This window comes from Temnothorax americanus, unplaced genomic scaffold (assembly GCF_048541705.1).
Source record: "Temnothorax americanus isolate GAGA-0224 unplaced genomic scaffold, ASM4854170v1 Scaffold4, whole genome shotgun sequence".
NCBI lineage: Eukaryota > Metazoa > Arthropoda > Insecta > Hymenoptera > Formicidae > Temnothorax > Temnothorax americanus.
The window spans coordinates 6,251,538-6,827,352 of record NW_027509547.1 but is presented as its reverse complement, the minus strand read 5'-3'; the positions used below and the strand labels follow the sequence as shown (position 1 = coordinate 6,827,352).

The 575,815-nt window shown below is 36.8% G+C and overlaps 31 protein-coding genes, 3 long non-coding RNA genes and 1 pseudogene across 99 annotated transcripts; 19 read left to right on the top strand and 16 right to left on the bottom strand.

Annotated features, from left to right (window-relative positions):
* Positions 1-4,986: 4,986 nt before the first annotated feature.
* Positions 4,987-15,460, bottom strand: Reg-5 (Rhythmically expressed gene 5). Its single transcript, XM_077415395.1, has 4 exons — positions 14,954-15,460; positions 10,961-11,132; positions 10,697-10,789; positions 4,987-7,522 (listed from the first exon to the last, which is right to left on the bottom strand). The coding sequence occupies exons 1-4, from the start codon at positions 15,074-15,076 to the stop codon at positions 7,110-7,112; spliced, it is 801 nt and encodes a 266-aa protein (XP_077271521.1). The 5' UTR covers positions 15,077-15,460; the 3' UTR covers positions 4,987-7,109.
* Positions 15,461-28,046: 12,586 nt separating this feature from the next.
* LOC143902467 (eukaryotic translation initiation factor 4E type 3) lies at positions 28,047-31,211 on the bottom strand. The gene is made up of 6 exons (XM_077415397.1): positions 30,880-31,211; positions 29,598-29,718; positions 28,949-29,056; positions 28,697-28,819; positions 28,509-28,608; positions 28,047-28,442 (listed from the first exon to the last, which is right to left on the bottom strand). Exons 1-6 carry the CDS (start codon positions 31,026-31,028, stop codon positions 28,408-28,410), a joined length of 636 nt encoding a protein of 211 aa, XP_077271523.1. The 5' UTR covers positions 31,029-31,211; the 3' UTR covers positions 28,047-28,407.
* A 1,058-nt stretch (positions 31,212-32,269) lies between these two features.
* On the top strand, positions 32,270-38,483 carry LOC143902463 (uncharacterized). Its single transcript, XM_077415394.1, has 6 exons — positions 32,270-35,208; positions 35,285-35,314; positions 36,539-36,732; positions 36,908-37,102; positions 37,253-37,498; positions 37,681-38,483. The coding sequence occupies exons 1-6, from the start codon at positions 35,028-35,030 to the stop codon at positions 37,825-37,827; spliced, it is 993 nt and encodes a 330-aa protein (XP_077271520.1). The 5' UTR covers positions 32,270-35,027; the 3' UTR covers positions 37,828-38,483.
* A 1,216-nt stretch (positions 38,484-39,699) lies between these two features.
* On the bottom strand, positions 39,700-88,494 carry Ethr (ecdysis triggering hormone receptor). 6 transcript variants are annotated; one of them, XM_077415385.1, is made up of 8 exons: positions 87,939-88,453; positions 86,105-86,970; positions 85,866-85,981; positions 85,516-85,678; positions 55,289-55,397; positions 55,050-55,121; positions 41,401-42,019; positions 39,700-40,464 (listed from the first exon to the last, which is right to left on the bottom strand). In XM_077415385.1, exons 2-8 carry the CDS (start codon positions 86,193-86,195, stop codon positions 40,333-40,335), a joined length of 1,302 nt encoding a protein of 433 aa, XP_077271511.1. In that variant the 5' UTR covers positions 86,196-86,970; positions 87,939-88,453; the 3' UTR covers positions 39,700-40,332. The 6 variants fall into 6 exon arrangements, with proteins under 6 accessions (XP_077271511.1, XP_077271510.1, XP_077271512.1 ...); XM_077415384.1 differs by having other exon boundaries at positions 86,105-87,137; positions 88,039-88,453; XM_077415386.1 differs by having other exon boundaries at positions 88,039-88,453.
* Positions 88,495-98,116: 9,622 nt separating this feature from the next.
* LOC143902424 (uncharacterized) lies at positions 98,117-105,622 on the top strand. 2 transcript variants are annotated; one of them, XM_077415302.1, is made up of 9 exons: positions 98,117-98,374; positions 98,502-98,774; positions 98,941-99,048; positions 99,243-99,388; positions 100,918-101,080; positions 101,461-101,617; positions 103,488-103,640; positions 104,229-104,661; positions 105,041-105,622. In XM_077415302.1, the coding sequence occupies exons 2-9, from the start codon at positions 98,555-98,557 to the stop codon at positions 105,287-105,289; spliced, it is 1,629 nt and encodes a 542-aa protein (XP_077271428.1). In that variant the 5' UTR covers positions 98,117-98,374; positions 98,502-98,554; the 3' UTR covers positions 105,290-105,622. The 2 variants fall into 2 exon arrangements, with proteins under 2 accessions (XP_077271428.1, XP_077271429.1); XM_077415303.1 differs by lacking the exon at positions 98,117-98,374 and having other exon boundaries at positions 98,641-98,774; positions 98,969-99,048.
* A 12,755-nt stretch (positions 105,623-118,377) lies between these two features.
* On the top strand, positions 118,378-132,294 carry LOC143902458 (beta-alanyl-bioamine nonribosomal peptide synthetase ebony-like). Its single transcript, XM_077415382.1, has 13 exons — positions 118,378-118,771; positions 122,913-123,099; positions 123,275-123,550; positions 125,458-125,613; positions 125,950-126,176; positions 126,515-126,577; positions 127,330-127,540; positions 127,761-127,928; positions 128,117-128,313; positions 128,780-128,984; positions 129,882-130,245; positions 130,311-130,761; positions 130,880-132,294. The coding sequence occupies exons 2-13, from the start codon at positions 122,967-122,969 to the stop codon at positions 131,018-131,020; spliced, it is 2,592 nt and encodes an 863-aa protein (XP_077271508.1). The 5' UTR covers positions 118,378-118,771; positions 122,913-122,966; the 3' UTR covers positions 131,021-132,294.
* Positions 132,295-133,318: 1,024 nt separating this feature from the next.
* Positions 133,319-152,872, top strand: LOC143902457 (beta-alanyl-bioamine nonribosomal peptide synthetase ebony-like). Of its 4 annotated transcripts, none has more exons than XM_077415379.1 (14): positions 133,319-133,429; positions 138,261-138,512; positions 142,304-142,490; positions 142,666-142,941; positions 146,001-146,156; positions 146,479-146,705; positions 147,535-147,597; positions 148,357-148,567; positions 148,778-148,945; positions 149,135-149,334; positions 149,803-150,007; positions 150,817-151,180; positions 151,246-151,696; positions 151,808-152,872. In XM_077415379.1, the coding sequence occupies exons 3-14, from the start codon at positions 142,358-142,360 to the stop codon at positions 151,946-151,948; spliced, it is 2,595 nt and encodes an 864-aa protein (XP_077271505.1). In that variant the 5' UTR covers positions 133,319-133,429; positions 138,261-138,512; positions 142,304-142,357; the 3' UTR covers positions 151,949-152,872. The 4 variants fall into 4 exon arrangements, with proteins under 4 accessions (XP_077271505.1, XP_077271504.1, XP_077271506.1 ...); XM_077415378.1 differs by having other exon boundaries at positions 138,261-138,586; XM_077415380.1 differs by lacking the exons at positions 133,319-133,429; positions 138,261-138,512 and adding an exon at positions 140,303-140,726.
* Positions 152,873-152,966: 94 nt separating this feature from the next.
* On the top strand, positions 152,967-174,732 carry LOC143902462 (putative DENN domain-containing protein 10 B). Of its 3 annotated transcripts, none has more exons than XM_077415392.1 (6): positions 152,967-153,057; positions 172,895-172,993; positions 173,077-173,273; positions 173,359-173,790; positions 173,965-174,082; positions 174,198-174,732. In XM_077415392.1, the coding sequence occupies exons 2-6, from the start codon at positions 172,954-172,956 to the stop codon at positions 174,467-174,469; spliced, it is 1,059 nt and encodes a 352-aa protein (XP_077271518.1). In that variant the 5' UTR covers positions 152,967-153,057; positions 172,895-172,953; the 3' UTR covers positions 174,470-174,732. The 3 variants fall into 3 exon arrangements, with proteins under 3 accessions (XP_077271518.1, XP_077271519.1, XP_077271517.1); XM_077415393.1 differs by lacking the exon at positions 152,967-153,057 and adding an exon at positions 172,670-172,847 and having other exon boundaries at positions 172,913-172,993; XM_077415391.1 differs by lacking the exon at positions 152,967-153,057 and adding an exon at positions 172,670-172,847.
* LOC143902464 (putative DENN domain-containing protein 10 B) lies at positions 153,659-156,224 on the top strand (annotated as a pseudogene). The gene is made up of 4 exons (XR_013258383.1): positions 153,659-153,896; positions 154,850-155,282; positions 155,453-155,570; positions 155,686-156,224. The product of XR_013258383.1 is annotated as a putative DENN domain-containing protein 10 B (transcript).
* LOC143902455 (beta-alanyl-bioamine nonribosomal peptide synthetase ebony-like) lies at positions 156,843-172,165 on the top strand. 9 transcript variants are annotated; one of them, XM_077415372.1, is made up of 14 exons: positions 156,854-156,988; positions 163,800-163,915; positions 164,635-164,819; positions 164,947-165,222; positions 165,343-165,498; positions 165,836-166,062; positions 166,898-166,960; positions 167,738-167,948; positions 168,166-168,333; positions 168,520-168,719; positions 169,115-169,319; positions 170,097-170,460; positions 170,526-170,976; positions 171,088-172,165. In XM_077415372.1, the coding sequence occupies exons 3-14, from the start codon at positions 164,687-164,689 to the stop codon at positions 171,226-171,228; spliced, it is 2,595 nt and encodes an 864-aa protein (XP_077271498.1). In that variant the 5' UTR covers positions 156,854-156,988; positions 163,800-163,915; positions 164,635-164,686; the 3' UTR covers positions 171,229-172,165. The 9 variants fall into 9 exon arrangements, with proteins under 9 accessions (XP_077271497.1, XP_077271498.1, XP_077271494.1 ...); XM_077415368.1 differs by having other exon boundaries at positions 163,800-163,958; XM_077415369.1 differs by lacking the exon at positions 156,854-156,988 and adding an exon at positions 161,161-161,679 and having other exon boundaries at positions 163,800-163,958.
* Positions 174,733-176,205: 1,473 nt separating the features above from the next.
* Positions 176,206-182,563, top strand: Eif3a (eukaryotic translation initiation factor 3 subunit A). 2 transcript variants are annotated; one of them, XM_077415367.1, is made up of 5 exons: positions 176,206-176,622; positions 177,489-180,242; positions 180,340-180,674; positions 180,874-181,045; positions 181,203-182,563. In XM_077415367.1, the coding sequence occupies exons 1-5, from the start codon at positions 176,574-176,576 to the stop codon at positions 181,259-181,261; spliced, it is 3,369 nt and encodes a 1,122-aa protein (XP_077271493.1). In that variant the 5' UTR covers positions 176,206-176,573; the 3' UTR covers positions 181,262-182,563. The 2 variants fall into 2 exon arrangements, with proteins under 2 accessions (XP_077271493.1, XP_077271492.1); XM_077415366.1 differs by having other exon boundaries at positions 176,209-176,622; positions 180,874-181,049.
* LOC143902466 (uncharacterized) lies at positions 181,956-196,709 on the bottom strand. Its single transcript, XM_077415396.1, has 6 exons — positions 196,158-196,709; positions 190,415-191,748; positions 188,237-188,503; positions 184,155-184,343; positions 183,753-183,888; positions 181,956-183,257 (listed from the first exon to the last, which is right to left on the bottom strand). Exons 3-6 carry the CDS (start codon positions 188,457-188,459, stop codon positions 183,119-183,121), a joined length of 687 nt encoding a protein of 228 aa, XP_077271522.1. The 5' UTR covers positions 188,460-188,503; positions 190,415-191,748; positions 196,158-196,709; the 3' UTR covers positions 181,956-183,118.
* A 1,006-nt stretch (positions 196,710-197,715) lies between these two features.
* Positions 197,716-199,593, bottom strand: Dpit47 (DNA polymerase interacting tpr containing protein of 47kD). The gene is made up of 6 exons (XM_077415390.1): positions 199,119-199,593; positions 198,836-199,007; positions 198,569-198,761; positions 198,197-198,477; positions 197,952-198,116; positions 197,716-197,872 (listed from the first exon to the last, which is right to left on the bottom strand). The coding sequence occupies exons 1-6, from the start codon at positions 199,396-199,398 to the stop codon at positions 197,788-197,790; spliced, it is 1,176 nt and encodes a 391-aa protein (XP_077271516.1). The 5' UTR covers positions 199,399-199,593; the 3' UTR covers positions 197,716-197,787.
* A 5,811-nt stretch (positions 199,594-205,404) lies between these two features.
* LOC143902604 (uncharacterized) lies at positions 205,405-341,397 on the top strand. 2 transcript variants are annotated; one of them, XM_077415652.1, is made up of 7 exons: positions 205,405-206,106; positions 248,534-248,625; positions 257,357-257,419; positions 293,236-293,356; positions 335,706-338,881; positions 339,059-339,529; positions 339,603-341,397. In XM_077415652.1, exons 5-6 carry the CDS (start codon positions 336,730-336,732, stop codon positions 339,481-339,483), a joined length of 2,577 nt encoding a protein of 858 aa, XP_077271778.1. In that variant the 5' UTR covers positions 205,405-206,106; positions 248,534-248,625; positions 257,357-257,419; positions 293,236-293,356; positions 335,706-336,729; the 3' UTR covers positions 339,484-339,529; positions 339,603-341,397. The 2 variants fall into 2 exon arrangements, with proteins under 2 accessions (XP_077271778.1, XP_077271777.1); XM_077415651.1 differs by lacking the exon at positions 248,534-248,625.
* LOC143902561 (uncharacterized) lies at positions 305,598-307,916 on the bottom strand. Its single transcript, XR_013258404.1, has 3 exons — positions 307,688-307,916; positions 306,736-307,095; positions 305,598-306,470 (listed from the first exon to the last, which is right to left on the bottom strand). It is a non-coding gene; the product is annotated as an uncharacterized LOC143902561 (long non-coding RNA).
* A 160-nt stretch (positions 341,398-341,557) lies between the features above and the next one.
* LOC143902607 (uncharacterized) lies at positions 341,558-344,212 on the top strand. Its single transcript, XM_077415659.1, has 4 exons — positions 341,558-342,353; positions 342,472-342,795; positions 342,861-343,280; positions 343,341-344,212. Exons 1-4 carry the CDS (start codon positions 342,033-342,035, stop codon positions 343,557-343,559), a joined length of 1,284 nt encoding a protein of 427 aa, XP_077271785.1. The 5' UTR covers positions 341,558-342,032; the 3' UTR covers positions 343,560-344,212.
* Positions 344,213-344,488: 276 nt separating this feature from the next.
* LOC143902606 (uncharacterized) lies at positions 344,489-347,013 on the top strand. Of its 4 annotated transcripts, none has more exons than XM_077415658.1 (6): positions 344,489-344,808; positions 344,923-345,044; positions 345,172-345,580; positions 345,719-346,042; positions 346,102-346,521; positions 346,588-347,013. In XM_077415658.1, exons 3-6 carry the CDS (start codon positions 345,260-345,262, stop codon positions 346,804-346,806), a joined length of 1,284 nt encoding a protein of 427 aa, XP_077271784.1. In that variant the 5' UTR covers positions 344,489-344,808; positions 344,923-345,044; positions 345,172-345,259; the 3' UTR covers positions 346,807-347,013. The 4 variants fall into 4 exon arrangements, with proteins under 4 accessions (XP_077271784.1, XP_077271783.1, XP_077271780.1 ...); XM_077415657.1 differs by having other exon boundaries at positions 344,489-344,812; XM_077415654.1 differs by having other exon boundaries at positions 344,489-344,812; positions 344,923-345,089.
* Positions 347,014-347,296: 283 nt separating this feature from the next.
* LOC143902608 (uncharacterized) lies at positions 347,297-349,856 on the bottom strand. Its single transcript, XM_077415660.1, has 3 exons — positions 349,155-349,856; positions 347,842-347,951; positions 347,297-347,744 (listed from the first exon to the last, which is right to left on the bottom strand). The coding sequence occupies exons 1-3, from the start codon at positions 349,500-349,502 to the stop codon at positions 347,579-347,581; spliced, it is 624 nt and encodes a 207-aa protein (XP_077271786.1). The 5' UTR covers positions 349,503-349,856; the 3' UTR covers positions 347,297-347,578.
* A 2,416-nt stretch (positions 349,857-352,272) lies between these two features.
* On the top strand, positions 352,273-365,472 carry LOC143902605 (F-box only protein 33). The gene is made up of 7 exons (XM_077415653.1): positions 352,273-352,931; positions 353,653-353,747; positions 353,824-354,015; positions 354,091-354,495; positions 354,727-354,975; positions 355,054-355,255; positions 355,394-365,472. The coding sequence occupies exons 1-7, from the start codon at positions 352,464-352,466 to the stop codon at positions 355,523-355,525; spliced, it is 1,743 nt and encodes a 580-aa protein (XP_077271779.1). The 5' UTR covers positions 352,273-352,463; the 3' UTR covers positions 355,526-365,472.
* Positions 365,473-368,144: 2,672 nt separating this feature from the next.
* Positions 368,145-381,764, top strand: Simj (transcriptional repressor p66-beta simjang). Of its 12 annotated transcripts, none has more exons than XM_077415597.1 (9): positions 368,145-368,972; positions 374,609-374,677; positions 375,080-375,363; positions 375,465-375,693; positions 375,786-376,074; positions 376,363-376,428; positions 376,959-377,389; positions 377,635-377,939; positions 378,022-381,764. In XM_077415597.1, the coding sequence occupies exons 2-9, from the start codon at positions 374,628-374,630 to the stop codon at positions 378,273-378,275; spliced, it is 1,908 nt and encodes a 635-aa protein (XP_077271723.1). In that variant the 5' UTR covers positions 368,145-368,972; positions 374,609-374,627; the 3' UTR covers positions 378,276-381,764. The 12 variants fall into 12 exon arrangements, with proteins under 12 accessions (XP_077271723.1, XP_077271727.1, XP_077271718.1 ...); XM_077415601.1 differs by having other exon boundaries at positions 375,077-375,363; positions 375,786-376,065; XM_077415592.1 differs by having other exon boundaries at positions 375,077-375,363.
* A 49-nt stretch (positions 381,765-381,813) lies between these two features.
* Positions 381,814-386,304, bottom strand: LOC143902578 (uncharacterized). 2 transcript variants are annotated; one of them, XM_077415608.1, is made up of 3 exons: positions 385,954-386,252; positions 384,712-384,829; positions 381,814-382,741 (listed from the first exon to the last, which is right to left on the bottom strand). In XM_077415608.1, exons 1-3 carry the CDS (start codon positions 386,125-386,127, stop codon positions 382,551-382,553), a joined length of 483 nt encoding a protein of 160 aa, XP_077271734.1. In that variant the 5' UTR covers positions 386,128-386,252; the 3' UTR covers positions 381,814-382,550. The 2 variants fall into 2 exon arrangements, with proteins under 2 accessions (XP_077271734.1, XP_077271735.1); XM_077415609.1 differs by lacking the exon at positions 381,814-382,741 and adding an exon at positions 382,748-384,573 and having other exon boundaries at positions 385,954-386,304.
* Positions 386,305-388,628: 2,324 nt separating this feature from the next.
* On the top strand, positions 388,629-393,760 carry Mau2 (Mau2 sister chromatid cohesion factor). The gene is made up of 8 exons (XM_077415606.1): positions 388,629-388,914; positions 389,183-389,362; positions 389,433-389,711; positions 389,802-390,048; positions 390,317-390,564; positions 390,782-390,987; positions 391,170-391,372; positions 391,444-393,760. Exons 1-8 carry the CDS (start codon positions 388,690-388,692, stop codon positions 391,638-391,640), a joined length of 1,785 nt encoding a protein of 594 aa, XP_077271732.1. The 5' UTR covers positions 388,629-388,689; the 3' UTR covers positions 391,641-393,760.
* Positions 393,733-395,174, bottom strand: LOC143902577 (NADH-quinone oxidoreductase subunit B 2). The gene is made up of 3 exons (XM_077415607.1): positions 395,015-395,174; positions 394,069-394,620; positions 393,733-393,982 (listed from the first exon to the last, which is right to left on the bottom strand). Exons 1-3 carry the CDS (start codon positions 395,031-395,033, stop codon positions 393,885-393,887), a joined length of 669 nt encoding a protein of 222 aa, XP_077271733.1. The 5' UTR covers positions 395,034-395,174; the 3' UTR covers positions 393,733-393,884.
* Positions 395,148-477,542, top strand: LOC143902579 (uncharacterized). Of its 3 annotated transcripts, none has more exons than XR_013258411.1 (6): positions 395,148-395,273; positions 396,043-396,162; positions 396,535-396,642; positions 397,099-397,260; positions 397,526-397,573; positions 477,404-477,542. It is a non-coding gene; the product is annotated as an uncharacterized LOC143902579 (long non-coding RNA). The 3 variants fall into 3 exon arrangements; XR_013258410.1 differs by lacking the exon at positions 395,148-395,273 and adding an exon at positions 395,318-395,651; XR_013258412.1 differs by lacking the exons at positions 395,148-395,273; positions 396,043-396,162 and adding an exon at positions 395,323-395,651.
* Positions 398,594-419,760, bottom strand: Wwk (anoctamin 8 white walker). 5 transcript variants are annotated; one of them, XM_077415162.1, is made up of 17 exons: positions 419,457-419,760; positions 411,502-411,587; positions 409,008-409,168; positions 408,631-408,907; positions 408,319-408,507; positions 407,930-408,115; positions 407,528-407,680; positions 407,019-407,154; positions 406,506-406,561; positions 405,382-405,456; positions 405,000-405,317; positions 403,326-403,523; positions 402,604-402,895; positions 402,002-402,316; positions 401,303-401,573; positions 400,672-401,111; positions 398,594-399,257 (listed from the first exon to the last, which is right to left on the bottom strand). In XM_077415162.1, exons 1-17 carry the CDS (start codon positions 419,668-419,670, stop codon positions 399,112-399,114), a joined length of 3,513 nt encoding a protein of 1,170 aa, XP_077271288.1. In that variant the 5' UTR covers positions 419,671-419,760; the 3' UTR covers positions 398,594-399,111. The 5 variants fall into 5 exon arrangements, with proteins under 5 accessions (XP_077271288.1, XP_077271289.1, XP_077271290.1 ...); XM_077415163.1 differs by having other exon boundaries at positions 402,002-402,295; XM_077415164.1 differs by having other exon boundaries at positions 405,045-405,317; positions 419,457-419,759.
* LOC143902473 (uncharacterized) lies at positions 421,100-442,161 on the bottom strand. 2 transcript variants are annotated; one of them, XM_077415409.1, is made up of 11 exons: positions 441,827-442,161; positions 430,363-430,704; positions 429,496-429,888; positions 426,988-428,879; positions 426,351-426,603; positions 425,918-426,217; positions 425,558-425,857; positions 424,772-425,245; positions 423,833-424,303; positions 422,989-423,606; positions 421,100-422,737 (listed from the first exon to the last, which is right to left on the bottom strand). In XM_077415409.1, exons 1-11 carry the CDS (start codon positions 441,827-441,829, stop codon positions 421,286-421,288), a joined length of 6,498 nt encoding a protein of 2,165 aa, XP_077271535.1. In that variant the 5' UTR covers positions 441,830-442,161; the 3' UTR covers positions 421,100-421,285. The 2 variants fall into 2 exon arrangements, with proteins under 2 accessions (XP_077271535.1, XP_077271534.1); XM_077415408.1 differs by having other exon boundaries at positions 425,558-426,217.
* Positions 455,054-486,855, bottom strand: Mctp (multiple C2 domain and transmembrane region protein). 10 transcript variants are annotated; one of them, XM_077415587.1, is made up of 14 exons: positions 486,696-486,855; positions 480,851-481,104; positions 477,464-477,868; positions 474,399-474,671; positions 473,942-474,084; positions 473,096-473,287; positions 468,125-468,273; positions 467,104-467,509; positions 466,071-466,213; positions 465,522-465,881; positions 465,004-465,133; positions 463,823-463,993; positions 462,589-462,914; positions 455,054-461,764 (listed from the first exon to the last, which is right to left on the bottom strand). In XM_077415587.1, exons 2-14 carry the CDS (start codon positions 480,906-480,908, stop codon positions 461,668-461,670), a joined length of 2,853 nt encoding a protein of 950 aa, XP_077271713.1. In that variant the 5' UTR covers positions 480,909-481,104; positions 486,696-486,855; the 3' UTR covers positions 455,054-461,667. The 10 variants fall into 10 exon arrangements, with proteins under 10 accessions (XP_077271713.1, XP_077271715.1, XP_077271714.1 ...); XM_077415589.1 differs by having other exon boundaries at positions 468,125-468,264; XM_077415588.1 differs by lacking the exon at positions 486,696-486,855 and adding an exon at positions 486,296-486,657.
* Positions 477,847-478,720, top strand: LOC143902580 (uncharacterized). Its single transcript, XR_013258413.1, has 2 exons — positions 477,847-477,978; positions 478,082-478,720. It is a non-coding gene; the product is annotated as an uncharacterized LOC143902580 (long non-coding RNA).
* A 5,261-nt stretch (positions 486,856-492,116) lies between the features above and the next one.
* LOC143902611 (uncharacterized) lies at positions 492,117-496,118 on the top strand. 2 transcript variants are annotated; one of them, XM_077415669.1, is made up of 4 exons: positions 492,117-492,512; positions 492,845-493,006; positions 493,103-493,446; positions 493,945-496,118. In XM_077415669.1, exons 2-4 carry the CDS (start codon positions 493,003-493,005, stop codon positions 494,557-494,559), a joined length of 963 nt encoding a protein of 320 aa, XP_077271795.1. In that variant the 5' UTR covers positions 492,117-492,512; positions 492,845-493,002; the 3' UTR covers positions 494,560-496,118. The 2 variants fall into 2 exon arrangements, with proteins under 2 accessions (XP_077271795.1, XP_077271794.1); XM_077415668.1 differs by having other exon boundaries at positions 492,118-492,512; positions 492,917-493,006.
* Positions 496,119-496,512: 394 nt separating this feature from the next.
* Positions 496,513-501,960, top strand: LOC143902612 (uncharacterized). 6 transcript variants are annotated; one of them, XM_077415671.1, is made up of 9 exons: positions 496,514-496,989; positions 497,157-497,284; positions 497,417-497,565; positions 498,510-498,639; positions 498,792-498,918; positions 499,555-499,662; positions 500,250-500,290; positions 501,275-501,431; positions 501,610-501,960. In XM_077415671.1, exons 2-9 carry the CDS (start codon positions 497,277-497,279, stop codon positions 501,793-501,795), a joined length of 906 nt encoding a protein of 301 aa, XP_077271797.1. In that variant the 5' UTR covers positions 496,514-496,989; positions 497,157-497,276; the 3' UTR covers positions 501,796-501,960. The 6 variants fall into 6 exon arrangements, with proteins under 6 accessions (XP_077271802.1, XP_077271801.1, XP_077271797.1 ...); XM_077415672.1 differs by having other exon boundaries at positions 497,157-497,293; positions 498,822-498,918; XM_077415670.1 differs by having other exon boundaries at positions 497,157-497,293.
* Positions 501,961-503,645: 1,685 nt separating this feature from the next.
* LOC143902610 (dual specificity protein phosphatase 10) lies at positions 503,646-533,364 on the bottom strand. Of its 5 annotated transcripts, none has more exons than XM_077415663.1 (4): positions 532,774-533,364; positions 527,875-528,816; positions 511,407-511,835; positions 503,646-508,665 (listed from the first exon to the last, which is right to left on the bottom strand). In XM_077415663.1, the coding sequence occupies exons 1-4, from the start codon at positions 532,778-532,780 to the stop codon at positions 508,283-508,285; spliced, it is 1,761 nt and encodes a 586-aa protein (XP_077271789.1). In that variant the 5' UTR covers positions 532,781-533,364; the 3' UTR covers positions 503,646-508,282. The 5 variants fall into 5 exon arrangements, with proteins under 5 accessions (XP_077271789.1, XP_077271792.1, XP_077271791.1 ...); XM_077415666.1 differs by having other exon boundaries at positions 527,875-528,804; XM_077415665.1 differs by having other exon boundaries at positions 527,875-528,804; positions 533,162-533,364.
* Positions 533,365-541,699: 8,335 nt separating this feature from the next.
* Positions 541,700-551,435, bottom strand: LOC143902609 (uncharacterized). The gene is made up of 12 exons (XM_077415661.1): positions 551,069-551,435; positions 550,953-551,012; positions 550,139-550,313; positions 549,750-549,938; positions 549,479-549,550; positions 549,324-549,389; positions 549,051-549,122; positions 548,899-548,955; positions 548,302-548,412; positions 548,106-548,222; positions 543,489-547,943; positions 541,700-541,870 (listed from the first exon to the last, which is right to left on the bottom strand). The coding sequence occupies exons 3-11, from the start codon at positions 550,255-550,257 to the stop codon at positions 545,837-545,839; spliced, it is 2,910 nt and encodes a 969-aa protein (XP_077271787.1). The 5' UTR covers positions 550,258-550,313; positions 550,953-551,012; positions 551,069-551,435; the 3' UTR covers positions 541,700-541,870; positions 543,489-545,836.
* Positions 551,436-551,633: 198 nt separating this feature from the next.
* On the bottom strand, positions 551,634-562,555 carry LOC143902311 (general transcription factor 3C polypeptide 1). Of its 2 annotated transcripts, none has more exons than XM_077415094.1 (15): positions 562,316-562,555; positions 561,927-562,120; positions 560,818-561,709; positions 559,986-560,625; positions 558,831-559,680; positions 558,334-558,579; positions 557,535-557,813; positions 556,284-557,216; positions 554,890-555,925; positions 554,055-554,596; positions 553,652-553,943; positions 553,079-553,307; positions 552,814-553,006; positions 552,501-552,597; positions 551,634-551,964 (listed from the first exon to the last, which is right to left on the bottom strand). In XM_077415094.1, the coding sequence occupies exons 1-15, from the start codon at positions 562,395-562,397 to the stop codon at positions 551,843-551,845; spliced, it is 6,627 nt and encodes a 2,208-aa protein (XP_077271220.1). In that variant the 5' UTR covers positions 562,398-562,555; the 3' UTR covers positions 551,634-551,842. The 2 variants fall into 2 exon arrangements, with proteins under 2 accessions (XP_077271220.1, XP_077271221.1); XM_077415095.1 differs by having other exon boundaries at positions 553,079-553,298; positions 562,316-562,553.
* A 240-nt stretch (positions 562,556-562,795) lies between these two features.
* On the top strand, positions 562,796-565,602 carry LOC143902312 (protein CNPPD1). The gene is made up of 5 exons (XM_077415096.1): positions 562,796-563,235; positions 563,475-563,568; positions 564,118-564,323; positions 564,406-564,534; positions 564,659-565,602. Exons 1-5 carry the CDS (start codon positions 563,191-563,193, stop codon positions 565,445-565,447), a joined length of 1,263 nt encoding a protein of 420 aa, XP_077271222.1. The 5' UTR covers positions 562,796-563,190; the 3' UTR covers positions 565,448-565,602.
* Positions 565,603-565,685: 83 nt separating this feature from the next.
* LOC143902313 (uncharacterized) lies at positions 565,686-569,216 on the bottom strand. Of its 2 annotated transcripts, none has more exons than XM_077415098.1 (6): positions 568,506-569,216; positions 567,900-568,025; positions 566,923-566,949; positions 566,567-566,634; positions 566,302-566,505; positions 565,686-566,152 (listed from the first exon to the last, which is right to left on the bottom strand). In XM_077415098.1, exons 1-6 carry the CDS (start codon positions 568,870-568,872, stop codon positions 566,069-566,071), a joined length of 876 nt encoding a protein of 291 aa, XP_077271224.1. In that variant the 5' UTR covers positions 568,873-569,216; the 3' UTR covers positions 565,686-566,068. The 2 variants fall into 2 exon arrangements, with proteins under 2 accessions (XP_077271224.1, XP_077271223.1); XM_077415097.1 differs by having other exon boundaries at positions 566,923-566,964; positions 568,506-569,215.
* Between the last annotated feature and the right edge of the window lie 6,599 nt (positions 569,217-575,815).

Genomic DNA, 575,815 nt, shown 5'->3' with positions numbered 1-575,815 from the left:
TTATATATATATATATATATATATATATATATATATATATATATCTAGCATAAAGCCAATTTTTCAATCAAAAATAGATGGATAGGTTACAAAAAATTAGGGTTAAATCGATGCTTGGTTAGAATAAATTTTAGTAAATAACAATTATCACGTTTTCTATAAAATAAATTGCATGCATAATAAGACCAAAATATTTCTTATTTTTTTTGTTCATGATATATTTATGTATACTACATATGCTTGTCTTTATGCATACTAAAATTCTAAATATATCTGTATATTGCTTCTTTGCATCGATTTATATAATATTTAATCTTGGCTACATATATGGAAAAGAATAGATGGGTATAAATATAATGAATGAAACACATCCTAACTAATTCATTTGTCCCTGTCTACAAAATATTGTTTTTAACATTTAACACAATATCTTATTTATTTTTATCTCTTTTGTTTTTTTATGTTTAAGAAAAATAATATTACAAAAAAAATTCTTTAAAAAAATCAAAATAAAAATTTTATATTCCAAAAATCATTACTTTAATTCTCCGAGTATTATCTTACTTTTTGTTTGTATTTCTAGAAAATATTTGTTACTCTAATTGTATAAAGTAGAATTGATCTATGTAACAAAATTTGGAAAATTTAATTTCTTATGTACTTAAAAATTTTATTCAAAATAGTTCGATGAACGATAATGAGCTCTTTGCGAGCTCCGTGCGTGCAAAGTGTGTGAGTATTTCCTCAAACACATAATTGCACAATAAACCAATAAACAAGTGACACCAAGATTAAATATTTTCCGTAATCCGTTTTAGCCCATCCATTTTAAGGCAACAAATCTACGAGATGTAATATTTTTATAGCATAATTTATTGTCGTAATTCGACATGTTCCAAGATACGATGGCTCTATATTTGACTATAATCGTAGATTCGTTACTTCAATAAAAAAAATTCTGACTCACCAATCCGATGCGCAACAGGCGGAGTTATTCGCGTAGCTACGATGATTCTGTAACATACAAACATAAAATTCAAATTAAAGAAGCGTTCAAAATGATCAATATTTCGAAAGATAATTCTTATGCGCTTCTAAGTTTATCTCTTTCAATAAAATATTTAGCAATATAATTATCTATTTACCGAAAAAGATCTTTGCAAGAGTAAAATTTTAGATAATTTCTCTTTCTCTAATTATTTTTAACTTATCGAGATGAAACAATTTCAATAAATGGAAAATAATTATTACGATAAAAAATAATACTCACCCCAAGGTTGCTCCGTCGGGGCCCGATGCCTCTCCCAGGCCTCCTCCTCCTCTCAGGACGACAGGCCTCCTCCTTCTTCGATCTCCTCCTTCTCTCACACCGCACAGGACACTCGCGAGAAACACTCGCGGATAATAAACTACAATCGCGCGCGCGGACTAATTATCCAGTAAAAGTCTTTCTCGCGCGATACTGTACGGCAATCCCGTTTTAGAAAAGTCATTTAGTCCGCGTACTTGAACGGCACTCCCGAAGCAAACGCGACGAACCGGCTACGATTCGTTTATTCAATTAAATCGGCGGACGCGAGGGTACGTTAGCTTCCCCGTCTTTAGATTTTTATCCAAGCGGAACAAGTGTTTTGCTTGGGTAAAATCCTCGTACCTGGTACTGATGAGCCTTCCCATCTCGCCAAGGTCGTACCCATGGGAAGGAAGTACTGTACTTTGTAATATATAAAATAAGCAGCTAGGTAACAATTTTTCGTGAAAATTTGAAGGGTTCGCGACGCCGCGGCCGATCAATTGCCCCGATTCGTTCCGCGTTCATCACCGCGCGTTACGTTAAATGCGACACGAAATGTTCCAAGATGTCGGCAACTTGGCGCGATACTACGTAAGTCGAGCGGACGGTTAATAAATAGACACGCACTTGGTTAATCGAAGATACGCTATTGAAATTAAATATCGCACGCACAGCGCATACGATATCAAAGTCGTAAAAATCTCGCGATAGTAAAACTGCATTTATTAATATGCACGACGAAGAATCGCGTGACTCCCGGCCGCTAACTTACGCGAAGCGAGATATACGGAGAGATTATGATGAAGCACTCATGAACGTTCCGTTACTCGAATCACTCGATACGACACACTATCACTCAGCCCTCTTTTTCCCTACGAAGAGAATCGGAGATAAATCACACGACAGTCGACTGAGTCGACACGACAATTCCGGCACAGCGTTCAAAGCACGACGTCGTTCACAATTGCCGTACATAGGCGACGTCTCGAGCGAGCGATTCACACGACACGTTCATTTCGACAAACATTTGACATGCACACTTGTAAATTGTTGAACACACGCTACAGCGCGTACTCGCGTAGCGATTATTTCCGCGGCCCGCGGCCCGCGGCCCGCGAAACGAGGAAGCAGGAAGGCCAATCATCGAAAACCGAAACGAGCGCGTTCCGAAAACAGCACGAAGCACGGTGACGAGTGACGATATGAGAGCACGCGCGGAGCACAAACGCTTCCTACCTGTGCGAAATTTCTCGGGAGAATGGAGTCACTCACGCGGGTAACACTACTCCGAGCGTTGATGGAAACAAGTGGCAAGCCCGCTCGTCGTCAAAATAAACAACGTCGAAAACGCGCCGATCTTCGATGTACGGAACTTTCGAGTTCAACAGTCGCGCCGCTATAACGGGTTGGTACGGACTGCGCGGCTGCGCGGTGCCTACTACCGTCACCGCATCGAGCCGCCGCGCCGGCGGCGCGGAGCGGCGGAACGTGATTGGCCAGATCCGGGGGCTCGACTCGCGAGCCAATCGCGTTCGACTTCTCGCTTCTCGCCTCTCGCTCTCGCCCGACTGTGCGGCGGGCGGCGGTTCGGCGCGCGCGCAAGCGGCGTACGCGCAACGGCCCGCTACGTAATACGTGATACGTGACACGTTCAAAATGTCAGATCGCGAGACGTTGTCGGTCGTGTAATTCCTTTCTCGTGAACGAAAAGAAATTCGGTTACGGGGTGTTGCAAGCTGAACGTACGCCCAATATTTTGTTCCTTCTTGGTGTCGACTGAAACGAGGGAGATGCCGCCGTCGCTAGACGAAATGAACGTCGAATGCTGTGTCCTTGACGCCGTACGTATCACTCGGCCGGCTGTGATTTGGCGGGTTTCCTGCGGTGCGCCGTGATCGAATGGTGAGTGAATTATGTATGTGCATTTGTGCATATATGAGAAATAAATGATTTGAAGCGCGATATATCCGAATCTTAATGGGATCGTTGTTCCGCGTGTCGCAGTGAAACGATAACCTCCTGGAATTCACGTCTCCTGTCTCCGTGTCGATTTTTTCAAATGCGCGAATCCCGCGGGAAGACGCTTCAATGAATAACTTGAACCTCTCGTTAAGTGCGGGAATTAATAATTAATTAAGCGATTGAAGAGAACGATCGCGCGCGTTTGACGTACCGTTTCTCACTTTGCTAGTCGCGATCGCAAACGATCGCGAACGAGGAAGCGAGCTTGCTTCGAAACGCATGAATATCGAGAGTGCGAATAGCTGAAATGTTGCATCCACGAATACAATTTTCCGTTTTTCGTTCAAAAACAGACACACGTAATTCGTTCACGTAATTCGTTAGGTTTCAAATTTATTTGTATGTGCTTTATTTTTATTCCTCCTAACCTCTATTTTATAGAAAATTAACATTAAATTGTATCGTGTGTGATTTGGAAAAATCTCGTCGCGATCATTCTTGCGGCGCGGTGATCGCGCATACCATAAAAGACGATAAACCGTCGTCGTCAAGATACTTAAAAATTATAAAACATTCTCTGTTGCTTGTTCCCCAAATATTATTCGTTTTGCTTACAAAATTTTCCATAAAGGCCTATTGTCTCGTATTCGGATTTTTAAATTGATAGGAGAGATACATAATATCTTTTATTTGAAGTAACCCAGACAGCACGCATTTCCAAAAACGGGACATAAGACGTCTAAAAGCCATCTTTTAGATGTCTTACGAAAAGATGGCTAAAGGACGTCAATTGTGTCCCGATTTTGGACATTGTGCTGTCTGGGAAGTGTGAAAATGAAAGAAGAGAAAAAGTGTGAGAGGGAGAGAGAGCTATATTAGATATATATATATATATATATATATATATATATATATATATATATTTAACGTATAATATAAATAAGTTACGTGTATAGTAACTTATAGTACGGCCTACTTATAATAGGCACTTGTTTCACTAGACCACATGCTATACCAGTGTGGTTAAATGACGATAAAGTGATGTTTAATATAAATCAAAATAGACCATATCTTTTAATGTCACTCTGCTATGTACTCGAGTTGTTTATATCTTCAAATTAAACTTATATCCAAATTTAAAAACTATAATTTAAATGTGTTAATTATTATACATATGTAAACATAAAGATATACATAATTTTTACAACGTATTTTATTGAATATATCTTTCATATCGTATTATACTGTTATTTTTTTATGTCATATATACACACAAAAATTTAAGAACATATTGAACGAATTGATAAATTAACATGTGTAAATTGCAATACGTATAATATATATCTATTAATATTAAAATATATCGGTTTGTTATATCAGTATAAGTATACAGGTTTTCAAAGTAAAAAGGTAATGCAATAAAATACAACTCTTATCTTAATAATCTTTCTAGTCATCTCCACTTATTCTATTCGATATCACTATCCTTTTTTTATATAATATTTATTATTTAGAAAATATTATCACCGCAAGGCCTAAAATAATATTACGAGCATTTATCTATATCTGCGCAGTGTGTATTCGTATATACATATAAATATATATCTTCACTTATTCGTATGTATGCAATCGTATACAAACATACACACAATTGTCATGAAAATATATCGTACGTGTTTTATAGTCTAAATTAATAAAAGGTAGGAATTGTGAAAAGCTTAAGATAATAGACATTCAATCATCTGACTTATTTATCTGACAATGAAATATTCATCTGACAAATTTATCTCAAAATATGAGAATGAAAGCAAAGTTAACAATCACTACAATTTTTGAACGGATTTAAATAGACCAACTTGCTAACATTAAAATAGAGATCCCCAACCCATTATAGAGGGACGTACGGCCCCCGAATCCGACCTGCCAAAAAATTTCGACATTATATATATATTTTTTTTTTATTGCGCCTTCAGTTCTGCAATTCGGTAATTACTACATCAGACTTTTATGATACAAAAGAATTTTAAAATAAAAATATTTTGTTTTTATATGATTTTCAAAAATAAAATTTACCCGATTCTCCGGCTTTATAATAAAGATTTTAATGTGGCCCGCTTGATAAAAAAGTTGGGAATTTCTACATTAAAAAGACATACCAGAAAAGTGGTAATTTTGAAATGTAAAACTGTAGAATGTTTAAACTAGCAGCAGCAGCGCAGCATTAGAAAATAATTATTGTAAAATAAAACTGTCATCTTTACGAACAAAGAAGGGTTTTTTCCACCATCTTAAATTTCTTGCAATAAGAGCGGGATTGTGCGTACGTGTATATGTACATGCATATTGTTTATATGGATATTTATACATGTATTATACATGCATCGCGTTAATTTTAATTTATCACATTGTCTTAATCTCGTTAATCCCGCCTTTCGAATTGTATATTACACGTTTTATATGTTATCACACTTTTAATTCTAATTTATTGATATTTACTTAAAATTATATATATATATATATATAATAGTGGCAAATATTTCAAGTATTTACAAAACGAAAATGAGAGCGTATAAATAGTATATAATAATCAATTGTAATCGTCACGTAAATGCGTAATGTAGATTTTTTTAAATTGCTGTTATTCCTTTACGCGAACAACGATTTGCGTCAATATTAAACAGATGTGATATTCGTTAAGTATATTACAATTATCGTAATGTGCGCAAACTATTTGTGCACTTAGCCTGTAGAAATTTTCAAAAGCAATAATTTTTCGCAAACAGGTTATTATGTGTTAATTTATACGTTAATATTACATAAAACAAATGATTTATGTAATATTCAACGATTATTGAGGTGATATATTTCATATACAAAATATGATATTTTTTAGCGAGGTACACCAGTTCCTTTATGCGACGTGACGGCGCACGTATATCAAAAGAAAAGTAATGCATAATACGCGTTAAATTTATGGAGACGAAATATAGAACAACTATAATATATGATAAATCGTTGGTGTTGAAGAATAGCAGGAATAGATTTAAATAATACACCTGTGATCTTTTGTGTTAAGAGTTTCTAAGATTTTAATTGCTCGTATTCTCGTAGTTCGGGACAATTAGCGTACTTTCATCGATGTTTTCTGCACGAGTCATGACACACACACAATCACATTGAGTATTAAATAAATATTATAATAAATGAATGTGAAATTAAATAAATGGAACTCAAATGATATTCATGGTCGGAGTATACGTGTTGTTGAGACAACGTATACAAATATGTACATGCATCTTTCTCGGCGCTCGTACATCCTTAGGATTCTAATTACCGACCAATCGTCAAGCTTCCAATTTATGCGATTCGAAAGAATTCACGGCTCGGTGAATTCTTCCCAATTACGCGATTCATATAAATTCTTGCCTCAAACGAAGTTCTTCAATCGCGTTCCTCGTTTTACGTCTTTCACTCTAATACTCGACAGCGCGGAGGTTCCGAAAAATAGCGTACGACGATTCCCCTTTTGCATTTACCGCGCAACGACGATGTCAGATAAATTAAAATGCGCGATGAATTAGTAATTACAGCTGATTATTATTACGTCGTCGTCCACGACCGCGCGACCGCGACTGGTAGCGCTTGTATCTTCAACTTTCCCCGCGTGTTTTCCACGTATCGTCCGAGATCGCAGCAGGCACGACTGCTGGTCATCTGTCTCTCCGCAGGATCTCGACGGCGATTTATTTCTCCAAAAAAATCTCATTATCACGAGGCGGTGCAACCGGGCGAGCCACACTCCGCGGGAAGATATCTCGTATCAGATAGAAGGGAAAACAAGAAGAGATCTCCCTCAATAGTAACGCATTCTGCGTTCGTTCAACGCGCCTCGAAACACCCTTTCGTAGGGCAACGGATGGTCGCGAAGACGCAGCACTTCCGGTCGCCGATAGTTCTTGCCGTCGGCCGCGAAGGACGTCCTCCTCTTGGCCATCGACGGCTCGTTCGCGCCTTTCCCGTAGAACACGCTGCCGCTTTTAGCCTCGATCTCTTCGATGGACGGCAAACGGGAATATCTGAGCTCGTCCGCGTCCTCGTCCTTCGGCAACGGGCGCTTTTGGTCCTCCGGAACCGGTCGGCCGTCCGGATAGACCCGTATCACCATCGGCCCCCCCAGATACGGCCCGCTCGGCTCCGACGGCGAAACGTAATCACCGCTCGCCGCGGTCTCCTCACCGAGGCCGTTCGTCTCGCTGCCGCTGCTCGCTGTAAGAAGAGAAAGAGAGAGATGGAGTTAAACAAATGCGGCCAGCGTGACTTGACTTCTGAAAATGACGTTGGTTTGTAGTTGCCGAGGATTAAGTAACCGGCCTATTACACAGGCGCAACGGATACCAGGAAGTATATGCGCCCCCAATGCGAAATCCTTGTCCGTACTTCATTAGGATTCACTCATTAAAGCGAGCGCACCGTGTACCACAAATTTCTTCCAGTCACGATGACTTTACGAAGAATTTAAATTGCCGTTTAGAATGTAAGAATCGGAATGCCTGTGCGAATCAGTTGCGATAATTTCGACAAATTTTTACATTTTTACACCGTTGAATATTAAAGGATGAACTTTAAATCAATACCTTGAGTCAAATAACATTTTGTCATTTTTAACTATCATGTGTGTTAAAATTTATTATTTTAACAGTATTATTTTAACTCTATTGTTTTAGTTAAATTAACGACATATTGAGCAAGAGCAATGGTGACCTATATAAGAATGGTTTACAAATGACTGAAATTGAGTATAATTTGACACTACGAATTTTTAACAGTGTAGGGTCACATATTAGACTTTTGAGATGTTTCGTAAGATGAAATTTCTCACATCCTATTTTTCCGCTGCGTATATTTAATTAATTAGATTATTATTATGGTATATACAATCTTTAACAACATTGCACATAATATTATAATTGCCTCTTGTTACAAGTGTAAGAAACAATTGTCGATCTCCGAGAGCAGACTTCCTTAGATTTTATCTTCACATTCTTCGCCATGCATCGTCTTAGAATCGTGGGTGCTCTTATTTTGATATGACAGAAAAAGATCGGTAACGCGTGTCCCGAAGGAGACCCATGAAAGGAGATGTACGCTCGCGCGATTCTCGCGGTCGAAGATCACTTTTGGATCAACGGCCCCTATTTTATCGTCCCGCGCGCGCGTTTATTTCTGGAGGGGGATTCCGCGCGACCTCGGCATTATGATAATTTAAAATCCAATATCTGCACGTCAGTTCGTGCTCTCCTCGCTTCCGACAGTTAGTCGAATGCCGTCAATTTGTAGGCTACAAGAACTCCGCGAGATAGACGTGCAGGAATTTGCCCTCGCGATGGATGAATGCCGTGGGTATTGGGTATTTGCGCGTGCATATATACGTATTCCCCGGCCAGCGAAAGAAGCTATACAGTTATAAATTTCTCTACCATGAAATGTACAGCGTAATTGCCATTGATTTTATGAAAAACTTACGATGCATAACGAAAGAACATCGCGTTTTCTTGGCTGTTCTCTCCCATCGAACGGGATCGACAGCGTACGGTGTACACAGAGTCCCTTTTCTTTTTCGCTAGATTTCTAGATGCATGATAATTGATCGATAAAGGCCTGAAATTACGGGCGTACAACGCTCGCGGCTTTCATCGCGTGTCGATGCATCATTAGCGTACGCATGTACAATATATATGGGCCAACAGAGAAAATGTGAAAGCCACTGTGGTGCGCCCCCGCGCCGGGACCCTCATCTTGGACATTGAGAAAAGTGACCTCCTTTCGCAATCTGTCCACTGTCTATCAAATGTCCATTACTGTCAGATATGCTAATAAATCGTCAAATATGAAGACTTAAGTATTTCGCAAAAATCTCTATCTTTCTATTATGTGAATCAGATATATATATATGATTATAAGATATTTAATAAGGAAATATTGCTGTTACAAAAGGATACAAAATGTGCGATCGTAATCTTTTAATTGTTATTAAAATCTCAAAGAGCCCCAAGAGTTAAAACACATTAATTACTTCTTAATTATTTCTAATGAAGAAAAAGCTTATGACAAACGATAAATGTTATCCGAGTCCACTATTTATCAAATATTCATTACTGCGAGGTCTGTCAAATGTGCTAACAGCAATTCATCAAATGAAGAATCAATAGCTAATTCTAAAAAAAAATATTTCTTAAAAGCTTCTACTCAAATATCAGGAATCTATCATATGAATAAGATATGTTTATAAGATGTTTAATGACGAAATATTGCCGTTACAAAACGGTAAAAAATGTAAGCTCGTACTCTTTTAACTGTTATATTAAAATCAAAAAGCTCCAAGAGTTAAAACATTAATTATTTCTTAATTATTGCTGCTGGAAAAAGTTTAAGCTTAACGAACGACGAGCGCTATCTGTGCTCGCGATTTGACACATCTAACTGGTCTGTGGTCAAGCGACAAGCGTAATACGATTCGCAAACGGAGTCTAAATCAATTCGGATCGACGAAGCGTATATGATTATCTCCTTTTTTCAAAAAGAAGGGAGAAAGCGTGCGCGCGCGTGGTTGAAGACAACCAGCAAGGATTTACCGTTTATCGGGCGCAATATTGTCAAGGGAGAAAAAAAGACTTTCTAGGAGCACGAGCGCGAACACGAGCGGAATCGAAACCGCGGTTGAAACTTTCTCGTGGTATGATGTTGTTTCCGTTCGCGATCGCGGAGAGATCCCCGAAACAAGGAAGAAGCGAATCCGCAAAATGCCATTTATTTTCGAATAGACCAACGCGGGACGCGTTTCCCTTCACCGCATGATTTTCTTATTACAATGCTATAGCACTACTTTGCGTATAAGACAAGCGCGGTTATTAGAAATGTTACACGAGAAATCAGCTTTTATTGACATTTAATTAATAAATCCTATGGCAATTCTTGAAACAATGATATTTCTCACGTTATGGAAAATAAAGAGATTGTAGATTTAAATTTTACATATCTCCTTTAATTCATGAAGAAAGTTGATTTCCATTTGCTATAATGTAGGATAAATTGGAGGAAACCGGTTTTGATTAATTCAAATATAAATGCCGGATAAAGCAATAAATATAGAAATGGAAAGTAATTATTTTCTGATTATTTTCTACAAAATTCTAAATAAATTCAAACAAGATTTTTATTTTTAAAATGTCCCAGCTTATATACCCCTCAGGTTTTATTTAATCTTCTTCTTTCTCTATATGAATACCTTTTTTATTTCTTATTTCTCTCTTTTCCATACTATACGTAATCTATTTCGATTTCTACAGATATCTCTATTTATGACTGGTAGCCGATAATATTTTATATCGTCGAATAACTAAACTATTTTCGACTGATTCGATCATCTCTTAGTACACTTACCTAATAAGTCGGTTCCGGTCGTGAAGTAGGAATCGTCGTTTTCATGGCTGATTCTCGACGCATATCTGTTGCTTCCCACCATGGCGTGCCAAACTGAAAAGGGGACATGACAAGTGGCTTGAATAGGAGGCCGCGTCAAAGTGTCAAGGCCGGAATTCGCGGTTCATACGTATGTTTATTCGGTAAACACGAAATCTCTTTGATGATACACAGCCCCGAGTAAACACGAAATATCTTTTCAATAATACAGGAACGCTTCCTTACTCATGTCCTTCGCGCCGCGTTGATAGGGATCCAGCCTGTCGAGGACGTTGTCGTCCATGCTGGCGAGGCTCCGTATGCCGGTTACGAGCAGGTTCTTGTTGCAGTCCGGCCTCGAGGAATCGGCGCAAAACCGTGCCACTTGTTTGCTGAATAGTCCGTACAGGTGACTCATCTGAAACGAGAAAGGCACGGGTCTATTTAGAACCTGGCGATGGCCATTGATCCCGTGCGTTTGCGACGAGCATGCGAATGCATCGATTCACTCGCGAGAGGAATAAAGTGGAGGAACTAAAGCACGCGGAACGCGGCGCGTCTTCCTCGAGCGATAAATTATCTTTGGGAGCATGGCACTTAACGTTCTCCTTTAATGTCAGGCTTGTCAGAGTCCCCTTCGGGTCAGAAATGCGAAAGGAGAACCATATCGCGCGCCCGGCAACGCATTCCAATCGCGTCCGGTGAAACTCGGCAATGTGTAACGACGGAATCGACAGTTAAAACCGACAAATATGTATGCGCGATGCGGCGTCTCCCGCGTATATCACGTATCGGATTGCGCGATACCGTCGTCGCCTCTTCGCCGGTACGAATCGCGCCGGTCGGTCGCGAGAAACGTGCAGGGGCTCGCCGTTTTTGCGGCGATGACGATAACGAGAACGATGTCCACACAGGGGCTCGAATCCTTCTGCGGCTCGCTTCGATGACGCGCGCATCCGATCTTAGAATTTCTAATGACACTTCTGTAACGACGTTCTCGTATCCCGCGGCGGTCCTTCTACGAGTCCGTCTATTATTCTTGTGTCGCGCGCGCGTTTCGACACTTTTTGGCGGGCCCACACACGCTTTTCTCGCGTAGGTACTTTACAGATTAAACGATCCAATCCATCCCCGAAATATCACTTTTGACATATATTTATGATAAAAAGAAACCTAAAAGCGACTATAATGATTTTAAAAAAGATTTGAAGTTTTTAGAAAATATAATAAGTTTAAAAACGCCAAACGTTTTGAGAACTGTCTCAATTTTTTCAGCCTCTCGTAGTTTTTTAATATTTTTATCGCCAGGTGTGTGTGACCGTGTGTACTTCCTCTATATGTAATTATTAAATATTTAAGAAAGTAAACTGAAAGTCGCGCCGCGGAGGAAAAAATAAGGCGGCGTCTTTGGTCTCATATCTTTCCAGTGCAATTACCGTTGTTAACTAATGTACCTTGGATACCTATGTGGTCAGTTGACGGATTACTGTCCCGTTTCCGCTGCGATTCCGGAAACTGGGAGAAAGCGGAGATGGAGCGGAATTCTCGACTATAGGCGAATTAGCGCGGAAAGACAATGACTACATATGTAGTCACGCTAGAGATACGCTCTTATACTCGCTTCTATTTCGCGTCTGTCCGTCAAATATCTTAGCTAATTGTACAACACGTAACTTTGAATATTTGTATATTTGAGTTACATACCTACAATTTAAAAAAAAATTTAGAATTAAAATATTTGTCTAAAAGAAATAAAAGAAGTTTTAAATTATTTTAACTTTGAATAAGTGTTCCTGATTTACGCACAACCATTTGAAATTTGAGAAGATATAACTTAAAACATACGAGAAAAAATATTTTAAAATTGCAGATATTTTTCAAAAATTACTCAGAATTTGCATATCTGTTGTAGATGTTTATTGTCACAATTGTTTAAAATATAATACGCTAAATTGTTTTAATTACGACATTTTTGCTCGTCCAGCCAGCTGAAAATGATTTTTAATCCGTACATTGACCCGAACTCCGTCGAGAAACTGATCCTAGATACGCTGCACTGCTCTTGAACTTCAACTCGGCACTTACTCGTGCGATCGCTTTTACTCGCTTCGGGAGTATTACATGCACACATTTAATCCGGTATATACAGCCGCGAAATACCGCGCGCATAGCCTTGGCCAAGAGTACGAAGCACTTTCAATGACTGACGGTAATTCAACCTTAGTAGTCAGCGTTCGCCAATTAAGGTTCTATACACACACACACACACACACACACACACTCTATTCTACACGTATTCTATTTTTAACTTTAGAGTATGCAATTTGTGATAAAAATCATTGAATAGAAATGAATCTGAGGAAGTTAAGAATTTACACGTTCTGCACATCAATTTAATTAGAGGATTATTTATATCTTCCAATTCGATAGTTCAATAAATGTTAAAAGTAAATGTTAATTTCTGATATGCATCGAAAGTATGCATTGATTTTACCTATGATTCGACCTCCTATATGCATTCATCGCCTTGTAAGAATCCGCGCAATTACCGTGTCACGGCGACGATTAACAGTCCAGCGTAATTATCTTCCCGGTCGTAATCGCGGTAATCTTCAGATTTTTACAACCGCCGCATAAACGCTCCGCGAATACTAAAGACATTTCATGGGAAACACGAGGGCTTTGAGGTAAAAAGGTACGATTCGAGCGTAAAATCGCGAGACATCCGGCTATTGATTGATAACATCGAGCAGTTCGAGATTAAAACGAAGTCCCTGATTTCCACAACTTCACAATACCGAACGTGTCATTCGGTATGAGACTCCTTGCACTGTCGGAAGATTTACGACGGTAATAAACAAGTGTTGGATTGCTGCAATGATCTGCTCGGTATTTGTCAAGTGAGGCTGTCAACGACGAATTACATGATTTTGAAATGACTTTTTTCAATTGAAATAAACTCAGAGAGAGAGAGAGAGAGAGAGAGAGAAAGTTAAATACATTTTTTTCCATTACTGCGATATATTAAGTAATTCAGTCAAATTTTGGGATATCAAGAATTTGGGGCGATCATAAATACATTGTACTTATATTAAAATAAAATGCGAAGTCAATCTTGATTATTCTTAGTATGAGAGCTAAGTACTTAAAGCAATAAGTATAAAACAACAAAGTCAATTATTTTCGAAGCATTTTCAACGAGCATTCGAAATTCGAAGATGTTCATCGACCTCTCGTGTTAAACTGATAAACATCCTGGCTTATCGTCGCTGAGAAATTCGCGCAAGTATAATACAAATGCAATAGCAGCAACACCGAGCACGCCCAGCACGTGGTTCGAATGCAACGCACTTGCATCGGATACACTCGATTGTTCGGTGAAAGTCCACTGAATAACTGATATCACGAAGAGATGTTTGCAACATCTCTCATTCGGTTTCGCGCGAAACTAATAAAAGAGGTTTAACAGTTATAATAACAGTTATAATATCAAAGATAAAATGAAACATTTATAATATCAAAGATAAAAAAAACTGGATGGCATAGAAATGAAGCTACAGTGAGTGAAATAATAAGTACTTGTATAACTTTTCTCTTGGAATAATTTGCGAAGAAGAGAAACGTTGCTATTAAGCGTTTTATTCGATATACCAGTACAAATGAGAACGCAATGCGTTCTGACGGAAGTGGTGGTAGTATCTTTCTCTTTCGTGCAGAATTATTCCGAAAAAGATAAAATACTTTTTTTTTTACACAGTGTACAACGTAGGTGCTTCTTCTCTTATATTTTTTATACTCTTACGTACTGTATGTACTTGCATTTCTGCATTCACAGAATCTGTCACTTGAAATAATCATGAATAAATTTAGAGCAGCTTGTTATCGTACTAAATATATGAGTATACTTTCTTAAATGTAAATTAGAAACTTAGAAAAACAGACAATTGTATAGTTTCGGATATCTAGCAGTCAAAAATAGCCAGCATTGTCAATACATTCTAAAATGACTCACGTAGCTGCACTTGAAAAAAAAGCGATGCTTTAAAAGATAAAATAGCTTCACTTAAAGCAGTGCTTTGAAAAGCTCAATATAGCTTTATTTAAAGCAGTACTTTAAAAAGCTCAGTAGCTTCATTCAGAGTTTATTGATTTAAATAGAAAACTGATGAATCTCTTGCACCAAACTAACCAATTAATAGCATAATTGGCAGAATCGACGGAGGGGTGATTAATACTCACTTTCTCATCTCTCGAGAGAAATTCCCACATCGGTATCGCCGAGCCGGTGACTCGCATCGTCACGCAGCATCCAAGTAGAATGCAGGTAGTGACCTTCACGAAGGAAGTCCCGCTGATCATCATTATGCTCTCTTGCTCTCCTTTTCCGCTTGCCGTCCGTTCTTCACGTCGCGAGACACTCGCTTCACGCCGGCAGGTAACGATCACACGTGGTAGTCACAATTGATGCAATTGCAGCCGTCACGATTGTTGTCAAACAATCAATAACAAGCTCAATCGTTTCTCGTCGCCGGATCGTCGTCTCGTATACACTGAGCCTCGATCTCGTTTGCCGCTTCGTTTTATGTTGCCTCGCGCGCGTCCAGTGGCGACCATGCGCCTCCGAGTGCCCCCACTTTGTCCATCTATCCGGGTTTCGTACACACGTCACAGCACGAGGAGCAGAGTCCACGGGATCCGATCCGGAACGTATTTACGCGCTCTAGGAAATCACGCTGACGCGACGCAAGTATGCGCCGCGGACAGCGCGAGGGGGGGGGGGTGTGGAAAAAAAGAAGAAGGCATTTCTTAATTTCATTCGACGCGCCGGGCCGAAATTCTTGCGAGCGCGACACGCGCATCAAATTGAAGAAAAGCTTGCGGTTCTCTTTCGCGACGTAGTAGGCTGAGGTGCCATGAATGATGGGACGAGAGATTTATTAACGCCGTAAATTTACGTATTAGATACACAGACGTATCTTTTTTTCTAGCGCCGCTATAAAAGTTCGACGGAACACAGGATATTATTATCTTTTATCGCTTCTATACGTTTCATATGCACAGAGTTTAGGATAGCATCGCGATCGAGATGTCCGTAAAGCGAACTGATATTATAGAGCGCGCGCTGCACTACTTGAAAGTTTATAATCGCTCGTCGGGCCGAAAGTTTCAAATGACAGCCTGACTGATATTTCAATCGAAGAGTTCAAAGTCCTCTTAGCAATGGAAAACTACATACGGCGAGGAGAGAAAGATTTTACATCATATTTTAAAAAGAGTAAACGTTAATTTAGACAGATAATGTTGCATTGATATATTTAAATAAGTTTTGCACGAGCTTAATCGCGAAATCACGTGGTGTATTATTTTACATAGCAATATTTACGCGCTCTAGGAAATCCCTGGTGCGATCAAGGATGTAAAAAAACGCAAAAAAAAAGCGCTCCTTAATTTTATTCGGCGCCGCGCCGAAATTCCTGCGGGCTAAGTCGAAGAAAGTTTACAGCTCCCGCGACGTGGAGTGAAATGGATGAGAGACTCAAGGTGAAGATTCATTAATGTCATAATTATGCTTATTAAGTATACATCATTTTTATATATTACTTTATGTCGATATTTACCGGTGCTCTACGAATTCGCGCCGACGCGACACAGGTATGCAGAAAGTGCAAAAAAAGCACCTCGTAATTTTATTCGGCGCCGCGTCGACATTCTTGCCTGAGCCACATGCATCGCGCCGAAGCAATCATTTTTCATAGCCGGAAAAAAATTACCCCTCTCACAATTTCAATTAATTAATTGAGAAATATTGCGGTACGATCTCTGCGGAACGAATTGCGCGTGATTAGAAAGAGTGAGAGACTCAGGTATCGGTTGAAAATTTATCGAATTCACGATTATCCGGATAAAATATCATAGATAATTCCCTTGAAACGCTGAAGACAACTTTAGGATGAAGTTTACCGATCGGCAGCGATAAGTAATCGGATAAGGTAGTGAAGAGCGACTGCTTCGAGAGGACGCGCCTCTTTCTCTCTCTGTCTCTCTTTCTCTGAAAAGGGGCTCGATCTCGTTTGTCCGGTTATTCTGCCTCAGCATCCTTAGATCCTATTCCTTGGGGCCCTAAGGGCAATTCTTTTTCCTTCGAGTCTGTGCAATTGTGTCTGGCGAAATTCTAAAAAGCTTTTACGATGATTTTACAGCCGTCGAACGCCTTTACGTCATTCGCACGCGCAATGTGAGAATTTTCGGTAAAAACGTATCGCACGTACCTACTTGTTAACGACCCGCAGTACATTACCTCAGAAAGGCAAACCGGCCAAGGTTTTATCGGTTCTATTTAACCCTTGGCTAACACGTTGCTTGTTTTGTCCGTGAATTAAAATGAAACACTGAAGCCGAATGAAAAGAAGACATTGTCAATGACGAAATTAACATAAATCACTAAGCAGTGTTAAATTATTGACCTTCTATCAGCAGACGGTCTCTAATACGTTTCGTGAGTTCATAAAATCTTAAACGTAAACAAGAAAAATTTACGACAGTAATAAACAAGTAGATCCCGTTCAATTCTCTACGACGTACCGGGTAGTCCATATGTATATAGGATATATCCACATTCCACAAATTTTTTTACGAGAAGTCAACTTTTCCTCAATGGACATTTTGGGAGAAATCATCGTTTTTTGCAAGATTTGTATTATATTGTTTAAAAATAAGATTACTTTTTTCCAATTATTTCCCTATAACAACGATAAACTTTATTCTGTCTTCAAAAGACAGTCTGATGTCTTCAAAAGTTCTTGCTGCAACAATGAGCTGCATTTGCTAAAAATAAATATTATTTTTCTTTAAATTAGTGAGCACAGATTTGAATTTTTACGAATAAATTTCATCAAAAAAAAATTTCCATTTTACGAAAGGAAGGCTTTGTTATATCATCGAATAAATAATTATGCTGGCGACGTAGTGCCGCTTTCGTACATACTATACATACAAACAAAATCTAGTATTAGAAAGTAGTGACAGAGAGTTTTGCTACGAAAATAAATTTCTTTTTTTGATTATAGATAAACTCGCGAGATTTCGAGCAGCGGATAAGGGCAAGCGAACGACACGAGTGTGCATTATTGCGACGACTGATCGCGAACGAGCATCACATATCGAGCATCGTTGAAATGAATGCGTGAGCGGAGTGTCAATTAACGAGCGACACCGATTTTGTTGCTGCCCGTATGCGATCGCGTCGGCGTCGGCGTCAGGTTTGTCAGGAAGACTTGCCGGCAGGTAAAGCGTAATTCGTATAGCAGCAGCGCGCGGTACACACATAACGCCTGTCGCGTTATTTATTCATCGCGCGCCCACGGCATACGAGATGTAAAATTTGTACATCATTTCCCAATTTCACTTTCACATTCGTCTCTTTTCGTGCGAACGATCGGCAAACACACACGTAGGCTTCGTCGAGATAACTTATGCCGAGTGCTTCGAACGGTAGATCGACCAAGCGCTGTCAGGATGTCGCGTGTCTGACTGTGCATTGTGCGCGAAAAGCAATTTTTTTTTATCGCGCGGATAAAAGCGCGAATAAAATAATAAATATCGATTTATTTTAACGCTGCAATTTTTTTGAAATAGGAAGTCGTTTGGGAAACAAGACTTTTCCCTTAGTTTTGGAATATGCGTTGTTATCTCGTTAAGAAAATTCATTTAAAAAAATTAAATATGTAATCTTCAAGATAAGAAAAATTGTCTTAGAATCTTTTATCGCGTTATTGAAAAAATTGCGATCCGTTATAATGGGACAGGATATCTTTCTCTCCTCGGCTAATATCTTATGCTGCACTTTGTGACTTCTATTCTACGTTCGTCGGAATGCATGTGCGAGCGCGGCTATAGGGAAAATTTACGCGTAGGAAATCGAACAATGGCATTACGATGCTTTTCCGTGGCGATGACCAACGTGAGAATGCAAACGCCGCCGCTCGAGCGTGCTCAGTGCGCTCACGTGCGTATTCTGCATTCTGCGTACCTCGTATAGAGCGTGCATGTGCCGGGATAACACACCTCTCATTATACATGCAGTTATTCGGTGCGAATGTGCATCTAGTTTTACCGTACCGGGTGCCGTTCCCAGTAATCTTTCAGATTAGTATAATCTCATCGATCCGTCCGTTTAACAGCTAAGCTTTGCGCTTGCAGCCGTGAATATAGCGCAGGGAATCGAACTCGACGATCACCTTGCATAATTTAGTTAGAGGAACGATGCAAATTTTGGTTTATTTGTGATTATTTGTAATTATTAAAACTCACGATATTGATATAATTAAGATGTCAATTAGGGTAAACTCGGGTATGGCCATCATGTTCATTCGATGTTTCATGGCGAGCTAGACTGAAAGAACATTATAGGTTGGCCATCTTATCCGAGTTTACTCTTCACATCTTAATTATATTGATATCGTGATTTTTAATAATGACAAATAATCACTGACGAATTATTAATCATTATTAATGAAATTCGTCGTTATTAAAAATCGAAGAACAAGTATATACTCGCTCTTTCTTCGTGTCTCATAAAATCGTGAGTGTAGGCAAAATCACTATAAGCAATAAATATAAAAATAATCAGAATAATATTTAAAAGATATTATTCTGTTGAGACAGAGTTTTTACTTACAAAAAATGAGATTTTTTGGCCAGATTAACATCCGTCAAAAGATAGGTGAACAAGATTCGATATGGAGCCATTAAAAGAGAACGATGAATAATAATTATTATTTAATTAAAATTTATAATCATAGTTTTTAATGACTTTTCAGAAGAATCCAACAGAAGCAATACTATTTTCATTCTAAATTGTCATTAAATCCGTTTTAACGTTTAATGTATGCATTTCACGCATTTTAACGTCCGTTTTTAATGACTATTAAAAGATATATAAGTTTGATGGCTATAAAGACAGGAAGATTATAATAAAATAGTAAAATGTAAAATATTATAGTAATATAGATGAGAAAAAATTAAGAATTACACGCTGCTACGTAGAAAAAAATATAGCTTATGGAAAATATGCTTCAGAATAGATCCGCGATATCAAATTATTAAAACAACAAACATTTGCATCTAACAGAAATATTCAAGGTGGTCAGGTCTCATCCCGTAGAACAATAGCTATGTCGCACTTATAACTTCTGCTTTACATATCCTGGGTTTTATGTATGCCTGGCTAATAAATTTATTGTGTAACAAGAAGCGGAATTAATTCGCTCTAGCACGTAACGCCGTTCTTTAATTGGTAAAAGGGGAGTACCATCGCGATGGAATCATCACGAGATTCAAATCGTCTGGAAACTGACGAAGGTATCTCGTTACTATCGCATGCACCGTGAAATTTGAATTGAATTGAATTGGCTGTACCTCTATTATGTTTCTATAGGATAAATCCTATTCTCCTCCGCGTAATTAAACGAACGTACAAAGTATGTATACGCGGCGCACGTCGGGACTTCTTCATTTTAAGAGTCTTGAGAGCCTTACGATCTTACAAGTTAGAAAAAAAAATAGAAACAAATGAACGAACAAGTCGTTAGTCGACGGCAATGACGGATTCGAAATCGCGCAGGATGCTGTCATCACTCGGCCGTAAAACTTGGTTAATCGGGAATCGGCCAATTAACGCGCGCCGTCACCGGTGTCCCTTGACCTCCTACGACGGTCTTCGCGCTTTTAATCGAGTAAGGCATATAAGAATCGACGCGCTCTTTAGTTACCATGACGGATATCCTTCCATGCCGATGATGTTGAACGACTGAAAGGATGACTACGCTCGTATACGCAGCTCCATACATCGAGGTCGGCTCGCGCACGGTTAATTGAATTGGAAAGCAGAATGACACAATCTAAACGCGCGGCTTGGTGCGAAACGCAGTCCACATCCATATTTGTCGCGATGGCAAACAATTCGCGATCGGAAATCATTTTTTTCCTTACGCGCAGCGATTGTACGAGAATGATTAATTTATAACTTTATAATGTCCCGAATCCACGGAATGTTCTTTCTGCTGCTGATTCTTTAGCCGACTTTTGTATCGGCTTTTCCACAACGAAAATGTCTAAACGCTCGTATTTCTCGAATAATTATATAACGATAAAAAATGAGGAGCATCTCGTATAAACTAAGCCTTAAAAGCAAAAATAGATAACAACCAATTATATAGTTCTTTTGTTGTTAGTTATAATTTCTCAGAAATAGGCTCATGTACGCTTCGATATATAGAATTTTCAATTTCCATTGCTGCGTTTCTAGAAACATTAAAATAACATTTTTATTAAAACAATAAGTTAATTAATTGATAATTTTTAAATTACCGACGACTGCTTCTGTCGGATTACTTAATTGTGAGCTTTTAATGTGATTTTCGGAGATTAATATATCACATCGGCAGCACACTGACAGGAAACCTCGTCGGAACACTTTTTATTGCGATTGTTAAAATCGTACGCTTGCAAAAAAAATTGCACAATTGGACAAAAGGCAGATGGCAGATGGATCTTTCTATTTCACTGCATAAAAACTGCAAGAATCTTTTGCAATTCATATTATGTTAATTCTGGTTGATAAAGAATACAATTTCTCATTTAAATTTGATCAAAAAAACATTAATCTTCTTGCGACGAATCAAGATAATACCTGTCCCCATGATTTTATTTGAGATTACATCTCCGGAGTCTATTAATAAGAGAAAAAATTGCAGAGGTATATACAATGCGTAGACTTCGCATGTACCTGTAATATTTGCTAAATTAAGGAGAGATCTTCAGTGTGACGGTATAATTATAATGATAATTATTACGTAAATAATCAATTAAGAAATTTAACGGTTCATCAATCAATAGAAATTAAAACTGTTTCCCAACTTGGCCAAACAAACATTGAAGATGAATTCATGAATTTCTTATACATTCGTTTTACATTCTTTTAACGGTATTGTCCCATAATGAGGATCCTCGGGAAAGAATCTCCGCGCGCGGTATTAATTATGTAATGGCAGAATTGATAGAAAGATTCCTTTTGGTTTCTCACGTAAAAATATTTCACACGTAGACTTGATAGCAGTAGCTTCTATTTTCTATTTCTTCGCGGACACAATTCGTTACAAGAAAATATAACAGTGAGTTAAATAACCAATTATTTGCGTTGAGAAATAAAGTGACTCGTGCACTTCTGCAATATCTTGTAAACAACGCGATTAAATAATTTCATGTCGCATGAACATGCTCGCCTCGACAACACGTGCGCTACTTCTTACAACGACACAATGATTTTAATTTGCGCATTTATACTGCATCAATTCAAGTCACTATAGTGGTAGATCAGCGACATTCTACATCTTACACTTATGATTTTTTCGGCAAAAATCTTCATGGGTTTAATGTGAAAGTGATGGTTCTCTTTTATTAATTGCTCGATAAGAATCCGAACCCCAAGGATCGAAACGTCGTAACGTTTGTGTCAACTTTATATAATAGCCAATTAAGTCGAAATAAAACCTTTTATTATTGTTAATCTATATTGGCGGAACACTATCATTTTTGGTTTATAAATAATTTCAGTTTAATAATCACTATATATGGAAATAATCCGAAATTTATTGAAATTTCTATATTGCACGTGATGCTTGACCCTGGCTAAATTAAATCGATGCCAATTTATACGTGAACCAGGACTTTGTTGCCGGAAGTGAATTGTCGCCTAATTATTATCTTTCTAGACAAGGTATTTTGATATAGTCACAGAATCAATTCGTACGTAAGTTATGACTTCTTGGACAGCATTGACTATTAACTAAATGTTGTAGTGGAACCAAATCTGTGTGAAATAGACATTACATAAATAAATTATCAACACGTTGTCCGCTTCCTAGTATAAAATCTTAAATTGAAATGAACGTAACTATTCGTATAAATTTATTTATCGATGCAAATTATAAAAGTTCTATCTTATTGTAATTCTCCTGCGTCTCGCGAATAAATGCGGGAAAGTTTATAATTCTCAAAATCTATTTTCTTGAGAACGAAACCTCGAGAGGTAATATCCTGAGATTTTATATTCTCTATGTTTTTGATTTTTATTTTTTTCGCGTAGAATTACTTCCTTCCCGGTTGCGAAGAATCAAAAACCACATTGCAGTTTCGACATCAGACTGACCACGGCAATTACATCATTCAAAAACCGTGGTAACCGAGCGTCCGTTCGACACATTTAGGATAATATCGCACGATTCGCAGCGTCGATCGTTTCGCGCAACAATGATTCCCGTGCCCATCGATCGCAACGGAATATGCAGAAAGGACGAGAAAGCGGAAGCGGATCGAAAAGGGGACTGAAAATCATTTCCTGTTTTTCAATTTCCTTCTCTATTGCGTCGTACAGAGTACAGAGTACAATTTAGAAGAACGAAAACATTTTATAAAAATGTGTGTGTAACAATTAACAATTTAATTTACATTGCTTAATTAAGCAGCTTAATTAAATAGCTGTCAAATAAGTAGATTTGATTTATCTAGGAGAAAACGTTTAAATGTTATAAAATAATATAAAAATAGTATTTAAGTTTATAAAGTACTATACATATTTTCGCTATATCTCATTTATTTTACATTAAAAAATCCAAAGCAGCCTTTTGCTTGTGTGTTTATTAAATTAAAATATAAATTTCGGATAAATCTATTTTAGTGGAATATAATCTATGAGAAAAAAATTTTAAATATTTCCATGTACAACCAAGCAGGATGTTTTGCTCTTTCTGCAGATTGAACAAATTTTACACTGTACATCGGCGATACGTAAGTGGGGGCACGTGCGGAGAACAGCGTTCCGGTCGACGTAATCGTTACCGGATAACGCAGGGGTTTTTCTCACAATCAGTCCAACGATCGATCGATGACGGCGTGGTCAAAACATGTGGATCCGAGCGAAGTCGTCACATTAACACAAATCGTAGGGAAAAAAAGAAACAGAGATTCCAGTTTCAGCGATCACGATTTTTCACCTTTCTCGGAATGCGGGAGTCCTCGTGCAGGAATAGATCAAAAATTCACGTAATTCTTTTTCTCTGGGTCGTCGTACCATAACGACGATGACGACGGCAACAAGACAATAATGATGATGATAATGATGGTGATGATGATAATAATGACAATGATAACGATCGAAATACGTCTGCCTACGGCTGCTTTGCGGAAAACATTACCTTATGATTTCGCGAAAACAAGCCGGAAATTATCGGACATTATCGGTTGACCTTCGACGTGTGTAATACCGAAAACAAAAAAAAGGGAGGAAGGGACAAAGGAACAGTTTCGGATGGTCGGTAGCGACGATGGCCAATGGTCGCATGATTACGACCGTAATTTGCAAATGACACGAGAATGTTCTACAAAATAACGAACTTTTATGAGGCGGTACCGTCGTCATCGTTGTCGTCATGCAGAGGAATGTAGAAACCGGCGATGAGAGAACAATGTTGCGGGCTGATTAATGGCTGGCAAAGTCTGATAGGGAATTCCGTGAGATGAGTACATCGAAATGAATTGATAATTTATTGGGAGGAGCCGAGCGAGCGTGTCGCGCGGGGCGAATATGAAATAAGAGTCCGCGTGTCCCGTGACGAATGTTATTTTGTTCATTAAAATATACAATCGCTCGGCGGCCTCTGAAGGCCGTACCTGAGTATCGTCAAATAAATCACGAAGCGCAGAATGCGTGAAGTTACAAGTTACTAATATTAATCGTACTTCTACAAAACGGGAATAGACAATTTATCGGCAATTAATAAAAAGTCCAATGCCTCGATCCATATTTATGGTATCTCAACGGGATAATGCGCGATTTCGCTGTCGGATTCATTTCGTCGTCACGCGCAGCGGTGCGTGACAATGTCACGCCTGTGAAAATTAGTGCGAATTAAAATATCGCGTAAAAAAGACGGTGGGACAATTAGGACAATGAGGCGATATGATCAGATTGTTTTCGTTAAAAATTCCGCGAGCGCGGGATCAAGACAATGAAGTCATAAAGAAATCGCGGTATCTTCATGTCTCTCCAATGACATATATGTATATAAATATCGACGATACATTCATCAAGCGATCTTATGTCACGCTACGAAAATTTTTAGTGCCGGTTTTATATGCATCAATAAATATATTTGTATAATAGAGTGTAAATAAAAAGAAAAATGTGATAAATAAAACATCGAGCTAGGGGGAAAACCCTTTTTTTATCGCCCACAATGAAGATTCCTTAAAGTTTCCTGCGAGGCCTTTGACTTCTCAAACGATGTCTCGCGTAGGTGCGAAAAATTCCGATTAAATTTCTGAACACAAAAGCATGTAACAGTATATAGGTCTGCTTGTGTTAGCACATATGTATGTTATACATATACGTTCACGCGGCGTGTGTCCCATCAACAGCGCGGCGCCATTCCGGCCATTCCGCAATCAGGAAATCCCGTATCTTCGGACATTCTGCTCGAGAAGATCCTGGATCGGTCCCGGTCAGACAGTTAGTTGGATTATAATGAGCGGCGGCGCGTGCTAGATTAGTCTGGTGCCGAGGCGGCCGCGACCATTGCGGAATTAATCTGCCTAGCGATTTAAAATTTATAACCTACTTCTCGCTTCTAATCCTTTCTTTTCAGCACAGACACCGAAACAGTAGGCTCGGTCCACAAATAAACAGAGGCATTTCACATTTTTGTGGGACTGTAATTTTTGGACTTTCCGCGAAGCTGCGAAACGTTGCGCGTGGCAGATTTCATTCTACCAAAAATGATGCATTAGAATCGATATTGTATTATTATATACTATATTTATATTATTATATTCTTTATATTTTAAGTTCCTCCAAGAGAAAAATTAAAAATTTAATTTCTATTCCTCGCTTTTAACCTCCTTTTTTTTTAGCACAGACACTACTGACCACGAATAAACAGAAACGTCCTTCTTTTATTTTGAGAGATCATAATTTGTGGATTTTCCGCGATAAGCTGAAACGTTCGCACGTAGCAGATTTTGTTCTACCAAAAATAACACGTTGAAATCGATTCTTTATATTATTATATTATATATATATATACTATTATATTATTTATATTATATTCTTTATATTTTATATATATATAAATTCCTCCAAGAGGAAAAGCTAGCCATCATGCTGAAAAGAGAACACTAATTTAGTCACATTACATACTTGATACGCATGTACCGTAATATACTTTTAAAACTACACTGTATGATTACCAGAAGCAAGAAGCTTTAGATTAGAATTAAATTGTGCAATTCAATTATGGTTATATAATGTCTAAATCCATGAGAAAAATCCTCGAAGCATAACAATAGTTCATAGCCAAGGAAGTGGTTTAATGATAGATTGATTATGAGCGCCGCAACTTTTATGAGAATAACTAGTTGCTACTTGAAGATAATTATCGACGATGACTCAGATGCGAGAAAACTTTACACCGAAGTAATAAGGCTCTAAATCGATGTCATTTCTCCCCTCTTGAGAGAGAGACATTTGTAAAATTTAACGTTCATATTTACACCCGCGCAATTGTATACACGTGCCTCTCGCACAGCAAGGCCGTGTGTAAGGCCCCGATGCGCCGTTATTTATTTGTGTATCTCAAAACCGAAAAAGAGAACTCGCTTCGCAAGCTAACTGTAATCGATGAATATCGATGTTTGCTTTTTTTTCATTAGATAATAGTTCCGGTTCTGTATGCAAGACGGTCCAAATTTGCAATCTAAACTTAACGCAAGCTCGAACTGGACGCCAAGTTAATATTCTCTTATAGCTAGAAGGAGAAAGAACCTTTAGTTCTGGTCGAACTTTCTATCTCGTAAAACTAATATCGCTTAAACAATTAAGGAAAGTACAATACATCGTGTGTTAATATTCAGATAATTTTTTTTTAATACTTTTATTCGCAGATATACTGCAATCGCCACAGTGAATAACGCCAGTCTCATTTTAAAATGTCAAAAGTGTGATTTTAAATGATTGATTAATTAAATTTTCATTTTAATCAATAGATTTCTTTCTAAAATAAGTTATCTTGAAGAAAATAACGCGTAACGCGCGCTGTATTTAATTAATGTAAGAATATGACTCGTAGAAACAGTGCGAACGATCGAATCTCAATATTTTTTCGCGATACTCTGTCGATACGCGACATAAACGTCGAAAAATGCAAATTGCGGACATAATTTAAGTCAGATTTAAAATTAGTTTAATAGGCATTGGCTGCTTGAATAAACTTATGTTTTCGAGGCATTCGCTTGTTGACGTCAACATGAATAATGTCGGGGAGCCGTAAAATGTTAACTCGGCGCCAAGTAGTCGGGTAATGTTACTGGCTTCTAGAGAGACAAATTAAACATTAAAATATGTTTTTCAAGATGCTCCAAGGAATTTCTGAAAGACGCTAATTGATCGTCAGTCGAACCCCAAAGAAACTTCGAGTAACTGTCATTCAAATTTGGTTCACATTGGTTCGACCAAGAAATTTTGTATTTTATCTACAGAAAAAAAATGAAGATTTTATCTTGCTATAATATGAAACAGAACTACACACACATACACATTCTTCCATCTAATCTCAACTTCAAGCTCTCATATATATTCCGGATTCACGAACTCTTTACAAATACATAAAAATATTCTGAATGTTCTGAGTGTTAAAAAAGAGGACTTGTAATTTATATTTGATGTCGTTTTTTCTCGATTTAAAGAATTCAATAAAGATATACGAGCCGAGTGTCAACGAGATAAGTTAACTCGCATAATATCAATACTGATACGATACTCTTCGCACGCGTAAACACTTTCTTCAGGTCTCCATTAATTCAGGGTCAATATTTAATCTCTATGCGCATTAACAGGCACACGTAATCATTTGTAGCATTATTAATTTCACATTATTTTTCTCTTAAATGCTACTTTTGATGTTGATGAATTTTCCAAGGTGGACATAATGAGTCTCAATCAATAACACAACACGGTGGGCGCCAGATATGTGCTCCTCCTTTCTATGCAAATCTCTCTCTCTCTCTCGCGCGCGTAAATGCGTAGTTTGCCACTCAGATTAAGAAAAACGCTTCTTGCAAATTTCGTAAGCATTCCAACCAGCCTAACTGATAATCAATCACCTTGTGTTTCTTATTATAAGGATTTAAAGTTTCGTACGTGTCAAGCAGTAATGTTTTGAAATGTTACGCACTCTTATAAAAGCATGTTGTCTTGAGAAACATAAACTGCACAGACGCGCATATAGTAAATATAAAAATATATTTCACGTTTGTAAAACGGTTACAACAGCAATTCGATTCCAGATATCGAATCCAGCGTGTAAACAACGCATCGAATAATGCGCATTTAAACAAAATTCACAAGTAACAAACTTTTAAAACACACACATATATATATTATATATATGTATAATGACAACTCTTTTTCTCCCTTTAACATATTCTTTGTTCTTCGAGTTTTCTAGAAAGGACTTTGTTCACATTACCCGATAATACGAACATTGTTGATAGATCACATAAACGTATGTTCGTTATTGTCGTAATCTTATGTAATATATTTAACGATTTAATATAATCTTCATCACAATGTTGTCGCATATTTAACGTCTCCCGTAGGCGTGATGGGATTGATGATCTAGAAAAAAAAATACATTTTGCTCTGGACTGTAAATTTTTCTAACAGAAGAATATCAATACTTACACTTATAAAACTCTCCCAGGAAATTTACGTTAGGCACTAGAGAGTGAACTTTGGATAAAATCGTGGCTTTTGATACTAGATCAGCATTTACATTCCAAATCTGAAAAGATAATACATTTTCAATTCCATCTGATTACCATGATCACGTACCATTAAACGATGAACGCTACTGTCCACGACATACGTACTTGAATGAGATCCTCCCTGTCACGAATGGACACAGTCACGCCGCAAATTTCATCGTCCTGAGCCACATCCGAGGCAAACTGTTCTCCGATAGCTGCGAGCACCACTTCTTTCCACACATGTGCCTGCAAAATTAAATTTTATCACACAAAAATGTCAGACGTCATTTCAAAGTCCTGGGCAGAAAAATATAAAAATAGATCGTCTGGACAAAAACTAAAAATGTTCGTATAAATGTATATTAGAATATTTACAGTATCATGTTTATGGCACTTTAATCTCCAGGTACCACCCTTTTGATTCAGTTTGTCTTCCCACAAAGGGTATCTGTCGTCTCTCATTAAATGGTAACTGTATCTAACCTGGGGACAAAAATCAATAAAAATAACTTAATGTGAAATATAAATGATAAATTGTAAATGGCAAATAAATAATAAGACGGCTTTTTCATTAATAAATGCCAAATAGTGTAATTAAACGTTATATAGAACAGCAATTTAAGCAATAATATAATTAATGCCAATTATAAATATAATAGGTCTACGGTAATCTTTCCTACTTTATACGAACGACAAAAAGTATATTCTATATATGGGAAAATGGTTTTGCTGCTAAAATAAAATTCCATATATATGAGGGCAATAAAACTTTTTGTCACAATCAATTTATTATACGAAGGCCTGTTATGTTAATAAAATAGAAAAATTCCACTGACTGAATTTCTTCGTAGAAACATATAAACTTGCTGTTAAAATTATTTGACAGATTTAACAACATTATTTTTAGCAAATATAATTAGTATCCCCTTAAGTTCTTTTATTTCCTATAATAATTAATTAAGTATAACGTACTATACTGACGAATTAATTAATTCTGCAGATTTTTACAGATTCTTTATCATACCTGCATATCCCCGGCATTTGGTATGTTGTTGAAGACCGCCCAGAAAGTTTGCACTGTGTTTACGGTATAGATCTTCTGCAGATTGTTTTTGTATTCTTCGGTGGTTGTGCCGGGAATGGCTCTGTTAATATATAGCAATTGTTACGAATTAGCGATGTGTTATGAGGTCTGTTCTTTTTTTTATAGCTGAACTATAGTATACACTCTTTATTGTACTTAAAGTGAAATAGGTATCTATATGTTTGAAATTTAGCGACAGCGAGATGAGAAGTTCTAATGCGGTAAATAATATAAGCAATAAAAAACAAATCTTATATTTGTGATAGAAATCAATTTGGTTCTTGCATCTAAACAAATTTCTCCAAATTCAATAAACGATAATAGGTAATATAAATCAAGATAAAAGTGGTAAATTTGATAAACTATAGGGTATAGAATAATACTATATTTTTTTTAGTTGTACATAGAAATGTGTCTAGAATAAAACCTGTTCTAAAATCTGTCAATACAGTGATAAAAAACGTTTGAGACAGAAAATACGATCAAATTATCAGTTATCGAATAATTATAACACAAATTTTTTCTTTCAAATATTAGAAATGCAATAGTTTCTTTGAAGTTTTATACAAGCAAAACTCAAGAAGAAATCACGAAGAGTATTCCATTTCACACACAAATGCACTGTGTGTGTCCACTTACAACAATTAAACATATCAGTTCACCGATAATAAAGCATTTTCTTGAAAAAAAATTACAAGAAAAACTTATACACATCTATTCTGCCTAACATTATCTACTAATTTTACTTTTAAAACACTATATAACTGTGTAATTGAACGCATCAATTATCTTCCTTCGGTTCGCGCAACGATAATGGTAAATACTTTATGTACGTATCGTTATATTCATTGATAAAACACATAAATACGAATGTACGAAAAAACTGTTCTTCGGTGACGCAATGGCGGTTGCGAGAAAGAAGAGTGACGTACAATTTATAAAGACACATATATTAAATTAATTTCTATCACGTTTTTGCATCGCGTTGAGCTAAGCTATTTAAACAGAGGGATATCATAGGGGTGGCGATCTCGGATCCGTTGCCGATCGACCTTCGGAGATCGACGCTGCTCGCGAGCTGTCGCGGAACAATCGCGGTTTGACAAGAGCGGCGAGATAAAAGATCGGGAATGCACCGCGTCGCGTCGGGACTGTCGGGAGTGTCGGGCTGCGTCGCACGGCGGAACGGAAAAAAGGTGGAAATCACCGCGTTCCATCTCACTTGTCGAGCCAGAAGGTCCACGGCGTCTGCAACGGAATGCCGGTGCTCTCATCCCTTTGGATCGCGCTGACCGCCTCGTCCGACAACACCGGCGTTTTCAACAGGTCCGCCGAGGTGCCTTCCTTCGCTTCGCATTCCGCCGCGGCCATGTTCGTAACGACGATGCAGCTTAGGCAGCAGCGCTACAACAACGTCACGAAAATCATGTGATGATCGCCGCTGCCGGCTGCCGTCTACGTCGATGACTGCGACGTGAACCGTGAACCGATATAACGTTCGACCGAGAAAAAGAAGGAAGATATAGCGCGACACGGACGCCGATGGAATACGGGACGTCCCTGAAACCGGCGCGCTTCGGCGCGCCGATATATGTCCGTTGAGTTCGAAACTTCATTGAAACTTTGCCTGAACATTCAAATTAATTTGCTTTTTGCGTCTCATTGAATATGCGTTCTCCGCTCGTGAAATTAAATCGAAGCTTTTCTTGAAGCTATCATTAATAAATGCCAACTGCTTAAAAATTTTCTGGATTAATAAAGAATTTATGTAACATTATCTTCAAATGATGTACATGAGAAACATGTATGAGTTGTTAGGAAAATCAATATGTTGCATCTTAGATTAAAGAACAAAAGCGTTTGGCATTTTTTTAAGTTTACGAAGGTTTCCTGGAATGTTTCTAATACATTTTATTTCTAATATGCTCGCGCGAATATATGCAACATTGTAGAAATACTATCAAAGAAAATTAATTTTTTATTATAACTCTAACGTGATTATCCAGGATAATTGAAGAAGAGTATTGACGTTATCGACTGTTTTCAGTACATAAAAAAATTAAATTTTACAAAAATATATAATATATTCTAACGTAGAGTGTATATGTATACATACTCGTGAAAAACAGAGTAACTGTAAATTTAAAAAATTAATTGTTGCATGACAAATATTCATATTGAATGACTGAAAACGGTCGATAATGTCAGTGCTCTTCTGTGGATATCTTGTGCTAAGAAATAATATATGACAATTTAATATAATAACAGATAATGTCGATATTGCGTATTTTAATATAGTGATTTAAATATTAATAAATCTATGATTGTATTTTACTTCAATTATTTGTAAAATAATACATTTAATAACGTCACATTTAATAAATAATTGCAAAGAATAATTTTTATTTTCATTCTTTTCTTTGCTTATATAACGATTTAAATTCCGAGCTTTTGCATTCATTAGCAACGAAAGAAAAATTTGCGTGAATCGTTTAAATGTTATCGGTTAGCGACTTGTATTTCTTCGATCACTGTCTTCAGTAGACTTCAACTTCCTATCTTCCGAGATATCGTGTCTGCATACATCATCGATAAACGCTACGCCAGACAATACCTTATTATGCAAATTGAAAGAAAAAATGCGATGCACTCCTCAAGTCATCGTTTGTTACCATGCGAAGACACGCGACGCGCTTTTCTTACGTAAAGAAGGCCTCCACATCGTATATTTTCGCTCTTAACAGAGACCACACGCCGATGTCTAATATTAGTAATAACATTCGTTAATGAAAGATAAGTCAATCCACCTTGGAAAGAAGTTGATCTCCGTAATCCACATACACGTTGCGCTTAGCGTGCGTGAGTATAGATTGTATATTATTTAACATAACTGCTAGTTACGTGGTAGATATTAACAAAAATCGAACAACAGATAAGCGAGTATTTTTTATTTCTCTCACGAGGTTTTTGTTCTTGCGTATAATATCGCAATTTGTATATTACATAAAATTTCAATTCTGTAAAATTAATAATGCTTTTTTAAGGAGATCAGGAGAACGTTGATATATTAATGTTTTTTCAAATGTTTTTTAAAAAGAAATATTTATCTCTCTTCATATTTTCTCTTAAAAAAATTGATTGCTAAATTTTTTAAATTTGTTATTAATGATTAACTGGTGGGTGCCGAATCCGTTTCTGCTTAAAGAAATGTTAATTATCAAGGCATTCATTATATGTTTTCCTTTCTCTAAAAGTCTGACTAAAATTTTTTAATTATACAGCATCCATGAAAAACTTACTGTAAATGTGCATATATAGATATTTAAAAAAAAGAATAAATATCGTTTATACATTTGTGTTTGATAAATATATATTTTCTCTTCCCTTTTTAACTATATAACATATTCTTAGAAGGAAAGAGGAATTCGTAGGCATCAAATTCTAATCTAGAAGTACAGGTGGAAAGTCCCACTACAAACTCGAATGGATTCTACGTCTGTCGTAATCAGCTGATGTCAGGCGAATCGTCCATCGAGGATTTAAATTAAACTCGTTTATTTTTGGGACACCCTGTATAAACATACATTCACACACTACATGCCCACACACCCACAGATCGACTTGTTTCAAAGAGCATCTTCAAGCTCGGTGTCGACGGCACTCGATGATATTCGTGGCCGGGATACGGCAGCGAGAGCGGCGAGCCTTTCGCTCTTTCCGCGTATTTCATTTCGGTGATGTGCGAAGGCGTCATCAGCATTTGCGAACGGCCCGCGCCGTTTCGTTCGCCGTTGCCTCGCGAACTGTGAACCGTGACACGACGCGCTCGCGTAAACGCCTCTGTGCTAAATTTACTTCGCGTGTCGAAGCCGCGCGATGCATTCTTCTGGTTCACTGCAATTTCGAGCTCGCCGTACGCGCGCGTATACGTTGTGCCGCGAGAAGTTTTTCCTTGTGTATTACGCGAGCGTTCTGTCAGCTTTGGAATTTAACCCTTTGACTTGTGCCTGTTAAACTGATCAGCGCGTGTATAAGAGAAATAACTTCGACAGAAGTACTCCCGACCACCCGAACGAACAGTGATTGACAATCCAATGGCAATCCTGGCAGGAGCAAAACGGAAGTTTCGAAAGACGTATTAGCGGAAACATATGTTGCGTTAATCACTCTTTGACAGAATCCGCGAACGACGTCGCTTAAAACCACTTTTAAGTCTGTCCGAGAAAAAATTAAAAGTTATACATTATACTTTTGATTACACAATGCGGAAGGCAAATAATGGAGATAATCAGAAATGCATGATGCACTTTATTAAAATATGAATAGATACTGTTGCGTAACTAATTTATTCATTTTACAGCTATATAAAATATATATTAACGCGATTTTTACATGTTTAACGAAAAGCTTGTGTAATTTTGTCTTCTGGATTGAATACTGAGTTATTTTAATCGATCGATTCGTTTTGTTTGTAAAACCTTGTGATCAGCCTTTTATCTCTGTTTATAAATTTTTATCCAGACTTGCTGATTTTCGATAAGCGTTAGCATTAGTTGTGAATTTTCTATCTTGAAAACATGTTAAATGTCTAATGTAGAATTCATATTTATATCCGAGAGGAAAAGGACCATATAATTTTCGAAAAAAAGTTTGCTGTATTTGTATGCACCATATATTTTCATCACTTGTATGTGTATATAACGTACCGCATTATTATGGATATTTCACGGGTGCTGCGTTAACGATCTTCCGGTTGTCGTGTCAGTCCAGAGTTCTATACTTTCGTGCCTCATTTTTCAAATTCTATTCAATCTCCGCGAAGGTCGATTTTAACGTAAAAAAGCAGACTTAAATTCTATAGGCAGAACTTATAATACTCTTATCTGATAATTACCGCACGTATTACTGTACGCTCAGCAATGCGCAACAGGTTTTAGGTCGTAATTAATTCCATATCATTCATAATCCGCTCTTCAATTTCACGTAATTCCGAGAAGGTCAACTACAGCGTTACGTAAGCAAATGAAATGATTTAAAATTTTGTCAAAGAAACGGGAACCACACGGGAATCTTTTGCGATCGCTATATATTTAATGTACACCGAGTGGCGCAAGATGCAAATCCTTGGATTATTGAATATAACTGTAAACGATTATATGTCGTTGTTAGTTCCTTCTCTCGACGGAAGTTTGCAACGCGGTAAACGATGTTTAAAAGTTGACGATAAGCCGCGCGTATAAAGCATAAACTTATGACCTCTTGTCGAATCCTCGTTCGTGGCTATACGTGGAAGAAACGACGCCTCGCGGCCTCGTCACCGCTCCTTGACATTTCTCGAGATGCCCAGTTAACGCGTATAATTATACCAATATGTATAACTATCACAGGCAAATCTCAAATTATTGTTCGCGCCGAAAGTGGATTTTTCTGATTGCGTTAATTTCGTGCGTCGTTTGCATCGTGCTTCTCACGAGGCACCCGTCTATCGAGAATAACACAACATTACGCGATACGTACCTGGATGACGTACCCGCGGACCTCTATCAAACAGGTGAGAATTCCCTCCAAATTTACTTCTTTTCTTGTAAAGGCAGTAGCAATATAGTCCTTTTATTTCGCTGTTGCAGTGCTGCATACGTGGTACAACTTCTCCAACGGTAAGTAGTTCTAATCGTTTCTAATTCATTCCAGACATACTTAATAATAAACGTAATAAGACGTGTGCGTTTTGTGATCTTTATCGCTTCGGCGAGTTTTATACATGTAACGAACGACACACGATGACGCCTCAAAAGGATTTTCAAAAGTAATTTTCTATTGATAATGCAACCGGGAAAAGAACTAACATACGAAAAAAAAATTAGTCAAAAAGGTAGATTAATATTTGTTTTTATAGAAATTTCCGTTTCGAGAAAATCGTATTTAAACATTGGAAAATTGTAATTGTAAATTGTAATTGCGTAACTCACATGTTACCTATTGTTATTCTCTTACTGGACCACGGCACTCGTATTAAATATAATTAGCGAAATGCGATCCGAGCATATAGCATTCGTATCACGTGATGATCGAAGGTACATTACGTTATTCTACACGGGTTTAAATTACGCAAATAACCTCGTAGAATGGGAATATTGAGAATTACTAACAATGTATTTAAAATACAAGGTGATAAATAAAAGCTGTGTCTATCATCACAAATAAAATTTCAAATTTTGACATTGACTGACGTTTTTCAATAGCAGAATTTTGGAAGTAGAAAGAAAAATAATTTTGGTTCGTGTATTATGATATAGACATATATTTTTTTTACATATATTGTCATTGTTGTATTATAAATATATAGATATGTGTAACTGGATATATTGTATAAGATTGTGCAGTCTTACTTTGTTGTTTTATCTGAGAAACTTTTCAAGGAATATATTTGACTAAAGTTCCGATAACCCATGGTAACCGAGCAGGTAATTGAGCTGTGTGGACGTTTTAATTATTTGTTTTAACAATAAGTCGGAGAAAATTATTTTTCTTTTGTAGATGCAGAGTTCTCTCATTTTAAAATATCATGTGGATATTATTTCAAGTAGAAATCTATTTTAGAAGAAAGTTAATTCACATTATTATTCTTAAACTAAGAAAAATGAATATTTTTAATAAAAGAATATAAGACTGCCTGTGTGTATAATATTTAAATTTAGTTCCTATTTTGCTTTGTATAAAAATAATGGCATGAATTGTTTTATCTCGAATAGTAATATTGTGTATAACCGAATAAAATATATTATAAAAATAATATTTCATTGCGCGTATAGTTTTTAATTCATATTTCTTCAAGTTATACCAAAAATAAGGCTTTAAAAATAACAATAATTACTATTTAGGTGAAAAATGGTACAACAAAAAGAATATATCCGCCTTGAGCCCAGAAGCCTTTCACGATTTACTGACCGATATTCAACAAAATTGGATGGTATGGAATCATGATCCAGATGAGCCATATGAGTTACAGGAACCAGGTGTGGAAGATCCGTCAATGGGACAATCAACCGTGATACGCGAAATTTTCAACGACAAGGTAGTAAAACGGTTATCACAATTTAGTAAAACGGTTATCACAATTTCATGGAAAATGCGAGAAATAAATTTGTGTTTCGCAACAATAAGCGATTCGACGAATGCACAATAACGAAATGCTCGATCGATTCTTAGCGTATTAATAAATACCGAATTTCATTTATTGCTCTCTACAGAAAAATGGATTTTTCATAGAGTGTGGCGCGTACGATGGGGAAATGCGCAGCAACACATTGTTTCTGGAGCGATTTAATGGATGGTCGGGTCTCCTGATAGAAGCGGATCCCATCAATTTCACGAAGATGCTGCAGAAAAACAGAAAGGCCTATCTCTCGCCGACGTGCCTCAGCGTCACTAAGAGCCCCACGGTGGTAAGGAATAACGATCGATGATTTGTCATCGTTAGCGACGACTTTGAGACAACTGTCGCGAAACCCGAGCACCAACTTTCGGTTCGGCGCTCGATTAAACTGACATTATCGAGGACTTGGAAAAGTCTGACGAGTCTCTCGAAATTGCAGGCATCCTTTCTCATGGCCAGGAACATAGGTCGTTTGCACGAGCCCGAGAATACGACGGAAAACGCGCCTGCGGAAAACACGCTCGATGTAGCTTACACGGGCGAGCATATCCGCGTGCAGTGCCTTCCATTGACACTTTATATCGCCGCGTTGGGAGTCGAAACGGTCGATTATTTCAGCCTCGACATTGAAGGCAACGAGATCGATGTCTTAGAAACGATACCGTTTAACGAGGTGGATATAAAGGTACGGCCCCTGCCTCGGCTCGGCCCATCTGACATTTTCACGTGTCTGTTTGCGCGACTGATGCGAGATTACACACGCTGTGTACTCGCATCTCGCGTCTCGTGTTCTCCTGGAAACCGAACGTAATTATTTCTGTGGCACGATGATCACGAGATATACATTATACATGTGCGTCGTTTTAGGCCCTCTCTGTGGAGTACATACACAATGCAAAAGGGCGAAAGTACCTGATCGATATGATGGACCATCGAGGATACTACGTTTACAGTTTCGTGGAGCATCCGGACAATTTGGCGAACGATATCATTTTTGTAAAACGCAACACGTGACGAATGGATGCGCATAGATCGAATTATGTACGGAGTTTCCAAGATAATAATAATTCTCTTATATAATTATCCTAATAATATCTAACCTCTGGATATTATTAAGATAATCTTATCTTTGTAGATATCTTATTAGATTAGATTATTTTATCTTTTTTTGAGAGATAAAATACTAGTCATATAGTTGTAGCAATGGATTGTTTTTGTTGAAAGATTGATAAGTATATCGTTTAAATAAACATCTGAAATAGTTAATGAAAACAATCTTTGTATTATACAAGATATTTACAAAATCATATTTTTATAATCATATACTCTTTTAAGAAATCAAAGTGCCTTATTTGCGATCTACGTTCCTATAGAAGAATATAATAACAAATTGCACACAACGACATCTCATTAACTTATAATAATTTAACAATGCCTTAGTAATTATGAATAAATAAGAATAAACGCAGTTGTGTGTACAATCAGGAATTTATAATCATGCACGGCACGTTGTATTTTCATTTGGTAAAAATTATAATCGCGAGAGTTTGGTTACAATTCTCTCAAAATTTTCTTCTCTCTCTTTCTCTCTCAATTAACTGATTATTATATTATCGAGAACATATTGCTCTCAATTATTCTAATAGTACATGAGCAGCTTATCTTAAGAGCATTACATTTGGTAAAAATAAAAGATGATACCAACATGAATTAGCGGATAATGCGTGCATATTAATATTTTTGAAAATTGGTTCAGATTACCATTGAAATTAACAGTTTATATTATGTAATAACATGTAAACATTGTAAACTGCTTAGTTTAATTAACTATTACTATTTCAATAAGATATATCTGAACGTTTTACATGTCTGCTTTGTAAGATAATATTCTGTGGTCTTCTTAAACAAAATTAAGTTTGTCAAACTTTTCAAATTGCGAGAGAATTGTTTTAACATGCGAATATGCGTATTTAAGATAATATTAATTTGCATTAAAGAAACTTCTTCTAGTACATTTGTGGTGAGAGTATATGCATTTTCTCTCAATTTCACTATAAATTTAGTTCGCAATCGAATTTGCTTAATTTCCGATATCAATTAACTATGGGATTAACTTTCTTAGTAAACGTTTGCGTGAGAGAAAACATCTTCTATTTCATCAAGAAATTCATTCTAAAATATATAGAATGAATTTCTTGATGAAATAGAAGATGTTTTCTCTCACGCAAACGTTTACTAAGAAAGTTAATCCCATAGTTAATTGATATCGGAAATTAAGCAAATTCGATTGCGAACTAAATTTATAGTGAAATTGAATTAAAGTTGGTTCTGATAAATATTTTACTCGAATTTTAATGATCAATCTAATGTATTTGACATTTAACAAAAATAATTTATATATTAATTGATGCTTCGCAATTAATCTTCGTAATGACGTTGAATATGAAAATTCATTAATGAGAGAAAATTGGAAATTTTTGAGTTACTCATTGTATACAAAAATTTTACAAGTATATTGTTTTTAATACGATAATACATATGTTTGAGCAGAGATGGTTCAGCAGAGAATAATGAGCACCAATTAAACATATATTTAATTTAGATATCTCTTATATTTGTATCTTATTTATATTTATACTATTAGACCTAGCCAATCATGTTCGGATATCGCTGCTCAACTAAACATCATCTCTGTTCTATATACATAATATGCGCATTATAGCAGAATCAATTTAATAGATTAAGTGTCATACACAGATATTAATATTTTCTGTAATTTTTGATATACCAACGTAATTTTGATAATCTATTTATCATGAATATACATGTTTACCGATACTAAATTTCAATATTTTTATAACTACTAGATATTCATTAATTTTATCAATAAATTATTGTTTTTTATGAACACAAAATATAATTGGCAAAGTTTATATTATGAGCATAAAATATAATGTTGGCAAAGTTGGCAAATATTCATCTAATAATGCAATGTATACCTAATTAAAGGTTCCATTTATAAATAGTATAATTCTTGTAATATATTGTAATAAATAACAATAAATATTTAAATTATCGCAAAAAATTGTGCATTAATTTTTTTTTAAAAACATACTTATCTCAAAAAAATGGCACTAATGACGATGTAATCCTTTGAAGCGATTACGTTATGTGCATTAAATTATATTATATCGTTAACTCAACAATGAAAATATTAATCGTGTCATATTTATGTCAGTCTTACTTTATTTAGAAAGACGGTGATTGTTAAAAGACGAAAATTCTTATAACATTTTATATGACTATTTCTATAACAATTGCACAGAAGCTTCTTACAAGTTTCTCAAATTCTTCGCGTAAAATCTGCTACTTTGCATTAGTATGTGATAGCTTTGAAAAGAAATTGTACATCGCGCATCTAATACTCGTTAAAAAGTATTTCTTCTGAGATGCCAGCATCCAACATCGTAGAAAATACCTACCATACCACAATCAATAACAAGGTGTGACTCTTCAAATTCAATTAATTTCTGATTTATGTACAAAATTTGCCATTTTGTTTTCGCTTTTGTGCCGACTTTTAACAATATCTTGCTTCTGTCGTCGGATTTTATCGCTGATTCCATCGGCGGAATAGCAAATTTCTGATCCCTAAAATATAATAAAATAATCTCAATGTTAATTAATGATAATAAAAATCATTAAAGATAATTCCGTTATTTGCAGTTTCGTTTCATACTCGGTTGTCTCTCGTATACTTGTTTGCTTAATTGAATCTACATTAAATTTATGACAATTAAAGCGTTTAGGAACGAAAGATTTGCGTATAAAAACGTCTCGCCTCTCGCTATTTCTACGTAAGTTTCTTGGAAGAACTGTTTCTACTTACCGTGTACGTAGCTTACATAAATATACGACGAATATATAACGTATCAAGTATAAAATCAAGGAACTATAAAGTATCGCAATCTTGACATTGCAGGTGTCTAATATAATTATTGTACTCTAATCTCGTTTGGACTTGTAAATCGTGTCTAAGTTAACATTGACATAGTAACATTTAGTAAACATTCAGTTAACAGTTATTTTTTAACTATTGCTACAAAGCATTTAAATATTTTATACTTATAATTATTAAATATTAATAAATTATAATTATGTCTACTTAATAATCCAATTGTGTTGAGATCCTATCGTAACATTATGATAAAATACAACAAAAAGGGAGCTAGCACGTATAGAGAGGCAAGAGAAAAAAACTAGCATATTATTGTATAATTCATCGATCTGATGTGTTCGAACTTTTAACGAATTATGCTTGCTAAATTGAACATTGCATCAGAATACTCAATAAAAATATTCAGTTGCCCGGATAAACAGTGATTTAAAAAATTCAGTGATAGTTCTACAAGATGATACAAAAACGAAAGGCTCGAGAAATATAATAATTAATATAGATTGATCTAATAAATTTAGGGATTAAACGTAACTCTCTTGCTTCTTCTTAACGATATCTACGGCCACGACGGCCGTGAATAAAGGCAATCTGATTTGTTTGTCCGCGGACGCGTGGTCGTTGCATGGTACCTTCACGTTGCAGCTCCTGTTACTGCTGTGTCTTCGCCAGAAGTCCGAGTGGCTGCTGCTGCAATTGGTCGAGCCAGTTGTGTATGTGCCCGTACGCTCCGACGTTTTCTTCTTCTTCCTCTTGGCGGGTCCCAGGCCGCACAACTTGAGGAAACCCTCCCTGAATTTGGTCGACATTAAATTGTAGAGAATCGGATTGATCGCCGAGTTCAGGTACAGCATTACTCTGCAGAAGTACAGGAGGCTATAGTAGCCTTCTATGCCGAGCGAGACGACCATCTTGGGCGGCACGATGATGATCCAGAGGGTGAGGGCTTTAAAGGGCAGCAAGCACAGAAAGAAGCACAGCACCACCGTGGCTAACATCATAACCACCTGTTTGCGATACTTGAGCAGATTGTTCGCCGGTCCGCGACTTATCGCCGGATTCGCCATCAGGTGTCTGGCGATCACCGTATATAGGACTATTAGGATCAGCAGAGGGATCACGAAGAACACGAGGATCGTCGTCAGGATAAAGCCCGTCATCCAGGTCGTCGAAGCCGGTGTTGTACAAGTAGGTACGTACGTACCGTCGACATTCTCTTCTATCTCGTAGGTCACCATAAGCAGTATGGGACTAGAACGTGTTAAAAGACAGAGATCGATTATTGCGGGTATACGTATATACGCGCGTACATTTATCATTATAGCGAAGCTCCAGTAAAATTACCATAACGTGAATGTCGCCTGACAAGTAGCGTTTCAAGAATTTCTAAAACATAGCTTGCAACATTTTGCGAAAAATATCTTGGCATAAAATAAATTTCTGTTATGCGAACTACATATTCAACAAAATAATATGTTAACAATTTCTAAAACTTGTGATCAAAGCTGCGGGAAGAGGATGGTAAAATCATTTAACACACAGGATGTTCACGATAATTTCCATGTATCTTTGCGTAAAAAAAAAAAAGAAATATAAGAAATACTCGTGCAACATTTGCTATAGTTTGGGCAGATTCGTATCTATTTTTTATCGCCTGCAATACTGATAATGAGATCACATTTAAACTTTTCGTCGAGCGCATCCACGTGGATCGTTCTGATTCTCGGACGTGACTTTTGCGAGAGTTTTGCAAAATTTAATATTTCACACAATGTCACAGAAGATTTCTCGTGTACAAGTCTCAACCATTAGCACAGCATCTTGCTTCTCTTTATTCAACGTTTCTTCCGATAATCTAGTACAAAGGTAGGAACATAAATCATTATTTCTCAATGCTTCCATATTCATCTATAAAAAAATTTTAGTTTTTTCGATATCTCCATGTTTCTTTAATTACGTAAGCATAATTGCAAGTCCATTGCTCCTATGTCTCTTGTTACGGTAAGTATAATTTTCCGATACTTCCAACATTTTTTTATAGCAAGTGTAATTTTTTAATATATCTTCATACTTTTTTGCACTGCGTGCACTTTTTCTCGATATTTCCACATTCTTTTTTAACATGCATATCGGATTAAATATGATTCTCCGATTTTGGAAAAAAAAATAGATAAAAAATAATTTTTTATCTAATGTTCTAACTAATGTGTCATTGGTCGTTTATTTCTTCGTACGTAGGTATTGTGAATCACAATTGCCGCATTATGCGTTAATAACGTCGATATCGTCCGATCATAAAAAGTTCTCTTCCTGATTTAGGTCCTCCTGCTGATTCGCCGCGACTCTCCTCACGCCGCTGACCATGCTCCTGTGCGCGATCCTCTCGCTCTCAAAACCGCACAGTTTCAGGAAACCCCGTCTAAACTTGCTACTCATTAAATTGTACAGTATCGGATTGCTGGCGCTATTCAAATAGAACATGATTCTGCAGAAATTGAGCAGGCAGAAGAACGTGTCGTAATCGATCGCGGCTATCTGCTCGGCGGGCGCTATCACGATGTAGAAGATGAGGAGCCGATAGGGCGAGAGGCACACGAAGAAGCTCACGACTACCGTCAGCAGCATGTACACCACCTGCCTCCTGGCCCGGCTGTGATACGAGTCGCTGGTGCCGCCGGACGTCGTCGACGAGTCGCGGATCAGGTGACTCACGATAAACGAATACAGTACCACGAGTATCACGAATGGCGCGAGGAAGAAGAGCAACACCAGCAGCAGGAAGAACGTCACGCTGGCGACCGTGTCGGCCTGCGTCAGGCACACTGGCACGCGATTCACCTGATTCGCCACCTGCTGATCTCTCCCGACGTTAGCAATGACATCGTGCGCGACGCCGTGACTCGTCATCCTCATTTCGCGATACTGCGACACCCAGATCATCGGACTGCAATCAATCGGAAAAAAAAAAAAAAACGAAAACGTACTTTATTTCACCTCGTAATTTGATTCTGTGACAAAACTGTGACTTCGGCGAAGTCGACTCGCGGTAGTAAGCGAACAGAAGAGGAAGAAGGCAGCGAAGCGAACGGAGTTTGTTCCATGTTTGCAGTTCAATAATTCAAGAACAGCTCAGAGTGGAAATACTCTTCGCGGTGATAAATCAAGAGCACGACGTAGGCTGATGAGATAAAGACAGATTGCAGTTTGCGCGATACATTGATGATACATCGTATATGTACTAAGCTAAGATGTGCTTAAGTGGCTTCCGTAAAGTCACTTAATCGTGTCGTAACTTAGTGAAGACAGATGCGTATGACAAAAAGCTTCGTATCGTTAAAACTATATTGTTCATCTTGAAATTAAGTAATTACACATTGTAACTATATTCTTGTAATAATTATTTGTATAATGTTCATATAAATTACGTTTTAAAGCTGATCAGCCTAATAGGAAGTTATTAGAATTGTAAAAAAATTAAATCACAGATTTAAAAATATATTTTTATATCGATATGTCAATATGCAGCTTCGTTTTTAAACCAGCTGTCAACATACAAAAATAGTTGTGAATTTTTATCTCATAGATTGCACTACACCTGGAATGTGAAGAGCTGTGTTTTATCAGTATATCACTGTAGTTTTATTGAAAAACACTGTCAATATAACAAAGTTTGTTTCTAACAGCTTTAAAAATATCATAGTTTATCTTTATTAGTTTTTTACCTATATTTTCTCTCTGTTCTTATCACAAATGGTCTTACGCGTGATATGTAAATGTGTGTCATGTAAATTGTATAGTGTGAACGTTTGAAAATAGAAGTGGACTTGCAAAGGCTAAGTTCATTATTTACGCAATTAAAAAATAGCTTTCTGAATAGGCACTTCTGTATCACTCTGATAAAGTTATACTACAGCACGAACTACGTCGCAGTACGTGTCATCCATCTAAAAAAAAGAATATACTTTTACGAGAACAACACTTCATTTCGCGTCAATTTAAAGTATATCACTGCATAGGAAAAGGTTTCTTCCCAAAGTGTTTATTGCTAAATGATTGTTATAACTTGTAAGTTTTTTTCCACATATAAACAAAAATATATAACAAATAGAATACTTTATATCTTTGACATCTTATAATTCTTAATTTCGTAAACAAAATTAGATCCTTAAATCCTTAAGAAAGATTATGATACAGGCTAGATTTTTTTATATTGTTCTTTTATAATAAAAATTTCAATAAAGAAAGAGTCGTCCTGGTTAAATGTTCTAATGGGTTTTCTAGATTAATACAGTTAAAAAGTTGTACTTAATTCCTTAAAAATTTTATTGCGAGCTCTATCTAGGATTAAAATAATTGCTAATATTATAGACAAATTTTGGTAATCCAATCCAATGTGAGTATGATTGTTTCATTTAAACACAGATTCAATATATAAATGGGAATTTTTTAAATATAGGTACGCAAAATAATACAAAATACTTTTATATCATCTTTTTTCTAAGTTAATTATTTGCTTATTAGTTAATTTATTTAAAATTATTGAAATAATTATTTATTAGCTAACGAACAATAAAATGCTCTTTTCTAGCTTTCTATTTAAAAAATATCTAAAACCTATATATATATTCAGATTAAAATAAAAGATTGTTGCTAAAAAATTTATATTATAATGTAAACTTAATTTCTACAAAATTTGTTCTAGATTATATTGAAAATAAATATCTTTGTACCTTTAATTTGCACAGATGCAAATTTTACTTAATAGTTATAAATTACTGCAATACAAATACTGCATATACAAACAATTTTCTTTGCAAAATTGTGAAGTGTTGGAAAAGTTATTGTCCTCTATCGCGTTTTATGAAAACAAGTGAAGAAGAATAACGAGTGTCTCCGTACACTCGCTTTCCCACGCCGTGAAACAAAATATCATGCTTTTTTCTTGCTCTAGCTGTCTAGCACTTTATACGAGCCCTTTACACGGAATCGAACTCGATTTTCGCGTGCGAACGATAGAATAGGATCGAGTTTCCTCAAATACCCGGTGAAATGTGATTTCGATAATTGCGTGCCACCATTTATCTCGACGCGCCTCTGCACCTGCGTAAAGAGCGATGATCTTTTTAACCCTTTAATAGAAAATATGGTATAGAAATGTAATAATTAAGTGAATACTCGCAAATTCTTTTTGACCCGATCAACAATTTGAAACAGATTATAACATTACAATCTTTGCATTGTAAAATATCAATAATTATTTTTTATTATTTTTATTTAAATCGTAACACAAAATTCTGTCAACATTTCTTTATCATTCTGAATTGCCTAAACAGTATTATTATTATTATTTCCTAATTGACAAATAAAGTAATAGATATATCAGTAACTAAATAAATAGAGAAGAAATAATTGTACTGTTATACACATGATATTTTGCTCTTCTATAATACCAGATTATTTACATTTTATATGATTAAAAACTGTCTAAAAGTAACTAAAAAATATGTATTAGTTTTGACGTGAGTTTAATTTAATTATTAACCCGTTCAGATTTGGAATTGACGATCAATCATCAAGACATTGACTTATGAACAGAGAACGAGAAATCTGGGAGACTTCGAAACAGTTACACGTTATCCTGTCAAAATACTGTTGCTATATTTGTTCGTCTCGCGTAAGATCGAGAAACTCGTTTAAAAGTGATGACTGCATTATGTCGTTCTTCGCGTTCAGCGACGCGAAATATTCTGCTATGACTTTTCAGATCTTTCATAGTAAAAATATTTGCCTTCAAACTGTTACAAATATGGTTATTTACGGAGTTCGTATTATTACACAAAAATGTTTTTAAGCACAATAAAAATTTCATATTCGCAAAGATTACATGTTGCAAATTTATCATGAATATAGAGGAGAAAAACGTATATATACAAAGGAAGATGGAAAAAATATAATGAGGAAAAAAGTACTTTTCTATTTTTCATATTTTTTTCCACGTATCCTCCCAAATTCCCTTTACATACCATCATTATTTTAAGTTGCATGATTATTACATGATATAAACATAAATTCAACTAAAAGAATATGTAATATGAATATTTAAGAAAAGCTGATTTGAAGTTTGCACACGCACAAAATTGCGAACCATGGGTATAATTTAGAAGAAGAAAAATATATTTGCATCTCTTTACATGTAATATTTTTCACTGTAATTTTATATTTTTAGACTGTTTCCGTAAAGTAAAGGTCTAAATTTGCGATTCTTATTTTAATAACAAATTCAATGGCGAATTTGATGTTAGTATAAAAGCCTAATCGACGAAACTTGATATATTTATCCTAATAAACAGGTATTGTATTATTTAGCAAAATACACGGTGTATTAAATGCTAAATGATAATGTCAATATTGTATATTTCATCATCGAAATGGTTGTATTATGTTTTTGCAGTTATATAACTTTATACATATATGCTCATGTACACTAATGTGAAATATTGCGAGCAACCGAATCAGCGAAAATGTGAAAACGCCACAATAACTTACTTTTGATTTACAAATTATTTAAAAAAGGAGACTTCTTGCAAGCTAAAATATAAAACTAAACAAAATTATAATTAGTTAATTTCAACTTTGAAATAATTTCAATTTAAGATTCATGAAAGATACATGACGTTGAAAATTGGAAAATTTAAGTGACGGCTTTCTTTGTCATTTTTTAAATTAAAGATGTTTTAAGACATCTTAGATATTTACATGTAATTATACAAAGAAATTTATCGTAATATATATATATATATAATATTGTGGTTACATTAAAAAAATGAAATCTCTGCAAAAAGAGCAATTTTAGCTATAGCGCCGGCAAACGATTTTAAAATTACTTTTGCATAAAGTAATTCTCGGAGGATGTATAAAAGCTTTTTGGACTGTTTCGATATACATATAAGTGCAACGGAAGCGAAAATCGGCGAAAATAATCGCGGATGTATTTAACGCTGGTTTTTATGGGTTTACAATAAGCCCTCGGCTTTAATTCGCATTTGCGATCTTATAACTTATTGCAGCGGTACGCGATGCATAAAAAAAGTTTCGTAAACTCGTCTATTTTTTTGCGGAAAAATTGCACGTGTAAAGCTACGTTTTGTAACATCGTTGAGTAACGTTATGCACATACCAAGCATCCTTCGCTGCTTGAAGTTGGAAATTAGCAAGAAAAACACAATTCGTTTGTTTTAGTATATCTTCCATTTTACGTAATAGTCACAATAGTGACAGTATTAGAAATGCTAATACGATCGTCTCCACTTGCGGCGTATTTCAGCCCGAGCACTTTTAATCCCTACGATTTATTGCTTTTCTGCAGGCTCTTTTTCTCTTTCGCCATTAATAACATCGTGTTGCAACGAGTCCAAAATTACAAATCGGAAACGTGCTCCTGGTTGAAAAACACCGGAGTTTTAAATTGATTAAGAAAGTTCACGCGACTGCGTGTCGATTCCTCTCTCGATTAATACGGTTACTCAGTTTTTCTTAAGAACTCCGGACCATGTCGACTAAATCCTTTTGTAAGCTATGGAGTCCCGGATATATTTTTTAGCCCGGATACTTTTTCAATTTCCTAATTTCTAATGTTTATACGGCAGAATTCATAATTAGAATCTAAATCTTGGAAATAGATGTATACCAACAGTTTATTTCGCTAACATATACATCTCTTTATGTAAGAAAAAAGTGCATGCGGTTTATAATATTTATACGCTTTTTTTATTTCTCTCTTGGGAAGCAGTATATAATTTTCGAAAATCGAAATAACTGCAAAATATTTGAAAACTATAAATCTGCAACTTGTGTTAATGTGTTATATGACTAAGTCTTGTTACGAACAAAAATAAGCTAAAAACACATATTTTGCAATGCGTGTTCGTGGTAAGCACAAATCGTCTTTGAACTTGGAACATCGGATTGGTTTCGGTCTCAGTTGTGTAATACAATTTGTAACATGGTTCGATTGCTTTGCTATCAAAGCTCCGGATGTTGAATGCGTTTAAGCTGTATTCAAAATGGGAAATACCACGCGTGAGTTGCTGTTTCACTGATGTAATCAGTACTAATTGCACGGTGTACATTCGTAATATATATTACGATATAAATTTATCGTAATATATATTACGTAATATAAATTTAAGATTAGTGCCGATTATACATTCGGAGAACATTACATTAATTCGGAGAACAAAATTCCCGGATATAATTTTTTATCAATTTTAATTTGTCGATATATTTACTTCTTACATTACGTACATAATATTATTTATGTGTGTATAACAATATTACATTTATCAAATAATACTATTACAGAATAAATTAAAAATATAAGATAATGAAATATTAAATTAAAATATTAATAAACAAATAAATAATGTGTTTACATAGTAAATTTGGAAAGTTAATTTGATGTATAGGGTATCATTAAATAAACTTTTCTACCACAAATTTTGTCGCCAATCAGGAATTAATTTTTCAATAAAAACAGTAAAACTCCTATTATAGTTTTCAAATAATTAATGAAAAAGAGCTCCTGGTTAATTGAGCTTGGCAAATGACAAAATTATATAATATATGTCAACATATATGTCAATATATGTTAACTTTGAGCGGAAAAAATGTCCGAATTGATCAAAGTAGCCGTGGTTAATGGCCTGATAGTCCAAAAATAACTCTATATCTATAGGGAGAAAAACCCCAGAGCAATAAAATCTTAAATAAGCAAAGCTCTCAATTCTCTTTCTCCCTTTCTCTCTCGCATTCGCGGGTTAATCCTCTGGATTGTTTAAGATACAATTTTAGTAATATTACGACGTTTGCTTAGGGCACGCAGCCCACTGTTAAAAGCGGCTATAAACTTAAGTTCTTAGCGATCGACTGAAAAAAGTTGATCTACGTGCAACGCGTACATGACATATACAGACTCAGCTGCGAGAACTGGTTTACGAGCGATATCACTTTTATGATGCGTGTGCGCTGCGCGTCCTACCGCAACGTGTAATACCGGGGTCAAATGCGAACGTGATAGTGACACATATACCGGCTGAACTTTATGAAGCAAAAATCGAATCCGTCCATTCTCTTTCGGGTGCCCACATCTATCGCATATGGAGTGAAAATCGAATCCGCCTGTCCTCTTTCGGGTGTCTTTCTATCGCGCTTTTTAAAGAAAAAAAAGATAAATTCACAGTTATTTGTGAAAATTTATTTGGCACTGCAAGTAAATCCATCTGCAAGTTAATTTAAAATATATATTCCTGAACTATTTTTTTAATGCAAAATTTCTATTTACTATCAACTTCTATATTTTATATATTGTTTATAAATCGCTCTTTAAAAAAAATTTTTTTTTACATTTTTTGGAAAAAAAGCATGTTAAAAAATCATAATTGTATTTTAATTATGAAAAATTTACATTACAAATAAAAATGTATTGATTTCAAATTTATTTTTTATAGCAAATTTTTTATTTTTGCAATTTAACGCGGCAATACCGTATACTTTTAATAAGTCAATTGCTAGAGGAACTTTAATTCTATGTTTAAGATCTGAAATATTATATAAAATGCGTTAAAAAATTTGCTAAACAATTGTACCGACATCTGCAAAAATTTCGATAGCCATCTTGCTTTAAAAAAACCAACATTAGCTATTAATTAATTGTTTAGTTATTGTTTAATAATATTCTAACTTGCAGAAAATATTTAGAATAAAGTTCTGAAAGAAATTTGCACCGACGCTGCTTCTATTAAACACAAAAGGTTACACGTTGCCAAGAAGGAGTCGTTGTGACAAGAAGCTGTCGTTGTGGCATTGAAGTTTTCGCTTTACATATTACCGCGAACATATGCTCAAGACATGCATTATGCATGACACGTGTTCGAATAACGACATACGTCATCCACACATTTTCATAAGAAATATTTACACGTGATACTTTCCTTATGCTCGATAGTCTGCAATCTTACGAAAGTGTGGACATGTATCTGCTTTCATCACGAAGCATTTCAGCATAAGGGAAAAATGTGTTTGCCTGGAGTTTACCGAGCAAAAGCTATACGCTTGCCCGTCTCTTTTTCTGTTTCCTCATTCTTTTGGCTGAAGTGCATTCCGAGCGAAAGCACGTGACGAGTATGCAACCGATATCACGAAACTGATGGTTTCAAAGCCCTACAAGAATGTATGATTCATGTATTCATCTAACAATCCACGCAATAGTTAAAAATTTTTCTTATTTTGTAGGTATCTAAATTAAATTTTATTTAAAATTATATAACGCGTGCTTTGTGTGTGTATGTGTGTGTGTGTGTGTGTCAAAATTAATTTAAAATTAAGTAAAAAAATAAATATAAAAATAATTATAGTAAAACAAGATCTTGTTATTAATAAACGGCACTTCTGACGTTTAATTTATCAAAAGCCTTTAATTATCAAGACTAACTAAAGCTATATATTTACGTCCTTTAAGATGTAACACGGTTTTCAGAGAATACATGGCGGCCTTAATTAAGATCGTGTTCTTACCAGACGTAAGATCGACATTTCTGGTCGTTCAATCAACACCTTTTCCCAACGTTGAATACGTTGCTCCGCATATTCTCCGTGTGATTATTTACGCATATTAGCCATATTCACGCGCGGGAAGGACATAATAATCGCGTACATTTTACGCGACGGATATATCAAGTGGCACCCTCCTTGAATAAACTTGGCGGGGATCCCTTTTATGAGGGAAATTGCGACAAGGACACAATCGAGCACTCGCGGATATTGGTGAATTCGTTCATTCATAGCGCTGGTTTAAATGCGTTGATCCGAGATAAAAGCCTGCCGGCGAGCAAGGCCGCGCGTATATGTTTCTGCTCCATTGATTTTTCTTTTTTATGATAACGGTACCGTTCATCCCTACAGTGCATTTTTTCCTACGTGCTGGAGTATTGGTATTTCGATAAGCCCGGACCTTAATTTTCGCGTCTGACACGTTAGACTTTGATGTTCTTATAAGAAATTTTAATACTCCAGTACCTCGACAGTTTAAAGTCCGCGTAAATATCGCGTAAACCCGCTGCTCTGAATTTATTGTCGTATTTTACAGCGTATTTTATGAGTTGAGTGCATGATAATACGGCCACATATGTAAAGAACACGTAGTGTTACTTTGATGGGGTTCACGTTGTTGCCCGATTGCTGTATAGGATACAATAAGCTTCTCCGTAATGTTCGCAATTGTGGTTGATTCGACTCGAAAGAACGAAAGGAGTTTATAAGAGTTCCGGGAGAATCGTGACTCCTAGTGGAATATTCTCGTATATTATACGCAGCAATTCTTACGCGTGATACGCACGCCTCGCGTAACTTTGTCCTATGTGTCAATAATGCGCATGCATCTTGCATCACGGGGTAAAAGGATTCAATTACGTTGTGCTCGATGTCTTTATATTCTCTGCAATTCAGCAGACTCTACAAGGAATTTCTAACGTCTATTTAGAACCACGAAGTTTCTGCGCATGACATGTATTTTCTAGTATAATACGGGCGAAATATGTTGTTTTGTACAATGCCGCTCGTTAACTTTACCATTGAGAACAAGCACGCAACGGCAAATTGGGATCCTTTGATGTTGTCGTCTCGTTGTCGAAACGTCTCGTTTGAGCTACATTCATAATTCTTCAACCGAGTCTTCAACGGACTAAGATATAGCTTGATATATCATTCTATATATATATATATATATATATATATATATATATAGAATATTTATCTTTCTCTTTTCGTTTTTCGGATTAAAGGCTAAACAAAATATGAAATGTAACAAAATAAATTGCTTGCAAAAAATTACATCGTTTCGTTGTTCTACAAAAAACCGTTGAAAACGTTGAAAAAATATGTTATCTTACGCACATTGAACGCGCATTAACGATACATTTTAAAGACGATATTTCCTATCTCTTTAGAATTTATTTAAATGTTCGAACATAAAGTAAAATCGTTGCTTTGCAAATATTAATTATAATATTAATTGTACTTAAATACTATATAATAATACGTTAAAAATATATTTAATTTTAAATATATTTAATTAAAATATATATTAAATATATTAAATATATTTTTAATTTTATATTTTGCTTCTCGAACAATTGATTGCACCATCGGACGTTGAAAAATAAATATAACGGCTCAAATTTGAAGAATTAATAGACTCCCTAAAACTAGTCCTCTCTTCTTTCAGGACAGAGTCAGCTGTTTGTTAAATCAACATCTCTTATCGCTAAGACATACACCTGCGTAGAACGAATATGACAAATCTCTGTAATTCATCGCTAAGCTAAGCTAAGCTGACGTATATTAAATCCTGCTTTTCCGTTTCCTGTACACGTTTGATATATATTAATAGGTTTATATATATAAATGGAGATGTCTAATATTTTAATATTTTATGTATAATATATATTCTAATATTTATATATGTTCAAAATTTAAACTTTAAATCTTAAATCAGATTATCGAGGACCTAAAAGAATATTTAAATAATTCAAAGCTGAATTTATAAAATAGCAATATAAAGTTAGATAATATTATAAAAAGAGAAACAAGAGTTGTTGAGATATCTGTTTGCAATGAACTAAGTACTTTTCGAAATATTTTTAAGTTCTAGATCGTTTTAACAGTTAAATATCTTCGGACGATCGATCAAGCAGTTTGATCGCTCGTTCCGTTCAAAATGTATATCTGTATACGAAATACTTGAGCCTGAAACGCGAGCGTTTCTACTTCGAACTATTCGAACAATTTGACCACAAGCTTCCCTCAAATCTATATCTGAATCCTAATTTTTATTAGACATATTTGTTTCTCTATGTTATAAAAAAAATCTAAACACGGAAAATTGCCAAAAGAGTCATAAAATTTAAGACTATTAGGTGCAACATAACTTTACACAAAGCTATTTTGAAAATAAAAATACATCAAGTGGATTTAAATGGAATAATGGAGTTAAGGGAGCAGCTTGTCACACTGACAGCTCGACGCAGGCGACATGTATGTTCTTGCATTCGGATGAATGCAGTTTGTGTCAACCGTTGCTTCACGCATGCAATATGACATGCATCACAATGCATCGTAATTAGCAATTTTATAGAAACGAAAGGAGATACGTGTACAAAGCGCTATGTCACGTACTCGTACTATGAAGACATATTGTCGTCAAAAACTGATTTTCAACCATTCCCTTGCTTGGATCGTACTACACGTGTATTAGATATATTCCAGATTTTTCAACTTTAATTTTAACAAAAAGTTCTATAACTAATTTATAGTCGTACTTCAGCACTCTCTTCATCCATTAAAACTTTAGAGTATTAATTAATAATAAAAATGAGAGCTAAAATAACTAAATGTTAAAGTTCTTTTACATAAATAATAAATGGAAAATCCTGTACAATTTTCTCACAAAAATAAATTGATAAAGTAAGTTGATTCTTAACTTGCAAACTTTAGATTACCTATATTCGATTCTAAAGTCAATTTTTCGGAGTTTTACAGTTTTTTAGTTCTCAAATTTATACCAAATTAGTAATTAATTTAAAAATATACGGATACAGTTCGATAAGCTTTTAATGACTAGTTACGAAAATCGCATAATATATAAGTGACATACGAAAATATCCGAGAAAGCAAAAGGAAAACAATATTATAAAGTTCAATTTAGAAAAAAACCAAATTCCATGGTCGAAATGTGACGATTAATTCGACCATTGGCACGACATTGCCAAATGTTGTTGATTGAAAATAGAGTTTTTAATATTATGAAGTATTGTCATTTTTTGAGAAATATAAAGAATGTTATTCAAAGAATGTTAAATACAAAATCGTAATTTTTAGATAAACCTTATTTCCACCTTTCCTTTTAATATTCAATTTATCGGAATTATTTTTCTGTTGGAACTTATTTTGGATTATATTCGCCTAAATTGAGTTTTAATTAAGATCAAATAACCGACTCCTGCGCACGTTTTAAAACATAGTCTTCGCGAAGTTAATAAAGTGTGTAGATGGTGCCTTCGTATTACGGTCACGTGAAGATGACGTAAAGCGAAACGTGAAGAGTCAAGTGAAAAAGCCCGTCATGCGTCAACCAGAGAAAAAGTAAGGAAAAGGACAAGTAAAGAAAGGTTAGAGCATTAATAAAGCACATTGCAGATTTTTTTCAGTTTCTTTCTCTATGTATCACCTTGTACACAGCGCCGCTGCCACCCACGCCAAGAAACAGAGAAAGGTTGCCCTTGCTTTTGTGCACACATATCTATATAACATATAAGTTGAATAGGATTAAATCAGATAAGCCTAACTCTTTATTATTCGCTTTTTACCTACTCTCTAATTATTATATTAATATTTTATATTATATATATTTATTCGCGGCTTTTTTTTTCCGCCGCGATAATTCCAGGCGCAGTGTCGTATACTTACCCCGCCCTTAAAGGTTCGCAGATAGCATAGTAGCGTTCGAAACTGATGGCTAAAATTGTGAGAACCGAAGCATGAGCCACAGTCAATTCTACGAATGGAACAGCCTTACCTGTAACAAGAAATTATTCTTCTTCAAAACTCTTCTTTTTATTCTAAGAAATATGTGTAAAACCTTAAAATTTGTATACCCTTATTAAACTTCTAATAATAAAATAAAAATAAACAAAATTTTTTTAAGCAATAAAGTGTAACGTAATAGTTAAATAAAAAAATTTCATCAAAGTTTCATTTAACTCTGTTTTTTTTTCCATTAGCTTGTTTCACTTGCCATTTGTTAACGAAAGTAGAACATGATTATAAACGTAACATGCGGAACATGAAATGGGAAACTACCAAGTTCGTGCAGTAGACTCTGATATTTTATTTTAAAACTCAGAGCACGGAATCAAATTTGCCTTAACAGAAGTATTCGTAAAAATTATGATATTGGCCTCAAAGTTTATTTTTGATATTTAACACGTTATATATGAATAATATATATATCTAAAAAATAATATACAAATAATAAAAGTATCTCAGAGAGAGGAAAAATAAATTGATTGCCCGATTGTATCTCTTGTATGACTAAAATAAGTAGTTAAAAAAAAAATAAAGCTTTAATATTCAATATAATATCTAACTTTTTGATTAAATTTTGGAAAAAAAAGAACCAAATAAATAAAAAATTTAGTAATTTTAAAAACTATGTAACGTGTATTAGTTGAATATTAAATCAAATAGTGTAATATTATGTTGGGAAACTGAAGGCTTGACTTCTTCTTCGATATCGGTCGACGCTTCGCATCGTTGAGAAAGAACATTCGAGGGACAGTTCTTCCGATGTGTTCACATGCCGATAAAAAAAAAAACAACGTTTTCGTGGATGCGTGATTTATAATTCCCGAAAGGGATCTCGCCTGAGAAAACACGGTGCCGCAATAATAAACTGCTACGACATTCTAGACACTATCATTCTCCGGCGCACATCTATTCCTTCATTTATCCGGTGACCACCTGCTTGAACACAATAAAATCGTTCGTCATGTTGACATTCTTTCTCAAGATAAAATAGCAAATTGACTTTTTCTTGACCGATTTCGGCTTCTTAACAATATAGAATAGAAGCAGATATAGAACCTTTGATAATATTAGAACTCCATTATCCTGATAAAACCCTATATAAACACTCTGCTATTAGAAAGATCTGTGTTGCTTAACTAGAATATCTCCTCGTACAATTTCTCGCCCCTTATTGAAGTAAGAATATTTCGTGCTATCTTCCTGAAGATGTGTGTGTGTGTTCCTTATTTTAAAACATTCCTAAATTAAATTTAAAATGTAAAGACACACAAAAGTAACGCGCGCGCGCAATTCACAAACTCGCAATTCACAACAAAAATTTCTCAACTAAAAGTCAATCATTAAAATCTCTATCTATTATTCTGCCTAAATAAAATACAGCTAGGATGAGTTGGTCGAAAAGCAATTATTCGGGAAAGAGATTATTCTGTTGCCCAGAAATTCACTACGAATGCTTTCTAAATCTTTAACTCGCGTTCATCATTACTTCGATACAAATATTGAATGATCTAATTGTCAATAGAATTCAACATGTGCAATTTTAGTATTGATGATTTAACATACGTTATTTGCCAGTTTTTTAGTCAGTTTTTCATAAAGACACTTTAATATCAGATAAAAACGAATAAATTTGCTTAAATAGAAATGATCTATTATTATTTCTTTATTTAATGTTAAGCTATTTTTTTTATTCCCAAATAAAATATTTATTGTTCATTATTTGTTACATATAAATTTGCCCAATTTTAGTATTGAGTCATTGAAATTAAAGCAAAATTCAGTGCATAGTTGAGAGAACACGCTCACTCTTTTATTGCTTCTTTTTCAACACTTCGTGGCTTATAAGGAGACGTTTCAGACAAATTGCTCTAACTCCTCTGCCTTCGCAGGAGGGCAATTGAATGGGAGGGTGGTTAGATTTTTCTTCGAAAAGCTTCGGGGAACAGCCGATCCGTCTTGCGGTAGTTCAGACTAGCTTTATATAATAAAGGTGATACGTTTTGGCATTCCTTTTTCAAAGGAAAAGATGGATGCTTTGAACTTCGTGCTTTAATTAAGCTGGTCATATGGTCTGACAATTAAGGCTTTTTTCTCTCTTTTATGGAATACCAAAATACGCGGTTAATCTTTTATTTGTTCGATATGTTTCGTAATAATTTGATTCTGTTACATATATAAGTAAGTATTCAATCGGTGAATTTATTTAATAAGGTATGCATTTTTTTTTCACCATATTTTGCAATGTCAAATGCTATTATAAAAAGACAGAATGATATCAAGTTTCTTTTTAAACATGGAAAATAATAAAAACATCATTATACAAATATTGTAAGATGTTCACTGAAATCACATATCCATTATTTATTACCTATCTGATAGTTTTTCTGAAAACAGCGTGCAACCTTCAACATTTTGCTTCAACGTTTTACCTTCATAGTTTACTTAAGCAAAATATAGTTCTTTCACTTTTCCAACTGTAAACTATTGTATGAGTTAGAAATGTTAAAAAAGTTTTTAATTCTCTGACTGATATCTCAATTAAAGCAGACTTCATCCTAAGTCTTATTTTGATAATAAAAGCATTAACAATAAATACATATATGTATAGACGCCAAAAATCCAATTTTCAAGAAAATAATATCAATTTTAAAAAATAAAACTTTATATTCAAATAAAATTTCTTTTTTTTCTTTTATATAAATTTATAAATGTCAGATCACCTGACAATTATTTTTTTAGAAACACGCTTTTTGAAGATTTTCTATTACAAGGTAAACGGTGTTTACAATGAAGTGAATTGTTTTTTGATTTGATAACAAAAGAGGTCTATATAATTTCGACGTAATAAAATCCGTGTATTTGTTAAGGAAATACGATATTCCCTTTGAATTATCTGTGCAAAGCAAATTAGAACCGATAGTATCAATCATTATCTTCATATTAAAGTGCAGCAAGCAACAATAAATCAATTCGCTTGTTATAAATTAAAAAAAATATTTTTAAAATAAATTTTGATAGTGATATATAAGAAATATGTTATTATATAACAGTTTGTATATCTATAATAAAGTTGTTTTGAATATTTTATATAAAAAATAATTAATAATTATAAAAAATCAATTTTTCTACGTAATGCTTAATACATTAAAACATTTGCAGAACCACATTATAAAATTATAAAAATTTAATTGACTAAATTATATTATTATATATTTTTTGATTAATTTTTATTATATACAATGTCAGACTTTCAGTAAAAATGATACTTTGCAACTATTATTTATCATTCCTAGTTCCTATTAACAGTAAAATTCTTAGATTAAAATTGGAATCAATTTAACTAAATTTTTTATATATTAAATTTTCAAGTTAATTAAAACGACTTAAGAAAATTAATTAACGTAAGAAAGAGATATTCAGAGATTTTGTTTATTGAAATTTTCCAATTGTCGATAGATATGTCATTAGGTGAATATTAATATTAATAAAATCTGAAAGTAAGGAAGATTAATAAAATCTCTTAATAAAATCCGGAAAGAATAATATTCCTCCACGAGTCAATCAGATTCATCAATTGATTTCACAAAGGACGGACGGAGAGTTTTTTTTATATTGATCCTCTTATTTATCTTACTGCACTATTTATTACAGAAAATCTAAAGCTGTTTATAGAAAGCAAGATATTAAGTGACCGGGAAAGGTTTGCCTTTTTAGGTATCCATCTATGCGGAAAGCTATTTCCGCAATCGATTATCTGTGGCGCCAGCTTTCATAATTCAGTATATATGTTCTCCGCGGTTGGTTCTTATCATCGTTGCACGGTGAGCTATCCAGGGAGGCCTCTCGAGCGGAAAGCTATTTTAACGAACGCAAAATACTAATCCTGTATTTGAATCCTAGGTAAAGATGCGCTTACTATACGCAGAAGAGTTGATCTATTGCAAACAAGTATATGTATATGTAATAAAATAAAAATAGAGGTATAATGGAAAAGATTTCACTAACTATCCTATAAGAAATTATTCCGAATTGAAGTTATATGTTCTTTTACACACACACACACACACACACATATATATATATGTATGCATGTCCTAAAGGATTAGTTTTACTCACAAGATCTCATCCTTTCGTGAGATGAGATAGCGGTGACGTAGATAGACATGACAGATGATGCCTCCCCGTAGTCCTTAACCACTTCATATCTGCTATGAAGGTGCAGTGTAACATAAGGAGATCTTCAATGTTCGTTAACATGAACTACGAAACTTATTTCAACCTGCAATTTCCTGATACTTCATGCAGTCTCAAAATCTCAATATCGTGTTTACAGATTTATAACTACAATGAGTGAAGGCAAGTAGAATTATTGTTTTATTTAAAGAAAATATATACACTGTAAAAAATTTAATGTCAATGGAAGTCCACTCTAAATTTTGTGTTAAAATAACTCATTCATCGTGTTATTTTTTACATTTAGAAATGTTATATCGACTAAAAAATATACTGTATAATTATTATATATCTGGTTAGAATACGTCAGATCGAGCAAATTATCTTTTTTACTAAAAAAAATTGATTTCTGATCCATTAAAGAAATATATCCGTAAATATAAAACGGTTACCATCAATCACTCAAAAAACCAGATAAAAAGATGACACAAAAAGTCTCGGACATCCTACATACAATAGATTGAATGATACAATAGATAAGATGATTATTCGACAATCCTTATAATAAAAACGTGCGTAAAGAGGTAATATAAATTTATTATTATATTATTTCTTTATAAAATAATTAATATTAGTCGCATATCTACTAGTCATCAGATCTAGTTATATCAGTATTAACATCTGTTTTCTGTTGCTGCACTGCTAAACTAGTGCACACTGGTGCAATAAGTTAGAATGGGACAGGTATATTTTGTTTTACTTTAACTCACTGCACCAGTGTGCACTAGTTCAGCAGTGCAGCAACAGTTCCTTTTGCCGAAAGTTTTTTCGTTCCCTCGTCTCGTTCGCAAGATATCATTTGCAAGCTTAGAATCGTATAGTTTCGCACCATCTTTTACGTGGCAAGAAAGTTGTTATCTATCATTCTGCGCAGGAAGGCTCCTTTTCTTTCTGCAAATGGATCTCATCGCAGGTCGATCAGAGGGACGAATTCAATGAACCAGCACATTTATTATCGTTGGTCTTATCACGTACAGAATGCCCATTTGAGCTTTTATACAATTTTTATATCGTCTTTTATCATAAAGAAAAAACAAACGCGTCCCTGAAATTATTTCATCTTTACAATTAGAACATAAAAAAATTTTTTTGTCGGACATCTAAGTTACTAATAATATTTCATTAGATCGTTACACATATATAAAATGTCACTTTCAGAAGTTTCAGATAACTTTCAAAGAAAAGATATATGTCAGTTAATTTTAAAGAAATCAATTCCAAATTTGTCAAATAATTCGTAGATTGTACGTTAGACCTGAAATATCGCGCAAATAATAAAAATCTATGCAAATTATCGTGTTTTTAATGTAAAGAAAATACCAAGCTCTTGTATTAAACGTCTAACTAAAGTATAAATCCAGATTTCATTGCGGATAAATAATAATCGTGATACACACACATTATTCGTGATCACCCCAGTAATAGAAAAGCTGCGGAAAGAAACAAAATCAATAAAAAGTAAAGAATTATTTCGATCGAAAAGGAGACGCGGGTCGAAGGAATGCGAATAAACGCAAAAAGCAACGAGAGACCAAGGGTTCGCTCTCGTCTGGCGAATCTGTCTACGTCGCTCACAGACCGAAAGAATACCTATATAGGATCTATCTGGCCATCGGCGCCTTTCTATCGTATTTCCTGCCACGAAGGTTAAAGAGAGAATTGGATCGAGCGGGAGAGGACAAGAATAAGAGGTGTTATACGGGGCGTAGCATTAAATGCTCCGACGCGGTACAGGCTAAGAGCAACGGTAATTCGTAGCGGGGGGTAGAAGTTTACCTACTCGTTTCAGCCCCGTAGGTTACCGTCGAGCCTGTCCAGGATTGTGGCATTGTCGCGCACAATGTGCGTACTACTCTCTTCCACCTTGCCCTAGCCTTGCCCCAGCGATACAGCGTTTTCTTCAAGGGCTTCCGCGAGCTAAGGGGACCAGGCCCGACCGTTCATTAAATTACATGCAACTGATAAGTGCGAAGGTCACCATTCTTTCTCGAGTCGAATCATGCTGGAGGGAAAGGAGAAATTTTTTAAACTAATCTTTAGACGCATATATATTCTGAATTAAATCACGATGAAAACGATCTACATTTCTATTTCAAAATTCCCAATTCTCTTAAGAATTTTCAAACAATGTCGTTACAGTTTGAAAAATGTATGTTTCAAAGTAATTGGTATCCTAAGAATGGAATCAGATTCACAGAATGCAATGCAGAATGCAAACTCTAGAAATTGAGATCGCAACCCACGCCTGACTTGCAGCACCTTATGTGAATAATAGCTCGATGAAAACAAATGAAACGCATATTTTTGCAAAAGAATGAAGAAATTAAAATACTGAGTTATCTTTTATAGCTAAAATGGAATTTCGTAGTTTTACAGAACGTGTATGTCTTGACAGGGAACTAGCACAGTTACACACTAACGCGAACATCGCCGTTACACCGGGTGCCGTACAATTAATGCCCACGCTTCACGTAGTAACTTTTCTCGTTAACACATATCATATTGATTTTTACTAAAGAAGTTAAAATTCAAGAAACTTCATAACATGAAGTTATATGGACACGCTATGTGTATCTTGCATATTGAGAGTTTATATTCACGTAAAATAATTTTCCATAAATTTACATAAAGTTTATTAGAACTAGCGATAAATAAAGATGACGTCGTTTATTCATTTTGCAGAATAAAAGTGTTTTACTTGTAAATATAAAAATGACGTATATATAATTTTATAATCTATTATATTTTTATGAGTTACATAAGTTAATACATTTTCAGTTTTTGCTATATGCATTAAATAATTTAAACAAATAATTGAGACAAATCATTCGTGAGGTTTTGCGGCGCGAAAGAATAATCGACTTACGATTTATGGTTTTTTTTTTGAAGTTTCAATATATATTTGCAACAATAAATCATTCAGAGGCGAAATTAGTCTTTGGGGAAATCCTTTTTCGAGTTTTTTTCTCAAGACACGTGTCTGTTGTCGCACGTCCTGTCGCGAGATATTACTGCGTTCTATATGGAAGAGCAGAATTCTCCCTGATTTTCTTACATGCATCCTTTCTGCGAGACATTCTTTTTGAAACGCTCACCAAAAATTCGCTGAAGCTTCACAGAGACAGTTTTCTGAATTGCCTACTAAAATAGGATATTATTTCGTCTATATCTAATTATCAGTAAAATAATTTGATAAAAGCACGTATCAGGGCATATACTTCATCTTCGCTGAGTCTATCCAATAGGTAACATATATCAATAAGCAATCAATAACCAATATACCAGTAACATATATCCCAATCAATATTTATTAGAATTAAGTTTGGATTACTTCTATAACCAAAAAATATGCACATATTGCTATATAACTTCTGCGAGATGTGTCTTAAATGATAAAATTGCGATTCTGGTTTGACACATTTCACGTATATTTCACATTTCGAGTCATTGAATATTTTTCGCTAATTATTTAAGACAAATTAGTCATTCGAATGCTACATAAAATTTCTATGTATCTTTGCACTAACAAATAATGCGTTTTAAAAAATTTAATACTTTTAAATTCTATTATATACAAGAAGTATATAATAGGTATCAAACTTAATGAGTTTAATCGTCAAGATTTAGCCTCTAGATGGAGACGGTAATAAAGTTTTTGCACATAGTCATGAAATTCAGGTTGGTGTGCATTGTGACGGAATTATCAGCATTTTACGCATGAGAAAATTCGCTTTTATGACCGAATTACAATTATATTCATTAGATAATGTTGTCTACGCAAAAAGAAACACGATTTCCAGCTCCTTCGTTGGATTAAAATGATAGCTCGCATATGCGCTTTTTGCTGAGATAAAACCTTCTCGTTTCTTAATACAGGATAAAATCTCGAGATGAAGTCGAGCACTATAAAAAAATCTGAATTTTTCTTCATTTGATTGTCGGTGACAATAAGTAAAAATAAAACTGTGCGCGTTGCAACGATTTTCTCGCGGCTTTTGTACTGAGATTTTGTATGCATGGGAATAAAATTTTATTACCGCGAGAAAATCGAGCATATAATACATATATACTACAATTTAATTTACAATTTGACATGGAATCTGGGTGTTAATTTGTAATATACGATAACAAATTAAAATATTTCCACAAATATTAATATTTGTATCAGCTATTCTCCAATGTAATATGTTTGAATCGTGAACTCCATTTACGGAATTAAAAAAATATGCGAATGTGCTACTTTCGTTATGTGCATTCTATACATTTGTTCTTCAATATTAATAAAAAATTATATGTTTAACAATCTTTTATATCTTTCAATCTAGAAATAATTCAGATGTTCCGTCTCTAATGGATCAGGTTATATATTTTCGTGTACTAATGTTGGTGCTAATAAACAGAAACGTACAGGATTATGCTGACGGCTTCATTTATCAAAGTAAACGTGTTATGAAGTTATTTAATATTAAAATGCCCTCACATGTGTGCATAATAAATGTATTCGAGCATTCAACTATGTGACCAATCCAATCCGAGTTTATTGTCGAGAGTGCGCGATAACTATTAAAATAGTTCCACGCAAGTTCTGTATGTCATTATTGCAATTATTTTATGGCAGCAGAATTATTCATGTAAAGTGCATTAGAATTTACCGACAGAGATATAATATTTTGTTATATAATAAATATAGTCAGATTATAGAGAATCTGTTGTACTCGTACGACGTAATCGGGCTATATGTATGAAAAGAATAATTCAAGAACATCGTTAAATCTGCATTATATATTCTCCACAAATTTGAATTTTCAGATGATCAATAGTGCATGTTACGTATATTGTATAACTTGTCACGTGGAATCATCTAGCTCTCTCTGTGCAATTAATACAATTATATTACGTGGACTTTTGTCACGTGATTTGCTCCACAAACATCCCTTGCAATCCGCAAAGTGACCTGCATACATATATGTGCCGCGACAACGCTTACAATGAGCATTTCAATATTACCTATTGAAATATTGTCACAGCCATCAAACATTCGCATATATCAAATCGTACAATAACGTAAACAATGTTCTAAAAAAAAAAATTCAATAGCATATGCACATATAATAATGATACGCGCTCTCTGACCAAAAAAATTTTAGTTTTTGTTCTACTTACCTTTAGTTTTATTTTTTATTCTATCATTGTCTAAAGAAATAGTATATTAAGCTACCAAAATCCAAGCTCGGATCGCAAATGGCAGTTTCTTCTAAATTCAATTTAATTCTATCTTTTTGATAGAAAAGGTCCATAGGACTTGTCCAAATAGACTGGAAATTGTATATAATTTTCACATTTTAAAATAGAAAAATCACATTTTACCGTATTTTACTTCATATTTATTTTAAATACGTTTCACGTATTTCTTGTAAGCGCTAATATTATGATGAAGTGATTTTACTATATATTTGCAAAACGTATGCATGATTCTAATACTTAAACTTCTAGCATTATAGCTTCAAGAATGAGCTACGATTCTAGCATAATAATCGAGTCGATCAATATTTTTCCAGTCTCAAACGGAAGGCCCTTTTGCAATGGATATGGAATAATAAAATATATCGGAGAAGAAAATATTATGTCCCGGAACGTAAGCGGATTTAGCTTACATAATAGACGTCATCCCATTTGTCATTTAGGGTTTTTCATGAGATAACTTCGGACAAGCCATATGTTCGCCACGCACAATTTTCTCGGGAATGCCAGCGGCATACAATTTGCTTTCTCCTGTGCCTCATAAAAAATCCCTTTTCAGAAAAATTTGCATTGTTTTGCTATAAGGCGATGATAACAAGTGTTCCGGTAGATCCAACGATCACTTAAATATCCCGCGCGGAAATTCGCTTATAAAAATTGACTTGAGTTACGTAACTTTATTCAAATAAATTACCATTCCCGTTGACTCTTGTAGAAGTTAATTGAATTGTTCGCATGAAAGTCTTACTGTTAGAAAATTTTATATACGTGAGACTTTGACATCCCTAAAATGTTTAAATTAAGTTTTTTAATAGATTAAATGTTTAAAAAATGTGCAAAAAAATAATAGAGAAGCTTTTATTTTAAATATTCTTAAGTGGTTTTGCAGATTTCATCAGACTATATTTTTAAATATATTTAATATAAAGTCAGAATGAGAGAGAGAGAGAGAGAGAGAGAGAGAGAGAGAGAGAGAGATTTGTATGTAAGCTCTCAATTGAGGAAATATCAAAACTTTATATATATATATATATATATATATAAATTTCTTAATGTTTTTTTAACAGAAATTTTACATACCTATTCTTTTCTAATATGGACCTATAAATCTATGTTTTTTCAGATTATTTTTATATATAATATCTTGATAAAAGAACTCTTGTAATTTTATAATATTGTAATATTATTTAAATATTTATATAATGTAAAATATTAAGAAATTACAAAATTTTATTTGTATGTGTGTGCGTATAAAATAACTTTTGGAAATATGTAGCGTTTAAATTTAATAAAAATGTCAATTCGTAAATAAAAAATAATATACTCGCTCGACTAAGCAAACAGCTAAATAATTGAAAAACGGCCAAATTTCGAGCTTCAAGTTAATTGCTCGAAATTTGGCTGTTTTTAAATTATTTAGCTGTCAATTCGTAATTCTCTTTTACACTTTAAAATATATACTTTGCTTCAGAATACCACGCAGTAGTTTATGATTTCTTGGAAGTATAAAATATCGAAACTGTATACGTAACTTGTTAATCATAGCAAATTCAAGATTGCTAAAAGTAACACGTTATCGGAAATCGAGACTAATCCATAGTTACATAGCCATTATAGTTTCGTAATGAATGGTCGGCTTTAACGCAGAGTAATTTACGAACAACTTGAACATCATATTTCTGAAGTATGGGATTTATAATTCCTCATCTATTGGATTTTCCATTTTAAAAAGAGAGCGGCAAAAATGAAAAAGATTATATTAAGCGATGTTGAATAGAAGAGATAAATTTAATGAAAAAACAAAAAGAATTCAGTAGCCACTTAAAGCCGACAGGTTCTTTATTTTTACGAAATGAACGGAAAAGGGGAATAGTTTGCGGAAAATTGTCAGTAAACGATGATAAATGGTTAGATGATAAATGACTAGATTCAAACTATAGTTATATGATTTATAGATCTATTATCATTGATTTTGATGTATTTTATATAAGTATTCATTCAGAAATGTTTTTAATAGATACAAAAATGTAGATCATTCCGCGTTAAAATTTGGTACTCTCGTTTGTCAAACTAATTAATAGCAATAGTAAAATAATAGCCCAATAGAGTATCTATCGATATTGTTAATATATCGATGGATATACTCCATTGTGTTAATATTGCGAAACATTTCAAAATAAATGGTAAATATTAAATACAGACTAAAGTTAACGTTTCTAAATAACAATTTTGGCGTTACATATAGTAATTAATTAGTGATATTGATGGGCGCATCTACAAATAATTCGCGAATCATATATGGAATTACACGCATGTGTAATATAAACAATATCTTTTTGCATTTTTTCTTTTAATTACGTCACTTTCATTAAATTCAATTCGCTATCTGCGTCGATGTTTGTATTAACATAGGAGGGTAAACGATACGATAGGGCCCGCTTAATTTGTTCATTATCTATTTGGGTTAGTACGCTACACGTCGTAACTCACCGATTTCTGTAATCATTTCTTCAAACACACCGATATTATGCAAGGCAGTCGACTGAATGTCCCATTTTAGACACGCACATAAAAAATCTTAATACACACGCATATGCAATTGCTCTTTTCGATTATCTTTTCTTGATTGCGTATTGGGTTTTTATACACTCTTGTAGATGGATAATATGATTGACAATATGCGTATAAATTTTGTTTATTTTTCAATTTTAGCCTAATTGAATATTGTATGTCCAATATCCATAAACAAATACCGAAGACAAAATATTATAGGCGATACTAAAAGAGTATGGAGTACATCGGTAAAAAATTGTGTGCGTTAAATTTATGCATGAGCAACTATATATATTAGTGTAACGCTCGTGCATCATAATTTGTGTCCTATTTATAGAACACTTTAAATTTGTATTTTAACGTAACATCAAAACATTGTCCTGAAAATTTAGCGTCCTGCACAGTGCAAAAAAAAGTCTTAGAATTAACGATGATTTACTGAACAGGAGAAAATAGTAAACAGATTTCACGCGTGTGTGTTAAAAAATAATATATATCCTTACTTCAGAGAACATTTTAGATTAATGAATTTTAGAAAGTGAGTGTGAGAGAGAAAAAGAAAGTGAAAGATTCAAAATAAAATATTACGCATATTCATTAATTACAAAATCCAAATATTACCATATTAATGTGCTAAAATTTTCTTCGATCATTATGTCCTGTTAGATCAATACTATAAAGTATCGTTAACAAAATATTACTGAAATGCAATAATGGCGTAGTATCATTCGTATATTTCAATTAGAATTGTGATCAAAAGCACGAATAGAAATTTTTGCGCTCAGCAAGAAGACAGCACAGAATAGACGTGGGAAAAAGGAAAAAAATAGGAGTCCCTGCAGCACGCAAATTACGTTATATGCAGCGGAAACGAGTGTGGTGATAATGGGCTTTGGCGGCTGTCCAAATCTATCCACGAAGCAACAGACGAGAGACAAGTCGCCTGCTTTTCACTCAGAACAGTTTGGAGAGATATTCGACAATGATTTGTCATGTTGCTCCCACGCTTGTTAACGAATATACATATCTACATACATGCACGGAGAGAAATTGTTAGCAAATTTTGCCAAAATTGAGTTAAGTAAAATGTAACTGATAAATTAAGCAAAATTTACCAAATATATTAAGTAAAAATCGCCAAAAACTGTTGAGTAAAATTTACTATATATATATATATATATATATATATATATATACTAAATATTATATTCAAACTTTTATTCAAAATTTCTCAGACTCTTAAAATTCCAAATCTTTACATCATAATCTTATAAGTTTTAACGATAAAATGCAATTTACAATTTTGATAATTTCCTTGATAAAGCACTGTTACGAAACGATAAATAAATGATTTCGTTAATTAAACATCTAAAATTTACATTTAATATTTTTTAATAGCAGCGGTAAATTTATAAAATAAAACAACATTGTTCCATTTTCTGACGCTTTCATTTGTGATAGCGCTCCATTACGCGCCTACCAGCTGTTACCCGCTATTCGGATTTATGGGTATAACTGAATAGAAAAGAAGAAATCAATTACCTCCAGAGAAACATATAAACTTCTTAAGAGGAGAAAAACACATTCTATTAATTAACCCTAAAAAAATCTTCTAGACCTTCAATCGACCCCATTTCTAGATTATTTCTAGATTATTTCTAGATTATAATTTACCTTACTTCTTTTAATTGCTCTGCTAACTTATATTTATATTAAATGTTATAAAATGATTATGTATATATATAGCTGTTAGTATAAACGCATCACTTTATAAGTTTACTTGGTCGGTTTTCACTTTTGTTTCAATTTCCGAATGAAATAATATCAGAAAAAGACAGAATTTTCTATTGAGAAAAATCATTTGTAGATTTTTAGATAACGCAATGATTATTTATAATACAGAAGTGAACTTTTTCAATATCTAATTCAGAATTATAAATATAATAGTAATATTTTCGCACGTAATTTTATTAGAGAATTTCATATATGCATTCCTTCGGGAATTTACTCTCAGTCAACCCGTCAAAACCTTCGATACAGTCTTTCTACTATATAGATATAGAGTAAGCTAAAATATATTTCTCGATTATCGTCCTTTGTCCTCTGGCAAATAAAGTCAAATATAATTAACTGGCATAAGACTGTATAACAGAGTGTCTTCTACAGCTACAGGAATACATTTGTCTTTTGAGCTATATACCCCTACTATGCAAAATTCTGTAATTTAACTTTTTGTGTCATATTGCAGGCATAACAAAAATTCTTTGCGAAGATTACTTGAGATCAAGAGAGTGAAATACAATATAAAGAAGTAGAAAATAATATTGAAAATGAAATTAACTCTTTTGTTATATAACATAAATAATATGGTAAAAAGAGGAAATTCAAGATCTGTATGATCTAGTTAGTTAAACACGTAATAAAATTTCTTTACTTTACGCATAGTGTCCTTTCTGTGAGTCTTAAATAAATAAAATCAAATAAAATGCGATAAGAAATTGTTTCAATAAATATGTATCATGTGTGAAGTAAATTGTAGATTATAACAACCATTTTTAATAAAATATAGACTGCGTTCCGATATTCACTGCCAGTACTAAAAATCTGTAGTACACGTGACATAAACTAAGTATAGATTTTCTGGCAGTGAATATCGGAACGCAGCCATAGTCTGATTGACATCGCGTATACTTCAATGTATAAATGTATATAATAGACTGAATATTGCCATTAGAGAGCTGACAAGATCTAAAGGATGATATATGCTTGCTGGGATTGTTTCCTTTTATTTCTCCACCATTCTGTTTTCTCATCAATTACACAATTAGACAGGAAAAGCGTCTTAGGAAGCATATCTCTGTCCTTTACATCTTCCCTACAGCTCTGCAACAGGAATCCTCAGTCTATTATATAAGTCTATGCTTCAATGTATTCGTACTACATTAGACTTGAGCAAATAGCAATTTTTCTTAACTTTCGAATTTATTCCTCGTAATTGGTAAGAAAAGAGAATACTATAATGAAAAAAAATTGAAGTATATAATATTATGAAATAAAAGTTACGTTATAAAATTATGAGATATGCAATATTATAAATCACATTAAATTACGATGATGTCTAATAAAATATTATTTGATCTTTTTCCGCAATTCATACGGAAATAATTGTTCAATATTAAATTTTCAACTAAAGTTCTTCAATGCGTACATTATCGCTAACATAGCCGTTCCCCAATCTATTGATCAGAATTCTTTTATTGGAAACATAGCAATTAACTGCATGATTTCATTACCGCTCCATTGTAAATTCTGCGCATTGCTCTTTTTAAGTTCAAAAGAGACTAATTTCTAATGAATCAAAGGATTTCATTAAGACAGAGAAGTGCAAAGATATGTCCATCAAAGAAATATGCATATATCATTAATCTCGGCATATGTAAAGATATTCACGAGATGCAAAAGTGAGATTGTAAAAAGGATTACTCTCTAATTGCCTATTTTGTTAACTTTTATATAGCTGTGAATGAAAAAGAGACAATGATAAAGGTATATGCTATCGCGTAACATCGCGTGATACAGCATTATTTGTCATCTTCAACCTACTTTGCGTATCAGATGCGGCCCAGATGCTCAAATCAAATTTCTATCCAGACGGTTCCGGTTTTATAATACAACTTTTATATCATGTTTCTTCGGACAAGTCATTTTTCATTCCCTCCTCTCTCCCCTCGCTGTACTAAATTTTCTTTAAGTTCGTTAGTCGCAATACATGTCCAGGTAAAATACCAAAGTTAAACAATATATAATATAAAAATAAAAGTTGTTTATACATACAATAAACATTTTCACCCAAAATTATCAAATACTTGAATTGATTAATTTATAAAGGTATTTAATCTTGAAAAATTTTACAGGAACTAGCTTCTCGTTTCGATATTTTCACGAAAAAAAACTCAATTCTAAATTGAGTAGAAAAATCTACAGGTGATAAATTTATTAAATCTGGAAAAATAGTATCAAGAGACACGGTAGTGTCTCGCGCCAAGTACACGCGGAGCGAGACCGACCGTGACTCTTTTACGCGACGCGACGGGTTGCGAGTACCCGAGATGTTGAGATCTCGATAACGAGTGAACGGATCAAGTTCTAAGTAGGCTTGATCGATAGCTTGGGGTCCAATTAGGGGGGGGTTTCCTCTCATAATATTCCGCTACGTGCCTTACGAGCGGAGATATTGCGACGCAAAGTCCAAATGTGAAAATTTATTTTTAAGATACTCCTCCTAACGCTGCGATCTATCAGAGAAACGTCACTTTCACTTTTTCGACGCTGGCGGCGCAGGTATCGCCAGTTTCGATATCGCGCGCGTATTTCAAAATTAGGTCGATAAACTTATCGGTCAGGAGGAAGATTTCTATTTAAGTAAAAATTAGGTATATATATAAAATAAATATTGAGTCAACGGAAAAGTAGGTTCTCTATGCTTGGCAGAAAGTGCCGCTAGGGAATTTTTAAGTCGATTCTTATGAATCAAGCTTGAATTTGATGTCTATGTATCCCAGGTTGCCGATGACAAGGTCCAGATAGTGCGCTTTATAGTTTTCGGTGTCCAGGTGTAATAATACGTTAAATTCGATGTCTACGTGTCCCAGGTTGCCGATGACGAGGTCCACATAGTGCGCTCCGTAGTTTTTGGTGTCTACGTGTATTAATATCTTGAATTCGATGTCCACGTGTCCCAGGTTGCCGATGACGGGATCCAGATAATGCGCTTCATAGATTTCGGTGTCCAGGTGTAATAATACGTTGAATTCGATGTCTACGTGTCCCAGGTTGCCGATGACGAGGTCCACATAGTGCGCTCCGTAGTTTTTGGTGTCCACGTGTATTAATATCTTGAATTCGATGTCCACGTGTTCCAGGTTGCCGATGACGGGATCCAGATAATGCGCTTCATAGTTTTCGGTGTCCAGGTGTAATAATACGTTGAATTCGATGTCTACGTGTCCCAGGTTGCCGATGACGAGGTCCACATAATGCGCTTCATAGTTTTTGGTGTCTACGTGTATTAATATCTTGAATTCGATGTCCACGTGTCTCAGGTTGCCGATGACGGGATCCAGATAATGCGCTTCATAGATTTCGGTGTCCAGGTGTAATAATACGTTGAATTCGATGTCTACGTGTCCCAGGTTGCCGATGACGAGGTCCACATAGTGCGCTCCGTAGTTTTTGGTGTCCACGTGTATTAATATCTTGAACTCAATGTCGACGTGTAGCAGGTTGCCGATGACGGGATCCAGATAATGCGCTTCATAGTTTTCGGTGTCCAGGTGTAATAATACGTTGAATTCGATGTCTACGTGTCCCAGGTTGCCGATGACGAGGTCCACACAGTGCGCTCCGTAGTTTTTGGTGTCTACGTGTATTAATATCTTGAATTCGATGTCCACGTGTCTCAGGTTGCCGATGACGGGATCCAGATAATGCGCTTCATAGATTTCGGTGTCCAGGTGTAATAATACGTTGAATTCGATGTCTACGTGTCCCAGGTTGCCGATGACGAGGTCCACATAGTGCGCTCCGTAGTTTTTGGTGTCTACGTGTATTAATATCTTGAATTCGATGTCCACGAGTTCCAGGTTGCCGATGACGGGATCCAGATAATGCGCTTCATAGTTTTCGGTGTCCAGATGTAATTGTACGTTGAATTCGATGTCTAGGTGTCACAGGTTGCCGATGACGAGGTCCACATAGTGCGCTCCGTAGTTTTCGGTGTCTACGTGTCCCAGGTTGCCGATGACGAGGTCCAGGTATCGCGCTCCGTAGTTTTCGGTGTCTAGGTGTAATAATACCTCGAATTTGATGTTCACGTGTCCCAGGTTGCCGATGACAAGATCCACATAGTGCGCTCCGTAGTTTTCGGTGTCTACGTGTATTAATATTTTGAATTCGATGTCCACGTATTCCAGGTTGCCGATGACGGGATCCAGATAGTGCGCTTCATAGTTTCCGGTGTCCAGGTGTAATCGTACGTTGAATTTGATGTCTACGTGTCCCAGGTTGCCGATGACAAGGTCCACATATTGCGCTCCGTAGTTTTCGGTGTCTACGTGTATTAATACCTTGAAATTGATGTCTAGGTGTTTTAGGTTGCTGATGACGAGGTCCACATAATGCGCTTCATAGTTTTTGGTGTCTAGGTGTATTAATAACTTTAAATCTGAATGGGTGCGTTCAGCCGATACTCCGCTAGCCTAGCAATCGTGAGCAGTTGCTCGTTTTTGCTCGTTTCTTCTCTTTTTAATCCAGTAAGTCAAAAAAGAGGAAACGAGCGAAAACGAGCGACTGCTCACGATTGCTAGGCTAGCAAAGTATCGGCTTAACGCACCCAATGTAGGACACGTAGATATCGAATTCGAGGTATTAATACATGTAGACACCGAAAACTACGAAGCGCACTATGTGGACCTCGTCATTGGCAACTTGGAACACGTGGCCATCAAATTCAAGGTATTAATACACCTGGACACCGAAAACTATAGAGCGCGCTATGTGGACCTCGTCATCGGCAACCTGGGACACCTAAACATTGAATTCAAGCTTGATTCATAAAAATCGACTTAAAATTTCCCTAGCGGCAGAATTAAAATTATGTCATGACATAATAAAAATCGCTGAATTAAAATTACGTCTAAACATAATAAAAATTGGACAAAAATTATGTTTAGACATAATAAAAATTGGATGAATTAAAATTATGTCTGACGTAAAAATAATTATCAAAAATATCGATACCTGAAGATATCGGTACATATACAGTGGCGAACAACATTCAGTAAGACACGCAAATAAAAATAAATAAAGAATTTTACAGTTAACGACTTATTAACAATAATCATGCTTTATTGCGATTATGTTTTATGTTGAAATTGAAAAATATATACAAGGTGTACAACTAAAAGGGTTACAGATTATTATTTTTAAAAAACTGAGCAAAATATTAAATTGTTGTTTTCTTTAGAAATAATAGTTCGTAACACTTTTAGCTTCATACCTTGTATTATATACGGTTTATGAAATTATAAGATATATTGTTTATAAGATTAAGTTGCGTAACACTACAAAAAGGCGTGATATCCGTACAAAATTACCTTTTTAAAAAAAAGGTAAAATGAGCGCCAAGTACACGCATAATAGTGTATATGTATTATGTTGTTACCCTGTTATGTTGTTACCTCGAAAAAAACAAAGTGGTAGTATTATACCTCCAAATAGCTTTATCCTGTACATACTGTTTATACAATGCGTAATATACTACAAAAAGGCGTGATATCCGCACAAAATTACCTTTTTTAAAAAAAGGTAAAAAAAGGCGCCAAGTACACGTATAGTAGTGTATATGTTGTTACCTAAAAAAAAAAAGAAAGTGGTAGTATTATACCTCGAAAAAACCTAAGTAACAAGTGTTAGATCTTTATATCTCGAAAAATCTCGAAAAAATCTAAGCAGTAGTATCTTTATTTCCGAAAAATTATAACCCAAGTGATACACGTCACAAAATTATGTTACCTTATCAAAAAGAAGAGTCGCGCTTCAAGTGATCTATTACAATTACAAAAAAGAAATGATATCTCTTTAAGTTAGAGCGCCAATTACAGAGAGAACATGTATATTGCCTCAAAAAATAATTGTTGCACTACATTGAAAAATCTTTACATTGTGTCAATTAGAAAAGAATGTATAATAACAATTTTATAAGATTAAAAAATTTTATTTAAATTTAACAAGGGAATACAAGATATTTAAATACAAAGTTATTTACATGTGTATTTTTTAATGGCCACAAAGAATTACAGAAGTAACAGTACAAAATAAAAATATTTTATTAAAATACATAAATTTTTCTTGTAAAAAAACTTGGCGCTGCTAGACCTTGAAATTTTAAATAAATAAATAAACTTATTCTATACTTAATTATAAGCCGCATTATCCGCCGTCCGCGTAGTCACGCACACCCATATCACTCACTCCCACATCCACGCTGATAATCATTTAATATTACTCCCATTGTATTCTTTTCTGAATTATTTTTATTTATTGTTGTTTTTATTTATTTAAAAGGTCTAGCAGCGCCAAGTTTTTTTACAAGAAAAATTTATGTATTTTAATAAAATATTTTTATTTTGTACTGTTACTTCTGTAATTCTTTGTGGCCATTAAAAAATACACATGTAAATAACTTTGTATTTAAATATCTTGTATTCCCTTGTTAAATTTAAATAAAATTTTTTAATCTTATAAAATTGTTATTATACATTCTTTTCTAATTGACACAATGTAAAGATTTTTCAATGTAGTGCAACAATTATTTTTTGAGGCAATATACATGTTCTCTCTGTAATTGGCGCTCTAACTTAAAGAGATATCATTTCTTTTTTGTAATTGTAATAGATCACTTGAAGCGCGACTCTTCTTTTTGATAAGGTAACATAATTTTGTGACGTGTATCACTTGGGTTATAATTTTTCGGAATTATTATATACAAGATATATGTACATGAGAGAGATATGATATATGTATAGTGTATATTATGATCCAAAAAAATGACAAACTGCGCACTTATGCAGTTCCACAACAGTATACTTTACAAATCCAAAGTTAATGAAACGTTTCTAAAATTGGTAAATATCGCCTCAACAAGTGTTTTATGATATTTAGTCCGGGATGAATATGATAATAAGATATTCATTTAATAAATAAATAATCGGTAATAATACGAGCACTCGCTAATTATGTGAGTTAATTTTACTATTTAAATATGAATACAATTTACATATTGTATTGAAAATAAAATAGTTTCTACATATAATGTATAATAAATTTTGATATCTGTCTATGATAATAATCTATATACATGTCAGTGTTTCATTTTGCAACAATTAATATTGCACTATAATGAATATTTATTGCACTATAATTACATTTATTACATAAAAACTGTATTTTTACCAATTGCAATAATAGCTTTGCATCACTGCAATTTTTATTCGTTCACCGGACAATTAGCAATACTTGATATTTTCTTACGGTATTGATACAGTTAATTACAAATTAAACGAAATTATATAATTTAACAGCTTGGAAGCTTTATTGACGATTGACATATACCCGCAGTGCGTTTGTCCGTCCTACGTTTAATTAACCATGTACAATTTCTCTTCATTAAAAGCTACGACTTGAAAGATCTTGAGCTCGTGCATTTATAATTGTAAGTTATTTGTAATTTATTTTGAATTATTACTGTTAAAAATAATTGTAAATTATACTCATTTCTTTAATTATTATTGTTATTAATAATTGTAAATTATTTATTTGTACAAAGATATCATTTATCGAAGTTTTCTTCAGTCTTTTATCATAAGAATAAATGAAAAAATATCAATACTTTCTTACAAATAACACTATTTTCCGCTCTAATTACCTCGTAAATATACCTTATGGATAGAAATCTGCCCGATTCAAGAAGATCTAAGTTTAAAGTACTCAGAAGTCAAAAACTTCGGGAAAATTCTCTTGTAGAGGATAATGAACGAAGATTAAACCAAACAATTTATTCAGCATTTATAAGCATTCGGCCTTTCAATTAGTGAGCATTCTAGCGAAAACTGGCATCTTAGAATAATTAGGAATGAGGCACTGCCAGTATGCGTTACGTTTATGACCGTGAAAAGAATTAATTGCCGTCAAAGTCAGTACACTTTTTTTTCACTTGTTGATAACATTCGTTGTTTGTTTAACCCAGCTGCGAAAAACTCGCTAACGGCTAACAAGAACTGACATCGTACTTATTACGTAGAACCTTGCTGTACCTCTTGATGTAATACGCATTTTATCTTCACCTATCTGTCGCACGAGAAAAACATTTTATAATTTCATACCAACGTCAAGGTGCAAATAATAACGGCTCGCGCGGTAAACAAAGGTACGGCGGCACTGATTGCCATATGAGAATCTCTCAGTAATTGAACGCTTTGCTAGATTGACGATGCATCGACCAAGAAGAACTTGAGAAACTATCACGCCATTGTGTCAGACCGAACATTGAATCCAATATAATTGCCGCAAATTTAATTGTCGATGCGACAAATACAAATACTCAGAATTTCCTGATTTTCGAACAATCAGAATAATTCAACAAAAAATGTCGAGCTAAAACTTCAAATTGTCCAGATTTTTCAGGTTTAAATATATATATGCATATGAATAGTCAAAATTTGAATTTAAAAAACGGTAAAACGGCAAAAATTTTGTTTTCAAACTCGTCTTCTGCTCTTCTTTGGATGTGAAGCTATTATGTAATCGCGCATTTATTTTTTCCGCTGGATTGCATGTTATGCTTGTTAGTTTATCATTTTTTCGCATGTCACTTCGTTCTAATGACAACCGTCGACATAACGCGTTGCATTCGTGAAGCGACGACACTCTACTATCTTCCACACAAAATATTTCCGGACAGATCGAAGTTCTCATTGTAGACATCTAGTAGGTAACATCTGCGGTTTGTTTTTATTCGAGTCTAACGATGAGAGTCAAAACACTTTAACGCGGAGCAGTATTTATAGATCGAAATATAATATCACAAATCATTTTCACACACACGATCTCTGACCAAAATAATTAAGATTTTGTATCTTTAAATTGTTATTTCTATCTCATCAGATCACTTTTTGTTCCTATTACATGCTACTTACATAAATTAATATTCATGATAAATTTTGTTTATTTTATCGACTATATATAATAATTGAATTGTTTAAATTCAATTTCTAAGCGATAGCTTAATAAAAATTAATAAATATTTAATCACATAAGGAAACACACGGAAGTCCCCCTCCAATTTTGATGAACTTATAATATGTATATATTCTAGATCAAAATAAAGGACACGTATCTATATATAAATATGTTTCTGTGGCAATTATAATATATTCATTCATTATAAACAAATCTGGATATATAAGTAACAAATAAATCTTGTTTGCTGTTTTGGAAAAACTATACGCTAAAAGTAAGCTGTATCTTTTGTCTGTAACATTGTAGTTTATGTTGAGCAATCTAATCTGGATGTCGACGGCACTTTTGTATATACGACATTAAATTTTCTCTTTCTCGGGCAAAAAATTCATATTCGTAGATACAAGTCTCGTAAGATAAAGCTCACAGCGTAATGCAGAACGTCATATATAATAGAAAAAGACAGCTTGCAATAGAACAACGAAACAAATATTGCGCGTGTTGATCTTCTGCTAGAACCGATGTCTGCTGAAATCGCGTCAAGATTCAAGCCAGAATGTTGAATGCAATACTTCTGTTCAGTGTTTTGAAAAGAATCATTACAGCGAAACAATTACGCAAAGAGGCCAAAGATAGACTGTAATAATGAAGTATTTGTCCGGCCTTTAATGATGAAATAGAGTAAAATTTTTATATTCGCGGAGGTTATTTCTGCAAAATTATGAAAATTGCAAATATACGGAAAAAAGAAAAAGAAAAGTTAAATGAATGAAAAAAACGTATAACAAGAAATAAAAAGCCGCATTTTTTGTATTTTGCGTGTACTTTTTCACTCTTATTTATTTTAGAATAAAAATTGCAGACCAAATATTTATTCGACGAAATATTTTTTATTCCCATGCGTTCTATTGTTTTTGGTAGTCTCATCGAAGAAGCAAATGTTAGGGTCAGTGAATATAAACAAAATTTTTACAACAAATGCTTGAAAAATAAAATATTAATAAATGCATGAATTTAAAGCTGAAATCGAATGAGTAACTAATCGTATAATAGCATAATGGTGAAATTTACGTGTAAGTTTCTTTTTTTATTCGATTCAATACTAGCTAACATAAATATAGTAACACGCTAAGAGTGCAAAGATCTGTCAAATTAATTTAAAAACATTAAGTTTTTGTTTCTTCTCTGTTATTACTTACAGTCCCTTCATACATTGACTTTTTCTATTAATATACTTTGCTGTTTTACGTCATTCGCATTACATTATTTTGATTATTTCTATCATTTTCTATCCTGAGAAGAATACTATGATTATATGGCATACATTAGTATGTCATTTCACGATTAAAAAATGTTAAATGCGCGATAAACAAAACACTTTTTAGTTGTACACATTAATATGCATATGTATAATCTACATAAAAAATAGCACACTCTACCCTGTATATTTTCAACAACAGACGGAAGGCGATCGTGCGAAGACAAACTGTACATTAAAGTGGTGTGACAAAAAAGTTCATAAGTTATGTAGTCACAGATTTTTTTAATAACTCAATAATTTTTAATAAACGATTGTCTGTAAAAGCATAATTATGTTTAGAATTTTTATTTGTAACTTGTTCTTATTTCCATTATTATTCCAACGACTCATATGTGAAAAGACATATGAGTTTGTTTATAATCCTACAATTTTGTATAAAATTGTGTCCAATTCTATAAAAGCATTTAATCAAATTCGAAACTTTTTGTAAGAAATATAGCAGGTGTTCGTATGATGTTTATGATTTTAAATCTTTTTCTCAATCGTAGCGATAATATATCAATATGTTTCATGTTTCGCAAAAGTTTTGCACTGACAGGCAAAATCCAGTAGATTATATTATTCATCACCAGCAATGCAGTGACATTTTATTTCACTATAGGAAAATTGTTTATATCATCCTCTCACGGCTTCTTTTACATTTAAATTTTGATATACTTGGAAAAAACACAAACAAGAGTTTTTTATATTCATTATATTGCGCCCTTTCTCTCTCTCTCTCTCTCTCTCATAATGATTAGAATTATTAAATCGCTATTAAAACTATTATATTGTTGTTAAAACTACAAGAATTTTCTTGTTATTACGTTCGTTAGAAGTCGGTTAAGTTTGTTAATTTACGTTTGCGTATTGATCATTAGTTTCTAAAGAACAAAGGAAAATATATCACACGACGTCTTCGTTATATCTAAATGCTTTACGACAGCTATTGTGACAATTAGCAGCGCCTTTTCTACTACTTCAAATAAATTGGTATCAATTACATAAATAAATTATAATTAACATTACATAGATCAATCAGAAATTAATTTTAACAATAAAATATTAAAAATACTAAAATTGTATGCAAAAATATTTTTATAACGTATCTATTTTAAACACGGCATTTAAAATTTTTTTATTTTTTTATTATAGAAATATCTTTACTCGATTTATACAGTTCATCTACCGTTATGTTATATCTGTAAGTAGAACGCTTAATACGGATGTAGTTAAATAAACATTTTGTTTGAATATCGGAAACGTAAATAAAAATAATAGATAACTGAACAATTGATATTCTTCCGCAAATGATATTTTTAAATAAAATATCGACATTTTTAGACGTTACAATGCTATACAAATGCAACATGCTAACAAAAATTTAATTACAAATATTTAATTCGCAATCACATGTAAAATTTATAACAGCGTATAATACGTATGGTGCACATAACTATGTATACCTATGAATGCTGACATTTGTGCGCTAATAAAAGAAACACGACCTTTTTACCACCAAACCGCTGCTTTAACAAAAGTCGTAATTAAAATAGCAATGCTATACGGATTTTATAATAGATTCACAATGCATACTGAGAATTAACGATTTCGAAAAGAATTACTAGACCTAGGAAATAGTCGAAGAATTTAATTTAATTAGAATTCCATGGACGTAATCGCGACGTGCGCGAGCCAGACTGATTTATCACCGTGCAAAGAAACTTTTCACTTTCTAAGTGAAATACCCGTTCTGATCATACCGTCATGAGGCGTTTTACGTCGCAATAAACGCTACGCGGCCTCGACCGTGAGAGCGGGCAGTGTTTCGAAGGAATGCCGGACGAGAGGTATGCCGGTGTCAAAAGGAAAAGAAGAGGAGGAGGGCATCGACTTGAGACGCGCGTCGCCGTATGCGCCTCATAAAACCCAGACGCGCCTAAATGCTACCCCCCTTTTTACACCACACCCCATCTGGACCACCTTCGCGCGACCCTCCACGGGTAAACGCATCTCACATCTCATATAGCCCATAGAGACCCCTCACGATGTTCTCGCTACTCGCCGTTGATTCAACCTCGATCCTCCCGTCGCGTCGCCCTCCGCGTTTCGCCCTTTCTTGCATTCTTCCGTGCAAGCAAAAGAGACCGGGGAATCGAGATATATAGCCAGTCGCTCGTAAGGAATTGTAAGCCGGAAGAATCTCTCACCCCTGCAACGCCATATGGTACCAACGGTTTACGAGCACGGACATATCGATGTTCGTCCGTCGCGAATGGAAGTTATTTGACAGTAAATAAAACGTGTCACTCGCGTGCCCGTATCAAGTGGTGTGGCAGTGGTTGAATATCATTGTCAATTTTTAAAACAATTGATAATCGATGAACAATTTATATTCGTGTTTTAGACTTTTTTATGTCAAACGTTTAATCGTCGAATAATAATTGTAAATTTAACTGTGTAATCATTTCCTTATATCAAACGTGATACTTTTATAAAGTAAGGTATAATACTTCAGCTTTTTCTCTCTTTTCCACTTCACTTTCGATGATTAACTAATTGAAGGTAATAAAACAAAAGAACTAATTGCTTCTTGAAACATCTTTAATAATTATCTATTACGTCATAAAAAGGAGCGGTATTAAACCCAAAGAAAACATAAAACTGAGTCATTATTTTCATGTCATTATCGTGAACGAACAAAGAGAAATGACAATAGTAGCAATAATTGATTCGTTGGTTAGTTGGTTTACCAAGTTATTCTATAATTTGTCGAAAAAACTTTTTGGAAGGAATAATATCTCTAAAAGTAATAATCCTTGGCCATGTAGGAAGCTTAACTCTTTTTCGACTTTAATTTCTATTGATTTAAATATTAGTCGTAGCACACACATTGTGAGTTTCTTTCCTTCTAGGAAGACATGAAATTCTCTTGACAATGTAACTGATGCAAATGCGATTTACGAATAAGTATACCATCTACAGACTACTTTACGTCGCTCGTGGAATTGCAATAATATTGTTTGCTCTTAAAGCAAGAACTGGTACGGCTTTTAATCTCTTTGTTATTTCAGATACTTAATTGTTCTCCAAACACGAATAAATATATGTAGTACATAACTATCTTGGTTAGTTTAATTAAAATAAAACAAATAACATCGTGTTTTATTTAATAAAGTAATTTTTAAAAATCTATTGTTTAATTATTAAAAAAAAATAGAATAAATTATAAATAAAGAAAAAAAGAAGTATATTTGATTAGTTTAAATTTGATTAGTAGTAATTAAATTTAATCAAAATAATATTATGAAAAAATGATTTTCTATTCTACTGAAAAAATACTGAATTTTTAAACCTCTGCATAGTTTATTTCATTCAAAAATTATCTAAAGAGATTGTTTATAAACAAATATTCTTTATATAAAATCCAATAAAAAAGAATGATATGATCTTTATAATATTTTTTCTATCATATCTTAATAAAATCTGCCTAGTTGTAAACCGTTGCAGTTAACAGATAACAACAAAACATTGAATAAGAATACAGAAGAATGAAATTTTCGCAAGATAAAAAAACTTGAATAATGTTGAATTTAACTGTTTCGCTAAGTTTGATTCTTGTTAAATTTCGTGAATCCTTTGACAGAGTAGATAGATAGAAATTGACAATAGACGATAATGTGGCCTAGTAATTAATGAGACTAATTATCTCGTAAATTACTCTTAGTACGAGTTAGCCCTTTGCACTGATATAAACTATATAGCTTTGTAAACTATTGATCCTGTCTATATAGGTTGTCTAGGTTGTTGCAATCCTTATTAGACACGGTCAAAGCCACGGTCGGTTCACTTAATCACTGAATAAAATTGTCACCGGTTTAATTAACGTAGCAGGAAGTGGGTATCAGTTTAAAACGTTTCATAAAAAACGAATTTAATTAGCAGTAGTCACACAGTGGGTTTTAATAATGGTACAGTAATTATGATTTTCAACGGTACACATGCATGATCTGCTATTTGATCGCGATTAACTCCGAACGATGAGATACAAGAAGAATCAAAACTATTTTTGCCAACGGCATTTTTCTTCCGACGATATTTTCACGTCTTCGTACTAAACTCGTGAAAGTTTGGATAGCCGTAGTATCATCAACCATAGCATGTGAGAAAGATTTCTGAATTTCTCTCTTTTTGTCTTCCTTTCCCTCCCTACGTTTCTGCAATATAGATTACCAAGAAACTTAACGCTATAAAAGTAGGCCAATCTCGTCTCATATATAGACAACATTGATTTTTCGAAAATAATTTGATCGCCAATACTAAACTCGCCAATTAACTATTTTTTATGAAGTTCCAATACGATTAACGGTTTAAAAAAAAGTTCATAAGAAGTGCTTTTAGACTAAAAAATGGATAGGGAAAAACATGAATTGTAAATAAATATATTAAAATACAAAAAATGTAGTTAAATTTAGCTCATTCCACAACTCTAATGTAACTTATTATATGTATATAAAAATTGATAACAAAAAACTTTTATCACAATTCGGACAAATATGTGGAAATAACAGTTTATTAATATAGGTAAAATAAATAAAAAAGTTATATGTGTGTCAATACACACTAATTAATTTGAGTAAATATTAATTTAAAAAGTTTAAAAATAACATTGAATTGTTGAAACGATCACCGCAACGACAATACTTATTCAGAACGTTTTTTATGCAAAAATAATTCTTGTCGCTCTTGTCAAAAAATCGTGTAATATTTTCTCAAGCGAATGATATGATCAACTGAGAGAAAAGGAATAAAAAAAGTTAGATTTAATATCGATCCGTCAAGTTTGCAATTTAATCGCGTACCTGCGAGCGTATACTGATACATCTGCAACTTATATGACGTACAGGAAAAAAAGAGACGCATTTTTGTTCTTTTTCGGCAGTCCAATAATGGTGAAATGAGATTATTTTCTATGGATTCCGACAATTCAGCAATGCACAGTGATATTGCCGTGCACTCTGGATAATTAATTTGCGTCCATCATTCCAATATATTGCAATATGAGACAAACTAATGCAAATCAGCTGTAAATCATCTTTTGGATAGCGCCCAGTGGATATTAATGTTTAAATTATTGCAACTAAAGAAAAATGAACATTTTTCCTATTTCATAACAGACGTACATGCGCTGTTAACGTCGTAACTCGTCACCGAACTTGAGTTTTATTCCTATATATCGTGAAATGCTGAGTAAAAGTATCAAAATTTTTGTATTTCTTTAGCTGTAGAACTTATAATTGCGGTTTTTAATTGTCGCAATATGAAAAATATTAATATTAATCGTCCTAGTAATTAACACATGAATCATCAATCCATTATGTTTAGCACATGCGTATTATTTAGATTTTATCATGGCTAAAAAATATCTGATAAAATATATACTATATAAAAATTTGTATGAACCCGTTCATATTTCATTGCATATGTATAATAACTCGAAGAATACAGAAATAGATAAAATATGCTTTCTAGTAAGATAGTTGTCAATTGTAACTTTTTTACCCTGAAGCTTTTTAATAAAGCTTTTTGCCTTTTTGCGCATACTAATACTTTAGAGAGTTTAAAGAAAGAAGAACGGCCCGCCGATGCGGTATTGACGTTCGCGCGATCCTGAACTGAAATTCCGGCGGGCTCGAGAGGCGAGAATTGGTCCACGTATTCGAGCCTCTGTGACGCAACAGAAATATGCATATTGGTTAACGAACCACGCGCAGATTCACGAGAGGTAAAGGGATGACGCGGGTCTATCAACATATGTCCGTTGAAGAAATATGTAACGTTCGATATTTTTGGGTTTTAGCCGGCCGACGGATCACCGCGCTCTGTCCATGTCGAGTGGCCGTGCGTGCACGCGGCTGAGATGATATAGGAATAGGCACACCAAAGTGCGTCATGCTTTTTCGCGAAATCGGTTCGGACTTACACATGTGTTCGCCGAGCGGCCAGACTTGCGGGCCCGAATTGACTTCAATTAACACAGTAGGCGTACAGATCACGAGCACGCAGAGGTCGGCGACGCTCAGATTCACCAGGAAGATGTTTGTGCTGTTCCTCATGTCCTTACCCTGCAGCACAACTAACGGCACCTGAGAATCACGCGATTACACGCGAAATATAGCAGCCGACTCCAACGATTGATTATATATACATTGATAGATCGATAGCGATAATACGAATTGCAAATAAAAGCGACGATTAAATTATACTGTTGATATTTCGTCGATTGTAAGTGTAATTGCACAATTGACATTAATAAAATACAGTTAAAATTACCATCAGATTGCCAACTATACCAAGAACCATCACGATAATACAGGCCACCATCGAAGTGGTTCGGATGTAGGCGGGCAGCATGTACAGCGCGGAAGTAGCGTTCTCCGACTCGATTACTGGAATCAGCGGTACGAGATACTTAAGATCCTCTACAAATATATCACGGAGAGTGTCCCGAGCGTTTGTAATTAATGTAACGGATCGTTTTACAATAGGAAACCGTATAGTTTTGAGAGTACCTGAGAATCCGTCGAGCGCGCTGTTGCCGATCGCCGTTGTGTAATAGGATGAATTCAATTCGAACGCGACGGTAGACATCGTTGTCAACATCTTTTTCAAGTGCGGGATTAATATGCACCTTCCTCTTGTTCCTTCGTCGCTCGTTCTCCCGGATTTTTTCCCACTTTTTAGTAGACTATTTCGTAAATCCCCTCGCGATCACGTATCCTCGCACACTCGATACGTTCACGCTATCACGTATCTTCACTTAGACGGAAGGGAAACTCGCCGCTTGAGTTACGTATATTTACAAAAGCTTACATATACAAGCACCGTCATGTCGGTTTTCGTTATACGTTTTTTTTTTTTTTTTTTCAGGAAGAATTTTAATTTTACGTCGGTAACACTTTCCGCCGTGCCGCGACAATTCTTGTCGTTGGAGTTTCGCGCGTTTCGACGACAAATTGCCGCGTGTCGAAATACAACCCGAGAAAATCCATTAGAAATCGCAGGTGCGCGATGGCACCACGACGTTCCGCGACGCGAACCCAGCTTACCGTTTTTGCTTGCTTTAAGATAACCACCACTTTCGCCGGGTTGGAAACGTTAAGTGACATCATCAAGTCTCTCGTCACGGCACATTCACCATTAATTATCTCGATACGGCGCGTCGCGAGCAGAGCTCTCAATGAGATCGCGAGAAATTGCTCGCCCCGCGCGAAACGTATATACTGATTGGCTTCTTCACTTAAAACGGGAATCCATTTAACACCTCGATCGAATGGCTCAGACGGTGGGAATGTTAATTTGCGGAAAGCCCCAGACAAATGTTTATCTTCTATAACTTCGACGAGAATTTGCACCCCGAGGAATTGTATGTTACGTCCTACGCGCGACCGATTAACATTACTAACTTTCTCACACTTTAGACGTAGCTTTATGAGTGACTTATTTAACTGAACTGTGCCGTTCGTTCGCCAGATTGAATGAACAGTCACATTCGTCCAATAAAGTGGCGTGACCTGCGCTGAATATATTTTTGCCTCAGAACTTCTATATATCGGGGATTGAATTTAATAAAAATATATTAATCCATTTAATAAACTAATATTAAATTGGCTTATTCTTTTTGCATTATCTTGATGGAATCTTATGACATGATAAAATTTTCTTTTCAGTTCTGTACAATTTCTCACAATAAATTACCTAGCAATCGGCAAACCGGAAATAAGAATGCTTCTATATAGCAATACTTGTAGCATTTATCGAGTTCGCGGGAAGAATCATTGAGAATTTTTGAAGTATATGCTCGAAATATTTGCCATTCAATCTCAAATAGAATGCTTCGCGTGTTCCGATATCAGTAGATGTGTACCATAATCGCGCAAGCATCCCGCGTATCTAGGTATATATATATATTCGAAACCTACATCAACACGCGCGATTAAATATTAAATTCGCCGCAACTCGATTCTGCATTCCACATGTAATTCCTTTCATTGACAAAACTCGTTCTACGTCATTTGGTAAAAATTCCCTCAGGTATGACAATTCCGATATCGAAATGGAGTGTAAGTCAACTTTGTTCGTAATTAGTGAGGCCTGTTCAACAATCTCTCAGGAGAGTCGGACTTAATGAACTACCGGCCTACTAGTAAGACCTCTACGATTTAATTGGCCATTTCCTTGATTGCTTTTTCTTACAGGAACGAAACTTCCTAATCACGGTTAATTTAATTTTAACAATTAAGCCGCTGATTCAATCTGCCACGAACCACCGATAATCTACTATCGATTTATTTATTTTAACAAGAGGAAGATGAGAGAAGTGATTCAATCAGATCGCACGCATACTACTCGCTGGCATTTCCCAGAGTTAAATACGATTCATTTCGTTTTAATCCGCCGCGTGAACAATTTATACATCGCCGCGCATCACTGGTTTGTCACTCACAATTTTGCCGCGATAATAAATTCACGATTGACGATTTATTCAGACCAGCGTACAATCCGCGTTGTCGAATTTCGCGCAACGCAACGTCTCGATCGTCATTCTCGTCGGGTTGCCCTCACAGGTGGTTCGAAACACGTTCCCTGGTTGTGCACAGCTCCGTGACTTCCGTTGCAACGCGCACCGATAACTGACCAGAATTTCGACGGCATTGTAGCCACGTGATGCATTCGCTTCCTATCATTATTGGTCCGCCAGGCTATACGTGCCCAGAAGGAACCCGAACCGTGCAAATAGTGCCGGTAAACTGAATGGAACACGGAACTCAACCAGCCGCGAACTCTCGAACGCGCCTCCCTTTCGTTGGGAGCATGCGCGCTCTTTCCCCCTTTATAGTATTTTTTTTACCGCGTGCGGGGGTTCGTAGTAATTAATAAATTAACATCACCTCTCTTTTTAAATGACGTGCAATATATACCTGGACACACACTTGCTTTAATTATATTTAATATATAATACTCATAAAATAATTTTAATAATATTGTAATAACAATTTTTTTACATACGTTTTCAACTTAAAGTAATTACGTGCTATTTTATTATGAAGCTTATTTTTGTTGCACTTTATTATACTACGATTTTAATATAAACTCTATATCAGATTAAAAAGTCAATTTTCATGGTTTTAAATTTAAAAAGGCATAATAATATTTAATTAAGTAATGTTTGTTTATTCTTATTATAATTACTTAATAGATTATTGCTTTATATTAAACATGGACCATTTTAACCAATTTTATAAATCAATTCAGCTTATTTCCATTTTTAGATATCAGTGAATCAAATTAACTGCTTTATAAACCGTTAATGTGACATTTTATTATTATTTTATAGTTGTTGTTTATTCATTATATGTATTTGGTATTTTTACAAAAAAAGAGAGGACATCGCACTCGAATGTATCACCGAAAAGAGAAAGGAACGTGTCTCGTTTTACTTGCAATAAATGCAGTGTGCATTATGTACCTTTTTAAAATGTAACCCCCCCTTCCCCGGAAGTTGTTGGCGCAATGCATGACTTCGCATAATTTAATTCACACAATCATCAGTATTCAACAATACAGTAATAAAATCGTTATTACTATACAACGTCTAAAAACGTATTTTCTTTATTTTTAAAATGTAAATTTTATGTCTCAGCATATTTTAATTGTTCCTTTAGATGTTAAAAATGCAATTATTTATAATTTTCTGATATTATAGTCACTTAATTTCTGTTTTTTCCTTTTCTGCCGATTTCTCACATTATACCTTTTACGATATAGGTTAATAACGGTTGTGGTAAAGTATGAAAGAAACGGCAATAAACACGATTCCCTATTAGGAAACCAAGCGCATTCCATTTAAATCTCTCGCTGTCAATCCTCTCTGTCTGCATTGTAGTCGATTTGGGACAGTCTCTTTGAAGTGAAGCGCGATGAAGCGACGGCATCACGCATGGCATTAAAGGTGATTTATCTTACGCTGTATAAATTGTCGCCGCACACGTCGCAATTATTGTATTTTCAAATATGTTATAATAAATAAATTTTTATAACATATTGCAAGAAAATATTTAATTTGCAAAAATAATTTTATTTGAGCAATTAAGGAAAAATAGATTTTCATTACTAATGTAGATTTACAATTTACGTTACTAAAATTCTTCTTTAAAAATTAAAAAGATGCGGCGTGAAATAAAAAATCGTGAAAAAAATTCAATTTGAAATAAATAACAGATCGAAAGAAAATAACAGTTTTGGAATATTTTCTATAAGTATATGTGTAATTATATTTAAAAGTATAAAATATGTATAAAACAAAGTATAAAATATGTAATTATATTTAATAAAAGTACTAAATATGTATAACAAAGTATAAAATAATGCAGAAAATTCTTTCTGCATTAAGTTTTAAAAATTTTAATTTAAAAAATTCCAATATATTAAAAGCACAAACTATATACTTTCTCATCCACATTATTTCATAAATGCTTTTAATTAGAGGCATTATGAAATTGCTTTGATAATTATGTGTCTTTGTATGTGTAAAGTAAATATATAATAGATCTTTGATCTTATAGCAAACATCAATTAATGATGCTTGAGAATTCATAATTATATTCTTTTTAACAAACTTTTAGCTAAAAATAACTTTGTGATATGATACGGATTATTGAATGGATTTTGAGAGTTTATTTAATACTTGCGATATCATTAAGAAATTTGTAAAACTATAGAAAAACTACAGAAAAACATTACCCAAACGTGTGGTAGAAATCTGTTATAGAAACCTATTATATAATTATCTAAGATTATTTACTTTTACAGGTATGTTTACGTAAATTACACATCTTATGCTATACATATCTTATTTTGTAATTATATCTATTATACATATCTATTATAAATAATAATAGTCGCACATTTTACGCAAATAATATAAGAGTTGTCCAAATAAAACATAGATGGGTTGCTGCGTGATGAACAGTGACGTCACTGGAGATGAGACATCTGCCTAAATGTTAGGGGTGTCTATATATAGCACTATCAGCAACAGTGTGGTATATATATTTACCTGTGTACATATTCTTATACCGTCTTAAATTACAATAATAATTTTTTACTCGATCCAACTGGTCATCTTTTATTAATCATAATCAACGCGACGTTTCGACCATTATAGTTTTGGTCTTTCTCAATCGATTTAACTTTTGATGCTATTATAAACACCCTTATTTAAATCAAATGAGAAAAGAATTTAGCATCAAAAGTTAAATCGATTGAGAAAGATCAAAATGGTCGAAATGTCGTGACGATTATGATTAATAAAAGATGGCCAGTTAGATCGAGTAAAAAATCATGATTGTTAATTACTAGCGAAGCAAAGTTTTGGTCTTTTAAATTACACCACTCAAACAGTCTATATTTCATTTGAACGACTCCTATAGATGCACGATTGGCTCGTTTACCTACGCATAGTAAGTTTATTTGATGCCTGTATTGACTAAATCAGGTGTCTTGTCAGACATTTGCATTTACGATATGTACAATGTACATCAATTTTCCGAATAAACACGCGTATATGGATCAATATCGTTGAAACTTGTACGGTTAACTGAGATTTTAGCGAAGCATAGCGGATTCAAATCGATCGTTAGAAGTAAAGCATTGTACACTGTTAATGCAGCAGCAACACGCTATTGCAATATTGATGCACAACGGATATTTCTTGTCACTTGAGAATTTTTCATATATATATCGACTGATTTATTTCCTCGTTTCTTTAAAATTTTTACTCAGCATGTTGTACGTAGATTCTGTCAATAGATTCTGTCAACTATCTCAGTTCGATGTCATTTTTTTGTCGTCATAAATAATGGAACTAGAAAGTTGATATAAAATGTAAATTTCACTAGAATCTTTAATTTTTTAAGAAGGATCGACATTTTAAAGTAAAAAAAAAAAAACAAATATAAAATTACAATATCCAGAGCATAAAGCATAATTCTTTGACTTTTAACTCTTTCTAATACTTCCTTTCAACTTCTAACATTTGATTGATATGAGTTTGCAAAACTAGTTTTATCTTTCTGAAAAATGCGAGAAACGTTTTTACAGTTACATGCATTTGGTTTCTTTGGGAATTATCTAAATATTATTGTTATATAAATCGATATTTTATATCCGATATTATGCCTTGATTATTTGAATGTTATAGGCTTTTGCTACGAGACGTCTTTGTGGCTAACCACGGTGAGAAATCTAATCAGCGTCGTAGCATCGTGTATCATAAGCTAGCTGTCATGTCAACGTTAGCAGATTTTATTTATCGATACGTCAATACGGAAAGGCGTCAATGACGTAGCTAAACTAGGTCGCGTAATCAACGGCGCCAAATTCATACGAGAAACTCTCCGGTATTTCGCCAACAATTTACGAATTCCCATGAGTCTGCCGCGTGATACACGCGAGTTTCATCGTTCAATATAAGCTACCATGTTTCCTAAATAGCTTTGTACGATTGTTTCAAGTGTCACAGACGCCTGAAAAACGGCCCTCTCGATAGAAGTTGGCTCGATTCGGCAATATTATTGATAATCAATTAAACTCGTTACTCATGCGTGCATTTCCGAATATTTATCCATATCAATTCTTCAACGATTTTCATAAAACTAAATAATCACATAAAATAAATAAAAATAATATTAATTTTTCTTTATTTCTCACTTTTGCTGAAAAGAAATTCTCTTTTATTTTTTGTATAAATATTTTTTAAATCATAAAATTTAAAAAAAAAGCATTTAAAGAAGAGCATCTGTGCCCTATTCTGCAAACAGAATGCTTAGTCTATGTGTTATTGATACACTTTGTGTTTCTGAATTTTCTTATTTTATCTTACAATATCTATACTTTTACTAGATAAAAAAATACTAAAATACACCACTCCTCTCAATATTGAGCTGTCAGTTTCCGGTTTTATCTATTACTTACAATTAGTAATAGTATACTTAAAGTGCTTGACCTATATATGTATATTGTATATATGTATATTGTTGACGTACTTATAATCAGTGAATATTTGTGCTTGATTGAAAACGTGGTCATGTATGACTACATTTCAATCAAGCCCGTCTATCACTAAGTTTTACATCGCGATTGCTTAACATTTTAACTGCAATAGAGCTCTTTCCAAATTATTGATGAACAAAACTGTATTTTGCAAAATTGTATCGCAATTATATGCGTGCATTGTCGCGATTCATTATTTATTTTGTATTAAACGACATAAAATAACGACACAAATTAATCATGAAAAGCTTTCATTAATAATCCCTTCAAAGTTTCATTCATTACGCAGTTAATGTTATCTCGGAGTGAACAATAAAACATGTGTTGCTCTCGCAACATTTTGCATCCGCGGGTAATGACGTGGGATCGAAGAGACGAACGATCGCGCGTTTATTCGCGAAGAATGCAGTATTCTACTTATGCCGATCGCCTAGTCAATCAATCTTAGCATTGCCACTTGAACGGTCGATGAATAACACGTAGGTGTGTAACGGGGAGAGACTCAATTTCTCCATATTGGGTCACGCGCATGCAACACTCCGATCTCTCCAACCGTGGCGCTTCCACGGCCAAAGATCCATAAGATCCATTGCACGTCGTTCTTGCTAAACGGCGTGAAAATTTTTCTATCCGCATGCGAGCCAAGTGCGCCGACGGCTAGAGAAGCAATAACAAAGCTCGCAAAGCGACCCGATTATGCCGAGCAAAGGAAAACGTCGACGCGACAGTTATAATGAATGACAGCAAACGTAATTCAACGGTTTATCCATTAACCTCGTTTAATATTAGAACGTGTAATCATAAAACGTTTTACACAGAGAGTTCAGGGTAAAAATAAACCTGTAAAATTCGCTTTAAATTTGAGATATATAAATAAAGGTAATATTTAAAGTTGTGTGCAAATTGTAAACTGGCTTCATTTTTACTCAATAAAAATGCGCAAATATGAAGCTTACGATGTGAATAAATATTTATTTTAACTTATTTCATTACATATCAAAACCCCAGATGGATTCGTGATAAGGTTATATACCGACAAATCGAAGCATTCACTTACAAAATTACGTTCCCTTTCTGTGGAAAATTTACACTACGAAATCTAGGCCAGTCTTCGCGTTTCCGGTCGATTACAGATAAACTTTCACGGGTATTTGTCAGCGTTAACGTGTTACGTCGCGGAGGCACCGTGATGTCGCGGCCGAAATCAGAAGTCTCACAGAAGAGTTATGGTATGACGTTACTGACACTGATTTTTATGCATGTGATCAGTCACCGATGCGTGTGAGAAGAGCGTTAGTTAAACGGGAATACGTAAACCGCAATGGATGACTTCGCGTGTCCGTCTGCCTGTCATAACTCTTGTCCTAGAATCACATCAGGGTGTTCTAAAACTAGCGAAAAGTCACCGTGTTTTTTATTACTTCCATTAAATAATTTTAAATCAACCTGATTTGTTTTATTTTTTTTTAAATTATATATCAAAACTTAACATCGTATTTCTCTTGATTTCTCTTTTTTCAGGTAAAAATTTCGTTCTTTATAACACCGCGGTGAATCTATTTTTCGCTAATTTCCGCAATTGTGTGCACTTGTTCCGAATCTATCCTACGAGCAAATGCTATATTTCAAACGTGCCATGAGACACGTGATGGTATAAAGAAGTCATAAAGTAAACATTGAACAGATCGGAGCCAAAACTAGTAAAACTATAATTTATCGACGTTCGTAATTTCTCACGATCAAATCAAGTCACTCGCGATGATGGACGAAAGAAAAAGGGAGAGGAAATGAAAAAGATAAACTATAAAAAATAATTATATTAGTCTAATACTATAATAATAATAATAGTAAAATAAGTAAAATGTGTATTTCCACGATATACTATGCATCTATCTCTTACGTTAATTCCATTCCAAATGTCAAAAAGTATTAATTTAGGGAATAAATTTAGGGAATGTATTTCCATTAGCAATATCGCAAAATTGCAATAAATTTGGAATATGTCAGTAAATTTGAAACATACGTAAGATAAAATGGGATAAATATTGTCACAGATAAATAGGACAAAACGATAATTTCTCAATGACAAGAAATTTCTATGATTTGAAATCATAAAATGAGTATTCGTGTAATAGTCATCGAAAAGTCATTAGAAATGACAATCATAAATCATATTAAAAATCATCGCATTGACCTAATTTATATTGTTGAAGAGCCTGAATTGTGCCACTCGACCCTGCTGCAGTGATTCTGACGTAATATTGACACCGTTAAAATAAACCCTCCTAAACCCAAATGTAATATGAGAATAAAGTGGAGTTTGCTGGAAACACGAGCGGGGTAAGTAAGTTTTCTATCGTGTTCCCTCTCTCGTCTTTTTCTCCCTGTGGCATATATATCTTATGAAGTTCAGTGTGAAACTGTTCGTCGAGGATTCGTCAGAGGATTTATCGAACATCCGACGGACGTGTGGATAGAGATGGATAAAGATTGCAGGCTGTGTCTGCATCGACCTACAACTGGACGGTATGGGGATGTTTGAGATACGAGGAAGTCCCGCATCTCTAGCTTTTAAAAGTCCGCCACTGTTATTGTTGGTCCTGTGCCAACGTAAGTAATGGCCAGCATGGACGCAAATATATATCCTTCCGCGCTTTTTCTTATTTGCCTTTGAAGTGCAGAGATCGGCTCACGAACCGTCTGCACGCCTAGTTGAAAGAATTATGACTCGATAGCGGACTGTGTCTATTTCGCGTAGTGGGTCACCTATGTAGATATAATTTGTCTGAGCGATTATCTACATCAAAGGGAGTTGCCCAAATCATTTCCTCGTAAACAAAACAAAACGTTCGTCAAACTAAGGCATGATGTTTTATAATTACTGTCCTGACACTACCACAATAAGATAAATTATATCGCACTCGTTAATACGAGCTGTTTTATGTATCAATTAGATACGCTTAGAGAAGATGATATAATATACACCGCGCGTATAATATATTACTTTATATTATATTATACTTTAAATTTATCTAGTAAAGTATGGATAAGATATAAGATATTGAAAAGTTCAAAGATAAAATTGAATCAATTAAAAGTGTAAAGTATTAATAGGAATTTCCCATTTAAAATTATAAAAAATGAATGTGTCTATGATAATATCTTCAATCTACAATATCTACGATAGTGTTTTCAATTATAACTATATATTCAATAATTAACCCTTAAATGCCACACCTCTCAAGAATCTCGTAAATGACATGAGGGGTCTCTAAAAGACCCCAGCATGAAAAATGTCTCCTTACTCATTGATTTTTTTATCTTTAGTTATGAAAATTTTTTTCAATATTGTTCAAGGCTTAAAAAAGAGAATAAAATGCTTATATTGTTAAAATTTCAATTTCAACATAGTATAAAAAATTAAGTAAACTGAGTACTGCTAAGTGTACAACCGGATAGGTCACGCACTCAACTATCATCAATGGGAGCATGAGCTCCATTTTTTGGCAAGAACATTTGAAAACATTTCATTCTAAAGGGTTTGAGGTCCGCTGGACCCCACGGGGCATTTAATCATAAATGATTAAACAATAAGATACATATATGTAAGATTTTTTATGAAGCGCGCGCGCGCGTACCATCAAAATTACTGCTACAAAATTATTCCTTGGCGGTTACTTGTTGAATTACCCGACAAGTCGCTAAAGAGAATGTATTTATAAACAAATTATTAAAATCATTAATATACTCTATTATTAATATATTATTATAGTGTTGTGTTAAATAATTTGTTGTTATTTTTTTAGGTATATATAAATAAAAAATAATTATATCTTGCTTCTTTATTTTTTCTCAAATATTTATAAAACAATCATAAAAAGTGTATATATGGATGTGTAAGTGTATACGTAAGTATCCACGATATATTAGGTAAACTCGAGTCCGTTTCGCTATAAGCCCAAATGACTATATATGAATCAATCATCCGGAATCATCCCTGCGGAAAAATGATTTATCATGATTCTCATCAGGTAGTGGTGCCATCTCGTGCTGCTTGGGCTTAATACAATTGATATAGTCATAATACCATATATGTAGTTTCCTTGATTTTTACCGCCATCTGTATTATCAATATTATATCATATAGAAAAACTCATGATAACATTTATCAGACAATAAAGGTATTGGTTAACAAGTATCTAGCAGATTTAGTTCATGCAATTATATAAATATATGTATAATCCCACGACAATTATAATTTATTCATAAATACCTTCATCAAATTAGTTTCTTTAGTTTTTAAAAACAAAAATATACTACGCCCCTCTGTTCTTTTAAACTGCATAATCAATTTAAATAATCTTTGACAACTGTAACATATGATAGTTAACAATTAATAATTTTAACTTATGTTATAGTTGCAACAACTTATGTTTTACTTGCAACATAAGATAAAATAGAAAAAAATAGGCAAATACTTGATATGTTATATGTAATAGATAGAAAATATAACAAATAATGTTAGTAAAAAAAGTATATATCATGTTAAAGCGACGTGTGATTTTAATATATTTCAGTTACATAATGGTTACGCAAAAAAAAACAAATACAAAAGTAAATAAATGATGTGTAAGAGAGAAATTAAATTAGGATTTAAGTAGGATTCTTAGCAACCGACTTGCTATGTTAACAAGCTTATATGTGAATTAAGAAAGGTTCTCAAATCAAACAAAATAAAAAAATAAATAATATAAAACAAAATTTTAAATTAATTTTTATATTTTTTTACTTATTTTTTAATATTGACCAACTTGTATATTTACTTATAAATATAATTATTTAAAAAATAAATTAGGTTTTTTTATGATGGTATCTTTGCTTTTCTTTATTAATATTCAAAAATTTTATTAAGTTTTTTTAATAAAAAAATAAATAAAAATTTAAAACTGAAAAAATTTTAAGTTGCAACAAAGGTAAACGTTTTTCTTTGCTTTTTTTCCTAAAAAAGAAGAGCGAATAAGAATTAATTAAAATAAAATTTCCGCGATACAAAATTTATCGACATTTAATAAATGTATTATTTTAATTTTAAAAAATTAATCAGTAATTGTTCAATTAATGCTATAAATATGAAAAAGTACGAAAAAAGCATAAAAAATTTATATTTATATTGAAACATAGAAAGAAAGATAAGTATAATTTGTATATCATTGGTACAATTTTGTAATACAATATACATATATGTGTAATTTATCAAATCTCTTTTTAAACTAATTTCATTATTTCTTATAAAGTTGCTACTAAGAATTTATAACGTTTGTAACATTTTCTCGTTTTCCTGGGGCTACTTCAAATGGTAGATTGAGAGCTTCTGCTGTACGAGGACACGTTCAAAACCTTACAAATTCACATAATGTATATCGGTCACCTTGTAAAGCTTCCGGAATTCAATATCAGGGTCTGCACTTGAAGCGAATAGTTCAGTAATCTGTCACAAGAAACGTTTTCAAAATAGTTTGTCCCTATAAACTTCAACCTTCTTCCTTTTCCCCCATGTGTTATATAACTGTGTTTGTAAATACGAATTTACAAGAAAATAATAATATCTTAAATATTCATTTAAAAGTAAAAGAATGATTATGATTTGAAACGGTAATCATTTATTAATTTTAATTGTATTGGCTGTGATTAATTGATGAACAAAATTTTGTAATTACTTTACAACATCGGTGAGTTATGCAACATGTGATAGAAAACTGCATTTATTCATTTAATATTGTCATTGTTGGTGTTTTTTTTTATACATATATTTTACTATAATAAGAAATTACAGAAAAGCGTTTTTCAATTTTGAAGATCTCACAGAGCAATCGATCTGATTTGTATTGATCTGTTTACTCAAAACACACATGGGAGTATCACGAATCTGGTGGGTAATCCTCGTGGTGATCGCCGCGTGCACCTGCGGTGCACGCACGGAATGTGGCGAAACTGTGCAAATTTCATTTCTAACAAGCGTGCACGATGATCCAGCGTGTACAAAGTTATCGACGAGGGGCGTTACGCTCTACGAGGCCGCCAAACTTTTCGCAGAGATTCAGAACAATAAAACCGACGGATTCAAAATCGGTAAATCAAAATAAAGTAATACGAAGTAGCATATAATTGATGATTTCGATCAAACACTAAATATCTGAGTGAGAATGCAGAATAATTATTTGACAATAATTTCAATGAAAAACTGAATGGAGTAATTAAACAAAAAATTCAATCGCAAAATTAACTATTTATATAGAAATTACTGTTTTGGATACGTGCGGAAGTATAACAGGTGCTCTGAAAGCGGTAATGAAGGCTTTAGTATGGGCGGATATCAGCTGTTTACATCCACCTCATTATCTAGGTAGGATCAATATCTCAATGTTTTGTGTAAATAATTTACAGTAATTACCAAAAGCTAATAAATTAATTGACAAAATTAGTCTTTCGTAAACTAGAATAAGCGCAAATGAAAATGCTCTATATTTACAAACATAAAGTTCGTATTTCTCAGGCACTTTGGAAATGTCAATTGATTTATGTTTCGTAATTATATAGGAATTGTTGGACCGGATACCATGACCAATGCCGAAGCGGTACAAAAAGTGACTTCGATATTGAAAGTGCCGCACATTGTCAAGAAAGCATCGATTTCTCCGTATTTGCACTCTTTAACGGAGGAATCAAATTCCTACTTAATACAGGTGTTTGTCATTAATTAATTAAATAATATACTTATAAATAATATACTTAATATTCTCGAGTTTGTTATTTATCGAAAGCCTTAAAACTTGACTCTATAACTCAAAGATAGAAATCATTACACAGTAGTTAACTGCATGTGCGGTGCTGAGCTCATCATAATGTTTGCATAATGCAATAATAATGCAATAATAATGCAGTTTATTATGCTTACGCAAGCATGTTTGAAAGTGTTAGAAAACAGTATTGAACTGCGCCAGTTTACGTAGATGTATTAATTATAAACCTACTATTGCATTTAATTACGGTGCGCGTATTAGGTCTTCAATCGATTTTACTTTTGCTATAATTAAAATTAAACTATAATAAAATTTATAATATAATGTAATTTTCTAGAGGTATTGAAAATAAAATATATGCATAAATTAGATACATATCTATATCTATTTAAATATAAGAGTTCAAAATTAAAATTTTGATAACAATTTTTCTTTACTCTTTGGCCCGTATTCTCAGTTCACTTTTATTTAGAATAAAGCGCACTTTTATTTCTAAAGTGCTTGTATATGTAACGTAAACTACAGCATCTCAGAAATAAAAGTATCGATAAAAGTGAACTAAGAATACGGACTTTTATGTCATAAGTCGTATTGTTAGATATAAAAATGTATATAATGTATATTGAATCATGATATATAGTTGAGTCGTATTCAATCAAACATTAATGGGACATAATTGCAGAAAATAATCTCGGTATTTATCCAAAGATAGCTACTTGCTTTTATTTATACCAACGCAGAATGCGCACAAATATTCCTGTCTTAGAAATGACTTACTAAGGCATTTATTTTGCCTACTATGATATTAGAATGCTTATATTCTAATATCATAGTCTCTTTTAATAATATAAGTATTTCTTGCTTAGATAATATTTCGGCATACAAAATTAACACGTTAAAAACTTGTAAATAATAATACTCGGCAATTATAGTAATCATTAATTCTCAAACGTAATCAAAATATAAAGTAAGTTATGTAAAATTTTAGCGACAAATAAAAAAAGTTTCGAAAGTAAAGATTTAGAATCTATTTATTGGTTATATAATAACTTTGTCATAAATAATATTAATATCGACATAATCTCTCATAATATATAGTTATTGATTAAATAAAACTTAATTTTTTCTCCTAATAACATTTTTAGTAAAAAAAAATAATAATACAATTCTTTTTAGAGATTTGCATAAGTTTTGCAAACAACATATTTTCATGATGCGTACATATTTCTATGATAATATATTAATAGAAATATGGTCACATAAAAATTGCATTACGTTATGTATTTAAAAGTTTTCCTTATTTGTGTGTGTGTGATTGACAAAACAGTTTAACCATGCACACTTGAATTTTCTGTGAAAATTTTCGACATGTAATATAAAAGTTATGTTAATACAAAAAAAACTGTACTGTTAATTTATGTATAAGCCTGATAATAAATAATTGATTGAAACACGTATTATCTCTGTTGTAGGGAATCTTGAAAATGATAAAGATCTTAAAGTGGAAATCCTTCACATTAGTAGCTAATGTTAATGATGAAAACGATGATGACGTACAAAATATTGCAAAAAAACTAACGATAAATGCCATAGCAAACAACTTATGTGTTATAATTCACGATAACAACGAAGAAGGTAATTAAAATTATACGTTCTTATTTTCGTTGTGTAAGAAGTTTCATTTTTAGCGTAATATTTTTTAATAACACAAAATGTAAGTCAAAAACGACAGTTTTAATAATTAAGTGTCAAGTCAAGAATAATTTTTACATTTTTTAAAATGTCGTGAAGTTAAAATGTCACATATTTACATGCCTAGGTATAACATAATGTTGTCTTATTGATGCAATTATAAAAGTTTTATAAATCCCATTTTACCGATATGTTTTGATATTTCGCACATAATAATTATATTATTTAAACTTCAGCAGATATTCATACATATAGATACCATAAATTTATTAGATGCTCAATTAATCTCAATTAATGTAATTTTGATGCTTATACATATATAGATTATACGTCACATATCATACATATTGGAAAACCAGAAGAAAAGTTCTTTAATGAGCCTAAAAATGCGACCATATTAATTATCAGCGAGGGAAATTTAAAAGACTATTTGAATCGTATGAATTCAAGTAACACCATACTGCTTTTAGAAGATTCTAGGTAAATACAAACAGATTTCACAAAATTTATTTGCAAATTTTACACATTGCAGCTTTATCTACTCAATTTTTTTTTAAGAAAAAATATAACTTATTTATTGATGAAAATTTCTTGTTATAGTAAATTTTTAATAAGGTATTTCAATTAATAATTCATACAGTTATTACAATTAAAGAGAAAGAAAATCTTTTCGATCTGTTTAAACTATAAATTAAATCGTATAATGTCGATAAGATTATATAATATGTAATTTCATATTTATTATGTAATTTTATATTTATTTATATCTTTGTAATGACTCTAATCTTATAATAAACATTTCTCAAAGTGGCTATAAATAAAGACAACGATCCATCTCGCTACCATTTTATTATTAATCACAAACCGTTTGGCGAAGTTACGTACACAATGTTAATGAATTATTGATCGTGATTATTTAGAAGCAGAGTAATCAAATGGTTATCCTCCATAAATTAAAATGGATTTTATCGCAACTGTGAAGTACCTTGTTATTACGCGTAATTGATGAAATACAATTTTTTTTCTTCAATAACATTCATCTATGCATCGCATCGTAATATTTCATTGTTAACAGAAGTGTTGCGGAATTCTCTCATTAAAAAATGCGTATAAGTCTCGTTATTATTACCGACCTCGCACTATTACTTCAACCGTCAGTAACGTTTAACTACATTTGCGTGATGAAATAATTTTACACCAATCGTATGACGTGCCGCGATTAAAATACCATGCGACTAAAATACCATGTGTAAATAAACGTCTGAAATCACGATTTCTACTTCCGTCGAATGTGTCGGATTCAATCGAGGTTAAGGATCCTAGATGAATCGCGGTGAATTGCTGATACCCTGCTTGCTTTTTTTCCAACACTTCAACGTTTCACTCTCCGGAATAACAGCCGCGTAGAGGCCATTCTTAAATCAACGCAGAGAAATCTTGTTATTTTCTGTAAATTTGCCGCGTACGCTCTACTTTTACAGTGAAAGAATATTGGGAATATTAAAATTTATGTCATCTAGCGAATTCGTAATTAAAACTCATTTTCATTCAAATAAAACTCATTCGCGTTATCTAAATTAATTTTATTTTCTTCAAATATTTTTCTACGTTTACTTATGACAATGTTTTACTGTTAAGTGTTTCTTAGAAGCTGCACACGAGTTTTCATTTCGTCTTTGTAAATTTTTCTATATCTTCATATTTTCATAATTCCTTTACCATTTCTTTATTCGGAACGTGAAGAGTCGAGGAATTAAAACTGTGCACGAAACTCGTGTTTCTAATGCCCCTAAATTAAAAAAAAAAAAAAAATATATATATATATATTTACGAATATCTATACTCTTTCGCATTGCATACTATGCACGAGATGAGAGAGACATACACAAAAACATTTGCGTCAATATATGATGTAATATAGTTTAGTATTATTTTTACTCTCGTTTTATAAAATATATCAATGCACTTCTTTAGATATGTACACATTTGTTGCATTCGTAATTTACTTTCTTGCGTAAAACGACATTTAATGTTAATGATTACTTGAAGATTAAGAAATAGAAAAACAAAAACAAGTTATTTCGTAGGTTTATAATATATAGCAATACCAATTACTGTAACAAGCGACACAAGCGTTTAATATAATAAGCGATATATATTTAAAGCTCGCTTTAGATGTATAATTTAGATGTGTAATTCACGTCAGATTTATGATTACAAATCTACGGATTTAATTTTACAAATATAGATCTTCTATTGACAACATTATTTAATGTTAACAATACTTTTACCTCAATAATTTTAATTTTCAAATATAATAGTTATTCCATATCAAGTTCTTTTCTTATAGAAATGTAATTAACAATCTCGAGTGGAGAGTCAAGAATTCGCAATGGTGGGCGCCCAATAACGGTTTTGGAAATTATGACGCCAAAGAATTGAAGCAAGTCAGATGGCTAGAAAATGCTATAGAAATTTACGTGAAAGCTTTAAAAGCACTATGGTGAGCATTGAAAAATGTCTATTGATCGATGGTAATTATCTTATGTATCAAAGCGTACCTAAGGATAAAAATTAATTTAATAGCTTTTGCTAGCGTAATTAATCAAACTATCAGACAGACTTGTAGCTATAATTGTATAGATAACTAAATAATCGCAAACTAGGTAATCCATTAGCTTTGTATGATTAGATAATATTGTAATTTATGAAGCATTATATACATGAGAATAGAATATTATATTCCATTCACACGCGCGCGCGCGCGCCCGCGCGCGCGCACACACACACACACACACACACACACACACACAAACACACACGCACGCACGCGCGCGCGCGCGCGCGCGAGAAAGAGAAATAGAGATTCACGTAATATTATAATTTATATATAAATATTACCTTTTTTTAAATTTTAATATAATTTTTAATACGGGACTTGACTGTTACTGCATCGCTGAAGATGGCTCAAAGCTGAGCCAAAACATCTTACGCCTACCTATTATAATTATGTACATACCTATCTTATTAATAACTAAAGGCTGAAATAACGTTAACTTCGCGCAAGATTAAATCATCAATTATATTACAGTAAAAACAAAAAGTGCAAAAATCAAATAAACTCTTTGGACTGGGATCACATAGTGTCGAACGTATTAATGACGCACAACGTGAAATCGGAAGCGGCACCGAAATTCCTTGATCTGTCTATGAAAAAGAAGACTAGTAATCTAGAGCGATTGGGTGGCATAATAGTTCGCCAGAATAGAACGCAAGTTTATTGGGGTGACAGCAAAGCGAACGAAAAAGAAGAGGACGTTACGGAGGAAACTGAGAAAAATTACAGAACGCCAGAAGACAACGGCGATGTGTCACGCATGTTTAGAGAACTTCTGAAAGGAGAGAATGAACCGCGGTCAGGATGCGCTATAGCCGTCAAAGAGATTGAGATGCTGAACAAAAATAATAACGAGGCGACACAGATCTTAGTTTCGGGGATGGACGATAACGAGTGGTGGACAATGGTGACGTCTTTTGATATATATTATTTTAAATAATTTTCGAGTTTGATTTAAAAAAAAACTAACTGTTTAAAACTTTACATACTAACATTATAAATCAATGTCATTGCTTTTGTGACAGATCATATATTTAAAAAAAGTTTCAAAGTTATATCAAAAAATTTCTCTTTTGCTCTTGGTACACTATAATTTCTCAAAAATAATATTTCTTAGAATATCGTAGTTTCTCGTAGTTAATATTTGTCTTAACAAGGGCTATAAAAAAAATTATTGGTAAAAAGTAAGAAATTGTTTGGAAACTTTAAAATTTTCTTAAATTCTTATTTACATATTTCCGAAAAGCCGGGATTTCATAAATGTAACATAAGCTTCCACGTTACAGGTGTGGACGGTAAGCGGCGTAGGAATCGCGATGTTTCTGTTGGGAATTCTCGCCGTTTACGTTATCTACGCGAACGTACGGGGACCAAAATGTGCCAAGAATAAAAATCACTTGGATAGAGATATCAGCTTGAGGAGAATGAGTAACGACAGGGAATTACCTACGACCACAACCCGTAATCAGCGAGCGTTGTGTACTCCACAAAGAAGAGGCAGCGATAGAAGTACTATATCTGAGAAAAGCGTTTAAAGCGAATGCGTCGAGAATAATGAGTCGCATAAATAGTAAATAAAACGAGCGCTTCTAGCGAAAAATAGAAATTTGCTTTAAAATAATAGAGCGTATACAAAAGCACATTCTTATCTTGTTTCTTTGTGAACATGTTTTCTATAGTCATAACATATCGATAATCTAATTAATCATAATAAAATAAAATATTCTTTATATGTAATATATATAAAAAGATTTCAGTCAGTATATATTTAAATTTATTATATTACAATTTATTTATTGGACTCGATGCAATGTAAGTTTCTCGTAATTATTATTGCTTTATATAACAATAAATATGATTCGACAGCATTTTTTTGGAAGTGCATCTATATTCGATTTCTCTCGATAATGTATCAACAAACGGAACCATCCATCCATAAACGCGTAAGAATGCCAGCATTACTTTTTAAGACTTTATTTTCTAAAATTTTATAGATTTTAAAGAATCGCAAAAAATAACCGCAAATTTAGTAAGGAAATAGCTGGAATAACTGGCTCAACGATTTGACCAGATCAAAGCCCTTCCGCCAAGTGGTACACCGGTTAGTATCCAATACAGCTAGAGATGAACGAGCTTCAAAGCAAATAGCGAATGTGCTCTGCTTCTCGTCAGGTTTTGCGATATCAATCCGTGAAAGAAAATTAAACGATCGACGAATCGAACGTTACCCCAGTCCTGCTATAGAAAAAAAAAACAACAAATTCCGCCTCTTCCAGACAGCTCTCGATAGCAATGATTTTGAAAGTGAACCAACAACAGTTTTCATCATTTTTATCACATCTTTACATATAATTATTATGCAATTATCAAATATATATTTTCACGATAATTTACGGTCACTATTCATCGTTAAGGAATACCCGCGCAAAATCGTATGCGATAAAAAACACATTCATGACGAAGCGTCTTATTAATGCAATCTTATTTGTTCGTAAACTTATAACTTTGTATACTAATTACAGGTGTCTAGGTAAGTTTTTTCCTTTGTATACTAATTACAGGTGTCTAGGTAAAAGTTCTTTCCTTCCTTCTCTAAACCTTGCAACATATGACGCACGTAATTACACCGCGAATAATAATTAACAGGTGATTGCGCGAGTAAACAGTAAAACGAGAATGTCTGGCAACCCGTCGTGTATGTATCGTGTTCACGTGAGACGGAGAGTCGGGAGAGTCACGAGCGGTAAATCGCACAAGACGATAAGATCGCAGGAATAATCTCCCGTTGATCCAGTTGTGTACACCTAATCGCATTTTCGTATAAGTTATATATATTAACATTCGCGCGCAAAAAAATACGTTGTCATTGTTCAAAATAATCTTTTTTTTTATTGAAAAATGTATATAGATTAAATAATTTTTATGGAGAAGCGGGTATATATATTTTTTCCTTTGTATTATATATATATATATATATATATATATATGTATATAATATATACAAAGGAAAATATATTTAATAATAAAATACTTGTGCTTTATTATAACTTATATGCGAAATTAATAAAAATCAAAATTTGTTAAATTGGATCTTACGATATGCGCATGTCTTTTACTATAGAATAATATAAATTATTATACTAAATTAATCCTAATAGCCTAGAACGTCTTCGAGTGGCAGGATGTTCAGTAAAAATAATTTCTTGAAAGAAATCAAAAATTAAAAAATAAAATATACATCTTCGCTACAGTCTTTGTTGAAGATTAATTTAAAAAAATGTACTTCATTATCATTAATGTAATAGGTATTAATACTGAAATAGTAATACCAATGAAAGAACATTTAACAAAATGGAGAAACAATTTTTCTCTCAAAATATACTATTTAATTAATATGCGCGATGCGGTTCGACTTTAAAACGTGTATAGTAGTCGCTGTTGACTCATTGCCAAAACCATTGGTCCCGGAAACTATCGACAAAATCCGGGCTTAATTTCAGCTCTGTATAATAGAGTCAACAGAATCTCAACTTTCAAGTTTCTATTTCTTTGGCATTAAACTAGATTTCGCAAATAGATCTCGATGGATATCGACGAGGAATAATCCTCTACATTGAACATCGTTTCACCTTCTTACAGGAACGAGTTCGCTAACTCCCACCTGACGCGAGAGCGATGTCCCCTCGTCGAGACAGTGATCGCAATCAACAAGGAAAGAACAAGGTGTCTCAATTGCCTCTAATAAATATTTAACGCGGAATACAACTTAGGAATATCCGTTAATAAATATTTAACATGTTGAAAAATTCAAGATAATGTTTCACAAAAAATAAAATGAAATTATTTCAAGAATTCTCATTTCTATAATCAATGATAAATTTTGCAATAATTTTATCAATATATTACTAATCAAAATATATTATACTCCCGTATTACTAAAACGCAAACGTTAATTTCATCAATAAGAAATTAATACTTAACCGTTAGTTCACAAAACCGTCTTCATTATCTTATTTAATAAATTTTTATATTAGATGTGTGTATATGAAAGTTGGCGATAATTCTAAATATCGAACTTTAAATTAAAATTACCCAAATTTAATGTGACTTTATAATATTCAAACTATATAACAACTTAATTTTAAAAAAATTTTTAAGGACAAACAATTTAATCAAACATTTAACTCAATCAATTTCGTGTTATCGTACGTGTTTTATCGATTTCGAATTTCGCGTAATTTACATAAATGCGATAATTCGGTATACTAATGCGAGATAAATGCGTAGAAAAATTTACTTCTTTAATACAAAGTATTTTTTTTTAACACAAAACGATTAACATAAATTAAAAGTAACTTGGCAAAAAATTCATGTTTTAAAACATATTTACAATTTTAAGATTTCTATAATTCTATGACTTTTTTGTTCTACGATAAAATACTCATTGGATCTCACGTCATTTTATTTTATTGACATAAAACCAATTTATCAATCAAATATATAGACTATGAAAGATTTGAATAAAATCGGTGCATAGTATAAGTACGATAAGAATAAAAGTACCATCATTACCATGCTTTTTATTAAATAAGATGAATAAAATGTGCAATATAAACAAGAATATTTTTTAATACTTTTTGTTTGTGATAAACTGAGACATGCATATTGAATATATTTATATATATTACTTTCTTGCACCAATTTATATAATATTTAATCCTGAAGAAATTTTCTACTCTTTATTTATAGATAACCATTTATTTTTATTCCTCTTGTTGCAAATCATTTATTGCCTATCTATTCATCAATAGATATTAGGTATCTATTGCCAATCTGCAAATAATTATATATATATATTTTTTCTATTTATTTTTTTATTCCATATAAACACAATACATGAAACTCTTATTTTAATCTTTATTGAATAAACAGCTACAAGTTTAATGAAAGCTTAAAAAATGTACACTATTTTATATCTTGGAAAATTTTATTTTACTTCTTTATATTCATTTCTTTCATTATATTTCTTAATATCCATTTCAATAATAAATTTGAAAATTTGATTAATTTAACTAATATTAGGATCAAAAGCTCAAAAAAAAAAAAATTATAATTATTATCTTATATTATTTCTCATAAAGTAATATTTATATTTTTCATATTATACATATTCGCGTAAGAGATTTATATTTCTAACTCTATATAAACTTCAGACGACTGATATATCTCACTCTTATATTGTTAGTGCTTTTGAGATAAAGTAGAACACTAGAAGTCAACGAACGATGCATCAACATAACAAGCTCTATTTTGAATAGCTTTATATATCCTTACCAATGCATTATTCTCATAAGCATAATAAATTAATAAATCATGGTGCTCCAGGATGAATTATTTCGTCTAATCTATTCTAGCCTAACCATTTTAAGGCAACGGGATCTATGTGATGTCACATTCATTTGTCATACTCTTTATAATGTTTTCAATTTGATAAATATATGTATCTGTATAATATAATTTTCACAGATCCGTTACTTAAAAAAAAAATTAATTTGTCACTCACCGATCTGATGCGCAACAGCGGAATTTATTAGCCACGTAGCTACGTTGTTTCTGTAAAGTGTAAAACATAAAATTCAAATTAAAGAAGTGCTCAAAATGCTCAATGTTTAAGATACAAGTAAGATAATTCTTACTTACATCGATATTTTTACTTTTTCTCTCAATTAAATATTTATAAAAATAATTGAAAATGTACAATTTAAAAAAACTTGTGTAAAAATTTAATTCTTTTTTTCTATTTATTATCTTTAAATTATTGTGAAATAAAGTGATCCAAATACAATGATTAACTTTACGCAAATAAGAAATAATACTCACCACAAGGTTGCTCCGGTGTGCCTGATGCCTTTCCTAGGTCTCCTCTTCCTCTCAGATTGTCAGAATTGTTAGCTTCGATGAATTCCTTGGACGAGACACTCGCGAAAACGCAGGTAACTATAGCGCGCAGGTAACTATTTCGTACGTCACTCCCGAAATTAAAATGCAAATTAACGCCCGACTTTATCGAATTAATCCGCGAAAAAAATTGCGAGCGATATCAAACGCGTTTACAGCCTAATATAACTAACTCGATTTGACTGAACAAGGATCTAACCTCGAGTAGTATATAACATACGTAGTATATCCATCACATAGAAAAAAAAGATCATTGAAAAGTAGAAAACGCGAACTCAATCCACGACAAGGATTTATTTCCATTTTCTACACCATCAGTATGTCCGGTTGTCAACCCGACCACTCACCGTGAGATCAATTATCGCGATCGTCGCCCGTGGCAGTGATTGCGCTTGAGAAAACATGAAAAGAAAACGCGGTCGTATACCAATTATATTAGAATCGCGCGACACTTTGTGCACGGCACTCCCGATATTAACGACGTAACGGACTGACTGATGCGGTATCCAGTTAAATCGGCAGCGATCGATACGTTAACTTCTTCATCGTTAAAATACTGAGCCCTTCAGAATACTGAGCCTCTCCACCGCTTCAAACTCGTACCTATGGATAAATAGATAGCGTGAAATACGTATTTGCTTGAATAAGTATTCATTAATATATAGTCATTAATCCTAAGAGTTATAGTTAATCGGCCGAGGTGATATAATTGCTCATCATTCATCAAGAGTGACCGCGTTTTGAGAAATGGATACGCTACGACGCCGACGCACGAAACAATTGTGTTGCACGTAGCGGCGCCGCGCGTCGGCTCGTTCTGCTATGCGCGGTGACTCTTATTTGTATACGAGAGAGAGCGCCGCTCCTTACACCATTACAACAATACAAGGGTAAGTCGACCGAACCGTTGTCGTTTCGAAATACATATTTCACGATTTATAAAGTAAATGTACAAATATGCTATTTTTCGTGTTTTGAATTAATTATTAATAAACGATTGTATCAGGTTTTTTATTACTTGACTGGTACATTTCATAAACCTTCTTTGATCGATCAAGAAACCTTAAGATATTTATGAAATGTAGAATGATGAACAAGAAATCCTCATTCCTCAAGGAAGGATTATAAATACGCGGCTGTAAATCAACCATTTTTTTATTAAAAAAACAAAAGTTTAAATAATTTTCATGTAACGGTTAAAGTTTATTTTAATTAACTTTTTATCAGCAGCTATAAATATTACGCTATAATGTATACGTAATACCAATTGAAAGCAAAAAAAAATCAGCTGCCAATAAACAAAATATTGATATTATTTAAATTGTAAAAATCGATAATAAATAATAAATTTGTAATCACATGTAAGTTTAATTAGCAGATTCGAGCGCAAACTTAATGAATACATGCGCGAACAATAGCACTGACGAGCTCTTTGATCACTATAATCAGAAACTATTGTACCTTTTTATTTTCTAATTAATCTTTAGAATTTATGCTTACGCAAACAAAACTTTTAAAGTGTTGTTGCAATTGTGGAACACTCTGCGCATAATTTCCGGCACGTGGTAACGTACACCGTAGGTACAATAGAGGGTAAGGTTACCGCGGATGTGACAGATTAAGATGGTAAAATGCCTGGGGTTATGCCTGGCTGAATAGATGGATAGATACGGGCTATTGTTCTGGCCACTTGACGCAATCAAACAGTCAATCAAGATTGCGTAACACGCGAAATATCCACCTAATGCACGTTGTCGCAACCGCTTAAGATAATCGGTCCTAGTAGGCAATCCGCGCGAATGCATCACCATGCAGAAAGCGTGATACACTTTCTCAATCAGAAAGACTACAGAGATGGAGAGAGAAAACAGAGAGATAAAGAGAGAGTATATAATCATGAATATAATAATAAAAGCTCACATGATTACAAATCAATCTAAGAAAAATGAAGCGTCGAGCCGTAACAATTAAGGTGTTGGTGTGTGTTCATACATTCTATACTTTCAGTAAAGAAGTAACACAGCTATCTTGGAACATTAATACCCTTCCCTTCCCCGGAATTAAATCGACGCGATTTAATTGTTTAAAAAACTGTAAAAAATTTATTGCAAAAAATATTACTTCAGCCAGGATTCGAACCTGGAACTTCCCATGCGGCGCGCAGTCTATTAAGTTGGAATATATGTATATGTACAGTTTATTTACTTGAAGTGAGTTTACTAGAAAGTACAGAATGTATGAACACCAACACCTTGTTACGCTCCATTTTTCTTAGATTGATTTATAATCATCAACATTTATGTATATGCGCACCTGTATACATGCAATGTAATTGCATTTGACATTTGAATAAAGATCAAACAACTTTCTGTTTGTTTAATATTCAATATCAACAAAACATCCATTATTTTCATATACAAAGTAATACAGACTTAAAATAATAAATAATATAATATTGAATATTAATACACGAATATTAATAAAAAATTATAATATTAATTTTAATTTTATTTAATTTTAATGTTTATTGTATAATATTTAATATTACGAAAAAAGTATACAAATGTATTAAAATTGTTTGCTATAATTAATCTTGTAACGCAGTCTTCTCTCTCCCAGATTTTAGCGCAATCAAACGATAGGTTTGATCAATTAATTTTTATTTATTTTGTATGCTAACACACACACAGTATGCAATTATATTAAATAAAACGATATTTTCTTGCTGTTAGATATAATGAAAAAGATATACTAAAGAAATGAGCTGTCTCTCTTTGGCAATTTTTAACTTTATCTATTTCTTTAGTGAAAGTGTATGAATGCTTGGTCGATGCATACATATATATGCTCACGTTGTTGACATAGTAGTTAAGCAATGAATAGCATAGTTAAACGCGCAAGATGACATGACGTATAGTATTTAATAGCGCTGAATTAACTGCGAGCAATAAAACAACTAAAGGTATTTTAGAAAAGCCGTCTGCGAATACGATAGATGAAATGACAGAATAATGCCAAACCTTCTATTCACACCAAGCTGTCAAATCATTTCTGAAATGCACGCTGCTTCACGTTACGTTACTTCGCGTCCGTCGCGTCCCGTTACGTTAAATTCATCGTAATCCCGGCATAAGCTCATAAGGCTAACCTTGTTGCTAACAAAAAATTACTCTTATCTGTATGATTTTCCTGTTTATCTAGACGTATTAAAGTGATTTTAAAACATGTAAATGACTTCTCATGTATTTTAATTAATTTATTTCATTTTCCATGTGGCATATCAAACTCATGAGAACCAGGAAAACCTTAGGAGAATCAGAACAGACGGAGGGACAGAGAAGAAAAAAAAATAATCATGAATACTTATGTATTTACGCACCTGTATACACAAGCAATATAACACTTGAATATATAGATCAAACAGTCTGTTTGTTCAATACTCAATAGGGGTATTCAAATAAGTTAAAGTTTAACGGTTTAACAGGTTATGTCGGGTTAAAGTCGGGTAAAAAGTTAATTTTTAAACTTTTAACCCAAAGATTAATGTGATAGGTTATGTGAAGATTAATGAGTCACTTATGTATTTTGCATAACCTTAAAGAGTAGCGCGCCCAAAGTTAATTAATTAACTTTTTACGCGACTTTAACCCGACATAACCTGTCAAACCGTTAAACTTTAACTTATTTGAATACCCCTAAATATCAACAAAATATCCATAATATTCTTTCATATACAAAGTAATATAGACTAAGATCATGAGACTAACCTTGTTACTAAAATTATTCTTATCTTCATCATTTTCTTGTTTAAACATATTAGGACGATTTGAAAACATGTAAATGTTTTCTCATTCGACCTTTAATTAACTGTTATTTATTTCCATGTGGCATATTAAACTCGTAAGAACCGGTTATAGAGATTATAGGTATAAATAAAACATGAATTCTGGTACTTAGAACACAAAGTATCATGATAATTGAAAAAGAATGTCTATCTCAGCGTTCGTATATATCATAAAAGAGATAAATAAACAAATAGATAGATAAATAGATAGAGAAATAGAAAAAGAGAAAAAGAAAGAGAAATAATATACTTTCTATAGTAATTTTTTAATTTTCAGTATATGTATTGTACTTTTATTTGAAATTGACCGAATAATATTTTGTAATTTATTAACATTCTTGAATACAAATTCATATAAAAAGTTATTCATCTTTTATTTAAGTTAATAAAATAAAAACTGCGTGTCACAGAGATTACACAAAACTAACTTTAACTATACGCGCGTTCTTATTATACATCAGACTAATTTAGTAACCTCAACGAGAACCTCAAGGTGAATGGCCTGCGGATACGATCACGGTAATTTACAAGCGTTCAATAATATGCTTAACTATTCTCGTTTCATTGCATGCACCATACAAAGCTAATGTACAGAGCATGCATGTTTCTTTCGGAATATATTCTCGCCATTCATAGATGAGCACATAATGTATACTCTAAGAATCAGCTCAATCAACATGTGTTATTGGGAAATACTCAGACTGACTGGACTGAAAGTTGACTGAGAGTCATATTGCATTAGAATTGCTTTAAAAATGTAATGTGGTTTGCAAATACCGCGCTGAATCATTATAGGAAAGTGTCTTGATGAAAATATATAATTTGCTAAAATTTCTCTATTTATAACTTCTGATAAAATTAAATTAAAAATTTTATACATAATTTGTTAAATTGTGATTTAGAATTAATAATGTAAACAATTATAATAATAGTAATATTTTCAAATAGACATGTATATATACATACATTATTATATAATAAGAAATATAAATTTAAGTAGAAATATATATGTATAATTAAATTGTTACAATATAAAATTAAAATAACCATTATATATAGGCAAGATAAATTTTACGTATTGCTATTGCAAACCGCATTAAAAAATTGAGGACGAGGTTTTATGAAACATGAAAGTAAGCATAGACCTTGAGTTCTACCCGCTTTCCTCTTGAATACAGTGAACTTTTTAAGATAATGATTTTGTTGTAAAAATTATTAATTATTAACGCATTATTGTGAAACTCACAAATTTGCTTAATTTTTCGAGTGTTGAAAGTTTCTGCATTTTTCTTCCAAAATTCTTTGTATGAGCAGCAAAAAATAAGAGAAAAGATATAAGTTTTTAGAGGTATTATATGTTTTTGATTAATATCTATGATGTACGATCCGACATTCTTTGTCAAAATTCTAGTTTAGCTTTTACCTATTCTCTCTAACCGTGTACATATATGTATATCTCTGTCATTCTGCATCTCTATCTTATTGTAATTATATTACAATATATTTATTATTGATCAAACTTTGCGTCTTGTATTATAAAAATATATTCGATTAAGTAAATAAAAATTAATTAATTCTCAAAACATGTAAAGATTACATATATATGTACTAAGCAGAAGAACATATCTGATAAAAAATTTTTACGTATAATAATAAAAAATATCTAAATTTTAGAATCTATATTACCAGGATAAAGTATGTATGCATTCTTATTAATATAAGAGCCAGTATTAAATCTCTATAGAGTTCCTCTGACATTATAAAGATTATTATTGATTGCATCTATTGTAGCAATAGGAAGATTGTGGTGCAATAGGAAAATGAATGTTATCTCATTATATCGGATTCTCCCCTTTTCATCACATCAGCACGAGCTTGCAAACTAGATGATTAATCACAGCAATAATGTAATTTTTATTTAAATCCATTTTTGGCATTTTTACATAGGAAGAATATAATATATTAAGGCTCCTAGGTCCCTAAGCCGAGAACTCTGCGTCGACGGTGGCGACGTACCGTCGCGGCAGAAATAAGAACTCTCTTCAATGTAGAATTCTGTCCTTTGTGACATGTTGACAACCTATTTTGCGTTGCGTTATATTTCTTTATTATTCGCTCTGCACTTGTGCTATAACGTTTAACGTATTCGTGAAACTCGTAAAATTTAACGTATGGTAAGATTTGCAAGAGAGAAATACATATGCGGAAGGAACATTCTCCACTCCTTTCGAGTCGTCAAATGGCTTGTTTTTCCGTATGTTTAGGCTTTGTTTTATAGCTGTTTGTTTATTGTCGAGAGAAAAGGATAGTATCCGTTAAATTTTAGAAGTGTGCTGAAACGATATCTATAGTGATTTTTTATTGAAATGTCTTTTTATTTCGGAAAATACCGCAACACATAAAATAGGGTAATTTCTCGCCTCGATAGCAAGAAATTCAATATCGCCGCGGTGACTACCCAGGAGCCTTAAGGTAGGCGTCTCGCTACGTGCTAGTCATGTGACTGTTTGTAGGTTTTAACGTTCAGAAATATATTTCAGGCAATTTTTGCCAAGGGAAAAATAATTTTATGAATTATGGTGTAAAATTTCATACGTGCCAAAGTATGTTACTTTTTCCAAATTATGTGATTTTTCTCATTTGACTCCGTTTTGATCGGCTGATCGTGCGAGTCGTCGAGAAAGGTTACAAGTGAGGTTACATCTCCTTTTCGATTGAATTTTGACAATTACTGAGAAAGGGTTTCAAAACGCATGACAGGGGTGTCAATTACTATCCAATTCGGCTAAGAAAGACGAGCCTCATAACCTGCAACTACAGTGATTAGCCAGCGGCTTGCCAAGTCTTCCCAATCTTACCTCGACCAAAAAATGTCTGCTCGATTACCGCATTTTCACTAAAATAAACTAAAAAATTAGCAGCGAAATCTCCGGGAAACTATATATTTTATGGTTGCATCGGATTCTTCGAAATCTAATGTACAAAAAGCAATGTTTTTTCTCACTTCATCTAATCGAAAAATGCGAAAAATATGTGATTGATACCGTGATAGAGCCTTCTTTTTCTGGCCGTCTGTATGAAGTAATGCAAAATTTGTGATTTTCGAGATCGATTTTCTAGAGTAAATAGTCGGTAAGGAGCCACAGAAAAAATCGACTGCAAAGCTGATCATATAATTTGATATAAAATCCAAAATCGAAAACTTTATCTAATACATGCCCTGACGAGACGACTACCTTAATTGTTTTTTATCACGTTATCCAATTATTTGGTCATTTATATGTACCTATATATATATTCTATCTAATATAGATATTATCGTATATTATCGTCAAACTTCGACATAGAAGAACTTTAGGTATATTAAAAAAAAAAAAAATTGTTTCAGAGAAACTAACGCAGCAAAATGTAACACTGACGTAGAATTCTGATTATTGTTGGCAATAATTCCCATAAAACTTTTCCCATCTTATTTCCTAAGGAAGATTGCGTTCGTAATTATAAATATAGGTTTCTAGGGAAAACCAATCTCGGTAATCAATTCTTCTTACGCAATATACAGTTACTCCTTACTGTTACAATATAAGTATAATTACGATATCAGACTTTTGTAGACAAATCAAACACGCGTTGACATGAGATTACCATGTTCTAAAAATTTTGAGGATCCTAAATAAAATCAGTTGGTAACTTTATGCGACGTAAAAATGTTTCTCTTTATATCTTATAATTATATAATGCTTATTCATCTTTTATATACCCACATCACATTCTAGATAATGGAAATATAACCAAAATATAATCGAAATAAATATGTATAATACACAATTTTAATCTAATGCTGCGCTTATAGTGTGTTGCATCTTATTTTCCAAATCTATTTTCTCTTAGTAAGTATTCACGGTTATACGGTTGATTCTTACATAATTGTATAAAAATATATTCTTCTCAATCATTTCTCTCATATCGTATAAAGGAGAGATAAAATTAGAGAAAAGAACTTTGTAAGATGTACGCACTGAAGGAAAAGACTACTTTATAAAACAGTAATTATTTTCAAGGTTGCTTAGTTGTTCTACTCGCTGTGTAAAATTATAACATTGGATAACCGAATCTTGATTCACAATTCTATGTGCGATTAATTGAATTTCTTTCCAATATTTTACTTCGACCCATGATCGTTCAATTAATCTTTATGATTTATTAAATTGATCTCGCAACTTAAACAGCACGTAAAGACATCTTTTCAAGCATCTTTTAGACATGCGTGCTGTCTGGGAACGTATACAAATAATTTGGAATAACTTCATGGGAGCCAAAATTGATGTAACAAAATTGATGTACCTAATTCAAAATTGTAATAAAAAATTATTTCTCGTAATGTAAAAATAATTAATTTTTTTGTATTTGCGCCTTAATGTGTTCGCCGAAATATAGTGTTATTATTACTGAAACAAAGATATAAAACTTTTGTTATAACTTAAATTTATATTAAAACAATTTACCACTGTTATAATTTTATGGTAAATAATTACTATAAAAGTCTAATCGTACCATGAAATGAAAGAATTAATCATAAAACTGTGTGACGATTTGGAAAATACGAATGATATATACTGGCCGTTCCTGCGAAAGTTATGCGGAAGGTCTGGGGAAAAAGTTCTAAATCATGCTCGCGCGTCGGTGATCCCAGAAAACGTTAATGAAGGGCAAATAGCGCTCGACAAAGTGACGCAGAGTTGCAGAGCTAATAGTGGTGGTGGTATAGGGGACAACGCAAACAATTTCTCGTGGTCGGTTCTATATAAGAGTACATAGTATCAACCGAAGGAAGCATTCTCTTTTAGTAACCAGCCCGCTGATGACCAGACGTTAAAATCGCGCCACAAAAATCGCATCGCCAAGTTGTCTGAATTGCGTCGAAGAAAAAAAGTTAGGACATAACCGGAATAACCGGAAAGAAAACATCAAGAGAAGAAAAGAAAAGACACAAAGAGTAAAAGAGATAAAACAAATTAACGAATTCGTGCCTTCAGAAAGAAACTGCTGAGTGAAATCAATGTTCGGGTAAAGATATGTACGAGTGAAAGGGAACCGGAATTATTTCATTTCGACAGTCGTTGGTAGTGCGAGCGACGACGTACAAGTGTCAGCGCTTGCTGAAATTGTTGATTGCTGGAGACACATAGAAAGTCAGGCAGAATAGTGTGATAAGGTGAGTGAGTCTTGACACGATGAAGTGTGAATCGCGGAAGCTGTTTACAGTGTACTGATAAATTAAACGGTAAATTAATAAAAAATAGCTTTTATTGGCATATACATATAGTATGATATAGTAGATAATAAGTGCAAGTATTAAAAATTGAATGTTTCTCAACGATAAATTTAGAATATTTAATTATTATTAATATATTAATATACCCAGAGCATTAATCTTTTTTTCACGGTTTTATTTTTACGCGACTAAAATTTTTAAAGTATTATTCAAAAATAGTAATCTTTTTTTATGTGCTTAACTCTTCTATGTAATATTCATAAAAATGTATCGCGTAATTCGAGTAATAGATGCTTATAACGGCGGCATATTTTACTATATTAAGAACGATTTATATAAATAATGCATGTTGATATACTTCAGAGGGTGAATTCACATATTAAAAAATATATGATCATATAAATTATGTTTATTAATTCTGATTCAAAATAAATATTTGTCTTTTACTTTATACACCAAGAACATGTCTTAATACATTTGTAAATAAGCTTATTATACAAAAATATTATTTAAATTTTTTTGTAAAATATTAGACAGTTCACAATTTATATCAACCTACCGATCTTAAAAATTCTTACATATTCCGTAACGAATTTCCACATTACTACATACAATAAAATTACCTATATACTTATATATATATATATATATATATATATATATATACGATAATAAATTTATTAAATGAGTTCTTTTTAAACAAAGAATACATTAACCATTATGATTCATCATTGCTTCAACTCTTGCAAAATCTATATCTAATTGTGTAAGATATGCATTACCACTTATAATATATAGAAAATATTAAATAATCAATTCAGTGGTCTGAAAGTCTAAACATATTATACAATACAATTACTCATTTGACTATTAGGAGAATACTTGTATTTTAGATCATGATCATAATTATCAAAAGAGACTGATCTCTTAAATGATACATATCAAAGAGAAATCTAACGGAATATTAACTCTAACAATGACATTGTACTATTGACGAAGTCTATTTTGACATTCTGAAGGAGCTTTCTACCATTCGATAGTTATAAACAATAAATGTGTTCTTGTGTAATAAAAAAAAAATCCTCTCAGTCTATAACATATCTTCGCACAGATTGGACGGTTAGACTACTATAGAATACAAGTTTATTGCCACGGTCGCCGCCGTTTTTGACCTAGGCTCTTATGTAAGTTTCATTAGCTATTCTTGCACAATTAATTGGATCTCAATGTTATTGGTACTGGAGGCAAAGCAAATAAGGCCTACCTTATTTAAAAATAAATTATTTTAGTTGATTAATAAATTTATAATAAAAAAGACTTGTAGAGGTATTAAACTTTATTTTATTCTAAATAAAAAACATAAAAAAATCAATAATTCTTTTTCAAATAAACATTTTATAGACAACTTTAAAAAAAAGTCTACTTTGGTTTTTATTAAAATATGATAGTATAATAAGGCCCGGACCTTAAAAAAGCATTTTCAAAAACTTTAATACATAAAGGAATTTATAAAATAACGTAACAAATTACATTTAAAAATTTTTTAAAAACGAACAATATAATGACAAGTACTAGATAAATTAAAACAAATAAAACATATGCACACACATACACACATACATACATACATACAGACGGACATTTTTTCTAAAAATGATTTTTCGACGTTTTAGAACATTCTGAACACATTCAGAAAAACAAAAAAAAATTTTTTTACGAAAACAAAGCTTCCTCTATGAGGAAGCAAAATATAATAAAACTTAGATACGCGAATCTTTATTCGACATTGCCACGAATCGTAGCACTTACGTTATAATCGATTCTGGTCATTATAATCGATTTGATACATTACTGTACAGAATATTAAGAAATGCGCTTAAGACTTGGAGATATTATAATACTCATCAAATTAAATTTAAAAAATCAATTTAAATAAAAAAATTATGACAGAAATTAATAAGACAATTATTTTCAGTTTACCAAAATTACCAAAAATTACTCAATGTTAGCAATTATTATCATCAGAATGCTCACGGGATAACAATAAGTTTAGTCATTTAGTAATTTAGTCGTCAAGACTAAAATTAGATTATTAATTTTAAAATCTCGTTTTAAAACGTTTGAATAATGCATCTCGGCATATTATGATTGAACGACTCGCTACTTTATTTCCTTCGTTTCTAACAGTGTTCGCGTTTAATTGATAGCATTGAATATATTACAAATGCGACGTGCGAATAATGTACGCATCTTAACGTGCGTATGAATAACCTTCCTCTATATGTGTGAATTTCTGTTTCTTTTTATCGAGTCAAGGCGACGGAATTCCGAGACTCCTTTTTTCCTTCCGCCGACAACACTATATACCGTAACACATTTCAACGTGTAAAGAAAAAACAAACGTCTCATATCTTAGAGTTTACTGGTGTGTTTTAATGCTACAGAATAATTCAGGAATGCAAACAAAGATATTTTTTTTATCATAAATACGTTAATAACGCTTGTCTTGTAAATATCTTGCCATTATTGTGTACTGTTCCTGTGGGAATTTTAACTATTTATTTAATAAAGAACTAATCCAATTAATTTTTAATTTTTAACGAAATCGATAATTGATTACGCATAATGCAAACTGTTTTAATAATATAAAAATCAAATGGGTAGTGTAACCCATTATCTCACAACAATAATTGAAAGGAAAATTACTCTAAAGATTATTATAACTATTAATTTACCGACTGGAATAATTAAGGATAACTTTTCAGTTATACTGAATAAAGATAGAGTTATCAATTTTAACTAATTATTAGCAGTTGCTTCAAGATCATTATGATCGTTTATTAAGACAAACATCTCTTTTTGATTGTGCCTCATCATGGTTATTCTAATGTTGACGATTATTTGAGAGAAAATTGATTTTGCGACTATATGTGACTTGTCCACCAAAGAGCTGCTTTTTCTTTCTCTTTTACGCGCCGAACGCACGAATTGCGAGTACCCGAGATTTTTAGTATGCAACTATGTATTATGTATATTACATATGCAACTATGTATTATTTTCAGACACAAATATTTAGTACAATTGAGCATTTCAATAAGAAAATCATTTATCTCTAAAATAAATTAACGTGCGCAGAAAAAAAGATATAGTGCACACAACCAAAAAAATTTAGTTGTAAGCAACCTAGCTGCATCATCCTAGTTATTTTTGAGCGGTATAATTATGTATATGGTTGATATGACTTATTTAATTTATGTGTCAACTGCATCAATGTAGTTGCGCGTGATTTGGTTGCCACAACCAAAACTTGGTTGAGGACCTTTTATTATAGGTGAATTATCTATCAATATAAAGCAGCGATGTCAGAAAACAAAAGCGGCTCACTACGCACGCAACTACAAATGTGTACATATGATAGCGCACATTTTTTAGCGCATAGTAAACTAATTGTAAGTGAACTAGTGAATCACGAGTTGCGTTTCCTTGCATACGTTGCAAGTTGCAACGTGTTAATAGCGCGCATTATCCTAGCATCACTGATACAAAGACGGTTTACTGCAAATATAAACGCATATAAGTACAAGTGTATACACATACGCGTCTATAAGTAAGTACGCTGGCTGAGAAGTTCGTTGTGTCGACTTCATCATTTTCTATTTCGTCATTATGGATTAGCGATAAATATGTTCGTATTTACAATAACCACTGCAATGGTGTGATACCGATTTACTTTTATACTACATCAAGAATTATCTAAGCCAACCAAATAATGCAATTGCCATTAAAATATTTGTAATTAAAGTATCAAGAAACAGTTTAGTTGGAGCAACCCAGGTATCGCCGCACTGCTGCAATATAGCCATTCGATAATTGCTCTGTAGTTACTTACACACTTCTTACCACAAAATGTAAAATTTTGTTTTGCAGAATGTAAGAAATTTATATGAAATAATCAATTAATCTCTATATAAAACTATCAACTTCAAAAAGCAAGATTTCACCCTCAAAAGTATTAATATGTGTTTATAAATTTAATAATAAATACGTGCTTATTAATTTTTATTCTAAATTAAATTTTAGATCTTTGCTAACATTTGAAACAAAAAGTTACAACATTTCTACGAACATTTGAAAATGGGTACTTTGCAGCAGCAATCGATCTTAAGAGGTCAGCAGACAGGAAGAAACCAGGAAAAAGATTTAGTGCATGAATTATTCAGTCGTGCAGCAAAAGTCCATCCAAATCAAACCGCGTTATATTTCGAAGGTAAAGGGTTTTGCTTCTCGATATAAAATATAATAGAAGTCACATCGAGAAAGTAGTCTAAGAATATGATTTTTGACAATTTAAATAACCAGTTGTATTAAATAATGCCTACGATAATGTGGATATTGTATGGAAAGAAAATCTATATCTAAACATTGTTGGAAACTCGATACAGATGACGCCGGCCAGAAATACGTGCTGTCTTTTAAAGAATTGGATAACATCACCAATCAGTTGGCACGAGCTTTACAAAAGTACGAAAAGACTGAAACAACTTCTCAATCATTAATAGCTGTCTGCATGAAACCGTCGCATCGGCTCCCAACTGTATTACTTGGTGTACTGAAAGCAAGAATGGCTTATCTACCTTTGGACGCGGAATTTCCGATGTCTAGAGTAAAACACATTCTCGAAGAAGCGCAACCATTAATAGTGGTGGTCGAGGAAGGAGGTAAATGTCCTCTTTTACATTGTACAAGTGTTCCAAAATAAATATCATAACAAATTTAATTTAATTTAATTTTATTTTTAGTTATTTATACCTAATTAGTTATTTACCTATCTCTTATTCAAGTTTTATCGATTATGTAGTTTCTTGCTTTTATCTAGAAGATAGAAGAATCAATTAAGTAAAATGTGTCAATGTTTTACGATATTAATGTTTGTTAATTTCTAAAGATCAAACTTTAATAATATTTTTAATCCTAAATTATTAATCTTAGAATTCTATAATAGTTAATCCTTAATAAGTGATTTATCGTAAGTTATAATATCCATAATGTAAATATAAAAAAGATAATATGTTGCTCTAATCTAATTCATGCAAAGCTAAAATATCTTTAAATATATAGGATTTGAAAATACCACAATTTTTAGTTTTATTTCCTTAATAAAAATATGAAATATTAAAAAATAATCAAGTGTTATATTATTTTCACTTTATTTATAGTGTTAATGTAATAATTTCACATCAGTGATTTTAATTATTTAATATTGACTTCAATTTGTGTGTGTGTGTGTGTGTGTGTGTGTACGAGATTTACTAAAATTTTATACAAAATCTCATAATCTCATTATTTAAAGATACTTCAACTTTATATAATAGTAGAGATTAACGTGACTACCATCAATCAAAACCAAACGTCTATTAAATTGGCACAGTCATTTCGGCACAATCGAATGACTTATATAAAAATTAATTGCAATTTTCTGCTAATTAATTGCTCTTTTCCGATTTTTTTGCTCCAGCTGATTTGCTAAAAATAATGACTGTGCTTCCTCTAGTCTTAAGCTAGCACATTGTTTTTAGCAAATCAGCTGGAGCAAAAAAATCGGAAAAGAGCAATTAATTAGCAAATAAAATAGCGAGTGTAGTTCCCAATGACCCCTGCTCCCGATCGACCTAAAGTCTAAAGTTTTACACATAAGTTGTTTTTGATGTGAGAAATAAAATACGCGTGGTCCCAAAATCGGGAAATTAAAAAAAAATTTTATGAGCACTTATCGACTAATAAAATTGATTCTATATAATATATACGACATATAAAAAATATGATATACATAGTATATATAATATATACACTGAGAGAAAACAAAATAGTTGCGGCAACTATAATTTGACAACTCTGAAATTTAAGTACTTGCAACTAGTTTTACAAAGTAATAGAAACTAAAGTAGTACTGAATACTATAAAAATATAGTCACAGAAACAACATTTTTCAACTATTGGTTGATAGTGAAATAGCGCCTCAATTATAATTACACAGTTATATAGACTCCATACAAATAGATATGACAATAACATTTTTCCAGTTTAAACAAATATTTTTTTGAAGTTTAGTAAAGCATACTTCTCCAGAAGTCAAATTTTATAAATTTAATTATGCTAAAATGGCTGTGCCAGCTTAATGACGTCAAAACGATGCTATCAAACCTAATACGCGTTCGCCACTAATGTACAATATGTGATAAAGCAGATAAAGGATTGAATAATTGTGAGATATCTACGTCATAATTCTTTCTTACCACACTTATGTGATTTCTCGCGCAGTTTTCGCAATATATATAGATCTATTATGATGATTAGTTTTTACCGAGAAAATTAACAGCATTACTTTGAAAACAAATGGTGGATTGTTTCAAAACAATTTGCAGAACGCAGATTTTATTATTCCTTCAGTTGTATAAATATGCGCAAAAGAACCTTGAGATTTCTTATTTTTTCAGCTATAAATATGTGCAAAAGAACCTTCATTTTGATTGGACATAATTGAAAATAATAGATAATTGATATTTTCTCCGCTTATATTTATTCCTTCAATATGAACAATTAATTCAAAATACGATTCTGCTTTTAGCGGATTTATCAATCTATGAGGGAGCTTTAGTCATGACGTATGAACAACTTTTGGAGAAAACTAAACAAGAAAAAGAAGATGCATTACAAACTAAAGAGAGCTTGAATCAACTCGCTATTGTTCTTTATACTTCCGGAAGTACAGGAATTCCCAAAGGTAACAATACCACATTTTATTATAGACACTAATTATATAATACAACATAAAAAATACAATTTAACGCGTGCATACTCGTTTCGATCATTATAAATTGATGTTATTTGTTACTAAATGTCGTAATAGCATATTTTTTACAATATCATGTTCATACGTGGCAAACGAGGTGGCAAATAAGAATTGTGTTTCTGTAAAAAGATATTAATCCTAGTTTAAATTATAGGAAAATATAAAACAAGAGTAGCAAATTGTGAATTTATAGTTTGTAAAAGAGAGTTTGTGCAAGAATCTGGAAGAGCATAATTGTTTGTAATATACACATTTATCTTCTTAAAGGTGTGCTTATACCGCATGCTACTCTATTGAATCGTCTACAATGGCAATGGAGGGAACTTCCATTCGCTGATGATGAAAAACGATGTGTTTTTAAAACATCCCTTACTTTCGTCGATAGTGTTCCCGAAATTTGGGGACCTCTTTTACAAAGCCGTACTCTAGTAATTGTCCCGAAAAGCGTGACTAAAGATCCGGAAAAGTTTATACCGCTTTTAGAAAAACATCAGGTAAAAACTCACTAATTTATTGTTGACAAGTTAAGTTACTACATATCTTTATGAGACTAAATTTACTATTTTTGTTTTTCTTTTAAATAATTAATGGCATAAAAATATATATGGTGGCTATAATTTTAACATGATGCAATTAGTAAAAAACAACAACAGTTACAACAACAGTTCGAAAATGGACTGAATAAATACTGATCAAAAAGTTTTCGGTAAACTCTAGCTAATTTAAAATTTTATGAAAAATCTTCTGCCATCTGTGTTGTCTAATGTAATGTGTACATGTGATATAACTTATTGTAATTTATGACAAAGAAAATGAATTATCTATGTTTCAGATACAACGCTTAGTCCTTGTACCATCGTTGTTGCGTTCATTGCTCATGTATCTAGACTTGCGAGTGAGTACATACTTATAGTTATATTCCATGTAATTTATCGCAAGATAGGCGAACCTATTATTATTATGTAAATTTCTCAGGAATTTTAATCGTGATTTTACGCAACATTGTACGATCGGTTACGAACAACATGCTTTCCTGACCATTAAAATGAGTAACTTTCAATATCTCATAATGATGATAATAATTCACTATATACATCGATGATAAGGCATAAGACGTGTGGACGTTCTTCCTTTAACACTCGTGAAGATCTTAAGCAGCCTCTTACTTTTAGCATTTCAACATTAGTTTGGAAACGTTAGACACGCTTTATTCGTCACGCTTAAGCAAATTACAAAACGTACATGCGAAGCAATTGTATATTGAATAAATAAGATTCAACGCTTTCACAATTCAGTGATTTTCATATCGGCGTGTCTCAATTGCAAAGTTTTCCACAAATCAATAAAAGTTCGCGCTTGTAAATTATCCAATGCAGATTACGAGCATTCGATTAAATGTTTAATTAGCTAAAGTCATGCTATCGAAGTATCTGTGTCAATATGGTGTTAATTTTATGACAGGTGTCAGTAAATTAATTAAAAGATAATAAAAATCATGCTCATTATCCTAAGTGGAATAGAAAATTTTTACATTATCGTTATCGCAAATCGAGACACCTGAGACACGGTTATGATTTACACGATAAGAATGTACACCGCTTTGTAACACCTTGGATTTGATATACGGTCTGTCGTTGCTTTGCACAGGATAATGACAACGTTCTCGATCGCTTGAAACTCTGGGTCTGTTCCGGAGAAACTTTGTCGGTCGCATTGGCCAATCAATTTTTCACCACGTTTCACAACAAGGACAAGATATTAGCTAATTTCTACGGTAGCACGGAAGTCATGGGTGACGTTACATATTACCTATTAAATAAACAGGAACAATTACAAGGGATGGAGAAAGTGCCAATCGGTATATATAAAAAATTGATAAAATAAAGTTGAAAAAATAAAATAATGTTATACAAGTAACAAAATAATTAAATAATTAATATAACATTATAACAAAAGCTTATAACAACATTTATTAATTCATTATAAGCTAATAACTAAAAGTCTATTTTAGTGGATTACTGTTACTAATAAATAATAATCGCTAAACAACATTTACATGGCTCGCTGTGTTTTTGCAGGAAAGCCGATCGACAACTGCATAATTTATCTCGTAAACAAGGACTTGCGACTGATCCCCCAGGGAGAAGTCGGAGAGTTGATCGTGGCTGGAAGAAATCTTGCCGCGGGTTATATATGCGAACGAGACACACATAAATTTTTGGACAATCCTCATGCCATTGATCCAGGTGAGAAAATAAAATAACATGCACAACAAGAAGTTCGAATTCTACGTCTTTCGAACTTGAAGAATTCACTGACAAATTCTCCTATTCATATATAATCTCAGTTTCCCTTACAAGCAAAACGTCGCGTTTTCTTTAGTGGAAAGAATTACGACTTTGTTACGCATTTAAAAATGTACTGATGTCTACAGAATATCCAAAAATCTTCCGTACGGGTGATTACGCTAAAATTGTCAAAGACTCGGTAATTTACGAAGGACGAGTGGATTCGCAGATCAAGATTAGGGGTCATCGTGTCGATTTCACAGAGGTTGAAAAAGTGATCGCCAGGGTACCCAATATTGATAAAGTCGTGGTTCTCTGTCACAAACCCGGCGAACTGTCACAGGTAAATATTTCAATAAATGTGTGTGCAAAATAAAATGTAATGTATGTTAAATGTAGATATGTTAAAAAAATCATTCTTTTGAAATGTTCCCAAAATATCTTAGAGCTAAATAAGCATACATATCAATTTTTCTAATCGCTATAAATACAAAATCAACCTTCAATATTTTTGGTTGTGCTCATCATTTTCATGTTAAGAAGAAATTGAAGTAATTTATCAATTAAATATCGATGCTTCATAAACCTAATAGCTTCCACCGAACAAACTATTCTACTATACAGTTTCATGAAATTTAAAAACGTCTTATCGGTAACGTTTTATTGTTCATACATTCTAAAAGCATCGTCTCTAAATTATTATTACTAAAGCTACTAAAGGCACGTATATTAAAAAGAATTAAAAACATTGGAATCGATTTTCTATATAACGTTAAATTAATTTATACAGGTATATTTTGTATTTTCAGGCATTAATAGCGTTCGTTACCGTTACGCATTCGTGCCAATGCACGACCCTATCCAGCTCGGAGATCGAAAATCTTCTTCAAAAGACATTGCCGCCATATATGATACCACAAATTTTTATTGTTGATCACATACCTCTTCTAACAAATGGGAAAACGGATCGACAGGAATTGCTAAGGAGATACGAATCATCTTGCTCTAATGACGGTATATGACAAACTAATGGTGACTTTATATCGTTCTGTCAAGTAAAATGATATACGTACGTCGTAATATCTCATTGAAATATTAAATAACGTAGATATTGAAATATTAATTATTTTACTTAGTTATACTTTAATTACACATGTAACTGTCTTATATGTAAACGTTTACGTATAAAAATCGATGTTTATAAGAAGACAACGGATTTTTTATTTGCTCTTTTCCACCAATCTGCATATAAAAAATCCGATGTCTAGTTATAAGCTAGAGTAATTTATAACAAGCTAGAGAGTGATTTATAACAAGCTTACAGAGCTAGATTTATAACAAGACTATGTAAAACTATGTGAAACGAGTGACTAATCTATAATTAAGAAAACCGGTTTACGAATATGTATTTCTTTCCTATTATTTCAATTTTAACATACATAGTTTCATACATAATTTTAACATACATAGTTTCACACATAGTTTCATATACATGATACCACATGAGATCAGGATAGTCTTTCCAATCTTTTCTACGATACAAGTAAATTAAGTAGCAAATGTAAGATCGAAAGAAATTCATTTTCTTTCATATCTGTTTTTTATTGAGTAATCAATTTGGCAATTTTTTATTGAGTTCTTATTAAATTCTGTGTATTATTTTAACAATCGCTCTTGCACTAAAATTAAAAAAAAAATTTCTTTTATTAAAAAGAAATAAAGAAAATTTCAAATTAAGGTCAGTTTTTAAATTGTAATCTTTACTTTTTCAAAAATTAATAATCCAAATGTAAATAATAATAAATTATGATACAATTTCTTTTAATTATCAATAAATTAAAAAAAGACTAATTCATATTTTAACTCAAAAGATCTATTTTACTGACTAAAATAGAAAATTTTGTTTTATAGAAGACGACGTTGCTATGAATTGCGATTACAGCGGAGTGTCAAGTCAAGATCTTGCAAAAGCCCGTATCCTCTTTCCGACCATCGCATCCGTAATCGGACGTAGTAGTCGCACACCGGTAATGCTAAACGAGAATTTCTACGAACTTGGTGGAAATTCCTTGAATTCCATTTACACCGTGACCAAGTTAAGAGATCAAGGTTATCAGATCGGTATCACGGATTTTATCACAGCGAAAAATTTAGCCGAAGTATTAGACCGGATGAAGTTCATATTAACCGACGAGGAACCTTTGAAAGAAGCCATTGACCAGAAATCGTACGTCTTTGAATCATTAAACGACTGCCATAAAGAGGACGCAATCGAGTAAGTGTTGTGCAAAATTAAATATACGTGCGAAAGTAAGGATGAACATTTATTTAAATTTACAGAATAATCACGGAGAGCTTTTATTCAAAAGCCGATTTGGAGCAGTGGTTAATGCCAGAAATAACGAGAACCGATTATCGGGAATTAGTGGAGGCTATGTGGGCTCCTCTTGTAGAGAAGAACTTCAGTTTCGTAATGAAATCGGCGCAAAGTGGCAAAACAATCGGAGTTACTCTCAACTTTGATCTTTGGGATGAACCTGAAGTGATACTAAAATCTAAGTTAATGATTGTTTTTGATTTCCTCGAATATCTGGAGGGACCGATCAGAGATTACAAATTACCAAAGGGTAAAGGCAAGATTATTCATAATTTCATGATGGGGACGAGCATCGATTTGAATCCCACGGAAAATGTACTTGTAATAAGTCAAATGGAAGAATACTGTTTGCAACTTGTCAAACGAAAAGAATACATCGGAATTTTCACCACAAACACTAATCCACTCACACAGGTAAACGATAAACCTAAGTTTTTAATAACTTACAATTAGCTAATAGCACAATAACTTATTAAACAAATACATGATTTTGCAAAATTCTTGACTTATATTTTTTAAACTTTATGTGCAGCAACTTGGTACGGACGTATACGGTTATGAAACAATGCTGGTATACCAAGTGAACAGATACGAGACACGCGATGGAAATAAACCTTTCGGCAAAGCTCCTGATAACCAAGTGGCAATTTGCTCATTGAAGATGATCAACTAAAATAATTTTGTAAATATATCTAGTGTAATAACAATAAATAATGTAAAAAGAAAGTATTACTACCGAATAGTGTATAAGCATTAACTGCGATCTTTCATCGATGCATCTGTGATTATTAATAATCAATGCAAACAACAACCGATTTTTTAAATCGCATTATTATTTTCTATAAATATCAGTGACAATATAATGCACGATACAGTAATTAAACGATCATCTACGATTCTACATTACTTGTCAAATGTAATAATTATTGTTTCTTTGTCGGTTCTCATTTCTTTCATAGGCTAGAAAACCTTTATAATTCTTTACTTTAGCCTAAAAATATATTTTAACTATTAATTGATACTTATATATATATATATATATATATATATATATATATATATAATATAAAAATATGATATAATTTTCGACAATTTTAGCTACAAAAAATTTTCCAAAATTAATAATTGCATGTTATAACGCGGTTAAATTTCAGTAAAAGTACTTTGATTTAAATACAATATAAATATTCATAGCAGATTTAATAAAAAAAATTTCTGGCCTGGCTTTTGAACCATTACGCATAGTCACACATTGTTAATATTATTTCATTATGATAATTATATATCTTCTAAGTAAAAAATATTAAGCGAAAAATATTTTAAGTAAAAGGTATTCTAAAAGAAGCAATTACGAGATAAATTAAGTTATTCTTCAACATAATGTTATTAAATTATTTAGATTATAGATCTCATTCTTTAATATATCATTATAGTAATGTAAAACATGAATTATAGTCATTCATTTTATTTTGCATAAGGCATACTAAATATGTTACATGAAATGATATTTTGACGATTAATGGATAGAAATAAAATGATGTATTAATAAATTTGTACATATATGTGCGATAATCGTGAGTAACAATTATAATATGTATAGCTACAAATGTTGAAATAATTTGCAATTGCTATCGCGTTTTAAAGCTATACATAGTCAAATATTGCATATCAAACGCTTGAGCGGCAAAGATTGTTACACAAATATTTGATTATTTACTAATTAATCTCAATCATCGTAATATAATATAAGCGCATATATAAAAATCCCGCGCAACAATTATTTGTACAAATTTGTCGGATCGTTCCTACGCAGTTAATAAAGTCAAATATGAAAATTCGGCCATCGATTAATATTGCAAAATTGTTATGGATAAATGTAACATTTTTATTTTTTAAGCAAACAATATAAACAAAAAAAACAAAACAATAAAAAAAGTAATTACTCAACTGTCATGTTTAATTTGTCATTCAGGATTTTCTGTTTATTATTTATTTATAACAATCGCGAATGATTCAACATAAACCCTTCGACCAATGATCAGTTATGTATTAAATATTATAAGTTTTTATATATTAATAATATATTATTATTAATACATATTATTAATACATATTATTAAGAAACTCATAAACTATCTTTATTGCTTATCCCCGCAGGGTTTGCAAGGCGTTTTTATATAAGGAACGTTACCAAAACCTTTACACTACTACCCTTTCTCCTCTCACTTTAACCCTTTGGACCAACGGCTTAACGTCTCTTTCCGAAAGACGGAGACCAATTTGCTCCGCACAAGAGCCTATCTTGCACGGAGGGGCGCAGTTTCGGAAAAACATTCCATGTTTACAGGCTTTAGTGGACTCGAAACCTGGTTCCTTAGATTACGAGTCTGGCGCTCTACCACTAGACCACACTGCCGCCTTAATACATATTATTATTATTAATACATTAATAATTACATTATATTACTTGATAAAACTAATTTAATATTTATTTTTTACATATAAATCATGCAACTGGTATGCAGTTAATATTAATAATATTTAGTAAAATTAATTTTGAAAGAATAGGTATAATTTCTCTGACAAAACAATCTTTTTTGAGTGAATCTATTTCAAGCTAAAATATCTAGGCATCAATTATTTCTCAGTTGTTTTCTTTTTTCAATTTTAAACTGTAGATGTGTGTATATATATGTATATATATATATATATATATATATGTATATGTATATAACGAAAGTATTACATTTACTCAAAACAAGATTCTGGCTTTTCAAAGACTTGTGTGTCAAGATATTTGAAAACTATTAGTAAAAAAATATTTTCTTTGTTATAAGAAAACTTACTTAACAAAAATAAAATAAAATATGTAAGTGCTTTCCTTGGCTGTAGAATGATTATTTTGCTCTGTGAAGTCACGTGACTCTGATCGCGCTTTTGATAACAGTATGCGCGACTACTGTCTCGCCATTAGTGCCGCGCGGCTTGACCGTCAAAAATCGCGCCATTGACACTCTACCTTAGACTACTACGAAAGAATACAAGTTTATTGCCACGGTCGCCGCCGTTTTTCATCTCTTATGTAAGTTTCATTAGCTATTCTCGCGCAAGATTAATAGAATCTCAATGTTATTATAAGGTACTAAAAGTAAATAAGGCCTACCTTATTTAAAAATAAATTATTTTAATTGATTAATAAATTATAATAAAAAGGCCTTATTAAACTTTATTTTATTCTAAATTTAAAAAAACGTACATAAAAGAATTTACAAAATAAAATAACAAATTACATTTAGAAAACTTTAAAAAACGAACAATAATGGCAAGTACTAGATAAATTAAAACAAATAAAAAATATAATAAAACTTACGAATCATTATTGGGAGTTTTTGTAAAACGCAGCAGTTGTCGCTATCTCGCGTGACAATCGCGGCGTCATTAGCGATAAGGCGTATGTTCGTATTTACAATAGCCGATAAAATGTGATAGCAATTTATTTTTAGATTACATCACAACAAGTTATTTAATCCAACCAAATGGTGCAGTTGCCATTAAAATATTTGTAGTTGAAGTATCAAGAAATAGTTTGATTGAAGCAACCAGGTATCGTCACTGCTGCAATATAGTCACTCAACGATTGCTCTGTGGTTGCAGCAAACAGATAATTAGTTGTTCTATACTTTTATCATATTAAATCTGGTTGGCACAATGTGTGAGCCAACTACACCGTTTTTTCCGTGCATTATTATAGCTTTTGCTTTGATCGAGCATGAACAATTCTTTATTGCTAAATAATCTCAATTTAATCAAATTTTTTATTTTTAATAAAAATTTAAAGGATTAAAAATTTAAGCTAATTTTTTTCCAGATTTTTGTCGATGTTTACGCAAATACAATTATTTGAATCCTGAAGTTATTATAGAGCGAGAAAACGCGATTGAATAATTAGCGCTCGCGTTAACAAATTTCGACATTGCCACGAATCGTAGCACTTATACGTTATAATCGATTCTGATCATTATATATAATCGATTTGATCCATTAATATACAAAATATTGAGAAATGCGCTTAAGACTTGGAGATATTATAATACTCATCAAATTAAATTTAAAAAATCAATTTAAATAAAAAAATTATAACAAAAATTAAGAAAATTCTTTTCAGTTTACCAAATAAATCACCAAAAATTACTCAATGTTAGTAATTATTATCATTAGGATGCTCACGGGATAACAATAAATTTAGTCATTTAGTAATTTAGTCGTCAAGACTAATACTAAATTATTAATTTTAAAATCTCGTTTTAAAATATGTTAAGGAATAACTAATTTGTAATGACTATTAATTTTATCTTGCGGACCAAATTATTGTTATACTGGATTGTTTGTTTGTTGTTTAGATTGCTTGATAAGGACCCGATCCGAGGGGTCGAAACGTATCAACGTTTCAATTTATTTTGCCAATTGAAGTCGAAATCAATATACTTTTCTTGCTTAATTATTGTTGGCGGCATTTTATTTCTGTAATATTTATTTTCGTCGAGCATTTTCGTCTCTTATATGTATATTGTCGTGCTAGCCGCGTAATTCTCTTCAGCTTGACACGTCCGCGAAGCGTGACACGTGCGGTCGCGGAAAAGTCATCTTGATAACCGCCAATGATATAAAACGATAAAAAATCTTTTATCGTTTTTAATATGGTTAGTGAATCGTTTATCGATACTCTATCAGAAATTTACGTAACAAAATACTTGAGATTCTATTATAAATGTCTTATCAGCTACACGTCAGTTTCTATCGTTTTTAATATGATTAGCGAATCATTTATCAAGAGTCACGGCCAAGTACACGCGGAGCGAGACCGACCGTGACTCTTTTACGCGACGCGACGGGTTACGAGTACCCGAGATGTTGAGATCTCGATAACGAGCGAACGGATCAAGTTCTAAGTAGGCTTGATCGATAGCTTGAGGTTTACGATACTCCACCAGAAACTCAAAAAACTAACTTTAAAAATGCTAACTCCCGTAGCACCTTACGTTTCAAAAAAATTACTTTTAACTATTATATTTTATCGTTCTCGAAGAGTTCTATTGTTCCTGATAGGTTATAGCAATAGTTCCGGTCAATAAGTATTTTCAAACAAATTTTTAATCTGACCGTGAGCACCTCAATTTCCAAAAAAAAATTATTTTTACCATGAAATTCTATAGTTCTCAAAGAGTTCTACAGTTCCTGATAGGTATCAACGACAGTTCCGGGCTTTAATTATTTTTAAATAAATTTTTAATTTGACCGCTGGCACCTCATCTAGGAGAAATACGGGGTGCTGACAATTCCGATTGTTTTCTTCAGTTCTCGGAAGTTCTCACATAATTCCAAGCATTTAAATACGTTTTTACAAGAGTTCTAGCCATTTACTATTTTTAAACAATTTTTTAATTTGACCGCTGGCACCTCATCTACGAGAAATACGAATAAATCGTTTAAAAATAGTAAATAGCTGGAACTCTTGTCGAAACGTATTTAAATGCTCGAAACTATGTGAGAAAGAGGGAATTAGCGGAGATGTTTTTTATTAAAAAAATTGATGACACCAGTAACTTACAAAAAGACACGAAGAATCTTAACGCTCTCTACAAACATACCATAAAAGAAACATAATTCCTTCTCCTTTTTTTCTGTTTTCCTCTCTACGCCTATAACTTTTATATTGACGACATTGGTTTGTTTATTGCTTGTCCGGTTTCGTCAGTTTAAATTTTACAACCGCACGGCTCTGACATGTCCTTCGGCATAAACAACTAATGAAAATGCCGTGTAAAATGTTATATTTTATTTCTGTTAATTTAACGTATACAAATATGTAAGTTTTTAATTTATATAATTATTTATGGACTTATACTCATTGTTGCGTGCTTCAATTTGTTATGTTTAGTTTTTAGATTCGGCGTAGTTTGGGCATTATGTCTGATTGACTAATATATTTGTGAGTTTCTATACGCTTGAAAAGGACCGAAATCTGCAGTCAAAACGTAGCGTTTTTTTGAACAATAAAATAAAATTTGCCAGTTAGGTCGATCATAATACCTTGGCTAATTGTTAATTATTCACTGGCGATTCAAGTTCTCCGTATTTAAAATCTTATCATACGATAAATCTTTAAATATTGCATCAAATTTATAAAGTCAAATCTAACGCTAGGAGAAATATAAGTGATCCCCAAAATCAGATTCAAGCCCGATAGCAGCTTTATTAATAATATTTCACTTCCATCAATATCCAGGATACGAAGGGTATGATAACGTAAGGTTTTGCTGATGATAAATTGCCGAGCCTCCCGTTTTCACACAGGGCGCATCCAAACAAATGATGTCAAAACCAGAAAAATTCAATATAGTATTAGGATGCATCCACGTTTCAGTAATTAAGGCAATATCAATATTGTTAGAGCATATCCTTAATGGAAGAAAAAAGGAATCATTTTTAGTTAATAAGATCAGCTGCTTCAACAAACATCTGCAGTTTACTGAGTCCATCCGTGCAAGTGGCTAATTTCTTATTGAGCTCTTGTATAGAATTGAGCATTGATTTTATATTTACAAGCTGGCTCAGCTTCTTAATTTCAAAAATCAAACCGTTAAAATATGCTACGTCGCCAGTGTGCGCAAAGTCGTTTAGATTGTTATTTTGATCGTTAGAATTTTTCAAGACCTCAACATATGTTTTTGGAGGTGAATAATGAACATGTTTGTTTGTTGGAGCAGCCGATCTATCTGACAAAGGAAAGTCATACCCGGTAAAATTTAAATTTGAAGATTTATACTGCGTAGAAGGAATTTTGTTTAGCACGCAAGTTTTTATTTAGCTCATGCAGGTCATAAGCTAGACCAGACGGGCGAATTGCGGTCGTACGTTTTTCTAAAAAGAGTGAAAACAAGTGTCTATAGGCAAATGGCTCCATTTTTTTCGCATTCAATTTTGGTCACAAAGTAGGTACCAAACGAAAGGTTTCGTCAAACTGATTACAGATATGTCAGTCTCAGAGTGTACCTATTTACCGTTCCAGAGATATTCAGAGCATTTTCGATCGAATCGAGGAGGTAGAATGGAGTCGTTTCTCGGCGCACAGCCGGCACAGCATCGCAGCCTATGAAGTTGAGATGAAAGTTTTCTCCAATACTTTGTTTTAATTTATTTGAGAACTCAGCATAATTATTTATTTTAGAAGCAAAATAGATTGGAGGTGGTTTTCTATTCGTCCTATAGCCGTCCGTTTTTGCTACCGATTTCGAGAAGCGCTTTCCATCATGCGCAGCCTATATAGCGCCATTGTCGCGAACAAATCGCCGATTGGTTGATGCGGATTTGATTTATATCATTGATATACGATAAAAAACGAATCGATTTGCTACCGTAAAGAAGATAATAAGTTGTATGTCAGAAAATCCTAATAAGAAACGATAAATGTATCGGTTCGGTTAAATCGTACAAATATCGACGAGATGTCTATCGTCTTAAATTAATAAAAACATATACAAAGTAGAAGGCTTTCAAACAATTCAATTTATATCATTGATATACGCAGTATATATATCGATTATATGTATATGTATCAATTGATATACACAGTATAAATATCGATGAGATGTCTATCATTTTATTATATCCGTATTAACGCATAAAAGGTAAAATTATTAAACGGGCAATAATTGTACATATAAAAAACGATTCATAACTATAAAATTTGTATAGTTATTTCCTCATTCGGATCTACAACGATATAGGAACCGATCGATTTGATTCGATTAATGTTTTATCTGTCTTCTAAATATAATGGAACGATAAAACAGATAAGATACAATTAAAAATACAGATATAGCCGTTTTTAATCGTATTCTATTGCATTGCAGATGGTTACCAGGGCAGCCAATCAGGGGCATCGCGCCGCTCCTTCCCTGAGTGGAACTTCGGAGCAAACAACTAAAATACTCTGTCACTGAGCGAATACGTGCGAGCGAACTCGAGATATTATACTTGTTACAATCGACAAAAATCGAGCCGGACTTAAGAACGCGAATCAGATCGTGATCGCAGCGGATCGCACATACACGCGTTGACTGTCAACCATCGGCGAATCGTTGGCCTCTGCAGGACTCGGCCAGGTGAACACTGACGATCCGTTCTTCTCGCGCAAGTCCTATCATTCGACTGTGTAACGAGTTCGGTAAAATAAACGGTACCACGGTGAATTTGGCAAAGACAATTTAAACAGAACTTTGTGATCGTCTTTATTTACCCTTCGAGTGTTCGCTCCTGTCTGTTATCCACAGACATCCTCGTGTTCTTCGCTTTCCATCTACTGCTAAGCTCTGCCATTTCTTGCTCCCGCTTGTTATCCCTCTCGCTTTCTCTGAGCGATTCCGGCACTCCGTTCGGCGTGAAAATCAACATCCGCGCGCGAACAAAATATTTGAATAATGCATCTCGGCATATTATGATTGAACGACTCGCTACTTATTTCCTTCGTGTTCGAGATTCCGTTAACGTTGCGCCGTCCGATCAGATGGCAGCCAGTAGTCCAGTCAAATTAGACATTTGAGCTCGGAAGTGAAGCGGTATCAATGAAACCTTTTTAGGGTTGTTGGGGGGATGTAGAAGAGCTTATTTCTGAGTTGTCGGGCTAATCGGACCGATGGGTTTTTAACGAATCTGAACGACTGACCTCTCGTTTTGTAGGTCTCTTTAAGCCCTACAACTATGTCAGTGACGGCACATTTCTATCTATTAATGGAAATGAGATAAACGCAAAAAACCGCAACAAAATACATTTTTTCCCACTTTCACCGGCTAGAACTCGACAAATATTGATTTTAAGTTAGGGTCTTCAAGAAATGAATTGTAGGGCTTTAAAAGAGCTACAAAATGAAAGGTTAGTAAATCATGTACGGTCAAAATTCGCCGAGTTATTGCAAAAAAACGAAATTTTTTATTCCCCCTCCCCTCCTTAAAAACCCATCGGTCCGATTAACCCGACAACTCAGAAATAAGCTCTTCTACATCTCCCCAACAACCCTAAAAAGGTTTCATTGATATCGCTTCACTTCCGAGCAAAAGCCTTTTTTTTTGTCTAATTTGACTGGACTACAGGCAGCATCGATCGGGTAACGACGCTCGATCACCGCGGTAGCTCACGCCCGCACGGGCACGCTCATCGCCAACCGGCGGCCAACGTCTTCCTCGCTTTTGTAAAAATGGCCGCGCGGTGACTAGACGCGTGTGCTCTCGTGCTCTGTACGGTTCGATCATTGACTTCGGTTAATCGCGCACATCGCAGTGCTCACGCTGTTTTAGATCGTATCATAAACTGTGAAATAGACCGCTCATCAACTCTGGTACGTGCCTCAACACGACGACTCAAGCTCACACGTGCACGAGTGTCGACCGCCACGTGTCTCACCGGCTCACGGGCGACTCACCACACGAGGAGGGCAATTGATATAATTGTCGCTCGCCTGCAACAATCATTCAAAAACTTCTCTTTTATACACCGCTCATCGATTCTTTCTTTTATCGAGTCAAGGCGAGACGGAATTCCGATGACTTATTCTTTTTTCCTACCGCCGACAACACTATCGTAACACATTTCTACGTGTAAAAAAAAAACGCCTTATATCTTAAGCCCCTTACACAATAGGTGATAGCGATAGCGAAAGTGACAGTGACAAGATTGCCGACACTTTAATGCTACAGTATAATTCAAGAATACAAACTATCTTTCTAATCATAAATACGTTAATAACGCTTGTTCTGTAAATATATTGCCATTATTATCATTGTTTCTGTGGAAATTTAAACTAATTAATATAAAATTAATCTAATTGATTTATAATGTTTAACGAGATCGATAATTGATTACGCATAACGCAGACTGTTTAAATAATGTTACGTGCAAACAAAATTTAACTCAGTCTTAAAAGTAACCAGAAATGTTAAAAGAGAGATATCAATATTGATTAATTATCCGATTTCTGATGAGAGACGGTGCTCAGGCCGCGGTACGCAGGGCATAGAATTACACCTATAGTGATAAGACCTTCCTCCTCCTTTAGGACACTAAGCCAAAGATATGGTGAGAAGCTCGCGCGGGGAGGTTCTTGCAACTTGGGTATAAATAGGCACGAAAAATCATAGTTAGTTGAGTTATTTTCCTGTGCTCATAAGCTAATCTACCGACAGTCTAATATATACACTAATACACCGTAACTTCAACAAATCTTTAAAACAAGATCTTAACTACAATTGTAAACAAGAATTAAAATCATATCAATAAACCAGATTTTAAACAACAGTTGTGAACGTATTCTCACTGAGTAAAGGTAATTTTAATTTTAAATCTCAAAACTAAACTATTAAATTACCTACTGGAATAATTAAGGATAACTATTCAGTTACACTGAATAAAGATAGAGTTATCAATTTTAACTAATTATTAGCAGTTGCTTCAAGATCATTACAATCGTTTATTAAGACGAACATCTCTTTTTGAATGTGCCATATCAGGTTATCCGAATGTTGACGATTATTTGAGAGAGAACTGATTTTGCGACTATGTGATTTGTTCACCAAAGAGCTGCTCTTTCTTTTTTTTACATTTCTCTCTATAGTAATTAACATCCTAGGAAATGATAACCAGTCTTACATAATATGTAGTAACTTATCCAACTATTTTCAGACACAAATATTTAGTGCAATTGATATATTGAGCATTTCAATAAAAAAATATTTTATCTCTAAAATAAATTAAAGTGCACGAAAATAAAGATATAGTGCACACAACCAAAAAAATTTAGTAAGCAACTGTTCGAGATCGCGAATGCTCGATATCACGAATGCTCTTGAATATTCTTATTCTCATTTAGACGACCGTGGGCCGACATCACAGTCTCTCCGATTAAACTCACTTTTCGTCTCTTTCTAGGGGGACAGTTAGAAAGAGACGTTAATCGGAGACTGTGATATCGGTCCTATGTCATGAGTCACAGCGGTAGTGTAACACGATATTTATTCAGCGGATCGCCCCTTGTTTGCTTCGCGTTCACGTCATAAGAATTATTCTCCGTACGATGCCGAGTCACTCTCCGGCACGGTCTTTTCGACGATCGATGCTCTAATTTCAAAAACAATGACTATATGCACCTTCAGTTCGAAAAGATTCTATTCCATGACATTTTGGCATTAGCTAAGCATTCGTCATCCGTGACGCGTTCTTTGTCTCGTATGGGTATAAAAACCCATAGACTTACGGCGCGCTGCCATTCGTCAACAGTGTGTCAGTAGGTTAAGATCTGTAATCGATCGATATTGTGATAGTCAGTTTTCATTCACGCGCGGGTTATCCAACACTACAAGCGAGAAAGTGTTGATAGAGAATTAAAAACGCCCGCGTTTCCGAGTTCATTTAAATTCAAATACATTTATAAATTATGTCACTCTTTAATTTCGGCTTTATTTTTGGTTGTTAAATAAACTGTTACTGCAAGCTTCCGGTGTTAGTCGTCTCTCACGCACTATCCCTCCTCACTCACACGCGCGCGAACAACAACCTAGCTGCATCATCCTAATTATTTTTGAGCGGTAATTATGTGTACGGTTGATATGACTTATTTAATTTAATTTACTAGTTGGACACAACCAGATTTGTGTGTGCCAACACCATATTGTTTTTTCCGTGTGCGTATCAATATTTCTTTACACACTTCTTATCACAAATCTTATCACAAAATGTAAACTTTTCTTTTGCAGAATATAAAAAATTCATATAAAATAATCAATTAATCTCTATAAAACTATCAATTTCAAAAAACAAAATTTCACATTCGAAAGTATTAATATGTGTTTATAAATTTAATAATAAATACGTGCTTATTAATTTTTATTCTAAATTAAATTTTAGATCTTTGCTAACATTTGAAACAAGAAGTTACAACATTTCTACGAACATTTGAAAATGGGTACTTTGCAGCAGCAATCGATCTTAAGAGGTCAGCAGACAGGAAGAAATCAGGAAAAAGATTTAGTGCATGAATTATTCAGTCGTGCAGCAAAAGTCCATCCAAATCAAACCGCGTTATATTACGAAGGTAAGGGATTTTGCTTCTCGATATAAAATATAATAAAAGTCACATCGAGAAAGTGGTCTAGAATATGATTTTTGACAATTTAAATAACCAGTTGTATTAAATAATACCTATGATAATGTGGACATTGTATGGAAAGAAAAATATATATCTAAACATTGTTGGAAACTCGATACAGATGACGCCGGCCAGAAATACGTGCTGTCTTTTAAAGAATTGGATAACATCACCAATCAGTTGGCACGAGTTTTACAAAAGTACGAAAAGATTGAAACAACTTCTCAGTCATTAATAGCTGTCTGCATGAACCCGTCGCATCGGTTTCCAACTGTATTACTTGGTGTACTAAAAGCAGGAATGGCTTATCTACCTTTGGACGCGGAATTTCCAATGTCTAGAGTGAAACACATTCTCGAAGAAACGCAACCATTAATAATGGTGGTCGAGGAAGGAGGTAAATGTCTTCTTTTACATCGTACAAGTGTTCCAAAATAAATATCATAAAAAATTTAATTTATCATTATTCGATTTCTACATTAATTTTATGTAATTTTTTTATCTTATTTTTAGTTATTTACCTATCTCTTATTCCAGTTTTATCTATTATGTAGTTCTACTGCTCTTTTATCTAGAAAATAGAAGAATCAATTAAATTAAATGTGCCAATGTTTTACAATATTAATGTTTGTTAATTTCTAAAGATTAAACTTTAATAATATTTTTAATCCTAAATTATTAATCTTAGAATTCTATAATAGTTAATCGTAAATAAGTGATTTGTCGTTAGTTATTATAATATCCATAATGTGAATATATAGAAAAGATAATTTGTTGCTCTAATTCATGTGAAGCTATAATATCTTTAAATACATAGGATTTGAAAATACCACAATTTATAGTTTTATTTCCTTAATAAAAATATGAAATATTTAAAAATAATCAAGTTATATTATTTTCACTTTATTTAGTGTTAATATAATAATTTCACATCAGTGATTTTAATTATTTTATTTTGACTTTAATTTGTACGAGATTTACCAAAATTTTATATAAAATCTCATAATCTCATTATTTAAAGATATTTCAACTTTGTAGTAAATTAACGTGACTACCATCAATTAAACCGAACGTCTATTAAGCTGGTACAGCTATTTCAGCACAGTCGAATGACTTAAATAAAAATTAATTGCAATTTTTTGCTAATTAATTGCTCTATTTCCGATTTTTTTGCTCGAGTCAATGTGCTAAAAACTATGACTGTGCTAACTCTTAAAAGCTAGCACAACCATTGTTTTTAGCAAATCGACTGAAGCAAAAAAATCGAAAATATGGCAATTAATTAGCAAAAAAATAGCGGGTGTAGTTGCGAATGACTCCTGCTCCCGATCGACCTAAAGTTTTACACATAAGTTGTTTTCGATGTAAATAATAAAATCTGCGTGGTCCCAACTTCGGAAAAAAAATTTTTTTTATAGCACTTATTGACTAAAATTCTACGCGATATATTTGTTACTATAAAAGTGATAAATTCGATAATTATATGTAATTGCCGGTTTTTCTGCATAATTTTCAAAATATGGTGGTAAATGTGATAAATTGTAACAAATTAATCAATTTTACCGATAATTGTAACCAAAACTTTTTGGTTAAAGTAATAACTCTTTCATTAATTTTGTTCTGGGTAGGAAAGAATGAATTTATTGTATTCACACATATACTTTTCCATTCACACAACAATTGGGTTGGGTTTGGTTAGTTTGTTTAAAGGTGGAGCTCCCCGCAGAGGGGGCGGAACCTACTACCTCCACGCATACACTTTCCACGTGAGACGAGTTGCCACATGAGGTTTACAACTTTCTACGCGTGCCCCATACTACATGAGGTATTCCATGGGATCTCAACTTTTTTTTTCACTCGCATTCACCGATTTTTTTTGTTTTGCAGTATGTTATTGTACTAAAAAAGTGATAGGTTCCTCCTCAATTTTTTTCAGAATTTTATGGACGTTATTTTTATAGATATATATCAACAGTTGAATTTTGAGTTTTTTTCAAGAATTGATATTTTCGGAAATTTTTAACTCAAAAGTCCTTCTATGTAGAAAAAATTTGTATACATAAAAAATGTTGGATTTTTCTTGTACTTTGAGATGGCAATTTTCATTTTTTATTATATCAATTTTTAGTACTTTTTTTCATGAAAAAACGAATAAAAAGTTAATTATCTCAGAAGTGCCATGCTCATTGAGCTGGTTTTTTTTGTGCATTTAGTCATGTGTAATAACGTATTAAAATTTCAAAATGCCGGGAATAATAGAAAAAAAGATGTGATTTTTTTCTTACGGATTTTTTATATAATCCAGTAAAAATGTTCAGTAGTCAGTTTTTTTTTTTCATAAATTTAGTATATGTTGCTTTTACAAATAATAGTTGTGATTCAATTACATGAATTTATATTCTTAAAACTTTGTACTTTTTGAAAATTTTTTTGTTACGAGTAACTTTTTTTCGACACATGGAATCAAGCAATGCAGCTGCTGTGTATTTGGAATAGTCTTAGCATTTTTAAATCTCGTACTCAAGGTTTTTTTAGCTAGATTGTACTCACTATCAGTTGTATAGTAAACTGCAATAGACGGTAAATTTTTTAGCTCTGAAACCCACGCATACAATAGTTCAGGTGTTGTGATCTGTTTGTTTGGTGGCAGTTGTAAATTAGCACAGTTCCACCTATTCCATCGCATGGGCCTTTGTCATGAGCACTAGCATAAAAGTTCCAGACCGCATGAACGTTAAAATCATTTTTTTATACTTACACAAAAATGATTTTAACGTTCCTGCGGTCTGGAACTTTTTTGCTACTGCTCATGACAAAGGCCCATGCGATAGGATAGGTGGAACTGTGAAAAGAAACGCATCAAGAGCCAGTAACTTCTGTGTAAAATTTTAGGTCAATCGGGAGCAGAGGTCATTTGAAACTATATCCAAAATAGCAATTAATTTTTTATAAATCGCATTTAATTGTGCTAAAATAGCTGTGCCAGCTGGTGCCAGCTTAATGACGTCAAAACGATACTATCAAACCTACGCGTTCGCCACTAATAAGCGTACAATATGTGATAAAGCAGATAAAGAATTTAATAATTGGGAGATATCTACGTAATAATTCTTTCTTACCATACTTATGTGATTTCTCGCGCAGTTTTCGTGTATATATAAATCTATAGATATATTATGATGATTAGTTTTTACCGAGAGGAAAAACAGCATTACTTTGCAAGCGAATGGAGGATTGTTTCAAAACAATTTGCAGAACGCGGATAGATTTTATTATTTCTTCAGTTTTATAAATATGTGCAAAAGAACCTTGAGATTTTTTATTCTTTTAGCTATAAATATGTGCGAAAAAACCTTCATTTTAATTGGACATAATTGAAAATAATACATAATTGATATTTCCTCCGCTTCTATTTATGCCTTCAATATGAACCAATTAACTCAAAATACGATTTAGCGGATTTATCAATCTATGAGGAAGCTTTAGTCATGACGTATGGACAACTTTTGGAGAAAGCTAAACAAGAACAAGAAGATGCATTACAAACTAAAGAGAGCTTGAATCAACTCGCTATGGTTCTTCATACTTCCGGAAGTATAGGAATTTCCAAAGGTAATAATACTACATTTTATTATAGACACTAATAATTATATAATACAAAGTAAAAAATACAATTTAACGCGTGCATACTCGTTTTTATTCATTATGAATTGACGTTATTTGTTACTAAATGCCGTAACAGCATATATTTTTACAATATCATGTTCATACGTGGCAAATAAGAACTGTGTTTCTGTAAAAAAAATGTTAATCCTATTTTAAATTATAGACAATTATAAGACATGAGTAGCAAATTGTGAATTTATAGTTTGTAAAAGAGCAAGAATCTGAAAGAACATAATTGTTTGAAATATACACATTTATCTTCTTAAAGGTGTGCTTATACCGCATGCTACTCTATTGAATCGTCTACAATGGCAATGGAGGGAACTTCCATACGCTGATGATGAAAAACGCTGCGTTTTTAAAACTTCCCTTACTTTCTGCGATAGTGTTCCCGAAATTTGGGGACCTCTTTTACAAAACCGTACCCTAGTAATTGTCCCGAAAAGCGTGACTAGAGATCCGGAAAAATTAGTACTGCTTTTAGAAAAACATCAGGTAAAAACTCACTAATTAATCGTGCATAATTATAACAATACAAGAGTATTTTAGGAATAAAAAAAACTTCGATAATTTATGAAAGAGATTATTAAAAGTAAAAAATAATCATAAATATATTATTTTAAGTAATCAATTATGGTAATTAAAAGTTTTAATATTATTGTATAATAAACCTATTATGTGTGTGTAACTTGTATTGTAAACGAACTCAATAAGTACATTTTGCGAATGTACTATGGAAACTAGTATTATAAAAATTAAATCAATTTATGTCATTTAATTTTGAATTATGTTAAAAATTACTTAATATGTTGTACTTACGAGTTTATTATAAATATGATTAAAATTTTCTGATCTTCTTATGCTCAACACATTGCATAGAATATATAGAATTTATATTTCTTATATATCATATTTTACTGCGTATATTTATAAATATATTTTACTAGTGTATTATTAAACATTTCTACATTTCTTAGAGAAAGCATATTGTGCAATGTATACAAAACTATAGTTTTTGACAAGTTGAGTTACTACATATCTTTATGAAACTAGATTTACTATTTTTGTTTCTGTTAAATAATTTATGGTATAAAAAATATATTTAGTGGCTATAATTTGAACATGATGCAATTAGTAAAAAAATTTACAACAGTTCGAAAATGAACTGAATCAATACTGATCGAAAAGTTTTCGATAAAGCTAATTTAAAATTTCAATTTCACGAAATCTTCTGCCATCTGTTGTCTAATGTAATGTGTAAATCACACAAATCATGTACATGATATAACTTAATTTATGACAAAAAGAATTATCTATGTTTCAGATACAACGTTTAATCCTTGTGCCATCGTTGTTGCGTTCATTGCTCATGTATCTAAACTTGCAAGTGAGTATGTAAAGTTATATTCCACATGTAATTTATCGCAATAATAGGCGAACCTATTATTATTACGTAAATTTCTCGAAAATTTTAATCGTGATTTTACGCAACATTATACGAAAGGTTAAGAACAACGTGCTTTCCTGACCATTGAAATGAGTAACTTATTTCAATATCTCATAATAATGATAATAATTCACTATACATTGATGATAAGGCATAGGATGTGTGGACGTTTTTCCTTTAACACTCGCGAAAATCTTAAGCAACCTCCCTCTCACTTTTAGCATTTCAACGTTAGTTTGAAAACGTTAGACACGCTTTATTCGTCACGCTTAAGCAAATTACAAAACGTACATACGAATATATATTAAATAAATAAAAATCAACGCATTCACTGCAATTCAGTGATTTCCAGATCGGCGTGTCTCAATTGAGAAGTTTTTCCACAAATCAATATAAGTTGCGCTTGTAAATTACCCAACACCGATTACGAGCATTCGATTAAATGTTTAATTAGCAAAAATCATGCTCTCGAGGTATCTGTTAATATGGTATCTGTCAATAAGAATAATTAAAAAATAATTAAAATCATGCTTGTTATCCTAGAAAATGTTATCTTAGAAAATTTTTACATTATCGTTATCTTTACAATGTTATCGCAAATCGAGACACCTAAGATACGGTTATGATTTACACGATGAGAATGTACACCGCTTTGCAAAACCTCAAATTTAATATACGGTCTGTCGTTGCTTTGCACAGGATAATGACAACGTTCTCGATCGCTTGAAACTCTGGGTCTGTTCCGGAGAAACTTTGTCGGTCACATTGGCCAATCAATTTTTTACCACGTTTCACAACAAGGACAAGATATTAGCTAATTTCTACGGTAGCACGGAAGTCATGGGTGACGTTACATATTACCTGTTAAACAAACGGGAACAATTACAAGGGATGGAAAAAGTACCAATCGGTAAAACTAATAAAATACAGTTGAAAAAATAAAATAATGTTATAAAAGTAACAAAATAATTAAAAAATTAATATAATATAACAATATAACAAAGCATATAACAACATTTATCAATTAATTCTAAGCTAATAACTAAAAGTATATTTCAGTGGATTATTGTTACTAATAAATAATAATCCCTAAACAACATTTACATGGCTCGCTTTGCAGGAAAGCCGATCGACAACTGCATAATTTATCTCGCAAACAAGAACTTGCGACTGATCCCCCAGGGAAAAGTCGGAGAGCTGATCGTGGCTGGAAGAAATCTTGCCGCGGGTTATATATGTGAACAAGACACAGATAAATTTTTGAACAATCCTCATGCCATTGATCCAGGTGAGAAAATAAAATAATACAACAAGAAGATCAAATTCTACGTCTTTCGAACTTGAAGAATTCACTGCGACATACAAATTCTCCTATTCGTAATCTTGGTTTCCCTTTACAAGCGAAACGCCGCGTTTTCTATAGTGGAAAGAATTACGACTTTGTTACGCATTTAAAAATGTACTGATATGTCTGCAGAATATCCAAAAATCTTCCGTACGGGTGATTACGCCAAAATTGTCAAAGAGACGTTAATCTACGAAGGACGATCTGCAGATTCGCAGATCAAAATTAGAGGTCACCGTGTCGATTTCACGGAAGTCGAAAAGGTGGTCGCCAGGATACCCAATATTGATAAAGTTGTGGTTCTCTGTCACAAACCCGGCAAACTGTCACAGGTAAATATTTCACTACATATGTGTGCAAAATAAAACGTAAATATGTTGAAAAACATTCACGAAAAATAATTCTTTTAAAATCTTCCCTAAATATCTTAGAGCTAAATAAGCATACATATCAATTTTTTCATCGCTTTAAATACAAAACCAACTTTTAATATTTTTGGTTGTGCTCATCATTTTCATGTTAAGAAAAAATTGAAATAATTTATCAATTGAATATCGATGCTTCATAAATCTAATAGCTTCCACCGAACAAACTATTCTAATATACAGTTTCATGAAATCTAAAAACGTTTTATCTCAGCAACGTTTTATTGTTCATACATTCTAAAAGCATCGTTTTTAAATTACTATTATACTAAAGCTACTAAAGGCACACTAAAAAATATTTAAAAAAAAATTTTAAATGTGTGAATCGATTTTCTAACTTAAATTAATTTATACAGATATATTTGATATTTTCAGGCATTAATAGCGTTCGTTACCGTTACGCATTCGTGCCAATGCACGACCCTATCCAGCTCAGAGATCGAACATTATCTTCAAAAGACATTACCGCCATATATGTTACCACAAATTTTTATTGTTGATCACATACCTCTTCTAACAAATGGAAAAACGAATCGACAGGAATTGTTAAGAAGATACGAATCATCTTGCTCTAATGACGGTATGTCAAATCAATGATGACTTTATATCATTCTGTCAAGTAAAATGATAAGTACGTCGTAATATCTCTTTGAAATATTAAATAACGTAGATATTGAAATATTAATTATTTTACTTAGTTATACTTTAATTACATGTAACTGTCTTATATGTAAACGGTAAACGTGTTTACGTATAAAAATAGAAGTTTATAAAAAGACATCAAATTTTTTATTTGCTCTTTTCTATCAATCTGCATATAAAAAATTTGATGTCTATTTATAAGCTACAAGACTATGTGAAACTATATGAAACGAGTGACTAATCTATAATTAAGAAAACCGGTTTATGTGAATATGTATTTTTTTTCCTTTTATTTCAATTTTAACATACATATAGTTTCATACATAGTTTTATATACATGATATACCACATGAGATCAGGATAGTCTTTCCAATCTTGTCTACGATATAAGTAATTAAGTAGAAAATGTAAGATCAAAAGTAATTTATTTTCCTTCATATCTGTTCCTTATTGCGTAATAAATTTGACAATTTCTTATTAAATTCTGTATATTATTTTAACAACAATTGCTCTAGCATTAAAATAAAAAAAATGTCTTTTATTAAAAAAAAATAAAAAAAATTTCAAATTAAGTTCAGTTTTCAAATTGTAATCTTTGCTTTTGCAAAAATTAATAATCCATATGTAAATAAGAATAATTTATGATCCAATTTCTTTTAATTATCAATAAATAAAAAAAAACTAATTCATATTTTAACTCAAAAAATCTATGTTTTACTGACAAAAATAAAAAACTTTGTTTTATAGAAGACTACGTTGCTATGAATTGCGATTACAGCGGAGTGCCAAGTCAAGATCTTGCAAAAGCCCGTATCCTCTTTCCGACCATTGCATCCATAACCGGACGTAGTAGTCGCACACCGATAATGTTAAACGCGAATTTCTACGAAATTGGTGGAAATTCCTTGAATTCCATTTACACCGTGACCAAGTTAAGAGATCAAGGTTATCAAATCGGTATCACGGATTTTATCACAGCAAAAAATTTAGCCGAAGTATTAGACCGGATGAAGTTCATATTATCCGACGAGGAACCTTTGAAAGAAGCCATTGACCAGAAACCGTACGTCTTTGAATCATTAAACGACTGCCATAAGGAGGACGTAATCGAGTAAGTGTTGTGCATAATTAAATATGCGTGCCAAAGTAAGGATGAACATTTATTTAAATTTGCAGAATAATCATGAAGGGCTTTTGTTTAAAACCCGAATTGGAGCAGTACTTAATGCTGGACATAACGAGAGCCGATTGTCTGGAATTTGTGGAGGCTATGTGGGCTCCTCTTGTAGAAAAGAACTTCAGTTTCGTAATAAAATCGGCTCAAAGTGGTAAAACAATCGGAGTTGCTTTCAACTTTGATCTTTGGGATAAACCTAAACTGATACTGAAATCTGAGTTAATGATGGTTTTTGATTTCATCGAATATCTGGAGGGACCGATCAGAGATTACAAATTACCAAAGGGTAAAGGCAAGATTATTCATAGTTTCATGATGGGGACGAGCAGCGATTTGAATCCCACGGAAAATGTACTTGTAATAAGACAAATGGAAGAATACTGTTTGCAACTTACCAAACGAAAAGAATACATCGGAATTTTCGCCACAAACACTAATCCACTCACACAGGTAAACGATAAATCTAATTTTTTAATAACTTAGCTAATAATACAGAAACTTATTACACAAATACATAATTTTGCAAAAATTTGACTTATATTTTTTAAACTTTATGTGCAGCAACTTGCTATAGACGTGTACGGTTATGAAACATTACTGGTATACCAGATGAACAGATACGAGACACTCGATGGAAATAAACCTTTCGGCAAATTTCCTAATGACCAAGTGGCAATTTGCTCATTGAAGATGATCAACTAGAATGATTTTGTAGATATATTTAGTGAAATAACAGTAAATAGTGTGAAAAAAAAGTATTACTACCAAATATAGTGTAAGCATTAACTGCGATCTTTCATCGATGCATCTGTGATCATTAATAATCAATGACGACAAACCTATTTTTCGCATCGCATTATTATTTTCTATAAATATCAGTGACAACATAATGCACGATACAGTAATTAAACGATCATCTATATACGATTCTACATTACTTGTCAAATGTAATAATTATTGTTTCTTTGTCTCATTTTTTTCATAGGCTAGAAGACCTTTATAATTCTTTACTTTAGCCTAAAAATCTATTTTAACTATTAATTGGTACTTACGTATAAAAATATGATATAATTTTCGAAGATTTTAGCTACAGAACATTTTTTAAAGTTAATAATTGCATGTTATAACGCGGCTAAATTTCAATAAAAGTGTTTTGATTAAAATACAATATAAATATATTCACAGCAGATTTATTAAAAATTTTTTCTGTACTGGCTTTTGAAGTATTAATGGATAGAAATAAAATAATGTAATAATAAATTTGTACATATATGTGCGATAATCGTGAGTAACAATTGTAATATGTATAGCTACAAATGTTGAAATATGTTGCAATTGCTATCGCGTTTCAAAGCTACTGCATAGTCAAACGCTTGCACGGCAAGGATTGTTACACAAATATTTTAATATTTACTGATTAATCTCAATTATCGTAATATAATATAAGCGCATATAAAAATGCAACAATTATTTGTACAAATTTATCGGATCGTTCCTAAGCAGTTAATAAGATCAAATATGAAAAATCGGTCATCGATTAATATTGCAAAATTGTTATGGATAAATGTAACATTTTTATTTTTTAAGCAAAACAATATATAAGCAATAAAAGATTTAATTATTCAACTGTCATGTTTAATTTGTCATTCGGGATTTATTCTGTTTATTATTTATTTATAACAATCGCGAATGATTCAACATAAACCCTTCGACCAAAATGATCGCGATTTGACAGTATAGTCAATATACTAATAATATGATTCACACACACTGGATTAATAATATTTAATAATAAAAATGTAAAGTACCAGGTATAGGAAATAACACACACAACACACACACACACACACACACACACATTATTTTTGACAGGTGTTATATTGTTGTCAGTTATTCAACCACGTTAAACTACTTACTTTGAAAGGCTCCAAATGGCACCATTAACGGATTTACTTTCCTGCAGTGTAATAGGTATAGCATTTTTCTGATAAAAATTTAAAATATGATAAATGTGTATTGCACGTTCGCCTTGTAATTAAGAATAAAAATTGCAGAGAAAGACTGTAATGGAGATGTCTTGTGGACATGGTCGTATCCGGCAGTTACGGAATCTCAGAAGACCGTAGTCGCGAGAAAATGCAATTTGAAATTGGAGCATACGTCTCCTCACGTATTTGTATGTGCGAGACATGGCCACGACTGTTTCTACATAAAATGCAGCGAAGTCTTTGACTCTGACATGCTACCAAAGAGGCAAATATCTCTATAAGATCTTGCTTTTCTTATTAAGGAAATATTTTTTTACATGTATTGTGACGTGACAAGTCACGCCCCTTGCCCAGACGGTAGCTCGGCCGAGGGAAACGTCCGTGATGTCGCCTCTGCCCAAGCGGGGCGGGGTGGCCGCGTTATAATCGGTTAGAGCTTATTTCTTGCTGCGAGTCTTTCAGATGTCGTCGAGTGGATTCCTCGGGCGTATTGTAACGGCCTGAGCCGCAACGAGGAGAAAATGTTCGAGAGCGTTGCGATGGAGTGGCCGGCGGGCGGGCCACGCGTGGTCCCGCCGGACCAGAAGAGCGGCACTGTCGTGTCGTCGTCGCAAGAGGTGACATCCCGAGGAGCCCCGGCTGCCGTCCCGCGAAGGAATATTGTAAGGCCACCACTCGAACCTCGCATACATCAAGTAAAGTTTTTCTCGAGGCCGAGACTCGTCCGAGAATCGCGTATGATCGCTAACACATGAATATTGCGAGTAGTTCATTACCGAGAGGAAACTCTCGGAGGGTCCGGCCGAGAGAGGTACACGCGGTTGCCCTTCCCGGAGAATCGTACGCGACCGGCAGTCACCGCGTCATTAGAGCCGCAGCGGTAAATTCCGTCCCGCGAGGCGGGAGCGCGTAATCAAGACCGGTAGAGTCAGCGTCATGGAGATCCGTGTTGTACAGTAAGTGTTACGCTTCGTGGTACGCTTTCGTGGAGGGTTGTGTTCGAATGTCCGCGTGCGTTGTGTAATCGTCCGGTAGTGCGGGGCCTTCGTGCCCATCGGGCAGAATTGTCGCGGAACCGAGGAAAGAAATTCGCGTAATCAGGTCTTGGGGTGCGGAGCCCGAAAACTCGTGTAATTGTGTGTTGCGTAGGCGTCCTTTGGTGGTGTCCTTCGCGCCGACAGGGCAGTATTGTCGCAGAGCCGAGGGTGGGTTGGCGTAATCAGGCTCTAGGGTGCGAGGCACGGTTTTGCGGGAGCACTCGCGAGACGTCGTGTGTGGTCCACACGAGACTGTGTGTGAGACGTCGCGCGTAGCTGGGGAGTTAATGGACCGGGAATGCGAGTAACAGGCGTCGGCCGTATGACCGCGTCTTGCCACTGGCGTTAGTGTAATCGCGTTTTGTGCGTCGTGCGTTATGTTCGCGTCTTCGTGTCTGAAGTACCTGATCGAGCTACCGTGATTCTTATTAACATCTAATACCAGTAATTATTATTTTGACCGATTCATTTAGTGAGAATTGACGGCGCGCTCCTTCTCGGCCGGCGAGACCGAGGGGACTCATCGTCGTCATAGTATAATGTAAAACATTATATCTTAATTCTTATAATTATCTCAGATAAAACAGTTCGCCCTGATTCTCTTTGCAAATGATTTTAATGCACAAAAGTATGAAGTGCTTTCACGAGTTCTCAGCAAGATGTATTGCACAACTGGGAAACCTACGGAGATCTTGCAGTTATACCTATCCGTATTTACAAAGGGATCGTGTTCAACGCGGGAGAATGGAACGTTTGTCTCGGATGATTTCAATACTCAATCGTTTCGCAGCTAGTACCAATGTCAAAGAACTGATTAAAACATTCGAATTAGAAACAATATTGATATATACCGCCCTCTTATTGAAAAAGAAGATTATTGTATATCATCACAGCTTGGAGCAGCTTCTTAAGTGCATAAGAACGTTTCCTGCATTGATAAAGCACAGGAAAGTCATTGAAAACCTCTTTCCCTGGATTGACTTAGTCAGCGATGAGCTAATCGAATTGAAGGCACGTATTTTATGAAAAAATATATCTTTGATAGTAAGAAATGCTAATTAAGATGTAATTTATTTATTCAAAATGAACTGTAGAAAGAATGCATTATTATTACGAATATTATTATTATTACTATTACGTTGTTCTTAATTTTATTGCTATATTCATTATCATTGTTATAGAAATATTCGCACTATGTGACAGGCTGCAGTAATAGTTCGATATCATCAAGAATAGATCTATACGACCTACTTGTAAACATTCCTGCTAGAGAAATTACTGTAGCACCGCATGCCAAAGGTAATAAGGAGAAGAAAATAGTTTACTTTGTCCGTTTTCATATCCACGAGGCATCACCATTGCAATCTTATAACTAAATTGTGTTTTCTAATAATCTATATTCATTCTGTTTCAGAAAGTCTTACAATGACAAAAACTCACAAGGAGATAGCCTTGTTCATGGTTCAACTGTGCGAAAATCAAAGCTACACGGAGGCACAAGTTATATCGAAGATAAGTGATAAGACGCAAGATCTTTTGAACCAATTAACTTCGTTAGCGACAGTGCAAGCACCAGATGGCAAAAGAATGATCTCCGTCGAAATATTTAAGGAGAAAAACTTGGCGCCGGCTGAGGAAAGTTTCCTCATCAATTTAGCCATTGCCGAAAACTTGTTTGTACTATAATATTATAAACCAAAATCTTTAAACATATTAAAAAAACACGGTGAAGAATAAGGAATAAGGAATAAAATGTATCTATTTCTTATCCTCTTTTCTTATATATTAAGATATAAGCATTCATCGTTATATTCTACCAACAAATTACTTATTTTATTCTTACTCGGCCTAAACCTTCGATGTTACAGCATTGATATTGTTAATTATGTTTTTAAGAGAAATATTTATATAGACATTAAAATAAAATCTACGACATTCGTTTTTGCATAAAAAGCGCTTATTTCTTATATATAACCACTATTATATAAGAATTATAAAATAAAAAACGACCAAGATATATCAGTATCCACTTCTCAGATGCGCCACTTATTATTTATAATTAACGTTTCACTTAACGTCTTAAACATTTATGAAAAGATCAAAAATCAAACGAAACAAACGCGTTTAGAATATCAAATTTAACGTCGCAAACAAGCAAAGCAAAAGCACAAGAAAAGCACATTACTTATTTTATTTTACTTCTTTTAAAAATAAGTTTTCTCTTAACCAAGAATATTTTCTTAGTAATAGTTTTTAAATATCTTGACACAAGTCAAGAATATTGTTTTGAGTAAATGTAATGCTTATAATGACTTTATGGTAGATTTGCAGATCAAGTATTTAATAAGGTGTATCCGCTTATATATCATAACGTCGTTGTAAGTATTACATTTACTCAAAACAAGATTCTGGCTTTTCAAAGACTTGTGTCAAGATATTTGAAAAATATTAGTAAAAAAATTTTTCTTTGTTATAAGAAAACTTACTAAAAAGAAATAAAATAAAATAAGTAAGTGCTTTCCTTGGCCGTAGAATGATTATTTTGCTCTGTGAAGTCACGTGACTCGCGCTTTTGATAACAGTATGCGCAACTGCTGTCTCGCCATTAGTGCCGCGCGGCTTGACCGTCAAAAATCGCGCTATTGACACTCTACCTTAGACTACTACGAAAGAATACAAGTTTATTGCCACGGTCGTCGCCGTTTTTCACCTCTTATGTAAGTTTCATTAGCTATTCTCGCGCAAGATTAATAGAATCTCAATGTTATTATAGACCTTGTAGGTATTAAATTTTATTTTATTCTAAATAAAAAAACATACATAAAGAAATTTACAAAATAAAGTAACAAATTACATTTAGAAAATTTTAAAAAACGAACATTAATGGCAAGTACTAGATAAAAATTATTAGAAAACAAATAAAAAATATAATAAAACTTAAAAATCTTTATCGGGAGTTTTTATAAAACGCAGTAGTTGTCGCTATCTCGCGTGAAAATCGCGGCGCCATTGGCGATAAGGCGCAGGAGGCGCATAACTAGCGCAGCAAACTTATGTTTATTCTCTATGTGTGTATAAAATTTTAATACGTTTGCACCATTCTAAATATGAATTTGACAAGTTGGGCCTTATTACACTCCGGGCCTTATTTACCTCAGGTACCTTAATTATTTCACTTTCATTCAGTTGCCACTAAAGTTTGATCAAAGATATGTAACTATTGAACATTAGCTCTTCTTTGATTTTTTGGACTCATGGGTACTTTGTGGCAGCGATTATGGTGGATAACATCATTGAATTTTGACAGAATCTCAACACGGTTAATTTCATTATTATGAATTAGCGATGAATTTACTCTCTAAATCTGAATCAGTGCACTGAGAAAAAAATATTTAGATAAAAAAATTATTTATTTAGAGATTGTGGCTAAGAGCTTATTTACTTAATATAATACACATATTTTTTTTTATTTAAAATTAAATAATTTTATTTAATTTAAATAAAAATATTTAATTCGAAATAAATATGTGTATTACATTAAGTATAAATAAGCTCTTGGCCACAATCTAAATAAATATTTTTTTGCATGTAAATATTTCTTTTCTCAGAGAAAGTCACTGTAGTGGTATACTTTAAACTGATATCGGTAAATAGTCACTGACGCATCAGTCACTGGAGTGGGCATACTTTAGACAGACTGATGCGTCAGTGTTTACGGATACCGACTATTTACGGATATCAGTCAAGAGTATGCCACTCCAGTGACTTTCCACTGTTTAAGATTTAGATAGTATGTTCGTATTTACAATAACCTAAAGTGTGATAGCGATTTATTTTTAGACTATACATCACAACATGTTATTTAAGCCAACCAAATGGTGCAATTGCCATTAAAAAATTTGTAGTTAAAGTATCAAGAAATAGTTTGGTTGGAGCAACTCCAAGAGGGAAGTCCTCTAAGGCTTAATTGCGGCGCAAAAATCGTAATCATCTCAAAATAATAGCGCATAATTCGAATAAGTATTATGTATAGTTGAGTAATCGAATTTTAGTATTTTTAACGAGTTACAAGAGAATTTTAGCATTCGCACCAAGAGGAAACTCCCTTAAGGGTTGCGGCGCAAAAATTGAAATTACCCTGATGTGAAAGCGCATAATTAGCGCATAAATCTTGTGTACTTGTTTTTTAGATTTGCTTACGATTAACATGTGGGCAGGCTCACTAACAGCCTACTCAGCCCCCCCATTTAAAACACTATATTTTTTTACTAAACGAAAAGAGCGCAAAATTTTTTTTTGACGGATTTGAAGAGCGCATAAATAGCGCATTATTATATAATTTAATCATTAAATTTTGAACAAATGGGGGGGCTAGCTAGGCAGACGTAAATTAATATTTATTTTCGTCGAGCATTTTCGTCTCTTGTTTGTATATTGTCGTGCTTAAACGCGTAATTCTCTTCACCCTGACACGTTCGCGAAGCGTGACACGTGCGATCGCGGAAACGTCACCCTGATAACCGCCAACGATAGAAAACAATAAACAATTTTTATCATATCACTACTCTACAGTCCCTAAAAAATTAGACTGCTTAATTAAACGAGGTAAAGATAAAATCGATGATCTAAAACAAACAGAAATAGTATACAAGATCAATCGTAAAGATTGCAAGACTACGTATATTGGGCAGACAAAAAGACATTTGTGCACACGTCTCAACGAACATCAGAGCGATATCAGAAAACCGGCGATTAAGCATTCTGTAGTGAGTGAGCATCGAATATCCTTTGGGCACGATTTTGATTTGGGGAAAGCCAGAAATAATACATAAAGAGAGACAGATTAAAAAGAGGGAATTAGCGGAGATGTTTTTTATTTAAAAATTTGATGACACCATTAACTTACAAAAAGACACGGAGAATCTTAACACTCTCTACGAACATATCATAAAAGAAACATAATTCCTTCTACTTCTTCTCTGTTTCCCTCTCTACGCCTATGGCTTTTATTATTGACGACATTGGTTTGTTTATTGCTTGTTCGGTTTCGTCATCAGTTTAAATTTTACCACCGCACGGCTCTGACATATGTCCTTTGACATAAACGACTAACGAAAATGCCATTTAACATGTATTTTACTTCTGTTAATTTAACGTACAAATATGTAAGTTTTTTATTTATATAATTATTTATGGACTTATACTCATTGTTGCGTGCTTCAATTTTTAATGTTTAGTTTTTAGATTCGGCGTAGTTTGGGCATTATGTCTGACTGACTAATATTTGTGAGTTTCTATACGCCTGAAAAGAACCGAAATCTGTGGTCGAAACGTAGTTTTTTTGAACAATAAAATATGCCAATTAGGTCGATCATAATACCTTAGCTAATTGTTAATTATTCACTGGCGAATCAAGTTCTCCGTATTTAAAATCTTATCATACGATAAATCTTTAAATATTGCATCAAATTTATCAAAATCGAATCTAACGCTAGGAGAAATATAAGTGACCCCCAAAGTCAGATTCAAGCCCGATAGCAGCTTTATTAATAATATTTCACATCCATCAATATCTGGGATAGGAAGGGTATAATAACGTAAGGTTTTGCTAATGATAAATTGCCAAGCCTCCCGCTTTAACACGAAGCGCATCCAAACAAATGATGCGTCAAAACCAGAACAATTTAATTTATATAGTATTAGGATGCAGCCACATTTTAGTAATTAGGGCAATATCAATATTGTTAGAGCTTATAAAATGATTTAGATCTAGTTCTTTATTATTTATGCTGATGGCATTCCACAAGCATATCCTTAATGGAGAGGAGGAAAGAATCATTTTTAGTTAATAAGATCAGCTGCTTCAACAAACATTTGCAGTTTACTGAGTCCATTTGTGCAAGTGGCTAATTTCTTATTGAGCTCTCGTATAGCATTGAGCTCTGATTTTATATTTACAAACCAGCTCAGCTTCTTGGTTTCAAAAATCAAACCGTTAAAATATGCTATGTCGCCAGTGTGCGTAAAGTCGTTTAGATTGTTGTTTTGATTGTTAGAATTTTTCAAGGCCTCAGCATATGTTTTTGGTGATGAATAATAAACATATTTGTTTGTTGGGACAGCCGATCTGTCTGACAAAGAAAAGTCATACCCGGTAAAATTTAAATTTAAAGATTTATACTGTGTAAAAAGAATTTTATTAGATTTAGCATGCAAGTTTTTATTTAGCTCATGCAAGTCATAAGCCAGACCAAACGGGTAAGTTGCGGTCGTTCGTTTTTCTAAAAATTTTAAATATGATTGATATTTCTAGTAACTCGCGGGGTGCTTCCCCAACCAGTTGCAACATTTTGCCGGAGAATTTGAGTCTTTTACAATTCGATAGGAGATGATTCTAGCGGCAATGTTCTAGCGCGAACTTAATCGCCGATTGGTTGATGCGCGGATTCGATTTATATCATTGATATATGATAGAAAACGAACCGATTTGCTGCTGTAAAAAAGATAATAAGTTATATGTCAGAAAATCCTGATAAGAAACGATAAATGCGTATCGGTTCGGTTAAGTTGTATAAATATCGACGAGATGTCTATCGTTTTAACCTTATAAAAACATATACAAAGTAGAAAACTTACAAAAACAAATCAATTTATATCATTGTTATACAACAGAATTTGAACCGATTGGCTGCTGTACAGAAAATGATAAGTTGTATGTCAGAAAATCCTGATAAGAAACGATAAATGCGTATCGGTTCGGTTAAGTTGTATGAATATCGACGAGATGTCTATCGTTTTATTCTTATATATCCGTATTAATGCATACGGTAAAATTATTACCATAAATAACGATATATATACTACATCGTGTACATACATACGATTGATTCAGACGGGCAATAATTGTATAGAAAACGATTCATAACTATAAAATTTGTATAGTTATTTCCTTATTCGGATCTAAAACGATAGAAACCGATTCGATTCGATTAATATTTTATCTGTCTTCTAAATATAGAACGATAGAACCGATGAGACAGGATTAAATATAATACAGATATAGCCGTTTTTAATAGTTTTCTATTGGAGGTGGTTACCAGGGCAGCCAATCAGAAGCATCGCGCCGCTCTTTCCCTGAGTGGAATTTCAGACCAAACAACCAGAATACTCTGCTGTGCCTGAGCGAATATGTGCGAGCAAACTCGAAAAATTATACTCGTTACAATCGAGCCGGACTTAAAAACGCGAATCAGATTGTGAACGCAACGGATCACATACACGCGTTGACTGTCAACCATCGGCGAATCATTGGCCTCTGCAGGACTCGGCCAGGTGGACACTGGCGATCCGTTCTTCTCGCGCAAGTCCGATCAGTCGACTGTTTATATGGAGTTCGATAAAATAAACGGTACCACGGTGAATTTGGCAAAGACAATTTAAACAAACGGAACTTTGTGGTTGTCTTTATTTACCCTTCGAGTGTTCTCTCCTACTGTCTGTTATCCACAGACATCCTCGTGTTTTTCGGTTTCCATCTATTGCTATACGCTCTGCCCTTTCTTGCTCCCGCCTGTTGTCCCTCTCGCTTTTTCTGAGCGATTCCGGCACTCCGTTCGGCGTGAAAATCGACATCCGCGCGCGAACAAAATATTTAAATAATGCATCTCGGCATATTATGATTGATATAAGTGCAACGTGCGAATATTGTACGCATTTTAACGTGTGTATAAACAACCTTCCTCTATATGTGCATTTCTTTTTCTTTTTATCGAGTCAAGGCGATTTTCTTTCCGCCGACAACACTATCGTAACACATTTCCACGTGTAAAAAAAAAAAAAAAACGTATCATATCTTAAGCCCCTTGCACAATAGGTGATAGCGATAGCGACAGCGACAAGATTGCCGACACTTTAATGCTACAGTATAATTCAGGAATACAAACCATCTTTCTAATCATAAATACGTTAATAACGCTTGTTCTGTAAATATCTTGCCATTATTGTCACTGTTTCTGTGGAAATTTTAACTATTTAATTAATATAAAATTAATCCGATTTTTAATTTTTAACGAGATCAATAATTGATTACGCATAACGAAAACTATTTTAATAATGTTACACGCAAAAAAAATTTAACTCATAATCAGTCTTAAAATAGCCAGAAATGTTAAAAGAGAGAGATATCAATATTGATTAATTATCCGATTTCTGATGGGAGACGGTGCTCAGGTCGCGGTACGCAGGGCATAAAATTGCACCTAGTGATAAGACCTTCCTCCTCCTTTAAAACACTAAGAAAAAGAAGTGGTGAGAAGCTCGCGCGGGGAGGTTCTCGCAACTTGAGTACAAATAGGCACGAAAAATCATAGTTAGTTGAGTTATTTTCCTGTGCTCATAAGCTAATCTACCGACAGTCTAATATATACACTAATACACTTTAACTTCAACAAATCTTTAAAACAAGATCTTAACTACAATTGTGTAAACAAAAATTAAAATCATATCAATAAACCAGATTTAAACAACAGTTGTAAACGTATTCTCCTTGAACAAAGGTAATTTTAATTTTAATTCTCAAAACTAATTTTACTGTAATAATTTCCTTTAATTTCACATCTTTTAACTGTCGCAAAGAGCGTGGCAACAGTAATTTCCTGATATTCTTGTCGCTGCCAAAGAGTGTGGCAACAGAAGATTTCCTTCCTTTACCTGTCGCTGTCAAAGAGTGTGGCACTAAATTTCTTGCAATCCTCATTCATGCCCAGAAAAGGCGGCAAAAGATTCCAACTCAAAAGAATTAAATATCAGATTAAACAAATTATACAACTAAATCAAGATCCTTTTCCATTTTCATTCAAATTAAAAAAATTAGAAACTGAAATTCGAGATAATAAAACTCAAACCTTTATTCCGTATAAATTAATCCCTTTGGATTAATGGTAAATTTTCCAAATTTTAATTTAATAAACAAATCTGACTCTCGTTTTAAAACATACAAAATTCGATATCTCTTCGGACTGGATTAATCACGTAACCTGGTCCAAAAATCCCGGGTAAATAACTTAAATGTTTTGACCCAAAAACGGACAAATAAACTTAACTTTGACAAAACGTGACAATAATATAAAAATCAAATGGGTAGTGTATAACCCATTATCTCACAACGAAAGGAAAATTACTCTAAAGATTATTATAACTATTAAATTACCTACTGGAATAATTAAGGATAGCTTTTCAGTTATACTGAATAAAGATAGAGTTATCAATTTTAACTAATTATTAGCAGTTGTTTCAAGATCATTATGATCGTTTATTGAGACAAACATCTCTTTTTGAATGTGCCACATCAGGTTATCCTAATGTTGACGATTATTTGAGAGAGAATTGATTTTGCGACTATGTGACTTGTGCACCAAAGAGCTGCCCTTTCTTTTTTTAGATTTCTCTCTATAGTAACATACTAGGAAATGACAACCAGTCTCACATAATATATAGTAACTTATGCAACTAACTATGTATTATTTTCAGACACAAATATTTAATACAATTGATATATTGAGCATTTCAATAAAAAAATAATTTATCTATAAAATAAATTAACGTGCACGGAAAAAAAGATATAGTGCGTACAACCAAAAAATTTAGTAAGCAACCTAGCTGCATCATCTTAATTATTATCTTTGAGCGGTAATTATGTGTATGGTTGATATGACTTATTTAACTCTCGGAGAACATACATCAGAGTCAATTTGACCCTTACCTCGAGTTTTATCGTAAATATCTTGAAACATTTTGAAAATTGGCGGGCCTAAAAATAAAATTTTTTTCGTAAATTACTTTTTTGTTTTCAAAAAAATAATTTTTAAAAAAATTTTTTTAAATGTGAAAATAATTCCAACGGCACTTTTTATTTATATCAATCAATTTAACAATGTTCCAAGTACATCTGCAAATTTTTTCAAGCTGATCGCACTCGTCAATTTAAAATGGTGCACGATCAAAGTGTGTGTAAGGTCAGATTGACCCAGAGTGTTCTTCATGAATGAAAAAAAAGGTGTGTTCTCCGAGGGTTAATTTAATTTACTGATTGACACAATCAGATTTATGTGTGCTAACATCATACTTTCCGTGTGCATTTCAATATGCACATATATTTCTTTACACACTTCTTATCACAAATCTTATCACAAAATGTAAACTTTTGTTTTGCAGAATATAAAAAATTCATATAAAATAATCAATTAATCTCTATAAAACTATCAACTTCAAACAGAAAGATTTCACCTTCGAAAGTATTAATATGTGTTCATAAATTTAATAATAAATACGTGCTTATTAATTTTTATTCTAAATTAAATTTTAGATCTTTGCTAACATTTGAAGCAAGAAGTTACAATTTCTACGAACATTTGAAAATGGGTACTTTGCAACAGCAATCGATCTTAAGAGGTCAGCAGACAGGAAGAAATCAGGAAAAAGATTTGGTGCATGAATTATTCAGTCGTGCAGCAAAAGTCCATCCAAATCAAACCGCGTTATATTACGAAGGTAAGGGGTTTTGCTTCTCGATATAAAATATAATAGAAGTTACATCGAGAAAGTGGTCTAAAATATGATTTTTTACATCGTATGGGAAGAAAATCTATATCTAAACATTGTTGGAAACTCGATACAGATGACGCCGGCCAGAAATACGTGCTGTCTTTTAAAGAATTAGATAACATCACCAATCAGTTGGCACGAGCTTTACAAAAGTACGAAAAGACTGAAACAACTTCTCAGTCATTAATAGCTGTCTGCATGAACCCGTCGCATTGGTTTCTAACTGTATTACTTGGTGTACTGAAAGCAGGAATGGCTTATCTACCTTTGGACGCGGAATTTCCGATGTCTAGAGTGAAACACATTCTCGAAGAAGCGCAACCATTAATAATGGTGGTCGAGAAAGGAGGTAAATGTCTTTTACATCGTACAAATGTTCCAAAATAAATATCATAAATAATTTAATTTATCATTATTCGATTTCTAGTTCAATATGAACAATTAACTAAAAATACGATTCTGCTTTTAGCGGATTTATCAATTTTTGAGGGAGCTTTAGTCATGACGTACGAACAACTTTTGGAGAAAGCTAAACAAGAACAAGCAGATGCATTACAAACTAAACAGAGCTTGAATCAACTCGCTATGGTTCTTCATACTTCCGGAAGTACAGGAATTTCCAAAGGTAATAATACTACATTTTGTTATAGACACTAATTATATAATATATAATACAATGTAAAAAGTACAATTTAACGCGTGCATACTCGTTTTTATTCATTATAAATTGACGTTATTTGTTACTAAATGTCGTAACAGCATATTTTTACAACACCATGTTCATACGTGGCAAATAAGAACTGTGTTTCTGTAAAAAGGATATTAATCCTAGTTTAAATTATATATTATTTCTATAGAAAAATATAAGACAAAAGTAGTAAATTGTGAATATATAATTTGTAAAAAAGCAAGAATCTGAAAGAGCATAATTGTTTGTGATATACACATTTATCTTCTTAAAGGTGTGCTTATGTCGCATGCTAGTCTGTTGAATCGTCTACAATGGCAATGGAAGGAACTTCCATACGCTGATGATGAAACACGATGTGTTTTTAAAACTTCCCTTACTTTCTGCGATAGTGTTCCCGAAATTTGGGGACCTCTTTTACAAAGCCGTACCCTAGTAATTGTCCCAAAAACCGTGACAAAAGATCCGGAAAAGTTAGTACTGCTTTTAGAAAAACATCAGGTAAAAACTCACTAATTTATCGTGCATAATTATAACAGTACAAGAGTATTTTAGAAGTAAAAATAACTTCAATAATTTATGAAAGAAATTATATTATAATTAAAAAATAATCGTAGATTTCTTATTTTAAGTAAATAATTATGGCAATTAAAAAGTTTTAATATTATTGTATAATAAACCTATGTAACTTGTATTGTAAACGAACTCAATAAGTACATTTTGCGTATGTATTATGGAAACTAGTATTATAAAAATTAAATCAATTTATTTCATTTAATTTTGAATTATGTTAAAAATTACTTAATATGTTGTACTTATGAGTTTATTATAAATATATGATTAAAACTTTCTGATCTTCTTATGTTCAACACAATACATAGAATATATAGAATTTATATTTCTTATATATCATTTTTTACTGCGTATATATATTTATAAATATATTTTACTAGTGTATTATTAAACATTTCTACATTTCTTAAAGAAAGCATATTGTGCAATGTATACAAAACTATAGTTTTTGACAAGTTGATTTACTAAATATTTTTATGAAATTATAGATTTACTATTTTTGTTTCTTTTAAATAATTAATATGGTATAAAAAATATATTTGGTGGCTATAATTTGAACATGATGCAATTAGTAAAAAAATTTACAACAACAGTTCGAAAATGAACTGAATAAATACTGACCGAAAAGTTTTCGATAAAACTAATTTAAAATTTCACGAAATCTTCTGCCATCTGTTGTCTAATGTAACGTGTAAATCACACGAATCATGTACATGTAATATAACTTAACTTATGACAAAGAAAAATATTATCTATGTTTCAGATACAACGCTTAGTCCTTGTGCCATCGTTGTTGCGTTCATTGCTCATGTATCTAAACTTGCGAGTGAGTATGTAAAGTTATATGTTATATTCCACATGTAATTTATCGCAATATATGCGAACCTATTATTATTACGTAAATTTCTCGAAAATTTTAATCATGATTTTACGCAACATTATACGAAAGGTTAAGAACAACGTGCTTTCCTGACCATTGAAATGAGTAACTTATTTCAATATCTCATAATGATGATAATAATTCACTATACATCGATGATAAGGCATAAAATGTGTGGATGTTTTTCCTCTAACATCGCGAAGATCTTAAGCAGCCTCTTATTCTTAGCATTTCAACATTAGTTTAGAAACGTTAGACACGCTTTTTTCGTCACGCTTAAGCAAATTACAAAACGTATATATATATATATATATATATATATATATATATACATGCGAATATATATTGAATAAATAAAAATCCACGCATTCACAATTCAGTGATTTCCAGATCGGCGTGTCTCAATTGCAAAGTTTTTCACAAATCAATATAAGTAGCGCTTGTAAATTGCCCAACGCGAATTACGAGCATTCGATTAAATGTTTAATTAGCGAAAGTCTGTCGAAAAATCTGTGTCAATAAGGTGTTAATTTTATGACAGGTGTCGGTAAATTAATTAAAAAATAATAAAAATCTCATTATCCTAAGCGGATCAGAAAATTTTTATATTATTGTTATCGCAAATCGAGACACCTGAAACGCGGTTATGATTAACACGATATGAATGTACACCGCTTTGCAACACCTTGGATTTGATGTACGGTCTGTCGTTGCTTTGCACAGGATAATGACAACGTTCTCGATCGCTTGAAACTCTGGGTCTGTTCCGGAGAAACTTTGTCGGTCGCATTGGCCAATCAATTTTTCACCACGTTTGACAACAAGGACAAGATATTAGCTAATTTCTACGGTAGCACGGAAGTCATGGGTGACGTTACATATTACCTATTAAACAAACGGGAACAATTACAAGGGATGAAAAAAGTGCCAATCGGTAAAACTAATAAAATAAAATTAAAAAAATTAAATAATGTTATAAAAGTAACAAAATAATTAAATAATTAATATATAACAATATAACAAACCATATAACAACATTTATTAATTAATTCTAAGCTAATGACTAAAATCTATTATATTTCAGTGGATTACTGTTACTAATAAATAATAATCGCTAAACAACATTTACATGGCTCGCTGTGTCTTTGCAGGAAAGCCAATCGACAACTGCATAACTTATGTCGTGAACAAGGACTTGCGACTGATCCCCCAGGGAGAAGTCGGAGAGCTGATCGTGGCTGGAAAAAATCTTGCCGCGGGTTATATAGGTGAACAAGACACACATAAATTTTTGGACAATCCTTATGCCATTGATTCAGGTGAGATAATAAAATGCCACAACAAGAAGATCGAATTCTACGTCTTTCGAACTTGAAGAATTCGCTGCAACCTACAAATTCTCCTATTTGTAATCTTGGTTTCCCTTACAAGAGAAACGTCGCGTTTTCTTTAGTGGAAAGAATTACGACTTTGTTACGCATTTATAAATGTACTAATATTTGCAGAATATCCAAAAATCTTCCGTACGGGTGATTACGCTAAAATTGTCAAAGAATTGGTAATTTACGAAGGACGATCTACGGATTCGCAGATCAAGATTAGAGGTCACCGTGTCGATTTCACGGAAGTCGAAAAGGTGGTCGCCAGCGTACCCAATATTGATAAAGTTGTGGTTCTCTGTCACAAACCCGGCAAACTGTCACAGGTAAATATTTCAATACATATATGTGCAAAATAAAACGTAAATAAGTTGAAAAAAATTCACAAAAAATAATTCTTTTAAAATCTTCCCTAAATATCTTATAAAGCTAAATAAGCATACATATTAATTTTTAATATTTTTGGTTTTGCTCATCATTTTCATGTTAAAAAGAAATTGAAGTTATCAATTGAATATCGATGCTTCATTAATCTAATAGCTTCCACCGAACAAACTATTCTACTATACAGTTTTATCGGCAACGTTTTATTGTTAACGAGCGACTGCTCACGATTGCTAGGCTAGCGGAGTATCGGCTGAACGCACCCAATGTGTGAATCGATTTTCTAACAATTTTATAACGTTAAATTAATTTATAAAGGTATATTTTATATTTTCAGGCATTAATAGCGTTCGTTACCGTTACGCATTCGTGCCAATGCACGACCCTATCCATCTCGGAGATCGAAAATCTTCTTCAAAAGACATTACCGCCATATATGTTACCACAAATTTTTATTGTTGATCACATACCTCTTCTAACAAATGGGAAAACGGATCGACAGGAATTGCTAAGAAGATACGAATCATCTTGCTCTAATGACGGTATGTCAAACCAATAATGACTTTATATCGTTCTGTCAAGTAAAATTATACGTACGTCGTAATATCTCTTTGAAATATTAATTAACGTAGATATTGAAATATTAATTATTTTGCTTAGTTATACTTTAATTACATCTGACTGTCTTATATGTAAACGTTTACGTATATAAAAAGTTTAGAAAAAGACATCAGATTTTTTATTTGCTCTTTTCCACCAATCTGCATATAAAAAATTCGATGTCTATTTATAAGCTACAAGACTATGTGAAACTATGTGAAACAAGTGACTAATTTATAATTAAGAAAACCGGTTTATGAATGTGTATTTCTTCCCTTTTAACATACGTAGTTTCATACATAGTTTTAACAGTTTTAACATACATAGTTTCATACATATACAGTTTTATACATATGATACCAAATGAGGATCGAAAGGAATTCATTTTCTTTCATATCTGTTTCTTATTAAATAATCAATGTGACAATTTCTTATTGAGTTCTTATTAAATTCTGTGTATTATTTTAACAACAATTGCTCTTGCACTAAAATTAAAAAAAAATGTCTTTTATTAAAAAGAAATAAAGAAAATTTCAAATTAAGTTCAGTTTTCAAATTGTAATCTTTGCTTTTGCAAAAATTAATAATCCAAATGTAAATAAGGTAAATAAATTATGATCCAATTTCTTTTAATTATCAATAAATTAAAAAAAGACTAATATATTTTAACTCAAAGAATCTATGTTTTACTTACTAAAATAAAAAATTTTGTTTTATAGAAGACCACGTTGCTATGAATTGCGATTACAGCGGTGTGCCAAGTCAAGATCTTGCAAAAGCCCGTATCCTCTTTCCGACCATCGCATCCATAACCGGACGTAGTAGTCGCACACCGGTAATGCTAAACGCGAATTTCTACGAAATTGGTGGAAATTCCTTGAATTCCATTTACACCGTGACCAAGTTAAGAGATCAAGGTTATCAGATCGGTATCACGGATTTTATCACAGCGAAAAATTTAGCCGAAGTATTAGACCGGATGAAGTTCATATTATCCGACGAGGAACCTTTGAAAGAAACCATTGACCAGAAATCGTACGTCTTTGAATCATTAAACGACTGTCATAAGGAGGACGCAATCGAGTAAGTGTTGTGCACAATTAAATATACGTGCAAAAGTAAGGATGCACATTTATTTAAATTTGCAGAATAATCATGAAGGGCTTTTGTTTAAAACCCGAATTAGAAAAGTACTTAATGCTAGACATAACGAGAGCCGATTGTCTGGAATTTGTGGAGGCTATGTGGGCTCCTCTTGTAGAGAAGAACTTCAGTTTCGTAATAAAATCGGCGCAAAGTGGTAAAACAATCGGAGTTACTTTCAACTTTGATCTTTGGGATAAACCTGAACTGATACTGAAATCTGAGTTAATGATTGTTTTTGATTTCATTGAATATCTGGAGGGACCGATCAGAGATTACAAATTACCAAAGGGTAAAGGCAAGATTATTCATAGTTTCATGATGGGGACGAGCAGCGATTTGAATACCAAGGAAAATGTACTTGTAATAAGACAAATGGAAGAATACTGTTTGCAACTTACAAAACAAAAAGAATACATCGGAATTTTCGCCACAAACACTAATCCACTCACACAGGTAAACGATAAACCTATTTTTTTAATAATTAGCTAATAATACAGAAACTAATTATACAAATACATGATTTTGCAAAATTCTTGACTTATATTTTTTAAACTTTATGTGCAGCAACTTGCTATAGACGTGTACGGTTATGAAACAATGCTGGTATACCAGATGAACAGATACAAGACACTCGATGGAAATAAACCTTTCGCCAAATTTCCTGATAACCAAGTGGCAATTTGCTCATTGAAGATGATCAACTAGAATGATTTTGCAGATATATCTAGTGTAATAATATAGTAAATCGTGTGAAAAGAAAATATTACTATCGAATAGTGTAAGCATTAACTGCGATCTTTCATCAATGCATGGTCTGGTGATCATTAATAATAATAAATGACGACAAACCTATTTTTTACATCGCATTATTATTTTCTATAAATATCAGTGACAATATAATGCATGATACAGTAATTAAACGATCATCTACAATTCTACATTACTTGTCAAATGTAATAATTATTGTTTCTTTGTCGGTTCTCATTTTTTTCATAGACTAGAAAACCTTTATAATTCTTTACTTTAGCCTAAGAATCTATTTTAACTATTAATTTGATACTTACGTATAAAAATATGATATAATTTCCGAAGATTTTAGCTACAGAACATTTTTTAAAGTTAATAATTGCATGTTATAACGCGGCTAAATTTCAATAAAAGTATTTTGATTAAAATACAATATATAAATATATTCACAGCAGATTTATTAAAAAATTTTTCTGTACTGGCTTTTGAAGTATTAATGGATAGAAATAAAATAATGTAATAAAAAAATTTGTACATATATATGTGCGATAATCGTGAGTAACAAGTGTAATATGTATAGCTACGAATGTTGAAATATGTTGCAATTACTATCGCGTTTCAAAGCTACTGCATAGTCAAACGCTTGCACGGCAAGGATTGTTACACAAATATTTTATTATTTACTGATTAATCTTAATTATCGTAATATAATATAAGCGCATATAAAAATGAAACAATTATTTGTACAAATTTTATCGGATCGTTCCTAAGCAGTTAATAAGATCAAATATGAAAAATCGGTCATCGATTAATATTGCAAAATTGTTATGGATAAATGTAACATTTTTATTTTTTAAGCGAAACAATATAAGCAATAAAAGATTTAATTATTCAACTGTCATGTTTAATTTGTCATTCGGGATTTATTCTGTTTATTATTTATTTATAACAATCGCGAATGATTCAACATAAACCCTTCGACCAATGATCAGTTATGTGTTAAATATTATAAAGTTTATATATATTAATAATATATTATTAATACACATTATTATTATTATTAATACATTAATAATCACATTATATTATTCGATAGAACTATTTTAATGTTTATTTTTTACAGATAAATCATGCAACTGGTATGCAGTTAACATTAGTATTTAATAAAATTAATTTTGAGAGAACAGGTATAATTTCTCTGTTTTTTGTGAGTGGATCCATTACATCATGAGTGGATCTATATATTTCAAGCTAAAATATCTAGGCATCAATTATTTCTCAGTTGTTTTTCCAATTTTAAAGTGCAGATGTGTATCTACATATATATATGTAGATATGTGTGTGTGTGTGTATGTGTGTATGTATGCATATGTAGAATTATAGATTCTACTACTACTGAGTGAGTGAGTAAGCGAAATGAGTGAGTGGTGAGAGAATGAGTGAGAGAAAGAGAGAGAATTTAAACCTAACCTCAATTTCTATCGCGATTTGACAGTATAGTCGATATACTAATAATATGATTCACACACACACACACTGGATTAATAATATTTAATAATAAAAATATAAAGTACCAGGTATAGGAAATAACACACATAACACACACACACATTATTTTTAACAGGTGTTATATTGTTGTCAGTTACTCAACCACGTTAAACTGCTTACTTTGAAAGGCTCCAAATGGCACCATTAACGGATTTACTTTCCTGCAGTGTAATAGGTATAGCATTTTTCTGATAAGAAGTTAAAATATGATAAATGTGTATTGCACGTTCGTCTTGTAATTAAGAATAAAAATTGCAGAGAAAGACTGTAATGGAGATGTCTTGTGGACATGGTCGTATCCGGCAGTTACGGAATCTCAGAAGACCGTAGTCACGAGAAAATGCAATTTGAAATTGGAGCATACGTCCCCTCACGTATTTGTATGTGCGAGACACGGCCACGACTGGTTCTACATACATTGCAGCGAAGTCTTTGACTCTGACAAGCTACCAAAGGTAGATATATCTCTACCTATAAGATCTTGCTTTTCTTATTAAGGAAATATTTTCTTGTATCTTTTGATTCTCATAATTATCACAGGTAAAACAGTTCGCCCTGGTTCTCTTTGCAAAGGATTTTAATCCACAAAAGTATGAAGTGCTTTCACGGGTTCTCAGCAAGATGTATTGCAAAACTGGGAAACCTACGGAGATCTTGCAGTTATACCTATCTGTATTTACAAAGGGATCGTGTTCAACGCGGGAGAATGGAACGTTTGTCTCGGATGATTTCAATACTCATCGTTTCGCAGCCAGTACCAATGTCAAAGAACTGATTAAAACATTCGAATTAGAAACAATATTGATATATACCGCCCTCTTATTGAAAAAGAAGATTATTGTGTATCATCACAGCTTGGAGCAGCTTCTTAAGTGGATAAGAACATTTCCTGCGTTGATGAAGCACAGGAAAGTCACCGACAATCTCTTTCCCTGGATTGACTTGGTGAACGATGAGCTAATCGAATTGAAGGCACGTATTTTATGAAAGAATATATCTTTGATAGTAAAAGAAGTGCTAATTAAGATGTAATTTCTTTGTTCAAAATGAACCGTAGAAAGAATGCATTATTATTACGGATATACTATTATTATTACCGTTACGTTGTTCTTAATTTTATATCTATATTCATTATGATTGTTATAGAAATATTCGCACTATGTGGCAGGCTGCAGTAATAGCTCGATATCATCAAGAATAGATCTATACGACCTACTTGTAAACATTCCTGCTAGAGAAATTACTGTAGCACCGCATGCCAAAGGTAATAAGGAGAAGAAAATAGTTTACTTTGTCCGTTTTCATATCCACGAGGCATCTCCATCGCAATCTTATAACTAAATTGTGTTTTCTAATAATCTATATTCATTCTGTTTCAGAAAGTCTCACAATGACAAAAACTCACAAGGAGATAGCCTTGTTCATGGTTCAACTGTGCGAAAATCAAAGCTACACGGAGGCACAGGTTATATCGGAGATAAGTGATAAGACGCAAGATCTTTTGAACCAATTAACTTCGTTAGCGACAGTGCAAGCACCAGATGGCAAGAGAATGATCTCCGTCGAGATATTTAAGGAGAAAAACTTGGCGCCGGCTGTGGAAAGTTTCCTCATCAATTTAGCCATTGCCGAAAATCTTTTTGTACTATGATATTATAAACCAAAGTCTTTAAACATGTTCAACACGGTGAAGAATAAGGAATAAGGAATAAAATGTATCTATTTCTTATCTTCTTATCTTATATATTAAGATCTAAGCATTCATCGTTATATTCTACAACAAATTACTTATTTTATTCTTACTCGGCCTGAACCTTCGATGTTACACATTGATATTGTTAATTATGTTTTTAAAAAATATTTATATAGACAATAAAATAAAATCTACGGCATTCTTTTTTGCATAAAAAAGCGCTTATTTCTTATTTATAACATTATATAAAAATTATAAAATAAAAACCAAGATATACTTGAAAATATATCAATATCCACTTCTCAGATGCGCCACTTATTATTTATAATTAACGTCTCACTTAACGTTTTAAACATTTATGAAAAGATAAAAAAATCAAACGAAACAAACGCGTTTAGAATGTCAAATTTAACTTCGCAAACAAGCTAAAATATATATCGCACTCCTAAAAGAATATTAGAAGCCTGTTTTTTTAGCCGAACTTCTTGAAACTTCTTCTTCTGAACTTCTTTCCTTTCACGCTGGAGAAAAAATTAAAGAGAAAAGATAAACTGCAAGAAGTTCAGCTAATTGTAAATAGAACAGACCTTTTGTCATAACTTAAAAATTCACAATTTTTAGAAGAGAAGAAAGACAAATTTATAATTCAAATTTTTTTAAATTGTAAAATAACTAACGCAATTATGATTACGCTATTTTCTTATAATGAAATATATATTATTATTATTGCAAACTATACTGTTTTTTGAAAAGGTCTACTGTGATTCACTTGTCAATTCACTTGTCTTATGACACTATTCATCCAGCGACTGCAACATCTTAACCGGTTTAAAAAAAAATAACGACACTTGCTTCGTGCAGCGGATTTCGCGTAATGTAGACTTGTGACTCTACTATAGCGCAATAGATAACATTCTAGGCATACTTTTTATGGGCTTAACCTCAAAATTGAAATTTTGCGTGCTGCGAATGCTCTTCTAGAGGTGCGATACTTGTATATATTTCGCATTCGTTTCACCTCGTCGACGAAATTTCGACGGAAGCAATCGCGAGAGATGCGAATAAGCGATTCAAACGTGATCGCGGCGATCCGCCATATTGCGCGTTCCGCGACCGAATCGAGAAGACGACCGACGCCGCGACGTGGCGAAAATTAATCGCAATGCACAAATCGTACTTACCACCATTACGCGACGATCTCGAATCCGTTACTCCTCATCGAGGATGATTTCCATAAAATTCGGTCGCATATATCTTTGGATTCTCGCCGACCAGCGACAAGGTGGGGGGGACGGTCGTCTCTCGAGATCCTCGGATCTTCACCAACGCGGCGTCTCGAGTCCTGAATGTCCCGATATGACGATCGTACGCAACGTTACGACGAACGTTCGCGGTCCGCGCGACACTCGAACGATTACCGCTCACTCGCGAAATCACACTCGCGAAAAATACTGTAATATACTTGCACTTACTACCCGACGCGCGACGCGACTCCGCCGATTCGAAATCTATCGACTGAACGCTAAAGCGTGAAGTCTATCGACTATCGAAGTCTCGAAGCGGCGACGCGCGGCCAATCAGCCGCCGACTGTCAGTGTCGATGTCGACAGGCACGAGGTGCCGCGCGAGACGAGAGGTCGTTCGGTTTACTGAGCGTGTCAAGCGTCGGTCCGTGAACGGTGAACGTCGCGCGCGCGCGCATGTGCCGTCGGGCCGCCGGTGCGTCTCGAAGTGGAACGAGAATTTAGCGACAAACGGTCGCGATTCGCGCGCGGTCAGGCGGTTATTCGACAACGCGAGGATTTCCGAGACGCCCCGTCGCTCGCGCGCCGCTTTCGTCCCGTAATCGGGGATCGCGTCTTGACTCCCGTAGTACGGGAAGCCATTTTTCCTCGGTGGCCGCCTCTCCCAGCCTCAGCCTCTCCTATCCGGTACACGCGGTCGAGGGTACGCGCGGAGCACACGTTATCGCGCGCCGACGGTATTTCGACGCCTGCAAGCCGCCGCGGAGCTCACGCCGTGGTATATGGTGAATCTGTAGCCGATCACGCTGAGAGGAAACATGGCGCGTTACGGGCAGAGACCCGAGAACGCCCTGAAAAGGGCGAACGGTAAGTCGCGGTGTCCCGCCTGGATGTTCCACACGAGAGCGCGACATGGCCGATGGGCATCGAGCTCCCGCGCGACCGAAGAATGGTGGCTCGCGTCTCTCGCGCGTGTCCGCGCGGAAAGCGCGGAGCTTCGTTGCTCCCGCACGCGGAGATGATTTCGGAGCTCCGACGAGCCGCCCCACCGCGTGCGCCGCACAGTGTCCCGATAATCGGCGTGCCGTCAAGGCTGCCGATTTCGCGATGGAGCTCCCCGACCTCTCGCACGACCGTGTGCACTCGCATCGGACGGATTCCGCGGAGAGACACGATTATGCGATTTACCCTAAAGTGCTATGCCCTTCGGATTGCACGCAGAGCTATTTTCGCGTTTTATTTTTTATTTAACTAGAGCACGTGAGACGCGCGTGCATAAAAGCTGTTAGGATCTGGCCGAACTTAACCATATTTCACCGTGTAAATTTCATGCTCTTTATCGTTGCACGTACACGTGTGTGTAAATTGACTTTGTTTCTTGTATAAATGTATCGTATTGTTTTATATTGTCACACCTTGTCCATTACATAAGCGAAACTCGACATGTGTTATAACACTTATAACCATTAATTATGTCAAAGTGTTTTTTTTCTTTTCCCAATGTCTAGATATACGGTTTTACTTTGAGACACAACAGTATAGCTAAATAGTTTTGATAGGCTGATATTAATTGTAGTCACCCCTCGTGCAGACCCCTCTGCGTACATTTGACGTAATGATTCTTATAATATACGTATATAAAAGTTTATATTATTTAATAAACTATTTTTTAACTTCTAAATTGAATATAGCTTGCGCGATATGCTGATATTTCTCTTCCTTTTTCCAAACAGAATTTATAGAAGTCGGTAAACCGGCTCGAGCGTTGGACACGTTACAAGAGGTCTTTAGAAACAAGAAATGGACCTACAATTGGTCAGAATCGGTGCTGGAGCCGATCATGTTCAAGTATCTAGACCTGTGTGTGGAACTGAAGAAATCGCACATAGCGAAGGAAGGCTTGTTCCAGTACAGGAACATGTTCCAGTCCGTCAACGTTGGAAGTCTGGAGAACGTCATACGCGGATACTTGAAAATGGCTGAGGAGAAAACCAATGCGGCGCGCAAGCAGAGTCAGCAAGCCGTCATTGATATTGATGATCTAGATAACCTTGCTACGCCTGAGAGCATCTTGCTGTCGGCCGTTAGCGGAGAAGATGCGCAAGACCGGAGTGACCGGACAATCTTAACACCCTGGGTTAAATTCCTATGGGAGTCGTACTGCCAGTGTCTGGAATTGCTCAGGACGAACGCCCATGTAGAAACCCTTTACCATGATATAGCGCGAATGGCATTCCAGTTTTGCCTGGAATACAGTAGAAAGACCGAGTTTCGCAAGTTGTGCGAAAAATTACGAAAACATCTGGAAGAAATATGCAAATTGCCTCCGCTCGTGTCGAATGTGTCCATGAATAAGGCGGAAACGCAACAGCTGAATCTAGAAACTAGGTTAAATCAACTGGATTCTGCAATTCAGATGGAGTTGTGGCAGGAGGCTTTTAAGTCTTCGGAGGACGTTCATGGAATGATGAATTTGTCCAAGAAGCTTCCTGTGCCAAAAACAATGGCAAATTACTACCAGAAGCTGGCTATGGTTTTCTGGAAGGCCGGCAATTACCTGTTTCACGCGGCCGCATTGTTCAAACTTCTGCAACTCTCGCGTGAAATGAAAAAGAACATGTCCTCGGAGGAACAGCAGCGAATGGCCAACCGTGTATTATTGGCAACGTTGTCGATACCGTTGCCGTCCGCGCATCCCGAGTTCGATCGTTTTATAGAGACCGACAAAAGCCCGCTGGAAAAAGCGCAGAAACTCGCGACTCTTTTGGGTCTCTCGCAACCACCGACGCGCGTATCTTTGTTGAAGGACATCGTTCGCTTGAACGTTGTCAGCCTCGCGTCACCGCAATTACAAGAACTATATTCGTGGTTAGAGGTGGAGTTTCATCCATTAGAACTCTGTAGCAGAGTTGATTCTGTCATTCAGACCTTACAGGCGGACGAAAACAGTCCGTTGGTCCAGTACATCCCAGCCTTGCAGGATGTTACGCTCGTGCGTCTTGTTCATCAGATTTCTCAAGTTTATCAAACTGTACGATTCTCCAGACTCCTAGAACTCGCCAAATTCACTACCGATTTTCACCTCGAGCGTCTTTTGGTAGACTGCGTGCGCTATAACGACATGCAGATCAGAATAGACCACGGCAAGACGTGTGTTCACTTCGGAGTGGATCTCTCGGAGGCGCAACGAGAGGATCATCCAGATGGTCCGGTATTGCAGGCGATGCCCTCCGAACAAATACGCTGCCAATTGGTGAACATGGCGACCGTGTTGCACCGTGCCATTAATGTGATAAATCCTAACAAAAAGAAACTCGAGCGTGAGAAACTACGCAACGCGATGGTCGCTCACTATCATGAAACCAAGATGAAGGAGCATCAGAGAATATTGGGCAGGCATAAGATTATCGAGGAACGGAAGGAGTACATCGAGCACATCAATACGGTCCGCGAAGAGGAGGAGATGCGTCGACAGGAGGAGCTTCAGCGGCAGCAGATGCTGGCTGAACAAAAGCGATTGGAACAGGAGCGGGAGGAGCGTGAGCGGAAGCGTCAGCAGAGCGAGATTCAGCAAATCAAGGATCGCCATCTCAAGGAAAAGATGCAGCAAATCTCACAGACGAGCCACGGGCAAAAGGTGCTGAAGAAATTAGACGAGGATGAGATCAAAAAGTTGGACGCGGAGCAGATCGCGGCGCGGGAAGCTGAAGAACTGCAGAAAGAACGTAGGGAGATGCAGCAGAAGCTCAAATCTCAGGAAAAGAAAGTCGATTATCTTGAGCGTGCTAAACGACTCGAGGAGATCCCGCTGCTGGACAAGGCTTTGCAGGACAAGATGCAACAAGCGAAACAGCTCTGGCGACAGCAGGAGGATGAGCGAATCGCCGCGGCTATCGAAGAGAGGCAGGAGGCTGTCGCGACTCAAGAGCGCTTAGCGCGTATGAAAGAGGATCACGACAACTTCCTGGCCAAGATCTTGGCTGAGCGTAGGAGCATATACATGGAAAAACAAAAGGACTTTGATAAACTGATGGACGAGGAACGTGCCAAGCGGTTGTTGAAGCGCAAAATGGAGCGTAAAGCTGAGCGTAAGGCGAAATGGGAGAAGGAACGTGCGGAAGCCGCGGAACGAAGACGACTGGAAGAATTGCGAATTAAACAGGAAGAGGAAAAGAAACGTCTTGAGGAGGAAAGAGCCAAGAGGGAGGAGGAGGAGAGAATCAGACGGGCCGAAGAGGAAGCTAAAGAAGCCGAACGTTTGGCCAAGCTTAAGAAACAAGCCGAAATTAGTAGAGCCAAGGAAGCTGAAATCGAACGTAAATTGGAAGAAGAACGGCAGAGAGATAAAGAATTGACTTCAACATGGCGACGTGGGGATAAAGATCATGATCGTGATCGCGATCGTGAACGCGATCGTGACCGTGACCGTGACCGCGATCGTGATCGTGATCGTGATCGCGAACGCGAACGCGATGGTCCAAAACCCTGTGAGTATAATACACTTTCATGTTTTCTCGCTAGATGTTTTCGTATATGCATATATCGATGAAATTTAATTTTTGTACCATCTTTTGTCATTATTAGCGCTGGAGTCATCATGGCGGCGTAATGCTGACAAAGACGCCGATGGACTCAAAAACGAAACGGATCGCTGGAGGAAACGCGATGACAAAATCGAGGATTCTTCATGGAAGAGAAGGGAACCGGAACGTCGCGACGTGGATAAATGGAGAAGAAACGACGACTCGGACCGATGGAAGAAGGATCCTATGGATAAATGGAGGAAAGATGATAACTTTGATAAAGACGATTTAAAAGATCGAGATAGGCTAGACAATCGTGGTTTCGACAAAAGAGATGATCGCGATCGCGACCGCGATCGTGACCGTGACCGTGACCGTGGAATAGATGGACGCGGAGTAAGTATACGTTCTCTTAATACAATACATGTTATATACGTTATAAAGTGTCATACACATAGAACTTCTGTTTCTTTACTGTTGCTCTCTTTATTCGTTTATGTGTGCTTTATTAATTATATTGATTATATATTATTTATTTTTATTTTCTAAGTTTGTATATTTTTTAATATTTCTATTTAATTAATTGCAATTACAGGTACGCGAGATTCCACGTGACGGGATACGTGATGATCGGGATCGAGATCGCGGTAGAATGTCTGATCGCCGTGGCGGTTTTCGCGAGCGGCGTGACGAACCAGCACGAAATACCAATCAGGACTGGCGGAAACGCGACCCACCTCAAGATTTCCCGAGAGATCCACCCAAGCGTGAGTGAGTATAATATTTAGAGAATATGTAGCAATAATCATTTAATAAAATACAACAATTATACAATGTTATACAAATTTTTAGCGCGAGTTTTATAAATATTAATCGCTTTATTAAGCTTTAATTTAAATTTCGATTTTTTTATTTTTATTTTAGGCGAGACGGTAAAGATGACAGACTTCCGCCTAAAGCTGACGAAAGAAGGCGACCAGTAGAGGATGAAGGCTGGTCCAAAGTCAGTCGGCGCTAACATCAAAGCCTCAGTTAATCGTGTAGCTTTATATAATATTATATAATATAAATTTATTATTCTCTAAGAGCGACATATTATACATATATGAATAGACTTTTTATCTAATACGGAAGTCTGTCCATTTTTATTGTTTTGTGCGTGGCTTTATTCTTCCAGACAAGAAAATGGGCGGGAAATAGCTTTAGTGAATAGATGTATAGTGAGAATTGGAGATGCAAGATATTTTGATGAAGATTAGATATGGTTAGATACGATAGATTATATTGATTAATATGCAAAACAGATATGGCAAATCCGCGTTTGAAATATTCGATCCAATATAGATTCAAGTCGATAGTCATTCTAATATCATAATTAAAATATCTTGTTTCAAAGGACTAACAATAAGATATAGAAAAGATAGAGATATCAATAAAATTCTCTTGTACCCTACTCCTTCATTAAATTTTTTTACATTATCTCGCGTGTTATCACACATCTTTCCTTAAGAAGAAAATTGTACAATTTCTTACTGTACGTTTTCTTCCCATTGCATACCTACAGCAAACGATTATTGTATATTATACGCATGAAACCATTTATGTGAAATAAATTATATAAGGACGAGGATCTCGACGTAATGAAGGAAATAAAGTATGTACGAAGATTATAACACATTCTATGACCTGTTCGCTGTTTTATTATTACGCCCGCGACATCATTGTAATAAATATACTCCCGAGGAGCAAACTTTTTATTGTATTTACATTTCATGATACGTTCCATGTACGATTTGCCACGGCCACGGAATTAAATCGTACATTTTATTATAACAGTCTCAAGAAATAATTGTTAAAAGTATTTAGTCTCGAAGAAAAGGCACGCCACGCTTACTTATTAAATATCCTCTAACTAATTTTTTTTTTTTAATTATAGGTAGAAATATATATATCAACGTTCTCTTTTAAGAGCCCAGTCTAGTCAAAACAATCGCCTTTGTAAAAAAAAAAAGTAAAGCAGCTAAATAAGGATATAAAAATGGATTTTAACTATTTACGAGATATATCAGGAGATAACTCGATAATAAACATGATAGACCAGAAGGCATACCATCTGAATTCGTAGCGCATAATTTACATACACATCTGTATACGAATGTTTATACTGTCAACGATAGAAATTTGTTAACCGAAGTCTGAAACGATAATTGTCTAGATTGCGGCCTTATTGATTAAAAAAACTAATGTATAGATTAAGCTATAATAAAGCGTTTTTCCATGCTCAATCTCGTCTTTTCATGCCATGTAAAGCGAATAGCGCATAACTTTCAATCATAAATAATCGATTGTTACACATAAAATACTCGTTTTCCGTAAATTTCGTAAATTGATTAGTGTCGCTTTGAAATCACGAATATTATTATGAACTAACATAATATCGATGCATAAAACATGACAAAATGTACATTATATGCCACACATGGGTGATACATATCCCAACTCTTAATTCGTGTCACATACGAGAAATATTATCTTTTATTAACGCGTTTCACTTCAAACATACTTGCTACGTTTATATTTGCGTTTCAATTCGATATCAAATTGCACAATATCTGTTGCAAAACTGGACTGTATCTAGGCAAATAATTACAAACGTCTCTGGCAGATATCTAGGAACTGTGCGAGGCACAAATCTATGAACGAAAACACTATTGCTATTTAATCTCACAATCCAGCTATAATTTTCGTTCAATCTTGATATAGGCACTATCAATTTGATATTACGCACGTTAGCGTAATTCAATCGTAGTCTTGCATCGATTTTAACACTATCATAATATTTAGTATAACATTATCGCTGCGGCTGTTTTCTCTTCAAGTGCAGGTATTGGTTCCAGACGATCATCCTTTTCTCTGCCTGAGCCCCAGCCGACTAATGCTATACTAATGAGATGTACAACACCGGCGCTAACCACAAGCCTAAATAGAAAAATATACAGACGATAAGAATAAACTACTTATTCTAAATTTCAGAATATTGAATATAATTCAGTAATTAACTCAAGAATAATACAAATGAGAAACATGCTACGTAAAAGATAAATTTTAATTTTTAAAAGAAATTTCTTTTTAATTGCACAAAAATACAAATATTTGCGACAGTTATAATTAAACATTGATTCAGTTAGCTAATTCAAATAGCACATGTCTACTTATTTACTTGTCTATACAAGTTGTTTTCTTTAAGCACCAAAATAATTAACAGTCTAATAAATCCGACTTTTCCTTGTCACTGTTACAATCAACGACTTATAATTAAGTTACAAAAGTCAGAAAAAGCAATGAAAAAAAATTTAATCATATTAATCCATCACGATAGGAAAACAAGAACATCGAAAAGTCTTATGAGTCTCAATAAATGCTTAATTTGAAATGGCAATTTTATCATATATATATATAAAGAGTATACCGTACCAAAATGAATAACCAAGCTCAGCAGAACCCTCGCTGGTCCACATATTATCGATGTCCTCCTTTGGAAGCACATTGATATACAGTCTTGTATAATATTGCGCTAACCAAGTACAACTGCTTGCTAAGCACATTAACACTAAAAATAAATAATGAATAAGAGTCCATGCTGCACATGATGAACGTAGTTATTCATGAGTTTAAAATACTTTTTGGAACTTAATTCAAATCAGCATTATATAGATCTAAAAAAAAATTATTTAATACCATAAATATAGACAGATGTAGTAAGACATTAATCTATAAAATATATTGAAAGAGTTAACAGCTGAGATCTCTGTATTGATAATTTTTTTAAGAGAATATATTTTTTTAATTTTGATAAAATGTCGAAAAAATACTTACGCGTTAACATATTTATAAAATATACACCAGGGATGGAAAGAATCTTCGATCTTGGTGAAGTAGCTGTATTTAAAACTGCCAAAAGAGCAGCGAGCGCAGCCGCTACCAGAGCAGCCGAGGTTGTTGTTAAGGTAGCGATCCAAAGGGCCCAAGACATCACCGACGGATCCTGCCGGATCATTTGAGGGACTGAAACATTATTAATCAATATTTTAATATTCGAAATAGCTTAATGAACACGATTTCAATTGTAATTGATTCGCTTCTAAGCTAATACGTAAAATGTATATTATGAGTCTATGTATAAATAATTAATGTTATTGAATACCATGATAAAATTAAATTATGGTATCACAATCTCTTTCAATTCTTTAAATGTAATTATACTCTCTTTGCAATTATTATATATATTTTAATATTATTTTGTCACGTTTCTACGATTTTCGTACTATATGTCATCATATAATGTCCGAAAATTGAAACGAAGCCAACTCTCGAGCGATTAACTTTACATATGAAAATATATCTTCAGTAACGTCACTTGAAAATACCCACAATGTTCCGCTACTTCTGACGTCTTTTCGTTGATGCGGATGTATTGCACGCCGCGGAAACTAAAAGCCGCTGCTATCGTATTTTATATTCGGTCGTGATGTACGCCCAAGAGCGAAAGAACGGATATAAGTAGGAATATTTCGCGCATTACGCTTCCAGGATACGACGAAGTTTCCGTGAGACATTTCAACTTACGACGGCGTGAATAACGGATCATTGCATTCGCCGGAGGCGGCCGCCAAGTTCCGCGAGTATCGCCGACTCGCGAAAATGTATCTACCGCTAAAGTACTCAAGTACTCAAAAACGTATCTACCGGCATTCGCGATATCGTTCCAATCCTATATAGTGTACACTTCTCATTTTTATGCCTCAATATCGTCTCTCTGACCAAAATTGAAGATCCAAGACGACATTAGAATCTATCAATTTCAGTGTTTCGAGATTCTAAAACTCCATTCTAATCAAATTCATTCTCAGATTTAAACGTCCATCAAAATAGCTTTTTCATAAATGTACAAATTTAATTTATTTACATGTTGAATGATTGAGATGATGTCGACGCAATGCATTTATACTGAAAATACTTCTAGAAAATGTGCTTAATGAATGTTGAGAGACATATATAATGTAAGCTGTGAATGCCGCGATCAGGTGGAATTATCGACCGCTCCTTCTTCCTATCTCCCTCTCTTTCTCCTCTCCGTGTAGAATTGATCGCGTACCAGAATCCGATACTCTTACCGCGGTCAGCATCAGTAACGCGCGCGCGATGATACGAGCAACGCGCGGACACGTGAAAGTAGACCACGAGGCTTGTGGTCGTTGATTTTTGTACGCTAAAACTAGTTTCCGCGTCTATTGTTACCCGCATACATCTCGTAACTTGATGGTTTTTTTTTTGTTACATATATGATAACATGCAAGCATGCACATGCCTGCGGTTACACTAAGAGAAATTCGAACGTGCATATGCTCGCTCTCAAATATGTTGTGTTCAAATTATACGCTCGAGTTTCTCCTTGAAATTACCCCGTTGACCATTTCGTTCCTTAACAAACAAAATTAATAAAATCTGAAACCGTTTCATTAGAATTATTTTATTCATTTTAAAGATGTACCCAGTAATTACTAACAATCGCATTTTCTGATCAGGTGTCCTTAGATATCAGTCGGATTTTCTGAATAAAAAGATCAAGGGACTATTAAAGTTATTTAAATAAAATTGTAATATGGAGTTTAAATACAAAAATGTACGGTGATAATAATTTAAAAAAAATGCAATAGACAAATGACTTCCTTTGACATTTCCGTTGAGGAAAAGTTTAAATTGGCCAAAAAAGCTGCGATTATATATATATAAGAGAATATCCGGTGGGATACGTAATGGTGGAATGCACGTTTACGCGCGCGGGTATCCCTTCGGACTCATTACCCGCCTGAATGAAAGAGAAATGTTTCTCACAGCGCGTGCCAGCGATTCTGTTGTTCTTCTCCGGAAGTACGGCGTAATAGCTATGTAAAAGTCGCTTGCTCATCGGCACGATTATTATGCATTGTGTATAAGAAATTTATCTTTTTCGCGCGCGTGGCACAATGCACCGTCGCGGTCGATTCGCAAAAGTGCATTCGGCGGATGTGGATATAAAGACGAATTGGATTTCTTAACATTTACATTGAGACAGTGTAAAAATTTAATGATATACGCAAAGTTCCGGAAATCGGAATAATTTCGAAATTTGAGGGTTCTGAAACTTGATAAAAATTACAACATTAAAATTAAAGAGAAAGAGAGAATATATAGCAAATGTATAATCACCAATTTTTTAATTTTAAATGTTTGAAATTTTTAAGTAAAAATATTATCTTACTTATTTTAAAATTATGTCTCTTTGTTTTTCACTTTCTGAATTTTTAGACATTTTTCTTCAAAAATTTGTATATACATACGTAAAAGTAATTTCTGTAACTTTCACTATTAAAATGAATTTAAAACAAAAATTAAAATAATTTTATACGAAAAGGTTTGTATATTTTCTTTAAATTGTTTATACATTTATATATTTGTGAAAGATCCTTTGTGAACTCCACCTGCAAACACTATTCCAAGATGCCACGAGGAACGGATGTTTCCGGTTGAGTGCTTCGACCGCCATTGTATGTTAGTTATAGCACGATAACAGTTTCTTCTCGTAATTTAACAATTTCAATTTAAAAAAGATATATATAATGATCAGAAAAAAAAACAATAACTACACAGACTACACAAACATCTATCAATCGAAAAATTTGATAATATTCCGAAAAAATACTCTGTTTTCATGGTTCTATTTAAAAAAAACTATTTAAAAAAATTTTAATGCACTATAACTCTATGCGTCAACAAATTGCAATTATCAAGAGACTCGCGTTAAAACCTTCCATCAATGCACTCGTGAATTTTGCATTCTTTTTATTTTTCCCAAGTTATTGTGAGTACTCCGAGCATTGGAGTATACAAAGGATGTGGCGATGCGTCCATTGGCAACGCGATCGTTTCGATCGGCACGCGAAATCAATGGAATGAATTTAACGATTACCAAATCAATGATTTATCGCGCACGCATGCACATCGTACGTCCGCGATCATCTACAGGCATCGTCGGACACTGAATGGTACTCTAATGCACTCGGTTATCAGTCGCAGATTTATTGTCCCACCTCACACCAGTATGTTCTATCATTCACGAGCTTTTATCTCGCGGATATCTCCGTGCAATCATAATTCGTCGTGTGAGTCACTCGAATGTCGCAGTTTGAAAAGTATCCAACATGATCGCACAATACTCGATTGTCGTTACGATTTACGAAGTTATTACAATCGCTTAATCGCAGGATAATTCTGATAGGATAATTCTGGCGAAAAATAAAAGCGTTAAAAAAAATTGATAGGAAATCACACGCATTGTATAAGATTGAGTAAACTTCGAAATAAAAAAAAAGTGATTTTAAAAACAGAATTTTAAATATGTCCTTTTACTTCTCCTTATCTGTTTTTATATTCCTTGAGACAAGTAAATAATTTTTTTTAATTTTATACATTATAGAATTTAGTGACAGTTGTTTTTTGTATACTTTAATCTTCATATAAAAATTAAATCTTTATATATATATTTTTCTAATATTTTTCATAAATTTCCTTTTAACTGATTGATACTGTATTTTATACCGTAACTCTCATTCAAAAGACTTGTTTCAAGTTTCAACTAGTATTTGCTTGCATAATTATATGATACCTACTTAAGATAGCAAGTTGTAAGACTTGCAAGATACCCTGCATTATATTGCAACAAACTCTACATAGTTTAAAGTCTTAGCTAACGGTGCCTCGCATATCAATTTTCCGATTGGAACGCGCACGATTAATAGTCAGAGTGCATACCGCTCAAGGTTACGATATCCTGTCATACTAATTGTAAGAGAGAAATCAAGTGATTGACGCGCAAAACGTAATCGGCGTTGCACAAGGAGAAAGGCGGAAAGACATACCGGACACGTGATACGTCCTCCATCCGTAAGCGACGTTTAATTCCTTTTTACCCTGCAACAGGCCGAAATGAACTCTGCCGGCGCTATCCTGAGGATTCGGCGTTCTCCACGGTCGTGCCTCCACCCAGTGCTGCGTCACGAGGGCGGCGCAGACGAGCCCACCACCCAGCAGTGACAGGAAGAAGGTCGCGAAGATCGTGCCTCTTCGAAACATCGACGTCATCCTCGGATCACGAGACGGTCCAGTTTTCGGATAGCTCGCGAGCACTGCAGAGTAAAAGAATGACGAAGATTACATTAAAAGAGAAGACAGTAAAAAATTTGGTATAATTTTTAGCGTTGTACGAAAATATTTTTATTGTTGCGAAAAATTATTATTGACACATATTATACGTAATAAGTCAGTATTCATAAAGATTTTCAAGATATTTTCAGATTTAAACTTCGATAATATCTGAACTGAAATAAAAAGTAGAATTTCCTTGTTTATTGAAAGCCGCTATAAAGACTTCACCGAGAACCTTTCATTTTCAATTCCTTTATACGTCTTGATTATATCTTTCGCTGTTTTAACGCTTCCTTGTCTAACGGAGTCTAACCATGTTGAGAAGATTTCTCACTTTGTCAAGCATGTCAAAATTATAACTACCCAACAAATAAAAATGTCTGAAAAAAATCCAAGCAAAATGCACGTCTTTCCTCATCATCCCTTCGTTCGCGAAGTAAAAGGAACGCTTTTCATCCTCTATCCGCAGTCTATCCCGCACGTAGCGCGGAAAGCAAACGTCTTCGCGATCTCTGCATGGAGCAGAGTCTCGCCTCGCTGCATCTTATTAACATCATCCGCGCGTTACGCCGCGTACATGAGAACCTACCGATGGAAGCCGCTACCGTCGGAATAACAGTACAAATTTTTAACGTCGGAAACACTTCCATCCTCCTCGCACAAACAAAACGAAATAATGCTTTTCTACCCGAGAAAAGTTCCTTCGCGCTGCAGCAGTTTAGAAGAAAGAGAAAATCAGTTAAAGTATAATAATACTAAGAATAACTAAAAAACACGTGTACTGAAATGTGGAAATAATAATAAATTTCATTAATTCGTTAACATTCGTTAAATCGGCTTGTCTCTAGTCAAACTCATATAAACCAAGAATCAATTATACATAAAATGTTTCGCGTCAATCGCAGTTCTTTCGGTCTACAGATTCTTTGATCTCAATGTCTTAAATATTTAATTATTTTATTATCATTAGACGGATTATTAGAATTGCATCGATTTTATCCCGTTCTTTAAAAAACTGACTTTTGCCGCATTTTTCAGCTTTCGCGTCTATGCAACGGTGCAGTTTGTTTCCTTTCTCTCTATAGGACGATGTGTTTTCTCCATTCGTTTAACTGACCGGAGACGCGTGCGACATGTTCGTGTTTCCGCACAAGAGAGAGAGAACGAGATGCTCTTCGCATAGGCATCGGCAATCTACTTGACGACAGTCGCTATTTAAATTATGCCACACAGAAACTATGCCGCTTTCGCAACAATTATCCGGTCTGTTAGAAGAATCTGCGGGTGTGAAAGCGTCTTTGAAGCACTCAAAGCTTTGACATTTCGTATAGAATGCATATATAAAAATAGGTCTATCCGCAGAAAAATATAATAGTTCGAACGTAACGCGAGATTCAATTAATTCAATTAATTCAATTACGCAGAAGATATAACAAGATCATTTCTAATAGACTACTAATTCCGCGGTATAATTATACTCACATTACACACAATTCAATTTATATGCACATACTCAATTACAACTCGAATATGTAATTCAATTATGCGATGAAAGTTAAGTACAGTAGACCATTCAGAGAAAGACGTTACTCAAGCGATAAGTCATAAACACAGTGTTATACACAATTACAAACTTTTATCAGGAAAATCGGTTTTATTAAATTAATTCATCAAAAGAATTATGCGTCATATACTTAGCTGGATTAAACCAATAATTCAAATAAAAATCAAATTAAACGACTAATTGAGAAACTTATCTTCTGACTTCTGACCGTTCAGGTATTTTAAAAAAATGGAGATGACATGTCAAAGATTATAATATATAAACTATTTTTTAGAAAGACGCGAATACAATCATCAATTTCTCTCTCGACGAATTGAAAGAACGTTACCTTGACCCTGACCCTCCGCGAAGTGCACCTGGTTCAGACTCCGCGAGAACTCGCCCTGCTTGACCTTCTGCGAGAAGTCGGCGTTTCCGAGCCGCTTGGAGAACTTGACGCGGCAATTGTTGCCGCGCGGCTTTGCCGCCCTTAGCAGCGACGACGCGGCGGGTTTCGGCCTCTTGGCGAAGGTGTACGGGATCGTGTAGGGCTGCGCCACGTAAAAGTAGATCGGCCGATAGTCCTCGTGAGGCTGCGGCTGCTGCACGTTGAAGCCGCCACCGTTGATGTTCGTGCAACAACCGGTGCTGGTGTACACGCTCGGTGCGCCGTTGCTACACGCGTACGAGTTCGCGTAATGCACCCCGTAATGGTTCGCCGTTTTTCGTGAATTACCTTCCACGGTTCTCGATGAAAAAGAAAGGAAGGAATACCAATCCCACCTCCAATCGTTCGATTTCTTCGGAATCTTTTTCAAAAGCTTTAAAATCTCTTTCCGAGATCTGATGACGCGTTTTCTATACGTTCTGCGTTCTGCAACGATCTCTTTAGGATACGAACTGTCTCTTATCCGAGATCGAGATCACTCTCGGCAGTGTCCGTTTCGCGTTAATCCGCGAGATCTTTGTCCACTGATCTTTGAACGAGAACAAATGATCTCGCCTTCGAAAGGATTCGCTTTCAACTCTCATTTATTAGAAACGCTTTCTCATTGTTCTCAGCAGGTCTCTTAAAATTTCCAAAAATATTCTAAATCGCGAAAGAAACTTGACATTTTCCTCTCGACTTTGCGAAAATCAATCGTCTCTCGAATGAATACGGTTGAAATGTTCCTTCGCGACCTGCGGAGTACATCTACCTGAGTTAATAGAAAGAGAACGTTCTTTAAAAATGAGGGCTTAGCGTTAATCTCGAGCTGAAAGTCGAAGGCCTTGCGGCGGTGCTCCTCTTTCTCTCTTTATCAGAGGAGTTATCAGAAGCCACAGGTGGTGGATTGCGGAAAGCCGTTCGGTCGTCGGTACCGCTACGATCTCTTATTACGTATATTTCGATGGCTGACGGCTCGCGAAATTAGAGGGAGAGGATTCTCCACTTTAATTCGTCGCCTGAGAAGTTCTTTCCACGCGAAGGCAACGTTTACGCGTGTGTCGCTTAAACTACCGCTGCGCGTAACAATTTCCTGGCTTCTTTGATTCCAGTCAATGCTATTGTGCGTGATTCCTAGAAATTCTGAAACGTCGGCGCTTCAAAATCCACCTCGAGTACCGCTTGATGTCGGGACTTCTTAATGGTATCTTGGAGACGCGTGTTTTTTTACCACGTGAGATCTTGCGGTGTGTCAACTGTAAGAGAAATCAGTATGTTAGGCGATTATACTACGCGGAGTTTCGTTGTGTTTCCTGGTAAGAAAACGGATATACGAAAAGATGATGAATAGCGAATAAAGTATGCGGAGACAAAATAGCAGCATTTTCATTAAAAATCCCCCTCGAGCATCCCCATCGAAGTACAATGGGCTCTTAGAAAGTAATGCGACACATTTGATTTCTAATATGTTTTCTTATAGCTTAAATTGGCTTAAAATACCGAAAATGTCGCGTTTTACTCTCGACATCGTGAATAAATGCATGCGTTACACGAGCGCATTATTTTAATAATAACGCAAGCATATTTTGTACTTTCTTTCAGGACGTTCTATTCTACAAAAATAGAGAAAGTTGAAGAACAAAAGCATTTAAAAGGTAAGAATTATTAAATAAGCATATTTAGAATTTAAATAATCTCTTTCTTGAATTCTCTCCCTTTCAACTTCAAAGTTTTACATGAGACCAGGAAGAAACAAAGTTTTAGTATTATTGAAGTAACGCCTTTGTATGAAAATTCCAGAGACAAAATTGACAAACAGCACAAATAGAAGCCGGGAGACCACTGAGAAAATAGAGTTTTATTTCGTATTGACCTGAATTTGAATTGAAAAGTCAGAGAACGCCGGCGTATATTTTTATAGAGTAAAAATACACAAATCTGCCGAGCTGCCTTCCGTTTAAGAACGCGCGAAATGGAATGAGGAAATTTCATTGGGGATGCAGAAAGCGGAGAAGATACGGAGAGCTTCGCATTTTCCCCGGGCTCGAGAGCCAGTCTCACACTTAGGTTTTGCAGGGTACGGCTACTTAAATTCTCAACGTTAAAATAAAATGAAACGAATTGCTAATAATCTGTAATAAGCAGGCAACAGCGGGACAATCGCTAACGGTACGATAAAATTTAAGAGGCGCGATGTAATAACCGTTTCTTGCTAGCCGACATTTCCCAAGTGTGCTTCATTACTGCTGCAAGAAACTTTGTTATTTGCCGTTAGTACATCGAGATTTACATTTACATCTTTTTCACGGCTAAATATTACAACTAAAGTTGAAGCCGGTCTGCCAAAAAAGATCGGCGGAGGCCGGAATGGTCGATTTAAACTCGGAGAGAAATAATTAAGTTCTTCGTATTTAAGTTTTTACGTGGCAGCTGTTCAAAATAATTTCTCTTTCGTTCCTTGTCGTTTCACAAGATGAAGCTTTCAAGTTGAAAGGGAGGATTTAAGGAAAAAAAAGGAAATAATTGGCCGGTAATTTTCATTTTTAAATCGTGAAGCGCAAAATCGCGAATTCGCTTTTACATCGTTCTAATTTATTTATCGATATTGCGGAAAATGAGTTTAAGCCGAGATTTATGCATTAATACTGTCCTGCAACATTCTTGACACAACTGGAACAGCAATTGTCGTAATGCATATGCGCGCCGCTGCATATTATTAAAGTCTCTTAAATGTACACCAAGTATTTTCCTATTTACTATCCGAGCTATCTCCGTTAGCTGTGACGTAGGAAATATTCGACCGCAGAAAGAGGAGGAAATTCCAGCGTTATTCAAATGAGTGATACTAATATATGTAATACGAATATTACAAATGCAATTTTGTTAGTTTGTTCAATTACTGATAAAGTTGATCTCTCTGCGGTTTTAATTTGTACAGGACGCCCGAGAGATAGACCAGGCTACAATATGAGATAATTGAGTCAAGCGAATATCAAAATAAAGAGAGTTCTTTAGTAGATTTAATATAAAATATAAAGGCACGAGAGAGAAAAGAAAGAGAATTCATTATTATATATACGTTTAACATTTTACTCGTTAAATACTTTTACAAAAATAATTGCGGGTTGCTGATTTGCTTAACGTTCACAGACAAAAATTCTCAGAGATAAATCCAAATCCCAAATCCAAGACGCCGGTATGCCGGTAAACGTCGAAAACACATAACCGTCAGTATAAAATTGTGCGAAATTGCTCGTGTGACCCCCGTGAGATAAAACGAGTTTTGACATGACTGCGCCGTGTCGGATTCGCATGACCCGTCGCGATATGACAAACGATTGTGCGCGCACACGCGTGACGGAAGTGTTATCACGGGCGACGTAAGAGCGAAGAAGACGCAGGAATGCACGCATACACAGGAATACACGGGAGTGAACGGGTTGACGAGGTCGGGTGAATGCCGTTAGACCGTGTCACGTCGTCGACTACATACACGCGTTGTGTGAAACGTGAAACATCGTCGCCTAGAAGGAGAAGTAGAAACGCGCGGATGGGCCGCGAGAAGAAGGGAGACGGTACGAAACAAAGAGAGAGTTCCAGGATCGGAATCTGCGCGATCCCGATTGTCACGAGTGAGTTTCGCCGACCGGAGAGACGTCGAGACGTTCTATCAAATTTAAGCGATCCGATTGGGCGAGGATAAAACAAACATTCTGTGTGTCTAAACTTAACATTCGTGCATAGCTAAATGTCAGCCTCGTTCTTCAATTGCTAAATTTATTATATTAATTTATATTATTTTATTATTATTATTTATATAATTTCATATTACGGTATAAATCGGTAAATATATGCAGCAAGTCAACATTTATATTAATTTAACTCCAGACGCTATAGATAAAACAATGAATATAAAAGTACAAAGTCAATTACTTTTCTGATGAAAATTACTGAAAAGATTATCAACGTGAAACTTGGTTTTAAAAAAAAGGAGCGCAAATAAGATTGTCAAATAAATATTTTTTTTATCTTTACGCCCGCGCCGTTTCTTTTGCCGAAGATACGATCGAACACATGACATTCTCCGTATCGTTTCTTTCTCTCAGAGCGCGATTCGCTGGATGTTGACTCGTCGTTATAACCGGTTCGACGGCCGGTCCGCTCGCGCATTCTTCTTGCCGCACGACGTGCGTGCCTCGCGTGACGCAACTCCCTCGACACATATTGCCCCCGGGGTATCGGACAGAGAGATGCACCGTGGCCCGGTGCGCATTCTGCGCGAAACTAGGACACGCAGTCGACCACGATGTCCCTCTTCCCTGCGAGGTGTCCTTCGAGACCTGCGAATTCCGAGCGGGCGCGATACGCCGCGGGCCCCGGCGGCGAGGCCCGCACCACGAGATCGATCTCCGGGATCTTCGGCGATCTGTTTTGACCCAGAAAGAGCGGATCCAACGGATTAGGATCCGCTAGAACCGGTGGAACGCGCCGCTTTTAATTTTTGCGAAATCGCACCGTAACGCCAGATCGTATTCAAATGCAAAACTTTTGTCACACGCAGCGCGGAATGCGCCGCCGATCGCGACGCGGACACGATGCAACAGCTATCCCATGAATAATTTAATGCCCGACATAGCTCCATTGTCGTGTACTAATGGCATTGTGCGCGACACCACGATTCCGCGCAGATCGGCTCATTATCATTACGCATTCCTCGCTTTATTTCGAAATAAAGATGAGACAACGGCCACTGATACGAATTGCGAATTCAGGAACGGCGCGCGAAATCGGAATTTGATATCGGATTTTTGAAATTGCGGCGAATCAGTTCGATTTACCGCATGTGATACGTTTAAGACTTTAAGGAGTTAAATAGCGATCGAAATATATGGACACGGAATTTTGTATCTAGGCGTAAGGCAAATATAAATCACATTAACACATCTCAATATTAACGGAATGTTCTCGTGAGTTAAATTCGTTATCTAATAAGAAAATTGTTAATTAAAGTTATCTAACATAAATCTACGAATTGCTTAATTGCGCTTCACGTTTAAAGTTTTTAATTGAATTACATCTGCGATATGTTTCAAGACAAGATAAACTTTCCAAACGATCAGTCACTAAAAATGCCTACGCAAAGGCTCGAGAAAGTTTGAAAGCGTCCCAGAGCATCACTTTTTTAACGCATCTCCAGATTGGGAGACTAAGATGTAGGAGACGAGCTGCATTTAAATATGCAAATACAATATAAAAGACTTTCTTTCATATACTATAAATTGCAGAAAAAAAGTCAATAGTGACCCCTTAATAATCTAAAATATTTTCAGCAATTTAAAATAAATCAATCAAGAGCTATAAGTAAAAAAAAATTTAATATAAAACGTCGATGGAACTCAATTTGTGGAACGCAAACGAGCCAAAGAATTGGAGAGCTTACGAAACGCAAAGTATTAGTTTCGCCTCTCCGTTAAAAGGACAAAGCGACTTTTCCCTCGAGTTGTTTCACGGCAAACGTCGTCGATCCGTCGGTCAGGACTCGCTTCGGCGCAGGTGCGACGCGACGGGCCAGCGCCGCGCACCGACGAAACAAAGCCGGTCGCATTGAAAAAGGGTTACGCGCGAGGTACGGGTATTCCCGTCGGAGTAACGTGAGGAATTTTACCAGCATCGCTTCGGCATCGTTTGCTCGTCCCGTTCCGCTGCTCCGCGACGGCCGTGGACGTCCCTCCGTTTGCCGCGTTTCGCTCTTTCTCTCTCTTTCCTTCCTGGCTGGAAGGTCCTGAATGGAACCCTTGCGACGCGCCGACCTTCCTCCGTGCCTTCTTCGTGGGATCCCACGAGCTGCGCACCGTCAGCGTCTCCGCGCACCGAACCGGCCGCGAGTTCAACGTAATTTCCGCGGCGACCGGAATCGAGACAACGTACACACGTGTCCCACGGCGTCCGCACGGCACAACTGAATTTCAGGCTATACTGCGGCTGCGGCTCCTTCTCTTTATTCTCACCTGGCGCGGACAGGTGCTGCAGGTGGCACCACCTTCCGATCGACGACCCCCTGCCATGCCGCTTACCGATCCTGCTGCGTTCCGGGGAACGATCGCGAGAGCAAATCGCAGAGATAAAAAGAAGAAAGCGCACTCTTTCTCCTTTTGCTGAAGCGATCTATTTTATCGAGGAAACAAATTTCAATAAATAATAAAAAAATTAACAAGCACCATATTGAATCCCTTTTTTTACTCACCGATTTTTATAAAACTTGCGCATTCACGTCCCTCTTAGGCCGCATTAACCGTAAAAAAAAAAGGACGAAAACAAAATCCATTTTTTTCTCAAACGATGGACCGAGTTCGAGATAATATATATGAAGCAAAAAAGTGGTTAAAGATTCGTGGCGGTCACAACATTGAAGTAGACAGTCTTTCACCAGCCCTTTCTGTTCGATGAAGGTTTTCTCTGAAGGAAGACATTTTTTTCCCTCCGACCATGACTTTCAGAAACTGTTCATTGTCGATCCACGATATTCAGGAAACTATACCTTCTTCTGGTCCCCGACTTCTGGGGAAAGCTATTTTCTTATTTTCTGCAAAAAAAAAACCGCAAGGATAACCGCAACGAATTTTTAACCGCGTTTTTGCTCGCACACGCGGGTGTTCCGGACTGAACGACGCTCTTCCGGGCCTCGGCTCGTAACAAGATACTTTTTCTTCGCGTGAAGCGTCTCAAGGAGAGAATGCAATGGTACTACTATTCTTTTGTACAAAAGGGAACGACCGCCACGAATTTTTAACCGCGTACACGAACGCGCGTGCGGGCGTTTCGAGCCAAAGGAGAGCTCGTCGGTCTTTTACCAGACAGATGGTTTTTTTTTTATCGCGAAGCGATCTAAGAAGCATATTGGTATTTCTACTTTTTTACGTGACCCAGGGATGATGACGAATTTTTAACCGTGTTTTCGCTCATGCGTTTACATTTCACATGGAAAAAAGCCTTTCCGGGTCTTCGTGTTGAATAATATTTTTTGGGGAAGCTACTTTTTTTCTTTCGACCCATAATTTTTAGGCAACTACATATGAACGTGGTCTGCTTGATATTCGCTTCAAATTTCAACGATGTAAAAATTGTAAAATATACGTTTGTAGGAGGACGGCTCTATATATGTATATTGTATATATTTATCATAAAAAATATATTTATTACACCAAAGATAATAAAATACATACCTCATTAATGCAAATTTCATTGTCAATTAACAATGTCCACAGTATATACAATATACACATAATAATACAAACTTAATAATTTGCTAAGAAATGTTTCTCAGCTTCACTGGATTTTACGAGTATCAGAAAAGCTGGTGTACCACCGCGAACTATAAACCTGAAAGATTAATTTTGATATTAAAAATAAGCCTCGGCTTATGCTTTATTTATAAAACATATAGCCGATAAATGCTCACTGTTTATCTAGCAATATTTCGCCCAACGTGAGTTGGATGTCTACTTTGTGAACGGAACATTTGTTCTTTCCTTCAAAATATACATTTATATTTTCTACAGTATAACGATGTTTCATATCCCACTCGGGAGGTTCCTCGAACAGTTCGATTAATTGTTCGATTAATCTAGGAACGATTAAAAATATATATTAACAATATTATTATATGATATATTATATCGTATAGTTTAATAGAAAAAAACATACAATGTATCTTCGTGAAAATTTTGTATGAAGTCAGTTTGTTGAGTCTCTGGATATAAAATCATCACTGGCCACACGAGCTTGTCCTTATCGTCAAAGTGCACTCTGCTTTGCGCTATTTGTGGTACTTGAGGCTCTAGATCTCTCAATTCCAGCTTTTGCTTATCATTTGTCAATTCTAAACTAATACCTTTCCGAGATATAGTTTCTAACAATTTCTCGTCCTCCTTGTCCAATTTTTTCTCTTTTCTTTCCTGCTTTCTCTTGTCTCTTTGTAAACGCCCCTTCGAGAGCAAAGTAACAAATAGCATTAAGAATGAAAACTTGTACTTTCATAACTTAACTTTTATATGAGTATTTATCAATGTGGCTTACTCTTGCAATTACAGCATCAGATTTTAATTTCAATATCGTTTTATCGGTTGGACTATGATCAAAGAACTGGTCACACAAGTCGATGCATTGGTCATAATCTCTAACGTGAAAACTACAAGTGGCAGCTCGACTCAAAGCCTTCGGATATCGCGGTTTAAATTTCAAGGCCAATTTACAGTCATTCAAGCATGATCTGTAATTTTTATTACATTAAACTGTAAGCTCTATCATTAGCATCGATCATGCAACATCAAAAGGCACGTCTACCTGTAATTTTGCAACATGAAATGTGATGCAGCTCTGTTATTATAAAGTTGAGCCATCAAATCGTCATCTTTGCATTTCGTTCTTATCCCTTCCGTGTAACTAAGAATAGCTAGGCGATACTTTTTATACTTGTAATTGAAGTTTCCATCCTCCTTGTAATTACTTGCCAATTCTGTATTGAAAGTAATATGCGCATAAATATTTTGCACGGCGGGGAAGCAACGTGCGCTTTGCAGGACAAAGTGTAACAAGTTAAGTCTGCATGTATCGAGGAAGAACGCACCTTCGGGAGTATTCTCATCCTCTCCGTACTTGAGCTGTTGCAGCCCTTCCATCAGGGGGGACAGTTCGTCGCCGGGTTCCGGCACCTTCTTCATGAAGAAGGGATGCTTCTCCATCTCCTCTTGCCACCTGTCCTCCGGCCATCCTTCCGCGTAACTCTTCTCCTCTAGGCCATTTATATACTCGTCCAGTTCGGCGTCCAATTTCGCGGCAAGCTCCAAACGCTCCTCCTCCGTCCAAGCTCTCCTCTTTTCACCGACTTCGTCCCCTGTTTGTTGCATATTTCCACAAAAAAAAAATCCCACAATGCCCGAATCTAAACACGAATGAACTTTTCGACAATCCGACTCTCGTCTGTGATCATAAATGACTAACAATTAGGCACGATATACGTCGTGGTTGATTTATAATATTGTTCGACGTGCAAAACATAACCTCAAAGTCCACCACCTGTCTACCGCACCGCGCGAACAGCACGTTAGGGGAAAATAGCAGACGATAATTTATTTCTGATTTTACCGACTGCGTCGGAATTTCATCTGCAGATGACGCTGGCTGTGCTTTTCAAATGTTTTTTAAACACATCTTTTGATGTACGAATAAACGTGCTTTTACGCGCGTTTCTTTACAATTATGAATAAAATTATAATCAATTTGCAGAAAAAGATGGAGGAAGATAATTACAGATGGATAAAAATAAATTGATAAACGTTACTGATGTAATTACAGAAATACATATAGGAGAAGGAGAGAAAACGACGGGGCGGGGGGAAAAAAAGAACTAAAAATAAGCAAATTATAATATAAAATGTAGAACTCGGTATTAAAAAGACCTAACGTTCAACGCTGTATGTAATTAGCTTAATATCTAATTAATTGATTATGTCAAAACAATGTAATAAAAATTTGCACGTATGACACACATTCATCGCATGTGAATTGTGATTCACAAATCGTGCAACCGCAGTTTCAGGTTAAGCCAATATGAGAAGATTGGGGCGGAATTGAAAATTCCGTGTGATATTGGAATCCATCGCGACATTCAACAAATATTACACGAAATTTTTGAAATGCTTTCCAAAATTTCAATTCGCGTTTAAACTAACCATATATCTTATACATGAATCTTTATGCTTTCAAATTTGCGAAGCGCGAGCTGACATTTCAATAAAAGTTCCTCCAATTCTAACGAAACAATTTATTTCTCCCATCCCTCTGAAAGTTATTCTGTTTGAGATCGACGTTATTGGAATTGTGTTGTACGCGTGGTTTTAACGTTTACGAAAAACTAATATATTAACAATATATAAGAGAAATAGTACTATTACTATTGTTGCATCACAACCATTGACGCTATTGTTGACGCTTGTAATTATACCGCTGTTAATTCAAACCGATCAATTCTAAACGCTCAATAATTCAGAGTATTTCTAAAGTGTATGGAGTAGGAGCTAGTTATACCAATATTGACCTAACACCTATATTAAAACTCTTAAATATAAATTATAACATTTAAAATTCTCTTTATCTTTTTGTCTTTTAATCTTCAATTATTGTAATATATAGATACATTGCAATTTGTTAATTATATTTATAATATTTTCATTTTCGTATGTACAAGAGAAACCATTAAATCTTATTGTAAAATTGAATAAATAAACTTGATAAAAATAACATGTATGAATTTCATAACCGTATATTGTGTAAATGATATTAATTAATGTGTTTTACTTTTTATTGCTCTATAATAATGTTAGATTAATTTCGCTCTGTTCCTGATATAAAGTAAGTATAAGCATATTGTCGCAATTTTTATGGCATTGTAAGTAAGCTCTTTTTTATTCGCTGATATTATTCACGTCATACGAGGACATATCTTTGAATAATTAAGCAATCATTTTCAATTATCAAATTTTGTCACTACGCAGATAATATACTGATATATGTCTAACTGAATTTTTTCTTTGTTGACTTTTTAAATGAGAATGTTAATTCGGAATGAAGAGAATTGTGCTAATTCAAACCCAGTCAATTATCAATTAAAGATACATAGCGTTAAAAATAAAAGTGGGAAAAAACAATCTTCTAATAATTATTAACGCATATATTGATGGTACAGTCGATAATAATCATTTTCATCGTGTTGATCTATATGGAGATAAATATATGTTTATGGAAGTTGCCTAAAAACAAAAAATGTCTCAATCACGTTGATCGTCCAGTAAAAGTCATGAATTAACGTCGAATAAAATAGATGGCTTAATATTACGACAAAAGCCATCAATATTAATAATTGTTCGATAAATATACAATATTCATTTATTTTTACATATTGACTGTGAAAATAAAACATTGAAATTTGATGTATAACCGTATAGTGGTATCATCTCTATATCTATACAAATGCGGAAAAGCTGGGATATGGAAAATTTGATCCCCTATAAACTGAATGGAGGATAACGACGGATAGACAGAATAAAGAGAAAGAAACGGACAGACAGAGAGACAGAACAAGAAAGAGAAAGAGAGAGAAGGAGAGGAAGGGAAGCAACTGTCTCATATACACACACATTTAAATTTGAATAAATTTTATGTTGTAACGCGCGTCCTTTGTTGTCTTTAATTTCCGCCATGTTACATTTATGACAAAAATCTCACGAAAACAGATTTATGGGGGATTATAAAACGGACCGTGTCAATACAATGCGATCTCGATAATTCGATACTAATTAATATACGGATATATATTATCGGATTATCGAGATATTGGGATTGCGAGATTCGCAGCATGTGACCACGAATTTGAGGATCCATTATTTCAATGTGCCATCAGCAAATTTATAAAAGAGACAAGCATGCAGAGAGAGGGGAGTTTATTGTTAGAATATATAAAATACCGTAGAATCGCTTGGATGCCTTTATAATTACGGTCTCTACACGGTCAATTTAAAAATGATTCTTTTTTAGCAAAGATGTTAAGAAACGCATCGTCGACACCTTCGATTTATACGGCAATAATAAATCTTTAGGGATTATCACGAAACAAAAAACATCTCCAAGGATCTTTTGTGACTCATCAGTTGTTGTACGTCCGGTGTTATAAATTTCTTAATTAGCATGTCTTACTTCCTTTCCCTTACCGACGTGACTCAGCCTGTCAAATCGCTGTGATTATTCGCACCAAAATTGAGAAAAAACACTATTATTTATAAATAAAAGTTATAGTAGGAAGAAGGCGCAGATTTTTCTAGATTGGAGGATAAAGAAAATAAAAAAGACAGACATAGCAATTTGTGAAACCGTTATCTGTGTCTATAGTAGTTAATAACCGCGCGTAAATATATATATATATATATATATATATATATATATATATATATATCAGTATCGAATCATCGAAATCATATTGCATTACACTATGAAACAGTACATAAAGCTGAATAATATAAAGTTACAGAAGCAAGATTTCTATTTATTTTGTTACTGTTAAATCCGACAAACAAAATTACGAGTGAAACCTAGCGTTATAATCAGGTTTTATCTTATTTCGCGCTTTTGCAGATTCATTAGCGATTAGGTGACGACTTTTTCTCAAGAGAGATAAAAGTTGGTCGAAACACAATTGGTCAACACACTGTAACGCTCGGGATACATTTTAAGGTTCCTAAAATTTAAAGCGCTAAGCAAAACAGCACCAAAAAAAAAAAGAACAACAAAAAACAGCGAGGCGCTCGAAGCTGAGAAATTTGGAGAATCAGCAAAGTTGTCTCATTCCGGGAAAACGCCGAGCGTTCGTTGCAGCGCACAATAATAAAGAAACGGTATTCAGCAGATTTTCTCCTACTATTTCTATACTTAATAAAATGTAACACTTGTCAAATGCACGAGCTGTCAATTCGATTATCGTCACAAACGGGGTGCTTCTATCGACGACATATATGTTTCCGAAGAAACGGAATTTTATGCGAAAAAATACAGTAATGTTTCTGACGTTTTGCAGATAAGAAGTTCTATTTTACTCAGATGTAAGAAGTCCGAAAGATCGAAGCCGAGAAATCAAATACACGTTTTTAGTTTCATCCATTTGGAATATTAAACATGTACACTATATATACGTCCTGCTCCCCTATATAATATCTGACTTTAAAGGCATGTAGGATAATGCTATTTTTCTTTACTTTTCAGTTCTTTTGTTTTCGGTTCTCTACTTTTCCGATTATCTGCTTTCCGCCAATTTACTGCGGCTCAGGAAACCGTAAACACCTCGCAAAAACTAAAACGTACTTTCGTAGAAGAATAAGATCACGTTAACGCAATACATATCATGACGCTCGATTGTCACAAGATATTTCGGGTATTTTGGGACATTGTGCGTAATTTGATTTGGAAACCTCTGCAACAGCGAAACTCTATAAGTGTATCTGCATAGAAAATTCGCTACGGATTATAGTACATCACGTGGGTATAGAACGCAACCGTAATATTACTCGTACGGTGTAGATTCTCTACAAATTAATTACATCGACGATTCTATATTACTGATTTTCAACAGATTTGGCTAAATCCATTGTAACATATGCGCCAACGTGAAACACGAATAAAAAAGTCAAAACATTGCGATCGTTATTATTCATACAATGAATTTTTTAGATTATAATACGCGGACGAGTCATCATATATGAACGAGTCCATTACACGCGCCAATTTGAAACTTTATCGAGGACGATATTTTTCGTGAATAGATTTTTATTTATCGCAATGCATTTTATTTACGCAATTTAACATCGTTAATCATCGCAGCTTGTTAGGTAGCGTGTTTAGAAAGCGGCCAATTTTCATCGCGAATGCTAATCGTCCGCATATATATATATATTCGAGCCCGACCCGACCGCCATGACAGCTCGGGAGTGCGTCGACTCGGAAACACGAAGCGCGCGATCGCTCCGCAAGTAATTCCGAATTTTATCCGTTAAACACGCATAACGAGCGCAAATTTCCGTCGGGAGTGCCGATTAGGGTAACGGGCGATCGCCGGAACGTGTCGGTTATCGCAGAGGTCTTTCGCGATCAGGGTCGTTTTTGGTCGATCGTAATCGAGGCTGCGCCGAGATTCGGAACCGGTATATATGTATACAGTCCCGGTATATAGAGAGAAAAATTCCGATGCGACGGGCACGCGAAAATGAGCTATCGCTCGCATTGTTAAATACTAAATGAAAATTGAAATTTAAACCAATATTTTGTGTTAAATAACATTTTGTTATTTTTAACTAGCACGTGCGTCGAAATTTATTATTTCAACACAAAACTGGTATTGTTTTAACACCATTAGTTTAATTAAATTAATATATTGTTTCAGTTAATGCCGCTGCATCGTTAAATATTAAAGGATGAAATTTAAATCAATATCTTGAGTTAAATAACATTTTGTTATTTCTAACTACCGCGTATGTGCCGAAATTTATTATTTTAACACAATTAAAACAGTATGATTTTAACTCTATTGGTTTAGTTAAATTAACGATACATTGAATGGAAACAATGGCGATACCTAAGAATAGTTATAAAAATGATTCAAATTCATTGTCAGTATAATTTGACACTACAACCGTGTACAGCATACTTCTCATTAGACGCGTGACATGAATCCAAAATTAAAATTATGGCAGTTATATCGTATACGGGTTCGATAAGAAATGCATTATTGTCCGTAATGCCGTATTCAGAGGCGATTTGTCGATAAGCAAAATCGTGTCTCCCCCATATCGCAATGTTTAGGGCGGCACGAAGTCGCGCATGAATGAAAGCGCAATAAAGATTTATCGGACGCTCCCCTTTTCGCAAAACAGTCATCATTCGGGGCAATCGTTCGGCAACGACTGCGAATCGCTGTCTATACGGAGCGCAATTCTCGAAATACAAACGGGCGGAGAGAGCCGGCCGCAGCCGTCTCCCGCGCTTAATCCCGCCATAAAACCCCTATATCGAAAGTTAGGAACACCGAAGGAGCGAAGCCGCAAAACGCGCGTCGATCCACCGCCGCTAGGGTGATAGTATTGGTAGCGAGTAGCGGGATGACGGCGCGGCAGTAGGGCGGGGGGGGGCGGTGAGGGTGGCGGTAGGTGACGCAGGGATGGAGCGAAGAGACGATCGTGCGTTTACGCGGCCGCTCGGCGGCGCTCGGTCGCCAGCCTCTTTGTGCTCGGGTAGGGGCAAGATGGCGCTCGGTAAAAGCCGGCGCGCCATTGGTCGATCGGGCTGCGCGCTGCGCCGCCAGTCTCCCGAGAGCGGTCAGCAGTCGCCACCACGACTTCGCAGCGGTAAGACGCGTCGTCGTCGCCTCCGGAGGAGAGGAGAGAAAGAGAGAGAATTAAAAGGGGAGAAAGATAACAAAACACGCATTCTCTCCGCTCGTCGACGACGACGAGGGTAATGGCCACTGTGCGGCTCGCGGAGCGGTAGGTGGCCCGGCGCGGCGCGTCTCAACGTCTTCGCCGTCCCTCTCGCTCGCATCGACGCGCGCGGGTGCGAGTATAAACGAACGAACGAACGAACGAAAAGGAAAAGGGCCCGGGATTCGGGATTCGCCCGTCGATCTCGCGCGAATCGTCGTCGCCGTCATCGGTTGTGAATCGTCGCCCCGCGGTCGGTCGCGCTGCTCGCGGCTATCCCCCGAGCGCTTCTGGTTTCCCGGTGAATAGTGCGTGCGGATCACAAGTGCCAGCGGCCAAGTGTTGTACCGAGAGCTCTTATGTGTGCGGCCCGTTGTCGAGTGTGCGTTGTCGCGCTGCCGCCGCTGCCGGCGCTCGGATCCCTCGTCGCCCACGGACGGTGGATTTATCAGGCGCGGCGTCGTCTCCCCTAGACGCGTTTTCGGACCTTGCCACCCTCTCGACGCCCTCGCCCCCTTGCCGACGACGACGACGACGACGACGACGAGGAGGAGGAGGACGGCGGGCTCGTCGACTTGCGAGGCGATCAGGCGATCGGTGAGTGAGTGCAAAATCAAATTTTCAAGCGATCGCGTATACACCCTGTGCGTTGCGTGCATACATTGGCGTGCGTGGGCGCGTGTGTGCGTGCGACAGATGTGTGCACGCGCGACGCGGAAAGCAGGAGGGTAGTCCGGCGAGTTCGACGTTACACCGTCCGCTGTAAATATGTCACTCGCGATAATCAAAACTCGTACGCTGGTATATCCGTATCAAAACACGTCGCGAAATGTGCGGTTGGCCGTTTCCCTCTGGCGCTTGTTTTTTTTTTTTTTCACATAGGACGAGCGAGAGAGCTCGGTGCGCCTCCGCGCGGTCCGGCGATGTATACCTGCAATTTTCGAACGTCGCGAATAATGGGAGCAAACGAAATTCGAATCCCCCACGCGCGACCCATAGATCCGCCGTAAGTATTTACAGCGGCTCCAAAATTGAATTCGCCGAATTACAGCATCCGCGCGCGCACGCGCATGTGTGTGTGTGTGTGTCTTGTGTGTGTACGTAACGCGGTGCGGTGGTCGCTCCTCTCGAGCGAAGAGGCTGTCCGTACGAGAGCCTCGATGTCCGAATATCTCGATAATCTCTCTCTCTTGGGGGCCGCCGAGAGCCGATCTCTCTCTCTCTCTCTCGATCTCGCGCACGGAGACCGGACATCACGCTCGCGAAATGCTTTTCGTGATGCTCCGGCGGTTTACGGTCCTACGTGTTATTTTGTTAAATCCGCGCACGGCCCCCGTCGCCGTCGCGTTCGGGCCGTTCCGTAATCGTGAGAGCCCCCGCGTTGACATTCCGAAAACGGCACGTCGATATACGTCGTATACCGTCGTTTCACCGTCAGCGACGGTTCACCGCCGAAATTCCATGCCGAAAAAATTGCGCGAGCCATCGCAACATCGCCGATATATCCGACACCGATTTGCGACCGAGGACAGGTTTCTTCCGGCTACGCTTTTTACACCTGTCCTTTTTTTTTTTTTTTTTTTTTCCCGTTCCATTCAAGTGACATGTTTACTACACGGATGACGGGTGGCAACTAATATACGTTTGAATAAATATTAATTTCGTTTAGAGTAAAACGTTCAAAAAGGAATTAAGATAAACGCACGTATCCTTGTTCGTCGTATCCACAACTCTTAAAATTTATAACATTAAACTACTACATATATGATATATCATTAAGTATTTCAATTACGTACTAATCTATTACTTTTATTATTTACCGCTATTTATAACTTGAACAATAACGCAAATATCGAGGATTTCGTCAACGTTGGTTTTTGTTCGAGATGTGTGAAAAAGGTAAAAGAGCGGATAATCTTGTAGGATGGCATCGGACATCGAGGTCGGAAACGCATGCTCCTTTGCGCCGAAAAGCGCGTTTTCGCCTCCTTCCCGTCGTCGGGAAAGGTCCATTTATTGTTACGTACTCCGCTGGCCGCGTAACGAGAGTATGCGCGTTGCGCGAAGCACGATCAATTTCGGAAGATCTGCCGTTCCGTATACGTTCGGCGCGGCGGTACGTACGCCGCGAAAGATGTCGCGCCGCCCCTTCCTGTCGCTCTATCGCGGTAGTTTATTATCCTTAAGTGCCGCTCCAGAGCACTCCTGCCTCTTCTTTCTACCTCGCTCTCCCTTCTGCCTCTGCCTCTTTCTCCCTCTCTCTCCTCCGGCCCTCTTGCGCACCGCCAATCTTACAAATCCCTCTTCTCTCGGACCGCGCGTCGCACACTCGTCACGCTCGCGCGTGTCCGTACGCGTATTTATACTCGCGCGCACGCGTCCACGTGAATGACGGACGAAGAGCACCGTCTCTAGTCTCTATATATGGGAACCAGTTCCGATTTACGCGTGACGCACTTATTACCGTAAGATCCAAGACCCTCATCCCGACAATATGCACCGGACGATGAGCATTCCAACGAGCGACGACGAGTCGCGTACGCGCGGTGGTCGGTTTCCTGTCATCGTTCGTAACGTACTTATAGTTACACGCGCGATAACGTTTACAAGTCGGGACGCGTCGTCGTACGGGATGATCCGGCGAAGGACGCAAATGTTCCTTGCCAGTGGATCTTAAAACTTTACCTAAATAGTTTACGTCAATAAGCGTGATTCTAATGATTATTCAGGCAGGTATTATTCAATGTCGGAATACGAATCTGGATTATCGCGAGAAACACGTCAAGAGAGTTACGAATAATTTCTCAATGTTTTCGATATTGAATTCGATGTTTAACTTTACAGCATTAACGTCGTAATCGACTTTCGGCGTTGAACGTTACGGTATTAATGGGAATAATGTGTCAGCAGTTTATTCAGTATGGAAGTAAACACGCACGGTACGCGGTATCCGCATACGCGGTGTGCTCGCAAGGGCAGTGCTTTCATAGCTGTCAGATAATATCAGCGGCTACATTGCCCCGTATATGATTTATATGCATTTAGTTCGGTGATTAATAAATATAGTTATCTGAAATCTGCTGCTCACCGTTACCTGTTCACTCAACGTTAAAATCTCTCGACAACCACCGAGAATCAGATCTGTATATTAACGCGTGACACATTATTTTTACTCGGAGTTTAATCCATTGACGAAGTATTTGTGTCTTTCCGGCGGATCATACACACGCGATTTAATCCAGCGACGTGGTGAAATCGTGCGGGCGGGACGACGGTACAGGTGTGTTTGCTAATGTGTCGTTGATGTCGGTCACCGTTAACGAGCTCGGTGCGAGGTGGACGAAACGCGAGATTCCCAAAAAGGAGACGTCGACAAAAATGTGGTGAAATATATGCGAAAACCCATTTATCTCGAAATGCCATCGCCTCGAGATTTCATTGGTCCAAAATAATGTAGAAGAGTAGAAAATTCCCGGAGGTTCTTAAAAGTCGCGTTAAGTCCGAAGACTGAAAGAAGCATGGCGAAGTACGTGAAAAAAGTAGGTAGAAGAGTCATCTCGATATGCCATCGCTTTGAGATTTCATTAGTTGAAATATTCGGAACTGACGTGCATAGAAAATTCCGAGAAATCGTTAAAAGTTGCGGCAGAAAATGAAACGCTATTTCAAAAATTTATCAGCGCGAATTCATGTATTTCATTGCACGGAAATGCCTTAAATTTTTGCTTTTTAATTATAATTAATAAAGATTAAAGTGGATAGATTACATTACGTAAAATTATATATTCACCTATATACACATATTTTAACATATTTCTGTTGCTTTTAATATGGAAAAATTCATATGCGAAAAATCATTTGCTCTAATGAAAAAATATGATCAGTATCTAATTTCTTCATTTAGTTAATTATAATTATAATTTAATATTCTTGTTTTTATTCCAAATGTTAATAAAGAATATGTTATTTGAAAAGGTAAAAAGAAAGTATAATTTTTAAATCTCAGGAAAAGGTTTAACAAATGATTAAATAAAAATGTTTAATATAAAATGATTAACAAACGATTTTTGCGGACTGTAATATTTGTATCTTTTTCTTTAATTAAAAAATTAATTTTAATATTTTTCGTATTGTTAAAAGTATAACGAAGATATTTCAGATGGTCAAGTTAGGCAAAACCCTACATATATTTGTTTCATATACATATACATATATCTTTCAAATTCCGATTAGTTTTCCATACATTTTTTTAATAAAACCTCGCATATTTGGGGGAATGATATTTTTCAACAATATTTCGGTACAATGAAAATCCACTGTGCCGCATTTATATGTACCTATATTCAGGATTATGATTTTTGGGATTTTTGCATTTTTACTGAACCACATTTCCATCATTGAAATATTATTACGTTTTAATTAATCTCCAGTTGACGCCGATTTTTCTGTCCTTAGCTTAAACAAACCAGATTATATTTAAAAAAAGTGTTCAATGCCCCAAAATAACTCGATACATGTTGTATCGAAAGGAAATAAAAGAGAGATTTTATGGTGAAGTGAAATTCGAGCTCACGTTGGTTGGCAGTAGCGATAAATCAATCATTATAGTGATATACATATGCATAAACACGGTTTAAAACATATCCCATTTCGACAATTCCGAAACAAACTTTAAAAGCAAATCGATCGCAACAACGAAACGGTTGTTGATCTTTGATTACATATTAACAACGTATGTGATACGCATCGAGCGTTTCGAAGCACGTTCAATAAAAAAACATAATATTTGCGCCGTTTGCGCGACGCAATGATCGAGCTGCTTTTATTTACAATCGCGGCGGGACTCGGTACGCCGATATACATATGTACATGGGAAAACTGAAAATGGAAACGTAGTTCAAATTGTCGAAACTGCCTGTAGTTTCATTGGCTTTTCGACGTGCCGATAATTTGCAGCGAAGTGACTAATTAATACATGAAACCAACGTACGAACGTTTGCCATTCGCATGTAAACTACGGTCGATATACGACTTTTTCGACGATATAGGGATATTTGAAAAATTTGTAGCTTGCGTTATTCTATTTTTCGTGAATTTAACTTTCGCATTCGCATTCGTTATTTACCGTGCATAAAGTCAGTCCCCGTATAAACAATTGAAAATGAAGAGATGCGCGCGCGTGTCGGTAAATATAATACACTGTATTTTATTTTATTCCAATAAGACAACTTTGATAAAAATTCAGTTTAAGGTTATCCATCTGGTTGTTATTTTTAATCATACATTGGGATCTCTGCTATACTCCAACGCCATTTAACCGGCCGTTCATCTGAATGTTGTTTAATCGAACGTTCGCTTGTTTGAACAACGTCGTTTAGCAAAAAAAGGGTCAATATTTTGTATATGCCGGGTTTAATTGCGTGCTCATATTTTTCTCTTCTTCAATCGTCATCTTTCATTCCACTGGACGTGCTTCGGCGAGGAATTAAATAATTGAATTTTATTAGCTTCATTTTTATTTTATTATCAATAATAACACATAATTTTTTCATATTAAAGTGTATTGTGCAAGAATCTTAATTATAAAGAGATCAGTTATCTTAGCAATTTTTCATATCACACGTTTTTGATGAAGCAGCCGGAATAACAAAACCGAGAATGGAACAAAACGTTGACAGCAAAAAAGCGCAAGTTTCTGTATATGTTTCAGTGCTCAAAATGGCCGTGTCAGTTTAATAGATGTGTTTCTCATTTAATTTGCACAATCGAAGTTTTTTGCATTTTGCGAAACACAATAAAAAGCGTTTCGTCCCCCGACTATATAGGGCTAAATTACGCGCGGGAAACGGGAAATGCAATTATGTGTGACAAATTGGCAACTGTATCGGAATAAATATTTGCTTCTTCACAAATATCGACGCAATCAGGTTGTTTCGCGCACTTTCCAAAGCCCTTCGAGAGTACTACTGAGATTAAAATTAAATCCATCGGGCGCAAGGGCGTGTTCTTCTCGCGCTCGATCGATTTTATTTTGCCCGAAAATGTACACCCGACGAGAACGAGTCGTGGTCGTCCTCTTTCCGTATTCCGGAGTGACGCAGGGAGTATATCGCGAAATAATGTATCACGCAGGTAACAGGTGTTCCTGCATTTTCTGTTCGTTTTGCAAAGAAAAACACGTGCTTCGCTTAACCAGCACCCACGCGCGACGGACACGGCCAACCGCGCGTACACAGCTTCACGAAGCGCAATATACCCGTTCTTGTCGCCGTACCGCCAGTATTTTGCCTATAAACAATTTTCTTAATATAGCTAACAGTACCATCATGCCGCTGAGATGAGATATAATTCATTGCAGAGACCCGAGAGAGAAAAACAGTCTCGCGCGGAATAAATGCTCTTTAAACGCAATTGCACCGCGATGTCCGCGCGCAATCGCATTAATTTCTATGAAGTCGTCATTAGCTCGTCGGAATAGGGAGTATACGATTATTTTACGCGCCAGATTGCCTTTCTTATTTGCCCTCGTCTAACGCAAATCCGAGGCTCTTTAAAGTTAACAGACGCGAAATTCAGAGGTGGAAGAGAAGAAACGATTGAATGACGTAAAGAAGTTGCAAAACATCGCGCTTCATGTCATTTCGAGGTGATGTTGGTAAAAATTTAAAGCTGAACATAATGCAGCGACATTTTAATATCGGACATTCAAAAAATTGTTGGAAAATGCGGTGTCCAGTGATGCAATTAACGGCACGATAACGCTTTATGACTCGTTATGTCGATCTGTATCCTGCCAACGTCGAAATTTCGATAAATTCGATTTCGAATAACGGAAATAACGCGTTCGCGGTCGATGCAACTTCGATAATTCCGAATACAATAATTCATTTTTACGGCCTCGTGCTGCATCGCGTTTCTCGTTTGCAACGAACCGGGTCGACGCTATTCCTCCTGCCGACAATTTTTCTATCTCGAGATTCGTATCTCGCGGAATATCATAATACGAGAAATAATGCGCGCATACCGCACACTGTTGACTTTGCCGTTTAAACTCGGCGAGAGACCGAATACGCGGCAAATATTGTGCACATACCGATAAGCGGTAAAGCGGTCAACGAAGAGTTTCCATACATAATCCATCTAATTTATCTGAATGCAGCTGTTATTTTGGTTGTGAAATATCAACGGATTCCCGAAATATTCGGCACGAGATAGCTTCTATTTATGATTAACATTATGATTTGAATTATGTTAATTGAAATTCTAAATACAAACAAAAACCTCGTTTAAGGTGGCTCTTTCGCGGACCCAGCTAGTCAAGTATAACAGTCCGTCATGAGGAAATTGAAAACAAACATATTGACAAACATTACACAACATCCCAATAATTATAATAATATAACATGATTTTACACACACGATTTAATCGTATTTAATTATTTATTAATTAAAAAAATATCACAATAGTATGTGCGGTTGGACTCGATTTAGGTTAGGTCAGGCATGACAGTAAGAGTAAAGCACGATGCGCGTGGATCCACTACTTATTTAACCTCATATATCAGAGCAAAACATTCGGTAAGCCCTTATTTTCACGGTATGTACGAAATCCGGAAACTTCAGGGAATATTTTAAGACATGATCGCTAAGTACATGTATTATTCGTTGAAACCTCGGACGTGGCGATTTGCATCGTTCTATCTTTCTCGTTCATTAGATGTAAACAAGGATAGAATGACAATGGCACGCTCCGCGAACGCATATTTAGAATGACTTATTTCTTGTAAAGTGTCGGTAACCTCGCTTGATTTTTTGTACACATGCCCCTTATTACTGTATATTTAACATATATCAAATTTAGGTATACCTATCTAATACTTGTTCTCACGAAAGGACCACCTTAACATTGATTCTCCAATGAAAAGTATAGATTAGGACAGAATTCACAAATGTAACGATAGTTTTATAAATTTAATTTTTTTATCTTGATATATATATATTTTTTTTTTCTTGAATACTTCAATTATAAAATCAGCAATAATGACATTATCATTATATAATTATATATATTATAATAAGTCTAAAGGTGAGATAAATAGGATATAATTAAACTAATTAATTTTAAGACTTTAAAAAACATTTTACCTTTAAAGGAATTCTTAATCTGTGAGAAACAGATATAGTTACGGATTAGTTAGCTAACATTTGTAAAATTATGATGTTTATGAGAATGGTGCAATCGACGCAATTATTATGCGTAATCAATTGGTACGGTAAATGAGCTTGTTCGTCACCCGTGATTACTCGGTGAAAAAGATAATTGTAACATCACTGATTGCTGATTAATGTTTGAGTGAATATTAAGAGACATGAATTTATGTATACCAACAATTATATAGAGTGCTTTATCGAGCGAAATTCCATTGTTATATAGAGTACTTTTGCCAAACATTATAAAACATCTATTTTGTTTTGTACGTTAAATTTTTTTACGTTAAATTTTTTTTTTTTTTTTTTTATAATGTTACCTCTTTAATTCTTTGTGATTAAAATAATTCTTTGTAATATTATAATTTTATCAAGGAGAATTAAAACTATTACCACTTGGGTTGATAGAAAGACTCTCAGGAATACAAAGATACATACCACTTGGTTTTTTTTTTTAGGTATATATTCTCTTTGTAATTGGCGCAGTATTAAAAGATTTCACATTTTTTTTTTTTTTTTTTTTTTTAATAGATACCACTTGTTATATTTAGGCTTTTTCGAAGTAGATATCACTTGGATTAAATAAAGTAACAATTTTGTAATTTAATAATTTTGTTTAAAAAAATTAAAGCTACTACCACCTAGGTTAGAATAGATTTTATTTATTTTTGAATAAAATTAATGATACTACCACTTGGTTTTTTTTTCGAGGTATTTATATACAGGAAAAATTAACGACGAAAAATATAAATTAACATAAAATTTACATGTAGTTAGCGCACGTTTACTTTAACAATGCCCAAGACATTTTGTATAGACATTTTGTATGTTAAATATCAGGGGATGGAAAGTTTGTACCTATACCTGATTTTAAAAGGACATTATACGCGTTACATTGGCGATGTTAGATAAAAATATTTTATATATACAGTTTGCTTCCCGCTGTGACGAGCGTAGGAAATTATCGTGTTATTTTGAGTAGAAAATATCTTATTAAGGAAAATCCATTCCAAATTAGTCATAGAATTTATAAAGATTGTGTATAGATTTGGGATGAACTTGAGATATGTACATTGTATATAGGCGTTACTTTATTTTCATGGTAAAATAATCGAACGATTAATAGGCGGCAAAATTAGGGTTAACGCCACTCTAAGATATTGGGAATATGGAAGGGAAACCTATCATGCTTCGAGTAGTTAATCATTCTTGGCAGGTAAATCGTTTCTCAAGTATGCGCGAGTGAACTAATATTTCTAGAGCAAATTGGTTATGAAAACAACAATTAATTAGTGACCGTCGATGGGAACACGTTAATGTAACTTTGAAACTTCGTACAGAGTGTATATAAACTGCGAGTACAATCTTTAAGACTCAACTGAGCTTATTGAACGGAACAAAGAAGTTCCAAACAATACGTGGTTTCAGAAATATCCTGTTTTTAAGTTGAAAATATAAATTCTCACGATACTTTATAACTTTTTGATTCTCTAATACAGTCTATACGATCTGCTGTAGGATGTAGTTACGTAAAGAATTGCCGACTTACAAATTGAAAAGCTGAATATTTTCAGTAATTACTAGTTTCCGGACATATGCTTATTAAGACTTGCTTGTTCCTTCCAATGACCTCCATTAATCTCTCAAGTTTGCACGTGTAGTTTATTTACACTCTATATAATATCCTGCGCATACGAGGCTGGACTCTCTCGTTGGCGGAGAGTGCAGCGCGAAAGCGGCAACGGGAAGAGGAGAAGAAAGAACGGCTTCTCTGTGTCCGGTGGATTCGTTACTTCTGCACGTAGGAGCGGCCCGCCGTGCGTAAAGCGGCGTAACGTTTAACTTCTTGAAACCTGACGATGTTTAATGAGACGTCAAGAATTTGATGCGAGTTTCGAAGGCAGTCGCATAAGCACACGGCGGTCTTATAAAGACGGCCTTTATATTTGAGGCGCTCGGAAATTCAGTGAGCATGTGGCAACGCCGAGGATCAGTCTTTCTCTCGCGCTCCTCTTCGATTTCTCGGTTGTATCTTTCTCCACCGACACCACACACATACACCGGCGGCGGCCACACGTAACCACCCATCGTTCCCGTAGCGAAGTTTCTTCCTCTTCTTCTACCTTTACCACGCTACCACCTTGCACCCCATCCACCCGACGTGCTCTTTTATTTTATTATTCGACCCGACCTCGGCGAGTTAGGCTGGTTGCCTCGGCGTATATACCGCGCGGGAGAGACCTCTCTTCTTCTTCCTTCTCTCTCTTCCTCTCTTTCTCTTCTTCCCTCTTCTCCTTTCTCTCATCTCCGCGACCGCCGCTCGCTTCTCGACTAACGGAGAAACTGGAATCTCGGCGTCGAATACGAGGATCTTCTGCTGCTCCTGCCGCTGTTGCTGCTGTTGTTGCTCGCTGTGCTCCTTACCTCTTCTCTTCTGCCTTCGCCACCTTCTCCTCGAAGCTCGTTTACAATTAGTTTGTCTTGGTTTCGGTACGTCTCGTCGTCGAGAGGATCCCTCTTGTGTCATTTTATTATTCGTTTTACGCTATCGACACGTCTCCGTCGCGTCGACGAGGTCGCGCATATTAAAATCATGCACGGAATTCCAGAAAAAATAGGAATCGCGGAATCTAACTCGAATTTACACGATTCGCTTTCCTGATTATTCCTTATTCCCGATGAAGCGTCGAAAACGGAGAATTGGTGTTTCCAGAATAATTATCACACATTGAATTGTTGTTTGTCAAAGAATGAAAGAAGGCTAATCTCATTTGGAAGCTTTAACGCATATTAAAATTATACAATAAAATCCGTGAAGAAGAGTGCGTGTAACATAAACCAATTTTATATGATTGCCTCTTAATAATCTCCAAAACGAAGCATTAAAATGTAAATCAAGTTAGCGTGTTGTTTGTTAAACGATGAAAAGATAAGATCGTAAGAGGCTTTTACGCATATTAGAATAATGCATAGTTAGTTGGAAATCCCGTGAGAATTACATGTACCAGCTTAAGACGAATTTACACGGTTCACTTTTGAGCATTATCCCGCATATATATCATCAAGAAATGGATTAGGTAAACAGATATTCACCGAAAATGTTCAACTGAAAGAAGTAAAATCGTTATCTGCATTCAATTTGGCCGATCGCGTATGAGAATCTGTAACAGCGCCAAAAATTTGGTGAATTATTTGGCGCTCGGCGCCGTTAAAACTTCTCGTATGTACATTTGCTGTAATACGCGAAATGAATCATCTAAAGTGAATCATATAAAAGTGAATCATGTGTAAATGTTATCTCAAAAAGTATATTAGAGGATAACGCACATAGTGCAATATTGTTGATGCGGTATATAACAACGTGTTATCATAAAATTAAAACTAAAATTTTTATTAATCGATATCTTGTATATGAAGTGACAAAACTCTACGAAGAGTAGGTTACCTTTGTTATCAAATATTGGGAAATTAATTGCATTATGTGTACTAGCACCATCGTTATAGCCGGGCGGAATGAAAAGAGGACAGTATTCAAACGGCTGAGAGACGTGCATTCTTTAGTTCGAGCTTTTTTTTCAAAAGTCTTGAATGCCCCGAGGAAGCGACACAGGAATGCATTGTGGGTGGTTCAATCCTTCGATGTTACTGTAAACAAAAACTCGTTCGTCCAATGTGCTCGCTCTCGACAATTTGGGATGGTCACCATGAGTTGAACCGTGTTAAATTCCGGCTTTAACCGCGCCAGGATTTTTCATAACGCGATTTCCTTTCTCTCTTGTCTTCTTCGTCTCACGCTTCTTCGACCGCGCCCTTCGAGCTGCAACGAGCTCGAATCGTCCGTGCAGATCCTGTGCAAGGTGCATCGCGCGTAGCGACGGGCTTGATCCAATTGAACCGTTGCGAACCACCGTGGAGAGCTATCCAGAAATGGTTGGAATCGACGTGACGGCTGAACTCTTTCCTCTTCCCCCCTCTCTCTCTCTCTCTCTCTCTCTCTCTCTCTCTCTCTCTCTCTCTCTCTCTGTCTGTCTTTCCCTTTCTCTCTCGCTGATTTTATTTTCTTCCATGCGAAAAGATAGCGAATACTAACTTTACATAATAACACGGAAGTGGCGTCAGACCGAGACGGGAGTACTCGTCTCATTTTTTGCTGTTGCTTTTTCTCTTTTCGGTGATTCGAACTTGCCAGTTTTAGAAACGACTTACGTTACGCTAGTTAAAGGAATTCAACGATGTCGCTGTGAGATCACTTATATTTCTATATCACATTTTTTATTAAGTCTATATCTCGATGGCAATTATATCATCAGTAAAGATTGGAATTTATTTCAGAAAATATATATTGCTGCATATCTTTTATATTACTGCGTTCTACTCATAAAACTACCAAATGATGCAATTAGAGAATCCGGTATTTATAATTGCAAAGTGGAAGTTGGAGGCTGCGTCTTTGCCATGTTTTCAAAAATTTATTATTTATAATAATATCTCGAATGACCATGGAAATGCATTCTGTGATCTTTTTTACATAATATGACATTTGTTATATGATGTGTGAAATGCGCAGTTTCTTTTATTGTCGTTGAAAATTTATCTTTGACACGTGTCTTACGACTTTCCACTTGATAATCCTGTACAAACTTCATGCGATTTGTCAGGAATTAAAGATATAGAATGTACGTGCAAGACGTATCGTATAACTACCGAGCTTGATCTAATTCCCGACTCGTAACGTTCGATCAGCATTAAATGCGCTTGTTCGGCGTTTTCAACGCACGCATGAGTAACCGACGATTCGACACGCGCGATCGTAAACTTTCGTCGTCTTCGTATAAGTATTTAATACCGTTAACATGACTCGTACACACAGAACGAATGGACAAATCTTTTACTACTATTAACCCTTTAGATGGAAACGCCGTACACGTGTTCACGTAGCCCTAGGATCAAGACCTTCACAATAAAGACAAGTGAAATTTTAAGGGGCGTTCAATTAAGCCTCCTCGCTGCTAATTTACGACATCGTTATTTCATGCTGATTTACATGGAAGTAATGAATCTGGGTAATATATGTCGTAAATGCAACGCGTTTCTGTCTTGTCAATAATTTTGAAAATGCAGTTTAACGTGACGTAAAGGGTTAAATGCGTAAATTCCTCTTCTTATCTGTATGATCTGAGTTTCTTCACGTTTAAGTTTTACGACATGAGAAAACTGGTGATAGGGGGAATCTTTTATCGTCTGAAATATAAATACAGCTATATGTTTGAGAGAAAATATGTATAAATACTATATACTATATTTTTAGGAATATAATTGCAGATACAGAGATTCGAAAAAAGAAATATATTATTTAAGAAATGCTCATATTACTCATAATTTTAAGTTTAATGGCAATTTGTAGTTTTAAGTTTTATGATGGCAATCTTCTCACATCAAACCGAGTGTTTCATTTTATATTTACAGTTACAGTCGATTTAACGAAAATGTCGAGAAAGATCGTCATTTGTTGCAATTTCCGATTCTTAATATCACATACTTTTACAAGTAAAACCTTAAAATTCTATTACACAGTAAATTTTATTTGAAATTAACTAAAGAATGTGTGACTTTGTTATCTAGTTGGCCCTCTGAAGTTTAATTCGCCAAAAGCCTTTCGCCCAAGAAAAGTCCAAGTTGCTCGGGGAATGCGATTAAAATTGAAGTCACGAATTGTAGAACGTCTTGTATATATACGTTAAGTTAAGAATTAAATCCGCCCGTTGATATCAAATCCTGTCCAGTAAATGTAAAAATAAATGTGTCAATGCCGGGACACTTAAGACCTATGTCTGGGACACCTTTATCATTTTAGTTCTTAAATAAGTCTAACGCAAATTAAAATTAAAGATAAAAATATTAATACAAGAAAAATATTTTTATCTTTGATTCTTTTGACTTTAATTCGCGTTACAACTTATTTAAGGATTAAAATGATAAAAATGTCTAGACATAGGTATACGTGTCCAGGCATTGGTACATTTACCTTAATGCTATCACACTAATGATAACGCGAATGTATAAAATTCAAAAAATTCACTCCGTTGAGCTACTGTACAGATTTTTTTCCGTTAGGGCAGTTTATTCGTGAGGCAAAATGTGATTCTCACTCGCGATTCTCGTGTCGTATGGTCGTACAAAAGGAATTAACTCCGATGGTATTCGAATCGCGGTCGCCTCGATCCCTAATCGGTCGAACGGCCGCGCGTTACGCGGTTCGTCCTGGATATTCCCAGGATTCCCCTGGCGTCACGTCGCGCCGTGTTGTGTCGTCTGGGATCCCCGTCATCGTCTCCGGGGTTACTCGCTACCGTACACGACAATGGCAAAACACATAAACGAGTTTTCGGTACGTTAATCCAATGTCGAACGTAATTCCTGCACCGCGCGGAGCTGAGCGGAGCGGAGCGGAGCGAAGCGAGCGCATCGTGGCCTCCCTACTGGTGGATGACCCCGTGGACTTTCATCCGCGTGCACACACGCGTGCACATGCGCGCTGCACCGCTCTTCTCCCGCCTCGCCATCATTGTACACGTATATAATACACATGCTTTATCGGGCCGGACCGGTCGTTAGAACTTTAAAGCGAGCGGGGAAAAGAGGAGGGCACGCGCTTTGTTTTACGACTATTTTCCTCTCCTCGTTCCTTCGTTCCTTCTCCTTCGGTTATGTGTGTTTTTTTCTCTCTGTTTTCGGTTTGTTGTTTCGGGCGTTTACAGAGCCGCCGTATATTCGGAACACGCTCCGCGAGACGAGACGGAGCGGAATACTTAGAATTCAACGATCCCCGCTGGGAACGCAGCCGATGTGCGGTGGATATTCGCTCGATGAAACTCATACTCCGGAGATTGTTGCTTGTTTAATCCCGGCATCGCTACGTTTCCCGGTGATTACGTTTACCAGCGTGCAAGTGTCGTCGTCGTTGTCACGCGCCGCCGTGTCTTTGGAAGGCGGAACCGATAACGCATCGTTAATCGGAAACTCGGCGAAGGGCTCGTCGTATAGTTGGAGGGTATAAAGGCAATATGAGACAATTTGCACTACGACCAGACATTAGAAACTTATTTTTTTTTTTTTTAATTTTATATTTAACGCAAATATAATATGATATATAGGCTCTCGTTTTCTTCATATTTAAAACTTTCTTACAATTCGAGTTACGTTCGGTGCATTATTATGTATTACAATATAATCGTGTAATAAAAACAATTTATTTGACCGAGATTTTATTTATGAAAGACAACAATATATTGATTTAATTATATAAGTAATTAAAAGCATTTTTTCTTTTTATCGTGATTTAAGGAAGATTTAAAAACAGTTTCATTAACCTAATGATATTAATTAACGACAGTGCAATTTCATATTGTATGTACACGAATCACGCGAACTCCATTTATCCTGTTACATGTGCAAGATATCACTACGTATGTCTTTTGTTTTTATCAGTTATTATTATCGAATATGGATCTGATTGCGATTTAGTTAAACTTTAATTAAATTATCACACGATAAAAAGTGCCAATCCGCATATCAAAATATCATAAACAATTTGCTAACGCGACTACGAGTAAACCGTATTTTTCTTTGCTGTCTAATATTGATCAAAGAGAAATAATTATCTACTATCGAAAAATCATATCGGTATATCGAGCTGTGCCCGAGAGCACAAAGAGTTAATACGCGAATGTCAACGGATTCGGTAGTATACGCCGCGTCGTCGCTCCGGCCAGCCCGCGCGTTGGTGACACGCGTTTAACGCGATCGATAGGGGCGCGTAAACGCCGGGCGATCTGTCTCTCGCGCGCCGAAAAATACGCGACCGCCGATCCGGGGCGGATCCTCTCTGCGGCAGGGCACGGCGGGGCGCGGTGCGGTGCGGTGCCCTGGTTGCATTATGGAAATCAGCGGGAATCGTATAACGCCGGGTATGCGAGACACGTGAATTAAACACGTAATACACCGACTCGCGCGGTGCACCTGTCGCGCATGCAAATCACTTAAGCCGTCGCGAGAGCGAACGAGCGAGCGAGCGAGCGAGCGCGCGCGGCCGGTTTCCGAGCTTTTTCGGTGAACGAGGCGGCGATGTGTGCGCGTTGCATATGTGCACGCACAACACGCGCGCGTGTGAGCGGATTGCAGCGTGTGCGGGCGTGTGCGAAGCGCGCGTATATCGCGTATCGCGAGTATATTAGCGAGTATCCTGCGCGGCCCATTCGCGAGGGCCGGGGATTATTTATCGAGGAATTTCGCGATCGGCATACCGCGCCACGGCAACCACTGCGGCGATCGTTTGTAATTTTTTCCGGCTCTAAGAACTGTTAGATCCTACCGCCAGAAAAGATATCAATGATCGTCGTGCGGGTAGGATTGGTAGTCGTGCACACATATACGCGTTTCATTCGTTGTTGCTGTTTACGTCGTTTGCTCCGCGCTGTCGATTTAATTCTCGTTCGTGAAACCATCGATTTCCGATTTTCTCGACTTTCCGTAACGACGCCGGCATAAAAACGACTCGGAGAGGTTTCGCTGGGGTGCGTTTTATGTTTTCGATTCCTGGCAGCTCTCGACGTCGCTCCCGAAACTGTTGTAAATCGAAAACGAATACTTGCGTTGGTATGGATGATAGGAAAATCTGGAACAGTCGAGGAGTAAAGCGAAAATCTAGAATTTTAGGACGAATAAGGAAATGTTTTACGAAGCATAATAAACGCAGAGAAGAAACAATTTATCTTCAAATGCAGATAATATTTCTTAAGCGCGAATCCAAGCAAGAGTGCGCGAAAATGAATAAACAACTTGCTTAAAAGTGCAAACATCGCTAGTACATTGTTCAGTCATGTTCGTTCGTGTTCGGCGACTTAAGTCCGGCTTAGCATGTCTTTTTCCTTAATGAACATATTTGTGTCGCAAATTTTACATTATTATCAACTATTGTAAATTTGGCGAATTATTGGCTTTTTTATTTAAAAAACGAATCTATTGCACTTTGGTCACAATTGCCGTCAAACACAAGGATGGGGTTTCTAGGGCACCCTATATACATCAGGATGACACAGATCCCGGGGTTATCGTATCTTCCATGGCTACGAACATGTTACTGGTAATAACAGAATTCGCCCAGTGCTCGAAATTTACTCTCACAACGTGTCGCGAGATCTACGTCGCGAAATTAGAAACGAGGAAATACTGTTTCGTACAACGGATACTGGTTAAATCGGATTGCTCGAAACGCATTGCTTCACTCCGCGATCGAAAAAAAAATATATTCGTAACGCGTTATACGACAATACGACATGTTATTTGTGCGTTTTGGTGAAATGTTGCGGGTATAAATTTCAAACAATAGGCAAATTCCAATAAATTGCCAATTTCATTTCGGCTAAATTCGATGGCAATATTTCCAATATCTTCCGATTCGATAAAGGTCTTTGAACTTGCAATCATTTCTATATTAAAATAAAACATCGCAAAATTGACTGAAAATATTTAAAGCCATTATTTATTTACAGTCGTATTTTTACTGAATAACTCAGACATGAGATATTATTTAGCTGAACAAATCGAGTCAATTTGATATTATCCAATGATATTATACAATCGTGTGATTGTGCTTTAAATTAATAAATTGAGAAACTCGGATAAAAAGTTTATTTCGAGACACAGTAGGTCTTCAATAACCAATTCTTGAAACAAAATTGTATGCGTATGTTTTTTTATAGTTTTAAATTATTATTTACAAAAGAGAAGTAATTCTCATGTAACAGTTAAAATTTGTTAGTATTTATTATCTAGTAATATAACACATGTATAATTTGTTTTTAAAACAATAATTTATTAGTAATGTATACCATAATATATATATTAATATTCTGTATATACATTTATATACATACATATCATTAAAACATGTTCTCTCTAATTAGGATTAACAGGTAACATTATTTTTGTTGCAAAACGCTTTCTCGATCGAACGGTGTTCTTTGCTTCAGACCCAGACGGCACTAATGATCCGTAAAACGAAGCGCGAAGTACGGAGTAGCTCATTCGTCAACATTAATTAGAAATATATGAAGTAGAATATTTGTGATGTTGTTTTATAATTTGTTAGACATTTCATAGAAGCTAGGCTGTCTGGCGTACGGGCCTTGATGTTTGTTTTGGTAGCACGTAGCACACGGCGCGCCACGTCTGCTCAAGACCGGCGCGCCGAGTTGTCATTCGCGAGGTGACTCAAGTCGGCAGGTAGCGACAGGTCTGCTCCGTGTGTCGTCGCATTACTCATCGAGACGCGATCGTGTCAAGTACAAGGAGGCAGACATGAATATTCAAATTATCGGTCCACGCGATAAATGAACTTTGACGGTTAGTTCTATATCGACTATAAATACGAGTCTATATAGTTATCTATTTCGTATGCCGGTGCGTTCACTACATAATTTTAAACGTTGAAGTTTTCGCATTTCGCAACGCTAAATAACTCTGTCACCATGATGCATTAAATCCTGTAGCGTAAAGTTATTGCCATCTATTTTTAGCTTAGAGAAACTGGGTTATTCATATTCTTTCGAGTTGCTGTGTATTAAAAAACAGTGGAGTTTCCAATAAAAGTAAAAAAAAAGTGTAACTTTATATATTCGTCTTACATTATTCAGCGAGAACAGCGGTCTTTCTCTCGAGGCGCGCCGGAAGTCGAAGAAAATAAAGTAAGCGACGATTATATTATAAATTCGGTACAACGAGTAAGCTTCCCCGTTCATACCCGGTTTCGAGACATTTAATTGCATTTAATTTGCAGTCGTCGCGAATGGGTAATCGTTATTTAAATGCCGCCTCTCTCGTCTCGCTAGCTTGACAACGACGGGAGGATGATTCACGACAAAATGTGAAAAATAAACAATGTGAAATTAGAATAACGTGACGACCCTCGTCACGTTATCGAGGAGGGAGAAAAAGGGTATTCTCGGACGATATGTTTACGTGTTAGTCGAGTCGACGACCCAGCATTTGCACCTGAAAAGATCCGGAATTGTCGCTTGACGAATTTCTTGGAAAATTAACTCGCTCGATTTGTGAATCGTTGGTGTGATGTTAATTTTATGGGCAACGGAAGCTTATACCGGTCGTGAGATCTTTTACAATGCTATACACGCGTGTGTGTTATGTGTGCATATGTGTATGTGTGTGTGTGTGTGTGTACACGCCCGCATGTGCGTATATATCAAGTTCCGGCGATACGCAACGTGGCCGAAGAAGTTCAAGCTTGTCCGCAATTCATCGGTAGACATCCACCGGACACGCCGTCAGCAGCGCAGCAATAGCAGCAGCAGCAACAGCAGCAGCAGCAACGGCGGCGGCTGGGTTATCTTTTTTTCTCCATCAACCTTCGTCACGGTTTTTCACGAACTTCTGGTGCCGCGCCGGTCACAATGAAGGTAACGAAAAACCCGCCAAACTGGTTCCGGATGAACGTCTCGCCGAAACACGCGCTCGCGTGCGAGCGCGAGATATCTCGTCGGGGATACGCGTTTAGCATTTTTACATCGGGCTAGAGAAAGCATTAAACGCACGAAACAGCATGTGATTGTAATTGGGGGTATTACTCATTATACACGCGGATAAGTACATTTTTGGTAATGATTGTAATAATCAGTATTAATTATACCTAAATTTTATTTTTTAGTGCAGTGCAGTTTATGTAAATGTCTTTTGGAAATTCCTCCTCTTTAATGACATGTCATTCTGATAATATTGTATAATTAGGCATTACACATAACATATGTATATTAAGAGATATAAGCATGTATGATAATAGCACATAAAATGAATACAGTTGTTTTAATTATTACAATATATTGTACAAACGAGCGCATTTATGGTGATGCCTTGATTATAATAATTGATATGATTGATATTCAACAGTTAAAACATGTATCTGAAAAGGTGAAAACACATTGACATCTCGGGAATTCTGTTTAGAGATATTTTTATATGTAAGATATTTTTCTGTTTAAAAGTCAGCAATTTACCATTTTCTTCCACCTTTTTATTTTTCTTTATTTTACAATATTTAATCCGTTGTGGTCCAGGAAGGTACAAGATAGAGAAAAAATGAAATTTAGATTAATATTAAAAAATGTCACTTTGAAAAGACAGAGGCACTTTTTGTTATACACTCTGCGTTACATTTTATGAACGTTGCATTACCTTTCATATTTATTATTCTATTTTGAATCCTTCAAAGATCAAAGAAATAATTGTCCGAAAATTAAGATTCAAAAGCAGTGTTGACTTAATAAAAAAGTTGAAGGTACTCTGTCATACACTATATTACGCTTTACGAACGTTACTTTGCGAGACTTATTGATTTACTACGCGGTGTTTAAGGGAGACGCGCACACCCCACTGAAATCCATATTAAAGAGATATACGTACATGCATTGTTGCGGTTTTACGACTTACCTGTCTACACGGGGCGCTTTTATTGCATTTCAAATTACACAGTACGCACCGCTTCTCGCACGGAATGCATAATGACTCTTCCTCACGCGCTTTCAGCTTCGCTGTAATTAAAAGTGTAACGCGTGCGAGTTATATCGCACGCTCGACAGACGGGTAAAGGCGGTGAAAGTCGTTTAACTGAATGAATGGACTCGCGTTTTGTTACAGCTAATGCCTTCGACCGTCTACTTAAGACGCCTCGCGTATTCCCCTTATCGATTAGTGGCATCTATAAACGTCAATATTACTCGAAGGAGTAAGAATTGATCAAACAACATTCAAGCGGAATGCTTCAATCGCGAGTCGCATCAAACCGCATCGTAAATTTGTCGCATTGCCTCACTTTGCGTACATATGTGTGTACGTTTGTGTTACGTTTAGCCCGGGGTCAGTAGTAATTAAATTCAATCCAATTTGCAGTTGCTCGTCATCAAAACCATATTGGAATTCTGATATTCCGCGTAGAAAGGATAGCTCGCGTTACAACAAGAGTTGTATATCAATGAGAAGCCTTAATCTTTTATTTTATATAATGGAGAGTGATTTTAATTACTTTTTATCACATACAAATCTTGTTACGTAAACAAGAGCTTATTTTTTAATGCAATATGCTAGCTTTTTCTGGTTTTATTACTAACAACGAATCACCCCGTATATTTCGTTTTGATAACCCAGCTGCGATGAAGAGAACTACTAATCGGTTAAGAGTTTCACTGAATTTATCGGGAAACGATGTGCGAGAGCAGCTGAGAGTCGCAATAATAGGGGGCCGCACGCATCGTGCGCGTTCCAGGGAATTTACCTGCCGTACATTTGTCACGTCCCAAATTGCATTACGCGCTACGTTGGATTTCTATATAAAATGGCCCTAAGAAGCCATCGACTTTGCTGTCATCATTCAATCTACCGTGGCATGTTCCTCTCTTCTCCGATCTTTCTTGCTCCCTTTCACTCTCTCTCTCTCTCTCTCTCCCTCTCTCCCTCTCATTCTCTTCTTTTCTTCTCGTGCCTCTCTCTCACGTACGCACACAAGAGTACTCCGCCTTGCACTCTCGCCATATGGTTCGCGGCCCTGTGCCGTTCATTCATAATACACACGGCTCTAAAAGTTCAGCATCTCCTCGCAGACCAGTTCAGAACGCGTGGACAGTCCGCCGCAAAACGCCCTTTCCGCGTTTGGGGTGATTTATTTTCAAAAAATAAATCAAATTTTCAAAATCAAAGTCGAAAGGAACATTTTGTCAGTTCGTGCTGCCAAAAAGCTGGCCACGTTCTAATGCTCGAGAGCACGAGCGAAATAAATGCTGCGAGCGAAAAAAACAGAAAGATAGGAGGAGAAAAATGAAGAAAGAGAGAAAGAGAAAGGGGGAAAGGTAAAGGGAAGGACGTTAAGAGGATTTGAAGCGAATTCCACCACGCTTTTGACGTAAATGCCGTAGACAGTATGCTAACGCGCCGCAACGTAAAAGCGTATGCATTTTTTACTCGCGTTATTTCGAAGCGGTGCGCGCACGCGACGTCAATTCCTGAGCGTGTGAAGAGAATAAGATATTATCCCCCGTGTGTATACTGAATATAGTGACGAGCTAATCTCTCTCTCAGCTGTCCCTTGAGACTCGCGCGAGCGACAAATTAGAATCGCGGGATCGCCTCGTTGAATGCAAATGTAGCGAGTGCGTGAGAAAAAGAGCGCGACGAATTTCACGCACGATAAATTTCACGCGGGCGTGTATAACTCGGCGCGCAACAACGGCGAGGAACGCTCGCCGCACACGGCGAACGAAAATTTCGCAGGTGCTATCGTTAATTTTATCACCGTTGCGCGACTTTTTACCTCGTGAACGCGTTCCGTCTCTTGTTATTGCGACTTTTTTGTCCCCGGTTTCTTATTTGCGAGAAACGCGAATACGTGGGAGGTAAGGAAGACGACGAAAATTATGTCGTCACGCCTGGCTCTTCCTGTCAGCGCAGCGGTCCAGCGCACAAAGACCGCGATAACGTGCACGGTGGCTGCGGGAACGTTTTCGTGTGCGCCGCGTGTACTACCACGCTACCTGGCAAAATGGGGGAAAGGAAGAGCGCACAGAAGGCGAGCATACAGAGCTAAAGCCCTACAAAACGCGTGCAGGTAAAACGCTCGAATTATATATATAGGGTTTATATAGGGTGCTCTAGAATTTTTTGTGTTTCCTTTTATATAAAGATTTTGGATTAATTTCGAAGGGAATTTTGTTCTTAAGAAAAATACCGAGACATCAACAGGCTTTTTTGAAGTTCGTCATGAAATTAAATTGCGGAAATAAATTTAAAAATCTCGTTTTTTTTTCTTATTTTATAAATATAGTTAGCAGAATTTTTAAATTGAGGATAGAAGAAAGTGATATTACAAAGATATATCAAATTGCCTGTAGAAACATTTTTGGAAAACGCAACGTCGAATATCTCTTTCTGGGAAAACTTTCTTCAAATAGGTATCAGTTTGTTTAAGGTAAAGTTCAAAGATGAAGGGAACGCGCGTCGAAATTGAGACACCGTGTATATAGGTAAGAAGGGCCTCTATTGTGATTAGTAGCCGGTCCGTCCATCTGCAGCATCTGGTAGTTCGTTCGAATGACCGAATGTATCTGGTTGGTCGTTCGATTCAGCGATCAAGCGACGATGCGGTGATGTCAGTCAGCCCTCTGACGAAGTCGAAATCCAAAATAAACCGACGGCATTCATCGACGATCGTCGGTGCGGGTCTCATTAGCTTCCACGACTCGGAAGGAATTTTTTATGTCCACAAACGCCGCCCGTTCGATTCAATAGCCGCTCTCGTCGATCATATCGCGCGTCATCTTGCAGACAATAGCTGTTTACTTTATTTCGTCGGGTACGTGCTTATACTTTCTTTCACAAACCCGCTATTTAACTCGCGGACCATCTTCATATTACGAGGGGAGTTAGGGAGAATAATTTTAACGAGAGAGCACTGCGAGACTTTTGATAATTTGGACCCTTAGTTGTGTTGTGTAGCATGGAAGATTTAACATTATTATGTGGATTATCTCCGTTTTACGTGCGGAAATGAAAAGTATTTTGGACAAAAGTTTTATATAGCTTCAGAGGGGAAACGAGATAATACCCACGACGCTTTTTGTGCTATATACGCTTTTTCGCGAACTTTTAGCGTCACTATCAATTTAGTCTTTCTTATTAATACAAAAGCTATAGAATAAATCGAATTTAATATACACTGGGCAACAATATTATCGCAACAACAATTTTTGTCAAAAATTTGCCCAATTTTAAATAAGCACAACTCCGCGAAAAATTGTCATATCTGAGTTTTTTTTTATTTTAAAGGGTGAAGTCTGTACTTTAAGGAACCATTGTTCGATTTTGAATTTAGCTTCCCCCCTCTCGCCGTTCTTCTAAAAGTAAGGACGTGTTTTTTCTCCGAAAAATTGCATACTTTGACACATTCTACGGAGTAGAATAAATTTTTTTCGTAACTATTATAGCAACCATCGTAAAATATAAACTTTTCCCTGCAAATTAAAAAAAATAAGTCTGTACGATTTTTTTTGCCGGGTTATGGCTTATTGAAGTTACCTATGCATTTTTGAGCATTCAATCACCGCCAACATTCGCATTACCCGATGGACACTACGGGGAGGTTACTGGTCGGATTTTGTCCATCGTGTGTGTGCGTGCGTGCGTGCGTGCCTGCGTGCGTGCGTGCGTGCGTGCGTGCGTCGTGTTAGCAGAGATATTTGCACAAACTAATTTTTATTCAAACGAGGCATTGTTACGATTTTGTCTTTTGTTTTCCGAATGAGCAATACAATACAGTGACTGTAATACTGTGAAGTTTTGTAATACTGAAGTAAGTAACTTTACAGTACATTACTTCTCTAAGTAACTTCACAGTATTGCAATCACTGTATTGTATCGTTCATTCGGAAAAAAAATCGTACGGACTTATTTTTTTTTAATTTGCAGGGAAAGGTCTATATTTTACGATGGTTGCTATGATAGTTACGAAAAAAATTCATTCTACTCCGTAGAATGTGTCAAAGTATGCAATTTTTCGGAGAAAAAACACGTCCTTACTTTTGGAAGAACGGCGGAAGGGGGAGGCTAAATTCAAAAGTACAGACTTCACCCTTTAAAATGAAAAAAAAAAATTTTTTTCAAATATGACAATTTTTTGCGGAATTGTACTTATTTGAAGTTGGGCAAATTTTTGACGAAAATTTTTGTTGCGATAATTTTGTTGCCCAGTGTATACGCTTTATATATGTAATATTTTAATTAATAAAAACAAAGACGTTTGTTTTTTTTTGTTTAAAAATGTAAGAATTTAATTCTCTCATTTTTTTAATGTGTTAGATTGTTAGATTACTTTTGCCCTAAATTTTTAGCTCTGTGCAAATAATTTTACGAATTATTCCAAATATATATTAATATCAAAATCTATTAAATGTGAATCGACATTTATATAAACGAGTCCTTATGTTTGAAGAAAATTACAAGTTTGACAAGTTCATTTTAAAATAATGCGTTAAATCACGAAGTTTCTAAGAAATCAGAATAATCAATTTTAAGTCCAACGGCACTTCGTAATCTTAAAACGATCTTTTATAGATACTTCTTTTATAGAATTCTCGAAGATGAAATTTACAGGGAAAATTGGTTCCGTTTTACCAAATGAAACGTTAACACGCGCTTCAGGCGCGCGTTATAACTTCTAACGATATGTAAACTTCTGTGATAACGAGAGAGCCGTTATATTACGTCGCTCCGTGTTACACCTCTTTGTAATAACGTTTACACGTCCGCGCGAGTATACACAATCGTCCTTCGCGTCGAGAGAGTTTCTTCGTTTCTCAGACTCGAGTGACGAATGAGCCGCGATGCATCACCGAGTGACTGCAGCACGTTTATCCGTTACTTATGAAACTCGCTTTAACGAAGCTGGGCGCGTTCGCGCAGCCGATCGGACATGACATTTATCAAGATGTGATTTCGGCTGCATTTTTAACGAGCCGCTCTCGCGCGGCGCGGCGCGAACGCCGTAACGTTGATGGATGGATTATCGTATCGATTCGCGTGAATTAGGCGGAAATAATGTAACGTTATCGGGACGGAGGCGCCGCGGGGATTCTGCCAGGCAGCTGGTTATTATGCATAAGGGAGCGTCGGTGCGCCCGCGCGCGCCGCCCCTGCCCCTGTGAGATACGGCTACGCTAATGAGCATATAATGCGCATAGAATTGTAATTGCCGTGCTGGTGGTGGTGAGTGTTTCGCGATGCCCGATGGCGATTCACCATTGTCTTACATGCCGAGGGTGACCCGGCAATCCACTTTTAACGCTAGGGTAAGCAGAAACAAGTAATAGAGAAACGAAACACGAGTGTGAATACCGAAGTCTCTTTTGATAAATTTATTATTACGTAAGCGTAAATTTATTAACAGCGCAAATTCGATACGTTTGAAAGTTTGAATTCCTGCTACTGAATTGCTGCGTACAAAAGATATCTCAAAAATATATTTAATTTAAATTTAGAATTATAATTTTTACATTTTTATTTTTATAGGAACATTTACCATCGTAACATTTTTAGGAATAGGGACAGAGATATTCCGGGTAGAACGGGAACTTAAAATATGGTCGCGTCCCGCTTTTACAATTGAAAAATCCGATGACCTTATGTCTTACTAGAATGCGAGTCCATTTGGAACATCGTACCCGTTGCGACCAAGCTGAGGAGACGTGAGGCAAATCCTCTCTCCGTTATTGTCCTCCTTCGTTGCCAATGGCTCTCCTTTCCCTCTCCCTCCCCCCCTCTCTCTCTCTCTCCTTCGCTTTTGTGGAAAATCTTCTCGAAGGCCGTCTGCGATGTCTTTGGTATTTACGCGATTACGCGTCCGCTCCTTGCCGTTACTCGCGCTCGCTCGTCCAACGTCCGCTCTCTCGTCGTTTGTCGTCGCGTTCTCACGGATTTTCACAGATCCGAAATTGCAAGGGAACAGGGACGATCTGGGGCGACCGGAGTGCTCACATACAATGCGTCGATTAAGGTAAAGCGACGAGCGTATGTACAAAGGACGTTACCGTCTTGCTCAACAGAGAACGCTCGACAGTTGCACGTCAAAGAGACGATTAAAAATGTATTAAGGCAAGTTAAGATACATTTCGTACCTACTGGACAACGTGTGTGTGTGGCAAATTCAGTTGCGCTATTTACTATCTTCTCTACTCCGAAAGGAGACATACAGAATTTATAATAAAACATATATTTAAAATGAATAAAAAAAAGAAACTAACAATTGGACAAATAATAAGGAACTCTCGATAATGAAAAAAAAAAGGAACTAAGCGAGGTATATGTATATACAATGTATAATTCAACGTACAATACATAATTCAATATGTATATAAATAATTCACATTTGTGCTCTGTAAATTTTGGGACACTCTGTACGCGCTTGTCCAATAAATGTACTTGGCTTCACTTACCTTAATCGCATTCGGCGTAAACACAATGCGCGCGCTTTCTCACGAGCAGGCGAGCCACGAAAAAACGAGCCGGCCAATCGTACGAATTAATTCTCGCGGACGCGTCGCAATTACGAGACGCACCGATGCAGATAGAAGAGGCACAAGGGGAGAAAGGGAGAGAGAGAGAAAGAGACAGAGAGGATAACACCGCAGTGCGCCGCATACTTGCGATATTTTTCGGCGATCACCGGGCATACCGATATGCACCGCGTGCGCGTTGCATAAAGTATCGGTCGGTTCCCTGCGCCCTGCTGGAGAGCGTATACGTCGCGAAGCGTAGCGAAAGAGTTCCACGGCACGCTTTGCCGCATGCCGAAGCGTAGCGAACTAATAGTCCACGTTACGTGCCTTGTAGCCCAGATTGTGCGCTACTATTTCGAGATCCCGCGAGAGAGAAAATACCTCGCGCGGATGAAACGCGCGCTTTCTTTCTCTCCTCTCTCTCTCTCTCTCTTTTCCTTCCCTAACGCACATCTTTGTACTCCGACACGCACTTGCGTGCGTTAAATCGCCTGATACAGAACTCAAAAGAACGCTGAACGAATATACACATAAGCAGCGAAGCAATCCGCGTTGCAACTGAAGCGATCTTTCTTAATGGAAAAATCCATTTTTATTGTCAACTTCTGAAAAAGGTCCAGAGTGATTTGCAGAATTCTTTGCATCAAGCTCTTATACGCGTTAATTAAAATAATATACTTCTGTGTAATATATGACATACAATTATATATATATCCAGACATTTATATTCCGCTTAAAAATAATATCCATGCTTCAGAAATAATTCACTTTTTACTGTTTTTATCAAAAGAACTTTAATTATTGGACTTACATTTGTGGAATGACTGCAATTCAACCACCGTGTGAATTAACACGGTTCCAATGTACACACATTTACAAGGATGCCACTTCTGATGCGACGGGAACGGCGCGCAGCTTCTCACAAGGATGTTCACGGCGGCGACGTGTATACAAATTGTACAACGCATAAACGCGATTCCTTCGTAGGGAATTATTCGACGGGTAGAAAAAGCGATTGCCGCTTTGGTTCGGTTTATAGTGTACGCGCCTTCTCTCTCCGTTTGTTAACGGCCGAAGAATTTAATGATAGACGATAAGCCATGAGTCGGGGGAAATTCTTTCACAAGTCTCCGCGTGCTTATGGCGTTGAGTCACGTCGTTGAATCCTCATCGAAGGTTTCTCGCATATAAAAGCACCGTATAGAGAAACGCGGATCTTCCCTTTCTCTCTCTTCGCCATCACACAGTGGTGTCTAGATGCAGTTTTGCAGATAAAACGTGGTTTCATTGTCATACCAGAACGAATTTGAGAACGTATAATACGTTAATAAAAGAAACTTTGGGGAAATAGCTTATAGATATCGAAATTATTTCCAAAAGTTAATTTCACTATCTTATAAAAATATTCGATGATATTTTCTGACTGTTTTGCTTTCAGCTAGTTTTAATCAGAAGAACGTCGTTTACAAAGTCTTTATATTATTTCATTATTTGTTCTTTATATATTTGATCTTTTATTATTTTACTGAAATTACTTTGACCTAATTTTTTAATATATGAGGAAATTTGGAAAACTGTGATCTCATTTATTTCGATATCAGAGATTTCGATGTCGAGAGTTTGAAGAATGCTGAATAGTCGAGAATAATGAGCGATGCATTCTACCTGCATACAAGAATGGCGTTTGAGTCAGTGTCGCGCGTGATCACTGAATATTAACGATACGGGAAAATTGCGGAAAGAACGATTGCCCGAAGTAAGACACGAGGCAATAGCGCGCCGGTTATCGTTATTGTTTGTTGTTCGGTCTTTGATATCTGTGTGACGAGTTTGATTTCACAAAAGAGCCCCGCAGCGAGTTATTCAATATTTTTCCAAACGATCCAATTACCGCCTTAACAACGATTCATATTTACGCGACCCGCAAGAATTTCTCTCGATCGTAAACAATTCAGGAGAAGAAGCTCGGGGAATATTCATTGTTGCTCTTCTATGTTGCGAAGTAATATACTGCGCTTTCATTATTCAACGTTCTAGAAAATAAAGATACTTTATTAAAGTCTTCCCATTTAAAAAAAAAGAAGGAAAATTTACGTTGAAGCTTTTGATGTGGCTACCGTGGTCTTTTTGATCGCTGATTGATAATTACTCTAGTAATCGTTAAATGTATTTCTGTCATAATGCAGAATTCACAACATTGATAATGATATACCAACGTCATCATTATTTCATGATCATATCTTATTTATTATTCTAATCAACGAACTATACTTAATAATTCATTTGTTATATTTGTATTATTTGTATATTTGCAATAATTTATATACTCAATCATTTCTATGAAATTAAAAAAACTACTTGTAAAATACGATTCATGCGAAATTTAAATATTTATTAAAAACACATTTTAATTATATGGAATAATTATCAATATAGACAAAAGAAAAACGTCTCTCGAAAAACTTAAAATTAAGTTGCATCGACATTGCAAATTATGTCATTGTCAACGTCGCTGAAATGGCTTCTCCATCATATGGCAAAAAAAGCAGCTCAAGATAAACGAAAGAATAACTTAGGTTTAAGAACTATATTTATAAGCTTGTAAATCCCGCGAATTAAGGATATTGAGCTTATTAACATGAATGAATTCTTTCTTGCTGAGAAAAACTGAACGGACGTTTTATAAAGCCCCTGCGGCTTAAGAATAAGAAAATCGGATTGAGCTCAATCGCAGAATTAGCATTTTCTTCAGTTAAATTTGGAAGCTTCTCGCTACGCTCTCTCTTGTGTAAATTTGTATGCGATCGCACTCGCGTGGTATACAAGCGCTATTTGTCAATGGAGAAAGCGAGAAAGAAAGGAGGGGATGGGTGGGAGAGAAAAAAGCGAAAGGAATACGAATGATAAATACGTTTTCATCGAATCGGTGAATATATCGTGCGGCTGAGTCACGCCGCGATGAGCACTCGCCTCGCATTCTCCCGTGCACAAAAGGCGCGGCATATAAGTGTGCCTCTACCTTTTCTCTCTCTCTCTCCAACGTGGCTCGGCCTCGCCTCGGCGGTATGGTGAGTGCAAATGTCGGGGAGTCGAAGGTAACGAGGGAGAAAAAAAGGAAGAGGGAAGGTCGGCAAAGATGAACTCTCGCCATGCCGCCGCCGCCGCGCTCGACTCGGCACGCTTGATGGGTGATGCTCTTCTCGCATCATCAGCAACACAGTCGCCGGTTTCTCGCGTGAAAGAACGAGAGGTGTTCTCGAACGAAGTAACGAGAAAGAAGCGCGCACCCTAACGAAAGCCTCCAAAGAGCAGAAGGTGCGCGAACGCTCTCGTCTCATCGACGAGGCCGCCGACATCGAACGTGCGGAAAAACAAAGGGATGCCGGCAACGGGAATGTGCCGAGTGGCCGCTCCGGGAAGGAAATGCAAATATGCCGATAATAGATTCTAGAGGTAATTCCGAGAAAAAACTATTACGTCCGCGGAGATCCGAGTCTCGATGGCTATTGAAATGCGAAAAAACACAAGCTTTCGGATCACTCTATTGTCGTTTTCTTATTTGCATTACAATATGGTCACAGATCGGATTCTACTGCAACTTATATATTCAGTTCAATAATTAACCAGTCTGAAAAATTTTTGGACAGGAGCTAGGTTCAGTCGCGTAGAATTATTATGTTTATTTTTGCCGATTTTTTAATTTAATACTCACGGATGCTTGTAAGACAAGCAAAGGCAAAGGTAAAGTTCGGTGACGCGCAGCATTTGAGGGCGTATAATTGTCATTAAAATTTCAGTGCGCTGGGCGGACCCGCGCTGATCGAGTTACCGCAGAGATTTTGGGAAGTCAGGCATATATATATGAGATTAAAATTAGAATTTAATTCAAGTTTAATTCGCTGACTGCGAAGAGCCGCGCCGTAGTCGGCCGTAGTCGTGCAATTGCGTCACGTGTCACGCCGGCAATTACGCACTCGCCGAGACGTGTACATCCTCCTCCTTCTTTCTCTCTCCCTCTTTCCTCGTATAATTTATATTCTATTTGGAATATTTTTTGAATCGTTCTCTCTGTCATACAAATACGAAAACCAATTAGTCGATAATGACGTGCAGGCTACGCAACGAATAAACGATAACGTGTAATTACGACTAGCGTAATTATTGGTAACGACGTAATCGTTTTAACGACTACGCGGCACACGATCGGACTTCGCCTAATTAGCGTTCGAGACGTATCGCGCTAATAATTCTACGAGCGTGATATCGATTCGTAATAAATTCAAGAGGCAAAAATCCGTTTCTCTTCGTCTGTAACTCTCTCTCAAGGAGCAAAAAGCTGCCAGATCTGTGCGAGTCAAGAGGCCGAACTCATCGCACGAGACGGCACATGGGAAAAGAATGGGTCGGTAGAAAGAGCTGTTTATACCGAGAGTCGCGTTCATTCGTCCGTTCATTCGCTCGCTCGCCCGCTCGCTCGATGATGCTGTCTTTGCATAATCTTCGCGGCACAGTTACCGGTTCGCGTGAGAGAATGGCCGGTACCAGCTTCTCGAGAGTGAAAAACGTCGAATGGCCCTGTATAGCCGTAATAGCGATGACGACGGAGACGAAGGTAAACCGATGCGCCGCGCCGCGCCGCGCCGGGAAGAATCTCGACGTGTTGCTACGAGAATCTCGTGTGTTCTCTCCTTCGATTTTCTCTTACTTACGTTTAGTTTCCTTACCTATTCGTTAAACTCGACAAGGAACGGATAGGAGATACTACACGGTTTCTTTCCCAATACGATAACAATTTCGAGTAGTTATAACAGTCTACATTTTACCTTTATCTTCCTTCTCTTTCCAAACATCGTTTAACTGAGGGGATTAATAGAATTGTGTGTACCCATTCTTTCGAAAATATAATGATAATTCCGTTAGTCACGTATTTTATTAATTTTATTGATTTTTACATATTTTATACTAATTTAAACGTCACTTTTTTATTCGCGAAGAGAATAGATATTTGACAAGAAATTATAATTTACAAATAACAGAAATAATTCTTTAGAACGTTATCGTTTATGAGTTTATTGCGGTCCTGTAATTAATTTTTTTTTTTAGTAATATAATACAAATTTAAGACGATTTGGAAAGCTTTTCTGAAGTTTTATTGACTTCGTCCATTTTTAGATGAATGCAGGAAGGAGCATAGTTACATTGAGAGGCCAATGGCAAGAAATTCTCGATAGGAAGTATTTTGTAATGTAGGTTGTATATAGATTCTGTAAATCTGACGTAGATCTTGCGCGAGTGACCTGAATCGGGAACACAGGGAACGTATAGAAGACCTTGTGGAAAATGCAGCGCGCTGGAGTAAAAGGGCCTGCGAAAACCGTCACTCACAGCGCGAGCGCGCTTAATGGGTTATGCTTTCTTCGCATTATCGCTAGCATCGCGGTGCCGGTACTTACACCGTACGGTTCGCGTGTGAGGTTGTAGTGTCGAAACGCGATAAGGCCGCCGCGGAAAAACCGAAAGTCACAGCCTTATTCCGCCACGCGCGATAAGGGATTGATGGGAAATAATCGATGCTCTCGTCGCTTATGCACATCGCTATACGTACTATTGTGTGTGCCATACTTTCGCATTAGATGCCAAGGATATCGCGGTTAGGAACTATTTCAAGCAGCGCTTATAATGGAAAAAAAAAAAGTTTATTGAATATGCACCGTATGCGTTTTATCTTTCAAAGGAGACACTGGAAAGTTTATTGTTAGATCAGCTTAAATAAAAGATTTAAGTTTTTTCCCTAGACATCAAAGAAATATTATTTTTCACAGCATGTCCGAAATCACCCTCTGTATAAATATTATATAACGCGGTACATAAAAGCAAAATGATAGAGTACTTCTTAGTCTTAATTAAAGCAACATATATATGTATTATCATAATTCCGAAGGCTATATCCGACCCACTTATCGTAACTCGTAATATTATTCCCCGAAGAACACGAAGCGTTCATGTTAATCAACGTCGCGACATATCGCGAGAGAAACCGATGACGTTTCGCGGTGATGTTCGGTCGCATTATTCGGATCCTTTGTGTTCGCCTCGGGAGTTTCCTCGGAGAACGGGCAACGACACCACCAACACCGCGCGCTATGGCAGCCGAGGAGAAGACTACATTATAAACTCACCCCGAAGAGACTATAGCGTCTTATGGGCTCGCGCGCTGTGTAAAGGTACCGTCCAGACCTATAAACCTCACCGCGTATATACTTAACGTACATCGCGACGGAGTGAACGGCACAAGGCGCGCGGTATCAACTGACGACAAGTGCGTATGTAGGGCTCTAACGTCCGCACAGGGTTGCGGTCCAAAATTCTGTTGTAGGTAGCAATAGCTGACCCGCCATTGTTCCGCAACGTAAACTGACATACTATATGGGCGGAGCGTACTCCTTCCAAAAATCGGGGTAGAACGTATAAGAGGCCGATTCTTTACGATTCTCGCTTCCGGGTTAGGTAGGCCAGGGGAGTATCTTAATAGGGTAAGTTACCTTGAGAAAAATAGTGAGGCCACAAAAAATCCGTATTCTTTCTTTAACGTGCCAAATATTTTTCGTTGGAATCGCTAACGTGCCGCCGCGGCTCACTTTGTTCCTCCCATCACTGCGGGTACTGTGGGGTTGATTAAGTAGAGTTTTGACACGCGGCACAGCGTGTCATCATTTGTATACGTTACGACGACACAATACGGCAGCGCGCGCGGTAACATTGCAAGTTTGGACGCACCTTTAATGTCGGTACCGAAGGTCGGTTCGTGCCCGGCGGTTTGAAGGCGTCTAAAGGCCGATAGAGCGGCGGCCACCGAGCCGAGGAGAACGGCCACGTACCGTGGCGAACTTCGATCATGCTTCACCGGGTGGCTTCCTTTGTTTAAAATCATCCCGTTTGCCCGCTCGTGGGATTTATATCTGCTTGAGCGATCAAGCATCTGGGAATCATCTCGAACAAATGCTCGACCGCGCGCGCGTTCGCGTTCGCGTTCGCGCTCGCGCTCGCGCTCGCCGCGGCTTGATGTGAATCTCGCCTTTGCCTTTCTCCGCATTCCCGTCTGGTCGTGGAGTCGTGGTATCTCTCTCCACGTTTCGCTTGCCCGCCGGTCTAAGCACACGTGGAAAAATCCGTGTCGTATCTGCGACGCCATCGCGGGATTTTCGCCGTGACAGCGCAAACGTAATCGCGGCGCGAATTGCTTGACCTTTTTCTTTCCTTTCTTTTTTTCACAGCTTTCTTCTTTCGCCCGGGCAAAAAAGCGCCCGCATCGCGCACGTTAGCTTGTTGCGAGGTGTTTGTCAAGTAATAAATCAAAGCGTTAGTGCAGGACTCGCCTTTTTTATCGCAAAATCGATTCTTTATATACTTGATCGCATTGTCGTATACATACACACGTAAGCAGTAAGGTTAATGCTGGCATAGTTTATTCATCAGAAAGTATTTATAGGCGAAGTATTATTTGTGTGTGAAAATTGTAGGGCACAAGTTTTTTTCCCAGACGATGGAGTTTCTGCACGATATATAATTCCATTTGTGTAATATTCGTTTAAAATATATTTAGGAATTTTCTGGAGTATCGACAATATAAATTATGTATTTCTCTAAATTCTTGAACTTTAGATAAATTACATTGACATACTTTTCTCAATCCATTACTGTAATTATTTGCTTTCTCTTGGTTACACAAAATTTATTTCACAAAAGGCTTTCTCTTTATTTATGTTGAATTTATAAGGTCAGAGTTCATACTTGAATGAATCTTTAACGTCTGCGAGTTACGGAATATTTTGCGCGAATTATGGCTATTGCATTATATGACATTATAAGTACATTTTATCGTCGCACATAAAATGTTCGTATGTGTATTGTGTGTTTTAAGAGTGGAAATAAAATTTATTTCCACAGAGAACGTTGGCGATTCTTTTCAATTTTTTTATTGTCGCACGATAGGGCACGGACATTTTATCCGTGTGATAAAGCGAAGAAAGCGACTCTTCCATCATCAGCCGCGCAAGTTATTATTTACACGGCATAGTTCGACTATCGCTATCGCGCGCGACATAATAACGTAACTCGAAATTATCTTCTATGGTGTAGTATTGCGTCGATGCGATGCTGGAGGTAATGAATCGCACACAGGCTAGAGATTATTGCGGAACGCTTATGTAACATAAGCCCGTGCGCCGTGTATGCCGTGGACCGCGGCGGATACAAGGGACTCGCTTGTTGTAAGTTGAACGCCGCGGTTATCCTCCTCTCGCGTGTAATGCGTATACGCGTCGTGTGTGTATCGCGCGAAACGCGATATGTTTACAGTTTGCCTCCAAAGGCGTTTAGAGATAATGTTTGCTTATTCAGTGTTACAGAAACGAACTCGCGCGCGCGTGTCAAGCGCGCTGTATTTTTCATTCGGCACGTTATGACGAATCGGAAACGGCTCGATAGGAGAGACTAAGAACAGTTTTTATTTATTTCGTTATTTTATCCGAAAGAGGACGGGAGAGAGATCTCTTGCCTGTCCGCGAGAGAATGAAACGTGAGATGCAGGTTTATATATATATGCACTCGCGATACGTGGCTGCAGCGCTCGTCGGGAATGCAATTTAAATTCGGTTTTTTATATCTTCGTTGGTCGCGTAACGCGACCGCTGAAATTTTTCTCAATGTTTTTACTGTATTCGGTTGACATACTCTGAGAAAATAAGGCGTGGCAAAGAGAATTCGTTCTATAAAATCTAGTCTCGGGGAAATGATAATTTTCCGCGGCGACAATATCGCAAAAAATTTTTTATATTAATTGTATTTTTTACAGTTTAATATTTTTATTACTTACCAGAATGGAGAAAAGTAGACAGTTGCTCTAAACAATTCTAACCGAGATTCTAACTCTATATTTAGATGCGAGAATGACGAAAAATCCTTAGAGTATTTTTATGCAATTCGATAGAGTTAATAACGCTCAGTATTAAATTATTAATTACTATTCTTCTTGGGATGTAAGTTGAAGTTAATAAATTATTATTATTAATTATAATTATTATCAAACATTGTTAAATCTTTGTTACATAAATCTTAAAACAACGAATTACGAGAAGTTTAATTTATGAGCAATCAAAGCAGAGAGAATTTAGGTCCTATCGTGCTTTTTCTTTATTACTGATAACCTTGATTACTATACGTGCGCGACTTTGTGAAACAATTTGATATTTAATTAAAAGTGGCTTTTACACGATCGATTTGACATCATAAAGTCAAGGATACGTGTCCTTATATCGCACGAAGGCAAGGCCGACGTAAAATAAACAGAACCACCCCTAAATCGACTCGTTACGCACGACACGCGTCGTTATGCGTGCGATAAGATAATCTACCGCGTGCACGCGCGTTTACGCGTCGAATATTAACATCGAGAATGACAAGGCGGCGACAGGGCAATCGCGATTATTTCGATTCGATGTCACACGGTTCATGATGCGGCCGTGGCCACTTAGCGGTTAATGCTCGCGCTCATTCGCCGTTAATAATTGGATTTAAATCGAAGCACTCCCAGAACAGCATTTTAATCGGCTGAACCCCAATACGCGTCGCATATTTGAACGCAACGCGTTACGTTGCGCCGACATAACTGCCATCGACCGTGTTTCCAGTTTTGCCCATATTGCTTCGTTTACTTTCCTATCTATCCGTGCACGATATCCGATATTTTCCGCTGCGATTTTGAACGCGGTCGAAAGCTTTACTAACGGCCGATTTCACCGAGCTTCCTCACCGGGACAAATAACACCCGTTAAATCCTTGACGATCCCTTAAACGCCAGGCTTTTTTATTACATCGATCGCCAGTGCTGGTAATTGTTGAATCGTCTCTCTCTCTCTCTGTTTTTTAACGAGCTATTAAAAATCGATGGATCGTCGATGTAACGTTCATTAACGAGAATTTTAGGAAGGTTGATGAAATCGACCGTACGTGAATGACACTTTGTATTTTTGCGCGTGATAAGTTAGACATATGCTAGTGAGTGACCTGTCAAGAAATATTTTTAAATAATTTCAGTTTTTTATCAAAAAATATCAATATCTTAAACTCTTTTATTTTTTTCCTTTTTAATAGAAAAATTTTCAATTTACTCGATAATACAAAAGAGAAGAAGCTAAATATTGTTCTATGAAATATAAAATAAATAACTTGTGTGATATATTTCTGATTTGGATGAAATTCGTTTATCTTTGCTTTCGTTTACTTATCTACGCCCTCATTCGTTCAGTTTGGTGCGGTATATAGCATGTGCCACATCTCCGCGTCCATTAATAAAAAGATTCCGGACAAAGGTTTCACAAAGACACTCGATTCGCGGAATACTTTGACAAAACAGGTATGAATAATTTATCAAGTCATGCCCCGGTGACCAAGCTTAGCGTGAGAGACGGACGGGAAGCAAAATAAACGGTATGTACGTTTACTGCTTATTACGGGGTACACGACAATCTCTTCTCTTAAATCGCAAATCTTTCGCCACGGCCTTTCCGCGAGATATTCCATTTCCATTTTGCGAATCTCGTTATTTCCGGTTCGCTCTTCGCATCCTTCGTAACGTCGAATTATTTTCGAGCATCGCATCCGGTGCATGTATCATGAAAAATTGCACCGTTATTCGCATCGTGTGTGCGCTACGATGTTTTCGCAGATATAATGTCGTAAAATTCAGAGATGGAAGATGCACAACACGAATCGATGACAGTCATCAGAAATCCTGGCGAAATTTCGCTTTATTATTGATTTCTGATCTCTCATCCAATCAAATTTTATCATATCTCAGTGAAAAACCAAACGTGCTCACAATTTCGATAAACTCGCGTGTAAGAGCTTTTTTACTTTTCTCGGCTCTTTCCACTTCAGGAGGAAAATTATATAATCCACTTACGCGCGAATGTAGGGAAATCTTGCAAAATGCGAGAACGAAACAAGCTTTCGTGACATGAATTGCCTCAACATATATTGAATTGCCAACGTGTCGACTGTTGCCGGATTTAATTCCATCAAAGGATCGTTTAAAAAATTTGATAGTAGATTACAGAATCTTTAATATAACATACATATATATTTTTAGAATTCATCTCTTTTTGTGTATATATGTGTGATTAATATGTGACTATACTGTGATATTAATTAACAATTTTGATTCTTATAATATTCTTATCTCTATATCTATATCATATCTCATTACTATTCTTATAGTGTATATATTTTCAATGATCGGAAATTACTTTAGTCTTGAATATGTATACGTACGTATACATTCCAGTTAATTAACGCATTGAGGCTCTGCGTCGGTAGAAATAAGGTACTCTCGCCGATATCGAATTAAATAACTTTCCTTTTGGGGAGGGAACTTTGTTATGATTGCGGAAAACTCACGGCGCAAATATAACCGAAAGTGGAATTGCGTACTCCACGGCTGGAAACTTTGGTGTTAAATATCACGCGGGGATGAAGAGGGGATATAGTTCCTCGTTCTAACTGGTTGAAGGTAGAGGAAGGTTTATTAACTTTCTGTTTAAATAAATATAAAGGACTGCTCTCTCCACGGTGTTAGGACGGAATTGCCAACGGTAAAGCGCGGACAAATTTATTGAACGCGTCCTCGCGCTCTTCCCTCCCTACTGTTTCTGCTTCTCCGGCGGATCTGGCAATGTGCGAAAGTTGATCGCTGGAGTTTCGCTAAATAAGTTCCAAAACGTCTCTGAATATCCGTGAATTTTGCAACATTTTTATTTTATTTGGGCTAAGTCGCTGGGTGTACCTCCGGAAGTAGACGTAATTCCAAAGTTTAAAAGTCGGGAAGGGTGTCGTACGTTTCTTTTTATCCTCTTTTTCTTCGTAAGTTTTCCGCGTCATAAATACGAACTTTGCTTATATCTTTACATACGGAAAACGATAATGAATTAAGTAAACATTCTTGCGAACGTAATGATGTTTTAATTCTTTCATTCTTAGCATCGTCAATCCTGAATATTCAAAGCGACGCATTTGGAAAAATAATATCTCTCTGTTGTTTTAAGAGATATACAATGAGAATTTTGTTAAAGGTGAAGTTATTTGACTCGGAAGAAATGATCGTACTAATAGGGGAAAAAATTCGAAAAATCAACTTGGTTGTTAACGTATGTATATATTTCATTATATTTTGATGGTAGTGGTAAATATTTTTCTATTAATCACGCACGTATTATTTGTTTATTAAATTTTCATCTATAATGAATAAATTATCTGTCCAAATCTAAAACGCTGAAAACATCGAATTAACTTTGAACTTATATATTCAGTTTTGTAATATTTGACCGACTGTACGTACTAGTTTAATTATTCGGTGTCAAATATTTTCGTTTAAAAGTATGTTTAAAAGCAGCACACTGAGAAAATAAATTTGTTAATTTCAAGAAATATTTAGTTAACTAACTAAAATATTTAATTGAACGTATCGGATTAATTGTAAGTATTTCTCGGGATTAACAATTTTTTTTCTCAGGTCATAAATAATTAGACGTGTTCTTCGTTGCTTAAATCTGAAAATTGGAGCATTCTGAAATTTTCAAAAGATTCCTAAAACATTTATAATTCCGTAAACAACTTGTGGAAGAGCTTGAGTTTGATCTAAGCGTGTTTCGTCCACAATTTTGTATAGCAACCACTTATAACAAACTTGGGTTTCTCTCATGGTAAATGAAAACTCAGCGCTGAAGGAATTGAAATCTAAGTAAGGGTCTCGCAGCGACGTAACACCCGAGACGTATTTTATCTCGTCCCGGAGAAGTTCCCGAGGCCCGTCGTATCATTGTGCCAAAAACAACTATAGTATTAAATGTCCATCCCCGACCGTAGATAAACGCATAACGACGTTTGCTGGCAAGTTATAATGACTTTTACTGTGTCATGAGCACTCGCATCAACGTCAAAGCGAAAGTAAACTTTTATGATTATATTGAAAACCTCTCGGCGATTCTACTTCCGCCACTTACCGTTTATACCCCTCTTGAGGGCTCTGCGAGCACCGTCGGTTTTCCCGCCATATTATTTTTATTGCGAGTAAGAAGATACCGCTAACAACCAGATTTTGCCGTATACCTCGCCGCGACTTGTTAGGCTATAGTTACAGTTAGGAATAATCATGTATCTTTATGCGCAAGTGGAACAATGCGCAAGTGGAGCAGAAAAAACTATAGATATTTGCCGTCGATAAAAAGAGGACAAAACTACTACAAGATTAAACCAACTTTTATTCGTTTTATCAAAAAACAGAAAAGGTTAAATGAGAACGCGTCATTTCTGACAAAAGAAAAACGTGTACATTATCTAATTAAAAAACTGGAATAAATATTTTTTAATTATTATTTTAAATTATTATCATTGCTATATTTAAATATTTTAATTATTATTTATTAATTTTTTAAATACTTTTTTATACGTGTGTATAAAAGTTACGTAAGTATACATTATGAGGTAAATGTTTTATCTTAAATCAGTTTAACTGAGAATAATTAAAAATGTATTATTAACACAAATATAATAGAATAAAATTATAATATATTTAAATTTGTATATTTGTATTTTTAAATTAATATATTTTAATTTTCTGCAATAGATTATGAATATCAAATAAGGACAAGCTAAAAATATGGCAAATACCTTTTAGAAAACCTCTCGGAAACAACAACACATAACTCTTAAAATATACAGTAGACCATCCCATATAACCCAGATTCGTATAACATGACGGAAAAATTTCAATATTATATTTGTTTGTTTCAGGATGAAATACAAATATATTTTACTTTCACATCTTTAATATTTATTTTACATTTTTTATAAACCTCTTTACATCTTTTATGAATATGTTTTTATAAGTAGAGTCACTGTTTTAACAAGTATATAGAGTCGGTTATATCGGTTTAGTCTTTGATTTTTACTGTAAATTTTGATTGCTTTTCGAAAAATGTTGAGTTAAATTAAAGGACACAATCAATCTTCTTATAATAATCAAATTTTATTATTATACGTGGATTGAGTATAGTTTTCCTTAACAGATATAAGAGAGAACGTAAGTATGTGGTGTGTGTGTGTGAAAATATATGATGTAGATGTAGATTGTTAAATTCGTAGCGCCAAATTATACTCAATTTAATCATTTTTAACCATTTCTATAAGTCGCCACTGTGTCTACTCAATATATCGTTAATTTAACTAAAACAAAGTTAATTTAACTAAATTAATGAAGTTAAAATAATGAAGTTTTGTGTTTAAATAATAAATTTCGACACACATGGTAGTTGAAAATAACAAAATGTTATTTGACTCAAGGTATTGGTTTAAATTTCATCCTTTAATAATTAACAATGTAAACTTACAATAACTATAAATTTACTATATACTAAATTAATACAATCGTAGCAAGCAAATGCGTATATTCATTCGAGTTTTTCAAGCAAATACTGCACATCTTGGGAAGACAGAGATGAATATCTTGTGAGAATAAAACCCTTGTCTATAATTCAGGTGAACAATTTATACTAACTGTCTCATTGCAGTACTGTATGTTGAATTATCATTATACTGTTTAGGCAGTGCCCATAGAAATCGTCACAGAAAGCCGCTATTATACTAACCCAGTTTTGTCGTAAGCATAGCAGAGATCTACATCATATATTTTCACTGCTTTATCTATTACATAACAGATTCCCTCGTTTGTATTCTGCATAGGTACGCTATTGTGTTTCACGTTTATCAATTAAAACCATGTTTTTTGAGCGAAAATAATTTTATTAAATTAAATTAAATAACATTAACATAATCTTGATATGTTATAAATCATTTTTGTTCAATATTTTATATTTTTAATTAGCACGTTGAATATTTTTATTTATACTTTTATAATGTTACAGTTCAAGTTTAAGAACAACAAAGATATTTTGACAAAATTGACTGTTTTAAGAGAACAAAGTATTGTAAAAGTTTGATGTATTTTTCTGTGGCAATTTTCACCTCACCTTTTCGTGTAAAATTATTATCTTCTCGGTGGGTACCGACATCAATGACGCGCGGACCAGCTCATACATCTAATGTTCCGTTACCATGTTACTCAATGTTTTCGTGAGATGAGACTGTTCAAATATCGTTGAATGACGGCCGAAAATGCGCTTTACGTGATGGTGGACCGGTAAGCGACACGTGATGAAACTTATAATTTAACGAGAGACGACACGTTCCCAATACCCGACGACTGCGCGCGTTATTTTCGCCCGCATTTGGTGAACACGGGGAGACGCGCCCTAGTTACGTGTACGGATTTGTGGCAAGAGAGAGAGAGAGAGAGAGAGAGAGAGAAAGAGAGAGATGAAGAGAGAAAGCGCGTGTGCGAGTATATCAAAGCTTCAAAGCCAAGAATAACCGTCGTAATCACGTGCTGCCACTTCTGGTAAAACGGTTTTAACTCCGCCAAGCCAAGCCCAGCCGAGCCGCGCCTGAATGAGAGAGATGCGCGTAAACGCGCCGCAACGTGTACATGTGTGCATGTCCATTCAAACGCCGCATCTCGCTGTCCCTCTCAGACGTGCAGTATTTTACGTACGTACGTACGCGAAATTCCCGGGTAACGAGTATGTAATTTTCAGGACGAGAGACCACCACGGGATGAAATCCGAACTCCGAGTCCGAACTCCGCCACCGTGAGTCATTCGTTCGTGTGCGCGGATTCTTTGTGCATGTACGTATTACGCAGGATTATAACGCGAGAAAGAAAAATATATAACATACACATACATGCACATACAAATACATAAAATCGGGATAATTATCGCGGTGGAAAAGCGAGATAAACGCTGAAACTTTATTAACGACCGTTCGTTACGCGCGCGTACGAACTTACGGCTGAACGCTTTAACCTCTCGAACTTCGTAAATACATCCTCGATAAAAGCATGCCGACAACTTGAAAAATTGATTTCGGACGGCCCAGGTGCTCGTGCGGCCCGCGGTGAACGCTAATATAATAATCGATAACCGCCGAGTAATCCACAGTGGGTCGCGAAACCGAGACAATGGATCAGTCCGAACCTGCAAATATTTAACGAATTTCGACAGCGTCTGCGTTTGATTTCGTCAGTATTACATGTACATACCTATGTTTGGCTTCTTGAATCAAAATCAAAGATAAATATTGGATCGTTGCATCGAAATCGTGGATTCTGAAGATTGCAATTTTACGAAACGCTCTCGTAAAGTGAACATTTTGCAACAATTAAGTATTATGAATATATATCTTTTAAACAGCTTGCAAAGTATATTTATTATTCTTTTTTTCTCTCGTCTTACAACTTCCAACTGCATAGCTTTTCATTTTATAAGAATGTTACTATAACAATGTTGTTATAATAGTCAAGTGTTGCGTCGAGTCCCTTATTACATACGAAATCGTGAATTCTGAAGATTTCAGTTCTACGAAACGCTCTGGTAAATCAAGTAGCGTAAATATAAATTTTTTTAAAAAGTTACGTGAAAAGAACGTAAATTTATCCAAAGTATATTTATTATTTTTTTTTCCTCGTCTTGGAGCCTGCAATTACATATAGCTTTTTATCTTAAAAATATTATTGTAACAATATTATTATAATAGTCAAGTTGTGTCGAGTCCCCTATTCATTTTTTGATTTAGGGCAAGTGATTTCTGTCGCAGCATCGCGATCAGCAGTTTAAGTTTTTAATTTTCTCTCGCTTGTGAAGAAGGGCAGCGAGTAGGATGGCATCCTTGCCAATTCGGACGCACACCAGGATTATTGCTCCTCAGCGTTTCTCGGCATTTCCGTTCCCTTCTTCTCCTGCGAGCGGCAGAACGCAGCCCGGGGGGGCTGATTCCCTGAAATTGATTCTCTCTCGTTCTCTCGAACCCACCATCTGTCGGCGGCATCCCCAAACGAAATAATCGACGAGATTAAGGCCTGCGGGACCGTGGTAGCACGGGAGATCGCGCGGCCGCGCTTTCTCCCTGCGACTCTCGTTTCTCTCTCTCTCTCTCTCTCTCTCTCTCTCTCTCGTCTTTTCTCAATAAAATCCGGGCACGTTTCGCAAGGATATTGTATCCTCGGACAAGATTCTCTTCTTCTTTTTCGTTCTCGTTTTCCCTCTATACCTGCGCCTGCGGTTGGAACCCCTGGTCCGGCATGAACGTGTAATCACAACAATAATTTCCAGCGCCGTCTTCGCCGATTCTTCTCTCGATGCTCTCCTTCTCTATCTCTCTCGGCCGCTCGGCCCGTTCTTCTCGAGAGATGTGCGCGCCGTTAGTCGAGGGATTGTCAGGGCTAATCGATTTCTGCCGCGTGTTTTTTTTTCCGTGTCGCACAATGCTCTATTCTCGCGCGATATCATTTTCATTAAGCAGGGTCCACATTATCGAGCAGAACCGCGAGCCGAACTTCGCCGCGAACCGATCATGCGTCCACATTATCGAGCCGAACCGCGAGCCGAACTTCGTTGCGAGCCGATCATGCGTCCACATTGTCGAGCCAACGGGCTCGCGCGAGGCTCGCGAACCTCGAATCGAACATCAGTGCGAACCATCGCGTACTCACCCCACGAATTTACAAGGATTTTAATGATACGCGGTTTGGCTCGCAGTGTCCCACCAAAAGTCGGTATTTCGACGAAACATCAAAAGATGCTATTTATGATCAGATTACACGCTTTGTCGGGTGGTAGACTGGTAGTTAAGCTTCGAGCTAGACAAATAATGACAAAAAACAAAAAATGAACGATGAAAGAAAACGTGAGTAATTGCCCAGTCGCTGTATTTGATTCTATCCACGTATGTGCAGTCTACACGTCTACTGATAGACAAAATGGAATGGTCTGATAAAAAATGTTTAAAATTAATTAGTGATTATGAGCAGAAAAGATTATTATATACGGGACGCTAAAAATCCCGAACATTATAACAATTAAAAAAATGCATATTTATATTTACAATCGTATTTTTAACGTTGCAATATATATTATAAATTTATTGCGTATTTATCATAGATTTAGAGTATGTGTTTATGCAATATTAAATATAGTTGTAACCACTCTAAATATATAGTTTTATGGTTTGAAAAGGAATTAAGCTTTGAATACAAGAAAATAATAAAAGCACGCATATGTATACACATATTTAGTCGTCTTTTCCTGTTTTCATACTTTTTTTATAAGAAGAAATAAGTAAAGAACTCGAATGTGATAGTGACATGTGATAGTGACAAAAAGATGACGACATTATATTGGCATCTCTGCAAAGAGAAAAAGCAAAAATAAAAAAAGTATGGAAACAGGAAAAGAGGTGAGTGAATATATGTATATGTGCTTTTATTATTTTTCTGTATTCAAAACTTAATTCCTTTTCAAACCATAAAACAAAATTTAGAATTAATATTGCATAAACATACTCTAAACCTGTGATAAATACGCAATAAATTTATAATATATATATTGCAATGTTAAAAAATACGATTGTAAATATAAATATGCATTTTGCATACATGTATTAAGAATTTATATAAATTTTATTATAAATTTCAATACGAGATTTAACTCCAAAAAATTTTAACTCATGTTCGCGGTTCGCGATGGAGTTCGATTTGAGGTTCGTCTGCAAGTTCTGCTCGAGATTCGGTTCGGGACTCGGTTCGCGGTTTGGCTCGATAATGTGGACCCTCCTTTAGTGATTGCCGCATAGAGCCGGCAGTCACAAATGGGTCGCGACGAAGGTACGTCCTACTTGAGATTTTTATGAAGTGTGACGTCCGGAACGAGGAAATCGATCAACGGTACCGTTCTACTGCATGCGATGTTTTAATTATAGATGTTTAATTCACAACTGTTTACGTTATCTATTGTAGAGCGGGCGTATTCGCAGGGCATCATAAGAGCACGCGTTATACAAAATAGGATTGAGCGAAGCAAGAAGGTCAAGGAACAGTATATCCAGCTTTGTGACACGCGATACTTTGATTAGAAGTACAACTTTTTCGTGTTACGTTACATTGTAAAAGCAGCAACGGACAAGGCACGATAGAGAAACATGACCTCCGAAAATAATTCCCTAAACTGCGCACTATACCTTTCCAAATTAGGTAACTCTCTAAACTTTAATTAGATATCCCCTGTAACTTGGAGAAAATAATTATTTAGAAAAATAGTTTTTTATTAAAAATTTTTCCGTGAAGTGTGTGTTAACATCCTCGTAAACGCATTTCTTTCTTTTTCTTAATAATATACATACCTATATATATACCAAAATTATTGGTATCAAATATTTATACTAGTTCATGTGGAGTTATACTTTAAGGAAAAGAATAATACTTTTCGAGCGCGTTGCGCTGTAGAGTGATAACGTTTATCAGTCAGTTTCGTCATCGCAAAAAAGGTTAAAGGTTAAAACTTTTATATAAAACAGTATGTTGAAAACAATGAAGTAGAAAACTGGCATTGACTTCTGCGGTATATATATATACATGTATAATCTTAATAAAATTGCAGTCTCTTTGTATTAAATATTTTATGTCAAATGTCGACAAATTCTGTCGCTAACATCGCTCGCATGTGAACGTAACGTATTGTATGCACTGTATGTACTGCGGTAACTAAAGAAATGAACTTTTAAACCGCAGAACGTTGAACTTTCGATCGTGTCTGCATATGTATGAAAAAAAAAAAAGATGTATTCAGCATACGCCTGATCAATCAGGTAGATACACAAGTCAAGAAAATTAGTCGTCAGGTTTAGCGGTAATTTAATTTTTCATATATGCCATATCTCTGTGGAACAGTCGACCTTATCTGTTTGATTTAGAAGAATGATGTAGAAAAAGCTTTTAGTTGCTATCAATGACACTTTCGAAATTGAATTATCGAAATTTATAGCTGCAAAAACACAAGTCTGAGATATTTTTTATTTTTTAATTTAATCAATTTGATGTGAAAAAGTCAGTTTATTATGCCTTTTCTATCAAATTTTAGCTATAATAGACAATATGTTGTGCATTTACAAATTTAAAAACCTGCAAAATTGATTAAAATGGGTTATAATCGAGCGTGGATAATTGAATTGACAAAGTGCAATTCTATATTTTACATCAAACCTACTAGATTATTTAAATCACTTTTGCATAACACATCATTCAATCAATATACCATTTTCAAATATGTAACGCAATCACTCTTTCTTTCTCTCTATTTCAAAATGTCGGTGAACAAATTTCCGAGATTGATCGGCGCAAAACGCTCAACTTCAAACCGACACATTTCGACTTCTCCGTAGAGAATATTTCCGCCCTTCCGATTTAACGGAATCTGTCATCAGTGACAGCTAGTACCTCCCTTTGTGAGCGCGCGCGACAATCAAAAAATTGGCAATCGCGGTTTGGGAAACTATACCTCACCGCTTGTCGATCCGCGACAGTTGGCGCGGCGCGCGGCGCAACGGCGCGGCGGTCCACAATAAAAAACGACAGATGAAAATTATTATTTCGCGGTGGTGGATTCATGCGGCTTGTCCGTTCGGCCAGCAGTGCCGCGACTGCCGCTGCCGCGCGCTATCGCGGCCATAAATACATCTACGAGGCGGAGGATAGTCGTCTGGTGGGTGGTCACTCGACTTTGTAATTTTATCGCTCCGTAAAATGACACGAGATGGAGAGAAGCGGGTACCGCGGGAGAGGAAGCCCGCTATAGAGGGTGAGAGATAACACACGTTACACACGGCGCAGAAGGTATAAAACTAAAACGCTATTACGACATAACTTCCGTAATATCGAGCATAAACACCGGGAGCCGGCTATGCAAGAGCTCTCGGTTCAGCTAGAGCCTCGAGATGAGATGAGATGAGATGAGAGAAGAGGAGAGGAGGGTGCTGCGCATCCTTAATTCCCGCGACTACGCAAACATTAGCTGCTCGTATAAGTTTGTTGTGCGCGGGGCGTCGAGTTGCGCGTCCGCGCGAACGTATATGAGTTATGCCTTGGGATAACGCTCGACATAAGCGCTACATATATGTACGTACGTAGGGGGAAACTCGACGTCCAATTGCGTGTACCGTGCCGGCGCGATGTAATATTCAGCTGCAACTGCTGTAACAGTTCACTCGCGAGAGAACCGAGCGCCGCCGAGCGCCGAGCTCTCGAGAGCTCGGGGGTGTGTGTCGCGCCCCTTCTTTTTCACGGTCGCGTGGAGAAGACGGAAAGATCGACGACGAACACGTGTGTGTACGTCGGAAGCAGAAGAGTGACGAACAGCTTGCTGTAAGCCTGTCTTTTACATTTTTCACGTTCCAATTTGTGCGCCGGTGTGCATCATATGTGTCCGTTGGTGTCCTTCCAAAGAATTTTACCATTCAAAAGAGAAATGTTTATACTCGATCTTCTCTCTCTCTCTCTCTCTCTCTCTCTCTCTTTCTTTCTCTCTCTCTCTCTCTCTCTCTCTTTCGTTTTCTGCAAAAAGAATCATTTTATTCTATTCTGTACAAAATAATTAAGAGATCGCTACGTCAGACGATTTTATACATTAACTTATATCAACCATTAAAGTAACTGAAATGTTGTATTTATATAAATGTTATTGAGGAGCTTGGATGCTAGAAGAAAGATATTTTATCAATTTTTTAATTTCTTTTAAAATTATCTACGTTATTTCGGTATTATGTTCGTCCCTCCTACAGTTATTTTTCTCTTTCTCTATTTTCTCTCCCTCTGTCTTTGCGCCGCATTACCGTAATTGCGCACAGTCATCCGTAGTTTCCAACGGGATTATTACGCGCTGCCCGAGTTTTCTTTCTTTTCCGGAAGTCTCCTACGATCGTTACGCGCGCGTAGCTATGCGTGACGGTTGCTGGACGGTAGACCGCAATAAGTAATAGCGGTCACACACACACGATCATAGATGCCGTTTCTCGATCGAGCGATGGAGACGGGAATTTAATCGCAATGATAATCTTCTCTTACCATCTAGAAGACCCAACACGTTTAATCGATTCTCGATTTAACAAAGTCAGTTATTATAAATTGATCTATCAAAGATTGCATTTGTCAGTGCACTGTCATATTGATTGCATCAATATAATGCAATGTGCAAAATATATTTCTTAATAACACATACAGTATTACTGATATGCTATTAATCATTAATGCGATTAATTATATTGTAATTATTTATATTACGATTACAAATTCTCTTTCTCTCTTCCCCCTTCTCCCTCCTCCAAACACACACAACAATATTAATCCCCTAAAGAGATAGATGATAAAAGAATATGAGATATTTCTGAAAGAAATCAGGTCTCTATTACATATTTTAAGAAATATGCGTATGTTTAAATTAATATGTATTTTACTTGTAATATTTATTTAACTAAGCACATTTGAAAATCTGATATACAATACAAAAATTGTCAAACCCTTAAAAGGAGAAAATATTTAGTTTAATAAAAGTTATTTGACAAAACCAGAGAAATCTGTTGCATTTTATTTTTAAATTACATTAGAATAAAAATATTATTTAGGAAAATATTATTACTCTGTAGTATAATGTTATACAAATTGAATGTAGTATTTATCTGAACTTTTAAAATGGAAACTGTCAATCCACTAATAAAATAATATTGTTGTAATAAAATAAAATTATTTCTTCATTTTTTCTCACTGTAATGATTGAGCAGAGATATAAATATTTTCCGCTGTTATTACATTTTATAAAGCTCGTATTCATTTCGCGAATATTATTTATTTATAGAATTTTGCGAAAGAGAGAGACAGGTATATTCATTTTTTTCTTTTTAATAACAATCGTGAATATTTCATAAATTCGTAGTGCAGTGGCGAGTTTTTCCTTTTTTTTCACACTCGTACACATGTATATACCAGTTGGGGGAAGAATTTTAAGCGGCTTTTTGCACAAAACTGCGGATTTTCATACCATCTTTGAATCTTGGAACGAGCCATTGTCAGTCTTGAAATGCAGAGAGCACTGACCACGATGGGTGTCAAGGATTTCCTCAGAAAAGCGATTATTCCAGCTAAGCCTAACCGACCTGGATAAAGAGCCGACACAGATTTTTTCTTGGATGCCGACAACGTGTGTTGAGTCGCATACAATACCTGTCGTAGATCGTTTGTTTCGCGCGACGCGGCGGCGGGACAAGAAAAATATTCGTTAACAAACGGCCGACCTTCGAGCACGAACGATCGCGCGGGATTTGCATGATCATAAGTCTCTCTCGACCAGATCCCTGAAAATTGGGCCGAAATTTATACGCGTCTTGCTCGAATGCCTTTGTCTTTTAGCGTGACGGATAAAAAAGAGTAACAGTGCCCGCCTTAGCGTGCTCTAATCCACACGCGAGGAGCTGGGATAGAGGGGAAACGGCGGGCGTAACTAAGTGGCTCGGAGCATGTTTAGCATTTAACTCTTTATACAGGATCTCCTTATATACCTTGCACAACATTTTCTTCTTATTTCGCGCTCTAAATTTACCCTTTGAAATACTGCCGTGCGGTCAGGCTTCACTCTCTATATCATTTCGAACGCGTCATAACACGTCATTAACATTAAACGCTTAGAAACATCATATAACGAAGATTTTTGCAACAACTTGGTCGCGAAACATTAAATTGCGTTTTCTATCGCTTATTCCCTTCTCTCTTCTTCTCCTCGCACACAACACACGTATGTGAAGCTTTTTCTTGCAAAGTATCGCGCGGTATAATTTTAATTTAAATGAAAAATTATATGGACCTGGTAAATTAATGAATGTTAAACACGTCGATGTTAGGTAAACTCGGCCAATTTTGCTTCCTCCCTTAAATTGCACCGCTGGGAGGACGTGGAAAGTTTAAATCGTCCGGAGAACAGCGGCACGCAACGCGCATAACGTAAGAATTGGCGCTGCGCGATTACACGGACCCACCTACTGACAGATTGCCTGCGTAGTCCAGCGCGGGCACCTGCTGTTCCATTTTTCCCGCCGATTCGCGCCGAGAACTATCATTTTCTTAACCGTACCGAACGATACGCCAGGGATGGAACGTATATAGAGGAGATGATCCTCCGCCGAGCATCGATATTTCGGAAACGACGCGACGCGGCGGGCCGACGCTCGATGGTCAATTCATGAGACACGGTGGTGCTTTGCCCTGTGATATTATCGGATAAGAGTGGGGTATGATGCAGAAGAATAGATAGGCAAACAGCAGATGGGGAAAAATATCGGTGGTTTACCATCCATTAGGGTAACGTTCCAGTTCCGAGTAACGTATACTATTTCTTCCAAACTGAGCATCGATTTCGAATTAAGGGAAGAGCTTAATGTCTTTTCTTTTTTATTAAGACTGGATTTATTAAGACTTAATATTATGCAAATTAATATTATACGATGTCTCTATTTTTGTAACGTATGTAATGTTCTTGTTTCAGATGTTGGCTTTTTCGCTTTGGTCACTTGGATATTCTCACTCTACTCCGGTTTCCATCACTTCGGTTCGTATTTAACTCTTTAATCTTTTAAATATTAGTATTATGTTTATACTATTTTATCGATTTTATTGATATAAAATGCTAAGTTGATCCTTTATTCTCGATTATTGTGTACTCACGAATCTTATGAAAGTCAGACGCGAATTTAACGTTACAAATAGATCTCAAGATATTTTAGCGTCAAGTATTAATGTCGATATTCCGACTTCGATGATGGGCGATAACCGATAGTAGTTCCCGGTGTTAAGCATCGATAGCCAACTCCGTGACACGTTCTTCCTTTCCATTCTCTATCGAGTATTTCCCGCGGGATAGCCGCAAGCTTCTCTCTCTCGTTGCAGCCCGATTCCCTCTTAAATAATAATGTCTAGACGTCTTTACGTCGTCTTCGCGCGACGAATAGCTCTCGTGGTGAGAATAAAATTGGTCGTTTACGATAAACCCTGATCTCCCCCTGGGTTGCCCAGCGCGCCTTCTTCCTTCCGTGTATCGCCGTTCTCAGAAACAAGCGATTCGTTATTCCTCTGTGTGAAATGTGAGGAGAATTTACGGTTTTGTGCGACGACAGAAGCCGATAAAAGTGGCCGGGGGGAGTGAAAAGAGGGAGAGGGTGGACTTAAGTAGGTTGCCTTTTTCGACGAACTATTTAACGCACGACCGAATAGGCATAAAACGCGAGCGAGGAGGTCAGTAAGGTACTTGACTGCATGTATAAGGTGTTATTGCTTATTATAATTTATTAACAAATGGTATTTTAGTACTATTGATAAAAAATCTGAAATTAAGTTTTAAATACATTTTCTATATTAGATATTAAAAGATTATAAAATAATGAACTATAGTTCTAAATAGAAACAAATTATATTTCTTATTTAATCTTAAGTAAACTTTAGCAAAATTTTGATTTGAAAATTGGTAAAAAGATATTTTCAATGTCGTATGGATTGAAAATAAGAAAGAAGCATTATATTATATTCTCAGAAATATTTTATAAGAAGATTTGGATAACAAAACTATTTTTAGATTAAGTTCAAGCAAACTTTATCGTAATAACAATTTTATTTGACGCTTGCTGATCAAGAAATGGAAATTTAGAAATTGGAAAAATAATATCGATAAATGATATCCGCGATAAATGAAGATATCTCTCGATATTTTCTCCGTAGAAAACGTATTATAATCAAGAAAATATCGTAGAGAATAGAAGGTAGAAGCACAGAATACCGATTCTATCTTTGGTTCATAAAATTAGATATTTTATTTTACGACGTCTGCTATATGTTCATAATTCGAATCTTATGTGCGTTTAAATGATACAAACACAGGTGTTATATTAACCATCAGACAAACTTTTAAATTTCTTTGAAAGGAGCCACGATCGTTTCTCGCTGTCTCTACAATATCTGTCCCATCTGATATTCCCCTATCTTCTCCCCTCTAGAATACTCTTTGATAGGTCTGGGACACCCTATATATGCCACATATCCGGAGCGACGGCCGCGTACACGTATACAACGTCTGTGCGTAGAGCCTGCCTTCCGCTTTCTGATTGGCCATCGTGGCTGCCATCGATTTTTCTCATGTGTATGTATCAAGATATGTAAATATGGCTTTATGCTGTATATGATGCCACGACATTGTATCGTCGTCTTGGTGCGAGAGAAGATCGTGAATTAGAGGCGCGGGGGATAACGTGTTCATCGTTCGGACGAAACCTATTTGTCCAACGCGGCTCGTTTATATTTAAATGAACGGTTGATTTTATATTGTACCACCTTGCGCACCTCTCTTTCTGGGCTTCTCCCGGATGCATCCTGTGGTGCGCTCCCGATATGTATCGGATACAAAGAGCGACTACTGGTCCTCGGAATTTTAACGCGGCGAAAGAGAACATTTTCAGTCGCGCGCGAGAATGGACACAGGAGTATTGTAACGCGCTCGAGAGAGAGAGCTATGCTTTTTTTTGTTGGCTTTTCGATTCGCGATAAAACCCGGAGCTCGGAAAGTCGAGCTAAACATTTAAATATTGAACGGTCATTCTACGTGCCCGTTGGGGAGTAACTATCGCGAGTTATTTTCGAAATTAACTCACGGTTCGCATACAAATCCACTTTGGAAATCGATTTCTTTTATTCCATTTTAAGTAAAATGCAGTTTATTATTGCCGTTGCCTTTTGAACAGTTTGTAATTATTTTACTGTTATTAATTTGTTATTTTAATTATTAAAAAATCAAAAGATAATAGAATCGTGTTCTGACGTCCAATAGACTTTATTTTAATGAAATTTAAACTGTCGGTGGAAACTTTCCTCTCGCGGCACCACTATCTGTATAGTCCATTATTTACCCTTTAGTTCGCTCGCAGGGTTGCCACATAAATAAGCAAAGCTAAGCTCGTACTCCAATGTGACATTGGAAAGTAATTAAAAACGAGTGTAAAAACCGAGGGTGGATGTATGTAGGTGTTAAAAAATGGCCCTTTACGCCATGTTAAAGAATTGCCGCTCCGCGAAGAGTAAAAAACTTTCGAATTGACGTGTATAACGTTTCGAGCGTGTTAACGCGGTATTGTACCCGCGAATACAATTGTCAAAGACAATTGCGTCGTGGATGAGAACGACGAGGATTGATTTATCGACGACATTAAAATTCGAGAAATTATTTGACTCAGGCGTATGCAGGAGTTGTTGGTACGCTGGCGTCGTGGAAGTTGCGTGTCGCGAGATAGATGGGGAATTTATCAGAAGATTCAATTGTAGGAGGCGGGTGTCGTTGATCGGGCTATCAATTTTAAACGCAATCCGTGTAGCGCAATATACATTCGAGAAATCGAATTCGAAACTGCCGACTTTAACCCAATATTTACACCGCCGCCCATTTATTAACGTCTCTTTAAATTGCGCATCCATTATAAATTCCTCTGTGGCAATATTCCCGGTATTTTTCAAGCTAATATCGCTGTGTTTGAGGAATGTTGTTTTAATCACGCAATATGACATAGCAAAAATCTTTCAGCTTAATATCAAGAATTAAAGTTTTTCGATATAAAATTATGACGATATAAATTTCAAATGCGCAAAACAATACGAGTGCGGACAAAATAATTGTAAATTCAAGTCGAGATGTCTGTATAATTAAAATTATCATTATTGTATAATTATATATATACAGATTATAAAGTAGAAAAGAAAGATATAAGATTGAAAAGTGAAGATTATTTCTGTGAAAACAAGTGAAATCAAGTTCATTTACAATATTTACATATTACAAAAAAGGTATGAAAATGTGATGAATATCCTTGGCACTCGTATTGAATATCCAGTCTATAATTCATGGGAATCCCCGGCAAACGTCCAATGAGCTCGCCGAAAATCCACTACATTAATCAATCTATGCGGTAAAACAAGTGGCGCATTTCACGTTCGTACAATAAACGTTTATTTTTGCTTTCTCATAGAGGAAGCTTTATTTTTTTTTTTTTTTTTTTTTTTTTTTTTTTTTCCCGCTTTTCATGTGTCATAAGTGCTCGAGCGGTTTCTTCGTAACTGCGAAGGTGGTTAATATGCAATGTTTATCATCATCCAGGAAATTAATTAACCTTTGAAGTCGAAGATAGCATACTCTACATTATCGAATCAATCATAGTCCATTACCTCGATAGCGTAACAGTTACATGATGGGTCGTCCGTTGTTGTTAGATTCATTAAGGCTAGGTCTCCACCGTTTTCTTTGCGAAACGTTGTTTGTTTGACAATCAAGCTGTCCACTTTAAACTATCTTGCGTATACAAGTATATTTCAGAATGTTATCACAATAAGGGTTTTGTATCCTTTAACGATCTTGTAATTAACGTTTTTCTTTTGCAAAAATTTAAAGGTCTAACTGCGATAACGGTTAACATAAAATTTCATAACATATTGATAACTTAAATAGAAGATCTTTCGAAACTAATTGCAACATTAATAACTGACTGAGTTTAGTGGAACAATGATCTAACCCCGTTTCTACAAAATTAAAGCACTAAATTTAATTTTTCGAAGTTTCAAGAATACACTGCACGCTTAAAAATAAATAATAAATATATTTAATCTTTGTTATTTTTTAATTGGTTTTATTTAGATGAATCTTTTATTTTAACAGAGTTAAAATTTAAATTATTTTCAAAATTAATTACAAAATTATTTAACTTTTTTGAGAAAAAAACTAGATATATATTAAAATTTTATATGAAAAAGACATAAAAAATTTAAAACTATTGAAATAATTGCTAACAATGCATCGTAATATATATTTATGTATGATATATATTCCATTAACAGTAGCATTATATTAAAAAATATGATAATGTATACAATTGTATTGTTCGTTGAATCGTGTGGGAGACATGCATTTCTACGCTTGAATAGTTGAATAGTAGATTTTTTTTCAAAGTTAGCGTTGGTGGCTATTCGATGCTTCATTCCCATTTTTTGGGGGAAAAATGATATCTTGCCAACGATTACTCATCTCCTTCCCTTCCTCTTCCTTTTGTATCTATAAGAATACATTCTCGAATCGCGACAAAACATGCATCCCGCTGCGAATGTATATGTTTCGCACAACAACAGCTTCTTCGATTATGTAAACGGTGCGATAAATTACGCGGGGTGTCTGTCGTCTCAACATGACGCGACGAGAAACGAGATAGATACGCGATTAGCTTCCTCGACTCTCTTCGCGAGTCTCTTTGCGAATCCCGGGAGGATTTTACGCCTGCGCTCGCCTACATGCAGTTGAATACCGTGAATTAAAGTAAATCTCAAAGTCAATTCTCTTAAAATACATGATTTAAAAGTAATCTTTTAACATAAATTTTTTAATCTCAAGAACTTTTAGCATTAACTTATAAAAATAACTTTTCCTGATTTAATTAAAATTGTATTATTACAAAGAGAGAATTTTATAGAGGTGAAAGAACAAGATCTTATGAGTATTAATTATTATAATTAATACTTAGAAAGAGAGTATTCTTGAAACTTCGAAAAATTAAATTTAGTGCTTTAATTTTTTAGAAACGGGGTTAGATCATTGTTTCGCTGAACTCACAATCAGTTATTAATGTTGCAATTAGTTTCGAAAGATCTTCTATTTTAAGTGGATAAACAGTAAGGAGAGGACAAACAACGTTAATCGCTCTTCTTAACGTAGAGCATCTAGCGCGTTTATTCTAAGAGACAGCGACTATGAGACAAGAGGGTGACGCATGGAGCCGGGCATTGTTCTACCTACTCGAGGACCCGAGGTCCGACGACACATTTAGGATGACTAAGCTGGTGCTGTGCATCGGGCACACTTTCACCTGTAGGTCTCCTTTATATTCAGGGAAGACAGCGGACCGAAAGGGGGTGAGAAAGGGAACGGGGAATCCGGATAATCTAAAATATACATCCAGGACGCATCGGGGAACCGCCTGACCACTGACACACACCTAATAACTCTATTTTCATTTTTACAAGTCCTCGAGCGATTCAGTGAGCGTAGAGTTTCGAATTATCACTTTGGATATTACTCAAAGACACACACAGAAATTCTTGAAAGTCTTGAAAATCTTATGAGAGACATATTAACAAATATAAAAGACTTGAAAACTCTTTGAAAGTCTTGCTTAATTTTGGAATATTAAAATTTTTTACAAGCTCGGCATATATAATTTTAAATAAAATTAATTATATAATATACAGATTAAGTTATAAATAAATTTGGAAAGCATCCCGTGATCAAGCATTGCGCCGTCGTTAGATATGTATATATAAATACATATATTCGAACAAATTTATATATTACTATCTCAATTGGACACAAGTATAGGCCACATAAATGTAGGCGAAAATAAGATTTTCTTCGGGCAAAAAATTCTTCAGGCAAAAAGCGACGGTTTGTCTATATGGTTCAATATAAGTACGGTTAAAGTTACTTTATTTATCTTGTCATCTGAAGAGAGAGAGAGAGAGAGAGAGAGAGAGAGAGAGAGAGAGAGTAATTTTTGGAATATGTAATAAGAAAATTATATTGAAAATACGGATATATGAACCCACTGTGCAATATTCAACGTGTTTATACAAAAATTTTTCTATTAACTCCAGGAGTTGAATGTATTAACGTTTTAAACTTTCCAAGGATTCTTATCTGTGACTAATATCCGGAATGATTCGTCGTATTTACGAGACGACTTAAGACGCTCGTTAGTCGCCGCGCATACCGCATACGTAGAAACGACAAGCAAGAAGAAGCGAGCGGAGCCAACCGTAGGTACAGCATCGCGAATGGGTCTTTAATTCGTGTCGAGGGACCATCGAAGTCTCGTTCCGACGACCGGACGTCTTTTCTCCTAGCTCGAGGGACCGCGCGAGCAAGAAACGCTCGCATCGGCTGAGCAGCACTGAGCGAGCGAGCGAGCGATCGTGATATAGCAAATGTTTGAAATGACTTCTAACAAGGGAAGGATCCCGGCGGGTTATGTACACACGCGGATGCGGCATCTTCTCACATACACGCACGCATGTATACGCGTATCTGTGTGTGCGCGCGCGCGCCCAGTCTTGATTGAGGGACGATGCAAAGGTCCGAAAGGCCAGCGAAAGGGCAGGCCTGGGGAGCAAGAGAGAGAGAGAGAGAGACAAAGTTGGACAGGTAGATAGGTAGATGGACAGATAGATAGTAATAGAGAGAAAGAGAGAGATGGGAGGGAAATAAAAGAATGAAGACCGGTAGATATGTCGGCTTTTAATTGCTCTCTTTGATTTTATTTCCTTTTTACGATTCAATAGTCCACTCGAGGATCTACCGCGCGCGGACTTTGACGGTCACGTATCGTGATTAGTATCAAGTGGTCCTCGCACTCGTTCCTAGAGTCAGTTGTGTTTTTTCATACAAGGACGGTAGATGGGTGGTTGGATGGATGGATGGATGGATGGCGGCAACGGAGCGGTATTAAAAATCCTGCCGCTGGGCTTTATCAAAAGCAAAAGCGCGACGATTCTCGCATGAGCGAGCGATTCGCATCTTATGAGCGAGTCACGTCAAAGTTCAGAAAATTCTCGATACTCTCCTTTGAATCTGAGAACGAATAAAATCGTTTCGTTATGACCTGGTTTGCTTTTACATGCGGTCGTGGTTGCATTAAAAATCACGAAAAATCGTTTCTTTAGTTATTTTTCTTTGTTAAAGCTGCCGGTACGACAGGCACGACAGGGACGACAAGATCTCATGCAGCATTTTTATTCTGTAACATTTTCACAAATCTACATATACGATATACAGTTGTATAATAGCGGCATTGTATACAAGTTTGATATGCTAAATTCGTATGTACTAATGCATAGATGCGCTATATTTCAAAAATAATGCACGACACTAATTCTACAAATTGTAAACGGAAAAGAATTTCTCGTTGGAACAACTATCGATTTTGCAATAAGCTATAAAGTATTTCCGCGACATTACTTACATAAAACTCCAGTTACATAAATTTTTTGGGAACTACTACAGGCTCAAGTATAGGTACAGCAATTTTTGCAAAGAAACGACGATCCTAATCACGTCGCCGAATGCAAATCCTAAGAGTGTGTGTGTGTGTGTGGTGTGATAGGCGGAAATATTTAATAAAGAATTACGCTCGGTGAATGTGCACAAAGCGGACGTAGCCTGACCTCCTTAAATTACGTCCGATGCTGATACGGGCTTTTTCCCGTTCTCTGTGACTTCATTAAATTTTGCTGTCGCGATAAAATGCACGGTACGCCTCTCTCTTTCTCTTCCTCTCGGAATGGTCTGTCTATAGGTATAGTGACCGAGAGAAAGAGAGAAAGAGAGAAAGAGTAAGGACGCGCTTGCTGAAGAAGTATTCGAGGAGGACGAAAGTAGGAAACGAATTACGATGGAGTGGCACTACGTCGAATTGATGCGGGATGAGGGAAAACGTAATTATATGCGCAGCATAGTCGACTCGTAGTTATCGGAACAGAGTATCTCTCTCTTTCTCTCTACCTTCCCCCCTCTCTTTCTCTCTCTTTCTCTTCTCTCTCAGTATATCCGAGCTCTGTATTATCCCGAGTCTAATCAATTGTCAGCGCGGTTAAACTACCGTTTGCGATTACGCTCGGCGGCGCGATTCGTCAATGAGAATTTTCCGGAGCTCGATTCCTTATATTCTCTCTGTTCCGTTGGAGCTTCTTTATAAATTTCACGACGGATCGTGACTATCTCATCTCCAGAAGGATCTCTCCGAGGTATTGGACAGTGCCGTGGCTAGGCGCCAGCGCAACTGTCTGATGCAGAGTTAAAATTTAGGAATGAAAAGTCTCTCGAACACGTCGATAACTCAAGGTCTTTGGAATTGGGGTGGATTAAATCAGCAATTTGTAAGACATACCTTAGGTAAGTTTTCACATTTAAATTGGAACTTACAAATTACTGATTTCATCTCCACGTTACTCTCTCTTGCGGACGCTTCGAGTTATCGCGCATATTTGAAATTTGTTGCCTCTAAAATTTCAATATTTCCAACTCAAATCTTTTATCCCTTAAAAAATTTTTAATTATAACAAAGAAAATCATTTTGTTTAATCCTTTATTTTAAAATACCGATTATCTCTTTTAATGCAAAGAGTCTGACATCGTCGGAAGATTGAATTTGGCGCTGAATTTTGTGCTCTTATTTAATTTCAGCGAGTGCATTGATCCTTTTCATCAGATTCTGTCGCGTATTCACTTTTGTACGATATATTTTTTTTCTCTCTTTTTCCATAGCTTTATAACGGATAAAAATTTAACGAGGGAGTATCTGACAATCTCAGGGAGATGTTAGATTAAAGAATTGGTCTTCAATTAAAGAATTAGTGTCTCTCTCGTTTAATGGGGAAACAGTCGAGCATTTTGAAATTATAAGTGAAGTGAAATTATTTTTGTTTTTTTTATTACAATAATTTTTTAATAAAACATTTAAAAGATTATATTGTTTTACGAGATATGTTTGTTTTTTAATTTTTATTTATGAAGCACATTGATATAATATGATTTTAGAACATGTTACGTATCTCATGTATAACTAAAGGGATATTACTATCTAATACCATGCAGAGTAACAAAATGTCAAACTTGAATTGTTCGATCCGCATCGGAATCCCATGAATCCGATGGATTTATGCTGGATGAGGTTCGGTCGGTCACTCTTGAATACACAATTTCAAAATTCCGTTCACACCGAGTTCGTTCACACGGGTCTACTCGCTCGCGCTGCATAAACGCACCTCTGCGCTATGCGGAATACGCGAAGAATGAAGTGAAACGTAATCGCACGCTTCGATGCTCGCGGGAAGATTGCTCCGGCGGGAGAGAGAGATAGATGAGGAAAATGCCGGTCGCGGGTTACCCGGTTGCGCTCGTAGAGAGCATTATATCGTAGTGCAAAATTAACGAGAGAGATTAAGTGGCCTCATCAAGTGAAGCGAAACGTTGTTTCCATAAGCGAGAAGATATACGGAAGACGATATATGTACACACACACACACACACATATATATATATATATATGTATATATATCTTCGATTTACCAATATCTCGAGATATCGGGTCGTTTACCCCTGCACAACATTCGTCAAATTCAACGCGGACGTCACAAATTGGAGCTGGAACAGACATGGACGAACGAGGAGCGGCGTGGAAGCGATGGGGAATCGGTGAAAATACGAGAATGTAGGATTGCGGGATGAAGGCGAAGGATCCCTATGAAACGGGATAGTAAGAGAATTTCAGGAATTTATCGCGCGGCCCGAACTTTCCATAAATTATACTTTCAGATCGATCTTTTTCCGCGTATCGAACGAGAACTTGAACCGCACGTCAATTACTCGTATTCTTTTCCCATTGAAAATTACGTTGAAAGAGGGACGGCGGCGGCTCTTCGCTGGTTACCTTCGTATCGCGCGCTGGATTTAATCATCAATTTCACCGCGACGTTAAAATGTCACTGTTTGCCAAACCGCTGTAATCATTACTGCTACAGCCGCGGTAATTTATTAATTTATTTATGCCAAAGCCAACTACACACACACAATTCCAATAATTTATCGATAGCAGGTGCCCGCACCGCTCGATAAATCTTTCCGGTTGCCAATACGCGCGATTTTCGCGCCACTGCAAAATGAAATGCAAGAATCATCGTGTCTAAATCAAGAGGGTAGGTATACGAGACCCTCCCATACGTTTCCGCCCGTACATGTCGTATATTTCACGTCGACACCTCGAAAATCCCTTCCCGACTATTTCGTTTGATATCGCGAATCGTATAGTATATGGCTCTCCCCAGCAAATTTGCAGAACTTGAAAAGATAGCCGCAAGATCGTAGTGTCGATTTTACAATGCGCGACAAATCAGTATGCGCCAAGTAATGGAAATTGTATCGACAACTCGCTCTGAAGTATTTTATGTCTTGTTAACCTCTTGGAAAAGTTTGCAAATTTTTCCAATTACGTTTTCGTTCCGTGGCGTTTCCCCTATCGACAAATAAAAATGAAATATAGATTGATAGCCTTTTATGAAGTTAAAAAATTAATTATAAATCGTGTTAGAGATGCATTTGAGATATTAGAATTTGAGGTTTGCGATAAGTTCTTGTAAAGTAAACGTAAAGCGCAAATTAAGACTTCAGATCTTCGAGAGTTCTTCAAGAAAGTTTCTTCATTTTCAAGTGACGGCGAATATTGTGAGTAATTACGAAATTCGATTAGAGTTATTCTACGATGTCAGAGTTGAGCATGACGTTGCGGAAACATCCCGCGTAATATTATAGTCGAAAAGCTTGATGGGAAAGAGTTATGGAAACAAACATAAAGAAAATAAAGCTCCAGCATGCAAATTTAATTTTAAAGATGAGAGAGAGAGAGAGAGAGAATCGTGTGAATAATGAAAATTTCATGTAATGTAAGTAATGTATCATATGTTTGAATAACGCGCGATTCTGACGAGAAAGCGATAGAGATTCGATGTTTCGTTGGTTTAGAAAAATAACGGGGAACGTAATCATATACGGCTGTGCAAAGGTCACCGAGCGGAAGAAAAGGGGTCCACACGGGTCAATCCGCCGCCGCGTTTTCTTCATCAGCAACCTCAACGTTGATGCACCGAGAATATACGCGAATGGGGATCGGTAGCGGCGTGCAACGTAAATCTCCCATGTAAATACACATGACTGCGTTAGTTGCCTAGTCGAACGAGCACGGTGTGTGCCTCGAACAGGGTGTCTCGGATTTTCGCATGGCCGGCATATTTCGCATCTACCCGTGCCACCCAGTAGTTTCCCGGTTACTATTTCGTACGCGTAATTATTATACGCGACGAACAACTAAAATGCCATAATGAAGCGTAGAAAAGATCGTGGACCTTCCGTTGTCGGGAACGGTCACTGGGTCAGCCCCGATAATTTAGACATGACGGCGTGAAATATCACGTCGGCCACGGTAATTTTTGAAGGGTCCCAGAGAAACTGAAACAGCATATTGGCACAAAGGGGAGCGAGAAAGATCAAAAATAGGTCTGTGTGCCAAATGGGGCGGTTATGTCTGTTCCTTTCGGCACATAGACCTATTTTTTTTCTCTTTTTCTTCGAAAAAGGAAGAAAGCATGCAAAATGCCAGAAGCCCCCCATGGGAACACACACGGTGTGTCTCAAAATTGATGATAAATGGAGCTATGGTTATTTCCTGTCAAATTCAGACCGACGTCTTTTTTTGGCGAAACTGCGAAATTGCAATAATGCGTTGAAAACGAGACCGTCCGCGTCGGGGTGTTAAAAACGAAAATTGAATTTCACATATATACTCGGTGTAAAAACTTTCTGTTTTTAAATATTTTAGAAGATGTACTATTATACTTTTAATCCTGAATATGAAATGCTGTAATGTCATTTGCAACTCGCGATATTGCTTAACGCTCAGCTAAAACTCTATAGCTCAGCACTTTATAGTCCTCTAATTAATTCGTCGTTTTAATCGATGTGATTTCCATTTCATCCAGCGTCCCGCCTCGCTCTCTAATGATTCACGGAATAATCATTATTTTTCCAGTATATCACATCGCGTCGAACGAGCAGGCTTCCAGCCTCTCAATCTCTTCACAATCCCCGATAGCTCGAGCGAAATGACGTCCGTCGGACGACGGTATTCGTGCGCATTTGTCGCGAGACAATTTCGCCGGGCAAATTACGTTGTTAAATCATTTCGGCGGTCAGTCGACCGAACCGGCCCAACCGATCGAAAGGGCGGGAAGGCGCGGGAGTGAGGTCGAATTAAGGAAATTTAGTGGCTGCCAACTTTATTAGGCGCGATTATATTAGGCCGTGTGCCGGTCGGCTCGGCAGTGATTTATTCAGTCGCTGGCCCTCTCCCGCGTCGGTTATGTATACACATCGCGTGGACGCGATGTATGCGCGCGATCCCGTATACGTGCCATATGGCGAGGAAGGCGGTAAATCATTCCTCGTTAACCATGCGCAGGTCCTAAGCTTGTTATAAAGCGAAGTTCAAACTTTTTAAGTATGCAAAATCGCCGGCGAGCAAAAAGGCGTCTCGTCTCGCATCGCATCGCGTCGCGTCGTCGTGCTACCGATATAACAACTGCGGCGGCGCGGTGAGACGTACCTATGACGATCGGCTGCTCCTTCCTCCTCTTCTTGCGGACTTCTCGAACGATACTTTGTCAAGAGCACTTTTCAGCTTCTTATAAGCCGTTCGCAAACTCCCCGCGTTACTTACGGATGTGCGTGCTAATGACGAGCCCGGTAATTCGTTTCCCACCGCCTGTTCGCGCCGACGCGAGTTTCGTGCCCTCTCTTTGTGTGCTACGGGAACATAAGTATTTTCTATCTGATGGTTGTCCAGTGATATCCTGCGCTTTGTTTTCATTTAGAATTATTTAGCATAGGAAAGCGGGAAAATGGAGCGAGTAAAGAAAAAAGAATATTATTTGTAGGAAATTTATTTGTAATAAACATAAATTTGAAAAACATTTATCTGTGATACTAGCTAGAAGTACAGTGTTTCAATAATAAAGTTTAAAAAACGGTAAAGTTTAAAAAACAGTGGTCAGAGTGATATAACTCAAACAATAATCAAACTCCGCGACGTGTCTAAACAAAGCAAACGTAAAATAAGGTTTTGCGTTAAAGCATTGTCAGCAGTGCCAAAATATTTTTGGCACGTTACTATAGGAAAGGAAAATCCAACGTTTATACTAACGCGATTTGCTGTCGTATTGCATTGTAAATGCTGCGGAATATCTGTTATATGTTTACGCATCGATAGTATGAATTTTTATACGAGAAAACAAACGTATTTCGTTTCCCTCTTCCTGTCTTCGATTCCATCCACGTATTTGATTATCGACTTGTCTCTCTTCAAATGCAATAACGGACGTATTTGTCTCGATGTTCCGCAGAGACAGGCTCGCTGAAAAGCCGGATCGTTCCCAGTATTTCCCAAACCGATGAATTCAACAGTCGTTAAATCCGCTGCTGTATTTTTCATGCATTGGATCATATAACTCAGAGGTTAAACCGATCAGAAAATCTCACACAGCGTTCAACATCTGTAAACGAGAAAGGCAATTAGGCAAGGCAATTAAGTATTTTAACAAAGGACTTGCGTGAAATTGAATAACTGGATAAAAATATTCTGAACCGTATAGTTCATAGATTTTCTAAATCATCATTATACGTTTTGCACTTTTACAATTACTAAGGGAATCCTTGCATTATATTATCATATTATATTTGAAGAGTAATAATAATATATTGAAATTTTTTATTTATTAATCATGACGTGATCGGTAGAATTATAAAAAAATTTTCCTCTTTTTTTTTTCATTATTACCTGCGTTATCGATACATCTTCTTCAACTTGAGTACCTTATCTATCTCTTCCGTAATGTACCAATAATGAGTAAAATATCGATATCATCCTCCGCGTTGTCTGGTACTAGCGGGTTAATTGGTGAGGAGCCGACGAGATTCCACGATACTTTCATTCCCGCCGATCCATCGTTCTTTCCTCCATCGACCCACGCTTTACGGAACAGAAGAATCAGAGGAGATATCCTCCGCAGATTTGTGCGCTCTCACGCGGATGGTACAGCATTCGTAATGAGCGGCAGAAGGGAGAGAACGTCGATTGCAAATCTCAATGCTGAATAATCGAGATCTTTCTCGCTTGAGTCTCCTTCTTCTCGTCGTACTTCCTCGAGTCGATATCCACCTGCCGGGTAGCATACCATGGCCTATCGCCTGTAGGCTTTTCGTTTTTAGTATCGACCAAAGCGTGAAGGTTTGTGATTTTATGTCCGCGCTTGAGACGTAAAATCACAATCTTCGCGTCCGCTTGAGTTAAAAGCCCGATACTTACCGACTAGTCTTTCTTTCTTTCTTTCGTAACTTCCTCTTCAGAACTTTTTCAAAATATTATAAATGCATCTTTAAATTGTAACAGTATATATAAGATATCTTTCGCCATTGAAAATTTTTAATGATAGCTTTTTTTAAAATTAATGTTTTCATTTAGGATTAATTTTTCCTTAGCAAAAATAATCTATTTTTCTTCACAATATTTTAGTTTCTAATATCATAATAATTATATTTTGGATTACATTTTTAATAAAACATAGTTTAAAATAAAATGAAGAATAAAGCTTCTTCCGAGAAATTAAACAGAAAATTGTGTTTTATTCTTTACATAATATTCCATTAGAATTAAACATGACTAAGAGAAAAAGATAAGCATGTAATAAAGCTATAAGCAGATCATTTATAAAATAGAAAAGGAGCTGTCGCAACTTCTTTTTGCATATTTGCTTAGGAAATCTCCCTGAAATCGTAACTTCCATAAGAAAAGAGAAAACGATTGTATACCTCGCACCGCTTATAACCGGCTTTTACGCGCAGAATTTACCGGGACACCCTGTATAGTTTCTTCAGAGCGCGCACAAAGAACCGTGACGGATCTCAAAAAGGAGCGTGTCAATTCGGAAGACGAACTCTTCTTTTCCGGTCCCCGGCATATCGTCTCGCGCGGTTGTTGCGCGAGCACTGTAATTATTATGACGCCCGTACAACACAACAGAGAATTCAATCTCTCTCTCTCTCTTCTCTCTCTCGCTATCTCTCTATCTCTCTTTCTATAGCTTTGTACGACTAATTATCATTCGTGCCACGACGCTTGACTCAACGATCTCGCCTCGACGGACGCTAACGAGTCGCGTTCTCCACCGTAAATGGAAGCGCGATCTCCTTGCGTGTATCAAAGCGTTCCGCTGCAATTATCGAGATCATCCGTCGTCGACTAATCATCAACAGTAGCGGGGTTACCGATACCGGTAATCGGGGGAATAATTTGCCGTGCCCATAAATCGAGACCTCTATCTGCCATTGCGTCTTCGATCGAATGTTCAACCGCGAGTCTTCTCTACGGCGATTATTCGGATAATGTTCGTTCCCTTTGACGTAAAGGAGTAAGATATTTCTCCGTAACATGCTTATCAGTTTTTTGGAAAACTAGGAACGGAAAAACTCGGGAAATTTTTCTTCCATTAAAAATATTAGAAGATTTTAACGCAGTACTATTGAAACTTTTCTTATTTTTTATTCTTTTTTATTGTTAAATTTTTGATTACCAATTCTAGCAATTAAATTCTTTCTTTGGTTGCATTAAAAGATATATATAGTTTATCTGCTCCTATTAACATACGTTTTTACAAAAGTTTTAAACGTATTTATTCCTCTTTAAAACTGACAGTTATAGATGAGTTATATATATAAAGGATCGTTCCACTTAAGATCTAAATTAACGTCGCTGTTGGAACTGCGTGAAGAAAGTCATCTTCCCTTTTAGGTAGACTGCAGGGTAGGGTCGCCAAGTATTTTTTTGACTTCCTCGCTCTTCGTCAAAAGAAAGTCTGTACGAAATTGTGGAACAATCTGAGAGGAGAAACTTTTGCATCTTCACGGCATCCGCTTTTTTTTTCTCCCTGCGCTTTTATGCATCACGCGCGATCGATGAACGAAAAGTTCTTCTCTATGAGCAGTTAAGAGCGACGCATAATTTATCCAAAGAGCGATAAGCCCCGCTGCTCGACCGCGCATTATAATACAGCCTTGTTACGTATGCGGAAGAATATTGCATGAAACATTCATAGATATATGTATATATATATGTGCGAATAAACAAGCTTTTTTTTCCCCGCGGCTTCGCGAACAAGCGAGCTGACGAACGGACGGACGGGCGCATCGCGCTACTCCGCACGAAAAACTGTAGCCAGTCGTCTCGTGCCGACGCTTGTTTTTTCGTCAGGATAAAATGTATAAAGAGTTTTTCAGCGCGCATGATCAAAGCCGGCGGGGAAAAAGCAACCTGGAAAATACACTTTTTTAATTAAATTGCGTCGGAGCCTTTTTGAGGAAGTTAGGAGTCTCGGTGGTCCTACCTTCTCTCTCTCTCTCTCTCTCTCTCTCTCTCTCTCTCTCTCTCTCTCTCTCTCTCTCTCTCTCTCTCTCTCTCTCTTTCTCTTTCTCTCTCTCTTCATTCTCTTTCCATTTGTCTAGTTTTATTTACTTGTATAGATGCAGCGTAACACACGGCGGATGAGCAGTAAATTAAATGCGCACGTTAAAGCCCGAAAAACCGGCAGTGGCGAGTAGTCAATAGCGTTTTAAAGAGAAGCCGATTGTACGACCGCTTTATAATAATCGTTGTGTTAGTCACTGACACAGAATCTCCTTGAGTTGAAGAATATTATTTAGTATAATCATCTCTTATAAAACGTTAAGCACCAAATCCTCTTACGTTCGTGTCTGGCGATATTTGAGATAGCATAACATTAACCGCGGATATCTTTCTCTAATTAAAACTCCGTCTATCGGGCCTTGAATAATTCGCAGAACGTATTCTAAACTGTATCTTCAATTAACTTTATTACTGGCGCTCACATCCGGTAGAATTTCAATTAAATATGTATTTCATGTAAAAAATTATTATTAAAAAATTGCATGTCCGTGCGATTAAACATTGATTAAATATACGGTTCTTTGGGCAAACGTTTTTACCTCAAAACAGAATGGTTTGAAAACATGACAATGAAAATATAACGTATTTACAGTAAAGGACGATTTAACTCGGCAAGTATTTACCTATTTTATATGAATTAATTAACGTGATATGACGCGTTTGCGTATTACGGCAAGCGTGTAATAATAAAACGGATTTATACTTTCTATATTAATTCGAATATTTTTCATTATCAGATTCCGGATTTTGCAATCGAGCGGAAGACACTTGTACAGGCGAGCGTTAGAGATAATAATTTCATATAATTATTTTTGTAAATGATTTATATAGATATATATATTATATATTGATATAATTAATACTATAACCACTTCCGCAAGGAAATTTATGCCACGATATTGTCGTCGATATGCATTGAATTGCAGAGAATTAGGTTCGGAAATCGGAAATTCACGTTATCCGGCCTTTGTGCATGTTTAACTGCAATCTATTGGAGAAAATCTGACAAACTTCTCTACTCGCCATTCGTCCGTGTGCACCGACGAAAGGCTCCGGCTGACTTGCTCGTGTATACAGCACGTCGTCGCGCGCGAGACAAAGACGCGCGCGTCGCGAAACGCTCGGAGCGAAATATACAGGAATGCGTTACAAAGTGCACGCTCGCGCGAGTACGGGGCCGCATGCCGAGGGCGCACATCTCCAATCGCATCGTCCCGCATTCGAATTCTATACGTGAGTAAAAAGGAGTGCCTCTTGTGGAAACGACGACGTATAGCTTCGCCGTCGACGCGTAACTGCTTTCCTCACGTCGTTTCAGGTCCGTCGTGCCTATAACCGGTAGAAATTGTGAGCTCCTGTAAGCTCGCGGATCTCGGTGTTGCGCGAACGCGCAGAAACGATCCTTATCGTTTGTTCGCAACAATGGAATCGCGACAATTGTCGGAAAGATACGCTCTTCCGCATCCGCAGCATCGGATGCTGAACTCGTCAACTTTATAACGGCTTTAAATCACCGTAGCGCCTGTGTCGCGGAGAATCAATGTCGTATCAATAACTGCTCGAATCGGAAACACGGACTTTTTTTTTTACAAAACCTAAGGCAAGTTGCATTTACATAATTACGTGAACCGAATGTGATACATCTTATAAGTCCACTGTTATTTTTTAGGGATAAAATATGTAACTTATATATAAAATATATGTACATGTAGAATAGAAATTCCTATCGTCGCTACAATCTTGAAAAAGTCAATCCTCCGATTCCGTGAGATAAAGACGCAGCGTTTTTTCACGGTCCCTTTTCTTTCTCGAGAAGGTGAATATATGGCCCTACACTACCGTCCCGCCCCAACCGACGTCGCCCATTTATCGCTTATAACTGCCGCGCGATAGCGGAGACCTCGCTATGCGATTTTCACGGTAATGTTGTGTCCACCCAACAATAATAATTCATTGCTGTTGCCATGTCTACCGTGCGCGTTGTTCTATCGTCCGCTTCCTTGCCGTAATTCTAGCCCGACAAGCGCGAGGGGGAAGAAGAGATGGGGGTTGTCTCCGTGGCGCAGTCTCGAAGAAATTAAAACTTGGCTTGTGTCGAGGGAAGGTATCAAGGATCGTCCAAGTTGTTGCACCGCCATCGAAGTTGCCGCGACCAAAGACGCCACAGGGTTTGGCGCGGCGGTCTCTCTTCGGCCAAGTACGGGTCGAGGAAGGGGAAGGTAAAAGAGGAAGACGGAGAGGAAGGACCGCGGTGATTCACGAGCGAGAGAAAGACGGACGAAACCCCCGGAGGAATTTAACGCATGGATGAAGCCGTACGAGGAAGGACGAATGTACCTGTACGCTACACGTGCACGCGCGCGCTTTCACCTGTGTGTGCGCGCGCGCGCGCGACGTAAAGTAAATAAGTTCTCTCTCTTATTCGTATCGTATCGTGGTATACCCATATCTCTCTCGCGCTCTCTTTCTCGTTTCCCCGTGCCCCTATTCACACACGTAGGCGCGCTCACGTGCCCCAGGGGCAGGTTTTGAAACTTCTAAGCGGATTTCGTCTTGCCGGTTCGCCCGTTCGCCCATCCGCTTGCTCGTCCGTCGAGGAGGGCGACGTAGTATACGGTCGTCAATCTTGCCCCGTGTAAAATTGGGCATTATTGTCCGCTACTCCGTATTGTATACCAATGCGCGGCGAGGAAGCACCTACTATACGTGACGGCACGCGAGTGCATCCAGGTGCTTCCTTCCGTGCAGGATACGTCCATACGTCGCGCCAGGGAGATGCCAGCTGAACTTTTCATCGCTTTGCGTGTCGAAAGTGGAAGCTGGACGCGCGCGTTATTCGCGACAATTAGTATGTCCACCTCGACATTGTGATTGAACGTTCTCACGATTCTAAATAAGCGGAATATCGATTTCGAGAATGTAAAAGATGCGCCCGAAGTATAACGATTTCAATAGAATCCCGAACAGCTTGTCAGAAAAATTCAAAAGCGAATTTATGCATAGATGCATGAGATGCTAATTTGCCTTGAAACGTAAGAAATACAGTTTTTTTTTTATTCTTTCAAAGTGTTATAAACTGTTTAAAAATATGTTTAATGCTCTTTGAAGCAACCTCGACTTTTAATTTATTGAAAAGCCTTCGAAATGAACTTTATATGTAATCCATATCTGAGACTTTAAATTTATCTGGAATCTTTAAATAACACACACATCGCTGATGTAGACATTCTCACCGTAGGAAAGCCTTATCGGATTAAAAAGATTTAATCTTCTCCTTACATCGTCGTTTGAGGTAGCTCCTCTCAACGCCAACGGTGTATAGGAGCTAAGGACTCGAATTATCACGAGTGTTACAATTGTTCCTTGTTACAATTGGCCGCGAACTCCTCTACCTGGAAGCACTTAATTTCCGTAAGTGAGATCCCTTGTGCGGAGGTCATTAGTCGTACTTGTGTTAAGTCTTCACAGTCTGTCGAGTGTTTATTAACCCCGCAATGATAACTGGCCTGTTTACGCTTTACAAACCTCAAATATCATTTTTCTTCCGGTTTTCTAAATCGAGAAACTCATTTTTACAGATTATCTTAAATTTATATTTTTGAAGAGCAGAGATAATGTTACCAATCCACACAAAGCTTTATAAGCTATATAATTATTATAATTATTACGTCGTGCTTAATTTCTATATGGAAAGAAAAGTTATGCTAAAATATCTAAAAATTTAGCTAGGTACAGATCTGAAAGTAATTTTGTTGAATAAAAATAATTATGTTATAGATCTCATTTGACTTATTAAAATTAAAAATTTTTCACAAATAACATAAAGCCCATTATATTTTATTACTTCAATTTATAAAGACTTAGTTGAGATTTAAATATATATAGCTGTACAAGAATATTTATTATAAGAATATTTATAATTATTAATTTTACTTTAATTTAATGTATTATATACAAAAATCAATATAGGTGTCAGTTTCAGAACGTCTGTTACATTGTTAAATAATTTATCTTTAAATGTAAAAATAAATTATTTGACGATTCTATATAATTACAGACAGGTGAGATACAGAATTTATTTTGAAGACACGCCGACGAAATGCCGATGTGAACGCGATCGTAGATAGCGCTGTTTTTAGTTCTCGTATTTTTCGACCGTATCCGCGCTCGTTGGGACAGTTTGACCTTCCAGATTCTCGTGGCTGATCCACAGATCGTATATAAATTAAACGTGGTCTTCGGAAAAGTTTACTTCAATCACTTCTACTAATCTTTTTCGCTTACTGCGTTAAGTTAACACTCTTCTTCATTCTCTATTAACTTTCAATCATTCTTAGTATCGGATATAGTATGTTCTATAGAGAAATTACTTTTTTTTTTCTTCTTTTTCCTATATGTACTATGAGAAGCGCAATCTGTGTTTGTTAAACATTAGTATAGATACAAATATAGAAACAACGGATGCATTTTTTAGTAAATCTTTAATATTCACTGATTCAGATTTAGAGAGCACGCTTTTTTAAATCATAATAACGAAACTGGTCTTTTAATTATGATTATGATTATTCTTAAAAGTTATTGAATTTTCTGCTACAAATTCCGCGTTAATTTTGCTTTTCTCAGTAGAAATTTAAATCAAACTATAGGATTATTTGTTATAAGAAAATTAATAAACTTTTAATGTATTTTAATGTCTTTTATGGTTAAGAAAATTGATACTAAAATAAAACTGATATCAGTGACTAATCACTGATTCAGATTTAGAGAGTGTATTTTATAAACTCGGACACATATGATACTCTTTCTACAAACCGATAATTCTCAATCGTTCTTTACTTTAAATATCTATTGGTGACGTACAAATTTCTGATACAAAATTCAATCAATTTAGCAACTCCGTGACATTGAATTTAAATATTTATCACAAGTGAATGAAGAAGATCCGATATCAACGAAACCCACAAATAATTCAGAAAATCGTAAAGTGAATTTAACCTTTCTTGTAATTTTAAAAACTCATGAAACCTGAAATAGAAAAATTTCTTCTCTCGTATTCCTTGCATTTACCGTGGCATTTTTTCGCTTATCCTTCGCGCGTCGAACGGGAATACGAGTCAGATGCATCGTACTATTTTCGTAAATATCGACAAACTTCGCGGAACAATTGCAGTTAAATTAAAGAGAATGATATCCGCAAGCCATAATCGGCCGTTCTCACGGGTTGGCTCTCTATCCAATCTCGCCTGCCTTAAACCAGGCGTATAGTGGAAACGGTTTGAGTGCAGCGGACGGTTTTCGCATGGCGATTTCGAATAGAATTCAAAGGGAATTGGAGATTTTATGCAACACACGACGCGCGCGCGGCGAGACTTTCATGTGCTATATTACCCGTCAAATCTTTATAATATCGAAAAATTCCTCTGGAAGTGTTTAAACCGACCGTTTGAGCTTAAAAATGACAAAAATTCTCTTAATGAATAACATTCGCGATGTGATATTGGGAATATTTTTGCGAAATTCACTCGCGAAGAAATATCCGCGCACGCGCGTACATCTCTATAACTCCTCTACGGTATACAAACGTTACAAATGTTCGCCACGACGAGCATTAACTGAAGGTTAATGCTTTTAAAAATCTCGATCCAATTTCGAGCTGTCCTCGAAAAATTGCATGGCACGGTCAATCGAGCGCGCGATTCGCCGTTCGATTGCGATTCTCGCCGAGCGTGGAATCGAACGAATGCACTTCGTTCTGGTGCGCAGGTAGAATGGGATTCACGGCAGCGCGCGCGGCCGCGGCGGCGCGGCGGAGAGAGCGCAGCGGACGCGGGGACGCGGCGCGATGCGCGCTGCACTGCCATTGCCATTGCCTGGAGAGAATGCCTCAGCCGCGCGTCCCACAACAGTTTGCGAAAATTACTGCTGTCATTTGCCGCCGGCTTTGTTCTTAGCCGTTGGTGTGCCGGTGCACGTCCGTGCGCGCGTTCACGTGTGGGTGCACCAGCAGCATTGCGATGCACCCCAACGCTGTATGATGGATGACGCGGACCTTGGCGCAAGAATAATGGCAGCTTCGTAGGGGGGGGGGGGCTCGAAGCACTTCTGAATACGACGGAAAACTTTATTATCGTACCGCGACACGAATTCTCGTGGAACCAACGACAACGACAGCGTCGCACATGCGAATGTTGACCGCAGAATTGACGAGGGGTGTGCAATTTGCCCCTATTTTATTACCAACTGACCAACAAATCACGTTAAATGCAAAACTGAATGCAAATTATAACTAATTAAAATAAAGTATTACTAATTACAGATCGCTAATTATTAATAAGAGAAGTAAGAAGATTATTGATAGCAAATATTTAATTACTGCTAGAAAATTGTATAATAATATATATTTAAATTAACGTAATTATTCAATAATTTTCTCCATTGTAACAAAATGTTTTTCGTTCTTCTCGTTGTTTAATTAAAATTTGATATTGAAAAATGTAATAATAAAATTTGATATGAATATGTATACAAAATATATCTCGCTATCAACAAAAAGCGTTTATGTCGAGTAAATTATCCGTTATATTTTCAAAATGTCAAGAACAACAGGTGGATACAGTATCTGATTTAACACTATAATCATTTCTGTGTTGAGGAGAAAAGCGAATAAATAGATTTCATTATTTTACATTGTTAGCATATTTATTACACGCATGTGTATAACGTTCATCGTGTACTAACTCTCGAAATATGTAATCTTAATGCAGCATTATTTGGCTTTAAATGAATATTAAACGTTACTGTTGGTCTAAAATGAAATAATGGAATTTGCTCACTCGATTTAGCGCGCAAATATATCACGATAAACAAAACAGGTCGCTTATAAATCAACTCCACAGCGAAAAATGCGAACGAAAACCTGATCGATAGTTGTATAGAAACAGTAAACAAGCTCGGAATTCTTATTCAATCATCGATATTCAAAATCTCGTACTGTTATGTACTTGTTGTAAAATTATTTAAAATTAATCCCGGGATATATATCCGACGTGATTTTTTACATGTGAAACTAGATTTTCCTGACGGTGCAGAGGTTGGATCTTTTTTTGTCGTGAAAAAGATTAAAACCATCTGTGTTCTGTCGGACCATTTCTAACAAGTATATTATTTCTCCTTTGAGGAACATTATTTTATGACATTAATCCATGCATACATCTCCATATGCATGTGCACTATATGTTATATATAAAAGTAGATATATGTAAGGGAGATAAAAGGGAGATGTGGAAATTAGCTCTTTTTCATTACAGTAAAGATTAAAAGAAGCAATTATATATATTTTGGACTACGCACATCACCCACATAGGAAATTACCACAATTGTTTTGCGTGTTATTAATTCTTCTTATCTTATTAATAAGATATATTTATATATATTTTTTGTTTTATTTTTATATTTATGTATATTTTATTGAGGCAACAATTCGACTTAATATCAAGTATCAGTAATAATTTTGCAAAATATCTTATTTCCGAATTGTAGTTTTTGAATTATAACTTTGCGATTTTAAAATCATAATTATTTTATTACTTATGGGGCGCTTTGCTTTTATTATTAAACAACTAACTATTATAAAAATTTCGGTTTTTGTATTAATTTTACCAATAATTATTGTTATAATTACCTTATCTAAATTTTCTGTGCAATTTTAAATTTCGGATGTAAATAATCCGCAAGCTCATTTTGAATTGTTAAATGGGTGAGGTGCGTGGCTGCGTGGCCATCTGAACAATCCCAAGTATTACGTTATATACTATCTTTGTTTTCCTTGGCAACACACGGTAGATTACGATATTCCTCGCCATGTCCAGACCGCGCAGCTGCCCTCGATAATGACGTAACAAAATTTCTGCATAGGTCCGGTGCGCACAACGGGGGTTACGGTGCGTTGCACCCGCACGCACACGCGCGTATACATCCCTGTTTCCCCGATGGTATATTGTGAGCGAGTGTCTGCTCGAAGCAATTTCCTATCTGCCTTCCTGTGCGGCCTGTGCCCCTCTCTATCTCCCCCCCCCCTTGCGTCATTTCTCCCGAGCGTTCCGTTCTCCGTATGCGACCACCGATATCACATCCCGTTCGCCCTGATTGGCTGTGTTTCGACTTAATTACTTCTCGTGGAATATTATCGCCATTGCACTATATAGGAAAATACATATGAATCTTCGACACGTAATGAACTCTTTCGTCATATCGTTAGAGCGAGGTTGAGAATCGCATTAGTATACCACACACAACTAAAATGTTTTTCTGAAAAGTATATGCACGAGATGAAGATAGCATCGATAAACTTCAAAACATAGAAAGAGACTATACAAAATATATTCACAAATGCGTGAAGCATCTTCATTCAGATCGACTGCGACACGTTAATGTGATTTTGATTTAGTTTTCTATTATTTATAGGTATGTAATAATTGCGCGCGTGTGGATAGTATTGCTCGAATAAAAACGAACGTTTCATAACTTTAGAAACTTTAGAACTCCCTGTTTTGTACCTACATTTAATTGCTATATACAAGCCTCCTTTTCAATCTACCGCCGGTAATTCTAGAACTTTTGAAGGAAGGAAAGATCTGTCAATTACAAGGAAATTCTAAAAATAGAAAACGTCAACTTTATATAAAGGTGTTAAAGTTGGAATGTAAGAGCATTGCGCGAGTTGCAAATTGCATTAGTGATTTGCAGATACGGTTTAGGAGGGAGCACCGCGAATATAGCGCGAAAGAGGGAAAGCGTGTCAACGCCATGGGGGAGCATTTTATCGATTTATCCATTATCCGTTGAGTGATCTAACACGACGTCCGTCCATTCGTTAGCGCGCGGCACAACCTTCGCGATTAATTCCGATATCTCGCCTGACAAAACCAGCTTCAATTAAAAGCTGTCGCTGGCGTTTTAGTTGCGCCACGCGGTTGTCTGAAAATTCTGTTACGCACGTAACTCACTACCATACAGTTAGCAACGGTCCATGTATACGGTGTTTCTAAAAAGTTTTTAGACTGAAGAGAGAGAAACGTTAGAAAGGATTAATTAACTAAACTATGAAAAACTATTGGATATTTCATGTCTTTCGAGATAATTGCATTCGTTATAAATATTGTGATGTGATTACGATGGAAATCTTGCAAGTATTTCTAAAATTCGAAATCTTTGGATTTTTCTTTTTTCTATGATTGATTAAAAAGTTCTTTATATTGTTTATATGCAAAATATTATAGAAAAGAATTCTTTTTGAACCTACTAAAATATTAATGCCTAATAAAATCATATAGAGCGAAAAATTGTAATAATCTCAACATAATTTGTTGTGTGTTGGTTATATATCAATTTTAAGATTTTACGATTTTTATTCCTTCCATGTTCTTATACTTCATTATTCTATAATATTTTTACGAACATGATTGTCGAATAAATAAAAACTATGTTATTAACATTACTGAAAAAATATATATTATATCTGACACACGCACACACTTTACAAGTTTCCATCTCACGAACATTTTTTTTACAACCCCGCAATTTCTAATTCCCTGATACAAATGCGCACGTAATGGTATAAAAGTAGTTGTATATTATAGTGCTACAGTAATTCAAAGCAGTGCGTGCTACAAAGTCCAAGTGTATCGCTCATAATGCTGAATCTTTCATCTTCCGCACACGCGTAAAACGGGTAGGTAAATACATACGTGAAGCGCGAAACATTTTTATTTCTTTCTCGCGTGTCGTTCGCAGTCTCGCGCGCGCCGGCGCTAGAATCAGATTAGTAATTGCGAATCGGGGGGGTCGTTATCGATACATACATCTACGGTAGGATCTATCAACGAAATTAAGAATTCACGGGACAGGAGCCCGAGGCGTGAAACAATTCAACGATAATACCGATGCCGTTACACCGGTGTTACGTCGCGCGCTATCAACGGCGACGCGCGTATCTGAAAACAGGCAGGTTACATCTGTAATCGCGTATACAGTATTCGTACAAAGCTCTCTTTCTCTCTCTCTCTCTCTCTCTCTCTCTCTCTCTCTCTCTCTCTCTCTCTCTCTCTCTCTCTCTCTCTCTCTCTCTCTCTGCCTATCCGACGGACGATCGATAAACTAGGCGGACAGAATCACCGAGTCCGCACTATTCTCCGACCGTTGTGCGTGGAGCGAGCCGCGCGAAACCTAATGTCCCTCTTACGCGATTTGACCTGCCAACACTACACGGTCACAGTATATACAGTAGCGCAACTCCTCTGATTTCGTGTTGGCCAAAACGGATTGCGCATGCGCGAAATAAAGCACTATTTCTGTCTCTTTTCTTCTTACTGTCTTTCCTTTTCTAACGGATTTAGAGGCACATTTAAATGCCTAAGGCGTTAAAGTGCTATAGACAGCTATAGAGTGACTTGATAAAAGTCGGAAAAAAATTGTGTAAATTGTGTTATTGTAAAGTGTGTGATTGTGAAGAGATTTGTGAAGTGATTGTGAAGTGATTTGTGTATTGGAAGTATAGAAAGGAAAGTTAACCTGTATAAATTTTATTTATAAACAACGACACTTCCTTTTTCCAAAAAAACATAATAGGTACAATACTATTTTAATAATTGTTTACATCATTATTTCATTATTTGCGTAATTTAATTAATTATTCTGACATACACAGGTGGTTGGCATGGGTTCAAGCATGCAGAAGATTGAATTTAATACCAAAAGGCCCCGAGTATGCTCACCGCAATTGTCGATTGTGCCATGTACATTTTGAAGGAAATCAGTATAAAATCGTCAAAAGTCGAGCTCGCCTTCATCCAGATGCTGTACCAACAAGATGTTTAAAGTTTACCAGTAATAAGTAAGTTTTCATTTATATTAGTTTTAATTACTCTTTATTTGGAAAAATCTAGTTTTGATACTTGAAAATATTTTTGATAGTAATATAAAATAATTAAAAACATATTATTTTACTGCAGTACTACAGTTTCTACAGTATCAACAGATGTAGTATCAATGGAATATGAAAACAATAATATGTAAGCTATTTTTGCATTTATTATAAAAATATTAGAAAAATTAAATTTAAATTAACACATAACTCAAGAAGCTGAAGAAGTTTATGTATTATTAGTATTACAATGCGCAAAATTATACATATATTTAGTTTTTAATATTAATAAGTTTTTAATATTATTGCAATTAATGCAATTTCTTTTGTGCAATAGCTTAGCATTATCAGTAAAGTTTCCAATAATATATATTCATTATTTGTAAAAATTTATCTACATATATGTTATAAAATAAAATGTAAAAATTTTATCAATATATATTGACCACATATTATTGTATCATTAAAAAATTAAGTTTATTACTACACACACACACACACACACACACACACACACACACACACACAAAATGTATAATATATTTAATAAATAATATATTGTAAAATGTGACATATTTTATAAAAATATATAAATGTATACATTTAATCTAAAAAGTGTTATATTACGTTAAAATGTTTACATAATTTTTTTGTGTGTATACTTTTATGCGAGAAAATTATTCTATATATTATATATGTTATATACACTTTTTTATATTTTACATTTATTCCTGATTTATCATATATTATATATATTTATATATATATATATATATATATATATATATTTATTTATTTATTTATTTATATAACATACTGTTATATTATATTAGTATAATATTTCATATATTAGTATTTTATATATATCATTATTTTGCATCATTAACGGATTCATCTAATATATATGTAATATTTTTTAATATTTTTTAATTTCTTTCATTTTTTTTACGCGCGCATTGCATGACATTGTACATTGTTAACAATAATTCTGCATAATTTTGATTGAAACTAACAGACACGGTTGTATCTCGCGCCAACTGCGTTAAATTAACCTCAATGGACTAAACGAGTAGGAAAGAGAGAGATGACGAAGAGAGAAGTGAGACAGAATACTGCTTTATTTCGCGCATGCGCACTCCATTTTGGCCAACACTAACATCAAAGGTGCCGACAGAGAGTTGCGCTACTGTATATACTGTGACACGGTGCCCGTAATGAAGCGAGGAAGGGTTCTGCCACATTCGCCATTCGCATTCACAACCTTACCCTTATTCAGCTGGGCCTCTCAGCGAGCAGAAATAAAAAAGCAAATCAGAGTTACGAGCTATTTATGACCTTCCAAACCCCGTAAACTAGACAATTTCTGCCTGTCAGTTCCCTTTCCGTGGGAGGCTACACATTTTCAACTCGTCTTCATTCAGTCATAAAAAGATTTAGATGACTTTTGGAGCTTGTAAAATAATTCTAAAACATTTACTTTTTTTACTTTTGCATGGTTTGAACGAGAACCACCATTTTTTGTACACGAATAAAAATGATTATTATATAAAATGTTAAAAAAAGAATTCAGGATTTAAAAGATTTAATTAACTAAATTGAATAAAAAATATTAAATTACTTTTATGAAAGTTGTAAACAATTTTTAATTTTAGTAATAGTTTTTATTTTTAAAAGTTTATTTGTAAAAAGTTTTTATTTTTATTTTAAAAGTACTGTTTATATTACACACATATTATATTATAATATTAATATATTATTTTAGTATCTGTATATAGAAACGTACATGTACAAAGAATATTTATGAAACATTTTTATGTTCTGTACGTTTTTTCAACTATTTTAATTATCGGCCTTATATGGAAATATTGAAATAGCATGATATGAATAGAAGATACACATGTAATGTACATACGTGCTATTGTAGAATTCGTCGTGACCGTAACTTTTTAATGGCGAGATACATGTGTGTGTATGTGTGTATAACGTATTAGAACTACGTAGGTATATAGGTGCGAAATTAGGCAACAATCAAGAATTAAAATGTCGAAGTTTGGCACGTGCCGTTAGAATAACCGTAAAAAGTTGGAGATCAAATAAATCAGTCCCGCCAGGGATGACTGATCTTGCACAGTCATTTAGGTTTAGCAAACCCACAGACCGAAACTCATCATATTATGGACACTCACATCCACATACAAACACACACACGTTCATATATACACGCTTTTGCGAAGAATAGTGCTGTAAATAGTTGAAGAAAAGTAGAAGCGAAAGAAATCTAAGCTAAGAAGAAGAAGAAAAATAAAAATAGATGAAACCTTGATATAAATATGTCTGTTTAAAATTTTTATTAAATTAGAAACACTACAAAAATTTAACCTTTAAATGCGCAGCTTTACATATATGTAAAGCGACTTTTTGATACTTCGTGTGGTCTCCCTTATGAAGTTCGAACTGAAAACACGCGGCTTTGCACATCTGTAAAGGGCCTTCTTTGGCCTTTCTGACCCTTCTTTCCTTTCTAGATGGGGAGGCTGTTCTGGAGTCCTTCTTTGGATGTGTTCAAATTAGTAAAGAAAACTTTTTTAAATATTCTTTTAGAATTCCTTAGCAGTCATTACTTGTTTAGAAAATACTCAGAATACCACGAAAAATTGTGCGTTTAAAATTTAAAAAAATTTAATAAATTGAATACATTCCTATAAGTATATATTTTTGTAGAATGTGGTAATTAAAGAAATTATCATTTCTTATAATCAAAGAATCAACAATAATCGTTATCAATCGTAAACAAAGAAATAAAATTGTATTATCCATATATGCTGCCACGAATGATTGTCAGACCATTTTGCTAAGAATTGGAGGATATTCATATATTAATATTATTCTTTCTGCATTTTTATATTTGATAAAATCACGTTTACTGGGAAATTACTGTCACTAGAGAATTATGCATTTATTAAAGACATAAATTTTAAATCTTCTCAATCTTTATTAAGTTTGAAATTGGAACTAATATATTGTATAGTTTTAGAGTTGTTGGCAATATTCTGACTACTAAAAAAAATGTGCAATGAGATCATTGGCAGATGTTTCTATGCGATGAAAATTATTTTGAAGGTTCTATTGATAATTTTGACGACTAAAATTTTATCAAAAAGGAAAAAGAAGATACCTAAAACCCTTTTCCTTGGAAGTCGAGTACCGCTAGTCTAATACCTGTGTTAAAAAAACGAGCTCTAAAATACAAAAAAATACAAGCCCCCAATTTTTAAGAACCTAAAAATGCATATGTTACATTTTATGTGAGGTTTCCTGTCCCTGGCAATATATCAGTCAGACGAATGCGTTAACTCTTTTAAATCGCGGAAGTTTAGTTTAGCTAACTCTATTATCCGGATTTCTTCCGGATGCTAAACGAATTTTTATAAATTTACCTGACAAGCAATATCAAGATACATTGAAAATGCTTAATACGAAGCTATTAAAATAAATAATAAACTCTTTTAATTGATTAAGCAACTCAGGCTTCTCTGAAGGTAAGACAACAAGAGTAGTTTAAAATAGCGTCATATCAGAAATAACATGTGCAGCGTGCTCTGGATTACCCATATTAGGTATTATCCTATTTCCAGATTATCCGTGCGTTATCGTAAATTGCTAATGACTAATAACGAAGATGAGAAATAACGTGCTCGGACAAAATGATTCATTACCGAGTCCCAGAGGCAAACGAAAATCGCAAATTATTTACGTGAACGTATTAAACGTCCACTCGTAAGCATCGTTGGGTGTGTATTTATGCATATCACGAATAAATTACAGTTATACGGTAATGTTTGTTTGTGCCTCAATAAAGTACCGGTATGTGCTTTGGATTGCGTTTCTCGATTATCCAAGCCAATCCCCACCCTCAATTGCCCTGAAGAATGGAGAGCATGTATATGTTTCAGCAATGTAAACAAATCACGTTTTTATTACATCTACCTAATTAAAATGTTTCATGCGATTAAATTAAGAAATAATTAAATCGCGCTTTTATTATTCACAAATATCAAATTATTTTCAGCAAATTTCTGTCTTTTCTTATCTCGTTTTTACTGTATTAATATATACATAGTTGAATAAATGATTTAGTCCTAATTAAGCGTTTATTGCTAATAAACGATTTATTAGTGATCTGAATTGTAGATTATATTTTCTATCGATATTTTAGGATATTATATATATTTTAGAGTTTGTATAAATATGTAAGAATATTTCTTTGAATAGGAGATAAATTTATATCAATGGAGATAAATGAAAGTTACACAAAAATATAACTCAGATAAATATCATTCGAGATATATGACGGAAAAAAAAGAAAGAAACAGACATTCTCTTTCTGTACTAAATTCTGATTGCAGAATCTGGCCTATGAAATTATATAAATTTTGAACTTATTTCTTTATCACTTTCCTAAAGTCTAAACAATGCTCTATATTCCGGCGCTCTTTGACGAACCTAGAAGAGAAAAGGAAAAATCCATGCGATAAGAATGTCAGGACAAGGTTTCCCGTACAAACTTGTCCGTTCGGTAAGATTCTAAAAAGCGAAATATATGTGTGAGTGTATACACACTCGCACGCTCACACATACGTGACATGTGTGAGGCGGACTGTCGAATAAACCTCGGCGAGAAATCCTCGGGGAGCATGGGGCCGTTATCAGTGTAAGCTCGTATACGGACTCGACCGTTCGATAGAAGATCGTGGAAAAAGAGCGCGGCGGTGCAGGGTCGCCCGCAGGGGATGGTTTTTCTACGGGTGGGAAAAAGCGGAGCGACCGTAACTTCGACGGGGAATACACCCGGTTAGAAGATGCTCGCCCGACCGACGGTTAGAGAGGCGGTAGCAGGGCTCGTTTGCTATTTTCGGTAGCGCGCACAGCCGCGCAGTTACGGTTCTATTCACTTTTCTCATTAAGCAAATTTCAGGAGGAGAAAACGAGCTCGCGGGTAGAACTTTCGGCGATAAGCCCGAGGAACACGCGGAAGCTGCGCCGCCGTCTCCTTTACATCGAGTTGCTTAATTCTTTCCTTCGAAAGTCGGCGCTTTCCTATTGCACTTCTCTCCCTTCCTCCCTTTCCCTCCCTCTTGTAACGCGACGGTTTGAAACGCCGAAGCAAGACCACCGTCGTCTTAGGCGGGAATCTCTATATTACGTAGGCTCACCGCGTTACCTATGTCGTAGCTTATAAATAAGAATGAACGTATTAGTATGCGTACAGTATAACGCCGAGAAATCAGCAATACCTTTTTCACGTATATGCTTTTTATCGATTCGCTGTTCTCGGTGTCGACGAATTCAAAATTCTGCGCTTCGTCGATCTCGTCACGCGCGTAGAAAACAAACTAGAGCGTATAATTAAATGCAGAAATACAATACCATTTTTTGTGCTTTTAAATAATCTTTAAGATGAAAAAGAGTGCATATATAATTAAAATTAATTTCTATTTGTACTTTATAATGCACACACTTGGGTTATATTATGCATTCGTGGATTTAAAAGAAATAACTTTGTTTAAATATCGTAAACTCGGGTAAGATGGCCATACAGGAAAAATGGCCAACCTATGTTCTTTCAATCTAGCTCCCCATATGAAGCATCTTACTCGAGTTTACCCTAAACACAGATTTTTCAATGACTTAAGAATTATCTATTATTGTGCTATATATCAGGACAAGGATTGTTCGAAGAGCGTTATAATTTTTAAGATTATGATCTTGCAGCTTCCGGTGTCTCTTTAGATTCGTCGATTTTCCTCTACGCTAACTTCCGTTTCTGGCGCCATGACTTTTCGGTGCTTTGCACGTTTCACTCGGCGTGAAATCCCGCGACGAGCTTTGCGGTGAGCAAACCGAACGCGGTATCGATTTCAGTTTTACGTAAAGTAGAGCGTAGTGGCGAACGCTGGCCTCAATCGCGCTTGGGCCGATTTCAATCGAGTCGATCCGAATCACTGATTAAAACGATCGTAGGCGCGCCGACCAGAGAGAGTGTACATACCGGTGGATTCGGATGTATCTCGGCGAGCCAACTATCTCGTCAATGAGATAAAGCTCGAATGGATTAAAGGAAGAGCCGTCGTGCGAATGCAATGCTATTCGGCGAGATGGCGGGTGCAAGGGCGTCAGGGGGAACGATAGGAGGAGGGAAGATAATAGGGGAAAGGGGATGGTGCAGGAATCCGACTCGCGAATGCGTTTATCTCGATCCGCCGAGGTCGCGTTACATGTTCGCCGCTGAGAAGCATTTCATCAACGTCATTCGCCCGCAGTCCTTCTCATCTCCCTTCTACCGTCCTCCTTTCTTCCGCTCTTCCCCTTCATTCCCTTTCGCCTTTTGTTTCCATTTCTTCTCCCACTTGCTCGTTATCTCGCTTTTACTCTTTCCCTCCGTTTTTCGTTCTTTGTTTCTCTCTCTCTCTCTCTCTCTCTCTCTCTCTCTCTCTCTCTCTTCGTGTCTTTACTTCCCCTTCCCCCCTTTTTGTCTTTCTCTCTCTCTTCTTTGTATTCTCTTCCTTTATGGACCTTCTCTCTGTGCGATTTTGTTTTCCGTCCGCTGATCTTTTTTTGCTTTCACAACGACGTGCGGAGAGCGAATATTTCCTCGCCTTTGCTCGGTGGGTTTGGTATCGGAGCGGACGTGTTTCGTTTAAACGAGAGACGGTAGGTAGAAACAACGATGCTGTCGACGATGCTGTCTGTGGCGATTCGTCGTCGTCTCGAAAACGAACGTGGTACATCCTGCCGAGCGGACAAATGTGTGTGCTTCTAGGGTCTTCGAGTATCATAAATGATACTCATCGGTTTTTATAGCGAGCCATTATAACTCACGACAAGTCATTGAACAACACAGAGAAACAATCGTCTCTTAACTCGTTCTTTCAAATTATTATGACCGGAGAGAGTGGAGTTAACTCGGCTAAATGTGACGACGTGATATTTGCAATATTTATGACACGGATAGAAACCATTTTTAAATACTTTTTTAACCTTTAACGTTAACTAAATTTATTTCTAATACTTTTTTAACCTTTAACGTTAACTAAATTTATTTCTATTTTTGCGATTTTATATATATATATATATATATATATATACATTATACATTTTCTTAATCTTTTCTTATACGGGATATCTTAAGACGAAAAAAAATCGTATTCTTTAAGTAATATTAATTTAAAATTAATAGAATTATAATCTGAAATTGTTATTGGTATATAATATAATAATATATAAGGTTACAAATTGAAAAAATGCGAAACAATGCTGTTTTTTGGCATTGTCATTAAGAAAATTAATTTTTAACTATAGCTCCAAACTGATCATAAAAGTTGTAGTCAAAAATACATTCGGTGATGCTGGCTGAGACACCTTATATGCATATGTCCGAAATATATACATATATATGCTTCGTATGGCTTAAGCCATGTGCGATACGATCGCACACATGGGCGCAATTTTTTCGGAAGTCGACGAAAGAAATTTTACTTGTGCCGGTGAATGCGCAACCGTTTTTTTCGCGATCTTTGCTGAAGATAAGCCGAGCTCACACGAGTTCCGCTTGTCTATCAGGCGGATCGCATTCAGCGTATAATACAAGATGAGTCGTCGGGCTGCCGCATTTACTTAACGCTAAGAAATGGGCGATGAGAATGTCGACTGATGAAGCATTTGCGTGTGGCGTTTTTTCGCACGGGTAACGAGTTTTGGCATGATTATGCCTGAAAGAATTGTTGTAAAGCTGACATGGCGCATTATGTATTTTTACTCGGAGTGATTTAAAAGGAAAACAGTGATATTCTTTGCACGAAGTTTAAAATTCAATATAAATAAGTCAAGAAGTTTTCTATAAATACACATATATATGTATAATATATATCTATATAATTCTTTCTTCTTTTCTTTTTACTTATTTTTATCCAGATTGTTATAATATTGCTAAAAATTGAGTGTATCGACGATACGTTTATAAGAAACTTTCTTATTTTTATCTTTTAAATATGTCTCAGAAGCACACTACTGTTATCTCCCGAATCACTCTGCACAACACAGGACTGTGCTCCGCGGTTCCGTTTCCGCTGTTACACTCAGAAGCTGTCCACGCGCGTGTATCGCGAAACCTGTAATACAATCGCGATAATTCGCCGTGTAGTACAATTATTGCGGAATTAACCGCGTCTCAAGGGCGCGGCTTTGCTGACTTACGTTATGCGGCGGCGCGATTATTACGACATTAATTTCGTTTTATGCTTCCCGTTGCAGGTCCAAAGGCGCGGAATAATTCGAGAACAACGGCCCGCTTCGCCGCGCCTCGTCTTTTGCAGAAAACAATCCTCCGTTATTAGACGACTGCAATAAGCGTAATCGCCGGCCCGAAAGTAACGTGAGTACCAAGTATACCAAGGTTCTTCCCCCCCCCCTCTTTTGCCGTATTCGCAGATTCTACGCCGATCTTTTGACGATCGTTTTCCAAAAGTGTTTTCGTTCCGTGCCACTTCCACGGAGAGAGAAAATTTCTCTCATAGAATTCTATTTTCCTCTTTTCTGTTATTGTTCCCCTTTACCTGACGCGCTCGATGTTAGTTTTCCGCATTGACAGTGGATGTAGAATATGGCGCGTGTTTCAAGAGAGAGAACTGAAATAGGATTATCCAGGAGTATCCAGAGTATCTGACTACTCCAAGTAGCGCACGAGAGTCTAAACAGCATCTTTCGTCTGATTTCTGTTGTCTTTTGATAGTCGCGGCATAATTTTGATTGGCGGTTTTACTTATATTGCTATATGCGCGCGAAGCTCATAATTATGATTTATACTCTTTCCCCGCTATCTACTCTCTCCAAACATTCTGCAGTTTATACATAATAGCGCGAGTTGTAATATACCGTTGCGGTGAGATGGTACTCGAGACATTACTTCGGTGTCTATCATCTATCACGGTACGCTGCACACGAACCAATTAATCTTAATTGTACATTCGCATTGTAGAGGAATGTGTTTGAGAAAGAACAATTATTTGTTCTCCTTTTCACGAACGGAGTGCTATTACCCTTTTATTTTTTTTTCCACGTAACACAAACGCGATCCCGTATTTAAGGCCGTGGATAAATGCACGTTTGAAAATTGCGGCGACCGAGACGACTTTTGTTTCGACATCGAAATGCGCCAGCCAAAGTTAAATTTTTCAAGCCACTTGTTCGAACGCGATTTGCCTCTCTATCGGCACAATTTTTGCAATACACTTCTGAATACTCGCCGTCGCTTATGCCCGAACTGGCCGAGCTTTTTATCGAAACAGAATAGTATAGTCGACATGAAAGGGCAAAAGAGACGGAAAGAGGAAAAAAGAAAGAATAAATGGAGAGGCGGCATGAATGTTATCGAACGAATACGTCGATGTGTCGAGGCAGAATCGACATTCCAACTACTACTGACTACTACGCGTGAATTTTTATATACGCCAGACGAAAATTTGGGATAGTCTATCTTACGGACATTCCGGGAGAAATAAAAATTCGAATGACAGCGCGCTTTGCGAAATAAACGGCGCCTCACGTTCTGAGAAAATTGTGGAAAAAACCGCGTAAAGTTATATATTCCGGCGTTGGAGCCGAAGAGGCTAGAAGATTAAAGAGGAGGCATTCATTACTAAGAAATTGCGCCGGAAGTTCTAAACTATCAGGTATCCGAATTGCTGTTAATAGCATGTGTTTCTAATCACCTAGAGGGGTGCGCCGCGTCGGCAACAGAAATTTTCGAGAGAAGAGATCCAACATTTTTGGGTCGTCATCTTCGCGTCGAAATTAAATTCGATTTGCGTTCAGATGATCGGTATGCTCGAAATTATTTTCGATTATTCTAAATTTTTCGGGTGCACGGTATATTTTGACCTACCCGAATCTGATACAACCGCGCGATCGCTCAAATTTCCACTTGTATTTCCTGATTATTTTTTTTTATTTAACTTCAATATGATTTTTTATTTCGCGGCGCGGCGAGTTGCCGGCATGACCGGTTATTATTGGGCCCTTGTAGAAGTGAATAGAGCCCCAAAAAAATAGCCAAGAACGGTTCCTGACCCGCGTTCATAAAGGGACAAAAATTTAAAGCCGCATTTTCAGACCCGACGAGTTCGTCGTACACGTTAGTAATTGTCTTCGAGGCTTTAAAACGCCGTCGAAAAAATTAGGTAATTAAGATGGCTGCCCTGCCGCTGCATCTCCCGCCGCACATACACCACCCCGTTCCGTCCGTTGTTGCGCCCTCTCCTTGATCCTTTGCCTCTTTGGTCGAGACGAGGTTTTTATCATGCTGGATGCCGCGACCGCTATGATATTGCATGCCGGCGGAATTTTGATGCCGTACGTGCCGTATATGGGTATGGATGTCCGCTAGTGCTTAATTTCACGATTCTTAACCCTCGGCGAAATCTCTCGAACCCTATTGCGTCGAAAAACGTTGCCGTAACGAATAGCGAGACGTAAAAAAAGATAAAATCATCTTTTTTTTTTTTAGTGGAGTCATATAGATCCTATTGTACCGAAAACGGAAAATTTATGGTACGTGCTGAGGGCTGGACTATTTGGTAGACGAGTATTCAGCTCAAGACTCTTTCGAACAAACAAACCTTCCTTCGGGTCAGCTTCAAACGGGAAAATCCATTTTTCAAACAGAAACTGTATTGACTGCTGAACGTTTACTCGTGTGTTGCTCGTTTATAGTCCAGTTTTTGTCAAAAATATCTATAGTTCGTTGCTCATAAGTAGGGCCTCGAATCTGTCTCCAGTTCAGAATCAACGTTGCTTCTTATTATAATTGTTTTACTAATCTCGCATGCCTTAATTAAACATCTTATGTCTTGTGCTTTTAAGTCTACATATGACAGACTGTTATCTCGAAGTTGTTAATTCTTAAATACCGGTTTGAATACGGATATTCAAATTATGTATAATTATGCAACAAAACCATATATTTTAAAATTAAGCTAGATCTCACTTTAATAGAACTCTTTTAACTTGATATAATTAATTAGTGATATTTAATACTGAATTTGAAAGAGCAGTGATAAGAATAAAGCATCACACATAGCTTTATTAATCAAAAAAATGAAGCAATTCTTAATTAGATAAATAATCCTGAATTTAAAGGAATGGTCGTAACTTTGAAATATTCTGTATAAACTCTTGGAGATTCACCTTTCTTATATTTCTTTATCTTACGTCAAAGACAAGAAGACTAAAGAAACTTATCTTCGTTATTGCAACGAAATAAGAATCGCTGACGTCTATTAAGCTGACACAGCCAATTCAGCACAATCGATTAAAATTTATACAGAAATTTAGTGCTCTTTTGTTGCTAATTTGTTGCTCAATTCCCAATTTTGTTGCTCCAGCCGTTTCGGAGAAAATAGTAGCTGTGCTAACTTATGTTTAAAGTTAGCACAGCCATTCAAAAAATTGTGTTAAATAAAAAAAAAGGACATATTCTTTTAGTGCTTTTTTGTTGCTAATTTGTTGCTCCATTCCCGATTTTGTAATTTCATTTTTAAACCCTGGAAACTACCCCCAAAGCTATTTCTCCTTAAAAAAATACTCTAAAATTGCAAATTAGTCAGATATTTAATTAATTATGTTCAAGATTAGTTAATTACGTTTTACTGATTTTATTGCCAACCATTTGCATTAATTCCGATTTTGTTGCTGCACCCTTAATGCTTAAAAACCACCCTTAGCTTATCCTACACCAGCACAACGCCTTAAAGTCATAAATTGAACACATTTCCGAATTGATTATGCATCCCTGATTTTGTTGCTCGCTATTTTTAACAAATACGATTTTGTTGCTCTACCCTTGACTCTTAAAAACCACCCTTAGCTTATCCTACATCAGCACAACTCCTTAAAGTCATAAATTGAACACATTTCCGAATTGATTATGCATCCCTGATTTTGTTGCTCGTTATTTTTAACAAATTCGATTTTGTTGCTCCACCCTTAATGCTTAAAAACCACCCTTAGCTTATCCTACACCAGCACAACGCCTTAAAATTGTAAATTAAACAGATTTCCGAATTGATTATGCATCCCTGATTTTGTTGCTCGCTATTTTTAACACATTCGATTTTGTTGCTCCACCCTTAATGCTTAAAAACCACCCTTAGCTTATCCTGCACCAGCACAACGCCTTAAAATTGTAAATTAAACAGATTTCCGAATTGATTACGTATCCCTGATTTTGTTGCTCGCTAGTTTTAACAAATTCGATTTTGTTGCTCTACCCTTAATGCTTAAAAACCACCCTTAGCTTATCCTACAAAAGCACGTTTTAAAATTGTAAATTAAACAGATTTCCGAATTGATTATGCATCCTTGATTTTGTTGCTCGCTATTTTTAACAAATTCGATTTTGTTGCTCTACCCTTAATGCTTAAAAACCACCCTTAGCTTATCCTACACCAGCACAACGCATTTAAATTGTAAATTAAACAGATTTCTAAATTAATTATGCATCCCTGATTTTGTTGCTCGCTATTTTGAACAAACTCGATTTTGTTGCTCTACCCTTAATGCTTAAAAACCACCCTTAGCTTATCCTACACCAGCACAACGTCTTAAAATTGTAAATTAAACAGTTTTGCGAATTGATTATGCATCTCTGATTTTGTTGCTCGCTATTTTTAACATTCGATTTTGTTGCTCTACCCTTAATGCTTAAAAACCACCCTTAGCTTATCCTACACCAGCACAACGCATTTAAATTGTAAATTAAACAGATTTCCAAATTGATTATGCATCCCTGGAATCTGTTTAATTTACAATTTTAAGGCGTTGTGCTGGTGTAGGATAAGCTAAGAATGGTTTTTAAGCATCAAGGGTAGAGCAACAAAATCGTATTTGTTAAAAATAGCGAGCAACAAAATCAGGGATACGTAATCAATTCGGAAATCTGTTTAATTTACAATTTTAAGGCGTTGTGCTGGTGTAGGATAAGCTAAGGGTGGTTTTTAAGCATTAAGGGTGGAGCAACAAAATCGAATTTGTTAAAAATAGCGAGCAACAAAATCAGGGATGCATAATCAATTCGGAAATCTGTTTAATTTACAATTTTAAGGCGTTGTGCTGGTGTAGGATAAGCTAAGGGTGGTTTTTAAGCATTAAGGGTGGAGCAACAAAATCGAATTTGTTAAAAATAGCGAGCAACAAAATCAGGGATGCATAATCAATTCGGAAATGTGTTCAATTTATGACTTTAAGGAGTTGTGCTGATGTAGGATAAGCTAAGGGTGGTTTTTAAGAGTCAAGGGTAGAGCAACAAAATCGTATTTGTTAAAAATAGCGAGCAACAAAATCAGGGATACGTAATCAATTCGGAAATCTGTTTAATTTACAATTTTAAGGCGTTGTGCTGGTGTAGGATAAGCTAAGGGTGGTTTTTAAGCATTAAGGGTGGAGCAACAAAATCGAATTTGTTAAAAATAGCGAGCAACAAAATCAGGGATGCATAATCAATTCGGAAATCTGTTTAATTTACAATTTTAAGGCGTTGTGCTGGTGTAGGATAAGCTAAGGGTGGTTTTTAAGCATTAAGGGTGCAGCAACAAAATCGGAATTAATGCAAATGGTTGGCAATAAAATCAGTAAAACGTAATTAACTAATCTTGAACATAATTAATTAAATATCTGACTAATTTGCAATTTTAGAGTATTTTTTTAAGGAGAAATAGCTTTGGGGGTAGTTTCCAGGGTTTAAAAATGAAATTACAAAATCGGGAATGGAGCAACAAATTAGCAACAAAAAAGCACTAAAAGAATATGTCCTTTTTTTTTATTTAACACAATTTTTTGAATGGCTGTGCTAACTTTAAACATAAGTTAGCACAGCTACTATTTTCTCCGAAACGGCTGGAGCAACAAAATTGGGAATTGAGCAACAAATTAGCAACAAAAGAGCACTAAATTTCTGTATAAATTTTAATCGATTGTGCTGAATTGGCTGTGTCAGCTTAATAGACGTGTATCGCTGGTCTCCTCGTCGCACTATAGCCGCGATTATAAGACAAGAAAATAACTCAATTCGATATAAGTGTTCATAGAACGAAGAGGTGTCATTAAAATTCTAAAAAACTCAAACGCTATTTCATTTGAAAATAACTTTTATGCCCATTTCTACCAATGTAGATTAACTTTAATCACGGTTTAACTTACTTTCTATCTTTTTCTAACTCTTAGAACTAGGAAAAGAAGACAGGTAAGAGGTAAACCAAGATTAAAATTAACACCTGCGTTGATAGAAATGGACATTAGTCTTTTAAAGATATCGGATAATGGAACGTAAGAAATGAAGCCGAAACGTACACATCCAAATTACCGTCACGTTTTTGAATGAAGGAACAGTGATTTTGGACTCGGGAATCTCGAGATTAAAAACCTCGGGCATTTCGCCGGGAGTGTCCAGGCGAATGCCGGGACGCCGCCGCTCCGCGCCGGTATCGAACGAAAATGTCAGGGGAAGGAAGCGACGTATCGCCGACGGCGAGGAGATCGAGAAAGAGCGTGTCTCGTACTAACCGTGATAACTGGCGTGATTCCAATGGACAAAGCGAGGAGGGTGGCAAGAAGGGCGAAATGGAGGCGCGGACACGACACCCGAAAACGGGTCCAGTCATTCCCGAAATAGGCACCTGGAATGCCGGTCCTCGTCAAGAGCTATAATATTCCCTCTATCAAACTTCGCGTTCGTGTCACCCGTCTGTCTCTCTTCCTCCTTCGGTTCTGTGCCTTTAATCCATCTCGGTTCCCGACTGCGCGCATGCCATTATCCTCGGCTATCATTAAGCCTCAACCGTTGTGGTCAAATTTGGATAACGTTACCGATTTGTAGGTTCTAATAAAGAAATGACGCTGTACCCCTTATGCTAATGGATCGGCGGGCCACTTTAGACCTTGGCTCCGTAGCGATAACAAAACGTGAATGTGCATTAAAATGATAAAGAAATTAGAAATAGAGTTAACGATTTCTCGTGCATTCCTGCACATCTTATTAAATATCCGCAATAAGGATATAGCTTTGATTTGACTATTAATTGCTCAGAATTAAAGTTCGTTATCATGCAATCATTTTTCACAAATATCTTTCTTTGTATAATAATATAAAATTATTATTGGATTTAATATTTTATGCTTTTGGTACACGTTTATAATAAGTTCGCTTTCGATACAAATTCACGCGAAAGTCATCGTTAGAATATTATCTCAGCCCCCTCAGTCTCTTTTTATACGAAGAAAATGTCTGCGACGTTACAGTACTTGAAATTAAAAGCAGTTTCACCGTCAGCCTTCTATGTTGTTTCGCGTGATCATTTTCGCGCGCATTACTTTGTCCCTGGGAACAAGCAAATATCACGCGGCGATGCGCGCGCGAAACTACATCTTTCCACCCACACTTCTCTATACAACTATACGAAGCTGAAAAGACCATTTGTGCGATCTCGGAAGGCATACCGAGATGAAACGGCGGGCCGTGGCAAAGGAGGCGAAGCAGAGGAGACGCGCGGAGGCCACCGAGAAAGATACCGATGGCATTTAGTAGCTCCGCTCGGAACGTTTTAGATAATGACTGGGTGGATTACTAGGTCTAGACGAGAAAGGAGGGCCTTCTTTTCCTCTCGTTCGATTCCGCCGTCGCCGCCGTTACTCGATGGAGAATCAAAACGAGGAGTGGAAACGGGATGCCAGAAGAATCGGAGAGTGAATAGCGAGAGCGAGAAAGAGTGAGAGACGATGAAAGATCGATCGAGGCATATAGGAAGAAACGAAGATGAAGGTGGCCGGCCGCGTCCTAGCGCGGCGAGAGATAGCGAGCTTTTTCATTCCGTATGGCATTATTCACATCGTTGCCAGGCAAACGAACGAGGCGGAAAACTCGCCGGAGCGAGAAACATTGCGTTTTCGAGTGCGTCGCCCAAAAAGGAGGAGACCGCGCGATGTATGTTGTCACATCCCTTCGCCACCTCGTTCATACGTATATAGCGGCGATCGACGGGTACTATATGCTCGCGCGGTGCTGCTTGGTCGGCAGTCTCGATTTTTGTCTCTCCTCCGGTTTTGCTCGGCGCTTCTCTATTTGAGCATTTTTTTCCGGCCGGCGGTCGCGCAACGAGAGCGCCGTGCGTATAGGTATATGTATATCGTTTGCGATAGCACCGGATCGCGCGCAGAGGTGGTATCATCGATGCAGAAAGGAGTTGACCAACGGACACAGGGGTGATATTCGCTAAAATTGGGTATATTTAAATATCGGAGATTGAAAGCTATACACGAACTTTTTCAATCTCTGAAGGTTTTTTAGGGGTTTTTTTCACTGCCTTAAATGTGAAGTTCTGATTATTCTAATGAATTTTGTCGTATATGGAAAAAGATTTAAAGCAATCTGGAAGCAGTGATTTAATGAACTGTTCTAATGAAGAAACGTATAAGGAAACCCGAAACCGCAATTGTTCTATAATAAAGTAGTGTCACAATGAAGAAATATTTAGAAAAATTTAAAGTCTAATCGTTTTAATGGATCATTGCAGGACCAAAAAATATTTATTATTTTCTTAAAACGTTCTCTTATACTTACATGTTTCTCTATCGAAATTGGAAATAGGAACTAATTAACCGATTAATTATTTTTCGTAAACATTACGATTACCTACGCTTCAGAAGAAAATAAGATAATAGATAATAATAATTATACGATCACGTAAATATTTGACTTGATTTCCCATTATTTTTATTCCAGAACAAATTCGCAATATAATTAATCATATATTCAAGGCAGATACATACGATATCCTGATTCTAATTAGTCACTTTATATAACGGAGAATTTTGCAGCGAAGAAATGAACAAAAACAAGTAAAAAAATAGTGCAAATTAGAAATTTGCACTTGGCTTCCTCATAGAGGAAGTGATGTCTTAAGATCACGGTCTTACATATTAGATCTCTCAACTCTGATGTGTGTATGTGCCAAATTTACCGAAATTTCTATAACTCCAGAACTAATTAACCAAATCTTAACGAATTGTATATGAAATAGGGGTAGAATTTTTCGGGGAGTACTATAGAGTGTATAGTTTTTTGTTACCGATTTTCTGGAAACCGTTTTTTTTTTATTTTTCTAATTCTTGAGTAAAAAAATTTAACGAAGCAAAAAGAACCTCTTGATTATTAGCAATTTTTATTAATTCTATATATTCTTCAGTTTTTTCTACCCCTATTTCATATATAATTCGTTAAGATTTGGTTGATTAGTTCTGGAGTTATGGAAATTTCGGTTAAACGTTGGCACATCATACACACATACACACATACACACATACCGACATTTTTTAAAATAGCGATTTTTTAACGTTTTAGAACATTCTGAATACATTGGCAAAAGCAACTCAAAAAAAATTTTTTTACAAAAACAAAGCTTCCTCTAGGAAGCAAAAAATGCTGGATATGCAATAGTTCAAGTTCCGCGAGAACCGACTCCGCTACTGTTTTCCCTCTTTCTATTTCTTTTCGTTGAATGTGGTCGCGCATGTAATCGAAAAATATGAATTTGCGGACGATAACAGAGGAGCAGAATCGTTTTAGGAAAAATTGAATGCGGCGCAACGTTGTGCTCGAACACGTGCGAAAATTAGATTCGGGCGCTGGATTGTTTCGGGACTTCCTTTTTTTTCAGTTCAATAAGTACGTTTGCGCAAAATAACAGGAGATAGGAACAAAACGCAGATGAAAGATAAGAATGCACAAGATGATTTTGAACATCGATACTTTTAACGAAAATACGTAAGTATAAGTATTTCCTGAATATGTGCAAAGATCTTTTCAATTTTCAATGTTTTATTTATGATACTTGATTTGAGCTTAGATCTTATTAGAGCTTATTAGAGCTTATTAGTTCTGTGCCACTAAAATAATTTTTACTTTTTTTACACGTAATTTATCTTTTGATGGAATTTCTATTATGAGTAAATTTAAAATGAGAAAAATATACGTACCTTTATAAAAATTCTATATTTTACAATTCAGAATCTCATACCGTACAATGGCTTATATTGCAAATTAATTAAAAGTTCTTATTATCGTAATATTGAGGTCACAATAGGTTTCGTATTATATATGAGCAAGCCTCCAATTCGCCAAAATACTATTAAATTATTGTACGGTATTGTATAAGACATCCTGGCGCATATTAACGGAAAAGGGAATACAATACGAATGTAAAATACGTTATATATAATACGAATAATATAACAATAAAATGGGATATTTTATTATCGCAGTAATAAATTTTCAATGATAAAATACGAAATTTATCGTTTATAATAATTTTTTAACGAGTTCTGTATTTATTAATAATCTCTTACCATTGGAAAGTTATTAGGTTATCTCATTTACTCAACCTTTTCAATTAACTCGATCGAGCCTAAAATCTCGTTTACGAATATAAAATTTTTACGGGATTTACTTAGGGATTACGTATTTCAAGCTAGAGTAGAACAAATTCGTTTTTTTTTTTTTTTTTTTTTTTTTCATGCAAGACCGAATATAATCACTGCGCGTGCGGAATATGAATTCGTGCTATGCGATAAGACCAACGAGCTTTTCAAAATGAAGTGAGAAAAGCCAATCACGCGGGCAGGTAGGCCGGTACGATGCTTTTAGAAAACGAACGAGAGAGGATAATCTCGTTTGAATTTGTATTGAAATATTGAAGTGCACGCGCGCATCGCCGATCACGCCGGAATACCGGTTACGTGAACGTGATAAAGCCGCTCTGTAGAGTCAGTAGTCAACAAACTCAGTGGTCAACAAACTCATTCGACGCTCACTTTGATACTTTTTAAATAGCACAACGAGGGATAATTAAACGTTTGCGAACGGTGCTTTCGAAAAGAGGATTGGAGAGTACGGATGAGAAATAGAAGTTAATCTCCAATGTGACTGTTTCCAAAGAGCCACTGAGTGTCGCGTTAAAAATATTACTAGCTGAACTGGAGGGTGTTGGTCGTTGCTTAGTTGCGAGCGTGTTAGAAATATTTATAGGTTTAAATGCGCACTTTTCATTAATGGAAATGAAGAGTTGAGTGAAATTATTTAGAAAATACATATATACTGTATATCTAATATATATATATATATATATATATATATATATATATATATATATATATATATACACATATATATATATATATATATATATATATATATATATATATGTAGGTCCGGAAGTATGTTCCGGGACTTTTATTTTTGATATCGGTATATTCCGGGACATTTGGCAGTTTCCAGGACTGTCCTGGAAAAAATTGATGTCCTACGGCAATTTTCGGGACAGTTTTTTGAATCTGATTACATATATATGCGTTATATTCCAGGACTGTACATTTCAAAAAACGTAAACAGTCTCGGAACATACCTCTGGACCTACATATATATATATATATATATATATATATATAATTTCGCGTGTAATTACTAAGCGAGAAGATAATAATTTGAGCATAGTATACAATAACGTGAAATATTTTAATTAATATGTGTGCATAATTTATGTAATATTGAAACAATCACGAGACATTACCCGGTTTTATTTACTGTTTTGTGCGTGTGTGAAGCTAACTTGTTTGTGTTTGCTCGCGCTCGCTCGCTTGGTTTCGATCCAGCTTTACATAGTAAAAATTGCATGAAAAAGAAATTTAATTTTGGAATCATGGCACTAAATACTGAAAATTATGAGATTTTAGGAGGTCTTCCAATTATTATTTTAATATTTTATTTCTTATCTTTTTTATTTCATTACATTTTAGAGTCCTAACTTTGTCTATTAACTACAAATAATGAAAAAAAGAACAACAAATATTTTACAATTGATAAGCATATATCGAAGATAATTGTTATTTTAGTAAAACAATTACTTAGCTAACCGAGAATAAGAAAAGTGAATTTATAACACAATGCACCGACAGTATCAAATGCGATTATGCATCTTATTTCTTGCGAAATACATTCGATATAATGCACCATGACATTGCGCATTGCATTTTCCAATCGAAACTAGCGATTGCGATTCGAGATGACAGTTGAGGTTTCTTATATGCTCAATACTCACCTGCAAACACCTGCACCGATGTTTCTCGCCTGGAACCAAAAATATATTTTTTAAAACCGATGTTTATATGTTTCTTAAACGTATAAACTCCTTAGACGGATGCTTAATCTTTTATGGCAATTGGAAACGAAAGATTTTATTTTCTTTAAATACTGATTTACATTTCTTCGAATGTTTTTTTTTCTGAAAGCGCATTGTGTTTATTTAAAAGCTTGTAATGGATTAGTTCAAGAATTTTTTCGTTTAAAACCCTTATTAAGAATAAGAAAACAGGTTGAGTCACGTCCGAAGAGACGACAGTTTAAACGAATCATTGGAAAAGAACAAAGACACAACAGGAATAAGGAGTGCAAGGGCAAACAAAAACAAAATGGGTTGGGATGTAAAGTTTATGTTTGAAACAAAAATATGTTGCAGTTTCCACAGATTATGTATAATTAAATAGTTTAAATACTTGACATAATTTAGCACAAAATTATTTTCCATAATGACAATTATTTTCTGTAGTGCAAGTATTTTTTCTATATTATACATTTCACATTTGTAATTTCAAATAATTCTTCACAAATTGTCGGATCCGTGGCAGCGGCCGTGCGCGAAGCGATACAAAAATGTCCTATTTCGTCACGTTAACCGCGCGTTGAATCCAGCGCGTCAAATCTACCGTGTGCGTTGCATCTCGTAAAACTTTTAAGCCCACCACCTAGTATTAAACCCGAAATGTCTGCGCGTTATTATACGGAATTAGCTCCACGTGGCGATATTAGGCGGGAAATGCAGTTATAACTTTTGAGCGAGCAACCGCGCTCGGCGTCGTCGTTGCGGCGAGCAATAATTTGCATACCGAGATTGCGACGTCGCGCGTATTCGAAATCGCGTGTCGCTTCATCGCGCTGTGACATCGTACCCAATCGCATTTGTTTGAGCGCCGGTGAGTCGTTTTCTTCCTGCATTGCGTGAAGTCGTTATCTTGCTGAACCTTATCCGCTTGCGTTTCTATCTTTTTCATAATGTACACAGATAAAAATCTATATCGTTTGCTTTTTCCGCACTGCAAATCTCATTACAATTTTTTTCACGTATATAGATACATATTTCTCCAGTTAAAATAACCTCGGGATAATGCTATAACATTTGCTCGGTGCTCTTCATCTTTTTTACACAATTTTTTGTCCATCATGTACTGTTTTTCCATTGGCGATAAAATTGTATAATATTGTATTTTTTTAAAACACATGCGCACAAGCGTATTAACATATAGAGGGTATTCATGCGAGTATACTCTGCAACGAAAACGCTTCCTGGCTAGACTAAGTACTGGAGTATCACAATCCTGTTTCAATTTTCCTGAAAGGAAAGGATATCTTATATTAGCTTTCTATATCGTTGAGTTACGAAATAACGTTCCAATAAAGACGCTCTGCATCCGACCGAGGCTAGGTATCGACTGTTTATGGCAACGCGCCGACTGTGGCGAAAGTCACGTCGTCATTTAAGTCTTTAGAAAGTGCGGACAGGGTCGTTAGTGCGAAGCGAAGACCATTTACAGTCGCAAGAGATATATCGCGATTACGTTCGGGAGTATAGTATACGAATACCTGCCATTTTTTACCTTTTCCCACGGCACAGTTAAAAGAGGAGACGGGGAAAAAAAGGGACATCGATCCCTTTGTGTCCCTGGATGCTCGCAATCGAATCGTCTTGCTGTAATAATCGATTCTAACGAATCGAGATCGCCTGCGATGAAGAAACGAAGCGATCGTCTCGCCTCCGTCGTTTCAATTTTTTTGCTCGTTCGCGTCGTGAGAAAAAGGTTGACGCCTTCGTGATAACGTCGAAACGAATCTTCAAACTCACCGAAGAATTAAAAAAAAGTTCGTTCTTCAATCTTGATGCAAATCGATGGGCTCCACATACAGCGGCAGCAAGAAGTTTGATGCTAGAGACGTGTTACACGTCCAACTTCTTGTTGCTGTAACAGTTGAATTATATAATATAACTATGCACATATATGTATACTATATGACGTTTGCAGCAACTTTGATTACATTATACGTGCAGCAAAAATCTAATATCAAACTTGTTACCGCGTCGAAATGAATACATGTTAAACATAACTCAAATTTATATTTATCGTATGATAGAGAACGAAGTATAATAATCAGAAAAGCAATTAAATTCCCGTTTTTGAGACACTGCAAGAGATTTAACAGTAATTGACGTCCCGAATTTATCAATTTCCAAGATTTCCGTATTTTGTTGAACGAGGAAAGAATGTACGCACTTACGAGATCGTATATTATTCCAAAACTTTATAAAATGCAGAGAGAGCTTGAATTTTTACAAGAAAGGACTTTACACGACACAATTTGTACATTCGATCTGCTTATGACTACTTTCGAAAATTAGACTTCATTTGAGAGATGGCAAAAGTTATAACATTACCTCCACCCATATATTAAGGACGTTAAAGGCAAACTTCCACTTGTTTACATACTCTTTTCCAGGAGCAGTGGCATATTTATAACGAGTTGTATATGTTGAACATTTCTTACTGTGCTTACGCTTTATCATAGACCAGTGCACCGGCGTTGTACTTTCTGCATTCAGACGTGTTCTTCGCCGCAAGAAAACTTGTCGTGGACGGCATTGTCAGCGTCGTCGACACGCTCATCTCTGTTTCTCCCCGGAGGATCATTGTTGAGCATCGAGCACGACGCGACGGGTCCTCTACTCAAAGATAAGGACGTACTTTTCTTACACGGCTTATTTTGTCCACATGTTCGAGTTCAACTAACAATATTTTCTCGGTTAGTCGGCTGAATATATATAATTAAACTTAATACAACGCGAGATGACATTGGTGAAATATCACGACTCACACTGCAAAATTTATCCAATCTAAGAAGACAGAACATTTAATTTTAGGTATTAATTTCGTGACATCGACATTAATTAGTAATTAGTTTGTAGTTTAGAATTCTCTTTAAGAAAGAATGCAAAAATATGAAATAATGTTATGTATATTATTGTATGCTTCGATCCATAAAAATTTGAGCATTTTGGGCTCAAAAATTTATTTATATATAATATTGATTTTTTTTTTGTTTCTATACATAAATATAAAAGCTTGGAATATAGTAATAGAAACTGTTTTTCTTGAACGTTTAAAAAAAACGGGAATATTAATTTCATAATAGAATTCCAATTAAAGATGATATTTGCCTTGCAAGTTTTAAAAAATCACAAAAACATTTTTAACTACAATTATGTTCTATTATCAATTTAAAATATATTTTCTCATATTCAAAACTACATTTTTTCATATAGTATAGAAAATAATATATTTCCTCTTTGTCCGAAGATTTTTCCGGTGTATATCTTTCAAAGATCTTTTCTATCAATATTTTCTTGAAGGTCTTTTTGAATTTCAGATGAATGATATTGAAATGACGCAAGAGGAAAATATGATATAGAATATTTCTATAGAACCATATAGAGAATATTTTTGTCTTCCTAGATTGATGACAGTTCATATTGTGTAACTTCATCCGCTTGTTGAGCTTTCGCGCTCCGAGCATCCATACAAACTGCATTTATATAGAAAGGCGATAATACTGTCGGATACTTGCCTTTCTTATCAGCCTCTCCCAACGTTTTCCGTATTCCAAAGTTGCAAGGCAAAGTTAGAAAAGTTTTTACGCGATCATACTTGTTACAGGAAATCGAAGGAGATTTATAGGGTGCGCTTAGATTCGCTGAAACTTCGTTTGATCGATTCTAAGCGTCGTGTAAGCCTCCCACGGTATCCAGAGGTGTAGAATTCGGTTAATCTAACGATGAAATATGTTGTTATAAATGGGGACAAATGTATAAAATAACGGTATAGATATTTCAGATTTATTTTAGAATTTTTAATATTACGGAAGATTGAAATGTCAAGTTTATCTTAAAATACTAACTACAATTTTTAGAAACTGATATATAATTAATGATTAAATTACGAATTTATAATCTTGTATTGTACTGAAAATACGTTACAATTCTTTTGTCGATGTTTTATTTTAATTGAGTTCTATGTATTTTGTATTTTCTACATTTTGGCAGCAATGTAAGTTCTATATATATTCATTACATATATAAATGATCTTTCTCATTTCAATGAAATATTATATCTCTCTATAATAGAGTAACCGCACAATTTAGATAAATTTAATTACATTCGCCATTTAATGGCAGTGCATTCGTTCTTTGACAGTCTTGATATAAACCTAATTTAAACAATAATTGCAATCCTATTGTCGTTCTATCTTTGCTCGCGGAAATTTACCATAATTATCCGTCTTTTGGCGTCAAGCTACATCGAGTCCCTTAATTTATTTTTGCACGACATCGTCTGAACTTGCTGTTTCGTGTCGTACATATACAGGGTATACATATCACAGCTCTGTTTTTTCTCTTTTTCCCCGTCATTTACAGAATCTTATTCTTTTTTTATTAAATTACGTGAATTAGGTTAACTTAATTAATTTTGATTGGATTTATGCTTCTTCTTTTAAAATGTAATTGCTATTTAATCTTATCTTTCTAAATAATTTACACATTTAAAAATGGAAATTATTAAGCTAAAAATTATTTGTACTAAATATCTTACTAAATCAAGTGAAGAGTTATGAGAACGCTTTTTCTTGTTTATAAATATTTCGAGCATCTCCACCTTTAGTTCTGTTAAAGATCTCTCGATTTTCAATAATTTATGATCCAAAAAGTTTATAGATGCCACGATATTCGTAGCTAAAAGAATATTTTTTTCGGAATTGATAAAACGGATTGTATAAGTTAAAACAAAGTATTTTGTATAAAGCGCGCGATATGAAAGGACGTATACGGATAACAACTTATGTTTAATGTATCTGATATTGTCGTTATACGAGAATACCGCAAGAAGAACCGTTCGCTTTGAGCGCGCCTCTGCAATTATTCCTGTTTACTTTTCATCTGTTTTAATGGCGAGCGAGATGTACGCTGATCTAATAGCTCATCTGCGGGCGCGTTATTTCTGCTCGAGATAACTCGGTATGCTCACGCCTTTCTTCGAAACGCGAGCATTCCACATCGGCGTCGCATGCTATGAGATTTGCTCAATTTAGAAGAATAGCCCTATATTCCGTCTACTTCATATTTGGAAATATTTAGTCCAAAGGTATTGATTTCTGAAATTCAGATATTTTATTTCTAGAAGAAAAATGAGTATATATAAATATATTTACATAAAAAAAAGATAAAGGTATAATTGAGAAAATTAAAAATAAATAATTTATTTTTTACGATACCAGTAAATTGTCTTTACCATAAAATATTTTTTATCTCGGAAGATCAAATTACAGAATCGAGAGCAATTTATGTTTAGCAGTTAAATGAAATATTTCTGTCTTCTTAATATTTCTGTCCTAGATTAATTTAAACAAGTTTCATTCTTCGTCGAAAATATGCGGTATGCATTTTCTCTATGCCTATTTGTATTTTATTCGAAACATTATATTGAACATTGTCGTTTTGTGCGTTGCACGTTGTTGCGATGCTGCGTTTGCAGCAACCAACTTTGTCGGCTGCGACGAAGAAACTTTTGTCGTTGACAGCATTGTCGAAACGCAACGAGTGCGCTGGAAAGTAGTCGTTGTCGTCGCTGACGCGACGTTGTCGCAAAAATAGTTTAACCGCGAGCATAAATTCACCAGCGAAGCTGCTCAGCCGAGGAAACGACTATTCCTGTAAATCCAATTTGTACCGGAGAACAACTATAGGATCGACTTCCGTCTTTTACACGTATAATCTGATGGTAAAAACAAAAGTGAAAGCCTAAACGATCATAATATAAATCAAACAACTTTTCCTAGCTAAATAAAGAATGTGTCTCACAATTATGATAGTAAATTAATTATAAATTATTATATAATTACTTATTATATCATTTAATGATTATTTACTTATAATTATAAATAATTAATATATATTTAAACTTGCGTTAAATAAAAATATTTTATTAGGCGCAGAAGACGGTTTTATATGATATTACCGCAAATTTGCAGATATCGAGTCTATATACGAAAGATAAATAGTTTAGTAATTTTAGTCCGCCGCTGATATTTTACATTGTTCTGGGAAGCTACACTAGTCCTGCGTTATCGGATTACGTATACTAAGTATAATAACAACGAATGAATATTGTAGATCAGTCTTCTTCCCTCCTTCCTCCCGCTCCCTACGAGCATAATGCAGTTTATCCCCGCTGTCGTAATAACCTGATATTAATTATCTAAAGCAACGGAGAGAGACGCCGTCACGATTCGTCGTTACGAGAGTATAAGCTAGGTTAAAGAAATTAATTCTTTATTACGTTTTGCAATCGTGAGCATAAAGTTTCGCTTTCTCCAAATATTGAACTATGTATCCTACACAAATATCTAATATTTGTTGAACTATGCACAAAATGTGTATATAATAGTTCAACGCCGAAACGACGATACAATCATTCTTTCTGCAAAAATTAAACGAAAGCATTAAAACAAGCTTGAATGGTCTTTTCTTTTAGCTTATTGAATTTGTTTTTCAACAACATTCATTAACATAGGAATAAAAAAAGATACCGTTTTTTTTCATTAATTATTACTTTAAATGTAAATTTATGCGATCAAATTATGGAATTAAGAAGGCAATGATTAAAAATAAAATGTCTGTTATTTAATTAAGAAGGAAACAATAGTACGATGTTAATCGATAATTATAGGTGGATTTATCTTTAATTATTCTTCGGATATGGCTCGTTTCTCATATGCGTGGGGCAATCGGAAGGGGAACAGAGCGATTTTTTTGTATCTCGAATCGTGCATGACGGCAACGCCTCCGAAAATAGCTCCAGGAAGACAATGGCGTGGGGCAACCTTAAGATCTGTATGGTTCATAGAACCGTCTGACAATGAATTTTATTGTCCGACCATGACGAGGGAACGCTTCCCTCTTATCTATCGCAGTCATATCGCTCCATTTAGGTTCCGCGGCGTTTGCGGCAGATTTTGATTTTGCAGATTTATTTTGTGATGCGTGTCTTCAGAGAGAATGCAGAGTCCGATAAAAATGATTGCACTATTAATGATCAGTACTATTTTTTGCGATCATGTACATTTGTGCCTACAAACAATTACATAAGCATATAAGATTATAATTATTTATACTGCAGAAGAGCACGTAAAGCACCATGAGTTATGAGTAATAAAATTTAATTAGTTATACATGTAGACAGTTATATGTATAATGTTTGATAAAAGACACGAAAAATGATATGATGATATTTTTATTGAATTTGGCACCTGGCCAACTCCTCATCGAGGAGTTTCATTAAACTTCTCCCCTCTCACGATTTTTTGATTTTTTCTTAAATATCTTAGGCTTAGTTGCATTTTTCTGCTGAATTAAGAAACTGTATAGCTGCAATCAGTTTCAAGATATCATACAATGTAATAGTAGATCTTAAAAGTCAATTTTTTAATTTGCTATATCGTATTTACAATCACGTTTTGAGGGACTTGGATAAAATTTATCGCGTTTTAATTGAACTCAGATAAAATTTATTTTGAGACACAGTCTGTGCTTTGTTTCCCGCAATTCAATAAATCAATTCTCAAGAAAAGGACAAACGAAAGACAAACGTTTAATCTAATAATCATATAATGACTTTAAATATGGACCTCGGTAATTAAATGAATTAATAATAATTGAAATTACATATTCTAGTAAAGTATAAGGCGAAGAATAAGACTTTTGTTATATTTTGTCTCCTTTCGCGCAACGTACTTATTTTGTGTCAAAAATCTACAATTTTTATTACTAAATAACTCTCTGTACGACAATCGCTAAATTTATCGCTGAAAGAAACTATTCGCCAGATTTTTTATATATTTTTTCCAATTTTACATATAACGCGCAAGAAAATATTACGTTACTTTCCATACGAAATGCTCCTCGGCGTATTTCTCAAGGTATGATACGCTACAAATGTTACCCGCTGAAATTTTGTGGCGGGCTATTAAATAAAGATACGATGACAAATCCCGGCGACGGAAAGAGACGTCGGTTGAGTTGAGCCGCGGAATGACTTTTATTTAAAATTTATCGGTGGAACGGAAGAGAGAAACTATTTTTGTGCGAAAACGCGCGACGAAGATGTGTTCAAGAGTAACACGCTTCCACCGGGAAGGAACGACGGATGACAATCTTGGACAATTTGAAACAGTGCCACACACATCTGGCTCTACTTTTCTAGAGGTTCTTCCGGAAGAACCTACGTTGCATATATAGATATCCGCCGGTAGCCGCGTGTTTAGCTATGTATACGTATATTTGGGACCAAATGTACGGAACAGAGCAACGATTTTTTTGTTATCTTGCAAGTCTTATAATATTATACTTTATATATATGTGTGAATGTGTGTGTGTGTGTATATACACATATACATAATATAGTATATGAAAATGTATATATGTATGCGTGTATGTATGTATGTATTTTTGTCTTATGTACATATGGTACATACATGTATGTACATTTGTATATTACAACGATTTTCTTTCGGTTTCTATTTCGATGTCTGAGACTCGACCTGACATTTATGTGAAGAAAAAAAAATGCATATTAAAGAAAAGAAGCAAGAATGCAGAAACGAAGGAATTTGTTGTTATTATTATATTATTTTTAGACAAATGAAAAAGTTTCTGTGTCAAGGTCTGGCGATTTTTTAATGCAACCGTGCGAACGTTAACACGATGAAGCACAAATATGTTTTTTGGATTAAAAATGAGGAAAATTACAAGACGTATTTTTCTTGAATTTTTTGTTACTAATCTATAATATTTAATCTCTACAGTCTGCAAAAACTTTACTGTAGAGTATAGAACAAAATAACGCATTTCACGAGAAATAGGTACTACGGAGAAATTTATTTTACTATTAATCATTTATTTCAAACTATATTAAAACATTGTTTTATTTTTACGTATATAGCGTTTTATAAACTTCAACTGCAATAACTTATTTACGCTTCTTTAATATTTTCTTTCATTCTTATTTTAGTACGATAAATTAAGAGAAATTAATTTTTCAAGCACCAAGTTAATGAATTATTTTATACGGTTTAAACCAGGGTTGTTTGTGTATGTACTAATTTAAAATTCTCCTTTAAACCCTGCGACATGCACGATTTAGAATAATCGGCATACTTGTCACACGTACACAGTTTTTACGTTAAACTGTTTTACGGTATGTATACTAATGCAATAGCACGTTTAGATTTATAGCATGAAGTCGTGCCGCAAGTGCAATGTTCATCGATCTCGCAATTCATTACCGCAAGCAATCAATCTGTATAATTTGCACGCGCTACTGTGAACACAGTATTACTTCCAATAGATTTGGCCGGTAATCGCACATGATTCACTCGTTTGTTTAACCGAAAGAACACAGCCGCGAAATCAACGGCCGTTATTCCATTTTATTACGAGCGACAGAAGCGATTAGTTCGGCATACTGATGACATTTATCGGAATTTGCCGGAATTATCAAACATCTGCAGCGACAGTCATTTCACATTATTGCTGGACTTTTATAAAATGGTAGAGTGTAGAGTCCCTATTTCAAACCAAGCATTTAAAACGAAAAAGTTTCCATAGCTTTTAATTATTGAGCCGAGCCGGCATGATTCAAATTTTTTCCGGTTTTTCTCTCAATTTTTACTTGTTCTGTTATTCCTTTTGATGGACAAGGCTTTTTCGAGCTATTGTCTCTTAGTCGAACGATGAATAAGTAATATAGTCAGTAATGTTTCAGTAAAGCTGAAAAAACGGATACCATCGGTTTAAAAAAATGGAATATTGAAAAATAGGAGACTAGTGGATATTGGAATATCGAATATCGTGCCGTCTAAAAACTAAATTAAAACGGCAACAAATATTGGCATTTCTTCTGTATCGATAGTGACAAATCACTAGTCATTTTTGCTTACCTATAGATGTTACTGTTTATGAATGAGTATTTCCAACAAGCATAAAGAAAGTTTTAGTAAAAAAAAATAAATTTATTTTATGGACGTCTTTTATAGATCTAATAATGTTTAGTTGTAGTAGCAAGAGGAGTTTAGATAATTATTTCGGATAACAAAATTGGTTTCTGCTTGTACGATGTTGTATTTGAGCAATAATTATTACTCTTCGCAAATCAGTCTGACTTTAAAGTCAAAGAGCGCGTACTCTTCGAAATATTTTATTTTAAAATTTGAAAATTGCATCCATTACACCCGACGTATATCTGGAATGGATAGCTGGCGTTTCCCTCATTAGAAACTGGTAATGTGCAGATCATACGCTCGGTGACAGCCGATGTCTGCGGCAGATGAAAAAGAAATATCGCGTTTCGAGTCGTACGATACGACCGTTTGGATTTACATCGCGCGTACGTTGCAATAAAAAGGCATAGCCCTGTCGAGATTCCGAGAAAATATTAATGCACTGGGAGAGACACACGGTCGCATACAACATAAGTCACGCGCTTCTTGCCGCCAACCGTTATTTATAGCCGGCCCGTACGGATGTGCAATTTTTCAAAGTTTTCGAACTTTTGCGTGGCGCGCGCGAATCAGGACATAGAAAATTTTTCGTCTGAGAATGCCGGGAGCTGGCTAGTATTTTATTGAGATTTCCATCAAGTTTCCGTTTCACGATGCTGTGCATCTTTGTTACTGTTTATGAAATAAAAAGAAAATTTGAGAGAGAGAGAGAGAGAGAGGGCGAAAGAGAAAAGATTCTTGGTATTAGTTAAGTTTATATGTTTAATGCATGATACGTCATATACTCTAAAATAAATGTTAGGTATATAAAGTCATTCGATTGTCTTTTTAATGAAGTTGATTGCCGATAGCTGTTTCGAATGTATATAGCATACAAATTTAGTACGTGATTAGTATATACTATTTTTTTTTTACCTTTTCTAAAACAATTCAACAAATAGATGAGTCATTTAATAGTTGTAAAAAGCAAAGTATTTTATAAGTAATCTAGAAGTGCGTGGGGTCTGTTGAGACCTCGCAGAAGCCCTTAAACAAGAGAAATAAAAGATCGTTCGTCATAAAGTTAATTTTATTCGGTGTCCTCTCTCGCTACGATTCTTTAGGGAGGGTGCGAATTCCGCGGTTGGTCGCTCCAGTAGATGGTGCGGTTGGAATAAGGACCCGACATTAACTTTCTCGACTCTGCGAGTATCGTCGGCTTAATGAAATTCTCCGTCTGCTAGAAGTGGGAGCGGGGGGGGGCGACTTTGTTCGCGTCTTTATCACGAAAACGACCGAGCTGCCAAGCCCCCCTCCCCCCCTTCCCCCATTTAGAGAGGCTCATATCATCGCGCGGTCCAGATACGCTGTCGGGGATCGTTACGCCGGGAGCGAGCGGTTGCAACGAACGTTGCAACCAGGGTAAAGAGCCCGCTCGTTCGCGACGCGGTAATCTATCTTGCCCCGAGCGTGTTTCCGTAAAAGTGCAGGTTTAACGATAAACAGATATAGTCAAGCCCGTACCTAATAAAGGAAACGCGGCCGCGCGGAACGATATCTTCGAAACCGACCGACGCCGACGTCGCGCAATCTCTTCGCTCGGTTGGATTGTCCTCGATTTGTCAACTACAAAGGAGAATTTCTCTCTCCTGGCCGCTACTAATCTCTTAAATACCGACGCTATTTCTTAAGCGCTTTATGCTTTATTACCACCTTATTACACCGGATAAACGCCGCTAATTCGTCGTTGAGATAGCCACAGGTAAAACAAATTCGAGATTGAAAGGATATAAGATTCGCGAAAATAAATCGTTCATATATATATATATATATATATATATATATATATATATATATATATATATATAATTTATGAAACATATATACATTGAGGTGTCGAAGTGACTCTATCGTTATTATATAGGAAGCTCGTGCTGTTGCAAAATTCCATAAGCACATTCGACCGCAAATTTCGCGATCGAACTGTAGACGGGACGTTTGCGTATAGCGCGAAACAGATTTTGACAGAGTTAAATTTCTCCATTTTATGGGTATTTCGCAAATCTGTTAACGGTTGCCTTTCAGACTAAAGTGACGCATGTAGTACCGCACGTAGTCACTCTCTATGGGGGGAGAGCCGGCCACGATAGCAAGCTGGCGTCGATCGCGGGATTACCACCTTCCAAAAATGCGCGCTTTGAAAACGCCGGCAGTAAGCCGCGCGCAAGCGGATAACTGCCGCGCGCGTGCGATGTTACATATTGACAGCATCACTGCCGATACGTATATAACGTCGTTTTCGACTTCCCGCGTGAATTCACGCGAACTGTTCGCGATCAAATCATCTTTGACATCTATCGCTCTCCTGGCACGCATCGACATTATCTCGCGGGAGAAATTCAACGTCGTTTCTCCGCCGACAATGTTTAGGCAAAACTTGCACTTTGGGAACGATACATATTATAATATCTTACTTTTCTTAGGAAATTATCATTGTTTTAATCAAATCAAAAAACTTAAAGGAGGTATAACTGGAAATCGACTTGTAAAAATTATTTAAAAGTATAATTCCTTGTATAATTCTCTTTATGTAAACCACAAAATTCATCGTCGCGCAAGATCGCTGGAATATCGAATATGCGGTAACACCGCGAAAAAACAAATCGTGCGTTATGTCGGTTAGGGAATGGGGGGGTGGGTCGCGTAAAGAGTGGTTCAACAGGTTGAGAAATAGGGGAGGAAACTTCACCGTAGCCACCACCGCACCTTTGGCGAAATCCAAAGTTTGACGCGGAAAAAAAGATTTTTTTCCGGTTCTTTCAAACCCGCCAACCGATCAACCCTTCTCGTCGCCTCGAAACCCTTTCCTAGCTCGAACAACTGGGCACCCTCGGGAGCGGTCGCTACTTATTCCAACCCCTTCTAGCAGCCCGCTCTTATATAATATCGTTAATACCCATTATATTAAACACTAAACTCTCTGTCTTTCTCTGTTGCGATGAATGGGAACACTGTAAAACGTTCGTTAAGTGCGATTGCACAAAGCCAATTTAAAATGCTATACTTCAATCAAAAGTCGTCATAGCAACTGTCGCGTGGCGCGCGGTTGATTAAAGGGGAAGAGGAATGACAGACTGCAGGGGAAACAGTCGCAATTTTTTGATAGAATTCCCGTACAAATAGTCGACTAGGCATAGATTTAATTGAAATATGTCACGTCAGTTGCTCTTTGATGCCTTCTTACCCGTGTGTGTGTATGTGTGTCTATGCGTGTGCGTGTGCGTGTGCGTATGTGCGTGTGCGTGCGTGTGTGTGTCACGCCACTTGCTGATAATCCTTGTGACGTACAAAGCCACATAAATGGATAGTTTTACAAATATATTTATCGTTGAATGCGTTAATTCATGATTATATCCAATTAATATGTGCAAAATGTATGTAAAGAGCATTTTATTTATTTTAATGTTATTTCTCTATTAATGTTTGATATATCTTATTTTTGATAATATTATTCCTGAGTTTTATAACATTTTGCATGACATTTTACCAATCGCGTCAGTATATATAGTGAAGGGTTGGTTGGCAGTTTTATAACAGCATATACACAAATCGGTCCTTTTTATATATTGGTCTGAATCAAATTTTGAGAATCTTTTTTACACATGCTACATTTACTTGTAACCCCTGCCCGCCCCTGTCGTATGCAAATTTAATGTTCCAAAGTTTGATTTATACTCCTTTCGAAATAAATGGTTCATATTATTCTTGCCTGAACGAAAATCAATAAGAATGATAAAATACAGATCCGCGCCGGGATAAAAGGATTCGCTTTATCTTTCCACGCGTCGATTAATCTCGAATGCGCATAATTAATGCAAAGTTCATTATAGCCGTCAGTCGACAGCATTCAATTATTGACGACAGTTATTTTATTTTTCACGGTGAAAATCAAGTATTAACCATAAATGCATTTTACGACGATATTAATTAAATTTTTTTTTATAATTTGCCAAAAGTGGTTGGATTCTTTTAATTTCATTGTTTGTGGGTGATCATTTCCCCCTATCTCGAACACTATTAATTATATTTATTATCTTTATGGTGCGTTATTTTGCATTACTTTTTTTAAATATAAATAAACGATTATGGATTTGCACGATTGAACGAGCTCTTTTATACGACCAGTAATTTTCGTGGGCGAATTTTTTATGTCAGACATGTAAAAATAGAGAAATCCGAGGAATGTTTCCGCGCTTTAGATTATATATAGAGTTTTCCGATTTATCGTGCGCCATTTGCGTATTTATCAGCCAGCCCGTATAATTTGCGCAATTGCCTCCGTCGGCAGCGGCGGAAAAAATCAGCCTATATAGACTAAACGATTTTATCAGATATCCGATGTTTTATTCGCCCGTGCGAAGAGCGCAGCAATTTCGCTACCACGCGGGGAACACAAAGTTAACTTCGCAAACTCCGTTTTTATCGAAATTCACGTGCATCCGTCGGCTTAAAGCATTAGATTCCAATAATATTGAAATCATCCGTGCGAAGTGCCTTGAATATCGATACGCCAGTTTTCCGCCGACGCCGAGCGTTTGCAGTTCTGTATTTTTTATTCTTGAGCAATCGCGATATTAAACAATACGTTTAATCAATATCTTTGACGTTTAAGATCAAGACCTCTCCTGCAGTAAAAATTAATATGTTCTTTTATTAGAATTTACTTTTTACTAGAAAAAAATGGGATATGATGAAATTGTATATATTTCATGGAACAGTAAAACGAGGAAAACAAAATTTAGTGAGATGTATAATAATATTGAAATGCGCAAAAAATCAATGAATATTTGATTTAATTTTTCAAGTGTGTTTGTGATATTTTTATAAATTGTACCTATAACAACGCAATATGTGCTATAAGCTATAATATTACATATTTTAATTTCTATATTAATTATAAAAATTGTATGTTTTCAAATCACAATGTACGAATCGAAACATTTTAGGAAATTTTTTTCAAAACCGCAGGTTTTCTTGCAGCAACATTACGCCAAATAATATTTTATCCCAGAGATACGAATTTTTGCGAATTTTTCGCAACGTAGCTTGCGATATCTCTCTCTCTCTCTCTCATTTCGAGTTTCAGTACCTTTGCTTTTTTTCTGAGTTAAAACTTTTTAAAAATATAAAAAATATATTCGATTTCTCTGTTTTACTAAAATTTACTTAACGATATTTATCTTTATAAATATATTTCTCAAATGAATAATTTTGATAACGCAACCACGTATATTATAACATAATGAACCTTAGTTGGACTTTAAGGGATCTCGTACTTACGTATAGGTTCTTAATCTTTATCGTTCTTATCACGTCGCGTGGGCGAGATTCGCCGGAAGTAGCGCTCGCCGCTAAAAGGGATATCAATAAATTATCCATTACGAGGGCAATTTAAAGGTCAAACAGCCACGCATCCCTCGTTTCTCGCCACCCAGCAACGAAATCCAATCTCGCGCTTATATCGTAACGATTATACCCGTCGTAATACCGGGTGTCTCCGCAAACGGTTCTTATCTGAGCGCCACTACGACGCGATTCGATGCGATACGAAGCGATGCTCACGGAACAATATCATCGAGAGCGAATTTATAGGTCGTGGGAAAGGTATGTGCGAACGCGCTGTGTGCCGGATGAGACGAGCAAGAGAGAGAGAGAGAGAGAGAGAGAGAGAGAGAGAGAGAGAAAGAAAGGGACATGCCGAAAAGATACACGGACGGCGATAGTGCAGGTGATAAGGAAGAAGAGAGACGGGAAGAAACGCGCTATGGCTAGTGGCAACGCGCCAACGATCGATTGCAAGTACACAGAACGCGCGCCGTGTGCTTTATACACGCTTGTACATCGAGCAGAGAGGAATAAAGAAAGAGAGAAAGAGAGAGGGAGAGTAACTCGTAGCCGATGCACCGTGTTCCCGTATACATACACGGCGAGCGGTGTACGCGCGAGGGTTAATAAAACCTTGTCTGCACACATAGACGCTCTCTCTCTCTCTCTCTCTCTCTCTCTCTCTCTCTCTCTTTCTCTCTCTCTTTCTCTTTCTCGTGTATGCATCCCGGAACTAAAGCAAACGCGGCACACGTCACTGAGAGAGGAGCGCGAGGCGAATCGCCGTATCGACAGCCCGGAAGAGATCTCGGGTCGGCTCGCGCGGGTCGTCTTTTCCTTTCGCGAGCGACGGCGTTCGTTTCGCGATTCGACTCGCGGAAAGATCGGTCACTGCACATTCATGGCTCTCCGCAAGACTCTTCCTGAACGTCGATACACTTGCGAGGCGAGGTTACAGAAATTTTAATATAAATATGTATTATAGAATTAGAATTGGAGGGACTTATTGTGTGAGATTCGGGGCATCGTGCCATCGTGCATAGAATAAAATTAAAAGGGAATATCCTGTGTAGAATAAAATTATAAAACATTCCGCGTGTTTGCGCGGCTTGCGAAATATGATGGAAAAAGCGAAATGCCAGATTTTAGACGATAAGCAAGTTTGCAACAATTATCTTTTTATATATATATATATACAGCCGTTATTTATTACGCTATCTGTAACAGGCATCGTTTGTTACACCAGCAACAGTTTATCAGATGCGCGAGATAGCTTTATACGGATCATAGTAGAAAATGTTTCTTTAAAGTTCTGAGAGCTTACAACACGCTGCGCAAGAATATCGGAAATATGCGATGCACGTAGCAGTAAAAAGAATTTATGTAGATGCGCGACGCATTTTCTCTTTTTCTCTCCTTTTCCCTTCTGTCTTCTCTTTTCCCATGAGCGTACGTTTGCCTATGTGTACCGTAGCTTATATTATTTGTGTACGGGGTATCTCATAAAGGCTGTCACAAGTCACGTGGCTCCTATATATATTGTACCAATTTCCTAAGCTAGATAAATGTTCTAGCCGCAAAAGGAATATTTATATACAAAAGAATTTGGCAAACGCTGATTCTACGTTTAACTTTCTTGCGCGTGTTTTGTCTCTTCTTTTTTTCGCGAAAAAGAATTATAATTTTTTGTAATAATAATCCTAATCTTTTCTCGAATTGAATTAAGATATGTTGCTATATATTTTCTTTGATTCATTTTACATTTATTTGTTCGATGATGCAAGGATTTAAATGCGATATATAGCTTGCATAGTTCTCGTGTAAGCTACGGGAACCATCTTTTGACGGATAATCTATTTGTTAAGGGGTTAGTCTACTCGAGAGAGCCAAAAACAGGCGAATTTTCAAGAATTAATTTCAGACGAAGTATCGGTGATAAATGAATGTTTTTTTTTTTTTATTTTCTTTGTTAAAGTTTCGAGAACATGTCCAAATTTTTATGCGTTGAAAAATTTTAAAATGGCGATGAGGCACTCCTTCGCGCGCAACTATGTTTTTTAGAGGTGGTCAAACGGTGTACATGGTTTCTGGAATGTGGATGGTCTAAAACCAAAAAAAAAAATATAGTCATAAACTATATTGTATTGTCTACGGAATGACGAAGCGTTTTTTCTCTCCTTGTTTTTGGCGTCAAGAAAAAAATTCCTGAATTTTTTGCTGCATTTTTGGACTCAAATTACGTGTTATTATTATTAATAATTATTGAACAAAATATTATAATGATAAAATCGTTCGTCATTCCGTAACTACTATTCCATAGAATATGTGTACCAAATTTGAAGTCGATTCATCGATTAGAACTCGAGATATCGTGTACACCGTTTTGAAAAACATAGTTTTGAGAAAAACGCGTTTAAAGTTTCGGTACTAGTTTTTTGAGTGAAAAATTGCATTTTAAGCGTCTTACCGTTAATCAGCTATTCCTGCGTCATACAGTAAACCTTCCACCTCATAAAAATTATCTTCGAGAGCCGATTGTGCTATTCTTCTATTAATTCTTTCTTGTTTGGAGGTCTCGAACGACCGCTTGTCAGCAATTGCAATTCGCAGCTCATCCGCTTTATCGCACATTTTCGACGGCATTTGGCCCAATTTGTAAGTACAGGACGTCTATCATTTGTAGAATACTCTCGTACACGTGATTAAAAATGCTTGCTGCAACATACGATGCCACTTCCACGGTTTTCGCGACACTATACACTAGTTTCCGAGAAAAATGATGCACTACTGGCGTGCTGTCTGTTGAAAATACTTCTGACTGACTATAAAGTATTTTTAACGACATCTGTTAATGTCGTTAGTTTATTAGAGAAATTCAAAATTGAATGGTAAATCGTTATGTTGTACCCGCCGAACAGATAACGATTTGCAGCAGATAGGCGTTTCGGAGCACTCCGGAGCGCTTGGGTAGGAGCTCGAAATTTCAATGAAAACGAGTTCTGGCAGATATAAGACCTTTTGTCCCTTATTCTAGAGGGTTCAAAGGATTTTTTAAGCCAATTAAAAAAAAAATCGATTTTTTGACCATTCTCGAGTAGACTAACCCCTTAACAACGCGCGATCTATATTATAGGATGTTCGTAATGGCTATGGTTTCCCTTCGTCTCTCATGATTTCGTAAAGTAAAGAGGGATAATGCAAAAGCCATACTCGAAAGAACCATGAATTAAACTTATAATTAGTTGATCGAGAGATTATTTTAAAATCGTTTGTTATTTCAATAAGTGCTCAATCGTATTACAGTTAATGATGACACTGTTGTCAACGGCGATATCAACATAGATTTCCGTCTTTTAACTTCATTATATATAATTGTATATCATACATTGCTAACGCAAGACAATCAAGAATAATGCGATGAAACAAAATACTAAATTAACAAATTTCTCCCTCGGGCGCATTAGCATTAGCTTCATATTTCGGGCTATTCGGCGCAAACTCGCGAGTGTAGCGGATAAAATTCACCGCCGACGTTTTGCCGTGATGTATATTTGCATAATTTAAGGAGCGTTGCTTAGGTACTTAAGCAGGTGTAACGCGAGTATCTTTTGTAACGCGATACTTCCACTAGTGAATTTACGTTACCGTAACATATACACGGGACATAATCCCGTCATTAATTTTGTACAATGATGGTGACTGACGGTAATAAACTCCTCGGTAAATTTAGGTTGCCTTTTTCTATAAATTTAATAGAATACCACTGTTGTTGACGTCACAACATTTTCTAGTTATTAATATTAAATATTATATCTTGCAAACGTATTAAAATAAATTTATATTAAAATGAATTAAATTACATGAGTAATATTGATTCTCTAATTGGATAAAAACCATTTTGTATTTTCGTGAAGATTGAATTGCCATAGAAAACACGAGTATAATATACTGCGGATAAAAAGCGGCCATGGGAAAAGCATACGGTATTCGCGATACGAGCGCGAACGCGGAGCTTTAATAAAATTCGATTTCGTGAAACTGGGGTTGAAAACTTAAGTAAATATGGAAGTACTCGTAGTAAAAGCTCATCAGCGATGCCCATTATTTGCTCCCTGATGCCATTTGATGCTTTAAAATGCAGTTTCTCACGGGAGTTCGCGATATTCAAGCCAATTTATTAAAATAATGTTAGAGATGAGCATATCTGCAGTTACATTTTGATCCTCGAAGAGATACCTATATATACATATACTCAGTCTGCTCGCTGTAGCTTAATATTTACGTATCTGCGCACATTACTATACTTGGTCTCGCGATATCGGATAAATTATATTGAAGAAATTACGTGTAGCTCTCTCTCTCTCTCTCTCTCTCTCTCTCCCCCCCCCCTCACACACGATAATATTTATTACGCTCTTAGAAGTACAAGCCACATAAAATTTCTCAAATTTCAGTCGCTGATAACTCGAAAAATATTCCTGCTCTCCGAGTTTTGTCAAGGGAAAGTTCATGCACTGCAAATTGATCGAAGATGTAGGCGAAAGGGAGTGCGGGAAACCCAGAAGACGCCCTATGAAGGAACCGGTGCGAGTGGAAACGCGATCGGTCGAGAGAAACCGTCGACCGAATTCGTCGCGAAGTGCTTTTATTGCACTTTTTATTGCGCGTTCGATCGAGCTTTCGCAGATAGCACTTCGGTTTCTTAAATCCTCTACGTACGAGGGAACGTCTCGCAGGTATTCCCGGCGTGATCTTTCCGTCTTTCGTTTCTCGGCCCTCCATCCTATCGGCATCTCGGAGAGAGGTAGGAATTTCAGCCGATCGTCCATATCGGCGCGTTACGATCTTGTTAGCGGGAGAAGGGACCCTCGCTTAAAAAGGCGAACGTATTACAAGCCGTCGAAACGTCTGGCGGTGGCGCGGATATAGCCGGCTTGGCTTCTCTTCTTCCCCAAATAATTTTTTCATACGGGCATAAATAAGCCGGATAATCAGTCGTCGGTCGTTTTGGATATTAAAGAAATTGTCTGTGTGTACAGAAGCCTTAATGCCGTTCCGGCCAACCCGAAAGCGGCTTTTTTTACGAAGGATAATGTCGATTACGACATTCCATGCCATCGTGCCGCTGGTATACACGTAAAACATAGTTCGATAATTCCCGTTAAAGTACGCGCAGCGCGTTTATATATTTCAACTTTGTTATAATCCGGTCGGAGCGATATTCCTGCGATTTCTTCGCCTTTTCCCCCATCCTCTCTCGACCGTGTCTCATTACCGAAACCAATACGAAAGTACCTATCAGGTTGCGTGCAGTAACGGCGACGAGCTTCATAAAATCCCGTCGGGTAATTAAATTTTACTGTGTACGCATTATCTGGACGATGTTCCCTCTCGGTTCTGCTTTTTAAAGTCGCGGCCCCCTTCCGGCTCGAGCGATGTGTGGCGTTACGAAAGATGAAATCACGTTTTGCGAAAAAAATTACGTCACAGTTTTGCTCCGAAATTGAGGATCGGCTTACCCGAATGAAAACGTGCGACGCTAACGTACAAAATATATACGTCCGTATTATTTACTTGTATACATTTATACTAAACTTTGTGCCGCGAGATCCGCGGTTCTCCAAGTCTGCGCTTCCTTTTAATTTCATTTCTTTTTTACACTTTTGGTATTTAAAATGAAATATTCGTTTGTTTTGACGGTTGAGATGGAGATGCAGCGTTATTAAAGGAAACGCAAGCTTTTCCAGTCGCAAATCTTTATGCTATTGTAAAGCGACTTGTGCATTATGAGTTTGTCTAAAGAAAGGAAGGAGATTGTTAGATGAGATAACGCCACAATGTACAATTTTCCGGAGGAGATTCTTAAAATGGCACAGGCTATTATTTCTCGATGTATTTTCAATGAGAAGTGTGAACAAAGCCTGCAGAGATACTGATGACACTCGACAGCGATAGCTTTCGGAAAAAATTTGTATATTATTTTCAGATCAACCGCGTATCGTTAATTTGAAGTTGATTTAATCAGCGGTTTCATTCAGACGGAACAATTTCTGTTCACTAATTGCCCATAGATTTCTCGTTGTCTTCTGCACGCCGCACGTTGCGTGTTTTGACGACCGTTCTACTTTGCAATATAATAAGTCGGTGAGACGAGCAGTTCTGAAAGTCAATGATATTCTGACATTTTTTTATCAGTGACATTTACAGTCTATCTCTAATATTATAGTAAAAGAGACTGTGTCATCAACTTTTTTTTATTTTTATCTTATAAATGTTTTTATTTGCACATTTTGCATATACTACGAAATTTAACAAAACTTAAAATATCTGTAAGCAAAAAGATATGTAATTTAAAAGAAATTTTGTGTTTATTAATGACAATTAGCATTGATTTTTCATGATGTTTTTACAGGCATCATATTATCGAATAGTTCTTGAATATGGAAAAACACTTGGAGAGGACGGTGGTTATACATTCTAATTACTGCAATTCAAACCGTTGAATAGTCGAACTTATTGCAGGACAAAATAATAACGGCTTATGAACGTAATCGTCTATTAATCGAGCTGCTTCTTTTATAAACGTGAAAATTGTTGTTCTAGTTGAAGTCTGCGAAAGTCTCCACCATAGATATTAGATCCAGCTAGGTATTAGAGGGATATAAAATTGCTACGCGCGCGCGATCCGGAGTGCTTGGTGTGGCAAGAAGTTTAATGGGGCTCATGCAAAATTCACTTTAATGACATTTAATAATGAAAGACGATTGTTTTAGCAGTAGTTTTTCATATATCGATACGTGGCACGGTGTTGTATTTAGTCAAATATATTTAGAAAGACAGAATATGTCCAACACATAAATATAAGCGTACTTTGCAGTGGTATGAATTAATTTGACGATTATTATGTCGAGTTGTTTATATGAACCAGACGTCTCAAATGATATCTCCTATATTTTATTTTTTATCTGTTTAAATAAAAAAAGTTAGAAACGCAGGAAAAATACAACATATTTCTATACAATCAAGCAGAATAATTTCGGTCCTTCTAAATAGAATTATACCCTACACGCGAACATGACTAGCGCGAAGTTCTAAAATTGTCACGTACCGGCTATACCGTTGTCATCGGCAAAACCTTTGCCGCCGTACTGTAATGCGAGCCGTGAGACTACCGTAAATATAGACTGCCCCGCATGACTAATTACTTTAATAAATATTTTCTGTGCGCACTAATTTGCATTGAGACGAGTTTAATTAGGGGATATTTTTCAGTCACGCGCACCATAATACTGTTTATTTGCGCGGTATATACGTTCTGTATACAGAGTATACGGAGCAGGGATGTTAAATTAAAACACGGTCTTACAAAAAAAATGAATAACGATACTTTCAATATCGAAGATCTTTTCGATCTCCCCATCTAAATAGATTTTTCATTAATTGGAATTTCAGGTATACAACGGATTAAACTACGACATTCAAACGGGTGTAAAAAATTATATTTTTCAATCAATGTCCCTCAAATGGGCATTAGTTTGAGAAAAAATATGATTATTAATTACCAAGATTACTGAATCGAAAATGATTCTGTTAGGAGAAGAAATTTATAGTTGAAAAGAGAGACACAGCAATCCCCTAAGTACTCTACTTATAGTTTCAATCTTTAAATTATGTCAAACGTTAAAAATAGACTAAAAAAGAGAGGGATTTATTTTCATACTTTTCAGTCTTTAGAAATAAACCGTTTACAATATCTTTTTATTGTTCTCATCAAGATTTAACGGAAATATATTTTCGATGTTATTTCACGTTGCTTTAATTTCGAGGATTATACTTTAGCGGATTATAATAGGATGCATGTTGTCGACCGTAAGTTTTTGACGGTAGGAAATAGTGGGACAGCGAGTTTAATAATTAACGGAATTGGGAGAGGTTTCACCTGCGGGCCACTTCATCGTCGAGTCCCGTGGGTTCTCCTCACCTTCTCCTCGAGTAATGCTCCCCGTGAGACGCCAGTATAAAGGCAGATAGTCCCGCCTTAGTGCTTTTAATAATTAATACGGTGCACGGGTTTGGGTTACTTATCAAATACGTTGGAACTCGACCCAGTTATGTAGTTCACATTTTATCTTAAGTCAGCTTGAATTTACGACCGTGACAACGTTTAGATTAAACGATTTCTGCGTGACTGATAAATAAGTACAATCTCGGTATATTTGATGAATCGTGATATTAACACAATATTTCTGTTTTATGAATACATTGATAAAACATAAATTATTTATCTATTATATTAAATTTTTTCAAATTATTTTATTTATTTTTATATTTGTCTTTGTTTTTCTAATATTATTAAACGATATATTTGATCGTTAATATATCGTTAATATATATATATATATATGTTACAATATTAATTTTTTGTTATTAATTTTACTATTTTCGGTTGCAAAACGAAATTAATTCTTCTAAACCTAAACCTCACTTTTCCAACGAATTCACACATGTATGTAAGACTCGCGTATCAAATCTATCAAACTTATGATATTTCCTATACCCTCGCGTAATTTTTTAATTAAAAAGAACATGTCTTGTTATCGAGCTTATCAATCAACTTTATATGCGAAGCTCGTCAAAACCAGGATCGGTTGCGAACTTTTTCTTATAAGACTTCGGCGAATAGATTACCGTCCTCTTTCCATATATAGGAAGAAATAAGGGGGCTAATGAGGGATAACTACACGTCATGCGACTCGAGGCTGCACTCAATGATCGTATCGGAAAGCGTGCACTTCTAGAGTTAAGAGAGAACTTAATCCAAACGCGGTATAAAATATAGTCATCTCTAATCAAGCTGAATCATTGAATTGTCAAAGAAAAAGTTTTACATTACGATAAGAACACAAACGATAATGAAAAGGATACATATTTTAGCCTGAAACTATAACAATGAGCTCGAATTTGGCAATTGGTCCGTGCTTTTCCTTCGATGACGAAGATTTAGGCTCGGAGCGCCGAGGTATCGCGTCCGAACGATTTTTTTTCTTTGATGCGGGAAAAGTGAACTTCACAGTACTTGCTGTGGAAATTGGAAAAGTTGACACCTGTAGGTTCGAGCGTTGCTCGATCGACTTTGCGGCGGGTTAATACATCCCGGAGGACGTGCGCTCGTAAAAAGAGGATAATCACACGTAAAAGTGAACGAGTAATCCAGCACCGTTTTACGTCGCGCGAGAGAGCATCGCGCGGCTGAATTCCTCGCGTGACTTCGCGGACGGTTACGATGTAACTCCGCGTGACACACGCGAATTATACACGCGCGATACGCAATCGCTAACCATTGAAGAGCGTACAGCAGTTATCCGAACGAGATAATTGAATCGCGAAACACGTGTCAAGCTTTTCACCGAGTTATAGGATACAAATCGAGATACAAACAAATTGCGCACGAGATGTCCGGCGTAGAGATTTTCGTCTATTTTTTAATCTATTTCAATCTGTAAATATTTCATCTGCAATATATTTTTTTTTCTCTCAAAAGGGCAAGTGAAATATTCGTGAAAATATTTGAGATAAAATTGGATAGCGTACATTTTGGAATTTTTCTGGAAAATTTTTCGCTTTCGCGATACATAATTTTTGATAGTAGCAATTTTATTTGTGCATATAGTGCAAGGAGGAATTTATGTAAAAGACTAAAACCTAGATTTCAGACCGGCAATTGTCGAGAAGATTTGCAACGCACCAATTTTGTTTGAGAAATATTTATATGTTCATTAAAGTTGTATATCACAGAACGGGCAAGGGCAGATAATTCCTCCTATAATTCCTCCTTGTTTGGCTATGCTGGCTGCACAGGAACAGTTGATAATGAATTCGACTCAGGAACTGTTGGGAATTGAAAACAGATCGAACATGATCACATTTCACTTAGTGCTACCAATATCCTCGTAACGACCGGATTACATATCGAACTTTCGATTTTTTCAGCAGTTTTGTATTATCCCTGCCATTAAACCGTTGATCAAATTGCAATGTAAAAATGTTGAAGAAGGGTTATAAAATAATAAAATTATAATTATACTTATATAGGATTGTATATAGAATCGTAATTAACATCAAATGTCATTAATATCCTTTGCACGAGAATTTAATGGCTACAAAATATTTCTGTCAAATACAGAGATATTTAGTTAATATATTTCCAAAGGCACCGATAAACAAACCGAGATTTATGATTTTATAAATGGATATTTAAGTTTATCTCATTTGGGTTTTTTTCTCGATTTGCCAAAAACGTTTTACAGCAATACAAACAAATCACTCGTAACATCTGTGATCACTGATATTCATTTTTCGTCGATGGCTATGGCAAACATATTTTGAAATCGTTTAGTGAAAATTAATATGCGTTGAACAAATATTTCTCTCCCCAGCGTTCCTGTCCCCTGAAACACTGTCTGCGACCTCCGGTGATGTTTCACGATATGGAAAATATTTTTACGGTTAACTGCGATACATTATGCAGACTTCAATTGATTTTATTGAACGGCTTTATAGAAAATTGCTAAAATGTTTAAAAAGTAATATCTCAAATAATTTATTTTCTGAATGTTGTAATTAAATTGCGTACGCGAACTAAAGAAAAAAATAATAGAAACACGTTTAATAATATAATAGGATATAATTTCAAACAGTTGTTTTACCAAGCATTTTTCAATTTTAAATCAATAGGTATAATATCAAATCACGCAGTATGCATGAGTATGTTGCAAATTTAGTAGATCTCACTTTAAATTCTAATTAGAAAAACATATTCTCTCAAGTAAACCGTAAAAATAAATGAGATTTGAATGAGTAATCGGTGATGCTGAGTGATATTAAGTGCATCGACGCAGAATTGAGACTTTAGTGCGTATTTAGGAAAGTATAGAATTTAAGAGGAACGTGATACGTTAAAAATTACAAGAATAATCAATGTTCGCCAATCACAGATGTAAACACTTCCGCTGGGTCTTCGTGCGCCCCATTTGGTTACGGTTCCACACCCTATCCACCCGTTTGCCATCCACGGATGGTAGTTAGTCACGAATAGGTAGGTAGCTTTACCTAGATATTATATCATACGGAAGCACGTGAACGAACGCGACCCCCGTGTAGTAGCATGCCAATCCCGACATTCGTATAATTAATTAAACTAAGCCAAGGGAACATGAAGTTATGTGAGCTTACTCTGCTAACTGTAACAACTTGTGTATCATATACTTGTGTATCAAGACTTTTCCTTGTCTGTGCGATCCATCACTCTTAGAACTTAGGAAAGGCGGAATCCTAAACTCGAGTAAACAGTACCAATTTGCTACTTAAATACACTCCGAAAATTTTATTTTGTTAAAAGACCTCCTTATTTCTTTTCTTTTACCTTGTTAGTTAAGAATGGAATATGAATTTTTGTTAGAGAGAAAAATGGAAAAGATTGATTAGAAGAAACTATTAATACGGAGCTGTTATTATCTCGGGGTTCCACTCGACGCGCGAAGAAAACATATGAAAATCATGGTAATCGAAAATACTATTCCGGGTCATTTGTATTCATGCAGTACGATAGAATAGTAACAAGCTCAATAAGGTCGATAGAACGATGACAAAAATTACCTGCTCGGTCGCGTAAACGCATTTGAGCCTTAACAAACGGTATTATTAGCTGCATTGATTTGGTTTAATCAACTTCTATCGTGCAAATCGCCCGCAGGGTTTGTGTATTGGCGCGGGCATCGGCGAGTGCGATCACGCGATTCGATGAATCGAGGACAAACGTAAAAGGGTGAAAGGACACAGATGCGCAAACCAGCCAACCAATTAACCAACCAACGAACGTCGCGTGTTTGCCGAATTAAATAAACTGACCGCCAAAATCCGGCTAATGATAAGTCGTTGCGCGTTTGGGAATGAAGGTATTATTAAAATCGGATAGAAATGTCACTACTGGACAGCAACAGTGAGCTGTTTGTGTGATTGATCGAAAAACTGTTGCTACATAGTGTCCATCGTCCTTTTTTTTTTACCGCAAATTTTTTAATAATTATTCGATTCTCGGGAGTGCAAAGTGACAAGTCGTTTCATCGTGTATTATTTTTAAAAAGGAGTAATTAAATCGTCGATAAATTGTTGTCAATTTTGATATTTAAATGTTTCGGTAAATTGTTCATTAAAAATACAAAGCTTTTTCAATAAGTTTTGTACACGACGACCTAGCCATATTATTGATTTGAAGCGTTTGCCGTCCACTTGGTGGTGAATGTTCGATCTAATGCTTAATTCACAGACTATTATCGTGACATGCGGATCGCAAACATGTATCTGCATAATGCCCTTTTACCGCGAACGATTTCAACGATTCTATGTCACGAAGCTTGTAATTACGGAAGCGATTGTGGATGGTATATATCGATATGAGATTTATCCGCTAAACTATAGTATAAATATATGACCATCGAAATGCTGTAGAATTATCGTCCTTTTATTGACCTGTCAATTATGTAATTAATTTATGAGCAGATTACTTCTTTACGAAAGTATCAAAGTCTTGGCAGGTACCTCTTTTTATTTCAAGCAGAACAAATCACTTGCAGTAAATAATAAATTGTTTACTAAAATATATGAATTTTCTAGTAAAATGCGATTTGCAACAGATACGTATATAACTACGTCACGTTCAAAGTTCTCATGGGAAAATTTTAATTTCTTAATGTTCTGAATTCAAAATTTTCGACGGCACATTTTCAAATATGCGAAGTAAGTAACGCTGTTAATAAAGTCATATGAATTGATTTATGACTTCATGATTGACGTGTGATTGATTTATTTTTACAATCTTTCATAGATGCCAAACGTTATCCACTTTTGCTCGATGGAATCTTGATAGCGACAGTATTTGAAAATCAGGTTACACGTAAGTAGCATGTAGCATGCAACGAATATTTAAGGTACGACCTACCCTAAAATATTCGTTGAAAAAGAGACAAATAGCTTCTTGGCTAGCTATATATGTATCTACCCTAGTCGTTTTTGTCAGCCTGAAAAGAGTACGCATTCCATCGTGACACCTCGTCCAACGCTCAAGGCACACATCATGTATTTTATCATACTTGATTTTGACATGGATGTACTTTTTGCCGTCTACAAGGTGTCACGAGATATTCCCGATCGCTTATGAATCACAATATCGACTCTACGGAATCTGTTCTCTGACTATTCTAATCTCGTCACGGGATTGTATCGTCGCTGTACGTATGCGATAATAACAATTAATCATATGCAAACTGCTCTTTTTGCCAAGGTTTTTGTCCACGATGTGTCACGAGACATTCTTGGTCATCTATGAAAAATAGACAATATACCATTCAGTTCAAGAAATATTGCTTCCAATTTAATTTACCGTGTGCAAAACTTACTTACCTTTCAAATTATTGCATCGAAATGCTCCAATGCTATATTGGTTCAGCTTTTTTCTATTCTAATGAGGGTCAGGATAAATCTTGTAATATTGCAATGACGAGGTAATCACGAATGATCATAGTTATACATGCAAGCGCGGCAATTTGACTATCAACATTTACATCTAGCTGTTTAGATTTGTTTCTGTGATTTGCATTGTATTCTCTGTCCGGAATATTCGGAATATCTCTCGTAATGAAGTACATCGCGCGCATCCACCTACAATTATTGGCGGCCGAAATGATCGAAAATCAAATCTCTCGCGGTCGGAAGAGATGTCCCCGTTATTAAGTCTCGTTTCGCGGAACGAGATATCGGATGAGATAGCCGGGGAAAGAAATCAATGGTCACTTACTCCTCTTACCTTCATCATGACTCATCCACGTGTTCCGTCCACGTCTTACCTGGCCGAATCAATTTCCTGGCTGTATCGCGAAGTGGGCGATCGTTTTGTAGGACTTCCTTCGTTGTCTAAGATATCCCAGAAATTTATACCCCAACCACTCGGATCGTTTTACGATCAATTACCGGTGGCGAATTACTAGCCGGGGTATGGTAGCGGTAGCCGATATCGGACTTAATTAACTTAATAACGATAAATAGTAGTATTTATGAATAACTCAATTACGTCCAGCGCGAACTTGCTCGTTTACATATTTCTGCAGGCTAATAATATTAATAACATAAATAACGTAAATTAATGATGCGTAACGGATATTGTGCATTGCCATTTGCGGTCGGTGTACATTTATTTTTATCCGTTTATACGATTAATTGCTGCACGATGAAACGTTATCTCGAAATCAGAAATGTAAACGACCGCTTAACGGTATATATAACTTGCTAGAAACGGAAACATCTAAAGGAACATCTTTCTTGTTCCTACGTTTTTTTCCCTTTGCTTAGTAATTTTAAAAAAATTTTAAGAGCGTCAAATTTTAACGAAAATAACGAAATATTCAATTATTTAATTTTTACATAAAAGATATTGTGTGCCTTTCATTTAAAATCTGTTTTGCACGTTCTACATTAAATTTGTTTTAAATTATTGAGCAACCAAGTTATTGATATTCGATTGAAATTCTTAACAGTTGTGTGCGCTTTGGAATATTTACTTCAAATTCTGGCACGCGAAAGTAAATCGATAAGGAAGAAATGGAATTAATAAAGAAATATCAGGATCTGAGAAATTTTAGAAACTGAAAATAAAACTAGTTACGAAACTTCAACAGAATAAAAAATGTATGCTATTATGATTGTTTATTTTATAAAATCGAGTTTTACGCATTCCTAAAAATAGTACATAAAAATTCTATTAGTATTTGAAATTAATCGTCAAAAATTTTTATTTTTTATCGATTTTAAATCTTTTTTAATTCGGAAGCTGTATTTTCCTAAAAATCAAATTCAAATTTTCTTTATTATGATTTGCTTTATGGTCAATAAATATGTATGAAATTCCGCGATTGAGAAACAAAAATTTTAGAGGCTTTTTTTGAGCGAAGTTTTTGTTTATTAAATTATTTAAATTCATATATCTTTCTTTTAAGAGTCGTTATTATTTTTTAAGTCGCTTCCTTAAACTGATGACAGATATTTTTTACAGGTGTCTGGCACAACGTTGCGAAAGAATCGTAAAGGAGGAACGGATGACTGCGAGCACGCTCGTGTCCCAATTAAAGAAATGGATACGGTAATCAACGCGAAGCCGCATTGGCGACTAGGAATAAGGGCCAATTCGGCGCGTTAAATACTCCCCGGCGATTCACGTTCCGGCCGGGGCTCTCGTAGATCTGGGGATGGCCTTCTGGGAGCAAAAGTGGACACGGCAACAGCAGCAGCAGCAGCAACAGCAGCGATATCGGATCAAACTCAGTTAACAAGCCCGTGTGTCGTCGCCGTATCGGTCGCGCAAGTAGATAGATTTTAAATCGAGTCAGCTGCGGAACAACGGTAACAAAGTTAACGCGGCAAAATAATCCACGGGCGATTGGAACACGTATTCTGTATATAATGGAAGAACGTGAAGCGAGACGGTAGTGGACCCCGAGAATGGTGGGTGCCGCGAGGAAGAAATTGAATCTTGTCTTTATACGTCGCCTAATCGCTCGACGCATCGCAGACGTCAAGGGAGATTCTATCTGATGCGGGACACGGAAGAATGTAGATACAAGTATAGTTACAAGGGAAACGCTATTAACCCCATCCTACCCCATTCGAAATCTTTCACGTGTATATCGACGGTATCCACGATCGACCGCGAAAGCACAGGCTATAAAATATAACGCAACGCCGACGTCCTGCCGGGAATCCGTGCCGGATGTCGCGAGGAAAGGGAGTGACACGGTGAGAGAGGATTCAGAGACAGCCGATCTCAGGAATGTGACAGTGACAGAATTCCGCGTGAGGAAATCCTACCTTCGAGCAACGACCGTGGAACGAGAGGAAAAGAGAGGAACGTGCGGGATAATAAGTCGACGAAGACTCATCCCGACTAGTGTCCTTACGGATTCAAGTTTCCTCCTCGACGTCCTCCTCGTCGCGAAGCGGCGTTGACCCTGTTATGGAATGAACCGATGCCCGGACGGGGCATTTAAGTGTCCGCGATCATCATCCTCGATACGAGCATCATGACCCCGATGATGCGGCTGCTCCTTCTATCCGCTCTACTAGCCATACAATCCTGCTCGACCGTCTGCTCGGCGAGCAGCGATGGTGGACCCAACAGCCCGATCTTCAATCTGGATCACACCGCTCTGGAGAAGAACCTGGCGGCGATCTTCAATAAGGTGGCGCATAGTTCCGCGACCACGAAGCGTAGCGTTCCGGCATACGATGCTCAAGTGTCGGCCAGCACAACGTTGTCGACGGTACCGTCGCCGTTAACCACCAGTACGATCATGAGGACAACCACCGCCAGCCCGTCGATACCCGCTATCAAATATCCTGCGGCGCCGCGGGCCACGGCATCGCCCGTCTTTCGGGATCTGCCGTCGTACGCGCCGCCCTCCAGAGCACTCTTCACGCCACCCCTGCCGCCGGAGTACCTACACCCATTCGCCGACAAGCCCACGCTGCGAGGTACCAACTCGGACGTGCACACCGGCAACAGGAGGCCGGTACCGCCGCCGAGCTTGACGCCGGCGCACGAGCGGATACCCATCCGACCGCCGGATCTACCTCAGAGTCCTTCTCAGGTGCCGGAGAGGCATCACACGAGGAACAAACCGGCAAGCGTGCCCGACAGCAGAGAGCAGAGGCCTGCGGAGGCCGGCGAGACCGATCGGAAGAACGGCACGAACGATCCTTCGTTCGTGACCCTTCATTACCCCAGTATTTCTAGGATCTTATCTGGCAGCAACGGCAGGAAACAGGATATTCCTGACATCTTGCTGAAGCCCCTAGCCACGAAGAATCCGTTGCTGCCGAATGTACCTCCCGCCCTAACGACCGACAAAACCACGTCGCCGCCAAGCACCATCACGCCGAAAGTGTCCGGCAGTACCACGGATCCTTCGAAGGTCGCCGTCACGCAGCCGACGATTTTCAATCTACCGAACACTGGCCGGCAGGACGACGACGGCTATCACGGCCTGAGGAACGAACACGGCCTGAAGACTGACAGTATCGAGATAGTAGACACTGAGAGACTGCCATATCCGCAGGCGCAACCACCGGCTCCAACGCCGAAGCGACCGGCGAGCGCCAACGACGACGATGATCGCCTAATACCACAGGTCGACACGCATCCGCTCGAGTCCACGTGGCGAATCGCCTGGTCGCTGCACGTGTACGTCGCGGCGATTATGTTCACGCTCATGGCCTTGTACTCGATCTACAAGATCGTGCGTTTCAACGAGGCAACGAATCTACTCACGCAGTCGTACTTCCTAGCCGTTCATCTGCTATTGACCACAATCTGCACCTTGAGATGCTTCCATCTCTTCTACGACGCTTACAATCTCGGACACTCGCTGCCGGAGTCATTGTCCAGGGTGCTGATGTACCTGCCGGCACCGCTCTTGTCCACGGCGTTCGCCACTCTAATGTTGTACCTCGCTCGGTGCTCGGAGGCACCCTCGCTTAACAACAGCATCCTCTCGCCCGTCACGCTTGTACTTTCGTCCACGGTGCACATCGTGCTGTGCGTGTCTTTGCATGTGTCCGCGCATATGCTCGGCTATCAGGACGAGGCGAGGATTCTGCCGCTCATCTGTCAGTGCATCTATATTGTCGTCTGCGTCACCTTAGGCCTGTGCTACATGTACGTGTACCGCGTGGTACGTTCGCAGATCCACGTGGCTAGCAATAAGGCGGCCGGCGCGAATCATATGATGGGCGCCGATCCTACCACGGTGGCTCTCAGCACTGCCATCACCACCACTATCGCCACCGCTCTGTTGTTCATTCTCATGGGCTTCGTGCAGCTTTATGGGATATTCGGCGTCCAGGAACGTCCGCCACAGTATCCGTGGCTCTGGTGGGGCTGGCAGTTCTCCGTCAGACTGCTAGAGCTGTCCGTTTGTGGTCTCCTGGCCTGGGTCGCCAGCCTGTCCCAGTATCCGTTGCGCGAGAAACAGATGCAGCAACACTCGGCACACTCAGGCTTCGCTCTGTTCCCCTGCGGCAGTTCCACCTCCACGGAAAACATGGACGATGTACTCTACCCCGCTATATGCAGCACCAACCAAGCGATTCAAAATTATACCATGAGGACGGGAAAGCAAGTTTACGACGATAGTTTTCCACTGAATACTTTGCCCGAGCATTTGAACATATCAGGTAAAAAAATAGTAATAACTCATAAATTTCTCATTAGCAATCTCTTCATAATTGAATATATAGAATTTATTTCTCATTCTCGATCCAAGGAAACCAATATTATATTAATTATCTAATGAGACTATTTAATATAACTGTTAATCAATTTATAGAAACTAATATTTATTTTTTGCGCAGGTACCTTTGAGAGACATTCCATCCGCAAGTCAGGTACGATGGGCCACTTTCCTCACGAAGGTCGGGGTTCCTTGAGTCGCCACGGTAACGGCATACAGACTCTAAGAAACTCGGAAACTCGCGGAAGGCATACGCCCGTTCAAGGCCTACACGAACAAGCTCCGACCAGCGGCTCGACGATGCTAGTCGCCGAGGATGGCTTCGTTAGGTTCCGGAGTCTTGGCGCGGAGGAGGACGAGCTGTCCGATACGCAGAGCATGGTCGGCACTCACGGCAGGGGAAGCTCGCTCGCCGGTAGCGTTAGATACAACGCGAGGCATCCCACGGTACAGCATCAGCATCCCCATCAGCATCAGCACTCGTTGCAGCAACACTCGCATCCGAGTCAGCATCAAACCCACCACCAACTTTACAACAACACATAAAAGGCTGTGCCAACGCGATAACTAGAACGTGATTCTCGTTGACTCGGTAGGTATAATGAGAAGTGCATGAAATTTCAATTTACAAGTGATGTCCTATAATCAGTGTTCTTTTGTTGCAGACGTAACGTAACGATCGTCGTCGATGAAACATATTAGGATATATCGACACCCGCGAGAATCGTCGCCCTCGCAAACTTCGGTCTAAACTAATTTTATCTCGTACTCTATGTAAGATATGTCCTGTGTATAGACAACCTAATTGCCATTCCTGCTCTCCCGCTTCGCATCGACGTCCGAGCCAAGCCTCTGCCGTACGATATCTATACATATTTATTTTGATCCTCGATAAGCGAGTAAAAGTATACGGCGAACTCGTTTGGGGTTCCTCTACCTATATGTGGGTAGTTCAGGGTATATCGAAACTTAATCTTATATTAGGCACTTGGTACTTATTAAGATTCATGTGATTGAAAAAAAAATTAAAGAAATAATGTGTCTCACTGAAATATATAGGAAAACGCTTCTCTCTCGGTTTTATGTTCACTGTTAGTACCGAACACGGCTGTGGAACGTATCGGAGAAACAAATGATTTTAAATCGGTTCTAATGCCACACACAAGGAATTCCGACGTATTTTAGCAAACACGTTGCTATTTATTCGCTGCCACTTTATAGAAGACTTCGACGTTATATTGTCCCGACAATTTTTACAATACCGTATAGATTCATTATTTTACATAGTCGTACATACGTTAAAGCATTTCAGTAACCACCTGTTTAATTGACAATTTTATTTTTCGTTAAATTTACTGTTATGACGGAATTTCGACATAAAATCAGCTTTGCGATCAGCAGGAAGTATATTTTTTACAAAAATTCTACGCGAGGTCCAAACACACAACTGGGGAAAACAATTACGATTCTGATTCAGGTATTCCGAGATTAGGATATGATTGTGTCAAGCTGAAAGCGATGTTTGTACAGTCGATGATAATTTATCACTCAGTCCAATTGTACGATTTAGTTAGCGGCTAAGACTAGATTAAGAATTGCGGATTACGTTAAGTTTAGCCGTTAAGTTAGGCAAGACGCGACTAATGTCAACAGGTTTACATTTAATAAATCGAAGGAGAATAAGAAAGACGTAAAAAAAAAAATACTATTACCGATTTAGAATAGATGACATAAGTGCGATTTAACGTCACACACACACACAGGCCAGCATTTATTTTATTTCTCAGATTCTAAGGTACAAAATAGTACTTTTTACCTTTCACTTCGTATATCGATATAGGTCGCAATGTATATGTTTATATATAGACATTGTAAATAAGGTATACGGGCTCGTCGTGAGTGAATCTACTGTTACGATGGAATCCGATTGGATTCTATTCGACACATTGGAGTTTATACATCTCTTGGTTGTATAAAAAAAGATGCAAGACTTGTATTTTAATTTATCTCAGAAGCTGTATTTATTATGTGAAACATTCCACGACAAGTGATCAGTGTGAGTGCGCGATCGATTTGCGTGGGATTTTATTGCAATTATAAATTTACCTAGGCGCTAAACGAAACGGAACAAATGTAAATAAAAGCTTTTTTGCGAAGTCTTACGTTTGTCTTAATTTCGAATGAGATTTTTAGTCATTCAAGGTGCATCGGGATGTACGTGAAACATACTCTTGACTTTTACATTTTTATAAAGAATACATTTTAGTTGGAATACACCTTTACAGGTTTTTGTGTTCACGATATTATAATTTATCGGGATAGCATAACTTAGACAAATTTTACAAGGATGCTGCCGGAGTTTACAACCCGACACGCATTACGCAAAAATATTTCCGAATTTAGGTTTCCTATAAACAAATTTTACATTGTAATATATAAATATAACGTGTTAATTATGTACGTACGCATATTTATATGATTTTGTTTTATTATACCATTTCTTTCCATTTTCATTATCCATTTCAATATTTAAATTTTTTCGAAGAAAAATATTTTATTTTCAGAGAATATTCATTGATATTATATTTTATATCTCGATATCTACATAGGACAATGGACAACGATATCACAATGATTTCTGTTTCTCTCAGAAATCTATTAGAATTTAATCTTTTGGTAAGTACGTTATATGAAAAAAATCATATTTTAGTGACAAAAAATTTGATCAACAAATATAAAATAAAAGTAATAATTACGTATATTAATATAAATTGCAAGTACTAATCAATAAATTATATATTTCGTGCGTTTTTCTGCTATCGGGTTTTTCGCAATCTGTTTTGAAATAAATTCACAGTGTTTGCACCGTCTGATTCATCTATAAGTTGCTTTATCAAACTCTGATAAAGCGTAATGTAATACGATAAGTTATATAAAGCACAGTCTCATCATTAATTTAGTGTAGTATAGATTGAAACTGGTTCATTCACTTCACGATATCGCTCTTTCTTTCTATTTATATAAATAGACAATATAACTTTATATAATATAAGTAAATTGAATCAATCGACGTTTTTATAATACCGGAAAAAAATATGAGCCAGAATAAAAAGTGTGCCACATTAAGTGAAGTGAACGATAAATTCACGGAAGACGTGCTAATAAGTATTCTTTCTAAAGTATGCAATGGGAAAGAAGTGCAACTGACAGATTGGAGTTTCAACGAGGGATCTGCTAAAGGCGACAATTATTTGTCAAATGTCTACAAGGGCAAAGTCTGTGGCACTATCGACGGCAACCGAAAGCAGTACGTGCAAGCGAATGTTGTCGTGAAGTCAATGCCAAAAAATCCAGGAACGAGAAAGACTCTCAGATGTGCAGACTTCTTCAGTAACGAAATCGCTTTTTATACGCAGGTAAGATTAGGCATACATTTTTTTAATACATATTTACACACGTGTTTGAAAAAATGTATATTATTTATTTATCAATTATATTAATCAAATGAGCCATTTTCTAATCTAATTATTGCAGATTGCCTCCAGATTTGAAAACTTTCTAGCAGAAAAAGGACAAAGTGATCTATTACGCATACCACGTCATATAATCTCCTCCGCAGATGACGAAAACGGTTTTCTAGTCTTGGAAGATGCCTCTTGTTTAGGATTTCACGCTATATCGCGACAGAACTGCCTAGACTGGCCAGAATGTTCAGCTGTGCTGGAGACGTTGTCTAAATTTCACGCGATCTCATTCGCGTACAAAGATCAAAGGAAGGAAGAGTTTGCAAAAATGACAGATTCTTTAACGGAAACTTTCTTCGGTCGTGAAAACTGGGATTGGTACAAAGGGTATCATGTGAGTAACAGCGAAATGCTATAATTACTTTCCTCCGGATTAAAGCAGCTCTTTTTTTTTTACAGGAAAAGGTGCAAGTTGTAGTTAAACACGCGTTAGCTACCGAATATCCCGATAGCAAAGCTGAGAAACAATACAATTCCTACAGACTCGGCGCTCTCTTCGACAAATGCACAGAATTGTGTAAGAGAAGAGACGCTCTCACATCTGTCGTAGTCGAGGGTGACTGTTGGGCTCCAAACTTTCTGATCCGCGACGTCGGGCAAAATCAAAAGCAGACGATAATGCTCGACTTTCAGCTCGCACGTTGCGCGAGTCCCGTCACAGACTTGTCGTTCCTAATTTATGCTTGCACCTTGAAGTCATTTCGTGATCAATATTTCGACGAGATGTTAAAAGTGTATCACTCCGAGTTGAGCAATGCTATTAAATCGCTCGGGTCTGATCCAGAGAAAATTTACCCATGGGATTTATTTATGAAAGAGGTAATGCGAAGCCTTTTCTTAGGGGGAGACACACCGCTACAGTATTAATGTTAATTGCAGGTGAAAGAGCAGTTTGTGTTCGGTGTGTTTACTTCGCTCGAAGCTATTCCACTGTGCCAGTTGAACGTATCCGAATCATTCACCATAGATACCGTTGTTAAGGGCGACGAGGCAATAGACATAGGTGACGCGGTAGACCTTCCTTGCAATGAAACAGCAAGCGGAAGACAAAGATTGGCGGACGTGATAGTTCACGCCGTTGAAAAAGGATACGTGTGATGCGAAAAAGCTTCGCTACTTACAAGATCCGCTGCGAAATGGCATTAAACTAAGAAACGTATTCGACATATCGATATAATTTCTCTTGCGACACTTGTAACGGAAACAATATATACAATCTGAACAGATGAAACATTTTTAATCCCGCCTTGTACCAGGGTGCCTCTTGAACATCAATTATTCTTCTGATAAAAAATATATAATTTTTTAAAAATACTCTTAAATATTTTTTTACGTGTTCTTAATATGTTCCGTAATGTAAATGTGGTAATTGAATTATTCACGTACAATTACGTCAGAAGCAATATGCTTCTAATAGACAATGGATCTGTTTTCTGTTGTTGAACTGGCTGCGCAAAAAAGGATGAACTCTCGAACTAGCACAGCTATATAGTTCAACAACAGAAAACAGATTTCGTGTTTCTAATTCGTCATTCTTTTAATTTCTTTGTCGAGGCAAAGTCTATTGTAAATTTCCAAGTTTTCTGAAAATACTGTATAATCTTCATTATAGTTTAATCTAGCATGCATACATCCCGTGACTTATCAAAAATTCGGAGCACACCCTTATCAGCGTACAATCACAAGAAAATATGCAATATTATAGCGGAAGAAAAGTCAATAAAGGCCAGACTGTCTTGGTATAATAAATATTTATACATCATTAATGCTTTCGATAACGACCCTAAAAACAGTCAATTCAATGCCGGAGAACAAAACGTTCGACAAAAAAGGGTCGTTTGTAGTTTTTGCGTTCAATGTAGTACTTATAACACAAATCTCAGGTTCTTATCAACCTCCTGAACAAAATAAATTCTCTCGGTTCTTCCAGCGATGCTCGTGTATAAGATTATGTTTCCGCGGTGCAGATCAGTGCAGATCGATGGTAGAAAACCGCGCATGATCAGATGGTCTACAGTGTTTAGGTTAGAATAACACGATGGAATTCAGTTCACCGCTGCTTGTGCCTTTTAATTCATCCCTTCCAGACTGATGCGCGAGCCTGATTGATGCCTCTTAACAAGTTCCATCCTGCTTCACAATGGAAAATCCCGGCCTAGCTTATAGTCATAAGTGTCAGGAAGTGTTCCACGTGGCAGATCGACGCGCGTCACGCGCGATTCCAGATTCCAGTAATCGAACAGGGCCTCTGTTCATTTTGCAACGCAACAATCAACGTAAACGTTTCTTCCCCCTCCTCTTTGCAGAGAATTTGATCGCAGGGAGGAGACTTCATGCAAATTAATTTGTATGTGAGTACGAGCGTACGAATTACGAATTACATAAATATATTGCGCTATCAAACGCTGTTGAAGTTAAATACCACGAAATGATAAGGTGCTTTTATGTGTGAATTTTATAGATCGCTTTATCGCGAAGAGGAGAGAGAGATGTAAATCACGCAGACAGGATAAATCACGCCAGCGAGATAACAACTACTTTATATATATGTAACTGCAACAGTGCGTCAGCCTATCGATGAAGGTGTGTCGCTTTCATATTTATCACGCTCTTTAATTTTAACGAGAGGTACTTATCTGTTATAAAAACTAAAATTCGGTTAAAATTCCTTAAATCAACATCAATATTAATTTCAAGTAATATATTGTAGTATTTAATAATTCCGATCAAAAAGTCAATATTTTGAAAGTCGGATTTCGTAAATCTACAAATACAAAGTTAGGAAAGTAGAAAAGATCATGGGTGAAACTAAAGAACGTGTTAACTTGAGCGACGTGAGTGACGAGTTTACGGAGGAGGTGCTGGCTGACGTCCTGAGTAGAGCGTATAACGGGAAGAAGGTACAGCTGACAGATTGGAATTTTAGCGAGGGATCTGCCAAGGGTGACAGCTACATGTCGACTATTAACAAGGGTAAACTGTCCGGTATCGTGGACGGTAATCCGAAGCAACAAGTGCAAGTTAATATCGTCGTGAAGTCGATTCCCAAGAACATTGGCAGAAGAAAGACTTTTAGGAGCGGAGAATTTTTTGGTAACGAAATCATATTTTATACAAAGGTGAGAATGCATGAAGCTCTTGTTCTGTTTAATCGGAAATACGTGTGTATCTTTTGGAAGAAAAAAAAATATATTCTACTTGTACAATCGAATAAAACAAGTGCCTCGGTCTCAAACGAGTGTTATTTTACATTACAGGTTGTCCCCAAGATTGAAAAATTCTTAGCGGAGAAAGGACAAGGCAATCTACTGTGCATACCACGTTACTTGGCTTCTTACATGGACGGTGAGAATGATTTCATAGTCTTGGAGGACGTCTCTCCCCTGGGATTTGGGCCTGCGTCCAGACAAAGCTGCCTGGACTGGGCGGAGTGCACCGTGATCTTGAAAACCTTGGCGAAATTTCACGCAATCTCATTTGCGTACAAGGACCAAAAGAAAGAAGAGTTCGCAGAAATTGCAAGCTACTTGAAAGAAACCTACTTTGGTAGCGAACACTGGAACTGGTACCAAAAATTCCATGTAAGTGATATTTACGTTGCATCTTAAGTAATTATCAGTAACATTATCTTTGGTTACAGAAAAAACTGACGGATATAGCTAAACATGCGTTAAAGATGGAATATCCCAACAGTAAAGCCGAGAAGCAATTCAATTCCTATGAATTTGGTTCGCTCTATCATAAATGCTCAGAATTAATTGAGAGGATAGATGCTCCGACGTCTATTATAACCGCGGGTGACTGTTGGGCTCCGAATTTTCTAGTCCGAGACGCCGGGCGAAATAAAAAAGAAGCACTAATGCTGGACTTTCAGCTCGCGCGTTGCGCTAATCCCATCTCGGATCTATCGTTTTTAATTTATTCTTGCACTCAGAAGCCATTTCGAGATCAGCATTACGATGATATATTGAAAATTTATCATTCCGAATTGAGCAGCGCCATTAAATCTCTTGGATCCGAACCAGAAAAGATTTATCCGTGGGATTTATTTATGAGAGAGGTAAAATCACTATTTTGCGTTCGAAATTTTAGAAGGGTATCCTAATAATATTGATATCAATCGCAGGTGAAGGAGTATTTCATAATTGGATTAACGTTCGCTACGGAAGCTGTTCCATTTTGTCTATTGGATCCATCTCAATCATTCGATTTAGATGCCATTATCAAGGGCGACGAGGCAGTAAATATTGCTGACGTATGGTCATTATCTAATATCGAAACATCAAGTGGAAGGCAAAGATTAGCAGATATAATTGTCCATGCAGTTGAAAACGGATATTTATGAAAATGGAAATTTTTACATGTAATTAGCCTTTTCGCATCGACATAGAAAATTGTGAAGCATGACTGCTTCATTTTAACAAAATAATAATGCACATTATTGGAATTAATATATATAATGTACTGAAGTAAGTAGTATTGGAATAGTATTATTGATATATATTAATATATATGTATATAATTAACTTTAATAAAATCTCACTTTCACATATTTATATTTTTTCAATAGATATATATCTCAAAATTATATTCATACATATCTGGAATAAAATTTTATCCGGTTTTTATTAAAAATATGTAGAATTAAATAAAATATAGACAATCCATGTCTTTTTGTATAATTTTAATTATAACAACGTAGATTAATGAAAATATAATTTGTATAAGAGAAATATAGCCACCCATTAACTTTTCATTAGTTTATATATGATATATCTAAAATTTCGTGTTATCACATAGCAATATTAACAGGGTGGACAGTGTTGGTAGAAATATTTTGTATTTTTTTGTATTTTTTTTTTTTAGGAAAAGTACATCTATTGCTGACAAGCATAATATGTTAATGATAAGTGCATCACAGATGCATATTTGATGTTAATAATCTGCGCAAAGCAAATAACTTTTAAAACGTTGAAAAATGCCTTTCTCTCGCAATCGATAGTCCTCTTGTGTATCTACTGCAAGAGATCGCGCTAAAGTTAGTTGGATGTTATTAAAAGTCACGTGATGTCGGAAAACATTGCACGGATGACATTATATCACTATGAGACACAAGTCTATGCGTTTTGATGCTGAGCATTGATCGTCACAACGTTACTCGCATCGAAAACAGTTGTGTCCTCATCGTCCTCCTCTTCCAGTGGCAGCGGTCGCATCTCGACGTCTTGCCTGTGCGTGAGGACACCGTATTTTCGAACCAACTGGGCGCGTGTCTTACTTAACCTGCCGATAAGAGTAACCATTGCCATTAAGTACATAATCCGTCACACAGATATCCGTATATATCGTTCTTGCGATACTGTTATCTATTAAAACGCACCTAAAACTACGGAACACGATGTAGGCCATGACAAGGATGCTTAGTCCCACGAAGACTAAGAAGCCGCGTACAAGAGCACCAGTGTTGAAGGACGTGTGGCCTTCGCTGGACTGTCGTGTCAAATCAATAACAAGAATACATCAAGACAGTGATATAATTTTATGCGGTATGAAAAACGCTGTCCATAGATTTAAATTTACATTATGCTGGATGTTCCTAAAGAATATTTGCAAACAAAAATGCAAAAAACCAGCCTATTATATAAAATAAATAGCGTAAAGGTTACATATTCTTTCGACATATAATAATAAATATGAAACATTAATATCTGCTAATATTAAGGTCTATCCAGACAAACTTGCATAGGTGCATAAGCATGTGCATAAAGAAATGGATTGGTCTATTTCCTTATGCACATGTATATGGACCAATCAATTTTCTTATGCTTATGTTTATGCTCTACGCAAGTTTGTCTGGATTGACCTTCAGTCCATCTAATTAATATGTAAGATATTTATAATCAATAATTGGTCTACTAATGTAGCACAATTTGCACAATATGTATTATAACTAGAAGCAATTGCTTTAGTATAACCAAGATACAAATTATTCTCAAGTTTTTTCCTCAGGCACTGATAAAAAGTAGAAAACGACAACAAAAATTATTCCGGTGCGTAATAAGCTGATAATCAATTTTTTCTACCCGCTGACTTCACCATGCGTTTATCTCTGCAGCGTATGCAAGAAACTATTGCCTCTGATCTTGATTTAGAATAAAAACAGAACACAAGATGAGAGCGATTCTTGTTCTCCAGAATATAAGAGTTGTACAAGTTTCAGATCAGCAAAGGGCTCCTTTTGCATACGAAAAGCATTCACATTTTACAGAACCGTCTGCACGAGAGCAAAATATGTAGAAAAAAGATTTTCCTTCTTGAAGCATTATGCAGAAAAATTTTATTCCACGTTCTCGTCTCTCATCTTTTCGCGTGGGATTATTATCTTCTTGAATGTATGTCCACACTGTGTTTATTCAACTTATGTTGAGTAAATGCTAATACACGTATCATGCTTATACAGTAATATGACAATTAAATATGAATATAAATATATACATATTTATATATTAGTAAATAGACTAATATTAGCGGATGTTATAGCGTTCAATACTTATCTCATTAAATGTTTATATTATTGTATAAATTATTAAATACATGGAAGGAACATATTCGTAACCTCCACACTATTTACACAAGATAAATAAAATCGTGACCGCCGTCCACAGTCCCCGATCAAACGAAGGTGGTGCAAACCTCGTTGGACGTGTCCGCGGTGCGCGAGGTTTTGTTCGCGACGGCGATGTCCGACGGCAGCGGCTTCGGGGTTATGTTGTCGCGCGTCCTGTTGCCGTCGGGCGCCGGCTTCTTCGCGTCGGCGGTAGACCCGGCGTCCGCGGTTTTCCGGTTGCCGTCCTTATCGCCGTGCTTCTCGTTCGTTCCTACATTTTCGTTGGCGACCGCGGGCGCCTTCTCGTCCACGTCCGCCGACGGCGGCGCGTCCCTCTTCTCCCGAAAACTCCCGTCGCAGACCGCCGTCTGCGCCAGCAGGAAGATCACCAGGAATATGAAGAATTTCAGCTTCTGGATCTTCGACCGCGCCATCGTGCCGTGTCATTTAAACGGCGACGGCGACGACGACGATAACGAGCTCTTTAAGTTTTTCACGCGGTTTACGACGCGACAGCTCGACGTTCCGGCGCGTTCTCCATGTTGCTCAATATTGCTCGCCGCCCGACGCGCAAAACCAGACCGGCCAGACCCCGACTCTTCCTCGTCGCGCTTCCTCTCGGACCAGCTGTTCCGCCACGGCCACGCGGCGCGGCGGCCTTCGGACAGTTTCGTCATTCCGTGTCGTCCTCGCGCGCGCGACGCGACGCCCCCGGCCCCCGGACCCCGTGCACGCGCACATGTCGCCGGTCGCCGGTCGCGTCGCGTGCGTGATTAATCGCGGCCGGCCCTCGCGTCAAGTAAATGTTAAATGCTCGTCCAGACCCAGGCACGTCCAGACGCTCCAGATTGGTGGCCGCGCGCAAGTGTGCGTGTGTGTACATACAGTATGCGTGCGCGCGTCCACGTCCTGAATGATAATGGTATCAGTTAACTATAAGACTGTATATTAATTATATGTACTAATATAGGTATTAATAAATATACTAATTATACTGACGTTAATGGAAGGAATGTATTTGCGAACTTGTGTTCACACGATTCATATATAACGTGGTAGAATTTGATCAAACATCCTTTAGGAACATCGTGTGTTATAAAACATTTAAAGAAAAATCTGTGAAGTGTTTGATATATCGCGTGTAACATTTAATTATGTCGCTGTCTCAATTTATTCTATTATTTTTGTACCATTATTGATCACGTATCACGTATATGTACATACATACATACAGCAGGTGCGTCAGTCTCTGGGCTAAAGTCCAATTAACTTAATTGATCGCCGATTAACTTGTCAAACGATACTGTATACTATTAACGTGGATGGAAAAATTAATTTTGTTTAATGCACGATGGAAAGAAAGACTAGATCGGAGACGCGGTAAAGCGTGCAGTGACAAAAATCAAAAATATTGACATGCAATTCTGTCGAATTAATTGCCAATCAAGTTAATTAGAATTTAGTGGAAGTCATCCCTCCCCTCCCAATCGCGATTCCGGACGCAGTTTTATGCAAAATGAGTTCGCAGAGCGCTCGTTCTTGTTTATATATTTATTCTTCGAATCCTTTTTTTTTTCTCTTCTTTCCACGAACGAACGCTACGGTAATTAATAGTCAGGTTGGTTGTTAATCGCGTGACCGCATCGGCGAAGCGATCGTAGATAATTAAGATGCTATCTTTGGCGATATCTTGTTGCTTTTAACCGGAGGTCAAATCTAGGCGGGACAAAGCTCGATCCAAGGTCTTCGTAAACTTTTCCAAGAACTAAGAACGAAGTTTGCAATGGGAACCCTCTAAATGGCTCCCTTTACGAGGGTTTATTTTAGCTGGACCGACATGGTATTCTGTTAAAGGATTAGATAAAACACCGTTGTGTTTCTTTCTGCCTCTCGGCAGGCTCGAGTATCCTTTCGTTCGAGACTCGATTCTTTCCAGCAAAATAAATGGAAGTATATCATTAAATGTGCCGCAGGTACGTATCAACCTACTCGTTTTAAGATTCGAAAGCGACTCGTTTTACGTGCGTCTGTATACAAAACAAAGTAATTTCGTAAGGATGACTAAAAAAGATGGATTATGGACAAAAATATTCAATTCTTGTTTTTTGACGAACGTATCATTTATTCTGAAAGTATACTTTGTGTGTGCTGCCTCAATGCGTATAATCTCCAAATTTTCTTAGATTACCTATAGTTAACGTGAATTAATTCATCAATTTCAAGCATAGATGCCCTATTCTTTTCTACCCACGAACAAAGATGAAACGTTGTAATTTTATGGACGTGATCCCGATTTCAAGAACAGTTTTTTCCTTGTCGAACGACACGTCGAACTCCTCAAAGGGAGATTCTGGTTTCAATGTTTCAAATTCTCTTTTCGCATCGTTAATCGCCGATCGTCCGAAGCGCGTTTAAATTAGACTTCGCGGATAAACAATCGGCGCGAGCGTGCCAAGAATCCCGCGTTTGTATTTGCGGAATAACGTTGACACGCGTGGAGCGGGCGACCAATGGAAGCGAGGCGATTTGTAATAACGCGGGGACGCAGTGCAGGATTTAAACCGCTGTCGCGGAGCCCCCAAGCTGAAGTCGCGAATCAAGCTCGCATCGAACGATACAGCGATGTCCATTTCTGCCAAGGTGGATCGACTTTAATTTCGGTTCAACTTACTTTTTACCTTTTTTTAGTTCTAAGAATTAGAAAAAGATATAAAAGGTAAGTTAAATCTAGATTAAAGCTGCACCGGTAGAAATGGACATAAGAGTAACTTCTACTCCGGATTAACTTAGTCTTAGTCGATCAATTTATCTAGCAATACCTACAGTATTTTGTTATATTTAATTAATTTGTCATTTGGAAAAAGAATAAGATGAACTTCAGTAATATCTGCTAGTATTTCGTTAATACGGACAGAAATATCAATTTTCTACTATTCGACACGTGAAAAGAGAAATTATAGAACCAACGAATTAGCAGATTGACGATCAGCCGTCACTTTAGCGGGGATCTTCCTAGCCCTTTTCTCAGATTCTCCGGATTTTTGTCGCCGACACGCTCTCTCTCTCTCTCTCTCTCGCGAGTCTTCCCGCGAGCGGAAAAGATACCCGCGGGCCAATCGACGCGCGGATTCGGCCCTGCTACGGTGTATACATACATCCATGCGTGCGTTTACGGGGGCAGACGCGAGACGCGAGTTGCGAGCGCGAGGAGGTGTGAGTCGTGAGATGGTGTGAGAGCTGCGAGAGTGAGAGGCCGCGAGGCGACAGGCGACAGTTGGGGGACGAGGAGCGAGACGAGCGGGGGCGAGCGCGAAGCGGTAAGAGAGTGAGCTCGGGGAAGTCGCGATCTCGAGTTCGGTGCGTGCACACATCGGCTCGCGTTTACATATACATATATGTATATATATATGCCCGTCTCGGCTGTGAACGGCGCGCCCGTGGCCGCGCTCGGCGACAACGACAGGTCGAACGGCGCGACGGATGGCTCGCGATATCGGCCGATCGGCTGGTTGGACATGATGCGCGCCTGCGACGACACGTCCGATGTACGATTGGAGACTTTGGAGAGGTTCAGAGCAGCGACGGCGACGGCGACGGCGGCGGCGGCGAGCGGCGCCGTCGCGACCGCGTCGGGCAACGGGGACGCGGACGCGACCGCGGAGGAGGCGACGTCGAGGAAGTGCGAGGGACAGCTGTCTATGCTGTGCGCGGCGAACAGCTGTTCGTCCTGCAAGCCTGCGTCGTGCCGTACGTCAGAAATGGCGCAGGAGGATCACGGCTCGTCCTGGGCCAATCTGCCCACCGTTATCTTGCAGGAGATATTCACGTATTTGTCACACGACACCAGAATAAGAGCCTCCCAGGTATATACCGAGAGAATTCGAGAGTGTGTGCGTGTGTGTGTGCGTGTGTGTGTGTGTGAGAGAGAGAGAGAGAGAGGGAGAGTGCGAGCCTTGCCTCTTGTTTTCCTTTTCCTCGCGCTGTAAACTGACCTGACATTGTGCGGCCGATAAAGCCGTCGCGTCAATCGCAGGAATACTTATTTCTTATGGAATGTATATTGATGAAACACTACCCGCTACTATCTCTCTCTCTCTCTCTCGAATGACATACGTTTGCTCAACCGTTATTTGCGTGTGCAAAAGTTTGATTTACGAACGTATCGTGTGTATATGTGTGTGTATGTGTGTGTGTGTGTGCGCGCGCGTGCGTACACATATATGTGTGCGAGGAGAGGGAAGGGGAGTCACCACTCCGCGTGTTTTCTTTTCTGCATTACGGAGCGAAATAATGTACTCTGAAATGCCAACAGTCATTTACGGTGATAAACCGAGTTATCACGTCTACATGTGATAGAGAATAGAGATTAGATCTTCACAGTGATATGAAAAAAAAATTATGAAGTTGACTCACGTGATGTGGTTTTTATAAACAATATTTTGTACCATAAAGATAGTAGAAATGATTGTTGGACAGCGCTTTATACGTAGATGTTATTTATATCAATGTGACTATCAATTTATTAAGATTTATACTTAATTAATACAAGATTTGTTCAACGGACTTGTTATTCGATTTCCATAGGTGTGCAAAAACTGGAGATGTACCTTGTTCCACCCAAACTTCTGGAAAAAAATCACTTTTGTGTTCAGAGATCAGGACAGCGTTGTGTGGGCCCGGTTCGTAAAGCCAGATTTACCATCTGTTTGTCGACTGATTAAGTGTCGTGCGATACACGTAGCACGTTTGTTATAGATTCTTGGCAAATCGTTTCGCTCTGAGTGTGCGCGAAGCTACCATTCGTTGGGATATACCTAGATATGTCAATTGCTTAGGTGAGACGTACAGGCTCTTGAAGAAACTAGGCCAAAATAGACAATTGAGAAAATTGTTCTTGGAATTCAATAGTAATACTTATGATCCTCCCTTTGACAACGAGGACGACAGGTATTGATAAATTGATCTTATCTAGAGTACAAATCAGCTTTCTCGTTGAATAAACTTGGATCGTTTGTCTTTCAGTAACTACAAAAGTTCCGCATCATTAGTACGGTGCGTGGTAAATATTATTGAGACCTCTAATTGCCTGGAGACCCTGAGTCTGGGATGCAGGGAAGAGTTGATAATGAATTTGTCTACGATTTTGGAACCCCTCCGTCTTCATCACTCCAAACATTTGACACACCTCAGTCTGGCGTCCATCAAGGACGATCCTGATTATTATGACTTCTTCGAGCTTGATAACTCTATTTTTAATTCATTTATCAGATTGTCTATCTTAACTCTGGATTATGAGTACGTCAGTGATACTTTGTTGGAAGCGTTAGATAATGGATGTATGCAGAGACTCGTGATCCATATACATGGCTGGAAAGAGGATTATCCAGGAACAACAAATATGGCCTGGCAAATGTTTGTTCAAAAAAAGTGAGTTACAGTAGTGCTATACCTATATTTGGAATTATTTAGATTGTTGACAAGGGGTGCGTTCCGTTTCACGCATGATGCGTACATGATGCATCACTTATCCTTGTTTAACGTTCGGTGAACAACAACGGATAAGTGATGCATTATGCGTATCATGCGTGAAACGGAACGCACCCAAGAATAATATCTCGATGAAAAAAAAAACGTGCATAAATGTTTATTTATTTGCAGTCCACAGTGTGAATTAAGGCTCAATCTTATACATTCTTACGCCGGCGTTAAGGTTTTGGATACTGACATATTCTGTCCTGCTATGCCATTGACACACTTACAAGTTCTGTTCTGTGAAAACATTAATATCAGAGCGCTACATCGATTATCAATGTGGTATGCGCATACGCTGAAATCGTTGACATGGATAGACTCGATAGATCGCAAGCAGCATATGCCATCCACATTTGATCCAAACGATCCAAATGGGTAAGAAAATTCTCCACTTTGACTTATATTTTTCTGGTGATAGTACAATTTATACGTAGATATATATTTCGATTGTAGTCCAGACTCTTTGGTGTTGGTGGCATGGAAGTGTACTAAACTTACGAAGATGGTGTTCCTCGGTCATAAATATTACCAAGAGAATCTGTTGGCCATCGCGCGTCTCAGAGGCAGCACTCTTAAATTATTGGTATTTGCAAAAAGTGATATTACCTCTGAATTTGAATTGTGGCTTCACAATCAAGCTGAAAGCATCAGACGTGTAAGTATACAAGCATTTTGGTAAATATCTTTTGTATTTTCAAATATAAGAAATTAGACGTTGCGTTTCACTTTATATGATTAAGGGACTAACAATTGCAAAACAAATTTAAAATATTAAATGTTGTATCTCTTTTAGGAAATTCGAGATATAATGGGTCCACATTGGATGCCCTTGGATGACTCAGACCTACCAATGGTAATACTGAATCCTTTCAAAGGCGATAGTAGAGAAGTGATTATGCCATTGGTTCTTAGCGATCAAAAATAATTCGCGACAGAAGCCAAGGAAAATCTCTATTCAGTGTGATTATATCCAAAAACCATTTCTGGGCTACCGATATTCTGAGAAGTAATGTTATCAAATTACATCTTTTATTCTTCTACGACATTTTTTTTTTTAAACGAGGGTGAAACATCGAACAGCGAATACGCAGTATAAGTTCGAAATCTCATTGTCAACGGCGTTATCGTTTTCCGAGTTGGGAATTCTGGGCGCAATGTGTGAGAGATACGGAGAGATAAGCGCACACATCATTTTCTCCTCGTTTACAATATTTCTATCGGTTATTATATGAATGTGATAAATTGTAGTCAAACTAGATCTACTTTTGACTTGTTGATGATATATCTTGTGCAAATTACAACACATTTGCAAACAGTGAGACGATCTCTCCAGTGATTTATATGCACTATAGTTTTCTTCTTATGGAAAACCATGAGTCGCGCTTTAACGTTGACAAAGTGACGTTAGGAGTGTGATCACGAATGTACATTATCGCATTAAGAGCGATATATATCGCCCCTCTCGCCTATTAAGTTGATATTGCCAGAAGAAGCCAGAGTACATTTTATATAACTACAATTATTATTCTGGTCAAAGAGTGCGGCACATGAAAACGACGTAATTGAGAACAAGATCGCAGATGTGTCGTGAATCTTGTAAGAGATGTATAATACAACAAGGCGTAGCGCGGAGCTGGAGCCAAGGATATGAACGATTTATCCAGCAGAAGAGAAAGTGCGCGCCACACTTAGGAATGAGAGAGGGAGGCTTGGATCTCGTGATCTTCCACTGGAAAGAATAACAAAATTCCAAACGTATGTAAGTAGAAATGCGTTTAACAACATATTTTTCCAATTCTCTGGGAAGTTAGGTGATAGCGAGCGCCAAGAGCATGACGTGCGAGAGTTAAAATATCTAGTAAGACTTCGCGAAGAGTTCGTCCGAATGAGCGGCGCGGGAGCATTAAAGAGTCTCGAAGACAAAGAAAAAAAAATAGAGAGCACGAAGTCTACAGCGATCCGAGGTTATTTTTAATACCAAGACCAATCGGACGCTTCTGTACAAATGTTAACATAGCGCGCACCGGAAAGAGCGCGGTCCGCTCAACGAGAATACGTAAAACGCGGTTGCGAGCGAAAACCGAAACGAAATAAAAAAAGAAATCGCTCGGTATATATATCTACACCTGTCCACGTATAAACTTTCGACGGGTGATAATGAGTAGCGATCGAATGAATAATGCAATTATGTGTATAACCGTCTACACTCATCGTGCTCTTAGCGACCGCTGATGACGAACACACAAATATAGGTATATCTGTAAAATCGGAGTTATTATCCGCTAATCGTATATGTATGTATATGTATGTATAACTGTATTATCTGTCGAACTTTAAACACGTCAACACATTCGGACGCAGCGCGCATCTATTTCTGTCGTGCGATTAACAATGACGATTTTGAGAGCGTGTTTAAAAGAGAGAAAGGAAGCGAGAGAGAAAGAGAGTGAAAGAGATAAAGAGCTATTCGTAACAAAGATAAAATACCAAAATGCAACCGTATATGCCGTATATACACACAGTTTACTATTCCGAGAGGTTATTTACTTTTTTTCGAGCCCTTGTATAATTATATTACATTATCGTGTATCGTAACTCGTAGTCACACATGTATTAATATTGGTTTTTATATGTGGTTTCTGTACATACATCTCTCCATGCGTTCGAGACACTGGATACACGCGCGAACAACACGGAGTTGCGTGCGGAAAAATACACGAGGAAGAGGGGGAAAAAGTAGGAAGAAAGGAAAAATAAGGGAAGCACAAAAGAAGGGAAGATGGAGATGAAAATGTGAGAAATGCGAGGGAAATAAAAAAAAAGAGTTTCTTTTCGACGTACGATCAGCTGTTATACAAGATGAACGGGCCTTAATATGTACCTGAGTCGCGGGTAAGGGTAAATTCACTGAGAAATCTGTCACGCGACATCCACCATAGAGAGATAAACCAGATTAAACACCTTATAACGGTCGTCGTTCTCGCGAACGTGCGGGTCGTATGTGCACACGCGTCCACGTTCGCCAGCACCACGGCCAGGAACTTTAAGGTATATCACGCTCGTGCCCTTTCATTTCGTATTCCGCGCGTGTATATTTTTACATCGGATGAGAGAAAGGGGAGAAGTCTAACGCGAAACGAGAGGAGCCGACTAAAGGTTTCCAAGAGTCGTAATAATTAATTACCGTACGAACGCGGACGTGATCGACTAACGCTCGTCCGTTGACCGCCGATACCACGCGGACGGGACAAAAACTTTATCGAAATAATTTTATGTTTCTTCTCGCTTTTCTTTCGAAACGAACGGAAATTCCGCGTGAAGAAGAAGAAAGAAAAACTATATTCGGGGACGCGGTGCCCAGCGTGTGAGTGTGATAAATGAGCGAAAGAGAGAGAGAGAGAGAGAGAGTAAAGTGTGAGAGCAAAAACCATGCGACAATTACGCGAGAGCAAGTTCAATAGCGTGCGAATAGAGAAAGAACGAAGAGAAATTATTCGAGAGCGCGGAGCGAAATGATTACGCGTTTGAATGTACTAACGGATATCCGCGAAACGTAGAAACAAATCAAGTGATATGATAGTACCATCTCTGCGAGTCCTCTGTAATAAAGTAAATATCGTGCGTAGAAAGGCGGTCGTGCGGCCGCTCGACGCGGGCACAACGCAACTATGTAACCACGTGTCGCTAGCGTGACAATGACAAAAAAAACCACAAGCATAAGACTGAACCTGCCGAAAGAGGTGTTATACAACAAGTCGAGCGGGCTGCACGCTGCCGCCGCGCGTTGCCATATTCATAAGGAGAGGCAGGATGGAAAGCACGATCCGGTCGAAAAAATATTGTCTCGCTGTTCCGAATTGAACGCGGTAGCCGATCTTTCTTCACGGTTGTTCTCCGCCGCGCCTTAGACGCGGCTTTCCTTCCACGTTGCTTTCCATCTCGGGCCTGGTCTAAATCGCTTCGCCGTTGCGATCGAGCGAACGCGAAAATATTTATGAATATGCGCGTCGCGAAAGCGAAATAAAACAAAAGAGGGATGGTGCACAAGCTAGCGTTTAGATCGGAATAAAGCCCTGAGAGAGCTCACTCGACGGCGGTTCTCGTAGAAGCCGATAATATAAACTAAACCCTTGAAGCAGCCTGCCAAGAATCAAAATACTGTAAAATATCAAACGAACGCTAGCCAGTACAGAATGCTAAGATCTATTTTTTAAGAAGCGAATATATATTTTTGTACTAAGGCAGGCCTTAGCGTATGATCGTGCGTCTTCTTGCGCGTAAATGGCGAGACCGAGAGCTGTGATTGTAACGCGTGTTGGCTATACGAGACACAGGGAGAGAAAGGGGGAAATCAACACGGGGCAATGTGTACGTCGAAAGCATAATCGTGCATAGTATGCGAACAACACAGGGAACACGACGCAAAGGATCCCTGATCGATTGTTACCGAGTGAGCTATAGGTATAGGCACAGGGCGATTATAAAATCGAGAATAAAACATCTGTGATAAAGTAGAAAATCTTACAAGCGTGTTCGAGGGTGGACAAAGATCGGCGAGTGTCGGTAGAAAGTAGGGGGGAAAAAATCAGGAAAAATAGAAAGAAATAAAGAGGGCCGTATGGAGGACCGGAAATCCACGCGTGGGCGTTGATAAAGCTTGAACGCGCGAGATTAGCTATTTCTTCGAGACTTAGGGACTCCGACGCTCCGAGGAAAAGTTCGTCGTGCGTATGAGCGATTAGTAGCAGCGGATCGATAGAGAGCGCGAGAAAGAGAAGCGAGAGAATGAGAGTAAGAGATTGTCTTTCGACAAGATAGCCCGGTCTAACTAGCAGACGACGACGACAACGACCCGACCAGCTCGATCGCGCGCTTTACGATGGGTTTGCGACGCACGTTTATTTTTCTTTTTTTTTTCTTCTCGACCAGAGCTGGAGCGATCAGGCGTGTGCGTCTCGCGGAGGAGCCGTGGTATATACACTTATACCGGAAGTCTGATATACAGCGTAGCTCTAAAGCGGAACCAACGGCCGGCGCGAAGAGTTTTCTTGTTGCTCCGTCTACGACATTCCACGGTGAGAGGCGAGGATCGGTGACACGCGCGACCGCTCCGTCGACTTCTTAACGAACAAACGTTGGTCCTCTCTCGACTCACCCCGGGTAGAGAATCTATTACGCTACAGCGGGGCTAGCGTTCCTCCTCCGATTAAAATCCCGCCGCTGACGACGAAGCGCGCGCATTTAGGTAAATTATAGAGAAAGAGAAGGGAAAAAAGCGTTAAGTTATCGTCGACTGAAAGCAAGATCGCACAAGATTTATCGGGGTACAGCCGGAGTATGTATATGTATGTATATAGTTTGATTTTGACACGTACACGCGACACGTAGACGCATTTTGTTGAAACCCGCGCGAACGAAACAGTCGCCGTCGGCCGTCGGGTCAGTCGGCGGCCACGAGTAGTATTATAAGTTCCTAAAAAAAAAAAAGTAAAAAGAAATACCTTTACACGGTTTAAGCGATAGAACGAAGAGAGGGCCGGCATACGAATACACACGTCCGTGCACGAACAAGAAAGGGAGCATTCAGTTCGATCGATTATAGATTTGTTCGTTCACTCGCTCGTTCGTTCATCCGTTGATTCGTTTGTTTTCGGCGCTTTCCAATATACTTTCGGACACGGCACGGAGTAACGTCGTCATAATTTAACGAAGTACGAGTATAATGTAATCCATTCCAATCGAATGGGAATGAGCGTGATGTAGCGTCGCGAGGAAGATCGAAGGCAGGCGGTGCGAATCGGATTTGGGGAAAAGCCGAAAAGTATTGCGTAGCATCGATCGGAGGCAGATGATTTTTTGCGACCTTACTCGTTTTGACGATCGCGAGGATCGCGTATTCGTTAAAACTTATTAACTTAAGTCTGTCAAACGACGATCTTGTTATAATTCTAAGAAGGCAAAACGAACTTGTAGTGTAACTATTGCCTATCAGTTTCCGTAGATCGTCCTCGGTGTCGAACACAATTCTACAATTCGACTTGCGTTAATTTTTCGAAACGCACGGCTCGTACGTTTCCAATTGATTTGTACCTGTCGAGCCACGTCGGCGACCATCGCGTTCCGTTCGTAACGAATGATCTTCGTCCCATCGGGACGAGAACGGTAATCGCCAGACACGCGCATTCCTCTATCGATATCACTTTTACGTGTGATATCGCACAAACAGCGTTAGATGTAAGCAACGAGCTGCGTAAGCGAGAACAGACAAGTTCGAACCGTCGCGCAATCAAGCCTGAAGGTTTCCGGAATCTTTCACGAAAGGGCTTTTACGGGGGCCCACGTATGTATATTTTGTCGCTATAATATTCGTTTATAGTTACGAACGGATCTTACAACGTCTTTAGTTCTAGCGTGCGCGAGTAATGCCATCGAGCATGGGGTGGTCATTCGAATGCACATCCCGTCCCGAATGTAAGGGGACTTTTAACTCTCTATTGCCAGAGTTATCTCTCTGAGGATTCAGAGAAAAGCGAAGCGCAATAAGTTAGAGTAAATCTAATCTGTACTTTTGAAAACATGAAGCTTGCGGAGATGGGTTTATGTTGTAACTTGAAGTTAAAATTGTTGACAAGAAAGAGGAAGACAATGAAACTAGTGCACGTGACGTCGCGCAAGGCAATAGAGAGTTAAATCGAAAAGAAAGCGTAGCGTGTGTAATGGTGATGATGATCCAGAGCATCGAATTGTACCACTCTTCACTGCGATCGCGAGAGATCGAAGAACGCGCGCGCGGCGAAAGAAGATGATCTCTCGCGTATTATTTGTTCTGAAAAGGTATTAAATCAGCAAGAGCGATGTGAAGGAATTTATACGACGACAATCTTCGTCAGATTTTTTATCGCGCCGTCATCGAAATGGATTCTTGAATACTCGCCTGCAAACTGACTAAAGAAACGTGCTAAATCGATTCTTGACATTAGTGTAATTTCTAAGCGTATATTCCAGAAGCGTTTTAAAATAAAAGAAGCATTCGGGCGGTGTGCAGTATATATATATATATATATATATATATATATATATATATATTGGCGTTATTATAATACTGTCGGTATAAAATTTGGTTTATCGCTGTAAAAATTTTTCGGTAAGAATTTCATCTCAGCACGGGAATGTCAGTTTTAACTTTTCAGCGCGGTGAACGCACGATCTATCCAAGGGATAGAAACCCTTTAGTACCCAGGTGATGCTACCGCAAAATCTCGCCGAATTCAACCGATAATTACACAGTCGTGTATATAAAAGATACTCGTCACTTTTAGAATCCGTCGATTGAATTGTTTCGAACGGGTCCATCCTGGACTCGGCATTCAAAAGTGGCACCGCGGTATTAAACGGTTGAATAAGAACGGGACTTTGTTAAGTGTAACAATAAGAGCAATCGAGGAAGAGCGATCGTTGCGCTTTGCGAATGTCGTTCCCCCATCGGCGGAACGGAGTTGAAACGACGCGAAATCGTGACTGCGCGGCCAAGCGGACCAAGATACATACCTGTAATTACTTCTCGTCGACTCCGTAGCATTTAGTTTCGTTAAGTATTAGCATTGTCGGCAGCTGATGCCGATTGTACAACATTGTGATGAGGAATTGCGCGAAAGTCACGCGCTCGCTCTCCGTGACGGTGACGGCGTGCTCGCCGCGATTTTAGCGTCGCTTTCACATTTTCCTGTCTGCAAAAGCGGCGCTTCGTCGATGCGTCTCGACATGTTACTCGTTACACACACACACACACACACACACACACGGCGTCGTTGATCAACAATGCCGGAAAAGAAAAAAAAATCCGCGATCGGTGCTAATTAATCGACGTGCTACCAAAACGTAAACGTCGTTGCGTCACACGTTTCCGTGACGCGCGTTGCATGTGCAGATGTAATACGGGATGTCGAGGAAAGAAGAGCGTTCTGATGGCATTCGGCTTTTCCCCGGCGACGTAACGAGATATTATTATGTCCAATATGATCGATTCCTCGATCACATTAGATTTTGTCGCGAAATAGATTTTCCGCGCGTCTGAAAACCCCGCGGAACTGCCGCGGATGAAGTTCTCAATATCGAGTCGTCGCTGAAGGAAAAGTCGCTTCCAAGTTCCTTCGTGGACGGAACAAAATCGTCTCACTATCTATATACTTTCCTTTGGACAGCCCGCGTAAGCGAACCTGAAGACGGTTGTCCTTACTACTCCGAGGACAGATCTTGTTCGGACGTAGTTTCGCTGTATAATTTAAGGAAACGGGTTTATAGGGCGCGCGAACACGCGCATACGAACGCCGGGGGACCCGCTTCCTTCTCACATGCTCTCGATGCGAGATCGAATGAAAGAATCAGCATCGAATCAGCATTGAAGTCTCACTCGTTGTTGCTTGTGATGTCGGACCATCATCCGAATGAACCAACCGCGCTATATATTTTTCTCTGCCAATGTAATCGCGTCATACACTACCGAATAATTGTCTCACTTAGCGAGATTAACGAATTGTAAGATGTATATGTATGTACGTTGCGTGTTCGTCTATTCTATGCGTATTATATTGTGTGTATGAGCGCGCCGACGAGAGAGGCTTCGCGATCGTAGATTAATTTATCGCGCGGCTTAATTCGACGATGAGGAATCGCGGGAGGTCGGTTTGATTGTTTTTTTTTTCGCTGTCCTTTTCGCGCTCGTTGTTGTATCTATTTTGAGACTTACCGCGAACAACAACGGTATTGAACACGAAGCTCGTTGTAATCGTGCATTATTTTCTAAGCACACTATCGATGTTATATAGTTAAAGCCGCTTCTCGATGCCCTCGACGCGCGTCGAATCAACATCTAATTGCGAAGCAATGAATAATACGCTGCAAAAATAATAAGAGGATCACACTTTCTCAAAAAGTGATATAATACGTTTAAAGATTATTAATATATGTTTAAGTACAAAGGTTAATTTTTTGGGGGATTGGAACCTCGGAGGTAATCTTCGATATATATTAAGACATATCACTTCTTGCACTGTGTGAGTCTTTTTTCTTAAAGTCTAATCTAGTTAATTATTTTGTGTGTTGAACTATACGAATCGGAAAATATAATTTATGCTTTTATTCATATTTTTTCATGAAGATATATTTATTTTTTGAAGCATGACTTTTGGTACAGATGCCTTTATGTTGATTTTGTTAATAAAAAAATATATAAATTTGTTATAAATATAAAATAGAAAATAAGTATTTTTATAAGTCTCACAAGAATGTTATACAGGCCTCCGAAAATAGAGCCACCAGTGATTGAAAAAAAATGCAATGGTTCACACACCGCAGTACTTTTCATATATTTAACATAATGCTATTACACTTTTTGATCAGTTTGCTCTATGAAGGATTATATTGTTCTCCTTTGATTTTTAATAATTATATTTATGTAAACACGATATTTTTTAGCTCTTTTAATAAACTGGTATTTGAGTTGTTCGTTCAAAGCAGTGGTGCCTCAATTATTTTTGAGCAGCGTATAATATCCTATCGGTCAGTCGATTTAACGATCGTCGAGACGCTCGTTGTTGCGTTTTAATTTTTTATGTGTGCCGTTATGCATTATTAAATTAACAATAGGAAACGTACTCCGTTTATTCCCTCGAACAGAATCCGTCTTAACGCTTTGACAACAGATACCAAATTCACACAAATCTTTGCTTATTGTTGGATATATAAGATTTAACCCGATTTAATTTAACCGCAATCATGCGTTTCCGTTCTTGTAAGCGAGATCTGATTATCTTATATATCAGTTGTTTCTTGCAATTTATTTGACAGAGATTTGTTTTCGCAAGTTGGATTTGGAATGTCACAAATAAACAGATATTTGGGTGATAAAAAAATTCGCTTGCTTCACACGTAGCTTTTAACGCCAATAGAATAAAAGAAAACATGGAGGATTTTTTTATCGAGCTAATAGTTATGAAACAGTTTGTGATTGTCGCATTGTTGTCACTGCGTCAAGTCGCCGTTAGCGCATCGAATGCAGGAGTACGTAGTCGTAGGAAGGGAAAAAGGAGTGAGTTTTGATAGATTCTTTACTCGATTCTGTAACATTCTTACGTTTTTCTTGTTCCTAGACCATACGGAACTGCAGCCGAGCTATTTGCGCGGCGCGATGTGATACATTCTACACTTTTTGGTTTCTTTTTCTTCTTCTTTTTTAATTGCATAATTAAATGCATCTTTCTCCGAACTGCTTGCGAACGTGTCTCTCTTGCAGCTTCGTATGTCTATAAATTTCTCCGTATTCTACTAGTGCATATTTCGGTACACACTCTTGACCCGTAACACGAGTTTTAACGCCGCTAGTTCTAGTGCGAGTTTCGTCCTACGGTCGAAAATGCGGTGTGGGTGCGAGACCCTTCCCACCCGAACCCTCCTTTCCCAGTCCTCTGGAATACACGATCCCGAAATATAATCCCGGAAATGCAGGATATCTGCGGAAGGGCCGAGGCTCGTCATTACAACCCGCGGAACCTGTGTTACGCATCGTAGAAGTCTTGTTATTGCATATACCACTTTAATGCTACAAATTACCTCCACCGTATCCCGCCGGACGCGTAGTCCACGGGCGAGCATTTTTACATTATTATATATGTATGCCGGAACCGTTCTAATACGAAATCAGTATTTATTCCTTCGACTTTGAAGCCCCCCCCCCTCCGCCTCTCCGTAGGATTGTGTACCGATCTATCGTTTTTACGTCACTCCTGTAATCAATAGAAATGTCTTTTGGAAATGTGAATCAATTTTTAAAAATGTATGAATCGATAAATAAATAATGCATGGCATAAGGAGTAACTCGATCGTCCCTTCAACATCCTTTCCGTATAATTTTATCTTATAAAAAATATATCTTGAATAATGCAGTTAAAATCATCGCTCTTTACTACGTTGCGAGAAAAACGAAATGCAACTTTTCTATTGTACTTTGTTTATTTTTGGCCATTTTTTGCCTCTTAATAGGTGACGTTGGAAAATGCTTTCAACTTTTCACAGAGATGTTTAATTCAGATCAGAAACGAATCGCCGCGTGTCATAAGATAATCCCCGTCGTTGAGGAAAATAGATTAAAAAATATATAAACATTAACTTCAATCGTCCTGAGCGTTGCGCGGAATGCGCGGCTGAAGCGCGGTGGAATTTGAAGCGGAGTCGCGAACGCGCGGCTTGTTTCCGATTGGCCGTGACGAGACGCGACAGACAGGACGAACGGAATTCACGGAGGTGGGGGGGGGGGGATTTATTTAGACGACTGTCAACGACAACGACTGCCAAAGCGTCTAGATGCCGCATCCGGTAAGGTCCGGCATTGGGGGTGTTTCGGGTGAGCCCCATAGCTGGCGACACCCGACTTGCGCCAGCAGGGGTTGCCGGGATCTCGAAGGATGACCTATTGTCCATTTCTCTCTCTCTCTCTCTCTCTCTCTCTCTCTCTCTGTCTCTGTCTCTTTCTCTCCCTTCGTCCTTCCGCCCTTCAGTCACTCATCCGGATGGCGTGACACCGCGCCCGAAACGATACCTGGCGAAATCGAGCCCGCGCATAAGGCGGCGGAGGGGAGGAGGGAGGACGAGGCCGCCATGTTGTATTGCTCTCGTTAATTTTTGCGCAGAGGCGTCGCGATTTTTTTCCCCGTCCACGCGCTCAAGGTTGAGCCGTTGAGGTGCCCGGGCAGGCCCCCGCATCCCTCCTTCCTTTTCTCCCCGTCAACCTCCCCCTCCGTCACCCGTCGATCGCATCGCCGTCGTGGCTCTCTCCTCTCTTCCGTCTCCGCCGCGCCTATCTTTTCACATACAACCGCGCTCTGGGACGATAGGATCAATTTCGAACATGCACACTCGCGAATGCGAGTTGTCTTCGACATTCAGACTTCACCCCGCGGGTTTCGGGCGCTTACTCATAGAACGCGTTTATCTAGCCCGCTTATTTTGCATCGATGATCAGAAATATGGAGCGCTTTCAGCCCGATTAGGATGTATTGGTACCGATTGAAGTTACCCGCAAGTCGAATAATTAACGCGTAATTAGAGCGACGGAAGCTTTCTAAAAGTTCGTTGCGCGATAACGAACCATTTATTCTTCGCTACAGCAATAAATGAATTTCATATTATTACCATGTTTTTAATGAGGAGAAAAAACAAGGATACTCTTCCGAAGTCGAGATGCGATCGACGCGCAAAAATCGTGAGATCGTCCTCACGAGTTTTTCCGCGTTCCGAAACTCGACGGAGACAAAGAGATCGCGATCTTTTTATCCACGATGGAATGGAAATTCGTGAGAAATTCGGCCGTGACTCCGTCCGGAAATGGAATTTTCGTTTCTACAAGTCGCAATAACGAGCCTGCCTCGTTCGGGTGTGATTCCGCTCGGTCGTATTGCTTCGTCGTTTTTCGAGGCGTCGTAAAAACCCGATCAGGTTCAAACCTGCTCGCAATGTACTCTCGATCCCAACACGCGTTCCCGCATATTCGAGAATATTTTTATACCATTGACCAGCTCTGGCAGATTAAGGAACGACAAAGTGCGTTCGTTGAGACGCGTAGAAATGTTCTTTCGATGATATTCGATAGATATCAAAGAGGCTATGAGTAAGGAAGATAGGAATGAAACGGTATGAATGAGTTAATAAGTTATTTTTTGTAAACCAAGTCCACTTGTTGACATAAGCTGAAGTTAATAAAGATCGATTGATCGATAATCGATGATAAATATCATTTTGTCGTTTCTTCGATCGTCCGGTTTTTTTTCCCATAAATCTGCAGCATCTTTCTCGATATTTTCTATTTTACCCTCTCCGTGACGAGTGCGATAGTTTTTATCGCGATAAAGATTTATATATGATTAAAGAGTAAGCTAATTAATGTTCCCAGATTTTTTCACACATGCGCAGTAGCGCAGTACACGGCCGTCTCAGTAGCGTGAACGTTTTATCGAAAGAAATAGTACTTACGGGGGCTCGCGTCGCGAAAGGGGATAAGGGGATTGGAAACATCGAAAGGAGCAGCACGATGTTTATTTACCAATCAAACGAAGTCTGTCGATACGGCGAAATCTATCAATTGTCCATTGATGCAGATGGTTAATTTTAATCTCGATTAAATTTACTTATCTTCTTTTAATTCTTAGAACTAGAAAAAGATAAAAAGTAAGTTAAACCGAGATTAAAGTTAAAAATCTTTAGCCAGGCAGTGAGCCTCGACTTGCACGTATATTAAAGTTTACTGAAAAAAGATAACGGAAAATAATAATAAAAGGCGGGAACAATTTTTAATCGAGTATCAGTTCCCCCGCGTTGCACCGGTCTGCCGGGGCAGTCACGTGGGTCGGGTTGCGCGCGACCGCGCACGCGCGGAGAAATTCCGCGATCCGGGGAACGAGCGCGTCTGCTAATGTCCGCGCCGTTGCGCATGCCTAGGATCTTCTCCCTCCATCCGGCGGGTCCGAGCTCTGGGGGGAAGGGGGGCGGAAGAACGAACTCGGTCGCTGTGTCGCTACTCGCGCGTGGAACCTGGAACCTCGGAATTCGGGCTCGGGCATTCTTTCTCGTGGAAAACGTGCGTGCGTGCGTGCCGACGGTTGAGAGGCGGCTCGCTGGAACATGTGACGGTGCATATACCGCGTGTCGAGCGCGCGATCGCAATTCAGTGGAATTGTGCATGCCGCCGGTGTACGAGAGAGAGAGAGAAAGAGAGAGAGAGAGAGAGTGATAGGAGAACGAACGGAGGCCGAGACGACGCTCGGCGGACGGGCGGACGGACGACGAGCGGACGGACGGACGGACAAGCGGACGCTCGGCCGGGTCGACTGAGTGCACGCGTGCACATTGACTCCGTACGTGCGCGGCTGTGCACGATGCGATCGCGTCGTATCGCCGTGGACGAGCGGCGGCAGTGAGAGTGCGGTCGAGCGAGCGCGTCGCGCGTCTCGCCGTTGTGGTCGTGACACGGAGTGCGCGTAGCGAAGTACCAAGTACCGTGCCGCCGCCGCCGCCGCGCGCGCGGTGCCGCGGTGACGCGTGAAGCGAGGCGCGGAAGCGGCGGGAACGTAGAAGAAGAAAAAAGAAGAAAAACGGTCGTCGTCAGCGTTCACCGGCAACGGCGGCGCGTCTCGCGTCTCGCATCTCGTCGTACGCGCGGTGTATCGCCTCGTCGCGCGTATACCGCGTCGCGAAGGGAGAGACGGGACGGGAGACGACGTGCGCGCGGTGAGGCGGAGGACGAGGGAGGCGGAATATCGGCTCGTCTCGCATGTCGGCTGAACCGCCACGCGAATTCGGATCAGCCCCGATCGACACCGTAGGTACGTATCGCCCAAGGGCCGTATACAGGCACGCCGTAATGCGAGGGCAGAGCGGCGGGAGAGGGGGAGAAAGGGCACGGGAAGGTTCGAGGTGTTCGGGTGTTCCACCGAACGGAAAAGATCGACCGAAGTTTTTCCCGAATGGACAGATGCGGAAGCTTGTGTCGCAGGGCCGTACTCGCCCCTTCGGGATTTACAGGCGCGATGTTTTCGGGGGCGATCCCGACAGGATGTTGTTTTGAGGAGGGGGGGAGAAAAAAACACGCGAGAGCGTATTCGATGTAAATACGTGATGAGACATTTCGTTATCGGGCATTCGCGATCGGACATTTTTTATTGATGTCACCCGGCACAAATACAACATTCGACACGTAGATATGGACTCTCGGCGCTAATCGACCGCATATTTTATGACGAAACCGTACCGAATATTTCCCCGCGCGTATTATAGATCGTTCAATTCGTCGCGTTTTCGTGCAACATTAAAATGTTCGTTAAACGCGCACAGGGCGCGATTCTTTTCATTTTACCCGTTCAATTTGCAAGCGGACGTGAAAAATAATCGGTGTTTCAATCGCTTGCCTATCATAATTTCAAATGCGACGTGGTTCGCGTGACGTTTACGCTGTTTCGTGCACTTTTATCGTTACGGCTTAATTAAAAATCGCTCTTAGGGAATAACGTGCCTTTTTTAGGCACGTTTTCGCATATCTGTGTATATATCCGGTAAATAAACATTTTATCTCAGCCCGACTTTATTGAAGATAAGTGATATTGAGAAGATAATATTAAATTTTTTTATTTGCTATATATCAATTTTAGATTTAAAATCTTTACGAGTTATATTTAGCTCGTTCAAAAGTGGAGCCTTGGTCTCAAGAATCAAGTACACAACTTTGCGTAGCAATTTGCCGAACTTGACGACTGAGTTACCGCAATATTTATTAAACGTTGTCATATTCGACGAGCAATTGGGATATATAGTGACGGTCTATAGATGCATAATAAAAGATAAAGATACGTAACTATTTTTTTTTTCCAAGTAATACGTACAAAAATTGCAATGAACTATGTATGGAACGGTTGGCGATGCTCGTTTTCTCTTTTTCCAAAATTATCGTCATAATTGTCGATGTCATTTCAGCTTTAATGAATGACGCGAAAAAATGGGAATATTTATTTTGCATTCAACCGCTTTTCGACTCATTTGTAATTCTTGCGGGACAAAAAAATGACAAAAAATGACTATATATATATATATATATATATATATATATATATATATATATATGTTCCTCACTTACATTGATAATTTAGCACCGTTAAGAATACGTGTTTACGCTTTTGACGATTACACGAACGCTAAAGTTTCTCAATTCACCAAGATATCAATTACGCGTAACTGTGTAGCGGCGTATTTCCATTTAGCGGAACGTAAAAACTAGATGGGAGCCTATCATTATCATCATTAAATTCTCCGAATTACAATATATAATTTATTTAAATCGGTGTCCATCTATATATATATATATATATATATATATATATATATATATATATATATATATTTTTTTTTTTCAAACTCCAATCTCGTGGACCGTAAGACCACTTTTTGCGATCACAAATATATGTATTTATAAATGACGTTTAAAGATAAAGATGTCGGCCTTCGTTTCTGCAATCGGGGCGTATCTTACGAAAGATCGCGCGACTAATCTGTGAGGCATCTGGGACTCTGGTTCACTCCTAAATAAACAGTCTGTTACCCCCGTCATCCTTTTCCTGGAACTATTTGTTCAAATTTTGGCCTTTTGAGATTCTGTTTCTCTTCGACGCGTAAACAGAGCTCGGCATTTTCAATTCCAATGTAATCGTATCTCGAAAACTGAAAAATATCGGAACATCGACGAATTCCGCCGTCGTTATCGCGACAGCTACGTCACATCTGCACGTAAATCGCGTTTAGGTCCGCATCTTTTTCTCTTTTTCTTTTCTCTCGAGAGGGGGAAGTGATCTTCCGTGGCCCGTGATAACTTTGTATATTCGCGAACGAGGACGCGAGTCGATCTTGCATTCCGATCGGCGAAAGTCTCGGGGGAGGAGACCCGACGCGCATTCGCGCGAGTTGCACGCGCGACGGAGAAATACGCGGACGACCGTCGTTTTCCAGCCGAATGAGTTCGCAATATTCGTTTTCGACTCGGGCGCGCGCGATCCGGCGTGAAGTCGTTTGTGTGCCGCGGCACAATGCAGCGTCGTGTACGAATTAACCAATCGCAGTCAAGTATTCTCGAAAACTTGAGGGACAGCCATTGGTCAATTTTGCTCACTACTTGGGTCGTACTTGAGTTTTTCTACACGTGCCGTGGCCCTAAGGAGGAAAAAACTTGACCTATTTAATCGATTAGACGGAAAAATGCCATTTGCGGTCCGAACTGGATCTCGGTAGCCTAATAACGCAATGTTGCGTGAATTTTATATACTTTTTTCCAAACTCCAGTAAACTGAGCCGTTAACCTATTTAAATACGGTCGATCTAGCCGTCTAGCGGGCCGCCGTGTTAAGTTTTTTTTCCTAGTTATCGATAAGAAGGAGTTAGGCCGGTATTCTCTCATAGTCGGGGTTCTTGTATTTAAGACCATCTTAAGTACAATCTTAAAAATGTCATTAACCAATCGTAAAGCCGTATTGGGATCTTAAGATATTACTTAAGACGGTTTTGAAATAAGATCTGATTGTGAATACCGACCTTTTAGTATCTTCACACGCACGAATTGCCGTACTCGTGGCACAAGGCGTACGTAAGAATTGACCAATCGCATCAAGTATTTTCGAAACGTAAGGCTACCGTCTTCAAGTGGCACGATTGTAATTGGTCAATTCTTACGGTATGTCTCGTGCAGCGAACCACAGAACTATACTTGAATGGGAACTCTACTCTGTGAAGAAAAAACGGGACGAGCGACAGGGAGAATTGTCGCCAACCCGTCGTCCTTTTCTATTGTGCTGCACTTTTAGACAATTGAATACCATTGACCAGCTCGCTAAACAGAGACAGAAATGACCGCGGAGCAGAAGACCTATCTTTTTCTTCTCGTGGCCCTGGCGCTAGCGTGAGAGTTCACATTCCACTATATAGCACATCGTTCGCCGGTCTTTCGCGTTACAGGCTACGGGTTTTCGTGCGTGAAGGCCCGTAAACGTTTATCAATTAGCGCGTCTTCGTCGCCACGTGGCGGACTTATATATTTCCTTCGCGCGTTCGTGGCAAATCCGAAGTCTCTTTTTGGCTCTTCCGATCGCGGTAACCCGATGCTAAATTTACAGTCGATCGCTGTCGGATCGCTTCGCAAGTTCGCGGCAAACTTCACGTCGTCGTCGAGACGGCGGCGGCGCGGCGGTGGATTTCTCGGTTCGACTCCGCTCGAGCGGTGCGAAATGACATAACTTCGCGCTGCACGCGAGAAGTTGCATACCTGCTTGCGCGTGCGGAAAGTTTAGAGACCCCTTCGGGATACGGCGTCACGCGACGCCGCCGACGCGAGGCGAGGAGCGGGTTTTTTCATCGTGGTTCGCGCGTGCATGGGAACTGGAAACTCGGAGTAAGAATCGAGAATCCACGTGCGACGGCAGGACGGCACTCGTTGCCGCTCGAGTCGCGCGCGCGGCGAAAAGGGCAACCCTCGCGCGTCCCTCGCGAGCGCGCGTGCAGCAGCAGCAGCAGCAGCAGCAGCAGGCGGCATTCGGGAGGACGCGCGATGGTGCGCCGCGGGGCCTATCGAATATCGCGTCGCACGCGAGCTTAAAACGTTAACGGCGCGTTGTCCGGTTCGCGAGAAGGCACGCGCTTAGCTTCCTCCGGCGCGCGAAATGACGGATCATTCTCGCGCGCGAGAAAAGGCGGCGCGCCGAAAAAAACGTCGCGAGCCCTTTTCGTATGCCGGCGCGGCCGGTCGCCGCCACCGCTGCAGCCGGCAGTGCGGGGACCCTGCCGTCGAAAAATCGATTTCCCGTAGGGCATAAGGGCGCGCGAGCGACCGGGAGAACGAGATGGGGCGATGGGGGAGGGAGACGCGTACGGAGACGAAATTCGGGAAAACCCGCAAGGGGGTGCGAAAGGGAGAAACGCGTTGGAGGTGGAGGAGGAGGAGGAGGAGGAACGGGGAGGGCGACGGACCGATACGTCGAGAGAGAGAGAGACGGACAGAGATAGAGAAAGAGAGAGAAAGCGCGCGCGAGCGAGCGAGGAAAATGAAGATGGAGAGAAAGAGAGAAATTGGTTTCTAGCCCGTTCCCCGTTCCCGATGCGGCCGCGTGTGGGTGAGCGACTAGCGTGCCGCGGTCGTAGTAGGGGTGAGAGGAGAAATAATTAATGTGCGACCATTCCTCTCTCCCCGCGCGAACGCGCTCGCTCGCGCCGCGTCCCCCTCGTCACCCCCCGCCCCCCTCCCGCGCTCCCGCGCTCGCCCTCCCCCGGCCGCCGTCTCCCCCTCGACCGACCTACCTACTCTTACGGGTCTTGTACCGCTACGCTTAGCTGCCATTGTGTCGGGGACGCCACTTCCGAGGCATCAAATTTAATTCTTCAATTGCGAAGAGAGGAGATAGATAGATAGAGATAGAGAGAGCGAGAGAGAGGCGACGAAAGAGTACGTGCCCGTATGTGTGTGCGTGCGTGCGTGCGTGCGTGCGTGTGCGTGCACTCTGCCGAAAAAAAGAAGCAGCGCGCGACGATCCGCGAGCAGTGATACGCCGGTGGGTCCGGATACACCGACGTGGCCCGTGTCGTTGATCAACGACGACGACGACGTCGTCGTCCTCGTCGCGGAGAGTACGCGCGCCCGCGCGCGTCCTTCTCGATCCTCGTTTTCCGAAAACTCGGGGTGCCCCCCACCGACGCTCGTTCGCCGATTCTCTTTAAACTCCCGTGGAAGTTAGGTTAGGACAGTTACTTCCGCAGGTATTGGCCGATCGCCCGCCCCGTTCTTCCCCCCCATGCTCTTTCTTTCTCCCTCCCCCGCTCGCCGCTCCCCGCGCCTTCACGCTAGTGGCGTCGTCTCCCGTCACGGATGTTCCTCGATTTCGCGCGTCGTCGTCCGTCGTCGTCGTCGTACGGGACCTCGCCGTGCCGCTGGCCTCTCCGCCGTCCGAGCGTCCGGTGGCGTCTCCGCGGATACTCTGAACTCTCGCGTCGCTCGCACGCGGCATAATCGCCTCGGTCGCCGCGACGATTTTTTTTCGGGGGCCCATCGGGCGCGTCGCGCCGCGGGGCGACGGGCGCGTAAGTAGTAAAGTAACCGAGAATGCGCGCAGGAGAGATTCGGTAACCCAGTTGTACGCCAACGCGAGTATAGCGCGCCTGTGCGTGTTTGTGCGTGTTTGTGCGTGCGCGCGTGTCCCCGCGTAGCGTAACGTAGCGTACGTATAGCGCCCGGTGTGTTCCCCGCGCGCGGGTTTCCTCGCCGCGAGATTAAACGTCGCCGTCGCTTCCTCGCAGCGCGCGTTTTCAAACGGCGTAACGCGATATCTTTCTTTCCCTCCCCCTCTCCCCCCCCGCCGCACCATCTCTCCCGCGAATAAAATGTCCCCCCCGTGCCCCGTGTTGATCGACTTCACGCGTGCGTTTGTAATTGCAGAGTGACCACGGCCGAAAGAATGGAGGCCATGGATGTGGACGGAGATTCAGTAGTGGATTTGAGCATCAGGTAAAGTGCATCACGTATCTAGAGCTCGTTATACTTCTTCTGATTGAAATAAATGAAAGAGGTATAGCAGTAGCTTGCACTTGTTCCCTGCTTGATGATCTCACTTCAAGTTGTGCAATTTTAAACGGTTAAAATAGGGGGCAATGTATACAATGGTAATTAATGATAATAGCGCCTTTTATCCAGGCGAGTTTCTTATCGGTATTAGGTTCTTATCACAGTGCGATGGACGAAGAAGTAGGTTGTTGTTACTTCTTAGCTTGACATACGCTTGAATATACTTAAAAAAATAAAAATAAAAAAGAAAATTGTAGAACTTTTTGAGTCTCATTTAGGCTGCACAATGACGAATATTTATACGACAAGCTCCCTAATTCTCTGTAATGCGTGTTCTTTCAGCAGCAGCGGTAGGCGCAATTCCCCGTCTCTTTCTGTGAATTCTGGTGACATCCCGTTAGACTTGGGAATTCACTTTTCAACCGGTTCCAATTTGGAGAACAACATGCCGGAGGCACGTAATATACAGAACGCCGCTCGCGGCATCTTGGCTCCTAAACGATCGCATGGGGACGAACGTAAGCCTCGGCGTAATCTTAGACCTAGAATTGAAAGGAGCTATGCCGAGAGTCCTGACGAGCCTAGAATGAATGGATATCTAAATGGAAATGCATCGGACAGCGACGAAGGTTGTTATGAATCCTTTTCCATTTTATTGTCAAAAAATAGAAAATAATTTTATGAATTTTTAATATCGCGTCGGGTTTCGTTGTGCTGAATGCTTAAACAGGTGATATGCCTCCCATGCTGCCAATCAAGGAACTGTCATCCGACGAGCTGGCTGAACGCGAGAGAATGCTTAGAAAATATAAAGAGGAGCTTAAATCGGAGGAAATGAAATTAGTACTTTTGAAGAAGTTACGTCAGTCTCAGCAACTGAAAGAGAACATTGCAGCAGCACCTCCCAAGGTTCTCAGCAAATTACCACCGCCAGTAACGGCACAGCAGGTGCCCCATAGGTAAAACACTTGGCAATAATATCGTTTTCCAAGATGTAACTTTTATATACTGTTGCGTTAAGTCGAAATGAATATCATTTTCCTTATTACAGAGCCGGAAAAGCACCTCCGCCTTTACTTAAGGGTCAGCCCGCACCGAGCAGAAGTAGTAGTTTACATGCTCCACCACCTGGCATGGTGCTACCTCCTAATGCCGGTCGAAATGCCATTCCAAGTACAGGCGGGATGCCTCCAAACATGGTGATACCTCAACCACCTCATCCTAGAGGAAGACCACCCAGCGTAGCGGCGGCAACTGTCTCTAGTTATCACGCGCCAACGGACAGAACGGAGAGGTCTACAAAGGATCCAACACCGGCTCCTGCGCATCAAGTAAGTAAGGTATAGCATCACATTTTATTATTTTTGTTATAAGCTTTACATAGGTTGTAACTTTAGCTTTACGCGAACGTTAAGAAATAAGTCAATAAGACTGTTGAAACCTCCTTCGTTGAATAATTTTAAGAACTAACACTTTCACCGCTAATACATTACTCGTGATCGCTACAATACAATACGTTACGAGCGATCGTTGCGCGAACACTGACCCGGCCGTGAAAGTGTTATATAATAATTCTCTAATTGTGAACAACGTATGTAATCCATTGTTGTGTTTTTCTAAACACAAAGCTGCTTGCTGGATCGCAAGAAAATAAAACCACCGCATCCTTAAGCACACCTGTGAATTCGGAACAGGTATATGATTCATTCGTCGATCAATGTCTAGTGTCTCCTCTGTCTATGTTCTATAAAGGCTATTCTTTTTTTTCCATATTGATTATAATATTTTAGCTTTATTTTTGGGGCTTTTTGTTTCTAACGATTCTTTATTTTAGTAGTGAAGCTATATACAGGAAAATCTACTCAAGTCTTCATTAATGTATAATACAAGTTGTAACATGCAGTATTGCTAAATTTTTACTAACATGTCTATTTTTTAAATGTAATTATATGTTTATGAAGAGAGAAATATTCTGCGTAAGGAATATATAAAATTTAAATTCTAATTTGCATGCAGCTAATAAATTAATATTTTGATACATATCTATGTATCGTAAAAACATGCACATGAAAAATAATTATCTGTATTATTTTATCTCTAATTTTATGTTTACTTTTTTTCCATTTATTTAAGATGTTTGTCTTTTGTGTGTTATTGGAATATTAACTGTACAAAGAAAAATTTATTACATTAAATAATATTTATTCTATATTTTTGAATATAGGAGAGAACAACGCGAGAAGATACACCTGCTCAACGTCAAGCAGCTGCCAAAATGGCCCTCAGAAAGCAGCTCGAGAAAACATTATTGCAAATTCCACCGCCGAAACCGCCACCTCCAGAGATGCACTTTGTACCAAATCCCTCCAATACGGAATTCATATATTTGGTCGGTTTGGAGCACGTGGTCGATTTTATAACGAAGGAGCCGGCCGTACCGCCACCTCCCGAACCATTTGAGTGCTCGCAATGCAAAACAGATTTCACACCCGTTTGGAAATGGGAAAAACCTATGCCTGGTGGTAAGAAGGATAGTCCTAGAGGGCAACATGCGACTTTCCAACGACCATCAGCGGGTCGTGATCCAAGAGTCATATGTGAGCACTGCGTGACGACTAATGTGAAGAAAGCATTGAAAGCAGAGCACACCAATCGGTAGGTTTTCATATACATATTAAAATATCAATGATGCAAGAATAATAGTAAAATCTCATTTTGTTAATCTTTTTATAATTTGCTATAAATTAACTATGTCGTAGAAGATCTAATATGCATATTACTCATTATAATATTTTTTTAGTTAAGCGAATAATTGAAAATTTAATACGTTTCTGCAAAACAAATTTAACGGATTAAATGATGTTATTTCCGCGTCTAATGGATTTTATTTTGGGTTACAGATTAAAAACTGCTTTCGTAAAAGCGCTACAGCAAGAGCAGGAGATAGAGCAAAGGTTAGCGCAGGCGGCATGTCCGAGTCCAGATCCTCCAGCTCCGAAACCAGTTCCTAAGGCAGCAACTCCTACAAGAAGAGTGGCTACACCTCCCGCGCCTCCGCCGCAGGTACCACCGGCTCCTACGTTGACGCCTACACCTCCCGCGCCAAAGTTGCAGGAGCATCCCTTAGTGAAACTGGCCGAGAGCGGGAAGTTTAGTCCGCATCATGCAGCTGCTGCGGCAGCGTTGCAGCAACAATTGCTCAGAGGTGAGCAAAGATACACGCATCCGCAAAATCTTAAATAAAAACTAATTATTTTCAATTCATCGCACTGTTATTATTGTTTCAGAATTGGCGAAGAATCCAGTACCCGGCTTACCACCGCATCAACCTCTTCCTGCTCACATGATGCCGCATTTTACCTCTATATTGTATCCCTATCAATTAGCGATGGCTGCCGGTGGTAAGGGCCTTGTAGAATTACAACGGCAAGCGGCGGATCTTCAACGTCAATATCTGCTTGATATGATTCCGTCGCAGGCGTCGCAAGCGCAAGGCAATCAAGCACCACCGAGAGCTCATCCGCATAATTGGAAAACGTAACCGGACGCATTTAAGGGATGACGTAGCAGTAAATGCGAATAAACAGTGAACGTGCATAACGGAAAACAGAGAAGCTAAGGGAGATCTAGTAAAGTGTGCAGTCGTAATTCTGTGCGCCTGAATGTTACACTATGCCAATCGCAACGTTAGTGTCTCAGTTAAGGTGAAGCTCAACTTGAAGTACGTCGGAAGAATGACATTCGTTAGTATTGTATAAAGAATAATTAATCGTTGTGAATATGTCAATTGACGTGTACGTTTACGACTTTATTGTTATCTAAGGGATAAAGGTTTTATTTCCGTCACTGAAACACGCACTCAACGTACGTATGAGTTGGGATACAGAATCGCGTCGCGTCTAGGTGATTAATTCATTGTTTAATGGAGACCAACTGAACTCTCTCAAATTGGGGAAATGTCGTTCGTTTCCTCTTTCCTGATCTTTCCTACGTATATATACGCGTTATTATTTCGTTAACGTATCGTTAACGTTGTCCACTGAACAACTGATATATAAACATAATGATTAATTTAAGAGTATTGAATGCAATTGCTTGGATTATGAACACCGAGTTGCCTAACTAGGCGCGAGTGAGCGATCACCTTGCTGTTATTTACCATTTTTATTTTTTGTCTCCGTATCTTATATTCTCTCTGTTATTATATAAATAATAAACATTATTATTAGTAAAGTTATGTTGTCTCCTTGTGCACGTTTGTACAAGATTTGTTTGTAGAAATACATTTGTAGAGATACATTTGTACAAGATTCTACTGTGTTTTTTATTTATCTTTCTTTTAGTTTGCTGTTTGTTCGTAAGAAAATGTCTAACGTGGTGGAACGCAAAGTAAAAATGTTCGCTCGCTCGCGTGATGATATCATAAGTTAGACAACTCTGTTATACAACATAATATAAAGAACCAAATAGACATTTACAAGGCACTAAATAAATCAATAAGTGTAAAATGACTGCGAATCGGATTATTAACAATAATAGGGATACGTGCGGAAGGAAAGGCACGAGTGCAAGACGAGGTAACGAAGTTGATGGAAAGGATCTTTTTAGGCCCTTAGATAGTTAAGGCGATTTTTGCCGCTGATTCCAACGAGTTTTGCGATCACCGGCAGTACCTGTACTATGTGTATATCTCATTATTTTCTCCGAACTGTATTTTTAAGGCGAGTTTAACGGAAGATAGAGCTGTAGCTATATACGAGGAAAAAGAAAAAAAATGATGTTTGTAAGAAAGCGAGTGATGATAAGCCAGCACATGTGAGATGTATAGCAATCTTTTTCTCTCTCGACATACGGCGGAGTATGCATCGGCGAGTTTCTAACGGAGAGCGACACGAGTGTTACTCGCGCACAAATATGATTTTCTTTTACGTGCGACGTTAAAGTCGCATGTAAAGTCGGGCTCGTGTCACACGCAAGGATATGCACTCGGGCGATGTATACACGACTTAACTTGGGACTGTTCTTGTACGTTAAAAACAAGACTCAGATGAATCTGCAATGGTAATCGGGATTCGAGTTAACGCAGCGCGATTGATTTCATGTCACATTCGATGTAAAAGTATTTAAAGAAACTTACTAGAGGAGATACGTAATCGAGATTTTTGCGAATTGTCACAACACGGCGACCGCCGGATTTTTACGACGTCCTCTACGAGTCTGCACTTGAAACGAGTTAAAAAGTATCCGGCACTTGTCCCCAATAATACCAGTTCACCCCCCCCCCATCTTCCTCCTCTACTAATAGTCTGATTTAATTAATTCTGGGCTAACCGATCTTGGTCTCATACATTTCCGAATCAATTAAATATATAGTACTATAGTCTTGGTATTTCTCGGTATATGATACAACTTAATAAACTAAAATAGCGCGCATAATCATCTCTCTTTGTACTACGTGATAGATTTTGAACTCGTACTTGATATACATGTACACCATAATAAGTCTACGATCGCATAATAGATCAAGATCTGTGTTTTTTGTGTAAGAGAAAACGTAATAATATGTCGTCAACTAATTACCGTCATCGGGGCACTACCGTCGTCGTCGTCGTCGTCGTTATTCTAAGATGAGATCCGGGAGCGAAATAGAATGACAACATGAAAGAGGAGAGATTCTTAAAAGCTTGAGCGTACTTCCCCCGAGAAAATGGAGCAATATTTTATATAATTTTGATAATTAAAGATTATTTCCAAGTTGTTATACGTTTCAAAAATTGCTCTTTAAATAAACAGCAGTTACAATTAAATTAATTGTAATTTCTAATGTTTATTAATTAAATTGTTCAATAGATCAAATAATTAAGTTATTGATTGATCGATAAAATAAAATAATTCAATAAAAATTTAACTTAAAACTACTTGGAAATAAGCTTATTAATTCCGCAATCGCTTGCTATATTTTATATGACAAACGAAAGAATCAGTGTCAAGAAATTTGAATTTGAATTTCAATTTGTTTTCTGACATAAACGGGTAGACAGATACCCAGTATAAATAATATAAACCGAAATACTACTTTATTATTTTATAAAATTAATGGCGCAAAGATGTGCCGGATGTATGATGACATACATCGGATGACTCTTGGAATTTATGCCGATTCGATAAAAGCAAATTGTTATCGTCATCGTAATCACCATCATTATTATTATTATCATTATCATTATCATCATCATCATCATCATCATCATCATCATCATCATTATCATTATTATTATCATTATCCACAAATAGATTAACCGCATTCGGTAACCAGATCGCGTTCCGTTTCTCACAAACAAAAAGAATGTGTTTCTTTCTATTTTTCTTTTCTAGTCTTGTCTCTCTTTAATCTCTGTGTGGTGCTGTTAGCAATTAAGCACTTTCAAAGTGCGAGAGAATTTTATATCCTAAAAAAAAGGGAACTCTCTTTTCGCTACACGACAGAAACGAGGGATGGCGAATATTTAGCAGAACTTAGAATTCTAAGGCGTTCGCAAAATGCAAGAAAAAGAAAAAAAAATACGGGTCGACTTGGTCCGCTCGTCTTACGGGGACACAAACATTTCACGACTATGAATATTAAGCCGTTAAAGACTGCGTGACGTGCGCACATTTTTTATTTTGTCAAGGAAAAAGAAATTGCGAAATTCATACACCGATCTTGGAACATCTGTCCGAATGAAAAGCGTTGTCCCCACGATTTATAGAATTAGTAGATAAATAAAGATTACCGAATACTCTGGAAACTATACGAATAAAGCTTACCAATGATTGTATTAAAAGGTGATATTTGTTTATCTTTTGTAATATTTTTTTCGGTTCTTTTTTTTTTCAACGCATCTGCGAGACTTTCGTTCGTATTGGTAATTAATCCATGTTTATATCGGCGAGTCCAAGATTTATGTGTGTTCCGTTTATATAATTATTTCTTAATTATTCAATGTCTTGCCAAGGATTAAAAAAAAATAAAATGCTGGTGGTATTTGAACCTATGTATTCATAAATTTATGAACGTACATACAATGTATAAGTTTTACTGATTTATACACCGAGATCTCGACCTGTAAACCCAAAAATTTTTTCAATTTTAGTAGAAGTTTTTTTCAGTAGAAGTTACTTGTATTTCTTTCAAAGGCGCTGTAAGCCCGCGTCTAAGGGTTTATAGAGTATGTAATTAACAACCACAAGATTGAAACCAACGATAATAATTAAATATGAGTTTATAGGTAAGTATAAATTCGCAGAAGCATTCTCCGCAATACGTATCGACTACATTTTACAAATTTGATTACAACAATAAAATTTAATTCATATATATTAATTGAAAGAATATCGAAACGACTTTTGTTTGTGCTATAAGTAATAATTATATCATTATGTAAGATTATGACATAAATAATATAAATGTCTGCTTGTAGATTCGTCATTTAATGATACCATTCAGGTACAATAATCGACAGAACTAAAAATCTTTATTTGAACAAAGCTGGACCCAGAAGCAATCAGGTTGGACCAGTTTAACGACTTCCGAGGGTAAACGCTATATTTAGAGCACGTAAAGGTTGTGCAACTTGTGATACGATTAAAATTAAATATCTCGCGTCTCCGATCGTTGGTAGCGTTCAATCAGAGCAGTTGCGATGCAAACTTCGACAAATTTGATCGCGAGGAGGACAAAAGTCAAGCACATCTGCGTCACAAGATCATCGATGATCGTCATGGTGATGAGCCAACTATCACAGTTGAGAGACATCGCCGAAGGGATCCTGGTTGCCTAATTCTGTTTCGTCTCGTTATACTGCGTCAGGCATTTCTTGAAGTGCTTGGCGCAGAAGGGATACAATGTCGGATGATCGCACGTTCTGCAAGCCGCTGCGAGATGAGAGCAGCATCTCAGGCTTTCACGGCAACAGGAGGCCCACAAGTCGGGCCCGGCGACGGCGCAATCGTAACAGAAACAGTCTCCTGCAATTCACATCGAGATGCAATTTAATGTCTAACGAGATTCAACGATTTCCCTAAAATTTCCTGTAAACCACTTCCTCAATTTCACCCGCGCGGCAATCTTTTATCTTCATTCTTCCATCCATTCAAACTCGCGATAAGCTTCCGCGTTTTAGCGAGGATGTTACACAAATGGGATATGTCGGATTTATATTTCGCATTGTAACGTTCTCCGTAATAAGATCTGCTGGTTGCGAGGAAATGCATTCCGGTTTGCGATTCTTTAAACATTCCCGATGGAATGAGATTTAATTTGAGATTAGTAAGTATTTTCTTATACTTCTTGGAGAGCCTTTCATTGAGAGCAATTTAGAAATTCCGTCTAAAGAATTTAGTACATAAGTATTTATAATCGATGTGATGTTCAAGGCAGATTATTAAGTTGTATTTGTTTTAGAAGAGGTTTTCGTGTTCTATATGTTTGCATTTTCTTATTATAACTTTTTTAGGACGACATTTAATTCAAAACTTGTTTTGCATTTAGTTGTGCAGTTAAAAAAACGACGTAACGAACGATTTGCTTCCCGATGCTCTCGCTATACCTATGCTTTCTCTTAACTCTTGTATATTTCGTATCGTCTTACATATGTCACATGGCGCACTTGCAAACCTATGACGTAAAAACAAACCATTGCGCGAATTATTGCAAAGGACGTAGAACAAGATAGAAAAGTTATACGACTTAAACATTTTCCGAGTGAGATATCGCACGCGTACCATTATTTTTACTCGAGAACTGGTTGCACAACGAGACACGCATTTGCGGCAGTGACATTTGCGAGTTTCTCAATCGCGTAATTATTATAAATTAAGAATAAAATTTAGTTTGTCTGATTAGAATTATCCCGGAGACAATTAACGTATTGCATTATTTTAAAAATGCATTACTCGACATTAGCCTGACACAAATTCGATTGGATCCGGAGTGTAATTTGTGTAATTTTTGATAAATAAGTAGAGTAGATCAATATGCGTATAACATCGAATAAATAAACATGACATTTGTGAAATTTATACGTTCACCACGCATCCGCCTGGTTCAAAAGCATGTAAAGGCGGAATTGTATATTATAAAAATGTATAAAATTCACAGAAATAATTATTAGAATATTAGACATAAGATTCCGCTCGATGCACGATCTTTTTGGCGCATTCCGAAATATTTTAGTTGCAAATAATGTTTTCGCTCGTGCAACAGTTAATTCTTGAGAATTGCTGTATCTCGCGTGCGCCACTAATATACGCATTACTCGAGAGTGCTTGGTGTCACCTAGTTGTAGTAATTAGACTTTCTCGAGCACTGATGATGACAAAATGTAGTACACGTTTCCGTGACGATCGGACGTTTGAATATTCGCCTTCCGACATTGCATTGAAATCTCGTGAAAACACGTAATGATCACCCGCGTGAGCTAAATTTTTCTTATTCGAACTCATTACGTCGAGGAACTCGTTATGGAGAAAGGTGTGATGCGCGATGCGGGTCTAAAATGCGGCTACGGCGCTCTCCTTTCTACGATCTTATTCATCTTGTGCGATCGCGTGTCATCTCCGGTGGAGATCGCCAGATAAATTCAAAAATCCGGAGACAGATTCTCAATTCGCTTCATTCGCGTCTGCCTGATCCACCTTTCGAAATTGGGCAACGCTCCATGATATTTTGCGATAGCATCCTCCTCGGTATTTCATCGGGATGCGAGGCGAGGCGTTAATGCCGCGCGCGGCGCGGCGAGTAAACGCTGCGTCGGCGAGCATGGCTCATCTGGGAGCGGCTATTGTCAAGGTCGGAATCCCTATTGTCAAAGAGAGCGAATAGCGATGTATATTTTTTTTTCGTAATTGCGAGGAAACTCGCTAACGGGTACCGTGTGCGGATTGCAATGGGGTCAAACGTATGTGATCCCGCCGACAAGTAATACGAGAGGATTTACCTCGAGGACAGTCCACCGATCGCCGAGCCTCCGCCCTTCGACACTCCAGGCCCTCCTCGCCCATGGGACAGCTCGTGAACGACGCCTCGATAGTATTCTCACCGAGTATCGCGTCGATCTGAAAATATTTCATCATCATATATATCGCTACCTGGAGCGTGGAATTCCGTCGCGAATAACACGCTCGTCGCCTGTTACGAAACTCCATTTCAAACGTCGGCCATCAATTAACTCGCAAACGTCCGTCGGATTTAAAAAAAAATTCTTTATCGCGTTGCGTTCCCAATTGCTGATAGAAAGTTCGTGCCTCGGGAAAGTGTGCGTTTTTAATCGCACGCAGCTCGCAAAACTATATTGTTCCGGCGTTCTCGCGAAAGATCTAAAATTAATTAAATCGAAAACATGAGTTGAGAAAACTACAGAGGAGATCGGTGAAAACATTTGCGACTCGGACTCGCGTTTTAGCGAGAGAGACACCCCCGTGTTCGCGCATCCGCGTACGTAAGAGTAAAGGGTTCAACCCGTCGCGTCGCGAGGCACGTTTGTTATTATACGGGCGACGTAATAGGACGCACCGGCGATTATTTCTCCTCGTATGCCGCGCGCGTTTATTTCTCATGCGACGGTTGCATCACGGGACGATATTCGCTCGGAATTGTAAATTCGACTCGCGGGTGGAACCGCGACAAGAAGACATCAGCAGTTTCACTTTGGCACGAGGGTATAGGGTATACCGAGTTTCCCATTTTCGGGTCTCGCGCGTTGCAAATGTCCTCGTGATTCTATCTTATTAAATTCCAAACGAGTCAAGCCGAAAGCGGCAAGCACACCCTCGGCTCGATAATTTCATTAGAAGATTTTAACGCAAGATTCCGTCGGAAGATTACACTGTTGAGTATAATTTGACATCATGGATGTCGAATTGAGTCATTTTTAACCACTCCTACAGGCTGCCACTGTTCAATATATCATTAACGTAACTAAAACAATGCAAATTTAATTAAACCAATGGAGTTAAGATAATAAATTTCAACGCACACGGTGGTTAAAAATAACAAGATGTTATTTGACTCAAGGTATTGATTTAAATTTCATCTTTTAACATTTAACAGTGTATTATATAATATTATATAATAGAATGTACATATATAAGCGAGTTTGCGTGATCCCGAACAATTATAAATATACCAACAATTTCGAAATAACTTTAGGAATAAGCGAGTCCATCGTCCTCCGGCTTACCCGCTTGAACGCGCCCGGTTTGGAGAACATCTTCACCAGTTTCGCCAGCGCGTTCTCCGCCTGGATCTGTTCCGCGACGTCGGTGACGTTCGTGGACTCGCAGTGGATTCCGCGTGGCGGAGGAAACGCCAGCAGACCGAAGAGGAACGCGATCACCCACCGGCCGGAGATCATCGCGCGAGATGTAAAAAAAAAAAGAGAGAGAGAGATAAAGAGATAAAAAATTGAGACGAGCTCGCGCGCGTTCGATCCCGCGCGATTCGAAACAGACGACTGGTGGTGATCAGCTGGCCGGGAACTCGGTGCCCGTTGAGTATACCTGGTGGGGATCTCCCACATAGACGTAGAAAAGCATCGTCTCGTATATGCGGAATTTGCTCGGTCTGTGAAAATATAAGAACGCTTTATCCGACCGCGTAATATGTAGGCGGACTGCAAATGCGTTTAATTTTCTTCATTATTATGCGATTATTGCGTAATTGCCCGTACATCGTTAATCGATGATTACACGAGGCTTTCGACATATCTTCATGAAAAAAAAAAATATATAGAATGACTTGTAAACGAAGAAAGCTTGGCGACTGACTCATCATGTTCTCATCGTGTCCTGTGTTCATCTTTCTCCGTGGAAATTTATAATATATATATATACACACGGAAATTTTAATCTTGAGTTGTCTAAGATCTAAGCTCTTAAACCGAAAACGGTTTATATTTTATTCGAAAATTATTTATATTTTATTTTGAAATTTTGTTATCATTTTAGTTTTGTGTTATGGGGGGGGCTTCGCGCCTGGACCCCGCATCGCTCTCTTTTTCTCTTTCTATTAACTACACGCGCGCACAAACTGTACGAATGGAATATTAAACGCATACACTCTACAGGCATTCAAAAGTCGAACATTTCCATAAAAAGGTGTTGTGAAAAATATCGTGTTCACCTCGGGTCGAAAGCTTTTTCAGACTCATGTGATTTGCCGTCCGAGCCGAAGGCGAGGGCGACAAACTTCACACTCGTCTGAAAAACGCTACTTTCGCCCTTTGGTGCACAATATACTATTTCTGCAATGTAAAATATATATAAATATTTGTACGGTCTATGTTACAAAATATCTTATATGATATTTTTAGAAAAAGAACGAAACATTTTTTTACAAATTTTAATAAAACGCATTATGTATGTTACAGAAAATCACAAATATATGAACATGATCAGCACGGCAGAGCCAAGCCAGGACAAGACATTACAAATTCCTTTTTACTCTGAAATGACACCGAAAGCTTACCAATATGCCGATACGGCGGCAACACCTACTTCTGTACAATCTCAACCACCTTTCGTTACCTATGTGCAAAATCCATACAGAAATAACGAGAAATTATCGGCAACCAATGAGATTGTCGGTGAGCCATATATGACAAAAATGACAGACCATTCCCAAATTATAATTTTAACGGCTTATATTATTATCCGAATGATTGGGAATTGGGACGATGGAGAGATAATTGAGGAGTGAATATAATACCACTTAATACATATAATATTAAGTTATATACATATATAACATATAATAATTATTATTAAATTACTCCTTTCCTTCTAACTATTATTTTCAAATCAAACGGTGAAATAAAGAGGCTCAAGAATAAACAAAAAAATTACTCTCACACAAAATAAAAAATAATATTTGCCGCAAAGTTGTTCCATTTGCGCCCGATATCTCTCCCAAGCCTCCTCTCCTCTCAGACTGTCCTCTTAGGTTGTCATGTTGAATCAATGTAACGTTTTCCACTTCCCTTATTTTCTGAAACATTTAAATAAGCGATTCGATTAGAGAAAAATAGGCGAAGTTTTCATACATAACATAATATATAAAAATCAATTATATACTCATCACTTTCTCTTCTTCTTTCGTGCTCAACATTTGGACAGCAAACACAGTAAATTTAATTTGAACGTGAAAGTAATTGAAACCATAAAGGAAAATTCAAAGTGTAAAACTCAGCGCATAAGTAATATCAACATTAGTAATGGTCAGGTTGTATTTTGTGTCGATCGACAAAACCCAGCGGTAACGAGGCTGTTTCTCATCAGATAATGGTAAATCTGCAGTATAACGGCAGCTTCTCCGATTTGTTTGAATTTTATATATTTTGTATTTTGGACGCATGGGAGAGAGAGAGAAGAGATTTGACATCTGAATCGTCGAGCGACTCCGGGGGCAGGAGGAAGAGGGAAGGGGGCATTGAAAGGTACATACATATATGCTTTTTCTGGGGTCAGTGTAGCGGGGGACGCGTGTTTTTCTGCGCATGCGTGACGAGTAGCATCGATGCAAGCAATAACTTAATAGAAATTTGAATATATTATAGATTCTCATATTAGAAAGAGCGAGTCTTAAAAAAAAAAAAGAGCACAATTAATTAAAATTAATTATTCTCGGCTATGTGAGAATATTACAAGAATTACGATCTTGCACGAAAAGGCCCGAAGGTACCCGTATTCTTTATGAATTTGGTACTTGATTATCAATTGTCACGTGTGCGAGAAAACTTTCTGAGTGTGGGTATATGCGTGTGTGCGGTGTGCATCGGGTGCATCTCCCCTCCATTTGTTTATAGTGCGTCTTCGTTGACTTCGTTCTGACATCGATGGGTAGAGGCCGGTAGAGTAGATCTCGTTTGGCTTCGTCGTTCGTCGGGTTCGTGCGTGGTCGTGTGTGGTGAAATGTTAAAATGGCGTCTTCTCAGGACGCTTGGTATCTCTCGTTGCTCGGCCTGGCCGAGAATTTCCGCACGTCGAATCCGCCCGACATCAAGTCGTGCATCCAGTGTCTGCAGGCGGTCTTCAACTTCAAGCCGCCGCCGCGCGTCGAGGCGCGCACTCACCTTCAGCTCGGCAACATCCTGCTCACGCACACGAAAAACATCGATTTGGCGCGATACCACCTGGATAAAGCGGTCAGTAATTTCACCTCGTTCGCGTCTACCGCGATCGAGATCGAGTAATTTTGTCGCCTCTCCTTTTTGCCCGCCTCCGTTTCTTGCTGCCCCCCGCGCGATTCGCGCGATTCGCGAACGCTTGCCCCCCGTCCTAACCTCTCCGATGACAACAAATAATGCGTCGTCGAACGGTTTACGTCAGTCGCGATTCACAGAGATGCATTAAGTCGAAGCTTATCGTCGTCTTCGATGACTCTTGTAATTGACTCTCGGTTATTCTCTTTAGTGGCGACTGAGTCAGAACATAAATACGTTCGACGACGTCAAGTTTGAGGCAGCCAGCGTCGTCGCCGAACTGTACGAGCAACAGCTGCAGCCGAATCTGAGTAAACCGATTTTGAGGAAGGCAATAGAATTGTCTCAGCACAATGTCTACTGGCACTGCAGGCTTATCTTTCAACTTGCGGTAAGCTTAATCAGCTTAATTTCTCATGTCTCAAATGGACAACGTACTCACGTTGACTTATAAATTGCAGCAAATTCATGCTTCAGAGAAGGACTTTGTCGCAGCGAGCAGCTTGCTCGCGGTGGGCGTCGATTATTCTCACATAAGCAACGCCAGTTATACCCGAGTGCTCTTTCTCTTAAGTCGGTGTATGCTGCTGTTGATAGACAAGAAGTTCACTGAGGTTCATCCTCTGCTAAATTCAGCGGGCCATCATGTGGAGAATTGGCAAGGCAACCCGCATCAAAAGGAGTATCTGAAGGTGTACTTTTTAGTTCTTCAAGTGTGCCATTATCTTATGGCAGGCCAGGTGAGAATAGTCACGACTGTTGCAATTATAAAAAAATATGGGCTATAGGTACCATTCTAATGATGACGTATTGTCTTTGTGCTAAAATAGGTGAAGAGCGTGAAACCTTGTTTGAAACAACTGCAACAAAGTATACAGACTATAATGTCGCCTAGCTGGCCGGCAGACGATGTAGTTACAGGCTCCAATATTGGGGATATGTTTATATGGATGCCGAAGGATCATTTATACGTCTTGGTTTATTTAGTAACCGTTATGCATTCTATGCAAGCCGGTTACATGGATAAGGCACAGAAATATACCGACAAAGCGCTTAGTCAAATTGAAAAGCTGAAAAGTAAGTACGCGCGTGTTACTTTTTAATTGATTCAAAGTAGTTTATTATTTTCGATTTACAATTCACCTAGTATTTCTTTACTCACAAATCTTTGAGTCTCCAATCAATCTCTTATAAATCGAGGTATATACAGGATCTATCAGGATCTGCCGACTACGAGTCGATCGGTCTCGTATAGAACCATGTTTCTCATCTCGTGCATTTTATTCTCTTACATTTTATCGGTTTAACACTCAACGAAAACAATTTCTTCATTGTTTTTTTACAGTTATCGATAACAAACCTATCTTGTCTGTGTTTCAATTAATGCTTTTGGAGCATATAATTATGTGTCGGCTTGTAATGGGAAACAAAAGTGTAGCTCTTATGGAAATTTCTCAAGCTTGTCAACTCTGCAGGCGGCAACCTAGGTTACTACAGGGTCATAGACCACAATTACATGTATTACTAGGGTTATACGCAATGTCTATGAATTGTATGGAAGCTGCAGAGGCTCAGTTCATTGCTGCACTCAAAGTAAGAAAATAGAATTGTTTCATCATAAATTGTGGTAAATAATTTAAGACTTATACGTGTTATTCTATCTCTAATCTATGTAAATTGCTCATGTATTCTCGTTTAAACACTTTTTTATTTTTATTCTGGCTTGATTTTGCACGCAAATATAATGATAGATCTATGGAGTACTTATAGCGATGACAGAGAAAAGATTATTTCACCTTTTTTTTTTCAGACGTCACAAGAAAAGGAACTCTGGACATTCGCGCATTTGAACCTAGCGATAGTATATCTCAGATCAAAGAGGGAAGCCGAATTGGGAGCGTTGTTAGAAAGGATAAATCCAGAATCTCTACCATCACATTCTCATTCTTTGAGGGCAGCTGCATATTACGTACAAGGACTCCAAGCTTTCTTTGGTGCTAGATACAATGAAGCAAAGTACGTACGATTTTTTAAATGTTTAGTCTCATATCCTAATAAATACATGAAACTTGTAATTTCCCGAAAAAAAAAGATGAAAGATGGGATAATCTGATTCTTAGTTAGCAATGTTAAAAAATCTCAGTAATATATAAAACGAATTGAATATATTGATGTAAATGTGCTAATATGATTTTTAGACGATATCTTAGAGAAACCTTAAAAATGGCAAACTCGGAAGACTTGAACAGACTCACTTCCTGTAGTCTCGTGCTTTTGGGACATATATTTCTTTCTTTGGGAAATAGTAGAGAATCGATGAACATGGTCACACCTGCGATGCAATTAGCTTCTAAAATACCTGATGTACATGTACAACTGTGGGCTACTGCCATTTTAAAAGGTATGTGCAGATTGAAAAGTAAATAATAATTTTTTAATTATCTGTACACTTATATAATTGAAATATTGCAGATTTGTATAGAATTTGTGGTGAGCCTAATCGCGAGAGCGAGGCATATCAAATGCACTGCACATTCTCTCAAACCCTTCTGAAGGACCATTTTCAGAGTACACAAATGAGCGAGCATTCGCTCATTCAATGGACAGACGGCCCAATGCCTGCATCGCCAACCAATCCACCGCCATCCACGTCGCAAGCAATTCTCTAATGGTATAAAAGATATTTAGGTGTGTCTATTTACTTAAATTGTCCAGAATTGTCTGAAACCATGTATATTTGTACTAATTATTCCTTGAGTTGTAAAATGAAGTTGGGTTCATTCAGTTTAGCCTCATTCAGTCTCGGATATTAAAAGAACTATGATAATGTTTAAAAATATCGGATTTAATTGCGAGTAAGGCGGTAATATAGAAGGTTTAATGGATATTTGATATAATATCCAGATTTTTTTGATACGTGAGATATCTGTGGGAGTATATGGCAACTAGATATAGCAGAGCTTGATAGCAATTTATAGTATTATTTGAATCATCGAAATTATACACGGCAGGGATTGACTAATTTAGATCATTAATATTTTGTTTACTTCAGTTAATAAACATTAAATTATTTTTTATGGAATTATTCAAGAAGATACAAATGCTAATTATCGTAATGCAGAACAGACCCGTTTTATCAAATTTTTATGACCCGTTCTGCCGCACAATGCGTTTAAACAAGATTTGTATTGCACACATTAAGGGAATAGATCGGAATATTGAATAAAGATTTTTATTTTTGTTTGAAAATTGTTAATTTTATATTTCTGATTAACATATTAATCTATAAATCTTTTTTTCTACATCACTTTATTATCTTTATCTCCATACGCTGGAACAAGTAAAAATTAATATGTTAAATTATTCCAACAAAACAATTACATATATTAGATGCATTGTGTTGAACTTGTAATTGCAATATTTTACATTATACAGTCTTTATAAGACTGATATCTTAATTACAATTTCATTATACAGACAAAATCTTGTTTGGAACACATAAGTAATTGATCTTCGAAATTTTATTATGTGACTAAGGAAGATGGTGAACAAGTATCAAAATTTAGATATTAAATTTTGTATATATTGAATAATAAGAACGATGAAATCGAAGTAATTAACTCTCTCTCATCACTATCAGCAAGGTTTAACAAATTATCCGTGTATCCAGTGGATCATCAAAATTATTTTATTGGTTCATTTAATGTTTCCTCTTCTTTTTTTTAATGACCAAAGTAAACATTAATAATTTGGCTGTGGCACAACAGAATAACAATTCATTAAGCGGTATAATAAAAATAAATGATAGGTACGGAATGTTTGCAAATTGGTTAAAGAGATGCAAATTCTTTACCTATTATATGTACAAGATGTTTCGGTATATATACATGTATTTTTATTAAGATGGTATATGTATGTATTGTATGAGTATATAATAAAATGTAATTGTTATATATTAGTATTAGTTACAGTAATAAATAAAGAAAGAAAGGGGCCTTAGAACGTGGTAACTTAAACGGCAAAGAACTTGTGTGTAAAATTCTTTGCTTTATTTAAATTATTCCGAACATACTTTGTATATACTTTTAAAAGTAAAAAGATACGTACGTGCAAACAATAAAATAGAGAATGTAATAAAAATATAGGTTTGTACAAATATTTGTTTTCTCAACATGAAAAAGTACAAACTTCATTTATCGTGGTATGTTTTTTGATATGTATATATATATGTATAAAACACTATTAATATCTCATTACTACTTATTGCACAGATTATTAATATAAAATATAATACGATTTTATGATTATTCTGATATCGCTCTTTCGGAAAAAGATAAATTTAAAATATAAGCTGGTAATATATAAATAAAGAGAAGAAGAGGGGACAGAAGAGGACACAATTTTTTGACAAGATAAACTTAATAAAATTTTTTTACAATTTTGCATTCGAACTTAAATATATAAAGAGTTACGTCTTTTTTTATATTATAATACATATATTTAAAAAAAATCGGGATTTTTTTCATTATTATTGTCACACAATTATGTGCGATAAAATGTATACATTCGATTAATATATATTCTAAATTATAAAATATATATATGTATATATTAAAAATGAAAATATATTAACCAATATATTTTTATATCTTAGCAGTCTGTAATACGTTTGATTCATTATGTAGCGATAATATAGTGTTGCGAAATATATTACGTTTTCGTATCTTTTTCTAAATATGCATGCAAAGTAAACGAGGTTGATTTATGGTAATAAAAAAATTTATTTTTATTTAAATGTGATTTATTTTGTCACATTTTTGGGTGACATACAATCCCCCATTGCTTAATTATGTATCAATTATCTTACAATTTTTAAATATTTTATACATTTATTACTATAGACGTCAGGTACATTACTTCCTGTACCAAACTTGTGTAGTTTGCATACGTTTTATCTTTTTCTGCAACTGAAGAACACCATACAGTAATGCTTCAGCTGTTGGGGGACAACCTGCAACATATCGAAGATTTATATTTATGAATAAAATAAGATTAACATGTACATAAAATAAAGAATATAAATAATTGCAAATTTACCAGGCACGTAAATGTCCACAGGTATTATCCTGTCGCAACCCCTGACCACGGAATAGCTATAATGATAATATCCGCCTCCGTTCGCGCAACTTCCCATGGAGATGACCCATCGAGGTTCAGGCATCTGATCGTAGATCTTCCTCAGGGCAGGTGCCATCTTGTTCGTCAAAGTGCCAGCGACTATAATAACGTCCGACTGTCGCGGCGAGGCGCGGAACACCACGCCGAATCTGTCCATGTCGTATCTAGGCGCCGCAATGTGCATCATCTCCACCGCGCAGCAGGCTAAACCGAAGGTCATCGGCCATATCGATCCTTTGCGTCCCCAATTTATTATGTCGTCTATTCTGGCTAGGGCATACTCTGCCATGTTACTGGGCTGTTGAAACGGGCTGTACGGCTCGACTTTCGGTTTCTCTGGCAGCGCAGGCTTCGCCTTCTGCACGGACGACTCCGTGGCCATGTCTTTAGTCTGAACCTTCGACGTAGCAACAGCAGGTCCTGACGTCGCTACATTGTTACGGACCAGGGACACTAGTCCCTGAGGGACATCTGCAAAAGAAAAAAAAAGTAAGAAATAGGTAAATCTCATTATAAATGATCATATGGTAAACATCGATATCCCAGTTGCGTTTGGAAGGTTATGATAGCATTTTAGTCGGCCGAACGTTTCGGTATTAATCGTACAACTACGCGACAGACAAATGCGCGTCGAATTTCGCGACGTATTTTAGTGCGCGATCTTATGCAATAGCCGCGGTATTAAAACGGAAAGTGCGCAAGAAGCGAAATTTGCTCAACGACGATATCGATTGTCCGCGGTCCGGATGCGCGCATTTTATCCGATACGGGATTAAACGCACGTTTCGTCTAACGGTGCATCAGGCTCGAGTATCGAGGCATTCGTTTAATGGCAATCTCATAATTCACAGTGGAAATAACTCACGTGTAACGGAACGCAACATCTCCGACCTTCCGTGGACTGACTGTAACAGTGCTAACTGCTACATCGCAGGTTATGCGGGCGCATGCGCCAATTATGATTGAAGACCCGCAGTTTTGTGATTTTTTACTAGCCATTCACTCTTGACTGACATATGAACCGAATTAAATTACATCGGCATCTCCGAATATTTTATTTCCATTTTAATGGAAACGGTCAACACGCGACGGGTCTGCTCCGAGATGAGTGACTCGTTTAATTGGTAATTAGAATTTATATTAATTTGCATAATGCGAAAGCGAACGCCGTATAAGACGAGTATCTAGCATTTTGTTGCATAAAATGCGAAAAATGAACGCAAGTTAAGAGCGGGACGCGCGTAGCGTCCGCGTCGCCGCGTTGCTCCTTGAAGTTGACCGCGCGTAAAGTAGACGAGCCCTCGCCCTCGGTCGCCATTTTAATTACGTGCAATTTTACTTGCGAGTTGCGGAACGACATGGACACGAGGCGGACACGGGATGGATCAGTTCCGGGACGAGGGGAGAAGACGTCGCGAGTCGTTTAATAGATCGGCCAGCAACAATCCATATTAACTCTATATTTATTCCTTAATTATGATAACATCCGACTTTCGCGCAATGTAAGTTCGATGTTCGCATATTAACGATCATTTCGCGTACGTAATTCGCAAGACTCGTTCGATCGAAAATCTGTCGGGTGCGAGCAATCGTCAAATGACGATGATAGCCGATTATATATATCTTCGGCTAATCTATATATTTACGATTAATTTCATCCTGCACATTTTATTTGTATTGCAATGCGAAATAACGACCGCCGAGATGACGAGTGTACACACTGTACACTATTTATTATTGCTCGAATAACGGAAAATTTGACAAATTGACGCGAGGCTAGCTGCGAGTAGAACGCGCAGCGCCGCAGCGTAACTCTTTGCGCGTGAAGTTGACCGCGCGTGAAATAGACGACCCCCCTTCGTCATCTTAATTGCATTTACGTTTCGTTTGCAGAACGCGACGGACACGGGACCGTGTATGTGTATAGACGTCGTCTATGCACACGGGACGGATCGGCTCCGGAACGAGTGCACTGAGTGCAGGCGTCGCGGAGTCATTTGACTCATTTGATTAGTAAGTGAAATGTGTATCACGGTTTTGCTTTTATCATTTGCCGCAATAATTAACTATCGCGCAATATAGATTCGACACTCGTACATTGATTATTTATTCATTCGAACGCGTGTATTTCGCAAATCTCGTTTGACCGAAGTAGAGCCGTCTCGCGTCGCTCTTAGCGCGTTAAATAAATTGATCGCGCGAGACCTTTTCTTATCGTTAGATGCATATCTGATTGCATTCTCTTTTTATTTATGATATGACGAAGTACGCGTTGCATATGATTAATATCGAGAGTACTACACGAAGTATGAGAGAGCCGCACGATTATTATATTCTGCTCATTATAATTGCGCTTAATTTTAACCAACAATTTGTTTGGTTTAGTGAATAGATCTTTCCTGAATGCCTCGAAGAAATAACGATGAAGAAAGAAAAGAGAAGGAGGAGGAGGAGGCTAGAGAGGTGACTACGTGTGACGGCGGATCGTGTAAGGTGAGCACTTCGTAATTAATTTATTTTATATATTATTTGTTACCGATGGAAATAATTATTTGCGCAGTAGTACACCACATGAGGTCGCATATAATAAGCATATTGCACAATAGACGTAATGTATCTAAATCTAATAAATAAAATATTTTGGATTTAATATTTTGAAAATATATTTAGTAAAATATTTACAATATGTTTATAATATTAACAAATATATCTAAAATATTTTCAAACATTTAAGATTTATAATAATTTAAATTAACTATATCAGCATTAAATTTTTTCTTATCAAAATTTTATATGAAATCTGAGAAAGCATCTTTATTAGGACATAATTTTTTTATTAAAAATTTGTTGAAATAAGGAATAAGAGATTTTTGCGTGCAAAAATTATTCTTCTAATATATACTTATTTTAGACATTATTTTTATTTTGATATATTTGTATGTGTTACAGATCAGTGAAGTATACGTACTATAATTTCGTTGTTGTGCATCATGATGCGAGTGAAGAGAAGGAGTTCTGACAACCTGTGCGGAGATGGAGGCTTGACAATCCGACAGAAAGAGGAGGAGGAAGCCTAGAAGAGGTATCAGGCACCGGTGGAGCAACTTTGCGGTAAGCATTATTGTTTACTTGCATAAAATTAGTTGTTTTTTTCTGGATCGTTTTATTTCAATGATTTAGAAATAATAATCAGAGAAAAGAATTAATCTAAAACTTTTTATAAAAGACTATTCTCATAATCTTTTTTAGAAATTTCTAATTATTTTAATAAATATTTAATTGAAAAAAATTGATGCGTGTAAGAATTATCTTTCGAATAATTGATTGATTATTTTGATCGCTATTGTAATTTGGATTTTATGTTTGTTTGTTACAGAATCATCGTAGCTACGTGGCTGATAACTCCACTGCTGCGCATCGGTTGGTGAGTGATAAACAATTTTTTTTAATAAGGTAACGGATCTGTGAAAAATATATCAAATATACCATATCGGCATTATTATAATTATGGTAAAAATAAATATAAAATTTCATGGATCCTATTACCAATAGATATTATAAAAAATGTGATAGATATTTAATCTTGGGCTCGTTATTTGTTGTGCTATTAATTTGGTGTGCTAATGTGCTTGAGGTTACACTCGCACTGATACACGTATGAAGAGAGAATGCGAAATAGTTCAATAGTTCATTTAACAATAAAAATAACATTAATAGAATCAAAAGGAGAACCTGAATGTATTAATGTTATTAAATTATTATTTGTCTCAAATATACTAAAATAGACTAAAATTTTTTTTAAATTTAAAAAAATATCAAAGTGAAGTTTTTTATTTATAGATAATAGAAATTAGAAGAAAATACTTATATTAGAGTTGGATCTTAATAAAAATAATTAATTTTATATATATTAGAAAAAATTATTGAAATAATTAGGTTTTTGTTAAAGTTGCTGAAATAAATAAAAAAAAAGAAAGCAACTTGGTTTATACACATTTTATGATATGTAACTCATGCTCGGTTGACGCAATTATTAGTACTTTTGTAACAAAAATAGATTGAAGCCACATTGTTTCACATAATAACTATTTTGACGGGCGCGGACACTTAGCACTTTTTAACCTTTTTAAAAAAAGTAGTTCTTCATGCTGATAATTTAGTCGCAGATTGCTGGTAAGAAAAAATTATTTACAAATAAAAAGTCTCAATCGTTCCGATCAATGATCATCTATTGTCATCTCGTGATCTTTTGCATTTCGATGATTCAATCAAGAATCTAAAATTAAATCAAACTAGGAAATAATTGATAAAAATTATCGAAACTTTTTTAAATATCTGCAAGTTTTGGAAAGCTAATTTTTATTATTTTATGACTTAAAAAATTAAAATTTTAAAGTTATTTGTGTATTATCTTCGGGAACAAAGGGAAGAAGAACGCAATTAGTATTTTGTAGAATATTTTTATTGGCTCAATTCTCGTGTTTTATACAAAACATCTAACAAACACAGATGCTTCCGGCTGAATTTATTCCGACCTGCCTTTACGAAAAGCGGCTAATCTACCAATTTTTGCATCTAATGCACTTGTGTCTCGCAATTTTTCCGAAGAGTACGCTACGTACAACGCGATTATCGGTTTGCTCAACAGTGCTTAATGTGGATGCATATAATGGTTAATTGATACTAAAGCTAGCAATATTGGTAAATGTAATAAAATGTCATGTATCTGTGTTTCTTTCGTATGTATGTGTATGTATATGAGCGTGTACTTGTGTGTAATACTCAACAACTCTGCGCTAAAGTTCAGCCGCGGACGGGGACATGAGGCTAGGCCATGGAAATCGATTTTACAATTTCTGCATAACATTTTTCGCTATATACAAAAACGATCACTAGATCCTGTAACTCGTGTCTGGACGAAGAGCTTTGCGTGCACCATACGCTCTGTCTTCGACTCTAATCTCATCGCCGGTGAGTTTCACGTGGCCGCGAACTCATCTTGCGTCCCACGCGTGTGCGTCCGATCTTAGGGACGAAGGCATGAAACTTTGAGAGGCGACGGTGACGACGCGGATGGTCTCGACAATACGATGTGCCTTCGTAGAGATCTATTTAGCAAAAAGTTCGTTTAATCCATTAATGCCTAAAGTTTTATAGATTAATTAACAATTTATTACCGCAACAACAACAAAGTTTCCTCCTCCAAGTTTTTTCGTTGAGTTTCACGCCTATACTCGGCGGCTCGCTGTTCAGCGAGAGTGTAACCGGATATACTTTACAAATCTTGTCCGAGAGGACCTTCGTGACTATTCCAGCCGGTTTCCGGTATAACTTATTTCACCGCGACGGGATCGGATCGTTGCGTGCGACTGCACCATCGGGATTCCATTACACGCGCGTTATGGAGCGCAGTCGAGGATAATCTAATTTCCGCGTAGAATACTTACGGCACGAACGAAACAATTGGAAGCTCAACGATCTACGATGTCGAGCGACCTAAGCTAAGAAAATGTGCTATTTAGTAGAGCATCGAATCGAAGTAAAATTAGAATTATCGAAATGGATACGTTCGGTTTCGGAACTGCGCGTTGAAGCATTTCGGAGAAAAATTTATAATACAAGAATTTTACACGATTAATTTCCATGGATTAATTTCAGCCGTCAAAATGCACGTGTGCTCCGAGAGGATAATCTATTTATAATTATTTACAATAAACATCTCCGCAATAATTGGAGTTCAAGAAGTTCTTAAAATTAACATATATAAAGCAATGTACTTTCAGGTATTTAAAATTAGTGATATAAGTTTCTTTTTCGTTAAAATTATTGCATCAGTTTTTTGGAATCGGTCAAATGTACGTCTTTTTGCTTTTCTGTCTGTTAAATTCAATACTCTGTAATCTCCCGTTCCGTGAAATCATTTCGCCACAAATTAGCGACATTTTTATTCTTATCTTTTCGAAGAAGCAATAGTCATTTTTACAACTTCATGTTATTATCCGCGATGTCGTCTAAAACCGCGCGAATCCGTGTTTGAGGATTTTCAATCCTTATCGCGGGACGTTGCCATTACCTGCATAGATTCATCGAAAGTATGTCACGCGTGGTCACTTCCGGAACCGAACCGAGCCGGAGACCGCGGTTCGATGCCCTGAGCTTAGAGAGCGGTATCGGGAGTAGTTTCTACGGAATATCACCTATAGGATCCTTGTGTGTGTTTTCTGCGATGATTCGTAAATTGTGCGCCTTTCTCTCTCGTCCGGTAACGCGGTACCTGCACGCGGCCGTCGGGATCTTTCTCTCTCTTCGTCGCGATTCAATTACGCGGAGAACGTGATCTCACCGTCGGTTGCGCAAATCCGCGTGTCGCGGTACGCGAACGGCTCTCTACGGTAGCGTGGAAACAAAAGTGTTATAAGAAAAACAATTCGTCAAGCGGCTAATGATTCGGCCGGCGCATTTCCATGGCCGCGATGTCGTCCACGGAGATAAGCTTTTCTATGGGGATGCACGAGAGCTCACCGCCGACGCACGATTGCGGCTGTTGCCACCTGGCCTCCCTTTCCGCCTCCTTGGCCTTAAGCTCGGCCTCCCGTGCGCGGCGTTCCTTCAGCTTTAGCGAAAAGATCGCCACCGAGCGCGCCCGTTTCATTAGGCTTTGCTTCACGCGCGTCTTCTTCGCCTCCCGGTCCTCCTTCGACGGTTTTTCCTCCTCCTGACAGGAGATAGTCTTACTGGAGTCCGACAGCCCGCTCGAGTCCTTCTCTTTTTCGGCGAAATGGGACTGCCGTTCGCGATGTTCGTGCGTTTCCCGCTGATGATGCTGCTGCTGTTGCTGTTGCTGCTGTTGCTGGTGGTATTGCTGCTTCTCCGTCTTCTCCGTCTTCTCGCGCGCTTTTTCCTTTTCGGGCGAGAAGCGGAACTTCTGGTTCCTATGAGCCACCGCCCACGGCGGTGCCGATCTTTAAGTAGGATACTAATATATTAGCATCGAAATATAAGGAACAAGAACGAGCTATTAAAAAAATTAATGTATAAAAATATCTTTATATATTAAGAACAAAGAAAATATTCAAGGTTTTTGATCAGATAAATGTGCAATCAGAGCGCATATTTTATCACAGAAAAACCGCGTGTATCTTATTCCTTGTACCTGAGGAGATCGCTATCTGAGGAAGATGCGAGTTCTTTGGAGACGATGCAATCGGTTGACCTATGCAAAGTTAATTCCTCCTCCCGTCCGCTTACCGCAGCGGCACCAGTAATTTCGGAGTCGCTCGATTTTCGTGCACCTGGCTCCAGACCTAATCGACGTACCCAATCGACGCCGCCGTGTGGTCCGATGGTCAAATGATGGCCAAACTGATCGTTGGTACCGGACGCTTCCGGTTCGTTGCTCATCAACCACTCCCTCGAGCGTCTTCCTATTGAGAAACTTCTCATCAACGCGAATATTTATCCGCTTGATGAGGTCTTCCGCGTGATCCTCGATTCAGAATTTTTGTGATAGATATTAACATGTCATCTGCTTAACGAGTTTCATATATTTTATCGTACACAACAGAATTCTCATCATAAGTATATGATGGTAAAATATTCCGTAATGATTAAAAATAAAAATTATATTAATTATTTTGATTAGCACACTTTTTACTTTACATTGTTATTTAACTATTTCTATCATTCAAAATTTTGTATTAGATGACATCTATTGTTTTTACAAACGTTTTAAAAAATATTAATAAGATAACTATACGGTGGCAGAGCAACATGTTAATTACATTAAAGTGATTTGAGCGTTACATAAACTTTTTTCGTATAAAATCTTTCATGCGCGTTTGGAAAACCGAACCTCGTTCGCCTCCGGGTATAGAACATCTCGGCGTGTTACGAATGTCCCGGGTGACGTTGGAATTGCCCTCGGGTAGGAACGGGCTGGTCTCGCTGCTGCTTCCGCCGCTGGGGGTCCCGGCCATGGGTGGTGTTTCCGCGATCCTCGGCACTGACGCGGACGCGGCGCTCGGCGTTGTCGGCCCGCTTGGCGTATGGGCGGTGGAGGCCAGGGTCGGCGTGTCCGCACGGCTGGACATAGTCGGGTAGCCGGTGCGGTCGGAAAGCAAGTGCTGCTCTTCGCTCTCTCCGTCTGCTGGACTCACCACGAATCTCCCTGAGTTCGAGCGAAATTAATAGCAGGTAGGAGGAAAGGATGCAATGCGACAGGCAAAGCGATTAACACTTTCTTGCTGATAAGTGCGCGGAGATCATTGGCGAACTATCGCAGGATACTGGACAGGTAGTCAATGGCCACTGGATCGGGGAAGATGAAATTGGGATACGAAGATATTTTAATTTTCTCGAAGAAGTCGTATAAAATAGCTTCGATTAGTATATGTTAGGTGATAGGCAGACAGTATACATTTTGAGTTGAGCATCACGTAAAGATGAATTATGTACCTATCACTGTCGTTGGTTGTTGTTCTGGTGACGGAGTCGAGGATAGCCTTCGGACCGCCTCACGTCTTAAGAATTCCACTTTAGCCATCTCGGTGGCGACCCAATGAGGTATATCGGGAATCGCGCAAATAATCACAAATCGAATAGCGAACATTATGTGCTCCAGTGCCACGATTAGTAAAATCGTTTGCGTTGCTGACATCTCCGGAAACATTCGTTGTACCTGCCCGCTCAGTCCGATTAGGGCGCAGTTTACCAAAATAGCGACCAAGCCCATCGCCTCCATGGCGTTCTATCAAAGTTGCAAAATTAAGCTTGTATATACGCGCAATGTTTTTTCTTAATTTAACTTCGCAGATGGATTTAGCACGCAAAAATAAAAGAAAGAATATATTCTATTTAACTTTGATTTTTCAAATTACAATTATTTCTCACTCAATATTTTACTTCTGTTGCGCTAACTGCAATAACGACTTTTTAATAGAGATTAATGATATTGTAAGAGTTTCTATTGGAATCTAAAGTTCTCATTTTGAGCGCTTTCTGTAAAAAGAAGTAGATGAATAATTAATACAACATAAAAATAAATAAATAATTTATAAAATCAGATGTGATAAATATTTATTAAAATTAATAAAATTCTAATTATTTTGCTGGCTAAATTTATTCTCAACATCACCCTCGCGTATATTATGAGTTTTCGGAAATCGTTCTTCATTTACCTGCCATGTGCCGATATTCGAGACCCTACGCCCGAAAGGTCGTTGAAGTACGAAACACAGTTTGAACGCGTCGCCGCGCAATTCGAGCAAATTCCCAAGTAAAGCGGCCATCGCAGCCAACGGAAATGCGGAAGAGAAAAGACAGACGTATCCCAGTTGCGATAACATTTCCAGATGCTCTGAAAACGCCCCGTCATACTGCAAATTGATAATTATTTATTAAGATCTCACGCACAAAACATCTTCGTGATTGTTGCAAGAATTTTGCAAGTTGTCTATAAATTACAAAACTTACTTAAAGATATCCTTATTAAACTATATAGATATAAATTTATATATACATTTATATATTCTTATATATTACATTATATAAATTTATACATATATTTTTAGCTGCACGTTTTTTACCCTGCTATAAATAGAAACGTATAATTGTTTTATCGTTTGGTTTATACATATATGTATATAAGTATAAAGACACTTTCTACATATTTATATATCTTTATAGTTATTAAATGCTAAAAAAATCACAATTTTCTAGTTCTATTGTATATATTTAAATAATTATATATAGAAGAACTTTTAAACTAACCTGTCAATATTTGGCAATGAAATAAGTAATGCAAGTTTATTTAATATTATTAACTTAATAAAAATGTCTAACACGATGCTAATAAAGGGTATATATTTAGTGCTTATCTTTGAATAATTAAAACTTATCTTGGTCGTGGATCAACGTGCATTTAAATTAAATTAAATTTTGGCAAGACGAAAATTGAAAACATGAAGGTGCCATGGGCTCTGCGTGATAAGCCGTGAGAACTCTGTTTATTCCTTTCGGTCACTCTGCATAATTTTAAACTTACGTATGATATTGAAAAATATAGTCGGAAATATATTCCGACATTATTCTATTTAAAGAGTTGATACTTAGAGCTGAATAAACTTTTTTTTAACAAGCCAAAACAGTAAGATTTTTATTATTTATACTGTATACGTATTTAATAAGATTGGATTTTATATAAAATTATATAAAATTTAATATTTTGATGAAATGTATAACATTGCTATAACAATCAAATGTATCTTAAAAATAATGCAATTAGTAAAAATTATGCAGTTTGCTTTTTTAAGAAAAATCGCAATTATTCATGATAGAAAGGATTGGTCTTTAATGATAGGATGAGTGTGTGATATTACCTTCCTGGTGGATACCTGTGCGTCGTCGGTGGAATGGGTGTGAAACGGGAAAAAATCATTAAAATTCTGCAAAAAGAAACGACCAACAAACGCAACACGGCATTGACATTACTATTAATAGTTTGGCTCAATTGTCATGCGATAGAATGCGCAGAGTGCAGTCTGAGCGGAAAGAAAGGACGGAAAGATCATAGAGGCGAGATAAATGGGTCGATCTATGATACGACGCGTTCGATTCACTCGCAATCTCGTACGACATTCTCGAGACCTGTTCGAGGAGAAAGACCTTGACAAGACAACTGAAGCACCCATCAAGCGTATAATCTCGATAGAGAGACGCATCTCTATAGTCTTCTTTATTTTTGTATACATTGGGTTTTCGATTGCGAGTGCTTCGAAAGTCGTGCGTATATGCGTGTGCGGCATAGTGCTCCCAGAAAAACGAAAGAGCTATTGGCTAAATCTAGACCAAACCTTGAACGTAACGTCACTAAGTAGAGAATTAGTGGGATGCCCTACTCTGTAGAGGGAACTCTCCAGTTCTGCCTGGCTGACGTTCCGCGGTTGCTTCGATTTGCCGCTGTCAGGTCGTTCGTCCTTCTCCTCGTTGTCCTTACCGCCTTGTATCTCCTCGCCCTCCTGGCCGGGGGGTGGCCTCGCCTCGCTGGGACTCAGGGCCCCGAACAGCTCGAAGCTTAGCCGCGCCAGTCGTAGTTGTTCGACCAGATACGGCACCGCGGATTCCTTCAGATTTCCAATTACCTGGCGAGCTATGAGCAGAGCCGCCAATTGCTGAAACGAAAATTTATATTCTCGTGTGGTTGTAATACATCGCGGGGGAGATAGAGATTCTCACCTCCTTGAGTCTCTCTTGATCTTGAAGATAGAAGGCGATGTAAAACAGCGATAGGAAGGAGTTAACAAACTGAAACTGAAATGTAGGATAGTCGTTGCAGATTATCTGAAGATCGCAGTGGCGTCAACACACATACACCATATGTACAAAAGGTACACAAAAGCGCGGTTACGAAGGCCTGTGATGTATAAGATTATTAAGCGTAAGCAAAAAAGTGTTCTTTTGCGAAAAGAATGTTCATGCAGCGACAGAGACAGCCAGAGCAGGCACATCTGCTTTAAAATAAAAAGCTTGAAGTCTATGTTGTATTTTTCAAAATGTCCACCTCTAATATACGATTATTTTCTTTAAACATTGCCGTTAGTTTTCAATTAATTTAGAGTAATTGTGTAAGCTCATTTGTGTGAATCGCGGATTAATGTGATTGAATAAAATTAACCGAATTAAAGAAATTACTTTTATTTTTAATTACAGAGAATTTTATAATAAGTGAACAAGTAGTTTAGAAATCTAATGTTTATTTTATTTTAAGTATCGTATATTTTTTATTTATATTTTACATAGAATTTATTATGTTTATTCAAAATTTGAATAATATTGTGTAAAAATAATTATGATAGAATAACTTGAGATTAAAAATTATATTTCTACAAGATTTTTTTTTAGAAGAAAACTTCTCTATTTATACAATGACATTGTACAGTACATCCAATGAATTGTTGTGAATAAAGAAGTGATTTTAGTAATTATACCACAGCACGCAGAATACTATGAGAGAAGCTGCTAAACTTCTTTGAATATATAATGTTGCATTTTATTTCAAGGATCAATGCAGAATTAATTCTTGATTGAAAAATAAATTGCACAAAACGATTAATAATAATAGTTGTGAAGTTAAGCGATTCAAGCAAATTAAAGTTACATCATCTCGTGTATTATAAATAGCTATTGACAAAGTTTTTTTTAATTCGATCCATGGCATACCGTCAAAATATTGTATGTGATAACATAAGTAAAAAATGATGAATACTATTTATTGCGTTTAATTAGAGGAGGACACGTGTACAACGTTTAGCACAACATTTATATTCTATTCGTTGAAAATGGAGAGTTCTTCTTATTACCAGTGCCACTTTGTAGATCAGATGATTCTCGTACTCGGTGTCTAGTCGATAGTTTTCTGCGTCCAACACACAAAAATCACAAATACTATCTACCGCTCTCCAAAACTTAAATGAAAACGAAACTGTATCTATAGTATATGTCACGGGTTTAACCACTTAAAAAAAAACAGAGCAACAATCTTTCATGTAAATGTATGATGTTCTCGTTACATAATCCTTCAATTATTCTCTAGAAGAAGCTAAGCCGTGGAAAAATTATCGAAAGAATATGCTATGCTTTTGAACTAGACGTGCACAGTGTACCGTAGAATACACATATCGATGCGAAAAAGTCGGCAAATGGCAATTGTTCGTATTTTGAGTCGCACGGAGGTACGATTATGTCGAAAGAAAGAGAGGAAGAGAGATAGAAAGAGAGAGAGTGTGTGAAAAAGAGAGAGAGAGTGAGAGAGGGGGAAGGAAAGAAAAGAGAGAGAAAGTGTAAAATACAAGGATTATCATTGGGATACATACCCAAATCATTTAACCACACCGCGACTTTGAAGTACGCTTCATCCATTAATGCAATCACCACCGCGAGTAACACCTTTGGCACGTAACTAAGCCAGAATCCATAGCCTCCAGATTCAAGATGCGCGTCCCACCAATCCTGTAATTTTGCGAAGTCAAACAAGTCGAAGAGTTATAGTAATATATTTATAGCAATATAAATTTCACAATTTTTTCAACTTCCTTCTTTGAAAAATGAGTGCAAATGAATTGTACATTTATTTATTCTAAACATATATTCAGCATAAATAAGTCAAAGTGACAAAAAATGAATATTTTTTGCCATTTGTACTTATAAGGTTTTGATTTAGATAATTATTATATTTACGTCGTTTTTCTGTCTCTAAATGATCAAAATCTTTGTCTTATATATGAGGAAATAAGTCTTTAAACGATCTTATAATATAATCATTTCCCTATAATCAATTTAAACTTTTTTACGATTAAAAACTGTGCAATACACTTATACGTGCCTGTATCTGAAAACTCAGAATCATAACGATGAAGACGAAGAGTAAACAGATCGCGATAATAGGAACGCTCACTAAGTACCGAAACATGTTTCTTCGCCACCTGGGATACGTCGGTTCCAGCCTACCCGTCACTGGTGAGACTTCCAAAGTTCCCTGAACACAGTTAGGATTGAATTGATTAAATTGATCAAACCTCTCGAACGGGCTTTACAAGTGGACGGATTTTCGTCGAAAATCCGTCGCGCGCGTATATATCCTTTATATTTTCACTTGTATACGGCGTAACAAAAAAGCATAGGTATTCTATTCGCTGTGTAGCTTTAGACGCTGGAGTAGCACACTACGGCTTTATCATGCCGACATCGGAGTGCTAAGGCTTAAAAATGTTGGAAAGATTCTTACCGTAAACAGAGGTCTAGGCTCGACCAATAAATCGTCCCTCTGATCCAAAGTGCCCCACCTGTACGCCAATTCCGCGCCCCTCCTTTTCCACGTCTCTAGGTATACGGTAGCCCATATCACGTTGAACACCGAAAAAAGAACGTACGCCACGTCCTCCACCGCTTGGTTCCTACCGATGATGCCGACCTAAACAGTCGGGATTCGATTGTTACTTATTTTTGCTTATCTTTGAATCTCGGAGCATTTCGTTGTCTGAGAATCCGGTTTATTTTAAATCCAAATTTGCCATTAGTTTCGTTTTATTCGGTTTATTACAATAAACAAGATATATTATATACACTTGCTCTATACTCGTTGCTTGACTAGCGATATGCGAGACTTGTACGTACCCAGTATATGACACCCACTGCAGCTGGAACGATCAAAGCGGTGGTGTAGTGGCCGAGCCAGGCGAAGTACATGGTGATTTTCACCCCGAAGTATTTACAAATATCATCCAACGGTTGAGGGCTGAGGAACGCGCGGACCCAACTCCGTTGCAGTTTTTCTAACGCGGGTAATTCGTGAAGAGGGAAGACCTGACGAAAGCAGAGTCGCGTCACGGATCTCCCCTTCGACGAGATGAGATTCCTTGAATCTCGTCTCGTCGAAGGAGGTGCGAACGGAGGGCACGGTCAAATCAACATACGCATATATCGCACCTGAGAAATAATACCGGATGAAATGCACTTTGGGATAATCGCTTGACCCTCCACCATCTTAAGACCGGGTAAACTATGGAGATCCTGAGGGCCGGCCCTCAGGGTGTGAAGTAGGTGCAGAACAAGGGACTGCCTTTCCTGCGTAGTGAAGAATCGGATCTCGTCGTCGCTACCTTCGAAGCAGTTAGCCTCGGAGCCGACGAACTCCTTAAATCCACCGCCAAATTCCTGTCTCAGGGATTTTGGAAGATGCACCTCCTCGGCTGCCTTGAGCAGACTGCGTGCCGATCGAATTACACGTATGCGACTGATCCTTACACGCGCGCGATTTTCATTAAAGCGTATACCTTATATTCTGTCGAGAAACGGATACTTACACGCTGAACGGTGCCGTAATGTAAAACCCGTAACTGTCCGACGAGGCGTGATGTCGCACGTGAACTATTAGCCCCGGGGTTCCAGCCCGGAGCCGACCTAGGAGCCACATCAAGGTCTCGTCGTTCGCCCCGCTGGGGAACATCATGACTACATCGCATTCCTAAAAGAAGTCAAATTATATTGAGCTTTTTGGCGTATGATTTACGTGACAGAAAGTGATTGAATTTTGCAACATCCATCTCTCTAAATATATAATCTCTATATCTATATAGATAGATTTATTATATACACACACACACACACATCTAACGTGAATATATAATAAATAAAAAATAAGTACATTTTATAAAAAAAAATTTATAAATTTAAAAAGTTTTTATTTTGCATCTATATCGCGCGCGGTAATAATTTGTGAGGATTGCAAAGAAAAAATTGTAGAACAGCATATTAAGTTTATTGAACGACCACATAAATCCATTAGGCACGCTTTCCGAAGAATAGTTCAACGGTCTTACACGTTTTGTTTCGTGAAGTATTAATGGTCTCCAACGCGACTGAAAAAAAAACCACTCGAAGGTCTAGTGGTGTGGCCAAATAAGTTACGTGCATTACTAGGTCAGCCGTGTTATCGGGATATCGTTGTATGCGAATTGGCAATATCAAGCGCTATGCTAGTTGGATTTCAGCCAGCTTATTCTGATTCTCGAGCGTTAAGTTTAGGCGTGGAAACTACTGCGAGTCGAAAAAAAGTGGACATTATATTTAGGAAAGGAAAATAGTTATATACGCGATGAATTAATTCCTTTTGGACAAGAAATTGCTTACCCCCCATCCTGACTTAATTAATTATCCAGTTTAATAGTATGGTGCCAGCAATAATTTCCTTTCTTTTTTCTCTTTCTTTCTTTATTAATCTATATAAGATAAATTAATACTGCATAACGATAATAACTCTTCTCATCTTATTTGATTGAAAAAATTCGAGATATGTAATATTATTTACTGCAAAAAATACTGCGTCGCAGCAAAAATATTCTTTAAATATATATATGCTATAATTTCCATTTGTACTCCAAAATGTATATTATCTCAAATAATGGAAAGAAGTATCGTTATGAAAACAATTAGTTTGCAAATCACGTGCAAATATGCAAATTCTACAGATGATATTGCATATTACGATTATACCTATTGCATTTACATAAGTTGAACAGATGACTCTAAATGACATTTTTAAGAGAGAGAAAGAGAAAGAGAGAAGTGGAAAATTTTGAAACTTTTATTGAAAATAATATATTGTTAAAATTATTGTAAAAATGTCCTATATTTCATAAAATAATATGCTCAAGATAAATTCATTTTCCATCGAGCTAACACGACGAAAATCGAATTCGCAATTCAAGACGGAGATAGTAGGACAAACCAAATAGTATAGAATCAACAATGTTAGCTTGAAAGGGTAAACATCACGAAGTTCTTCGGTACCCACTAATAGCTTGACGATCGATATTATCACTTTCGTAGAAACAGAACTACATACCATAATCTTTAACGATTGTTGTTCACAGAATGTTCAATTCGATGATCCAATTTACAGAAGAGACTTTATTGTTTGTGTTTTTAAGGAATAAAATTCACAATTAGTATTCTTGGTTAATAGGTATATGTGCCAATGTGTTTCTTTCATCAGATTAGATTTTCGCGGTGATATCATTGAACGACGCTGCATACCATGATTGATGAAGATAGTCACGTACACGAGGAAGAAATAGAGATACTTGAGTACCTGTCGCTAATGGCGATACACAGACGCTATAGCGTTATCGCTGTGACCACAGCAATCGAGTGTTAAAGGGATATTATGTAAGCGATATTACATTACCAGTCGAGAAAACTAGCATTGCCTTTTATCATAAAAGAGTATTCGCGCATTAAACTCGTACAAAATGACCGGACTGAAACGTGTCGCGTACCTCACTCCTTTAATAACGTTTGGAATCGATAATTTACCTGTAAATAACGTTCTGTTGCATTACATAAAATTATTTCGTGACATTGACGCATAAAATTTATAATTAAATTTATTTCGAGTATAATTGTAATTGGACAAAACTCGCCAATTTCGCTACTTTATGAAATAATATCGAAATTGAAGTACTGTCTGTGTGTGTGCAGCAAAACGTTTGCCAAATAATATCTCGCCAAATTTGATATCGAATAATATTTCGCGAAGTTTGATGTTGAATATTATTTAATATTCAAAAACATCTTTATTAATAACTTATTTAATTACATTTCAACGATCAGTTATAACATTTTACATCCGCTGCTGTGATGTCGACTGAAAGATACGAATTTCCGACGAGACTTTCTTTCACGGAATTATGATGTTATCTACGATGTCGAATGAATACTTAATAGTTTTTACTCTTGCCTATCATGAAAATTGCTTTCGATCCATTTAACTGTGTGTTTAATACTTAAAATACGTACCTGAGTAGGAACCTTTTGTATCCATAGGCGGCGGGGGGTCATTAAATGCCCTGTACATGGTATTTTCCGTCTCAAAAGACGGGACGCTGCAAACAGAAACATGTAACCGTTGAGATTATTAAATTTAAGTTTTAGGCATGACATCGTCGATTCATATTATTGATTGCACGAAGAATTATAACTTAGAGGTGAATGAAAGTTTCAAGGCTTAGTACGCGCGTGGTTTCTGCAAAATTTAATATTCCCAATTATTTATTGACATGGCACGGGTGTGTAATTCCTTTTATTTTTAATTGACATGAGTCGCCTTAGCTTCGTGTGGGCGTGTACCCTTTTTAAAAATTATTCTTCGAATTATTCAGGTTGGATCTCGACCATGTTATCGAGAAAATAAATTTATGCACACTGCAACATTGAACGGCGATTCCTTAAATAGATTAGCTATACGTTTTTGTATTGAAAATATTACAAATCGTTACAATAAAAAGCGACCGCGTATCGTATATATTTCTAATGAAAAAGAGCGCGCCAATTTCTTTTTCTCGTGCGAATTTTCTCAAGTATTATAAATATAATATGTTTAAACTGTCATTATTAGCATTTCTTTTTTTACATTTTTTACAAACTACATGTTGTTATAGGAAAAATAAAAAGATAACGGCTATTTTTGCATGGAACAGATAAGCCTTGTATAAAAGACAGAAAAAAATGTATTTTTAAATATTTGGTGCATTATTTGGATAATCTAATAAGATAATGATTATAAAGAAAATGATTATATTCGTTATGACGTATGTATATACCTATTTCGGTTTTGTACACTTTGGGTGATTTTCGTTTCACGCATTATGCACACCTCATGCGTAAAACGAAACGCACCTTTGTTTGTAAAAAAATGTACAATAATAATTACCGAGGAATAACGTTTCACCGTTAGGGTTGATTCCTCTGACGTCAGTTAACTTCAGTCGTATATATAGTTTGATTGTCTCTTTTGTTTGCCAAAAAGGATGGAGAAACAATTAAACTACGGTTAAAGTCAATTGATGTGGTAAGAATCGGTTTCTCTCGACACGTGTAACGAAAACCAAACGGTAAATTATACCGCTGCGCAAGGGATGCGACCATTAATCTCGTATACCTACAAACGTGTAATTACAAAAAATATGCGGCGCCGACAAGATAAAGTATGTGCGATTACTTTGAGCGAACTCGAAGGTATTTAGCGTAGGCGTGAAGATGGGCATCCATCTATGTCAACCACAAAACTTTAAAGCTCTTATCGGTATACACTGTCGTTAAAAGCTTAAATTTCGAGTTTACTAGAAGCAGGATTTTACTAGAGAAAGATGAAATATTTGTTACCTCTTTTGCTTTATATAAAATTAGACATTAATGCTCACACAGTTTGCACTTTTTATTTCTCATTTAAATAATTAACAGGAATTTTAATTATTACCTAATTAAGACCATGTATCATACAAAACACAGTAATATTTTTTTTTAAATTATATTTATTAAATTTTTTTTAGGTATATATATATATATATATATATATATATATATATATATATATATATATATACATATAAAGATTTGTTTTAAATTGCGACTTTAAGGAGGATAGCACTATATGATATAGACTCTAAATCGTTGTTTCTACTAAATTATTATTTTTGAAGCTTTTCGTAAAATATATAGAGCCATTATAGCGTAAATGATGGCAGAGAGTTCCAACAGTAGTTGGAGATTGCTAATGCAAGCGTACCTGAATTATTCCGTATTTTGTACCCTGTTATCTCTCATTGTCAGTGCAAGAATATAATTTGATTTATGATTTTCACCAACGCACTATCCACGGTTTCCATGTGCGATAATAACGGAGCAATCAAGTTATGATTATACAAGAGATTTCTTCTTATGGTATCTTTTTTATTTCTTTTGCATTTTTATATTCTTTATGCAATTAAAAGAAAAACAATGTATTAAATAGATAAATGTTATGAAAAGGAAAAATACACACTTCCAATTTAGCACGTGACATGGTGTGAAGGCATAAATATTAGTTCTTCTAAGCCTCGTGACATGATAATTCATGTGCAAATATTGGTTCCTCTAGTCCCGTTGTAGAACTCAAAACTAGTCTATTCAGAAACATCTTGAGAGATTCTCGAAATACGAGAATACGAAGAAATTTCTCCTATAATATTACATAATACACGTTTTTCGAGAATCTCTCAAGATGTTTCTAAATAGACTAGTGGTTTCTAAGTAGACTTTTGAGGTCTACAATGGGACTAGAAGAACTAATATTTGCATGAATTATCATGTCACGAGGCTTAGAAGAATTGTTTACAAAATATATTTTTTTTATAAACAAATTATACGTATATATATATTTTAGGGTGTGTCATTTTGAAGCAACTTTTTTTTATTTTTATTATATATATATATATATAATTAACAAGTAGGATGTTTGGTACTAGAAATAAATTAATAGGTTCTGTTAGTTTTATTGCTCTTTTGATTATTAATGCTCTGGTACGCCGCTGTCGCACGCGCTCGCGCGAAACTATTTGAATAATTAATAACTCGCGAGCCATCAGGTCGGAAATTCGCACCTCTGAGATCTATAGAGTATACGCCGTGGTTAAGCTGCCTCGGAAGGTCCCCATTCCGAATCCCTTTGGATGAATCGTCGCTGAAATGCTACCACCGCATCTCATTTCGGTGGGGGGATGGGAACGGAGTGAGAATCCCTCTTACGTCACAGCCGCGCATACAGATATATACGTATATATATCTATACTTTCGCGGAGAGTGCACGCTGCACGCTGCACGCTATCTACATCTCGTCTGCGGACGGTGCTGCACAAAACGCGGAAATTATGGACACGATCGTCTCGAACGAGAAATCGCGCGTTTCCGTTAAGGACGTCATTTAACACCGTTGATGCGCGCATCATGCGGATGCACTCGGGCAAAATATTATCTTACGCGGCAATTATGCGAAACATGTGTGTTTTAAAATCGCTTTATTAATCAATACGCATACAACATATTATATAGATTCTTTTCATATCGATTTCTTGATTAGAATACGCATCTTTTCTTGATAACAATTTTCTGTGTGTGTGTGATTTTGACTTTAATTTTTTTTTAAGCTAATGAAAATTTAGATATTTCCGTAAAATAAGGATGTATAAATGCGATAATGTATTTCGAGGAATTAATATAATTTAAAGTTTAGTTGGAAAAATACAAAAATAACTCAGAGTTACCGCATCTTATTATTATCTACAGATTCTTGCAGGATCGCATTAGATATCGCAATTCTGTTTATAAAACAAAACAATAATTAGATTGTCTCGTCGCGAGATCTAGCAACATGTCTCGCATATCTCCGCAACATGTGTCATCAAGCTATACGAAATCGTCGGGAGATCTTTTCTGCCTTCTGTTTTTGTGTTGTATATTTTTACTTCGTATACAATCTCTCCAAGAAAAATGTTAACAGGAAACTATCGCGATGACAGATTGAGAAGCTTTATTTTACGTCTTTTGATCCAAATAATGTTTGATCCAAATATTAATCTTTTATTATCTATTCACCTACTTAGATCTTTAATAAATTTCATATATTTTGCAAGCTGTTACAGGCAAGTTATATTCTCACGAAGCACGCCTACAAACAACTATTTATGCGCCAAGAGCTTTTTTTACTGAATAGTCATGCTTCATCGACTTGGTATACTCGGAATGAGGTCAATGCACCTTGTTTACACTTGCAGTCCGACGACATCGGGTAGCGAACGACTTGAAGGTGCCAGCGCATCCATAAAACTATAAAAGCTTTTCCATGTGACGCTTTCTCGAAGAAAAAGCTTTGCAAATATAGTTTGGAATAAAATAGCTTTGTAATAAAATTACGTATGAAGGGAGTAAGATTATCTTCAGATATCCTTCTCTTCTTTTCACTCTGTCATATTAGATAGTTAACCTAGTTATCGTTCTTGTGTGTATTAGCGTCACCTTGAATATCCATAAATCTTCATATTAAAGATTGTACCATTAATCTTTATATTTCAAATTTTATAATCTTTTAAAATCTTTTTCAGAGAGATATATTGGAAATAATCTAAGTATAAAGATTAAGTTTTTTTTTTATATTGGCCCTCTCGCTCTTCTCTTTTAATTTTTGATTGGACTAACTTATTACATTGCATCTACATTCGGCTTGTTTCGTGGATTTTTTCTAATTTCTCGCCTTTAAAAAGTAAGACAAAACCATAGCAAAAATAATTCGCTATAAATACATATATTAATATTACATAGTGATTTGACAGAAAAAGATTAGAATGTTTAAAGCCAATTTAAAAGTATCTTAGGATTCGTTGTAATAAAATATTAACGTGATAATAATATGTGAATTTATTACAGTAACACGTGGCATTAATTATAAATTTTTTTTAATATAGAAGGCGTGAATCGATAGGAGAGCTGCATCTAAACCATATATTATTTTGCATTAAAGCATTTTTATGATCGCATTTGTATTACAATTCGTAATTGCCAAGTAAAAGTCTATTATATTACGATACATATTATGATATTCTCGTTCAAAATATGTTATACAAGCTATAGGTTCTTTTGCAATTTTCTTAATAGTGTAGTTGTATACTCCAACAGGATATACGCTGTATAAACTTTTTCTTTACTTATTTTACGGAGGAGGATTTAACTTACAAGTTGTCTGGTACTAGTACATCAGAGAAATTTTCTCTTTTATAAAGTCTTCCGGAATAACAAAAAGAAATTTATAATATCGGAAGAAAAGTGTATAAAATTAAGAAAAGTTAAAAAGTATAATATTATATGTACAAATCTCAATTAAATTTATGGAAAAGAAGAATTGATATAAAAAAATGCATTACACAATAATATACAAATAAATGAAAAAGTGACACATTGCGAACAATGACATTCCTATATCGCTCAACGTTACAAATTCTTTGCTTTATTGCGGATACCAAACCAGAAGTATAATCCCAGCTGAAACTTGCATTGAAATCGTGATATCAATTATCGTTTCTTTGTTTTAAACTCCATGCAGGTTATTTCAAGCCATAATCAGTGAATAATACACAATGCGGATGATGTACAATGTGTCACATCATTTGGTTCAATGCGCAATTGTGATGTGACACAGAAACAGGTCGAGTAGCCGTATTCGGCGTATTCGAGCAGCACGATTGGAACCGACGCTCCCGTTAACAAACGTTAAGCGTTCCTCTAAACTTTTATGTCTTCTGAGAGCTGTACTTCCTAAGAACACCGGCGATCCTTCAATCTTTTTTAACTTTGCCATCACCGAAGTTGTCCCCTTTCAATGTTTATAAGATTCAACAACTGGAAAAACCGTACAGTACCAGAAATGTGTCTGATCTAAAGTCCTTCTTTGAATTAATTTGATTTAATTAAATCAAGATTTAAGATTAAGATTGTTATATTTAAATTAAATACTATTAAAATAAGAGATTGAAAAATATATGTATAAAACCAAGTAGAATATTTTTATTAATTTACATTAAGGAAATTTCGCACCATGCGTCAAACGAATTCGAGTTAAGTTTGGGCCGATGAAGTTGGGTCGCAGTTCAGAACTAATCCCGTGTGGATTTCGTGTTAATCAAATTTATTACTAAGTTTTTGGGACTTTGATAAATGTGAGAATTTCACGGTTGTTAAGCTAATTAAATTAATCATGATCTTCGTTCTATCGTAAAATGATATAACTTTGTCATATCGAAGATATAATATTGTAAATGTTTTCAGTGCTGACTATAAATGTTTCGGAAGATAGAGAATTTTTTAAAGCAAATTTTATTTCTGCAATATAATTAAATTTAGTTAAAGAATCGTAAAAATTTGCACAAATATTTAAAAAATCTGAGTATACATAAATAAAAAAATATATAAAAACAAATTACTATATAGGTTAAAGAATGAATATATATCTTTACATTTATCCAATTTGATGTCACAGTTGAGTTCTTTTTGTTTTGCATGCAATTTTCCAATTTATTTCTATGTAAATTGAAAATTTGCAGTAATTATCAATAAAACGGTAATGGGTTAATATATTCTTCTTTTGTCGAATACATTTAATTTGTTTTTTAGATTCTATTATCAATTAGATTATATATTATATATGAACTAATTATTCTCTCTGTAGACGTTATCTGCGGAACGAGCAGTGTACCGTACTACTTTTATTACATAACGAGTACATAATGCATTCAGTCCACGTGCGATTCTTACGTAATTCCCGTGCGCACATAAAGTACGCCGAATGTTAAAATTGGCAAAGCATAGGAGAAGCGATGAGAACCACGTAGAACCGCGGTATTTCCCGAATTACAGCTATTTCTATAAAAAACTAGATTTTTATGTTAAATAAATTAGTTACAACTCATGAAATATTAAAAAATCTTGTATTACAAAGCGTTTTTTACCATTTTCAGAAACTAAATAATTTATTCTCGATTAAAATATTTTAAATTTATTTCTTTTATTATTTGTTACACTACATATAAAAAAAGGGAATAATTGTTCGATTATTTTTAATCATTATTAAAAATAATTAATTCAGTATCTCTTCTCTTCTATTTAATGATTTAATACATTATTAATAATAACATATATTACAATTACATTAACGTATTAAATTTATTATTAAATATCTACGCAAGCGTCTCCATTCTATTAATTATTAACATATTTTAAAATTTTTATTTATTTTATTTTTGTTATAATATTTTAGAAGGAAGAAGAAAAAAGTGTAATAAATTAAAATTCAACATCGTACTGCCGTTGTACACGTGTAATACATGATTAACAGGAAATTTAAATTTCACGACAGGTATGTTATGACAGACATTTTGAGGAAGATGTTATCGATTAATCGATTAAACATGAAATAACTTCTATTTTATATTATATCGCGCGAAAGGATCTCGGTGTATCTGCGATGCATTTATACCTATATTATAGCAATTAGCAACCCGCATGAATGTGCTATAACAGCAACCATTTAGAAAGTGCAACTGCAACATGGCGGTCTGGAAACAACGAGGTCATCAAAAGAGATGAACATAACATAAAACATGCTTCTTTTGCAAAGATATTTATCATTGCAAATGGAGCGTGGTGTCATTTCGTTGTACCGCCGGAAACCGCATGAATTCATCCGCCCCGAAATTTATGTATTATTTATGAGTTTCGTCATGTTCGCAGATACATCAATAGAGAACGATTCTAGCATACCAAATACATGAAATATATCTATGAAAGCGTTTATACCGAAAATGCAAGGATGCGGAAGTAACCGCATGAATTTATCGAATTTATGTTTTCGTGTCGCTTAATGGTAACGTTAGTAACTAATATTATGTTAACGCACGTGCTGAATTAGGATACGCTATAAATAAACGTTACTATACACATAAAAACATTTGAATTCTAAAATATCCAGATACTTTTACGGGGGAGGGTATACGTTAATAATAAGTTAATAATAAATGCGGCAATTGATCTACAAGATCTAAATTCGCACCTTATGGTGTCTATCTCTTAATCCCGATATTAGAGACGTGCATACGCGATCGAGGGACATAGTCGATTCGCAAATCGGTATTAACACACGTCGGTTCGCTCCGCAACGGTTTACTTCGTTGAACGAGGCCAGGAACGGATCGGAGAGAGCGTTCCGCCTATCGGGCGGCATCACGGGAAAGGAAGATCGATCCCGATATTCGTGCACCAGAAAGTCGAAAAAGTGATTCGGGACTAGGTATCCGCGGCGACGTGTGGTTGCGTGAGGTTTCGTAAGCGACGATGATGCGGAGGAACGCGATGGTACCGGGAAGGGACGAAGAAGTGGCGCCTTGACTCACCCTTATCGAGGGTCTCGCGGGCCGCGTGTATGACCTTTCTGCGACGGAGACCGTCGCCCGCTAGGGCGCTCGTCATCGCGCTGGCGAAGGTTCTGACATCGTCGACGTTCGCGCACTCGTCCGCCGTGGACGTGGACGTGGTGGCGGTGGTCGACGCGCGATGATGATGTTGGTGGTCGAGGAGATTGATCGGGGACCCCTCGCCGCCTGGCATAATGTCCCGGACTGCCAGGGACCGTAGTCCTTAACCGGAGGACCCTTGCGCCTCAACTGAACTGTGACTCCTCTCACTACGTCGTTCTCGCCCGACCTCTCCCTCTTCGCCTCACCCTCATCCCCAACGGTTTACTCGTTGCACCCACCCTCCTCGTGGCCTCGTCACTCCTCACCCTTCGTCGCTTACCGTGCCACCTAGCCATTCGCTCGCACGATGACGACGATAGGGTGAGATCCCTATACGAACATCTCCCGTCGTATATTCGGCACCGGAATACCACCCCTCCGTGACGTGGCACCATCTGCACGAGGGGGGTTGAACTTTGCCGATCGATGGCGATGTAGGGGTAGATTTTGGCCGAAGCGCGAGATGAAATTCTTCTTAAGGGTTATTAGAAAAAGTTATTAGAACGGTATTGTAAATCTTAAAATTAGTACCACTTATACATTTTCCGAAAATTTCCGATGTATTTGTATATATAAATTATGTATAAAATTATAAGGAATTTGTAAAAAAAAATTTAAATCTTTTTTTAAACAAATGAAGATTCGTTGGAAGGACTAAAATATCTTGCACTAGGTTTCGGGTTGCTCAGGGGGAAATGAGAAAGGAACAAAATACATTTATCTTCTTGCGTTCTCGCGTCTTTATTAAAATACTTACACGCTTAACTTACACGTATATACTACACAGGTATGTAGTTAAATTAAATAGACTTAGCTCCCTATACGGGTCACTCGCGCAAGTCGAGCTTCCGCGCTTCGATCTCGCTGGAAGGACGCCGGCATACGCTCGGCGCCCTTTTTATAAGCACGCGTCGCGACGGACGATCGATTTGCCCCCGGCGACGCGGAATTTCCTTCCCAGAAGGGGACGTACCTTTTCACGATTGATATCACGTTGGTATTTCGCTTTTAACCCTCCGACACATAATTTGCCGCGACATCTTAGAGCGATGCCTTATATCTCCCAGCGTTAAAATATCTTCTCTAAATGAAGGCGTCTGGGGAGAATATTGATCATTCCTTACGTGTATGTGTGAGATGGAAACTTGGTGATCAATTTAGTGTTCTGTTATTGCGCCGTATATCAGCTGACATTTTTAGATCAAATATTAATTTATTTTTTATGAAAATGGTACTTTTTTATTGATGATTTGGTGTGTAATTAAAAGAATTCTAACACACGAAGCGCAATCTCAGAGAATATGAAGACATAACTGTAGTTTCGGACGTTAATAAAAATATTAATTTTTGAAGATTTGATTTGTTAATACGATATATCTCTATCAATAAATAAAGGTTATGCAAAAAGTGCAAAAGTTAACACTTTTCTGTCCGGTAAAATTTTAGTTATTTTTTTTATTCATATTATTTATTCAATTCTTATCATATTGATGTTGTTAAGTTACTCGTTTTACTGCATTTCTCTCTCTCTCTCTCTCTCTCTCTCTCTCTCTCTCTCTCTCTCTCAGCAATGACAGATATTTAATAAAGAATTTTCAAGATTCTTGCTCGTCACATTATTTGTTTCACTTTAATTTGTTTAAGAACCGGACAGGAAAGTGCTAGAGATAATCCCACAACCGAATCGACGAGTCATCGGGTTTCCCTCATCTCTTCATAATATCCTCCATTTTGGGCCTCGTCATCACGCATCGACCTCTATAGCAAATCTCTGTCATGTGAGACACCTTCGTAGTAGTCGAGGTTCTTAGGACCTTGCCCAACATCGTGGAGTTCGTTCTAAGCACGTCGTTTGTTTGTCTGATTGTCTTCGTGGTCGTCGTGGAAGGCTCCGTTACCAGGGTCTCTTCGGACAGTACCGTGTTCGTAGTTGTATCTGGAATTAGTGTGGTTGATTCGAGAGTGGTAGCGTTCTCCTTCGTTGTCGCTTCCTGCGTTTCTTCGGCTTTCGTCTCGCTCTCTTCAACTTCAACACGTTGCGTCGTGGAAATGTCCTGCGAGGAGCCAGTCGTGCCGGCTTTTCGATCGATCTTTTCATTTTTCTTCGCGTGCGCCGAAGCGGTATCATTTAAGTTATAATTATCTGTCTCACTTTTAGCTGCGACCACTTTCGCCTCTTCCTTCTCACCCTCTTCGGCATTCTTCATGCTGTCAAAGATGGCCTTCACGTAGTCGGTGAACGTTTTCACGTTGCCATTGCCTTCGTCTCGCGTAACAATACCGGGGATAGTCGTCGTAGAATACGAATTCGACGCAGTTTGCGACGTATCGAAGGACGGGTATTTTACTTCGCTCCACTTGACCCTATGATTCTTCGGATGCGCTTCGTTTTCTTCGACGTTTTCCTGCTTCTTTAATCTCATTATATGTTCTTTCTCTTTACCAATGGCACTCAGTTTTCGCGTTTCTTCCTTCGGGAAGCCGATCAGTTTTGTTATGCTACCCTCGTCCTTGTTTTTTCCTGATCTGTCGGGATAATGTGGCAAGTTATATCTTTGTTTAAATACGACGTTTTCCAAATTATTCTGCTTGTCTTTCCGAGAATTTTTGTTTTCTTCCGGCTTAACTTCTTTTCGCACTTCAGTTTCTTCTCGCGACAAAGTTGTCGCTTCCTGGGACTCGTCTTTCGATCCGTTCGAATTTTCATTTATCGTTGTAACGCGTTCTTCGTTAATTTTCGGTATCAGCGTCGTATCGATCGGTGTGTAATTCTCCTTCAAGGTTGTAACTTCGCCATTATTGGGAAAAACGTACGGCGTGGTCATCGGCGTCGTCATGGGTGTCGATATTGTCCGGTCGGGCAACTCCGTAGTGATCGAAGTGACGCGAGTCGGGATGGAGACCTCGTCGTTCTTCAGCATCTCCTCCAGGAAATCCTGAAGGAGCGATTTCTTGGTCGATTCTGCGGCCATCGCGGTACTTGCGGTGACAGTCGTCGCAATCGGCTGGGCAGTGGTGAACCTCGAATCGTGAATCGAATTGTACTTGTATTGATCTTGAACTAGGCTGTTCACCGCAGAGTTGTAGTGTTGAGATTCAGCGGTGACGAAATCGTCCACAAGAGGTCTTACCCGCACGCGAACTTTCCTTCTTCGAGTCTGAAAGATAAATGTCCGACTTATTTTATATCTCTTATTGTCTTCTGCAGAATAGAATATCACAAAAGGTGGCTTATAGTAAGGTACTTAAATTGCAATATTACATTCGAATTTATTATTGCTTAAAATAAATTGTGTATTTTAAAATTTACATAATGTTTAAAATTATAAAATTAAATTTTAAATATATATTATAATATTTAAAAAATATTCGATTATCCCCTATACTTTTATTTTATAGAGTAATTTACCTTTCGACCGGGAAGAGAGTCAGGTTTTGTCATCCTCGTGCCGTCGCCTATCTGTTCCGTAAAGTTCTTGCTGCTCGTCCAATCCCGCGATCCTGGCAATGTTTCCTTATCGTTTCGAGTTTGATCTTGAAGTACTGTCGTCGACGAATTTGTCTCTGCCGTCGTGGCGTTCAATTCCTCCCTATGATCCTGCGCGGCCGTCTTCCATTCGAAGCCATCGATCACCGTGTCCGTGTTATCGGCGTTATTCGCATGTTTCTGATAGTCGGAAGAAACGACCATCGTCACCGACGACTCTTCCGGCCCGGCCGTAATGATCTCGGGCGTGTTTTCGTTCTCCTGATCGTTGCCGGTTCCGCCTCGGCCCCTCTTCGATTCACCGGACACGCGATTCTCGGCGAAGCTCGGCTGGAACGACGTCTTCGACAACTTCGTGGACCACTGACTTTCGGCGCCGTAAATGTCACCTGTGGCGTGCGCGCTCGCGTCCGAGTTCGCGCGACTCGAGTGGCTATACTTCTTCGGAATACTAGCCAGCTGGGTCTGATCGTATTCTTCGCGTTGCGACAGCTGCTCCGGCAGATTGCCGAAGTTTAGGACAAATTCTTGAGGCGGATACTGGAAACATACGTATACACATTATTATACGTTAGCAATCTAAAGAAGCGAGTCACACTTTTTAGAAAATTATTGGAAACAGTTTAGCCAAATATTTAGACAGTTTAATAAATTTTTATATTAGGAACGAGGAAAAATGTTTTACGTTTCATTCTTTTTCCAATATCTGTTTATTACATTTCATGTTTTTGCTTCACAATGCAATCCCGTCAGAGAATTCACTTACGTTTTCGCCGTTCTCCTCGTAAAACTGTGCCGGTCGATTCTGATTCGGCACGAATTGCGGCGCGACGTCGAAAATTTCGTCGTAGAGAGGCTGTTGTCCGCTCGCCGTCACCGGCAGCTGTTGCGGCGTTATTCGTGGGTAGTTTTCGTCTAGCGGCAATTCGTTGTTCGCCTCGAGGCCGGATTCTGTGGTCGTCGTGGTGCGTTTCTTCCCCGGCCGGCGAACTCTTCCTCGTGTTCTCGTCGATTTCGGATCGTCCAATCTCGTTTTCGATTTTGTAGTATACACGGCATCGTCTGGCATCGTCGTCGCAACAGGTACCGTTTCCGTCGACGTGCTCGTCGTCGTCGTCGTCGTGAATAACTTCGTGGTCGGGCGACGGCTCGAGGTCTGGTATTTCGGACGATTTTTCAAAATATGAGCCGGGCTCGACTCTACCGCCGTCTCGTCGTTGGAGAAGATGTGCTGTATCTGCGGCGTGTTTATGTATATTTATTTTTTAAGCGTTTCAGAAAGGTGATTTCGAGTGCTTTCTGCGCGATGCAGTGCGTTGAAGAGAAAATTGATGGAGTGCTACGCGGAAATTTCATTTTAAAGTATCTGATGAAAATGACTTTTTGGACAATATCTATTAAAACGAATTGAAGAATTTTAGGTATCGAAAATAAGATTGATAGATTGTTATACAAGAATTTATTTCTAAAATACCTAAAAAAATATCTAAAAATCTAAAAACTTATATGCTTTTAAGAATTACTATTTTTTATGAAAAACTATTATGAGCGACATGTTCTATTAGTGATGACAATCAGTATAAACTCTTGATTGAAATACGAGAGTTCTTTGAAACATTACGGAAAAGATTGTTGTTTAAAAATTTGTTTCTTTTTTTTTTGCATCTAAAAAGTTACTCTTCTCCTATTATTTCGCGAAACGTACCTCGGATAAAGCAGGTCTATATGTAATGGGCGCTTGGTATCTGTTATCCGCCGGATGCACCGGGTGCACCGGGTGCGCTGGTTGGAAATTCGGCGGCCTTATAAAACCGTAATCGACGTCCTCCTCCACCGTGCGAGCTGTCGTGCTTGTCGTCGTTGGCGGTATGGTGGTGGCGACCAGCCTCTGCTGCTGATTTGCGTGTATTTTTATGTACTCGTTACCCTCGGTTTGCACCTGCGACCCGTGACTTTGAGGACGCGCGCGTGTCCTAGTCCTCGATCCGTCGCGATGCCGCTGACCGGCGCCGCGACCGGAATCGTTGTTCACCGCGCTGAAACGCACGTACTCGTCCTGGGAGTTACGGGGTCGCGTCTGAATCGCGGAATCGTGATGAGTGCGACCGCCTCCTAAGCGAGCTCGAACTCGCTGACGTATTATTACGGGCGCCGGAGTGGTCGTGCTAGTTGTGGCGATCTGGGACAGAAATAATTATAACAATATTTAAACTCTGCATTTTTTAAAAATATTAAACTTTATATTTAAATGTTGTATAGAAAAATATATTTGTAATATTTTTTATGAAACATTTCTACAGTATGCTATTCTTTTTATGTATCAATGGCATATGATATCTAATTATTTATATGCATGATTTATGATGATCAATTATAATTTATCTCATTTCTGGTAAAATTTCAAGGAGAATTTTGTCACTTAAGAGTGTTACTTTAGAAAATGCAACTACATTTATATAACGTTACAAAAATATTATTTTTGTACACATACTTCGATAAGCGACGGCTCTGTAGAGGGAATCTGCATGTCGTAATCCTGCTGCTTGCTCTGTTGAAGCGGAACGAAGATCGGTGACGCATTCGGATCAGTCTCTATCGCGGCACTCTCGATCTTGCCGTCGTCATTGCGGAACGAATTCTGCCCGCCGACGTTGTAATCCGGCTGAGTTTGCGCCACGTTGATCTCATAAATCGGGGAATACCGATGTTCCTCGCCGGGTGTGACTCGCCGCGATTCCACCGTCGTGGCCAGATTGTAGTCTTCCTGATAATGCGGATATTCCTTGGGTCTCTGGGAAATCGTTTGGTCCGGTGAATTCTCGTTTGCAACTTGATAATTGAATCCATTTACCGGTGTTTTCTCGAGTCCCGCTTGCTGGTGGTCACCATTCTGATCGTACATCACGTCTTGATGCTGATAGCGCGCTTCTTGAGGGCGATTTTGCGGGTAATTCTGACTCCTGGCGTAATCATCGGACACTATGGGCGTGCTGTGCTGGACCTCGCGCAACGACGGCGGGTAATTCTCGGTCTGCATGGGAGTGGTCGGATAATTCTCCGGACCAGAAGCGGGTCCACTCGGCGGTGAGTACGCGTCGGGAGATGCATCGCTCTGCGGGTAATTTTCGTAGTTAGCTCCTTGACTTTGAACCTGGATAAGTTTAGAGAACAATATTTATGCAAACTCCACGTTTTCCCTTTTTTTTTTTTTTTTTTTTTTTTTAGAGGAATTCTAATCCTGATATATTAGAATAGTGTGAATAATAAGTGGGATTAAAAATTACCGCGGATTGATTCGCTCTATCTCGATTTCTGTGCTTCTGCGTTCTGGATGCTGGTCTTCGTTGTTCTACCGCGTTATATTTCTGCGTGGTCTCCGGCGTCTTCGCCTTCGTTGGTTCGTAAGAGGACTCGCGATATTCCTCCGTTGTGGTCGTAAATCTAGATTTGGCTCGATTGTGCGTTGGTCTTCGGGTTCTTTCCGTTCTATTACCAGGTGCCTGGGTCGTTCTGGGTCTTGTAGGTACATTTCTGCCTCTGTGCGCGATCAGACGTAATTCTAATATATTAACGTTTTACTGACATGTATGATTGAAAAATTTTTATGCTCTACTTAGTCTTAAACCATCAATTTAGATCTTAATGGCATAAGAGCTTTTATGTGGAAAAATTTCATGTTTTCCATACAAATTATGTTACGATGCGTATCTTGAACACCAATAAGGAAATCTTGAAAAATAACAGAGATGAAAAGATATGTGAATTATATTAAATCGAGGCTAATAATTGTAAATTTTTTAAAAAATTAAATAATTTATTTCTTTAAAAATTTAAATAACGAAATTATTTTATACAAAAAAATTAGTATTTAAAAAATTGCTGCATAGAAAATATTATAAATTATTATAAAATTACACTCACCTTCCTCGTGGTCTGTAAGTCGTGGAATTTATACGAGTAGTCGTCGTTGGCGTCGTGGTCGTGGTTGTCGTCGGTGGTGGCGTCGAAGCGACAGGAAGATTCCCCTCTTGTTTATCCAACAAGGAATTTACTAAGCCCGGCAAGTGCGGAGAGATCGGCGGTAATTCTGCTGGTAAATTGTATTGCGTTGGTCCAACTGGCCCTCTGACGTCATTGGCGTCGTCGTACGATTCGCCCAGATTAGACTGGGAATGATACTGTTCGGCGATATTGTATTTCTGAGGCTCTCTTTGTTGGGCAAGCTCCTGATTGATAAGCGCCAATTGGGCCGCTAGATCTTGTTCTTTCGTAGAGGTATCGTACGGACTTACTGATCTGTCCTGGAAACTCGGTGTGTTAGAATAGGACACTTCCTGTCTATAGCTGGCTGTCGTCTCGATTTTTGGAGGCTGAGTAGTCAACTTGGTTTCTTGTTCGTAGTAGTGCTTCGGTTTCGTCTTCGTGGTCGACTGTTCACTGTAGTATGACGTGCCGCCCACGGAGGTCGGCTTATTGTCGTAGTACTGTCTAAATCTGAACTTTGAACTTGAGGGCGGCGAGTAAGTGGGATCGTACTTAGGGCTGCTGGATTCCGGGGAGAAGTTTTGATCGGTCGAGGAATCGTAGGACGCGGTGGTAGCGATGGATCCGCTATGATCAACGTCGCTGTAAGAGTTCGGCTGGATCAATGGCGTCGGATTGGGATTCTGTTCGTCCGTCTGGGTGTTCGGTTCCGTGGATGCTTCCGACAGATTGTTGACAACGACGGAACCAATGTGCGGCGCCGGGAAGGGAATTTTAGAATAACCCGGGGGCGGGTCGAAGCTTAGCGGAGCGACGAAGAAAGGAAGTTTATCTACTTTGCGTTCCACTCTGTTGTGATCGATTGACGACAAATAGGGAAGATCGAACTTCACGTAACCGTAGGGCGGGTCCAGGTTAGACGGACCCACGAATACCTGTGGACTATTGGGACCGACGTTATCTAGAACGGCGATGGTTTTCGCGTTTCTTAAGAGTCTCAAGACATCGGTAACCTTGACGTTATCTACTGTCTTGGACGTTGGACTGCCCATGTAAACGGAGAGGGGCGGCTGATTGGGCGACGGCGTGGTAGTGACCTCGCGGTAATTCGACTGTTCCTGGTATTGATTAACCCGTGGACGTTGCCTGCCGCGAAGCTTCTTGATTCTGGCGGAATCCGTGAAGTGCTGGCGACGCCCCTGGTCGCGGATCAGGGCTTGGGACTGGGCGTTTTGGAAATTCGGACTGGTAGTTTGCAATTGATCCTCTTGTTGACTTTCCAGAATCCTCTGCTGCTCCAGCTCCAACTTCTGCCTTTCTTCACGTTGCCTGGCTTCTTCCTCGCGACGTCTGTCCTCCTTGACGCGAAGTTCAGAAAGCCGTCGTCGTTCGAGCTCTTCCTGCCTCTGCTTTTCTCTAGCATCGCGAATTCGATCCAGTTCTCGTTGCCTCGCCATTTCCTCCAGCCTTTCCAATTCCTTTCGTTTCTTATCGGCCTCTTTTTGTCGCAACAGTTCCTGTTCTCTCTGAAGGGCCTCTTGCTGCAATCGCGTCTTCCGTTCAAGCGCCTTTTGTTCCTCGTTTAATCTGATGAACTCTTTCACGCGTTCATCTTTCAGGAACTGCGCCTTCTCTTCGTGTTCTTTCTGGATCTGCTGCAGCACTTGCCGCGCGAAAGTTTCTTGATCGGGCGAAAGAGAGGTTTGGTCGATATTTTCTTGATCTCGTTGCTGATGCTGTTGGCGGATGGGATATTGCTTCCTTCCGCGGTTTCTTTTCAGTTGACTTTTTTGTGCCAACGTTTCCGCCGGGACATATACTAGTTGAACCTATGAGATCGCGCATTTGCTGTTGTTAAAATGTATATCTTTAATTCTGATTGTATTTATAAATTTTTTAAATGGTAAACATAAATTCTAATATAAAAGACTATTGGATTTAACGAATAAAAAATCCAACAATATCTTATTCATAAAATATTTATTTAAAATTGATTTAGTATGATAAATATATTGACGTAATTAAATTTTATTTATGTTGAGTTATTACGTATTAATTACATATTGCATTATTACATACAACAATTATGAAAATTGTCTATTATATCAATTATTGTAAGTAGTTCATTGTAAGTGTGATAGAATATCAGATAATTGAAATTTTTGCACTTATTTCTTTGTAAGATTCATTATTTGCTGAAAGTAGTCATTATTGTAGGTTCCACTTTTGTGTTTGAGAAACCAGATTAATTTATGATCTCGTTGCACGCTTAGTTCCGGTTTCGCTGGGTTAATGTATAAATTTTGCGTATTCTATGCACGCTCTAATTCTGTTTAATCTAACGATACCATCGCAGAGAGCCAGAGATGCACATGTAAGGATTGGTCAAAAGAACATCTGATGTCAGAAAGAAAGCAAGCTACATAAAGGTTTTATTATACGAACCTCCTCTTCATCGTTTCCAATCAGAGAAGATTGCGGTAATCCTGGACTCGATTGTCCTTTCCAACGTTTTCCTTCGGGTTGCTGAGTTCCTTGTTTCGCTACGTAAGCGTGCGGTCCTTCTTGCTGCGTATCTTCCACGTTTTGTTGCAATACAACTTGACCCTGAACAGGCAAGTTCGATAGTTCCTGATTCTGATAGGTCTGACCCGGTCTCTGGGATAGGAAATTCTGTGAAGGGTGTACCGGCGGAAGTGCTCCCGAGGACAGATGCGGGGGTACCAAAGTATTCGGCACTAATTCGGGTGCCGTTTGCAAATTGCCTAAGGAACTCTGAGGTAACGCTTGTTTCTCAGCTTCGGCGCTACTATAATCGCCGGGCAGGAACGTCTGAGTCTGAGTAAATGAAGGCAAAAGAGAAATAAATGAAAAGAAACTGAAACTTAATTATATATATACAATTTCGAATTCTCACTAAATTTAATAAAGCACCTGTAGAAGCAAGTACGTTTAATTGTGGAACAGTAAATAATGTTTTTTATACAAAATGTTTTTGTCTTTATTTTATTTTTTAAATATAAACGTAGCTTCACACACACACACACACACACACACACGCACACGCACACGCACACGCACACGCACACGCACACGCACACGCACACGCACACGCACACGCACACGCACACGCACACACACACGCACACACACACACACACACACACAGATTTTAAAAGCATGTATCATTTGATAAAGTAAGTTGTAGGAAACATAAATTCTTGAATTCACTAGTAAATATCTTTTATTAAAAAGAAATAGATTTAAAAGTATCTTGCATTCTCCGCATTAACGCAGCGGAAATCATTTTACCTGAAGAAGTTGCTGCTGAGCTTTGAGCTGCTGCTGCAGCAGGAGGAGCTTTTGAATACTCTCCTGCGTCTTCTGCAGCTGAAGCAATTGTTCCTGGTACTGATGCTGAAGGGCGGGCGGTAACGCGAGCGTTTGGATTGGATTCGGTAAATGCGTGCTGCTAGACAGAAGCCCGCTTTCCGCTTTACTCAGCGACAGTTGAGCGGATCCCGGATTAGCCAGGGGAATCCACTCGCTGTTAGAGGTTTGTCGTGACCATCGCTCAGCCGTGCATCCGCCGAATCCGTCTAACAACGTTAGGACGATGAATACCGCGGTCGGCGTCAAGCACCTCCGCACAATCTAAAATCGACGATATCGATTAATTGGTCGTGGGACGCTAAGTAATTAATTTCGGCGACGGCGACGTACGCTACGTTGACAATGTAAAATTGCTTTGATTGATTTTGCACGGTGGATCTGGGTCAACATCGATGTCGAATTGTTCGTTTTGGTGTAATTTATATATTTTTTAACGAAACACTCTCGTGCGCTCGCGTTGCGTGTTGTAAATGACGTGAACTTCAGTTTCGTAATACGGGGTAAATTGCGTATACAAACGATGCATAAAATTCTAAATGGGATTCCATTTGGAATTCTGCCACGAATCGTCGATCGTTTGAAACCAAGTTCAATAATCAAAAAGGTATAGAATTAATTAAATAATTAAAATTATTTTTTATATATAGAATAATAAACAAAATTATTAAGAAGAGAAATTTATTTGTTAATAATTTTAGTAATAATTGAATAAATTTATCAATAAGAGATATATTTTATTATAATGCGGAGATAGAATTGTTTTCGTGTATTGGGGAACAGGATGCAAAGTGCATCAGAGGGTAACAGACAAAACGTGGTAACGCTCTTCGTGCGGAAGTTAACAAGAAACCAACCGCAATTTCACCGCAGCTAGGTATATCATGATGCGAATAAGTAATCGAGATCATGGACCAATGAATCGGTCACGACTTTATAGTTTTAATGGAATTTGCGGTTTTTCATAATACGACAATGCTGCGACGAACAAACGCACGCACATACACAATGCTATTAATAACTTCCGATATTATTTCTCGCCAAACGTTTTATAAATCGCTTTCCGTGACGATTAAAATCTTCGAATGAATTATTTCCTCATTGAGGGAAAGTTATTATTCTACGGGCAAAAAGGAGAGATATTTGACGTGAAAATAAAATTATCGAAATTTATTGTTACATTTAGTAAAATAGTAATTAAAAGTTAATTACTATTTTAATTAAATTAAAATAATAAATAGTAATGTGTCATCATCCACTATTGAATAATTTTTGTTTTAATGTTAACACAGAGAGTATTCCTATTCTTATATTTTTAACCTCTCGCTTAATTAAAGAATAGAGAATCGCTTCTCGTTCAAATATAGTTATATAAATTTTGATTGATAAGAATAGATTGTCAATAAAGTTGCACATATCTCCTGTTTAATTAATTGTATAAATTGATTTTAAATATCATATAAATGTTTCCCACATTATATGCAGTCGGTACGTAGATATAATTACGCGATAAAATATATATGTCTTTTTCGAAGAATATGGAATTAAATTTTAGCTTTATATATTTATACGTAAAAAAGCTTAAATTTTTTTTTCTAAAATGGGAAAGTTTTATACTGATGTGCAACATTTCTATTTCTGATGTTTGCAATTGCCTTGTTTCGCACACATCGCGAGTGATCGATCGATCATCTCGAACAGAGATGCGAATGACGCGTATTATTGCGTTGGAATAACACAGCGAATGTTGGTCCGATTGCTTTCGATACATTTTTGCTTCCACGTTATTTACCGCTGACGTATTAATACTCTATTTTCCGATATTTATATCAAATGAGTGATTGGATGAAGAAATAAATGGTCAACGAACGTACGTAATATCTGACAGGCACGATATATCCGGTTTTATCTTGATTTTTAAATACATAATATCAAATACATATGTAACATCAAACTAAAGTGGTTTCAATAATAACGCATCGAGCATGAATCATTAGGCATAATTGCGCGTGGTAAAGACAACTTTCACTAAGGCTGTTGCTTATGTCTATTTATATACATGCGCGGAATCCGATATATACCGAGAAAAGTTGCTAGTGAATTTTAACAACTTGTTAGATAATAACTTAAATTTTATTAATAATTATAAGAACATTGAAACGAAAGATTAATTTGCTTCAGAAACCTTATAATTGTATGGTTTTATATTGCTTCATAATAACGCGATATACATATTTCGCAGGAAATATTTGAAGTGTCGGGTGACTCCAAGTGAATGTAGTTGGCCTTCTAGTTGCGGACACGGAAAATGTAGAAACATGCAACGTATTAATCTATTTTACATCCGCAAGTATATCGATGGAATCATAACCATTCACAAGCATAAACTTAAAAAAAAAAAAATAATTTTTTTTTTATTATTTAACTTTTTGCAACGTCATGGGCAGTATTTGGTTTTAATATCTAGAAATTAGTTAAATTATTAATAAATATTATAATATTAATTTTTTAACTAAACCATTTGAATAAACCGTAACTAATAAATCTAATAAGCATAAAGCGAATCAAATCTCATTATTTGCTTAAAATTGAATTTGTTACAGTTACGTTAACATTTAATCTCGATCCACACACAGGTGTCCTTTCGCCTATTTAATACATGCACAGAGCCCGAAAGCGATTATAATTATCAATACTAGATCGTGTTATTAATAATTGTTTAGGTGACGACCGCAAAAATGGCATTAAAATTATTCCATTAATCTTATTATGATTAATTATTGTGATTATTATGCGACGAACGTTATCGTCGTTAGGATTATTAATATCCGCAGTTGATATCATCATTGCATGTTACCCGCGAGTCGGGAAAACTTCTAGAGTGCGACCGGAGCTAACGAACTGTGAATCGCATCAAATAGCGTACGGCGATTTCTAATAAATGACTCGACTGTGACTACCCAATCTTACGAGATCGCAAGTTGCCAGTCGAAGTTTTTACGAAAATGATGATTTATGGATTGCATGAGTAACTATGCGGCAAATAAGCGTATGCGGTAACAAAAAATGAGGAAATTCTACGTCGATGACTGTATTGGCGACTGTACTTTAATGGGTCGAATTTTTTTTTGTAGCATAACGTGCAGCCATCGTTAATCTCGGAAAAAATGTTTCGAGTGGCTAGAACATGTTGAAGATCACAATCATGTTTCTTGATGTTATCGGTGCAATTAACGTTTATACAATGATATCATCAGTATGATGATATCATCGACTGGGTGAATGCAAAATCCGCTAGTTTCTGAACCATACGGTAATTTTCAAACGCGAATCGGTCAGGTCTTCGTGCTACTGACATGATTTTGATTACGTACCGCAAGCGTATCTATGTAATTTTCATTACGGAATATCGCGTGTCGGACACGCCGTGCGATTTTTCTGCTTTCTTCGCGATTTTTTCCGAGCGCATTCTGACCAGTCGTTTTAGAAACAAATCCATCGAGTGTAAAATAACGGCGGGACCCGCGCGATCCGCGGAAGGGCTTCTCGTCCAAAAGAAAAAAAAACGATCCCGAGGGTATGAGACCGTTTGCTCGTACATACCGCGTGCATGTACATAGCAATGAAATTTCTACGGAGAATTATCGGCTCGTCGTTTGGCGAAAGAATGAAAAATTCACTTCCAAGAGGAAGAACTTACACCGTTCCAATTATGCGAGCAATATATGGTGCTCTTAGATAGATAGACTTTATTTCGTGTCCCCTCAGGGTTTGAAAGGCGTTTTTCATGAGAAGAACGGTCCCAAACCTCTTACAAATATACATCTTATTCTACATATTAACACATCCAACCCTTTACACATACCTTCACGTCCCGACCTGACCATTACGGCCCTTTACAATCTTTTTCCCTTCCTCCCTTCCTCGCCTTCTACCCTTTCCCCTTTCCTTCCTATCTGCCCCCTTCCCCGGTCCTTCCTATTTTACCTCATCTCCCATTCCTCCCTCTCCTCGCTCCATCTCCACTCTCTGTTATCTATCCATATATGGTGCTCTTATCAACTTCAATATAATATGTCAAGAAGAGTCATATTGGAGCTACAGATGACTAATTATAAAATCTCTAAACACATTATAAATTTTTTAAGTTTTATTAGAATATTTGATTTTTGATATTGAAAAGAAACTACACGAATATTTTTTAGTTATTTGATATTTTCTTCTTCTTATATATATATATATATATATATATATATATATATATATATATATATATATATATATATATATATAAAATAAAAAATATATAAAAAATATATATATATATATATATATATATATATATATATATATATACATATATATATATATATATAATTCTTAAATAAAATGTTATGACTACGCTTGATACTTAGTCAACTACAAAATAGGCAGTCGACGGAAAATGCATGAATTTTCTTTAAATTACATTTGAAAGTACGTCGTCCTGCGATGATAGTTGTACCATCGTAATTCTGTTTTCAATCCTAGCCGATGGCTTCTCACTTCTCACGCACACCCAGCCGCGGGTGTGACTGAAGTTATCTGTTTGTGGCCGTCGAAAGAAATGACTTTCTCTCGGTTGGTGGAAGTACGCGTAAAGCATCGAGGGGCGACATTCTCTGTTCTCGCTGCGCTTCGCTCGCAACATCGTCCAGCCAATGCCGCTGGTAATGTGTGCAATTATCAATCGTTCATGTTCGCCACTCATGTTCGCCATACCGGATCAGAACGTTAAAAAGGAGGTCGAGCACCTTTCTCTCAACGCGCGAGGAAGCTAGCCCGGGTCCTCAGATAAAGGTGCGGTCTTGACATCGCCACTTTTGTTCGACATAATGGCGCTTTTAACAGGTTGAACGATAAGATTATAAATTAACATGACGAGACATTATGCTACTTTCTAGTTCTTTAAAAGTCCAATAAAAGATATTTTTAAAAATGCATAATGTAACAAAATAAGATTGCTAACGTTGTATCGAGGGGGTCAACATTCGATTGATATAGAAACTCGAGATAATATAATTATTATTGGAAAAAATGTGTGTGTATTGGTATATTTAAAATATCTCTTTTTCTTTAGAAGATAAATTATGCTTTTTCAACATTTTGTTTTTCTACTGAAATCAATAGCATATACCTATCTAAAAGGCATATTGCTTAACACATTTTTTAATTTTACTAACAGTAACTATAGTTTGTTCAAATCTTTATTAGCGTTTCATGTCAGTAATGTCTGTGAAAAAAGAATTTAGACCGACTAACGGTCTCTTCATTCATATACGAATACTTCTATGTAAGTCTTATCTAAGTCCTGAAAGTCTTGGGAAGGACGAGTATATGGCGAAACACATACGCGAGTGTGCGTAATTCTATCGAACGTTACTTATCGAACGTCTGTAAAAATGGCATATTCGCGGCCTTCGGAATTTCACGCTCTACTTGTACGTTTGCACTATCCTATCCACAGTCGCTCGCGAACTTTCGTTTCTCAGATTTTTCGAGAGGGTGTCCGTCGGGTCTAAGAGGAAAGTACTGGCGAACGATATAAGTTTCGATCGAGTTTCATGTAAATAGGCTTTACACGCAAGTACAGAAATAGTGATGCATTGCGCGATAGCATCTTGCGGTCGTAGGATTTATTGGAAGACATATTTCGTTGTTGTGGATTATTTATGAGTACGTTACGGCTCTGAACTTAATTGCTATGTAAAAAAAGTTGACCCTTAATTGGCACACATGTGCTAATTCGCACCACTTTTTTTTTGTTCAGCACTTTATATATTTCAATTTTTCATATAAAAATTATTTTTTTTTCCTAAAATAAAGTGCACTACTCGATTGCCAGGGAAATTTTACATAAATTTTTATTAAAAATGACTGAGATACGACAGTTGAAAGTTGTCAAAATCTCAAATCGCACTAGTGTGGCATTTGAGGTGGCCCAACCGAGGTGTGCTAATTGAGGGTTAATAAATTAATTGCAAATGCATTATTTTTAATAAAATATAGTACATCTTGATACATATATTTTTCATAAATTACACGAAAAGCTTTTTGATTAAAATTTTACTTGGATTATTTATTTGTCAAATTAAATTAAATTTTCCTATAGAAAAAATATATTATAGGACTTACCAAAAGCGTTTTATTTGCTGTTTCCATTTTATCGAAGTGCTTCTTTTAAATAAATCGATACTTAAATCTCAAATAAATTAAGTTTTGTAATAAGAGATTAGATTAAACTATTTAAGAAAATCACGTTTGTTACAAATATATGTTTCTCTAGAGATCTGTAGTGTATCGCTCGAATCATAACATCGTTCAATCTCATTACTCATTATAATTTCCACAAGCTATTGTTCTTTCTGCATATAACAGCTGCGGCAAATTTATCCGATGAAGATCCGCATGCAACATGCAGGGCAATAATACGCAAACGAGCGATTGTTTTCACTGGGAAAAACGATGTCGCGAATATCCGGATATTTGCAGATTCGTTTTCTAATGGTTGAACAATCGCGCATTTATTTCTTAGCGTAGATACAACTTTATCGTCTGAAAGACTCGTTTCACGTGAACGTAGGCCATGTAATGTGCCTCCCAGCAATTCTCTCTTGATCTCTACTTGATCATTTCCCGTCACCGGGAAATCACCGACAGACAGGTTTCACATGTTCGATCCGGTCGGACGGCCGACGCCTCATCGGCGTGCCACTTATTGTCGCCGACTTTCTTCGGCGGTGTTCCACCTTTACTTTCGCCTTCGAACTTTTGGCTCCCACTCGTGCGCGCTGCACCGAGACCGATTCGGACGGCGGTTCTCCGCGGCTATCGCGATAGATCGCTTACTCGTGCGACTTCCGACCATAAAAAGAAGCAAGTAACACCGAGCCGGAAATGAGGGAAACGTAACGTGTAACGCTCGACGAAAAGTCGTGCGATGTGAAATTCAGTCTAGATGTCTGGAAGACAGGAGTAATATATCTTTCTGATCGCGCAAAAATATTCTGTATTTTTCTTCTATTCGAAGATCGTTCCGTTTCGTTCTAATAAGATTTTGGATTTAATTAATCTGAATTAGTCTCGTCACCAACTTTTGAGACACGTCGCGCGACCGTTTGGAAAATGACATCGCGTCGTCGCGAGGTCATTATCCTTGAATAGGATACACCTGTGCGACAATGACTGAGGATGAGATTAGCGCGGAGGACGATTACGGAATTAGTCGCGCATGAGTCGCGATTGTGGATTGTGTGCATTGTTCACACGCCGTGTGCGAGTTTTTATGAACTATAGACGCGGTAGGCACAGGGAAGTATCGTGACATAACTAATTCTAACTTTATTAAACGAGTTTTGTCAGCTTTCTCGTCTTTGTTTGCAGAAGAAGACATAATTAACTTCGTTTAAGAGATCTATATTTCAGAAATTCTGTTCCTACACTTGTGAGATATTTATGCTTAATTTATCATAAAACACAGCAGCGTCTTTCTTGCCCGGTAATTTAAATACCTTTTGCGCTTGACAAAACTTTTATTGCATAAGAATCGTGTTTGTGCATACTTTTCGCAAAAGAAATTCTTTCTCTCTTCGTGACAAAGCAAAACTTGCTCGCTTGGTGTTAACAGCGTGACGCGTGAGTTCGTCGCAGCAAAACGTAATTAAGAAGAGCAGTGGAGATAGCAAATTTTTCCTAGTTTCATTTTGCTCGCGAGAGCGACACGCGATGGAAGTATTAAGCAGCCGGAGGCGGGGATCTCTTTTCTTTGCCTGGTTACGTGCCACTTAGTTCGGACTTTTGTTGCAAGAATTTCCGCTTACGGCTGACCTTACAGCATAGAAAAACTATTTTGACGTCATATACCTTGGCGTGAAACTTTGAAAATACTTTGCAGCTTTGTAGGATTTATATTGTAAGATACTATAATATAATAATGAGTCGCATCACAGTATTTTTTTTCTGTAATTAAATGCTTAGAGTTAACGTTAATATAATATCTTAGAGGATTACGATATATTGCGCTAAAGACTTAACGATTGAAATTAAATGTCTTGAAACACATTAAAATGTCATATTAAAAGAATATTAATCGTATTTATTAATACTACGTTAAGATGTCATATTGAAGGAATATTAATCGCATTTTGTTCTGAAAAATTAAACATTAGGACCTACATTAAAAATCATTTTATGGTTTACTTATTTCGTTCTGAATACTTTAAATTAATTTTAAAACACTCGATCCGAAAATGAATTGCCTTCTCTCTCAAGATCGCATATGCGGATATTTAATTAATCAATGAGCGCGTGCATATGCATTCGTTATATCATCAGTTAGGATTAAACATATACGAAGGTACTTGGCATGCTGAATAATGTCATGCACAATGAATCTGCGGCGAAACATGAAATTTGTTCAATTTAGGAAGATAAATTTTGACCTAGTTGCATAAAATACAAGCATAATGTTTAATTCCATTCTAAATTAAAATACAAAATCAACACATATTAATTTTAGACCTATTATGCAGTTATTGCATAATATTGAGTTTTTTTTTTCAAAGAGGTAAAACTATATATTGTTTGTGTTTACGTTTTTTATTATGTATTTTTTTAATTGCCGCATTCAATTTCCTACAAAAAACGGAATGTTAGTTTAAGTTTCTGTTCTTTCGTATGCAAGAGCTTAAAATACGGAATAATTGAAATCATATCTTTCTTTTAATGCTTGAAAAATGGATCTATAAATTTTAAGACAGAATCCTATCTAAATCTTACATAATTTGATGTTTCTTATATTTCGTATATGAAAATGTTAAAATTAGAATTATAAATTTTACAAAGGCAATTAATTTTTGTCAAATTCTATTATCAGATTAGAATGTATTTCTCAAGGTCTTTCATGTAGGTATGGCCTTTTAAATGGCTTTAAGACAGAAGAAAAATGCACCAGTTTTTATATAATCAGAGATGGAACGTTTTTCTTCGCCTATATATAGATTGGACAAATTTCACACCGCGTGATGGATGCAAGTAGGTCGCGAACTATAATTCGGGCATTAAATCACGCGATCGGAGATTGAACTCATATTCAGATTTCACTCGAATACCCCGTTGAAGCGGCCCGGGCCGAGAGAAAGGAGACGCCTCCTCCATGGAAAATCGAATAATAGGCAAAAGTCTTGGAATTATCCGCCGGCGGGAACAAAATGCGGGTCAGTGTGTGAACAGCTCTTCGCTCCTTATACCGCATTTCAGGAGGTCAGCGACCGTCTTTCTTTATTATCTTTATCTCTCTTATCGCTTCGCCATTCTTCCCACTCGATTCGCCTTATTTCCCGAGGAAGAAAAAATAGTTACCCGCGAATGTCTCTATTTTCACGCAACACTCGTTGGTTATATACCTATATTTATCGAAGTTATACAATCTTGTCTAACTGTGCTACCTGCTCGAACGAGATTTCAAATATCTCAATACTCGTGGAACGTGCTTTACGGAAGAAAAGCGCCGACGATCGTTATCGATACGTGCGAAATGACATTTCGCGTAAGAACTTGCGCTGCTTTTTCATTCCATTTTTTCCTTTTTCTTCCTTTATAATAGACTCGGCGAACCTTAACGCGTTCACGTCGAATGGACGCTTGTCGCTTAATTTCGACACGCTTATTAAAACTTGATACAGTTTATATTTTTTTGCCACATTGTACGTGATCGCTTATTTGATTTCATAATACACCGCAATTCTTTAGTAAGATTTGTGTTTAGGCATGAAGACTTGAATACAGACTGTATTCAGGATAACCATTAATGCGAAAAAAAGAATAGTAAATTACACACATACTATGACCCATACTATGACGCATACTATGACCCAATTATAGTTGATTGGACGGAATAAGTATAAAACCTATGTCTTCACATGTGTAAATTTTTAACGTGGAACGATTTATTGATATATCTGCATGCAATGAAATTTTTTATTAGCTATGCCTATAGGGAGATGTTTTTACTTCTCGAATGTTATCGCTATTTAATATCCGGTGGTATTTCTCTTAAGCTGTTTAGTAGCCGTAAATTATGTACTGTGAAATTTTACAGCATCAGCATGCAGAGCGTAAGTTAGAAAGCGTAGTAATGCGGGAGACGCATCGACACACTGGTCTATTTTACAATTATCTCGCTGTTCGAGAGAAAAAAAAATACAATTACAGATGTTTTGGATATTTCGGATTGCTTCCGTATGTCGAAAGGGATAAATTTAAAAAATTACATATATGTTTCGACACCGTTATCTTATAAGAACGACTTACAAAATTATGGTTCTAAAAAATTTAGAATTAAACGATATTATTTATATTATTTTATATATTTTATGTATTATTATTTTGTTTTTGATATTTTCTCTAAAATATAAGTTTTTTCTCGAAAAAATTAATAAAATAATTTACAGATGGAGTTACAGAGAGACTCACGCGGAGTTAAAAAAAAGAGATAGCTTTAATATTTTACATATTCAGGTGTACTTAAATTTAAGTACATTTCAGCACACTTGACTTTAACTTAAATAATTATTTAAATAGCATGAAATACAACTTTTAAGTCATATGCACACTGTACACGAAATGAGAAAAGATTATTTATTATAATGAATAACAGTAAGTTTACAGCTTCAGAATTAAACAGAGAGTTAAACAGAGTTTTATTTTCTAAAGAGGTCGAACACTAACCAGAAACCAGAAACTTACTTTCTACTGTTAATTACGTACGTTCTGTTAATGGAGGTGTATAATTCAGCAAACTATCCATGCAGATTTATACAGATGGGATTCTCTTTGTGCCAATTTTGTGCAGGAAATTAAATAGCCATTTATTTTGCCATTTGATGAACATAATATCATAAACGTTAAAGTGATTAACCTATTAGATCTTATACCTTAGAAAATTTTATATGAAACTAATTGTCTTAAAAAATTCGTTTATTATACTCGATATTTTTTTAAGAGAATATGAGTTAATGATCGGATTCTTATCATATATACATATATCAACATAGAAAATTCTTTTGCATATAAAAGTAAAAGATGCCGCACAAAAGATAATTTCCTAAAATAACTTTCTAAACGTGATTAACAGTAGAAAGTAACATTCCTTGATATTTGGCTTCCTTAAAGAAACGTGTAATTATACTAATTTAGTATAATAGAATTCGAAAATATTCTATTATTTATTATTTTTTATATCCATATTATATTATAGTCACAAATTATTAATGCTGATAATTAGTGCAGACGTAGAGCTGGAGGATTTTTAACACACTACAAACTTATACAATATCCGCGAACTCACCATTGTGCAGGGTGGCTGTACTTCCGCACTAGGTCACAGCACCACCCTCGACCTACTGTCGATTCCTCTCGCTTCTTTCTCTCTCTTTCACCCTTTCTCTCGACACCTACGAACTTCACGAAACGATACCGCTTTGTTTACTGATCGCGTACCCCGCACTCGTTCACATCGCACCACCGGCACACATGTCCCTTTACTGTACCCCGATTTTATCGTAATTGGGACCCAATTATCCTGTCACTTCGAGTCGTCTCCGTTCGTCTCACAAGCTCGGAGCGAAATTGTCGAATGTTATACGATGTTTCGTCGACACGGCGGTACACGTGCGGTCTTAGGAACACACGAGCAGTTTGAACGGGCTGTCCCAGAATGGACAGGCTATATAGATATCCCCTCCAGAGAACGACGGGGAACTCGCGGGCAGGAACCCGGGTACCACCGTGATCCAGGAGAAAGCCTCTCCTTCGATTGGTCCCACAATGTTAGTGCTTGTATTGTTTTTGCCCTATATCAGAATTAATCCGAAGAGACGGTTTTCGAATAATTTTGAAGTTATTTTCTTTTTTGACCTTTTTCGGGAAACAAGATTCTAGTAAATGAATGCTCTGTCACGCATTATAGAAATATCGAAAGAAAAGTTATACTGTAGAAAACATCGACAAATTTCGTTTTGGATAAAAGAATAAGTCGTATAATATGGAGTTGTATAATATGGAGATATATCTTTCAGAATTTATGGCAGTAGGAAACCATTTTCAAAAGTTGTATCGACAATGAGTATTATTTATGGATCTCCGCTTCGTATGAATACAGAAAAGCTGGAAATCATCGCGCTATCGGAATCAATCATTTTCAAATTGCGTCCCGCGATATTAACATATGCACTGCTCTGATTTCTTTTCGCGGCGATCCAGTTGCGCATCATGTTTGAAACTCGAACTGCGATGTTTTATGCATCAGATACATTGAATGTCCATATTGTAACTCATCGATCAGAAAATAATAGATGCCAGGTGTGACAGATTTGATATTACTCTGTTAGTATTTTATTTATGTAGGTGATTAAAATGCAAGTATACATGGCATTTTCTTCATTATAGTCTGGTAAAGAGATTTTTTACAAACTAATTAAAAAAAGTAAGAATTTTTATAATAATAACAAGACGTTATAGTACGAGAGTATGCACAAGACAGGTGAAAATTTATAATACACTTTATACATATACCGAATACAAAATTTTTATAAAGTATAAGATATAGCAGACACAAAATTAGATTTTAGAGAACACTTTCCACTTTAGCTTTATTACTTAGTTTGTGTAGGAGTGAAGAATGGGCGGATATTGACATAAAATTTCAAAGCCTTAACCTACTCCGGTAGAGTGTTTGCAGGAGAACGTCAAAAGTCAGCGTATGGAGCATCAAGCTTATCTTAGACCTTAATAGAAATACAACTTACAACTTACAATACGGATCTACAGATGTTTCCTATATATGCGGTACATTTCAAGTTACAAAATTTTGTACCAATTTTTATAGTGATCTATAGATCGTCATAGAATGGGCTTAATGATAGAGAGAGAGCTGCTCCGCTTCGGCCAGAGCTCGCAAGGCGAGCGAAAGAAGTGAGAGGCGAACGGAGGTGTATGCGTGTTACTCGTTCTTATGCAACTTCTGATTGGAATCGTGGGTCAGTCAGTTCGTCGACTCTTACGGAAATATGCGCCGACTGCGCGATCCTCTCGCCCGCAGGAAGGAACGAAGCGCCGGGATTAGGAAACGCATCAGCTATCAGAGCCGCGTCTGGAACATATCGTTGGTTCTTCTCGTGACCCGTACGCTGTTCTCAGGATGTTGCATCCGACAGTACTTCTGAAGAATGGAAGATGATTTTGTCGGGAGAAATACGCCTAACTTCGCGGAATTTTCGCAACTTTCCGCGAACATCGATTTTTTTCTCTTGATTTCGAATGTTCGAGACAAACTTGATATGATAGAAAATGACTACTGTTATTCGTAGTAAATTTAACAGTATCTTGTATTACACTTGTTCCTGGTAAATTTTTTGCAAAATATTATTTTTTATTTTTCTTATTCGTAGCTGAATCCAGGTTTTTTTATGCTATACCTATTAAAATTTCAAAATAATTAGCCATAGTGTTATTAAAATTAATGCAGTAATTTGAAAGAGAGGTTTAGAATTTTTAAACATAAAAATTGAAAGTTTTTAATTTCATAATTTTCAGACTTGACACTTTAACAAATCAGGTAATATAAATTCTCAAAATCTAAAAATTACAACTAAATGCTAGCATTTTAGTCCTAGTAGTTACGTTCTAAACAATAAAAAAAGTGTGGAATTTTTTGTTCTGTAAAATTTTCATCGGGGATTTATTTTATTATATATAATTGTTCAAAACACATATATTTTTGTCAATTCCGTGCAAGAATTTTCTCCTAAGAAACGTATTCTTTTAATAGCGAGAAATAAGGACGAGTAAGATTTGGAATAAGACGAATCTGTGGAAGGACGAGGCAAGTCTTCGAATTGAATGCCCGGATATACGGGGTGCTGATGATTGCATGCCCCCAACATTCGCACGGCCTCACAGACGTCGGACATTTCATACTGTCCTGCATAGAATGATAAAAAATTCATCTTACGAGCAAATTAATGACCTGGCAAATAGATCTTTATTAGGTGTACGCTGCACAGCCTATTCTTTTGCAATGAATAATGTAAAATAATCTTGATATACTCTTGATAGGCTTGATATGTTCACACAATTTAATATAACAAAAAACCAAATATTTAAAATATACTTGTGAACTTCTAACCAAAAAACTTAGGCATGTACAGATGTGTATATATATACAAATTTCTTATGGTAATTATTTAATTTGGAATCCACGATATTATGATATTTTTGAAATAACCATCTTAAGATTGTTAATATTTTTTTTATTCTCGTTACGAAACAATCTGTATATAATTTCAATTTTTGTAGATGTCTTTTGATCAGATGCTTTTCTAAGACAACACTTAAATGGTGGTTTAATCTTGTACGCAAGGACGTTTGACGTTCCTTTTCAATTCGTTCGGTGCCTCTTATTGATTGGCTCACTTGACCGGTGTTCTGCGGGTGCGTAAAGTAAGCAAATAGCCATTGAAACGAGGGTGAAAGCGAGAGAAATTCACGACTCGTCTTATTGAATCTATTGTCGCAAATAAGAGCACTTGGAGCATCTTTACACCGCGTCATTGTTCCCGAAAGTGGACGTTAATCAATTTGCGTAATGTTGTCGTGAACAACCTTGGAACACAGCTACAAGCCTATGCTGATTGGAAAAACATAATTTCTCCTTGTCGTAGAAAGTATTCATATTTACCGGTAATGTTAGCCGTGAAAGAGTAAAATATGTCTAGTCACTATATTGGTTCTATCGTATCCGCGCGCGCGTGCGTGTGCGTGTGTGTGTGTGTGTGTGTGTGTGTGTGTGTGTGTGTGTGTGTGTGTGTGTGTGTGTGTGTGTGTGTGTGTGTGTGTGTGTGTGTGTGTGTGTGTGTGTGTGTGTGTGTGTGTGTGTGTGTGTGTGTGTGTGTGTGTGTGTGTGTGTGTGTGTGTGTGTGTGTGTGTGTGTGTGTGTGTGTGTGTGTGTGTGTGTGTGTGTGTGTGTGTGTGTGTGTGTGTGTGTGTGTGTGTGTGTGTGTGTGTGTGTGTGTGTGTGTGTGTGTGTGTGTGTGTGTGTGTGTGTGTGTGTGTGTGTGTGTGTGTGTGTGTGTGTGTGTGTGTGTGTGTGTGTGTGTGTTTGTGATTATCGAAAAAGAGTTAATAAAGAAACTAAACTTTTTTTTTCTTGATAGCCGGAAGCAGATTAGCAGGCAGAAAAAGAGAAAGAGAAACGTGATCAGATAGACCTCGCAAATATTATAACTATTATTAATTTGAAAATAATAATCGAACCATTCCAATGTAGATAACTATTTAATGAATGTTTAAATGAAAATATACAGTATACAGACACAGTCGCAACTAGATCTCCATGGACGATATCTAATATGTTACTTACTTTCATGAATTTATTTAACCTGTTCTGATCTATATATAAAAATGTCACAAACAAGTGGCATAAACATCTTTATCTTAATTCAAGTTTAAAACTTAAAGACTTTCACATATGTTAAATAAATCTCAATATATATATTGAGTACCACAAAGGTACTTTCATGGATTCATTTAGTAAGTCCCGTAAAAGCAACATTATATAATATTTATACATTATGTACAAATAAAACTGTATATATAATGTTGCTTTTACGGGACTTACTAAATGAATCCATGAAAGTACCTTCGTGCAGACACTCGCGGTACACAGCTATTCTCACCTATTTAGACCTTCGCTTTTCCTTTCACTGGCACTGTTGCGATTTGTAAAAAAATTAGCACCAGCTAGCCTGTGCAAGACTTTCCGTGCGTGTATTTGTCATAAGCTTTTCGCGAAACGCGGCATTATACGAAGGTCCCGGCTATCTCGTGAAATGTCGGCAGAGATGTAATCAGAATCTTCATAAAATGCCACAAGGTAAATTCATGAAATATACTATAAGAAGACATTACCGTAATTTGCGCAATGATTGGCGTTGCTGCGAAAACAATTTCGCACAAAAAGTTTCTCTCATCTGTCTACTTGACGAGCACAATAAACGACAGTATAGGTATTCTCCAAACGACTAATCAGGATTATCCTTGAATCTATTGTAAAATATCTTATATAGTGTGTAAAATGCACGGCCTGTTTGCGTAAAATATTTTCTTTATATAAAGAAGTAATTTTTTTTTCTAAAAATCGCCGGCGTAGTAGGCGTTTTCTCGCTTGAGGCTTGAGCAATTGGTCAAATGAATTTTTATTCGGCAAAAACTAGTTCAGAGACGCGGGGGAGTCCTAGAAAAGTGAGATTGTCACGAGCGACACTAATTGATAGCGGAGACAATAAGGTTTTGTCCCGTCGCCTCGTGTCTCAGGAATCGCCGCAGGTGAAAACGACCCGCCCGTGAAGCAAAATGCATTCCTACTTCGTGGCTATCCCCCTCATCACGCGCTTCTCCTATGCAATTATCTTAATAATCTGCCGCCGCGCGCCGTATCACCGCGCGTTTCCACCGTCTCTCAAGCGTCCTTTTCCTTCGTCCCGCAGTCACGACGACGGATATTGTGGCGGCTCAATTTGCAGTGATTTGACTCCGTTTGCTTCTTGCAAAAGGATTACGTGGACGGAGAATGTCTCTCCAGCCGATTTGATTATCGCGCGATGATATCTCATAATTTGCAAGTAGCGAAATAACTGCAGATAAATATAATCCATTTTAATGACGATCAAATTGAAAGCCGCATGTATATCTTAACGAGGCTAATTTTGTTTAATTGAAAAATGTATATAATCGTGGTATTATTATCTGCTAAATAATAATAAAGTTACAAAGTGACATTACAATGTAGAAATTTATAGAGATAATATAGCGTTATTTGCGTTACACAAAAATGTTACCTGCAATTATATTACGTAGATTTTAGCATAATAGTGTTAATAGCTCGCAATTAAAGTACATTTTTATAAAACAGGATTAAATTAACGTACTTGCTCCAAACGGGAAGTTAGTCGAGTACAAAAAAATAATTTTTTTTCTTATTACTATTTAGTTATTATTATATTTTATTTATCACTATGTATAGATGTATATATAAATAGTATTAATCGTTATTTATATTACATTATTATAAGTTTTGTAAGGGGGTAAAACGCTCCGAGAGTTCGCAAGTTCATTAGCAATTATCTTAAAGCAATGACATTACATTATTCACGGCATTACACAGCATAATGTCCTAATTATCTCGGTATGATACAATTCCGCACAGAATTGCGAAATTTTGCGTGTATTATGCAAAATAATTTACTCGGCAAAAAAACTTTGCGTGTCTTCTTTATCTCGAAACAATATTAACGAATGTAATTTCCCTCAGTGATTTACGCTGCTTGATTTTGACGACACAGCTTCGCGAATTGCATGATTAGATTAATTACAGTGCCATGACATCGTAATATCATCAGAACTCCTTTCCCCGTTTAAATCGCGTCACCTTCCTTCGGCATCGGATAAAATGCAATCGCGTTTTGTGCACCGCACTCAACGGTCTGACAGCAAAATGGAGGAGTCGGATGGTAGCCGAAAGTTTTAATTTGAAATTGATTTCTTTCCGATGCAGTAACCGAGTTCACTCATTCTATAGAACGTTATACAAAATGTGGGAAGCTAGAAATGGGCATAAAGGTCAATATTCAATTTATTGATATATATATCTATTATATCAATATATATATATATATATATATATATTGATATATAGATATTATATATATATATATATATATAAGCTATATATAATATATAATATATATCAATATTTTTTATCGGTTCGATATTTAGTCCACTATAAAAAATTAATATTTCTTCTGTACATATTATTTTGGTATATAGAATTAAACGTTATTACGTAGTATTCATTTTTGTTTTATATTATATGTATGTATATATACGCAGGTTCTGCCTACGTAATAATATGAATTTATCTGTGCAACTATTTATTTATTTTTATATCATACATTTATAATGACTCTTCCATGTAACGTTTAAGTATTATCTTATTATGGTCTTTAATGGGCTTATTATTTCAACCGTAGAACAGAGAAAGAGAAAGCCGCGAGAGAGAAGCATGTAAATGCATGCGTCACGCCGCGCGAAAAAGGTGAATGCGAGAGCTCCGATGACGGATGAGCAATGAACTTGACCGGAAGTGGGTCAGGGTGAATCTTCTCTGAGCACGGTGACTTATCCTCATCCGCATGACTTTTGAAGCGCGACAGATCATTTAGCAATTCCTCAAACGAATATATATATAGTACTTTGATCAGATTGGATTTAATCTTTTTTCTTTCTTTTTGGCAAACGTCTTTCTAGTCTAGAATACGGGTCGCCTCATGGATCTTCATGACATTTAATTATTACGCACAATTTGTGCCGTAAAATTAAAATAATTTATAGGAAATATGTCGGCACAAAATATTATTACATTGAAATTTGCAATGTAATAATATTGCAAATTTTAGTATGGTAATTTTGTGCAAAATTGTAAAGGAAAATAAACTTTAAGAAGAAAAAGAACGGATATGTATCGTAACGCTTTGACATTAATCATATATCTATATTTTAAGTATATATTCTGGATGTAAGAAGCGTATTGTCTGAATTCAGAATTGTATCTTTTTTATTATATCTGCAACAGGGAGAAAATATCATAGAAAAATGACATGTTTTCTATGAATATATTATTTCTATGATGTATTAGGTCACAGTATTAAGCTAACGGGGTATGTATCGGTATAATATATATATAGAAACTACTACTTTTAGAAACTCGCCTACGTAACTCGGGACAATAGATGGACGTTAAAATTGAAGTACCGTAATCGCGTTAAATGTGGCCTTATTATATTGATAGCGCGAAAGTTTCCGCTGATTTTGCGCGGAGATGGCACGTGATACAATTCAATCTTCTTATTTATGCGGAGCAAATTTAGTACCAGCTTGCGTAACAGCTGAGAGTCACGTTGTACGTCAGTTTTCATCTTCCGATGTAACGCGAATTAGACGATAATACGTAACAATCTAACCGGTTTAAGAGTCGTCGAATCGCGACGCAAACAAGTCGATGTTCCGCGCACGCGGCGCTTTCTCCCACAGGGATTTCTGTCCTTAAATAAATGAAGAAGTGAACTTGGCGATTAAACTTGCGGGGGAGGACAGCTTTCTTCGCCGCTTAATTAATGATGCGCGACAGTCGAGGAAGAATTCGCGAGGAGAAATAAAAAGTTCGTGAAGGATTACTAAATCGGAAGACCGCGGACAGAATTCCAGACGCGATTTGGTTGTGCGTTATAAAATCACTTTCAGGCACGTCGCGATGGAACAGGTAATCGCATGCTATCAGCGTGCAGTGAATATCAATAATTTTCCTCTCGAGGAGTCCATTAAAGAGGCTATTAAAGAGTCTATCAAGAAATCTGTCTCGATCCTTTCACAAAGTTTACTCTGATAATTTCTTTTAATAGGATATAAGTATTATACATCTCTCTTTAAAAGTCAGGAGTTTAATCGATAAAAGATAACTTTTTCACTGTTTTATTGTTGAAAGTATGAAATTATGACATTCCCATTAGCTTTCACGTTCAAGAAACATATGAAATATGTGACCTTTCTTTCTCTTTCTCTCTTTTATTTCTCCAACGTCCAAGTGGAATCTACAAACGTGCGCGTGCTTTACCACATTTTTTAGGTAAAATTTTTATATTACGTGGAAACGTGGTATAGTCTCCATGGTGCTTATGATAATAACTTCCATTTATCCACGTAATTTGTGTTGAAACGCATATAAATTAGGCATTTTCTCGGGCATTTTCTAGGTCGAAGTCTCTCTGAATTCGCCGCGCAGCCTACTTTCAGATGGGCGCACAAATTCGCGGACAACGCCTATCGCGATCGTATCGATGTAATACATCAGCGTCTTAACTTTTACTGGAAAGGGTGCAGCCGCAATCGATTGCACACGGAACTAGCAAATCCATTGTTGCGCGACCTTTAGAACCAATCAAGAGAGTTCGCTTTTTCCTTCCTTACGGATTTTCTCACGGATTAAAGTCATTGGTATTGATATTTTATCCCATATGTAATTGGAGCTTTCTCTCTTACGTAGCAATACAAGTAAATGTGTAAAATGCGATATCAAACGTGTCAAATTTTCTACTTCGTTAGATTATACTTTGAAAATTAGACGCATTATATTTAGGGGCACAATATTAAAAATATAACTCTCTCTTTTTTAAATTAACTTTTATTAAGCGAAGAAATAAAAAGGAAAAATTTTTCTACTTTATTCCGTGCTTTTTATTCTAAACAATCTAAAAATTTACTGCCATTGCGTATAGTGTAGCCGCGTAGCGTATACAATTAAATTGAAATTTAAAAATGAGTGAAAACTGCAAACTCATCTACACGAATTCTTTTGTTATCCATATTTTCTCTAGCATAAAAAAATGATAGTTAGTCCAAAAAACTGGTTTCCACTTATCCCATGCAGCACCATAGCTTAAAAATTAATTATTACAGTAACTGTGTCACCAAAAGAAAGCAGGGCACACATTTTACGAAAGTAAACATAAATATTTAACACGTTTTAATTCTTCTATAATAATATGCAATGTATTTGCATTTACTGCAATTTATTAATTCCTACAGTTTAATAATACGAATTCTTAATAGCAATAAAAATCAGGACAGAGTATAATATATCAATGGTATACATATACATATAATAAAATATATAATTGTAATTTAGTTATCTCGAATATCTCGTTTTTGAAAACACAAGATTTATCAAATAATTACTTAAAAAATACGAATACACGTTTTATTATGACGCTCCACGGAAGTATATTATATCATCTGTAAATGATACCATATACCTAAATGTTTAAAGAACCGGAAAATGAGTATTTCGTGAAATGTCAATTTGCTTCAGTTAACATATGATGCTTCTCGCCGGTCGCGATTACTAAATGTAATACCGCAAAGATTATATAGCGTGAATGTTGCGTAGTCAACCTGCTACAAGGAGGGTAACTGCTTAGCGTTGCATTATCCAAAGAGGAAGTACGGTTAAAATCTGTAAAATTGTTACATTTCCCTGCGAAAACTTTTACAGTGACTCACGCACGGCTCATTTCGCCTTCTTCCAACTCGCCTCGGCTATCGACAGCCAACATTTAACGCGTTTGAAATTATCGGTTTCGCCGGAAATTCGCAATAAATTGTTAACGCCGTCCGATATGATGAAACGTGACAATGGATTTCACGAGAGCCAAACGTTTTGTGAAATAACAAGAATAATTAATACGGTCGACACAGTTGGGTCAGGGGTTGACTGTTCTCAAAATAAACTTCCGATGGTGAAATTTGTTCTGACAGATGGACTATTATTGTTTGTTCATTACGGGCGTTTTCTTGCGAGTTTGAGTATCAAAATGCAACATTCATTAAGGCCACGGCCAAAGATGAAAGTCTTCTAATTGTTTCCGCGAGAAGTTCTCAAACGCCCGTTGTCGATTCGATCACCGTTACGTTGCAGGCGGTCCATCCGTGTGGTAAAGTATATATAAATATGAATAACTGTGAGAAGAGAGAGTCGCAATGTGAGGAGTCTTACTTTCACATTCGAATTTCTGACCACTCCGGTCCACGATCCACATTTCAATGGACCATGGAACACTTTTTACGACTTTTTCCCATAATTGTAAAGTTTGAGAAAGCACACACACATCTACTTATAACATAAAATAGGACCATATTTCTATTGTAGTGAATCGCAAAAGGAATTTTAAGCTTGAATACAATGAATCATTATCTATCTTTTATTTTGGAAGATAATTATCAGTTTTAGGATCTATTTAGTAAATATATATTACTTCGAATCTCATATTAGATTTTACTTAAAATCTTATATTATAGATTTTATTATTGATCTAATTATATTTGAGTAATGGTTAGCAATATAAAAGGGATATTGAGAATAAAGGGAAAGAAATATAAGAAACAGATTAAGAGAAATGAGCGATTATCATTTTATTGATTATTAACTGCATGCATCAGGCTCTTCAGATCTTTTTTAACTTTCTTTTTAATTTATGTAAATTGAAGTGAATAGGTTAATCGCGCTACTATCTCGAAGCTTTTCATAATTATTAAGTTGCTGCTGTTCCACCATTTCCGTCCATATTTCTATTCATTTAATACAACGTTCGTTCGCTTCTCCAATAGGTGGTTTGATTTACGAGTAACGACTAGATGCGCAGACCGGAATAGGTTTTGTATTCCGTTTTTTCACCAGAGACTGAATCCATTGACCCGGACTGCTGAAATTTTCACGCGGACGCTCCACTGGAAAGTTACGCACTAATAATGGTTATAGCCGGTTCATCCAGTTTTCACGATTCTACTTGACAGATCCAGATCGAGTATGTGTATCGAGATAAACGGCGAACCTTTCTACGTGATCATCTGTCTCAGACTTAATGGTTCTCGAAACTTTCATCGACAGCAATAATCATTTTATTTCAACGCTTGCAATCAATAACTTGACAGCTAAATTTTAGAACAAATTTTAAAAAATTTTACAAAATCTATTATATGTTCCTATTTTGTTTGATATTTTGTATGAAAAGCAAGATAGTGCAAATTAATAAAAAGTAAATTTATATAATATACAATGACATAGTTTAACAATATATTGAAACATATTGTAAATTATACGTATAGTATAAGTCTTACGAAGATATAATAAAAAAATCATTTTTGCGATAACCTATAAATATAAATAGCCAATAAACACCGAATATATTTGCTAGCAATTCTGAAATTATAAAACAAAGACTAAAAGTATTAAACTTGTAAATAGATGTTACAATTTATTAAAGCACAAAAAGATAGAGTGAATAAAAAGAAATATTCCATCGTGTTTATGTATGTCGGGCCAATGAACGCTTAAAGTCTTTAACGATGCTTTACGAGAAAGTGTAATGGTGAGCGGCATATTTATCGACCCACCGATGCTTGGTCATCCATGCTCGCCTGAGGACCCAAATCCGACCGGTCAAACGTGGCCTCGACTTTCACCTTCGTACAAGGTCTAGGCCATTGCTTACGATTATCATATTCTTGATTGTTTGATGGCGGACAGACAAGTTTTTTTTTCTCTATCGAGCTTTGAAACGATAAATCTATATCGTAATCGGTAGAATAATACTTTGTGATTTCGAACAAAATAATTTCGAACAAAATAACATAAATAATAAAAATAAGCGACCGTCAAGGATAACGCGGCGGTTTCCTACTTGAGTAATCTTTGCTGGTTTAAAAAAATCTTACGGGATATAGCACCTATATACGTGCTTACGTAGGATAATACGTTAATAATAGACGGAATGAAAAGCGCATGTTCGAATTATTCGCAAGTGTATGCAACCTCATGCGCGCGCGCGCGCGCGTGCGCGAAAACACTTTCTTTGTTCACGACAGTAAGAGGATTATGCGCGTTTCATCGCAACGCGAATCAACCGAAGAACATTGTATGCAACAAAATTACTTTGCGATTTTTTTCTTACGGGTAACTCAAACAACAATGATGCAAGATTGACTATAATTTGTGACAGGACGGATTATAATTTTTTGTCGAATCTTACCGATCTCACTTTCTCCTTGCCGCAAATTTTTTAAATTTTTAATTTGACTTTTAGAATGTGGGAATTTTTTTCTGAAAGATAATATTAAATGTTTCAGTAACACACAATTTTTCATTCCTAAATTTTTTAAATATAGTAATGAATAACGAATACGTTTTATATACATACACATAACGTATAATAATACATTTTCGATATATTTTCAGTTACATATTCACCCCACGAAGGACACGCTGGCAACGTTTGTGCCACTGGAAGCATTCCCTTGCGATGTAGGTTTAGGTGCGGAAAAGCTAAACCGTGGAAAGAACACACAAACAGGAGAAGATATTAAAAAAGATAGAGGATCATCCGCGAATGGTTTCTACAAGATGAGGTCACGCTTCACAATGAAACGTGACTTCATTTTGTAGAAACCATTCACGATGATCCTCTATCTTTTTTAATATACATACACGGTCGTTTTTAACTTACGGTCGTGTAAACGAAGCATTAAGAGTAGGCTTCTTTCGACCCCGAATAAATCCATTGTCTTGCTTTTGCCTACTCTTTGCTTCAATCTATAGATTGATTTCTCTTCTCACTTAACTCTTTGGACAAACGGTTTAACGTCTCTTTCCGAAAGACGAAGCCGTCTAGGGTTACTTCTCTTCGCTAGATGGGGAGGGGGGGGGCAGCGTTTTTTGTGAGAAATTTCTCAGTGGCCTAGCGGGATTCGAACCCGGTTCTCCGGATTACGAATCTGGCGCTCTACCCACTAGACCAGCCGTCATCTCCAGCAACACACAATTTTATAAGGAGCTTTAAAAAATGATGATTGATGCGTGAAAGGAAGCAAATTTAAATAGGAGGTATGGAAAGAAATAGAGAACAGCGGGTAGATATTAAAAGCTTCGTTTATTTCTCAATTTCTTTTATCCCTTTTCATATTATGAATATAATAACGATTCTTATCACGCTTTGTGTGTGTCATAAGTACATCTTATCATTGGAACATCGAAAACGTTGGTCGAGGACACCGGAGCGAGCTCGATCGACTTCGCACCCGCGTTTTCCGCTCTGCGCTAAATTCCACTGTGGCGCAACGAGTTTTCGTGTCGATCGAGTTCTTCCGGAAAGCTCAAACGCAACCTTCCACCTCGATACATACTCTCCTCGCTCACTGTATTAGATCAACTGATCGAATCACATTTTCGTTTTCTATCTAAATTCCTTAAGTTTTTCTCTCCTCTCTCTCTTTCTCTCTCTCTCTCTCTCTCTCTCTCTCTCTCTCTCTCTCTCTCATCGATTAGGAAGTAGGTAGACAAATGTGTGCGGAGCGTTTCGACTGACCTAAGCGATCTATCTGTGGCCAGCGTAATCTAGAAAAACGTACGCCGCCGTCGTAAATGTTCGCGATCTTCTCGTATCTTCTCCTTAAGGACTAAACACTCGAATGAAGATCGAAATAACACACGAAGAAATTGGAGCATGCAAATTCGAATGTGCGCGTGTGTGCGTATGTATGTATTTATGTATGTATGTGTATATAGGCGTGTTTGTTGCATGTCTGCTATAAGCTGTTCTTTAAAAAGATGCGATAATACGAATGTCACATCCACTTCTTTTGGAAATTTATTTCTTTTCAGAATAGAATAGAATAAATTAAATGGAATAGGAGGGCTTATTTTTTCAAATTGTCTTAAATCCACATTTTTAGAAATGATGTTACAAAACATTGTGGAAATTGTTACACTATAGAGTATTAAAAAACTTTCCACAGTTTTATCATAGCGCGCATATAGAATCTATATGTTTCATTGTAAAGATGCAAGACAGTTTGAAAATAAGCTCTTTAATTTGGAGCTTGAAGAATTGACAGGTAAAAATTTACTAATTGAAGTGCAGCTAAATCCTTTTTTTTTCTAAATATCTAATTTGAGAATCATCGAGATCTGACATAGTAATTCAAAATTCAATATAATGATAAGGCGTACAGATTACATTTTTGTTAAAAAAAAGAAAGTTTTAGACTCTATTTTTTCAAGACTAGACCTCTATCACTAATAATATCTAAGGCATATTTTATGTGTATGCTTGTGTTGCTCGTATTGCAGCTGTCTTTTCGAAAACAGTGTGACAATAAAATGGAAAGCGAATAGATTGTATCGATCGCGGAAAGAGGGTATAGAATCTTACTGGAAGTACAAAATTGGAAGAGTAGAAAAGGACTAAGAGTAGTTAAAAAACGAGAGCTTAGAACTTGCGAAATACTCATTGTATATTCGCAATTATGAGATTAATATTGACGCTCCGTTTTAACAGGTACCTTTTTTGATAATTAAAACTTTTCTATAGTCTTTTGTATTTTGACACGAATTAAAAATTTAATTAACTAATTTGAGTAATGTGTATATTGGGGTAAAATTGTTGGGGTATATAAATTAATTTATGAAAATATATCGCATTCTTTTGTATAATCAAAATATATGCGAAATGGTATCTGCAATCAGGATTTAAAGGGAATATTTGGCAAGAATACAATGCTATTTAAGCTGCAGCTAAATTTTTAACTAAGTTTTAATAACCTTTTGAGGAAGCATTTGCGAATATGCTGGAACTTTTTCACTTAGAATTGAACTTCTTATACGATCCCAGACTACTGTCCTCTCGTTTCACTGTAGATAAACCGAAATATAGTATTTTACGCATTAATTATGGTGATTCGATTAAAGATAATTCTTTTAAGTCAACAATATCGAAATTTAGCCTTGAAATTATACTGCTTTCTATATTATTTTTAACATAAAGAATATAAAGATAAAGAATATTAAATTTTAGTTCCCAACTAATTAATTTTGGATAAGTACACCTGCAATAATTTTTAATGTGAATAAAAGCATATGTGAACAAGTATCATGATTAAAAATAATCAAAACTTTAAACATTGAATTTGAAGATTAAACAGATCGGGAAGCCCTAGAAATATAAGTGCTAGCTTGAGAAATGATTCGAGATATCGTGGAGTTAATGACTCGCTGTTCATAAATATAAGTTCTTATAGATGATGTAAAGCTTTGTAATAATACATATGTAACGTGTTTGTTTTTAGCTTGCCCCTTAGGCCTTTGATAACAAAAAAAAGGAACGCGCTGTGTGTACAGGTCCCATAATCACCGGATATCCTATAACCGCAGTTTTTTTTGTTTATTTGGAGATTTTCCCTTAGTGAAAATATCGAGGAAAATCGTATTTTACCTCACGCTTCCGATCTTTAATATTGGACATTCTTATGTTCAAACTTCAAATAAAAATTCTATTAAAATTTATAAAGTCTCTTGAGAAACTGAACGAAGAATATATATATTTTTTTAAAGTTTGATCCGTCAGAGCTTCTTCTTTCAATAATTAATTACTCAAGAACCTATATAGACTCGATATTTTCATCGACAGGAAAAATCGATTCCAAAGTGGCCAAGGAATTTGTAAGAGCAATCTAAGAAAAACAACTAACGGTTGCGGCATACCCTGTATGTTATGTAATTTACGTGTATATACGTGTATATGTGTGTGGATAAATGCGCCCCGTATTGTGCTCCATAACGAGAGTCTCAAATGTTCTGCCGGTAGGAGTATCGAGGCGCTTATATAGCATGAGAATGAGTAGGTAAATCGAAGATAAAAGGCTGGAAAAAGACGTATGCACAATCACTATAGTATATATGTATAATTATAGAAAAGCGAAAAATGGATCAGCGATATACTACCCCCTCTCACACATTTTCTCATGTTCTTTCATATACTTTCTCTCTCTTTCTCTCGCGAACCGGCCACGAATCGGTAAAATTGCGACTAAAAATAAATATTTATACGCGCACCATTCGCCTTCTCGCGAAAGCGAGTACATTTGCACAACGAGACAGCGGTCGCCGAGACGACATTTCGTTGCGGAGAAATTCGCCCCATATACCTAGTAATTAATTAACACGTTATCCTACCCACGACAGTCGCGTAAAACTACACGTTATACGATGAATTTCAGAATCACGAATGTCCTTTCAACCATAACTTTCTTCATCAATGTATATACAGAATCGATTTTTTCTTAATAAAAATATCCAGGAAGATCTTCATTTGTCATATCTTTTCAATTTTTAATAATATTGCATATTGCATATTTTTGGCAATTAAATTTTATATAAAGATTATAATGAAATCTATTGAAATTGATTAAAGTTAATCTTGTCAAATATTTTCTTTCAAATAACTGTTAATTATTCGGAAATTATAAAATTTCCTAGTTTTACCAAGAAAAAATTTATTCCAAATTGATCGAGACATTTATAACGAAGAGAACATTCGGGATAGTCTGTACTCTGCATGTTTGCATTGTTGCGAGATATTCATAATTTCCAAGACTATAAATTGTGATATTTTTATTTATTTGTATATTTTAATGCATTTTTATATATTTTTATAGATATGCAAGTTTTTATATATTGTTCTTAAACATTTTTATAAATCTTATAATGAAATAAGATGAATCATAGTCGCATTATAATTATACGTCCATCGATAAAATATATTATAAGTTTAAATGAAAATGATTTTTGAATTTGCAGTTATTCGGATAATTATCTTGTCTAGATAAGTAATGAAAATAAATACGCTGGCTTTCCGGAATAGCGATTATATTATAATATTGTTTCCTAAATAAATAATTACTAAATCTTATGTGTGTAAATAAGTAACTGTCTGCAAAGTAACACGTATAAGATATATTAATGTATAAAAATAATAGCACAAGTAATAAGTGTTCGATTGATCGGTTTGTAAACGGAGAAAATTTAGGTTTTTAAACTGCTTTAAATTTACATATCTGAAGAAGCAAATACTATGGAATACTTTTAATACACACGTCTAATATAGGCTGTGACATATTTTCATTTTTAAAAAATATAATAATAATTCAAATATAAATTCAAGATAGTTTGCAAATAAGCTCTTTAATTGCTAAATTTAATATATTATGCTGCTAGTATTTTAAATAATATAATAAAAATTGCTGCTATTTTACGACGTATTATAATGCGACAGGTATCTTCAGTTATTTCATATATCTACTATGGTTTTGTTGATTTTGTAGATTGCACAACTGAACGACATAATGTTTTAACATAAGAACGAAATAAATGCGCGCTGAACAGAAAACGTCACGGCAACGACGCTTGCATAACCGCGTTGAAAAGGCATGTTAAAGTCTATTCGTAACAGCAGCAGTACATCGAACTTGTTTCTCCGCGCGATAAGAAAATTGTCGCACACCAGATTTGCATGTCTTTTAACGTTATCCAACCGCATATCTTTGCAAGTGCGAAATGTCGTCGTAGAAATACACGCGGCGCGATCTGAATAATTTCCAGTTGAAAAGGCGACCGGCTTTTCTCGCAACAACGATTTTCCCCACACAGAATTATAAAGTAATCTCTCGCTCTCCGACTCTCTCTTTCTCTTTCTCTATCTCGTCTAATCACAGGTAAAACTGTGCGTTGGAATGAAAACTTAAAATAACGTCAGACGCTTTAGAAGGGAACCATCGCACGCAACGTATGTAAGCACGCCTAATAATTGCACGATTTTGCAAAACCGCATGCGCGAATATATTGAGTTAACGCGGAAGCGCTTCGCCGTGTATTTCTTATCAATCCTAAAGAAAGCCCTTCTGCATCTCTATAAAATTATTACTTACAAATGCACACAACACAATTCCTTGATTTCCATAGTTTTAGTGAACATTTCGTGGAGTCCCCGCAAATAATTTGGAGAAGCTACCGTCTGAAACTGTCGATGAGAAAAGCGCGACGGAATGTCCGGCTTAATTTGAAATCAAATGTAATAATTCTTTCGCGAGGTTCATTTACGTGTAATTTCCGCGGGAACTCTAGGATGATTGTATCCTGGAAAATATTTTTACTAGCTCTTACATCTCTCTATCCCTCACAATAATTTCTAATTGCTAACTAATGACACCGATGGACGAAACGATTGACGAACGTTCCCTTAAGGGAAATGTCATCGCATTTTGTTTAAATATCTATTTTAATTTATCAATTTATTATTTCTAAAGAACACGCGTTTCTTGCCCTCCTTGATATGCTCGAAACGCGGTTGTCTCTCACTTTTAACATGGAATACTTTCAAATTTGCATGTGTCCCCTTTTATCTCTATCTGTTTATCTCTCTCTCTCTCTCTCTCTCTCTCTCTCTCTCTCTCTCTCTCTCTCTCTCTCTCTCTCTCTCTTTCTGTCATTTTAGAGATCACCTTAAAGAAGTTATCGCATTCTCTTTATCTGAATCATATGATCAGAAATGAAGTTACTCTTTATTCAATTTGTCGTTAAATTTGAAAAAAACTATTTTTTGTTGGTTATTTGCAATCCTCGAATCCTTTATTTCCATATTTTTGCATACTTAAATTGTTCATTTCAATTAATAAATCTTTCAAACGCCTATACATTCTTACTTTTACACTTCTTTGAATCTTTAAATGTTTCTAAATTTTATACATTAAAAATTTTTGTATTTTAATTTTTAGAGACTCGGCTATAGGGACACTGCACATAATTATTTGCATTTTGACAGAAATTATCGTACTATGAAAAAGATAATGCGGAAGAAATCGAAATATTCTGTGAACTTCTTTACTGATCATGCTTTTACATTTGTCATATATCGTCAGTAATACAGAGATTCAGACAATCCACATTGGAAGCGTTTACTCTATCGTGCGTTTGCATTTTAAAAAAATTAAAAAATTAATATCTCCAAGAAGAATAAAATCTCCAAGCTACTGCGGAAAAAAAAACGACGTGATTATATGTACAATTCGTTATATATAATTAATTGCAATGACAATGGCAACTTGTCATTTTAATATACAATATACGTTATATACATTTTTAATGTATTAGACGTTACATATTCATAATTCTCTATAACGCATTTTATATTCCGTATAATATCTCATGATATATACTCCCAACATCGTGTAATTGTGCTTTTTTTATATTCTCTTTTAACGTGATACACTTTAAAACGTATCACATGATCATCAATCATTTGTTTATACCGCAGTGCATAAGACTTTATCCTACGCGATAATGGCCTCTCATTATCACGTAATAAACGTACATCCAAAGTAAATTTAATTTGGTATTCTCTTTCGGCGTTAATATTTTTCATTATTTATAATTTCTACATTTTCACTTTTTTCTTTCTCTCTCTTTCTCTCCTTCGAGGCACACCACGTGCGATACCTTCGCTAACGACTGACGTTAGATTCGAGGCTCTCACGATCGAGGGAGGGTACAAAATGAACGAATATTCAGTCTATGTCATTCGCATCCGTATTTTCCGCTGATCCCTTTCGCTGTCGCAATTTCCGGCGCAGCAGGACCGATTTAAGGATACTGGACGACCTTGGACCCGCGACATCCGGCCGCGGGTAATTCTGCTACGCCGCCTTGTGCCTTTTTCTTTGCTCTCTTCTCGCCGCGTTCGAACTGGGACTGCCTCTCTCGCAATCCGCCGTTGGCATGGGTTTCAGTTCTCTGTAAAAGTACACGCGTTGAATAATCCCTTCGTGCTCTTTCGCAAACTTGAAAGCGTTAAAAACGATGCAAAGATGTTGGCTACGTGACGATGATGTCGCAATTTATAAGCGGAGAAGACTGCCGCTTTTAAAAAACATATTATAAGAGAAAAATTTGCATATATATTATTATATGTAAAATATTCTGAATATACATGTGTAGGTTCTCTTTTTCTTCCTTAAGAAGTATAATATGAAAACTTGTTTTTTCAGAATCTGTAAACTTTCGGAATCTCGAATAATATTCAAGATAAAATTTATTTTTAAGCACAGAGTCAATAAAGTTTATATATAAATATATTGCACATATCTGATATCTATTACACTTATAATTTGTATTTTTAAGGCACAGCTTGGTCATATAAAAATGCTACAATTCTTTTTGCGATTCTTTGTGAACTGAACTTACTATTATATTATTTTTTTTTAATTGTATTTAGGAACTTTTTGATTTATTTTACATTCTGTGATTTTTATAAAACTTTTTTCTAGTTACAGTAGAATATATACGCGGAAGCTGATGTGATCTGCGACTTACTCCTTTCTCAACTCGCTTCTCTCTCTCCAAACGCAGAGATATTTAAAATATAAAATCATACGGTTCAGTTTGAATTATGATATATTTAATAATCGTAAAACCAAAAATGTCAAACCATATTACACTTGAGTTTCCCGAAAGATGTTCATAGACGTTTTACATCTATAAGCGAAAAGATTCGATTAATCTCAACGAATAATGATACGCGCGCTAATACGATACGTGCGTTATCATTAATCACTCACCTATAATTAAGTAATTCTTCGTTGTCAGGCACTCTGGATATAAGATCGAGGAGCTCGTTGTTGGGCACGGAGTGAGGCCTGAGGATTTTCCTAGAGAACTTATTGACTCCCCAGCCGAGGATTAAATACCGAACAGGAATAAAATAGAGCACGACCGCCGCGGCGATCGCCATAAGCATCGCCAGATAGCTTAAATAGGGGATCGTGAAATTGAAGAGATTCTTCACCTTCTCGCAAAGACTAGCTATGTAACCAATCGAGTTCTGGACTGTTTGCGTCACCTCTTGAATCGCCTGTAAACGTTCCTTCAAACTTTTCTTCTCCTCCTGAAAAATGGTTATATTTTAATCGATGATACATGTTGCATCAAACGTTGCTTAAACATAAAGAAATACCAATTTAAATACCGTAAAATATTATTTTAGATCTTTCTTAGTTTATTGACTTCCAGTTAAAAGTTAGCATAAGAAAAGAGACTCAGAAGACTCAGAAAAAGATGATTACAAAAGTAGAACTAAATATACCAAAGATCAATACAAAGTGCAGAGCAGAGAGACGTGAATAAAAATTTTAAAAATCTTCAATACGATAAAAGTCGACCCGGGAAAAATTAGTACATCTTTTGAATGCTTAACAATGTCTGTGTAAAACTAATTAATTAGTCTTCTGCATTAATTGAGTAAGTTTCATACGAGATTTATGATATCTAAATATTCTTGTTGCTTATCTAAATGCAATGTAAGTATATCATTAAATTTGTATGTCGGAACTACACTGTTGCTTGTAAAGATCATATCTTTATCCGGGCGCTATTGTGATTCATAGAGCGTAACGAGATGCATAGAGTATAGTACTCAACAGCGCTTAATTCTTAACACTTTGGCTTATTTCTAACACAAAGGAAGCTAATCTATACGTTAATTAATTTGCATAGGTCGAAGGTTATAGCGCTAAATTTATTGAATGGATACGATATAACGGTACGCAAATGAGAATTTGCCATAAATTTATCATTAGATCTTTTGTAAATCCAGCAAATATGTTACTTGCGCATCATCTCTTTAGCAAAAAGCTTTGTAGCAGTAAATAATTATAGTATATAGATATGTAATATCTTATATATGATATATTTAATTTATTTGACTTTTTTCATGAAAAATCGCGTAGTTCGTGATTAAATTCGCGCAATTAAATTAAGCATTCTGTATTTTTTTGAAGATGTAATGACTCTCACTTTATCCTTGTCGTCCTCGTCATCGTCGTCGTCCCCCGGCGTCGGTGGATCGTCGGACCCGATCTCGGCGTGATCTTGAAACTGCGAGGTTGCGTAAATCAAAGGTGCGCCCGTCACCACAGCGACCTGCCCGCAAATCCAATGATTGAACCCGCTCCTCTCGCCGCTAAGCTGACAGGTAGCAAAGAAATTCGACATGCAGCATTGCCAGTAAAGAAACGAAGCGGAGGTAACTTGCGCTTATGCAGGATGGGTCATGTCAAAATTATACGAAGTACACAAAAAATCTAAAGATTATAAATATACACAAAGATGTTATATATATTTAGTTTCATTTACGAGATATATCAAAGTATGGTTTAGAATAGTTAATTATTAATTTTACCGCTTCATATGGATCCATTTAAGCCATTTTTATTTAAGATAACTCTGCAAATTTTGCTTTTAATATTTTTAAATTCTACAAGTTTGTTTCTCTTCTTCTTTTATAATTTTTTATTTTTAAATAGATTTTTGTATAATATGCGGAAAGAAATATATATATTTTTAAACTTATTAAGATATATAGAAATTTGTATTCAAACTTGAATGCGCTAGATACAATTGATCTCAATGAATAATGATTGTTATAAGAAGTTTGTGAATGAGAAGAAATTTTTTTACAAAATTACATCGCAAATATGGGACATTTTACATACGTGAGGTTTTAAAATATGGGAATCTAAAAATATGAGAAATGTATATGCCTTATTTATCAAGTGAACCAACCCTCTTATCGTCATACATATTTAGATCAACAGAAGACAATGAGAAGCGAAGAATAAAGACTAAAGAATAAAAAATAGACTTTTATATAATTAAAGATAAGTAAGCATTTCATATAGCATAGCAATTAATAATTGGAACGATCCAAAACCATCGTGCTAGCAGTAAATCAAGTTTTAATCCCTTGCACGATAAATCGAAGACACTGAGAGAGCTCTTCAAATTTCGCAGCTTGAAAAATGCATCGCATACATAGCAAAAGCGCGCTCGATATCACGGCTTTAAAAGCCAATGATCAATACTAATGTTTAATTTTTCACATATAATTCCGATAACCATATATCATTTTAAAATATAGACATGCGAAAGAGTACCGGATTAAAACTTCAGTAAAACCAATAACAAAAGCGACGTACCAGATAATACTTCAGGAGAATCAATAACGCCACACCCGGTATCATATATGGCTCGAAGTAGTAACATCCAAGAATAAAAATGACCAGAGCGAAGACGCTTCTCATCTTGTTTTCCCATTCCCAGCAGCTCCTAACCGTAGGATAAAGTGAAAAATAGTATCATAAACAGATCGAACAGCAACGATATAAACTGTAGAATCTATTTTTGCTTAAACCAAAATTCTTCTTGCTAGAAAGCATGAGATACAAAAATTTTTAGATTATATTTTTCCGGTAGGATACTTGTGCTATACTATCTAGCTGGAGCAAAGAAAGAGATTAATTAGAAATTTGACAAATAAAAGAAATTAATCAAAAATCTAATTAATTTAACAATAAATAGGTAATTTTTGCTACTTATGAAACGTTAGATATGTTCCATAATTGTTCGAGGTTGTACACATATCGCACAAGAGATTGGAAAGATAAAAATTTATTTATACCTTTAATTCGAATATAAAAGTTAAAGTCACACTCACTGTATGTATTTTCCTATGTCGATGAATATTACGATGATAGCTTTGAGTCTGAGAACATTTCGCAGAAAGACTTGTCTTTTGAATTTCATTTCCGGCTCCATGTATTTCTTTTCTTTTGGATTAAGCGTTCGTACGCACGCTCTGAATATATTCCATATGACGGTCATTTCCAAAAGAATCTGGGGGCAGTTGCCTTTCGCGCGGCCCCTCAGTTTCTTGTCCTTCAACGCGTACCATCGTTTCTCGCCGTTACGAATTTTTAGCAACGGTATCGCTACCTTCCCAAGGAACTCCACCTTGTGATCTCGATCCTCGTCGTACACCGTCACTTCCAGGACGGAATTGATATCCTTTACATTGCTATTGAAACAACGAAATTTATTTACTCTTGATTACGCTTGAACAGCGCGAGCTGTCTAACCATACTCTCGTTAATTGTCTAATCTCATCCGACTTTTTTTGTCTATTAATACGTATCGATAACTGTATTAAAAATAATTTAACAATAGTTTAACAATAGTTTAACATTCCGTTTAAAATGTAACTTACAAAGTGAAAATTTTCTGCCAATTCGGCGTGAGAGTCTTATATTCCGTTTGCGTTTGTAATCTGGAATTCACGAGTTCCAGAACGCAAAAAGGATCGCTTTTGCCACCGAGATCAGCAGCTGCGAGACCCTGTGCACGGTATACCTGCAAAAACACGAACTAATCTAAAAACAGACATCTATAATATAAAATTTATTAAAAAATTTGTTTATTATATTTTAATTTATCGAAATTATGTAAAAGCCTCTTATAAGAAAAATATGATCAAGTCTGTTTATTAAATCATTGTAATTGAAAAGAGATACGGATAAATTTATAGAAAAATTATTTTACAGAAGTATTTAATATGAAAGTAATTTTTATTAATAAAAATTATCTCACCATTAGTCTCAATAAATTTTTAATAACGAAAGCACGAATTTCATATGTGCTAGCAATTTACAAAGCAAATAGATGTGAAATATAAATTTAATTGTGTAAATAATAATTTTCAGTAACACAGTTTCAACACAGCTCAAATTGTATCTGTTTCTCTGTTATGACGTTGAAACTGATTAAAAAGAAATTAATCCTTTTTCGAAAAGGCTTTTAGATAATTAATATCTAATGTAAAAACTCTAAAGAGCTTTTTATCTTGCTCTTTTGCTCTCATGACAAAAATTATTATTTCATAATGTAATGTAAATGAATCTATATTACTACCATTGTTATTATGCAGCGTAATTCACGAGCTCGCCAAACTTTGACAGCGTATTTTACTTGTCGGATAAAATTCTACTGCGTACAAAGGAGTTTGTAATTTGATATAAAAATGAATTTTCAGACCTATAAATATGTTAGAACTTTCCTTCATTCTCGACGTGAGCAAAATACTGAAAAAAGTTGCGACCTATTTCGGGAAATATGTCCTGTACATTAATTATTACTATTCTTACTTCACGCCTTCTCGACATTCTAAAAAAGTTAACACTTCAATGTCGGCATATTAACATATGCTAGCATGTTAACAATTAATGCTAATCGTTTCTAATTACCTTCACGGTCAAGTGACCTACGTCGCGTATCCTCTGCAAAGTGTTCAGAACGGAATATCGTTGAACCAATTGTGTGTGTTCTACCGGCGTTTCCTCGTGCGCGGCCAAATCGCTGATTGTCTCGCTGGCTGTGGTGCCGCTTATCGTCAAAAGTAAAAAGATAGTGCCCGAACCATCCTCGAGTTCGCGACATAGCCGATGCGTGGTCTCTCGCTCAAGAGTCGCCAGATCGATTACCGTCTTGCCCATTAAATCGTCCTGATGACTCCTATCTCTGTCCCAAACCGTCACTTCCAACTCTTGTCCCAGATACGGGTCCTCATAGAGATGGAGGTCAAACTGCTCCAACCAAATTGGATTCAATGTTTTGTTAACGACTTTCGATTTGTATTTCTCCGTGCCCAGTCTGCAAATTAGTATACGGGACTCTAGTTTTTTATAGCAAAAGTTTCGCAGTGCAAACGACTGTAGCCTGAATTGCTAAATATCTCCAAGATTACATTTTATTTGATTTTACTGTGAAAAACAGAATAATTTTCATTTTACGATTAAAAAAACAAGTTTGATATTGTAATATTAAAAAATTTATCAATTTATATATTTCCGTTTGTATTTATATTATAAATATTTATAAACATGTTATATATATATAAATACGATAAAATAATAAATCAATAAAAGAAATTCAAGAATAAATTTCAAAAACATTTATTTTATCAAAACATTTATATTAAAATGCGCTTTTGAGAAGATTATTAATGTAAATTTAATAATTGCGATTTAAAATGAATTTTATCAAACAGGAATGAAATATCATAACTTGATTAAACTAATTATTTTTATTGAAAAATGTTTAAAAATTTTATAATAAGCAATTAATAGAAAAACAATCTATAAAAAGAAAACAATCTAGATTTCTCTATTAAAGCAAATTTCAAAGCAATATCTATTTAAAAAAATTGCATTCGTTAACAACAAAAAGTAATCAGAATGATCAAGTTATGCATTAAATTTTATGTACCGAAATTTCACGTAAGGATCCGACAAACCGTCTATGTCCATCGGCAACAAATTCTTCGCCTCGACGAGCACAATCGTCACCACCGAACTCCATATTTGTGATTTCAATCGTCTATTCACGTCCGCCAATCGATTAGTTCTCTGAAAATACTGCAATGTGGAAACATGGAACGCTAAATAAAAGTATCACTAGGGAGACTAATGCAGGATTTGTATTACAACACCGTATAATTGCAAATTGAAAACAAAAGCGACTAATACGTACAGAATCCACTATGATTGTTCGATTCCTTCTTTTATTGATAAAGTTTTACTGTTCAAGAAACAATTTGCACAAAATAATTTTCTACAAAATCGCTCTCTTTTTTGAAATTTTATTAATATATTCTTGTGTTTAATGTCTGTTACGTATATATATTGCCGTAAAAATGTTTTATTTGATAATACAGATATGAACGCGGATTTAAAGATTAACAAATTCTTTTTTATGACTCTACCCTATGAATGTCCTCCATCTTCTCTTTAACATTGCCTTTCAGCTTGTCCAGAAGATCATGGCGTTTGACTTCCTTCACTTCCAAGACGTCACTTAAAACAATTGGATTTTTCTTTCCATCTTCCACGTACGGGGAAACAATTTCTTGCTTGTTCAGTTGCGTGTTCAAACTTGATGCTGGTTCAAATCGATCCGATTTTGGAGAAACAGCTCGTTTTCGCAATTTTCGCAAATGTTCAGTTATCTTGTTCTCGATCCTCGGCTCGTCGGCTCTCGCGGCTCGTCGACCTTCCGTCAATCTGCTCTCGATCTTCGGTTCCTCGTCCTCTCCCGTCGCCGGTGTGAACTTGAAATCGTACGTAGGTTCCGGCATGGCATCCCGATTGACATCCGTCGCGTTGTCGGTCGCGTCAACGGGTTGAGAGTGCATTAACGTGTAATTAGAAGAGGGCCTGCGGTGATCGGTGATCCACGTCTCGATCGGTTGCAGCCACGTATGCTTCTCCACGTTCTCGTCCCAAATTCGCTCCACCTGATCCTCCAGTATTCTCTCTATCAAATCCACCTTCCGCTTTAGACAACTTCCTAATGAACCCTTTGCTTTCCGTTTCTTGATTCCAGAGAAACTTTCGGTGGACAGTCCTTCAGGCACTCGCGTCTTCCAAACTCCTATCATCGCCGATGCTTCCTCGAGCTTTGATTTCTCGACGTCGACAGCACTCGATCCTTTCTCCGTAATTTCGGAATTCGTCTTAACAAATAGTCCTTCGATTTGTCTCACCTTCGGGAGCTCTTCAATTTCAAACGTTTGCTGAATCTTGGATTTTTCGCTTGCGACAGAACTCGATTCTCGCGAATTCTCCTCCTCGCGCTGAATATTTCCGCAAAAATTGTCATGCGACGCCGAGACACCGGCGTCGCTCACGGCAGCGTCGCTTTCCGCCTCAGCGAAATTCCTCTCGAATTTATGTTTTGACACGGATCGATCTAATACCTCGATAGAATGACGTCTTTCTCGTCGATCTGGTTTCCGGGGCAAACCTCTAAGAGGCACGGCAATATCGGATAATCTATCGGTAAATACCGTATTTACTTTATTAGATGCCACATCCGTATTAGACACTACGTGAATTTCAGATGCGGTGTCGACTTTAGACGCGTCGTCGGTATTCTTCTCCGACGGCGACGTGGCCGCTATCTCCGCGGACGCGACGTCGTTCTCAGACGTAACTTTGGCATTTTCCGACGTAACTTCGATCTCGGGCACAGTGTTAAGTTCACCCGCGATATTTGATTCAGATGAGAAGTCTATTTCGGGCGCGGTGTCCATTTTGGATGCGACGATTGCAGCTTCGATCGGGGTTCTCTCTTTATATCAATTTTGCATGTTTTGTCGATGTCGATCGCTCTTCTTCGAGGTGGAGGCATCGACTTCGTCCTTCGAATGTGTTGAGACCGGACACAAATTGAATGCACTATCGATTTCAAATTCAATACGTTTCCGGGCCTCTTCTTCGCGAAGATTACTCTTGCGAGTGAAAACTGCTTTGAACGTTTCGAAGCAAGTAATATGACGGAATTGTGAATATTTTCCTTCGTGGAAAGCGTCTGTTTAACGTGTTATTTTCGTCGACGAGTTTATTACGAATTCCATGGTTCTCCTTAGCAGCGAAATAACTGTGAACTCGTTCTTTCATCTTTCGTTCAATTGGCTCGTAAATTTCAAGGACTCACGTCGAAAGTGGCAAAACAAGATTTCTTCGGAGATGGTCTCTGTCTTTCGTCTTTTATTCGACATCGTCACTCAGTATGTCGCAATTCCTAATAAGAGCGTTCAAGCATGTTTTCTCGGAACTTATCCAGTGGAAATATACAAGTTACGTTTAAACGCGATGATTCTGCATCTCTTATGCAATAAGCGTTGAGAAACTTTACAATTTTTCCCTAAATTAATATATTTTCCGAAATCTAAAATGTTACACTCAACTTTATATGTCACTTCTTATACGATTACGCGACATACACTTTTTATAACAATTTCTCGTAAAAGAAGAAATCTCTTACAGCAAACACTCGAAACTGATAATCTGAAGAACTTGTCGCGTTAAAGCTTATGTCTTACACTCGACGCGGCAACGCCAGCGACTGGCACGCGCAAGAGAAGAAAAAATGGAGGAGAAAAAATGTCCGCGAGCATAGATTTACACACTGATTCACTTGTGTCTTGTTTACAAAAATTGTGAAGTGCGAATATATAAGCACTTCCTCTCGACGACCACGGTATATACATACGATATCGCCGATTAGCGTCAGTGAGTCACGCCGGAAAATACAGACGGAGGAATACAATTCGGTTACGTGCGCACACGGCCAATCGTCGGAAGTCTCTTATCAGGAACAAAAGTGAACTCGTTACCACAACGCGCACAATGGAATACATTTCCGTGCCGGTATCGAATCGGCACCGCACTGATAAGCGCGAAGCACCTGTCGTGCTCGCAAAGTAAGACGGCAAAAGTCGTCTGACTACTAACAAGTCGTTCTTCATCGGCAACCTGCGAAGCGTGCCGGCCAGCTGGGTTTCTTCTCCCTCTCCATTTTTCACACGAGAAAAGCAATGTTATGTCGGCAAACATTGAGGCATTGTGTATACATGATGCCGTAACCGCGGAACACGCGGTCTGACGCGAGCGTTTCTCAACTCGTAGAGATACTTAGCACTGAGACAAATTTAAGCGACAACAAAATTTGATTTGCTGCTAGAGCAAATTTTTTGCTATTGCAACAAAAGGTTTGTTACTATTGCTAATATAAATTAATTAGCTCTCGCAGCAAACCAAGTGTTTGTTGTCACTATAGTGACAAATGATTTGCTAATACAGCAAAACATTTCTCTCACAGTGAGGAAAAGAGATATCATATAGTGCAATAGCAAATTTGTTTAATGTAAGAAGGAAAAAATTATTTATCTAATTAGAATGTGAAGAATTATTCTCCTTTATTTAAAAACTCTTTCATTCAAAGAAACTAATCTCGAAGTCAAACTTAAAGGACTTCAAGAAGTATACACGCGTGTGTGTGCGTGCTATTATAAAAATAAAATATTTAATTTTTTTATATATTCTTTTGTAAACTCTTTTATTCTGTATTAAATATGTATTTATAATTAACTCATTGTCGAATCAGATTTCTGAAAAGATAAAGCGCGGTTGCATTTGAGAGAGAGAGAGAGAGAGAGAGAGAGAGAGAGAGAGAGAGAGAGAGAGAGAGAGATAAGATCAAAATTTTTTTAATATTAGAAGAGGATTAAAGTTCCAGATCGTTAATACCGGCTAAAAGATCTTATCTAAAAAAAAATGATTGCTTCGGATTATAGCATCGGATTATAGCATCGGATTACGATAGGCTATTAATATGTTCAATGTGATACATGGGAATATATCACACGTAATGTATAGATGGCATATTACGTACGCTTATCAACCAACTTTATACATACACAGAATGTCCGATAACAGCATATTTCAACTGACAGTTCTTAGCCTCGCAATCGATATTTCTTTAATGAAAATATAGAGAGATATTATTTATCAATAATTAATCCACAAATTATGTATTCATTGCTTTATTTTATAATTTATCAAGAGAAAATATTAACGGATATAAAATTAGATTTTAATAAAGAGAGACCTGAAACCACCTCTTTCTGAAGGCTAAATTACTATCTTTAAAATCAGGCGAGAAATTATTTGAGGCCAATTTAAACTTTGTGCAAATTGCACGTATAACAACCAAATTCTAAAAGAAATATTCCAATTATTTTTATTAAAAGTAATTATCATTAAGATTAATACAAATTAAACGGTAGAGCATTGTAGCCTATGTAATTGCAAAATTTAAATGACCTAAGTGCAACGCATTTGAAATAAGCGCGTTAATTGTTGCAACAAGACTAAGTTTATTACGTAAATTACTATTAATTCGTAAATAAATTGGATTTAATGCATAACACCCGAGAAATATTCCACTTAGTTATTTCTCACGGAATGGCGTTTAATAATAGTTAATACGTAAGTAGTGCTGCTGCGCGATAAAAGCCATGCCTTGCACTCCACTTTCAACGACAAGTCGATATCGTAATACGAACGCGGGCGCGTACTTCCCTCACAACCCAGTTTTCCATTCTTCATATACACGCTATAAATATACGCACGGGCACATCCATCTCTCTACCAAGATGAGAACGATCGACTTATTGTTAGCTTATCGCCCCTTACTTAATCCTTTACGGAGTTACTTCTCGTTGATACTTCTTCAACATTTCATTTTTTATATTGTTTAATATTTGTTGGTATATTATGTATATGTATATCATGGCTGATTAGCCAGTCATCTCACAGATAAATAAAAATCCATGTGAAAGATAAAAAAGATTTTTAAATGTATTCTATCGGGCGATTGAAGAGGATAAAGTACCTGTTCTTTTTCTTGTTGATTTCTCGGCCAAAGCGTAGCTGTTAGGTGGATTTCGCCTAAATGTTGCTTTGGTCTGTCCGGATCTTTAAGTTCTAATGTTATATCTTGAGCATGTCCAAGATCGAGTTGCGTGAGGTCCAACAAAGCAGCCCCCATAAAATCATCCTGCAGGCCCCAATCGTAATCGAAAACCTGTCAACATATAAAAAACCGTTTGATTATCATTAGAACGTTTTGAGTAATTAGAATACAAATAATTCTACAATAATTCTTTTATTTAAATAAAATACAAATTATTTTTTAAACATCTAATTGTGTATTTTATTAAACAATTTGAATTATTACGGATTAAATTAAATTAAAAATTATTCAAACCCTGCCTAGGGTGATATTTTTCGCAATAAATTCTTTGCAGTAATTTGAAAAGATGCTCATTAGCATGACTGTTAAATTGATTATCGATTTAATTATGTGAATTTACTCCGACGAGAATTCCGACGAGACTGTTTCAAGACCGATAAATAATCGGTGAGCAGTTTGCCGGGCAAAAAAGTGTAGGTAAAATTTTTATGGAAAAAATATTAAAGATACAAAGATCCCGGAAAGGCACTTCTCTATTTTCTTGTGATACTTAAAAATTGTTCTTAATGGAAATTTCTGCCTCTGATAAAAATCGAAATTATTGAATGTGTTAACTTATTTAACTTTTCTGCCATTATATATATATATATATATATATATAAAATTTTGAATATATATATATTTTGAATATATATATATATATATATATATATATATATATATATATATATTCAAAATTTTGATATGAAGAAAAGCGCTAAATACCTTGATAGTAAGTGGCTGAAAAGGATCTTCTATAGGCAAGGTGATGCTTTCGTCCCAAACTGGATTTAGATCGCGATGAACGGTTCGCGATTTGTGCAGCAATCGCCCTGAGCATTTTACTTTCACATAAGGATCGCTCGCGCCTGAAATCATAAAGCAAACCATAAACCATATATCGTGAAATTTACGGTTATGTGATAAATACGATGGTTCTTAGCTTTTCACAAATAGGGCACGAATGTCTCGAGCTATATTTTATTCACATAACTTTAAACGAATTTACAGCAATTTTAAACCGCATTTTTCATAATGTGCAATACATATGTATTCAATAGTGTTTAACTTGCAAAAGCAATTATTATGATAACTTCTTTGACGGTTTTTTATTTTAAAAACGAATATAAATCATACTGTATCTCTAATCAAAGATAGTTGAAGTTTGATTTTTTTTTCTTACCGCCTCTGTCCATCGCAACGAGATTTGCGCCTCTTCTTATGTGTAAACGAAGTTGGAAGAAGGCATGTTGCCTCAACGCTTGTTCTCTCTTTCGTGTCATCTCGTCCTGAAGAAAGTCGCCCTCTTGACTGAAGGAACGTCGAGGTTCCTTGCTCATGTGCTCTTCCTTCTGAAAGCTCACGGATCCTTTGGAGAATCCCTCGCTGCATTTTCCGGCGTTATCCTCTTGCACAATCACAGTCTTTTCTCTGCTACTGCGTGCCAATGGAGATTCTGCGCATTCAATATGCATTGCTTTATCATCATTCCTTTTGGCTCGGTGTGATAGCGATATCCGTGATTTTCGCCACAAATGTGATCATTGGAAATAAATAAAAGTCGTGTCTTATCAAGTGTCTTCTAAAAAATTCCGATTTTAGTTTAAATAATATATGACTTCAACTTCTGAGTTTTCTGTAAGTTACATACTTAACTTACATCGTTTAATTAATTTTATTAATTTTCTTTACTTTTATAGACAACTCAATTGGATTTTTAAAAATGTAAAACAGTACTGTAGGGAAAATGATGTACATCGAATACGTGCAAATTTAAGTGAGATTTTACATTTGATTTTACGGTTTTATATACGCATAGCGAATTCGTACAAATAAAGAATAAAATTACTGAAAGTTTTCCGAGAACGTCGCAAAAATAAAAATGCGATTAGATAAGAAGAATGTAATTATCCAATTGTCGCCGATACGATTCTACAACTTTAAGGATATTTAAAAACCATTATGCGCGCTGTATGGCGCTTGCATTATAGAACAGAGAAAAATACACAAGAGAGAAGTCTTTCGAGTTAATTTGTCTAAGTATAGCGATGCACGTCAGTATTCGTGCTGGATCATTTCGGATCAATCGATGTAATGAGGTCTAAACGTGCCGCGCATGTCGACTTTTGGCGTTAGGTACCAATCGCTCGCTCAATAGGTATTCTCCTCCGCGTGCTCTCCAAATAAATTCACGTTACATTACCAAGAGCGCAATATTTGCATACCGATAATCAACGCTATGTATGTACAATTTGGATAAGTAATTATTTGCACGTATAAATTACGCGTGTAAAACTATTTACGTTGATCGTTGATCGTGGCACTTAATCGCTCGTTGGAAAATAACAAATATTATTCGTGCACATTTACAAATATTCGAAATTGTTATCTGTCTTTTTAATATATTTTACGCAGAACATATTTCAGATGCGTGTGGTGATTGATTGGCTCATCTTTTAAAGTGTACGCATTCGTATTCCAACGTGAATTTATACTCTGTCCCGCCAGGATATTAATTCGCGCGCGACACAACTGTCCTGCAAGAAAGATCAATTTCTGAGCCGAGTGACTTGTCAATAAACTTAATTAATTCGCTTGAAAATGCAGTAACTTCCGTAGCAATCGGTTATTCAAATGAATGCGATAAATATTCATTCTTCAATATTCTAGATTGCATCTCTGTGTAACCCAGACATAGTTCCAAAAGTTAAATATTTTAACCCTTAGATAGTCATCTGTACCGTAGATCAGTGCGTTTTAACTTTTACTATATAAAGTAACAACTTGGAACAAAACAACTGGCAATTGCATAAGAACGTGCAATATAGACTTGATAAACGGATTAAAAAAGCCATACTTTTTTATAAGAGTAATTATTTGTTTAAATGTAAATGTTGATATAGTATTTGTACTGGCGTATTTTAATTTATATTGTAGAAACGAGAAATGAAAAAGAACATCGGAAATTTGCCTGGTATTGTAATATAAATGAATTGATGAAATCAAAAGTCGCATTTTTTTAATTTATAATCAGAATTTCATTTCTTGAACCATTGAGAATGCTTGAGATACTTGAATAGCTGAAAACAAAATTTGATTATAATCGAACCACTATTTGTTATTTCTCCGTGCAGAACGCTTCGGGCAATAAAATTCCTATAGGAAAATTTTGAAAAAGCTAAATGAAGTTCTCGATAACATCGATTTTATTAATATAAATGATACTATAGATAAAATTGAAATGTAATAAAAAATAATTATTATTTAAGTACGTTTAAATAATTAATATAAAAAAGAAAATAAATGTTTGTTATTTCTTCAAATATGATCATTTATGAGAAAGACTCGAGAGAGAGAGAGAGAGAGAGAGAGAGAGAGAGAGAGAGAGAGAGAGAGAGAGAGAGAGAGAGAGAGAGAGAGAGAGAGAGAGAGAGATTCCTCTCGGGATATTAAATAAATAAAGCACTCGAGAAATGATGCATTGGAGAAGCATTAATGTTTTATCAAATATTTAGCTGAAAAGCATTGTTGCAAACGATGCAAACAGAGCTGTTTAATGTTTCTTTCACATGACAGTGTTTCAATTCACTATGCATTTAATGCTGTATAGCAGATATGTCATAACACTGTGCGTACGCAATTATCATGTCAGGGAAATATTACGCGATAAATTGTGTATAGAGATCGTACAACGTAATAAAAAATTTTGTACATATTAAAATTTATACACATACATTTTTATACATATTAAAAATAGATTTGATATATTTTTTAATTTCTAGATTGTTTTTCCTACTTAATTAATAATTACTTAGAGAATTTTAAAATATTTAAAAATCGATTTATTAATACGTTTTTTATTAATAATATTTTAGGCATTTTTGCCAATTTTTTAGACTATTATTTTATAACTTTTACATTTATTTTATTTAACTGGACAACATGAAGAGACATAAGGCATAAAGATAAATCAAAACTTGCGTTCCATTTGAAAATCAGACCATGCAAGGTTGTTGGTAGATATGCAATATGTAAATATAGACGCTATCAGATATAGAGAAAACTTTATAACCAGGTCATCGGCGCACATGCAAAAGCATTACACTGCCTTTTAATCTTGCACCTCTTTCTCAGGTCTAAAATGTTTTTTATTAGCTATATATTTCAATTTAAGATCTGTTCTTCTAGATTAGGCAAATTCGGCACAAGGCCGCGTGGAATGTCGTCGGTCAGAAAAACATCTCTCACCTGGGCGATTGAGGCAGTGCCTGGCCGGGCTCTGTGTGGCTGAGGAACTTCTGCTGTGCTCGGAGGAGTAATCGGCGGCGTAGTCGGACTCGGCACTGGGATTCTTGAGTTGGCTCGCGTCCCGTGCACTACCGGCATCCTTGGACTTCTTCCGCTCCTTGCTCCTGCTGCGCGTCCAGCGACTCTTCAGAGTCGCGAAGAAAGTGTGAGTGCGTTGGGCCACCGATGCCCCGTGATGCCGATGATGTCGATGATGATGGACGATGCCAGACTCGCCCGATCCATCGCCTCGCCTCGACGGCGAGCTGTTCGCGATCTCGCTGTCCCGGAGCTCCGTGGCGCTTTTCGAGAGCGGACGGCTCCCGTTCAAGTTTAATCTGGATCTCTCTTGAGCGCAAGTGTTACCTGCAAGTTGAAATGCAATTCTCGATCGAGCGCACGGAGAGAAAAAGTTTTATTGGCGTTGTCGTGGCAAACCTTGTCATGTAGACAGCGAAAAAACTTGAATAAACAAGGTACAATTCTCGATCGAGTGCACGGAGAGGAAAAGTTTTATTGGCGTTGTCGATGGCAAACCTTATCATGTATATAGACAGCGAAAAAACTTGAATAAACAAGGTACAAACAAACCTTGATGGGGTAATTTGATTTAATGTGCACGGATAACTTATTAATAGACACTCCTATTCTCAATAAGTTCTAACGAAACTATAAATACAGTTGTATAACAGTTATGAGACAACTTGCATTTGTCTGATTTGCTGCAATGTGTATTAATTATCTGCGTTTAATCAAAGAGTTTATTACTGAACCGTTCTAAATTCATGTTTTTAGAAAATTGATATTATGTGCTACAAAACTATAGAAAATTTTTTTCTCTACTTTATACGCTTCTAATATTATTTAACTTGCACTTTTTGAATAATTTGTTATTAAGTAATCCGACATTTTTTTTAAACAAACGAATAAATGATCTGAATTTTCAAAACAAAAGACGTAATACTTTAATATCTTGAAATCACAAATTAGTGTTTTGTCGCTAACAAAATATTGCATAACGAATCAATATAGCGTTTGCAACATTTTCAGATAATATTTTTGACAGCAGCAATTGTGCGACGAATTTTCCAACAGAGAGGTAGAGTATATTGAATATGATTCGAAAATATGGTTTATAGATATTGGTGACCGTGGTTCCGATACGTTGAATATTTTGCACCCAGGCTTTTACTCGGATGAAAATTGTTGTTGTAACATTCTCTTTGTTTATATGCTACGTTGATAATTAAATATTTTAAAACGTGATCATATGTATGTCAAGCATACAAGGTTCATTAAATCATTTTAAGAAGGTATTTAACTTTTTGACGTCTTTTTAACGTCTCTGACGGCAAAGATCGTTATATTTCAACATTTTTATAATGGAATAAATAATGGAATTTACTGACTATTTACTATTATTTCTAACCATCTCTAATATAATTAATATAATCCATTTTTAATTAATTAATGTTTAATTAATTAATGGACTGTCTCTTCCCTCGTCACTGAATCCGCAGATGAACACTCATCTGCAGATCTTTATTAATTAATTTCTCATTAATTGTTGCAAAAATCGTAAAATGGTAAAGGATTTTTCTATTCAATTTAACTCAGGAGCGATGTTACTATTACCAGAGACACCCCGTACATATTAATTATATATGTATTTACTATCCAAGTTTAACATTTTAGAACCAATGTTTTTTATTTCGCACATTTAAAAATATTCCTCTGTATTTGTATTATTAATATTTATTATATTATTAAAAAACATATGTATTAATTATTAATTTATTTATTTATCTGTGTGCTATATAATTAGTAAATTATAGTTTCTATTTTATATCAACCCAATTTTGGTATGTACTTAAAACGTTATGTTATATAACAATAAGTATTTTCCATCCTTGGTCGAATTGAAAACATGTGTCGATGTAACGCGGAACAGAAACCGCGAGTGAGCTCGGACCCTGTGAATGGATACAAGGAAAAACACATAATGCTTTTAGAAGAATTACAAGGGAAGTACATTATACGTACTCACATGTAAGCATATCGATCCGTCTGTATTATTAAACATAGTAATACTCATCACAATGTCTTTAAAGACTTCGTATACTTTTCATTATATTCCAGAAACGATGATGTGTCGCGCAATCGATATACATTTTCGACTTCTATAATAGCTGGCACATTATTTACTTATTTATTACAGAATACTCCTCTTATTGAAAAAGTATTAAGTATTGAATTATTGTATTAAGTAAAGAATTATTGTATCTAAATTAAAGTGCTTTTATTGCTCTTATTGGATTTGCAAAAAGTAATTATTGCATCAACAAAAGAACAATTTACGACGAAAATGCAATTATAATGTCTTGACGTAAATCTGATATGCCAGAGCACCCGATATGAACGTAATTTTAATTAAATTCTCCGTTAATTTTGCAGTCAAGTTTTCATTAGCAAAAATATCGTGCAATCCCAGGTTGCAGGATGACGTCTAAAGACGTCTTAATGACGTTTTATTGACGTTAGAGACGTCATTAAGTTGTTATTAATACGTCATTTGACGTCACTCTGCTACCTGGGATGTGGAGCGAAATCACGCCTTCTGGACGTGGATTCCCGGAAGTGTAGAGTTGTAGAGGGCAAATGCATTCGTCGTTTATTGAATTTTGTCTCCCTTTCACCGGAAATCATCTTAACGCGCTAATCTATCACGGACATCTGGTATTCTGAGATCATCTAGTTGGAATATTACATTTGTCGACGCGTCCCAGAAATAGGAGGAATTCGATAATTATCTTATCGAACATTGAAAAAAACTGTTGTTACATTACAATTTTTATTCGTAGGATTCTACTGTTCATTCTAGATAGTAAGAAATGTTTGGCTATCGCTAAATAAATTATTCCAATTATATGTATAAAAAAAAATAAAAATAGAGGAATTTATGTCCAGTTCTTATTACGCGTTCTTAGAATTACATTAAGTAAGAAATAATTGGCTATTGCTAAAAAAAATTCAAATTATATAGAAAAAATAAAAATGTAGGGGAATTTGCCGTGTCCAATTTTTATTATGCTCTTAGAACATTACATCGCAACGCAAATCGTTCTTAATTGCACTTAAGTGTAATGCTTTCTGTTTTATATTTTGCTCTTAATTTTTAAAAGATTTTTTAAATTACTTAAAAGATCCAATAATTCTTGTTGTAGATTTAAAAAAATGGAACGATTGCCCTACCCTTCCCAGCTATTATTCCAGTCAATTAATTATTCTTATAAAAAACGAGATCCGTTTAACACACAATGCATATCGTAATATTATAATATTACTCACTCGTAGGTGTTGGCTCACTGTCCTCCGATCCAGCGAGTAACTCCACACTTTTGCTCATCTTATCCTCCAAAAACGCGAATTAGTTCTCGAGACCTTTGCTTGCAAGGCTTTAGTCTCTTCTTGAAGTGCACCAGCCCGCCGCATTCCGATAGCATCTTTCCGCCGATGGATTAATGAGACCCAACCGCGTCGACTGACCGGCACATATTCCGACTTCGTAGTGTCCACGTGACTCCCGGCGATGTCAATGACTTCTGTAGCATCATATATAATCAGTGTTTCCTTTTCTTCTTGTAAATATTGATCGGCTGTATAGCTATATAGCTCGTATTTCAATACGAAGTTAAAAGTCGGATTCCCAAGAGACTTTTCCCCTTTCGGTTGCCCCATAATTTAGAGCACCATTTAGGTATTAAAGAGCTCTATGTTAATTGTGGTTATATTGTTAAGAAAATGGAAGACATTCCCTGTTTTACGAGTATGGCGTGTGAGCGCTAAATTAAAAAGGTCATTAAAAGGGACGAATAACTAACTAGGCAAAATACAAAGTATTTCGTAGCTAGTGGTAAAACTAAAAAGTTCATTCTACAAAACTTAATAAAAATTGTAGAATAAAATTGTTTTATATGGAACTTAGTTTTTGCGGAAAGAAATTTAGAAAATTGCAAGATTAAACATATGCCCTTCTTTAAATTTATATAATCTTCAACGATGTTATGTATATATATATATAAGATATAAAATATTCTGTATAGAAAATATATTTTATTAAACAATAAAAATATAATTGCGCCTATATAATTACATCTTTTTATAATGTAATTATAAAAAGATTAACTTTTGTTTTTATTGCGTTTTATGCAATAGTGCATTTATTACTCCCAATCATAATTATCTCCAAATTGTTATTCATAAACGAACGTCGTCTGTTATTAACCAAATATGTCACTGTTAAATCCAGAATTGTAATGGTAACTGCTGTGTTGTTTGTCTTCGGCTTACGCAGTGGTAATTTGCGATTATTATTAAACTTGAAACGTTGACAATTACGTCGGTACGGGATTTCAGACGATATATTCGGCGTAGAATCCAATTAGCGCATTTGAGCAAATTTTGAGGAAACTTGGCTAACTTTTAAACAAATGATAATATGACGAAGGATATTATACACCCTCTTTTGTATATACATATATATATCTATATATATATACGTGTATATTATATAATATCTATACTAAATTCCACGTATAACATGGAAATTTGTCGTCAAAGTTAAAAGCGATAACATAATAAAGGAGCAGCTTAGCTCACAACTTCCTGTCAATTTTAATATTTAACAACAGATTTTCCAAAACAATTAATTTTGTCTTAGCGAAAATATCAAGGTAAATCATCATTTATCGCACGACGCTTTCCAGTTTCTAATAATATCCCTTCATAATCAAACCACGAGTTAGACATTCTAATAAATAAAATCAATTTGAAATTAACTGCAAGCTATAGGAGTTTGTTGTATTTAGTCTTCAGAAATTGAGTTTCACAAAGAAAACTTTTCCTTTCATCAAAAGAGTATTGTTAAAAAATTAAAAGATTGAAAATTAATTAAATAAATTGTCTATGAAATTCGTAGTACGCGACTTGGTTAAGCGATTATGGATATAGCTTACATTGCTTACAATGTACTTGTCATGAACTTCATGTTACTAAATAAATAAGGAAAGATAACACGGTACACTTTGAAGAAATTTATGCCACTTCTATAACTTCCCCGCGCGAATGTAATCCGCTTAAAGTTAAATTAGCAAAGTTAGAACGTGTCATATGCGTCGTTCCCGAATGTCAATGTAAAACTCTAAATAATGCAACGTAACACATTGTTCGAAATATCACGAATCGTAAAGTGAATCCGTTTCCATCTAAACCAACTATAAATTATTCTGAGGATTTTCCAGAGGTAGCGACGTAAAGCCATAAAAATTCGTTAGAGAGCTGAAACACATCGATCGATATACAACACACCATCGATAGAAAACACGCCATACTGTCGCGCCGATTTAATTACATTGGTCGCCAGTACGCATTACTCACTACGCTTATCCACGCGTAATTGCATGTTATTTATACATTATATACGATATAGAATTCCTTAATTTCATAATGCGGAGTAAGAACTCTGAGCAATTAAATTTATGCGCAAATGCGTATATAATATAAAGTAAAAAAGAATGTATTTTACTACATATTCGAAATATTTAGAACCGAATATCAGAAGACTAAACTCCCATTATAGATATTATAAATAAATATTTGCAATTTAAATTATAGGATATAGAGTCGTAAAATACAACATTTTAAAGAACGAAATATGTATATTATATCTCACTTTTTGTACCATTAATTGCTAAGTTTGAATAAACATAAATTTATCGCGCATGGCAGTGCTACTGAAGCATTACTACTGAAAAGCTTTAGTTTCTTCAAACTTGATAAACTTTTGAAAACTTAAACGCAATCAATTGAATAAATTTAACCATTCGGAAAATGAGTTGAAACCCAATCTATTTCGCGTGAATATTTTTTGTTGTATTTCCTTTGTATGTCTCGATTCAATTGTTCTCTATATCAATCTCAATTACGAAATTGTTTTTCAAGTTTTAAAAGTCTTCATCAATAACTACATTGAAAATACGAACGCCAACTTTATCAATGTATATTTCAATAGTTTGATAACATCAGTCGCTTCTATAAATTGCATTTGTGTCATCTAATCTGATCATATAATTTTAGCCCCGCTCAACAATAAAAATACATCTGACAAAAGTTTCGGTAAAAAACATATTATAATTTCAAGAGTTTGCAATATTTTCGTTAACGGCTAGATTTATCTAAAAATAAATTCGACAAGTGATCTTTATATCACGTTTTTTTTTTACATTTAGAAGATCTCTTTTGAACGTCAAAGTGCATAAGCTAGGTTACAAAAAATGCATTTTTAATTCAAGGCTGAAACTTCTTTCTCAATATTCATATATAAGTCTATTTTTCGCCAATCTAGTCTCGTTCGAAATAAAATAAATTCCTTTTCAGATGTCTTCTTCTCAGATTCTTTTTCAACAATGTATGATGAAACAATTTTTTGTTCAGAGAGAACAATGGTTTATTCTGTTTTTATTTTTCATATTATCCATCAGCGCAACACAATGTATTGCATAAGATTATTGGAGATTTTTTAAAAAGATAGAAGGTATTATTAACTTTCGAGTCCTCAAAATCGATTTTCTCGAAAAACAATGTCTTGCACGAAAACAAGATTATTTTACACTATCGACGTGTTTTCGCGCCAGCTACCAGCTTCTTCCTCTGTTTTGCCGCGATTTCGACCGTCATTTCCTAAATAAGCTCCCTAATTTGAATTTCTTAGATCATCTTCGTTGCAAGCACTCTGGAACAAGTTGTTTCAGCGGCGTAATTACTCGCGGAAACTTGTGGCGGACTTTACGCAGACGATAAACCCACAACCTCGTTTCAACGCTATCAGTTTCGTTTCACAATCAATGCAATGATATTCGCGTTCGTCCGGTGTGCAATATTTTTATTTCAAAGATTCAACTTTTCCCTCGTTTGTCCGTTATGGATTTAATAAGTTCCCTTACGAGATGAGAACGAGTGCAAGCTGAGACGCGCGAACGAATCTTGGAGCGGCCGGGATCGATAGCGCGTCTGATTGAAAAAACTTCCGCAAACTTTTGCATCTTTGAACTTTTTATGTTAATTATTGCTTCTCGTTAATGATAGCTAAAGCGACCGGCAATATAAACGGGGACATGCGCGTGTAAACGCTTAGACTTTGAAATTAAAAGAAATAGACGTGATACATTAATCAAAACTAATTACACACATACACACATTTCTTTCTATTTTAATCTTCAAGCATTGGTGCGTAATCTCGTGACTTTGGTATAGAATGTGTATTCGAGATTTTAGTATTGCCCATATCATACTATATGAATAACAAAGATCATATGTATAAAAAAGATGACACATCTGTTCCACTATTTCTATATTAATATTCATTATTATCTTGCAATAACTTTTGCTACGAAAATAAAATTAAACCGTATGAAAATATTTTACTTCACTTTATGAAAGATTGAACTAAATTTTGTAAATATTTCACGTGAGATATCACCAATACCCCAAACCGATGCTTAAGAGTTAACGAAAAGACGAATGGCTCCATTTTCGCGGGCATATGTTCTACTCGACTTTACACACAGCCCGCATTTATATTCCACATTTAATGCCAGATACGGCCGTCTGAGTTTGAGCTTTGTTCGGTCGCTGTGAGAATCGCAGTCAATGCGTCATGAGAATTAAACACATATATTTAACAGTAGTGAGATAATACTGAACATAATACTGATTTTCAGACAATTGGTCCCATTCTGATCTACTGCCCATTACTATTTTTCTGTGAGGCAAAAAGCGACCAAGTGGTTCGCTAGCATGTGATACAGACCGAGGATACGGTGAAGTTGTATAAAATTGCATTTTGCCAACAGTTGCGCTGAAGATCGAGTGTCACGCGATACATTCTCAATTAATTCCTTTTTAACGACTCGCTCAAGTCGTCGGCCAAAGTATGAAAATCTTTTGGAATTATTTATAGCAGGTTTTTTAGCGTGCTTTCATTCACGAACTCTTAGATCACGACATTTTTTACCAAGAATGTCGGCCAATCAGTACCTTTTGAATCACAGGCGTTTAAAATAAATTTTTTTCTAGAATTTATTTTCTTCTAATATAAAAAAAGTAATATTTGAAGAAAAAGATTTTATTTAATATTATTTAAATATTTTTTAATGAATTTTATTATATATTTTAGTATGTGCCAAAGAGATTTAAGACTTATGGAAATTGGTGCATGATATTTAATTAAATTTTTGCTAATTCCATTCAGTTCTCGCTTGTCTATTATAGATTAAAAATAAGGGGTTCCTTTGGTTATTTCCACTTCTTAATATTTAAAAAGAAACGGACTTTTTTTTCTTTTTAATTGCTTGTAATTCTAGAACAATGAATATTCCAATATCTTTTTTCTTTGTGAAAATTTTACGTGTACTGACATCAATACCAACTCGCCATTGCTTAAGTATTAAAGAAAAGATGACTATATATATATTAATATATATATATATATATACAGGATTGTGTGTGATCAAAGAGATGAAAGAAATTGCGGGAAACTTGAGATATTCTTGTGTAAAAGTAGCTTGTAAAGAGAACCGCGTCAACGCGCAATGTCGATGTCACCACATCCCATTATCCGTTAAACGTTATTTATTCAAAGAACCCTTGCTCATCAAGCTAACTCGGCTATCGTCAAGCGTCGAGTACTGAAGAAGATAAAGAGTCCAAGACGGAGGGACAAGAAAATTGACTAACATTATTGAAAAAAGAATGTATATTCCTCGCCATTCTCTCATTAACTTCGGCAAAGATATGACACCTCGCGTGTTCCGTCATGCCGCGTTATAAGGGTGTCGCACGCCGAACGTTTTCCCGGGTGTCTTTCGGGGATGCTGGGAGGAACGGTACATCCGTAGGTCCGCGATAAGTCGAAACGAGAGTAACTCCGTCTTTCTCGTAGAGGAAGAGAGGCGCGTTTGAGAAAAAGAACCGATCGAACGGTTCAGTTTGGACGTGTTCGCGATGTCGACACGTGAACGCACACGAACGCGTCACGGTACGTCGACGGTACGTCGAGCGTGGCTTGGAACAGGATGCGTTACCGCTATCGTCGTCGCATTTTACGCGCACATTAAACGCCCGCGAACTAAATTACCGTGCGGATTCCCGTGCGGGGCGAGGAGGAACGTTTCGCCGCAGACGTTCTCCACTTTCGATGCTTCCGTGTCCGAGAGGCCACTGACAGAACTCGGCGGTTTTCCGTCCTACTCCGGCCGTTCCTCGTCCGCCTCGTCCCTCGTCGAGGATGCGCGATGTGGAAGCGGGAGAGAGTGAGAGGCTTTATCGACCCGCGAGGCCAGGGCCGGTCGAGAGGAGAGAGCCCCAGTGACTTCGGGAAATTCATATTTCGTTTGAAGTGGCAAATAGCGACTAATCCGTGACAAGGATGGGCTACGACATTAATGAAGAGTTTCACTTCGGGTAGCAGCTGGGTCGCATCTCTCGTGCAATATGGCAACTATATATGATTTGTAGAGAAGCGTCAAGAGATTTTATTGTAGCAAAAAATGTTTGAGAATAAAACTATTTATTTATATATAAAAAACCCGTTCTAATTTTAAAAAACCATACAATTGTATAATGATATATAGAATAAAACTATATATTAATATTAATTATTTTTCATTATATTATAATATAACGAGAGAATGCTTTTTTCTTTTTCCCGAGAACAAGGATTTAAGAGAATGCAATGTATTTTCTACAATTATTTACATTTAAATTATTTATTTTTAATACTTAATTAAAGTTTAAGAAACTTAAGTCGGACAATTATAGATATTTCGATTATATGAGAAAAAATTAGTTCTTTAACAGCCAGAGAGAATTTATAAACAACTAAAAAAACTTACAACAAGACATATGATTCTACGGTGTAAAACGCAATTAACATTAAGTAATTTCATAACGAGCCACGGCAACTTTGCTTGCATCATGTAAAATTAGTAGTCATAATACAATTTTAATAACTAAATTACGTTCGCGAGCCTGTAAACGTAAAAGCAGCACTATAAATAATATTGCAAAGTCAAATACGAATATATTAAGAGACATGGCTATCGTTAGTAGTTCTCGTTAGCGAGAAACCATTTGCACCGCATTGTGTCGAAAAAGTGAAAAGGGCAACATTTTCTGAAGGGCGATGATAATGGCGTATCTTAATGTAAAAATTTACATTGCCGGCTTTGCATCGTAATGTCCCCGTTTGTAGAAGAGACGTATACGCGTGTAGATGAAAAATTAAACACTTTAATTATATATGTATAATTTAAACCCAAGCAATCGATTGAACCTGCTCAAAACTTGATCGGGTCAGTCGTTATTGTGATTTGATAATAATCTTTCTCGTCGACTCGCGTATAGATACACGATTTGCCATCACACTGTTGCGTGTGCACTTGGCGCAAGTCACTGCCGTGCCTCTTGATTTATTAACTGTCTCTTGATTATTTGATAGAAGTTACTTGATCTCGCAAATGATTTTGAAAAGCTACGTACGTTACGATTAACTTCAGAATTTAAAATAGAATCCCATTTTTTTTATTGTATATTACTGTAGCTAACCTGAAGAATTTTGTGAAACATTTTTTTTTGTGCCTGAATCTTTAATAATGAATAACTCCCTCAGTTATAAATTTTCAAACTTTCAGTATTGGCGTCATTCTTATTATCCACGTGTATCAGAGATTGATGGATTTACAGTCTGAAACTTTCTGTGTGCGTGCCATGCCTAAAAAAATCCTTTATTATGTTCTTGTCTTTAGTTTCTCGTTGGATTTTAATGTAGTTGGACATGGTGGTTTTCTCTTGCGTAAGGAGACTTTACACATTTAAAGCATTATCTCTAAAATAAGGGATATAGTATTGAGAATTAGGAACAAAACCTTATTTATTACCTCTTCCTAAAGATAAGATCAGAATATCGACCAACAAAAACATTCGCCGACTTTCAGGATGTGTAAATAAATAATATATGTATCTTTAAGGGGATGCTGGAGACAGGTCTGTTTTACCGCGATATTTTCAGACACACAAACCTTTTGATTGATTTTACCAAATTAAAAATTTTTTGTCCAGAATTAAAGTATGGACGATAACAAAGACTGCAGACACTAATTGCGTATGAAAAACGAAAAAACATTAGAAAATTACAGTTTTATTTTCGATTCTGCGGTCGACTCGTGACAACATTTGCCGCACATAAAAGTTTTAGACTGTGTACGTATACAAAAATCTTGCAGCAGTCACGGAAATGCAATAAAGAAGAATCCTGTGCTTGCAGAGAAATGAGCTGCGAGCTTTAGTATAAGGGAAAAGTGTGTTTGAAAATTTCATATGCACATGTTACGCGTCTCCCCGAATTCAGCCAAAAACATGTACGGATCAGTATAACGGGTAGCCCTAGAGCAGGCGCTCTGTATGTATGTGTAAGAATCGGTGAGCACTTCTTTATCGACGCTGATCGAGACGTAACGCGGTCTTAAATAATTTTAAGATTATGCGAGAAAAACGCGTGGCGTTAAGAATAAACATTTTTGTGTCGGATGATTATAACCAATAGCGAACATTTAGAATAGCCAATTAGAAATAAGAGTTACGTCCTTGTCTTCTTGTTTTCGGATCGAGTTGATACTTGCACATTGTCTACCATATACATAAAACGTATAAGAGACAAGGGCGACGGCTGGTCTAGTGACCTAAACTAAACGTTTAGTTTAACTAAACATATAGAACTAAACATTTTTTTTATGGATAAATTGTTTTATATTTTTGATTGAATATAATAAAACAGTTTTTTATACACCAAATTTCTTTCAATATGTAACAGTTTTCAGTATTAGCGCGTGTAACTTGGCGACTTTTTTACTTTTTTTTTAGAAAGGTAATTTTTTAAATTAGATTAGACTCATGGAGTTCGTGATGGCTCTGTCCTTTAGTGTAATATCTCTGCCAACGATAACGTGTCTTAATTAATGAAGAACACATTATAATAATTGCTGGCATTATAAGCCACGCCCTGGTCGCAAGATTATTTCCACGATTACGAGCTAACTCGATCCCTCGCAGATTCATTTTTCAGCTTCCACGATAAAATTGTGAATAATATTATAACGCAGTAATTACATCGCAACAAAATTTACATTGCAAAACATCCAATTCTACAAAATAAATATTCCGCTCAAACTTTATTTCGACTTAACCCTTAAATGCCACACCTTTCAAGAATCTCGTAAATGACACATGGGGTCTAAAAGACCCCAGCATGAAAAATGTCTCCTTACTCATTGATTTTTTTATATTTAGTTATGAAAATTATTTCCAATGTTGTTCGAGGCTTAGAAAAGGAGAATAAAATGCTTATATTGTTAAAATTTCAATTTCAACATGGTATAAAAATTAAGTAAACTGAGTACTGCTAAGTGTACAACCGGATAGGTCACGCACCATTGCACGCACTCAACTATCATCAATGGGAGCATGAGCTCCATTTTTGGGGGGAACATTTGAAAATATATCATTGTAAAGGGTCTGGGGTCCGCTGGACCCCGGGTGCATTTAAGGATTAAAAATGTATGTTGCAACTGCGCGAAAAAAAAAATATATATATATCTCTCTTGCCGTTTGTACTTTTCCGATAACCATGAAAATAAATATTTATTGTTTAAAAAAACAATTTGTAAGTTTAAAAATCATTTATAAGTAAAAGTTGCGTATATTTAAAGAAATTATATATATATATATTTATATATATATTTATATATATATATATATTATATATATTATATATATATATATATATATATATATATATATATATATATTATATATATATATATATATATATATATATATATATATATGAAGGGCGCGATGGACTGACTATTCCATTAAGATTCGCGTGACTAATTGATTTTTTCGTTGCCTAGTTAATTAACAAGGTCAACCGCCGCGACAATTGAATTGCGCTCGACGCTCCTGCGATCTGCGATGGTTCGATCATCGCCGCCTTTGTTCCATGGAACATATATATATATATATATATATATATATATCTGATATGTGTATAACGTTCTTTCCACTTAATTATCTCTCTATTGATTAAATCCTTCTAATTCAAATCTAATCTATTGATTTCATTTTTCACGTCACGTTTGTGGCATTTTTCTTCACATTACAATAAACAAGATAATTGACAAGTTATAATGACAATGTGTAGGAAATATTTGTATTTTAGTCAATTGCATTATTTTACCTGCTTGTTTATTGTATTAACTTTTGCAATTAAAAGATTTTAATTTTTATAAAATTAGTATAATATTAAGTTAATGTTTTTTAAGAGATTTTATATTGATTTACGACGAAAAAACAGATTAATGTTTCTCATCCTTTTTTCATAAAACTATTATATCGAATTCATTAAGCCGTAATTACATCTGAGATAACGTAGTTTAATTCAATTGTATTTATTTTTTTCATATTTGTCAAAACTGTGTCTTGAAAATTTGCTGATTATAATAATCAAATTTTGACATTGAAAATTTCTTACATTTTTCTGTTTGTAATCATAAGAAAAATGCCTAATGTATGCCTGAAAATTACCTTATAAATATATTAAAATACAATATAACGACACTTTAAAAGAACTTTAATTATTTGTCATTCTTGACGATTAGTTTTAATCTTATCGTCTCATGTGTCAGAGAGATCATAACATGAACCAGTATAGACAGCTGTAAGGAAAAATAGAATGCGATATTTTTTTTCAATTTTGTCTTTTACAAAAACGTCGAAACAAGTGTTATTATTTATTGATCTATTCAATCTAAAACAATTGTCTGCAATTAATATAAAAATTTTATTATTAGAAGAAAAAGACTGCAATTATAGGTATATATAAAAAAAACCAGTAATTTTAAACTGTCTTTTATATATGTAAATAGAAAAACTGATGATTTAAATTGTTCGGAAACAGATTTCTAATAAAGTTACTATTATTAATCAAGCATGCGATATATTCATGTATTACATAAATATCTTTTAATATTTGCAACAAATTGTAATAATTGAGATAATATTATGAGGATAAAAAGTATTTTAAAATTATGTGAAGAGGACTATATGCTAGAAACACGCATCCGCTATACATGAGATTACAAAATATACATTCTATGTCAATGTTGAGTTTTTTTGTATCTAATAGCGTTTTTCACTAGCAGAACTGGTGCGCACTCAGTGCACATTAAAACCGTTGTACACTGATTTAAACTCTAATATTTAAAGTATATAAAATGCAAATATTTCGACTGATAAAATACCCAGTACATATTTTACCAAATAGTACAATAAAGAATATTGAGGATTTCATGATATTTAACCCGTTTATATTAAATAGACACTTTACGTTGGTTTGTGCACAACGGCTTTAAATGCACGCACCAGCTCTACCAGTGAAAAACGCTATAAATGTCTAAAAGTGTAAAGTAAACTAGAGATTTGACCAGATTTGACTGATCTGTTTGACAAATGCTTGTTTTAATCAATTTGGCAACGCTGCTTGAAATGCAGCAGCACACGGCTATAAGAGCACACGTTCTTTTGTTATGTCCCTGTAGTCTCTAGTCTCCGACGTCTCCGACTGTGACATGGAGAGAACGTGAAAGAACTGATGTAAAACGCGAAGAAGCTATCGTAGCGTATCTACTGATTTTATCGGTTTATTTAAAAGTAAAGAACAGCTGTCATTATAGTGCTACGTCTCTTCTGATATTAACTTGCAAAGTGCGATAGTAAAGTACGATTAGTGTAATACGCGTTTAATGTTGAACGCAAAATGTGACGGGGCGATTCTTTTCCGGGGAGTTCCCGAGTGCAGAAGTTTGAGTAGCCTGAACTCATCACATTTGTAATTTTCGTAAGTATATATTTCTTATAATTAGCGCAAACAATAAAAGAAAATAGATATTAATCGCATTTGAGTCTTTAAGTAGAATTAGTTTCTGCTCTTCATTTCTTTATGTATATATAATTACGGAATTATCTGCAGTATGTATTTTTAAATAGCAACGAGAGACAAAAGCTACCTTATCACACAATTATATATCTATTTTAAAACTTAATTCTATTTACGTATTTTTTCTCTTTTCCTTACAACAGAAAATTTCTCTTGTCTAATCTTAAATACTTGATTACAATTGACCATTGCTGATATTATACAATAACTACATTTTTTTTTGTCTTTACAAGGTATAATATAATAAATGTAAAAAAAAAAATAAGAGTCACATTATAAGTAAAGAAATTACATATGGCTTACAGATTTATTCTGACATCCAGTATATTACAAAGTTAAGAAAGATACATATATACCGACAAAAAAATAGAAATAAAAAAAGGAATTAAATATGGGTAAGTAATGCATTCTAATATGACTTTATCTATATTATATTATTTTTATAGCAGACGATGGAATAATAATGTCATACATTATTATTTTTATAACAGACAATGGAATTCGAACACTGGATATATTTAACAAAATGGACAACTTCCCACCGTTAAGTGCCACAGGGAACAGCGTCAGTAGAAATTGGTGTGCGTGGAAACAGGAATTTTTATCTTTTCTGCAGAAAGAAGATGCCAAAGAATTATACAAGAATCAATGGACAGTTATACTGTTAATGTTGATTGGGCCGCTTGGAGAGGCCGCATATAAGAATCTGTCTCAAAATGCTCATCAGACAAAAGATCTGGCAACAGTATTACGTGAGCTAGATATACACTTCATTTTTGGGCTTAAAAAAAAGCAGAATAGCGAGAATATCGACAAATATGTTGATAACTTAATGGTAAGCTGAAATAATATTGTAACACATTGTACGTTAAAATCACTTTTCACAATGCATATCGTTAAAATATTGTTAAAATACGATTATAATATAATGTTAGAATAAATACAATAGTTTCAGCATTATTAATTTTTTGTATATATTTTGTACTAAATTTAGTTATAAATGTGCTATAAAAATATCAATAAACTGAAAAATAATGTTTTCTTTCCTATTTACATTTTTGAAATTTGAATTTGCTAAAACTTCACGGTTTTCAATCAACTTATAATTCATAAATTATTCATAAATTTCTTATAAATTCATAATAAAGAATATGAAGATATTGACTGTACATTAATGGAAAAATTTAAGAACAAAGAAAATGATAATTTTTTGTACATCATATCGAGTATATATAAAGTGTAAAAAAAATTATCTTCCTTTTCTCGAATGTTCCCTTCATCTCGTTTAATTCACACATTAATGTGAATTCACGTAAACATTTTTCTCTTGTAGCTTGTTGCTATTGCAAGCAATCACGGTGATCCCGTGAGCATTGTGAAGGAGAAAATTATAGAGGATATTAAAAATTACAATTTCACGGGGAAAGCTATGCTTCTTGTGCAGTCCAAGGGAGAGAATCTAGTACGTTATTTACAATCGATGGACCTTCATCAAATTACGCTGTTTTGGAAACAGTGCGAGCAGCTTACGTTGCAAAAGAATAGCGAGAACGTACAAAGGCAGCCCCTTTTTAATTCGCAGTTCGACGAAATGAAATGCTCTCGCTGTGGTACTTGTCACAGCAGAAATCGTTGTCCAGCTCACGGGGAGCGATGTAACAACTGTAAAGGTTTTAATCATTTTACGGATAATTGTAAGGTAAAATACGTGTCTAACTGCACCAAGTGCGGAACGCATCACGTTCAGTCACGTTGCCTCGCTTTCGGCGAATTGTGCACAAATTGCGGCAAGGTGAACCATTTCACGTGGTTGTGTCAAGTCCCTGTTGTAAAGAATTGCCATAGATGTGGTAAGGACCACGCTATATCTATGTGTCCGGCACAAGGTCGTGTATGCTCCCGATGTAACAAGCCAAATCACTTCGAAGAAAAGTGTTTAACCAAATGAATGACGAACAAAAGCAATTCGTGCGGTACAGGTACTCCTTTGGAGATTTTAAAGGATAACGGCAGACACAAAGAGCTCTATACTCTATCCATCTTGGAGCTTACGATTAATAAATTCTCTGATCTATTGGGAACGTCTTCCTAAGTAAAAATCAAATTCTAATTTTCAGTATTAAATATTTTCGCAAGACTGAAGTCTAAAATTAAAATTTTATCGAAGTAAATATATTGTTTAAAATTGAGGAACATGATTTTTTGTTGTCTATTTATTCCGTAAAGTCAAAATATAAAAATAAAAAATTTTTTTTTAAATCATTAGTCATCTTGGAAATTATTAATGTCTTCTGCTCATTCGACATTCTCATTATATAAAAATTGAATTTAAATTTACCGGAAAATTTGTTTGAAATAAAGTCGCGAGCTATATAACATCTGACATATCGTGATGTAGAAGTGAAATACTGTTTCAGTAATATATTTTTTTATGTACGCAAGATTTTTTGTTTTTTAAGATTATGTTGAAGATATCTATTTCTACGAAGTTTATTTGTTTTTCTTTCTTTTGTAAGCGTTAGATATAGAAAAAGATGAATTTTTGTAATGGTCTACATACTTTATGGGTTATTATACTTTGTTATGTAGAAAATTTAATCTATACAGCTTATATTTCATTGTTTGAAAAAAGTTTATAAGCGAGCATATTATGTTTAGCTAATTAATTATATGAAAAACCATTTTCTGTATTAAATAATATGTAAACATTATTAGTAGGCTACCTTGCACGCTAAAATACATCTATTTTTAATATTTTGTTTCTATGACTAAAGAGATATTCAATAGTTTTCTTTTTTTTAATAACTTTGCATCTACAACAATTATCTATAATTTTAATGTTATCCTGTATGTTGTTAATTTTTCATTATAATATAAATAAGCAACTTTCGTAAATTTTATATGTTATATCATATGTATAAACAATGAAAGAGTTCTTTGAAATAAATTTACGAAAGAAAACCATTTGATCAGTATTTGTTAACGAGGCCGTATACAAAACTCCAAATTACAATATCCATATTTTTTAAACTATACAAATTAGCTTCATCGCTACAATCATTTTAAGTTACGAATACTACGTTTACGCGAGCGTTACTTCTGTAGTAACTTACGATAATTCCTTCGCGTAAACGGGATTTTGTAGTAACTTACGATAATTTACTCCGCGTAAACGGGTAAATTATCGTAAGTTAATACAGAAGTAACGCTCGCGTAAACGTAGTAGAAGTTGTGAGTAAAATGGCACGGCCGCGCGCTGTGTTTTCTGAACGCAATCGTTCATTGATCATTTTGCGCCTCGTAAGCGGTCGATCATTCAACTATAGACTATAGACGGTGGCGTGAATAGACCAAACGAGCTCCACAGCAACAATGCTTGCTGGCGAGAACACATTAACCCAGGAACGGACGCTGGGGTGATTTACCCCAGTATCGAAAAAAATAAAGCTCACTTAACAATAATTTTAATGCACTTTTTTCGTGTAAAAAAAAAAAATTTTTTTGTTTTTCTTCAGAAAATGTCGAATAAATCTGTATACATATTGTCCTTATAAATACTAATAAATTATAAAATAAAAATATATGCAATATGTAATTAATAACAATAATTTTTAATTGGGGTGTAAAAATCAGGTGACCATTTATTAAAAAAAAAAAAAATAAATCATTCGTTTTTTAGTTAAACGAGAAGAGAGAATCTTGGAGGTCTTTTTGTCTTTCTCTCATTAAAGAAATAAGATATGAGTCCAGATATCTCCTTCTCGCTCTACGTTTCTCTCACTTCTCTCAGTCCTCGCGCCCGCTCTCGATTCACGTAACGTCTATGGCCGCACGATTCGCTGCGCTGCGCCACAGTATATACTGTGGCTGCGCTTTCCGAACGCAGTTTCCACTATACCCTATACCCAGTCTCCCAGCCCAGCCTGTCCCAGCCGTCTGTCACCTGACTAACGCCACATACTACGCATCGTGCTCACGCCAGAGGTGGGGGCGGCCTAGCGCAGTGAGTGAGTCAAGTGAGTGAACAACGAACAACCGAGTCAACGAGCGAAGAGAGCGAGCGCACTGCTAGCGGTTACTGGCGATCAGCAGCGAGTCCCGTGGCGATTCCGCGGATTCCCCAAGGAACGGACGGCGTACCCGCAGCGCCGACGAGGACGGTGCCGCGGCTGTTGCCAAGGCGGCTTCCGCGATCATTCAGATCTGCCTGCCGCACGCGAACACGACGATCGATACACGCCGATCTCGCGGCTACGCTTCAGCTATGCGCCCGTCCCGGCCGATGTTTATGGTCGTCGTTCACGTCGACTGACAGCTGTCAATCCCACATTCGGATTCGCCCGTGAGTCACCGGATCGGCAGCCGAGGGCCAGCTCAGGTGATCCCCTCGATTATCTCGTTCCCGATTGCGGGTTTCGCCTATACCTACCTGCGCACGTCGCGCGTCTTTCTTCACGTATCTTCGTTTTTTTTTGTTCTTTCACTTGATTTTTTTTTTTTTCCAAAGCTCTCCTCTCGACTTCTCTTCCTCTCCCTTTTTCTCAGACGAGTCCTACGAGACAGTAGCATAGACCGAGCGCTATTAAAGCTTCCACGGACCACCTGCACGAGGACGATATCAACCCCCGCGCAGATATCGCACGTCACAACCTACCCTTTGTTCAGATGTCCAGGTATTTTTTGTAAGGACCCATTTTTTTTGTTCTCTTTCTCGTTCTTCTTGCACGACACGCACTCTGCTTTTTACCGCTCCCGTGAGCGCGCGCGATGAACGTGTATCACAGCCGAGTTGTTTTGCGTTGCAGCGATATCACCGGCATGGCGTCCAGCTCCGTCAGCCAGGAGGACTTCGACAACGACTTCGAGTTGACGTCCAGGAGACCCAGGATTAGAACCGCTAGGACCAGAGTGGTCCCGGCGAGGACAGGAGATGTGTCTTCCATAAGCTTTCAAAGTACGTGGTTGCAAAAGTGTTTGCGAGTGTGCAACTTGAGATTCTTGGATTGTCAGCCTTCGCTCGTTTTAAGCTTGAACCTGAAGCAGAGGATAACAAATTAGGGCCAAATGTAACTTTTGATTAAACTCACTCTTCGTCTCTCTCTAATTGTTCCCTTTAGAAAGAGACAAAGAATGAGTTTAATCGAAGGTTGCAGTTAATCGACATTGGTGAAACTGGGCCTTAGAGCGAGAACTTTGAAACTCGGTGAAAATTAGGAGACTATGATATTTTTGTAAATTCGAAGGCTTTTTGTACAAAGAATTATTGCGAAAGATGTTTGCAGTCGAGAAAATATAATTTTTTTGAACGTTTATCCTGAAGCTTCTACAAATAAAGAATGACAAACAATAACTGAATCTAAAGCTAATAAACATTTTTATAAAATATGATATAATTTTTGGAAACTTTAAATTACGTATTCAAAAATCAGATATTACAAATATCTGTTCTTAATGTCTGTGTTTGCGTATTTCGCAAGGAAACCTCACGAACTCGAAAATTGATGAAACTTTACATACATGTAGGGGAGGTAGATAGATAAGGGTTAGTTTCACCTCTTGGAATCGTTTTTGGGCCCCAACTAAAAATTTATAAATTCGTCTATTTTCCCCTCTTCTCCTACATGTGTGTAAAGTTTCATCAACATCAGAATTTTCAGGTTTGTGAGGTTTTTGTGTTAGTAATATAAAAGACAATATTATAGGTGCATTAAGAAATTTATAAAATTATTTAAAAATATTAATGTAATAAATAGAAATATATTATTTTACGCGTATATAAGTAATATGATCTAGCACCTAATAATGATATCTATGAATTAAAAAGGGAATTCATGTGTGATCAGAAGTTAATGGTACAATCTTATCAACCTAATTGCCTCCGATGCCTTTCATTTACAGAGAATACAACCGATGTGGAGGAATCGCAAGGCGTTTATGACGCCAGCTCCAACCCCGTGCTTCCGACCGAGCACGAAAACCCACAGAGCAAGCCCATAATAAGGAAGCAGGATAAGCGCGTGACCGGCCGGTATGTAAATCGCGACCGCATGCGCTTACGAAGCTGATAGAAAACCATAGAGAAACTTATTGTCGCGCTTGGAGTGTCCATTAGCCAACAGCATCTTTGATGCACGGAACTTTACGTAATTGCCTAATATACTTTCTGGATTCTGGTTCTAGTGTCTTTAGTGTCGTATCCTGTTTGCACAGGCCAACGCATATAAACAAGGGAAAGCAGCAACGCGATCGACGGAAACTGCGAGAAAAACGCCGTAGCACGGGGGTCGTGCATTTACCGTCGACAGAGGTTCGCCATTGTTACCGTCAATCAACCCATAAGTAACCGTTCGAATTAAATTATAACGGAAATTATATTATAATAATGCGACTTCTAGAATTTAATAAAAAATATTCGGTCTTCAAAATCATTGAATTATAAAACTGCGGATTTTTGCGAATTATTGAATTTCTGGACATACGCGTTGTTGAAACCATGCATCTTACAATCTTGCGTTTTTGAAGTTTTGAAATCTTTTTTTTTTTATTCCTAGATTTTTACACAAACACATACACACACAGTTCTGATGCGTTTTCTATCTTGAATCTTTCAAATTCTAGATCTTTAGCATTTTAGCTAAAGTAAGTAATCGACAATTAAAATTGAGTAAAATGGATTGCTACTCTTTCCTTTTTTTTGCCACAAAGCTTTTGATAAGGAGAAATTAATTTCATGTGAACAAAAAGAAGATCTTAACAAAATTGTTAGTATTTTGATGGTTACAATCAAAAAAATGTTAAATTTAAATTTAATACGATAAAATTTTTCATGCATTATAATGTTAAGCTTGGCAGCTTCACTTGTGGGATATAGCTCACTTTATTCTTGAATGTTTAAGTGTTGTAAAAATGTCTCGGACATTTGGTAAAATGCGTAATTTCTCAGAGCACTGGAGGTAGTACGGGGGAAGACGAGGAAGAGCTTAGTGGCACTTGCCTTGAAACTAAGCACAACACGCATCACAATGAATTTCTTGATCACGAATTGATAGAAGTAAGTGCAGTCAATTCCACTTTTTACTTTTTATGCAGAATGTTCCGACAAATGCGTACGCTGGAAAAGATTCGTATAAGAAGACCGAAATTAGTTTACACGCAGCTTATGTTGTACATTTCTTTATAGTAGTCTCGAAAGTTGAGAGAAAGAGAGATTTGAGTTTTATATTTTATATTCTCTTCTATGTATATACCCACATACATATGATGCATAATTACGAACATACGATACAGTCGGAATTTGTTATCAGAACAGAAATTAGAATTATTCATTTTGTATATCATCCTCTACAAAAAGATCTAGAAAATAATCATTAACTGCAATTTTCTATCTTTTAATTAAAGTAATTTTAATTTATTATTTATTATTGCGATCAAAATTACACGAAGTTTCAATGAAATTCAAACTTTTAAACATGCCTTCGAACGTTTAATTAATGGCTCTTTCTTAAAACTAAGGATATACATAATAATGATGGATGCATGATAAACAAAAAGAAATGTCAAAATAGTAGCAAGCTTAGAACTCTTGTTATCGCAAAGTTGATTTTTTTAAGCAGTTACTTATAAATTTGCATTTTGCAGGAGCGGAACGCCAGAATATACACACAAAGGCGAAACAAAAGGTATCTCACCCACATTCACATGTAATTAATGATAGTGGGAAATAATGATAATGGGAAACAAGCATTTTTTTGTCATGGAGCCAGTAGCTATCTTTGACCGTCTTTTTTAACGAATCACAACTGCTTTCTAGGCACTACTGTACTTCATACAGGTCATGTATAGTAAGGCACAGTTGGTAAGTGCGTTACATCATATTGGAGGAACAACGATTAGGCACGACCTGTACGAAGTACGATAGAGCTAGTAGAATCTCTCTCTTGATTATCGATTAACAAATTACTTAATCCATTACGTTTTCCGAAATCTACGTACATTCCCAAATAACTGATAACACTCCAAATATTAACGATAACATAAAATGTAATGGTCACATTATAAAGTAATTAATAACAATGAAATTCGAATATGAAAGACTTGTTGCAATACAAAGGATATAATATGCAAAATAGTTGAGCCTGAATGCGTAAAAAAAAAAAAAAGAGTATAATTAGCCTAATATTTTCTCTGATTAATAAAAAGTTTGGTTAATCTGCCAATATTATTTTTATTATTACAATAATTAAATAATAATTACTCGTGTTTCCTTATATCAATATCATAAATTAAAAATAATAAAATTTTGAAAAATATGGTTGTAATGACTGTAAAACGAAGAACAGAATATTAAGTCACGAAAAAATTAATGAGATTTTCATCTCCCTTTAATAATTACTGTCTTCCTTCAGAAGTAAAGTTTCTTGTTTGTAAAATCTACCTTTTGGTTTAGTATACCAATGCAGTAAAATTAACAACATATATTTGTACCGCAATTGAAATAGTAGTGATTACGTTTGTGCAATATTCTTTGTGCTTGCATCGATGGTCGTGCCTAATGCGACTTATAAATGGCATAATATACATAATACTAATGGAAACTAATAATCAATTATCTGTGCGATAAGCGAAACGTGATTTACATGCGATCGTTGACGTCTGCGTTTTAGTCACTCTGATTTGGAGGCCGACGACGAAGAGTTCGATTCTCTCAATCAATCCGACAGCATTAATCAATCGGACCACGGCAATCACGAGCCGCAGACGTCTGTCAATGCGACTGTCAGACCAAGATTGCCGACGCCAACGGGCGACAACCCGCACGAAGTGAGTCATTAATAAATTAAACAAATTATGCTCAATCATGCGTGTAGTCTAAAATTGAGTTAATTTTTAACGAAAGAAAGACTGAAATTTTATTACAATAGAAAACGAATCTATTTTCTATTGGTATTAAGTAATGGTACAACTTGACAATGATAATCAAATATAATGCGGTTTATAGCTGATCGAACGAGCGCAAGAGGAAAACAGGAGGCTGCTATCCCTTCTGGAAGATCGGGACCATAAAATAATGGCGCTCGAGGCTCGCCTTTTAAAGCAACAGCACGAGTTGACCCTGGAACGAGACCGACTTCGCGAGGAAAATGCCACGTTGATTCGCGCGATGGCGGCGTTAGCCAGCAACTAATCCTCTTCATGTAATAAAGATCACGCCTTCTTGGCTCTTTGCTCCTTACAATAATCGCCGAGCTGCAGGATGAGCCATAAGTCGCGCACCGCGTTGATCTCTTAATCATTACTACGCATATTATTCTTTTCGTATTTGCAAAAAAAAAAAAAAAAAAAAACAGAATACGATTCACTCGGCCTATGGAAATCTAATTTTTGCATTGTATCCCAAATTTCGATTGTTGGGAGATAAATGTGACAGCCGCAGGCTAAACGACTGAAAATCCGGTATTGCGTTAACTATTTTATTATAGTTGATATTGTGATATATATACATATATTTTTATGTAATATAGAATGCAAAATGATCGAAGAATGATCAATGATTACCCTATTGAGTGTTAAACCAATAAAATTTTTTTTTACATTTGGATTTTCGGACAATTATTAAATTCAAATTATCAAGGTAAAAATTGTACCTTGCACTAAATATCTTGATTACTTTTGTGATATATTGTGTGCTTTCTCTTACTCAATATGAGATCAGTGTGAAGGATGAGTTAATCCTTTTTCTCTTAAGTTTTTTTTTAAGCTGTTTTTATGCAAAAATCTGCGAGATTTATATTAATTTTCAAAGGATAAGGGCTAAAAGGAAAATGGTACATCTTTTTATCTTGCTTTTTCTATTTTTCCAATCGGTGGCTATGAAGCTAAGATAAGCTGAAAATCACGCATTGTTAATTCTTACTTTTTTTTTTTTTTAATGAAAGGCTGAGAATTTACTAAAATATATAAGCGAATTAGCTCGTAACGAAAGAAACTTAGATTGATAGTGATAAGAGATTAGATATTCAGTTTAATAAAACCAAAAGGATATTTCACATTGCATTCGTGATAATTAATTTTCTGTATTCTTCTGATGCATGATTTATGGATCATCCTAAGCAATAAGGAAGACATACCTAAGTAGTAAGTGAATCTAACTTTAGTGCGTATCGCAAATTGAGTCATTATAAATAAACAGATAATTCTCTAATCACAGTGTTAGCTGCGGAAAGTATAAATATACGTTTTTGCAAGCTGCAACGCGAGTTACATTTTGTAAAAATCAATAGCAATCCTCCACCTTGTAAAGATATTATTGTGACAATTGAATCTGTCCTCACTCGCAGAGCTTTGGTCGCAGGCACAGATCGCACGTTTATTGTCGATATATTTGCTATCTCTATTGCCGATTAATTGCCGTTTTTTTTTTGTTTCACTGTGTTTCCAATCGAGCAGATACATTGAAACCACGTGAAAGTGCCGATTATGACGTAAGCGACTTAATCCGTTTTCTATTGTAATAATGTAAGAATGGACGTTCTATGTAAGTTTTATACTTGCAATACACGATAATGTAATATTATAAATCATTTTATTATTTTATTACTATTACTATTATTATTATTATACGCGAACCGTACAAAATTCTGTATATATAGACACACAGATGATTGTAGCGATTAATCGATGCATTTGATTAGAAAGACCTCCCCGCGACAAACTTGTGTACTACGCGGGGTGATGTAACAATGTGTAAAATTGTTTGAAGAAAGACTTTTATTGTCAGCCGTTCAATGATTTACTGTATTCCAGTCCTTATTCCTTTCGACATATTAAAGACAACTAGACGTCTTATAGAAGTTTGTTTGAAGAAAAGTTTCTTGCATTTGCTTTTCTCTATGCTCATTGATATAATCATTCTGCGTGAATGATTGCTTTTCAATTAATTTATATTGTGTGATTTAAAGTGAGATAAGATGGAATAGAAAAGAATCGCCCGATGGCGACGTACGTGGAAGTGTAGCATTGAAACAAGCCCCAATATGAACCGGCAAAAAGAGTTTGCATTTTTTATTCATAAAATAACTAAATAAATTTTTAATATAATACAATACTTGCACGCACATACGCAATATAGTTACATCTTTACGCTATGTTTCCTAATCACTACGTAGCTGTACATTACAAATCGTTGGGATCCGATCATACACTTGGGGTCTCCCACCTTCAAATCCATTTTCTCATACGTCTGCCCTTTGTTCTTATCCTTTCGAAATGTACGCTTTGATCCCTCGAGGATCCGTTTGTCTTATTATCGCAACTTATTCCGCTAAAAGACCCCGGAAATAGTTTGACCCGTAAAGCTTCACGACGTGATTTTCCAAAATGTTGTATAAAACTTTGTTAAAATACTTCATGTCGCATTTAATGAGAAATATATCGATTGGTTCGCAAGAAGATACTTCCAAAAGGCGCAAACATCTCGAAAGGGCAAGCGACCCTTCGCAGGCACCCTTTAACAATAAAAAGATACGACGACGTGCAATAAATAATTTCCAGTTTGATTGCTTACGCGTAGAAGCGTATCCATTTAATTGAGAGACTGTTCTTCGAGACGACATTAAATAATTTTTAAAACCACTTCTAAAGCCATTTCGAGAAACTACAATTCTAATTAACAGTTAATGCAAAAATGTGTCAATTGGATTTAAAAGACTAAATAAAATTTAAGTAAAATTTACGAATAAATAAGATGTGATAAAAAAAAAAAGAAAAATTAATGGAACTGGAAGTTAAATCAGATTAAAACGAAAAACTCTTGTTGCTTAAAAAAAATTACATTTCGAGCTTTTCCGACGAGCAGAAAGGTAAAATAAGCGAAAGTGTTATCGAGTGCCACTTTTTATTCAAAATCTGATTTATCCTCCAGAGTTCCATTCATTCGTTACAACGAGCCTCAAGGGAAAACGAATCGCGTTTCGAAAGCCAAATTAATTGACCACTGATCAATTAAGCATTTTGATTACGCTGCCCTTTGAATAATGAAAAACGCCACGATTTATCGCAAGTCGTCGTATTAGTTATTGCCGGTGTCTCGATAAAACACATACACACACTTTGTGATGCAACAGGTACTACGCTTCTATATCAACCCTCTCCTCTCTCCGCTCTCGATCGCTGGCAAGGTAACTAATCGTTTAATTGTCTACACCGTGCGCCTCTACGACTATTTTTTTTTTCAGTTCTCTGTCGTTTATCGCAAGGCAACGCTTCGCTGATATGTACCGTTTTGTTTCAAGATTGAATTAATTAACCGAATTCGTCGTCGTAGACAAAATCTTAAGGAACTTGGTTCTTTCTTCACCTTCCCCCCCGTCGTTCGCAACTCCTTCTCCCGCGATTCGCGATATTAGCTTCATCACGAAGTTATTGTCTCGGCTGTAATTAAATCGTTAACAAGGCGCCATCGTGACCGCGTGATATTTCGGTTGGTCGAACCGCGAGATCGTTGTTTGCACGGCGGTAATTCTCGTCTACGTTGCAAACGCAGCTGTAAAAGCTGACGCACCTCGCTTTGGAACACTCGCTTGCGTCGTGTTTTTTGGTCGTATCTTTAAGAGCGATTTTGTCTGGATAAATGTGCATGGAGCGCTCATGTACAAATCCAACTACAACTAAGATCCTCCGATTCTTAATCCTTGCAAAAAAAAAATATTCCTTGTGTCTTATCGTCTAATAATTACATACATTTTGCGCAATTACACGACCATTAACTCTCCCCCCGTTACCGTAAACTACAAGAGCATCTTCGCGCTTCGTGTGTCTCGCCTCATTCGCATCATCGTACATATCATCATCCCAACAAACGACTAGATCACGATGGTTGGACCTCAACCAGATCCTTAAATGCTAAGGGAGCTTAACGAACTAAGCTATTCTCAGTGAACGATATATTATTATTTCTCCTTTATCAAATATCAACGCAATTGTGTGCCGCAATCGAAATGCAGACGCACATGCGAACTCCCCCGCTCTTGGTTATAATAGTTTCGATCGATTCGCTTTATTGTACCTATATATTCTTCTCTCCTGTCGTCTTAGCGCTCTCTCTCTCTTTCTCCCTCACCATTGTTTTTTAATTTATCTGGATGTATTAACTAAGTGCTAATGATCGTTCCAATTTTATTTAATGAACAGTTCCTTTCTTCCACACAGAAGACCCACCATTAAATTAACATTCCGTTTTACGTGATGCTGATGCACAGGGTGTCTCGAGAGAAGAAATACACCATAAGTAGATCGAGTATACGTATTTGCCTACAGATAGAATCGACAATTTTCTTTAGAGAAATAGATAATAAACCATCAACCTGCATTTATTGGCTGATCTTTAATGTTAAATAAAACGGCGTTTTTAAGATAAAAATCCTCATCTTCATATCTTCACATCATTGGAAAATATCCACACAGTATAGAAAAATATTTTTTTAAAAGATTGCAACATTATACATTTTGTGCAATGCTACTGCCTCGTTCGGATTTTGCATTCCCATCATCTCTACGATATTTTTGGAAGCTTGTTCTATAATATGCAATTAAAAAGCTTAATGCTGAATACGAACATGAATAAGCAAATACTTATGAACGATATTTTATCAGTAGCACAATTGCACGTTCTCGAAAAAAAAACTTTTTACTTTCTTCGCTCATAATCGCGTACGTTTCATTTTTTATTAAATACATTTCATTCTAAATAAAAGCTTTTGAAAATAGTACAAAATAATCCTCTATTTGTCCACACAAAATAAAATGCCGGCTAAAAACAAACTATAATACTATAAAAATACGTAATATCTCTCCCGAAATATTGTTTTTGCATCGGAAGAGACAACTAGAATCAAATTCCGAACGTGCAGCCGTGTCCACTATCATAACATTTAACGTTTATCGATTTCACGTTAATCGATCTCACATTGAAAATTAATTTAATTGTTGCCGCTCTCATTAATGTGACTTAACAGAAAATACATCGTACCAAAAATAAAAATTACCTGAGATGAAACTCTATTACTGCGAAAACATATTTCTGTTAATTGAACGACTAGAATGTCGATATTTCTGTCCTCGTGACACCCCGTACATGTTGAGTCGACGATTATCTTCTCCATACAGAAAATAATTCTACTAAAAATTCATGCCTGGCTTGCAGGAAGTCAATTGAGAGGCAAGCGTCCGGTTTTACTGATTAAAAATTGAAAAAAGTATTATGTCTAGTAGGAAGATCAAAGAACATGGGTTTCACCAATTTAGATTTACTTTTTGTGCGTGCTATATTGACTTAAACTGCCTTTTCATGTTAATGAAAAGATTGGACTTTCGAAGTTTAAAGAGTGTCGCGTAAGATCAGTGAGGCTAACTAATTTGGGAATAATTATGTATATACTGTTAACTTTTATATTAACATGTGCTCAAACTGTGAAATGTATATATGTCTAACGTTAAATAATATCTCAATAATAGAAACTTATAGATCTCTAATAATCAATATCATCAATATCAAAATTATGAGAATAAATTTTCAATGTATTGTCCTGAGTTTCATTTCCATGTTTATAAGCTGCCTATAATTAATCATTGGAACAATTACTTCCGCCGATTTCGTATCTTCCTCCCTCGCTTCCTCTTACATAAACAATGTCAGACGACAGTCAACCGTTTAATGAGAAGCTCGTAGGCGAGCATTCTGCATGTTTTCACTTGCCTCTCTATTGACTCGACCAGGCGTATTATGGAACACTGTGTGTCGTAAGTACAAGTTATGTTCACCGTTCGCGCGAACGTCACTCGAAAATAAATAATCGCGACGCGCTGCTGCTCGTTATCGAAGCTGGAAGCGAGCATGCTCAAATTCTTCTCACGTGAAATACGCTCCCTGCCACTTTACGCTTCTCCGCAGTGGAGAATCTCCCTGTAACTATTTTTTTTCTGGATATACGTATGAAGAAGTTACATCGCATTCGTAACGTTTCGATTTATTATTGCATGTAGGACATATGGACTAATTTCTGTATGTGGCACTAATAAGGAATAATAATTTAATCATCCATAGAGATAAATCATCTTTCGTAAAAATACGACGTGTCTTCTTCACACATTTGTGTCCCTTCGAGTCCCTTAATAAGTCGCGATTTGTCAGTTCGGCAGTTTGACTTCACCATTTTTAATTGAATGGTCGTCCCGAAGGCACAGAATCCGGGGGAAAAACGTACTAATTCTTTAAAAAAAGACTTAAAAGCCACTAATTTCTAGGCTGAAGAGCCTGAAGTGAAAAACTCGACAAGTCAAATGTCGTGTGACGCGAAGATTGGAAAAACCGAAAATTCCGCAGATTCGCATTCCGGGATTTCGTGAAAAAGAACGCCGTGAGGATCATTGTTCCTGCTTGCAGAATCTTCGTACGGTTGAATCCGGTATCTTCAAACGATCTCGGCGATCCAATCCCGCGAACCACGTTTTTATTCGTCCGGGTTTGTCGCGTAGAGGCACAGGAAGGACGTCGACATTCACTTTTAGTGATCTCTCAGGATATGTTTGCGTCTTTGCGGCACCGACGCCGTCGCCGACGATCCGGTACTCTCGAAAGAGACCGGAAGAAGAAGATACGAGAGAGGTGCCCGGCCTCAGACGCTACAGCCGGAGGTGACTACCTCCTCGCTGTTAGGCTGATGACTCCACCTGCACTGATGACAACTGCCCGTCGTCGTCGCTGCCGTCGACGACGTCGTCGTCGTCGTCGTTGACGTTGCCGTCGCCGTCGTGGGCTCCTCCGGCGCGAAGTTGGCGACGTCACCGGACGCCCGCAGGCCCTGCTCGAGCTCCAACAGCTGACCCATGAAGTTCAGGTTCGGACTGATGATCGGACGCGCGTTTTTCACCAGTTTGTACGCCTCCACCATCGACAGGCCTTTGTGCCGCATTATGTAAGCGATCGCGATTGTTGCGCTGCGCGACACACCAGCTTGACAGTGTACCAGCACGCTGCTTCCAGCCTTCCGCGCTTCCTCTGGAACAGGAGACAAATTGCGAGATAAATGCGTGTTTCGTTTCTTTTTTACAATAGTGATGATGAAAAGTTATTCAACGATCGAAGGGAAAACTATCACTTTTCAATTACGATAAGAAAATACCTGCTCTAATTTATTCTTAATTTAACAATAATCTCAAATTTCGTAAAAAGTCAACAGAAAGATGCACGAAAAAACGGCAGCATATTTTGTAGTTATTGAATTTAATTTCTTTTCAATATACAAAATGAAACATATTGGTAATATTTTTAAATGTCTTATTGCTCCGTAATCATTCAAGAACTACGTTCTGATTAAAAACATATATTCATGCTGATCTACGAGACTGTAGATCACTCTACTGCAGCGTGCAGAAAATATATGCGTTTGCTTGTATTTAGTTCGAAATCTTCTTTGTAACACTGCGAAACAAAGATTTCAAGATTCACGCTTTGTGCGACGCGTACTTTTGAAAAATATGAACATGTCGAGCTCGTAAATGTTGAAACGAAACAGTCGTGAAACCCGAACGACCGACTCGGGTTATGCAATATATGGGGGACGCTATCGTATCGCCAGCGTGAGTCACTGCATCGCCCGGATCCTATGCAGACTATGCAAACGTTCTATCGCACTGCGAGAGAATTCGACTACGTGACTGCGTGGGACAAGTTGATCGCATCTTTCGGAAGATAACTTTAATCGTGCGCTTCTCAAGACATATCTTAATACTAGACCTTGTTAATCCGTATACTTTTAAATCGATCATGATAAAAGAAGAAAAAAGATATCGTGCACCGAGAAGACGCACGACGCGGAGAAATTGCAAGTCTGGCCAATAAAAAAGGAGAAAAAATAAATACATACACGCTTAAATAACTTACTAAATCTTAAGAATAATGTGAACATTTTTAAGCCGATCATAATAAAAATGGAAAGAAATATCTTTTATGTTCTTCACTGAAAAGATGCATAACGCAGAGAAATTACAAGTCTAGCCGATAAAAAAGGAAGAAACGTACACTCAAATATCTTTATTAAACCTTAATAATAATCTAAACACTTCTAAATCGATTCTAATAATAGAGGAAAAGATTTTTGTTACGTTTTTTATCGAAAAGATGCAAGGTACGAAAAAATTACAGGTCTAGATAAAAATAGGAAAGTAATTACATACACTTGAAAATACACTTGTTAATCTTAATAATTTAAACATTTTCAAGTTCGTAATAAAAGAAGAAAAAAGATATTCTTTATCTACAGCGAAGACGCGTGGAAAAAAAATTGCAAGTCTCGACAGAAAAAAAGGAAAAAAAAAGATAGCTATTCGGCATCGTCGAATTTGTGATTAAGCGAATCACGATGCGTGAAGGAATGAGTTTCTCGAAAGTAAACTTCAGGATCGGGTGCCACAACGACGACAGGGTGCGGAGTCGGTTTATTCAACCGGCATTCCACCAGTTGCACGCTCGGGAGGAGGCCCGTTTTCCTCCATCCCTCTCTCTCTCTCTCTCTCTCTCTCTCTCCCTTTCGTCCCTTTTCGAGCCCTTACAATCGCCACGCACGACTGCTACCCTGCTTCCCTTCCACGCGTAATTCCCCTCCCTCTCACGTCTCCTCTCCTCTCGCAGATGCGCGGTGCGCTCGTAGAATAGCGCGTGAAGAACGCGCGAGAGAAGGAGTTCGACGACGTCAAGGATGAAGGAGGAGAAAGAAAACGCAGGGTCAAAGGGTGAAGGGGGGAAGTCTCTTACGTTTCAAGCGCGCGCGCGCGCGCATGACTCATGCCTTCATGAATGGAAGGTTCTTCTGGTCTCCTGCTGTTCGGGCGCTCTGGTTCAATGGTCCACCGGAAACGCCTGGTTACACCCTGTTTCCGTCCATGGGCTCGCTACTACTTGCCGCGAAATAACGGAATGAACGCAACGGAGCGACCGGAAGAAGAACGGCAGGAAGCGTGCCGCCGGCGTAATCGTGGAAATTACGTTCAACCGACGATCATCGTGTCGGATATCGAGGGCCAAAGATTGGCGTGTCGACTTTGATTTATTTCGTTGTTGTTGCGAAATTGTGTTCAAGGGAAAGAGGGATGTTTCTAAACAATTAGCAGAAAACAGTTCTCTCGACAATATTTTTCAAATTTTGAATAAAAAGCCTGTTACTTTTGGAAAGCTGCACAGATGACGGCAACGTAAAATAATACCCGATGTTCTGCCATTGTTCTAAAAAGGCAGTCCCTCGTTTAATCCTCTCGACAACATTTTTCAAATTGTGAATAAAGAGCCTGTTACTTTTAGAAAGCTGCACAGACGACGACAACGTAAAATAATATATGTTCTACCATTGTTCTAAAAAGGCAGTCCCTCGTTTAACCCGGGAACCAACGCCTGGGGTGATTTTTACATCCCAGTATCGAAAAAATGAAGCTCACGTCAACAGTAATTTTAATATGCTTCTTTCGTTTTTTTAATATTTTTCGTTTCTCTTTAATTTTTTAAGAAAATGTTGAGTAAATCTATATACATATTGTCCCCAAATACTAATAAATTATAAAACAATAAACAATATATAAATAGTAACAATGACTTTGAATGGGGATGTAAAAATCACCCCAGGTGACCATTTATAAAAAAAAATCAGGTGCCCGTTTTCGGATTAAATCTGGCTCTTATTTAAACTCTTATTCCATGATCTCTCCGACAATACAAAAGAGAGAAAAACTTGAAGCAAAAGCACTCACCGATGAAATCGAACGCTTCCTCGAAGTACTGCTTGAGGTTCTGATGGCCGGAGTCCGAGGCGGGTATCTGCCTGTACGTGATACCCCGTTCCTCGTGGTAGCCGGGCAGCTGCGATGTGACGTTCAGCACCCGGGTGGCGCCGAGGGCGCGCAGTAGCTGCAGATCGGCGGCGTCCCGGCCGTTACCGAGGTAAAGGAACGGCAGCACGCGGGACGCCGGGTGGCTGTCGATGTCGGCCGGCTGCGGGGTCGGCGGGCCGGAGATGCTCAGCACGGGACAACCCGGTCCAGGACTCGTGCAGCCGCTCACCGTCGTCGTCGACGGATCGGCGACGGCGGCGGCGGCAGCGGCAGCGGCGACCGCGCCGTTCGGCAGAAGCGTGTCCTCGCATAAGTCTCGATGCCGCTTGTGGAACTCCCGGTGTCCACCTGAAACATTCGGTAATTAATTAATGAGAAAAATGTTGATGTTTTACGTATATATATTATTATTAAGGCTAGTCTATACTGAGTCGTTAGTCAGATGTCGGAAGAGAGTCCAGAAGAAATAGTCATAAGCGTATCGTAAGGCAATCGGAAGTCTGTAATCGGTGATCGTAAGAGATGGCATTTGGCCAATCGCTTATGACTTTTTCCGATTCTTTTCCGACATCTGACTATAACGTCTAACGACTCATCGTAGACTGGCCATTAATCCTAAGTTGTGATAAATGTAAGGGAAAATGCCAGACGATATTTTTTAATTTTCTGTTTAACGTTCAATTCTGTTAGTCCCGCGAGTAGCTCGTCGTCGAAGACAATGATTAGATTAATTTGCACAAAGCGAAAATTAACGCCGAACAAAGCCGGGGCGCGTACCTGCTTTCGAACGTATAATATACATATATGAAACGTACACAACGCTTGTCGACGATAAACAATGAGTACATGGTCGGTCGCGATTCTATATCTGTTAGAAACCCTGGGAGAAACGTCGCCGAGCCAACTTATTGATTAACTCGGATATATACGTCCCGCGTGTTCCGAAATAATTATAACTCGCGCAACGATCTCATCCTCTATTTACAGGCTACTTTGTGGATCGTTATAGATTCTCGTTTAGAGAATCATCATTTGTGATTTACGAATTTTTACAAATATATAGATGTTTTTCCTCTTCGTGAGAAATATTGGAGGTATAATGTCACGCCACATCAATCTTACCTCGCGTCATTAATTTGACATGATCTCGCGAGCGTTTTAGTTTAATCACTCATTTGTATGTTTGGAAAGATGGGCACACGATATCTCTAAAACACTCTATATGTAGGTCGAGGTAAATATTTAATGAATGATCGATCAGGCAAATTAATTTATTTACTTGGATTATAAACGCAATAAACGCATACATCAGAAATCAGAAATCTTGAAGATCTCAAAAATATAAGAGATTTTAGAAATTCGGTCATTGCGCTTGTGTAAGATCACGGATTCGGAATCCTAGAAATGTGGAGCATCTGGAAGAGAATCTAAGGATGCGAGAAGCGATCGGACTTCAGAAACCTAAAAACACGAAGATCCGAAATTCAATTATCTCACGATCAGGCAGCCGAAGCATTCGAGCAGAATTCGAAGCCTCGAACGGATTTAGAGAAGCGATAAATTTTCGAAAGAATTTCTGAAAATGGGTATCTCGCGAGTGAAGGCTCTCCGCGATCAACGAACGCGGAGAAAGAGATCTACGTATGCCAGTTGTTGCGTACACCGCGATTAATAGTAGCGCAATTATCTCTGAATGTTTCCTGGAATGTTTCCTGAAATGTTAATTCATAAAATGGCTCAGCTCGCGTCGTCTTCTGTATCTCGAGGAGATGGAGATCTCTCGGAAACCCGAAGAGACTTCTCGGAATGCCTCGTACATATATTTGTATCATTGGAAAATAAAAAGCGCTAGGGTCTCGTGGATTCCCGCTCTACGATTTACGTAAGCGACAATTGTGAGAGAAGTCGCAGAAGCCGGGACCTAAGACGAATCTCAGAGGGGTGAGGGCCGTCGTCTGAGGACGACCGGTTCGCGACAGCCACATGCAGCGTTGCGGATGAGGGGTGGGATATTCCGCGACGACGCGGGAAAAAAGTAGGCGGAAAGGAAGAAACGGACGGGGGATCCGAGAATAAACGGACGGCGGATAAAAATAAAGAAACGCCGTGAACGCGAAAAGGAGAGAGAAGGCGAGGAAGAAATGTGGGCTAAAAGTGTCTTCCTCTCCTGACCTGCGGCTGCTAAGGCCTGGCCTGGCTCAACGATGACTCACTCGTTAGCCCCCTCTCGTCCTCTCTGTCCCCCTCTCCCCCCGCCCGCCCCCCCCCGGGTCGGTTGGCTCTCTCGCGAAGCGGCCACCAACCCCAAACTGTCGTCGCCAATCATTATTCCAACGTTGGCAAAGCTCCTTTCCGATTTCAAATCCAGCTCGCGACAGTACGTGAGTAATAACTGTGCAAAACGGTCTGTGTTTTGAAACGAATTTCCGGAAAATTCTCGAAATTGGAAGGAAGGCTTCGCCGATCGTTGCTCCGATTTTGGCAAAAGTTGTTTGGTTTCAATGATCTCTGATCGAGTATCGTCACGAAATATGAATTATCTCCCGAGTAACGAAAAACACCATCTTTGGAAAATAATCGTTTAAAAGAACAATGTATATGTAATTTCTATTCCGCGACTTCCATATTGGTCTCGTTTCCATATATCCATAGCTTTCGCCGATCTATTTTTCATGCTACGGTGCCACGCACTATTAATACTGTGCATTCCTTGTGCAATAAAACAAATCGCTCATAGATTAAATTATCAAACCTATTTTGTCACAATAATTATAGGCTTTATTTAATAAAGTTCGAGAAGTTAGTGTTATATTAACTTCTGAAAAATGCTAGCTGGAAGTGAGACGTCTGCGAAGCACAATCTCTTTATTAAATCTTTAGCGACTCCAAAACATTTGTTGCGAGTAATAAGTGATGATATATTCCATAAAAGTGAGAAAGCAAGAATTCTCAGTGCCGACAATTATTGTCGTAAAAAGTACGGACTTGAAGGGGAAGTTGAACCCCCCGAACACGAAGATTATAAACGGTCAAAGTGTGAGAGACAAGCGCGAGAGCCGCAATGATCGTTGCGGAAAAACCGAATGTGGGTTACTTTTATTTAGGTCGGCATCGCGATCGAGAGATGGTGGTGCGATTTACACGTTGTGCGATCGCGCAACGGTCGTCGCACCCGATGGAAATCCTGTTACTCAAACACCATCGCAATCCATCGAAGAGCAAGGATCAGCGACAGCGTTTCGTATATGCGCGCGGCAACGAGAACCGTTTACAGCTTGTGGAATCCACGTTTTTGCTGATACCGAGAATTTTTGCGAATTATATTTACGATCGCGCATCGAATAAACGGGAAGCGTGCCGAGCACGACCGCGGCGTGAGAAATCACACGACGAAAGCAGAAGCGATCGAATGTTTGCATCGAGTATTGCAAAATTGCCGGCGTTGCATTTTAAACAAAGTTGGAGGAAAGAACGCGATTAACTCGATTATCGAGCTGCGCGCAAGGAAGAATTGAGGGATCTTTTGTTAACGGAAATTCTTCGCTACCTTCGGCGGAAGTTCAATTTGCGAAAATGATACTTTTCTATGTTTATGTTTCGTACAAAGATATAGAAAAGAAAATATATGACTTAAAAAATAATATATGACTCCGTCTAATTTCTAAGAAGCCGTCACCGAAATAATTTGAGAATCGTGCAAAAGGAAGCAACGTAAAATGGGACGATCAATGATTTTCGGTAGTCATACAATGTAAACGAATGCATGCAGCATTTCACGATTAATAATAAAAAATTTGCAGCAAAATTTTGGTTAAATAATATAAATTATTTTCTACGAATTCTATATATATTTAAACATAGCAACGTTTTACTTTTTATAACTTGTAGTTTGACTAGTTTAACTTGAAAATAAATTAAGTTTATATATAACAAGATTTGTGTCATCGAATTTTCCCTAAGGAAAACCAAGCTCTAATTTGTCAAGGACGGTCAGAAGGAATTAAAAACAGCTTAAAAGGAAAAGAACAAGTTAGCGGGATAATTCAGCGTGCATACGTATCGAAGAGAAGATTTCATCGAGAAGAATTACGTGTCTACGGGCAAAACGACCAAATCTTTTGTGTGAGCGTTAAAACGCAAAGTTACATCTATAATATCTTATGCGGGAATGTCGGAATTTAAAGAGCTGTTTCAGCCATGGTGAAAATCCCCTTGACGCTTGAAATTTTAACGCCATAGTTTTGCCCGTTAATATTATACGGGAAATACAATATTCTAACCAGTATATGACTTGCTTTGGGACACTTGTAAAACATCTGATATAGCTCAACCGATACATTCTTGTTTCTTTACCTAGAAAGACCAAGACACAAAATAATACCTACATTCTTTCTGATCAGGTGTATGACATCATCGAGACGATGATTCAGGAATACCAAGCCGAAATAGTGATCGCTTAAATAATAACAATCGAGGAGACGGATGGACAAACTCGACTTGGTGAACGCGGTGAACAAAAACCGCCGTTTAATCAGCCAGACGATCAACAGTCCCAAAAGTTACTCAGACGCACTGACGTAATTTTACACTCGTGTTTTTATTTACCGCAAGTCCCCGAGGGACTTTTCCCCGTCGCGATGATGTCACTAACGCGCGCATAAGTATCTAGGTATGTGCGCGTTGAAAAAAAAAAAAAAAAAAAAAAAAAAAATTATATATATTTATCAGAAAGTAAGAGGAGAAGCTCGCATAAAACTCTGAAGGGGATCGATTCAACTTACTCCAAGAATCGAGATTCTCGAACGGCACCAGTCGGAGCACGAGGCAAGGCGCGCCCTTCCTGATCCTCATGACGTTTAAAATTAATCCTGGACGCAGATCCGATCGCCTTTCCGCGGCCCGTACGGTCTCACCGCGCCATTTGACACAGAATATCGCGGAAGACAATCCTCGCGCTACCCCAGGGGCACGGCCAAGCCGGAGACGCGCGAGATATCTTTTTACTTCTTTTTCTGTTATATTTATTTTCTTTTTTTTTTTCTTCTTCTCTCGGCGCTCCGCTTCGTTTCGTCGGAGCCACGAGGCGCAAATCGTGACGGCACCACGATTGGCGGGAGACTGCGGGCTGAGAACGGCACGAGAGAGTTTACATGAGGCCCCAGGTCGTGCTGTGGGATGAGTCACCGCGCGGCGCGCCGATTGGCCGGCCGTCGCCGTGGCCGCCGCGTGACGTTCGTGAATCGTGGCCCGAGCGTTTCCGAGCGTACGCGACCGACGTGACGGCGAGCGTGTTACGGCGATTCTTCAGCGCGTGCCGCGCGCCGCGCGGCCGCGGCGATGCGGCCGGTTGATTCTTTCATGCACCGATATATACCGGGTGGCGCGCCGCGCCGCGCCGCGCCGCCACCCGTTTTTGCGTCCTGTCTCTTGCGCGCGCGTTTCGCCTTTGACGTCTCAAATTTTGCGAAAGAGTTATTTTTCACGGGGGGAGAAGATAACCGTTGATGGGGCAATTTGTATAAGATTTCGTTTATCGGGTTTTATTTCAAAGTCTCCTATAGATTCTTTCCTGCTTCACAAACGTCTGATTTGAATGTTGCGACACATTCTCGTCATCGGATCTCAATGTCGTAGGTTGAATCAGATAATCGGATGCGTTCGGATTAAGCCTGCGGATTCAGGCTCCGGGAACGAATGATCTAAAGGTCTAAACATCGCGGGAGATCATCTACGCATGGAAATTCCTTCGATGCCAATGACTAACCGCTTAGAGCGAAACGTTTATTATGCTTCCGACAAAGCGTCATCCTGCTCTATTCTTTTTATCGCGATTTCAAGGTCTTCCGCGAGACGACTGGATCGGGGCGCGCGATCAAGGATCCGTATAGGATCGCGTCATTGCGTATACGCGGAGTGACGTCGCGCGGCGCGCGGCTCCGGGGCGGAATTCGTAATGCCCGTATCACACTGGGCGATTGGCGATTGCGTTTACGTTTGCGTCTACGTCTTTCGACCACGCAGAACGGAAATCGCGAATCGCAATCGCCAGCAGCTACTTTCCGATTGGTCAAGAGACGTAAACGCAAACGTAGACGCAATCGCCAATCGCTAGTGTGACACGGGCATAAAACCTTTCCGGCGCACTATGTGCATATGTTTCGCGCAAGTGACACGCGGTATATATTTAGATTCTCGAATCCAGATTCCCCGCGGGACCTCTCGGAAAGAGCGTGCGAATCTTGGTATTCTTCCCTAATTACTCCCTAATTATATACTTGACATTCTTCCCTAATTCGGTTCTCGTCTCTCTTGATATCAAAAGAATTAACTTGTATAAGAATTGTATAGTTAATCCTCTAATGGCGCATATTTAATAATAGACAAAGCCGTGTGGGTCGCGTCCGACCCCAACCTTACCATTAGAAAGTTAATTTATGCCTTTTGAAGAGATGCTCAAATTTTCAAACTCCACGAGCTTTCACGGTCTTTAAATCTTTAACAGTCTCGTCTTTCGAGACCTCGGGACTAACTCTGGGATATTCGGACTCTCGGTATTTTTCCATCTTCGGGTTCTCAAGTTCACGGATGCACAGATTCTTAAATGTCTGGAGTAGTTTAACGAGAGCCGGAAAACATGCACCATAGCTATATTCTATTACCGAGAAGTTTCGTTTCGTCCGTTTCGATTTTTCCTCATCGGTGAATTATATTCGCTGAGATTAAATTTTGAATATTGCAATGTAACACAGAGCTCTTTTACGGGCTTAATGCGTGCCTTTGCAAATTAATGAAATTAAATCTGATTTCTATATCCATGCATACACATCGATAAGGATTTGTTGATCTTTAATACTTCAATTTGTAGTTACTGTTATTAAATGGAATAAAAAATTTTGCAATAAATCTATATATTTAAGATTTCAATAAGCAAATAACTGTCAATGCTATTTAATAAATGAATAGCTATCTATATCAATTTATTGAGTAAATAACTACATATGATAGCTATATCAATTTAATAAGCTATAAATAGCTATAAATCTATATTTAATAAACTGAGGTACAAGTATTTGAAACCTAAAGGATCGATGATCTTGTTATAGCCTTTAAGAAGCCCGAAGTTTCTAATTTAAGAACTTTTTAAATCTCAAGCACTTAGATTTCAATTTTAGATACACGGACCCGCGGTAAAACTATTTACTCTGAGTCAAAGACTCTTTCGAGTGACCAATCCTGAATTTCGCGAATTATTATTTTAGACGCGAAAAAGTGCAATGACAAAATTAATACAGACCCGACGCTCAGCCAACTTGTGCATTTGTTTTCACGGCTATGCACTAAAATACGGCGAACGTGAAGCGAGCGCCAATTCATTATTACACCAAGGAATGACGTACGATTCCCCAGAGATAAGATCTGCGTAGTATCTACGCAGATACATGGGTAGAGAGAGAGAATGAGAGCGGGGAGAAGATTGCGATATATGAATCACTGATGTTCAATAAAAATTTTGTTTACAGTATACTGTTTACAACGTGACGAGCGTGCGTCTAGAATCGATTACGGATCGATGTCGATTTTTCAGCTACCGTATTATCGCGCCACGCATTTTTCCATTGCAAATCATTATGCAATTAATGACTAAGCAGGTCGAGTAATTTTTTTTTTTTTTTATGCAGACAAACGACTCGGTAGAGACTTGGGATTTCTTTGAAAACGGCTTGAAAATTTTTTTCCTTTCTCCCTCTTCCATGCAAATTCTCATCCGACAGCGTTTAACATATATGTACGACGTAGTTGCGATTGAAAGTGAGTCAATATCGATGCGATAAACGGATAGGTATGTAATACATAAGATGTGTCAAATCGGAAGCGTATGCGCGCAGCAACGTAATAATATATCGCCGTGCACGCGTCATAGGCGTAACAACAACAATAAAGTAACAGGTCCGCGAATGTCCGCGCGCGTCACGCGTGCGGCAAGGATACGCCAAGAAAGACGTATCCGAGCACGCTAACGTAACTAAAACGCGATCATAAACGCGCATGTTTTCTCGCGGCCGCGCGGAGAAGACACGTGCGTGCGTCTTTACGATCACGACGTGGAGGAGGGTTAAACGTGCGTCTCTTTCCGCGAGAGATGATAAATTTTCCCCACGTTCCTCCCGCGACTCTCCCAATCGTTTTCAATCGCACGTCATTCGATGACCAATGGAAGGACGCGTGTCGAACATATGCTCGTAAATGTCGTTGATATCGACGCCCGATGCGGTTGAGCGTGACTCATTGTCGGAGCACTACGCGCGACCCTGAGTTACGGATTGCCGTATTATCGTCCGCGTTCGATCAACGCAGTCACTAACTATCTTTCGAACGCCATCGACTCTCACCCTTCGCTCCGCGACGACACCGCATTTTCTCACATAAAGCGCGCTGTTGTTAAGGCCCTCCTTTGTGGCCACGAGTTACGATGTCAGAGGAGAGAAATAACGAATGTGAAGTTCCGCCTGCAGAAATTTCAACACTGGAGGATAAAAATCCGCGTGGAAACTGAACTCTTTGAAATTATCTTTTATTCGTTGGCGTTAAAAGAAAATATTCGAAATGAGAAAATTATTGTCGGTTTTAAAAGACCTAATCTAACGGGGATCTTTCGAGGTACATATTTCTCTCATTTTCGAAGAGCCCGAAGTGATTTTTCAAATCGTATTGTGTAACTATCACTGTTACAAGTATAAGCTTCCTAAACAGTTTTTCGATGAATAGCTATATTATCATTTTCTTAGTCAATATGTCTTTTTTCACTTCGTAAATTTTAGTCGCGTAAAAGAGTCACGGTGCGGTCTCGCTTCGTGTACACTTGGCGCGAGACACTACCGTGTCTCTTGATAGTAAATGGAGGATATCTCCGAGGTTTTCCTTTTGTCTATGCCTTCCTTAATCGTCTTGGTTTTGCTTCCTTCCAGAACAATTGTATAGACAAGAGGAAATGCGGGTAACCTAGCTAGAACGTCCTGGCGTGTCTCATTTGAGAAAAGATCCGGAAAACAATGCTTCTCCAACAGAGATAAGTAAAATTTCAGTTTATCCGTTAGAAAAAAATCTAGATGCACAAAGTGTTCTATAATTCTTTCTAGAATGAAAATTACATTTTAATCACAATGTTAAAGTTATCCCAATATCTCCCAGAATATCCCGACAAAGTGTTTGGATCTTTCTTATTAAAAATGTCTTAGATATTAAAAGTCATTCATTCTAATCTTCTGAATTCTACACTCCCATTAGATTCTAATCTCGTTAGATTTTAATTTCCCCAGAAAATCGAACAGTTCTAATGCCTTCGTTCAAATTCTAAAGCCTTCAAAATCCGAGTCTGCTCTTATAAAAGCATTTGTAAATTCTTTCTCCGGAACCCTCAGATTTTAAAATCCTCTTAGCCTTCGAGGACGTTCGATTCCAAACCAGGACATTCGTTTTTTTTCTGATATCAGTAAACCCCAGATTTATGCGACGTATTTTTCCGCGAACTTCCAAAGTATGACGCAAGTGTATATATTGTCACTGGCGCATCGGACTAAAGACCTATCGACGATTGCTATGACTAAGCGTACGTGTTTGCAATTAGTCGTCCGAATTCGGGAAGCATACTGCGCTTTCAAGAACGTTAACCGGCGTAAAGAGGCTGACGTCATCTAATCGCCAATTGTAGGCGTTACGGCAATAAAATCGGAATATATTCTCGTTCACGGTGCACGGACGATATTGTCATTGATACACCTAATCGGCCACTCCGCTATATCTCGTCCAGTTGTGGACTTGATATACGGACAAAGAAAGTTCGTCCAGATAAATCACAAGCAAGTCACGGCGATTATAACTCAAGTCAAACGCCGGCACGAGACTCGGATCAATAATTTTCCACGACTTCACGGGCAATCTGACTAATGGCGATTATTGCCGCAGGCGTAAAATCGTGGACGGTTCCGGAGAGGAGGAGGGTGGCGGGGCGCGGGCGTCCGAGGGGTGAATACGACTTGGCAAGAGACGATGTCCAAGGATCACACGCGTGGATTCGGCCGCGGGCCTTATTTTGGGCTGACGAACGTGGCGCGGGGAGAGCGCTACACGCTGTCTCCGCTCCCGCCACGAATAACCCGCCGAATAATCATGCCGACTGACTGACTCATCTGCGTGAAACGTGGTAGGAAACCATAGCACGGCACGGCACAGCCACGGCTCGCTCGTTCGCTCTCGTCCAGTCTCAAGGAAATTCCGACGAGTTCGAAGGACGTACGGTCGCTCGTTTTGTCTTGTCCGCGTGCCCGCGCTGATTCATCTCGCGCTAATAACCCCACGCGACCCTCATTTCTTTTTTTTTCCTCTCCTTTTGCTCTCTCTCTCTCTTTCTCCTTCCTTCTCTCTCTCTCCGTAACCCTCCGTCTCCCTCCTTCCCTCTCTCGCATTCGATATTTTCAGAGGGAATCCGAGTCAATGACCGGATGTCTGAATGTGTTGCTCGCGATGGCCGATTAACACCTCGAGCCTGGCGATGGGGGTATACCGCATTACAATGTCGTGGTGTAAGGTACACATTTGCAGGTTGCCACGGGACTTGCTATGTTTAACTTCGCCGAAATTCGACCGATGGAGGACAGAGGAAGCTGCTGAAATTAAATGCGCGTCTAGCAAAACACGTTTTTATTGGGCTTTATAAATTTACGGATAAATCAGTTAAATCAAGAATACTTTTGTTCCTTGTATATTTATGTACATTTATGAACTGCTAAAGTTCAACAAAAGCGTTCACAAAAACGGAGCGGTGAAAGATATGCAATAAGCAAACAATTACTCACAGATTACTCGGGCATTCTCGAGAAGATCGAGGAAAATAATTAGGCAATTCATTTATTGTTTATCGCTGGAAGTTTTTTGGATGATCTTTATCATTCTCCGTGATTCATCAATTCATCAATTGATTACATTCACTTCACTTTTACTGCTTAAGTCTTTTTTATGTGCTATGACTTCAAGTCTTTCGTCTTTAGACACTTTGCTTCCCGAATCTTGGATCTTACAAAAATAAATAATGACACATAATCTTATAAATGTATTTAAATAATTGGCGGACTAAATTTAAAAATTTGTCGTTGGTAAATATATATTCAGACTTTTGATTCATACTTTTTGCGTCCTTGATCTTTTGCATATCCTTATAAAATGTATGCGGTGTCGCAGCTTGCAAGGATCTTACTTTTCGATTCGTAATAAGATAAGGCATCAATAAAACATAAACCAGCGTTATAACACTTACTGCGTTATAACACGGGCCGTATCATTAACTGCCAATGCGCCGTTTACATTTGCCAGGGAAGAATTGCGGATATACCGTAGCGGATCAGGTTTTGTAATCCTAACAGGTAGGTAAATCTGTTCTAGCCGCCATTCACTTGTCGTATACAAATATCAGATAATTCAACGTGAGAACGAGAAAGAGAGTCGAGTACATATTATAACGAAACCTTTTTACACGGGACTTTGTCTTCAGAAAAATAATTTTGAAAATAAAAAGATTAATAACACCTCTGATAATTTTGCCTTAAGTTAATTTCAATTTAACTTGCGATTTTAATCATCCGATATATTTTAACGATTTCGGTTATCGTGGTATGAATGAAAAGAAGGTTTACACTGTACTCGACACCGATAAAATAGTTGCTGTACTTATCAATCTATGGCACGCGATGTCGTGACAGTTATACAAGCAGAAAATAAAAAAGCGACACGTTACCAGTCCTTATACACGTTGAAATTCGAGTCTCTCGAAAACGAAGCGTCGTACAGAAAAAGAAATTTCTACATTTTCCACTTGTTTTTTTTTTTTTTACGTAGGATTATATCGATAGGATGCGCTTCCCAAAAATTCTCGTTAGCTTGTATCATCGATAACACCCTTGTATATATTTACGTCGACACCATAGAAATAAGTTGAACGAGCAGTTACGGGACGCGGCTGGAGTCACCGGACACCCCGTATTTTTAGATCCTCCATCACGATCCTAGCAGTACTTGAATCACGCCGGTACAGCACAAAGGGACCTGAAGGGCGAAGGGGTAAAGGGGGAGGCCTGGAACGATTGTGAGCTGGACGCGCGTTAGTCATTGATACATTTTAAAGCGAGCTGTGTGTATCGGATGACTCATACGTAATAATCGTCATCGACAGCTGATCCAGATGCGTTGTACGTTGTTCTGAGGCGCGCGCTCCCCCTCGATTAGACCACCTCCTCGTTGCACCCTTAAACGGAAGGGGGATGAAAAAGCGGCACAATGGAAAAAATACAGCAACCCCCCACGGCTTCAGAGAGCGATGACTAATTCATTAAGCTCCGAATTCGGCTTCATTTATTGACTCTAAATACTCCGAAGTGTTTGCTCATATATATAGTGTAAAAATATTTAATTTAATTAATTTAAGTTTTTTAGTTTTTATATATAATAAGATTATTATATAATTTATATAAATTTATTATTATTTGAGATTAGGTATACATACATCTGATTAATTAATTTATATGTGTATATTATAGAGTTATAAATTATATATATATATTTCATTATTTTTAATTATATATTAGTATATCAATAATTCACTAATCGTTAGGTAATATCAATTTATTATTATTACACATTGTTTATGCATTATGGTTTTCTTGTTCTCTCTTCTGTGACTTTTTAAACAGACTTTATAAACAAATTCTTCGTCTTAAAATACAAGTTATGCAGTTCTAAAAGTTGAATTTTCAGAACTAAAAAGATATATAGCCTAATAAGTGAAATGTCAGCTAGACTAATATTATACGATATATTTGTTGCAATTTTGTTACATATCAAACAAGTACATTTTACTATTATTGTTGCATAGCAAAACGATAGAATAGCTTCCAACGATCGAGTTCTTAACCATTAGAAAGTGCATTCAACGAATACAAAATACAATGTTTCACGATATACACGATCTTACGGACGGACGCAACGTCGTTCCGCTTCGTTCCTTTTAAGTCTTTATTCGAGCAATTTTTCAGCCTCTTTCTCGAGCGAAAGTCGCGCCGCAGCACGATCGAGGCACGGAAGAGCCGGACGCACCTGAAAGGGTTAAGGTCGCGGCGATTATAGGAAAATCTCGTAACCCGCGCAAGTGACTCACATCTAAATCGTCCCGAAAGAGAGTGAGAGACGCAACGGCGACGACAACGCAGGGGATACGTTATGCAATCGTGATTTTGACATATGGCCGTTCGTGCGCTTAGCTAGCGTAAACATGCCGTAGGGTCGATATACACGGTGACTCATGCTTTCAACGTCGCAGTCAGTCGTCGTCGTCGTCGTCGTCGTCTAAGAAAAATGCGATCGGGACCGACCGGGAGACCAGACGCGCGCATTAGCCTCGCCAAAACGAGCCACACGATGCTTCGCTCTCGTTGTTTATAGGCGGCCGCGAATCGTTACTAATTATGTAATAACCAGACACGATGTGTCAAGAGTGACGTCCGCGCGCTCATTGCTGAATAACGAAAAGAAGAAACGCCTGAGAGTAGTAAAAAAAAAAAAAAAAAATGGTATACTTTTATTACATATATTAATATTATTATTCCTTTCTCTCTTTTTTTCCTTTCCCCCTGGCCCCTCTCGAATTATATTGCCATATTGTGCCTTCTGATCGATTCGATAATTTTTTTAATAACATTTTTATAATAGATATAAATTATATTTATAACGAGAAATTATACTCAAAAAAATTTGCGATTCTGTGCGATTTTACTTTAGGACACGAGAATTAAATAAGAGAGGTATAAAAATATGGAGACCACATATATAGCCTAATGCGTTGTTGTATCGTTAGATTTTTTTATATGTGATACGTGACACGCTGTATTATTTATTTCCTTCGACTTCGAAAATTTTATCGCCGCGGAGCGTTTACGATACCGTTATCGCGAGGCCTGCGACGACGTAACGCAGACCTCGGTGAAAATCACGTGGCCATATTTAGCGACTTTTAGTGCGCGAATGTGGGCTTAATATTCCATTCGGCACGATTAGCGTGCAAACTCTGGACAAAATCTCCCGTAATGCTCCGCTATAATTCATCTCCCCTTGCTGCGCGGCATCGCGAAAACACGGCGAAAGCGCAGATCGCGGCGCGCAAAATCTGTCCGACTATTCGCGGCGTCATCTCCGACGTGAGTCACTCCTATGAATAGATCCCCACCTTTCGCCTTCGTATACGCGCCGACCGCGACGATGCGAGCACGATGTCGATGCCGTCGTCGTCGTCGTCGTGGTCGTCGTCGTCGTCGTCGCAGCCGCAGCCGCAGCCGTAGCCGCGCGATCCGCTCGAGCGGATCTCTCCGTCCGCGTTCTCTTCCTCGAGCCCTCCGAAACCCCCGAAGCCCTCACCCAACCCCCATTATCTCGCGACATTCACGTGGAAAATTAACGGGAACATGATTCACCTCCCCAATCTCCCTAATTTCACATTCGCGCAGCGTAACATTCAGATCTACGATTCTATCGTGGATGAAAGCTATATTTATATCGTTATCCGCTCGATTCTGAATGTTGAATCGCGTGACAAAGCGATTTTAATTATTAATAATTAATTAAGCCGATTGAGATCTTCTGTGCAGAGGAACAACATTTCCTTCGCTTTCGCTTTTTAACGAATATATGTGCCGTTTAAATCTAATATTTACTATTTTGCATCTAACAATAAGTGGTCAAATTTTTAAATTATGCGAAAAAAAGCTGTCTTTCTTTAAAACACGTCATTCTTAAATTCTCGCGAACAGTTTTTACGTCAGAGAGACGCGCGCGGCGTATCTAAAATAAAATTATGCCAGCACTGTTTACACTGACGAGAAAGAAGTGAAGCGGAAATATGAGGTGGTTAAAAAGAGAAATAAAGGAAAAGAGAAAGCAGCATTAAAGTAAAGCGACGTTAAATCACTATTATTTTTCTTCAGTAAATATCAGACTGGGAAGAAATGTTCACGCAAGGAGAAATAAGATAAAGACGATAAAGAAGTAAATTTAATCCTCCCAATATTGAATTTTTTTTTAACAGACTATTTTTGGCCATCTGTCTTCCTTCATTATAGCTTAAAACAGCGCTTCGTAATAAAACAAGATTTACGAAGAAGAAGAAGAAGAAGATTAATGATAAAAACGAAAGATTGACGGGAGCTGCAGAACACGCTTTTAAGAAAACAGATTAATATTTTAATAATAGCGTATCATAAAAAAGGGGGAAAGAGTACGAGACTACGAAGAATTAATAGTAATATAATGAGCGTAAAAATGTGGTGGCAGAGAATGATCGGCGTAAAAGTTTCGACGCGCGATTGGCGGGCCGGCAGAAATATCGCGCTCGCATCATCGTTATTTCCGAAAACCAGAGACTCGACTCCCACGTAGAGGACCGGATAGACGCGACAAACAGAGAGTACGCCGTGTTTCGCGGCCGCTTCGCTTTTGTAAACAAATACCGCGTTACAAGAAAAAATTATAAGGGACAGATCGGCGAGGATCGTTCGTCCTTAGTAAAAATCACCGGGATGATTTATTTTGAATTTGTAGATCCCACGTTAATTAAAAATTCATTAAATGGACAAATTCCCGGATTTTCTGATTATTTTTAAATTATTTGCGCTAATATATCCCTTTGCGAGTTAATTTGCTAATTCGGTTTATCATAATTCCACACTTTGTTAGTTTACTAATTCTACTTAATCTTACATATTAACAGATTTGAATTGTATAAGCTTTCAAGTTCTGTATATCTTCAAATAATAATACGCATACGCACACACACGCACACACACACACACACAATATCGCAATATCTATTGTCTATTGAAAAGTTTGTCTAAGATGTTTTGCTAATATGTGTAGGTCATCCGATATCTTCGGATATCATTATCTTACTATTATCAGTTGTACTATATTTGATAGCATGAGAATCGTACCTAGCAAAGTTAATTTACAGCAAATGTGATAGTAATTATAGAGATTTGCCACATAAGATATATTACGGATAATAACCTTTCAGATATATTATACGAGTCCCTAGTTTTCAATTCGATTGTATATATCAGTTTTGTTTTGCAATTTGCTCTCGGATAAGGCAACGCAGTTAATATAAAATAATTTATAAATATTCAATTTCTTATAAAAACTTATTTGTTCTTTTTCAGTGGATGGATTCAATGGCCAAAATAATCGCGAATTATTTTTTAAACGATTGAGCAAAGTTCAGTCATCTCTACCGATCCATAAAGCAACACACCGGTCGAAGGTGTGTAAAAAAAAAAACCCGAAAAGCACTCACCGATTAGCAGAGCCGGCTCCCGATCGTCGTCCACGAGTGCAGCAAGTACCAGGAACAACGGGTGCTGAGCGGGCAAGTGTTCCAGATCGTCGGTACAATCGTCGTACACTATGACTTCCTTGAACTGTCTTTTCCTGAGCAGCTCTTTGCTCTCGCGAGCGGTTGCGAGATCGGCGAGAGTGGCCTTCCCCAGCTGTAGTCTGCGTCGGTTAAAGCGATCCGAACAGTTGACGTTAATGGCACCGCGTACGTGATTGACGTTGTAAAGTATAAACGGTCTGCAATCCAGAATCACTGGCGGAACGGCGGAGGGTCGTTCGAGATGCACGAGACGCTGGGCGAGGTCGTCGGCGGTGATGACGCGGGTCTTGCTTAGCACTAGCTGGCGATGAAGGCCGTTCTCGGCGCAGGGGCTGGTAGGCAGGCTGACAGTCTCCAGTTTGCAGCGCTTCGTGGTCACTGACAGGTGCTGATGGTGGTGAAGATGGTGGAGATGGTGATGATGATGATGATGATGGTAGTGGAGATGGTGGAAGCCACGACGGTGGACGTCGTCGTCTTCGTCGTCGCCGTTCGCCTCCTCGTTGATCACTATCGAGGGCGGCTCAGTGGGATTGTTGTTGCTGTTGTTGTTATTGTTAACGACGATCGGCGACGCCGCCGGCGGTGCTGGGAAGGCGCAGGGACTCGGTCCTGGCTCGCTCAGGCTGCGGTTCAGCACGAGCTTCAGATTGGCCCGAGGCCGGCCAGCCGACACTGGCTCGCAGCATAGCAAGGTAGACATCGAGGAGGACGATGGAATTCGGTCTTGAGGCCGATGGTCGTGCTGGTTGTGTCCGCGGTGATGATGGTGGTGGTGATGGTGGTGATGGTGGTGGTGGGTGTTGTTGGAGTTCACGTCGATGGTGCTTACGTCGTGATGGCACGGTCCTGCGGTTGGCGCTGAAACGTCAACGATCGGGATACGTCAGCAGTTTTTTTTCATTCCTTTCTCCCTTACGTCAGTTGATATGACAGAATCTCCAGCACATTCGCGCATTCCTTATTCGCGTATTTCGCGTATTTCTTGCGGTTATTTGCCATTGGTTTCCACATTGGCGAAAATTCGCACGCTCGTAAAGAAATATTAAAATAAACGGTTAGAGAGAAGAATGATCTTTAGCTTTCATTTCAACTGACTTCTGAAAATTGGGTGAATTTTGTTTTAAAATAAAATAAATTAAAAATAAAACGATATTTTTACTTCCTCGTTATATATCTATTTTCACATAATTTTAATCTTCCTACGTTTCCTTTTTCCGTATTCACAATTTATGATTTATAATGATTTTGTAAGATTTCTAATGCCTCTGGATTCCGAATTATTCAGATTCTAGATTAAAATCTACACACACACACACACACACACACACACACACGCACACACACACACACACACACACACAACATCTCTATTTTCTGTAACTTCTTACAAGTCACTAATCTTATCTCGACTGCAAATACTAAAAAATATATGGGATGTTAATTGAATCGAATTGATAAATAAGTATAAAGTCCATGCGTCTTCGAATTAAAGCCTTCTAATTTCCACGCAAGAGAATATATAAATAATACTTCAAATTTTTCAATGCTCGTATCACAAGTATTCAGATCGCGGAGCCTTCGAATTCTCGGGTCCTTGCGTTATCCCGTTCTTTTAGTTACAATTCTAATTTGGCAGTTGGATGTCGACCAATGTGCGTTACGAAAGATCTGTTGTAAGCGACGATGTACTAAGTTAGAAATTACGTGATACACCCGGGATTTGCTAGCACGCGATTTGTTTGTTTTTATAAATAACGCCGCGCGTACTTTACCCGCGTGTCGCTCCGTCTTAAAATCTAGATTCCTTGGACTTTTTGTAGTTTATAGATTTCTGCTTTGACATCTTTCTTTTACAACTTCTGAAATCATCTCGATGTATCAAAAATATCTCAAACGAACACCGCGTGAATTCAGCACGGAGTTGCTGCATCATTAAAATTTAAAGGAGTTCTAGTTTCTGAATTATCAACCTACCCAAATATCGAAGATATTGGATTTTGGATTTAATGAAGATCACGTTTAGATTATACATTTGTATTACTTTTTATTTTTACGTTCATGTGAATTTTATATTTTTCAATAAATCTGAGTCTTTTCGTTAAGTTTTGGAAAGCTTAATAGAATTAGATCGAATCAAATGATACTCAGTTAGAATCAACGGCCGATTAAACGGGAAACCATCGGTTACTCTTTCCCTCTCTCTTCCTCTCTCTCTCTCTCTCTCTCTCTCTCTCTCTCTCTCTCTCTCTCTCTCTCTCTCTCTCTCTCTCTCTCTCTCTCTCTCTCTCTTGCCCGACCACTCTCCCACTTCTCTTCCGCCATCGAAGTTTCTCTCCGGCCCCGAGAAGTCTTCGAGTTCGTTCTTTCGTATGAGTAAACGCTGTGGAATTCGACGCTTCGAGCGGCAAGTGAGACCCCGCGACTAGCGATGGGCCCGATACCCTCGCAATACCTATTGATATCTCTCGCGAACGGTTGTACAAAGAGGCATCATCATCAAACAATCCGAGAAAGTTTACTTGTGAAAAAGCACCGGCGAATGTATTAATTTGCATAAAATCAACATATGAAAACTTTTTAGGAAAAAAGACTGAATGCTGCAACGCGTTATTTTTTCGCAACATATAAATTATTCAATAATAATAAAAGTGAGAAAATGAGAAATATTTTGCTTCATATATGCTTTTAGCAAAAAAAAATGTTCACTGAAATTTAATCGAAGCATTATTTAAATAAATGAAAAACTTACAGATTAAATAAAAAGCCTCAAACCCGTAAATAAAATTTATTTAAATAAATTCCACATTTTTTTCCATTTTCAATTTATTTCAATAACAGGGAAATATATTGAAAATGTGATATATGTTTCTGTTATTTATTTCTATCATTTGTAAACTTCGTTATTTTGCAATTTTATTTGTTATTACGTCTGTAAAGTATTTGTGTCACTTATTGACAGAAAATAACGAAAAAATTTTTTCAATTTATTATTAATTCTCCCTTATATATATACATTTAACTTTACGGAAGCAAACTATAAATATCACGGTATTTTAATTATCAGTTAACTTCAGACGTACTTTGTGAAAATACCAGTTTTAATCGTAGTTTGAATATCCGCGATAAACAAATCGCGAAGCATAATGAGCGCGCTTACGTTAAGGACGTTCTCTCGTCCTTCTAGAGAAAATCGATTTTCTTAGGATTTTCTTAAAACTGTGAATATACGTTAATTTAGGTGTGCTTTATGTGCATTAAATTAAATTTAAAAAAATTTTTTTTAAACTTTGAGGCCAGTATCTTTATTTTTTATACCGGAAGAGGTACTGAAATTTATACCACGCATAAAGCACACCTAAATTAACGTATATTCACAGTTTCAAGAAAATCCTAAGAAAATCGATTTTCTCTAGTATAAGGACGAGAGCACGTCCTTAAAAGAAAGTCCGCGGCACGTATTTTTCAAAGAATCCGTCATTGAGAACTATCGCGATATTCATGGAACGGGTTACGACGTAAATAAAGTAATTTATTGTCGTGTTGACTAAAAAATAAAGATAAAGGAATATTTGTTGGGACTATCGCTACTCGCAACCTGACCGGGGCATTCAGCTTTACGGACAGGTGTAGCACCGACACCTGCCATCGTGCGGAATACGTCGTCCTGCGTTCTCCCATTCACCCGAAAAGAATGATAATTTCTCCGGATTAATCCGGAGCCTTTCATATTCACCTCATTATTTCAGCGGAATCGTACTATTTGCCCAAATATTTGGGACTGTAGCTGTAGTAAATTATGTACATATACGTATAAAGAGTCTCAAGATGCATAAATTAAAAAAGGTTTAAAAATACATGAATCTATAAAGATTTGAAAATTCAAAAATCAAGATATACAGTTCAATATTTGAGGGGAAAGGGGTACTCTCTTAAGAATATTTATCTCAATCTCCAACTGGATGTAAGAACTTGTCACTTAAAAGACTCGACGATTTAAAAATACGCTTCAAAAATTCTGATTTTAATTAACGTTTTAATTTACACAGATTTAAAAGTGGACCAAGCGTCTCGATTTCTCATTTACATCACAGTTATATCCCTGATCTGCATTCGGCAGCAATTAACTGGCGCAACTAATTAAAACATTCGGTAAAACATTTGCAAACGATTAAGAATACACTCGCGTAAAATATAATTTTATATTACCTAGCATTTTCCAGCATTTTAAATAATCTATTTTAATCAGATAATGGTTGCAATTAAATTTACACAAAAAAAACTGAAATCTTTTAAACAATCTCCATAGAACAGAATTGTCTCTTGCCGAAAGCGTCTAAAAATTTGGAAAAATTATACTCATTTGTGTAAAAAGAAGTTGCACGAAAAGACAAGTTCTATCAAAAAAGCTCAAGATCCGAAGATCTAAAAGCAGGATCGGAAAAAAGCCAGTTTCCCTTTTTCACTTTTGGAATTTCGTATCAAAAGAGCATCTATGTTATACGATTTCGAGCAACTGTTTACAGAGACTCGTGGAAAGTGTCCGAAGATACAGCTCAATTAAAACGCCTACGTAGAAGTATAGAGTAATCTAACGATCGTGGCATCCCAAGTGTTTTAATTCTCGACTCGCGCATCCAAGGCACGACAGATCGAGAGATATACCAAGCGCGTTTTAATTGCAGAATCCTCGATGTACAATTCCGGGGAAGCGAAATGCGAGGAGTTACCAGGCATCCCAATGGAAAACGTACGTCACTTAGGCGCTAGGTGACTGGAAAACTCGAAGAGAGTCCGAAAGAAATCCCGATTACACACCTTGCATCTACATATCCAGAAACCGTGAGGTCCGGGTCCGATGGCTATAGAAATCCAGCGACAGTGATTGAGTGCCCCAGTTTTACGTTCCTATACACGCTCGGGAAACGGAGAAGCCCGTGGAATATTACATCCGAAAGAGAGAGAGAGAGAGGGAGAGAGAAAGAGAGAGAGAGAGAGAGAAATCCCCGGTTACGCACTCCCGACGCGATACCGTCCGCGAGTACGCGATCTTAACGTGGGGATCAGGGACAAGGGAACCGGGAGAGAAGGAAGAGGGAGGATAAGGAAGGGAGGAACGTGGGGAGCGACGGATCTCGTCGGGATGACGTCACGGGCTCTCAAGAGAGCGCGATCGCGCGGACCCGGGGGGCCCCGCGAGGCTCACGTCGGGCCAGCATGCTCCCTGGGGGAACGGGCGAGAGTGCGCGCGCGAGGTGTACGGCACACGGGAGATCTACAGCCGCGGGAGCGCGATCGATGCGGAATCCCCTGCCAACGGCCGGCGAGCGAAGACTGAGGAGGAGAGGCCTGGCTTGGCTAAAGCGCGGCGCGGCGACGACGGCGACGACGACGACGACGAGGTCCGCCGGCGACGAGGAGAGCGGAGAACGTTCGAGGAGAGTGGAGAACGCTGCCCGGCGCGGCGGAGGACGGGGGTCCTACGGGGGCACCGCCGGAGCTCTGCGCAAGTGCGCAGGAGCGTAATTTAACCCCTTATACCGAGCCTAACGCCGCGAGACGCACGGTTTAAACCTTTAGCGCGCTAGTTTTTTTGTCGGAGAAGAAAAAAAGAGTATTGCAAACACTGTGGTATTTTGCAAGAAAAATGCGAGACGCAGTTCTATCTGAATCTGATGGAGATTCGCGTGGTCCTTTCGTTGGCTGCAGAGGCGCCGCGTGTCTGTTTTGAAATTTCCGCGAGCGGAAAGAGAGGAAGCAGACTCTCGATAAAATTAAATTTAAATATAAATATAAAATGTAGAAATATAAAAATAGAAATTACAACAGATCACTTTTTTTATTGTTTCTAGCTGAGATCTTAACCAAAATCCAAAAACTAAAATTAAATTCAAAATTCATATAAAGATTCTTTTAAAATAAGAATTTAAATTAAAGACGCGGAATATAGAAAGCCAATTCAAATTGATATAAAACTAAAACTTTATTTTTCCTCAACAAAAAAAAAAGATTCGAGCGTAAAATTCACAGAAGAAATACAACTGTTATTTTGCTGAAAGCGATTTACTTTAAAAAAGTCTTCTGGATGTGATGGTTGTAAAATATGATGCTAAACACTCAGCATCTTATATACTCGCTCTCCCTTTTTATTTTCTCTTTTGGCAGTATGAGCATAGAAATGGCACACAGTCTGGTTTTACATCTTCCTTCAAGGAAGGAACTTTTTTAAGAACTTCTGATGGAAAATGCCTGTCTTGATAGAGTCTTGACAGAGTTTTGCCATTATAAGTTGAATACCCTCACATGTATCCACGAATATAAATAAATTCTACAAAGTTTTCAGATAAATAATCTTCCATCAATTTCTTCAATAGAATTCACAATAACTTATGAATCATATATCAAATATCAAATTATGATTAAGTGTCCCAAAAACTTCGAAATTATTTGATGACTAAATAATGTATTTGTAAAGAATGTAAAATACAAAATTTAATTTTTACAGGAGTTTCAACTTTTATCTCAATTTGAATCGTTTTTCTACATATTCGGTCTTTACTTTCAAATTTAATTCTTATTTTAAAAGAATCTTCATATGAATTTTGATTTTAAATTTAATTTTCGATGTTAAGATCTCAGCTAGAAACAATTGAAAAAAGCGATGTTATATTTATTTTTATGTTATATTTCTATACATTTCATTTATATTGAAATTTAATTTCATCGTTAATTTTCAGTTTGATTTTCACATAGACGTATTTCACGATCGACTCTTAGATTTTCGCGTCTAATATCCTGGCATCCGTAAATATTTGAAAATTTTCGGATGTCAACTTCTCGGAAACGCGTCGTATATGTTCCGCGAGTAAAAGGATCCCCCAGATATTCTAGAACTGCCCGAATTTCCAATTTCCAGACCCTTTCGACTCGTATGCGATATTGACTATCGGCAATAACGAAAAAAGAAAAAAAAAGAAGTTCTGCGCCCCATCGTGCGTGCAATGCGCAACGCGCGCGCGATGACTCATCCGGCGACGCGGCGCAAGCACACGCGCTTCGCGTGTGTGCACACGCACGTATTGTGTACACTTGTATACGTTCGTACGACCGGTGTGTGTCTCGAGATATATACATTACGCCACAGCCGACACTGCCGTACCGAGAAAAGAGTTCCTGGCGCACGCTCGATCGATGTCAGTCACGGTATTTTGAATATTAATAGTATCACTAAGATCGCGCGTGAGAACTATAGCAATGAGGCGTAAAGAGGCTTCCTCATGATCGATAATATTAATCACGTCTTGAATATTAATATCGAAATGATCTCACCCGTTTCTCCATCGCGTCAGCATTTCTTTGCTTCTGATGTCGGCTTTCCGCGCTATTTCATCAAACATTTTTATCCTCTCGTTACGAGAAAAAAACCTGTGATTCTAACTTTGATATTTCTCTGAATAACAATGTGCGATCATAAACGACGTTGAGAGATTTTGAAGCGTTCCGTACGAGGAAAGATTGAAAAGTTGTTGAAGCATTAAGACGTGACTAAAGCGAATTTCTTTTTTCCTAGGTAATTTCGTATCAAAATTTATATTGTGCATTGTGTTTGCTCAGTGACAATCAGTGCACAAACTTGCGCGAACGAGTGATATGATCTATAATGGAAGCTTTCCAGCAAGCGACACAAGTGTCGTTTTGTCTTTGTTACTCATTGCTAAAAAAAAAAAAAAGATAGAACAACGATCGACCTGTGTCGCTCGCTGGAAAGCTCTCAATGTCGTCGTCAAGTACTACGCGAAAGGATTATAAATCTAAGGATCAATTAGATTCGGAAGTACCGCAAATTCAACACGTAGAGACCCGAGAAACCTTTATCTAGAAAAATTTCCGTGGAAATTTTTTCAGGATTCAATAAAAATTCAAGTATCCCAAATATTTGTGACCCAATTTTCAATCATTCTTTGTCAGGTACGAGCCAAAAATTACCACAAGAAAATAACAGCAAATGCCGAAATTACGAGCTCCTCGACGGAAAAAGTAAACGCAGAAAATATGTCGAGGTAAAATAGGAAGGTAAAAAAAGCTGTTTAAATATACGGAGAATCTAAAAGTGTTATAGGACTGAGACATGAATAATTGCAAGTAGTGTAAAGAAGTAGCTATTTGCTGTGCACAGTCTCTCTCGATTCGCTCGATAAATGTGGATCACGTATTCGTCAACTACGTACATCGAATAATCAACATTGTGCGACACTTTTTGACGTTAATCAACCGCTTTATTTCGATACGCGCGATAATTTTGTCACACGAGATGACGTTTTTTTTTCGCATGTTGTACGTTGCGCGAGCTGATAAAAAGCTCAAGAGCACGATTAACACATGCGTGTTGTTTTCTCAGGTGAGTTCGCGGCAAATTTCATTTCTTCCAACAACTATTTATAAATTCTTTTCTGGATCTTCGCGATATATCCTGTGCGCTCGACCGTCTCTCCTTTTCTGATGAAAACATGGGGCGTCTCGGATGTGTCTTTTTAACATAATTAATCGCGATGAACTCTTAGGGGCTCCCCTCCATCAATCTGGCCAAAAGAGATAAGATTGCTAACGTTATTATGGGCATTGACGTATTCGCACTCGTATGATAACCGTTTGTGAAAACTATATTAATCGACTATTCGCCCGACGCCTACGCAATGGTCTCTTGTCTAGGAATGAAAAAAGATTATTCCTAAACAAACAACGAAATCGCTTTTATTAGTTCCTGACGCAAATTCTTTATATCGTATTATTTACGTCCTCTCGTCTCTTCACAACAACTCAAGAATTTGACGTCACGTCACAATTAAAAAATTCACACAGTCATCTGAAAGATCCACAAATCGCGAGGTATTGACGCCTGAATTTCAAAAAATATGGAAATACGATGTTTCATCATTTTTAGTGACGCAGCCTGAAGAATTCAATGATTAAAAATTGCACAATCACCCAAAACGTTCAAATCTCAGAAAGTATGAGGAAAGTTCCAAAGTCTTAAATGTAAACAGTTTTCAGCTTTTTAAAAATGCAAGATTTAACGACCTTAGAATTTGAAAACTCGAAAAGTGAAATAAAGATCCGGAAATTCAAGAATTTGGCGGAGGATGCAGGGACTCGAGGGCCTAAGAAATTCAAGATTTCAGAGAGATCTAGGGGAGTTCAACAATCCCTCCTCGGGAAGTTTCGCGCACACTTCTTCGCGAGCACTTTCGCTGTGTGTGTTCACGCGTGGTCATCTACTCCGTGTACCAAAGATAGAGTCTGACATCATACACACGGGCATCAGTCGGGTCGAACGAGCGATAAACATGTGTACTCGCACACAGTGTCCTCGTATGCGGAAGGTTCCAGTTTATCACTTGTACAACCGTCTTGATCGATCGATGCACCCACCGATGCCGCAGGCGGGTGATTCTCTGCTTCTCCTCTACTATTCTTTCACGTACATCTAAACGATTGTGCGCTTCCGCTGCAGACGTGCAGGGAGGAGGGGATTTTCAATTATATACTATTTGCGCAAATCTCGGCGCGTATATCTTACTCTTTTACCGTTTATCTCTTGACAAATTGTTAGGCGAGAACGATGACATTGACGACGTGCACGTAAACAGTCTCGGTAACTGCGAACGTGCTCTCGCGGCTTGAAAATAACGTCCGCGGTAGATCCAAAGATCTACAGACAAGAAAGACTTTCAAAGACATAAACTGATATGAAGTCCGGATAATTCCGTCTCTGATATTCGAAGACTCACGATTCCAAAAAAAGCGGCGTATATTCGGCGATGAATAACGCTAATTAGGAATCGCCCCGATGGTCATATCATCGGTTATCTCAACTCATGACGTCAGAGGCGAAAAAAAAAACAAGCGAATCCCTGCCTCGGAGAACGGCTCGGGTTTTTCTTCAATGAAACTATTGTAGCCCGATAAAGCAGACTTGCTACAAATCTTATCATTAAATCCACATGTACCATATTCTGGTATGACATAAAACAATAAAAAGAGATAAAACATTCGAGATATATATATTTTATGACTTCTATAGCTTTTTTTTATAAAAGTATAACTCTTCATTTTTTTCCCTAATTTTCTCACAATCGGTTCTCCGACGTATCTTACAAACCTACTGTGTCGAGATACGATGCTCTCGTTAACTCGAGCAAAAGAGTTCAATCGTTTCAATACATTGATTGTTCATTTAAATTAAACGACGAGTATACCGGCGAATGTAAAAATTAAACTGATTTTTCGACTTTTCGCAAGTCGAGTGTGTGTATCGCATCGAGGGTTTATTGTTTGCCGAGAATAATGGCGATTTACACGAGCTTGGATACGGCAGCTTTATAAGTAACACGTAACACCCGCTGCCGCTGCTGATAAGGCGCCTTTGTACATACTATATCGGTAGATGTCACGAAATCAGCCTGATAAAATACGATTCGTTCAAGTACGATGTATAAGATAATACTCGCTATATTGTGTGTCACGCAATTATCGATAGTCCGATAGCGTCGAAGTGATATACGATTCCCGAGAGTCCTTTCTCTCGATCTTTCATTAAATTATTTAATTTAGTTTTGAACCAAATGAGCCAAATTTTTACGTCGCGCGATTGATGTGTAAATTACTATAATCGATAGCTATAATCGCTAAACTGATAGTTAACAAACGGTCTTATTTTTTTTTAAATTTATTAGCAATTATTTGAGTGCATATGTGTGCATGTATTTACATATTTGCAAAGTAGTCTAATTAAAATGTAATAATTTTCAATGCAATAATGAAGCTCTCTCAAATGGAAAAGATTCGATGAAATTTCAACGGTAATAATTCAAAAAGAAAGTGTGACAAACTCTGTAACCTTTCCAATTTTTTCAGCAGTATATAGTGACGGAAAGTTTTTATACGAGAAATTAAATAAAACTTTTATAAAAATTTTTATTTGGAGAAGATTTGATAATGTCTTATGATATGTAATCTTTAAGAATGTTATCAAATTTTTTTCCAGAAAATACAAGTCATTCTTCAAGGAAAATCATGATTCAATAATAGCCATAACTGATTTATCACTCAATGAAACTGTTGATTTGAACAAAATAATTTTATATCTTTCGATAAAAATATTAAATTTAATATTTTAAGCTTCTAATATTTTTTAGAAATTAAATTAAATTATTAAATATTAACAAATTTTGTGTTATTTTTCAGAAAACTCAAAGATTAGAAAATGCAAAGATCTAAAAACACAAGTAGATACTCTACGCATAGATGCACACACGGGCGAAATTTCAAGGATTCAAAGGTTTAGATGAATTAAAACAATAAAATATTTAAAGATTGAATCCGAAAAATACATGGATATCAGCATCTATCTAAAGATTTAAAGATTCAGAGAAAAAGTCAACTTAAAATTCTTCGAGTTTTGAATATTCGGTTAAATGCACAAGGCATTGAAAAAATCGAGAATGATAAATTACTAAATCAGCGCAGATTTTAATTGATAAGAAGCCCGACTCACCATCGATGGGTCGAAATCGGAATCTCTTGAGCCTCGGCAATGTCGCAGGAGAACAAACTCTCGTTAGGACTGGCATCTCACTGACTTCTTCAGGTAACAATCGGCCGGAAGTTCCGTTCGAGGACGGTTTCAGCTCCGAAATGGCTGCACGCTTCGGCGATCTCTCTGTAATGCCAGTGGCCTCTGTGGAATAAAAAAAAATTGTAAAGGCAGGTATATGCATGCATCCTTTGTTTGAGTTGACTGACTGCGTGCAATCTCCTGACGTGGACGACGGTGCGTCATCACCGGGTGTCATCGTGTCTGTGTGTGTCATTGCTCCAATATGCGGATTGCAAAACTTTATGCGACACTGCTTACAATTAGCAGTGACAGCACTTTTTTTAATAATCAATGTTGACATCCTTGCACAACGATATCTATATATTATCACGTGAGCAAACAAATGCGCCGAATGCACATTTTCTAAATATAAATGAATACATCATCTACTACCTTAGATATCTTTTTGAAACAAACCCTTATTAATATCTGAATTTCAAGAAAACTCTCGCGAGAAAGTTTTGATCAAGACTCTGTTGTTAGACGTTGTAACTTGGAGACGTAATGTTTTCTATAGACAGATTGTTGATATCTGATTTAAAAAAAAACTTTTTGATGCTGCATAACTATATAGAAGAATCTGAGGAATTTTCAGTCTTCAAAAAATTATGTAAAAAAATTACATTTTTTTTTAATAGAGACGTTATTAAAGTTATTAAATTATTGTTTTAAACATGTAATTAATGCAGTGCATTAGTGCTGCATTAATTTCAATTTTATTCTTTATTTTATTTCGATTTCGTTCTTTTTCCATCGTGTGATTTTTATTTTTCGTACTTTGAATCATGGATTTTTTACAGATATATATGTATATATATATAGCTGGTAAATGTCAAACTGTCGATACAAAACTCATCAGTGACCCAAGATTGCAGCTCTGACAATGAGTCATACGATTAACAATCAATTGCAGAGAAAAACCAATACTTGCGAAATACCTTGGCCTCATTCTTTTATGGAGCCTTATGAAAAAAATAATTGCTAGCGTTGGCTAAAAAATAACTTTTTAAAGACTAATCATTAAAAATAATGATAAAAAACTAAATGGAAGATAATCTTATCTCTTACTGTTTCTCGATATGATTTCCACTTGTTTAATCTTTCTTACAAAAAAAATAAATCAAAATCTATGGAATCAATCTTTAATTTCAAATAATAGAAAAAAAATTTATTTTAATGTAAAATTCTTATTAATTTCAATTAGATTTCGTGAAAAACTTTTATGTAAATTTTTGTATGTAAATGCATAATAAATGCAACCACAAAAATGTTTATCAGTGTTTATTATAAAGCTGTGCAAAGTTATGGACTTTAATAGGTTCAAAATAATTAATAATAGAAAGTAATTATAACTTAGGTTACAAAGGAAACGAGTCAGTAATCTTTTTATTATAACGTATCGATACCAATAAACAAAGTATTATTTGTAAGTGTAAAGAATATTTAGTTTATTGCCTAAGGTATTTTTCGTTTAAATTTATGTTAAAAATTTTTAAAAATTTTACACACACATACACATAAGAACACGTTATAAATAAAATTAATAAGCTTATGCTTCTCCGAAGACACAAAGCTTAAAAGCGGGTTATTTTGTAATTTTAAAGCTATTTATTATTAAACCTTATGTTTTATAAACAGCGTACTCCCCATAATTCTTCACATTACAAAAATCAAACAATCGCCAATCCAAACGTCATGAAAAAGTCTCATCTGCGCGAATTCTATTCACGGGATGTCACAAAAACTTCATTAACAAAACAGCACGTTAAAATCCGAATCTTTTTTGTTAAAAAAGGAACATATGTACTTTTATCAGACAAATCCTTCGCTTAATTAACTCAGGTCAGTTTTCAGCAGCGTCAGATTTATGACGTATACGCGTACACCTTCCCGCAAATCTAATTTTACGGGGTCCACGGTGAAAGATGTATGGGCGAGCACGACGCCCGTCATTGTCAGCGTGTCGTTGTCACTTACCCGGCGACAGCGGTCTCTTGACGGGCGACGATCTCGCGGCGCGATGGCTCGCCGTTGACTGTGCCGCGCCGTCGCGGCCGGCCGCCGATATCTTGGCGCTCATCCTCGCCACGAGGCCACCGGGCGGCCGCCCGGCGGTTCCGGCGATCCTGACTCACGTACCAGGAAGCTCAGTCCGGAGGACGATGCAGGATCATGTCGGCCCGCCGAGTCACGGGGGTGACGCGGGTTTCGCCGCTAACGCTTTCTCAGGTGGCCCCTGCCGAGATCGCTCACGCTGACCTGGAAAAACACACCCGTTAGAACAAGCAAATGTACGGTGCAGGCCTGTATCGATCAAGAAGTGACCGGCTCGCGGAGGAAAACCGCGAAAAACAGCGTCCGTCCAATTTCAGGCTTCGGACAAATGAAACGAGATTGGAGATGCACGCTGTTTTCTCGCTCGGTCAAATGTGTCCATTTCTATGATGTAGATTAACTTTAATTATCTCTTTCTGGATCTAGATCTAAGAATTATAAAAAAATAAAAATAAGTAACTTAAGCCGAAATTAAAATTGACTGCATTCGTAGAAATGGAACTTGGATCATACGTATTCCGTGAAATTTAGCCCTTTGAGCTTTCCGAATATGTGAGTACAATGTATAAGGTCCAGAAACCTTGAAGGATCGAGAATAAACAAATACAAGAGAGCTTTATTCCTACCCGTACAGTCGTTGCTTCTCGTGACCTTTCGCGTCTCGTTTGAATTATAGAAAAAAAAATCGCGAATAGAGGAGATACAAAGCAATAAGAGACAGGCAAGGGAAGAACGTTGACTCCGCGACGGCGGAGCCTTGAGGAAGACGGAACAGGAACTCGGGGGGCACCAAGGCGATCCAGAATTTCTCGTTCTGGCGGTTCGATCTGAGACACATGGGAAAGAAAACGGAATCGGTTTTTGAACCTCGAGCACGCGCCTTGAGCGCGATATTGTTCCGGTAATAGTGGCGCTCGATATACTCCGCGGGAAGGAATTATCGACGACCGCGAAGAGAGAGAGAGAGAGAAAGGGAGAGGAGTTACGAACGTAGTCCCCCCCCCTACACCTGCGCGACGCGGCGCGTACGTGTGTATTTAAATAGCGTTCTCAGCCTCGGGGCGAAAACGCAAGGCTGCGGCAAGGTCTCGCGTCTCGCGGCGCCATTACCGATGCACACGACCGAGAGAAAGCCGCTCTCGAGGTTCTCTCTTGCTCTCTTCCTCAGGGCGCGTCGGTGATTCATCTCGCGCGAGGACCGCGCGCGTTAGAAACCCCGAGATCCGAAACGCGACACGAACTCTCCCCCGTCGAGAGCTTTCCTCCCCTATTTCCCTCCGGCTTATCGATCTTGATACTCTCGCGACCGCGTCGAATTCACTTCAGCGTTCTTCGACTGGATTTAATTCTCAATTTATAAATAACGCAAGATTCCGCTCGTTCGAGCCATTGATCCTTTATAAGACTCGAAGCATCCCAGGCAGCACGCGTGTTCAAAATCGGGACATAAGAAGTCTTAAAGACATTTTTAAAACATCTTTAAGACGTCTTATGATATTATGCCTAAAAGGCCTCTCAGGCCCAGTTCGTTCAACAGTGGCCAGTTAGTTTAACTAGTAGTTAATGTAGTTAACTCTCACTCTCCGTTTCTATCTAACCTTTGAGTTAAAAAGAGACAGAGAGCGAGAGTTAACTACTAGTTAAGCTAACTGGCCACTGTTGAACTGGGCCTCAATGACGTTGTGGTATCTTGGGAGCATCTTTCGCGTGGAAAGTCGGAGAGGGCGTTCGGTAGCCCTCCTTCAGTGTAGGGACCCTATAATAAATGACCAAGGGTCTCTACTTCAGTCGGAAACGAAAAGAAAAATGTCTCACGACGCACATCTTACGACGTTCCGCGCTCCTCGACGGGTCCTCATCGAGTCGGCGCTCACGCGGCTCACATCCTCGACCCGTCCCCGGCTGCGGATGATCGGCTTCTCGTGCACTCGCGGGAACTCTCGCACGGCACTCTCGCACGGCAAGGGTCGAACGTCGCGACGTGCATGGCCCCCTTCGATGTCGACGCCGTCACCGAGGACACGACTGTGCGCCGGAAGCGTTCTGCCCGCGACCGCGGCCCTCCTCGTATGCACACGGTGTCCTAGGTAAAACCCTCCGCCGCCGCGCCGCCGCCGCCGCCGCCGAAGACCGGCGCGAGTACGCGCGTCCGCGTCCGCGCGGGCGCGCGCACGCGGATCACGTGTACCGAGGAGTATCGGATCGATTTCCTCACCTGCCTCGGCGCAGAGTTTCTCAACAGCCTGCGTTTCTCAATAACTGCAATCCTAGTCGCGCGTACAAAGATAAGTACATTGTAATTAAATCCGCGGGAAGGCCGCGCGTTGCCGGAGGCGGAGTCCAGCGGAAAGCCTCCCGTCCGCTCCTGTCGTATTAGTCGAGCTTCCTGAAAGCCAAACTTCTTACAATGAGAAATAGCAAAAACTAGCAAAGTTACGAGTTGATCATGCGCCACGGTTTATATAAACATGTATTTAAAAACTTTTATTAATATCTTTTTGTAATTTAAGATTTATTTTGAATTTTATTTAAATATTTATAAAAATGGAGTCGATTGTGAGCTTCGAAGAGATTCATTCAATCTTTCTTTCTTTTTTTTTTTTGCGACTTTTGCTAATCTGCACATTATGAAAAAATTATATTCTAATATTTTTATCTTATCCTTATCGTATCCTGAACGTCCCCATTCTCTTAACTTTTGTATATATCTACGGGTTTACCTTTTTCCTACATTTCCCGTACTTGAATCGAAATAAATGGATATAAGTTGGAACGTCAAAGAATGGGAGAAAGAGAAAAGTTGCAAGCGCAGAGTCCTCTTGAACTCTTAGAATATTAAATTGGAACTCGTGTTATTCCATGGTAGCACGCACGCATGAAAATTCGGTTTTGACATTAACGCAATTTGCGCAATATTAATGATGATTCGCGCCCGATATGGGTACCACTGGCAAACGCAACGATCCGATCTGCTTCCGTATTTAGCAAAACGCGTTTATTCCGTGGCATTACTTCACCCCTCGCGCGAGTATACTCATCGTATTTAGATTATATCGATTGACGTTGCGCGTCATAGCTTGACCTACTTGTAACGTCCAACGTTTCTCATATATATGTATATGTTATACAGAGTGAGGCATTTAACCCTTAATTCTTCTATGACGAAAAAAGGTCACCACGTATACCACGCTATTTGGTCGTCATACCGACATCATCAGCTGATCGAAAAAAAAAGATATGAATACGTTACGTGTATATAATTTTGTAATGAAAAAAAAAATTTATATATTATATTTTTATTAGTGAACGAATAAACGAAATAAAGAATATAAAAAAAAAAAATTCAATTTATTGAAGTAGATTATTTAAAACCAATTGTAAGAATTGTTTCAAGCTTGATTTCATTTTCATCTTTTTTACTATTGTTGCAAAGAAATGATTACAAGAATAATTGATCTTGTTAGAGAAAAAAAACTAAACGAAAGATGTACGAAAGTAAATATACTTTTTTGTTTGTAACGAAGCTTATAATGCACTTTCTTAAACATTGCTAAGTTACAACTTTATCATAAACCCTTGATATTGGGCTAAAAGTTTCTTGCATATTTAAAATAAAACTTAAAGTTGAATAATATCGTATCCTTTCATCAAAGGATCTTTTCTCATAAAGGAACAAACTAAAGAAACAGCGAATAATTAATAACAACTTAAAATTTTAATTTCGCATTAAGCACTTTAAATAACTTGTCGAATATGTATTTAATAATACGCGAATAAAACGTATTTGATTAAACATAGCAACAACATAATTATAAATAATTAATCAAATAAAAAATATTGTTAGAAGACTATCGTAAAATTACAGTTAAAAACACGTAGGTCAATTACACCCGGTGACTTAATCTCAATGAAGATTTATATTCAACATGAATTTAATTGCTTAACACAAAACGCTTTTCTTCAAATATTAAAACCGAGACAAAACTCGTGAAACTCGTGCAATTACTTAGCGGAAATACCGCATTAAATTCTAGCTTGTAAGCGCTATACAAGATAAATACTACAGAGTATTTATCATGTATTTTAAAAAAGCAATACTATAATTAATAAAATGGTAACCAATACAAACAGTAAAATTTGAACGCAAATAACGAAATAAAAATGAACAGCTCATAACTGTATCACATTTAAAGAGCTGCGTGGTTCTTTGCAAATCTTGTTATGTCGCGTCAACGTGAAATATATTCGCATACGTAGAAACAGTTTGACGAGAAGAGCGACTGGGAAGTCCGGACAAGGCGGTTTGTACTCGACTTGCTCCGCGAGCTGCAACATCTGCGCGCCGAGGTTTTCTTCAATGGAGAGTTTCTCGAAATTGCGCATGAACGTGTCTTCCAGGCTGGAAACGTAGAGATTAAAGGAATTCAATGCGTCTCTGGTGGACGAGCCGCTCTCCTTAGCGGCATAAGCAACGCACACGTCGCAATCAACATGCGCTCGCAAACATTCGTTGAGCAGAAACTCGCACACGCGCTTGAACGCGCTTCTCTCGGGCAGCCGTAAATCGATGTCGCGATAATTCGTCGCCGCGACGCTCAAAACTACTTGAACGTTAGGTGGAACCTCATCGGTTAGGGAGGGCACCGGCGGGGATGACATCGACGCCAGTCGCTTAAGCATCTTTCGCCCGTTCATGGTGGAATCGCCCCCGCTTGAATGCTCGAGGAAGTGTTTGCTGACGAGATTCTTGAATGCGCGAGTAAACAAAATAGGCGTGGGTCTGACGCGATTTCCGCTTTGCCGTCTAATGGAACGAAAAACACGCTCGATGCTCTCCTGATTCAGTCTTCTCGTGCAGAGAGAAGGAAGCTGGTGCTCCTTCATCACGCCCCACAATTGAATAATCGCGTTGATCGTGATCTCCCAATGATCGAAGCACTTGATCGATTTGATGCACGCGCCGTTCCTGTCCACTACCTTGATTGACTTCAAAAAGTCAAGTGCCTGCTGCAAGAAGCTCATCTCGTGCATGCTACCTGTGAAAGCTTGTCCGAAATTCTTAGTATTCGACTTATTGGTCGATGCGGAGTTGAGGATGTCGAACAATTGATCGAAATTGTGTATAAACTCCATCGTTCCGATCGTTTCCAGCGGTAACTCGCCGGATGCGATGTGCGCGCTAAGACCTGCAGCAATACTGCTGCTGAATACTTGAACGGCGTACTTGGTTTCTATCTTTTGACATCCACCGGGCTCGAGATGGCCCACGGATAATTTAGGAACCAGTGGCAGTCGCATCTGGCTGTCGCGTCTGAAAAAGAGTTCGATATCCGTCCACGAGGCCCTCTTCTCACGGAAGCGGAGCTCGTGACTCCTGAACACATTTCTCGTCACTCTTATCAACCGTGTAACATCGAAAACGTAAAATACTCTTTCGTCGTTCACCAGGAATGACGGGCGTTCCGCGGAGATTCCTAATAGCTGCGATAGTCGCAGAAACGTCGGTGATGTATTGATAGTCAAAGCGTGCACGGTTGCACCGACGTTCTTCAATCTAATTATTGCTTGGAATATCAGATTTTTCAAGATATCGACGCGACACGTGCCGCCGTGGAAGTAATAGGCAATGGGCTGTTCCCAGTCGCCAATCAAACTACATGCCATTATCACTAAGACCTTTCTCGCTAGCGTGCGTCGCTTTTCCGTACCGGTGTCGTGGAAACCGACGATTCTGTCGCGCGTCAGATTGTAAAAGAGATGTGGCCTCAGTCGCATTTCGTTCACGCACAGGGAGCAATGTCTCTCAGTCGCTGGCAGTGACTTCATCTTCAAACGCAACGCGTTAAGCACGTTGTCGTTCAAGCCAGGCGGCATATCCCAATTACGTACGTGTCTCCACAGCTCACGCACCGTGGGCAACGAGAATAATGGCCGGTAAAATCTGTACGCCTCCGATGCCATGAAAAATAACTTGAGCGCGAATTGCTTATCCTCAAAACTCTTCCTGGTCTTAGGCTTCTTGCAAGCGTTGATGCACGCCGAAACTAAGAGGGTAGAACTGTACGGTAGCAAGTCTGCACACGCCGCTTTAAATTGATCTACGTTCACGTGACAATCTTCGTTTTCCCCGTCGAGCGTTTTCCTCCGCTTTGCAACTGGATTATCGTCGTCAATCTCGGTTTTTTCCACTTGTTTCTTCCCTTGAAGAAAAGAGTCGATGTATCTCCACGCTTCTGGCGTCTGTGTTGAGATAGTCCAATGTCTTCTTTTTGATGTTCTAGAATATTTAGTAAAGTTTCTCTTTAGTATTCTTATTTCACTATGAAATTGGCATTTTTGTATATTTTGCTATAACAATTTAACGTTAATTATTGAAGTAAACTTTCGCAAAACTTACAGCATCTCCACTACATCATAGTATTAATTCTCAGATATTCACCTGTCGTTATTTTGTGGCGTTGCACAAACCGATACTGCTTTCGACGACATTGTTGGTATGTCTGGCTCTAAATTTAACGGGTCTGAAGAGTCCATAGATGTTAAATCGATGATATCTCTGTTAAAAAAAATATATTTTTCTGTTGACTAATTATAAGTGACGCTATGTAAGTTGATCTTTTAAAATCGCAACTTACGTATTACTGCATCTTTCCCCCGGGGATATTCGTGACGATGTTGATGCTGTTTCCGTATCTGTATATATTTCCTTGATAAATTGCATTTCTGTCCCAGAAATACAATGTCTCCTGTTAATAAAATGCATTTTTAGTGCTTTCATTTTTCTTGAAATATCGTAAATAAATGCTTAGAGAATAACTCCATTTACATTACATTCTAATAAAACGTAAAACAGGAATAAATAAAATATTTTCATAAATATTTATATAAAAATGAACAAGTTGCATTTATTAGTTGCTTTCCATTTACATCAAAACTCAGATAATTCTCACTTGTGACGTCAGATAACTCAGTTAAATGCACGTTCTTTTTGCATGCTGGCAAGTGAGATTCAACTGAGTTTTTATCCACAATCGAGACCATGTGCTTTAATGAATCTAATAAACTCACATTAAAAGTGAGGCTATGGACCTGTATTATTATGCGATAGCTTTGTCACCAAAATAAGCAGGTAAATACAAAATGACATATCTTACCTGAGTATAAAATACTCACATAACTGAGTGACTCAGATCACTTAAGTGTAAATGGAAAGAAACTGTTATATCACTCACCCGTTATCATTTTCAGGCTTCACTTCCAGCAACGATGTCTGAGCTGACGGCATGTTTCTGACATAAATTAAATATATTATTTAACACTTGTAACACACAGAATGGAAGAATTTATCAATCAGAAAAAATATCGACATTGACGCAAAAGTTACCTATCCTCGTATGCCTGCTTTATAGATGCTCTCGGGAAAAGTGCTTGAACCGATGAAATTATAGCCGTATCCCTATATTAAAAAATTATATTTCTTTAATAAACATAATAAGTAAAATAATGATAATCATCTTGTGGAAGTATTTATCATGTCTATTATAGATGATATATATATATAATTGTAAAATATGCAAATATATAAATTATTTAAATAGTTCATATTATGCTATAATAGATTGTATTATGCTATTGTTGTAGCAAGGTAGAAGCTGACCTTTCGTCGGGTTTCATGGGATGCGTTTGAGACACTTCAGATTGTGATAAATCTGTAGATGAGTTTCTGAAAGAGAATTACATTATTTAATAACTATTCTGCTCCATGAGAGTGAAAAGCCAGCAAGAAAATTCAAGTAATACTTGCAAACTTACTTATTTCTGCTCTCTGGCTTCAAAAATATAGTTACGAAGGAAATTGGTTGAAACAAGGTCGAAGATGAATTGCTATAAAAAGACAGAAAAAAGAGTTGTACTTTTAATTCTTTTTAAATATAATTAAATATGATCTTAAAATCTGATAATTTCGTTTGGAAACCATTTCTGTATAACAATATTGTAATAATATATAAATAGTAATATATAAGTGATAATATATATAACGTAAACCGTAACTGAGAGAAATATATCTATAAATCTTACTTACTTTCCTGTCTGTAATGGCTTCAAAAATATTGATGGCACAGCTTCTTTACTGAGATAAATTCTCCCTTCTATATTTCGAAACATTTCTACTCGAAAATGTAAATGGCATAACCGATAGTATCGATTAGCATATTCCGGGCCTATTGTCACTAAGTCCATTCTATTGCATGCTTTAATCCATTCTAGCCATCTAAAATTACACAATCTCGAATATAAATCTGAGAATATAACATGTTGGATGAAATATAGAATATAAATTTGAGGACATACATATTTCATGTACAAGCACAAAGTGAATCTTTGAAGGATATATAGAATAGAACAATTTTCAAATTTATAAATGTATCAACGTTAGTTGACATCTGGTTTCAACCAAATATATATACATACCTTTTTCTTTCTTTCGGAAATCGAAAGAAATGTCGTCTCATTATTTTTATATTCACCATACAACCTGGCGCGGAGCACCAACGAGTGTTAGTACTAATAGTAGTAGTAGTGTTATCCATTCTTTAAGGCAATAGATACTATTTATCGTATCGCAGTCTATTTTCTACTTAGAAACCTAAAGCAAAAATAAATATCATATATATTTATATTACAAATATCAATTTTTAATTATGTGCTTTATCCACCAAATAAAGTATATTTACATTTTTAAATTTAAAAATGTAAATATACTTTATAATTTATAAATGGATAACTTGCAAGTTCTGAATATTATTTTCTACTAGAAATACTAGCTTTTCTAATCACAATACAATATTATGCAATTTTATATAACAACATAACCTTGAATATGAGTAACATATAATTATAAAAGAAATCCTTGATTATATGAAATAAAGTTCAATTAATAAATAAAGACCCGTAATATTGTATTTTTAAAAGTAACAACAGCACAAATAAATTCCTCGGAATATATTTGTCTCTTTCTTAAGCAGTCAATATTATAAATATTCCCATTTTAATCATTCATTATCGCTGTAGCAAAATACAAATTTGATAAATTCTTACTCAACAATTTTTCACAGCTGCAAAAAAACTTTGCTTATTGATAAAATTACATGTTGAATTTATACAAGAGTGCAATAAGTTTTAATTGTAATCTCCCGCACATGCACTGTCAGCCGTAAAGTCTTTGCTCACCCACGTCTCTTCGTATCTCTCATAAATCCGAGAAGAAATTTTAGGAAATGTTTACCTTAAGATAAGTACCAGCAGACAAGCCACAAGAGCACAATTGATGACACACCTCAGAATCCTAGAAATACATGGAGTGAGGGAGGTTGTAAATTCTGAGTGGGAGCAAATACTCACGAGTGAGAAACCCTTCAAATCTCGCGTACGAAATTCGGTGCACGGCAATCCTCATATTCTTTAAATCCCATCCTGTCGTCACCCGAACGAATCCTCCTTCCTCCTTTCGTCGTATGTAATTAGACGCCTCCTTTTGCCTTTTGGGCGCGACTTTTCGGAAATAAACAAGAAACGGTCCGTTAAATTAAACCGTCGCGGACGTTTAAAATCCCAAGTTAAAACGGAAGTGATCGCGTAATCGGATTTCGAAGGAGAAAAGGCGAAGGAGAGAACCAGGAGGAGAGAACTACAGAAAAATATGAGGTAGAATCGTATCCCTCGACAAACGAGAAACGAGGTTTCCGCGCGATACGTGGCGTACTTTCGTAAAAAGCGTCAGCTGAGCGTAATAAATAGACGATTTGATTGGTTAACCTCGAGCTTGCACGAGTCTATCCGCCAATTGCCGTCCGCGCCGAATTCGCGGCAACTCCCGGATTGGTTGTACCTTCAATTCGCGCACGCGTGAAAAAACGCATCGGGACCTAACATGTTTAATTTTTCGCAAGAAAATTTCACATATAACTCTTTTGTTCAATTTATTTATTACATTATAATTAATAATATTATAATGTTTCATAATATTATAATGTGATTATATTACTAGTAATATAATTAAATTATAATTATATTAAGTTCTCTACAATGTACTTTTATTATAATTTTTACACACTATTGATAGTATTGATAAAATGATAAAGTACTTATGTACATATAATACAGATGTACATATAATTATGGCATAAAATCTGCGCTGTACGTCCTCGTACTCAAAAATATACTGAACTTCAATATAGCATCTATGGTAGATTCGAATACTACTTCATCCTCGGTAGACCAGCCAATGTCATCTGCAGCTAAAAGTAAAAAAGAGAAATATTAGTGAGAGTTTATCATGACGAATCTGATGTCAGATTAACAGGAAGAAACAAAGTAGTGTACATCATAAAACATCAGAAGTTGTGAATAATTTACTTGAGATTGACTGTGTAACATTTGTAGTAAAATTAAATCGTATTATATAAAATTGCCCTTATTGCAAAATAATTCTGTAAATTGTGTAAGATAAGGAAGCAAATTATTAGAATTCTTAAATTAATTAGAAGATGAATGTCTTAATATTCGAGAAATATCATCAAGCTAGATATTTTGTCAATTTTTTATAAACTAGCATCTGCTTACCTTTAATTACAGAAAATAGAAATTTAATTTTTAAATATGAAATGATATTTATGCAAAGAATAGAATATTTTGAGAGCACCATAGACAGCATATGATGTGTAATGTGTAATATATAGAGAATGTAAATGTGCCACTGATGGTACAAACATTAATTAACTATCAAGTAATAGGAATCCAAAGATTTCCAATCTTAGTAATAATAATTACGTACTTAGATTAATAATATTAATTACAGGCGGTGGAGAGAACAGAGTAACGCGCGTTTTCTTCAAGAGTTTACTCTCTAAACATCCCAACTTGACCAGCATCTGCAAAAAAAAATTATTTTAAAAATAAACATTTTGCATTAGACAATATAAAAAAAGACAGGTTCGTACTTTTTTTTTCAATAAGTTGTCATACAAATGTAATATTTTGTAATAATTTATGTCCAATATACATATAAGATCTAATAGAGCAAGTCTCTTCAAGACTCCAGAAATACTGATTTATCAATTTCGATATAGACAATCGATAAAACAAACCTCGAGCAATTCACGCGTATGAAAGGGTTGTAGAGCAGGGACGAATCTGTTTTGCACTTTCGACATTGTGAGCCCGGGATGAAGCAAGCAGTAACTTAGAACCGCGCCCAACATTCGATCTAAAACTTTGCGATTCAGCACGCCGTCTATACGTATCCATGGCTTTATCAGGACTTTTATTTTCTCGGCAGTCCTGAAAGAGAACAATTCATCAGTTTTGAACGACTTCTGAAAATTTTTCTCGTTGTTCTTTCTTAATACATACGTGAAATCTAGTTGCTGCGCAGCAGGTTTGTACACGTCCTTTTGTGGAAGTAAGCGTGTCTTTTGTTTGTGAATTCTTTTTCTCGTACGTGAACTACTTTCCCCATTGATCTCGCTGTCTTCCTTCTTCTCGTCCTCATTATTTAAGTCATCGTCCGTTTTTTCGTTTTTCTTCTCTTTGTTTTCTTGGTTGTCCGATGACGTGGATGCTACCGTACTATCTGTTTCATCTGCCATATATTTATTCTAAGCATTAATCTTAAAAGACAATGTACTAAATATAGAAACTTAATCTATTTAATAATTCAACAAATTTTGACCGATTTTTGCACAATGTTACTCTTTTAAACTTTATAATACGAAACTGTAGTAAAGCGTAAAAATATAAGAGTGATACAATCAAAATAATATTTTTATAAGTATCTCCATTATAATAAAATTTTTCAAATGGGATAGAATCCGTAATATCGAAATCTTATAGAACTTGTCAAGGATCGAAGTGCTCGTTTATAAGTATGAGATGAGTACATCAGCAAAATATGAAATTATAAAGTGAATGACGTAACAATATTACGTTTTTTATTTGTATTTCCTTCAGTGTGAGGATTTGTATCTTTCGCATCCCTCTCAGTGTTTGTCTCGGCTGTTTCTTTCTTCTGCATTGTGGCATATATACTGTCCTTAAACTGTCCTAGAGATTCTTGTTCAAGGCGATGTATCTTGTAGGAATTAATTAACCAAGGATCCACGTAACGATGATGAATATAGCGTGGTTTGGTGACGCCAGAGCGCAAAAATATATGATTGTCTACTAAAAGCGAAACAACCTTGTACAAATCTTCTCCTTGCTCAGCAAAGAATTTATCCTGGACAAGAGAGAAGGAAAGCAATGCTTGTAAAAAATGTTAGCGATTGAAAGTTAAAATAGAAAGAGAAAGGCAACAAAAAAATTGCTCTTTCTATAAAGGATAAATTACCAGTAATTCTTGCGAACAAACGCCGATTTCTTTCCTCTCCTGGACAAACTCGTGCACCGCGTCGACATATTTCCAGTCAACTGCTATTTCCTTCTTTTTCGTCACGATCTCGTTCTTATAATCCGTATAAGAGATAATCTTCTTCGGAAAAATGGCAGTCCGATTTAACCCGTCCAGAAAATCATTTACAGTCTCGATCTTCAGCGGCACTAATTGGCTAGGCACCGAGTGACCTTTAAAATTCTCAACGTCCTTTGATGGCGCGGATGTTATTGACGGTGACGTTTCCAAGCTATAAAACATTCTGAAGCTATTGACTACAAAGTATTCGTGCGCGTGATGACTGTCGGTTACCGAGAGATCGTTCAGCTCTTCTCTCATCCTCAGCATGGCTATTCTAGTATATTTCTTCTGAACATCGCTTGTATCTTCTATCTTGCAAGAATTGAAGTAGTTCGTCTCAGGCGACACTTTCCTAATAATTTCGCTGACACGTCGAGGAACCGAAGTCATATCAATTATGCCCGGCTGCATTGAAGAAGCTGGCAATTAAAACAATATATTTTTATTATTTTAAAGAAATCAATTATAAAGTTTGATTGAAAATCACAGTATAATCTAATACATATAAACTATATACATGTATAAACTATTTGACTTAATTTATTAAATGCCGAAAATTATCAGACATGCTAGAAACATCGAACATTTAAAATTTAAAGTAGTAAAAAAAGTAACAGATCTTCAACGAGACAGTAGTAATTCAATCGTAAATATTACAATAGAAATAATTATTTATAGGAATAAAAAAATTTATCATAAAAATGTAATATACCTTCTTCTATCATCTGCTCCTTTAATTCGTTCATCGGATTAAGAGATTTGGAGCTATTCGGAAGTACTTTTTCGATGCTTTCGAGATCTTCGTACAATTCCTCTTCGAAAATTTTTGATTCTTCGTTTTCTTCCGAGTCCTCGAAATCCGTTGAATCTTCAGAGTTTAGTCTTGCTCTCTTCAAGACCTGCTCTTCGTAATCCCTGGAATCCTCCTCAATATTGGCAGATCTTTTTCTTGATAAACGACTTGCACGAGTTTTCTTCCCACTTTGCTCGTGAGAACAATCCTTCAGATTCATCTCTTCGCGTTTTTCGCTTTCGTCAAGAGATCGGTTTTTCTCGAGCGATGTATCTTCATTTTGCTGAGATTGGTTCTCTTGTTTTACATTAATTTCCTCGTTTTTACGAGAGATCTTCGACATAGGTTCTTCAGGCTCATCGTTCTCGATACGTCTCTTTTTTTTCAAAGAATCTTCTCGTGTTTCATGGGAAGCTTCTTCCGTTGCAAGTTCAGAAACTCCAGGGTTCTGAGCATCAATGTTCTCAAATTTAAAGCGATAAAGTCTGGTCAAAATATCCTGGTATCTTTGGGCAGCTTTGAAATAGGTCTCGTCTTTGCCTTGGTATCTCGCGTCCAACATAATGATTTGGTCCGGCATCTCAATGTCGAAGTCGATTTGATCGCGCGCTAAAAGATCATGCATGATGGTGACGATGCCACTGGAAACTGGGATCTCAATACCGTTAAATTCTGTTTCCTGGCTCTCTGAAGGAACGTTGTTTGTCTGCTCGGAATACCACTGCAGTAATTTCACGAAAACATCGTAGGACTCTTTGAAGACATCATAAGTCCACTTGGTCTGGAACTTGTAGATGTAATTAATACTGAGTTGATACTGCGAGCTGCTCATCGGCATGTAGTTCCCGTACTTCTTAATAGTCGCCAAGTGGTGCTTCTTTATAGTCACCATCTGATCCGATCTGATCTTATTCATTGCTTGTTTCAAAAGGGCTTCTGAATAGTGTTGGTATACCTTTAACAAAAAGAGCTACTATGAGTACCGACCAAAAAAATTTTTGCAACACAATTAAAAAATTTTAAGAAGTTGTAAGCAACAATATAAAATTAACACGTTAGTTATATGTATGTTGCATAAGTACTACCTAAATTCTATCTAAAAGTAAACGATAGATATCTGAAAAAAGTAATTAAAATTAAAAAAGCACGTTATTTGCTAAGCAATATTTATTAATAAATTAAAGGAAAATGAAATGCTGATTTTATATTGTTCAGCACTTAAAAATTTAATTGCAATTTAATTTTCAAGACAAATGTACTTTAAAATATTATGTCTCATAAATAGAGTATTCTATATTACATGTCGATCATACCGTGAAGAGCTGATAAGCCCAAGAACGTCTGTCCTTTCCACAGCACATGGAACTGTGTATAACAGCATTGATAGTCGCCGAATGAATATCATTCATGTTTCGCACATCCTTCGTGAAGCCCTGATTACGGTGCGACTTCGTCGGATGGATCACTTCGAAGAGAAGATTAAATTCTTGTATGGTCTTCGGCATCGCCATATGCTTCTTTGGTTTAATTTCCGCAATGTCGTAATACTTCTTAACGATATATCCGACAAGCTCCTTGAAAACATCCGTTAACCGCTTCTCGTACTCCGTCGAGCTCGAACACTCGCCCTTCAATCTGTCCATGGCGCCGCCATATCGCCTATCGATAAACGGGTCTTGTTTGATCTCCTCGACACCCAGCGTAACGCTGTTCACCGTTCGTTGCTGTCGCAGCATGTACACCAATCGGCGTTGACAGGCGCGTGAAGTCTTGTTGTACGAGTTGTAAGAGAACGTTCGCAATACGTCTCGTATCGCTATGAAACTAACCACTTGCTTGCGCGGGTTTGGCGATAGGTAGGTCGTTGCTACTTTGCACACCAGCAGGATATTGTCTTCGTGTGAGTCCCACTCGACCCGCAGCTTATTCATCCGTTGCATCGCCCGATAGTCGTCCTCGTCGTATTTGAGCTTTCGTACACTTTTCTTGCGCGGCATCACATGCCGCACGAAGGACTTCTGCCTGGTGGACTGATGCGACGGCAAGGCCTCGTTCTTCCGTCCGGCGGTGCTGAGATGATTGTATACCTTTTTCCGCAATTCGGTCGCGTTGACAGACGGCGGTGGTGGCGGTCCCGAGATCTTCTTCAGACCGTCGTACTCCGTGAACCTAACTGGCTTTGCTTGAATTTTCGATAGATGCAAATCTCGTTGGCCTGTCCTGGATTTTCCCTGATTCTTAGAAGTCTGATAACAAAAAGAATATTTCACAAATAACGTCGATATATTTTGTAGGAAATATATCAGAGTACAACCTGATACGTATATTGATATTGATGAATAAATAAATCTCGGATTGGATAGATTTATAAATTTAAAAAACTTATATCTAGAATATTATCGGATATAAACTAACAGGATTTCTGAGCGGAAATACTTGTTACTTGATATAAAAATATTTATTATAAAAATTACCTTTTACTTTAAATTTAAAAATCCCAAAAGAGAGATGTTCTTTTCAAAGCGATCACTTTCTACCATGGATTTCTTTCATTTATTTCTTACCTGTTGATGTACAGGATAATTATTTGACCAGTTCCAATTGCGTTTCAGATGCGCGAAGAAAGCTGAGTCGATACCAGCCGCTCCTTTACGATCTCCGGGAACTGCACCGGTATCTCTTTCTGCGGCTTCTTTGGGACTGCGTGCTGCGACCGCTTCTATCATGGCATTCTTCTTGCTTAAATCCTCAAGTAAAATATCTTTGCCGTGCACCACCAGCCTACCGCCAAGTAGAGTAGTAACACAAATATCACACATATCACACCAGTAGGTCTCGACGGTCTGCAAAAAAAAACGCAACATTACTTCCAACTTTTTACTCGATTAGTCCTCAAAATACGTAGATATCTTGTTATCGATAGAAAGTTTTTTTGTTTATTCCTTTTAATTTATTCAATCTTGGTTTTCCAATGAAAAGTATGACTTTCTTATAAATGTATTATTGTTTGTTAATTACAAAAATTTTATTACGTTCAACATCATATTGATATAATAAGAAACAAAGACATATATCGAGAACGTGAATAATCAGTTTGAGATAGATTATGCTAAAAAAGTGATTATTGATACACATGAATTGAATCTAATAATCAAGATATGATATTTTCTAAACCAAAGACTAATATAATGATTTTTAGCATTCTAAACAAAAGTACTTTTCGGAATAAAAGGCAAAGATCATATTTGGTCTCACAATGTTTGAAGAATTAAATTTATTTTATAAAAAAAATTTAGAACAAAGAATTAGAGATTTAATCTATTTCTACAATATTTTTTTAATAGTAATACCAATCAACAGTACCTTTGTACAATCGAAGAAATACTTATACACTGGGTATGTCTTGTCTTCGATCTTGTGATAGCCTGGTGCCGAAGAGGTTGTATCCATCAATTCCGTGCGCCGGTTCACATAGATAAACACTTGATCTTTGTCTTTCAACCGCTGTGGACCAAACTGCACCAGGCCGATGTAACCCAATCTGGTTATGGTATCATGGATATTAAATATATACTTCCGCGCATGCAAAAGAGTATTTCGTATGGTGACCTAAACATTAAAAAAGAATAATTAAAAAAGTAAATATTAGTAACATAAATTCATATCATAGAAGCCATTAATGTGGTGTCAATAGAATAACTCGCATTCAAATTCTTGATCTTCGAAGATCCGAGTTTACATCTGACTTTTCAGCTGATTCGTAAAGAAATAAAGATCACGATTGCTAATATCCAAAACTGTTTATTCGAATTGCATTGTTAATCTTTCCATAATGTAAAATTCTTAAGTCTCAAACTCACCGGAAGGTTCTTAACAAGGTAATGTTTCCTGATCGGGTGATTTAAATAGAGCTCCAGCTCCGGGATCATGAAGGTGATATTGTGTACCTTGATGAAAATCGACAAAGGCAGCCCTAACAGAACGTCGCACATCAGCGCCCAACCTTTGGACCACCCGCTATGTTTAGGCAAAGGCGGGACAAACATCTTCCAGTTTATTTCCATGTTGTAAATAGTACTGAACTCCTGAACGAGATCGTCGCTGATTTCATATCCGTTAGACCTGAGAATTTCTATCTGCTTTTGCTGAGATAATTTCGGTATGCCAGGATGATCGTAGACCAGGTAAAAGAGCAGAACATGGATCGTCTGCATCCTGAGGAATTTCGGGCTAAGACCGTAACGTTTGCCAGCTTTAGCATCGTACTTGTAGTTTGCGGAATATTTAGTCGCTGTCTTGTTGAGCAATCGTCCCTTAGAACCTGATGACTTGTCCGCCTTATCCTGCTTGTCCTGCTTATCCGTTTTCTTTGCGAGCATCTTTGCTTTTTGAGACGCTAATAAGCAGAACTTGACCTTTGCTTGTTCGACAGCTGATTTAATCACGGTATGATCAGTATCGATGTTAGGATCGCAAATAAACATCAAGTTCTTCTCACGTCCATTTGCGCTCAAGGTCAATTTGATGTTCTTCACCAGATTATCCTTGGCAAGTTTCTGCAACAGTCTGATAAGAGACTTTTTATCGATCCTCACGTCGTAACCCTCCTTATCTTCTTCCTCGTAGATCATCTTCATGAGTTTCGCTGTGTCGTCAATCACTTGGTGTTCTTTCACTGCTTCGATTATCATATTGGCACGCCTTAACAATCTAAACATAATAGAAAATATTTAATGATATTGATATTTACAATGAAAAAATCTCTGAGCGCTCGCATTTCTAAATTATAAAAGAAAATATATCCGAAAAAGTTACGCGAAGATAAATAAGATCAATTTTGCATATATCACAGGAAAATATAATTATATGCAATAAAAGTTAGATAGCATTTATATTCTTTTTTCATTGATATGTATTTCTCTGGCAATAGTGATTTAATCTATTTATTAATTTAAACTTATACTTTATACAGCATAAGTATATTTGCTTATTGTATATAGCATATTTGTACAAACCTGTATGTAATATTAACATTTTTTGTCTCGCTTTGTACGACTTCCATAAAACCGAAAACTTCGCTAACTCCTTCAGTGCGAATAGGCTTTTGCGCTATCAAATTCGTCTTTATGCTATTATAAAACGACGTGGCTTTGGCATCATTCACGATTTGCTGTATAGACGTGGAAATATCAAGCTTCGCTTTCTGTTCCTTCGCGTTGATATCGGAACTCCTTGTCTTCATTAATAAAGATTTTGACGTTGTGCACTTGTATTTAGGTAGGAATTTTGACAATCGGTAATTGCGCAAAATTCTATTGACGACGTAGAACAAATTCTTTAATTCCGTTTCCTTCCTAGCATAATTTACATCAGCATATTTATCCTCTTCTTCATTTTTATCTTTATCAATAACCGTATCAACATCCATCTTATCAACGCGATGACTATTCTTCGTGAGTTCCTTAATCCTGTGTATCTCTTTGTTGAATTGCTTACTCATTTTGCTACTTTTTTCAAATTTCTTCGAGACGTATTTTGTAATCCTTTGCCGGCCCATATCGTGCAAGTACGTTGCAACGATACGTGACTTTACCATATTCCTCAGAAATGATCTAGATTGTAATCTGGTGAGACCCATCTCCTTTCCCAAATAAGCTAAAAATTTAAATTAATAATAATTCAAAATTTCCTAACTTCTAATCCTCTAACTTCGCCTATAATTTAAAAATTGAATAACGAAAACATAGTGTATATTAATTTTGTAATATTACAATAATTTGAATAAACTTCATATCTCGAATAACAAAATTCTAAAATAATTACAAAAATCTAGGATTTACTACTGACCTTGAGATACACCTTGCGATTTATTAGCTTCAATAATAACGTTTGCTTGCTTCAGATAAGGAACATTAAACTTATGATTAGACACATCCAATTCGAGGATGTCTTCATCGTCATCCTTCTCATCTTTGTGCCACAGATCAGCAACATCGACATCCGGATACAGCACCTGCACGACTCTAATTGTTTTCTCCTTCGAAGGATCTTGCTTTTGTCGCCACTCATTGGCTTCTGCGTTAGGATATAAAGTTCTATATGGCACGCAGATGTCTGTCTTCACGATTTTTTGAAAGAAGGCAGTTTTAAACAGTTTTCTGATAGAATTTTCGATTCCGAGCTTCTTCTTAATCTCGTCGTACTCAGCCACGCCGTTTTCTTTGGATCGTAAAATATCGAGCACTTGTTTCGCCAGGTAGATCATCTTCGGCTTTCGTTCAACATAGAAGCGTGGCAAATGCAACAGACTACCACTGCCGCAATGGCGTCCGCTTCTCTGATGGTGGACTTGCTTCGTAATCAACTTGTGGTGCAGCAGAAACTTTCGGTGATAGAACAAAGACTTCGGATCCTCTTTGAGCGCGGACAAGCCAGGCTTACCTTGAGTAACTTCGCCGTGGTAACGAGCTCGACCCACTCGCTCCAAGAAGCAATAGCGCACAAGTGCCAGTTCCAGTGTTGGACTTACGTAGTTACCCACCAAAGCTCGTGTCCTAACTTCCTGAGATGCCACAATCACCAAACTTAGTCCATACTTTTCTGTCACCTCATCCAAACTTGCATTCTTCACCTCGTCTTTGATATCTTTCCTTGTATTATATGTGGAGCAAGATCCTCTCACACCTGCTTTAAAATCTTGGACAGGATGGTGAGGATAAATATCTGGCGGAATGTTTGGCTGAAATTAGAAAAGTAAAAAGGATGTAACAAGAATTTACATAATAAAAAAACAACAGCTAAATTTGAAATAAAGAATTAAAGTATCGAGAAATCAAATTATTTGTAATTACAAAACTTTATAACTTAATTTATAAGTTCAACATTCCATGGAACTTGATAGAAAGAACATTTTACAGAAAATCATGTACGTATTATTACAATATCAGTATACTCACTGGCTCGAGTATAATGCCAAGATCAGGATGTACAAACTCATAACGATCAAATATCACAAGTGGCTTTCTGGGTGTTTCCAATTTGTAAAACAGAAAGTGCTTTATTTTTCTGCATATTAACCATACCTGTTCCATGAAAGGCTTAGCCAATGGTAGTGGATCATTGAGTCTGTTTGCTAATCGCAACCACAAAGCTATAATAAATAGATAAAAGATTAACATGCAAACTTGAATTATTAAAAATAAAGCACTGAATCGGTAAGATATATACTTAAAAACAGTAGTTAATATAACAATTCTGCAAAATTAAATAAAAAGTCGATAAATTATTATAACAATCTATGTAATATTTTATACATTAGAATGATATAAAATTAAGGTGAAATTACCTTGTAAAGTAATACCATCTAACCCTTCTAAAGCAACCTCGTCCATGATTGATTCCACTAAATTAGACGATGGATAGGCCATGCTTCAATAATAACGTTAACAATGCTGCACCTAAACGTAATAAATCAGTAATAAATACAATAGCTGTTTTCAAAGCAGCTATCAAAACACGTGGCTTTATCTGGTCAAAGAGTAAACTCTGGATCTGTTTTGTTACTTCTGTTCCTTGTAGGTACAGGACTTTACACTTCCTGCACTTGAAGTGGAAAATAGAAAAGAAAAAAAACAGATAAAAAAAGTACAAGTCAAAAAGTTTAGCTACAAAAAACAAATCTCAAAATTACGTGGGAAATATTAGGTTTTTTTTGTAGAATTTTTATAATAGAACTTTAACTTTTTGCTAAACTTTTTACACTTTTAATCTTTTCTCTTTTTTCTTTAAACACCTAATTTACCTATTTTATTTAATTTTATTTAATTTTGCAGCAACAGTGCAGCATAAAGCCACAATTTCGTGCGAGCGAAGAAAAACTGGCATATTTTGCTCGAATTTAGCAATAACCTCGACTGTTGCAAAACGACGATTCGTTCCGCTGGCTCCGGTCGGCGCCCGTTATCCCGTTACCTCGTACAATACGTTCCTGATCGGGGATGAGTTTCTAACCTAAATTTTCGTGCGCGCTACTTGAGGTCGGAGATACGCTACACGATAGGTGTAGTTGGTTCAGATTCTTATCATTGCAAGGTTTTACGTCATCTCGACGAAGTGATTACCTGGATTACATTTTACGGTGTCTGCTTTCGTCGTGAGGAAAATATCGTAAAAATATTACAGAGAGAGAGTTTATGGTGAGATTCGCGAGGACACTCGACAATGACGAACAGCTGGCGAGGCACGAATGTGCCAGCAAGTTCGAAGGTAAATCTTAAATGTTCAGTTTTACGAATACTTTCGTATTCGAGACACGTCAATTTTCAATTCCAAGCAAAATTTTGTGTGTGTTCGTAATACTTGAGCAACATTTTTTTGCATGCTATATATGAAAACATAATTATCAACAGCAATCAATTGAATAGATCTTGAGAATTATTCCACTTTCTTCCATCGTTGGTTGATAAACTGATGTCCTTGATACATTTTGTTTGCCTGTTTTGCAGGATCTGGAACATAACGAGTTTATGAAACGTATAAGAAAGTCATTATATTACTCCAAGTTGCCAGTGATTAACTGCTTGAGTTTACCGGTTACAGGTCAGTATAATGTTGGATTGTAAACACTGAAATAATTAAATCCTGATGATGTATGAAGTTAATTTGTTATCCTATATCTATATTAATAAAACATTATTTGCCAGTCACAAATATTCATCTAATAAAAATCAAAGAGATTCGCAATATAACACTTTAATGTGCCGCTTAACAAGAAAGTCTATATTATTAAATACTCCTTATATCTTTAATATCTTCTGAGAGAATATTATGATTTTTTGTTACCTAAATACAAATCTCTCTTTAGAAAAGAAAAATTTAAAAAGCAAAGCACTTTGAAATAATTGTCGATGCTTGTCTTTAGTTTTATTTAGCTATATTTATATCTGACAGTGTTGTTTGTGATTACTTTAAGTAGCATCCTGTTTAAAATATCACAATTTTACTTTCTTAAGAATGACAGACATTCAAATTAAGACAACGGATAAACGCTTTATATTTTTTATACATACAACTTGATGAGCTTAATTCAGTGCTGATGTATATATTAATAAAACGCGATTCATGAATTGATCTTTTTCGTATTTTCAGAATTGGCAGCCGAACTTTTTACGGAGGTAAAGAGTGGTCATACGTTGGAAAAACTTGATGTCGAGGAGGCAAGCAGGATATCTAGAAATGCGTGTGTTTCCCCTTGCTCGCTTGTGTTGGCCTTGCTATATATTGAGAGATTAAAGAACTGTAATCCGGAATATCTTCATCAAGTAGCGCCTTCTGAGCTATTTCTGGTTTCTTTGGTAATTGATCGTTTTGATACATCAATAATTGGAACACTTTTAAGTGCATCATTCAAGTGCATTTTTTATCAATAATTCTTAGATGGTGGCCAGTAAATTTCTGCACGATGATGGCGAAGAAGATGAGGTTTTCAACAAGGAGTGGGCAAATTCAGGACAAGTGACTATATCTCGAATGAATAAATTGGAAAAGGATTTTCTTGCTGCAATCGTAAGCAATGCATCTTATATAATTATTCTTTTTAATTACAAAACTTACATTATCTCAGTTTGTCATTTAATTATCAATTGACAACTTGTCATTTGTTAAAAGGTAATCATTTTTTATGCCGCAGGACTGGACGGTATTGGTGCAGCACCAAGATTTTTGGGAAAGGTTGCAACAATTGGAAAAAAACGTGGCGTATCGAGAAGTGCACAAACGAAGATGGTGCACGTATACAGAATTGAGCTGTTTGATGAATTCCGTTCAGTTGATTAGAATCGCACAAACTCTGATAAGTGTCTCTTCGATCTGCCTGGCGACTTATGCCGCCGGATTGGCGACTCTCCTGGGATCCACTCTGGTCGCCAATTTTATCGTGCAAAGTTGCTTACCCACGGCATCGTCTAGTTCGAGGCAACCGACGAATCTGTCCATGAATCTCGCAACGGACCGTAATCTCATATCAACCGACCTACCTGATTCGTTGATAAATACGCGATCCCAGGAGATTAACGGCGACGGTCTTCCGATTTCCGGTTCCGAGAACGTTGTCGGTTACTCTGCAACCGCGGAAATCGACAACGACGACGAAGATACAGGCAGTTGGAAATGGTGGCTAAACTCGACAATGACTTGGCTGCCCGAGTATTGTAACTTAGAGAGCAACGTCGAGGTTGTAAATTCTACCAACAAATTATGCGTTACCAATGTCGACTTCTCGTTCAATGCAACGCAAGCTATGGACATAAAACAGATGGAGAAAACAGGGAAAAAGGAGGATTTTGCTCCGGAGGACTATCGCCGCAACGTAAATTGGAAGGAAATACTGGATACAACCTTAAACTGGCTGGTAGAACAAAACCGGAAACGATCGCATTACGAAAGTGTTTTTCAATCACCTGAATTACAAATTTATTAGCTTGCTGATAAAAACCTGCCTGTTACACAACCTTTTTTCAGAGGATATATATTTACATATAAACAAACCTATATTTTTTGTACTAACTTTTTGCAATGTAACGTTCGATACTAACAAATCTGATTTTCTCAATAAATATCTGATGTCGCGTGCTATGATGTTGTTTTATAAGTTTTATAGTTCTGAAGAGATGATTACATGCTAAGCGAACGAATAACGAGCAGTCTCTTTGGAAGACTGATATTAAAACAAGTTTTTATTCTAGTTTAATCTCTGAGGTCACACATACATGCTTCTTTTTTAATTGCTTACTTAAATAGCACTGGATCAAAGCTTCGTTAAATACAGTAGGTTAAAAAACCTATTTCAGCCGTTAAAAAAACAATTGTTGCGCATAAACTTCGTTCTATACACAGTTCTCTATACTATACATTCTATACATTTATATATTAAATACTTTGTAATATCTTTTTTTGAATCGTGTTATTTGCGATAATTGAACGTTAAAATTATAAAAGTTTATAGACATTTGTAAAACAAAACGCTCATTGTGGGATATTTGTGGCTTGTTCTACATGTTAATTAAATTAATTCGTTGTTCAGTCATTTTTTTAAGATAATTCAGCTACCGTTGCGGAAGAGTGCGGCTAATGGTATAGGCGTCATGCCAAGAATGCATCCAATTGTAACACCGATGACCCGACCCTATATTGAAGGAAAAAAAGATGATCTTGAATAATTTTGCTAAAGAAATTTATGATTTTTAATTATCCTAGAATCTTTTTTGCGTAATATTCAATAATAAAATAAATATATTACAGTAAAATGAAATCTAATAAGGCAACAAATCGTACCACATTCGCGGCTATCCGTGTCCTAGGTAGTCTCAGTTGTGCTAGAGTTAACTTGGGCGCTTCGATACCGATTTTCTGGACAAACATTTCAACATAATGCACCGAGCCGATTCCGATGACATCGGACACCGTGTTACCCAGCGCTGCCGCTGCCATGGTGGAGATCGGAAACCTTTGGTTCAATATCAACTCGATTTGATCGCCCTGAAACATCAATCTTAAAAGTCGGCACGCAGTGGACAATAGAAGCCTGTAAGATACGTACAGCAACGATCATGATGAAGTTGTCAAGAAAACCAAACCCGACGAACGGAATTGCATTCGCGATCGCGACTGCAAAAATACAATAATCGTCTCAGATTATTCGTTTGCACTTTTAACCGGAAATCTAAATTGAAATCTAAATTATATACGTATGTGAAACTTCTACGTATATTTTGTCTGCTTAGAAGTTTGTTAAACTAAAATCTATATAACTTGCAATAATAAATTTTATAATGTAAAACAGTACTTAATTATTGTCTTGCGAATAGCAAATAGGAGATGGATAAAATAGAAGCGCGACCGATTGCTTGCTCGCGAGTATATAGACGGTTCTTTGACATGGAAAGCAATGCATACCTAATACCAGGTCTTTTGTGGTTGGTTCTGCAACGTGTTCAACTGTAACAACAAAAGATTCGATCTAAATCCACAAGTTAATCTTGTTTAACTGCTACACAGTAGCTCAATGAAACTAGCAAATACTGTATGCAGTATAAAGTAAATTTTTTTCATTGTTCATGAACACCGAAATTGTATATTTTATGTGATGTATTTTTTAATAAATTTTAATTAAAAAAGGAATCTTAAGAAAATTCAAGCAAAGGGAAAAATTTGTCATACGAGAAAAACGAAAAAATTCCATGATTAAAGAATATGTTTAACAAATTTTTATAAAAAATAATCATTTTATGCAGAACAATTCTATACAATTTAGGATGAAAAATAATCCGAATAATTACTTCAAGAACAAAATTTACCGGAAATACTGCGAAAGAAAATGTGAGAGAGATAAGTCCATAATTGAAAAATGTATTTGATTAAAAAAGCCAATAAAAATTAATTTTTATGGTGGAAAAAAAGTCACTTCAAAAACGAGAGAACCGTAAAAAAGTGTCCAAAGTATTACCTAACTGTGGCACTGTGGTTGACCATGAAACATCCAAAAAGTTGTGTCAGAATAGAAGCAGGCAAGAGAGTTAGTGTAATTAGAAAGAGACAGAGAGAAACTGAGGGTAAGAGAGAAAGAGAGAAATCGAGAAAAAACGAGAAACTTACAGAATAACATCCATGGAGATCGCATTGCAGGAAAAAGATTCCATTATATCCAATGATACCATTAAATAACAGTCGAGGAGGGTTAATTTTATTTTACGAGATCTATAGGTAATAAATCTAAGTTAATGTTCATAACGCTTCGTAAATGTAACAAACTGTTACATTTGCATTAAAGATATTTCATCGGCCTGTACTTTTTTTTTTTTTTATATAGTATCGATGATCCAACAAATGCACGGCATATATGATTCAGATGATAAGAACAGCAATGTCCATACCATACTTGTTGTTTAACCAATCGTCTGGCATAGGGCAATAGGTTCCCGTAGGATCCACCTCGCCCAACGACGGTATATTGGTAGGTCTACCAAACTTGCTCCTCCATCGGATAGCTGCCAGTTGACCTGACGTAAAAAGGCAAAAGTCCAAGAATTTATTATTGATTTATTTATACACGTATAAAGCTGCATATACAAAAAATCCATATCTTTTCCCCAGCAACCCTGGTGAAAAAATTTCTCATATTTTAGATTTATGAACAATTCTGAAAAAATATGTAAAATTTCTCAGATACTTTTAGAAATAATTGGAGGATTTTTGGAACATTTCAGTAGGTATCTGTATTATTTATTCAGATTTCTGCAAAGATGTGTATTGGAAAAATCTGAAATATTTCATTATTATTTCATCTAAGTTTTCCTGAGAAATGCTCCAATATATAATAAATCTGAGAAAATCTTGGAATTTTCATAAAAATTTTGATTAATAATATGAAAAATTCCGAGACATTTTTCCACCAGGGAATATATCCCTCTGAGCATTATTCTTTTAAGAAATCGTTTTCTACTACGTTACAAACTTATTGGAGCAAGCAATGTGCTTACCTTCAAAGCCAGCCTTCTCCTCCTGCGATTTGTACTCTTTCAGCGCTGTCAGGAACATGCCACGCTCCTCCGAGGTGAGCTTCGACACCAGCTCCTTCGCCTGGTGCTTCGTCAGAGCGTCGACGACGGCGTCGGAGGAGATCGGAGTCCTCGCGGAAGAGAACGTCCTCGAGTTCCCGCGGGGCCAGCCCAGGACTCGCGAGACATCGTCGACGCGCAGCGACGCGGGACCCCGTTGTGACAGCGTGTCGCTCATCAACATTTCATTGCGGCTGGAGCAACGTGGTTGCTTGACAGTGACACTGAGCCGCGCGACGTCCCTCGGGATGAACCCTCGTCGACCAAGCGCCGTCATCGACAGGCACATCTCGTTCAAGGTATAAAGGAACGTGTCGAACAACGGAACGGTGACTCACCCGTCGACTAACGTCGTCGAACTCCTACGTGTCCGTTCTCTTTTTATCGAGAGAACAAACCTCTTGAAAAGCATCCGGATCCAGCGCGATCCGGTATGCGCGGGAACGCATTCAAGGACCCAATCCAATGACATCAGACTCTGACAGATGATAGATAGAAGATCCCGATCCACGCCAGTCCTGAGCCCATGCCGCCCATGCGCAGTGAACTGGCAAGGCCCACTGAACCATGGTTTGCGTCCATGCTAATGGTTCGTGTCCGAACTGGCCAGCTGGACGAGCTGGAGGAGATATTCTGGCCGCCGCGGCCGCGCTCGGCCAGCCCGGCGCGCTCGGCAAGCTTCGAGCGAGGAGAGATGAATATATATATATATATATATATATATATATATATATATATATATATATATATATCGCAAATATAATTAAATAAATATTAATAAACATAAAATTTAAAATTTGTAAGGATAATATATAAATACTTATAGGTAGCACCTATGCGTTTCAAATGTCCACTCGAGAAACGTTAAAGTAAATGTTTAATTATTTTCGGGTTCGGAGAATCTGTAATAGATTCTCAAATGTGAAATTTGACCAGAGACAGTACATAAAGTCTTACGGCAAAACTTTGTCACTCGCTGTTCTATACATCATTGCAAGCCACATAAAAAATAAATAAATAAATGAATAATAAATATTGAAGTGAAATGAACTTTTAGTGAAGTAAACTAATTATTTAGTCGAAGAGCTGACGACACTTTTGGCCAAGTGATTTTGTAAAATATCCTGAGTGACCAATTAATTATTATCAATATCCGATAAAAATTGAAACTTATACTATGACTTGAAAATCTGTTTTTTTTTTCACCTGCGTACTTCAAATGAACGATTCGATTAAGTAAAGACAGAAGAGTTGTCTAACGAGTGACAACAGGATTTCTTACACGCTTAGCCCTCTAAGGGCGGTATTCATAGTCGGATCTTAATTTAAGATCGTCTCAAGTACGATTTTAAGATGTTATGAACCAATCACAGAGCCGTATTAGCATCTTAAGATATTACTTAAGACGGTCTTGAAATAAGATCTGATTATGAATACCGGCCTAAGCGTGGCCTTTTTTTTTTTTTTTTTTTTTTTTTTTAGGAAAAACTCATCATGAGTACCGCCGCCCCCCAGGAGGTGCAGACGGGTATGCCGGACTCCTACCGGCTAAAAAACCTACACGGTCTAACGAGTGACCGAAGGATTTATGGTTACACGACAGTTTCCCGAAAAGTAGAGGGGATAATGTTGGTACCAACGAAAATCTCTAAGGGCGTCGTAATAATTTCTACGGGTTAGCAACACTGTTGAAGTAGTATAGCTGTCAGTTTGCGTAACTTTTTTGACATTTTGACATATAATGTGCACGCGTGTATAATAAATATGTTACGACTGTAATAGTTTATAAATGTAAATGTAAAATACATTGTGGCACTTAAATAAAATAAAATTAAATAAAAATAACAAAAAACAAAGTGCATAGAGGATAAACGAGGTAAAAAATTATAAATAAATTATTATTATTATTATTAGTAATTAATATTTTTTAATTTTTTCAATGTTTTTCGATAAATATCACTCATGTAGTTGTAGCATCGTTCTTCGCACTCTGGAATCAGTTTGCCATTATCTTCAACTGCCGAATCAGCCCCCACTAAGCGTGATGTCTGACAAATGACAGGCAAATTTATTACACGCTTGACCCCCATCAAGCGTGGTGTCTGACGAATGACAAGTCGATTTATTACACGTTTAGCCCCCACTAAGCGTGATGTCTGACGAGTGACAGGTAGATTTATTACACGCTTGACCCCCATCAAGCGTGGTGTCTGACGAATGACAAGTCGATTTATTACACGTTTAGCCCCCACTAAGCGTGATGTCTGACGAGTGACAGGTAGATTTATTACACGCTTGGCCCCCACCAAGCGTGATGTCTGACGAGTGACAGGTAGATTTATTACACGCTTGGCCATTCGGCAGTTGAAGATAAGGCAAACTGATTCCAGAGTGCGAAGAACGATGCTACAACTATATGATTGATATATATTTATCGAAAAACATTGAAAAAATTAAAAAATATTAATTACTAATAATAATAATAATAATAATTTATTTATAATTTTTTACCTCGTTTATCCTCTATGCACTTTGTTTTTTGTTATTTTTATTTAATTTTATTTTATTTAAGTGCCACAATGTATTTTACATTTACATTTATAAACTATTACAGTCGTAACATATTTATTATACACGCGTGCACATTATATGTCAAAATGTCAAAAAAGTTACGCAAACTGACAGCTATACTACTTCAACAGTGTTGCTAACCCGAAGAAATTATTACGACGCCCTTAGGGATTTTCGTTGGTACCAACATTATCCCCTTTACTTTTCGGGAAACTGTCGTGTAACCGGATTTATTACACGCTTGGCCCTCACCAAGCGTGATGTCTGACAAATGACAGGCAGATTTATTACACGCTTGACCCCCATCAAGCGTGGTGTCTGACAAATGACAAGTCGATTTATTACACGCTTAGCCCCCACTAAGCGTGATGTCTGACGAGTGACAGGTAGATTTATTACACGCTTGGCCCCCACCAAGCGTGATGTCTGACGAGTGACAGGTAGATTTATTACACGCTTAGCCCCCACTAAGCGTGGTGTCTGACGAATGACAAGTCGATTTATTACACGCTTAGCCCCCACTAAGCGTGATGTCTGACGAGTGACAGGTAGATTTATTACACGCTTGGCCCCCACCAAGCGTGATGTCTGACAAATGACAGGCAGACGCGATTTCTTTAACGCCTAACTTCTTTTCTATCGCGGTGCGGTGTGCCCCGTTCCGATGGGACAACGCGACGCGATTTCTTTAACGCCTAACTTTTTTTCTATCGCGGTGCGGTGTGTCCCGTTCCGAAGAGACAACGCGACGCGATTTTTTAAACGCCTAACTTTTTTATTAAAAAAAAAGAAGGTATTCCCGAAAACACTACGATTTTGAACGGCACTTTCGAAAGCGCGACGCGACAAGCCGTTTTTATACGATCGGCAGCGAAGTGCAATGGGTTCCCTTTGGCTTCCCCGTCGTCAGAGTGCAGAGTTCTTATTATGAAACTTTTCGGAATGAATTCCGATCGGAATTCATTTTGAAAAGTTCCATAATATGTACCCTTAACACCTCGAGGTACTGAACCTTTCCACCATCGGCAAGGTCGTACCCAGTGGGAGAGGATTTTATATCATGGCAAAGGCCGTGTATTTTTCGGTAATCAAGAAATGATTACCGAATGCACGTACATGAGGCGCCGCTGTTATAAGACAATTATCGTTCGAAAATTATACATCGCTACGGAAAGACAATTTCCGCGCGATATTTAATACGACAAGCGTGTAAAAAGTTTGTAAAAAAATTTTATTTTGCGTTCTATGAATATTGCGTTATACATATAAATATCTCAATGATATCTCGCGAAAAATTAAAATTTATAATGTAGACGAAATTAAAAAATGAATAATGACAAATTTCTCAAAAAACCGACCGCGAAAACACAAAGATGCGTTATTATGCATGTTGTTCATGCGGTACGCATCTCGAAAATATATCAAGTAAGATACAGAATAAAATGACGTGAGATCCGAGAAAAAGAAACTTCCCGTACAATTAATATTATAATTAAATATTATAATTAATCAATAACCGCATTGTTATAATTAAATAATATATGCAAATCTTTATTTTACGATTATCGATATAAATGTATCTCGTTATATTTTTCACTTTCTATCAAAATTATTTTGATACATTATATATATTAATAATATATAATGTAGTCATATATTATTGCAAAACTGAATAAGTGTACTATATCATATCAATTCTAAAATAATTTAAAAATTTTTAAAGTTTCTCGACAGAATATTTAGAATCTCACGTCATGCTACTTGACTTTATCTAGCATACATTTTTCAATAAAAAATAGATGGATAGGCTACAAAAAATGAGGGTATAATCGATGTTATGTTCAAGTAAATTTTAGTAATAAATAATTGTCACATTTTCTACTCTCTAAATTTCTTGGAGTAGGAATACTGCCACTCCAAGAAATTTAGAGAGTATCAAATAAATTCTAAAGATATCTATATATTGCTTCTTTGCATCGATTTACATAATATTTGATCTTGGTTAAATATATAGGTATGGAAAGGAATATATATTATATATATATATATATATATATATATATATATATATAAATGGATATGAAAATAAAACACATCCTAAAACTATAACTCGTAATTTGTTCCTATCTACAAATATTTCTTTCTTATAACATCTAACACAATATTTTACTTATTTTTATCTCTTTCATATGAAAAAGTGTTACGAAAATAATTCTTTAAAAAAATCTAAAAAAAAATTTGTATTTAAAAAATCATTACTTTTATATATTATTAGAATATTATTTTACTTTTTCTTTTGTGTCTAAAATATTACTAACTCTAGTTTTAAGTAAAATTGATATCAATATACTAAAATTTCCAAAATTTAATTTATTATGTAAATTTTATTTAAACAATTTTATTTAAAAGTCATTTATATAGAAGACAGTTTTGTTAACATAATCTGACGAGCTCTTCGCGAGCTCGGTGCGCGCGAAGTGTGCGAGTATTTCCGCAAGCACACTGGCACAATAAATCAATAACAATCAGTAAATACAACGATAAACAAAAATGATACCAAGATTAAATATATGCCATAATCAGTTTTAGCCCGTCCATTTTAAGGCAATGAATCTACGAAATGTAATATTTTCACACTATAAATTATTGTATGTACGTTGACACGTACCGAGATATATTTTTGCTCTATATTTAATTATTCGTAGATTCGTTACCTCAATAAAAAAGATGTCTCATTGACTCACCGATTCGATGCGCAACGGGCGGAGTTATGCAGCCACGTAGCTACGGCAATACTATAACATACAAACGAAAGATTTAAATTAAAAAAGCGCTCAAAATTATTAACATTTGAAAAGTTAATTCTTACGCGTCTCTAAATTCGTCTTTCAATAAAATATTTAGCAATACAATTATCTGTTTATCGAAACAGATCTTTACGGGAATAAAATTTTAGATAACAAATTCTCTTTCTTTAATTACTTTTAACTTAAATACTTTTAACATTAAATTAAACACGTCGATTAAATGGAAACACATTATTAATTTTATGTAGTTAAAAGATGATACTTACCCCAAGGTTGCTCCGCCGGTGCCCGATGCCTCTCTCAGGCTTCCTCCTCCTCTCAGGACGTCAGGCTTTCTCTTTCCTTTCCTCCTTCCTCCTTCTCCTCTCAACGCACAGGACACTCGCGAGAAACACTCGCGGATAATAAACTACACGCGCGCGCGGACTACGTATCAATAAAAGCCTTTCTCGCGCGATACTTTACGGCACTCCCGTTTAGAAAAGTCCTTTAGTCCGCGTACCGTTCGGCACTCGAAGCAAACTCGACGAACCGGCTGCGGTTCGTTTATTCAATTAAATCGGCGGACGCGAGGGTACGTTAGCTCCCCGTCTTTAGATTTTTATCCAAGCGAAACAAGTGTTTTGCTTGGGTAAAATCCTCGTACTGGGTACTGAGCATTCCCACCTCGCCAAGGTCGTACCCATGGGAAGGAAGTATACTTTACTTTGTAATATGAAAGCAGGCTATAGGTAACAATTTTTCGTGCAAATTTGAAGGATTCGCGACGCCGCGGCCGCGTGCCCCGCGTCGTACCGCGTATTCATCGCCGCGCGGCGCGTTACGTTAATGCGACACGAAATGTTCCGAGGTGTCGGCAACTTGACGCGATACTACTACGTAAGTCGAGCGGACGGTTAATAAAGACACGCACTTGGTTAATCGAAGATACATACGCTATTGAAATTAAATATTGCACGCACAAAATCTCGCGAAAGCAAAACTGCGTTATCGATATGTATGACGACGAAGAATCGTGACTGCCGAGCGTTAAACGCGACGCGAGATATACGATATACGGAGATTACGAACGGGCACTCACGAATGGGCGCGATGTATCACGGCGTTCCGTTGCTCGAATCACTCAATACGGACACTATCGCTCACTACACTCAGCTCTCTTTTTCCCTACGAAGAGAATCATATCGGAGACAAATCACACGACGGTCGACGCGACAATTTCCGGCACAGCGTTCAAAGCACGACACGAGATGCACATTCGCGATTCGCGAGTCCCAGATATGGCGGGACGAGCGATTATCACCCGCGAATATCACAGCGAAACTGCGTCGTTCACAATTGCCGTACATACCTTCGCCTCGACGTCTCGAGCGAGCACGTCGCGCGACGCGTTCATTTCGACGAACACTTGATATGCACACTTGTAAATTGTTGAACACGCACAGCGCGTACTCGCGGCCCGCGGAACGAGGAAGCAGGAATGCCAATCACCGAAACGAGCGCGTTCAGAAAACAGCACGAATAAGCACAGTGACGTCGGTGACGAGCGCGCGCGGAGGGAGCACAAACATTTTCTACCTGTGCGAACGTCCTCGGGAGAACGATAATAACTGAGTCACTCGCGCAGGTAACGCTACTCCGAGCGTTGACGGAAACAAGTGACAAGTCCGCTCGTCGTCAAAAACAACGTCGAAAACGCGCCGATCTTCGAGGTACGGAGCTTTCGAGTTCAACGGTCGCGCCGCTAGTACAGTTTGGTACGGACTGCGCGCGCGGTGCCTACGCCGTATCGATCCGCCGCGCCGCGCCGCGCCGCGCCGGCGTATGACGTCACGGCCTCCCCTCCCTACGCGG

Bases quoted from the DNA above. Each gene is read 5' to 3' on its own strand.
- Reg-5 (XM_077415395.1), bottom strand. From the start codon at position 15,076: ATGATGATCAGCGGGACTTCCTTCGTGAAGGTCACTACCTGCATTCTA. The intron at 11,133-14,953 runs GTGAGTATTAAT...TTCTCGTTTCAG, and splicing joins TTCTCTCGAGAGATGAGAAA to ATGAGTCACCTGTACGGACT. The intron at 7,523-10,696 runs GTAAGTGTACTA...CTCTTCTTACAG, and splicing joins GACCGGAACCGACTTATTAG to CGAGCAGCGGCAGCGAGACG.
- LOC143902467 (XM_077415397.1), bottom strand. From the start codon at position 31,028: ATGGCCGCGGCGGAATGCGAAGCGAAGGAAGGCACCTCGGCGGACCTG. The intron at 29,057-29,597 runs GTATGATAAAGA...TTTTGTCCCCAG, and splicing joins CAAATGCCGGGGATATGCAG to GTTAGATACAGTTACCATTT. The intron at 28,609-28,696 runs GTACGTATGTCG...TTATCTTTTCAG, and splicing joins ACAGGGAGGATCTCATTCAA to ATTTGGAATGTAAATGCTGA.
- LOC143902463 (XM_077415394.1), top strand. From the start codon at position 35,028: ATGTATAACTATCACAGGCAAATCTCAAATTATTGTTCGCGCCGAAAG. The intron at 37,103-37,252 runs GTAAGGAATAAC...TCGAAATTGCAG, and splicing joins TCACTAAGAGCCCCACGGTG to GCATCCTTTCTCATGGCCAG. The intron at 37,499-37,680 runs GTACGGCCCCTG...GCGTCGTTTTAG, and splicing joins TTAACGAGGTGGATATAAAG to GCCCTCTCTGTGGAGTACAT.
- Ethr (XM_077415383.1), bottom strand. From the start codon at position 86,195: ATGTTGACAACGATGTCTACCGTCGCGTTCGAATTGAATTCATCCTAT. The intron at 55,398-85,515 runs GTAAGTCCGAAC...TTCTTGTTACAG, and splicing joins GCCGCTCGGCGAACACATGT to GTAAGGCTGTTCCATTCGTA. The intron at 55,122-55,288 runs GTAAGTATACGA...TATGTTATATAG, and splicing joins TGCGAACCTTTAAGGGCGGG to ATATGTGTGCACAAAAGCAA.
- LOC143902424 (XM_077415302.1), top strand. From the start codon at position 98,555: ATGGGAGTATCACGAATCTGGTGGGTAATCCTCGTGGTGATCGCCGCG. The intron at 98,775-98,940 runs GTAAATCAAAAT...CTATTTATATAG, and splicing joins AACCGACGGATTCAAAATCG to AAATTACTGTTTTGGATACG. The intron at 99,049-99,242 runs GTAGGATCAATA...GTAATTATATAG, and splicing joins ACATCCACCTCATTATCTAG to GAATTGTTGGACCGGATACC.
- LOC143902458 (XM_077415382.1), top strand. From the start codon at position 122,967: ATGGGTACTTTGCAGCAGCAATCGATCTTAAGAGGTCAGCAGACAGGA. The intron at 123,100-123,274 runs GTAAAGGGTTTT...AACTCGATACAG, and splicing joins AACCGCGTTATATTTCGAAG to ATGACGCCGGCCAGAAATAC. The intron at 126,578-127,329 runs GTGAGTACATAC...TGCTTTGCACAG, and splicing joins TCATGTATCTAGACTTGCGA to GATAATGACAACGTTCTCGA.
- LOC143902457 (XM_077415379.1), top strand. From the start codon at position 142,358: ATGGGTACTTTGCAGCAGCAATCGATCTTAAGAGGTCAGCAGACAGGA. The intron at 142,491-142,665 runs GTAAGGGATTTT...AACTCGATACAG, and splicing joins AACCGCGTTATATTACGAAG to ATGACGCCGGCCAGAAATAC. The intron at 148,568-148,777 runs GTAAAACTAATA...CTCGCTTTGCAG, and splicing joins GATGGAAAAAGTACCAATCG to GAAAGCCGATCGACAACTGC.
- LOC143902455 (XM_077415371.1), top strand. From the start codon at position 164,687: ATGGGTACTTTGCAACAGCAATCGATCTTAAGAGGTCAGCAGACAGGA. The intron at 169,320-170,096 runs GTATGTCAAACC...TTTGTTTTATAG, and splicing joins ATCATCTTGCTCTAATGACG to AAGACCACGTTGCTATGAAT. The intron at 170,977-171,087 runs GTAAACGATAAA...CTTTATGTGCAG, and splicing joins ACACTAATCCACTCACACAG to CAACTTGCTATAGACGTGTA.
- LOC143902462 (XM_077415392.1), top strand. From the start codon at position 172,954: ATGGCACCATTAACGGATTTACTTTCCTGCAGTGTAATAG. The intron at 173,274-173,358 runs GTAGATATATCT...TAATTATCACAG, and splicing joins ACTCTGACAAGCTACCAAAG to GTAAAACAGTTCGCCCTGGT. The intron at 174,083-174,197 runs GTAATAAGGAGA...ATTCTGTTTCAG, and splicing joins TGTAGCACCGCATGCCAAAG to AAAGTCTCACAATGACAAAA.
- Eif3a (XM_077415366.1), top strand. From the start codon at position 176,574: ATGGCGCGTTACGGGCAGAGACCCGAGAACGCCCTGAAAAGGGCGAAC. The intron at 180,675-180,873 runs GTAAGTATACGT...TTGCAATTACAG, and splicing joins GTGGAATAGATGGACGCGGA to GTACGCGAGATTCCACGTGA. The intron at 181,050-181,202 runs GTGAGTATAATA...TTTTTATTTTAG, and splicing joins AGAGATCCACCCAAGCGTGA to GCGAGACGGTAAAGATGACA.
- LOC143902466 (XM_077415396.1), bottom strand. From the start codon at position 188,459: ATGACGTCGATGTTTCGAAGAGGCACGATCTTCGCGACCTTCTTCCTG. The intron at 184,344-188,236 runs GTATGTCTTTCC...ATAATGTTTCAG, and splicing joins GAGGACGTATCACGTGTCCG to TCCCTCAAATGATCCGGCAG. The intron at 183,258-183,752 runs GTACGGTATACT...TTTTCTATTTAG, and splicing joins GAGCTTGGTTATTCATTTTG to GCTTGTGGTTAGCGCCGGTG.
- Dpit47 (XM_077415390.1), bottom strand. From the start codon at position 199,398: ATGCAACAAACAGGGGACGAAGTCGGTGAAAAGAGGAGAGCTTGGACG. The intron at 199,008-199,118 runs GTGCGTTCTTCC...CTTTCAATACAG, and splicing joins GGATGAGAATACTCCCGAAG to AATTGGCAAGTAATTACAAG. The intron at 198,478-198,568 runs GTAAGCCACATT...TTGCTCTCGAAG, and splicing joins CTGATGCTGTAATTGCAAGA to GGGCGTTTACAAAGAGACAA.
- LOC143902604 (XM_077415651.1), top strand. From the start codon at position 336,730: ATGACCCCGATGATGCGGCTGCTCCTTCTATCCGCTCTACTAGCCATA. The intron at 338,882-339,058 runs GTAAAAAAATAG...TTTTTTGCGCAG, and splicing joins CGAGCATTTGAACATATCAG to GTACCTTTGAGAGACATTCC.
- LOC143902607 (XM_077415659.1), top strand. From the start codon at position 342,033: ATGAGCCAGAATAAAAAGTGTGCCACATTAAGTGAAGTGAACGATAAA. The intron at 342,354-342,471 runs GTAAGATTAGGC...TAATTATTGCAG, and splicing joins AAATCGCTTTTTATACGCAG to ATTGCCTCCAGATTTGAAAA. The intron at 343,281-343,340 runs GTAATGCGAAGC...TGTTAATTGCAG, and splicing joins GGGATTTATTTATGAAAGAG to GTGAAAGAGCAGTTTGTGTT.
- LOC143902606 (XM_077415658.1), top strand. From the start codon at position 345,260: ATGGGTGAAACTAAAGAACGTGTTAACTTGAGCGACGTGAGTGACGAG. The intron at 345,581-345,718 runs GTGAGAATGCAT...TTTACATTACAG, and splicing joins AAATCATATTTTATACAAAG to GTTGTCCCCAAGATTGAAAA. The intron at 346,522-346,587 runs GTAAAATCACTA...TATCAATCGCAG, and splicing joins GGGATTTATTTATGAGAGAG to GTGAAGGAGTATTTCATAAT.
- LOC143902608 (XM_077415660.1), bottom strand. From the start codon at position 349,502: ATGGCGCGGTCGAAGATCCAGAAGCTGAAATTCTTCATATTCCTGGTG. The intron at 347,952-349,154 runs GTTTGCACCACC...TTGACACGACAG, and splicing joins CCGCGGACACGTCCAACGAG to TCCAGCGAAGGCCACACGTC. The intron at 347,745-347,841 runs GTGCGTTTTAAT...TCTTATCGGCAG, and splicing joins ATCGTGTTCCGTAGTTTTAG to GTTAAGTAAGACACGCGCCC.
- LOC143902605 (XM_077415653.1), top strand. From the start codon at position 352,464: ATGTATATATATATGCCCGTCTCGGCTGTGAACGGCGCGCCCGTGGCC. The intron at 353,748-353,823 runs GTTCGTAAAGCC...CGTTTGTTATAG, and splicing joins GACAGCGTTGTGTGGGCCCG to ATTCTTGGCAAATCGTTTCG. The intron at 354,016-354,090 runs GTATTGATAAAT...TTTGTCTTTCAG, and splicing joins TTTGACAACGAGGACGACAG to TAACTACAAAAGTTCCGCAT.
- Simj (XM_077415592.1), top strand. From the start codon at position 374,628: ATGGAGGCCATGGATGTGGACGGAGATTCAGTAGTGGATTTGAGCATC. The intron at 375,364-375,464 runs GTTGTTATGAAT...ATGCTTAAACAG, and splicing joins TGCATCGGACAGCGACGAAG to GTGATATGCCTCCCATGCTG. The intron at 375,694-375,785 runs GTAAAACACTTG...TCCTTATTACAG, and splicing joins GCACAGCAGGTGCCCCATAG to AGCCGGAAAAGCACCTCCGC.
- LOC143902578 (XM_077415609.1), bottom strand. From the start codon at position 386,292: ATGTGGGAGATCCCCACCAGGTATACTCAACGGGCACCGAGTTCCCGG. The intron at 384,830-385,953 runs GTAAGCCGGAGG...AAATATTTTCAG, and splicing joins AACCGGGCGCGTTCAAGCGG to ATCGACGCGATACTCGGTGA. The intron at 384,574-384,711 runs GTAAATCCTCTC...CTTTGACAATAG, and splicing joins ATCGGTGGACTGTCCTCGAG to GGATTCCGACCTTGACAATA.
- Mau2 (XM_077415606.1), top strand. From the start codon at position 388,690: ATGGCGTCTTCTCAGGACGCTTGGTATCTCTCGTTGCTCGGCCTGGCC. The intron at 388,915-389,182 runs GTCAGTAATTTC...TATTCTCTTTAG, and splicing joins GATACCACCTGGATAAAGCG to TGGCGACTGAGTCAGAACAT. The intron at 389,712-389,801 runs GTGAGAATAGTC...GTGCTAAAATAG, and splicing joins ATTATCTTATGGCAGGCCAG to GTGAAGAGCGTGAAACCTTG.
- LOC143902577 (XM_077415607.1), bottom strand. The intron at 393,983-394,068 runs GTAAATTTGCAA...GATATGTTGCAG, and splicing joins TGTGGACATTTACGTGCCTG to GTTGTCCCCCAACAGCTGAA.
- Wwk (XM_077415162.1), bottom strand. From the start codon at position 419,670: ATGCCAGGCGGCGAGGGGTCCCCGATCAATCTCCTCGACCACCAACAT. The intron at 401,574-402,001 runs GTTCGGTTTTCC...GTTTCTCAATAG, and splicing joins TATACCCGGAGGCGAACGAG to GAAGACGCTCGAGGGAGTGG. The intron at 401,112-401,302 runs GTACAAGGAATA...TCCTACTTAAAG, and splicing joins TCAGATAGCGATCTCCTCAG to ATCGGCACCGCCGTGGGCGG.
- LOC143902473 (XM_077415408.1), bottom strand. The intron at 428,880-429,495 runs GTTCGTATAATA...GCGATCTCATAG, and splicing joins TTGGAAACGATGAAGAGGAG to GTTCAACTAGTATATGTCCC. The intron at 426,604-426,987 runs GTGAGTGTAATT...GATCGCGCACAG, and splicing joins ACTTACAGACCACGAGGAAG to AGGCAGAAATGTACCTACAA.
- Mctp (XM_077415582.1), bottom strand. From the start codon at position 469,949: ATGGACACCGCGCCCGAAATAGACTTCTCATCTGAATCAAATATCGCG. The intron at 466,214-467,103 runs GTAATTAGAAAC...GTGTTTTTGCAG, and splicing joins TAGGTCACTTGACCGTGAAG to GTATACCGTGCACAGGGTCT. The intron at 465,134-465,521 runs GTGAGTGTGACT...TCCTACGGTTAG, and splicing joins GACATAGGAAAATACATACA to GAGCTGCTGGGAATGGGAAA.
- LOC143902611 (XM_077415669.1), top strand. The intron at 493,447-493,944 runs GTAAGCTGAAAT...TTTCTCTTGTAG, and splicing joins AATATGTTGATAACTTAATG to CTTGTTGCTATTGCAAGCAA.
- LOC143902612 (XM_077415670.1), top strand. The intron at 497,566-498,509 runs GTACGTGGTTGC...TTTCATTTACAG, and splicing joins GTCTTCCATAAGCTTTCAAA to AGAATACAACCGATGTGGAG. The intron at 500,291-501,274 runs GTATCTCACCCA...TCTGCGTTTTAG, and splicing joins ACACAAAGGCGAAACAAAAG to TCACTCTGATTTGGAGGCCG.
- LOC143902610 (XM_077415662.1), bottom strand. From the start codon at position 529,990: ATGTATAATCTAAACGTGATCTTCATTAAATCCAAAATCCAATATCTT. The intron at 528,817-529,932 runs GTAGGTTGATAA...TTGACGTTTCAG, and splicing joins CCAATATCTTCGATATTTGG to CGCCAACCGCAGGACCGTGC. The intron at 508,666-511,406 runs GTGAGTGCTTTT...CTCCTGTTCCAG, and splicing joins GGAAGCGTTCGATTTCATCG to AGGAAGCGCGGAAGGCTGGA.
- LOC143902609 (XM_077415661.1), bottom strand. From the start codon at position 550,257: ATGGATAACACTACTACTACTATTAGTACTAACACTCGTTGGTGCTCC. The intron at 549,939-550,138 runs GTATGTATATAT...GTGTAATTTTAG, and splicing joins TTTCCGAAAGAAAGAAAAAG to ATGGCTAGAATGGATTAAAG. The intron at 548,223-548,301 runs GTAAGTTGCGAT...TTTTTTTAACAG, and splicing joins GGGGAAAGATGCAGTAATAC to AGATATCATCGATTTAACAT.
- LOC143902311 (XM_077415094.1), bottom strand. From the start codon at position 562,397: ATGGCCTATCCATCGTCTAATTTAGTGGAATCAATCATGGACGAGGTT. The intron at 559,681-559,985 runs GTTTGTACAAAT...TATTATGTTTAG, and splicing joins AATGTTAATATTACATACAG to ATTGTTAAGGCGTGCCAATA. The intron at 552,598-552,813 runs GTTTGTTTTATC...TTTTTTTTGCAG, and splicing joins ATACGCGTGAATTGCTCGAG to ATGCTGGTCAAGTTGGGATG.
- LOC143902312 (XM_077415096.1), top strand. From the start codon at position 563,191: ATGACGAACAGCTGGCGAGGCACGAATGTGCCAGCAAGTTCGAAG. The intron at 563,236-563,474 runs GTAAATCTTAAA...CCTGTTTTGCAG, and splicing joins ATGTGCCAGCAAGTTCGAAG to GATCTGGAACATAACGAGTT. The intron at 563,569-564,117 runs GTCAGTATAATG...TCGTATTTTCAG, and splicing joins CTTGAGTTTACCGGTTACAG to AATTGGCAGCCGAACTTTTT.
- LOC143902313 (XM_077415097.1), bottom strand. From the start codon at position 568,872: ATGTGCCTGTCGATGACGGCGCTTGGTCGACGAGGGTTCATCCCGAGG. The intron at 568,026-568,505 runs GTAAGCACATTG...TTTTTACGTCAG, and splicing joins GGAGAAGGCTGGCTTTGAAG to GTCAACTGGCAGCTATCCGA. The intron at 566,506-566,566 runs GTACGTATCTTA...TTGATGTTTCAG, and splicing joins ACTTCATCATGATCGTTGCT to GGCGATCAAATCGAGTTGAT.